At 39.8% G+C, this 516,318-nt stretch overlaps 11 protein-coding genes, 2 long non-coding RNA genes and 2 other non-coding genes across 38 annotated transcripts; 8 read left to right on the forward strand and 7 right to left on the reverse strand.

Moving 5' to 3' along the window:
• The first annotated feature begins 12,427 nt into the window (after window positions 1-12,427).
• LOC102972236 (olfactory receptor 1G1-like) lies at window positions 12,428-13,945 on the forward strand. The gene is made up of 2 exons (XM_042963500.1): window positions 12,428-12,490; window positions 13,007-13,945. The coding sequence occupies exons 1-2, from the start codon at window positions 12,428-12,430 to the stop codon at window positions 13,943-13,945; spliced, it is 1,002 nt and encodes a 333-aa protein (XP_042819434.1).
• Window positions 13,946-30,041: 16,096 nt separating this feature from the next.
• On the forward strand, window positions 30,042-33,753 carry LOC102972529 (olfactory receptor 5C1). Its single transcript, XM_007094534.2, has 3 exons — window positions 30,042-30,978; window positions 32,866-33,025; window positions 33,621-33,753. Exons 1-3 carry the CDS (start codon window positions 30,042-30,044, stop codon window positions 33,751-33,753), a joined length of 1,230 nt encoding a protein of 409 aa, XP_007094596.2.
• Window positions 33,754-36,934: 3,181 nt separating this feature from the next.
• LOC102971261 (olfactory receptor 1K1) lies at window positions 36,935-38,766 on the forward strand. The gene has a single exon (XM_007094372.2). The coding sequence runs from the start codon at window positions 37,286-37,288 to the stop codon at window positions 38,234-38,236; it is 951 nt and encodes a 316-aa protein (XP_007094434.1). The 5' UTR covers window positions 36,935-37,285; the 3' UTR covers window positions 38,237-38,766.
• Window positions 38,767-52,079: 13,313 nt separating this feature from the next.
• PDCL (phosducin like) lies at window positions 52,080-60,676 on the reverse strand. Its single transcript, XM_007094373.3, has 4 exons — window positions 60,476-60,676; window positions 58,849-59,025; window positions 55,972-56,153; window positions 52,080-53,584 (listed from the first exon to the last, which is right to left on the reverse strand). Exons 2-4 carry the CDS (start codon window positions 59,018-59,020, stop codon window positions 53,033-53,035), a joined length of 906 nt encoding a protein of 301 aa, XP_007094435.2. The 5' UTR covers window positions 59,021-59,025; window positions 60,476-60,676; the 3' UTR covers window positions 52,080-53,032.
• A 9,409-nt stretch (window positions 60,677-70,085) lies between these two features.
• Window positions 70,086-122,208, reverse strand: RC3H2 (ring finger and CCCH-type domains 2). 4 transcript variants are annotated; one of them, XM_042963414.1, is made up of 21 exons: window positions 121,852-122,208; window positions 115,163-115,460; window positions 111,197-111,314; window positions 108,195-108,428; window positions 103,505-103,680; window positions 100,121-100,321; window positions 99,296-99,428; window positions 99,067-99,185; window positions 97,143-97,255; window positions 87,413-87,721; window positions 82,687-82,901; window positions 81,612-82,045; window positions 80,863-81,033; window positions 78,686-78,802; window positions 78,108-78,321; window positions 77,782-77,866; window positions 77,439-77,520; window positions 77,205-77,339; window positions 76,847-76,954; window positions 76,606-76,754; window positions 70,086-75,395 (listed from the first exon to the last, which is right to left on the reverse strand). In XM_042963414.1, exons 2-21 carry the CDS (start codon window positions 115,391-115,393, stop codon window positions 75,200-75,202), a joined length of 3,540 nt encoding a protein of 1,179 aa, XP_042819348.1. In that variant the 5' UTR covers window positions 115,394-115,460; window positions 121,852-122,208; the 3' UTR covers window positions 70,086-75,199. The 4 variants fall into 4 exon arrangements, with proteins under 4 accessions (XP_042819348.1, XP_042819347.1, XP_042819349.1 ...); XM_042963413.1 differs by having other exon boundaries at window positions 78,656-78,802; XM_042963416.1 differs by having other exon boundaries at window positions 75,280-75,395; window positions 76,625-76,754; window positions 78,656-78,802.
• On the reverse strand, window positions 99,515-99,625 carry LOC122233337. The gene has a single exon (XR_006210896.1). It is a non-coding gene; the product is annotated as a small nucleolar RNA SNORD90 (small nucleolar RNA).
• A 3,865-nt stretch (window positions 122,209-126,073) lies between the features above and the next one.
• Window positions 126,074-143,911, reverse strand: ZBTB6 (zinc finger and BTB domain containing 6). Of its 4 annotated transcripts, none has more exons than XM_007094379.3 (3): window positions 143,849-143,911; window positions 129,370-129,542; window positions 126,074-128,220 (listed from the first exon to the last, which is right to left on the reverse strand). In XM_007094379.3, exon 3 carries the CDS (start codon window positions 128,209-128,211, stop codon window positions 126,940-126,942), a length of 1,272 nt encoding a protein of 423 aa, XP_007094441.1. In that variant the 5' UTR covers window positions 128,212-128,220; window positions 129,370-129,542; window positions 143,849-143,911; the 3' UTR covers window positions 126,074-126,939. The 4 variants fall into 4 exon arrangements, with proteins under 4 accessions (XP_007094441.1, XP_042820255.1, XP_042820256.1 ...); XM_042964321.1 differs by having other exon boundaries at window positions 129,370-129,435; window positions 143,849-143,867; XM_042964322.1 differs by lacking the exon at window positions 129,370-129,542 and having other exon boundaries at window positions 143,849-143,869.
• ZBTB26 (zinc finger and BTB domain containing 26) lies at window positions 133,032-143,946 on the reverse strand. Of its 2 annotated transcripts, none has more exons than XM_007094378.3 (2): window positions 143,849-143,946; window positions 133,032-134,845 (listed from the first exon to the last, which is right to left on the reverse strand). In XM_007094378.3, exon 2 carries the CDS (start codon window positions 134,833-134,835, stop codon window positions 133,510-133,512), a length of 1,326 nt encoding a protein of 441 aa, XP_007094440.1. In that variant the 5' UTR covers window positions 134,836-134,845; window positions 143,849-143,946; the 3' UTR covers window positions 133,032-133,509. The 2 variants fall into 2 exon arrangements, with proteins under 2 accessions (XP_007094440.1, XP_007094439.1); XM_007094377.2 differs by having other exon boundaries at window positions 143,853-143,912.
• A 142-nt stretch (window positions 143,947-144,088) lies between these two features.
• LOC122232992 lies at window positions 144,089-151,260 on the forward strand. Its single transcript, XR_006210383.1, has 3 exons — window positions 144,089-144,299; window positions 149,541-149,607; window positions 150,248-151,260. It is a non-coding gene; the product is annotated as an uncharacterized LOC122232992 (long non-coding RNA).
• Window positions 151,261-154,338: 3,078 nt separating this feature from the next.
• Window positions 154,339-320,177, forward strand: RABGAP1 (RAB GTPase activating protein 1). 2 transcript variants are annotated; one of them, XM_015543029.2, is made up of 26 exons: window positions 154,339-154,421; window positions 168,831-169,030; window positions 192,378-192,612; window positions 193,516-193,720; window positions 197,042-197,216; window positions 197,791-197,948; window positions 203,987-204,097; window positions 204,748-204,814; window positions 211,637-211,739; window positions 212,636-212,805; window positions 223,869-224,043; window positions 227,935-228,028; window positions 231,987-232,137; window positions 280,909-281,022; window positions 285,864-285,938; window positions 289,579-289,704; window positions 290,306-290,449; window positions 292,613-292,654; window positions 292,905-293,033; window positions 304,786-304,878; window positions 305,315-305,425; window positions 314,645-314,749; window positions 315,607-315,690; window positions 316,396-316,467; window positions 318,105-318,302; window positions 319,634-320,177. In XM_015543029.2, exons 2-26 carry the CDS (start codon window positions 168,881-168,883, stop codon window positions 319,754-319,756), a joined length of 3,210 nt encoding a protein of 1,069 aa, XP_015398515.2. In that variant the 5' UTR covers window positions 154,339-154,421; window positions 168,831-168,880; the 3' UTR covers window positions 319,757-320,177. The 2 variants fall into 2 exon arrangements, 1 of the variants encoding a protein (XP_015398515.2); XR_001511510.2 differs by lacking the exon at window positions 154,339-154,421 and adding an exon at window positions 318,987-319,132 and having other exon boundaries at window positions 319,634-319,722.
• On the forward strand, window positions 175,188-175,298 carry LOC122233381. Its single transcript, XR_006210929.1, has one exon. It is a non-coding gene; the product is annotated as a U6 spliceosomal RNA (small nuclear RNA).
• GPR21 (G protein-coupled receptor 21) lies at window positions 244,450-248,852 on the forward strand. Its single transcript, XM_007094381.3, has 2 exons — window positions 244,450-246,933; window positions 247,364-248,852. Exon 2 carries the CDS (start codon window positions 247,756-247,758, stop codon window positions 248,803-248,805), a length of 1,050 nt encoding a protein of 349 aa, XP_007094443.1. The 5' UTR covers window positions 244,450-246,933; window positions 247,364-247,755; the 3' UTR covers window positions 248,806-248,852.
• Window positions 320,178-325,131: 4,954 nt separating the features above from the next.
• LOC102949164 (spermatid perinuclear RNA binding protein) lies at window positions 325,132-397,510 on the reverse strand. Of its 8 annotated transcripts, none has more exons than XR_006210379.1 (19): window positions 397,421-397,510; window positions 393,557-393,777; window positions 388,241-388,406; window positions 384,598-384,742; window positions 376,637-376,728; window positions 376,001-376,096; window positions 374,783-374,894; window positions 374,027-374,124; window positions 373,709-373,820; window positions 361,718-361,810; window positions 361,078-361,277; window positions 355,046-355,204; window positions 351,788-351,922; window positions 351,448-351,588; window positions 348,631-348,754; window positions 343,170-343,214; window positions 337,060-337,193; window positions 335,641-335,691; window positions 325,132-328,106 (listed from the first exon to the last, which is right to left on the reverse strand). XR_006210379.1 is itself a non-coding variant. In XM_015543030.2 (17 exons), exons 1-17 carry the CDS (start codon window positions 397,421-397,423, stop codon window positions 337,971-337,973), a joined length of 2,037 nt encoding a protein of 678 aa, XP_015398516.1. In that variant the 5' UTR covers window positions 397,424-397,510; the 3' UTR covers window positions 337,200-337,970. The 8 variants fall into 8 exon arrangements, 4 of the variants coding, with proteins under 4 accessions (XP_015398516.1, XP_007094444.1, XP_042819674.1 ...); XR_446578.3 differs by having other exon boundaries at window positions 325,132-330,833; XR_006210378.1 differs by having other exon boundaries at window positions 335,641-337,193.
• LOC122232991 (formin-like protein 5) lies at window positions 397,450-476,043 on the reverse strand. Of its 9 annotated transcripts, none has more exons than XR_006210381.1 (4): window positions 460,616-461,117; window positions 458,853-458,918; window positions 410,700-410,789; window positions 397,502-397,589 (listed from the first exon to the last, which is right to left on the reverse strand). XR_006210381.1 is itself a non-coding variant. In XM_042963748.1 (4 exons), the coding sequence occupies exons 1-3, from the start codon at window positions 476,025-476,027 to the stop codon at window positions 410,735-410,737; spliced, it is 507 nt and encodes a 168-aa protein (XP_042819682.1). In that variant the 5' UTR covers window positions 476,028-476,043; the 3' UTR covers window positions 397,502-397,589; window positions 410,700-410,734. The 9 variants fall into 9 exon arrangements, 6 of the variants coding, with proteins under 6 accessions (XP_042819683.1, XP_042819682.1, XP_042819684.1 ...); XM_042963748.1 differs by lacking the exons at window positions 458,853-458,918; window positions 460,616-461,117 and adding exons at window positions 417,098-417,153; window positions 475,632-476,043; XR_006210380.1 differs by lacking the exons at window positions 458,853-458,918; window positions 460,616-461,117 and adding exons at window positions 417,098-417,153; window positions 475,632-476,043 and having other exon boundaries at window positions 397,514-397,589; window positions 410,679-410,789.
• Window positions 458,025-467,323, forward strand: LOC122232993. Its single transcript, XR_006210384.1, has 3 exons — window positions 458,025-458,206; window positions 467,077-467,130; window positions 467,235-467,323. It is a non-coding gene; the product is annotated as an uncharacterized LOC122232993 (long non-coding RNA).
• Window positions 476,044-516,318: the final 40,275 nt, after the last annotated feature.

Below are 516,318 nucleotides of genomic sequence, written 5' to 3' on the forward strand. Positions count from 1 at the left end.
TATTTCAGTGCAAGCCCATGGGTCCTGTCCCCGTGATTTAATAAAATCACCCTTTTGCACCAAAAGTGTCTCAAGAATTCTTCCTTGGTGGTCAGATCCAGACCCCCACCATCACTCCAAAACCCCATCAAATTCAGTTCCATCTTAAAAATTCAACAAGTGTATGTGTATCTGTGTGTCTGTGTGTATATGTGTTTGGAAAGAAACACGCATAAACATATGAAATAAAATGAAAAAAGGAACAGCCAAGAAATTTTTGAAGAAGAACAAAGTGGGAAGAATTTCTCTGCCAGATATAAAGGCTTAGTATCAAGCTATAGTTTACAAGACAGTGTGGAATTGGCAAATGGATACTGGGACAATTTGGCGTCTAGACATAAAAAATACTTAGACACTTACTTTACAACACAAAAATCAATTCCAGATGAATCAATTCCAGATGAAGCCTAAATGTGAAAGGCAAAATGAGAAAGCTTTTAAGAGAGAACACTGGAAAAGATCTTCCTGATCTTGGATAGAAAGTAATTCTTGGCGTGCCTGGGTGGCTCAGTCAGCTAAGCATCTGCCTTTTGGTTTCAGCTCAGGGTCATGATCTCATGGTTTGTGGGATCGAGCCCCACGTTGGGCTCTGCACTGACAGCACAGAGCTTGTTTGGGATTCCTTCTCTCCTTTTCTCTCTGCCCCTCCTCTGCTCATGCTCTCTCTCTCCCTCTCAAAATAAATAAATAAACATTTTTTTAAAAGAATTTCTTAAACCAGAAATGAAATAAGCACTAACAAAAAGAAAAATATTGGTGAATTCAATCAAATTAAAATGGAAAACATGTATTATTTTTAAAATATGATTTAAAAATGAGTGAAAACAGGCTGGAAAAAATTTTAACACAAACAATCAATAAGGAACTTATATATACAGAATATTTAAAGAGTTAAATGAGTCATGGAGAAAAACCAAGAATGAGCCAACAGAAAAATCAAACAAACAAAAAAAAAGTAGGCACTCTCCAAAATACAAAAAAAAAATGACTAAACATCTTATACTTCAGGGTATATATCCAAGAGAATTGAAATCAGGATCTCAAAGAGATAACTCCACTCGTGTGTTGACAGCAGCATTGTTCGCAATAGCCAAGAGATGGAAGCAACCTACATGTCCAGTCACAGATAAATGGATAAATAAAATGTGGCATACACATAAAATAGACTATAATTCAGCCTTGAAAGGAAGGAAATACTGTCACATGCTACAACATGGATGAAAGTTAAGACTATACTAAGTCACCAAAACATAAATACTGTGTGAATCTACTTATATGAGGTATCTAAAGTAGTCAAATTCATAGACTGGGTGCTAGGGGTGGGGGGAAATGGGCACTTGTACAGTGGGTATAGAGTTTCAGTTTTGCAAGATGAAAAAGTTCTAGAAATCTGTTGCACAACAGTGTGAGTATACTCAACAATACTGAAATATACAATTAAAAAGTGGTTACCATGGTCAATTGTATTGTGCAGTTTTTAGAGAAAAGAAAGGAAGGCACATGACAATGATCATCACATCATTATTCCTAATAGCCAAAGCCTGGATATTCCTTCGACAGCAGATGGAGCAATGCCTAATATCAACATACAATAGAACATCTTACAATGATGAAAATTAGCAAACCACAGCTGCACACGGCAACCTAGATGAAGCTCACAAATGTCCAGATGTTCAGCAAGAGAAATCAGACCAAAAAAAATAGAGTATGTGATACTATTTATATAAAGTTCATCACCAGGCAAAACTATAACAAAATGTTAGGAAAACGTGGTTATTTGACCTGGAGGAAAAAGGGCAGTGATTGGCAGAGAGCAGGAGAACTTCTACTTCTTGATGTGGGAAATGATTCACAGGTGTTTGCTCCATAATAGTTCACCGGGCAACGTATTTACATTCTGTGCAGTTTTCTCTAAGTATCTTACATTTCACTGATTTTAAAAAATAGTCCTAGGGGCACCTGGATGGCCCAGTCGGTTCAACATCCAGCTCTTGACTTCAGCTCCAGTCATGATCTCACGTTTGTGAGTTCGAGCCCAGTATTGGACTCTGTGCTGTCAGCATGGAGCCTGCTTGGGATTCTGTCTCCCTCTCTCTTTGCCTCTCCCCGACTTGTTCTCTGTCTCTCTCTCAAAATAAATAAAAAATAAACTTAAAAAAAAATAGTCTTAAACATACAGAAGAAATACCACTAAATACCATGACATCTGCACTTCTGACATCCCAAAAGCTCCAGTAACATAAAGGTTTTCAAAGGCTTCAAAAGCTTACAGCAAGCTCACAACACCTGGTGTGACTTGAAAGGATGATACTAGTAGTCTTTACTAGTCCCACATGGTGTGGATATTCATTCATTCTGTTGTAAGATGTTGTGTGTTTGGTGTCAAAACCAGCTAGGACAGTCATACACAGCAGAACACACCATTTCAAATCCAAAAATTCTGAAACACACAATGATACAGCTGGCAATGAGAGTTTGTGATGGGGTATTACTGGCCTGTACCAGATTTGCAGCTACATGCGTGGGTATGGACGGACCTCAAAAAAATGTAAAACTAGGGGAGGGGCCAAGACGGCAGAGCAGCATGGAAGTTCTCCGCTTCTCTCATCCCTGAAATGCAGCTATATCAGCACCAAACCCATTTTGCACACGTAGAAAATTGATCTGAAGATTAACACAACAATCTGCATAACTTGAGCCACAGAACTCAGCAGGTAGTGGCATGGAGAGGTGAGCTGGGGGAGAGAGAAGCTGTGGAGGGTAGGGGGCTGTTTTTGCAGAAAGAGAACAGAGAAAGGGGGGAGAGTACAGAAAAAAGCACTCCCCCTGAAAGTAGCTGGAGAGAAAGAGAAAAAGTGGAAATGCACAAGTGACTAAACAAGAAAGGGAGAAGGGAGAAAGGAGTGGGTTTCAATACCATTAGGACTCTATAAACAGGGAGAGCAGAGTCAGAAATTCTACAGATTGATACCTGGTGGTGCTCTGTAGGAAGAGCAAAGACCCAGGAGCAGGCAACATGGTCCAAGTGGGCCGGGGTCCACATGGGGACAAGTGGTTCCTCTGCTACGAGGGCATTTCGTAGAGGCCCTACAGCCTCCCCACAGGCAAAGATCACAGTGGGCCCCAGAGACCAGCAACATTTGCTGGCATTGGAACAAAGACGCTAGGGTATGGTGAAACCTGGCGCTGGCTGTTTGTGTTTTGCCATAATCTCTGAAGCTCTGCAACAGCACAACTGTACAAATGTTCCCAGGGGCAAGTCAGCAACTAGCCATTGCTCGGTGAGGCCCTCCCAGAGGGTCAGAGTGGGTCTAAACTGCAGGGATCTCAGAAGTGAGGGGTTTGGAAACACAGCCCTGTATGAGATATAATTCAGGAGGGAGGTACCACCTGGCAGGCTGATACTTGGATGTGGACAGTGCAGAAGCAGGGAATGGATGGAATCTAGAGGCAAAGGAGAGGTGCTTGATTGCTGGTAACCCTCGTGCCAGAGACTGGGAAGCTGGATGACACCATTTTAACTTCTCCTGCACCTGCACATAAATGGCACATGCCACACCAATCCACCCCAGTAAGCTCAGCAGCACCACCTAGTGGAGAATAGAGCTGTTGCACCAAGCCCTGTCCAACTGTGCCAACCAAGCTCAGGCTAGAGAATCACCACAAGTCTCCTGCTTAGTGTACAGACTATAAACTGCCTCATAGATAGACTTCTAGGGAAAACTGAATGTAATTTCATTCAGATTTCATTCTGCTCATTGGTCAATCTATTCATTTTTTGTTTTTTTTTCTTTTTGTTTGTTTGTTTTCTGGGTTTTTTTTTTCTGTTTTTCTTTTCTTCTTTTCTTATTCTTGGATACAGAGAGAGAAAAATTTATTTTTCTTTTCCCTGTAAAATTTTTTTTTAATTTTTTTACTATATTTTTTATTTTTTGAAAATTTTTTATTCTATTTTACTTTCTTCATTTTATTCTATTTTGTTGTATACATTTTTTAATTTTTTAAACATTTTCTTACTTTTTTATTTTCTTTTCCATTTCTCTTCATTCTATCAAGCTTCTTTCAACAACCAGACCAAAACACACCTAGAATCTAGCTACATTTATGATTTTTCATGTTGTTTTTAATTTTTTAATTTAATTTTTTTTTTTATTAATTCTTTTTCTTCCTCTAAAATGACAAAATGAAGGAACCACCCCAAAAGAAATGACAGCCAGGGATTTAGTCGACATAGATATAAGCAAGATGTCTTAACTAGAATTTAGAATCAGGATAAGAAGAATATTAGCTGGGGTGGAAAAAACCATAGAATCCCTTTCTGTGGAGATAAAAGAAGTAAAGTCTAATCAGGATGAAACTAAAAATGCCGTAACTGAGATGCAATCTCAAATAGATGCCATGGCAGCATGGATGCATGAAGCAGAGCAATGAATCAACAATATAGAAGACAAAATTATGGAGAATAATGAAGCAGAAAAAAAAGGAAACTAAGGAAAAGAGCACAAGAATTAGAGAACACAGTGACTAGTTAAAAAGGAATAACATCCAAATCATAGGAGTCCCAGAAAATGAGAAAGAGAAAAAGGGGTAGAAGGTTTATGTGAGAAAATCATAGCAGAAATCTTTCTTACCCTAGGGAAAGACACAGACATCAAAATCCAAGAAGAACAGAAAACTCCCATTAGATTCAACAAAAACTGACCATCAACAACGCATATCATTGTCAAATTCACAAAATACACAGACAAGGAAAGAATTATGAAAGCAGCAAGGGAAAAAAGTCCTTAAGACTAAAGGAAGACAGATCAGGTTCACAGCAAACCTATCCACAGAAACTTGGCAGGCCAAAAAGGAGTGACAGGATATATTCAACGTGCTGAATCAGAAAAATATGCAGCTAAGAATTCTTTGTCCACCAAGGCTGTCATTCAAAATAGGAGAGATAGAGTTTCCCAGACAAACAAAAACTAAAGGAGTTCATGACCACTAAACTAGCCCTGCAAAAAATTTTAAGGGGGACTCTCTGAGGGGATAAAAAGACAAAACAAAACAAAACAAAACAAAGCAAAAAAGACCAAAAGCAACAAAGATTTTTGAAAGGACCAGAGGATACCACAAAAAACTCCCAATTCTACAGGTAACACAATGGCAATAAATTCATATCTTTCAGTACTCTAAATTTCAATGGACTAAACGTTACAATAAAATGACATAGGGTAATAGAATGGATAAGAAAATGAGATCCATCTATATGCTGTTTACAAGAGACCCATTTTAGACCTAAAGACACCTTCAGATTGAAAGTAAGGGGATGGAGAATCATGTATCGTGCTAATGGCTGCCAAAAGAAACCTGGAGTAGCCATACTTATATCAGACAATATAGATTTTAAAATAAAGACTGAAACAAGAGATGAAGAAGGGCATTATATCATAACTAAGGGGTCTATCCACCAAGAAGACTAACAATTGTAAACATTTATGCCCCCAATGCATAATATATAAACCAATTAATATATATATATTAATATATAAACCAATATATATATAAACCAATATATAAACCAATATATAACCAATATATATAAACCAAATATATAAACCAATTAATCACAAACATAAAGAAACTCGTTTATAATAATACCATAATAGGAGGCGACTTCAACACCCACTTACAACAATGGACAGATCATCTAAGCAGAAAATCAACAAGGAAACAATGGCTTTGAATTACACACTGGACCAGATGAACTTAACAGATATATTCAGAACATTTCATCCTAAAGCAGTGGAATACACATTCTTCTCAAGTGCACATGGAACATTCTCCAGAATAGATCTCATACTGGGACACAAATCAGCCCTCGAAAAGTACAGAAAGATCAAGATCATACCACGCATATTTTTAGACCACAACACTAGAAAACTCAAAATCAACCACAAGAAAAAATTTGGAAAGACCATGAATACATGAAAATTAAAGAACACCCCACTAAAAAATGAAGTTCTTAGTAATTCTTTAACCAAGAAGTTAAAAAGGAAATAAAAAAGTACATGGAAACCAATGAAAATGATAACACAATAGCCCAAAACCTCTGGGATGCAGCAAAGGCGGTCATAAGAGAGAAGTATATAGCAATCCAGGCCTTCCTATAGAAGGAAGAAAGTCTCTGAGACACAACCTAACCTTACACCTTAAAGAGCTGGAAAAAGGACAGCAAATAAAACCCCAAACCTGCAGAAGGCAGGAAATAATAAAGATTAAAGCAGAAATCAATGCTATGGAAATTTTTTTTTAAAAAAAGGTAGAACAGATAAATGAAACCAGGGGCTGGTTCTTTGAAAGAATTAACAAAAATGATAAACACCTAGCCAGTATGATCAACAAGAAAAAGTAAAGGAATCAAATAAATAAAATCACAAATGAAAGAGGAGAGATCACAACCAACAGAAATAAAAACAATAATAAGAGAATATTATGAGAAATTATATGCCAATAAAATGGGCAATCTGGAAGAAATGGACAAATTCCTAGAAACATATACACTACCAAAACTGAAACAAGTAGGAAATAGAAAATTTTAACAGACCCCTAACCAGTAAGGGAATCGAATTAGTAATCAAAAATCTCCCAAAAAACAAGAGTCCAGGGCCAGATGGCTTTCTAGGGGAATTCTACCAAACATTTAAAGAAGAGTTAACACTATTCTTTTGAAGCTGTTCCAAAAAAATAGAATTGGAAGGAAAACTTCCAAACTCATTCTATGAGGCCAGCATTACATTGATTCCAGAACCAGACAAAGACCCCACTAAAAAGGAGAACTATAGACCAATTTCCCTGATGAACATGGATGCAAAAATTCTCAACAAGATACTATCCAACTGGATCCAATGATACATTAAAAGAATAATCCACCATGATCAAGTGTGATTTATACCTGGGATGCAAGGCTGGTTCAATATCCTCAAATCAATCAATGTGACATCACGTTAATAAAAGAAAGGACAAGAACCACATGATCCTCTCAATAGATGCAGAGAAATCATTTGACAAAATACAGCATCATTTCTTGATAAAAACACTCAAGAAAGTAGGGCTAGAAGGATCATATGTGAAGATCATAAAAGCCATATGCAAGAGATCCACTGCTATATCATACTCAATGGGGAAAAGCTGAGAGCTTTTCCTCTAAGGTCAGGAACACGATAGGGATGACCACTCTAGCCACTGTAATTCAACACAGTATTGGAAGTCCTAGCCTCAGCAATCATGCAACACAAAGAAATAAAAGGCATCCAAATCGGCAGGGAGGAAGTCAAACTTTCAGACACCTTTGCAGACAACATGATACTCTATATGGAAAACCCAAAAGATTCCACCAAAACCTGCTAGAACTGATCCATGAATTCAGCAAACTCATGGGATATAAAATCAATGCACAGAAATTGGTTGTATTTCTATACACCAATAATGAGCATCAGAAAGAGAAATCAAGGAACCAATCTCATTTACAATTGTACTAAAACCCATAAAATACCTAGGAAAATACCTAACCAAAGAGATGAAAAATCTATACACTGAAAACTATATAGAAAGCTTATGAAAGAAATTGAAGAAGACATTTAAAAAATGGAAAAATATTCCATGCTCATGGATTGGAAGAATAAATATTGTTAAACTGTCGACACTAGCCAAGGCAATCTACATAGTCAATGTAATCCCTATCAAAATAACACCAGCATTCTTCACAGAGCTAGAACAAACAACCCTAAAATGTGTATGGAACCAGAAAAGACCCCCAAATAGCCAAAGTAATCCTGAAAAAGAAAACCAAGGCTGGAGGCATCACAATTCCGGACTTCAAGACGTATTACAAAGCTGTAATCATCAAGACAGTATGGTACTCGCATAAAAACAGACACTCAGATCAATAGAACAGAATAGAGAACCCAGAAATGGACCCAAAAACATACGGCCAACTAATCTTTGACAAAGCAGGAAAGAATATCCAATGGAATAAAGACAGTCTCTTCAGCAAATGGTGCTGGGAAAACTAGACAGCGACTTGCAGAAGAATGAACCTGGACCATTTTCTTATACCATACACAAAAATAAATTCAAAATGTGTGAAAGAGCTAAATGTAAGATAGGAAACCATCAAAATCCTCGAGGAGAAAGCAGGCAAAAACCTCTTTGACCTTGACCGCAGCAACTTCTTACTCAACGTATTTCTGGAAGCAAGGGAAACAAAAGCAAAAATGAACTATTGGGACCTCATCAAGATAAAAATCTTCTGCATGGCAAAGGAAACAATCAGCCATAATAAGGCAACCTACAGAATGGGAGAAGATATTTGCAAATGACATATCAGATAATGAGTTAGTATCCAAAATCTGTAAAGAGCCTATCAAACTCAACACCCAAAAAACAAATAATCCAGTGAAGAAATGGGCAGAATACATGAATAGACACTTTTCCAAAGAAGACATCCAGATGGCTAAGAAATACATGAAAAAATGCTCAACATCATTCATCATCAGGGAAATACAAATCAAAACCACAATGAGATATCACCTCACCCCTGTCAGAATGGCTAAAATTAACAACTCAGGCAAGGGCAGAGGTTATTGAGGATACGGAGAAAGAACACTTTTGCACTGTTGGTGGAAATGCAAACTGGTGCAGCCACTCTGGAAAACAGTATGGAAGTTCCTCAAAAAATTTAAAGTGGAACTACCCTATGACCCGGCAATTGCACTACTAGGTATTTATCCAAAGGATACAGGTGTGCTGTTTCAAAGGGGCACGTGCACCCCAGTGTTTATAGCAGCACTATCAACAATAGCCAAAATATGGAAAGAGCCCAAATGCCCATTGATAGATGAATGGATAAAGGCAATGTGGTTTATATGTACAATGGATTATTACTCAGCAATAAAAAATAATGAAATCTTACCATTTGCAACAATATAGTTGGAAGTAGAGTATATTATGCTAAGCAAAATTAGTCAGAGAAAGACAAGTATCATATGACTCCATTCATATGTGGAATTTAAGATACAAAATGGGAAGCAAAAATGATATAAAAACAGGAAGGAGGACAAAATGTAAGAGACTTAAACATAAAGAGGAAACAGGGTTACAGGAGGGGATGTGGGTGGAGGATGGGCTAAATGGGCAAGGGGCATGAAGGAGGACATTTGTTGGGACAACCACCGGGTGTTATATGTAGGGGATGAATCACTGGATTCTACTCCTGAAATCATTATTGCATATATGCTAACTAACTTGAATATAAATTTTTTAATTAAAAAAAACAATAAATAATTAAACTTTAAAAAAGGAAAGAAAATAAAACCTTTAAAAAATGTAAAACTATTGACGAAAATAAGCAAGTTACAAAAGAACACAAAAAATATAATTCCAATCACATAAAGCACAAAAACATGCCTAATCAGACCATATATATTTTAGAGTGATATGCATAGATGGTAAAATTATAGAGAAGACTACAGGAATACTCACAACAATGGTTTCCTCTAATAGAGGAGAAAAGGAAATGTGATCAGAGGGGCACAAAGGGGGATTTTAAGTGATAGAAATATTATCATTCTAATATACTGTTATAATATTAAATGTGAAAGGAAAAAGCACGAGTATTATCTTATTATCATTCTTTAATACCACATGTATGTTTTCTGTGTAACACTTTTGTATGTAAAACAGATTTACAACAAAGAAATATCCAAAGATCCCCAGCACCTTGGCCTTCTATAGATCCTATATGTTGATTATGTATCGACTACTGGGGTCCTAGAGAATAAGAATGTCCCCTCTACAACATGACATTTGAAGGCAACAATGGTGACCTCCAATATATTTTTTCCCTCTTATTTTCTGCAACCTACGTTTCATCCATGAGGACCAGGCTCTTATTAGAAAGTGTGTACTCCACGATGGGGAAAGGCTGACGATGACAAACCTGACCTGCACCTCATCCAAGGGAAAAATTCCAGAAGTGCCTCCATGGATCCCAGCCCCAGTCTCTTTGAAAGGGGGCATTACAGACATTGCTGGGACTCAAGGGGCCACAGTCTAGAACTGCCTCATCTTGTCTCTAACGAGGAAGCCTGTGATTGGGTCTCAGGAGACACCGCCTGTGAATAGTCAACAGTTCCTCCTGGGTATTCAGTCTGTGCTGCTCCAGCAGAGAGGGAAGGGCTCCGTGGCTCCAGTCATGTCTTCCTGGGGAGACAAAGGAGCAGGGAATCCAACATCCATGGTGACAGTGTCAGGGACTGAGGTTGGCCAGCATCTCCAGGTAAGCACCAAGGCACAGAGATGGGGAGGAAGACCACAGTCTGCCAAAGGCCTGGATGCACACAGGCACGCATGTGCAGACACACACAGCCCATTAGAGCTTCTTCCTTTTTCTTTTTCCCCTTTTCTTTCCTACATCTGCCCATCACTTCCCAGTTCCCCTAATCTCCATAAGGGGAACCTAAGTCCAGTGTTTACCAGGTCCTTGCTGATCCAGCCTGAGGTCATTATGGAGACAGAGTCTCAGGCTACCCTTCCTCAAGTCCACAGTGACCAGAACATAGCACCAGTGCAGCAACAAAACCTGTGGACATCAGAACTCTGCAAACAGAAGAGCACTTGATTAATAAAGGGCGCATCATTTTCGTTTTCTCCATGGACTCCACCATCACAGCTCTCGGGCAGGTGTGGTTCCCAGAATTGCTCTGGGCTACTATCATAGGACTACGCACACTCTCGTCCACCGCCACCATTCAGAATGCACCAAACCTGTTCACATCCTCTCTTTTTTCTTTAATTAGAGTCAGTGAATAACTATATAAAATATAGTTATTTGTTCCCATTGTATTGTTAACGATACCTGGGCTGTTCCTGATTAAGTTATTTGCCCAAGTTGGGGGTTGGGTGGTTCAGCAGGTTGAGTGCCTGACTCTTGATTTCAGCTCAGGTCATGATCCCAGGGTCATGGGATCAAGCCCCATGTCAGACTCTGCACTGAGCATGCAGCCTGCTTAAGAATCTCTCCCTCTGCCCCTCTCCCCCACTCTCTCTCTCTCTCTCTCTCTCTCAAAAAAAAAAAAAAAAAAGTTATTTGACCAAGTTTACATGGGGCTTCCCAATGCCAAAGCAGAGGCTTTGTCAGTGACCATTCTGAGCAAAGATATAACCACCCAAGGGCAGTGATGGTGATAATGATGGTGACTCTCCCCTCACACCTCACAATTCTCAAGCCCACCTCCTCTCAGGCAGGAGCCAGGAGCAGTGACATGGGAGCACCCTCATGTACTAACAACAATAACAATAATGGCTAATATTTACTGAGCACTTAGTATGCACCAGCCTTGGTCTAAATATTTCACAACCATTGCCTAATTTTACCCTCACTACTCCCCACAGTAAACTCTACACTTACTCATTTAAACAGATGTGAAAACTGAGGAGCAAAAAGGCAAAGTGACTTTCTCAAAATCACACATAAAGAGTGGGGAGATTTCATCAGACCTCAGAAAAGATGTATTAAGGAATACACTCCACGAGTATGACACTGCCACATGCTGCCCCTGACCTTTCAGCACATGCATTCTTTCACACCATCAGAGACACTGGTATTCCTCTTTTCCAGTGCACATCATGACATCATGAATCAAAGAATCTTCAAGATTTCATAAAGTTCATGAAATCTGGTTTGTGAAGACAACCTTCATTGACCCAGTATTTATCCCCTCAACAAACCTATCAGGCGGCATCATTCTCTGCATCTAAACACCAAGAAAGCAAACTCCAAGGGGGCATTTACCAAAGTGAAAAAAGGCATGAGAGAAGCAAAGTTATAATTAAGCAGCTTGTCTGATGGAAACCATTGCATTGTGGGACCCGGGCTCACATTTCTTCAACTCCTGTCAACAATGAAGCGACGATCACCCCTTAATGGAGGCGAGCCCTTCCTTGATGTTATCTCAGTAGCTTCAGTGATTCTATGAAGCGAGTACACGTTGTACAAACGAGGAAACAGAGACTCGAGGAGCTTAAGTAACTTGCCCAAGAGCACACTCAGAGAACAGCAGAGAAAGGATTCCCAGCCTGTCTCTAGACTCCAGAGACTGTGATCTTTTTTCTTAATTTTCTTAATGTTTATTTATTTTTGAGAGAGTGAGAGAGAGAGACAGAATGAGAATGAGTGGGGGAGGGGCAGAGAGAGAAGGGGACAGAGGATCCCAGCCAGGCTCCATGCGGACAGCCCAATGTGGGGCTTGAACTCACGAAATGTGAGACCATGACCTGAGCCGAAGTCAGGCGCTCAACCGACTGAGTCACCCAGGTGTCCCTCCAAAGACTGTGATCTTAAAACATGCCGCTGGCTGATAGTGAAGTTGATGATGATAATGAAAACAGCACTCCCTTCATTCACAAAGTTCAGTTAACAGTTTTCATATCTACGTTAATTCACTGGAACAGTCTTCAAACACAAAGACATACAGCACACCTGGCACATCTAAAGACTTTTTCTTCCATTTCTCTCAGTAAACACTCACACACTCACACGCAGACAGGGTATCTCGTATTGCCCACTATCTTAGGATATGCATGACCCCAAAGGACTCCACAGTAGAGCATTAAGATTGAACAAGTGTTCTAAAGTTAAAATAGGAATTAATCCTGGAGGGAGTCAATCCAGATGAAAACCAGTTCAGCCTCATTCAGTCACATGTAGGGCAAGAATCTAGAAAGCAAGTTACACCCCCCACAATGCCTGATTACCATAGTCCACAGTCCTCATATTTTCCTTATTTGCCCACCCTGCCATCATAGCTGCTAGTGAATCTCAGTAACCTCTTCAAGGAATAGAGAAAGACCAAAGCTCTAGACTCCGTAGTATTCACAGCCTATCTTTTTAAGCAAGATTCTCCTCCAATTTCTCTCCTTGAAGGAAATCAGAAACCAAACCAGCGTCTCTGACTTCCTGCTCCTGGGCTTCTCTGCAAACCCTGAGCGGCAGCCTCTCCTGTTCGGAGTCTTTTTGGGCATGTACCTGGTCACCGTGTTGGGGAACCTGCTCATCATCATGGCCATTGGCTCTGACCAGCACCTCCACACCCCCATGTACTTCTTCCTGGCCAACCTGTCCTTTGTCGATACCTGCTTCACCTGCACCATTGTCCCCAAGGTGCTGGCGAACATCCCGACACAGCGCCACACCATCTCCCACACTGGGTGCCTCGTGCAGATGTACTTCTTCATGGCGCTGACCCTGCTGGATGACTTCCTGCTGGCCGTGATGGCATATGACCGCTACGTAGCCATCTGCCTTCCTCTCCACTACACCACGATCATGTGTCCCCAGCGCTGCCTGCTGCTGGTCGCCGCATCCTGGCTCTGCTCCCACCTCCTGGCCTCCTCGCTCACCCTCCTCATGTCTCAGTTCTCCTTCTGTGCCTCTCATGCCATCCCACACTTTTTCTGTGATCTTCTCCCTCTCCTCAAACTTGCCTGTTCAGACACCCAGATCTTTCAGGTCATGATGTTTGCTGAAGCAGCCCTCTCAGGTGTGGTCCCTCTCACCTGTGTCCTGCTCTCTTATGCCCACATCATCCACACCATCCTCAGGGTCCCCTCTGCTGGGGGGAAGCACAAGGTCTTCTCGACCTGTAGCTCTCACCTGTCAGTGGTTACTCTCTTCTACGGGACGCTCTTTCTGGTGTATTTCCAGCCCTCATCCACCTATTCAGCAGAAATAGGAATGGTGGCATCTGTAGTATATACGATGGTCACCCCCTTGCTGAACCCCTTTATCTACAGCCTGAGGAACAGGGACATGAAGGGGGCTTTGTGGAGACTCCTTGGCTGGGGAAGATGTTCCACATCATAAAGAGTCCTTCCCCATAGCAGAAGCCCAGACTTTTCAACATGCCTCCTTCCCAGGACTTGTCCATTGTAAATCTGAAAGACTCACTTTCCTGAGTTGGCCTTACAAGCAGATGCAAGAAAGTGAAGACCAACTTTGCAGGACTGGAATAGGACTATCTGGCCAAGGACAGAACTGCAGCCTGGGGACAGGGAGTGACCACAGTCCCTCTGACGTGACTTGATAAACGGGTACATGCATCTAAGCAGATTCAGTCTAGGTTGGAAACATCCAAAGTGCCAGGCAACACTTGGCTTCTAGGAGAAATCTCAATAGGAGTGCAGTGTAGGCTTATAAATCCTTCCCCAACAACAAGAAGAGAGATCTAATGCACAACACAGCGATTATAGTCAACAATACTGTATTATATACTTCATAGTTGCCAAGGTGTTAGATCTTAATAGTTCTCAACACACAACAAGAAGTGATAATTAGGTGACATGATAAAGGTGTTAGTGAATGCTAATGTAGTAATCATACTGTGGTATATAAACGTATCAAACCTGCACTATATGCTAACTAATTTGGATGTAAATGTTTAAAAATTTTTTTAATTAACAAATAAAAAATAAATGTATCAAACCAACACCCTGTACACTTCAAACTTACACGAGGCTTCGTGTCAATTGTATCTCAATATTTTTAAGATAAATTTCTGATACAAAAAATAAAAAGAACGAAATCCTGGCAAGACAAGGCAGGTCGGGACCTCAGTCAAGTCACTGGGCTCCAGGGACTAGTTGTGACCCTGCCTTGGAAGAAACCCATTCATAGGGATTGGCCTTACCGTGAAGAATATGAGGCAGAATCTGTGTGGCCTGGAGGACAAAAATATTCTGGAAAAGGAACGAAGGCACAGAAAGATTAAGAGATTTGTCCAGTATCAAACATCTGGGATTCGATCTGTGTCTCTGGCAGGTGATTTGGGTTTTTTTATTTGTTAGTTGTGACCAGTCTTTATTCTTTACTTTTTTTGTTGTTTGTTTTTGAGAGAAAGAGCACACATGCACATGGGGGGGGGTGGGGGGAGGCAGAGGCAGAGGCAGAGGCAGAGGCAGAGGCAGAGGCAGAGGCAGAGGCAGAGGCAGAGGCAGAGGCAGAGGCAGAGGCAGAGGCAGAGGCAGAGGCAGAGGCAGAGGCAGAGGCAGAGGCAGAGGCAGAGGCAGAGGCAGAGGCAGAGGCAGAGGCAGAGGCAGAGGCAGAGGCAGAGGCAGAGGCAGAGGCAGAGGCAGAGGCAGAGGCAGAGGGAGAGGCAGAGGGAGAGGGAGAGGGAGAGGGAGAGGGAGAGGGAGAGGGAGAGGGAGAGGGAGAGGGAGAGGGAGAGGGAGAGGGAGAGGGAGAGGGAGAGGGAGAGGGAGAGGGAGAGGGAGAGGGAGAGGGAGAGGGAGAGGGAGAGGGAGAGGGAGAGGGAGAGGGAGAGGGAGAGGGAGAGGGAGAGGGAGAGGGAGAGGGAGAGGGAGAGGGAGAGGGAGAGGGAGAGGGAGAGGGAGAGAATATCCCAAGTAGGCTCCACGTCCAGCACAGAACCCAACGCAGGGCTCAATCTCACAACCTGAGTCGAAATCAAAAGTCAGACACTCAACCAACTGAACCACCCAGGTGCTCCTCTTTACTTTTTAAACTCTGGTTTATTTTTTCCCCAACTGAAAAATCACTTGTGTCATTACAGGAAATGTCTAAATTATGAAGAAATCTTTTTAAATTCCTTCTTAAAAGAAACCACTGTGAATGCTTTACACAAATTCTTATGGTCCTTTTCTCTGTACATGTATTTTATACTGTTAGGATGCCGACTTTTCACGTGGTCTTATAATGTAAGCATTTTTCCACACTATTATTATTAAATCTTCATAAGAATTTTTGTAATTTTTCGAAGTTTCAAAGGCCTGAAAACGTTTTTATTGAAATTACTATAAATCTGATGTGAAAACAAAAGACCAAAAAAGCTCTCCCCACACAGCTTCAGATGCAAACTTACTCATCAACTAGCGAGGTTTGCACAGTGATGTGGCCACATCTGGATCAGGAACCGTCAGAAAACATCTCCAAAGAATAAGCATATTTTTTTAGGTGCATTAAAAACCCCAGAGTCCAAGGCATTTATGAAGACACTGGAGTGGACAATGAAATTTCCCCTCCTTTTTTTTCATAATTAATATTATAGCAGAAGCAGATGCCACGTTAATATATAATCTTTAATTTTGGATGATTATGTTTTTCTGTTATTCTCACTATTACAAATAATAATGCAGTGAAGATCATTGTAAATATATATACATTTACTATATATATATATATATATATATATATATTTACAATAAATTTTAAGTGGAGTTGCTGGATGGAATATTCTTCAGGCTCATGATGCATGCAGCCAAAATAATTTACAAAACTCTTACTGTTTTACATTCCAAATGGTGTTCTCTGAGAGTGCCTCTCTCTCCACATCTTACAGGTAGTATGTGTTCTCAGCTTTTACTCAATCATTACAAATGTAGTAAGTGAAAAATAGTACGTCCTTTTTGTGTTCGATTTTTTTTGCTTATTAACTTATTGTTCTCTTAAGTCTGTAAATAAATTTTATTTATTCTTCTGCTAATTATTTCTTCACATCACTTGACTACTTTAAAGACTTTTATTAAGTCCTTTCTATATTAAAGATTTAAGCTCTATTCTTTCTGGTAGCGCAAACTTTCAACAATCACCTTTTCTTTCTTTAAATATTTGTTTGTTTGTTTGTTTTTGAAAAAGAGAGAGTGCACACGTGTGAGGGGCAGAGAGAAAGAGAGAGACAGAGGATACCAAGCAGGCTTACCCTGAGAGTGCAGAGCCTGATGTGGGGCTCGAACTCACAAACCGTGAGATCATGACCTGAGCTGAAGTCGGATGCTCAACTGACTGAGCCACCCAGGTGTCCCTCCCCAATCACTTTTTCAACCTTCAGTTTTCTTTTTGATTTTTTGACATCATTAAGTTTTCAGTTTACATATATGAAACCAATAAAATAATTTCTCCTTGTGACGCTTCTGCTGGAATTGTTAGAAAATCCTTCTCTATGCAGCGCTCATGTGAACAGCGAGTTGTTTTTCATTCCAATATAATATGTTTTTTTAATGACAGTTTTATTGAGATATAATTCATAGACCATAACGTTCATCCTCTTACACTATACAATTCAGTGGTTTTTGGTATGCAGCATGTTTTTTTCTTTTTTAATGAAATAATATATGACTTCTAGAATGATATCAAATACCGAAGTGGTTCTCTCCCTCACATCTCTCTTACTTTCTCCAGGAGTTTCCTGTTCCTTTTGTGTCATACAATTATTTAAAAATAAGATGCTGACTATGTCTGAACTATCTTTCATTCATATGTACCATTCGCATTTCCACTCAGGGCCTTTTTTTCTTAATGTTATTTTCCCCTCTGAGGCACCTTGGTCTGCTCCAGGCCCACACAGCTAAAGTCCCATAACATCTGCAAAAAGTATCCTTTCACACCAGCCCGCTCTAGCCACCTGGGCGTGTACTCATGACCATGAGATCCTGACCTGAGCTGAAATCAAGAGTCAGATGCTTAACCGACTAAGCCACCCCGGTGCCCCTCACTTTTGCCATTTCTATTCAACATTGTACCAGAGGTTCCAGCCAGAGCGATTAAGTAAGAAAGGGAAATAGAAGTCATCCAGATTATAAAGAAAGTAGTAAACCTATGTCTATTTGCAGATGACAGATGTTATATATTTAAAGATTTCCTAAGGAATCCACCAAAAAACCCTATGAGAATTAATAAACAATTCAGATTTGACACAATCTTTATAAAATATCAGCTATCTTTTTTCAGAAAATGACAAGCTGATTCTAAAATTTACATAGAAATTCAAGGGACACAGAATGGCTAATATATTCTTGAAAAAGAAATGCAAATTAGGAAAGATTCACATCTCCTGATTTCAAGCCTTATTACAAAACTGTAGTAATTAAGATGATGTGGCCCTGGCACAAGGCTACATCAAAGGGCTATAGTTGAGAGTCCACAAATAAACCTTCATGTTTACGGTCAGTTTATTTTCAACAAGGCTGCCAGGCCAATTCGACAGGGAAAGAATACTATTTTCAACAAATGGTGCTGGGAAAACTGGATATCCAAATGCAAAAGAATGAAGCTGGGCCCTTACCTCAAATACAAATATTAATCAAAATAGGTCATTGACCTTAATGTAAGAACTTAAACTACAAAACCCTTAGAAGAAAACAAGGGAATAAATCTTTCTGACCTTGGATTAGTCAATGGTTTTTTAAATGTGACACCAAAAGCATGAGCAGTAATAGAAAAAAAATAGATAAATGGAATTCATCAAAATTAAGAAGAAGACTATGACCAAAATAAAAACACAATCTACTGAATTGGAGAAGATATTTGCAAATGATATATCCAACAATGAGTTAATATCAAAAATATATAAAGAACTTATACAACTCAACACCAAATTAAAAAACAACAATAATCTGATTAAAAATGGCCAAGGAGCTGAATAGACATTTTGCCAAAGAAGACATCTATATGGCCAACAGACACATGAAAAGATGCTCAGCATCACTCATCATCAGGGAAATGTAAATCAAAATCATAATGAGAGATCACGTCATACCTGTAAGAATGGCTAGTATTGAAAAGACAAGAAATAACAAGTGTTTGCATGGATATGGAAAAAAGGGAACCCTCATGCACCATTGGTGGGAATGTAAATTTGTGCAGTAACCGTGGGAAACGGTATGGAGCTTCCTCAAAAAATTTAAAATAGAAACACCATATGATCCACTAATTCCCCTCATAGGTATTTTCCCAAAGAAAACAAAAACACTAATTTGAAAAAAATATATATGCACCCCTATGTTTATTATAACATTATTTGTGGTGGCCAAGCACATGGAAGCAATCAATGTGTCCATCTGTACATGAATGGATAAAAACATGTGATATATATATACAATGGAATATTACTCAGCCTTTTAAAAAGAATGGGATCTTGCCATCTGTGATAACATGGATGGTTCTAGAAGGTATTATGCTAAGTGAAATAAGTCAGACAGAAAAAGATAAATGCCATGTGATTTTCCTTACATGTGGAATCTAAAAAACAAAACAAATCAACAACAACAAAAAAGAAACAGACTCATAAATACAAAGAACAATCTGGTGGTTATCAGAGGGGAGGGTGTGGGGGATGGGCAAAATAGGGGAAAGGGAGAGGAAGATTCAGCCTTCTAATTATGGAATGAGTCATAGGAATAAAAGGCACAGCATAAGGAACATAGTCAACGGTATTGTAACAGTGTTATGTGGTGACATATGGTAGCTACACTTGACTATAGAGTTGTTGAATCACTAGGTTGCACACCTGAAACTAATGTAACATTGTGTGTCAACTATACTTCAATAAAAAAAAAAGCAGACAACCCGTTGAAAGGGAGAAAATATATGCAAATCATATATCTGATACCTGTATTAAGAATACATAAAGCACTCTTACAATTAACAATAAAAAGACAAAATAACCCAGGGCACCTGGGTAGCTCAGTCAGTTGAGCACCTGACTTCAGCTCAGGTCATGGTCTTGCCGTCTGTGAGTTTGAGCCCCACGTTGGGCTCTGCACTGACAGCTCAGAGCCTGGAGCCTGCTTCAGATCCTATGTCTCCCTCTCTCTCTGCCCCTCCCCTGCTCATGCTCTGTCTCTCAAAAATGAAATAAACATTAAAAGTAAAAAGACAATGGGGCGCCGGGGTGGCTCACTCAGTTAAGCGTCCAACTCTTGGTTTCAGCTCAGGTCATGATCTCACAGCTTCGTGTGTTCAAGCCCCACATCGGGCTTTGTGCTGGCAGCACAGAGCCTGCTTGGGCTTCTCTCTCTCCCTCTCTCGCTGCCCCTGCCCCACTCATGCTGTCTCTGTCTCTCTCAAAATAAATAAATAAACTTAAAAAAAATGTTTTTTAAGACAAATAACCCGATTCTAAAATGGGCAAAAGATTTGAATAGACATTTCTCCAAATAACATACACAAATGGTCAAGCAGCACATGAAAAATGTTCAACGTTGTGAGTCATTAGGAAAGTGCAGGTCAAAACAGCCAGATACCACACTTCACTTCCACCAGAATGGCTATACTCCAAAAAGGGGGCAAAACCAAAATCTTGGCCAGGAATGAGAGAAGGGTGAACCCTCTTACATTGGTAGTCAAATCGTAAAATAATGCAGCCACTTTGTAAAACAGTAGGACGCTTTTGCAAAAATTAAACACAGAGTTACCATGTGAGGAGGTGATCCCATTCCCAGGTGTCTAACAAAACACGCCCACGCCAAAGCCTATACGTGAAAGTTCACACTATCATCATTCATCACCAAAGAAGGGAAGCAACCTGAAAGGTATACAGTTGTGACAACACTCTGTGAACTATATATCAGTTCAGGTCTCGCAAATGCAAAGAATAATTAGACACGGGAAAAAATATATTAGGGAGAAGTCTTGTGAAAGATCAAGGGGAAAAGGAAAGGGGGGGGGATATCACCCCCACATAGACCCGGCTGCCACGGAGGAGTGGGACGGGATCCGCGCCCGCTAGTTTGCTAACTGGCCTGCCTTCGTGGAGGACAAGGAGAAACCAAGGAAAGACGCAGGCCACTCCGGATTGGTAGGCGGCAGTGTTTACGAGCAAGGGGACTTACAAGGCACGTCTTGTCTCGGGCGCCACGAGACGAGTAGATATCCGCACCTGCCCACCAGAGGCGTAAAAGTTTATACAGAGAGAGGCCCCATAGGGCTTCGGTCGCCTTGCCGTCCAGAGGATCCCAGCAGCACCTTGCTCTCTCAAGGCTGAGACCTTGAAAATGGCTCCCACTGTGGGAACAGTGGGCGGAGTGGCGTGCTGAGGGCAGGGTCAACCTGAGGTCACATCCTCTCCGTGACCTCGTCCACGCCCCGCCCCCACCCCGTGAGCTGCTCTTAATCTTACGCTTCCTCCGCTTCTGCAGTGTGCCCTGAGCAGTCTGCGAGGGGCTTCCCTAGCACGGAAAAGCGGTTCGTTCGCTGGGTATCTGGCCGCGTTGGAAGCAGATACCATAGCAACGGTATAGGCAGATACAAAGAAACCACAGGTTAAGGGTGACGATTCCTGAAATAAGTAACAATTTTTTCCACCAAGAACTCCATGATCCGAGCCACTGATTTAGTAAGTCCCCTAGGCTGGGGGTCAGATCACTCAGAGCATTCACTTGTGTCCTCACCTGATTTAATAAAGATGATACATAAGGATACGGTTAACAGTGTTGTATGGAGACAGATGGTGGCTGCCCTGGTGAGCATTGCCATATAGAGACATTGTATCACTATGATGTCCTCCTGAAACTAATGTAACATTGTGTATCAACTATACCCAAATTAAAAAAGAGAGAGAGAAGAAAAAAAGAAAGAGGTCCGTTAACAGTCTCATCAGGTATGAACACACAACACACTGTGTAGATAATAGTACAGGTGTCTCCTTGCAAGGCAGTAATAATGTCCGAGTCCGTTCCATTTTGGAGGACAGCTTTTCTTATTAGAGACATTTCAACGTTAAGGAAAGGCAGGTGTTACCAACTGTCCTTTAAGGCCTATTAGGTAAACTCAGTAAGGGCTTCTATACCTGTTATAATGCCCTCCAGGCCAAATGATGGTACCATTAGAAAAAAATGTATGTCCCTCTGGCCTTGAGGAAAGGGAAATTGGCAATTTTTGTTACCATGGGTTGGGTCTCCCCTGTGCCCAGAGAAAACTCAGGATGCATTGACCCAACAACCATCCAGGTGGAAGCCATGGCCAAAAATTTTTGCCATACAACCACTGGGTCCCATTCTGGGGCTACCCAATAAATACCTAGAAAGGGCAACCAGTCAGTACCAAGGCAGCTGCTCTCCTTTCATGTGAAAGAATGTTCCAGTGATATCCATCCCATATCCCTGGGGCAACTTGGTTGGTTCCGTTTTGGGTGATTGCTCTGTTCTGTGCCTGGGTGCTCAAATACCCATAACCTGGAGTAGGCTACATGAACCCATCCCAAATCTGAGTGCAGCCACCATGGCTCTGAGGTTTGGTACTTTTAGGACCTTTCCCAGTCAGCAGTTTGATGGGCTGCCTGTATAGTTTGACCGACAGAAAAAGAATATCCATGCCCAGTGTTATTGACAGAATGTGCCCGGGGCCAGGTTTCTGGATCAGTATTGAAGAATTCAAAGTGCTAGTTCTAGCTTGTTCTTCCCTAATGTGCTGCTTCAGCACCTTCCAAACCCACTTGCTGGAATGGTGGTACCCACCATGGCAATCCTGACGAGCCAGAGAGGGGCAGCCACACACATACCCAACAGCTGGATTAATGCTTTTGCCGGGCATATAAGTGAGCTCACTGTAGACAGGTATTTCTGTCAAGGTATTAGACACCACAGGAGTAGCAGAAATCTAAAGCCAAAAAGCAGATCTGTAGTAGCAATGCGTATGGGAAGGTTTTTCCCTTGTATAAGGATTACACTTGTGGCCTGATCCTTAGACGTTAATGTGGCTGCAGCTTTAAGAATCTGACCTGGCTGCACACACCATACATGTTGCCTAGAAAGGGTCACGCTGTCCCTGAGTGTGGCAGCCTGGCTTATACAGTGATAGTGGAAAGGTGGGGGTAGACCAGAGAGTGTCCACACAAACCAAGGCATATTTAGAACCCTCACTGGGATGGAGGGGGCCGATGTATCTACTCACCAATCCTCACCACGTGAGAACTCTGGCGGATGGCCCCAGACTCCTCTGGCAGTTGCCTTGGCGTTGTTTAGAACACACAGGACATGCTGTTATTGCATTAGCCAAGTCACTGTGTTTTGTAAGCAATCTGGCATCCTGGGCAATATGCCATTCCCCCTGGGCACTGTGGTGGCCACTCTTTCTATGCACCCAATCCACAGTGTCTACTGAAGGGCCAGTTGCTAAGGCTGGTACCCAAGCTAGGGCATCAGCTTCTTGATTGCCAGAGAGGTTCAGCACCTTATGAGCTGTGACATGAAAGATGGTGAGGACTGCTGCAAGCTCCTGCTGGGGAACCCAAATGTCTCCACATATCCTGGCCCCACAAGGGTCATGATCATCCAACCTTTGGCTTCCCATCGTCCAAGCCATAGGATTAACCCCTTTAGAGCAGTCCAACTGTTAGTGCAAAGGGTTAATGGCCAGGACTCGTGATTGATCACCAGCCAAACCACTCTGAGTTCAGTCCACAGGCTGTTGCAGTTCATTCCTGCTTCCAACCAGATGGTTTTCAGTGTTGGGACGAGTAGTCCATATGGGCCAGCTGTCCTGACTAGACCCAACTGCACACAAGGCATCAGCAGGCATTTCGCCTACTCCTTCTACAGCCTGCAGGGGCCGACACAAGAATAGTGACGGGGCATTTGTGGGATCTAAATCTCAGTAGGGCCCAGTAGCACCTGCATTCCTAGAGACAGTGAGCTGGCAAACAGGGTACTCCTCTGCTACCAATAGGCATACATGTCACTTAGTCAACCTGGGACTTTTAGCCATGACAGAGGTAGGTCGATGGAACATATTCTCAGTCCACCTCTTGACAGGAAGGGGAAGCTCTTACCACACACAACATTCTGTTCCTTTTTGTGCGGCTCTGTCTGGAGGAGCATTGAGCACACTGCCAGGAGCTGTTGCTCTATGGGGGGTTATTGGGTTTCTGCCCCCTTCCAGAGCTGGGACCAAAATTCTGGGGGCACTCTCCTTCTGTTGTGTGCCACAGTGCCCAACCCACACCTTCTAGAGTCACAGACACATCTAAGTCAAATGGTAGCCTTGCTTGGGAGACACCTAGAGCTTTAATCTGCTTCACTAGTATTTCTGCCTTCTCATGTCCCACACGTGCCCTTCCTTTACCAGATCACCATCATTTCTAGCCTGGACCATGACCAGGCTCCTGACTGGTCTCCCCTCAATACTTCCTGCTCACAACAATCAGAGTGATCTTTTGAAAAGGTAAATCTCAGGGTACCTGGATGGCTCAGTCGGTTAAGCATCCGACTTTGGCTTAGGTCACGATCTCATGGTTCATGAGTTCAAGCCCCACGTTGGGCTCTGTGCTGGCAGCGTGCCTGCTTCAGAATCTCACTCTCTCCTCTCTCTCAGCCCCTCCCCTGCTCACACTTTCTCTCTCTCTGTCTCAAAATCAATCAATCAATAACTTAAAAAATATAAATCTCACCATGTCTCAGTCCTTCCTTAAACCTCTCAGTAGCAACTCATTGCTTTGGGGATAAAATACCTACATAAATACTCAGCCTGTCCTGAAATACTCTGATATGTGGTCTCTACCTACCTCTCTGGGCTCATCACAGCTCTCTCCCCATCATTCTCTGAGCTCCAAGCCCACAGGCTTGTTTCAATTCTTCAAATGTGCCATTTGCTTTCCCACCTCCAGGCCTTTGCACATGTCACCACTCCCACCTAAAACATTCTCCTCTGCGTTTTTATTCAGCTAATTCTGACTTTCTCCCTGCAAGCCCCATGGGAAAAAAGGGAAGGCATGGCTATTGGGTTCATCATTAAGATCTTAAACTTAAGCCCAGAACACAGTACAGTACAATAAATATTAGCTCGGTGAACTAATAGATACTCTGCTAACAAGAATGACAGGTTAACTGAAAGACACACACCATAGAAATGGGGTGATTCCAGGGGCACCAGAGCAGCTCAGCCAGTTAAGCACCCGACTCTAGATTTCGGCTCAGGTTATGATCTCAGTCGTGAGATTGAGCCCCACATCAGGCTCCACATTGGGTGAGGAGCCTGCTTAAGATTCCCTCTCTCTCTCTCTCCCCCGCTACTACTCATGCTCTTTCTCTCGCTCTCTTTGGAAGGAGAGAAGGAAGGAAGGAAGGAAGGAAGGAAGGAAGGAAGGAAGGAAGGAAAGAAGGAAGGAAGAAGGAAGGAAGGAGGAAGTGGGGTGATTCCAGGTTGCAGCTTCCCAGCCACAGCCATCTGTCCACACAGGCTGAATCATCCCTAACTTCAGGCTCAGCCCATTCCAATCTCTTGGGGAGTGGTTCTCCATCCTAGACAGACATTCCAAGTAGTTTTCAACCCTGGGAGCTTTTACAACCACCTATGACTGTGCCCACCACAAGAGCATCGATCTCACTTCCTGAGAGCTGACTCCATGGCGGGCCCTGGCCTCGAGTTGCTCCCCGTCTGCTGCATCAAACACAATCACGTTTCCTCATCTGTCTTGGAATCATGCTCTTGTACCTGCATCTCCAAGTCACACAGAGGGCCGCGGTGGCCCCACAGCAGAGGCAGGAAGGCTCCCTGCAGAAGGTGGCTACTGAGCTCGTTCTGCAACAAAAATAGTTTTTCCAAGAGAGGAGGAAGACGCCAGACATTTCAGGCAAGAGGAACAATGTCAAATGTTAGACGACCCACAAGAAGAATTTGCATTTGTGTGGATCATAAAGCATAATAAATAACATCGAGCCCAAAGAATGGATGGGGAAAGTGAGTCAAAGGGCCCCTCTCCTTGGGTAGCACAGTTGTCTTCCCCATACAGAGCCTGGGGACCCACTTAGCCAAACTTTTCCATCCTCCCCGGGCACCAAAGAGTGAGTCATCCCTGGCATTCCCCTGCCACCAGCTGTGGTATCTTTGAGAGTCCCCAAAGGATGTGGAGAGGGAGTCTCCATGGAGGCTAAGGACAGCAGAGAGGGAAGGGCTCGGGAGGAAAACAGAAAGAGGCCATTATCCCAGGGCCCAAGAAGAGCATAAGTCCCCCTGTTCCTACATCGGAGTGGGGAACTCTCTGCTACCTGCCCCTGCCATTCTAACCCCAAAAGCTGGCTTGAGCTGCTCTGCTAGAAGATCTCCCCACTCCCCTCCACCTTGTAGGTATGTCCTAACAACCCAGTAACCACATGGAGAGTGGCTGGTGTCTGGACTAAGACATATCAAATGCCTGTGTGCTGAGGAGGGAGAAGCTAAGAACTAGGTCTTGCTAGAAAATGGCCAAGCCACATACTGAGAATTGCCAGACTTAAATGTGCATGACTATAGCAGGGTCTGGAGAGAGCGGATGAGTCAGAACAAAGAGTTCAGCAGAGAGAAAGGAGCCAGCAGGGAAAGAAGCCTCCAGAAAGCTAGAAACTTCAGATGTCAGAGCTGAAAATGCTGTTCGATTTGACCCAGGTCTTGCTACTTAAAGCACAGTGCCCGAACTAACAGCATCAGCATCAAGTGGGAGTTCATTAGAAACCACCCTCCTTCTTGGCAGGGTCTTCATTTCCCAAGATCCCTGGGTGGTTCCTATGCACACTCAAGATTGAGAAGCTCTGCTGCCCGGGGGGCCCAAATCATGCAGCACAGCAGAACCACCTGGAACATTTTTTTTTTCAAGTACAGATTTCAGAGGCCTGCTCTACATCAACTGAGTCCCAATGTCTGGGCAGTGCACAGCCATATATTTTTACACAAAGCTTCACCACTAATTCTAATGACAGAAGTCCACAAGGTAGACTGGGAAACGCTGATCTGGCCCAATCGGCTCAATCTAAAGATAACAGGACTGGGGCATCTGGGTGACTCAGTTGGTTAAGCGTCCAACTCTTAATTTCGGCTCAGGTCATGATCTCATGGTCATGAGATTGAGTTCCACATCAGGATTCGTGGATCGAGTCCTTGCTCGGCAAGGAGCCTGCTTGGGATTTTCTCTCTCTCCCTCTCTCTTTGCCCCTCCCCTGCTCGCTCTCTCTCTCTCTCAAAATAAATAAACATTTTTTAAATTAAAAAAAAATAAAGATGAGAGGACTGAGACAGGATAGTGGCCACCATAGGCTTGGGTAATCTATTAAGAGATCTAATTGGGGTCTCTGCCTGGAGACAAAGAAATTGGATGTGAAGCCAGATGCGAGTTTAAGCCCCAACTTTATCCCTTCATGGCTGTGTATCTTGTAATGAATCCCCTCCATTCTTTGGAACTCAGTTTTCTTACCTTCAAGGAAAGATACCCTAGACTGTTCTCATGGGCAGTAAGGTGACAGAAATTAATGGAGAATTAATTCCGTGTTTTGTGCATGTGCATGCACACACACATGCACGTGTGCAAACACACCACACACTCCATAATAGCTACATAACTGAAGTTTGGGGGATCCTTGCACTCAAAAATTTCAAAGCAACTTAAAAGTTCTGAAGCTTCATTGTCCTCACTTTACAGATGGAGAAATGGAGAGGCCCTTGAGGCAGGTCTGCTCCTCACTTTGTGAAGGTGAGTACTGTTTGTTTTCCAGGCAGGATGCAGAGACACACAAGGGGTTGACTACCAGCTGGGTTCTGGATGCAGACCTTCAGCCAGTCAGCTGAGTTTGTTTATGGAAAACATGTGGTTTCTCTACCCCTAAAGGCTGTCTTACCTCCACCAGTGACCCCACTAAGAAGGATGGGAAGATCCCTAAAATTCTGTATCCCTAAGGATAGAGGGAAGAATTAGGCATAGTCCCAAATGCTTGATTAGGTGAGAGAGACAAACACTTAGGTAATTACAAAACAATGGAGTAGGGCTATTATAGAACTGGGGTTCCAGCATGAGAGTTTGGGCATTTTGGTGTTGAGATAAAGCTTCCTGGCAAAAAGTGACCCTGAATCTTAAAAGATAAGAAAGATTAGTTCTGGATGTGTGGATGGGGCAAAAGTGAGGCAGCCTTCTGAGATGCCCCGGGGCTCTTTAGATGGGACCCCATCTTTGTGTGGAACAATCAGCTGTATGGTTTATATACATACACATAACAATCATTTTGTGCTTTTTCATCCATTTGTATATTTTTCTGAAAATCATGTTTTCACCTCAATATGTTTTTGAGATTTCTCCACATTGATATGTATGAGTTCAATCCATTCCTGTTTAATTCCCACCAGCCTGCTGGTAAACATTTAGGCTTGGTTAATGTTTGGCCATTACAAACAGTCCAGGAGTGCCTACACCATTGTGCACATCTCCTTGTATACGTGTGCGAGAGTTTTCGAAAGTAAACACCAAGAACAAGGATTACTAGGTGTTATGGACTGAATGTGTCCTCCCTGATGCATATGTGGAATACCTGATCCCCAGTGTCATGGTATTTGAAAGTGGAGCCTTCGGGAGGTAATTAGGTTTAGATGATGTCATGAGGGTGAGGTCCTCATGATGGCATTAGTGCTCTTATCAGAAAAGGTCAGACAGCTTGCTCTCTATCTCTATCTGCCATGAAAGCAACCAGAAGCAAATCAGAAAGAGGGCCCCAACCAGAAGCCAACCACACTGGCACACTGGTCTCAGACTTCCCAGCCTCCAGAATCACAAGAAATAAATGTCTGTTGTTTGAGTCACCCAGTCTGTGGTTCTTTGTTACAGCATCCGCAGGAGACTAATACACTAGGGTATGTGCACAGTTGTGGGCCTTTAACTGCCATATTCTCCCTCAAATGTCCCAATTTATATTTCCACCAGTACGGCCTCACCAACATGGGACATCACGAAACTTGTTCATCCAAGCTATGCTTTGTAGGAAGAACTTCGTCCTCCCTACCAGGCACAAGTGGGTGCCAGAGGTCTAAGCTTCTCTCAGAGGAAGGAGAAAGAGCACTTACTCAGCCCCTGGCCCCATGCTGCACACCTAATGCCTCTTAGGACCCTCCAACAGCAATAGTCTGTTTTCTAATATACAAGGGGAAAACAGGCCGACGGAAGTGAAGTCACTTGCTCGGATTTACACACCCGAAAGTGGTGGACTCAAAACCAAGTCTACGTACTGCTTATGTTCATACTCTTTTCACTATTTTATACATTCAGTCAAGTATTTATTGAGCGCCAGTTACACACCAGACCCTAGAGATACACAGACGAATTGCAGAGCCATTCTTGGTATGTAGTAGTATCCAATAAATGTTGGTTGAATGAATATTGAATCAAGGAGCTCCAAGCCCATAGGAGAGACAGACACATAAAAAAGTATGTGCAATGGAAGGATGGCGTGATAGCATGCTGTGACAGATGGAAGCTCCAGGGCAAACAAGGGGGTATTTTCTTTTCCTTTCAGTGCATTAGGTAAGCCTTTACATCGGAGGTCATCTTCACCAAACAGAGAAAAAGGAAATGCTTCCAGACGCAAGGAACAAGTGCAAAGACACAGGAGTGTGGAGCAGTGTTCTATTTTCTGGAAACTACACTACTTTCGATTGCCTGAAAGTTGCTTCCTTCCAGTATTGAGGCAAGGCATTAACTCAGTTCAGTTCATCAATACTTTGTGAAAATTCCTACTCTGTACCAGGCCCCGTGTGAGATAGATGCTTTACACACATTATCTCATTTAATCCTTGCACCATTTTTTTCTCATTACACAGATGAGAAAATTGAGGCTCAGAGAGGTGAACAGCCTGGCCCTGGAATACATTCAAATCTTCTGTTCTTTCCACTCCTTGCTGTCTCCCCAAGATACCAGATCACTACTGTGCTCTCTCCACCCAGGTCCCACTCCAATGGAAAGATGTCCTTCCAGAACCTCAAGACCCATAGCTTGTTGCCCTTTGGGTCAGGAGACTCTGCTCATTTAATTGTCTCTTTTCCTCCTTGGGAAACTGGAGAGCAGAATGCATATTGAGTCATGGAATTTTCCATCCTTGGCCAGACACTATCACCCCACTCATCATTTGTTCATTCAACAAATATTTGTTCAGCACCTACTATGTGCCAGGCAATGTTCTCAGTACTGTGAATACAAAATTGAATAAGACAAACAAGATTTCTGCCCTCATGAAAGTTAAGTTGTAGTGACTCCTCACAGTTAAAAACGAAGGTTTGGAGAGGTTATATGGCTTGTCCAAGGACACATAGCAATTTTATGACACAGGTAGGACTGAAGCCCAAGTCTGCCTGACTCCTGGTGCTTTCTCCTCCATGGTGGGCAAAACCTTTCTCTTACATCCCTCTCGCTTTGCCTCCCCTTAGTCTCTGTCCAGCAGGATGACTGCAGAGAACTTCACGTGGGCCCCTGCTGAATTCATCCTCCTGGGCATCACAGATCGCTGGGACCTACGTGTGACCCTCTTCCTGATTTTCCTACCAGTCTACCTGGTGAGCCTGCTGGGAAACGTGGGCATGGTGCTGCTAATCCAAGTGGATGCCCGGCTCCACACACCTATGTACTTCTTCCTGGCCAACCTCTCCCTGCTGGACACCTGCTATTCCTCAGCCATCGCCCCCAAGATGCTGGTGGACTTACTGCTGCCCCACGCCACCATCCCTTACACGGCCTGTGCCCTCCAGATGTTTGTGTTCGCAGGGCTGGCTGATGCCGAGTGTTGCCTGTTGGCAGCGATGGCCTATGACCGCTATGTGGCCATCGGAAACCCTCTTCTCTACACAACAGCCATGTCGCAGCGTGTATGCCTGGCCTTGCTGGGAGCATCAGGCCTGGGCGGGGCAGTGAGTGCCATTGTCCACACGACCTTCACCTTCCGCCTGAATTTCTGCCGCTCCCGGGATGTCAACAGCTTCTTCTGTGATATCCCTCCACTGCTGGCCATCTCCTGCAATGACACCAGTCTCAATGAGCTCCTCCTCTTTGCCATCTGTGGCTTCATCCAGACAGCCACGGTGTTGGTTATTGTCGTGTCATATGGTTTCATTGCCGGGGCTGTGATTCGCATGCCCTCGGCTGAGGGCCGTCGGCGAGCAGCCTCTACCTGTGGCTCCCACCTCACGGCTGTAACCATGCTGTATGGGACACTCACTTTCATGTACCTGCGTCCCAGCTCCAGCTATGCCCTGGACACTGACAAGATGGCATCTGTGTTCTACACTCTTGTCATCCCAGCTCTCAACCCTCTCATCTACAGCCTCCGCAACAAGGAGGTCAAGGAGGCAGTCAGAAGAACCTGGAGCCGATTCCGCCGTCCAGGTCCGGAGCACGAATGAGAAGTCTGAGGAGCTTGGTTGGGACTATGACAAGATAAGAGGACAGTGTCTGGCCCCTGCCACTCTGGGCAAAGATAGATGAACTTGTGGCTTGGGTGTGTCTTGTCATTGTTTAAGGGACTGGAAAGGGGGATAAAAGGAAGCTTTACAGCCAGGAGGCGAGAATCTCCCTAGGGGGTTAATCTAGAACTAGATCAGATTCTAGAGTAACATTAACAAGATCAGGTTCATGTGGCTGTTGAGCTCTCTTAGGTTCCTCAGTGTTCACAACTTGAGTCCCTAGAGATTACCAGGTGAACTTATTGGATGCATTTGCCACTTGCACTTCTAGAAGGCTGATTCCCAGACACACCAGGTAAAAACTGTGTTGCCTCCAAGTGTTCCTAGATTCTTGCCCTTTTAATATTCTTCATGAGCAGTGAGTCTGCTGTTGGCCTCTTTGACCCCAAGAGAGCATCTTCAGATGCTCATGCCAAAGTATGGTACTGAATCTGGTGAGATAAATACCCCCTCCCTACTGGCCTCTGTATTCCAACTCTCAGGGAAGTAGCTGAACAGCACAGGAACAAACACAAGCTCATTCCCAAAATCCCAACAGTTAGGTTAGAATCTGGCTTCTAATCAGATTTGTGACACAGGTAGGATTGAAGTTACTTTAGTTCAGGCATATGATGAAGTTAGGAAAGAGTCAGAATTACCGGTGTGGTTAGAATAGAGTTAGGATTAGGGTTCTGATTATGTCTAAGACTTTGATTAGGGTAAGGATAGACCCAGGGGTAGGTTTGGAATTTAAAAGCAATCAGAGAAATCTAGGATTGAATTAAAGTTACATACATTATAGGATTTGGGTTGATTTTCATTAGTAGTAGGTTTGGCATAAATTTAGGAGTCAGAGTTTGAATAAACTTGAGCTCTTATTAGAAATTGTTAAGGATTGGGGCACCTGGGTGGCTCAGTCGGTTGAGCGTCCGACTCTTGATCTCAGCTCAGGTCCTGATCTCAGGGTTATGAGTTCAAGGCCTGCATTGGGCTCCACACTGGGCATCAAGCCTACTTTTAAAAAAAAAAAAAAAAAGAGAGAGAGAGAGAGAAAAAATGGTTGAGAGTTAGTTTTGGAGTACAAGACTAATATTGGACTTCAGGTTTCATTTTTATTGCTAGATTACATTTGGGTTAGAGTGTAGTCTATATCAAAAGATCTGTTAGATAAGTTGATATGCAAATAAGATTTGTGATAAATTTAAGTCACGGTCTAAAGTTATTATTGCAGTTAATCTAGGCTCAGAACTAAAGGAGAGTTAGACGTGAGAAGAGTATTTTATCAAACTGACATGTCTTGGGTCTTAATTCAAGATTTATTTAGGGTTATAGATAATGATTCATGTTTTCTAAAGCTTAGAGGTAGGTACAAGATGGTTATTGGTGTGCTTAAATTTCATTCAGGGTTATGAGCCTACTCTGATTAGCATGTGGTCCAGTACGGTAGACTGCTTTATGTTTGGCTTACAACATCCAAAAGCAGAATCAGGGGTAGGAGAGGGAATGCCATGACCCTCCTGGGTAACAACAATGCTCTCAGCCTGGAGTCACGCTAGAACCTTCTGACCCAATGCTCTTGGGATTTTCTTTCACCCAGAGTTCACGGTTTTGACAGATTTTGTCTCCCTGACTCATGACTCATGACTCATACATGACTCAGGTACATATGGGCAAGGCCCAAGGCACTGCGTTCTCCCTGGGAAGTCCCTGAATGCAGAGAAACAGGACAGGAGGGGATCCCAAGAGTTAGGGCAGGAGCTGAGGAGAGGTGAAGCATGGCCAGAGCCAATGTCATCTCCACCTGATCTCTCCTCCATTTCCCCTGATTTAGCTGAGATGAGGCCAGGAGTGTTGAAGTATGGGGCTCAAACTCTAATAGGCTCCCCACCGATTCTCTTCCTTGAGCCCCAGCCAGGGGCCAACCTCACCACACCAACTTCCCTTCAAGGAGAAATCAGCCACCAGGCACCAAGATTGCAAGAAGACAGAAGGTTCAGCCCGGCTCGTTGGGAATGTGGCACTCCTTGATATCAGGACCAGGGTACCCTCTCTCTCGGTAACTGTGGTCTTCTTGGTGGGGGGGAGGGGGGGGGTCCCAGTCTGATAGACAGAGGGATATGCACAAAACTGTCTCCTCATATCTTACAGAATTTTATAGGTTTCCTGACAGGATCATCAACTCGTCCTGGTTTGCCCAGAGCTGTCCTGGTTTTAAAACACCAAGTTCTTTGAGCACCTGCCCCAGTGCTGGGAAAACCAGAGTGGTTGGTCACCTTATTTCCTGATGAGTCAGCATCTTGAGCGCGGAGGGTACAATATCCCAAAACAGCACCTTGTGACAAAGGTTCACGTAAATTAAAACCGCTTCTTCCATCACGAGCTTTTACGATCCTTCCCCAGCTCTTACCTCCTATCCCACCTCCTATTCTAACAGTTGTTACCTCACTGTAACAACTCACGTGCCATGACAATGGTTGGAGGCATTATCAGAAAAGTTGGCAGCCTCCAAGAATGTGAATTTTGTCCCCAGTTCAATAATGTCTATATTTAAAAGACCTCCTCAGTGGTCTTTTCTTCCTTTTGCAGGTTCTTGGGCTCTCGTGACACATACAGCCGCCACCACGATCAGGGAAGTTTCCAGAAGCATCTGGCCCCTTCCACTGCCGTGGCCCCACAGGATGTCCATGTTTCCCAGCAGTGGAACAACCAAATGCAATAATTACATAAATCCTACACATTACCATGAAGTTGCAGGCTACTATGCTGGGCCTATTTGATAGATAAGAAAACAAACGAGAGAGAAGGGAAAGGAGTGGAAAGCAGTAACAGAGCCCACTCTGGAGGGTAAGGGAAGAGACACACATCCTCAATCCCAGAGTGAAATGTCCGGTAAAGCTCCCCAGTCGTTGATAAAGCATTCCCCTTTAAACCTCCTTCAACGCCATTTACCAAGATAAGCAGTCAGGACAAGAGCAGGCTTGAGGTGGGGAAAACTGGGGGTCTGATTTAGGGCACTTACTGCACAAAGTGAGGTGGGCCCTGAAGCATGGGTGGAAATTGGGAAAGGAGCGTTCCGTGGGGGAAGGACAAACGGACACAAAGACATGGCAAACGAAATAAGCCCAGCGTGTGCAGGAGACTTTAGGGATACCAATGTAACTGGCTTGAGAGGAACGTATTAGAAAAGAAGCAGAGGGGAGTATGAAGATTGAGGGTCTGGGAATGATATCCATGGGTGAGATATCACATAGGGAACATGGACTTTATTTAATAGGCAATAGGGAACCATGGAGTGTTCTTATGTTCCAAACCACCCTTTATGGTTGTTCTGACACCCAGCCATGCCAAGCCATTCCCACCTGGAATGCTGCACACAACATCATTCCCTTAAGTCACAATACACACCCAGCAACCCCTCCCCAACACAGACCCAATCCCCGATGGGAAACAGCCATGCACAAAGAAACACTTTCATAGGTATGGCCACCCACACGGACACAGATGTAGCTGCCACACTCAGACACGCACTCAAGCCCGTGACATATTTGGCTGCATAGAGACACAGTCTGTCTCCACACCCTGGCATACAATCCTACACACACACACACACACACAGCCACACATACTGCCAGTCACCAGAGGCACAACCCTCCCGTACTCCTACACTTCCTGCAAGAAGCCACAGCTGAGAGGACAGGCGGGTTGGCCCCAGAAGCTAATGCGGTAAACCCTGGGCTCCCTGGCCCCTGCCCCCGTTCACTCTGCTTGGGGTTCAGGAATCAGCCTGACCCTTGCTTCTGGCCTTCACAAGACAGGGGCTGAGGGCCAGCAACCTCACCACACATGAGCTTCTGAATGTCCCTCGAGGGCGAGGCGACACCAAGCACCCTTTCTCCCATCAAATTGGACCCTGGAGAGGAAGAATAAGGAATCCCAGAGCTGAGCTGCCTCCTGCCCCAGGGATGAGGGCCAAGCGAAGGGGCGGGGTTGCCTCTGGGACTAAGGTGTTCCCGAGGCCCCCAACCCCGTAAGTTGTGGCTAATAACTCCCTCCTCCAACACTCTGGGACAGACTACACCTGGCCCCCACTGCTGTTCCCTCCTGCGATGCCAAGAGGCCAGAGGGTACACTTGGGGCAAAAGGCCAGACTGGAAAATGTGCACGAGACACACGTGTGCTGTTTGTGTGAGGCTATGATTGTGCAGTACCGTCACCGTTCACTGTATCATTGGGGGGATGGGGCAGCGTGTACGTGGATGTGCCCCTCCAGGGTGGTGCATCTCTGCCGTGGCCCATCATGAGCTTAGGTGAGTGTGGCCATGTGCGTGAAAGCGGGAGGCTGCGGGGCCCTGAGGCTGTGCATGAGAATGTGCTGGATGAGGGGATCAGGAGCGATAGCACGTGCACAAACACGCTCTGGTAGAGTGCTTACACAGGTAAGTGGTCAGTGAAAGCACAAACGTGTGGAGGGTCCCAGTAGCCGTGTGTTGCTGCTGTAAGCTTCCATGAGCAGGAGTATGTGAATGATCATCACTCTCTTAGCCCCAGTGCCATTTTGTGCCTGCATTTGACAATCCGTTTATGTGTATGATGATTTGAGTCCATGGGTCATGTGGTTTTATTCGTCTGCTTACTTACGTGTGATGTGCGTGCTGGGTCCACATTTCTGCGTGTGATTGATTGTGCCTGTGTATTTGCAGAGACCAGCTTGAGGCTGCACACATCTGCAAGCCTGTGCAGGTGTGTCTGTGATTGTATATGAATATTCCTGCAAACAGCTCAGTGCATTTTCATGTTCACTGGGACCCATGAAGACGGGGGCCAGAACAGGTCCAGTTTTCAGAAGTCATTTTATAAAGAACTGTCCCCTCCCCCGCCCCCACCTCCCGCCACCAATCCGACTCTCCATCCACCCTGATCCTCTCACTCTCCTGGAAGGTGGGACGTGATTGGGAGTTTGAAAACACGCTCAACAGGGAGCCAAGGTCAGAGGATTCTTCTTACCCAAAGGAGGAAGAGAAGGAAGACACTGGGGTAGGGAGGGCCTTGGTGTAATTTTTTATTTATTTGTGATAGAGAAGGACACAGGAAAAAATTAAGAGATCATTCCCCTGCAGGGTTGGCCTCTGCAAAGCCTCCAGCAAACCAGTGTCCTAAAACCCCTCTCCTTTTAAGACCCCCTCTTGGAGAACTGTCCAAGATTTCTGCTGTGAGAATCAGACACGCGGGAAAGAATGGAAGACGTTAAAACAAGTGGCCAGTGTCTTTAGGAGTCAAGTCCCTGCATCTGGCAGGTGCATTTATCTGTCTGTACAAGTTTCTCACAGAGAGTTGTGCATTTGCTTGCTTCCCAAAAAATGTTTGATTTCATGGGGATAGTTCGCTAGGTATCTGGGGAGTCATCCAGATTCTTTGGTTCTTTTTTTTTTTTTTTTTTTTTTTTTTTTTGCTAAGTCTGAAAATATCTTTATTCTTCTCTCACGCTTGATTATTATTTCGGTTAAGTATGGAATTCTAGGTTCAAAATATTTTTTTTCCCTTCAGAATCTGAAGATATTGCTCAACTGTGTTCTACCATCTCCTGTCGATGACACTTGATGGCAGACTGTTATCTGAATATCATTAGACCCTTGGGCTCCACGCGCTCGGAGGTATTGGGCTCTGCTCTTTATCTTCAGGGTTCTAAAATGTCACAACTTGTGTTTAGGTATTTGGAGTTATGTTTCCATATAAAACATGTGCCCTTCAGATTTGGGATTTTTATTTCTTTCATGTGTTCCTCCCTTCCATCTTGTTTTGTTCTATTTCCCCCCATTCCTACTTTCCTGAAATAAGTGCCTGGGGGTCAGATCTCTTATCTGCTGTATTGATCCCCTCTTTATCTTTTCTTCCGTATTTTCTTCCTTCTCCAGGCTCCATCCTGGGCAATATCTTTTGTTCTGTGTTTTGCTTACAATCACAAAGCATCAAAGTTGGAAGCAGCCTGGAAGATCACCTGGTTCAGCTCCCTTATTTTACAGATGGGAAACCTAGGGCCAGAAAGGAAGAAGGTTCGGGGCGGTAACACGACTTGCCCACTGTCACACTTGTGTGTAACACCAGGGCTGTCTGACTCCATACCCACAATTTTCCCCGTTGACAGGAAGCCTTGAGCAATTTAGCCACCCTTCACCCTTTTCCTTTGACGCTGGGGAGATGACCCGTCAGTAAAAAGGAACCCCTGGGGTCTTAGGTGAAGAACCAGCCCGGCCATGGATGCTACCAATGAGTCTTCAGAGGGAGCCCCATTCATCCTGCTGGGACTGACAACAAGTCCTGAACAGCGGCGGCCTCTCTTTGGGTTATTCTTGGTCCTGTACGTAGCAGGCATCCTGGGTAATGGACTCATCGTGGCCGCCATACGGGCCAGTCCAGCCCTTCGTGCACCCATGTACTTCCTGCTGGCCCATCTGTCCTTTGCTGACCTCTGCTTTACCTCCGTCACTGTACCCAAGATGTTGGCCAACTTGTTGGCCCACGACCGCTCCATCTCCGTGGCTGGCTGTCTGACCCAGATGTACTTCTTCTTTGCCCTGGGTGTAACCGATAGCTGTCTCCTGGCCGCCATGGCCTATGACCGCTATGTGGCCATCCGCCACCCCCTCCACTATGCCACAAGGATGTCCCGGGCCGTGTGCAAAGCCCTGGTGGGGACCGCATGGCTGGTGTCCCACGTCCACTCCCTCCTGCATATCCTGCTTATGGCCCGCCTGTCCTTCTGTGCCTCCCACCATGTGCCCCACTTCTTCTGTGACCACCAGCCTCTCTTAAGGCTCTCGTGCTCTGACACCCGCCACATCCAGCTGCTCATCTTCACTGAGGGTGCCGCGGTGGTGGTCACTCCCTTCCTGCTCATCCTTGCCTCCTACGGGGCCATCGCAGCTGCGGTGCTCCGGCTGCCGTCAGCCTCTGGGAGGCTCCGGGCTGTGTCCACCTGTGGCTCCCACCTGGCAGTGGTGAGCCTCTTCTATGGGACAGTCATTGCAGTGTACTTCCAGCCCACATCTCGGTATGAGGCAGAGCGGGGCCGTGTGGCCACCGTCATGTACACCGTAGTCACCCCCATGCTAAACCCTGTGATCTATAGCCTCCGGAACCGTGACGTGCAGGGGGCACTCCGAGCCCTCTTCACTGGGCGGAAGATCTCAGCTGGCGACTCCTAAGCCCTGGACCTCACCGAGCACAGGCTACATCACCCACGGTGACAACTCATGAATGTGATCATCTGTTCTATGCTTTTTTCCAAAATGACAATAACAGCTATCACTTTCCAGGCACCCACACCATGAAGCAGAGCTTTGTCTGATCTTACGTGATTCCCACAAAAACCAGGGAAGCGGTTGTTATGATCCCGTTTCATAGAGGAGGAAACCGGATTCAAAGAGAAGAGCTGACTTTCCCAAGCTTACGTAATTTTTAGGTGGCAGAGCTTGGACCCTTTCTGCCACATCATTCCCTCTTCCAACATTCACTCCCAGGCACTTAGGGAGTCCGCTATCATTTTCTGAGGACCTAAAGCTATACGGGAAGGTGCATACCCCCAGGTCTTGCTCTGGGGGATTGGCACTTTATTTTTCCATCCCATCACCAGCTATTCTCAAATAAATGACTTCTCGACTGCCTGGGACATGGATAGAAGTTCACAGGCCATGTGTCAAGGGTTGACCTCTCCCAGTGAACACAGTCTGGCACATAGGAGGCACTGTGCACACCCGACATGAATAAATGTTTGTACGTTTATGCTAATAAGCATTTAGAAGCTGTCCGTACTTTAAATTCTTTGTTCTCATACTTGTCTACTATGATGCCACCTGTTGGGCTACATCTGGAATCCTGTAGAAGGAGCATGCAGTGGGCATGCACTATAAATAATTAAATGAAGCAAAGCAGGAAAGAAAGGATGGGACACAGGCATCAGGGGCAGATGGAAGAGGTAGTTTTTATCAGGTGCTAGCCCTTGACTTATTTTCACCCACACAAAGCATGGGTATTCTAATTGCCACTTTATGAAATTGAGGCTCAAAGACGGTGGGCTAGTCGGTAGCAGAATCAGAACAAGTCCTTTTGCTATGAGTCGCTCAGGTGTATTTTCACTGGGCCCCATAGAATCCAGACCCCAGATTTGGAAGAACTTACAAGAAGAAACCCCAGACCAGGGCAGGCACACTGGCTCAGGTGAGGACACATCTGGGGTCAGAAAGGCTTCCTGGTACGTCCAGTCTTTTACCAAATAGGTCTCTCTTTTATGCCTATGTCTCTCCAAGAAGTCCACACCCATTCCCCCACTCCCTTCCTTCCGGCCCCTGCCCTTCCAGGGAGGTGGAGGGCTATAGCAGTCCTGGCCTTTCCAGGCCCTTTCCAGCTCCCACTAACAAACCTGCCACCACCCAGTCCTAGAACTCCTATGCTCTGCTGTTTAGATCTAAATGGGAATTCAACGATCTTTAGATCATCAGTTTAAGCAAAACAAAACAAAACAAAATGAAAACCAAAAAAAACCAAAAACAACCCTCTTTTTTTCTAATAAAACCTTACACAGAAACATCATATAGAAAACAGAAGGAAGGGGCGCCTGGCTGGCTCAGTGGGTTGGTTAAGTGTGCGAATTTCACTCAGGTCGTAATTTTGTGGTTTGTGAGTTCGAGCCCCACATCAGACTCCCTGCTATCAGCACAGAGCCACTTCAGATCCTCTGTCCTCCTCTCTGCCCCTTCCCTGCTTGCACTCTCTCTGTCTCTCTCAAAAATAAATAAGCATTTAAAAAAACAAACAAGGGGGGTGGAGCCACAGGGTATAAGTGAGGTGAGAGTCAAAGGCACCTTCTTAGCCTCCTTGATGCCCCTCCTCCACCTCCCTGAGGGGACGCTGATCTAATCAACCCCTTCGTTTGATGGGCATGAGGTCCAAACCCCTTCGTTTGGACATGAGGTCCAGAGTGGTTAAGGGACCTGCCCAAGTCCACACACACTCAGTGGCAACCTGCAGGTTTCCTTGTTCAGCCCACCAAAACCTGCAATGATACTGAAGCCATTCTTTCCTATCCCGCCCAGTCCCCAGGCTGCCTGCTCCTGCTGTGAGGCCAGATCCTGGCTACTCTACAGATAGACTGTCCCTTGTTTCACAACCCACTTCCTCCCTGTGCCTTGTCTAAAGCTTCACAAACATACTGGTCACGATGCTCATCAACCATTCCACACGGGCACCATCAGTCCTACCTTAGGGACCTGGCTAGGTGTCATGAGGGACTTGGACACATTCTATGAGCTGACCAGGAGGGACCCTGCCTGAGTTCTCTCTGTGTCTCTAGAACCTGGCACAGAGACTATGCGTGTGATATGCTGCTGCTTTGTCTGTCTCCTGGTCCTCTCCCAGGTGATGTTTCTGCATAAGGGGACGCAGTGGGGGTTGGGAGACTGCCAGTCCTTCCCTCTTCTGGGCCACCAGCGGTGCCCTTGTCATCCTGCTCAGATGTCATTCCAAAGAGCTGGCTGCACCCTGGAAGAGTGTTCTACTTCCAGACCCCCAGTAAGACAGGCAAGAGACGGAAATAGTGGTCATGCAAATAGCTTCAGTCACCAGGCATTTGGGTCCGTGGGCCCCATTCTCAGCCCACCCCCACCTAGATACGGCCTCGTGTTTTACTTCAGGTAGACCTAGCAGCTGACACTGACCTGGAGACAGGAAGATAAATCCTTCCCCCATCTCCAGAAAGACTGCAAAGGTGTTCATATATATAATATATATAGTATATTATATATATAATATATATAGTTATTATATATATAATTATATAAATAGTATATATAGTATAGTATAGTATATATAGTATACAGTATAATATAGTATATATAGTATAGTATATATATAGTATTATATATATAGTTATATATATAATTATATATTTATATATATATAGTTATATGTATAACTATATATATATACTTTTTTTAAGTTTATTTATTTTTTTTTATTATTTAAAAAAAACTTTTTTTTTAACGTTTATTTATTTTTGGGACAGAGAGAGACAGAGCATGAACGGGGAGGGTCAGAGAGAGGGAGACACAGAATCTGAAACAGGCTCCAGGCTCTGAGCTGTCAGCACAGAGCCCGACGCAGGGCTCGAACTCACAGACCGCGAGATCATGACCTGAGCCAAAGTCGGACGCTCAACCCACTGAGCCACCCAGGCGCCCCTAAGTTTATTTATTTTTGAGAGAGACAGAAAGTGCAAGCAGGGGAGGGGCAGAGACAGAGGAGGACAGAGGGTCCGAAGCAGGCTCTGGGCTGACAGCAGAGAGTCCCATGCAGGGCTCAAACTCACAAACCACGAAATCATGACCTGAGCAGAAGTTGGACGCTTAACTGACTGAGCCACCCAGGTGCTCCTGCAAAGGAGTTCTTAAAGCCACTGAAGAAGTTTCTCTTGGATCTTTTTCACATGAAACATAAAGAGACCAATTTTGAACACCCTAAGCAAAATAAGCATATGCAAATGCTTATTTTGTTTGTTTCTAGGCTGTTTCCTCCGAAGAGCCTCTGCTTATCCAGGTGAGGCTGCTGCTGTAGGTCAAGGGGGTTTGCAGTCTGTCTTCAGAAAGCCTTTATGTGGCACACAGAAGGCTGCTTCTTACCCACCATATTTCTCAGGTTACCCTGAAATGATTTCCGGCCCTTTCAAAATCAATCTAGCCCACCCTCCCAGCAGCGATATTTGCAACTTTTCAGTTTATTCAAAATAACACGCAGCACTATGACCCACCTCAACCTGAAAAAATAATTCATTGCACTTCAAGAAAAGAATTTGAGTCTGCCTCTACTCCCTCCTTTCTAATATAACCTTCACGCATTACAAAGTAAGGCGGGCTTGGTCTCAAAGGTGTAGCATCTGGAGAGATCTCAGTAGTGAAGGAGGCTCGAATCCTAAATCGTAAACTGATTACTCCTTCCAGGGGTACAAAGCAGATTTCTAACAGCCTATGTGATTTCTATCAGCCTATGTATCCTTTCAGGCAGGGTTGCCACCAGGAAAATGCAACCATTACACCTAAAAATAAAAACACAAAGACGCTGTCTCAATGCAGATACGACTGCTTTAAAATACTTGGAATCGATCAATATTCCAAGAAGGTGAACGGGCAAGAGCCTAGCTCAGCCTGTTCGCATCTCTTTCCTTTGGTTCCCTCCACTCGCTTCACCCTTATGTGCCAGTCCTGTTTTTTTCGGTCGCTTGATCCTACTTCCTTCCCTTGTCTGCTCTCTTCTCTCTCTCTTACTGTCACTTACTGGGCGCCAGGGCTGTGCACGCAGTTCTCACACTCACATACACGATGGCAGCGTGGATTGGGATCCAAGCCAGACAGAGGTACCAAGTGCTATAGCAGCATCAAAGAGAAAGCAATGACTTGAGATCAGGAGTGAAAGAAGAGCTTGAGGAAATTCATGGAAGAATCTGGCCAATTACATCAATGGCCCCAGTTCACCCATCGCTGAATCCACACCCTCGGCCACATAACTTTGCCCTCCATGACTCTGGGTTCAATCACGCACCTGGCTTTGTCGATGGAATATTAGGACGCATGATACGGGCACGAAAAGAAGATGTGATATTGGGCTTGTTCTCTTGTGTTTCCTTCATTGCCCTGAGAAGGACATGCCCGGTGGCCCACTGGTGCCAAGAGAAGGATGAGAGACACATGGAGCAGAGCTGCTCCAGTCAAGGTGACCCTGGCAAACCCAGCCTAGAGCAGAGCCCCCACCTGACCTGCAGATGGCAAGAGAAGCCCCGCCCAATCAGCCAGGACCCAGCTGTCCCAAAGACGTGGGAGTGAAAATAAATGACGCCCGTTTTAAGGCACTGAGTTTTTGGGTGATGTGTTCCATAGCAAACTGATGAAGCTCCCAGAACTATTTCTGATATTTGCCTTTTTCTCCAACACAGCATGTCCCAGTCCCTTCAATGTCCTGAGGATTGACCTACCAAGACATACTTGCTTTCTCTGCTTGCTTTTGGGGACCGATACTCTTGTTCTGAGTATGAATCCACTGAGGATTCTTTGAGGATATGAGTTATGCCCTTCCACTTAACTAAAAGCGCCTAGAAGTAGGAGTCATGGCTCTCCCTTTCAGATCTCATAACCAAATCCACTTTCTCTTTGCAGAGAGTCTCTTGATTGCTTTCTTTGGAGACTTTATAATCATTCCCACACTCACGCTCAAACCACACTGGAACATTGTCAGCTCCTCTCTTGTGGGAAGGGAAAAGGCTGGAAAAATAAGATGAGCGAAACTAATCAAATAACCCTGTTTCTGGCAAGTAGCCAGATGCCCCGTCCCCACCCCCTGACTCAATACACACACACAGAGACCTCTTCCTCTCTCCAAGGAGCACAGAACAACTGACACTTGATGAAACCATGACTAAGACCATTACCACCCACATCGTGAAATCTAGTAACCACAGACCTCAGAAGCCACAATGACAAGGCAGGAAGTAAACTAAACATAGGCCAGATTTGGTGCTGGTGGCTTTGCATTCATCATAGCATCTAGTCCTCATAAAAATCCTGTGTGGCACACATTATTATTCCCATTTTACAGATGAAGAAATTGTAGCTCAGGGAGGTAACTTGCTCAAGGCTTCAAGCCACAAATGGTAGAATCAGTATTTTTTTTTTAATTTTTTTTATTATTACGTTTCTTTATTTTTTTTGATAGGCAGAGACAGAGCATGAGTGGGAGAGGGGCAGAGAGAGAGGGAGACACAGAATCCGAAGCAGACTCCAGGCCCAGAGCCTGACGCGGAGCTCGAACCCACAAGCTGTGAGATCATGACCTGAGCCAAAGTCGGACGCTTAACCGACTAAGCCACCCAGGCGCCCCTAGAATCAGTATTTGAGCAGAGATCTGGCTCTGGGCTGAAATGAGGAACAGTAAAAGCCCTCCCTTCACCCCATTCTTTTTTTTAAAGGTTGATTTATTTCTTGAGAGAGAGAGAGAGAGCGCATACCTGCATGCGTGAACAGGAGATGGGGAGAAAGAGGAGAGACAGACAATCCCAGGCAGGCTCCTTGCCATCAGCACAGAGCCCGAGGCCGGGCTCCATCTCACAAACTGTCACAGGCTCAATCTCAGGAATCCTGAGATCATGACCTGAACCAGGCGTACCTCCCCTCACCCCATTCTTATTCCCAATCTATTTGCCACACATCAGAATCACCTGGCATGTTCAATAAAATGCGTATTCTACCCTCCAGCCCCAGACTTCCAGGATGGGGGGGGGGGTGGGGAACAGCTGGAACTTCCTTTTGAATAAGCACCTTAGGTGATTTTGATGCAGGTGGTCTCCAAGGCACAACTGCAGAATCCTTGCCCTAAATCTTGTAAGACTTGAGACTCTGCCAAAAGGGAGACAGCATCCTTGCCTTTAGAAAGGCTGTACTTCGTGGGAAGCGTTCAGAGGTAAGAGGGAGGCTGTAGAAATACACAACTCTGGAAAAGACAGCAGGCCTACCTGGAGGGCAGAGGATTCTGTGATTCTGACCAACTCTCCTTCGAGGTAAGTTTGAGGTATCCTATCTCTCCTTCCTCTCTTGATTTTATACAATTTACTAGGAATCAGTGTCTTTTATTTAACATTTATTTTTGAGAGAGAGAGAGAGAGAGAGAGAGAGAGAGCATGTGTGGGGTAAGGGGCAGAGGCGGGGGGGGGGGGGGAGACAGAAAATCCAAAGCAGACTATGTGCTGAGAGCAAGACAGCCTGATGCAGGGCTTGAACTCATGAACCATGAGATCATTACCTGAGTCGAAGTCGGATGCTTAACTGACTGAGCCAACCAGGGGCCCCTAGGAACTGGTGTCTTAGTTCAGTCCATAACACCAACACAGGGCAGGCACCCCTCATATCTTCCCAGCAGCCTTTCTCGGTGGGCATCATTGTAGTCTGTGCATAGGTAAGGCTGCCAAGCATACTAAGATCCTGACTTCTGAGCTCTGAGTTCCTGGGTTTAAGTCCCGACATGATTATTCACTAGCTGGTTGACCCTGGGCAAATTGCTTACCTATAAATGAGAAGAATAATCTCTCTCTGAGGTTGTTACGAGAATTATCTAAGAAAATACACATTAAGTGCTGAGAATAGGGGCACCTGGCTGGCTCAGTCAGTGGAGCATACGACCCTTCTTGGTCTTGGGGTCGTGAGCTCGAGTCTTGCATGAGGGGTAGAGTTTACCTTAATTTAAATTAAAAAATAAATAAAAAGTAATGTGCTTAGGGGCGCCTGGGTGGTTCAGTAGGTTAAGCGGCTGACTTCGGCTCAGGTCATGATCTCGCAGTCCGTGAGTTTGAGCCCTGCGTCGGGCTCTGTGCTGACAGCTCAGAGCCTGGAGCCTGTTTCAGATTCTGTGTCTCCCTCTCTCTGACCCTCCCCCGTTCATGCTCTGTCTCTCTCTGTCTCAAAAATAAATAAACGTTAAAAAAAATTTAAAAAAAAAGTAATGTGCTTAGGATAAGGACCTAGCACCTAATATGTCTCAATATATGTTGGTCACTCTCACTACTACAGTTAGGGGACAAGAAGTCACTGGGGATAAATGACAGGACTGGGATTTGAACACAAAGCCTGTGCTCTGAACTAGGGAGCTCAGGACTCTTCACTGGGGACTAGTGGGTGCCCCCTGCCTTCCTCTTCTCTTCCTGAGCCAACGTTTCCCTCAGCTTTAACTGACCATAATATGAAAGTTAAGTGTATGTATGTTGTATTCACCAAATAATGTTTTGTTTGTTCTGTTCCTCATTAATAAACTGTGTGAATGTAATACTTTCTAGTTCTCCCTCCTAAAAAAAAAAAACAAAACTCTCTAAAGTGACTAGTACGGGGTACTAGACATCACCCTCAGCCCCTAAGCCCCAAGTCTGTGGCTAGGCTTACCGACAGCCGCAGAACTATTCCTTCCCTCTCCTCTGCTGCCACCGTGTGGTCATATCAGGTTATAACCGGTATTTCCTCTTGCTTTGGGTGGGATGAGGTTTTGGTGTTTTTGTTTATGTATTTTATTTATTATTTTTTAATGCTTATTTATTTTAGAGAGAGCGCGTGAGCTGGGGAGGGACAGAGAGAGGGGACAGAGGATCCGAAGCAGGCTCCAAGCTGCCAGCAGAGAGGCCTATGCCGCCCAAACTCACAAACTGTGACATCATGACCTGAGCCAAAGTTGAATGCTTAACCAACAGGCCACCCAGGTGCCCCAGGGCTGAGGGTTTTTAACTTGAACTCGTAATCTGGTTCTCAGGGAGCATAGGTAGTACACCTCTGATCAAAGTTATGTAATATTTCTTGGGCCGCATGGGTGGTTCAGTCGGTTGAGTGTCTGACTCTTGATTTCATGAGCTCAGGTTCCCGGGATTGAGCCCCCTGTCGGGCTCTGCACTGAGCATGGAGCCTGCTTAGGATCTCTCTCCGTCTCTCTCTGCCCCTCCCCTGCTCTCTCTCTCTCTCTCTTCTCTCAAAATGAATTAATTAAAAAAAAAAAAGATATGTGGGGCGCCTTCTCTCTCTCTTCTCTCAAAATGAATTAATTAAAAAAAAAAGATATGTGGGGCGCCTGGGTGGCTCAGTCGGTTAAGCATCCGACTTCGGCTCAGGTCACGATCTCGCGGTCCGTGAGTTCGAGCCCCGCATCGGGCTCTGGGCTGATGGCTCAGAGCCTGGAGCCTGCTTCCGATTCTGTGTCTCCCTCTCTCTCTGCCCCTCCCCCATTCATGCTCTGTCTCTCTCTGTCTCAAAAATAAATAAACTTAAAAAAAAAAAAAAAGATATGTAACATTTCTGGAAAAGCAATGTAACAGCCTTCTGCCCTAATGTGAATTCCAACCTACTTCAGCCTTCGGGAATTTCCCCATTTAAGCAGCAAACATGCACTTCCATCAATTCAGATCAGAAACCAGAAATAATAGGATACAGTCCCTGTCCCCAAATAATACATCATAGTATTTTTGTAAACAAATACAATTCAACTGGGGCAAATACACATGCTGAAGATGGGGTTACCCAACAGGAAATGGAGACAAGATCATTCAAGTCACCAGGACTTCCATGTGTCACATTTAGGGCAAACCTCAAATTTTTTTTCTTAAACTGAATACAAAATGATAGCATGAGAACAACAGTAGATAATGTACTGAGACGTTTCTATGTGTTGAGCAAAGTGCTAAGTACTTTGCTGGTATTAATTCGTGGGCCTGTCATGCAAACTCCTGTTACCCCAGTATATACGTGAGGAAACAAAGGTACCGCCAGTTTTTGCTGGAGTCAGGCTCTGAGCCCTCAAAACTTTTCCTAACCAATGTTGCCATAACTCATGGGAGCTCGTGCAGTGGTGTTACTGTTTCTTCCTGAAGAGACACTAAAGACTTATCAAGGATCCAGAGAGGATGGGAGATTTAAGCTGAGTTTTGAAGGATAAATAATGATTTCCCATGCTTCCAAGGGGGCTCCAATGTCTTCAGTAAGGCTTTTCTTTGATAAGTGGAATCGGGGCCTTGTGCAGGATGGACAGTAGATAAACAGATGACATTTATAGGATGTTTACTCTGTGCACACTATGTGAAGAACTTCAACCCGTTGGATGAACCCTGGCAGCAGCCTTCTGAGATAGTTACTATAACTATCCTCCTTTGGGGACCAAAGCTCAGAGGGACTCAGAAATCCACCCAAGGTCATTCACACGAGCAAACATCAATTCTTGAGGTGGAAGGAAGGAAGATGGGAGCGAGACTTCTTTGATGATCTTTTTTTATAGTGTTGGCTTTCAAACTAGGTTAATGTTTTATGTGTTCAAAACAGTTCAATCAAAAAGGATGAAAAAAGCAAATCCAAAAATGGAATCGTGCAGAAACAAATGAATCTACTTTTTTTTTCCGTTTTCCATCTATTTTGAGATCCCCATAAAGCTATTTAACAATTAATTTATTTTTAGTACTATGTAATATGCAACTTGTGGTGTCTTTGAATTTGAAGTCAAGTTATTCACACAAATAAATCTATTTCTATACCAAGTTGACAACATAACCACACAGAAAAAAAATAATTCAGATGACTTTTTTAACTCAATACTCTACATCCTTAGAAGGACGTGCTCTAAGAATGAAGAAAAAAAAAAAGGAGGAGGAGGAAGAGGAGAAGAAGGAGGAGAAGAAAGAGGAAAAGAAGGAGGAGGAGGACAGGAAGGAGAGGAAGGAGGAGGGGGAGCAGGAGGAGGCAGAGGAGGAGGAGGAGAAGAGGAAGAAACAGAAGAAGGAGAGGAAGAAGAGGAGGAGGAAGAGGAAGAAGAAGAAAAGGGACGGCAAAGAAATCTTGAAATTTTCATTTAGGGTTGCTTTTGTTAGTGGCATAGGCATAATTATGAAGCTATTTAGTGTGTATTATGTGATGATAAAAATGAATAAATACATGGATGCTGGGAATTGTGTTTCCACTGAAGTATCCATATGAACTCATACATTTTAGAAATCCCTATTTTTCCTCTGTCCACTGAAAGGACCTAGAAGCAGTGACATCCCACTAGCAATGAGCACATAGCACCTGGATTTTAGTTCTAAATGTCATTCTCCATAAAAGGAACCAGAGCTTCTTGGAAAGTGGCTAATTCTAAGTCCTTAGCAGAGAAGTTCCATGTGATTCTGGAACAGCTTAGACCAGAAAGAAGGTAAGTACTCGAAAACTAATGGCTTATCTCAAAAGGAGACAGGAATTGGCTTGCAAAGGCAACCAAAGCCCCAGAAAGAATTATGATAATAGACACTGAATTTTTAAAAATCTGTAAGTTCACAGCATTCCTGGGGCGGGGGGGGGGGGGGGCGGACAGGGAGATAGAGTTCTGTTTTGTGCAAGATCAGGTAATAAATGCAAAAGAAAAGACAGAATTAGAAATCACCTTTTGACAAAACCCAGTGTAATAACTTGGCTCAGGCAAGGATCATCAACAGATGCTAAAGCCCTCAGGTAGATGGTTGTTGGGAAAAAGACACTCGCACAGTCTCAAAGTATCATACCCTTACTACTCACAAGAAGGCAAATAACCTTACAATATGGAGATCTGGCATTCACCACCTTGACCAAGTGATTAAACCTAGGGTCACTGAGCTGACATCAGGGATTCCCTGACTTGATTCAGTTAAGACCATGTAACATCACTTCTGGTCACATTATCACCCCAAAAGAGGAAATAATTAGAGAAATCAGAGTGTGGGACATTCTGTAAGACGACTGGCCTGCACTCTTTAAAGAGGCACTGAAGGGGGTGCCTGGGTGGCTCAGTCGGTTAAGCATCCAACCTCAGCTCAGGTCATGATCTCACCATTCGTTGGGTTTGAGCCCCGTGTCTGGTTCTGTGCTGACAGCTCAGAGCCTGGAGCCTGTTTCAGATTCTGTGTCTCCCTCTCTCTGCCCCTCCCCTGCTCTCATTCCATCTCTCTCTCTATCGCTCTCAAATATTAAACATTAAAAAATATAAATAAATAAATAAATAAATAAATAAATAAATAAATAAATTCTCTCCCTTTACTTCCTCCAACTATTTTCTTTTTAAATTTTTTTAAACTTACTTCCTCCATTTTTTCTTTTTTAAATTGACCGATTTTATTGTCCCTTGATCATTTGCTTTCCCCACCCAGACTAACATGACATCGTGGAAACGGTGAAAATTTCGGAAGTACATAGACCTGATTTTAAATCCTGCCCTGCCCACAAGCCCTGTGTAGTCCCTTAACCCTGCTAAGTCTTGGTTTCTTCATGTCTGAAAGTTACTATTTATTTCCTACCTTGAAAGGCTGCCGGTATTCAGTGGGCCCATATGTTCATTATTGAACGTTTATTGATCATTACCAAGTGTCAGACACAGTAGTGGGCACTGGGGATGATAGAAACACATATTTGAAGGCTGTGTTCTAAATATTTTATATGGATTGATTCATGTTACTTATTCTCATTTCACAAAGGAAGAAACTGAGGTGCAGAGGGGTTCAGCATCTTGGCCACAAAGCTAGTAAACGTTAGCCTATCATCCCTGGAGTGAACAGTAATTATGCCACGCACAGGGAGGAAAACAAAGTCTGTGCCTTCACGGGACTCTTGTTCTGGAGGAGAAATGAAATCTGGAATACCACGGGGACATAGTTTCGGATAGACAAGTAGCAGTTTCTCTTCCCTTTCCTCAATTCCATGACTAAAAAGGAGAATCACATAAAGAGGAAGAGATCTGAGCGTCCGCTTTCAACTCCTTCTCTCCCTTACCCAAATAAGTAAGCCGTTTGGTGATGGCTGCTGTCACTCACCTTGATCCATACATCAGTGATTCCCACGCTTGAACAAGCCTCAGAATCACCTGGAGGGCAGGAAAAGTCTGCATCTCACACAGGTTTCCCAGTGAAGCTGATGCCCAGCTCTGGGACCACATGCCGGGGACCACTTCACAGAACAGGTGAGGTAAGTATTGACACTGCAGAGGTGAGGAAACAGGGCTGCAAGAAGGCTGGGTACCTCACCAGGAGCTGACAGGATTTGAACCCAAACCTTTCTGGACTCCCAAGCCCATGCTCCTTACACTACATCTGAGTAAGAGATTAATACTCAAGGATTTTCCCATTCCATGTCTGTTCATTTCATTTTGGAATCTCTGTTCTTGAAAGGCAAAGTTAAGGTTCTGTGAGTGCATATTTTCATTTCTGATTGGAACGAGAGATAGCTTCTAAAAACTATTTTACAAATGCTCCTGTCCCTTCAGCCAAGAATTCCTCTTCCAGAAATCTATACTAAGAGAACTATCCAAAATATGGCTCAAAATGCAAAAATGCTAAGTATTTTAGTGAAAAACTGGGAATCTAAATACCCAATATTAAGGAACTGGCTAAATAAATCATGGCATATACAAATGATGGAATATTATGAAGGCATTAAAAAGTATTTATTTAGAATTTTTATTAACATGTCAAATTATTTATGGCATCATATTAATAAAATAGAACACGGAACTAAATCCAATAAGCTCTCAATGTTACTAAAAATAGTGAAAAAGGACTGAAGGAAATAAACAAGAACATTGACAACAGTTATCTCTGCTTCTTCTACACTGTCTACAATGAGTTTTTTAAATCAGAAAAACCATGCACTTTCTTCTTACTGATTAACTACAACAGATATTTGTGAGACCCTTCTAGTTAGTCAATTCCTGAATAACCAGGAAAAGCAAAACTGAATTCTAAAGCTAATCTTTTCATTCCAGATTACATTTTCCCTGACCTTAGAATGTACACCATTTTAAGCAAAAAAAAAAAAAAAAAAAAAAAAGAGGAGGAAAACATTCAAATGACAATCATTATTATAAATACAAATACAAATACAAATACAAATACAAACAGAAAAAAAAAAAAAGCCTAGAAAGATTCCTGTGAAAATGATAACGGGAATCATTTTTGGTTGGCGGAATTATAGGACTCGTAAAAGCTCTTTTTAGCTTAACAATTTTTATCACATTTTCTACAATGGACACCTACTACTTCTGTAGTAAAAAGTCTTTGCTGTTTTTCAAGAGACAACCATGAAGCAAATCACAGCACATCTACACAATGGAATATTAAGAGCCATTTTTAAAATGTGGTAGACTAGTAATAACATGAAAAAATTTTTGATACATATTAGCTGACCATACTATAAAACAGTATGTTCAGAATGATCCCATTGTTTTGTTTAAAAACAAACAAGCGGGGCGCCTGGGTGGCGCAGTCGGTTAAGCGTCCGACTTCAGCCAGGTCACGATCTCGCGGTCCGTGAGTTCGAGCCCCGCGTCGGGCTCTGGGCTGATGGCTCGGAGCCTGGAGCCTGTTTCCGATTCTGTGTCTCCCTCTCTCTCTGCCCCTCCCCCGTTCATGCTCTGTCTCTCTCTGTCCCAAAAATAAATAAAAAACGTTGAAAAAAAAATTAAAAAAAAAAAAAATAAAAAAAAAAAAAAAAATAAAAACAAACAAGCAAAATGTCTATGTATACAAAGAAAATACGTTGGAAGGAAATATGCCAAAATATTAATAGTGTTTTACCCTAGATGGTTGGATGGGACATTATTCTAACTTTCTTATTTTCACTTTGTATTGCGGCAAATTTTCCTCTGTTGAATATTACTTTTCAAATATGCAAAAAAAAAAAAATTTTTTTTAAAAAGCTACATTAAACAAAAAAGTCACATTGTTAAATAAGAGAGAGAGAGAGACAAAGAAATTAGCAAGAGGATCTTATCCAAAGATCCTCCAATTTCAAAAGGCTTCCCGGCTCCAACCCAGCTCTGATGTTTTTAAATCAAGCTGGCCTTCCAGCATCAGGAGCACAGTCAGCCTCAATCCTTCCTCCTATTTAAGACTTAGTAACGTTTCAGCAGGACACTGGCTCCCACAGCAAAGGTCACCCCTCTTGATGGGGCAAACATCATTGTCTGGAACCTTTAAACAAGACCCCGGTAGAGAACATCTGATTACAAGTAAATACAATTTATAATCACTGATGAAGGGGACACACTATTTATGTTGCAAATAACACACTAACTATAGAATTATATTCCCAGGCCTGGCAGAGACCTCTGAGATCATCTGAAGACAATTTCCAGGACACTGTCTTTAGGATGTTATGTAAATATTGACTAGAAACAATAACAGAGATGTCATGCTAGAGAATCTTAAGTAAACAGTTCAAAAGCCTGGTTTCCTGTTTATACAGTTTGAAGTCACTTTGTACTGCTAGCCACAAGGTGATTTAGCATTCCAGTTTAATCTAAGAATTTCTTGACTTTACATATAATAAAAGGGACTACAAAGAACAGCTGGAAAGCCACACAACACAGGAAGGAACAAAAACAAATCCACAGACATGTGTCTTCCAGCCCAAACAAGGAGAAATCTATGCAGCTAGACTATCAGTTCAATCTATTTCCAAATCACTGTCCTCGCTGTGACAGGTGGCAGAGTTACACACAGACGTGAGTACCAAGACTTCTTTTTCTGGGAGCAATCCAAATTCCTGTAGAAAAGCTTCGAGGTCCACAGCAAAGAAATCTTCCCCCAGCTGGTCAGTGACACGAACAAAATTGCCAATCAACTCACCCCCCTTGTAGATCAGCAGGGCCGGAAGGGCATTCCTGGTGAAGCGACTGCTGGCCCCAATAACTGAGCTCTTCACCCGGCAGAATTTGACAGCTGGGTACTCGGCAGCAAGGCAAATCATGCAGCCGTTCATGGCTTCGGTCCCCGGAATGCCGTCCTCATAAATATGGACCATGATGAGGGTGCTTTTCTGTTCTTTATCGATCATCTCTAAAAACCCTTCTCCACTGGGGATCTCAAACACCTGCTTGAACTGGGGCCCCTTGTGAAGCTGCTGCCGCATCTCTTCCATCCTCTGCTTCCGGTACTGCTGTAGAAACTCCTCGTCATCTCGGTCCTCATTCATCATGGCAAACTCCTTCAGAGTCATCTGCAGGACGACCAGCAGGTGAGCAGAACAAACACAAACTGAACTCTGTGACAATAGTTAACATGTACCGGGACACATGGGTGGTTCAGGTGGTTGAGCAACTGACCTCGACTCAGGTCGCGGTCTCATGGTTTGTGAGTTCGAGCCCCCCATCGGCCTCTGTGGGGACAGTGCGGAGCCTGCTTGGGATTCTCTCTCCCTCCCTCTCTCTCCCTCCTTGACTTGCACACGTGCTCTCTTTCTCCCTCTCAAAATAAATAAATAAACTTCAAAAAAAAAATAGTTAACATGTACCACATGCTTATGTTACGTGAGCTCAGTACCATGCCAAGTGCTCTGTATGCATTAAAGCTCGCGGAATTCTTACGATAACCCCACTGGGAGGGGATTTCAATTGACCCCATCTTACAATTGAGGTTCAAAGACTTGAGATTATCTGTACCAGTTCACGTAGGTACAAGCCCAGAATTCAAACTGGATTTTTAAAAAATCTAGTCTTTTGGGGCTCCTGGGTGGCTCAGCTGGTTAAGTGTCTGACTTTTGGTTTTGGCTCAGGTCACGATCTCACAGTTCATGGGTTGGAGCTCCACATGGGGCTCTGTGCTGACAGCATGGAGCCTGCTTAGGATTGATATTCTCTCTCTCTCTCTCTCTCTCTCTCTCTCTCTCTCTCTCTCTCTCAAAAACAAATAAATAAATTAATACATATATATATATATATATATATATATAGTCTTTCAGCTACTGTATTATAATGTCTCTCCCTCCAAACAGACATCAATTAATATCACTTCATGAACTTGTTTCTTTTGGTCAGTCTCAACAATAGATTATTTTATCTACTGTTTCATTTTTGTTGAAAAGACAACAGGATACTAAGGAATTTTAAAAATTTAAGAACACTCGTAATTCTTGCTCTACACCCTCCCCACACACACATATACATACAAAAAACACACAGTCACACTCTCTAATACCATATTTTGCTTTTTATTACCAGGCATATGCTGACATCATTTTTGCTTTTATAACAGCAGTTGTGGATGTACCAATTAAGCTATAACCTGCTCTTGCCACTTGGCATTATTACATCACAAATATTTCCCCCTGCTTCTCAATTATTTTTTATAGAATGACGCGTACTGTGCCATATTTTGCTTGACTTCCCCTTTTCTGGCACTGAGCTGGTTTCCAGCTCTGCTCTGCGGTACACAACCCAGGAGGACAGGGACAGAGCTGCTCTCAACCGCCCCATGCGGTCATGTGTTGCTTTATCTGCTCTAATCTCAGCATAAGGAAGCACTGTGAGCAGCGGGCACACAGCCCTGCCGCCAGCTCGAGACACAAAAGTTGTCTTCCTTCTCTGGGCCTGGTGCGGCAAGACATCCCCACACCCGGAACAAAGCCTACCTCTGCCCAGTCCGGCACCAATCAGACGGTGGAGGCCGGGGACCACAGTAGAGCAGGATGGACATTTCTGCGTCACGGCCAGCACAGCACCGTCCTTCTTCCCAGCCCCCTGCTCCCAGCTTTCCCATCTACCTCGGCCCACCAGAGTGCCTCTGAGCCATTATGGTCAGAAAGTCTAATGCCCTGAAATCCTCCTCCTGCTCCAGGCAAATGACTCCTCATTTAATCCTCTTATCTGCTCCCTGATCCTGGCTGGCATTCCCAGCCAAGAACTGCTTTGGGCTACAGCCAAATGATCTCAGGCACTCCTTGACATTCACCCACGTTCAGAGGCCAGGTGGAAGGGGAAATAAAAGGTCCTTTTGATACAGGGCAAGTAACAGAGGGTCAGGGGCCTATTTCCAAGTATCTTCCAGAGTGTCCATTTGCTTCTACTGTGTTGCCTTGTTAAGAGTAAATTCTCATGAATAGGCTTCAGGTGAAACAGAGCAGCACCATGGAAAGAGCAAAAAAAACCTGGGTGAGAATCCCAGTGCTTATAAGCATTTACTAGTTAGATGCCCTGAGCCAAGTCCCCTCTCCTCTCAAAGCATCGGTTTCATCATCTGTAAAACAGGGATAAAACCACCAACTTCAGAGGGTTATTTCTGGCCCAAGGTAAGACTTCCATAAAGCACTCTGAATGGGCCAGGCACTTCGGGGGCCTTTGTACCCAGAGAGCACTGTGAGGTAGAGGGACTGACCTCACCGGACCCCTGACAAACCAGATTCAGAACAGAAGACACACCCCCACCGTCTCCAGTAGCAGAGCTGAGGTTCAAACCCCAGTGTGTCCGAGTTAGGACGTGACTCTACTTCCCCTGACACTACACAGCTCTGTGGAGGCCAAATCAAACACCTGCACCTCTTGGATCACTGACCCCAGTTGCAACAGCCAGGAGCGTTTCTCAGAGAGGCCCGGGGGGGCTGCTAATTACCTTCCCACTGATCTTCTCCTGGAGCTCCTTCTGTTGGCGTTGCTCCTCCTCTTCATCCAGATGGGACCTGCAGGTCATTGACAGCTTCTTGATCAGCCGTTCCATTTCCCGGCACTGCTCCTCCCTTTGCTCAGTCTCCAACTGTTTGAAGCGGCGCCAGTCATTTATCACCCCTTTTGGACCTGGGTCGATGGTGAACATGGAGGTGACCAAGGAGAGCAGGCAGAGAATTACGGACCAGCTCACATCTGTCTAACGCTTGCTCCGCCGACTGCACGGTAACGCTCACGCGGGGCAGCAGGGTCCACGTAGTGACGTCCACTGCAGCGTGGCTTGCGATAATTAAGGGGCCGAGCTAAAGGTCCGACATTAGGAGGCGCACTAAATAAGTAATGACTTATCTACTCAAAGGAAAATGAGGCAACTCGTAGAAAGAATGAGGTAGCTATAGGTTTTCTTGCCATAAAAGATGTTCAAATACATTAGGTCAAAAAAAAAAAAAATAAATAAAGAGCAAAATGCAGAACAATATCATGGTATGATCATCCAATTTTTAGAAAAGGAATTGCCTGTGTACGTACAAGTATTTACAGGTATTCGTATATGTGCATATACATTTGTATGTTCATAGAAAAAGGACTAGAGAAGAATAAGTCAACCGTTAACAGAAGCTGTCTCTAGCTAGTAAGCTCCAAGAGCACTTGTGAGACAGAACTTCTATTTTTTTCTTTCTACCTTAATACATCCTGTATTACCTGGATTTTTATAACAAGATTGTGGCAGGTTGTTCTGTTATTCAAGATACCCCCAAGCCTCCCTGCCCCTTGCCATGTAACTTGTAGGACCTCTTATGGGATGAGTACACGCATCCCCAGCCCACTGATGTTGGGTTTGGCCACGTGATGTGCTTTGGCCAATGGATTCTGAGCAAAAGATTTATGAGCCATTACGTTTCCAACAGCCCTCTCTTGCTCGCTATACCTGGTCATGAAAAGGCATGTCCCGGTCAGGGGCTGCTCTTTCAACCCTTCCCTAGAATGACAGGACATATGAAGCAAAAGCAGGGCTGCTGACCCACACGAGCAGCAAGTAACACATTTGAGAAATACACCTTCACTCTCACGAGCCACTGAGATTTGGAGGCTACTTGTTACTGCAGAAAAAAATATAAAAATCTATGTGAGAAAAACTTTAAAATGCTACCAAGAAACACTAAGAAAGACCTGGTTAAATGGAAAAGCAATACCATATTCCTGACTAGGAAGACCCAACATCACAAGGGTGCCAACAACCCCTAAATTAATTTATATATTCAATGTATTCCCATGTGTGCACGTTCCTAAATTTGCTTTGGAAAAATAAGAAAGCAAAAGTTGAGGGGTGCCTGGCTGGTTCAGTCAGTACAGCACGCAGTACCCAGTCTTAGGAACTCTATCCCATGTTGAGGGTAGAGCCTACTTAAAAAAAAATTGGGGGAAAATGATGGCACAGAAGAGTACTGAAGGTCAACTGGCCCCACCATGTACTAAACATGTAACACAGTCATTAAAAACAGTGTGATGTAGCACAGTAAAAAACAAATCAATGAAAGAAACTACAAAGTATAGCTAAAGATAAAAATATAAACAGAAATTCAATACATGATAAGACTGACATTTCAAAGCAATGGAGAAAAGACAGCTAATTCAATAAATGGTGTTGAAATAGTGGGTAAAATATGAAAAATACTAACGTGAAGCCCTGCCACATACCTTGCACCAAAATGAATTCCAGATTAATATTTAAGTGTAATATTTAAGTGTAAAAAAAAATCATAAAAGTATTTTAAAAAGGCATGGGAGAACTTTTTATAATCCTGGAGAGAAAAAAGACCTTTTCGGTAAGAAACTAAATTAAGAAACTATAAAATAATGCCTTCAGGTACATAAAAATAAAAATTTTCTGCCCAGAAAAGAACACAAAGTCAAAAGACAAACCACAAATTGGTAGAAATATTTACAGCTCATACCACAGATTAGTTTCCTTAAAACAAAGCTCCCTAAAAAGAAAAAGACAAACCACCAAATTTTAAGAATGAGCAAAGGACAGGAAACTCGCTCTTAAAGTTATAAAAGATGGGGCGCCTGGGTGGCTCAGTAGGTTAAGCCTCCGACTTCAGCTCAAGTCATGATCTCACAGTTCGTAAGTTCAAGCCCTGCGTCAGGCTCTGTGCTGACAGCTCAGAGTCTGAAGCCTGCTTTGGATTCTGTGTGTGTGTGTGTCTCTCTCTGCCCCGCCCTCTCTCATAAATGAATTAACATTTAAAAAAAATTGTTTTAAGTTATAAAAGAGGTTCAGTGTCCCTCTTGAAAAGGTAGGAAATAAAACTACAGTGAGTTACCATTTGCCATCCATTGAGGATGGCGAAGATCACAAATTCTGGTAAGAGTAGGAGGGCAAGTGTCTGGGGAAAAAACACATTGCTGGTTATAGATAAACCAGTGCCACTTCCACTGACAGCAATTTGGAAATATTAAAATGTAAAAGTATAAATATGCCATTTCTAGGAATTTATACTAGAATTGGTATATATTGGTATACATTTATACCAATATATGCATACCTATGACTTAAGTGACATCAAACAACTATTAATTTGAGAAGCCGGATTCAAAAGCAGGTCTGTGTTTACTGTGTGTGATCGGTCTGTGCATGCTGTGCACACAAGTCCACACTGTGCACTAAGATGGCCAGAGCACACACAGGGAAATGCCGACAAAAGGTTATCTCTGGAAGTGGGACTGGAATTAGAGAGCAATGATCAGGAGACTTCTGACTGATACATATTTAATGGACATTTTTTTAAACCTGTTCCCTGGGCTCAGGGATTTCCAGTACCTGTGTTGACTGAGATGCCTTCCCCTGCCAACTCTGCATCTGCAGGCATCGAACTGCCGGCCAGGGCGCCACTGCCTCTGTCCTTGTCCTCGTGGTCGCTGTCCTCATCCTCACTGCTGCTATAATAGTACTGGAGCTTCTCCCCCAGCAGCTTATCATCCAGGGTTGTCATGGCTCCTGAGAGAGGCAATGTATCAGGCTCTTTGCTGACGTGACCCAGACAGACATGAATCGGATGACTAGGGGCTCACTTATGCTGAGATCCTGCTATTTACAGGACCCTAACATTGACTTTTTTCATAAGCAGGACCTCAACAAATCCATACCATAATTGTGCTCTTTTTGTAGAAGGTAAAACTAAAGCCCAGATAAGGGAAGCTTCTTTGCCAAACTTCACAGCAAACGGTGGAGCTGGGATCAAACCCTAGGATGCTTGACTCCAAGAGACTGAAGGTGTGAGTCACTGTCTTCTGTAAACCATATCCTGTACTAATGTGTTAGCTAGGAGAAATCTGCTTACTGATCGGAGGTTTTATCTACACATACTTTTAGGGTTTTCTACCAACTAAGACTGCTGGGTCATTGAAAGTTGGGTAAGAATCCTCAGGAAAAACTCCAAACAGCAGCATCAAGAGCATGATGCTGAGTCACTGTCTAAGCCAATCACTGATCTGTCTCTTGCCCTCAACATCCCCAGTGGATGGATGGGCTCTGAAAGCCCTACCAACTCTGGTTAAAAGAAGAGCCCGTGATAAGATTTTACTAATTCCCCAGAGTTTAAAGGACAATGGTTAGAACCGAGAGCCTGCATCAGAAGAAGCCAGGGGCATTTGGAGAGAGAGGTGCAGCTTAGCCCCTCACAGGCCAGCTTGCCTTTCCAGCAGGGAGGGTGACAACTCTAGTCCTCTAAGTATCGAAATTCTAGGATTCCTTCATTAAAGACTTCTCACCCGGACTGTTAAACTCTGTTACAAAGTGGCTCTCCCACCCGGCAGGGGGCCTTGAAAGCAGGGACCTCCAAGGCCTAGCACAAGGCCTCCGCACAATTCACTAAGCACTTAAGGACACAGCTTGGATCGGACGGGAATGAGAGACCGCAGTAGAAGACAGAGAAGGTGCACAGGAGGCAGGGTTTACTGAGAGAAACGTGCAGGTACGGGGAGGGGTGGGGGTTTCGGGGAAACAGAACCAAACTTAAAGAGGCATGGCGACTCAGGCGGTGCAAGACCAGCAGACAGACCAGGTAGCGGTGTGCTAGGTGAGGGCGGGGCCTCTGAGGAGGATGCGGCCAGGGCGGGCCAGTGGAGAGGTTCCCGGAGGAGGCGGGGCCAGAGAAGGGCGCGAGGAAGGCGGGGCCTGGGCGGAGTGGGGCTGGGCTGGAAAAAGCGGAAGGGCTCTCGGAGGAGGCGGGCTCGTGGAGGGGCGGGGGTGGGGCGGGGCCAGCGGAAGGGCGGTGGAGGGGCGCGCGGAACCTTTGGGGGAGCCTGGTGGAGGTGGGGCCAGAGGAGGAGGCAGGCAGAGAAGTTGCAGAGGCCTGGGGGTCGAGGGGGATCACAGACATCACCGAGCACCGGCATTCCATCACCTCCCACACGTATTCCATGCCCGCCGCTTCTTCCCGACTGACCTCAGTGCAGTTACCCGGCCTAGGTCAGTCTGGACGCCTTCGGGCTGGCAGCTTCAGGGACTTCGAAGGAAGGGAGCGCTCGGGTGAACGAAGAGAAGTGGGTCGGCGCCTTGAGCACTAAGAGAAAAGCCGCCGGAGTCCCGACTGCGCGGACCAATGAGGCGGCCTTCCTGCGGTCGGGCAGACACGCTGCCCAATTAGGAAAAGCCTCCTCTGGTGGTTGAAGGAAAGGCTACGGGTCCTCCTTTGGGACAAAACACCTCGACGACGATAATACATTTCAATTTGCTTTGTTTTACTTTAAATGAAAAGCTACACTGCATATACCCAATTCTGAGTAGTAAGAAAAGTTTGTTTAGTTATCTTTGAAGTTTCTGAAATCATTTCACATGTGTTTTTCATTGGTTCTTAATAACATCGCGACTCTTATGACAGACTCAGACGTTAATTTGCCCCAAAATAAAAAAAAGCCCGGTCCTTGACAAAGCTATGTGAATTCCTGAACCGGATTCTAGAACAGAAAAAAGGACACGAACGGGACAACTAACGGAATGAGGTCTATTAACGATAGTAGTGTATCAACAGTTTTAATAATTGTACTATGATTAAGATGTTAATCTTTGAGGATTCTTGGTGAAGAATATAGAACTCTATGCTACTTTTGCAACTTTTTTTAAAACCTAAAATGATTTCAATTTCTGAGTCCTTATTAAGGTGTCCAGTACACAACCATAAAGTAGAAAGCTTTGTGCAAATTGAATCCTTCAAAACATCCTAAAACAATACACTCTAAAATAGGGCTCTTAATTTGACAGAGAGATTCTCAACTTGCGGTTCTACAACCACCTGAAATTGTCTGCAAATTTATTATACGGGCCCATTTTTCCGAGAAGCTGTTTGTTTAGACTATCACGACTGAGAACTCCCCTCCCCAAATTTAGGAAAAATCATCCCATGGACATCCTATGGTATTTTTTTTTTTTTTTTTTTGTATTTTTGTTTGCAGAGTGAATAATCTTACCTTAATCAGATCGGTGTGAACAATTAACCAACTGGAGGATGCTTGTGATTTGCTTTAAGTGACAAGCCAGCACCCAGCAACAGAGCCTCTGCATGGCCCATTCCCTGTAAATATCTGTTAAATGAATGCTAGATGGATGCTTTGCTTTTAATTTTCTTGACATCTCCCTGAAGCAGGGATCTTTATCCATGGACTGTCCTTTGTCCTTCAAAATTCACTTTAAATTGAAGGCTGTAATCCTCAGTGCTTCAAAGATCCTTGTTTCCCTGGGCAGGTTACCCTCCCACTCATTAAGAGAAGAAATTCACATCTCTTTCCCAAAATATGCAACACTCTCTCCTCTCTCCTGGCTCAGTTTACGACCTTGATTCTTATTTCGCCTGAAAAACAGAAGCAATCAAAAGGGACTTGCACTTGAGGCCACCGTGAAAATATACCCACAACCCTTGCATCCCATCCCATGGGCACCCATTCATGACAGAGCACCCATTCCATGAATCACTCCTGTAGTGAATCCTGCTCCTCCAGCCTAGTAAAGGACTCTGTTCCTGCAATTACCTCCTCTCTGACTCCCTGCATATTCAAACTTCCTTTCTACAGTGTGCTAATATGCTTTCCTGGTTCTCTTCCAAAAAAATCCTCTCAGATACCATTTTCCACCGTTCAGATAGTTAAATATCGGAAACTTTGACAACAGCATGACTGTGGGGAATGCATCGCTGGTGAGGTGTAAATTGATACAACTCTTATAGATGAGAAATATCTGTCAATATTAAAAAATAAATACCTTTAGTCCAGTGACTCCCCTCCTGGAAGTTCTTCCTATAGATATACTTGCATGAACATAGTATTTCGTTGAAAAAAAAAAAAAAGGTGGAGAACATTATGTATTAGTTTCTTGTCTTTTGCATAAAAAAATATGGACAAATAGGGGCACCTGGACAAATAGGGTGGCTCAGTCAATTGAGCGTCCAACATCAGCTCAGGTCATGATCTCACAGTTTAGGGGTTCAGGCCCTGCGTTGGGCTCTGTGCCTACAGCTTGGAGCCTGGAGCCTGCTTTGGGTTCTGTGTCTCCCTCTCTCTGCCCCTCCCCTGATCATGCTCTCTCTCTCTCAAAAATAAATAAACATTAAAAAAATATGGACAAATAATGTTATTTGCTTATATATGCATAAAGAAAAGCACTGAAGAATACATAAGAAATAAAATAGTTATCTTTGAGAGACAGAGGCAAGTCAGGAGTGGAAGACTTTTTAGATGTGTTTATATGTGTATGTTCTAGAGTTTAAGAATAATTTTTTTGTAGTTAATACTCCCTGAAATGTCCCTTCTGGTGCATTTTTTTCTCTTAAATTTTTTCTTAACATTTTACTTTTTTGAGAGACAGAGTGAGCAGCGGAGGGGCAGAGGAGAGGGAGACACAGCATCCAAAGCAGGTTCCAGGTTCTGAGCTGTCAGCACAGAGCCTGATGCGGGGCTCGAACCCATGAACTCGAGATCATGACCTGAGCTGAAGTCAGACGCTCAATCAACTGAGCCACCCAGGAACCCCCTTTCTGGTAGAGTTTTAAGACTGATTTTCATTGATGTCTCTTTTAATATATTCACTCTCCTGGTTGTATACGATGGAGGGATATATCTAGTGGTGTCCTCACTGGGAATATTGTTTGCATCTGTCAGGAATATGATTGTATATATTAGTTAGTTGCCTAACAATACTCAACAGGACTGCTGAACTTAGCAGAATTTTGGGGTGGTGTGTATTATGACGTTTCTGTTTAATGGGAGTACCATGTGTAATTTATAGTTCTTAAAGGATTTTACTTGTAAGATTTTATTTATCAGTAGATCATACTGAAAGTATTTTAGTAGGAAAACCTAAATCCATAGCTGTTTTGTGACTGTTAAAGCACTTTCATTTTTTTTTAAGAAAGAGAGAGAGAGAGCGTGCAAGCAGGGGAGGAGGGTAGAGGGAGAGAGAGAGAATCTTAAGCAGGCTCCACACTCAGCCCAGAGCCCCTGCCAAGGGTGTGATCCCATGACCCTGAGATTGTGACCTGAGCAGAAATCAAGAGTCAGATGCTCAACCTACTGAGCCACCCAGGTGCATTTGCCTTTTTTCAAGGGAAAATCTTGATCTAACCAAAAGATTTATAAACCTTTGTGAAACATATTTGAAAATTTAAAGTAACTGAATAAAATTCATATAAAAGTGTTTAAATGCCTTGAGGCATGGGCTTCAAGGCTTGCTCTACCCTTACAGTTTTTCCAGATTACGATGGAGGTAAAACAGGATTTGGTCTTCCACTGAGTTTCCCACCAATATTTTTGTAAATTTAGAACAAAATTGTCTTTGTCACTGGATTTTTTCTTATAGAAGTATTAAAAGTCTAGAGATGGTTCGGGGTGACATTAAACAGTATAAGGATTATTTGCAATAACGAGTCTTTTCCTTTCTTTCATTTCCTCTTTTTTTCTCTCCCCCACCCCCCACCTTTTCTCTCCCTCCCTCCCTCTTTTCCTTCCTTCCTTCTTTTTTGGGGTGTGTGTGGCCAATTTGTGGCAATTGAGAGTCTTTCTTATTTCAAAATTAAATTTGGGTATTAATAAATATACAATCAATAATAATTATTTATATAATATTTATTTTTATTTATTTTTAATTTTTTACATTTATTTATTTTTGAGAGACAGAGGGAGACAGAGCACGTGTGGGGAGAGCAGAGCAGAGCGAGCAGAGAGAGAAGGAGACACAGAATCTGAAAGCGGGCTCCAGGCTCTGAGCTGACAGCACAGAGCCTGACGCGGGGCTCAAACCCACAAACCGTGAGATCATGACCTGAGCTGAAGTCAGACGCCCAACCGACTGAGCCACCCAGGCGCCTCGATATAATATTTAGATACATGTCTCTACAGTTTTAAAAGTGTTATCTTTAATGCAGGCTTTAATTTTGTTAACTGAAATTTTCTTTAGATGTTGGGTTGACTTTAAGGAGCAAATTTCTTTCTTTTTTTAAATATTTATTTATTTTGAGAGAAAGTGAACAGGAAAGGAGCAGAGAAAGAGGGAAAGATAATCCCAAGCAGGCCCATGATGACAGCACAGAGCCCATTGTGGCGCTCAAACTCACGAACCCGTGAGATCATGAACCTGAGCCGAAACCAAGAGCCAGACACTTAACCGACTGAGCCACTCAGGCACACCTAAATTTCTTTTCAAAGTTTTGATTAAGGCATCTGAGAAAAATCAGAAAAACTCTTTGCTTTCATAACTTTAGTAACTATTTTTCTTTAAATAGCTCACACACTTAAAATGTAAGGAGCACAAGTTTTTGGTTTTTTTTTTTTTTTTAGAAATATTTGAGTTTCTCTTATTTCATATACTTTTAAATCTCTATAAGCCAATCAAAATAGAGCTTCATTAAATTTTGAGATCTTATAATAACAGATATAACCTTTATTCTGTTAATATGGTAGATTACACAAGTTGATTTTCATATACTAAACAAACTTTACGTTCCTGACATAAACCCAATTGGATATGGTGTGTGTGTGTGTGTGTGTGTGTGTGTGTGTGTATACACACACACATATATATACACACCTACCTCAGTGGGTCTAGCAATAGTCTTCCCATGGCCTTGTCAACATGAAAATTGGTGCCCTGAAGACCTGCCTGCATGGTCACTCAAAGGCTTCCTGTCTGCGGTGATGCCAACGACCTCCACAGATTCCTGTGTAGCTCACTTGCAGTCCGGAGACTTGCTTTCTGCTGGCTAGCAACCAGTTCCAGCCTGGGCAGACCAGCGAACATCCCTGTTGTCCAGCGGGCTGAACTTCAACTTCTGCGCCGAAGTCTGAACTATAGCCTTGGTAAGGGGGGGCTCTTTCCAAGTAGGGAAGGGAGCCATATGGAATTTCTCTAAGCCACAGGGTACCATATGGCATTTCCTTTTATCTTATGGTCATTTATTAGATCTTAATAATTCTTTGTGTGAAACTTCCCCTGTATGGTTTGTGTCTCCCGACTGGAGATAAAGAGGTCGCTAGGTCTAGTCCACACTCCGGGAAAGGGGATTACTCAGAGCATGAATAACAGGGGTGGGCGGGGAGGTGTATCAGTCCCTGACAGTGGTCTGGACCAGGTGACTTGCTTCTAAGTAATAATGACAAAAGAGATGGGATCTTGCTTGCTTTCAAGATCAGGTTACAAAAGATTGTGACTTCTTTATAGCCACCCCTCCACTCCTCCTTCTACCCATCCCCCCCACCCCGCCACCCAACACCTGACTTACAGCCTCCTCCCACCCCCTGCCCCCAGTCTCCGGCTCCTCTTGGTTGCTGCTTAGATGAGCCTAACCACCATACTGATTGTGAGAGTTTCATATGGCAAGGAACTGAGGGCAGCCTTCAACAAATAAAAAAACCGAGGCCCTCATTCCAACAGTTCGGGAGGAACTGAATCCTGCGAACAATCCAGGGAGTGGGCTTGGAAGCAGATGCTTCCCCAGGTGAGCAGGGAGATGACTAAGGCACCAGCCACCACCTGTGAGACCTGAAGCACAGGACCCATTGAAGGTTACATGCAGATTCCTGACCCACAGAAACTATGAAATTATTGATGTTGTTATACTAAGCCACTAGGTTTTTGGGTAATTTGTTATGTGACAATAGGTAAGTAATACAAGAGTTATGCCAATTTTTCTTTTGATCTTGTATCTGTTTTGGTAAATTGTACGTTGAAGGGAATTTGTCCATTTTTAAGTTAAGACTGTGTAAGTCCAGTTTATCCATTTCTTTCAGAGGTAGGCCAGGCATACGAATTTATTTACTCATAAAATACTTGAGAAACAAAAATCTTATGTGCACACAAAAATATGTATACAAATGTTCATAGCAGCTTTATTTGTAATAGTAAAAAATTTGAAACAACCCAACTGCTCTTCAGTGGGTGAATGTTTAAACAAACCGTGGTACATTTACTACTCGGCAATTAGAAGGAACAAATTACTAATACATGTGACAATTTGGATGGATCTCAAGGGAATTAGGCTGAGTGAAAACAAGCCAATCTCAAAAGGTTACATCCTATATAATTTCATTTATATAACATGCTCAAAATGACAAAATTATAGAGATAGAGAACAGATCAGTGGTTGCCAGGGGCTAGGAATGAATGAGGATAAGGGAAGGGAATGGATGTGGATGTAAAGGGGTAGCAGGAGGGATCAATGAGGTGACGGAACACTGTTACCTTTTTCTTTTTTTCCAGTTGTTATCTTGGGAGTAGTGGTGATTCCACAAATCTACATGTGATAAAACTGAATACAGCTACACACACACACACACACGTGCACGCACATGTGCAAATGAGTGCATGTGAAGCTGCTGATATCTGAATAAGGTATGTAGATTGTTACAAATGTCAACTTCCTGGTTTTGATATTATACTATAGTTATGAAAGATGCCAGCATTTAGGAAACGGTGTGAAGGGTACACGGGTCCTCTATTATTTTTCCAACTTCCTGTGACTCTGTTAACTATTTCAGAATACAAAGTTTAAAAAAAAGAAAAACAGTTGAACTCATCCAGTCTCTTGGGTTACAATATCTATTTTAGATAGGCACCCCACTCCCACCCCAACTCTCCATCCAGTTTTCATGAAGGTTCACTTTTTAGTAAAGACCTTAAGAAAGGGAGTTTCTAGTCATGAAGACATCTGGTGAGGGTGGGGGCAGAAGACTTAATCCTTAGAGATTAGCAAGCATAAAGGCCCTATGATGGAAGCATGCCTGGTTTGGTGGGCAGTAAGGTTGGAGCATAGTAAGCATAGGAGCAAAGAACCAGAGAAAAGGCTTGGGCTTTCAATCTGATGATGATGCATTTGAAGGGTTTTGAGCACAAGAGTGAAATAATCAGACTTAACAGTTTAAAGGGATCGTTCTAGCTGCTGAAGGAAGATGAGGGAAGAAGCAGGGAGAACAGGAAGCCATTCAGGCTAATTCAGGTGAAAGATAGTAGTGGCTCAGACCTGGGTGGTGAGAAGTGGTCAAATTCTGAATACATTTTGAAGGTAGAGCGGACAGGATTTGCTACTGGACTAAGAGGGACGGATAGTGATTGAGGGGGAAGTATCTGAAATGGGGAAGACTGGAGGTGTAGTTTGGGGAGTAGGGGGAATACCAGAAACTCAGTCTGTGACATGTTAAGTCTGAGAAGTTTCTTAGGGATCCAGACAGGGATGTCTGGCAGACTGACCTATCTAAAACTGCCCACGGTGCTGAGAATTACCACTCCCACCTTACAAAATCTCATCAGTGGGTTACATTATATTCATTCTGGTTTTACTCCTCATTATCTAAATTCACCTTTTACTTCTTGTCTATCTCTCCAACTATAAGTTTCACGAAGTTAGGGACTAGTTCACTCCTGTATCCTTAATGCCTGGTACATAGTAGATTCTCATAAAAAAATATTTGTTGAATGTCTCCGAGAACCATATGGGCCTGAACGTTTGACAATGGATGTTATTTAATACCTTGGCTAAGACAGGTCCCAAATCTATTTTCATTCATTATAGCAGTGGTGCCCAAACTTCTCTGCACATTGGAAGCATTCGGGGAGCTTTAAAAGTACTAATGCCTTGGTCCAACCCCAGAGATTGTGATTTAATCGGTCTTATGTGTGTTCTGGGCTTTGGGATTTTTAAAAGATCCCTAGGTGATTGCAATGTGTAGGTAAGTTTGGAACCACTGCACTGTGGAATTTTCAATTGTATCTTAAAGGAAATAAAATCTTCCTGGAATTTCATTTCCTTAAGTTTCCTCTCTTTTGCTTGGATCAACTATCCATGTTTCTTCCTCTTCTTCCTGATCTAAACTGTCACTCCAGGGCTTATACAAGATTACATGTCTCACAAATAAGGGTCTGTTCTCAGCAACAATATCTGGGACTCTAAGCCAAATCTAATCCACTATAGTGTGTAGATGTCTAATACCTTCTCTCTACAACAAATCGTCAATGGCTGTCTCCTGCTTTCCAGATTCACCCCTCTCTCCCTCCATCCCTGCTTGGCCACCTCTAAACACTTCTTACCTAGATTGCTGACCTGGCTTCTCTGCTGGTCTTTCTCCAGCATCACCTCAAACTGCTACCAAAGTGATCTTTCTAAAACCCCAAATTGTTCAGATCATCTAACTTCCAAGACTCCCTAACAGTCTTTTTATTATGGTATTCAGTGTCCTTCATAGAGATCCCTGCCTACCTCATCTAGTCATGTGAATTCAGGCAAATGCTCTCCCTTAGTCTTCTCACCTGTAAAATGGTGACAATAATGGTCCTAGATTTTAATATACCTGTAGCACTTAGAACTGTGTCTGGAACATATTAAGTGCTCTAAGAGTTACGTAAACTATTCGTTAAAAACTCCTTGCATTGTAACACTTATAGCTAAAACAGGTTCCAATCGTCACCCTCACTCACTGCCTTTGGGAGGTAGAACAGACTTGAGTCTGACTCCACTACTTTCTAGCTGTGAGCCTTGGGCAAGTTACTTAACATCTCAGATAGAAAATAGGGATAATATCTATAGAGAAGAACTGTTCAGGTACAGAGTGGGTTGTCGTGAAGGTAGGGTAGGTGCTTGGGTGTTTATTCCCGTCTCTGCCTGGTGACCTGTTATTCAGCCTACAAAATCTAGCCTGGGATCATTTCTCAAAGAACCATCTCCTCTGGCTTACCACCACTACCATCTGCCCCATAATTTACCTTTTGGAGTTTCCATACACCCTACATTAGAACATAGCTCACTGAGCTGGTTATTCAGATCTGTCTTCCCCATTTTCTACACTGTGAGCTTCCAGAGGAAGGGTTCGTGTTTTATTGAACTTAATGACCAGCACGGACTAGGGCTTATTACCATTTATGTATTTGTCCTATTTCCTTCCTCACCTAGACTGTGAACTGCTAGTATTATCTATGCCCTCATTTCCCATACAGAAAGTACTTTATCTATATTTTAATGACTGAAGTGACTGGATTACAAAATATTTCAACCTTCCTGGTCTATTCATTCTTCAGATCCTTCCCAGGAACGTATGTGTGAGGCAGGCAATTATTTATTTATTTTTAAAAGATTTTTAGGAGTGCACCTGGGTGGCTCAGTCAGTTAAGCATCCAACTTCGGCTCAGGTCATGATCTCGTGGTTTGTGGTTTCGAGGCCTGTGTCAGGCTCTGAGCTGTCAGCACAGGAGCCTGCTTTGGAGTCTGTGTCTTCCTCTCTCCCTGCCCCTCCCCTACTCACGCCACTCTCTCTCTCTCAAAAAAAAAAAAAAAAAAAAAAAAAAATTAAAAACATTAAAAAAAATATTTTTAAGTACAATTTACCCCTCAACGTGGGGCTCAAACTCACAACCCCAAAATCAAGAGTCGCATACTCTACCAACTAAGCCAGCCAGGCTCTCTGAGGCAGGTGATTATTTAAATCTCAAGGAGTATCCTGGTAGCTTAATTAAGCCAAAATGTATACCAAGGATATCAATATAACTAAAATGCACCATGAACTTAATATTGACACTAAAACAACTTTTAAGGTGGACAAATAATTTTATTTTGTGCATGCAAATACATGTCAAGTACTGCAAACTTTTTCCATCAATTTTCTCTCAAACACTGAAAATCATGATGCTCTATTCTGTGAACAGCCAAAGCTAATATCTCTTCACTTCAGTGCTACAGCAAAAACACACAGAATTCACTCTTTGCTATTCACTATCATCACAACCCTCATTGTTCCATCTCTGCCCTCCCCCCATATACAGGCCTTTAGAAATCCTAGCCTTCCCCCATTTAATCCTATTCCTATAGCACAAAGGGAAACATTACAATTTGGAAATTCAAATTGAAATAAATGGAATAGAATTTATTCCCATATATATTCCCCATTTCATTGTACAGAATTATTTTAAATTATAGTTTTAAATAGAAGCTGAGTATATGCCTTAAAAATGAGCATTAAATCCATCTTAGAGATGGTGCCTGCTTTTTACATGATGGGTGTACACCATCTTTAATTTCATTTACATTTCAATCGAACAATAGATTTGCAAAGAAAATGTCTAATACAGACGTAAAAATATTCACACTAGAGCTTCACAATCGGTTGTACAATTGACAAACAGGCCTCTTTTCCCAAACTTTCCAGCTAAGCAAATTTATAAAATGTAATCAATGCAACAAGAAAAACATTTCTCTTTCACTTCCAGGGAAAAGAATATGCAATAAACAGTATAAATGCAGACAGCAGTTGCTGCAAGCTAACCACGATACTCCCAAGTGGCTGTACAGTGGATATGTGCAGTACAAATAAAAGCCACATGTGTTGTATCACAACTACAGTATAATTGTTTGCCCAGCTAAGAGAATGCATGCACTTCCATGCCTTGGGTTATAAAGTGAGGCCTAATTCTCGACAGATTGATGGAATATATGCAAATGACCTTGGCTGTTGGCAGTACTAAGTGCAGCCAGTGTCTATGTTCCACTGGTTTGAGGATATTTTTAAAATTTTATTTAAAAAAAGAAAAATTGCCAATTTTGGATTTGGGGGAATAACTGCTCTTGGAGTAGAAATAAGACTCCACTCAAATGTGGGGTGTTCTGATCAGTGGCCTTGACTCCTTGTATTCCCTTGCCAGCAAAGGGATACAAAGAAACTGCTAGTAAAAAGGAACAACTAGCAAATGTATTCAGTTTATCCAGAAAATGGGATACTCCTTGAGCACGTTCATTTGTGTTCTGCTTCTGCTTGCAGAAGGGGTTCTCATGAAGGAGTTACAGTAAGTGATCCCATCAACACTCTTCACTCACTAAAACACAAGAAAAGTTCTTCCAGGAAACTAACACATAGTTGCAATGCAACTTTTCCCTTTAAGCCTAGTTACCAACACTGGTGACAGTCTGCTCAGGAAATGACACAAAGAAGCTAGGGAAGAAACATTCAGATTCAAAGTTGAAATCACATGCTGAATCTGAATCTAATCATTACAATTGCACCCCTGCTAACAAGACAACACAGGCTTTAACATCTAAAATGCAAGAGCAAGCTAGATGGTTTTTAAAACAACGTTTTCAAATATTTAAATGATCCCATTTTAAATTCCTAGAAATAGCTGTGCATCTTCTTATTTTCTCAAGGCAGCATATAAAATTGGGATGTGCTTTATATACTTGGAATCAACTTGAAATTTGAGTGAACGGGACTAGATCCATACAAATGGAAAATTTCAGTTCTCGTACAGGAGGCGAGGTTTCTTTTATAATTCTCTTGTGAGAGTAAGTAACTACTAGGAAAAAATCAGTGCCATCGACCCAACGAAGTACTACCTTCTCTTGAAAATTATATGCACAACCTTCATGCATGACACTTGCTTATCAGATGGTACTGAAAGGAAGTCATGGCAGGACAGGCAAGGGAATCTGCTCTGGTCAGGCACCAACTAGACGAAATACATACATAATCTCAGAATTTATAAAATGAAACGATACTACAAAAGAGAACTACTGAATTTAGATTCACAGAATCTGAATGAGGCACATGGACTTCAGAATGGGACTCAGAAATGGAAAAACAAAAATGTAAGAAGTAAACCAAACACACAACCCACCATTTTCCTACTTTCCAGACCTCAGACTATTTTTTCCTAATTGAACCACAGGCACCACACGTAGTTAAATTACCAACATCACACATTTCCTCTCCTATTGCCTTATATACTGATTTCAAACGCATGTACATCACATGTTGGTAAAAGGGTCAAATGACAGGGAATGCACCCAATTTTAAAAAGTCACATCCTAGGTCTGATTTATAATTTTTTTCCTCTTGACATCAGGGAGTAACTTTTTGAAGAAGGATCAGAAAGACTGCTCTTTCTTCTAAAGTGGCAGAGAACCAACATCTTTCCCTCACATTAAACCCACCATGAGAAACAGAAGATGGCCACTATATAAAGGATGCAATACAGAATAATCCCAACAAAGAAACAATTCCTATGTTGTTAGTGAGAACGAGAGTAAGTTTTTAAGAACAGGGAGTTATTGTTTTATGGGATCACCTGCTGCAAGACAAGCATTATTTTAATATAAATGTTCTGAGACATACCAATAAGGTTGGCAGGTATATACATACACTGATGCAAATGTAATTTCACTGGACAAGTAGGCAAACACCTAAGCAGTTTATCCCAAACCCCTCCAGCAGAGCACAACCAAGTTTCAAAATTTCAATTTTAAAATTAAAAAGATAAGGTTAAATACACAAGATCAATTTATGTAGTATATATTCACCCTCAGAACGTGCTGAAGATGTTTTGCGTAGTTCTGTTGCACAGAGGGTTCTTTCCCTGAGGGCACATAAGGAGCTCTCAAACTGTTAATAGGTCTCTATTTTGTAACAAAATAGCAATTTTAAAATCTTAAAAAAAAATACATTACCTTCAACATGGAAGATCTCACTATTTAAATATCCATGAAATAGACATACTGGTTTGCATATCCTTTTTGGAAATGCAAACAGCAAATAAAGTACATTGGAAGCATTTTAAATGTAATAAGCGCATATTTATAGAAGGGTTCTGATATAAATTATATAACAATCATGTTCCTGTAATATCCTAGGCTAATTTATAATGTCAGAAATAAGTTAATGTAACATGGTTTAAAACTCTTGTTCCTATTCATTTCAGGTTACAGAGTGAAATAAATAAAATGTCTTTGTAGGGATAGGGAGCACTGGCCATGGCAAAAGGGTACAGTACTAACCAAAGGAAACGAAGTCAAGGCTACTGTGCTGTTATGCTACAAACAAACATCCTCATACATTTGAATATTAAATAAATGTGTAAGATCTTCCATACTGACACCAGAATATCAAAACTACCCCTTTGTTTCTCAGGTATATTTACAACTTATCAGTCACCTTATGAGCATGTTCATTAAGACAGGTATCAAACACCAGCATTTACTCATTCTGATCAAGAAATTTCAGGGAAATGTCAACCCTCCCGCCCCTGGAAATGTGCACAAAACTTTTTATCAAAATCTTATCTGATACAATGCTGTGGTTTTGTAAAACAACTAAATAGCTCAGACGACCAATAACATGATCCTGTTTAAGCATCTTGCTAGCAGGAAAAGCCCTTACATACAGTACACCTGGTGAAAGATCAGCTTGGCTTAAAATATTCCAGTACAATTTTCAGAGTAAACAACTTCACAGAAGTTAATTAAAAAAAATAATAAAAGTCAAACTAATCTTAAAGAAACTGGGGAAAAACGAAAACAAACTATAGGTGAGATCACCAGGAAGGAATGCCCAGTTTTTGTTTCCAAATGTCGACTGAAGTTTAGGTTTCAAAAATACCTCCCCCAAATCTGGGGCATGGCTGGTTGAACATACTGCATGCTTCCAGATGCCAGGTCCAAACACTTTTCAGTCACATTTAGCAGGGCAGAAATTACTCATGTTTTTAAGTACGAATAAAGGTTAGCCAATGTTCTATTATTACATGGTTCATAGTCTTATCAACCTAACGGTCAGAGAACAAGGAAAATTAAACGCAACGTGAAGTAACAATAAACAATACTTAACCAAGATATTGCAATGAACATCCAAATTAATCAGTTTAAATAAAAAAAAACCCAGCAATACCATCTTGTTAGTCAGTGCAAACGCTACATACAGGGTTTTCTCAAGAAAGCTGAAAGCACCTGATTCTTTTGCCAAGTCATCAGATTCAATAATGTACAGGCTTAAATCTGCGTTTTAAAAAACTGCCATTACATTAGTGCATAATTTATCAAAATTGTAAAAACGATTCTGCATAACTTAGGAGAATTTAATATCTAGTACATCAGCTGAAAGACTTAGGCACTTGGTTATATATTTAATTACTTACTTCAACAAGTAGCCTGTGTATAAATATTAACAAAGCAGAAACTAGGCTTGAAAAATGGAAAATTAAAAAAAATTTCAATGCTACAGATAAAAGCACTGCACCACACTCCTACATATAATGCAGTAAAGAAAGCTAGTATATAACCCTGTAAAATTCTATGGTAAGAACATCTAACTCCACTCTTCAAAGTAAAAAAAGAAAAAAAAAAAGAAAAAAAAAGAAGGAAAGAAAGAAAGAAAAAGAAAAAAAATCCATGCAAAGTCCCATGAAAAAGATAAATAAAGCAGCTGGAATGAGATGGAAATTTCTCTCAGCAAAACATAAAATAGAAATAAATAAGTTAATTAAGTCTACTTTCACTAGATGTATCATTGTAGGATCCTGCTAGTTTAATAACTGAGTTGTTAATTTTCTATAGAAGCCATTTAAAATAGGAAATGGCTCAGTTACTGCACCGGATTGCTACAAACTCATAAAAAGCTGCTTGAAGCTTAAGTTAAATGTCCAAATTCCAATCACCTCTGGAAAGTGAACGTGTTACCCTAGTAAAGTAAATTTTCTTTTTTTTTCATAATGCTAATGCAAGAGGGCTTGAAGTATCAAAGAGTCCACAGGAAATGGATGCCCCCGGTAATATCTTTTTTTAAAAAAAATATACATTATATAATATATATTATATATATAAAAAGCTAGTGTAAATGCTTCCATGGTATGGTCACAAATTTGAAAGATGAACCTCCTTTCAGCTGTTAACCATCTTCCCATTTGCAACAGGTTTTAAAAAGTCGTTTTTATCTTCAGACATAACGTGAGTTTTCAGAATGAGGTTGCCAACACTGACAGATGTGGTGATGGGGAGGCAACTTGCATTGCTAATGGACACTGGGAGTGGCTGGCTAAAGCAAGAAGTTACCGGCAGAATTGTTTTTTGCTCCTCCCTGAGAGAAAATAAAGGACATTGAAAACAAATTAGCTTTAAGTGAATAACCCTTTAAAGAATAACTATACATGCTTAATATTAGTTGTAACAAACTTCAAAAGCCCCTAGTAAAGGCATGTATTTATCACTAAAAAATATCAGCAGTCACTAAAAAAGTCCCTTTTTTCAAAAATCATATTTAAAAAATTAAAATACTAGACGGGCACCTGGGTGGCTCAGCACTGGGCCTACTTGGGATTCTCTCTCTCTGCCCCTCCTCTGCTCATGCTCTCTCTCTCAAAAAATAAATGAGTAAACTTAAAAAAAATTTAAGGGGCACCTGGGTGGCTCAGTTGGTTAACAGACTTCAGCTCAGGTCATGATCTCACAGTCCGTAAGTTCGAGCCCCACATCAGGCTCTGTGCTGATAGCTCAGAGCCTGGAGCCTGCTTCAGATTCTGTGTCTCCTCTCTCTCTGCCCCTCCCCTGCTCATGCTTGGTCTTTCTCTCTCTAAAAAATAAATAAACATTAAAAAAAATTAAAATACTGGCTAATTTAAGGCCAACAAACTATTAAGTTCAAGACTAACCCATAATTTTGGCGGTAATTATATAAAATGGCAATATTAAATCTAAAAATATCTTTAATTAAAAAAAAATGTTTTTTAATGTTTATTTATTATTGAGAGAGAGACAGAGCGTGAGCAGGGGAGGGGCAGAGAGACAGAGGGAAACACAGAATCCAAAGCAGGCTCCAGGCTCTGAACTGTCAGCACAGAGCCCGATGTGGAGCTCAAACTCACGAACCGTGAGATTGTGACCGGAGCTGAAGTCGGACGCTTAACCAACTGAGCTATCCAGGTGCCCCTAATTCTAAGAATACCTTAACATGATTTTTTAAAAGGGAAACCCTTCATCTAGATTTTAATTCTCCATTGTGTAGTCTAGAAGTGTGCCTACCAGACTGAGGAAGTATTAACCTGATGCTGGAGCACGAGGACAAACTTTTATCCACAAAAAAAGCAGGTCTCAGGCTACTTAAAAATGGACTATTTTGTTCAAGTTTACCTCTTCTCTCCTAAAAATTCAGACTGACCCAATCACTGCCCTATTACATAAGGTCTTCGCCTCACAGGAGAGAGCCAAAATTGCAGGTAACACTGCATTTATTTTATTTAAATATTTACAACCTATGTCCACTGGTTATGAGTTATCTGTCTAACACTCACAGAATCACATGGTCTTCACCTAAACTCTGTCTCTTCTGCTCCAGTGGCTCCTTTTGGTGCTGTTGGACTGGATGCCCATTTTCCACTGCTGTTCCATTCAGCAACTGATCATTTTGAGAACTGATACCCAGCTGTATGTCCAGGATCTCCTAAGAAAATAAAATGTTAATCCTTCAGTATGAAAGTATTTTATAGTTTCCAATTGAATAAAGCTTCCTAAATATCTAATTGTGGTACTTACTTCAATTTGTTCACCTTGTCCATCAGGTTCATCAGTATCAAGTGCCGAAAGCTCTAACTCAATATCCCTATCAGGCTTAGTATCGCTTGCATCTTCTGTATAATCACTCTGTAATAAAAGAAAAAATGCTGATTTTATACCTGGGGAAGCTGGGGCCCCCCTTTTAGATTAAAGTAAGAATCTCAATGATTGAAATAAAAGCTGGTACTGCAATTTTATTTCTATTCTGAGTTTGAAAAACAATCATCCACCAGAAAAAGGAATGCTAACATACACTAGGTAATGGCATAAACTAACACACAGCAGCACCAAACAGCAAATACATTAAGCATGAAGCTGAGAGGTTCAGTTTTTTTACCTCTCCATTTCTCAGTTCAATTTCCTTGCTTAGAAGATTTAAGGTAAGGTGGCGGCCTTCATCCAGGGAATTCCACTTCTGCTGCATGGCCAGTGCATTGGCCTCCCTCTGAAGAAGCAATGAGTTACTCTTGGCCTATAGGGGAAAAAAAACAAAGGTAAAGTTAGCTTTCAACCATAGCTTTCAACTGCCATTTTATTTTAAGAATTTAAAGCTGAGGGACACAGAGACTACCTGCTGAAGTTCAATGCTCAAAAGGTCTCCAGTACTGGAATGCTTTCGATGACCAGATAAATCAGTAACAATGAATCTGTCCCTTTAAAGAGAAATATGTTTACAGTTATAAAACTGAAAGAGTTGAAGCAACTAAAGCAGTAATGGCCATATACCAAATACGTTTTCTGTAATTAATCAACCCTGAAAGTTTCAGTCATCATTTAAATGTTTTCTCAGAAATCTGTTATTCAGCTAAAATCATTAAAGTACGCTTCATGAATAATCGGGGGTAGGATCTATACTCTGAGGATACATACAAGTCTGAAAATAGAGAATCCAAAAGAAGTAAGAGTAACATTACCGTTCAATATAGTGTGCTGATGACGTGGCCTCGTTACCATACGAACTCCACCTTGAATCAACAGCATTGACATAAGGAACATAATCTACAGAAAGGTAGAAAGAAACAATGATCAGAAAAGTGAAATATCAATATGTAAATGTGAACATACACTTTTTAAAAAAGATCCATATTTTATCCAACCAGCCATGTTCTTCTGGCTAAACCATTTAATTCTGAGCTCCTGTGACTGTTAAATAGAGGGAAATGTGCTGTACCTCACAAAGTGAGGATTAAAAAGCACAGTGTTAGAATACAGCAAGTGAGATACTAGTTAAGGGGATTACCTGATACACTGATAGGCTTAGTGGCACTTCCTTGGGAAGCAGTGGCCTGGACAGGATCCGTGGTATGGTAACCTGTACGTGAAGATCTGGAAATTGCACCCCATTTTGAGATGATAGGTCCATCACTAAATGGAATTATTGGGTCTTCTTCTTTTGTCCTTCTCTGAGTTTCAAATAAATGCACTCTTCTCTTAACATCTCCACTGTCCAGGTCCTGCATAAACCAAAGAAAATCAATTAAAAGGGTTGTTGTCAATTACTTCAGCTAATAATACAGGTACATGCTTTCAAAAGACATGTAATCAAATTTTCTGGTAAATTTAACACTAGCAGTACATCTTAGTGATAATCCAACATCCGTTTTAAACCACCAAACTAGCTCAAATAATTTAAGCATTAAATGCAATTTATTTCAGACTTACCTAAATATAACTCAGCTGCTTACAGATGAGTTATATAGCAATAAACAATATGAAGATGAAAGCATTCAATCATTCTAAAACTTGAGCCAACATGCATGATATCCCCCCCACTCCCCCAAATCATACCATTAATACAGCATTTGAATTAGCAATTACATCTCTGGGCTCTGAATCGATGGCATTTATACAGGAGCCTATGGTGCCACAAGACCAAGGAGAATAATGAGAAAGATGATCTTCTTCAAATTTTGTACCACTCACACTCTCAGAGAACTGATTAAAAAAAAAAAAAAAAAAAAAGCATAATCAATTAGTACAAAACTGTTAAATTTACAAACTTGTAACTAATACAAAGTAACTATTATAGAATATATAGGACTTCATAATGAACAAATAATATAAAAACTTTCAATAATTAATATAAAAATACTGTCATATGTAACAAGTAATAATTATACTATTTGTATTTACATTATTTACTATAGAAAATAGAATGACTTCTCTTTTTATTTTGCTCTTTCAGTACTCATAAGGAACCCCTGACTATCAAACACCAAATCAACAAATATTTGCAGCATGTCTCTAACATGGTATGAAGCACTCCAAAAAAATGAAAAAAGGCAAAACACACACACACTATGGTCCGTGTCCTAGAATAGTTTACGATTCTGAGAAAAGACCATCATGTAAATATGGGAATATAACTGATAAACCATGCAGGATCAAATTTAAAAAAAGAACTCAAAGAAGGCTGTCTGGAACTAGAAGAAAAAGTGGACAAATTTTAAAAGGACTGTCCAAATTATTACAGGATCAGAATACTAAAGTTGTCATAATCATTAAATCTAGTTTACTGATTATACAGATATAGAAAGCTGATGCCAAAATCGTTAAATTACATATTACAAGTCATATTACTGGCAAATAGCAGATCTGAGTCTCAGGGAAATTTTTTTTTTTTTTTAAAGTAAACACTACACCCAATGTGGGGCTTGAACTCATGACCCTGAGATCAAGAATCACATGTTCTACCAATTGAGCCAGTCAGGCTCCCCAGGGGACTAATTATTTCTTAAAGCATAGTATAAAAAAATGCAAATACATTTTTCTATCAAGCAAGTGGCAACTCTATCACTCTGTTGTCAACATGTTTAGTTGCTTTGAAGAAGTCTCAGTTTGATGAGAAATTTGGATCTAGTTTAAGAATTCAATGGTTTATTGAAATATTTATGGATGAAAAAATGTTATCTGAATTACTTCAAAATAATCCAGTGGGAAGAGGGGGTACAAATGAGAGACTGAAGAGTAGGTAACAGGGGGTGATGGGTACGTGGGGTTTATCATACTATTCTACTTTTGTATATGCTTGAAGTTTTCCATAATAATTTTTTTTTTTTTTTTTTTTTTTTTTGAGAGTGAGCATGCAAGCAGGGGAGGGGGAGAGAGAGAGAGAGAGAGAGAGAATCCTAAGCAGGCTCCATGCTCAGCACGGAGCCTGACACGGGGCTCAATCTCACGACCATGAGACCATGACCTGAGTGAAACCAAGAGTTGGACACTTAACTGACTGAGCCATCCAGGCACTCTTCATAATAAAATTTTTAAAAGTTTTAGATATTAGAGCCCAAAAGAATGGGAAATAAATCAAATTAGAGGAATTAAAAAAATAATGGTTTGTCGTATATATAAAAGTACTGAAAACAACAAGGTACACTGAAATGATCCTGATACAAAAATTTGTTTTGTAACAACAAGAATAATTAACAGTGATGCAAAACTGCATGAATAAAACCACAGGCATTTCTGCAACTCCTGTGAAGTAAGGAAGAAATGCTTCTGCTAGATCAGAATTCAAATCCCAGCTACTTACAAGCTGAATTTATTACTTTGGGCAAATTACTTAATTTCTCTGAGTAGGATTTCTAAAAAACATAGATTTAATACCGGCCCCCTAAGATTTTTGTGAGAATTAAATAAAATAGCATTATGCAAATGCTTAGTACAGTGCCTGGCACAAGTAGGTGCTCAATAAATGGTAGATATATATCTTATTACTAAAAAACAGAAAAATAATGACAACTATACTGCTGGAGAGACTTTCAATTCTTGGTGGAACAGGTCTCAAGACCATTAAAAACTTAATGGTCTTCAGAGTCTCACAATGCCTAACTGTAGTGCTTCTCACAAACTCAATGTTCACTGAACTACGTGACTCAACTTCACACTACACCGCTGCAAAATACCCAACACAGCTAACCCTGGTTGGAAAGAGTGCTCTGAAGTCGGGTGTTTGACCTATCCTTGCAACATCAAGTGATGAAGACCTTTCTTACATCAGTGCGAAAGTCTACACTGAATAGAGGAGAAGGTGGTGTTGGTGACTGTGTTGCCACAGGAAGAGTTGAAGAGACAAGAGGTGCTTTCTGAGTGTGGTACTGTGCCCACTGCTCTGGCTTTCTTCTTATCTGCTCCTCGCAACTGGTCTTCAAATGACCACAAGGTTCCTAAGGGGGGATAAAAGAAACAATCTTAATCATCTAGGGAGCAGTAAATAAACTTGTCTATTTCCTGTGGAAATAACGTAAACAGTTTATTATATTGTTGGGACAAAAAGATACAGCAGGGAAGTCACCTTAGCCTATTCTCCACACATTTAAATGAAAGGATTAATGTTTAGTCAAGTGAGCACTCAGTTTTCTGGTTTAGAGAAGTCATTTGTATCTATGTGGGGATACTGAAAATAGGCCCTGTCCTTGTATTTTGGAGATTTCTCTATACCTTCCCATCAGTTTCCTATCCAAGCATAACATTTATTGAGCATTAATATGTATCAGGTCCAGTTCCAAGGGCTTTGTTTTTCTGATTTAATCCTCACAACAGCCTTATGAGGTAGGTACCATTATTGCCACCAAACATGAAAAACCTGACGTACAGAACATATAGTAACTTCTGTAAGTCACACAATTTCTAAGTGGAGGAGCTAGAAACCCATACCTGGGTGGTAGGACACCAAGTCTGACAGTGGGCTCTTTACCCACTGTCACTACACTACAGTAGCAGTCCTATTTCCACTGTCACTTACCCTTGGTAAAGGCACACTTGTCCTTGGCTCACTTGGTGGCTGGCAAGCCACTGAATAGTACCCATCTAATGAGTTATATCTTTCCCGCAAAGACGTCTGATAAACAGACGAGTGCATCACATCCATTGGAGGTAAAGAATTACTTCTAATAATGTCATCTCGTTGGTACATAGGTGGGCGCCAGATGCGCCTGCTGTCGTACACAGGAGCATACATTCCAGAAGGTACTGGCGGAACTGGTCCATACGGCTGCGGAGGAGGAGGTTGGTAAGGAGAAGAATTCATTCGATCTCGAGGGGAAAATGTACTGTAATGATCGGCATATGGCATAGAAGCAGGTGGGAGGGAGGACTCTGGAACATTATTGGATCTCACAAAGCGAGGAACACAGGGAGCCACACCAGCTGGTACCGTTGGAGGTGGTGGGTAGTATCCTTAAAAATTAGAAAAAGGAATATTTAATGTAATCTTAGTAAAATCCAACATTGTACAATGATTTAACTCTAAACCAGCTTTTGATGTGGGAAAAGAAAATAAACTTTGAACCTTGGTTACTCCTACTTTAGACAGACACTACACTACTATATGAACTCCTATGTTAAACTGCTCCTCAAAAACACAAGACAGGCTATTAAGAGATGGCTGGTAAGTTTCCTTCTAGGGCATCTACTGCCACAGGTTTTGGATTAAGTAATCAGTTACATTATTGATTCATAGCTTTGGGGGAGCAGAGGTAAAAACCCCTTTCAAAATCTATATAAGTTGTGTATTGTCTTTCCAAAATTATACATTAACTATATATAAACCAAACATTCTACAAACTATTTCAAGGGATTCACAGAACTCCCTGAAGCTCATCCATGGACTCTATATTTGACGTAAAGGAAGGAGAATCTTAAAACTATTGGCATGCAGAATCATTAATTCTTAGGGCAGGAAGAAAACTTAAGGGTTATATAGTCCAAAAGATTAATTTCTTAATATAGATATTCTAGATATAAGTGATTCACTTATGTATCTAAGGACAATATATATTAGTTTCTTTTTTTTCTTAGAATTGCCTAAAATTACTTACCTGTCTGGGGGTACTGTGGGACTTCGAAGGGTATCGGAGTCCTTGGATCTTGAAAATACTGAATGTTTTCAGAATGCTGAGGATATACTGGTACTCTAGTTATAAATGCGCTGGATTTTGGAGGCACAGAATTCAGCTCTGTTCCAACATTAGAAGGCCCAGCTGAGGTAGCCGCTACATTACTTACAGGAGTCTTGGGTGGAGAGCCAATTTTACTGGAGAGATAATTTATCAAAAACAAAGAATAAATTACTGTCTGTAACTGCTGTCTTCCTCAGTAGGAATTTTTCATAAAATTATATAGTGAAACCACTAATAGAGAAAATTTAGGTATTTCCATAGTGACAAATAATTTCATTGCCACCCTACACTGCTGATTCACAGGATTGTAGTAACAGATCTCATATTCTGGCAAGGGTAAAAAGAATGCAAACAAAGCCCAGGCACTAATGTGATCCACCAATCCCTTTTTACTCATTGTATAAACAAAGATTTTTCCTAGTGGAAATTTAAAAAAAAAAAAAAAATTTCTATTCAGGGCGCATGGGTGGCTCAGTCGGTTAAGCGTCCGACTTTGGCTCAGGTCATGATCTCACAGCTCGTGGGTTCGAGCCCTGTCTGTGCTGACAGCTCAGAGCCTGGAGCCTGCTTTGGATTCTCTCTCTCTCTCTCTCTCTCTCTCTCTCCCTCCCTCCCTCCCTACTCACTCATGCTCCGTCCCTCTCTTTCTCTCTCTCAAAAATAAACATTTAAAAAAATTTTTAAAAAGTCTTATTCAACAGGTTCACCCTTAAATTTATTGTTCAATAACTACAGTTAACCCTTGAACAACACAGGTTTGAACTGCACGGGTCCATTTATATGCAGACTTTTTTCAATGAATAGTACTGCAAATGTATTTTCTTTTTTAAAATATCTTTTGTTGTTGTTGTTTTAAGTAAACTCAACCCCCAACGTGAGGCTCAAATTCACATCCCCTAGATCAAAAGTCCCATGCTCTGCGGACTAAACCAGCCAGGGTGCCCCTCCTTGTATTTTATTGATGACATTTTCTTTTCTCTAGCTAACTTTACAGCAAGAATACGATATACAATACATACAACCTACAGAATACGTGTTAATTGATACTATGTTATCAGTAAGGCCTCTGGTCAATAGTAGGCTATGAGTAGTTACATTGTGAGGAAGTCAAAAGTGTCCCCAATCCCTGTATTGTTCAAGAGCCCACTGTAGTCTACCAGAATTCTCTGGGACAAAGACGACAGACATGTAAAAGAAGGACTGTTCTATTAAGAGATAGATGGATTAAAATGTAAACTCCTTGAGAAAAGGCCATTTTTGTCCATTTTGTTAACTGCTGTCTATCCAAAGTTACATCTAGAAAAGTTAACTGTTACATCTAGAAGAATTCCTGGCATACAGTAGTCATTCAGTAAAAATATCTGTTGAAAAAATGAAACAGTTCCTGCCACATAATAGTCAGAGTGGATGAGTGAAACGCCAATATATGGTTACTCATTCAATTGATGCAAAATAACCAAACTTTTTATCTTTTTTAACCAGGGATTTTCTTTGTTGAGTCACCAGGCAATCAGCTCCAGAGGATCTCACCACGTCTTTCTTATGCCCTACTGAGAAGTCAAACTTTGGCAGAGCTTAGATATGTGGTGACTCCAGAAAAAGAACTTGTTAATGATGCAGGAATTCAATATGTTGCATCCCAAGTAGATTAAAGGGTTTTTCTCAAACTAGAGAAGCCCTTTTAAAGCTAGAATACAAACAAGTATGGGCTGCTTTTAAGTCTAGCACAGCAGATTAGTCTAGCAGATGTTTACTTTTATGTGTAAAATGGAAATAACTAAGGAACTGTGGGTAATAATAGCAGATACAAATTTACTGACTTACAGTTTAAAGATATTTTAGGGCTATATTTATTCTTTGAACTTAAATAAAGGCAACAAGGAAAATGATTAGGATTTCCTTGTAACAGTAATATAACTCTTATCGAGCAATTACTGAGCACATTCCAGGCTCTATGCTACATGCTTTACATAGATCATCTGGTCCTTCCATATCAAAAGGTTATATACTGTCAAAGTGGGATAAGTACTTTAAAATGGCAAACTTTAGGGGGCACCTGGGTGGCTCAGTTGGTTAAACATCCAACTTTGGCTCAGGTCATGATCTTGTGGTTCGTGAGTTTGAGCCCCCACATCAGGCTGTCTGCTGTTAGCAGAGCCCCCTTCAGATTCTGTCTCCCCCCACCCATCCCTTCCCCACTCACACTTTTTCTCTCTCTCTCAAAAATAAACATAAAAAGAAATGGCAAATTTTTAGACTTGTCAGCGAAAAGGCATCAAAATCCATGACAAGATTCATAGCCTCACGTGATCATACAAGCTATCCACAAAAATCAGACTAAGGAAAAAGCTAACCTTCAGCCACATTCCAGACAGACAGCTAGATTACTACAGCTGTAACCTACATGGCTCTCAGGATTCCAGGCTCTCCTTTGCAGCACCCCTCTCCTGCCTACCTGATTTTGCCAGGGCTGCTTCCTGTCCTGATAAGATCTTTCCTTCCCAACTATCCATACTTTTGGAACTACCTCAGGTCTTCCTGGGCTCATTTTACCTCTAGGGAGTCTTCCATAATAACTCCCTATAGAATATTATTACTTTTTGTTTTCCAATAACACTTGGAACACAACTCCGTTATAGTACCTATCAGAATGTATTATATAATATTTGTTTACGTCTGCCTCCAAACCACACTGTAAGACCCTCAGAGGCAGGGAGTAGTATTATTTAGTTCATTTTCATTACTTCTACCAGCTGGCTGGTGTTGGGCACATAGAAGATCCCTAATTTTTGAATGAATTAATGATTTATTTATTTTTCAAGTTGTTCCCTTAGTCTGTAATTAAAAAAAAAATTGGGATAGGATTTACCTTTTAAGGTGTATAATTCAGTGAGTTTTGGTATATTCACAAGGTTGTGCAACAACCATCACCACTACCTCATTCTGAAACACCTTCATCAGCCCTGAGAGAAATCTCTACTCATTAGCATTCACTCCACAGCCCCTGGCAACTACTCATCTACTTTCTGTCTCTCTGGATTTGCCTATTCTGGACACTACCATAAATAGAACTCTGTAATATATGGCCTTTTGTATCTAGCTTCTTTCACTTAACAGTTTCGAGGTTCATCCACATTGACTGTAGTATGTATTAGTATTTACTTTTTTTTTTTTTTTTTTACGGCTGAATACATTCCACTCGTATGGATATAAAACAGTTCTAGGTTACCTTGCCAAAAACCTTCAAAAGCTCATTTTCTAAACATATATGTAACACAAGGTCTCCATAATCTGGTGCAACCTACCTATCTAATCTTATTTTAACCAGTCCCTAACATAAACTTCCTGTTCTAAAAGGCTGGTCTCTTCAATATTCCAAATAATTATCAACAAATTTGACCCATCTTATGCTGTTTCTTTTTCTGAAATCCACCATATTTTTCCCAGCAATATAAAATATTCCTGTTCTTTCATCCAATTTCAATTTTGCTTCATTTGTGTAAATGCTGTCTCCACAACTATACTCTCATAAGTTTCTTAAAGGAAAAGAGATCTTATACATGTCCTGTATTTTCAAGTGTGACAAGAACCTAGCTCAGAATGAATGTTCAAATACCATTTGCTAACTAGACAATGTTCTCTGACATGTCATTTCTAAAAATCTCTCCCAGGGAAAACTGTAAGGATCCTCCAATAAACAAATCCTCCTATCATATGCTAACTGCAGAAATAAAGAATATAATTGCTTACCTACCCACTGTTTATTATATGAAATCACTAGCATAATACTTTGTTCCTAGAAGGCATATAATAAATGCTGACCGACTATTCAGGGGCAACAAAATCGGAACATGATTTAACTGAGACCCTAAAACAATACCAAAGCATGAGATTTCTGAGATGTAAGTAACTCAGATGGTCAGAAAGTTTTAAAACTTTTTTCTTACAGAACCAAAACCCTTCCTTATGCTGAAACCTGAAAATATTGGTAATAATAATAACAACAAGATATTGAGTGCTATCTGGCAGGTACTGTTCAATGCACACTGCAATAGTGATTCACTTAATCTGTGCAACCAACCTGTGTAGTAGTTACTATTACTGAATGAATTTTGTGGATGAGTAAATTGAGGGAGACAGATTAACTGGCCTAAGATCAAACAGCTAGAAAACAGTGAGCCAGAATTTGAACCCAGGGAGTCTGCCTCCCAAGAGCCCCCTCTTAGCTACTACACATCATTAAAGAATATAGAATAGACTGTTCTGAGTGAAGTAGAGGCTGGAGGCTTAGAATCTCACCTTGCTGAGGTTTCTATTTAGCTCCTTTCTGGTACCCCTCTGTATACGATCCTAAAGTTCAAAGATCTAAGTGTGGAAAAAACCCAATTCTGGTCCAAACTCTTCAGTTTACAGTCAAGGAAAACAAAACCCAGAGCTGAATTGACTTTCTAAGGTCACAGAGCTTTTCAACTGCAGAGCCAGGACTAGAACTCAAATTTTGGGGGATTCAAGTGCTTTTTCCACTAGGTGAAGATTATGCATTAAAAATTCTGATTAGTTCCTTTCCCTTAGGATAAATTAAAATACTCAGTCATTTCTCAAAAGGCTGAGTAACTCACAGTAGCCATTTTTACCTAATACTTACTTTTCAGTTACAGACTCTGCAGAAGGCCCAGTTGCGTTCTGACCATTAGTGCCAACCTTCCCCACTTTCTTCACAGTCTCCAGAGCTCTTAAAGTACTGTCAGTACTACGTGGGATTAGCTGGGAAACACTGTTTTCTGCATTTGAAATTCCATTTGTACTTGGAACAATTTTCCCCGTTGTTTCAGTACTTCCTATGACAGAAATGACATTTCCGGCTGTGGTTGTGACAGTGTTGTTTACACCAACTTTATTTAGAAGAGGAAATGTTCTTACAGTTGCATTGATCTTTTTGTTCCTTAATCGATACCTGTTTCAAAAACAATCAACATATATTGGTGAATATTGCACTAAATTTACCCTGGAAGGGGGGGGGGGGGGAGAAGACAACGGGAAAAGATTTAAATAGGAGGAAATAGCTTTGAAAAAAGTTTCATCAGCTAAATATCAAATACAGTCTACACCAAACTCTGCTGTTAGATGTCACATGAAAACACACACACACACATGTAATTAATGTAGCAAGCAAAATACACATGTATCAAAGAAGCCTGATGAGTGAATGGGAAGAGATCCTTTTGAAAATTTTGTATAATTGCAATAAAAAGTACACTATGTAAAAATGAAAGGAACCATACCAAATCTATTTAGGAATGTAGAATGAAGAAGAAAGGTATGCAAGAGGTGACAAAATTCTGTTGTTACCAAATGTTAGAGCATTATATAAATTAAAAAAATTATAAAACCAAAACTCGTTCTTAAACACTACACCAGATTAGTTTATGCCTAATGTAAAAAGCATTTGGATCAAGAACAGAATTTTCTGATATTGAATTCATAGTTTTATTTATGGTGGTCAGGTATAACACTTTCAATACATAAAGCAATTTGATCTTGGGACTCCATTTAAGAAAATCTGTTTCCACTTGTACAACAAAAACTTCATTATAATGTAGTCCTAGTCAAGGTTCCAAAACTTTAAAGTGGTGAACAACTGTTACATGAACAAAAAGTTTACACACATTTGGAGCCATAATTACATATGCCTAAATTAATCTGATATTAATGTTATAATCAAACAAAAGATAATTAAATATAGTGTTAGTGATGAGCAATGCCTTCACAATAGTCTCCCTTTCAGTCCCTCAGTATCTATAAACAACCTCATTATTCAATCCCACTAGTCTCCATCTCCCCTCTCTCCTGCTCTCCCTCTCTCTCGTGCACGTCTCCTCCCTCCCTCCCTCCCTCCCCCCCCTCTCTCTTTCTCTCTCTCTCTCTCTCTCTCTCTCTCTCTCTCTCTCTCACACACACACACACACACACACACACACACACACACACACACACACACACACACACACACTGACAGAGGCAGGTGGAGCTCAATAAAAGAGAAGTGTCCCCAGATCAGACTGGCTGAGGATGAAGTGACTGAACACAAAGTTAAAAAAAGACAACAGGTTATGGTCAGTTTATATAAGTCATCTTAAGAGATTCTGGAGAGCGACTGACTACTTTTTTTTTCCTTTTTATATATATATTTATTTATTTATTTACTTAATTTATTTTTAAATACATCCAAGTTAGTTAGCATATACTGCAACAACGATTTCAGGAGTAGATTCCTTCATGCCCCTACCCACTTAGCCCATCCCCCCTCCCACAACCCCTCCAGTAACCCTCTGTTCTCTGTATTTAAGAGTCTCTTATGTCTTGCCCCCCTCGTTTTTATATTATTTTTGCTTCCCCTCCCATATGTTCATCTGTTCTATATCTTAAAGTCCTTACATGAGTGAAGTCATATAATTCTTTCTCTAATTTCGCTTAGCATAATAGCCTCTAGTTCCATCTATATAGTTGCAAATGGCAAGATTTCATTCTTTTTGATTGCCGAGTGATACTCCCATTACACACACACACACACACACACACACACACACACACCCCACATCTTCTTTATCCATCCATCAGTGGACATTTGGGCTCTTTCCATAGTTTGGCTATTGTCAATAGCACTGCTATAAACATTGGAGTGCATATGCCCCTCTGAAACAGCACACCTGTATCTCTTGGATAAATACCTAGTAGTGCAATTGCTGGCTTGTAGGATAGTTCTATTTTTAATTTTTTGAGGAACCTCCATACGGTTTTCCAGAGTGGCTGCACCAGTTTGCATTCCCACCAGCAGTGCAAAAGAGATCCTCTTTCTCCGCATCCTCGCCAACATCTGTTGTTGCCTGAGTTATTGTTAGCCATTCTGACAGGTGTGAGGTGGTATCCCACTGTGGCTTTATTTGTATTTCCCTGATGATGAGTGATGTTGAGCACTTTTTCATATGTTGGTTGGCCATCTGGATATCTTCTTTGGAGAAGTGTCTATTCATGTCTTTTGCCCATTTCTTCACTGGATTGTTTTTCGGATGTTAAGTTTGATAAGTTCTTTATAGATTCTGGATACTAACCCTTTATCTGGTTTGTCATTTGCAAATATCTTCTCCCATTCCATTGGATGACTTTTAGTTTTGCTGATTGTTTCCTTTGCTGTGCAGAAGCTTTTCATTTTGATAAGGTCCCAATAATTCATTTTTGCTTTTGTTTCCCTTACTCCCAGAGACGTGTTGTAAGAAGCTGCTGCAGCCAAGATCAGAGGTTTTTGCCTGCTTTCTCCTCGAGGATTTTGAAGGCTTCCTGTCTTATGTTTAGGTCTTTCATCCATTTTGAGTTTGTGTATGGTGTAAGAAAGTGGTCCAGGTTCATTCTTCTGCATGTCGCCATCCAGGTTTCCCAGCACCACTTGCTGAAGAGACTGTCTTTATTCCATTGGATATTCTGTTCTGCTCTGTCAAAGATTAGTTGGCCATATGTTTGTGGGTCCATTTCTGGGTTCTCTATTCTGTTCCACTGATCTGAGTGTCTGTTTTTGTGTGAGTACCATACTGTCTTAATGATTACAGCTTTGTAACACAGCTTGAAGTCTGGGATTGTGATGCCTCCTGCTTTGATTTTCTTTTTCAAGATTGCTTTGGCGATTTGGGGTCTTTTCTGGTTCCATACAAATTTTAGGACTGTTTGTTCTAGCTCTGTGAAGAATGCTGGTGTTATTTTGATAGGTACTGCACTGACTATGTAGATTGGTTTGGGTAGTATTGACATTTTAACAATATTTGTTCTTCCTATCCAAAAGCATGGAATATTTTTCCATTTTTTGTGTGTGTCTTCTCCAATTTCTTTCATAAGCTTTCTATAGTTTTCAGTATATAGATTTTTCACCTCTTTGGTTAGATTTATTCCTAGATATTTTACGGTTTTTGGTACAATTGTAAATGGGATCAATTCCTTGATTTCTCTGTCGCTTCATTGTGGTGTATAGGAATGCAACCGATTTCTGTGCATTGATTTTATATCCTGCGACTTTGCTGAATTCATGAATCAATTCTAGCAGTGTTTTGGTGGAATCTTTTGGGTTTTCCATATAGAGTATCATGTCATCTGTGAAGAGTGGAAGTTTGACCTCCTCCTGGCCGATTTGGATGCCTTTTATTTCTTTGTATCGTCTGACTGCTGAGGCTAAGATTTCCAATACTATGTTGAATAACAGTGGTGAAAGTGGACATCCTTGTCTTGTTCCTGACCTTTGGGGTAAAGCTGTCAGTTTTTCCCCACTGAGGATGGTATTAGTGTTGGGTCTTTCATATATATGGCTTTTATGATCTCGAGGTATGATCCTTCTATCCCTACTTTCTTGAGGTCTTTTATCAAGAAAGGATGCTGTATTTTGTCAAATGCTTTCTCTGCATCTATTGAGAGGATCATGTGGTTCTTGTCCTTTCTTTTATTGATGTGATGAATCACACTGATTGCTTTGTGGATGTTGAACCAGTCCTGCATCCCAGGTATAAATCCCACTTGATCAGGGTGAATAATTTTTTTAATGTATTCTTGGATCCAGTTGGCTAGTATCTTGTTGAGGACTTCTGTATCCATGTTCATCAGGGAAATTGGTCTATACTTTTCTTTTTAGTGGGGTCTTTGGTTTCGGAACCAAGGTAATGCTGGCTTCATAAAAAGAGTTTGGGAGTTTTCCTTCCATTTCTATTTTTTTGGAACAGCTTCAAGAGAATAGGTGTTAACTCTTCCTTAAATGTTTGGTAGAATTCCCCTGGAAAGCCATCTGGCCCTGGATTCCTGTTTTTTGGAAGACTTTTGATTACTAAGTCGATTTCTTTATTGGTTATGGGTCTGTTCAAATTTTCTATTTCTTCCTGTTTCAGTTTTCGTAGTTTATGCGTTTCTAGGAATTTGTCCATTTCTTCCAGATCGCTCATTTTATTGGCGAATAATTGCTCATAATATTGTCTTAGTATTGTTTTTATTTCTGCTGTGCTGGTTGTGATCTCTTGTCTTTTATCCTTGATTTATTTGGGTCCTTTCCTTTTTCTTTCTGATCAAACTGGCTACATCTTTATCATTTTTGTCAATTCTTTCAAAGAACCAGCTTCTGGTTTCATTGATCTGGCCACTGATTACTTCTTTAAGAAGGACAGGTATGAGTAGACCTGTATTTTAGAAAGGCATTTTGCTGGCATGGAGGGGCCTGTGTTTTCCTCAACATGCTCTCTGAAACCTGCTCTTCATTTTTCACCTCAAAGGTTCTTATACAAAATAGCCAGCTGCTCTTTGCTTTCCATCCTCAAAGGACAAATCTCAGCTACCTTTAAGATTACTCTGGCAGGCAAAAAATAAAATTTTAATTGCAAGTACCTTAAAAGATAAGGAGTTGTAATAAGTAAAACCTTAACTAAAGGAGGTAAAATATGTGGCAAGTAGCAATACATACTGGGCTCCTAGCATCTAGGCAGCTAAAGACTTGGACTTCAAATCCAGACCTCACATTTGAAAATGTCAATTACTTCCTATTCTTTTAAAATCACCTTTTGAGCTCCATCAAGTCCTTACTCCCTGCCTTACTCAGCTCAGAATCCACTATCCACCATTCGTCCCTCCCTTGGCCCACTCCCTGTGTTGAACTCCTGGTAAAACCCTAATCCAGTTCTTCACATATTCTCTTACTCTGTGCCTGCTTCCAGGCAGCTGAACATTGGTGGAGAAAAACCATGCTATCATGCTCTCTAGACTCTCTTCAAAATTCTGATCAATTATTTAAAATGGCCAAGCAATACACTAATACACTTCTCTACTAAATTCCCTTTCCCATCTCTAACATCCTTTCTACCTCCACTGCTGATGACATTGCCTCCCACTTGACAGACAAAACAGATGAAGCCAGAGGAGACTTACTTCTTTCACCACCAATTCCAGGAAGCTTCCTGACCTGTAACTACATCCTCCTCCTAAAAAGAGATGAAGAGCTCCTGCTCTTAACTCAGGTCAATCCTGCCACTGGGGTTCTAATGAGGTCCAATCTCTCCACTTGTGCCCCAGGTCCCAAGCATATCTGCCTTTCCAAAGACTTCACTCCTATAATGATCTTTTTTATTCTAGTGCACCATCACTTCATTCAGGTGTCTGCTTACATGCCATATCCTCTGATATCCCTTCCCAGACAACCTCGTCTAAAATATCTCCCCTTTCCCAACCATTCTTTCTCCATACCTTGTGTTATTTTTCTTCATAGCACCAATCAGTACCAGATATTGTATTTTGTATTTATTTGCTGTATGTCAATCTTCTCTACAACAAAGTAAGCCCCATGAGAGCAAGGATTTTTGCCTTCCTGACTGACCTCTCTATCTTCAGCACATAATACAGTGCCTGGTGCACACTGTGTGTTCAATAAATATTTGTTGCGTGAATGACATTTCTAAGACAAAGTTAAAATCTCATTGTTGTGGGATGCCTGACTGGCTCAGTCGGTGGAGCATGAGACTCTTAATCTCAGGGTTGTGAGTTCCAGCCCCATGCTGGGCATACAGCTTACTTAAATAAATATGTAAGATTAAAAAATCTCATCGTTGCATTTGAATAAAACCCTGTTGGGTCTTCCAAATTCCTCGCCATGGTCATCAAAGCCAGTGTGATGTGGCCTGCCTCTCTAGCCTTATCTTTTGTCATCCCTATCATTCTCCATCTTCCAGACACACTGGTCTTGCTTCTAGCTCCCAAGCCTGCCAAGCTCGTTTCCACCTCAGACTTTATAGCATTTTATCACTAACTGAAATTGTTTACGTGTTTACTGTGCCTCTTTCCTCACTAGAAGCACCTCAAAAAAGTACCCAGCACTTAGCAATCATTTTTATGTTTGCTGAGCTGATTGATTCTAGGCTTCTGTTATTCTCCAGAATGCAGCCAATTCTTAGAAATAGGATTCTAATTCTCTACATTCTCAAATACAGTCACCTAAATTTTTACTTTAGGAGAGACTGCTGGGCATTTACATTTAGTTTGGTTAGAGAAATGCACAGTAGAGAAAGCAGGCTGGAGTAAAATTAAGTAAAACAAATGTTTGCAGAGCTCCTGGTGTATTATGTGAACTAAGACAAAGGTTCCACCCTCAAAAAGCTCGGAGATACATAGCAACATGTATTTTTTTAACCAATAGGATAGTGACATCTCACTTTCTTAATCCTTTGTATCATCCTGTTTTTTTCTCTTCTTTTTTCAAACAGCAACAGAGAATGTGAAACCAGCTAGAAATATGAATTGTAGATTATTTGTCCTTTCAACGTAAATACACTAAATTTACATATCAGACACTTGCTATGTGCAAAAAATATCAAGATGAATTACTCATAAGATAAATGAAGTCCAGTTAAAATACACACGTGCAAATAAATAACTGCAATATGACAAGAAAACTGACATTATACAGTGACTATGTATAGAGCACTACAACAGCACAGTGAAGGAAGCAACTAACACTTGCTTGGAAGTCAGAGAAGTCCTCAGAAGGAAGAGGACCTCTGAGTATGACTAGGAGCTCTCCAAACAGAAAAGAGATAAGCATATGATAAAGGGAAAAACACGTGCAAGGGAAAGAAGAATGCAAGAATTTGTGCAGTAGTAAACAGTGATTAACTAGATGTAGCTTAAAAAAATAAAGACTGCAAAAGGTGGAGTAAGGCTACAAAGCTAGATTAGGACTAGATCCTTTGCTATACTGAGGAACCAATTAAGAATTTAAAGCAGACGTGGACATGATCAGACAATTATTTGCAAGAGAAAATCTTGGTAGCAATGAAATAGGTTGAACATAAGGAGATGCCAGGTAAAAGGTCAGTAGAGAACTAAAATTGATAAACTAGGTAAACACACGTGAAACACTAAAAACAGCATTACACAAAAATGTGACCAATTAATTTGGCTATTATTTTTTTTTTACTACTAATATAATTTCAGTCAAGAGATAATAAAATTGTAAAGTAGGCACAAGAGATGGAGAGTAGAAAGCCAGCTTGAAGGTACAGGACGTAAAATGGATTTTCAGATAGGACACCAGTTTATGGGTGGCAAGGCAATGAAATCACGGTTTCTGACTTTTTTTTTAATAAACTTTTCTTTATTTCTTTTTTTTTTAATATTTATTTTTGAGAGACAGAGAGAGCACATGCGAGTGGGAAGGGGAAGAGAAAGATGGAGAGAGAGAGTCCCAAGCAGCGGGGAGCTCGAATCACAAACTGTGAGATCATGACCTGAGCTGAAATCAAGAGCTGGATGCTTAAGTGACTGAGCCACCCAGGCGCCCCTCCTCTGACGTTTTTAGGTCTACCAACTCCCAAGAAAGTCCCCTAAAAACTTCTACTTTAGCTAAGAAGCTCTATTTCAGGTATGGGCAAGCTCAATAGATTTCCTAGAGCCTCGAAAATCATCCTGATATAAAACTCTGTATAGAGAGCTGCTTAGACTGGGTGCAAACAGCGTCTTTTTGTCTTAGGACCCCTGCAACCTCTCCAGGCTCTTCCATAGGGAGTAAAAACAGAGAGGAGACACATGTTTCTACTCTTCTTTCTAATGCACACACACATATCTTCTATCAGATTGCTGCTGCTGTGGAGCTCGTTATGTACAGGGTCCAGTGCTAGCAACTGAGGAAACAGTAATAAGTAATAAACAAGATAAATAGAGTCCATGGAGGGTACTCCACAGTAAGGCAGTCAATCGAGGCCAGGGGCCAAAGTTGCCTGTTTGTTGTAAATAAAGTATATACCCATGCCAATTTTATGCACAATGGTCACTTTTTTGCTACAATGGCAGAATTGAGTGACTGTGACACAGATCACCATGTGGTCCACCAAACTGAAAATATTTACTATCTGGACCTTTACATAAAAGTCTGCTATCCACTAAAATTTATCGTAAGTTAATCATAATTTTGATTGGTATGACAAAGAGGAACCTTTGTCAGGGGAGGATCCCCCTGAATAAGTGAAGAGTAAGGTAGGCAAAAGAGAAGCTCCAAAGGCAAGGCCAGAAGGAAGAGCATTATGTAGAAGAGCATGGTGCATTCCAGGCACTGGCAGAAGAGAAGTGTGGCCTGAGCATAGAATACAATTCAGGAGCACTGTGCGATGAGATCAGAAAGGTAGGCACACAGATGATCCAGGATCCACAATCTAGATTTTATAACTTTATCCACAGAGTAATTGAGAAACTACCTGTTCTCATTATCTGCAATGAGCCTTATGCATAAAATTCTCCGTTTTGTGGGGAATAATGGGAGTGGGGGTGGCAACAATAACTGTAAGACTAGGAGGCAATGGTGGATTGAGAAAAGGGATGATAGCTTGGACTGTAAGGCTGGAAAGAAGAGTTCAGAAACAAACATACTGAACTACCTTGGTGACTCAGACAAGCAGGTGAGGGAAAGGTAACAAAGACGATTCCTTTAACATGGTATATGTAACTGGCTGGACAGGGTACACTGGGGGAGAGCAGAATGGAAAGTGGGAGAGGATGTATGGGAGGAGAAAATTAGTTCAACTTAAGTTTAAAGTGTAAAAACAGGGTGCCTGAGTGGCTCAGTCTGTTTAACGTCTGGCTCTTGATCTCAGCTCAGGTCTTGATCTCACGGTCATGAGTTCAAGCCCCATGTTGGGCTCCTCGCTGGGTGTGAAGGCTACTTAAAAAAATAAAAAATAAAAAAAAATAAAGTGTCTAAAAACAAAAGGGAGATGTCCATTAAGAGTTGATATACAGGCCAGTTATTCAATAGAAAGGCGGGAATCAATTTTTTGGCAAGATCTCAATGATGAATGTTTGGTTAAAAAACAACAAAAACTTGGACAATATATAATATAGCTTATATTGATTTACTTCTACGTGTGGAGTAAATGGACACAGAAAGAAGGATTACCCAGAGGAGAAAAGATGCAGAAAAAAGAACATTAAGAAGACCAAAAATCATAAAAAGAAAATGTATCTGCAGTACGGTTTTACCTGGGATTTTGCTGTTATCGTCAATTGAACCTGAGCAAATAAGATTGCACAGAGGGTACTTCTGCACAGGTGCTTAGCAAAAACATGGATTCCAGCTATATAATGGTTATTAAAAGTATGACCCTTAAATAAGGTTCTAAGTCATTTATGCTAATCTTGCTTCCAGAAGCAAGACGCTATAGTTTCAAAAGAAAAGATTATCTTGCAATATAAAGAAGTCTACAATGTGAACTTAGTCACATTTTTGAAACTCACCAGAAACTCTGAGACTACATAGAACACTTTCATAATGACCCAAAATTAAACCCATATGAAAAAGAATTCTCGTAACTTACTTTTCAAGTTCTTCCTGAGAATGGGCAAAAGTACAATTTGTTCCTCGGGGACACCCTCCTTGCTGACGCAGATCTCGGCACATGCTAGTCTTGTATTTGCTGTTTGGCTGAGGCTACAAAACAGGAAATCAGTGTGTGAAAAAGTGAGGACTCTTGGGACTTCAGAATTTTATGATTACTGCCTTTAATTCTTTATCACATCAGAAAAGTAATTCTTGTGCTGAAACAACTGCCATTCCACCATTTCCTGTTACATATTACACAGCGTAACTTTAAATTGGTATTTCAGACATTCCTTCTGAGGATTATCTGAAACTGGTTCAGATGTTATGTCTATTTATTTGTCAGACAACACAATGACCACAAAAATAAAAGATTTTCTCATCGATTGATTGCGGTTTTAAAATTATGATACAAAATAATTTAAAAAGCAGGGCACCTGGGTGGCTCAGTCGGTTAAGCGTTGACTCTTGACTTTGCCTGGGTTATGACCTCACAGTTCGTGAGTTTGAGCCACACAGAGCTTGCTTGGGATTCTTTCTCCCTCTCTCTCTGCCCCTCCCCCACCTTCAAAATAAATAAATAAATCTTAAAAAAAAAAAAAAAAGCCATAAGCTTTGTCCACTTAAACTTTCCCAAGAAAGATAGAATACAATTTCCCCTAAGAGTGAACATTTATGAAACCAATTTGTCAGCTTGAGAGTACAACACTCTTCTTACTCTTGAAGCTGCTTAAGTTCACAAAAACAATGCGGAAAAGTATAAAAACCCCATCATATCTGCTATAGTTGCATCAAAATTTAAGATACCGTTGTTATTTCTGTGACCTTAATAAGATAAAACATTTATTGGGGTGCCTAGGTGGCTTAGTTGGTTAAGTGTCCCGACTCTTGATTTCAGCTCAGGTTATGATCTCACAGTTCGTAGGATGGAGCCCCACATTGGGCTCTGTGCTGACAGAGCAGAGCCTGCTTGGGATTCTCTCTCTTTCGGTCCCTCCCCTACACAAACAAACACGCTCTCTTGCTCAAAACAAATAAAGTTAAAAAAAAAAAAAAAAAAGACAGGAGTGCGTGGGTGGCTCAGTCAGTTAAGCGTCTGACTTTGGCTCAGGTCAAGATATCATGGTTCGTGGATTCAAACCCCACATCAGGCTCTGTGCTGACAGCTCAGAGCCTGGAGCCTGCTTCGGATTCTGTGTCTCCCTCTCTCTCTGCCCCTCCCTTGCTCATGCTGTCTCTGTCTCTCAAAAATAAATAAACATTAAAAAAAAATTTTTTAATAAATAAATAAAAAGAGAAAACATTTCTCTTCCAGTTAACATTTGAATATTATAATGTTTTCTAGTAGAATAAGGCTAGAAAGAGTGGAAAGATCACTTTGGAGTAGATCTGATCTCAGCTCTGTCACTTACTGCCACCATGACAGATATGTTATTTAATCTCTTTAAATTTCAGCTTGGGAACAGCAATTATCTTTCTGTGAGGATTAGAAATAACGTATGTAAAATAACATAAGAAATGACTCACAGTAACGTAATAAATGGACATCATTATTAGAATAAAAGAGATTCTACCTTAAACATAAACTCCTTCTCATGCACACTGCAAATATTTTAAAAATTCAAATTCCACATATTTACAAATAGAAACTCATTCATATGAGAGCAATGGAGAAAAAAGTGACAATTTCCCTACATTAGAAAAGAATTAAACAAAATGCCTGGAAGAAATCAATAATCTATACTTAGTCAAAAACGTTTGGGTGCTATGCTATTAACTACTTATCAGATGTACTAAAATTTGAGTTTCTCCCAAAAGAACAGAGATAGGAGTCACATAAGAAGTCTATTAACCTTGTTCAAGTTGTTCAGGATGAACCTCTATTAGATAAAAGCAATCAGAAGTGCAATGAAGATGCTTACCTGAGGTGTCTCATGGCCTTTTCTACTATAATTTTGTATGAAGTCCACAAGGCCATGAACCACTGTTTTAACAGCTACCATTGCATTTTCTAGCTGCTCCCAAGTTGGTGAAACAGCATCTACAAAAAGCCACCAAGGGAATGAGGGTGATTTTGTTAGCAGTAATTCTTTTGTGTTGTTCACCTCAAAGGTAGTAAAAGTATAAGCAATTGGGTATTTTTCCACATACCTGGATTAGGGTCTATGTTTGCAAGAAGCTCTAAATGAGGCCTCAGTCTATTTAAGTTAGCTGGGTCACCTGTTCGTTGCAAAACAATTGTCAATTCCTGGACACTCTTTGCAAATGATTCTGGAGACTGCAGCTAACAAACAGAAAACAGAATGGCTTTTACTCTGGTTCTTATGACACATTTATATTTGAATGCTTCTTTAAGCCAACACACTAAACAGGTTTTCAAGTGTCTTCAGATTCCACAGTAGGAGTATCAGTGATGAATGAAATTTTCACCTCAGAATCTGCCCTATGAACTTCATCATTAGACACTTAGAAAACTTATTTATAAGTTGTATTAGCTCTCTGGGGTCAGAATACAGGCAGATAACAAACTTTGTAAGTCAGCTTCTTTTATGTTAATATCCTGTATTTGGTTCCCTATAGCCTTCCTTGGTTTATTCTGAAAGTTAAAAACACTGTAAAAAGAAATAAAGATAAAATAATTTAAAGAGCTCATGTTTGAGGTGCCTGGGTAGCATCCAACTCTTGATTTTGACTCAGATCATCGTCTCACGGTTCGTGAGTTCAAGCCCAGAGCTAGGCTACACGCTGACAGTGTGGAGCCTGCTTGGGATTCTCTCTCTCTGCCCCTCCCCACATGTGTTTGTGCACATGCGCTCTCTCTCTCTCAAAATAAATAGACTTAAAAAAAAAAAAAAGCCTAATATTTAAAAACATACAAATCTCTTAACTAGTTTTCTCTTCACTCCCTTCAGAAGATTGCAATGCTCTTCAATGGAACAGCAATGATCTAAAACAAGCATCGCTAATTTCACAAACCTTATCAATGATAGACTGCATGTGTGATTTATGTGCCAAGTCACCATACAGAAGTGAGGACCACTGCTCAGGTGAAATGCGGAGTCCTGCTTCCATAGCAATATGAACAATTTGAGCATCATGTTCTCTGCGTAATGCTTCATAACTCCGAAATTCCTCCTTTAGCTGCATCAAGGAAGAGTCTTCGTCCCTTTTGGTAACCTAAAAAATAACAAGGAGGGAAAAAAAACCTATCAGAATTGGTCTGCTCTCCCCTCTTCTCCAATCAATTCTTTTTGGGGGAGGGTTTGAGTTGGGGGGTACCTACTATATATATATCATATACTACATAAAAGAAAGTTCAAAGAAGATAATGTCCTTATCACAAATTCTTTTTGGAACAAAGCAGAACTTGCATAATCTAGTACATAGTTTTGCCTTCCTTCAATGAGATGAGCAGCAGATAGAGAAGACACTTGTAAACAGAAAATTAAAATATAAGCGCTATTATAATGCTCTATGGCAACACAAAGGAAAGGCAATTCAATCTGGTGGGAGAAGAAAGGGGCAACAGAGAAGGTTTCCCCCACTTGAAGGCTGCATGAAATGAGTCTTGAAGAATGAATAGAAGCTTCCACTTGAGAAACAGAATCCTAGAATGATAGCAAGTGGTGAAACAAAAAAATGAAAGAGCACAGAGAATTAAGCGCTAAGATACAGACTGGAGAAGAATCACAGAGGGTCTTATAAAATACAGTGAGAAATTTGTATATTATCCTGAAGGGAATGGGAAGCCATGGAAGGCTTTTAAGCAGACAAGTGACAATTCAGTCCAGCCAACGGGTACACATATATTAGAAATCTTCTATCACCACAAAAATGATCATTAAGGTATTTATACAGCTTTAATTTATACCTGACTTAAGTGATTTAAAAAACATTAGTTCAAAAGTTTACAGAGTTTCATAATCCTACTGAAACTAATTATCCAAACACGCAGGTATATGACTAGACAATTTCTATAATAAATGATACACATTTATCTAAAACTTGCACAATGAAATTTGAAACTTGGCTAGGATTCAGAAGACCCAGAACTAGTACAGATTGTGAAACTCAGACTGAACAAAACAAACTGTTCAAAATCATGATTTTGTCACTGGTAAAATGAAAATATCCCAGACCACCTTACTGGTTATTTCTATTGTTATGCTAGCACATGAGGCAGCAATAATATGACCCCAAGAACATGAAGATGGGAAAATTAAGTTACCATCTGAGAGTTAATAGCATCAGTTCACAATTCTCTGTGGGAATATACAAATACATTATAGATTAGTCTGAGACACCCAAAATTCTAATCAACACAATCTAGGTATAATAGAGTATATAACTTAGAAGTCACAAAAATCTATATTCTACCCAACCCTACTTAAAGAAACACTAAGGAAACAAAAGAATTACCAACCTAAAAAATAGAAAAAAGAAACCCAAGAACCAGAGGATGCTAGTACTCTTCCAAATCCCATGTAGGCTACAGGGTGCCTCTTAGGCAGCAAAAGCTTCTATCCATTTGAATAGTAAAGAGGGACACGGGTGGCTAATAGAGCCTGGTCCTATTAAAGTTCTTACTAACATGCATCAAAATCACCTGGGAAGCATTAAAAACCACAATTTCAGGTAATCACAATTCCTGACTTGGAAGACCACATAATTAAAAAGTATCTATGAATGCTCAAATCCCACATCAAACATACCACATCAGAGTATCTGGGGATGGTATACTTTTAAAAACTCCATAGATAATTCTGATGGGTATCTTCAGGTGGAAACCACTGCATCACATATTAGAATCATTAACTCCCCTTGTTCTGACTCCATGCTAAGGAAGCAAAGGTTTGATACTCTTCTGCAGGACAATATCTACAATATGATCACTTAAGTCACGTAAGAGTTGCACTTCTCATTACAAATTAATAAAACTCATCATCTATTCTATTTGACCTTGGTTAGGGTGGTTCTGTTTCTGAGGAAAGAATCTACTGTATGCATCCACAAAATTCACATCTCTAAGCCTACAAAATCAGGAAAGACCTTTGACAATGGTGACTTTACTAGAGTAAATGACACCCAAGAGAGGTCTTTTGGCAGTTAAGTCAGCAAGACACCCTTTAATTAATTCAAACACTGCTTTAACATGCTAAACTACAGGGCAGTGAGATGAGATAAGGAATAAAATTGAAATCACTTTCTACAGTAGTGTTATTCAAATGTCAGATATTAGCAGCAACTGTAGATGTAGGACTGTCATATACCACAAATCCGCATAATACCTATGAGGAAAAAACAAAATAAAACACATTAAATCAGGAATAGAGTGTGAGAACCTAGTCAGTCACTTCAGGATGACAAATGATCTCTGTAATTTGGTTGCTTAGCAAAAGCATAATGTTTGAGGAACCAGAGATTCATTTCTATTGTTACTCTAAGGGCACAAAATCAAGCACTGTAACTATCAGGCATACAGTGTCCAAGCCTCATTAGTGGAGCTAAGTGAGTTCATTTGAACATATTTTTATCAGCAATTACTTGCTATTTCAAACTAAGCAGTCTTCCAAAAAATTTTTTTCTATCTCTACTGTTTTCACTCTTGGGCTATTAAAACCAGCAAAATAGCCTAAATAAGCTTTGGCTTCAAATTTTGATGTTTTACTTTTATAGAAGCCATTGGGCCTTTCCAGTTCCAAGTGTTTGGGTTTTTCTCAAGAGCCAGCCAGCAACCTATTCTCTTGTAACACACAGAAACTTTTAACGATTCAGCCTACTTTCCACTTCTCTTGGTACCTGTAACCACCCAAAGTTTGTAAGACAATGAACGACATTTCTAAATATCTCGGGGGTTCTTCTGTCTTCTCAACCAAAAAAAAAAACAAAACACACAAAAATCACACCACCTAAATGCAGAGTGGGGCAAGTACCTCAACTTTTCACTCTCTTGTCCTGAAGGCAACATTATAGGCCATCTTCAGATTAAAGGTCATAATCTAACCACAACAGGGAATAAAATAATAGGAAGTTGAAACATTTACCAACTTTTATGCAGTGCTATGTAGTTTTCCCTTTTAAGATGGTAAATTCATTTGACTAAGGCTTCTTTAGTCTACTTTCACTATCGCAAGAATCAAGTTTACCACACTATTTCCCTATGCTCTGTTTTGTGTTACTGACAATTTCACATGTTTATTCCCAAAAGGTAGTATCACAGACACAAACGGTGCAGAAGGAAAACAAAGTTTCCTTTTAACTTTTGTTAGCATTCTGCATTTCTGGAGCCTCTAGACCATTCTAGAAAGCCTCTGTCTCACACAAAGGCATGTAACATCTAGACGGTTGCTTGCTACTTACTTTAAAACATGAAGCTCGATACAGTAGTTGCACAACATGACCAATACTTGTTTTAGATGCCTGAGGAAATCTTGGTTCTAGTCTTTGAACAACAAAAAGTACAAGTACTTTCCTTGAGAGAGCAGAACCATCTTCTAATGCGAGCAACACCAGCTTCAAGGCCTCTTCTTGCATAGCTAGAAGTAAGGAACATGAATTCATGCTAAGTGAGAAAACCCGCATATCATGTCTGTCAGACTTATCAGGGTATTAGTTCATGGCAGTCTCCATTATCCACAGTCTGTATTTCATTAGTACAAAAAGAAGACATCCCACATACAAAAATACAGTTTACTTAATAAGTAATCAAACAGAATATAATTTCTACTGACCAACCATTTGGAGCACAAGTCAACAGAACTTAAAATGTATTTTCTGTTGGTATTTAATAATCAACTAGATAATGATAATGTTACAGTGCAAAGAAAAAATCCTCATTTACAAAATACACGGAAATACTCTGACATATTAAACAAAAGGTAAAGGACATATAGGAGTCTCATGATAAACGGTAATTTTTATTTAATGCATGAGACTGTTAACTTTGCCTGTCAAAACAATTTTGTATATAATTTTAAAGTGATATTAGCCTCTGGATGCAATATCTAAAGAAGGCATTGAGTTGTTTTCCAGCCAGGGATGAACATAGTATAATCTGAATCTAATCATGAGGGAACATCAGATAAACTCAAATTAAGGAATTTTTAATAAAATAACTGCCTGTATTCTTCAAGAATACTGACATCAGGGGCACCTGGGTGGCTCAGTTGGTTAAGCATCTGACGGGCTCAGGGCATGATCTCATGGCTCAGGGGTTCGAGCCCCATCTCAGGCTCTGTGCTGACAGCTCAGAGCGTAGAGACTGCTTGGGATTCTGTGTCTCCTTCTCTCTCTGCCCCTCCCCCATGTATGTACGCTCTTTCCCTCTCTCAAAAATAAACATAAAAAAAAGAAAGAATACTAACATCAGACAAAGAAAGGCTAAAGAATGGTTCCAGATTAAAGACTAAAAAAGATGACAAATACAGCAAGTGATAACATTCTGAAAGAAAATAAATTCCATTAAAGACATTTTTGGAATAATTGAAAAAACTGGAATGTGAACTACATTCCATGTAGTATGGTATGTAACTGAAATTCTCTAAATTTGATGAAGGTACTGTTACTGTTTAAGATGGTATCCTTATTTTTAGGAAATACATTGAAATATTAAGGGATAAAGGGGCACTGAAATATATAAGCTGTTCTCAAATAGCTCAGAAAAGAGTAAAAGAGCAAGTAATATAATAAATGTAACAAAGTAATAAAAATTAATGAATATGGATAAGGAATATACAGGAATTCTCTGCACTATTCTTGCAACTTTAAGGTAAATCTGAAATCATTTCAAAATTAAAAGTTAAAAATGCATTGGTTCTCAACTAAAACAGTGGGACTTCAGAGCTGAGAGATCATCTAGAATTTGGATTAAAACTGAAACCCCTCCTTTTCCAAGTGAGGCACTGGTGTCAAGGTTCACAACTAGTTAGCAGCAAAACTGTACCTTTTTTAAAAAATTTGAGGCAAAGTTTATGTAATAGAAAATTAACCATTAAAAAATTTTTTGTGTGTGTTTATTGATTTAGAGAGTGAGAGAGACAGAGAATGAGTGGGGGACGGGCAAAGAGAGAGGGAGACACAGAATCTGAAGAAGGCTCCAGGTTCTGAGCTGTCTGCACAGAGACCAATGTGGGGCTCAAACTCAAGAACCACAAAATCATGACCTGAGCCAAAGTCAGACACTTAATCGACAGCCATCCAGGTGTCCCCTCATGTGTTTTTTAAAGGCCATCTGCATATCTTCTTTGGAGAAATGTCTATTCAAGCCCTTGATCCACTTTTTTTACATCGTGTTGTCTTTTTGTTGTTGAGTTGTACAACAAAGGATACTTAATAACCTAGTCTAATGCTTCTTGGGTAAGGTAAATAAATATGAGGAAATATCCAAAGGCAGCCTTCTTAAATTACATACAAATGTTGATTTTTAAAATTATTTTTCAATTGAACTTTGTATTATGGAAAATTTTAAACATACACAACAGTAGAAACAACATGAGCCCATAATATAGCTGTTGCCAGTTCTTACCCACTTTTCTAGTTTGTTTTGGCTGGAGTGTTTTGAAGTAAATCCCAGACATGGCATTTCACCCTTAAATAATCCATTATATATTTCTAACATGTAAGGACTTCAAAATTTCTTCTTATACTTGGTCTCTTTGAGTAAGTATCCAAATAAGGTCCATACACTGCTTTTGGTTAATATGCCTTTAGGCTTTAAAAATAAATCTACACTTGTTCCCCACCACCCTCCACCCTTCAATTCAAGAGAAAATTCAGTTATTTTTTGAAGAAACAATCATTTTTCTAAACAATTCCCCATATTCTTGATTTAGCTAATTTTGTAGTGTTTCTAAATATATTCATTTATCTTCCTTATTTCCTGTAAACTACAGGCTTGATTAGATTCAGAATGAGTTTTTGTTCTTTGAGGTTTTGTTTCTTTTTCTGCCAAGCATACTTGTTATTCCAGACATTACACCAGAAGATACTTAAGACCTAGTTGTCTCACTTTTAGTAATGGTAAGGTTGATCAGTGGGTTCAAGCTCATCCATCTATTGTAAATTTCCCCAGCAATCTTTCATCTATTGGTTTAACAGCTACTAATAATTCTTGCCTAGACCCATTAATTCACTTGAGGTTGTAAATGTGTGATTTTTCTAATTTTGATGATTTTTTATTAATTTATTAGCTGGAATTCTGCCAAAAGAGAAATCTATACTCAACACGCTAAGAAACTGTCATTGAAAACAGTTTGTGAAGGAGAGGCAGAAAAAACATGCTTGACTTATTTTATCCTTTTCTAATTTCTAGAATAATGTGTTGGCATTATTTAGCAAGTGACAAAGATAACTAATTTTTCCTGTACTATCTTTACAAAATCATGGATTTTTATATTTTATGTTTCAGTCTATTGTAGTCATTATTCATTTTGATGTTCCAACTGTGCCATTCATGTCCAGTGGGAGCCCCTTCAAATATACTATGACCTTTTCACAAGATGCCCATGATCTTTAATAGCTTTTTTGCTTTGTAGCTCAAGAATTCCCACACTCAACTTACACTTTTCTATCCTAGAACTGGAAATGGCATTTATCCAAAGACCCCTGCTTCTTTTTAGTGGGCAATGGTATTTATTAAGAGTCATAATCTGGTTGCTATGGCTATTCATTGCTTCTAAGCCTTTAGTGGGTAGATGTTTGTTGTTACAGATAGTGCTTTATAAGTATGCATTCTGTATATTTTGCTGTTTCTTTGGGATAGATTTGTAAAAATGGAACTGTTAGGCCAAAGGGTAAGCACATAGGTGATTTTGCTAGATACTGTCGAATACCTCTTTAAAATGTGTACCACTTAGCATTCCTACCACTACCAGATGAAAGTATATACCTGTTTTCCCACAGCCCTGATAACAAAATTTATTGTCAAAAGTTTGAATTCTGCCAATCTGATACATGAGAAATGGTCAATATAATTTTATGTATATTTCTCTTGATATGAGAAATACTGAGTATATTTTATATGTTTGAGGGCTATTTACATTCCTTTTTCTCATGTATTTTCTGTTCATATCTTTTGCCAATTTCATTTGGGTGGCTGATATCTTCTGAGTTTTCAGCAGTACCTTATATATAAGTTATATTAGTCTTTTATATGTGATAAAATACATTTTCCTAAGTTCCTCATTTTTTTTTTTACTTTGCTAATGTTTCTGTGGTGTAATTTAAAAAATATACAGCCAAATATCAGTCTTTTCTGTTACTGCTTCTGGCTTTGGAGTAAAAAAATATGTTTCTTATACTAAGTTATAAAGAAATTCATTCATATTTTTTATTAGTTGTATGATGCATTTGTTAATAACAAGTATTTATGACCTACTTGGAATTTAAGTAGATGTGGTATATAAGAAATATACCCAATTTAATCCTTTTCCAGATGTCTATTCAGTTACCTCAATACCACTTATTTAAAAAGTTTCTTTCATGGGGCACCTAGATGGCTCAGTCGGCTAAGTATCTGACTCTTGATTTTGGCTCAGGTCATGATCTCATGGTTCCTGAGATTGAGCCTCTCATCGGGCTTAGGGAGAAGCATGGAGCCAGTTTGCGATTCTCTCTCTCCTCATTCTCTGTCCCTCCCCCACTTGCGTGCTCTCTTTCTCTCTCAAAATAAATAAACATTAAAAAAAAAATGATTGTAAGTGTGTATGTATGCATATGTGTATGTGTGTGTATATACATATATATAAATAACTTTATTTTTCTTTTACTTACTACTTATAAAATCTTAGGCCTCTCTAACTCAGTTTTTAATTTGTTAAATTGAATCTGTGTCACTTCTTTTGAAGGCTACGAAAGATTAAATGAGAAATGTATTCTAAAATACTATAGCACTAATACATAGATTATGATTACAAAAACTGGTTTATCTTTATGTCAAGATTTGTATGTATAGGTGAAGTTAGGTTGAGGGGACTCTCAACCAATTCTCTAGAAATTGGAATTCTCTAACCTTGACAGCCAGTAAGACAGACAAGATAGTGATCTATCCTACCTGGCCCTAGAAACTGGCATCCTCGAGCCCTGACAGCAGCCCATAGGTTGGCAGACAGTTGCTGGGGATTCTGGTGCTGTAATATTAGTTCTGTTACAGTTCTTTCTCCAAGCGAACGGGCTGCTCGCATGGCTCTTACACGACCTTCTTCCTCCACCAGCTGACAGTTTACGAGTGTCACCAGTTTCCTTTGCATTGGACGGCTCAGTGCACTCTGGTTCAAACTAGCTACACCTTTAAGAGAAAGAAAACAAAGTAAAGTTTTTTCATTTAAAAAGACAAGTCAATTTTCATTATCTGTATTTAACTATGAAGCCATAATTTGTAATGAATCCTCTGTAAGATACTTGGTTTTAACATGAGTGTTCTATCTCTGTTTATTACTATTTTGTGGGAACAGGAGCCTAATTTTTAGTTAAAGTTTTATTTGGGTATCCTGTTCTCTGGGTTGTATGGTGCCCCTCAAGAGAGTACTTTGGATTTATTTTGTCTGTTCTCCAACCAGTTAATTAATGAAAAGTTTAATAATATAAAAACAGAGAGGGAGACAAACCATAAGAGACTCTTAAATACAGAGCATAATCTAAAAGTAATGATTAATAACAGCTCTAATTTTATCACATACACGATGTTTAGACTATAACTTAATGGCAAGCTCTTAGATCATAATCCCTTTTCCTGACTCAAGGATATGCCCCAGCAATTCTTCCCTCTTTCCCACATCATTACTTCTTCCATTTCTATTTGATAGTTTCCATCAGCATAACATAAAAACAAGCATGCTAAAGATAAATAAATCTTATTATTTTTTTTTAAAGTAGGTTCCACACCCAGCATGGAGCCCAGCTCTGGGTTCAAACTCACAATTCTGAGATCATGACCTGAGCAGAGATTAAGAGTCAGATGCATAATCAACTGAGCCACCCAGATGCCCCATAAATCTTTTTACTCATTCCTCTTTGCCTACCAGCTCTGTCCCGTTTCTTTCTTCTCTTTTGTAGCAAATTCTCTAGAGTTGTCTGTATTCATGATTTCCAAATTCCTTGCTTCACAATCTTTAAAGCCTACTTCAATTAAGTTGTTGCCACTGTCACTTCATCAAAACTGCTCTTCTCATGACAGCAATTACCTCCACTTTGCTAAATCAATGATCAACATTCCGTCCTTACTTGACATTTCACCAGCCCTCAACACAGATGACCACTCCTAATTCCTTTAAACATATTCTTTACTTGGCTTCCAGAACACTCCATTCTCTTTTCTTCCTTCCTTTTTTTTTTTCCCCAGTCTTTTTTGATTTTATCTTTTCTTCCTGACTTCTTAATGTTAAAAGGCCTCAGGATCCAGTTTTTGTTTTCTTTTCTATCTGCATTCACTACTTAGAAGATCTTGGGCAATCTTATTAATTTCTTTAAATACTATCCATATGTTAATAACTCCCAAAGGTACAACTTCTATACCCCTAACATACATCCACTAGTTATTCAATAGCATCCAAATGAAGATTTGACACCTCAAACATAACATGACTAACAGTTTTCCTTAGACAGTTTTCCTTGTCTAAGTTGATGGCAACCTCTCTTTCCAGGTGCTCAGACCCCAAAACCCAAGAGTCATCTTTGATTCTGCTCTTTCTCTCATACCCTATGTCCAATAATTTAGGAAATCCTCTTGACTCAATCTTCAAAATATATTCAGGCCATCCACTCACTACCTCCACTGCTACTAACCTTGTTCTATTAGCTTATTAACCAATACTCTGCTCCTAACCTTGGCTTCTACACTGAATTCTCAACAGAGCAGCTAGACAAATCCTTTAAACATTGGTTAGATTGTGTCACTCCTCTGCTTAAAACCCTACAGAGACTACCCAATTTTACTAAGAATAAAAGCTCAAGTCTTTAAAATGGCTTGCAGGTCTGTACATTATCTGGCCTCACCATTTCTTTTCATCTGTCTCATACTATTCTTCCCCTCACTCACACTGCTCCAGGCACACTCTCCTATTATTGTTCTTTGAAGACGCTAGGCGTGACTAGAGGACTTGGCTATTGCCCTTGTGTGGAACAGTCTTTTCCCAGGAACCTACATGGCTAACTACCTCACCTCTTTCATCTCAAGTTTCAAAGCTACCTTTTTAATGAGGCCTACATTAACCACTTTATGTAAAATTGCAACGTGCCCTTGTCCCCTCACTCTGACATTTCTGATCCCTCTAGCCGTATTATTTCATTTCCATAACAATTATCAATTATAACATATAATCTTTTTATTCGCTTATTGTTTATTATGCTTTCTCCATTTTCTAAAATGTAAATGCTACGAGGGCAAGCATTTCGTTAATGTATGCCAAGTACCAAAATAGTGCCTGGCACTTAGTACAGGTTCGTTAGATATCTGTCAATAAATGAATGAATGAATGAACAAGGTAGATAGGCTAAGTTTCTCAAGGAAGTGACTATGTTCAAAATACTGAACAGTACAAAGCACAGAGCAGGTATAAAATAAATGCTTCATTAATTAATCTATGATGTGCTGGTCAAGGGTATGCAGTGATGAATAAGACAGAATTGTATTTGTCATCACACTTAAAATAACTTATTGCACTTACATGCCTATCTCCCCCAACAGACTGAGGGTTCTGTGAAGGCAGGGACCCTAACCACCATAAGTGCCAAACAAAATTGAATTAATACATGAAATTGTCTTAGTAGGACTTACTAAAATTAATATTCTGCTACAAAACTATTAATGAATATAAATACTGTATAAATCTCAATATGTAGTGTGTCTGATGAATTCTTAAATTAAAAACAATACTAGCTATTTTCAGAAAATAATACAATGCTCTCCATCAGAAAGTTTTCCCAAGAATTCTCCAAACTCATTTTTTAAAACTCAGAATTATTTAATAGAGTATCAACATCAAGTCTTTCAAGGTAAAAATATTACCAAGTCCTGCTCACCAGTAAAACACTTTTTTTGTGTAAAGGGGAACTTACCTTTACCTCCACTTAGTGGTTTTAAGTAGAGTGCCAAATCCTCAACACATTTCTTTGCAACCTCATAGTGTTTGTTCTCACCTAGATTACTTAACTTTATTGACTGATGATCTGGTACCTAAAAACAAAGAAGAATGGAAGAAATACATTTATCCAGCTCATGGAACTTTTATGTATATATTTGATAATAATCTTGGTGTGTATAAAATTATAACACAGAGATAATACATCAAAATAGTTTAAGTAAAATTGAAGACAAACACATAGCCAAACTACTAAGAACGAAGGATATTATACTTAACAGCAGGGGCTAAGTGTATTAATAAATGGAAAAAGAAGTAGTTAATATCATATCAACGTATATTTAAAAAAATTTTTTTTAACATTTACTTATTTTTGAGAGACAGAGAGAGATAGAGCATGTGCAGGGGACAGGCAGAGAGAGAAGGAGACACAGAATCTGAAGCAGGCTCCAGGCTCTGAGCTGTCAGCACAGAGCCTGATGCGGGGCTCGAACTCAGGGACTGCAAGATGATGACCTGAGCCGAAGTTGGATGCCTAACCGACTGAGCCACCCAGGCGCCCCGATCAGTGTATATATCTTAGGGTTGATAACTATGGTAGAATTTTGACAGATGTTAACATTAGGGGAAGCTGCAGAAAATTATATGGGTTCTCTGTATACTATTTTTTGGAAGTTTTTAAAAAAGTTTTTCAAAATAAAAAGTAGGAAGGAAAAAAACCACTTAGCACCTTCTCACTATATAATTTTCTTATTTTATTTATTGCTTATGGTCTGTCCCCTCTTGGTACAAGCACCACAAGACACAGTATTCTTTTCTTTTCTATGTAAACTCCACCACCAACTTGGGGCTCGAACTCACAACCCCAAGATCAACAGCTGCATGTTCTACCAACTGAGCCAGCCAGACACCCCGCAAAACACAGTATACTTAACAAAATGTCAAAACTTGGGACGTAAACTGCAGCTCTGCCACTTCTATGAGTGACCCTGAGTAAATCATTTAACTGCTCCAAGTTATGGTTTCCCTATTTGAAAAATGGAGATGAAAAATCCCTGTTTTATAGTGCCACTATGGAAATTCAGTTTAATCTAACAATCATTTGCATTTATGGAGTGCTTAATATCCAAACATACTTGCAGGCACTAGGCATGTATCGGTGAGCAAAACAGACAAAATTTCTTGCCCTTGTACCTTACATTCTAGTGAAGAGAGGATGGAGCCAATAAATTTAAAAACATTAACAAATAAGTGGGTAATAATGATAGAAAGTGGTAAGAATTACACAGCAAAGATAAGAGGGATTGGGAGTGCTGGAGAGGAATTGCAATTTTAAAAGGGGTGGTCAGGATAGGCTTCCTTAGGAATCATGACATTTGAATAAACACTTGAGAAAGATGATAAACATTCTAGACAAAGATAACAGTCACTACAAAAGCCCTCAGGTGGGAACATGTTTGGCATATTTAACAACTGGCTAGGAAGCAGTATGGCTTAAGCAGAAAGACTGAAGCCAGTAGTAACAGGTGGGGCTTTAACAGTAATAGAAATCACATTGTGTAGGCCTGCAGACCATTAAGGACCAATTGAGAGAACATTTATAAATGATAAAACATAGTAACTGACCAACATAGCAGACATAAAATGGTAGCCAGTATTATCACAAAAAGTCTCCAATATTGTATTAGATCTAAGACGCCACTGTTTGCAAAAGGCACTGTGGAAAATAATGCTGACAATTATGATATATTATTGATTACAGATGCATCTAGATTTCAGAGTGTCTAACTGGAATATGGACATTTAAGAGAAACATGCTTCAGGGCCACCTGGGTGGCTCAGTCGGTTGAACGTCTGACTTTGGCTCAGGTCATGATCTCGTGGTTTGTGAGTCCCATGTTGGGCTCTGTGCTAACAGCTCAGAGCCTAGAGCCTGCTTCAGAGTCTGTCTGTCTCTCCCTCTCTCTCTCTCTCAAAAATAAATAAACATTTAAAAAAATATATGCTTTAAAACAAACACTTCAAATATCAAGATACTAAAAGAATGGAGTATTTTTAAAAATTTATTGTTTATTTTTGAGAAAGAGAGACAGAAGGCATGCACAAGCTTGGGGAGAGGGTCAGAGGGAAGGAAGGAGGGGGGGAGGGGGGGAAGGAGGGGAGGGGGGAAGGAAGGAAGGGGGGAGGGAGGGAGCGGGAGAGAGAGGGAGAGGGAGAGGGAGAGAGAGAAAGGGGGAGGGAGGGAGAAAGGGGGAGGGAGAGAGAAAGGGGGAGGGAGAGCAAGCTGGAGAGGGTCAGAGGGAGAGAATTCTAAGCAGACTCCACACTCATTGCACAGCCAGATGCAGGCTTGATCCCACAATCCTGGGATCATGACCTGAGCAGAAATCAAGAGTCAGACGTTCAACCGACTAAGCCACCCAGGCGTTCCAAGAATGGAGTATTTTTAATTCACTGAATTTTCTAAGAAGTGATTAACCAGAAAAGTCCTTACTTTCTTGCTTTTATATACAGTGCATGATGTACAGAATTTCATCTTCTTCCTCACCTGTAAAATGGGGATAATAACTAAACAGCTAAGGTAAGAATTAGTAATGATTTAGTAATATTTACTAAAATTTTTACTAAAATATTAGTAATATTTACTATCATACCTAACATAAAACAGGCCCTCATTTAATGGAAATTATTAAAAATCTAGGGTCTTGCTCTGATTCACTAAAATGATTATAAAAAAGAAATATTTATTTTATAACACATGAACCGAAAAAACTATACAGAATTTGTTACAGATACTCTGGAAATTGGTTTTCTCTCTCTCTCTCTCTCTCTATATATATCCCCAAATAGACCTTATTTTCTTGTTTGTAATATTATCCTAAAAGTCAAGTGAAGTTAAAAAGAAAATCCAAAACCTCCATTTGAGGATCCTAGTGGGTTGATATTTGGCCAAAGTTTTGATTACATTTCTTTTTGTATGCAATAATAAATAAAAGCTTATATATGATTATTTAAAAATCTTCCTTGGGGCGCCTGGGTGGCTCAATCTGTTAAGCGTCCAGCTCTTGATTTCGGCTCAGGGAATAATCTCACAGTTTTGTGAGTTCAAGCCTCATGTCAGGCACTGCACTTACCATGAGGAGCCTGCTTCGGATTCTCCCTCTCTCTCTGTCCCTCCCCTTGCTTGTGTTCTGTCATCTCTCAAATAAATAAACTTAAAAATAATGTTATCCACCAAAATCACTTATTTTTGAAAAATATTTATTTTTGAGAGAGCGCAAGTGGTGGAGGGGCAGAGGATATGAAGCAGGCTAATGTTGACAGGTTGGCAGCAGTGAGCCCAATGTGGGGCTCAAACTCACAACTGTGAGATCACAATCTGAGCTGAAGTCAGACGCTCAACTGACTGAGCCACCCAGGGGACCCACAACCAAAATCACTTATAAACATAAATTTTGACCACAGCATTGAACACAATGAAATATAAAATTATAATAAAATTTATGGTTTTGCCTAAGGATTTAAGACATTATCTAAAAAAAAATCTTTTGCAGAATACAATCATGGTGTCAGGTATGATGAATATTTTTTATGTCTCAAGTATCACTAGACACACGTTGTACCCCTTAATGGACAAAGTTCTATAATTATTGCATATACCAAATTAGTAAAATCTCATTTATTTATTTATTTATTTATTTATTTATTTATTTATTTAGAGAGAAAGAGAGAGTGCGAGAGAGAGAGTGAGCAGGGGAGGGGCAGAAAGAGACAGAAGAGAGAGAGAATCCCAAGCAGGCTTTCCTCTGTCACCGCAGAGCCCAACACGGGGCTAGAACTCACAAACTGTGAGATCATGACTGGAGCTAAAAGCAAGAGTCGGGCACTCAACCAACACAGCCGCCCAGGTGCCCCCCAAATGAGTAAAATCTTGAAAGCTTACCTGGGCTCCAACTAACTGGAGAAGTGCGAAGTTGACAGGAAGCACATCAATGTCTGTGTTGATGGCAGTCTGGTCAAAAGGACAAGCTTTTCGGTGAAGTTTATTCAAGCAGGTCTTGCAGACAGTGTGTGAACAACCTAAACTGATGGGTTTGTGCACATTCTCATCAAATTCATTATAGCAGATTGGACAGGACAGAAATTCTGTCCATTGAGCTGCCTGTACAGGCATTGTGGAAGCTGGATGCTCGGGTTAGCAGTCTAGCAGATCATTATTTTGCTGTGTAGTGTTTTGTGAGCTGGAAATGGACAAAAGTAAGAATTAACCACATATTCATCATTCACCTTGAAAGAGTTAACTGCTTTAGTCAACCATCACAACTTCAAAACCTAAAACATTCTGAATAATTATATGCTTTGGATGTCTTTAAGTCTATTTGCTGAATTTGTTAAATTTCTGAAATTTGGTCCAGAAACAATATCTGAATAGTGTCCTTTTCAACTAGACATGTTTATATTGGTTGCTCATATAACAGTTGAGTATCAAAGCTTTCATGTATTTTTCTTAATGATCACATCAAATTAGTAGATTAACTTTCCACGTTTCATTTTTACAAACACAAGTTACTTTGGGTTGCTTGAGTGTTTTGGACAGCTACTGCTCCAAAACATATTAAGAAATGGCTTAAGATATTGGACTTTGAAAACTACTGATCCAAAGAATACTGTAGTGAGTCAAGTGTGAAAAAACAGCCACCTGAATGACCAAGTCAGTCAAGGATATGTTCAACTTGGCAGCTTCACAAAAGAGGAAATCTCTGGTCAAGATTTGACTAACAGGCTAACAGAAGTAATGAAAATCAAAGTATGTGAGATATGATGATAGAGCAATCTGTCCAAAAATGGAAAAAAAAAAAAAAAAAAGAAAACAAAAAACAAAGATTCTGACCTTAAAATACAGTGCCAAAGTTAAGGTGGGGGGAAAAATGTCTTACAAATCTAGAATGTGGCTCCCCACAATACTTTTGACAAAACACACCATTTAGTAAGATACATATATACAACCCAAAACTGTCAGGTCCAATGACCAAATATAGAAAAATAAATATTCTCATCTAATAATTCTAAGCATAAAAAAAAGCAAAATATAATTTTTTATTTTTACATACGATTAAAAGGCACATGTAAAAAAAAGATTGAATTTTTCTTTTTCCTAAGATTAAAATGCTTATCCCATAATTTTTAATAAGATAAAATATCTGGTACCAAAACTATACTGTACTCTAATTTAAAATCTTTAGGTACCTAACAAACATTCTGCGTTTCACAAATTTTTCATATCTTCCAATTCAAAAGTTACATAAGTCTGACAAAGGCACTCTGGTGAACAAGAAATCCAGGTATTTAGGGCAATTAAATATCTAATACTTTATTTCATAAGAATGTTTACCAACCCAGATATCTTAGTTCCACAGAAATTAGATGTGTAAGCCTACAGTCAGATCAAGACAGAAAAGTATGTAACTGGTTCTCCAATATCTCCACATCCAAATGAAGAATTCTGTTAGCCTTTATTGTGCTTTTATATTCACATAAACTAAGGTTTTAAAAAATATCTTGGTAAATGAATCACAGGGCTTGTTATATAAAAAGCACCCTGTACAAATTTCTCCTCAAACATCTCTAATGCAAAGTATCTAGTATCTTTATTTTTAAACTAGTCAAATCTTGCAAGTTATATTTATTTTGTAACTTTCACCCTTCCACTGCCACACCTATTAATGCCATCAATCTTAAAACCAGTTTGCTTTCAACTTTAGAGATGAGTACTAAACAGGTGAACATATCATTTCCTGGAACTATTAAATGTCAGTTTTCTAGGCTGCAGAATTATATAAGGAAAAGGCTTCTGAGGAAGAATGCATCTTATCTTAAATCTACTACTGAGAGCCTTAATTTAGTTAATAACCTGAACCAATAAAATATTTATCAAAACAAGATCCTACATCTATTTTTTCATAACAGCCACCTGTTTGGAAATGCTAATTTTGTGGTATCATAGCCACTGCGTAATAGGAAACTAGCAGCAAATACTCTTTCCTTATTTAGTTTTCCAAGATCATCCTGAAATGCTTTACGTTAGTAAATTGGGGGTAGGGGGGCACTTAAGTTTGAACTAGACATAACACTATCTTTCATATTTTCTTTCACCTGTTTTCAGTATTTCAAACTACTCAAGAATACACTTGATAGTTTCATGTCGTAACATCCTATATGCGCTTCTATGTCTATGAACACCAGATGCCACAGTAAAATTAATACTGAGAAGTTTAATTTCTAGTAGAAATTGAATATCTTTAAAAAAAAAATTTCTGCCAAAATTAGTCAATAATCCCGTCAAATTCTCCTGCTATGTGTCAGATTCTAACTTTCTGACGGGAAAAGAATTACTAAATTTTTCTTATGTAAGACATAAGGAAAGCCTTTTTTTTTTAAATGTTTTTCTTAAGTACTGTTATCAATAAATTCTAGATTCCTCAATTAAGATAGAGACAAAATTTTATCTAAAACACAGAAGCAGCTTATATAGTCCACTAAAATGTTTAATTGGTGATGGCAGAACTTTCATTTATTTAAAAAAGGCACTTTGCAAACATTTACCTAGAAAGCATTTTTTATAACCGAAAATGATAATAGCCCATTGTCTTTAAAATTTATTTTAATTTTTTTATGTTTATTTATTTTTAAGAGAGAAAGAGAGAGCACAAGAAGGGGGTGGGGGTGGGGGGGCAGAGGCAGAGAGAATGCTCCAGGCTCTGAGCTGTCAGTGCAGAGCCCAATGTGGGGCTCAAACCACGAGATCTTGACCTGAGTTGAAATTGGACGCTCAACCAACTGAGCCATCCAGGTGCCCCTCTTTATCATTTATTTTAAAAAGTATCTACATGAGCCATGGCAAGCTAAGAATACATACCAATGCGTAAAACTTCTAAATTTTTACTAATAATTCTATAGTAATTTACTTAATTCTATGTATGTCTAAATTGCTAATAACATTTAGTTAATAGTCAAGTAAAGTATCCAACCTGAAGATACTCCCAAAACATCTCAAACTGAGATAAAATGGATTAAAAAGCCCACAACTAAAAAATGAAAAGCACACAACTCTAGATACATAGAGACTATTTAAGAAAAACATTCTAATTAAATTACTTGTATTAACTAATTTCAGCTACTAGTTAGTAAATTTGAAGAAAGATGATAAATCATAGAAGAAACACTACGTTAGAGGTAGACCTTAAACAGATTTTTCCTTAAGTAATTTTCCGAGCTCTAAGTTCCTTGTTATAAATACTAACTTGTAAAATAGGAAGAGTAATTAATAGACATCGCTCATATGATACAAATTGCACATTGCTTTATTAAGAGCAAACTGCATACGAGTTAAGTACTTTCATTTTTTGTTATTAGTCTACCATGATATTATGCAGCCAGTTCTGGACTATGTCTCCAGATTTTAAAATGCCAGAATAAAGTTTATGCTTCTTTCAGTATTGTATAATAAAAAATATCTAGTATTTTACAATTCTCTTCATAAACACATGAACATTAGGGCTCAAGTCTGTTAATTAAGACATTCATTGTTTTCATTTTAGTTTACTCATATGAGGAGTTTAAGCTACTGAAATGAAAAGTACCAAAGAGTACTTCTCAATTCAGAAACCTTACAAATAATTAGTTTTGGACTTCAAAAATTATATTTAAAGCATTTTAGGTACAATTGAGACCTTAACCTATAAAACAAGCAAACAAAGCCAATGGAAATAATGTGCACGCTCTAAAACTCAGCATTCAAACATACTAAAAGCACTAGAGAAAAAGGAACTGAGGTACAATTTTAAAAACTACTAATATAAATGACTTTAGTATAAATTAGGAAAGCTATAGGACTCAAGTTGTGTTTTTTTTTCCTCTTAAATCCACTATGAGGTTGAACTCAGTTTGTTAATCAGTATGAGATTTAACTTTCTGTGTCTTCTAATAGAACACTAATGGGATAATTTTCTATTTTAATTAATATAACCGATAAAGTTTTGCATTAGCAATGACAAGACAAACAATATTTATTTTTGAGACAGAACTTACTCACTTCTGCCTATCAAATAATGGCCACTGGATAATTTTACCCTTCAGATTACCAAAGTCCTTATTAGCCTTTTTGATTATTCTGATTGCAAGATGATATTCTGTCAGGAAATTTTTGGTTTTCATGTGTCTACTTTGATTCAGATAATTTATTTCTCAGAAGAGCAGTGATGCTTTAAACAGTGCTAACAGAAACACAATGTGAGCTGCAAGTAATTTAAAGTTTTCTAGTTGTCATATTAAAAAAGGAAAAAACACATGAAATCAATTTTAATAATATAATTTATCCCAATTTATCCAAAAAATCATTTCAACATGTAATTAATGTAAAAAATTACTAAGATAGTTTAAATTCTTTTTTTTTTGTACTAAGTCTTTGAAATGTGGTGCATAGTTTATTTTACATTTACACCACATCTCGATTCACACTAGCCACCTTGCAAGTGCTCAACTGTCACATGTGGCTATTGGCTTGCACTGGACGATGCAACTCTAGAGTACTTAAAATTATAAAATAATACTCAAAACTAACTTTTATTCAGAATTTGAGGTGAAAGTCACAACTACACTTAAGAACTTTTCATCAAACTAGAAAACCCAAGGAACATAATGATGTGCCTTACAACGTTTATGAGGCAGGATGCAAAACATTACTCTTAATTTTCAGCTAGCTTTATTTTACCACATGCTTCCTTTTTCCATAACTAGAAAGTGAAACTTCAACACAGTCCAACCAAAACAATTAAGTGCTTACTATAACAAAGTCTTGCTGTAAGTTTATTTATCATTCTTAGACACTGCATACAATGTTGTTGAAGTTCTATTTCTGAATATAAAATTTTGTGTTAAAAAAAAATGCTTCCCCCCCAAAAGAATTTTTGTTAGCTTTTTCAAACTGGAAGATACAGCAAACTGCAAAAGCAGAAAGTGAAATAATGAAAACATATGAACAAAGGACATAAGTCTTATATGTCGGGTCAACACAACAGTAATAACAGATCAGGAGGAACTCAAAGGATCCACTAATGAACAGGACTGTAATTAAACCTTCAAAGAATAGGAGGCAACTTGAATTTTAACATCTGCTTTTTCTAACATGTTTGGAATATACATTTAACATATTTTGTCCTAGCAATTTTCCAAACTCTAAAATTTGGGAAACATCAATCTCCAAATTAACAAAAATACCAACATTTAAAAATGGTCTTTGACAGGATTTATGACCTCTATTTCTTAAAAAATCAAATGTGGAAGTAAACAACACACGAAAGAGATGCTATAAAAGTGGTGTAGCTTTTTAGATAGATTTAAAAAAAAAAGGTAATAATGGCAGAATCCATGAACTTTTCTTAACGTTTGAAGAAGCCTTAACTAAATTTGCAAATTTAACGAGAAAAAAGCTGCACAGACTAACTAAAACATTCGTTTCTTTGCTTTTGGGTGATATTATATCAGTGCAGCGTAGCAACATCAGCAATCAGGTTAATCAAAAGTTCCCATTGGAACTTAATAGTTTGACTAATGCAAAAATGGAAAAGAGACTACTTAAACACTTTATTTGGAATAAAAAGTCATTCTAATCACAGCGGTTTGGGGGAGAGTAGGAATTAAAAAGAAGGGACCCAGGTAAGGGGAGAGTAGGAACTAAAAGAACGGAACCAGGGGGTTATTTAAAAAATAAAACGGGCTGGGAATCACAAGATTAGATCTACTTCATGTCAGTGATTACTTGAGACTATTTTGGTGTCAAGGTTCTACATGCCAGTATCTTACACTCCTCTGTGATGAGAAGGATGGAAATGACAGCTACTCTCATCTTCTCCCTTCCTGAAAGCTAAGAGCAGAGAAAAGTAGAGCTGCTTCTGAGAAACAAAGATGCTTTCTACCATTCTTCTAAGATGGTGGAAGAGTCTCCTTAAGAGGCTTCCCCAAGAAGGAAAAATGAAACAGGGAAAGAAGAAAGCCACAGCAAAATTCTCTGGCCATATTTCATGCCATAGGACCGTCACAGCCACTGTGCAACCACTCTGGTCCGGCTATCTCCCTCCCAGGAGGTTAAGCTCTCTCAGGGCATTGTTTGGCCGTGGTCCCTATTTACCACTCAGATCGCCTCCACCATCCCTGCGCTGAGATCTCAGGAAGCCCCAAGACAGAAAGCCGAAAAGCTAGGAGAGGACTTGGTTTCGAGGTCCTCCTCCAAAACCCCTCTTGCTAAGTGGTGTAGAAAAGGGAGAGAGAACCCTGGCCTTTGCTTGGGTGGGTTCCTTAGGGGTCAGTGGGCTCCCCTCGGCCGGTGTCGAAGGGAGGTGGCCATTTGCGCCGGGCGCTCGGTATTGAAAAAGCCCTACCAGGGAAAGGGGCCTCCGCAGGCCCCGGACTCCGGGCCCGGTCCGAGTGTCAGGTGCGGCCCTCAGTTCCCAACCCTCGGGGCACCGACGACGACAGCACACAGGCCCCGGGCTGCGACCGGTCTCCCGCCCGACCGCCGGGGACTTAGAGACCCAAGCTAGGGCCCGAGCCGCATCGTGCCCGCCCCCGCCCTACCTGTGGGGGCCCGGGCGGGGTCGCTAAGGGCCGCTCCCGGGAGCCCCGCGACGGCGCGGCTTGGCGACGAAGGCGCCTCGTCTCGCCGGGGCAGAGCTCGGCGGCGGTTTCACGACCTCAAACTCCATCGGGAGCTACAGGGACAGCCCCGTTGGCGGCGGCGGAGGCCGCGACGGGGCCTCCTCCTCCTCCCTCCGCCTCCGCCTCCTCCTCCTCCTCCTCTCCAAGGAGGCGGTCCTGGAGGGATCCCGACCTAGATCTCGCGAGAAGATACTCCCCCTTTCACGCGAGATCACGCAGGACAGGGCGTTAGGGAGGTGGAAAGGAGGAGTAGTGCCCCCCGCCACCTGGACTGCGCATCAGCTTCCCTCTGGCCGAGACTAACCACCCCCGTCACGTGACTAGGGAGCCCCGGAGCACTGTGGGAGGTGCTGTTAGGAGGCCTAGGCGAGCCGAAAGGGTTGATGGGAAACTCCCTGCACCTTCATCAGCGCCTTGAGCTAGCCTTTAACACTGCTGTGAGGCAGTGCCTGACTCCCCTCATGAAAAAAGTGGTCTCCATTGAGCATAATCTGATACATCTATATTATATGCACTCGACCATAATTATACACTGACTCATTCCCCCAATCCTTCCACATATTTGACAATCTCCCTATTAAAAAAAAACCAAAACAACAACAACAAAAAAAACAGCATTTGCTTGCCAGGCACTAACAGATATCTATTACATAGAGTTCTTCACAAGCTGACAGAGATCAAAATTCAAGCACAAATTCTGGCATTAATGTCTCAATAAATATTTGTTTAAGGATTTTTCACAGCAAGCTGTGAAGGTTAAATTCCTATTGTTTTTCTAGATGAAGAAACAGACTAGTATTAGAAATAAGGGAATTCGACTTTATGGACTGCTTTACCATGTGCCAGGTCCTGTGTTAGGGTAATAAATATTTCATTTTTACCATTTATTTTCGTTTTTATAGTTTATTCATCAAAATAATCCTAAAAACCTGACACTATGTGCTCTTTGTTACTGAGAAACTGAAAAACACAGGTTAAAAAATTGGCCACAAACTGTGATTAAACTGAAGTCATTTTCCAATGTGAAAACATATGTCCAACAAAGGCATGCATGAAAGTAAATCCAGTACAAATTTAGACATATGGACATGTAGTTTACAAGCTGTAATAAACTTAATATGTATGTGTATATATATGGTTATTACTATTATACTGCCATAATGTCAGGGAAACAAAAGTGTTTTTCAAAAAATGTTTGTTGGCCAAAGACTTTTCTCCCATGCATTTGTATCCTTTCATTCTCTCCTATGACATAAATGCTAATCCAAGAGTAAGGTTCTCAATAATGGTTCATTTGTTCCACTATTTTCCATTTAACTAGATAGTAATGGCAGCATATATATGTATGCTTTTCATTTTACTGGCCAGTGCATATGACACTCTGCTAATATTTTCACAGGTGACCTAACCATTACATTTAATATTACAATCCCAATTTCTGTTCCCTGGCACTCCCTATCCCTGCTTTATTTCCTCCAAGTCTGTTTTCAAAATCTGATATACATTGATTTTACTTGTTTACTGTCTTTCTCCCTCCACTAAAATACAAGCTTCATGAGACCAGGGATTTTTGTCTGTATATCTAACTTCTAGTACTACTGTAAGGATTCCATAAATATTTGTTGAGCGAATGAACAGCCAGAAGAAATAGTTTCATTCCATAAAATTCACAGATGTAGACAAAACACAAAGTTCTCCATTCCTATCTCCAGTTTATTTTTTCTTATGTAAACATATAGAATAGTTACATCCAAGGAAAAACAGCAAGGATTTTCTCTTATACCAAAGTAACAACCTACCTTTCCAAGATCCTTTATACATTAATGCAGTAAATGAAGAGGCTGAACTCAAACATGTTGCATCTTTCCCCATCATATCAGAAACACAAACAACTAAAAGTGAATGTTTTAAATGAATAAATTCAACACTTTACTTTGCCATACCTGCATTTTTCAAAAGATTCTATTTTCCTGGAATTGTTTATATACATCATGCAAACAGACACTCTCTAGGAATGTTCTGAGATCACTGTGTGCTACTGGACAGGAATAAATAAAAATAAATAACAACCATCACTTTCACAAAACAACCCTTCCCCCCAAGCAAATATCTCAAAGTGCTTACCAAAAATGTCACAAGAATCTTACAAGGCACACATAAAACTTAAACATAGTTCAACCATAATTTTTTTTCAAACAGCAAAGATAGTAGATACCAATTCCCAAAAAAACAGTTTATTACTATTCTTTTACCCTTCCCTCCCATCTCCATCCCTCCCCCACAAAATTTCATCCTAGGAAGCAACATAAGAAAAGTACTTCAATCACAAACTATTTCTGAAAGAAAAATGTTTTCATACCTACAAATGGTCAATTATAGGTCAAATGGGAAAGAAAATTAAATGTACTATCATGTTCTCCAGTGGAAGAAAAATACTACTTAGTTTAGAAAAATTCTGTCTCCAAAGTAGTACTCAAATAGCAACATTCATAAAGACACAAAACTCTCCTCTCTTGCTTTACCCTCTTCTCTGTTCTTAGGAACTCAGGAAGATTTAAATATAAAATCATGAGAACTTTAGACCTGGAAATGATTTTAGAAATTACCAAGTTCAAATTTATTGTTTTATATATAAGTTTAAGAAAAACTGATAGAGAAGTCACCTGTCCAATGTCACTAAGAAGGACATGGGGGAAGGGATATGAAGTTGGTTTTCTTATCAAAGATGAGAGCTGGACTCTTTAAAGTCTCTCCCAGAGTTAAATTCTATGGAGAATATATTTTTCCCAAAAATATCACAAAAAAGGATATTTAACATTTGTAACAATCAACATGTGATCAATCACAAAATTCTTATAAATGGTACAAAGTATATTACATTTTCAAATGTGGAAGGGCTTCAACAGAACCTAGAGATAGCAGAAATTCTACATAAAGTTGAGGTGAGTACAGGAGGAATAGAACATTTTGAAAGTAAGATGTATCCAGTCAGGCTTCTTTACTAAAAGTACTTCCTGCATTTTAGAGAGTATGATTTTCCCTGCAATAGATTTTAATCTTTGTTATGATAATTAAAAGTCTCGCGTTATTTGTACACAGGGAGAGTAGAGAGCAATGGCTCATAACACAATAAAAAATATTACTTTCACTAAAATAATCATAGTCATGGTTTTGCTTTTGGCTCATTTCTGGAAATACAGAAACTCTAGGGATGGTTAGGATTTTTGTCAACTTGTGGTAAATGAAAAATGCATTAATATAAATGAAGTTATTAATAATTAAGAGAACACTAATAGCTAGCCATATTTAAACTATTCATCTAGTGACAACAACATAATATATATGGCCAACTTAAAGTGAAAAAGGGAAGGGCGCCTGGGTGGCTCAGTTGGTTGACTGCCCGGCTCTTGATTTCGGCTCAGGTCATGATCTCGCAGTTTGTGGGATTGAGCCCCGTGTCAGGCTCTGCACTGACAGTGAGGAGCCTTCTTGGGACCCTCTCTCTCTCTCTCTCTCTCTCTCTCTCTCTGCCCCTCCCCTGCTCGTGTTCTCTCTCTCAAAATAAATAAACATGAAAAATAAGTTTTCAAAAAAAAAAATAAAGTAAAAACGGAATAAATTATTAAAATACACACAAAGTGGATGACTCTCAAAGTCATTCTGTTTGGTGAAAAAATCATCTCACAAGGGAACACCAGAAGATTCCATTCTGACAATCCACAAAAAGCAAAATTACACAATGGAGAACTATTGCCAGGATTTAGAGACAGGTGGAGGAGTTGACTACAAAGGGGCTTCATAAGGGAGTTTTTAGGGATGATGGAATGTTCTGTAACCTGATTGCAGTGGTGGTTGCACAAATTTACATGAATTAAAATTCATGGACATGTAGACCAAAAACAAAGGTCAGTTTTACTACATGTTAACTAGAAAATAAAATAAATTTTAAAAAGGAAAGAAAGAAGAATAGAATGAATATCTTTGGTAAGTTGGGATTTTTTTCTTTAATGTTTATTTTTTAGAGAGAGACCGAGCACAGCTGGGGGAGGAACAGAGAGAGGGAGACACAGAATCTGAAGCAGGGGCCAGGCCCCAAGCTGTCAGCATAGAGTCCAAAGTGGGGCTTGAACTCACAAACTATGAGATCATGGCCTGGGTTGAAGTCAGATGTTTAACTGACTAAGCCACCCAGGTGCCCCAAAATTGGAATTTCTAAAAGAAACTTTTCAGAGTTTCATGCCAATGGTATAATTTCACTGGTCATAAAATTACTAAATACAACTGTTAAATAAAATTGAGAAACCTGGGCCCAATTAATCACTTCTAAATTATGTATACTAACAAGTCATGGAAACATCATTTTAAGATTAGCCCACGTACAAGGAAATTCCGCTACTCCCAAGTGAATTTGAAGTGTGTTCCCTTACAGTTTAAAACAAGTACCTTGGTACTTAGTTAAGAATCCAACAGTAGTTTGTAAATATATATATAGATACACACACACATATATGTATATGTGTATCTATATATATATACATATATATATATATTTCACTAGTTCTACAAAGAACTAATAATGGATCATAGCGGTTTTTTTTAAGTTATTTTCTCTTCCTGTTATCCTAATTCCTAAAAATTATTATATGGTTGGGATTTTACATTTATATCATTTATCTAGAGACTCAAAATCAGAACCTAGAAATACTGCTGGATCCTCTGTCACTGGAATCAAGAATATTTAAGACAGGAACATTATTTCTCTAGTTATACCACTGGGACTTACATATAATACATGAGATAAGACAGCATCCCATTAGCTTTGTCATGTCTCCCACACTTTGGAACTGTTCGTAGAAGTTCAGAAAGAATAACACGTGTAGGCAGACCAAAATTAAGACCCAAAGATGGGGGAGGAGGGGAATGCAGTATAACTATACTGCTGCATTTCTATAGAAAAACTTGCCTAACAGAACGATACAAGGCTTACATAGCAAGGTGTGGTTCTAATTATAGTAGATTTTGCCTTTTGAGATCATGCCTGGGTAGTTTTTCACTACTACTTCTGCCATGGACAGAGGTTAAGTGCTTTTTGAGGGCAGATTTGTGTTTGAAATCCATGTCACAACAGTGGCATTTGTATGGGCGATCTCCACTGTGTATGTTCAAGTGGTCCTGAAGTGTGCTTTTGGCAGTAAAGGTCTTCAAGCACACAGTGCACTGAAAGGGCCGTATGCCCATGTGCCCTCGAATGTGCCGGTTGAGATTTTTCTTCTGTGTAAATGTTTTCCCGCACTGTAAGCACAAGAACAGTTTATGCATCTTAAGGTGGCGCAGATAGTTTTCAACGTGAAGAAATCCTCGGGGACACCTGGGGCACTGGTGCCTCAGTGAATAAGCATCCTCCAGGTTCTGAATCTCATTCACTGTACCATGACTTCCTTCAGTATTCTCACAGAATAAGCTCTGATCTTGATTCCCAGGAACTTCTGCCACTCTGCTCTCAACTGTAGAATTGATCAGTGAATGCTGTGTTTCAGAGAAATACATGGTTGCTTTTGAAGAGGTACAAGGCTGTGAAAACTGCTCATTTTCTACACCGGCAGTACTGATAGATTCCACATGGAGGATACAAATTTCATTATCTTTAAAACCAATATCTACTGAAGACAGCTCTGGTGACTTCATTTCCTTCCTCTCTGATGTCAACTCTGCTGTAGACTGTAAAACATTGCTTTCTTCTTCTTTTACATGAAAATCTACGTTTATGGGACTGTCTTCTGAAATTTCAATTATCTCACAGTCTTTATCTGAATTTTCTTCTTCATTTTTAACATCTGGATCAGAGGACTGACACAGGTCAGTATGCTGATTGTTATTTTTCATAGAAAGATCAATTTCCAGATACTTTGACAAAGCTTCTGTGCACTTTTCCACAATGTGAACCATCTGCAGGTAACTAGCAGCAGTCAAATATTTCAAAAGCTCTTTCCTTTTAACTTCAAGTGCTCCTGTATAGCAAGACAGCAACAGTTTTCTGCCAACTTCTGCACTCTGCAAGATGGTGATTCTGACATGTTTTGACTGCGTAAGTAAAAACTGATCTCTCATGAAAGTGGAGCAAGCAGCTAAAATCACCTTGTGCCCCTGGAACTCGGTGTCATTAATATAAATCGACACATCACAAAATAAATTCTGCTGTCTCAAGAGATTCATTTTCTGCAAGACTACATCTCCTTGCTGTTCAAACTGGAAATGCAGGACATCGGATTCAGCAGCCATGGTCACAATCTAAGCAAAATAAAACACAAACATTGATGTAAAGATAGGAAATGCTTTCCTACACTGTGATGGTAAAAACAAACACAAATCCCAAACCTGAATTGGGTAAAAGAAGACTCAAATTCTAATCTGAGTACGAAGAGCGAAACCCTATGCCACGGTCTCACAACCCAGAAAATAGGAACGCATTTCTCTATGATCTCTTAACACACTTTTCATATTTTTGTTGCAGTACTTATTATACGGAGTTGTACTTAACAGTTTCTGTTTTTCTTCTTGGCTAAATTTTATCTATATTGTGGTCCAGGACACTGTTAATACCTACGAGTGAGAGGGCTTAACATAGTCTCCCACATTAGAAACCTTAATGTAATCTCCAAGCTTCCTATTCCCCGTCAGTACTGCAGGTCCTCATTCTGTTCCCCAGGGGACCACTGCAAGGTCTTTCAACAGGTCTCCTTGATACCACACTCTCCCATATTCCCAGCCTCCTCAGTGCCACCAGAACTAACATCTTTTAATTTTTTTTTTTTTTTTACTCTCTTCTACCTTAAATTCTCCATTGTTCTCCTCTACCTCCAGAACAGCCTACTCTTTTTAGCAGATAAAAGATCATTCACGATTTGGTCCTAACCATCTTTAAGGCGTTATCTTTTCTCGATTTTTCATCTGAGCTCCTTCCATATTGAGATTTTCACCACTGCCCAGACAAGAAGACCCGAATACACTTTTGCACATGTTATGTTTGCGCTTCCAGGTCCTCTTTTCAGCTAGTGATGTGGCTCCTTTAAGCCCCCAAATCACTTAAGACCGCTGTTGACTCCTCCTTCGGTCTCCCCAACAGTCAGTTCCTCCGAAAAGCACCACGAAAAGGTGCCTGGTTCATCTCAGTTCCCGCAGCGAACGCAGGGGCCGGCACAGAACAGGCGCTGCTCAGGGAACATCTGTTGAACCGACCCGGACCCCAGCTGGCCTGGAAGATCCTGCAGCTCGCCACACACGGGTTCTTCCCGAGCTAAGCCCGCCAAGACCGTAGGCCCTGTCGCCCAAAGGGTTGTAGCACCAGTCCAACCTCCCCGCCCGCGCTTAGGGGCCTTCCTCCTCCACCTCGCCCTCTTCAGGCTTCCCCACCGGCCCGTCCCGATCGCGCTAACTCACCGACTCAGAGAGCCAGAAAGCAGCTTTCCGCAGCAGCGGCGGCCTAGGCCGGAAGGTGGACTTAGCCTGGGAGGAAACACATCCGGTGTCAACTAGCTCCGTTCCTCACTGGGGTGGGCTGGCGTCCCGGAAGGACATCCCGAGACAGTCTCCCTTCCTCACTCCCCCCGCTCCTGGAATGACAGAGAGGCACCCGAATTCCGGCAAATCCCATCTCTCCTGCCCCAGTTTCGGCAAGCGAGCCGTTCCCCTTCGTGAGTTCTCCCCAACGTCCGAATCGCAGACGGGTTGTGAACTGGGGTACAGCGCACCTATTCGGAATTCCCTGCGCCGGAACCGCTGGGAGGCCCTCCTGGGCTGTTACGGGCCGGGCCGGGTTTTCCTCACTCGGCCTTCTACAATTTCAAAGGTGGCAGAGGAGAGGAGAGGAGACTGCCATGGGGATCAACATTTCGAGATTGCTTAGCTAATGACCATCAGGATCTGACTCCCACCTCTGGGTCTCACTTTACCAATCCTTCGCGTGTCCCCGTTCCCCACCCACCAGTTCTGGTCGAACCCAGGCCTTGTATCTTAACTCTTGGGGCTGCTTCCTCCCACGTGCCCTATCCATCCTCCTCCCTATCATCCTTCAAAATCTTGTTCATAAATCACGTCATCCTGAAGCCATCCTGAACTGCCCTTGAATTACTTGGCTCCCCGTTGGGAGCCTGTAAACCCTTTGGCTGCCTTCATTATTGCAGTCATCATACCTGTAATGAAATCTGTGACCCATCTGATCGGAGGTATTTAGGACAGTGATTTATGATCTCCGCATTCTCGAAATCTGGCACTGAGTAGGCATCAGGTATTTGCCAAATGAAGTTATGTCTGAACCAATTCTGAAAAGCAGCGGCTCTACCCTTCAGTCAACAGGTTCTCCTGGAAGTAACCGACCCAACTAACAATTTCTGGTTAACCAGATTTGCTTCCGAGGCCAAGCTCAGCGTGCTTGATTAATAAACAATAGGAGTGAAGATTAATAAACAATAGGAGTGAAGAAAAGAAAGCATTTCTTTTTCAAATTCAGGCAATTGAAAAGGAAGGCAGGAGGGAGAGAAAAAAGAAACCACTGACACCACAGATTCAATTGTCACACTTTTATTAAGGAAACTTCCCCATAATAAGTGAAGAGGTAGTTCATAGTATGTCTAACATACAACAGACTTAGAACAGCTATTCACCAGCTGAAATAAAATATTCTGGTTTGTTTGTTTAGGACAATCTTTTAGAAGTGGTGACTCTGGTCACCATTTATAGATCTTCTAATAAAGAAACTAAAACAAAACCACATCTGATTTACTTCAGAGCCACTTCAGTTTGGAGTTTGTCTTTAAAATTAAATAAATAAATAATGGTGACACGGTAATTTTTTAAAAACCAAGTTATGGTAAAGAGAGTCCTTTTTAGTTATCTTGGGGATCCATAAAATACAAATGCAGAATGACTAAGGTTTTAGAAAACCTTTCTTCTCTATAAGAATATGACTACTTTTGAAAGTCATCTTCCCTTATAAAATGTATTTGATATCAGTAACTTGACCACTTTGAAATACAATCTAAGAAACATGTATAAAGAAGGAGAAAAGTCAAGTCCCACCAAAATTAAGAAAATGTCTCACAGAAACAAAACACCTCTCCAGCCAAGAAATGGAGGAGACTGTAAATCACTTCAGTGGTTTGCAGTTGCAAAAGGTGAGAACCAGTTTTACTGATTAAAAAACCCCATCAAGATGCTGATTTTAAGTGATCAAAGAAAGCAAGGCATTTTCTTTATTATTCCCAGTATAAAATCACCTTCTCTAAGACCACATGAGACCATATGAGACCACATGAGACCATAAGCTCTGTGAGGGCAGGGACCTTAGCAATCTTACCTTCAATATCCTCAGTATCTAGCATAGTGCCTGGCAACAAAGGTACCCAATAAATGTTTCTCAAATGACTCAATGAACCCAGAAATAGTCTCCAACCAAAGAGACCAATCATATTGAACTCATGTCTTTTAGTCTTCAAACCAGTAACAAAAACAGGACATGAATGTAAGTGAAGGAAGCACTCCAACTTCCTATTTCCCTATGATGAAATGATGTTCAGAGAAACACTGGTTAACATTAATGTCTCACTGTTGCATAGAACTGGTACTCTTTGGCTGGATCATATAAAAATCAGAATGCTAGGTAGCATCATTAAACCATAAAATGAGTGACTTTGGGCATAAGATACCTATTAGTCTTATCACTCAATTTTATTCTCATTTTAAGGATTTTAACAAAAGGTAGAAATTATACCTCAAATCAGATTCACATGTAAATGCATCAAATTATAACAGCTCGCAGAATTCCCTGTGACTATTCAAGTTAAACTCAAGTTTTGGTTTATCTGTACATGCATTCTCATAGCTCAAAAGTAAAAACAAAAGCCCAATGGAAACTAAATAAACACTGCTTCCAGACAAAATCAGATTCACATTTGTTTCCTTCTCACATTATTCTTACTTGTCTTTTTTCTCCCTGACCACCACCTAGCAAATCAATCACTTGCTTGAGCAGAAGAATGTAATATTCATTCTAACCAAAAAAAATAATTAACAAAAATACATCCTTCCTGTGATGTTTTGTTTGTAAAACGTGGGCTGTCTCAAAAAGCCAACAGGGATTCCAAAAAGTGAAGCACAAACTAGGAGCTTTTTGCTGATAATAATACCTTTGATCATGTACTAAATCTTTTTAAGCTAAGAGATAGGGAGAAATAAGGAGAGATTAGCTCATATTTTTAGTCACTTCTCTACTTTGGCCAACCTTGGCCAGGCCACCTCTTTGGGCTTTGGATACCCCAGCTTAAATAAAAGAGGTGGAGTATATGATCGCTTAAAGATTCTCTAAGGGACCCTAAGACTCCTATTACCTAAATCTAATTCATGAGTCAAAAACTACTAAGACTCAAAATTTTCTTTCTGAACTATAACATGTGCTTTCGGAAAAACAATTGTGTCTTTCCATATTGGAAGATCAATTCTGCATTAGTGATCTACCAAACATGGCAAGGTGGGACTATGTACCTTTTTAGGACTATCTGAATGCAAAAAACCCAATTGCTCCTTCTGTGATCCACTTTTTTCATCCATCTTAGAAACTAGTGTACATGAAGAAATGAGGATACAGAGATTATTACAGTACAACAGACAAAACTCTGAAGGCCAAACTCACCTTTCGGAAGGCTAACCTCTAAAACAATCCAGAGACTGACTCCCAAATAGCCTCTTTTGAGAGAGACCATTATACTTTAGCACATTTGCAGTGTGCCTGGGGCAATCCTGATTTGAAAAGCATCAACAAGTACGATACACATTAATTATAAGCATTTGGCTTCTTTTCGGGAAGACCTCCCATGTAAGTGCTATTGTAAATTGTACTTCTATCCTTTGTTAATTATGCTTCTCATGCTAACTATTTGTCTGTAGGTGTTGCCGAAAACATTGTACTCTGGTCTATGTGAACAACACAGTGACATGAAGTTGGGCTATAATACTGTTGAAAAGAGTACAGAACAACCCAAAATACTTCATAGCCAGCTCCAAGACAAGTACAAATGGTAGGAGGCAGATTCATTATCAATAGGCAATTAACAATAGGCAGCCAGAAGTTTTATCACATATTCAGGCCAAGAGCAATATCCTCTTATGTCTCAGCCTGTTTTCTGCCAAAGAAAAATACTATTCACTTCTCTTAGCACAGCATCTATTAGTGGACCATAGGTGATGTTATTAACTCACTGGTACCCTCAGGATGTGCCCAGTGAAAAGCCTAAAATAGTGTCGGTCTAAAACAAAGGTCAATGTTAGGTAGACAAACGGAATACTCCTTGGAAAAGTAAAACAGACATCACAGGATAAATAATTCAAAACATGAAATGGGAGAGGGCAAAAGGAAGGCAAGACCACTCCAAGTGGTAAGTTGCCTGGTCTGTTAGTGCTTTGACTCACCCCTACAACCTGCACAGAGGCTTTGGAGAAGTCAAACTAGCAAAATCACTCCTAAAAAGATTCAAGACTATTGCCATGTTTTCAGTCAGTTCTAAGTTGTGAGCATAAAGCCCCTACTCAATTCACACAAGTACTATCGTTTCTTAAGTTCAAGACAGCTTGGGCCAGTTTACCTGCATCCAGGACCTGTGTTGCATCAGGCTGTGGCTGACACCCTTTAGAGTCTGAGACTGTTGTACATGCAAAAGAATCAAAATCCACTGTGAGGTCTTGCACATTTCTTTCATTGGCATTATCAAAACTGTTTTTGCCATGCAGCTGTTTAAGATGTTTCCTCAAAACTGGCTTATGTGCAAAAACCATGTCACAATAGTTACACTTATGGGGCTTATCTCCACTGTGAAGGTTAAGATGATCCTGTAAGGAACACTTCTGAGAAAAGGTTTTCCCACAGATCTTACACTGGAAAGGTTTAATGCCGGCATGCACACGCATGTGTCGATGAAGGTTGCCTTTCTGAGTAAAAGTCTTGCCGCAGAGTAGACACATAAAGAGTTTGTGCATTTTTAAATGGTTGGCGTAGTTCTCCAGGTGACGAAACACCCTGGTACACTTTGGGCACTGGTGATGCCACTGTAGGCCTTTGTCTACACCTCGAATATTAGGCCCAAAGACATCTTTTGAGGCCATGATGATATTATCACTGCCTGCGTAAGAGAGGGCATAATTGTGGAGATGGTTTTGTTCTATTTCACTTACTCTGTTTTCCACAGTTGAATTTATCAGGGAATGCTGGGGCTCTGATGAATGTAAAGCAGTGGGTTCAGAAGAAATAAACTGGTTCTGATCTTTTTTACTTCTAACCTCAGATACATCCCCAATAGATTCTACCTTAACAATCTGAATATCACTGTCCTCCATATCCATACTGTCTTCAGATGGATGAATACAAGGTGAATCCTGTTTTGGGGAGCCTCTGGCATCTCCCTGCTGTTCTTTTGACTGGGGAGAAGCACTCTGTGGTTCACATCCCTCTTTACTATCCATTGGTTGTTTTGGCTTTATAAACTTCCACAAGGCCTGTGTGCACCGTTCTACAATGTGGCTCATCTGAAGAAAACTTGCAGCAGTCAAGTAATTGACCAGTTCCATTTCAGGGAATTCCAGCACACCACTATAACAGGATAAGAGCAATTGTCTCCCCACTTCGGAACTCTGCAATATGGAGATTTTCACCTCTCTGGAATCATTCAGTAAAAACTGGTCTCTTAAGAAGGGGGAACCTGCAGCAAACACAATTTTATGCCCCTGTACCTCAATATCATCTATGAGAACTGTAACATCACAAAATTTATTCTCTTCTCTTAATTTGTTCATTTTTTGTAACATTGAATCTCCATAATTTTCAAACTTGAAGTGAAGGAGATCTGATCTTTCAGACATTTTGGCAGACCTAAAGAACAGAAATGTAAAAAGGATGAATTTAAGAAAATTCAAACAATTAAGAAACCTGGATTTTTCCTTCCAAAACCAAATTTGTGTTGTCATATCTCTTTGCATGTATCCAAATGATATTTTCCTTGAAAGAGGAAGCTATTGTAACAGCTTTCAAAGGCTGTTAAAAATTAGTCCTTACCAACTAAGGAGTGGACTTGTATTAGTGTACATAGCTTGGCATCCATTCAACTTTTTAAGATACTTAATACAAGAACAGTGTTTGAGTTACTCCAAGAGCATTTTCTTGCTTCTCAAATCAGAATTTTATCAGGTTTCAAAAACAAACTGAAAACATCCCAGCAAGTAATAACAAAGTAACTATTTTCTTTTGCATGATACTGTGAAATCCTGCTTCTTCAAAGACAAAATGTTTTCCTTTGCTTTCTATTTTTTAAAATAATGTCTTTTTTTTTAAGTTCTATTTATTTATTTTGAGAGAGAGATGGTGAGAGCACAAGTAGGGGAGGAGCAGACAAAGAGGAAGAGAGAGAATCCCAAGCAGGCTCTGTGTTGCCAGCACAGAGTCCAACGTGAGGCTTGAATTCACAAACCATGAGATTATGACCTGAGCCAAAATCAAGAGTCAGATGCTTAACCAACTGAACCACCCAGGCGCCCCTCTTTGCTTTCTATTTTAAAGAACTGCAGTGACATTGCTTGCCCCATTCCTTGGTAAATCCTCTTCTATTTAAACTGATGTGAATTTATTCATACAGGCATTTCTGCAATAAACTGAAAGTCACAAACTTAAAGGGACAATGTTTACACAGTATCAAAGGCACAGGTCTTTATCCTGTGCATTTTGGACAAATATAACTCTCAAACATTTCTTGATATAGAAAGTAAATAAAATATTTGATATAGAGAAACCAGATGAGCCACTTGGTGGGAATCTGAGTAGGAATAAAGTCGATCAAATGAATAGCTTAGAGATTTTGTTCCTTCTTCTTTATCCCTCTTTATCTATCATTACTCATCAACTGGACTATTAGAACAGGATCACAAATGTTCCTTGGGCTCCAGCTTCTGTACCTTCTAATCCAGCTTCTATACCACATGTCAGCTTTCAAAAATGTTGGCTCTGATTATATCTAACCCCCGCCTAAAATCCTTCTGTGACTTCCCATTGTCTCCTGGATGAAGACTAACCTTTGAGTATAAACTGATGAAGTAAACCTCATAATAATTAAGGTCAACATTGGTGTAATGCATTCAACCATGGAGAAGGTGTCTTTGCCAAACTCTCTGCCTTTCTGTCCCTTTACGTAGCAATTCCCTTGGAGAAAGTCCCTATGTTTTGATTCCATACTCCCTAAATGATTTTCTGGTAATTTGGCTTCCCATGTGTCTCTGTACAGGGAAGAATGAATTAGCGATGCCAACAGGATAATTCCAGTCCCGCAGTCATTATAAAAAAAAGTAAACTGGCAGCCTGTTTATGCAGCAGTCTTCTGTGACATCAGGTATATCAGCTCTGCTCTTGAGAAATAATCTCAGTGCATCAATAAATTTACCTTGAATTTTGTGCATTCATCAACTCTGTAGTGGAGAATCACATGAGACAACCAGCTGTGCTTGGCCACATCTGGATCCTGAAGCCCAATCTTTACAATCTTATCTTCTACAACAGTGACTAAGCACGGCTCATAGAACATCAGCTCCTGAAGCAGAGTCCAGATCTTATTCATACTGCATACAAACTCATAGTGCATGACAGCACTCTATTGACTCCACAGCTCTTAGCACAGTTGCAGTTCTCTCTTTAGTCTAGAGCACTACTCTAATACAGACCCTTCTTCCTTCCTTCCTTCTTCCCTTCCTTCCTTCCTTGTAATCTCTACACCCAACATGGGGCTCAAACTCATGACCCTGAGAGCGAGAGTCAGACACTCTACCAACTGAGACAGCCAGCCAGGCACACTATGACTCCTTTATTTTATTTCTTGAGGCCCATACCTAACCTCTTACACTAAAACAGTTGTCTTTACTGGACCTATCGCATAGCACTTCCAACGTTAACACTCAAAATACTTTATTAAATACAGTACCCGTTCCTTCCCCTCCAACTGCAAGCTTCATGGCATTAGAGGGAAACATCTCCACCCCACTCAATGAGGCTGATGCTGGGAACCTGCATCTTCTAGGGCAAAACACTTTTTCCTTTTGCTTTAAATTCTACTTATTGTAGCCACATTACTGGCCAGAACCTCTTCTGTTCAAACTGGTGTGTATTCCCATCACCTAAATATTGTACTAAACATATAGTAGGTGCTCAGTTGGTATTTGTCGAACCTACAGGATCTGACAGCAGAAAGAAGGAAGAATTGCTGTTAGGAAGATCAGCTCAGAGTCTGTGAAAGCATTACGGCTCTGAGGCCACGAAAGCCTAGAAAGGAATGAAAGTGGGAATAAGGGGTAAAGAAAAATAGTAAAAGATATTTTGAGGAACTTGGTAAATGACTAGATCCAGAGAATGAAAAAAAAAAAAGGGATGTATAAAGGTTTCAAACTTAAGAGTTCAACTGAATGAAACTATCACTGAAAGAGGTGAAATATAGGAGGGGGAACTGGTATGGCACAGGTATATTAACAAACATATACAGACATAAATGAAAACTTTTCCTTTGTATGGCATTCTGAATGTACAGGTATGAATAATTACAATAAAAATGAGAGAGGAAGGAGGCAGAGAAGCAAATGCAGCATCAGAGAAAAGATGGTGAATATCAAAAAGGAAAAAATCTAGGAGATACAAGAAACATATCAAAAAAGAAAGCAGCAAAACTGTATTATCACTGGTTAGTTTTAGCAATCACAGTATCCTAATTCAGTCATTCTAGAAACAGTGAATGCCCCAATTTATAACCAGAAGTTATAAAAATGACTGTTGTTTCAAGTGGCCAAACAAAAGGGGCATTCTTTCTTAGAGTTTAGCTTGTCCTTAGTCACCCTCAGGTCAGTATTTTTCTACACATACCCAAAAATGATCATGAATTGCTTCCATCTATAGGATGACAATACACACAGTGTTTGAGACAACTATCCTCAGAAATAACTGTTCCTTGAAGCTCCAAAGATGAGGAGCTGGAGTACTTCCTATCAATCAGCCTCAAGAAACTTAACAGCGAGAGCAGCCCAACAGTTACCCAAAGAAAGTGCTGACTTTGATTGCTCTGCTCTAGTCTCAGAATGTGAGGAAAATTGTCCTGTTTACTTTAAGTTTTCCCTAACATGTGTCAGTGCACTCTATTGGCTGTCTTTGATACACTCTTATTTCTGGGCCACGTAGTTTATCCCTTAATCAATTGCTGTTACGAGTTTCTCTTTTCAATACAATTTTAGTTATTTGAGGGCAAGGACCAACTGTTACTTGTTTTTTTAATATTTTTATTAAAAAAAATTTTTCTTAAATGCTTATTTATTTTTGAGAGAGAGAGAGAGAGAGAGAGGGAATAGGGGAGGGGCAGAGAGAGAGGGAGACACAGAATCTGAAGCAGGCTCCAGGCTCTGAGCTGCCAGCACAGAGCCCGACGTGGGGATCGAACTCACAAACCACAAGATCATGACCTGAGCCGAAGTCCCATGCCCGCCACTGGACTGAGCCACCCAGGTGTCCCACAACTGTTACTTTTTATACAGCTCATTCAACAAGACCAGCACAATAATTAACTTTTTAATGTTCCCTATGAAATCATTATTGTACTATGGTAGAGATGCTCTTCATTATCATCTTTTCCGCTTTTGAGTGTCCTGGGGAAACTTTTTTCTTGGGTTTGTTTCCAAAATGGTTTTGACAATGTAAAACTAAATTTTAAATATATATACACATATATGTATATACACATACGTATATATGTGTATGTGTATATATATGTATGTGTATATACATATATATTTTTTTTACTTTTGAAAAATGTCAAAATAGAAAGGAATAACTGTGTTTCTTATAAACTGGCTTAACAACATGAGAAATAGTAGCTAATCTTTATTGAATCCTTGCTATGTCCCAGGTATAGTGCTAAGTGCTTTACCTAAATTGACCCACCTAACCCTCAAAATCTCTAAGAGGTAGGTATTATTATCATCTCCATTTTGCATATGAAGTCTTGGAGGATATAAGAAACTTGTTCAACTTATGAGAGGTGGAAAGTATTAAGTGTTAGAGCTGGAAATTGGGCCCAAGCTACGTGATGCCAAAATCCACGTATGAAACAAGACTAGCTGAAGTTTTATGAATAATGTTAACTGTGTAACTGCTCAGACTTCCCTCCTCATATCCATTCAGCTGTGCAGTTATGATTTTCATACTTTTGTGTATTCAGTTGTGCTTCAATAAAAGGTTTATGTTAAAAAACAAAAGAGTACAATGTAAAGCCAAATTTGTGTCAACTCTAGAGAACTTTAATAGGAAACCATTTGGGTACGAGTCGTATTCTTGATTGCATTTTATTCCCTCAGCCTTGTTTTTTATCTTCGTTTGTCACCTATGTTATGTTATTTTCCCATCTTTTGTGTATTTATATTTGTATACTAAGTCTGAATGTCATTTGCAAATAAAAGGGATTGTAGTTAACTTCTAAGCATAGTAGTTTTTCCTAAATTTCATAAAAATCACTCACATAATTCTAGATTATAGTAGAGCTTCTAGTAACTAAAAGTAAAGAACTTATCAGGTAGAAGAGGGACTTGGTCACCACATTGTTGATTCTTTTCACAGAATGACTTCCAAATTCTCTCTCTTTATTCCAGCATTGCCACAGTTCAGGCCCTTATCATCCATTGCCTAGGTGATTGCAATTATATCTGCATACTGCCCAGTTTCTATTAGCAAGCTCTGAATGACCTATTTCTCACACATCAATGTAACAGGAGTATTCTCACTTAAGATCACTTTTTCTGGGGCGCCTGCATGGCTCAGTTGGTTAAGCATCCAACTCTTGATTTCATTTCAGGTCATGATCCTACAGTTCATGGGTTCAAGGCCCACATCAGGCCATGCACTGACAGTGTGGGACCTGCTTGGGATTCTCAGTCTCTCTCTCCCTCTCTGCCCCTTCCCTCGCTTGCGTGCACACGCACGCTGTCTCAAAATAAACATTTTTTTAAGAGATCACTTTCTCTTTGTTATATTTATACCATTCTTTCATAATTATCTCCATAACAAATATGCCAACTGATCTGAAAATTCCTGTTCAAACAGGAGTAACCAAAAAGGATCAATGGATATTCTAAGTTGGACAATGTTTACTGCTGTGCTACAGGCAATGAGAAAATATCCAAGTTTCTTATTTCATTTTTAAAAAAATATTTATTTCTTTTTGACTGAGAGAGAGAGCGAGCATGAGCGGGGAAGGGGCAGAAAGAGAACTGGACAGAATATCTGAAAGGGTCTCTGCGCTGACAGCAGCAAGCCTGATGAAGGGCTCAAACTCATGACCCGAGTCGAAGTCAGAGGTTCAACCGACTGAGCCACCCAAGCACTCCAACCAAGTTTATTTCAAATGCCTCTAATAACGACTTACAAGGAAAACTTTTCTATTCCATATAATAAACTCCCAAGCTGTAGGTCAGTCTCTTTTCTCATCTACCTCATGAAAGTACCCTTATCTTTCAACTTAGCACTCATAACTACGTGGAAATTTTTCTTTGTCTCTCATTAACACCATACTTCATTTTCAAAAAGGTTACATTATATTACAGCCTTTATCTCTGTAAGCCTCAATCTTTTTCTTCTTATGGGTAACTTTTATGGCACTACATTCTCCCAAATTCTCAATCTTTTATTTTGTTTTTACTTTTAATTTTAAGTAATATACACAGAAATACATCTTCCTTGGAAAAAAAAAATTTTAACTTTATTTATTTTGAGAACGATAGAGGGTGCATATGTGTGCTAGCAGGAGAGGGGCAGAGAGAGAGAAAGAGAGAAAGAGAGAATCCCAAACAGGCTCTGCACTGTCAGCGTGGAGCCAGACGCAGGGCTTGAACTCACGATTTGTGAGATCATAACCTGAGCCAAAATCAAGAGTCACACGCTTAACTCACTGAGCCACCCAGGCGCCCCTACATTCTCTAAAAAAAAAAATCTCAAAATCCCCATCCTCATGACCACCCTTAACCAAACTTAACTTTACCTCAAGCTACTCAAAAGTACCTGCCCTAGGCCACTATTCTATCATATGAAATGTATGATGCCTAAACTCCTGCACTGTCTAAAACCCAGCAAATCAAAAATAACATAACAGTGGACATGAAGGAGGTGGTATGCTATTACTCTAATAGATCGAGATAGAAATAATGAGGGCCTGAACATTGACAACAATCATATGGATACAGAGAGGAAACAGATTTGAGAGATATTTCAAAGAACTGATGGACTGCTGACCAAGGTGGGGTTCAAGAAAGGATAGTTTAAGATGACTCCAAGACATTAGACTTGAATGACTGGATTAATTTGGCAGATTGCCACTCAATAAGCTAGGGAATATTAGAGGGGATGAAAATGGGTCTGGTCTTAAAACGTTTAGCCAGAGAATCCTACATGACATAATGGGGAAGATCCATTACCTCGCTAGACATGGGTGCAAAGCTGAAGAGGAGACCCAATTATACATAGTAAGTGATCAATGAAAGTATGGCATAAGTTGACCTAATTGTGAAAGACACTGACCTAAAATGGCACTGACTTGAATAGGATCTAAGACAGAAAAAGAGAAATAAAAATCAAATATATAATACAAACATAAGCCCATTACTTACCTGCTCAATTCGGATCTCCTTCCAAGCCTCTCAATTTTTTTATCAATGAATCTATCTTTGCCTAAATTTTTCCCATTCCTGTCAGCCCATATTCAGTCACTGCTTAGTGCAGTGGATTAAACTATGGTTTCTGAAGCCATATTTCCTAGGATCAAAACCCTGTTCAACCACTTTACTAGTTGTGTGATCCTGGGCAAGTTAATTAACCACTTCTGTGCTTCAGTTTTCCCAACTGTCAAATAGTAATATTACTTCATAGGGTTGTTATGGTAAATTAAAAATTAGGTTAATGTTTTAAAGAGCTTAGAACAGTGTCTGGAATGTGCTTGATAAGCATTTGTTAGGTGAATAAACAAATAAAGCCTGTCAACTTTCTTTGTGAAATCCTTCACATGTGGTCTTTTCTCATTCTCATTTAACACCAAACCAGTTGAGGTCCTCATTATTTCATATATCACCACCTCATCACTCTACTAAAATTGTTTTTTAAAAGGTCTCTAACGATCTCTCTCTTTTTTTAAGTAATCTCTATGCCCAACCTGGGGCTCGAACTCTTGACCCCAAGATCAAGAGCCAAATGCTCTATGGACAGAGCCAGTCAGGCGCCCCACTAATGATCTCTAACTAAAGAAATGCAATCTTTTTTTTTTTTTTTTCTCATTCCCCAAATGCTCTGCATGCATTGTCCCGTGCACCTTCCTCAAAATTTTCTTCTCTTGATTCTGGATCTTCTTGGACCCTGCACTTTTATACATTATCCCCTACCTCTGTTTTTGCTGTCCCACCAATCCCTCTTTCTGCTTCATAAATGCACCCATTCTCCCCAAATATTCCCATCTTTCTCACTACTTACTTCCTGATGCCAAATATTACCACAGCTTCTAGTTTGATACCAATAACTCAAACTTTTACCTCTAGCTACAACACTGGGGTTGAGCTGCGGATTTTCATTTCCAACTCTTTACTGGAGAGTTTTATGTGGCTATTCTATTATACCTTTAATTCAATATATCCAAAAAATAAATTTGCACTCTACACTGATTATGGTTTTGTTGCTGATAATGGCATCAACATTCTCCAAATACCAAAGGCCTAAAACCTAGGAATCAGCTTTGCTACCTCTTTACCCCTCAACATCCAATTTATTACGGAGTCTTCACATCATTCACTCCAGCATACTTCCCTTCTTTCCAGTTATACTGTCATAACTCCATTTCAGGACTTCATTAGCTTTCACTAGGCTTATCCCATTACTGCTTCAAAAGAATTTCCAATAAGAATACCCAGACATTAGCTGAAGAATCCATAATCAGCTTATACGTTCCTTTTCTATAGACTGACTTCTAGAACAACGTGGCTTTCTACAGAGCAAATCTGACTGTATAAGTCTCCTGCTTAAACCTCCTTAAAAACTACCCATCTCTTTTAGGGTTAAACCTTTCACTATCTGGACCTCAGCCTACTTGCCCAGCCTCTTATCTCATCCTATGCACAAGAGCCCCCTATTTCCTCCTCTTCACACACAATTTACCCTCAGTCATTCCTTCACAGCCTTGCAAACTGTTCCTTCTGCCTGAAAAGCTCTTCTCCACTTTATCCTCCCCATTTAGACGTCAATTTCATTCTTCAGCTTTCCTAGCAACTGCCCCTTAAGCAGTTCACACGTATACGACTGATATATATATCGCAAGAGTAATTATTTGTTTATATCTGGCTCCCAAACTTGACCCTGGAAAACTGGAAGGGTATCTTACGAAGCCCCCGTGCCTGGCATAGAGTCAGTAATAGAAAAGGTGCTGTGGCCAGTGGCCGATTTGGGGGAAACCCCGGCAAAAGTGTAACCTAGGTCAGCACGCATAGTGAGTCTAGCGGGCTGGCACTGCGGCCTTGCCAGCGCCTCAGCTCTGGCACTTCTTACAAGATGCCAGAGTCAGGCGTCCAAGCCAACTGCTGGGCCCTGGGCTGGGGTCCCAGGAAGAGGTCCCTAGGGCATAGTTAGGCTCCCCACTCCAGGCGCGGGGAAGGGAAAGGGGCGGGGCACAGCATGGGCCGGGTCAAGGGTTCCTTAAGTTTCCCCGGGCCTAGGCCAGCTCCTCGACCCCATCCCAGAGCAGGTCCCAGCCAATCTAGGGCCCCAAGGGGGCTCCCTCTTGAGAGACCCCGTACCCCTGCCCGGCGCTCCAGCCGCCTCCGCACTTACAGACCCGGGAGAAGGCCACCGTCAGGATCCGGCACCGCCAGGAGCTCCGGCCCCTCGGGGCTCCGGGAAGGGGGAGGGGCAGGGAACCCGAGCCAAAGGGGGACCCAACGGAACCGGAAGGGCAGCCCTCGCCGGACAAAACAACTTCCAGGTCCCATGGTCCTCTCCACCAATCGGAAGGCTCGGAGGGCCACTGGCCCGGGAGAGGGACTTAGCGCGCGGAGGACGGGTGCGGAGGACCGGGTGCGGAGGACCGGGTGCGGAGGACCGGGTGCGGAGGACCGGGTGCGGAGGACCGGGAGAGTTCTGCTACGAGGGTCTTACCCACGACACGGTGGCTGGCTGCGTTTTCGCGTCCGGGTCTCAACCCCTGGGTGCTTCGTCCCTTTGCAGCGGCTCCTCCACCTGCTGCCCGCAGAGGCTTGAAGGGCGCCTCCGCACTTAAGCCTTGGTAAGGCCCTCCCGACTAGGGATGTGGACTCGCCGCGCTGGGGCCGTGAAAGTAAAAGGTGGTGTACTCCCCTTGCTTTTGGATGTTGGTGATGCCCAGAGGTTTCTTTCATTCTCTAGCCTTCCGTTGCCTACATCGAGGTCTAGACTGATCTCTTAAGCCCCAGGGCCAACTTGCCCAGAAGACATCTCCAAGTGGTTGTCTCAATCTTAATGTGTCTTTTAATTATCTCAAGTTCGTATGCTGACCTGCTTCTTAGTGCTTGTAGTCCTTATGTTGGTAAACGGCATCATCCACGCAGCCTTGCAGACCAGAAAACTTTAGTATCGTTCTAGAGTTCTGTTCTTTTTCCTTTCCAATCCAATTGCTCACTGGGCTCTTTTTTTTTTTTTTTTTTTGGTACGAGGAGGGTGGGGGAGATTATTGTGATAAAACATATACTTATTTATTTTTAAATGTTTACTTATTTATTTTTGGGAGGGAGGGGGAGAGAGACAGAGACAGAGACAGAGAGAGAGAGAGAGAGAGAGAGAGAGAGAGAGATTCCCAAGCAGGCCCGATGTGGAGCTTGAACTCACAAACGGTGAGTTCATGACCTGAGCCAAAATCTGGAGTCAGACGCTTAACTGACTGAGCCAGCCAGTTGTCCTAAAACATAGTATTTATAATTTTAAGCAGTTTATAATTTTGTAAGTGTAAAGTTTGGTGGCATTGAGTACATTCACAATGTTATGTAACAGTCACCACAGCTGTACCCAACTTCATTCTTTTGTATGTGGATAACATTTTTCCAGCACCAGTTCTTGAAAAGACTTTCCTTTACCATTTCAATGGTCTTGGCACCGTTGACTATGTATGTGAGGGTTTATTTCTGGTCTCTGTCCTGCCACTTTTGAAACGAGAAAGTGTGAGTCCCCAAACTTTATGCTTTTTCATGATTGTTTTGACCCGTTGAAACTCCATGTAAATTTAAGGATGACCTTTTACATTTCTGAGAAAACGGATGTTGTAATTTTGATTGTATTGGATCTGTAGATCACTTTGGGTGACATTGCCATTTTAACATCTTCATACCTATGAATACAGAATGTCTTTCGAGGTACTTAGGTATTCATTAATTTCACAGCAATGTTTTCAAGTTTAAAGGGTACTTAATTCTTCTTGATAATATTGTAAATGGAATTGCCTTCTTAACTTCATTTTCATATTGTTCATAGCTGGTAGGTAGTAATAACTGATTTTTTTTTAGTTTATTTATTTTGAGAGAGAGAGAGATTCCCAAGCAGGCTCTGAGCTATCAGTACAGAGCCCAGCATCGGGCTCCATGTCACAAACTGTGAGATCATGACCTGACGGGAAAACAAGAGTAGGACACTTAACCGACTGAGCCACCCAAACACCCTGAAACAACTGTTTTTGTGTGTTATTGTTATACCCAGCAAGATTGCTGAATTTGTTTTTGCTTTGGTAGCTTTCTTGTGGGTTCTTCTAGATTTCCTCTCTCTATAATCATGTTGTCTTTCAATAGAGATAGTTTTACCTCTTTCTCTCTATTTGCCTTTTATTTCTCTTTCTTGAGAAAGAAAGAGAATAGTTATAATAGTTCTGGCTGGAATTTGTACAATGTTGAATAGCTGCAGCAAAAGGAGGCATCTTTGACTTGCTCCTGATCTTACAGGGGTAGTTAAATTATTGAGTATGAAGTTAAATGTGGGTTTTTCCCACAAATACCTTTATCATGTAGAGAAATTTTCTCTACTTTTCTGAGAGATCTTACTATGAAAAGCATTGTATTCTGTCAAATGTCTTTTCTTCATCCACTAAGATGATCATGTGTTTTTTTCCCTTTGTTTTATTAATGTGATATATTACATTGATTGATTTTATGTCAAACCACTCTGCATGCCTGGAATAAATCCCACTTGGACATGGTGAGTAATCCTTTTAATATGTTGTTGGATTTGATTGTCTTATATGTTATTGAGGATTTTAGCATCTATATTCATGGGAGATATCAGTCTCTAACTTACTTATGATGCATTTATCTGGCTTTGGTATCAGGTTAATGAAGGTCTCATAGAATGAGTTAGGAAATATTTCTGCTTTAATTTTTTTGGTAAGAATTTGAGGAGGATTGGTGTTACTCATTAAATGTTTGGTACATTTCACTGGTGAAGTCATATGGTACAGGACTGTTCTTTGTTCCGAGGTTTTTGATTACTCATTCAATCTGTTATAATTGTGTTGAGTTTTCTATTTCTTCTTGAATCAGTTTAGATAATTTATGTGTTTCAAGGAATTTGCCTATTTTCTAGGTTTTTTGGCATACAATTGTTCATAGCATTCTTTTATAATCCTTTTTATTTCTGAAATGTCATAAGTAATATCCTCACTTTCATTTCTGATTTTAGTTATTTGCATGTTCTTTTTTGTCAGTCTAGCTAAAGATTTGTTGATTTTTTTCTTTTCAAAGAAACAACTTTTGGTTTCATTGATTTTTCTTTTTCTAGTCTCTATCTCCACTCTGATCTGTTTTATTTCCTTCCTTTTGCTAGTTTTGGGTTTAGTATCTAGTTTTTCTTGTAGTGCCTGGGTGGCTCAGTCGGTTGAGCAACCATCTCTTGGTATGGGCTCAGGTCGTGATCGTGGGGTCATGAGATTGACCCCGGTGTTGGGTTTCACACTGAGAGTGGAGCCTGCTTGGGATTCTCTTTCTCCCTTTCTGTCTGCCCTTCTGTTCACACGCACACTCTCTTGCTCTTTCTCTCAAAATATATAAATAAACGTTAAAAAAATAGTTTCTAGTTTTTCTCATTTTGTAAAGTATAAACTTAGGGTATTATTTTGAGATCTTTTTTAATGTAACCGTTTTCAACTATAAATTTCCCTCTGATTACTGCTTTCATTGCATCCTGTTTTGAAATGTGTCATCATTTTCATTCATTTCTAACGTATATTCTAATTTCCCGTTTGATTTCTTCTTTGATCCATTGGTTGTTTAAGAGCGTGTTGTTTAATTTACACATTTGTGAATTTTCCAGTTTTCCTTCTGTTATTGATTTCTAACTTCATCCCATAATGGTTGGAGAAGATACTTTGTGTGGTACCTATCTGTTAAAATCTATTGAGATTTGTTTTGTGGCCTAATTATATGGCCTGTCCAGGAGAATGTCCCATGCTACATTAAAAGAATGTGTATTCTGCTGTTGTTGGGTGGAGTGTTCTATATATATCTGTTAGGTTTAGTTGGTTTATCATGATGTTCAGGTGCTCTGTTTCCTAACTTATCTTCTATCTGGTTGTCCTATTCATTATTGAAAGTAGGGTATTGAAGTTTCCAACTATTTTTTTTAATTAAAAAATTTTTTCTTTAATGTTTATTATTTTTGAGAGAGAGAGAGAGAGGGAGAGACAGAGCGTGGTGGGGTGGGGGGAGGGGAAGAGAGAGAGAGGAGACACAGAATCTGAAGCAGGCTCCAGGCTCTGAGCTGTCAGCACAGAGCCCAATGCTGGGCTGGAACCCACCAGCTGTGAGATCATGACCCGAGCTGAAGTTGGACGCTTAACCGACTGAGCCACCCAGGTGCCCCTAAATTTTTTTTTATGTTTATTTATTTTTGAGAGAGAGAGAGAGAGAGAGAGAGAGAGAGAGAGAGAGAGAAAGCATGAGCAGGGCAGGGGCAGCGAGAGAGGGAGACACAGATTCTGAAGCAGGCTCCAGAGCCTGATGCGGGGCTCCAGCCCACAAACTGCAAGATCGTGACCTGAGCTGAAGTTGGATGCTTAATTGACTGAGCCACCGAAGCGCCCCAAAGTTTCCAACTATTATTGTAGAATTGTTTATTCTCCCTTTTAATTCTGGTCATTTTTGCCTCATATATTTTGAGGATCTCTTACTAGGTATGTTAATGTTTATAATTTTTAGATAATCTTGCTTTATTGAAACTTATATTAATAAATAATGCTCTGGGGCACCTGACTGGCTTCATTGGTTGAGTGTTCCCTTTGGCTCAGGTCATGATCTCGTGGTTCATGAGTTCAAGACTTACATTGCTTGTTTGCTGCTGTCAGTACACAGCCCACTTGGGATCCTGTCTCCACTCTGTGCCCCTCCCCCACTTGAGCTCAGGCACATGCACTCTAAATGATTAAATAAATAAATAAATAAATAAATAAAATCCTTCTTTGTCTCTTGTAACCTTTTTTTGGATTTACAGTCTGGTTTGTATGATGTTAGTATAACCACCCCAGCTCTCTTTTGGTTACTATTTGCATGGAAATTTTTTTTTTTTTTTTAAGTAAGCTCTAGGCCCAATGTGAGACTCAAACTCATGATCAAAAGTCACATGTTCTACTGACTAAGCCAGCCAGGCACCCCTGGAATATCTTTTTAATAATTCTTTCACTTTTAACCTGTTTATATCTTTGGAACTAAAGTGAGTCTTTTCTAGGCTACAGGTGGTTGTATCTGTTTTTAAAATCCATTCTGTTCAACTCTTTGAGGAGTTTATACCATTTACATTTTTTTAAGTTTACTTATTTATTCATTTTGAAAGAGAAGAGAGAGCATGAGAGAGGGAAAGGGAGAATCCCAAGCAGGCTCTGAACTTACAGCACGGAGCCCAACACAAGGCTCTGTCTCACTAACTATGAGATTATGACCTGAGTTGAAAGCAAGAGTCAGATGCTTAACCAACTGAGCCACCACCGAGGTGCCCTACATCATTTACATTTACAGTAATTACTGCTAAGGATGGATTTATTTCTGCCATTTGGCTATTTGTTTTCTATAGGCCTTTGTGCCCTTCTTTTATTACTGCCTTTTTCCTGTATTTATTTGAGTTTTTGCAGTTAAAAGTTTTAATTCATCTCTTTCCTTTTGTGTATATACTATAGATGTTTTCTTTGTGGTTGTCATAGGAATTACATTTAACAGCAGTTATAACAATCTAATTGAATTGATACCAACTTCAATAGCACACAAAACCCCTCCGATATAACTCTGCCCTCTCTTTCTATTATTGATGTTACAGATTATATCTTTATATACTGTGTGCCCAATAACATAGGTTAATATTTTAATACATTGTTTTTTAAATCCTATAGAAAATGAAAAGGTGGAGTTACAAATTGTAATTACAACAATACTTAGTTTTATAATCCCCCACGCACTTATCTTTACTAGAGATCTTTATTTTTTCATATAGCTTCAAATTACTCTTGATCATCCTTTCATTTCAGCCTGAAGTATTACCTCATTTCAACCTAAAGGATTGCTGTTAATGCTTCTTGATGGGCAAGTTTACTGGTAAACTCCTTTAGCTTTTTTAAAATCAGAGATTATTTTAATTTCTTTTTCTTTTTTTTTTTGAAGTTTATTTTTGAGAGAGACAGAGACCGCGTGAGTGGGGGAAGGGCAGAGAGAGAGAGAGAGAGAGAGAGAGAGCAAGCATCCCAAGCAGGCTCCATGCGACCAGCACAGAGCCAGACGCAGGGCTCGAATTCACAAAACTGAGATCACCACCCGAGCTGAAACCAAGAGTTGGACACTGAACTGACTGAGCCACCCAGGCACCCCACTTTTTCATTTTTGAAGGACAGTTTTGCCAGATAGAGAATTCTTTATCAACAGTTGTTTTCTTTCAGCATGTTGAATATCATTAACCCAACTGCTTTCTGGCCTCCAAGGTTAAAGATGAGAAATTGGTTGATAATCTTATTGAGGATCCCTTATATGTAATGAACCACTTCTCTCTTGCTGCTTTCAAGAGTCTCTCTTTTCTTGGGCTTTCTACAGTTTGATTATTCTTTCTACCCTTTCTCTCTTCCCCTGGGACTCCCACAGTGGTATGTTGTTTCTCTTGATAGTGTCCCACAGATCCCTTAGGCTCTATTCACTGTTCACATTTCTGTTTTTGTTTTTTTTTTCTTTTCTTTTTGTTCCTCAGATGGAGTAGGAAGCACAGGAAATCCATTTCTCTACCTAGACAACAATTGCACTGGCAGAAACTGTCCGAAATAACTATTTTGGAACTCTGGAGTCCACTTGAATTCTTGCATCTTCCAAGGGAAAGTTTGGTTGGTAAATTGAGGTTAATTTCAGTCAATGTCAGACTTTAGTGTAATAGCACCTCCCTGTTTCCTACCCCTCAACCCTGTGGCAGGCAGCCATGTTCACATTCCTGGTGTGGCTTGCTGGAGCCGTGGTGGGAAATAAGAATCTTGTTCGCCAAATACCGGAGTTCTGTGTTTTGATTGCTGATCACTCCTTTTGAGTTCTGAGATTCAGGCACAGAATAGCTGCCAACGTTTCAACCCTCATTGGCTGAAGCTGGCTCTATGGGATTTGAAGGAACAGCTCCTGTTTTGTTTGTTTGTTTGATTTTTTTCCCTTCAACTACACTTCGGAGCCAGACATTTAAAGATTAGGACATTCAAAAGCAATCACTTACATAGGGAAAATTAGAAAGCCACCATATATAACCAGGAAAAGATGCAGATTCAGAAAAGAACTGAGAAGACCTTAATCTTTCACCTTAGGCTGATCCTGATCCCTGGCACAGAGACATCCTTCAACAATAAAACACAAACAAAAACAGCAATCCCTGGGAAAGGGGAAGAATCTGATTTCCACAGTTACCACATTATAAGATTCAAATGTCCATTTTTCAGCAAAAAAAATAAAAAGTCATACAAATAGGGAAGTATGGTCCATTCAGAGAAACAAAATAAATGAACAGAAACCATCCCTGAGAAAGATTGGACCTATGTCTTACTAGACAAAGACTTTAAATAGTCTTGAAGTTGCTCACTGAGTTAAAAGAAAACATGAATGAAGTCAGAAAAACTATGAAAAATGGGAATAGCATTAAAGATACAGAAATTATGAAAGGAACCAACATGAAATTCTGAAGTTAAAAAGTACAGTAGTAGAAATGAAAAATTCATTAAAAGGTTTCAAAATCAGGTTTGAGCAGGCAGAAGAAAGAATCAGCAAACATGAATCTACTTCTGTTTTTTTTTTTTTTAATTTTATTTTTTTTAACGTTTATTTATTTTTGAGACAGAGAGAGACAGAGCATGAACAGGGGAGGGGCAGAGAGAGAGGGACACACAGAATCGGAAGTAGGCTCCAAGCTCTGAGCCATCAGCCCAGAGCTTGACGCGGGGCTCGAACTCCCGGACCGCGAGATCATGACCTAAGCTGAAGTCGGACGCTTAACCGACTGAACCACCCAGGCGCCCCGAAGCTACTTCTGTTTAAAACACCACTTTAGCCCTCTTCCCACACCCCACGCCAATCCCATCCCCTTTCTTCATCATTCAAGCCTTTATTTTTTTTTAAATGTTTATTCATTTTGAGAGCACATGCATGAGCGGGAGAGGAGCAGAGAGAGGGAGAGAGAGAATCTGAAGCATGCTCCTTGCTGTCAGTGCAGAGCCTGAGGTAGGGTTGGATCTCACAAACCATGAGATCGTGACCTGAGCCAAAACCAAGAGTCCAAGAGTCAGATGCTTAACTGACTGAGCCACCCAGGTGCCCCTCAAGCCTTTCTGATCTTAGGCAGCCTCCGAACTGTCCCATTTACCCCATTTTGCCTTTTCTACTCCTACCAGAATGATCTTTCAGAAAATCCAAATCTGATATTTGGCACTGTCCTTGAAAACCTCTAAGGCCACACGTGTGTATAGATTGAATTTCCTTTTTTCAGTTTTAGCATTCACAGACTTTCCCATTCTGGCTCCAACGAACTACATTAATCCACTTGAGCCTTGAAGTATAATTTCCAGTTTCCAGGAAATAACAGGTCTAGAGGAACAAACGCAATGATCTTTGTGGAAACAACCATTCAGATCTAGAGGGTGGGAAATTTTGCACTTAAAGTGGCCTGATTCTTGAGTAAGCCAGTATCTTAATATTTTTCTTAAGTGCTTGAGTAAAAAATACTTGAGGGATAGAACAACCAGATGCAGTATGTGGCCCTGGATTGGATACTGATTTGGGAAAACTAGCTTAAAAAAATATATTTCAGGGTCACCTGGGTGGCTCAGTTGGTTAAGCATCTGGCTTTGGCTCAGGTTATGATCTCCCAGTTTGTGGGTTCGAGCCCCATGTCAGGCTCTGTGCTGTCAGCTCAGAGCCTGGAGATTGCTTTGGATTCTGTGTCTCCCTCTCTCTGTGCCTCTCCACCATTCACGCTCTGTGTCTCTCTGTCTTTCAAAAATAAATAAACGTTAAAAATTTTTTAAAAAAAAATAAAATATTTCAGTCAACAGAATATTTGATTATCATAGATAATAGATGAGAGGAAAACTTATGGAAATGATAATACTGATTTGGGAAAGCCAACTGTAAAAATATCTTTAAGTTGATAAAAAATCAAATGTGATCTAGGAATTAGATAAGAGGAAAATTTACTGAAATGGTAAGATGGATATTGTTAATTGAATAAAGCAGATTGCTGAACTGTGATCTCATTTTTTCAAAAACAGTATGTTGGCATCAAAGGATATGCATTACAGTATTAACATTGGTGGGAATGTTATGTTTTATTTTTTATTGTAGTTTGTCTCTATTTTCTATTTTACTCCAAGGCACACTGTACTGAACCTACAATAAAATTTTAATTAAAAATTTTGTTAAGATTTACATATATATTTGGTGTATACATATGAATCAGAGTACATGAAGGCATTGCCACCGAAATATTAAAAGTGTGTCAGGATTTCAGGGGATTTCCAAACACTACATCTATTATTTGATACTACTTTAAAATGGGTGTGTATTATTATAGAACTGTATAAGGAGAAAAGGAACAAAGCTATTTTCCTGTGGGACTGCAGCCAAGTCTATTGTAATAGACAAGTCACAAAGAGGAAGGACTACGACAGAGCACGTTTTTGCTTTTTCTCTGGTTGATTTGGGTACATGATCCACAGGAAAACATTACATGACTCATTCACCAGGAAAAGAGCATAGGAAAAGAGCATTTGAATAAAGTAAGGGGAAGAGTGAAGGATAGGCTGTAGAATTAGTTTGTAAACTATCATGACTTAAGTAACACCTTTAGGAGCCACTGTTTTTGTTACCAACTACATTGTAAATTCATTCAGGACAGAGGCTTTAAATCTCATTCTGTTCCTTTTGCTTTATATATCACTTTTGAATTTTTATTTTTTAAGATTTTATTTTTAAGTATCTTCTACACCCAACGTGGGGTTTGAACTCATAACCCTGAGATTAAGGGTTGCATAGTCTACGGGCTGAACCAGCCAGGCTTCCCACTTTTGAGTAATTTTAAAATAAAATCCTAGCCCCATCTTTGAGTCTAATACTCTAAAACAATCTTGTTTATTGTCGACCTCTTCCCTGTGTCTCAAGTACCTCAAGGCAGCAGTGTTGTAGCCAGTAGCCCTTGGACTTGAGTCAAAAATTTTGCCTTTTAGACTGAAGTATTACTCAAGCTGGACTCCTTTATAAAATGAGAAAAATCGTAACATTATCGTGAGTTTGTGGTAAAGTCAAATGAGATAACCATAAAAAGACCTATCCGTATCTCGCACATTGCGCGCCTTCAATAAAGGCCAGGTGAGGTCAGTCAAGTAACACTGTCAAGGACTGCTTTTGAAATAGTACATGAACGTGAAAGGTGAGCAGGGGATTCCTTGCTCTTTGCGGATGTACCCCCTTTTGCCTAAAAGGCAAAAGCACTGCAACAGGTGCTACCTAGCCTGATTCCCCTGCCATGCTGTTTCCAGTCCTTGAGGTAGTTCACATAGTCACATAGCCACTGCCAGTCCAAGCCCAGATACATCACAGCGCTAAGTTCAGCTTCAATATTACTGACAGCGCAGGCGCAGACACCCATAACAGAGTAAAAGCCCAGGTGGGGCTTCGAGGAAAGGAAGTACGCCCTCGCCGCCTGTTGTTGGGCCAATGGGGCTACTCTGTTTAACCGCGGGCCTATGAAACGGGGCAGGAGGCGGGGCGGAGGGCGGAAGAAGCTGTTCTCACGTGAGTAGGGGGTGGGGAGGGAGGGGGCAGGGCAGCTAGGGAGGCCCAGGCGGCGGAGCCTCCGGGACGGCGAACGGCGGGCGGCGGAGGAGGAGACAGCGGGTCGGGTAGGGCCGCGTTTCCCCTCCTCGTCCTCGCACCCTCCTATCCACCAAGCCCCGGGGGATTCTCTGACAGCCCCTGCGGAGAGCCAAGCTGTGTTCTCATCCCGCGGGGCTGGGCTGGGCAGATTGCGCTCACCTCCCTCGACGAGCCGGGTTCTGAGGGTGCCGTGATTGGGGGGAGGGGGAGCTGTGGCGGAGGGGAGAGGGCGCATGCGCAGGCGAGAACGCTCCCGCAGCCCCTGTCCAAACCGGTTCCCCCTGTCTGGGTGGGTGTCTTGTCTGCCGAGCCCTGCGCTTGCGGCGGTTCTTCTGACCCCCGGGCAAAGCTGGATTGTCTCTTGACTTGAATGTTTTGGGCCAGGTCCTGTTTGGGAATCTGACTACTCCCTACGCCTCAGTTTCTCCTCATTACCAGCTGGGCCTGTATTTGTGACTTCGGCTGGCTTGGGCCTCAGGCTAGCTTCCTGGGCTGCGCCGAATCTGAAAGACTTGCTTTCTTTTAGCGTTGGCCTGCCAACTCGTGCTGGTCTCGTTTTACCCACTTGCAGTTAAAGTGTCTCACTCTCCCCATGTACTTTAAGTATCTGTTCTCAATACCTCATTGCTGTGTCTTTGATTCTTAGCAACCTTCAGGGTTTTAGAGGGTGAACCAGAGGAGAACCCTAGACTTCCAAGTATTCGCTGTCCATTGCCTCGTAGTACTTTGGTCCCTACTCTTTTGGCATTCCGACTGTTATCGTTTGCACCTGTTTTTACGGCATCTCCGTACTGAGGGTTACTGGGGGATTCCTTTATCATAAAAGCAAGAGTCTTAAGAGACTGTTCAAAGTGCCATGCTACTAGTGCTCCGTTAGTTTGAAATCATGTTCCAACTTGAATTTGCGATCTTGTGGCTTTTGTCGTTTTTATTAGAAAAAAAAAAAAAAACTGTCAGGGACAGGATTTCACCATTCATTTGATATTTTCATTCAAATAAACACCTGTGTTCACTTACATGTGACCGGAATAGTGGAGTATGAGTTTGTTTCCAGCTGCTTTATTTAAAAAGAGGAAAACAATGGAGGATGAATTGCACTGTTTGTCACAGACTGATGTTTGAAAAGTTGAAAAACTTAGATACCAAGGAAGTACACATTGAACTTTTTAAATGAAGGACCTGTTGGCTTTAATTCTAGTGTGTATAGGGTGCTATTTTAACATATACTGAAGGCTTTTAGGTGGAGTTTCCTTTAAAAAACTGAAAATATGGGAAAGAGTTCTTTATGATTTTCTTTTATAGACCTTAGATTGCATTAATAAGATTTGAATCCATGATTGATTTGTATTTACTGGTAACATTTAAAATTCACATGGAACTTAAATACAAATTAAATTCGTAATTAAAACTAAACTGCTATGTTGCGGCACACTTCCTTTTCACTGTTGCAGTTTTATAACTCAGCATACTGTTGATTAACTTATGTCATTGGTGTTAAGTTATATATTTGGATAGTTAACCTACCAACTATATGCTTATTGGTCTCATTGGCATAATGTTGTGGGTTTTTTTAATGTTTTTTATTTTGAGAGAGAGAAAGAGTGTGCACGTATGTGCTAGCAGGGGAGAGGCAGAGAGAGAGGGAGAAAGAATCCTAAGCAGGCTCTTCACTGTCAGCACAGAGCCCTATATGGGGCTCTATCCCATGAACTCTGAGATCATGACCTGAGCCAAAATTGAGTCAGACGCTTAGCCAACTGAGCCATCCAGGCACCCTGTATAGTGTTTTATTAGCAGGTCACACATGCTTACTCTGGGTTAAGTGGTTGTTTAGTGGGATACTGTAAAAGTGAAGACACCTGTTTCCTATCTTTTATTTAAAAAACAATTTTTTTTAAACGTTTGTTTATTTTTGAAAGAGTGCAAGCGAGGAAGGGCACAGAGAGAGGGAGACACAGAATCCAAAGCAGGCTCCAGGCACTGAGCTGTCAGCACAGAGCCCTACGCGGGGATGGAACCCCTATCTTTCATATTGCATATTGAAAGATGTGTATTTTGCACATTATGTACATGAAGAAACCTCATTTCCACAAATATATCTCAACTTTACAGCCCAGATTCTTTAAAGAAGTAATTTTCTTTTATTGAGTGTATTTCCAGTTAAACTTCACGGCCCAAACTCTTTTAAAGAAGTCATTGTTGGGGCAGCGCCTGGGTGGCTTAGTCAGTTAAGCGTCTGACTTTGGCTCAGATCATGATCTCATGATTCGTTGGTTCGAGCCCCGCATCAGACTCTGTGCTGACAGCTCAGAGCCTGGAACCTGCTTCAGATTCTGTGTCTCCTCTCTCTGCCCCTCTCCTGCTCACTCGCGCGCGCGCACGCTCTCTCTCTCTCTCACTCTCTCACTCAAAAATAAATATTACAATTTTTAAAAAAAAAAAGGCATTGTCTGTTATTGAGCATGTTTCCAGCTAATACATAGCCTACTTTGAAGGTCTCATCATTTCCCAGTGATTGTTTTCACAAGTGACCTTTGAGTACAGACCTCAGAAAATCATTTGTTTAAATCAGCACTACTGTTGACTGTCTTTTGGACACTAGTGTGCTGAAGTTCATATATAGTTCATATACATGCCTGTAATATCTTTGTAGTTTTCAGTATAATTAGGTATGATTATACTTCTCAAGCATATGGAATAAATGAACTTTTAAATAATCTTTCACAGAGATAGAACTCAAATATCAAAGAATTGCTAATTTAACCAACATGCATAAAGCAGAGTTTGGCATGACATTTGGGTGCTTTGTATGCAACTGCCTTGTTTTATTGGTTTTCTATAGATTTAGATTCCAAAGAAAGAAAATCCAAGGCCAAGGACTCAACATCCCTGGGTATCAATGAAAAAACAGTACATCAATTAAACAGCTTTCTTTTTTGCATAAATTGGTTACCTGGTCCATCCCTAATCCCTCACCTCCTATTCTGTGTTGTTCTGAGAGATCTTGATTCTTTAGAAAACTTTTAAGTCAAAACACTACTGGATAGATATTTAAACTTATAACCACTTTTGTTGACCCTAACAGCCTTGTTTCTCTTCCTGTACAGACTGGCCAATATGGCAGTTTGCAAATCATGACCACTTTAGTTTATAGAATTTAGCCTGGAAGTTTCTCCCTTTCCAAAGTAACCCTAATCTTTGAAGTAATCAATGAGACTCTTTTGAAGATTGTTCTTTCCAGCATAGTAGAGTTTTATCAGGCCTGACCTTCCCCCCAGATCCCCTTTTCTGTGGATCACCAAATAGTAAAAATAAAGCCCTTATTTTTAAGTTTATACCTGACCTTAAAGTCTGTTTGACCTTGGCTCTAAAGTAGGAAGTGTATCTTCTTAATTGTATGGCTGTGCTGCCAGATTTGGAGGTCCATATCTCTCAAGAGTTCATGCATGGTTGTTACATATCTCTAGTTAAGGTTGCATTCACTTTTATATTATAAATCAGTGCTTCTTGGGATCTATTAATCTTTTTGGGAATAAATTCTTCTCCATACTAAAGTCTGTCATTTACTTAGGTACGTTAGCAAATTAGTGTCTATGATAACTTTAACAACAGTGTTATTAACTGTAAAGTTTTGACTGTTATTAAAATTTATTTTTCTATTCCCTTATTTGTACATTTTGGTAATTATAACCAACAACCTTTGGTTATAATCTTATTTCCCTTTTTTAGAAGATGGCCTTTGTATCAGAAAAAGGAACTGATTGGCAAACTCTTCCTTTGGGAATATATTTTAAATATCAAGGGTATTAAGAGACAGCATGCAAGGCTAAATTGGATTAAATGTTGGGCATTTGTATAATACTGGGAAGAGCCACAAGTTAATCATTTTAATATTTTTAGTATAGAGGTAATAAACTCTTTTATACCCTTGAAGTATGCTGATAAACGGATTTTGGCAATGTAAGAGTAGGAACATGTCATGTAAATCTCTTTTGCTGTGAACACGGTTTTCTATAAATAGACCTCTGATATATCTGCAGGAGAGAAATGGTTATATCCTTGTTGTAGCTACCTGTTGAATTCTTTGTGAATTGAAGAAAAATCAGAAATCTGTCTAACCGCAAAACCTAATATTTCTTTTAGAAAAATTGTTTCCTAGCAGGAACAAATTTTATTTTTAATTATTTTTTGCTGTTGGTTATGAGAAACAATCTTTTCAGATTTAAAAACACCTGTGGAAAATTTGTGAATTTTTTGATACCTATTTTTTATTAACATAAATTAGATACCAAAATAAGAAGGTATTCTTAAGACTTATTTGTGAAATTTTAAATCTTACACAGTGCCGATTCTGATGCTATGAATGAAGGTTGCACTAAATGTTTATTGGTTGCTCTGTACAACACACTTGTTGAATGTCCCACCACCCTTGTATAACTATGGACCAGGGCCACCTTGTGTCAGAAGGTGCAGAAAACATGTATGTCTGTGCCAAACATTTGTGTTTTGTCTACACACATTTCCCTGAAAATCAAAAAGAAGTTACAGAAAAGAGAAACTGTATTTACTGCATTTATCTTAGGCTCTATCAATTAATTTGCTTGCTTGGCATTAAACTTACATAATTTAAGGACAATTGAATAAAATAAACATTTAAGATTTAAGTGTAGACAGGTTGCCATTCTAAATGGAATAGATCTTCACTGTGGATGAGAAGGAACTATATTGACTAATTTCCTAAAATAAGGGAAAGTCTTTGGGCAGTCCTGCATTGCTTTAAAATATTCATATTTTTAGGGGCACCTGGGTTTCTCAGGTGGTTAAGCATCCAACTCTTCATTTTGTCTCAGGTCATGATCTCACAGGTTGTGAGTTCAAGCCCCACATCAGCCTTTGTGCTGACAATGCCCAGCCTGGTTGGGAGTCTGTCTCTGTTTCTCTCTGCTCCTCCCCTGCTCTCCATCTCTCTTTCAAAATAAATAGAAATTTTAAAAATGTTCATATTTTTAGACTTCTAAAACACTAATGTAAATTATATTATGCTTTAGAAATTTCCAGAGAAAGAAAAAAATGAGGAAACTTTTTTTTTTCAAATGTGTATTAGAAAGGTCAGACATACAATCTGACTTTGTGAATGAGTAGTACGTTAGCATTAAGCTACTTTTCTTGTGTTCCCAGAGTTAGGTTTCTGTTGTGGAAATGGCATCCAAATAATTTAAATATTTAGTTCAGAGTTACTGTGTTGAAGTGGCATAAAGTCCTTTTACCTAGAGTTCTGGAAAAAATTGAAGTGCTGTCTCCTAAAATATCCACAGGAACATGGGGAAATCACCTATATGGGTTGTGTGTGTGTGTGTGTGTGTGTGTATGTGTGTGTTTTGTTTTTGTTTTTTAATGTTTATTTATTTTTGAGGGAGGGAGAGAGACAGTGTGAGCGGTAAGGGACAGAGAGAGAGAGGGAGAGACAGAATCTGAAGCAGGCTCCAGGCTCTGCACTGTCAGCCCAGAGCCCGACGCAGGGCTGGAACTCACCAACCGTGAGAGATCATGACCTGAGCCAAAGACGGATGTGCCCCCCCACCCCCAGCAACATGGTTTATTTATGTATTTTTAGGTGTCAACAGTATTGCATTCAAATAATCAACTCAGTTAAATGAATTATTTTGTGTACATTTCATCTTCTTATCTCTTGTACCTTTCATTAGAGGTATCAAGATATAGGGGATTGAGTGTGAACTTGGAATCAGTAATATCCCAGATCTTGCACTTACTTAGTATATGACTGAAAGTAAGCTACTGAATACTCCAAGACTTAGTTTCTGTATTTGCAGAAATGGAACTGCTTATGCTTACATCATGGATTAGGACTGGACAACACCTGGCCTGGCTACTTTCCTGGTTACTCCCATTCATAAAAGAATAGAAAGGTTCAGTACTCTCATTTCACATATCAGAAAACTGCAGCTACAACATTATTTGAGTCATGTCAAGGAGGAGTTCTGTCTTTTTTTTATATTGTACCAGACTATTAACTTTAATAAAGCTTCATTACTCATGACAAAGTGAGAAATAACTCTGAAAACATTGATTGTCTTCCTTAGGCCCTTTACTGTATTGATTTTGTGAGTTTTATTCTAAAGATCCTATAATGTCATAATTAGGCTTTAAAAACTTGTACTGGCCAATGAATGAATAAACAAAATGTAGCATATTTATAATTTTTTTAAAATGTTACTTATTTTTGAGAGCGAGAGAGAGACAGAGTGCAAGTTGGGAAGGAGCATAGAGAGAGGGAAACAGAATCTGAAGCAGGCTCCAGGCTTTGAGTTGTCAGCACAGAACCTGAAAAAGGGCTTGAGCCCACAAGCCACAGGATCATGACGTGAGCCAAAGTCGGACACTCAACCGACTGAGCCACCCATGCACCCCAAAAATGTAGTATATTCCATGGAATGTTATTCAGCCTGAGAGAGAAAGGAAATTCGGACACATGCTATAATGTAGATGAACTTTGAAGACATTATGCCAAATGAAATAAGTCAACCACAAAAGGACAAATTTTGTGTGATTCCGCTACTTTTTTGACGTACCTAGAGTAGTCAAATTCATAGAGACAGAGAATAGTGTGTTGGTTGCCTGGGAGAATGGGAGTTGGTGTTTAATGGATATAGACTTTCAGTTGGGGAAGATGAAAAAGTTCAAAAAATGGATGAATGATGGTGATAGTTGTACGTAAGTGTGATGTATTTAATGCCACAAAATTGTACACTTAAAAATGGCTAAAACGGTAAAGTTCTGTATTTAACCACAACTTTAAAAAGATTAAAACTGTAAAATTTTTTAAAAAATTAAAAAACTTAAATCCTTTTGTCTTACTAATTTCTGTATTCCTATAATTAAATTATCCTTTTTTAGTTTATCTGGAATTGAACTAAAAGAGCCACTTCATAGTTTAAAGAAGTGAATTGTCACAGGCATTGCAAATTAAAATTTGCCTAGTGATGACTTTTAGATAAGCCGTTTTTTCTTGCTTTTAAGTGCTGTAGGCCCAAGATGATTGTTTTATTTCCTTTTTTTGTTTTTTTAAGATAAGATGGAATTATTCAGAAGGCTTAAATTAATATGGTTCTCTTAGCTCACTAAAAATAATTCAAAGAAACAGCCCTCAAATTCAGAGTCAGACTTCAACAAAGACACATCTATTGTTTAGCAATTAGTAGTGGTGGAAAGGAATTTACTTTTATAAAGAAGGGATGATTTTCCATTGAGTTTTGTTAGATTTGTCCCACCCTTCCCAGGGCTAGGCTATGAGAAATTCATGTGAAAACCAATGCAGGAAAACAAACTCTGGAGCCAAGGAAAAAAGAAAAAATTGAGATTTATATAGAGTGATTAAAAAAAAAAGAACTTCTTTGTCCACTTTAATTTTAAAGGGCTACAAACCCAGAGGATTGACCTGTTATAGCCTCTTTGAGACTTGATTTTTTTTCTTCCTTTTTGTTGTTTTCTGAACAGACAGCAATCTTATCAGGTCTGTGTTTTAGAAGGATAAAATTGGTAGCTACATAGAAGATGAATTAGAATCGGGAGAGAATAGAGTTAAGAGGAGCGATGTATTCCAGAAAAGGACAGAAGCACCTAGATACCTGGATTTGGATCAAGATCCACAGTTTTATCTATGAACCTAGGCAGGTTATTGAATCAGTCTAAGCCTCTCCTTGTCATACGAAGTTAATGTCTTTCTGGCAAAGTTTGTGTGAACATTAGAAACAATGCGTGTAAAGCTTTTTAGTACCATATTGGACATTTAATTGTCTGTAGTAACTAATAAGTAGTATTGTCTTTTTATATTTAGCGAGATGATTTAAGTATTCCCCTTCAGATTTCCCAAAGTTGTACTCATTTGCTCACTGGTTGAACAACAAAAATTATGGGTATTGAGAGGGAAGTGATAAGAGAGTGTTTTGGTCCAAAAGGAATCTGAGGTATGTTTTCTGGCTCAGTGTTAACTGCCTTTGGGCTTGACAGTTGGAAATTTGATGAAGAGTCAGCCAGGCACACTCAAGAGTATTTCTTTTTGAGTCTCTTCATTCCAGTTGTCATCCATATCCACTTCCCCAAGTCACAGCATGTAGTATAGCATATTAGTCATTTGTCCTCCTCACATTACTTAGACCGTACCACTTAAACACTGATTAAAGAGTATTGTTCAACTAGATTTATTGAGTGCTGCCAGTAAGCAAGGATATAAAAATAATATGAATAAAATCTAACATCCCTGTACACAGATAGTTCACAGGGACTGTGTGAGCTCATTGTATGCCCAGCATTTACCATAGTGGTTTATACGTTATAATTATTTATGGAATGAATGACCAACCAATATAGTGGAGTAGGAAAGAGGTATAACATTATTTTACTGTGTGATAAATGCTATAGTTCTGTGATAGAATTAAAAAGCAAATAAACAAAAGCCTTAGGAGCCCTAGAGCAAAATAATGAATATTGCTGAAGGAAATGGGGAGATAGAATATGAATATTTGATTGTATCATAAGATTGCTGGTGAGGGAGAAGGACTACCTGGAGAAATGAAGACATTCCTAGATTAGCCAACAGCATGAACAGAGGCTTGAAAGCATAAAAATGCGTGACATATTTGGTGAGTTTCTGGTGTGGTTTGATAGAAGGAGATAAGACTAGAATGATAGATTGTCTCCATATTTAAGACTAGAATGATGGATTGTCTCCATATTTGAAGACTAATGATATAGACAGTTTGGATTTTATTCCATTTTCAGTCGAGTAGTCAAAGGTTTTGAGGAAGGAATGGGATATATGATCAGATCTAAATTTTAGATGTTAGCTGTGGGACCTTGATAATCAATGCCTAGAGAGAGTCTAGAAAGGGAGACTTATGTTGCAGTTAAGTTGAAAGAGAATGAAGTACTCACAAGTCAGTGACATGAAGGACGGCAAGGAAGGAATAGGATTGGGGTATGTTTTGGAACTAAAATCCATTAGAGTTCCAAGAGAGAATGAGAAAACGAGAACTTTTTTTTTGACATCTCTGTCTTGGATCAGTGGTTGTTAACCAGGATAGGGAACCTATGAGGAAGAATATGCTTATGTGATGGATGGGAATTTACTTTGGACACGTGACATTGATTTTGAGGTGGCCATGGGACACATGTAACAGAGTTGTCCTATGTATTCTCACAACATCCTTTGCATACCATTATTTTTTACCAAGCACTATACTGTTTTATAATTACTTGTTTATTTGTCCATTTTTTCTACTGTTGTAAGCCTATCAAAGGTAAAGACTACCTATTATTCCTCACCATAACATTATACATAGTTCCTAGCACATTGTCAGACACTTAATACTGAATAGAAAGGAAAACATAACACGAGTAGCTATATGGAATTAGGGAGAAAACGTAGAACTAACAGTATCATCAGCATACCAAAAACAAGAAAAAAAGTTACAGCCATGTGAGCTAATGAGAAAGTCAGAGAAAAGTAGAAAAAGAAGAGGGACAGGGTGGAATTTAAAGAATGGTCAGAAGAAAAGGAACCTAAGTGACAGCTGAGAAAAGGTAGTTGGAGGTAGAAAATGGAAGCAAGAAAAAGTTTCAGAATAAGGAAATGGTCAGTATTTTCATTTATTTCAGTGGTAAAAGATGGTGAGAACTGTAAAGAATTCTTTGGGTTTTGAAATTTTGTATTGTTGCTGATTGATTTTTTTTTTTTTTTCCTTCCAAAATGATGCTAGGAGAGGGTAAACAAAATGCCGGGCTACAGATGAGGTTTTAATACGTTTTTTAAGAGGTTCAGTGAGGGTTGGTGAGAGGTAGGGGAGCCAGATTTTTCATTGGGATTGCTTTCTGAGTAGGGTGTCCTGTTGAAGTGGTAGAAGTGGAGGCAGTTAATACTTCTTCAAGAAGAAAGAGTTTCAAGAAAACGAAGGAAATAAAGATACATTAGAGCCCTGGAATAGTGGCTGGGAACTACCACATTTTGTCTCAAGCATGTCAAGTTCAATTACAAGTATCATTCACACCTCTTTTATCAAGTTACGTAGGTCACTTATTGGGAGGTGATTTTTGCCTCTACTAATTGCACATTGGCAAATTCATGCCACTGCAAGTTCACTGTTTATGTTACTCTTCTGAATGTTAGTAACTAAAAAACAATACAAATAATCTGATAGTACTCCGTCCAAATAAAGACTTCAAGTTTTTGAAAAGTAAGTAAACACTGATTATGTCCACTGCTTTTGAAGGACTATCAGAAGAGCATTTATCATGGGCAGTTCTTTTTTATTTTATTCTCCATTAGCTGGGTCTCTAGTGTTTAAAAGGAGATTGAGAATGAAAATGAATCTTCTTTTGGCAAGACCGAGGTGCATTCTTTGCCATGATCTTTGTAGAAGTCCATAGTTAAGCATAGGACCCTAAGCATAGTACCCTGTCACTTAGGGTACAGAACAGTGAATTTAGGCAAAAAGTTCATAAAGAGTTTTGATATCGTGAGACTAATTTTCTTTGTTTTATATTAAGTAAGCTCTGTGCCTAACATGGGGCTGAGACTCATGACCCTGAGATCAAGAGTCTCATGCTCTGCTGATTGAGCCATCCACGTGCCGCATAAAGCTAATTTTCAATTAGAAAATCTCTAGGGATCTTTTATAGGTCAGTAAGGATACAAGTAGTGAAAGAAATTGTGAATAATATAACATATTTGAACTTTTGGGTATGATGCAGGAGGCTGCATAATTAAACAAAATTACCTATAGTTTTACATGACTTACTGACTTATAAAAGGAGATAGAGAAGGAAACATCCCTGGACTTGACTCACCAACCTCTCCCTGTTAGTAACTAGACATGCTGGGGTCTAGGGTATCACTTGCATAAAAGAAGGAAACAGTTGGTGCCTACCAATACCAGGGTGTGCATAAGTCTATTATCTTCTTTAAAATGGGATAAAAATCCTTACTCTGTTTATGTTATGGAATTGTTAGGATGATAAAATGAGGTAATGAGTGTATATGTTTTAGTAATCTGTAAAATATCATACAAAGATGAAACATTTTTATTTAGAGTATTCCTTCACATTTATTTACATGTAAACAAATTAGAATGTGGAAAATAGGAAAGCTATATATTTTGTCCTAGTATTGTGTTTCCTAAACTGAATTATTTAAATTAGTTGATACTATTTCTCTTAAAATTGGAAGTTAGCTTGAAAAGCTATAACTCTTGGGTGCTTATGATGTTCTATGTGTATTGTTAAATGAGATGTACACCTGTTCCTTAGTAATTTTTATAGTAGTTGTGTTTTCTAGTAGTTATATAGTAGTAGATAGTACCTCATTTCACTTACGAAAACTCAGGCTCGTTATGACGAAGCTTACACTGTCATTCTAACTTGGGTTTTTCCTAAATCTTAATTGTGTGCTTTACCGTCATAAATATGATTTCTTATTGTCAGTCTATAAAAGATGATCTTACCTTTTCATTGGGTGGCTCTTGCTCTTTTCCATCTTTATTTGCCATTTATCTTATTTATTTTTTAGCAAATATTTGAGCACCTAATGTGTGCCAGGCATTGTTCCAGGTGCTAAGGATATAGCAGTTAATGAAACAGACGAAAATCTCTGCCCTGATGGAATTTAGGTTCTAGCTTACATGATATTTAAAAACAAATGATTAAAATGTAAAGTGTGTCAAGTGGTGATTGATAGTATGGGGAAAGGTAGGAAGATACATGGTAGCGCAGCGTGTTTTGGTGAAGAAGCTTGTTTGCTTTGTCCATTAGTTTAAACTCAGTATTGGAATCTGAAGGATGAAGAATTACAGTAGGGGTCTTCTTGTGGTAAATGTATGAGGGATTAAAAACAAAATCACTTCATGTGGTCTCAAGACAGAGGTTGTGAATACTCTACAATTTTTCCAGGAGTACACCAAGTTCTGGGACACCTCTTTATTGTGGAGGCCAGAGAAGGGGAATCTTAACTGTAATTTTCCTGTACTACTTCATGTTTTGATAAACTCATTCCCACCGAGTGATTCAGTTTTTTACAGGTGCCAAAACAAATAGTATTTTATAAAGTGTATTTTCCTATCACCTCCTCAAAGGAGATAGGTTGAACTTTGAGTCTGCCAAGTCTTCTCAGTTCCATAGTGTAAATACCGAAGTATATTATTTTTTTGAGTCTAGAGTATTATAGAAAGTTGTCAATGTCTCAGATCATAGCTTTAGAGAAATTTCCCAGGCCCTGTGCTATCCTGTTAGTCACAATTTAAAAAATGGGAAAGGACTAATTAAGCATGAAAACCTTGCCTAAATTACTAGTTCTATAAAAGATAAAGGTTCCTTTACCCAATCCTGACTGTTTTTGGACAAGGCTCAAATTTGTGTCGTTGGAAAAGCATCATAATCTGACCGAAAAAGTATAGCTTCTGGAATCATAGATAACTGGGTTCAATTTTTGGCTTTGTCTCTAACCAGTTACATTACAGCCATTATCTTGAACAAGTTACACCATCTCTCTAGGTCTCAATTTTCTTATCTGTGTAATAAATAATATGAAGATTAAATTAAGAGGCACTCACCATCAAATTGTAATACATTGTAATAATATAAAAAATGTAAAATGCTATAGGAGCAGAAATAAGGCAGGCAATTTATTTGGTTCTGGGATGAGGATGGGCAGGCTACTAGGAGAAGAGGAGTTACATCATGAATGATGAGTTGGAGTTGGTGGAGTACAGAAGCAAAGAAATCACTTCAGGAAGAGGATCCAGGGAGGGCAAATAACATGGGAGTATTTAAGTATATATCCTTGGCAAGTACATTACCTCTTCTAATCTATTTCTCTTTTTTTTTTTTTTTGAAGTATAATTGACATACAATATCCTACTGGTTTCAGCTGAAATTAGTCTAGGTCCTTGTCCCAACATGTTCCCATTGTTTTCTTTACCCTAAATCAGTACCTATTAACTTGTTCAATGTGCCTTTGTTTTCTGCTACACTATACACTCCTTTGGGGCAAGAATCTAATTTCTCGTGTGTATCATGTATTATTCTTTATACACTAGACAATAAGTATTCATTGAATGAATGAAGCAAAACTACGTTAAAAATTTTCAAATAAGTACATTTTGAAGTGTCTTTGAATGCCATACTATACGTTTAAATTTAGTCCTATGAAATGTAAATCTGTGATAGTCATTTAAGCAAGGGAATTAATTTAAATAGAAAGCAGCAAAGAGTACTCAAGGGTTCGAGCCTTAGTTATGCCTAGTTAAATGACCTTCTCTTGGAGTTGCCATTTTCTCATCTGCTTAACAGTATTGATTATTTCTGAGTTTCTTTTGAAGTATAATATTCAGGGATTGTGTAATTCCTACTGCCAGGTGTTTATTTAGATGTGAGCCTTTGGGGGGAAAATAGTGCTTGGCACATGGTGTATGCTCAATAAATATATGTTCAGTTGAAAGCCCAAAGCATAAATCAGGACTTCTTAATTGGAGAGATTAAACAGACTCTCAGAAACTTTACCTCTCTGAGGTACATGATGAGCATGGAGCTTGGAGCTACTTTTGTTTATTGGTTAAAGCTCTCTGAGTATGTTGTATTGTTTGTTCTGTTGCTGTTTTGGCAACCAAATGGGAACATAGCCATAAAGTATGCAGAACCAGGTTTTTAAATGGTAGATGAGTTTAAGTTTTATTCCAGGAGTCAATAAATAATTGAGTGGCTTTTTATAAGTGACATATTTTTATACTTCTTGCTGGGAATTTTTGGCATGAAACTCTTACTGGTAATGTTCGTGTTGAGTTGAGCTCTTAAGAAACCATGGGATGGGAAGATTGAGTTTTTAATGGATTTCTGATTTCTTGCTATGTAAGGTATTTCCCAGCTTTAGAATTTCTGCTTGCTCTGTCTTGAATTTATTTCTCTTGAGGATGAATATGAAATTTTATTGTTTAAAAACGTCTTGTTAATATTTGAAATTTAAGTATCAATAATATTAGAAAAACCTTATTGTCCTATGTGCTTTCAATTTTATTTATGTGTACAGCTTTACAGATTAAAGAGTAGAAAACAGAAGTTTAGTACTTTATAGTGTTCAGAGTCCAAGAATAGAGTTGTAACATATGCCAAAGAAATCACTGTAGGTAGGCAGTTGTTCTCAAGGGATTATGTTTTATTTATTTATTTTAAATCAGAAATATCTTGGCCCTGAATAGCATCAAATTCCTTTACTATCTAGAATAAAAAGCCTAAATTATAAGTAAAGTCTTGGGAAAATATTTTGGAAGTATTATTTTTAAGTTTTCCATATGTATTTTGTAAGAATTAGAGCATAACTGAATATCTGGCAGACATTCTATATGAGTATCTTTATGGTTTTTGTTTTTCAGGCATTTTTAAAATATTTAATCATTCATGAGTTGAGCTTCATTCTTGAGTCATGGATGACAAGGCTTCTGTTGGAAAAATCAGTGTCTCCTCAGACTCAGTATCTACTCTTAATAGTGAAGATTTTGTCTTGGTTTCCAGGCAAGGAGATGAGACACCATCTACAAATAATGGAAGTGATGACGAGAAAACAGGACTCAAGGTAAAACTCCATAACCTAAGATTTTTTTGCTTAGCCTTGCTAAGCTCATTGCACTTGGCCTATAATAGAAAGGTATATGGAGTGAAACTGAAAAAATGGAAATAATATCCTAATTTTCTTAATGCTTAATTTTATTTACAATTAGTGATGGTGACAAATTTATGTTTGATTAAGGAGTTTCAATTTGATTAGCTTCTAAATTTTCTAATACCCCAACTCTCAAAACTAGTGGTCATGATACAAATATTTAAGTATTGTTTTTATTCTCCCATTAAATTAGAGTTTATTTCTAATTATTTCTTTTGGGTCCAGTATATGTAGTGTAAAGACAAGGGCAGGTCAGCAATGCTATTTGTAAAAAAATAAATAAATAAATTTTAGGATTATCGAAACTGAATATTAAATACATTGGTTATTGGCCACTGCAGTTTGTTATATTTTCTAAGCCAAATAAACGATTACTTTTCACATACTCTGTTGATCATTCTTTTTATGGATATAAATAAAAACATTATTGGTTAATGTCATTTAAAATGTAAATAGCTTTAAAAATATTACCATTCTTGTTTATGTTTATCCATTCAGAAACTATTTATGGAGTATTGATTGTGTGCCAAGTACTAAATACTGGAGGTAACAGTGATGAATAAGGCCACAAAGCCCCCTGCCCTCACAGAGCTGTTATTCTCAGACTTTAAAACAGACTTTAAGCAGATAAGAAAATGAATATCTTAAGTAAATTTAGGTGCTGTGAAGAAAATCAGAGTGGCATACATGGATAAAGAGTGAAGGGCTGTTACTATTTTAGAGAATGTCTTGAAATGACATTTGAGACAGAGACCTGAATGAAATGAGGAAGAAGACCATGGAGAAAGCTGGGAAAGAGCTTTTTAAAAGGAACAAGAAGATAGACCCTGAGGAGGACCACTCTTATTAGGACAGAAAGATTAGAGCAGAGTGAATAAAGTAAATAAAAAGTGGTAAAGTATGCTATCCAGTGATTGGCAGAGGCTGGATCATGTAGAACTTTGTAGAGCTTAGAAATTTGAACTTTGTTATAAACATGAAGGGAGGGTGTTGGAGAGTTTTCAATGGGGACATGATCTGATTTACATTTTAAAAAGTTCACTGGCTGAGAGATATTTCCAGCATGGCAGCATAAGGAGCTCTCTGGACCCATTCCTTAGCAAAATTGGTGACAATTATTTAAAAAAAACAACCATTTAAAGCCTTTGGAAATGTTCTAAAGGAAATATAGCAACTGAAGAAACATTTATTCAAGGAAGTTTACTAAAATTTGGTAAAGAATCTGTGGTATTTGAACCAAGCCCATTGCTTTCCTCACCTATCCCAGTTGAGGAAGATGGCCACTCCACTCCACATCAGTGCAATCAAGAAGACAGGATTTCCCCTCCTCCCAGCTCCTCACTGGAGGGCTGTCTTCTGGGAAGAGCAGGATGATTGCATTTCTCATCCTGCCCCCAACTACATTTTGCTAGCCAAGTGTGACTCAGTGGTGGGGGCTCCCTTTTTTTGCTCAGTCCTGTTCTTGGCATAGAGGCTCTACTTTGGGCACTGTGCTGCTGAGAATATTGAGAGTCCAGCTGCCTTAGCTTTGGCCTCTAAAGTAGTGGTTCCACACCACTACAGGCAAGCAAAAGACCTGAGACTACTGTATCAAGTCCTACACCCTCCAGGCACTCAGCTTCTAGAGATGGGGTGTCACTCAAAATAAACCATGTTATTGTCCACCCTCCCAACTTTATAGCTGTGGCTTACAGATTTTCTCTGTAATGAGAAGGGCATCATAAAACAGCTCCTGATCTCTTCCCAGAGAAACTGACTTTATTTATAGCAGAGTGTAGAGAAGTTCAAGCCTAAGGGTACTCTCATAAACCATAGAGATTGTGGCGAAAGGTAACTGAGAAGAGTTCGGTAGATTGATTGGATATATAGATTTAACTGTAGGCTTACTAGGAGGAAACTGACTCTTAGTGTCAGAGCAAATCTCAAACGTTGACCTCCAAAACTCTCCCTTCAAACTAATGTCAATTTGATTAGTTTATTCTGTGCAGTAGTTTGTACTCAGGTGCACTGTTGAAAACTTTAGAGCAACTGGCCATATTAGTGGAGTTTAACATTTAGGTATGGTCAGAGAAAGAGACCAAGCACTCTGACAAAGTTGCTCTCATCCCAGGATGTCTGCAGGTAAAGCCAAATCATCCCAGAGGAACAATGGCAGAGGCTTAACACTATAGGAATTAGAGAAATAGAATTTCCTAAAATAAGCCATCTAGCTGCTAAATAAGCAAGCATAAAAAATAACATGTCCCAGAGTGGGGAGACCAGTACTGTGACTTGGTACAGTATATTATCTAAAATGTCAAGTTTCCAAAACAAAATTGTGAAACATGCAAATAAACAAGAAAAAATAACCTATTCATCATTAAAAAAAAAAAAAAAAATGAGGCAGCAGACACTGCTTGTGAGAGTGACATGTTGGATTTAATATGCAAACTCTTCAAAGTAGCCATTAAGTTCAATGAACTAAAATCATGCTTAAAGAAATAAAGTATGATGATGTCAAATCAAATAGAGAATATCAATATGGAGATAGAAATTATAAAAAAGAATCAAATGGAAATTTTGAAGTGGAAAAGCATAATAACTGAAACGGGAGATTCAGTGAGAGGGGCTCAATAATAAATTTCAACTGGCAAAAAAGAATGAGAGGTGATGTCATCAAAATGTAGTCATTTTCAGGATTTTCAAGGAGTTTTCTACCATCGTACCCTCAGAGAACACTGATTTAGACAATTGCTCATGGAAGAGAGAGGCTTTGTGGAAGTTGAGGAACCCGTCAGAGAGGTTTCAGAATACTTGGAGAAAAAACATCCAAGATTGGATCCACTGAAGACAATAAAAGGAGCAGTTTCACTTTACCTGTGTCACCCTTCCCCTAAGACCACACACGTCAGTGCCAGTAAAGACTTACTCAGCCCATGATTTCCTCCGTATGGGGAAGTGAAAGCAGGTGATTGCATACCTGGATTTCACAGCTGTGTGAGATACTCTCCCAAAAGCTTACTTCTTTCTTACTTCATCCAAAATATCAAATTGTGAACTACACGACTTGGGGGGTGGATAGTTGGGAGAAGAGCATCTAAAGCTGGGAATGGAACATATCAGACACATTTTATTAACTGCTTTGGGAGCTCCATGAGGAAGCCCATTCATGAGCCACTGGGGTTGTCTCCCCTCCTGGCTCATGGGTACCTCCAAGCTCTCTGCAGCTCACTGAGACACACCCTCACACAGTGACTGCCTTCTTGTGCATGCCCCTGAGGGCAAGAATGGTCAAAATGAGGGGCGCCTGGGTGGCTCAGTTGGTTGAGCGTCCGACTTCGCCTCAGGTCATGATTTCAGTTTGTGAGTTCAAGCCCTGCGTTGGGCTCTGCGCTGACAGCTCAGAGCCTGGAGCCTGCTTCAGATTCTGTGTCTTCTTCTCTCTCTCTGCCCCATCCTCACTCATGCTCTGTCTCTCTCTGTCTTAAAAATAAATAAAACATTTAAAAAAAAATGGTCAAAATGATCCTTTGCAGATGGCTAGTGAGCATGCATAGAGACTGGATTATTCTCTGGATAAGGAGAAACCACATGCTTAAGCAGCCATCACCACTTTAGGGAATGCAAATGCAATGGAAATCATCAAGGGCAGACTGAATCAAGCAGATGAAATTACTATGAGGTAGAAGACTATTTGACATTATCTAGTCTGAAAAAAAGGAGAAAAATGAAAATGAGGAAAGCCTACGCGAACTGTGGTATACCATTAAAATAAACAATGTATGCATTATTAGTGTTTCAAAAGAAGAAGAGACAGGAAAATGGGCAGAAAGCTTATTGAGACATAATGAATGAGACTTTCCCAAATTTGGGGAGAGATTTGGACATCCAAGTTCATGAAGCTTATAGGTTTCCCCAAGATTTCAACCCAAAATGATTCTTTTCCAAGACACATTATAATAAAACTGTCTAAAATAAGAGACAGATTTTGGGGCTCCTGGGTGGCTCAGTCGGTTAAGCATCTGACTTGATTTCAGCTTAGGTCATTATCTTACAGTTTGTGAGCCCCATGTCAGGCTCCACACTGACAGTATGGAGCTTGCTTGGGATTCTGTCTCTGTGCCCCTCCCCTCTTTCTCTCTCTCTCTCAAAATAAATAATAAGACAAAGGTATTAAAAATAACTATAGTTAATGAAAATAATATGTGAAATGAATGATATAATAACAAATATACAATATAAAAAGTTAATATGTACATCAAAACTCTAAAATGTTGAGGAGAGTGGTGTGTTTGTATATGATTAAAGTTTTATGAAAGTCAGATATACTGTTGTATTAGTAAGATGTTTTATGTGAGCATTATGGTAACCACAAAGCAAAAATGTATGATAGTTACATAAGAGATAAAAAGAAGAGAATCAGGGTATACCGCCTTGAAAAATAACAGTTCACGAAGGAAGACAGTGAGAAAGGAACAAGGGAACTACAAAACAACCAGAAAACAATAACATAGCATTATAAGTTCATACCTATCAATAATTACTTTAAATATAAATGAACCAAACTCTGCAAGTGATGTAGTGTTGAATGGATAAAAAAAATAAGACCTTCCCACTGTATTCTGCCTGTTAGAGACTCATTTCAGCCTTAAGGACACACACAGACTCCATGTGAAGAATTGGAAAAGCTATTCCATGAAATGGAAACCAAAAGAGAGCAGGGATAACTAAATTTATAACAGACAAAATAGACTTTAACTCAAAAACTGTAAGAAGAGACAAAGAGTATAATGTAATGAAAAATGGATCAGTTCATTAAGAGGATATAACAAGTGTACATATATATGTACTGAGCATCAGAGTACCTAAATATATTAAGCAAAATAGATCTGAAGGAAGAAATAGACCATACAATAATAATAGGGAACTTCAGTAGTCTATTTTAAACAATGGATCATTTGGACACAAAACTAATAAGGAAACTTTGGACTTGAACTATACCTTAAACCAAGTGGGCCTAACAGGCATATATAAAACATTCTACCCAACAGCAGAATACATATTCTTCTCAAGCATACACAGAATATTTTCCAGAATGGATCATATGTTAAGTCACAAAACAAATCTTAACAAATTGAAGACTGAAATGATGCCAGATATCTTTTCTAGCCATAGTGGTACGAAGTTAGAAATTAATAACAAGAGGAAAATTTGAAAATCAACAAATACTTGGAAATTAACATATTCCTGAACAACCACTGGATCAAAGAAGAAATCAAAAGAGAAATCAAAAAACATTTTGAAACAAGCAAAATGGACACATAACATTTCACATTCCACAATGCGTATGTGGAATCTAAGTCAAAGTCAAAGTGAAATGGTGGTTGCTAGGGGTAGGAGGTGATGGTGGGAGAAAGGAGATGTTAAAGAGTACAAGTTTTCAGTTATGCAGTTATTAGGTTTTGGAGATCTAATGTACAGCATTGGGACTATAGTTAACAATACTGTATTATATAATTAATTGAAAGTACCTAAGAGAATAAATCTTAAATGCTCTCACCACACACAGAAATGGTAATTATGTGAGTTGGTGGATGTATTAACCTTATTGTGGTAATCATTTCACAATATATACACTTATCAAATCATGTTGTACACCTTAAACTTATACAATGTTTTATTTCAATTAAGTCTTGATAAAATTGGAACAAAAGTAAAGACCCTCCCATAGATTTTTTTCATAAAAAATTATCAGAAGTGTTTAAAATCTTTTAAAAAATGAAATATTTTTACCATAGTCATAAGAAATATCAAAATAATTTGGCTGAGTGGAAGAAGACAGGTCCTCCCCCTGAAGAAAAGACAGTGCTACTTATGTATAATTGTAGAAGATGCAAACCTAATCTATAGTCACAGAAAGCCATTCAGTGGTTGCCTGAGGGTGTGATGATGGGACAGGGAAAAAGAGTAGGAGTAGAAAGGGCACAAGGAGTTTTGGGCATTATGGATATGTCCACTGACTTGACTGGTGTGTACATATGCCAGAATTCACCAAAGTGCATATTTAAAATACATGCCTTTAAATGTACATGTGCTCACTTTGGGAGCACATATATTAAAATTGTAATGATACAGAGAAGACTAGCGTGGCCCCTGCGCAAGGATGACACATGATGCACATCGAGTATACCTTAACATATTTGCTTTTTTTAAAAGAAAGGATTAAACAGATTTTATTATTTTAATTTATTTTTTAATTTTTATTTTTTTTATTAAGTAGGCTCCACCCCCAGCATGGAGCTTGAACTCACAACCCTTAGATCAAGAGTCACATGCTCACATAGGGGCGCCTGGGTGGCTCAGTCGGTTAAGCGGCTGACTTCAGCTCAGATCATGATCTCACGGTCCGTGAGTTCGAGCCCCGCATCGGGCTCTGTGCTGACAGCTCAGAGCCTGGAGCCTATTTCAGATTCTGTGTCTCCCTCTCTCTGACCCTCCCCCATTCATGCTCTGTCTCTCTCTGTCTCAAAAATAAATAAACATTAAAAAAAAAAATTAAAAAAAAAAAAGTCACATGCTCACTGACTGAGCCAGCCAGGCACTCCTTAAAGAAGAAGTTAATAAACTTGAAGATTAGTAGAAACATCCAAAGAACAGAAAGAAAAAATAATGAAAAATGAAAAAAGCCTCAGAGAAAGATGAGATGTTATTAAGTGTAACAGCATACTCATGTGTTTCAGCAGAAGAAAGAAATGAGCAGAAAAAGTATTTGAAGAAATAATGTCTGAAAAGTCCCACATTTATTTATTGAAAAATAATAATCTACACATCTAAGAAGCTTACCACACTCTAAGATAAATTCAGAAAGATCCACAAAAAAGCTTATCTTAGTAAAATGTTGAAAACCAAAGACAAGAAATCTTGAAAGTAACAAAAGGAAAATGATTTGGTTCCTAGAAGGAGACCTCAGTAAGATTTATAGCTGACTTCTTAGCAGAAATAGTGGAGGCTTGAAGCCAGTGGGATAACCTGTTCAGAGTGCTCAGAGAAAAAACTCAACCAAGAATCCTAGCAAAGCTATTGGTTAGAATTGAAGCTGAAATAAAGACATTCTGAAATAAACAAAAATTAAGAGAATTTACTGCTATCAGAACCACCTTATAAGAAATACTAAAAGTTCTTCAGGCCAAAAGCAAGTGACTTCAAACAATAATTTTAATCCTTAGTACCATTAAAGATAATTGTATAATAATAGAGACCATATAAGTACATTTTTTTCTTCTCTTTTGTATATATAATATGTGCATATTCTACCTATAACATAAATATGATGTATTTGCCAGTCACAAAAATGAAGTAGAAGCAGAGCTATATTACAACTTAATAAATGACTTAATATGGTAATTCAAAGCCACAAGAACAAATAAGGAGAGCTAGAATTGATTAATTTATAACAAGCTATAAATATATATTCTCCTCTCACCTTCTTTTAAATAATTCTATAAAGGAACAATTATAAAAATCTTTTGGATTTGTAACATAGATATAATATGTATAATAATGCCATGGTAGGGAATACTGCTAAATTACTAGAATTAGTATAAATCAGAAACTGATTCTAATAAATTAAGATAATACCCAGTAAGTTCTAGAGCAACCAGTGAGATGGGGTGTGTGTATATATTTGTATGTATATCTATATCACTAAAGAAATGTCAATGCTATATTAGAAAATATTCACTACTAAAAAAAGCAATAAAAGATGAATAAAGGAATGGAAAATACATGAAACAGATGCATAAAAATTAAAAAACAAAATGGCATACCTAAATTGAACTGTATCAAGAATAACAAAATGGATTAAGCAATAGAGTTAAAAATACCATCAGCAGTGTATAAAACACCATGATCCAGCTGTATGTTCTCAGTAGGAGACACATTTTAAATACAAAAATAGATGGGGCGCCTGGGTGGCTCAGTTGGTTGGGCGTCCGACTTCGGCTCAGGTCACGATCTCACGGTCCGTGAGTTCGAGCCCCGCATCGGGCTCTGGGCTGATGGCTCAGAGCCTGGAGCATGCTTACGATTCTGTGTCTCCCTCTCTCTCTGCCCCTCCCCCGTTCATGCTCTGTCTCTCTCTGTCTCAAAAATAAATAAACGTTAAAAAAAAAAAATTTAAATACAAAAATAGAAACATTTAAAATAAAAGATGGGAAAAGACCTGTCATGCAGACATTATGGGTTACAGCTTAAATATGTATAGGAAAATTTCTACCTGTAAATTCCTGTATTATGGAAGAAGGAAAAATTCAAATCAGTAATCTTTTACTTTAAGACATTGGAAAAAGAAGGGCAACCTAAATGTAAAACAAGCCAAAGTAAGGGAAAAAAAAGATGAGCAGAAATCAATGAAACAGAGGATAGAAAAATAGAGAAAAAAATCAATAAAGCAACCTGGTTCTCTGAAAAGATTGATAAAATTGATAAAACCTTGGATTGGCCAAGGAAAAAAGTTACTAGAATTAGAACTGAAAGAAAAGACAATACTACCAAACATATGTTAAACAAAAAGGATTATAAGGGACTATTAGGAATAGTAATATGCCAAAAAAGAACTTACTGAAAGGGATAAATTTCTAAAAAAACACTAATGAAACTGTGAATAGACCTATAACAAGAGGTTGAATTAGTAATAAAAAATGTACCCATAAAGCAAGCTCTGGCCTACCTAGATGGCTTTATTCCCTGAATTTTACCAGATACTTAAGTAAGAATAACAGTTCCTCACAAACTATCCCCAAAAATAGAAAAAAAAAAAAAAAGGATATTTCCTGACTAAATCTATGAGGAAGATACTGTGCCAATGCCAAAACTAGACAAAGACATCACAAGAAAACTACATATCTATATTTCTTATAAATTGGGACACAAAAGTCCTCAACAAAATACAAGCATACTTATTAATTCAGCAGTATATGAAAAGGATTACATATTGTGATCAAGTGGGATTTACTCCAAGAATGTAAGGTTGGTTTAACAACTGAAAATCTATTAAGGTAATATAATGTATCAATGGAACTAAAAACAAAACCACATGATCGTTTTTAGTGGACACAGGAACAATGTTTGCTGAAATGCAACACCTTTTATGAAAATAAATTCAGAAAAAAAATCAACTATGAATGTAACTTCTTCAACCTGATTAACAGCATCTATGAAAAACTCACAGCTAAAATCTTTCTTGGTGGTAAAAGAGTAGATTCTTTCCCCTTAAGTTCAGCCTAAAGACCTGGATGTCTGCACTTAACTACCTCTGGTCAACATTGTACTGAAGGGTACAACCAGGGCACTCAGGCAAAAATATAAAAGGTATCCAGATTGGAAAGAAGGAAGTAAAAACTATGTTTGCAGTTGACATGATCTTGTATATGGAGAACCCTAAGAAATCTAAAAAAAAAAAAAAAAATTAAAACTAAGAAGTTTAGCAACATTGTAGGATACAAGATCAATGTACAAAAAATCAGTTTTATTTGTATACATTTGCAATGAACAACCTTAAAGTAACAGTGAAAAAACAATTTATGATAACATGAAAAAGAATGAAATAGTATGAAGTTAAACAAAAGTGCAAATCTTAGGCTTTGAAATCTGTAAAACATTGTTCAAAGAAAATAAAGAACATCTAAATAAATGGAAGTCCATTCGTTGTTCATGTATCAGAAGACTTATTGTGAAGATGGCATTACTCCTCAAATTGATCTACACATTCAGTGCAGTCTTTATCATAATCCTAGGTAACATCTTTGTAGAGATTTATGTGACAGTTGTAAAATTCATTTTGGATTTCAGGGGACTCTGAATAGGCCAAAATAATCTTGAAAATGAAGAACAAAGTTGGAAGACTCAGACTTTGCAATTTCAAAACTTATTATAAAGCAGTGGTAATCAAGATAGTGTAGTATTGACATAAGGCTAGGCATATAGATCACTGGAATACATTTGAGAAATAGAACATTCAGAAATAGAACCATATTTCTGTGATCAGCTGATTCAGACAAGGTTACCAATACCATTCAATCGAGAGGGTTTTTTTTTTTTCTTCCACAAATTATGGTGGGACAGCTGGATAGCCATGTTCACAAGAGTGAAGATGCAACCTTACCTCACACCATATACAAAAATTAGCTTAAATGGATTACAGACTTCAGTGTAAGAGCTAGAAGTGTAAAACTCTTGGAAGAAACATGGGGTAAATTTACATGACTTCAGATTTGACAGTGGATTCTTAGATTTCACACCAAAGGAGCAAAGGAAAAAAGACAACCCACAGGATGTATTTAAGGCATATAAAAAGCTAAACAATCTAAATGTTTACCAACTACTAAATGGATAAATAAAATGTGATGTATAATGAAATATTATTTGGTCATAAAAAGGAATAAAGTACTGATACATGCTGCAATATAGATGAACCTTGAAGACATGTTAAATGACAGTTAAGTCAAAAAGTCCACAGATTATATGGTTCCATCAATATGAAATATCTAGAAGAGTTAAATCTTCAGAGGCAGAGGGTCAATTAGTTGTTGCTTATTTAGGGCTGGAGTTATTGAGGGAAAGGGGAGTTGATACATGTGGTGGTGTTTGGGTTTTTTGTGTGGTTTTTTTGAGGTGATGAAAATATTTTAAATTTTTTTAATGTTTTATTTATTTTTGAGAGACAGAGTGAGAGCAGGGGAGGGGCAGAGAGAGAGGGAGACACAGAATCCAAAGCAGGTTCCAGGCTCTGAGCTGTCAGCATAGAGCCTGATGCAGGGCTCGAACCCATGAACCGTGAGATCAAGATCTGAGGTGAAGTCAAATGCTTACCGAGCCACCCAAGCACCCCATGATAAAAATATATTAAATTAACTTTGGTGTTGGTTGCTCCTCTCTGTGAATATACTGGAAACCATAGAATGTATGCTTTAAGTAAGTGAGTTGTATACGAATTATATCTGGCCTACTCTTTGGAGAATTGGCAGTAAAGAGACAAGACTGGTCGGTAGTAAGAAGAGTAGATAAAGGCTGTTTTAGTCAGGGCGTCTGGGTGGCTCAGTTTGTTAAGCCTCCGACTCTTGATTTCGGCTCAGGTTATGATCTCATGGCTCTGATTCAGGGTATATTTCAAGGTAGAACTGATAGGGTGGGCAAATTAGATGTGGGATTTGAAGCAAAGAGGGAAATAAATGATGGTTCCTAGATTTTGGTCTGAGCTGTAAGGTATATGGTAGTGCCATTTACTAAAATGGAAAGAGATAGGACCAGGATCAGGTTAAAGGGATCAGAAGTTCAGGATGTTGATGAGATTGATCCTCCAGAGTGACTGTGACTAGCATCAACAGTATATAGATTGTATTTAAAGCTGTGGGACTAGGTGAGATCACCCAGAGTGAGCATTAGAAACTGAAGAGTTAGTGAAGAGCTGATTCTTGGAGGACTTCAGCATTGAGAGATGGAGATAAAGAGAAGCCAGCAGAGAAGAGTGAGAGGATATAACTAGTGAGATACAAAGAAAACTAGGAGATTTGGAGTGCCTTGGGAGAGAAATGAAGAAAGTGTTTCAAGAGAGTGGGAATAACCAGGTATGTTAGATTCTGCTGAGAGGTTGCTTTAGATGGTGACTGAAGAATGATAGGATAGAGGCCTGGGTGATTCTTAAGAAGGGTGTTTTTTTGCTTGTTTTTTTTTTTTGTTGTTTTCAAGAGAGATGAGATCATTAGCATTAGTGTGGGTTGGGTTGTAAGTGGTAGCTGAGGAAGAAGTGGTGATAGTATAGACAACTGTTTTAAGGAGTTTTGCTAAAAAAACAAAACAAAACAGAAAAATGGAGTGGTAACTGAAGAGTAATAGGGATTCCAGTGAGAGATTTCCTGATATGTGTGTACTGATAAGAGTTATTCAGTAAAGAAGGGGACATTACTGGTACCAGAGAATTGCTAAGTCTTTGGTTAGGTTGGGAAGAGAGATTTCCTGTGTGTAAGTGGAGGGGTTAACCTAGGAGCAATTTCTGTAATATGAAGGAAGACAGCATAAATGAGTACACATGCAAATAGATGAGTCTTCTCTCTTTTTGGAGAAGACTTAAAATTGTCTTGTTAATTTTTGAAATACTGTTTGACTTACTCTTCCTGTTTCTAATTTGATGAATCATTTATGGTAAATGGGAAAGACCCTCAGGGCTCCTGCAGAGAACTTTTTTTGTGCTCTCTCATATCTTGTTTACTGAAAAGAAATGTTCTGTTTTTTAGACCAGGAAATTGAGCAATATGTTCTACAAATTAAAAATGTTTCCTGTATGTATTTCCATGTATTTTCAGTACATCTGGACAGTATATTGGTTTACTGTATGTAGAAATGGTAAGTGGAGAAGTAATAGAATTATTGTTGAATCTTTGATATTTTCATCAAAGTCAAGTATAATAGGATTACTGCAAACGTGTTGCTCAGTGATGCGGATGACTCTTTTTAAAACCGTTGTCTCAGCCACTACTAGATTGTAAAATTGCATTGGATTTAGAAAATACATTTTTTCCCCAAATTTTTATTTAAATTCTAGGTAGTTAACATATAGTATAATTTTGTTTTCAGGAGTAGAATTTAGTGATTCATCACCTTCATATAACACTCCAGAAAAATACATTTAAAAGTCTGTCATTCATCCACCCCAAAAGTCCTAATTGAGTGTTTTGTTGAATTATTCAGTTGATAGCTAATAATCCACCAAGTGCTGTTTTTAGGCACCGAAGTTGAGAACTCCCCATTTTTGGAACTATGATGACCTAGAAAACCTAAAAATGTCCTAGTACAAAATATTTAGGAGAGCTGGATGAAATATAACAAATACCTTTCATAGCTATATTCACAAGAAAGTAATCTTGAAAGAATAATAGCAAAGAGGGACACTGAAAGCCAAAACTATACATATATGCTGGCACTGGGTCCGTACTGGGGGAATTTGCTGCTTTATGATCAGTGGGCTTGGGTTTTGACTAAATTGGAGAAGAGATAAAGCTTTGGGTTTTACAGAGAGGGGTGTTGGAACTGAGATTTCCTTATATAACACCTTCAGGCTAACTGAAAGGATAGATTTGGAAAAAATAACTTGTTTATAGTCCTAGGAAGAAAATAAGGAAGCTTATATATTTTAGGTTGGGCACAGGTTTAGAGGGGAGTCTTGTTGATAACTTGTTCCAGTGGGCTTGCCTTCAGGTATTTGAGATTTGAATTTATACTACCTGCATGTTCCTGGGTTGGTAATACTCTCAGGGCTCCTGACAGAATCAATTGCAGAACTATTCTGGAGGGACATGCTTGCCACCTAGGCTGCATGGTATTTCTACAGATAACTTTGATACAGAATATCAAACATTCCAAAATTTACAAAGACCCAGAGTAGGCAAACCCCAGCAGGATCAAATCTCACCAACACTTGCGCATTTGAATTATTAGCTGTAACTTTAAGATAGATATGATTTAAATGATTGAAAATTTAAAGAAAAATTTGAAAATATTAGGATAGAACAAAATTATTTAAAAATTTAATAAAAGACCAAGCAAACTTCATGAAAATCAGAGCAAGTAAAGGTACAACTGATGTGTTAAATAGTAGATTAGACATGGTTGAAGAGAAAATCAAGTACCTGCAAAATCAACCTGAGGAAATTACTCAGAAAATAGAATAGAGTGGGAGAAAAGGAAATAACTTGAGATAATAGCTGAATATTTTCCACAAGTGATAAAAGATACAGATCAGCTTCAAGAAACAGAGTGAGTCCCAATCAGGATGACAGTGGGGGCGCCTGGGTGGCTCAGTCTGTGAAGCAACCCTCCAACTCTTGATCTCAGCTCAGGTCATGACCTAGTGTTTTGTGGGTTTGAGGTCCACAACAGGCTTTGCACTGACAGCACAGAGCCTGCTTGGGATTCTGTCTCTCCCTCTCTTTGGTCCTCCTCCACTTTCTCTCAAAGTGAAAAAATAAACTTAAAAAAAAAAAAGGATGACAGTGAAACTGCAGAATATCACAGACAAAGAGAAGCTCTTTAAAGGGTGAATGAGAATAGAGATCAATTGGACATGGTTCCTGCTTATATATATAAGCAGATGCTAAAGCTTAGGGTAGATATATATAAGCAGATGCTAAAGCTTAGGGTAGATGACAGTTCAGATTCTTGTTGCAGTGGATTGTAGTAGTCTCTGCTTTGTAACAAACTACCTCAGATCTCAGAACTGAGTGGCTTAAAACAGTTTATTAATTTCTAATGATTTTATGCATTGAGTGGGTTGTTTTGCTGGTCTTGTTTTGGTTCATATAACTTCATTCAATTGATACATTGGCTGAAGACTGAGCTTAATTGGGATGGCTGAGTCTTTTCCTGTAGTCTTTCATCTCAGACTTCGTCACGGCAGCATGGTGGTCCTAGGACAGATGTGGAAGCTATAAGGTATCTTTTAAGGTTAAGGCTTACAAATTACATGGTGTCACTTCTGCCACATTGTATTGATCACAGCAAGTCACAGGGCCAATCCAGGAAATAGACTATATCTCTTGATGGAGGAGCTGTAGAGATACTGTGGCTATATTTTTAATTTTCAACATTAATGCAGTTAGATAAATGCTACGGTAGAGATTAACAAAGGGTGCTATAGAACAAAGGATGGAAACTTGTCTCAGCTTGGGGGAGGAGTCTGGGAAAGCTTCTTGGAGAACGTAATGCTTTAGTTAAGCCCTTTAAAGAAGAGCTTTATATGATGATGTAGTTATAAAAAACACAGGTATTTATCTTCATAAAGTGTTTTGACAATTCACATCAAAATCGGAAAACTTTCATAAATTCAGAACATGTTGTATTTTCTCTACCTGACTCCTCTTGTGTAGGAATATTATACCCTTAGCTCTTAATCAAAGATACTCTATAAATCTTGGTTGGGAGTACATTGATGAGCCAATACTTCTTCGGTGAAAAGTTCAGTTAGAGAATTTTTTAATCTTTTTCTTCTTGAAAAATCCACCGAACATTATTTTAGTTGGAAAGAAGTTGCCAACCTGTATTGAAATAGCTGATAAAGAAGTCACCCCTTCTCACTTAGCATTGCCTAAACTAATTTTCTGACTTTGTATCTGATATTACTTGCTTTAGTATCAGGTGATCTTGTCCTCTAATGTAGGTCTTTTATTCAGCAAACAGAGTAACTGAACCATGAACACACAGTTTAATTAAGGGGATCAGGATGATGGTGGGGAGACACATAAGGAACTATGTCATTATAAAATTCATCAAGTACCAGAATATAGATAAGAGCAGATTTATATGAGAACATAATTATTGCCTATTAAAGAGAAGAAAGGTTTCATAGAGTAGGTAACAATTTAGCAAAACCTTAAAGAATGATTAAGAATTACTCAAAGAAGTGAGACTGTGAAATGTAGAAAAATCAACAGGCTTGAAAAAGGCCTAGGGTTATGATCACTGCATACAGTAGAATTGAACGTGCTTGCTTTCCTTTTTTCTCCCAAATGGACTTTCTGTTATTTGTTTTCTCTAATTATAAAAATAATGTCTGCTTTATACATAAAATTCAGACAGTATGAGACATAAATAAAACCCAGTCATAATCCTATTATTTATCAACACAATCATAAATATTTTGGGTCTTTCTTAACTTTTCAGGATGAATTTACAAGGTGCTGTTCCTTCTCTTTCCCTTTTTAAGTTAATGTTAGTAATTCCTAATGATAATTTTAGGTTGTTTCTCTGGTCCTTCCTTCATGCAGTAAGATAAAAAGATGGATAGCCAGAACAGCTGCAATTTATAAATGACACAAGGAAATTCAGTGATTTATCAAAGATCGCAGAATGAGTATGTGAGTGGGTTTGAAGTCATTAACAATACTTTCCAGTATCCAAATGGGACTTCTGGTTCTTTTGTGCCTTGCTTTCTGGTAAAACTGAGATTTATATACTTGTTTCAAGATGCCTTAGCTTTTACACTGAAGCTGAGTAAAATTACTCAGTCTGAACCATTTTCACTTCTATTTTCATTGCAGTCTGACACAAGTAGTGGGAACTGTAGATCATCAGGAATTTGTCTTTAATTTTCTCAACATCTGTGGATATCTCAAGTGCACACTGTCATTTCATAAGCATGCATTTCCTAAGACAAAATCTCTACTGGAAAAAGATCCCAAACTGCCTAACGTAGCTTTGGATAACTGTCAAATCAAGTGGTGCCTAGTTGGTATTGTTGCAGAGAACGGAAACGGGCTATAAAGTTAGAAGTAGAACATTAACACCAGGAAATGACTCTGGCTTTTGCCTTTGAAACGTTTTGTCCTTTGCTTCTACAAATGCAGTTTTGCTCTTAAGGAAATAGACCTGTAGCCAATTCTACCCTATAAATTATTACTTTTATTTGATACATTTAGAAAGGACAAGTGTTACTTCAGTAATGGGTCTTACACATAAATAGTAGGTGTGTTCTTAGTTTTCTCTGGATAATGGAAAGTGGAAGAACTGCTTTTTTTTTTCTTGTTGTTGTTGTTGTTACTTGGTTTTTCAAACCTCCTCTCCAGAAGGTGGGTCAGAATTTATTTAGAAATAGCTGAAAGTGGGGGTTGCCTGCTGGCTCATTTGGTGGAGCATGTGACTCTTGATCTCAGGGTTGTGAGTTCAAGCCCTACGTTGGGTGTAGAAATTACTTAAAAATAAAATATTTAAGAGGTGCCTGGGTGGCTCAGTTGGTTAAGTGTCCAGGTCATGATTTTGGCCCAGGTCATGATCTCATGGTTCCTGAGATTGAGCCCCACATTGGGCTCTATGCTGACAGCGCAGAATCTGCTTGGGACTCTCTGTCTCTCTTTCTCTGCCCCTTCCTGCTCATGCTGTCTCTGAAAATAAATAAACTTTAAAAAAATAAAATCTTTAAAAATAAAAGCTGAAAGTGATACTAATTGTATGCTTACTAATTGACAGGTACTGTGATGTAGAAATGAGATAATCCCTGTAAAAATCATATATAATGCCTTAATTATAAATAATAAATGCCCAGTAAGCATATTATTATTGTATCATTGAATCCTCATGACATGACAGTCCTATGAGATAGATATTAACACTTTCATTTTAGAGATGAGGCAGTTGTGGCTCCCAGAGGGTAATTTGCCCACAGCCAACAGTTAGTATCAGAGCCATGTCCCAAATTCAGCTCTTACCGTGGAGCCCAGGATTTAAGTACAGGCTGCTGTTCACATGGTCTATATGTGAATGGTGACCCCTGGAGTTGTGCCATAAGCCAGCTCTTGTGCCCACTGTTTTTACTACCACCCTGCTTTATAAGCAGAATTATGAATAAATCACTTGCCATGCAGTCTCTGTCCTTACAAACATTTATGTCTGCGTTTACAGTAGCTGCTAAATTTGCTACTTTATATTTATTGGGTTTTTTTTCCCTCAATTCAGGACTGTTTCTTAAAGTATTCTCCCCTCCCCCTCTTAATCTAGTTTACACAGAGATGAACATAAATCTGAATATGACCATTGATTTATCCATACATACCTGCTTTGCTTTTTTTATTTTTATATTTCTGTTAAGTTAGAAGTCTTTGTTGGGCTTCAAAATAAAATTGTTTTGTAGCATGCTAATTGGTCTTGCCCAGTATTCTTAGTAAATGTTAAACCTTTAATGATTCTCAGAATAATAGAAAATGATGCTTTGTTTTTGTTGTATTTAAGTAAACAAAGCTAAAATAAAGCATTCAGATTTCATTTTTTATAACTCAAAACCTATAGAGTATCCAGTATCAAAATTGGTAAAATAATACTACTTTGGCTTCTATTCTTTGCATTTATAAAACTCAATTCAGTAAACCTATATTGCAGGTACACTGTGCAGTGAATCTATCCAAAGCTTTGGGAATAATGTAAAGATACCTTAAGAAGCAATCCCTGCCACCTAATCCAGACTGGTTCAAGGTCTGGTTCTATAAAACATGTATGCTCATATGGTAGCACTCCCTAAGGAGGGACTAATTAAACCCCATATAGTGGGGTTAAGATTTCCCAGAGGAGGTAACAGAATTTAAGCTTGTTCTTAACAGAAAGGAGAAGGAGAAGAGGACTTTCTAGGAAAGGGAACAGTCTATAGAGTCTTGATGCTTGAAAGTTTATGATATGTCTTAGGGAAGTTGAGTAATTTGACGTGTCTGGTAAGAGAGGAAAGCATAAATTGGGCAGAGTTGTGAAAAATTCATAGAATATAGTTACAAATTTGGGCTTTATCTTATGGAAATTGAGGAAACATGGAAGGGTTTGATCAGAACTAAGGTTTGCAATTGTAACTTGAATGGCCATATGACAGATCAGAGGGGAGAAAGAAAGAAGGCAGGGAAGCTCTTACCTTTCCAGTAGACTTATGTAAAATGAAAGAAGCTGTCCTGTGGTATTACCTACATAGAGGGTGGAAAAAATGCACAAGTGAGCAAGGATCAGTAAGCTTTGTGAGTATTGTGGGAATGAGAGGAGTGACGGGTGATTGTGCTCTTCATAGGCTCACTAAGTGGATAGTATTACAATTCACTGATTTAAAACAACAACAACAACAACAAAGCAACAACAAAGCAAGGGTGGCGCCTTGCTGGCTCAGTCTGTAGAGCATGTGACTCTTGATGTTGGGGTCGTGAGTTTGAGCCCCACAATGGTGTAGAGCTTACTTTAAAAAATAAAAAGAATACAGAAGGAGGATCGGACAGTGAGTTAAGTTTGACACACTAAGTCTGGAATATCTACCTGAAGAATTCTCTCCAGTAGGGAGCTAAGGAAGGGGTTGTAGGTATATATTAGGGATTGTTTGTATATCATTGGCCATAGATGAGGTGGCCACAGGAGAGCCTGTAAAATAAGGTTATTGCCAAAAACAGAACCCTGGATGAATATCTTTTGGGATGCAATAGAAAAAAGTAAATACTTTTGTTCTTTTTTTGTAGAAACCACTTTTTTTTTTCTAATTTTTAAAAAACAGACTTTATTTTTTAGCGCAGTTTTAGGTTCACAGCAAAACAAAGTACAGAGATTACTTCTATAATCCCTGCTCCCACAAATGCATAGCCTTCCCCACTATCAATATCCCTTTTCTATTTTAAGTTTATTGAGTTAAAGTTTACACACAGTAATATGCAGCCCTTTTAGGTGTATAGTTCTATAAGCTGTAGTGAATATAAACTCTTACATGACAACCACCACAATTAAGATACAGAATATTTTTACTATTCCAGAAAGTTCCTGTGTACTTTTTTTTTAGTGAATCCTCTCATCTCCTTCCTAGCCCCTGACAACCAATGATCTGATTTCCATCGCTATAGTTTGCCTTTTCCGGAATTCCATATAAATGGAACCTTACGGTATGATGGAGTTTTTTGTGTCTGGCGTCTTTTACTTGGAATAATCCATGTTATTGTGTGTATTAATAATTCATTCCTTTTTACTGCTGAGTAGTATGCCATTATATAGCTATATGGCAGTTTATGCACTAAGCAGTTGATAAACATTTATAGTCAGTTTTTGGTGATTATCAATACTGCTATAAACATGCACAAAGAGGCACAGGTGTTAATTTTTCTTGGGTAAATACCCAAGGTTTTCAGTTGTCACGCATCTTTGCGAATTCTTGGTATTCTAGTATTGTCTTGTTTTTAATTTTAGCCAATCTTATTAGGTGTATGGAGGCATCCTATTGTGGTTTCAGTTTCTCTACTGGCTAATGAATTGAGTTTCTTTCACGTGCTTGTTTGCCACCTTCATACTTTTTTTGGTGAAAATGCCCATTTTTTAAATTGGGTTGCTTGTTTCCTTAATGAGTTATGAGATATTCTGGGTAGATGTATTCTGGGTATAAATCCTTCATCAGAAACATGATTTGAAGTATATTCTCCAAGTCTGTGGCTTGTGTTTTCATTCTCTTAGTAGTGTCTTTTGAGTAGAAGTTTCTAGTTTTGATAAAGCGTGTTTTATCATTTTTTTATGCTACTTTTTGTATTGTAAGAAATCTTTGTGTCTCAGGATTTTCATAGATTTTCTCCTTTGTTTTTCTTCTGTAGATTATATAGTTTCAGGGTTTGCATTTAGATTGTGACCCATTTTGCATTAATTTTTGTATATGATGTGAAGTATTAGCTAAGATTCATGTCTTTACATAGGTATGGATGTCAGGCTAATTGTTCTAACACCATTTATTACCTTTCTCCATTGAATTACCCTGCCATCTTTGTTGAAACCAATTGGTCATATATATGTCAGTCTATTTCTGGATTCTGTTTTGTTCCACTGATCTGTATGTCTGCCCTTTACTAATATTGCAGTGTGTTGATTACTTTACCTGAAGCTACATCTGTTTTAGAGATGATTGTGTTATCTGTTAAGAATGCTCTTGGCAGCAAGGAACAGAAAAACCCTGCTTATGGTGGGTTTATTTTGTGTTAATAACAAGAAGTCTAGCAATAAGCGGTTGTTGGTTTATTTAAGCTATTCATCAATACCAGAGGTCAACAAACTATAGTCTGATGGCCTAATCTGGCCTGCCACCTGTTTTGTAAATAACCTGTGGAGGTTCTTCAAAATGCATATGCCCAGCCAGGCTCTACTAAGGTGGGAGGTGAGGGGAGGGAGGAAGGAGCAAATATTTGAATTTTAAAATGCCTCCTGGTAATATTAGTAATTATACTATAGAGTCATGGTTAAGAACCATTAACCTAAGGTTGATTCTTAAGACTGTGGTCCCCAGACTAGCAGTATCACTATCTCCTGGAAATTTTTAAAAAATACACATTATCAGGTCCACTCAGAATTACTGAATTGGAATTCATTTGGGGCCCAACACTTTGCGTCATAAAAATTCTCCACGTGATTCTGATGCATGTCAGAGTTTGAGAGCCTTGAAAGTCATTGTGAATTATTTCCCAGATAAGCCCAGGGAAGACTGTCTTTAGAAAGAAAACAACAGGGTACCTGGCTGGCTCAGTCAGTGGAGCGTACTGCTCTTGATATCAGGGTCATTAGATCAAGCCCCATGTTGGGCATAGAGATTACTTAATAAAAAAAAATTCTTTTAATAAAAAAACAAAAAGCTTAATTGGTTTAAGTATGTGTATTGTAATGTCACAGACAGTAATTCTGAAATTAAATTGAAGGTTCACAAATGATCTAACAAAATTGTTGAGTACTATTTTGGACCTAATTATCCAAAGCATATGTTGCATTGCTATTTTTAAGCAGCTTTTAAAAATCACATGTTTGCATGTGAACATTTCTTTTTCCTAGTCCTTAAGGAAGAGTTAAGGAAATGGAACACAGTTCTTATGTTTATAGATTTTATAAATGAGAGAAGAATGCAAGATGAACATGTAGAAACACAAAATACAAACATATAAACATGTTTTCTCTCAGGGTTAGGTATATTTTTGTTATTGGCAAATAATATGAAAATGTACGCAGTCTATCCAGCAGAAAACTTGAGTTTAATTACCCTGTATACCAAAGAACAAAATAGTACTTCATAATATGTAAAATGTCTTCTCTTTGATTTAGTTTGCTCTTTTAGTGATGGCTTCCCCAGTTATAATTACTAATTACCTAAACATGGAATTGAATATCTTTTCTCCATCTGTGTTTAGGAAGCTGTAACTACTACTTATGTATGTTCTTTCTCTCCCCTTGGAAAACAGACTATCAAATAGACCATCTTTTATTTACTGCAGGTGATATAGTAATTCTTCTCCAGTTCTGAAAGAATAAGAGGCTAATTGGAACTAAGCTGTGGTTTATTTTTCAGATGGTTTAAAAACTTGTGAAAGTAGAACTTCTGAAAAAAGAAATTTGATTGCACTTGGATGTGTAAGATCAGGCAGAACAAAGAATTACAATTACTTGACCTGCTTTTTAGTTCCATTAGCAGTGACTGTTAACATAAAATGAAATTCACGGAAATAAACATTGTAACCGAAGCCAAGAGGCTGAACACTTGTCTGGCCTTTATTTCTAAGGCAAGAGTAGCTGACATGTTAAATTTCCTTGGGAAATGTCAGCAAAAAAAGATTTAAAACTGTTTGTTTCTCAATTATAATTTATAGCCAAAGGAACTTGAAGCTTATAGGGTTATAAAACTATGTTTGAACAGGGTTCTTTGGTAGTCCAGAGGTGTCTGTTATTATTGACATTTTCTTCCTAACTTCTGTGTTGATTTTACTGAGAAGACCTCATTCTCTGTAACAATCTCCTAGCCCCACCCATTTTAACTTTTTGTCAGGTTTAGTCTTCAGAAACCCTCCTAAATCAGCCCCCTTTTTTGATTATGACTTTTCCTAAATTAATTCCTTTGTTAAAATTTTTTTAGTGTTTCTTGAATAAGCATTTAGTGACATTGCTGGGTTTTGTCACTTGTGGTTTTCCTTAGCATTGGAAAGCATTACTTCCTTGTTGAGCAACTAATAATAAACCATCATGACTCTAGACAAATAAATACTTGACATTACTGAAATGGAGTGCTTCTGTTGCTCAGGGCCATTTTATATGTACAAGCTTTATTCAGGTGTCTCAGAACTTTAAGAAACTGTTAATATCAGAGAAGCCTTCCTTAGACTTATTTATAGTAGGAATGGTAAAATACATGTGAAAATTTATTACCTACTAAGTCTGTTTCTATGATAACTTTGCAAGCGAACACATTTTCCCTTTTTCTTAAGGATAAGCGAAGCCCCTAAAGATAATCCCATTAGCAGCGTTATTTCTCAGCAGAGAAATAAAATTATGAATATTTTCATTGCTAGTTGAGGACACTGTAGAAAACTTACGTTTTATCGCCATAATTTTATTTAAAATTTTTTTAAATTTACATCCAAGTTAGTTAGCATATAGTGCAATAATGATTTCAGAAGTAGAATCCAGTGATTCACCCAACAAGTGTCTTCCTTAATGCCCCTTTATCCATTTCTAATAACATTGACAGACTATCACATACATTTCCGGGCATTACTCTCAAATTCACTATACACTTTTTCATGAAAAACTGTATGTATTAAGGGAGCAGCTGCAGCTCTTACTGCAGATCTTGATTTATTCTGTTTTTAAAAAACATTCAGAAGATATCTTTGTATCAAAAGAAATGCTGACGATCTCTAGAATGTGGACCCATTTGAATTAGTACTGGCCTGTCTTTCACACTTTGCTGATTGCATGTATTTGTGACCCTTAGATTATAGGGAATGGAAGTGAACAGCAGCTGCAAAAAGAGCTAGCAGATGTTCTGATGGATCCTCCAATGGACGACCAGCCAGGGGACAAAGAACTTGTGGAAAGGTCACAACTGGATGGTGAAGGAGATGGACCTCTTTCTAACCAACTCTCAGCTTCATCCACCATTAACCCTGTGCCATTAGTAGGCCTCCAAAAACCAGAGATGAGCTTGCCAGTGAGACCTGGACAAGGAGGTTAGGATTGCTGCATTGCTTGCTTTACTGAAGGTTAATGTTTTTATTATGTGAGTGTCCACCCTATACTAGGTTTGATTCAGAGCAGGCAAAAAACATTATGTGTTTTCTAGAATCTCCAGATTTTAGATTTAAGGGGTTGTGTGAGGGGTAGGTATCTGTACCATTCTGATTTCCCTTTAAATGTGTATCATTTATATCAAAGAGATAACAGTAGTTAAATGACATTGAGGTCGTCTTATTTCAGAATGTTTCAAGATTTTTCCAAGAAAGAAAGAATTTGAGTACAGTGTTGGAGATGTGGAAGAATAATGCTTGGGAAGAGATACTTGTTCCAGGCCTGAAAAGCTCTTTGGGAGTAGTTGCCAGGTTGAAAAAGGGAGGCAAAAGGCACCACAGAGGAGGAATAGGGCAGTTATAAAGGCTCACTGGGAAAGTAGAGTGTTAAAACTGTAGAGCTTTATTGGGAAAGGGAAAGCAGGGGCATTGAGAAAACATAATAAAGTGGCTAAGATGATGAATGAGAGAAATAAAGCAGTGCAGATCAGAAAGACAGAGATAGGATTTTTCAGAGTGATAAAATATTAAATGTTATTTTTTTACTTAAATACAAATTATAAAGTCAAAAAAAATTAGAAGAGGCAGAAATACAAATCAGATCTAACCTCAGATCACATTTTAAATTTGGGATTAACAGTAAAGCAATTCCTAAAAATTTTGGTGTCAGTGACAGAGTTTTAATATGAAATTTCTGACTTCAATGGGCATTTATTGTGGGGCAATGAAATATTATCTCATTAGTACCTTATTGTAGAACCTAAATGTAACCTGTAGATTTTTACTTGGTGTTCATGTCAACAAAATATCAGAATGAAAGTAACCCTCTATTAACATTTCTTTCAGATTCCGAAGGGTCAAGTCCTTTCACACCAGTGGCTGATGAGGACAGTGTAGTTTTCAGCAAACTAACTTATTTAGGCTGTGCCTCAGTAAATGCTCCCAGGAGTGAAGTGGAAGCATTAAGGATGATGTCCATCTTAAGAAGCCAGTGTCAGATTTCACTAGATGTAACCCTTTCAGTGCCGAATGTATCTGAAGGAACTGTGAGGTAAGACCAGCTTCCTGAAATGTTTGTACCATTGGATCAGATTTCTGACCTATAGATTTAGAAATAATAATGAACAAAATACATAACTTCTTATTCATGTAATGTTTCATTCTTCTGGCACTTGTGTTATCTTGTCTTCCAGGGATTGTGATACTTGTGCAAATTAGTCACTCATTAGAACAGTTTTTTTATATACATTTCCCCATGCCAATTATGTGTAGTACATTAAAAATTTAAATGTTTGGGGATTAATTAAAATATGTTGGCCTGAAAATATGCCTAATAAATTTATTTATATTTTCCCTGTTCCACCATACAAATACTAGCTTGACACATTAGTTCAGTAAGAAGTTTAATATTGAATCTAACTGAACATATTAGAATCAATAATATTAACATTATCAGAATCAACACTTTTTTTAATTTTTTTTTTATTTTTTAAAATTTATTTATTTATTTTTGAGAGACAGAGACAGAGCGTGAGCTGGGTAGGGGCAGAGAGGGAGAGACAGAATCGGAAGCAGGCTCCAGGCTCTGAGCTGTCAGCACGGAACCCGATGCAGGGTTCCAACTCACCACAAGATCATGACCTGAGCCAAAGGTGGATGCTTATAACCAGTTGAGCCACGTAGGCACCCCTTTCTTCAATTAGTTTTAATTATGAATCTCTTTACATATCAGTAAATTTGTGATGGTATATGATGGATTATTTAGAAATCACCAGTCTCTGGAGCACCTGTCTGGCTTAGTTGGTGGAGTGTGGAACTCATGATCTCCGGGCTGTGAGTTTGAGCCCTACATTGGGTATAGAGATTGCTTAAAAAAATATAGTCTTACAAAAACAAAAAAAAGAACCAGTCTTTTATATTAGACATTTTAGTGTTGTTGTTGTTGTTTTTAATGAGAAAAGTACTACTAATAATGGCTAATATTAAGCTTTTATTAAATGGGTACGTAAGTGCTTTACCTATAATTCTCCTATAAATAGTTATGTTTGAGCTAAATTTTTGTATGTTTGAAATTTCCTTAGGATAAATTCCTAGAAGTAGACTTACTGAGTCAAAAGGTTTCCCCATTTTCATTGTTTTTGATACAATGCCAAATAGCCATCTAGAAATATTGATCTGTTTTGTATTTTTATCAGCATTGTATGAGAATATCTGTTTCTGTGCCCCCAGAAGCATTTTGGGTTTTCATGGTAGTAGAATTGTACCTATATGTGGATAATAGTAGGTTACTTAATATTTAATATTTCATTTATCTGCATGTATAATTCTTCTTTTGAGTTTTTAAAGAACCATTGCACTTAGACTCACAAATCCTAATTTTAATGGTATTTATTAATGTGAAACTTTTTTTTTTTAATGTCTGTTTATTTTGAGGGAGAGAGAGAATCCCAAGCAGGTTCCACAATGTCGGCACAGAGCCCAACATGGCTCTCACAAACCGTGAGATGGTGACCTGAGCTGAAAACAAGAATCAGACGCTTAACCAACTAAGCCACCCAGGCACCCCTAATGTGAAACTTTCAGTAAAATTTGTTCAGCTCTCATTTCTGTATGCTTCTTAGTCAGTAGTCATGCCCAACTGAAGTTATACTTTGTTCTGATATATTTTAATTCTATAAATATGCAAAAGCAATTTCTCTTGCCCTATGTTTTCAAAGTTTTTATCTTATCACAGTGCCTTTGAATGTGAATTGGGTTCCCTTCCTATGTGTTTGCATTACACACAGGGACCCCTGGGGTTTCCCCATCCATGGCCTTGCCCATTCAGTGTTGAAATTGCCGTTTCTTTTCATTCCTTTCATATTTATGTCCTCATTGTCCAGGGCAGAGCCTGGAATGTTGTAGGTATCACAGAAGTATTATTGAACCAATACATTTTTGAGTGAATGACACATCTTTGATTTTCGTAATGATGTCCTTTGATTCTAGTAATTATCTTTTTTGTAGATATTAACGTTTTGTACAGTCTCTCTTATTTGCCATGAATCAGAAGAACATGTTTCATTATGAGAAAGCACATCAGTTTTTTTTTTTTTTTTGTTAAGTTTATTTATTTATTTTGAGAGAGACAGGCGATACGAGTGGAGGAGGGGCAGAGAGAAAAGGAGAGAGAGAGAATCCCAAGCAGGCTCCATGCTGTCAGTGCAGAGCCTGACACAGGGCTCGCACTGACAAAACCGCAAGATCATGACCTGAGCTGAAACCAAGAGTTGGACACCTAACCCACTGAACCACCCAGGCAGGTGCCCCAGCACAGCAGGTTTTTTATTCTTTTTTTTTTTTTAATGTTTATTTTATTTTTGAGAAAAAGGGAGACAGAGTATAAGCAGGGGAGGGACAGAGAGAGAGGGAGACACAGAATCCAAAGCAGGCTCCAGGCTCTAGGCTCTGAGCTATCAGCACAGAGCCTGATGTGGGGCTTGAACCCCTGAACCATGAAATCATGACCCAAGCCGAGGTTGGATGCTTAACCAACTGACCCACCCAGGCACCCCAGTTTTTTATTCTTTAAAAAAAAATTTTTTTTTTAATGTTTATTTTTGAAAGAGAGAGAGAATGTGAGCAGGAAAGGGGCAGCGAGAGACAGGGAGACACAGAATCCAAAGCAGGCTCCAGGCTCTGAGCTGTCAGCACAGAGCCCGACGTGGAGCTCAAACTCAAGGACCTGAGCCAAAGTCGAACATTTAACCGACTGAGCCACTCAGGCGCCCCAGTTTTTTATTTTATTTTGTTTTATTTTATTTTAATTTTTTCTCATGTTTGTTTATTTTTGAGAGACAGCATGAGCAGGGGAGGGGCAGAGAGAGAGTGAGATACAGAATCAGAAGCAGGCCCGATGTGGGACTCGAACTCATGGAACGTGAGATCATGACCTGAGCTGAAGTCGGTTGCTTAACCGACTGAGCCACCTAGGCACCCCTATTTTTTTAAATAAGAAAGAAGATTAGGTTATTTTTTAGGAGGTAATGAAAAGCACAGCTTTAATGATTCATTTTGGTACTCTAATTTACCCATTGATCTAGTCTTTATTTACATACAGACTATATAAGAAACATGTACTTATTGTTTATGTCTTTCTGATTGCCTCTCTAAAAGTATAAGATTATATAGGTTTTAGTACTGTGGAATTATGTATTAATAACTTCAGTAATCCACATATGACTTATTTATCAAGACTAAAAATTAATATAATTAGCATACCAAAAATGGTTTATATGATCTTGATAGAAAGGGGAGTCTTGAATCATAATATGGATAACAGTGAAAATAGTCCATAATCCCTCTAAGCTCTTTATATCTTTTTTTTAACCAGACTCTTAGATCCTCAGACAAACACTGAAATAGCAAACTACCCTATCTACAAAATCCTGTTCTGTGTCAGAGGGCATGATGGAACTCCTGAGAGTGACTGTTTTGCTTTCACTGAAAGTCATTACAATGCAGAGCTCTTCAGAATACACGTCTTCCGGTGCGAAATACAAGAAGCTGTAAGTCCTTACGAGAACTGTCTGCAAATGAAACTTCACCTGTACCCTCACTGTGTTGAAGTTATTGTAGTGTTTATTATGGTCACTTAAAAGCCAAATGAAATTCTGTGCTAATGTTTTATTTATTCCAGCCTGATGGGCTGAAATATAAAGAAACTAGAAGTTTGGGGAACCATAGTCTTCTTGCTGAGAGTGTCAGAGACCAGGGCTGCTTCTTGATTGGCTTAAATGGGCAAATTGGTTTCAGCAGTCACACATTAACAAACTGTTCTTTTAAAGCTAATTTTGTAGGATTATTTTTTATAATAAAGATATTCAGATCATCTCTAACAATTTAGGAAATTATTTTTCAGTTGGATTTCTCTTGTTCACAATCACTTCTTTTTTAAAAACCCCTTCTCATTTTAATGTTGTTTGCTTTCTAGGCCTAACAAGTTATGATAACTTAGCAAAAGAAATCAATGGGGGAAAGATGTATTACTCCCCCTCCCCACACATACACAAAGCAGGTAACCTTCAGCCTTAATAAAAGTATTTTATTTCTTGTGATAACAGCCTAACACATCTGTTGTAGGTCAGCCGGATACTTTACAGTTTTGCTACTGCCTTCCGCCGTTCTGCCAAGCAGACCCCACTTTCAGCAGCTGCTGCACCCCAAACTCCTGACAGTGACATCTTTACATTCTCTGTGTCTTTAGAAATAAAAGAAGATGATGGTAAAGGTTATTTTAGGTAGGGTATTTTATTCTATTTTTTTAAAGTGTGTATTAAAATGCTACATCATTTGTGGTTCACGAATGTCATATAACTTTCATAGTATAAAATGACTGCTTTTATAGGTAGAGTTTTTTATATTGTAAGTGATAAAGAAAAAAATAGATTTGCAGAGGAAAGATTTTTTACTATTAAAAATGTTTTAGATTTTAATTCCAGTATAATTAATATACAGTGTTATGTTTCAGGTGTACAATATAGAGATTCAAAAATTCTGTATATTACTCCGTCAGTGCTCATCACAATAGGTGTTCTCTTAATTCCCTTCACCTATTTGACCCATTCCCAGCTCCCCCATCCCACTGCCAGCCACCACTCCACTGGTAACCATCATTTTGCTCTCTATAGTTTGAGTCTGATTTTTCGTTTGTCACTTTTTTTTCTTTGTTTGTTTTGCTTCTTAAATTCCACATAGGAGTGAAATCATATGGTATTTTTCTTTCTCTAATTTTGGAAACAGCCCAAGTGTCTATCAATAGGTTGAATGGATAAAGAAGAGGTGGTGTATATATATGTACATATACACACATAAAATGGTGTATACATACATGCATGTATATAAGGTGGTATACATGTGTATATTTATACATATATATGTTAGAATAGTACTCAGCCATAAAAAAGAATGAGATCTTGCCATTTGTAACAACATGGATGGATCTAGAGGGTATAATGCTTAAGTGAGATATGTCAGTGAGAGAAAGACTGATTTCTTTCTTTTCATTCTTTCTTTTTTTTTTTTTGGCTGAGTAATATACCATAGAATGAATGTGTGTGTGTGTTGTGTATGTATTGTATACACAACACACGCACATATATGCACACATGCACATATGTATACATACATATACACACCCTACATCTTCTTTGTCCATTCATCTATTGATGGACACTTGGCCTGCATCCATAATTGGGCTGTTGTAAATAATGCTGCAGTAAACATAGGAGTGCCTATATCTTTTTTAATTAATGTTTTCATATTCTACGTGTAAATACCCAGTAGTGGAATTACTGGATCATTTGGTAATTCTATTTTTAATTTTTTGAAGAACCTCCATACGGTTTTCCATAGTGGCTGTACCAGTTTGCATTCCTACAAACTATTCACAAGGGTTCCTTTTTCTCCATATCCTCGCCAGCACTTGATATTTCTTGTCTTTTTTGATACTAGCCATTCTGACATGTGTGAGATGATCTCATTGTGGTTTTGATTTGCATTTCCCCGATGATTAGTTATGTTGAGCATCTTATCATATGTTTGTTGGCCACCTGTATGTCATTTCTTTTTATGTCTTCTACCCATTTTTAAATTGGATTATTTGCTTTTTGGGTGTTGAGTTGTATAAGTTCTTTAAATATTTTGGATACTAAACCTTTATTGGATATATGTCATTTGCAAATATCTTCTCCAGTTCACGAGGTTGTCTTTTAGTTTTGTTGATTGTTTCCTTTGCTGTGCAGAAGCTTTTTATTTTGATGTAGTCCCAATAGTTTATTTTCGCTTTTGTTTCCCTTGCCTCAGGAGGCATATCTAGAAAAATATTGCTGTGGCCCTGTGTCAGAGAAGTTACTGCCTGTGCTGTCACCTAGGATTTTTATGGTTTTAGGTCTCACATTTAGATCTTTAATCCATTTTGAGTATGTTTTTGTGTATGGTGTAAGAAAGTGGTCCAGTTTCATTCTTTCACATGTTGCTGTCCAATCTTCCCAGCATGATTTGTTGAAGAGACTGTCTTTTTCCCATTGTATATTCATTCCTCCTTTGTCAAAGATTAATTGACCATATAATTGTGGGTTTATTTCTGGGCTCTCTATTCTGTTCCATTGATCTATGTGTCTGTTTTTGTGCCAGTACCACACTGTTTTGCTTACTGCAGCTTTATAGTGTATCTTGAAATCTGGGATTATGATACCTTCACTTCTGTTCTTTTTCTTTTTTCAAATGTAAATTTTGAGAGAGCAAGAGCACACGCGTGTGAGCGGGGATCGGGACAGAGAGAGAGAATCCCAAGCAGATCCCAAATAGATTGAGCAGGGCTAGATCTCAGGAACTGTGAGATCATGACCTGAGCTGAAATCAAGAGGCAGATACTTAACCGACTGATCCATGCAGGCTCCCCTTGTTCTTATTTTTCAAGACTGTGCTGGCTATTCAGAGTCTGTTGTGATGCCATACAAAATTTAGGACTAATTTTTCTAGTTCTGTAAAAAATGTTGGTATTTTGGTAGAGACTGAATTAAATCTGTAGATTGCTCTGGACAGTATGGACATGTTAACATTTGTTCTCTCAGTCCATGAGCGTGGAATGTCTTTCCAGTTATTTGTGTTGTCCTCAGAGTACAGGGCTTTCACCTCTTTGGTTAAGTTTATTCCTAGGTATTTTATTATTTTTGGTGCAGTTGTAAATGGGACTGTTTTCTTAATTTCGCTTTTCCAGAGACAATATTTGAAGAATTTTGAAGCTATTAAAAAAAATTCTTTCATGTGGGAAAATATGTCCTATTACCATGTTCTTTTAGACTGCTGATGTGAAATATGACAGAAGCTAAGCCTGCTGGATTTGTAGCTGCTTTTGTTTTGCTGGGTTTTTTGGTCTTATTGGCTGGTTACTTTGTTTTAATAATCTAAAGATCTTAAGGCTGTTGAAATCAAGTTTTACTATTATAGTTTATCTGTATACATTGGAAGAGAAGAAATGAGGTATGTGTGTCTGAAGTCTTAACCTTGCAGATAGGGTCAGAAATAACTGGCTTGGGGTTTTAGGTATAATGATAATTCTTGGTAGTGAAAAGAACTCTGGGACAGAAATAAAAACTTTAGTTTAATTATTGTTACTATTAACACTGTGGCCTTTTCCAAGTTTCTTTATATCTCCTGGCAGTGGTTACCTTATCTATAAAATGAGGTGGCTAGATTCTAAAGTCCTTTCTAACTTTAAAATACTGTGGTCACAAGATGATTGATTTTTCTTTTCCCTCCATAACCCGTATCACACATTGGGTGCTTCCTGGATCATAATTGATTGCTGCATATTAAAGTCTCTTTCCTCCTTGACTACCTCATAAAATGAGTAAAATGGAATTACATCAAAATATGAATGATTTTCTACTAGTTTGCTTTTAAATTAGAAAGCACAATGGCTGGTTCATTTGTTTTGGATAACGCTTGGTCTCCCTGCAGACTTTTGGAACTATCCTGCCATCTGGTGGCAAATTTAGTGTACCGTGCAGCTTCACCTTTGATTTGTTCACTGAAGTATGAGACTTTGCTGTGGTGTGTGCCTTGCCATCAGCTGTGTTTCTGCTCTCACAGCAACCAACACTGGGATGTGCTGCTTCCCACCGAATGCATACCTACCCTAGGAAGTGGAAATTATAATCTACGAACTTTGTAATAGTTATTTTCCATTTTAAGGAACAAAAGTTTCTTTAAACTGCATTTTTTTTTCTTCAGTAAAGATATTTATGTAGATCCTGTTTGTAAATTTCAATTACAAATAGAAACAATTTCTAAGCTCTCTCAGAACCGTTAGGACTAGTTTTCTTCCTTCTGAACTCAGGCATGTTCAAGGTAGATCAGTCATCCCTGTTCTATTCACCCTCATACCAAGGAAATACTATATGGAAATGCTATATAGAAAATTTCTGGATGGTCATTTTGCTCTTCACATTTGTTGGGGCTTTGTTCTGTTTTTGTTAATGTGATTTTATTGAATTTGTAGTTTATAGTAGAAAAGAGTGTTGTGTAGCCTTATTATAATGAACTTGTTGAGAAGTTCTTTATCAGATTGAACTTGCTGAATGCAAATTTTTTTAAACCAGTGATTCTGTAATATCTACAGAATTTATCTGCAGAAATAATCACTGAGATACAGAGAGAATTATCAAGATGGTTGCTCCTCTTAACACTATATATAATAACAAAATTAAAAAGTGGAAATTGAATGTTAACCAAAATAGCATGATTAAAGTATGATGCATTTCATAATATTAAGTATCGAAACATTATGTTGTACACCTCAAGTTAACATAATGTTGTATGTCAGTTATATTTCACTAAAAACATAATATAATAGTGCACCCATATGATTTAGCACCTATCCAAAAAATAACAGTATATATAAGTAACCATAGCACAACATAAACTGTGGTTTTACTATAACATAAATATACATAAAGTGCTGTGGCAAGAATTAGTGCTCTTCTTTTCGTCCCTGAAAAAGTATGCTTCTTACGTTAATTAAAATTAGAAATCTACTTTCCATTTAGCCCTTGGGAAGATGGAGCATTTTCACTTATACCATTCAAAGCACTTTTTTGTCTCATTTAATCTACCACCTAACCCTATTAGATATGCTGGGTATTTAATATATTCCTTGTTTTATGGGTAAAGAAACCCAGAGAAGTTAAGCCTGGACCTCAGTATTGTAATTTATACAGTAGGAAGTAAATGTGAAATTATTTGGGTGGATCCATTCAGTGATATAATGACAATACTAGAAATACAATCCAGGGGCGCCTGGGTGGCACGGTTGGTTAAGCCACCCATTTCGGCTCAGGTCATGATCTCGGGGTTCACAAGTTTAAGCTCCACATCAGGCTGACACCTCAGAGCCTGGAGCCTGCTTGGAATTCTGTGACTCCCTCTCTCTCTGCCCCTCCCCTGCTATTTCTCTCCCTCACCTCTCTCCTCTCTCAGTCTCAAAAATAAACATTAAAAAAAAAAAAGAAAAGGAAGAAATTTAATCTAGAGTCCCTGACAGTAATGAAACGAACTTCCACTGCTTAACAGTCTCCACTCTGCTTCCTGTTAATATAGTTTTTCCTTGCACTTCAGCCTTAGGACGCCGGAAGCAACTGTATATCTTTTGTCTTTTTAAATACTGCTGAAAGGTGGGATTATGTGTATTTCTGTGTCAGCACGCACAGAACATAAACACTAGTGTATCTGTTGTCAGTTGAAAATTGATAACCTGTCTATATCCTTATAGGTGAAATTTCTGTCAACCACAAATACTTTTAACAGTTTGGTATGGAGTTTTTCTTTGCAGATGTTTGTCATTTCTAGACTCCTTTGATAAGGTTCTTTGATTTTCTAATCTGTTTCATGCAGTGTTTTTGAGTTAGTTACTGTGTAAGTGCAGATGGTCTTCAAACTAATTTTATTTCTTCAGAGCCACTTTTTAGTTTGAGTAGGTACTCAGAACTCTCATGTAGCCTTTTCTAATATCTTCTAATGGTTCTGCTGCCATTTTTTTTTGAGTTGTATAGCACTAAGACATAATTTATATTTGCTGCATGTTGGCTGATTGCCATAGGCAGATGTTTGCCTTTGAGAACAAAGGAGCTAGAGCAGGTGGTGTGTGAGAGAGTAGGAGATTATTTTGGTAAACTCTAATTTTAAGAATATTTTCAACTTTTTTCTTAAAGTAATGTTTAACTGTATCATTAGTATTGTTTTTATAATGCCTGCACATGTTTACAGTGTTATCACTGCTTGAGGGAAGTGTTAGGCAACAGCTTACTTTTTGGCCATATCTTATATCTCTGTTATTTTTTGAAGGCACCTTGTTTTGAAATTCAAAGACTCCATGATTAGGTATTTTTTCTTTATTTAAACAAATAAGGCAATAATTATTTATAAAAAAAACCTGACTAAACTGAAAAGAAACTAATGTTTTTTTGAGTGTCTGTGCTAGATGCTATGCTAAGGGCTTTACAAATATCTAACTTAATTTTTACAGCAACAGAAAATTAAAAAAACTAAAGACACATTTTAGGGAGCATAAGCGTTTTTTCTAGCTTAAATACATTGTTTAGCGGATTACATACAGTAATGGTAATATTTTCACATTAAGAGGCAGATGATGAGCTTTAAATTTCTGTTATGATTTGAAAACCAGGCACAGAAAAGAATCCTAGATTCAAGAGAAGTTGTTCTAGTATATGTCATAAGAAAATACTTTGCAAAATTAATGAAACATGTTGTCCTACAGTGCAGTTCCTAAGGAGAAGGACAGACAATGCTTTAAACTTCGCCAAGGAACTGATAAAAAGATTGTCATCTATGTGCAACAAACAACTAATAAAGAACTTGCCATTGAAAGGTAAACATTTTTAGTAAATTCAGCTTAAATATAAATTCTAGTTTTTATCAGTCTAGTGGAGTAACCATATACTATATTCAAAAATGTATTTGCAGGGTGCCTGGGTGTCTCAGTCGGTTGAGCATCCAGCTCTTGAATTCAGCTCAGGTCATGATCCCAGAGTCATGGGATTGAGCCCAGTGCTGGACTCTGTGCTGAACGTGGAGCCTGGTCGAGATTCTCTATCTCCCTCCGCTTTTCTGTCCTGCGCGTGTGCTCGCTCTCTCTCTCTCGCTCTCTCTCTCTCTCTTTCTTTAAAAAAAAAACAAAACAAAACACACACACCTATATATATATATATTCCCATATATATGAAAAATATGTTATTCTCTAGGGAATTCTTTTGGTTATTGAAGTGAATATTTCATTCACTTTGACTTATCTCCCATAAATCTGCAGCTAATATGCTGACTTCAACTGTGTGATAATAAAAGCCAAGCAGAATTTGTTTATGTAAATTCAAGAATTAAGGATTATTTGGGCAGTAGTTAATTTATTAATAATTTTAATGTGTCCTTTATCCATCAAGAAGAATTTTAGGTGACCTAATTTAAGCATCTTGTTTGTGTTATTTTTTTTCCAAATTTATGTCTCTTCTCTTTTTTTGGCAGGTGTTTTGGTCTTCTCCTTAGCCCAGGAAAAGATGTACGAAATAGTGACATGCACTTGTTAGATTTGGTAAGGATTGCTTTTTTTAAAAAAAATTTTTATTTTTATTTTTTAAATATGAAATTTATTGCCAAATTGGTTTCCATACAACACCCAGTGCTCATCCCAAAAGGTGCCCTCCTCAATACCCATCAACCCCCCTCCCCCCTGCCACCCCCCCATCAACCCTCAGTTTGTTCTCAGTGTTTAAGAGTCTCTTATGTTTTGGCTCCCTCCCTCTCTAACTTTTTTTTTCCTTCCCCTCCCCCATGGTCTTCTGTTAACTTTCTCAGGATCCACATGAGAGTAAAACATATGGTATCTGTCTTTCTCTGTATGACTTATTTCACTTAGCATAACACTCCAGTTCCATCCACATTGCTACAAAAGGCCATATTTCATTCTTTCTTATTGCCATGTAGTATTCCATTGTGTATGTAAACCACAATTTCTTCATCCATCAGTTGATGGACATTTAAGCTCTTTCCATAATTTGGCTATTGTTGAAAGTGCTGCTAGAAACATTGGGGTAAAAGTGCCCCTATGCATCAGCACTCCTGTATCCCTTGGGTAAATTCCTAGCAGTGCTACTCCTGGGTCATAGGGTAGATCTACTTTTAATTTTTTGAGGAACCTCCACACTGTTTGCCAGAGCAGGTGCACCAGTTTGCATTCCCACCAACAGTACAAGAGGGTTCCTGTTTCTCCACATCCTCTCCAGCATCTATAGTCTCCTGATTTGTTCATTTTAGCCACTCTGAGTGGCATGAGGTGGTATCTGAGTGTGGCTTTGATTTGTATTTCCCTGATGAGGAGCGACGTTGAGCATCTTTTCATGTGCCTGTTGGCCATCCGGATGTCTTCTTTAGAGAAGTGTCTATTCATGCTTTCTGCCCATTTCTTCACTGGATTATTTGTTTTTCAGGTGTGGAGTTTGATGAGCTCTTTATAGATTTTGGATACTAGCTCTTTGTCTGATATGTCATTTGCAAATATCTTTTCTCATTCCGTTGGTTGCCTTTTAGTTTTGTTGATTGTTTGTTTCCTTTGCAGTGCAGAGGCTTTTTATCTTCATGAGGTCCCAACAGTTCATTTTTGCTTTTAATTCCCTTGCCTTTGGGGATGTGTCAAGTAAGAAATTGCTGCGGCTGAGGTCAGAGAGGTTTTTTTCCTGCTTTCTCCTCTAGGGTTTTGATGGTTTCCTGTCTCACATTCGGGTCCTTTATCCATTTTGAGTTTGTTTTTGTGAATGGTGTAAGTGGTCTAGTTTCATCCTTCTGCATGTTGCTGTCCAGTTCTCCCAGCACCATTTGTTAAAGAGACTGTCTTTTTTCCACTGGATATTCTTTCCTGCTTTGTCAAAGATTAGTTGCCATATTTTTGTGGGTCTAGCTCTGGGGTTTCTGTTCTATTCCATTGGTCTATGTGCCTGTTTTTGTGCCAATACCATGCTGTCTTGATGATTACAGCTTTGTAGTAGAGGCTAAAGTCTGGGATTGTGATACCTCCTGCTTTGGTCTTCTTCTTCAAAATTACTTTGGCTATTCGGGGCCTTTTGTGGTTCCATACAAATTTTAGAATTGCTTGTTCTAGCTTCGAGAAGAATGCTGGTGCAATTTTGATTGGGATTGCATTGAATGTGTAGATAGCGTTGGGTAGTATTGACATTTTAACAATATTTATTCTTCCAATCCACGAGCACGGAATGTTTTTCCATTTCTTTATATCTTCTTCAATTTCCTTCATAAGCTTTCTATAGTTTTGAGCATACATATCTTTTTCATCTTTGGTTAGGTTTATTCCTAGGTATTTTATGCTTCTTGGTTTAAATTGTGAATGGGATCAGTTTCTTTGTCTTTCTGTTGCTTCATTATTAGTGTATAAGAATGCAACTGATTGCTGTACATTGATTTTGTATCCTGCAACTTTGCTGAATTCATGTGTCAGTTCTAGCAGACTTTTGGTGGATGTTATTGGGTTTTCCATGTATAATATGTCATCTGCAAAAAGTGAAACTTGACTTCATTGCCAATTTTGATGCCTTTGATTTTCTTTTGTTGTCTGATTGCTGATGCTGGAACTTCCAACACTATATTAAACAACAGCAGTGAGAGTGGACATCCCTGTCATGTTCCTGATCTCAGGGAGAAAGCTCTGTTTTTCCCCATTGAGGATGATATTAGCTGTGGGCTTTTCATAAATGCCTTTTGTGATGTTTAAGTATGTTCCTTCATCCCGACTTTCTCAAGGGTTTTTATTAAGAAAGGATGCTGAATTTTGTCAAATGCTTTTTCTGCATCGATTGACAGGATCATATGTTTCTTATCTTTTCTTTTATTAATGTGATGTATCACATTGATTGATTTGCGAATGTTGAACCAGCCCTGCGGTCCAGGAATGAATCCCACTTGATCATGGTGAATAATTCTTTTTATATGCTGTTGAATTCGATTTGCTAGTATGTTGGTGAGAATTTTTGCATCCATATTCATCAGGGATATTGGCCTGTAGTTCTCTTTTTTGCTGGGTCTCTGGTTTCGGAATCAAAGGAATGCTGGCTTCATAGAATGAGTGTGGAAGTTTTCCTTCCCTTTCTATTTTTTGGAACAGCTTGAGAAGGATAGGTATTATCTCTGCTTTAAATGTCTGGTAGAATTCCCCTGGGAAGCCATCTGGTCCTGGACTCTGTTGGGAGATTTTTGATAACTGATTCAATTTCTTCGCTGGTTATGGGTCTGTTCAGGCTTTCTATTTCTTCCTGTTTGAGTTTTGGGAGTGTGTGGGTGTTTAGGAATTTGTCCATTTCTTCCAGGTTGTTCAGTTTGTTGGCATATAATTTTTCATAGTATTCTGATAATTGCTTGTATTTCTGAGGGATTGGTTGTAATAATTCCATTTTCATTCATGACTTTATCTATTTGGGTCATCTCCCTTTTCTTTTTGAGAAGCCTGGCTAGAGGCTTATCAATTTTGTTTATTTTTTCAAAAAACCACCTCTTGGTTTCATTGATCTGCTCTCCAGTTTTTTTGGATTCTGTATTGTTTATTTCTGCTCTGATCTTTATTATTTCTCTTCTTCTGCAGGGTTTCGGGTGTCTTTGCTGTTCTGCTTCTATTTCCTTTAGGTGTGCTGTTAGATTTTGTATTTGGGATTTTTCTTGTTTCTTGAGATAGGCCTGGATTTCAATGTATTTTCCTCTCAGGACTGCCTTTGCTGCATCCCAAAGCGTTTGGATTGTTGTATTTTCATTTTCATTTGTTTCCATATATTTTTAAATTTCTTCTCCAATTGCCTGGTTGACCCATTCATTCTTTAGTAGGGTGTTCTTTAACCTCCATGCTTTTGGAGGTTTTCCAGACTTTTTCCTGTGGTTGATTTCAAGCTTCATAGCATTGTGGTCTGAAAGTGTGCATGGTATGATCTCAATTCTTGTATACTTATGAAGGGCTGTTTTGTGACCCAGCAGGTGATCTATCTTGGAGAATGTTCCATGTGCACTCGAGAAGAAAGTATATTCTGTTGCTTTGGGATGCAGAGTTCTAAATATATCTGTTAAGTCCATCTGATCCAATGTATCATTCAGGGCCCTTGTTTCTTTATTGATCCTGTGTCTAGATGATCTATCCATTGTTGTAAGTGGAGTATTAAAGTCCCCTGCAATTACCACATTCTTATCAATAAAGTTGCTTATGTTTGTGATTGATTGTTTTATATATTTGGGGGCTCCCGTATTTGGCACATAGACATTTATAATTGTTAGCTCTTCCTGATGGATAGACCCTGTAGTTATTATATAATTCCCTTCTTCATGTCTTGTTACAGCCTTTAATTGAAAGTCTAGTTTGTCTGATATAAGTATGGCTACTCCAGCTTTCTTTTGACTTCCAGTGGCATGATAGATAGTTCTCCATCCCCTCACTTTCAATCTGAAGGTGTCCTCAGGTCTAAAATGAGTCTCTTGTAGACAGCAAATAGATGGATCTTGTTTTTTTTTTTTTATCAATTCTGATACCCTATGTCTTTTGGTTGGCACATTTAGTCCATTTACGTTTAGTGTTATTATAGAAAGATATGGGTTTGGAGTCATTGTGATGTCTGTAGGTTTCATGCTTGTAGTGATGTCTCTGGTACTTTGTGGTCCTTGCAACATTTCACTCACAGAATCCCCCTTAGGATCTCTTGTAGGGCTGGTTTAGTGGTGATGAATTCCTTCAGTTTTTGTTTGTTTGGGAAAACCTTTATCTCTCCTTCTATTCTGAATGACAGACTTGCTGGATAAAGGATTCTCAGCTGCATATTTTTTCTGTTTATCACATTGAAGATTTCCTGCCATTGCTTTCTGGCCTGCCAAGTTTCAGTAGATAGGTGTGCCACTCGTCTTACCGGTCTCCCTTTATATGTTAGAGCATGTTTATCCCTAGCTGCTTTCAGAATTTTCTCTTTATCCTTGTATTTTGCCAGTTTCACTATGATATGTTGTTCAGAAGATCGATTCAAGTTACGTCTGAAGGGAGTTCTCTGTGCCTGTTGGATTTCAATGCCTTTTTCCTTCCCCAGATCAGGGAAGTTCTCAGCTATGATTTCTTCAAGTACATCTTCAGCACCTTTCTTTCTTCCTCCTGTGGAATCCCTGTTATACGTATATTATTGTGTTTCATCGCATCACTTAGTTATCTAATTCTCCCCTCATACTACTGGATTTTTTTATCTCTCTTTTTCTCCGTGTCCTCTTTTTCCATAATTTTATCTTCTAATTCACCTATTCTCTCCTCTGCCTCTTCATTCCAAGCTGTGGTCGCCTCCATTTTATTTTGCACCTCACTTATAACATTTTTTAGCTCCTCATGACTATTTCTTAGTCCCTTGATCTCTGTAGCAATAGATTCTCTGCTGTCTTGTATGCTTTTTTCAAGCCCAGTGATTAATTTTATGACTATTATTCTAAATTCTTGTTCTGTTATATTGCTTAAGTTGTTTTTGATCAATTCGTTAGCTGTTGCTTCTTCCTGGAGTTTCTTTTGAGGAGAGTTCTTCTTTTTGTCATTTTGGATAGTCTCTGGGGTGGCACGGAACTGCAGGGCACTTCCCCTATGCTGTCTGGAGTAACTTGTGTTGGTTGGCAGGGCCGCAGTCAGACCCAATGTCTGCCCCCAGCCCACCGCTGGGGCCACAGTCAGACTGGTGTGTACCTTATCTTCCCCTCTCCCAGGGGCAGGACTCACTGTGGAGTGGTGTGGCCCCTGTCTGGGCTACTTGCACACTGCCAGGCTTGTGGTGCTGCTTCTGTGGGATCTGGCATATCAGCCAGGGTGGATCCGCAAGTTGCACAGGGCGGGGAGGGGTAGGCTCAGCTCACTTTGCCTTTGGTGGTCTGCTGCGGGAGGTGCCCTGTGGCACCGGGAGGGGGGGGCAGACCCGTTGGAGGGATGGATCCACAGAAGCACAGCGTTGGGTGTTTACGGGTGCAAGCAAGTTCCGTGAAGGGAACTGGTTTCCTTTGGGATTTTGGCTGGGGATGGCGAGGGAGATGGCGCTTCCTAGCACCTTTGTTCCCCGCTGAGCTGAGCTCTGTCTTCCGGGGCTCAACATCTCTCCCTCCCGGTGTCTTCTTGCCCTCCTGCTCTCCGAGCAGAGCTCTTGACTTATAACATTCCAGATGTTAAGTGCCACTGGATGTCAGAACTCACTCCATCTGGCCCCTCTGCTTTTGCAAGCCAGACTTGGGGGCTCTGCCTTGCCAGGTGGGCTGCCCCTCCACCGCCCGGCTCCCTCCTGCCAGTCCGTGTAGCGCGCACCGACTCTGTGCCCTTCCTGCCCTCTTCCGGGGGCCTCTTGTCTACGCTTGGCTCTGGAGAGTCCATTCTGCTAGTCTTCTGGCGGTTTTCTGGGTTATTTAGGCAGATGTGGGTGGAATCTAAGTGATCAGCAGGACGAGGTGAGCCCAGCGTCCTCCTACGCCGCCATCTTCCTCTTTGTACCCTGTCTTTCTGTCCTGGAGGAGGCCTTCCAGAGAAACAGGCACCCCACAAGTGCTAAAGCCATGAGCTCTGTCCAAGTCAGAGTTTGAGGTGTGGCGTTCTCCGCCCAGTCCGCATGGGCTTGTTGTTCCTCAAAGTGGGTGTGAGCCCCGCCCCCTACACAGGCTGCTGCCTTGTGACTCCCACATCTTTTTTTTTTTTTTTTTTAAGGTAATATACTATTTCCTTGATAATGTTTTCACTTTATCTCAGCCTGAATTTGGTGTTAAAGCACGTTTATCAAAGTGTTCTTGTGAGCTATAATAGCAGTAAACAAAGATAAGGGTATTTCCTTATTTCTGAATTGCTATTTACTAGTCTGGTCTTAGACCCATTTAGTCTTAACCTTGGTTTCTTGACTGTATAATAGTGAATAATCCTTGTTTATAATTTAGGGTTGAAGTGGGAGTCAGAAAATTCGTGAGAGAAGTGTTTACAAACTACTGTGAATTTTATAAAAGTCGGTGGTATTAGTATTGTTGCTTTTATGTGAAAATCTTTATTTTCAAAACTAAAATTTATGTGATAATTATTCACTTGACAACAGAATTCAGCATAGATTTAGGTGGTTAAGTTTCTCTGATGTTTGTACAATTTGATACGATCTACAAGCATTTACTTTATAACTTTCAGGAACAATTATATAAACAGTTGGCACATCTTTAATTTTAACTGTAATTAGTGTCATTCACATATATTTCTACCTTTTTAAAAAATATCTGACCCTTTTTCATACTATATTTTTGCAATTTCTCTATTTTCTAAAGGCAGCAAAATGGCAGTTAGCAGTTGACTTATTTTGGCATTTATGTTTGTTTTTATTCTTTTCTTCAGGAATCTATGGGCAAAAGTTCTGATGGAAAGTCCTATGTCATCACTGGGAGTTGGAATCCAAAATCTCTGCCTTTTCAAGTTGTAAATGAAGAAACTCCTAAAGGTGATGCAGATTGCTGACACCATGAACAGAAATTTTAGTCCCAAGAAGATACCCAAACCTTAGGACCACTTATTTCACAAATATCCAGTGTTTTTTTTTTAATTGTAGTGAAACCAAAGAATTTGTATAGGTCTTTGAGGTTGTTATGAAATTTAACTGTAAACAAAGTATCATTTTTCCCCACTTATTTCCCCCCCTTAATTTTTCCCCTTCCTGCTTTTTTTCTACTTATGTATTTATTTGTATACAAAATTCTAAGTTTTATTTATTTTTGTAGCGATAATATGTGCATATACGGTTAAAAATTAAAAGGATATGTAAGGAAAAGTAGAAGTCTACCACGGTCCTCAGGGCCCCGTCCCAAGGGGACCACTGTGACCAATTTTTTATGTAGATTTTCAGATATTCTGTGCTCAAGGTGTTTCATCCTCCTCATGAATGTCATTTAGTGGCTGTATAATATTCTGTCCTGAAAAATGTAACCTTGTAGTGCCTCTTATTGAGCATTTATTTTCCCCTTCATTTTTTCTTGTTATTCACAGCACTATAGGTAAATGGATAAATCAACCAAGATTTTAGAAATTGAGAATCCCCTGTATGGGTAAGAGTGGCATGAATAGGCCGTATGCACTTTTACAAAACAATCTGACAGTATGTTTCATAAACTTTAAAGTATCTAATGCTGTCACTAGTTCCAAGGAGTGTACCCAAGCAAAGAATTCTCAATACAGAAAAAGAATTTTCAAAACAGTAATTTATGTGATTATTTTAGATTTGTATTTAATTGATGTATTACTTTAAGGTATCTTGAAAGTTTGTTACAAAAGTGATTTAACAATAATTGTATGAGCAAATGTATTTCCATTTTTTTATTTGCTTTTCCCCTCTCTTTCTAGATAAAGTGCTATTTATGACCACAGCTGTTGATTTGGTAATAACAGAAGTACAGGAGCCTGTTCGATTTCTCATAGAGACAAAAGTCCGTGTTTGCTCACCTAATGAGAGATTATTCTGGCCCTTCAGCAAACGTAGTACCACTGAAAATTTCTTTTTGAAACTAAAACAGGTACTATTCTTTTTTGTAACTATGGGAGGGGAGTAGATAAGAAAGGAGAAACTGTTTTTGAAGCTGATTTATCATTATGCTGTCCCCTAGATCTTTAAGCAGTCACATGTATTTTAAACATACTAAGAGGAAAAATTGCCTTTTATTTTTACCCACCTATTTATCATTTTTTTTGCTCTTCAGTTCTTCCTGAAGAACCAAATTTCTGTCCGATTTCACTTGCCTTCAATCCAAAGACCTTACTTTAGCATTTCTTTTAGTGCTGATCTACTAAAGGCATAACTCGTAGAGGAACTTCCTTTTTTAAAATGTACTTATTCTCAAGTTAGTCAACATGCAGTGTAGTCTTGGCTTCAAGAGTAGAACCCAGTGATTCATCACCTACGTATAACACAGTGCTCACCTCAACAAGTGCACTGCTTAATGCCCATCATCACCATTTCCCCCATCATCACCATTTCCCCCATCATCACCATTTCCCCCATCATCACCATTTCCCCCATCCCTATCAATCCTCAGTTTGTTCTCTGTATTTAAGAGTCTTTTATGGTTTGCCCCTTTCTGTTTTTATCTTATTTTTCCTACCCTTCCCCTATGATCATCTGTTAAGTTTCTCACATTCCACATATGAGTGAAATCATGTGATACCTGTCTCTGACTTATTTTGCTTGGCATAATACCCTCCAGTTCCATCCACATTGTTGCAAATGGCAAGATTTCACAGAAGAACTTCTTTATCTGAAAATGTTTTTATTTCACTTGCATTCCAGTGGGATATTTTCACTGGCTGTAGGATTCTGTGTTGACATTTTTTTTTTCAGCACTGTGAAGATGTCATCCCACCATCTTCTGGCTCTCATTGTTTTTGATGTGAAGTCAGAATGCATTTATATTGTTCCTCTGTATGTGATGAGTCATTTTTTTCTGGCTGCTTTTAAGATTTTTTTTTATCTTTGGTTTTCAGACATTTAAATATGATGTGTCAGGTGTTTTATTCTTTCTTATCTTCCTTGGGATTTGCTGAGCTTCTTGAATTTTTAAATTTATGTTTTGTTTTGTTTACCAGTTTTGAGGGAAATTTGGTCTTTCAACCTTTTATCTGGCCCCATCTCTCTTTTCTCTCATAGGATTCAAGTTACATATATTTTAGTCCTTTTGATATTATCCCACAGATCTCTGTTTTGTTTTTTGTTTTTTGTTTTTTGTTTTTTAATTTATTTATTTTTTCTGTTTTCTTCGGGTATAGGAGACTCTGTTTTGCTCTATCTTAAAGTTGGTTTGCCCCTCCCCCCCCTTTTTTTTATCATCCCCAGTTTGCTGTTAAGCCCATTCAATGAATTTTTTTACATTTCAGATCTTATATGTCCATTTGCTTTTTTTATACTTTCTTATGAGATTTCTTTGTTCTTTTAAGCAGATTTTCTCTTACATCCTTGAGCATGTTTATAATATTCTTTAAAAATTCTTAACTGCTGATTCTAATGTCTGGTGAGTCACATTTTCCTTTTTCTTTGTCTAGTAATTTTGTATTGTGTAGTAGACATTTTCAGTAATAGATTGTTATGGTCTGTTATGTTGTGGTCTCTTAGTTTAAGAAAAAAATCTGTCATTTAATTTGGTCAAAGTCAAATTCCATTCTCTTTTTCCTGTGGTGGGCAGCAGGTGAACTGTTTCCTTCTTTTAGCTTCTCTTGACTTCAGTTGCCCCACTACTTCTCCCTTTTTTGCTTTCCTTTGTATCAAAACTTATTGAAAAAAAGCAAGTTCATAGTGACCTAAATTGCTAAATCTGTGATCAGTCTGAGTTTTCATCTTCCTTGGCCTGTCAGCAGAATATGATACAGGTGATCACTCCTGCCTTCTTATCCCTCTTTCACTGTCACTTTCAGGACATCTCCAATTTACCATGTCCAAGAAGATAGCATTATTTCACCTCCCAACCCCCAAAATACTTTACTTGTCTGTCTTTACTATTTCAGTTCATGGATATCTTCTCCTAATTATTACTTAGGCCAAGAATTTTACTTTTATTTTTTTTATTTTTATATCTTTTGATTATTCATAAAATTTTTTTAATGTTTATCTATTTTTTGCGAGAGAGAGAGAGAGACAGAGCGCAAGCAGGGGAGGGGCAGAGAGAGAGGGAGACACAGAATCCTGAGCAGGCTCCTGGCTCTGAGCTGTCAGCACAGAACCTGACGCGGGGCTCAAACTCACAGACCGCGAGATCATGACCTGAGCTGAAGTCTGGTGCTTAACTGACTGAGCCACTCAGGCACCCCTTACTTTTATTTTTTATACCCATATCCACTCTGTCAGGAAATTCTATTTACTATTTTACTTTCAAAACATATCTAAATATGGCTACTTCTTACCATTTAGATTATGTTAACCTCACATCTGAATCATCACTTTTACCTGAGTTACTGAGTAGCATCTTCACTCATCTCCCTGTTTCTTTGTTTTCCCTCCTTTTGATATGTTCTCAATATAGCAGCCTAAGATAAAATCAGGTCATTTTTCTGCTTGTAACCCTTTAAACCTATTTTACTCTATAAAAACTAGAGTCCTTACGGTGTTCTTATAAGACCCTTTCCAGTCTGCTGCTGTTTAGATCATAAACTAATTTCTCTCTTACTGGTCTTGTTTGCTTCCTTGGCTCTAACCATGTGCTTAGGGCCTTTGCTACTAACTATCTCTTCTGCCTAAAATGGTCTTCCCCCTTTTCCCACTTGCTGTTATTCGCCTCCTTCAAGTCCTTATCTTTAAGTTTTTGCTCAGATTTACATCTTAACATTTCATGACTGCCACATTTAACACTGCAGTTTGTCCACTCTTCCGGTGGTGCTGCCAGTCACCCCCACCCCCATGCTAATATACATATTTTAAATTTTGTACAAGACTTTTAACTTCCAATATATACCATATAATATACTTAATTTTATTTTGCTTATTATCTGTTTTTCCTGTTAGAAACCTCTACTAAGGCAGCATTCCTGATTTGCCTTGTTCACTGATTTATCCCAAGCATCTAAAACCTAGTAGTTCTCAGTAAATATTTGTTGACTTGATTTTATTTACATGTTCAATCTTCTGTTTTACAAAATTCTAACATTGCTTGTCAATTTAATTGAATGTACTTAAAAAATTTTTTTTTTAATGTTTTTATTTATTTTTGAGAAAGGAGAGACAGAGTACTAGTGGGGAAGGGCAGAGAAATAAGGAGATACAGAATCCAAAGCAGGCTACAGGCTCTGAGCTGTCAGCACAGAGCCCAACATGGGGCTCAAAACTCACAAACTGTGAGATCATGACCTTAGCTGAAGTCGGAGGCTTAACCGACTGAGCCACCCAGGCGTCCCTTGAATGTACTTTTTGATAGCGATAAATATTTTGGTTGCAGTGTATTCCAAGTTAGTCCTTTTGGTTATAGTTAGAAAAAGGTGGCAAACAGCACAGGAATAGAGATTTCTCTTCAGTGTTTTCTTAGGAGACAGAAAGTAAACCTGGGTCCTAGCACTGTTTTCCCAGGTCTTCACTGTGGCAGCAGAAAAGAATTAGCATAATGTTATCAGCTCTGGAGTCAGAGTATATTGATTTTACCACTAACTAGCTTTATGACTTTGAGGAAGTACCACCAACTCTGTGAGCCTGTTTACTCAACTGTCAAATGGCAGTGTTTTAATCTTGCTCATAGTGTTATTATGACATTAAGTGAGAAACCGTACAACACCCTTGGCACATAGTATGTTCTTCATACATTTTAGCTATTATTCAGAGGACTGTGGAACCTTAGTGGGACAGAGGAAGAATAAAAAATTCTAAATCATGAAGTCAGAACAACATTGATATTAGTGGATCAGCCCAAGAGGAAGAACACTTCAGAAAGAAACAATTTACAGGTATCATTTTAAAAGTTTAGGGAGTAGGGATGATTCTTAAGTTTGTAGAGTTAGAGATGATAAACAGAAATTAATTCTATAATAATTTTAGTACAAATTTGTATGTAAGCAAACATACTCTCTTTAGAGTTCTGTCTCTTTTATCTTGGTGAACATAAGATTCCTCTGATCTTACTTTTCCCTTGAGGTCTTATACAACTTTGGATTCAAAGACTGCGGTGAGTTATAGGAATATTATATGGTTTGGTCTACTATAATATATCTAAGTAGGCTAACAAATGACTTGTCAGGGTGAACTCTCCAAAAACACATATACCTGAGACCTAGTCTGATAGACTACTCTAGACTCTGTTAAGGTTATAAGCTAAACATAGACTGAGCTGTCAATATTTTCTTTGCAAAAAGCAGAAGTTTATATGTGGAAGCTAGGAGGAGGGCAAGGAATTCCTGAGAATAATCTTTCATTTTTCTCCTTATTTGGGTAAGTCTTACTTTGGTGGGGGAGGAGTTTTGTGAGGGGTAAGGAATGGGAAAGAAGAGAGAGAGTGTGAAGAATTTGAGGAACTTGTTGCTGTCTTAGGGCACTTAGAACACTGTTAATCTCATTCCTTGTAACATCATAAACTAAGTTTATTTCCTCCTTTACATTCGTGGCATTAAAAAGTAATAGCTATAGTGGTTGAGGGCCTACTGTAGCTGTCACTATCCTAGCAACTTTGCTTTTTTCTGTCTTATATACTTTTCATAGTGATCCAGTGAGGATAATAGTATTTTCATTTTATAGATCCAAAGATGTAAAATATTTTATGGAATATTGTGTGAACAAAATGAATACCCAGGCCTTCTAAGAGTCTCAGGATTCTTTCCATAGGAACATGCTCCCTTTGTCTGTCTTTCTTTAAGAGCATTTTTAGAACTTACTTAAATTAAGCAGAATTTAAAACTTTAACCCTTTTGCAGTTCTCATCAGACAGAAAAGGAAACAATGCTGCCGACCAAATTTTTTAAATACATAGCATATAGTTTCTGTTTATTGCTGTCAGTATGGGAAAATAATTATAGAAATGTTTTTTTGGTTTTTTGTTTTTAAATGTTTATTCTTGAGAGAGAGAGCGAGGGAGAGAGAGAGAGAGAGAGAGAGAGAGGGAGAGAGAGAGAATGAGTGGGGGAGGGGCAGAGAGACCTGGGGAAACACAAAATCTGAAACAGGCTTTGGGCTCCGAGCTATCAGAACAGAGCCCGACACAGGGCTCAAACTCAGGAATGGCAAGATTGTGACCTAGGCTGAAGTCAGACACTTAACCGACTGAGCCATCCAGGTGCCCCTAGAAATGTTTTTTTTTTAATACATGCTTAAAAATTGATTCTTTCTCCTATCCCTAAAATTATCTGATGACTCAGTAACTCCTCTGTAGCCTGGAAGTCTTCCCAACTGTGCGGTTTATTATATTAAGATGGCATCATATCAGAGAAGAAACAAATTTAGTGAGGAAAGAATGATTGTTTTCTTGGATTTTAATTTTTAGATATCACTTACTAAAAGAGGAAGAAACTAATCTGAAGACTAAATATTCCATCAGTATCATAAGGTGAAGTCAAGACCAGCTAAGCATTCTTAGAACTATAGAATTACAGAATTTTATTGCCAAAGAGACTGCAGGGATCTTAAAATCTTTTATGAAATTATTTTATAAATGAAGCTGATGTCTCCATTGGCCAACATCATATAGACAAGTTATTAGCATAACTGTACTGGAAACCTGGGCCTATTATTTCTGTTTGGGGTGTGTGTGTGTGTGTGTATGTGTATGTATGTATATAGGGATATGCACTGAACCACTATACCTCTCAAAATAAAAAATATGGAAATGCTTTCTATGGTAGAGATCTTCAATTGCTAAATCAGGAGACATGTGATATCATAGTATTCCATTATTCCTGGGAAGTGTCACTGGGATTAGGTGGTGACCAGTGGATTTTTCCTTTGTAAAAACAGTTTTCTTTTTGTATTTAGCAAATAAATTTGGGGTGGTTCTTGGCAACTTCCAACTACCCAGTTCTCTACAACTTTCTAACTAATGATTTTAGTATCCATTGATAATCCTTCCCTAAATCAGTTAAGCTCATTCACATAATTTCAATAGTAATTTAATATTACAGGGTTTTCTTCTTTTCTTTTACGTTTATATATGTTTCTAATATTGAGTATCTTCTTAATTACAGTAATAGTAATGTATTCTTTGCTTTATCCTACTTTATTGAAGAATTCAAAAATAACAGTATTTCAGGAAATACCCTTAATACAGATCTTTATTTATTATTCCTAGCAAATTTATAACAAAATCTTTATTTTAATTTTACAAATCAAAAACTTGTAAAATGTTAAAAAAAAAAGGTACTATTTATTGAATGTGTTTTTGAAATATAGATTTTAGTTATAAAATTTCAGTGAGGACAAGCTTATATATTAATGAATTTACTGATGAGGTAATTAAGCATTCATTAATAAACGTGCACCCTTTCTTTTTTTTTTTTTTTTTAATTTTTGTTTTAATGTTTATTTTTGAGATAGAGACAGAGCATGAGCAGGGGAGGGGCAGAGAGGGAGACATGGAATGTCAGCTCAGAGCCCAACATGGGGCTAGAACTCACGGACCGGACCGTGAGATCATGACCTGAGCCGAAGTCAGATGGCCAACTGACTGAGCCACCCAGGCGCCCCTAAACTTGCACCATTTCTAAAATCTAGCTTGTGTTAAACTGCGATTTGTGTACAACTTGCATTGTACAAGTTTTTTACTATTGTAAATAAAACCTATATTTTAATATCCATATATAAAAATCACTATGTAACCTCTTAAATGAAAAGGTTTCCAGAATATTTCGTATATTCTGAACTTTTCTATAGATGCATAAATTTTGGGAGAAATATCTATTAATGTAACTGCAATACCTATGTATTACATAAAAATAGACGTATATAATATGAAATTATTTGAGTCCACACAGTTTCAAATTCCCATTTGTTGATATTCATTTCAAAAAGAAATCAGTACTCCAATTAATAATAAAACTATTGAGTGAAGTTTAAGATTTTATTGAACTATTTTTTCCCTTTGAACTATTCTAGTAAGATTATAAAATCAGTTTCTGAACACAGGTTCAGAAGTTAATTGGAATTTTTTTTCTCATTTATGTTACCACTTGACATATAGTTAGGTTCATTGGTTTCCATATTTTCAATTTGGGGTTGTTGGGTATTTTTTTACCTTTTTGGTTTAATTTATTTTTTTTGAATATTTAAATATAATGGTACAAAAGTCAAAATTATGTAAAAATGTACTCAGCAGTCATATTTACATTCATCTGTTTCTCCACCCAATCCCATAAGTAACCATTATTATTGGTTTCTGGGTTATCTTTCCAAAGTTTCTTTTTGTGAAAATAATGAAATATTCCTACATATTTTTAACTTCCTTTTTAAACAAAAACTAACATGTACTGTTCTACACCTTGCTTTTTTAATATATCCTGATGATCATTCCACAGTAGTTCACAGAGATCTTCCTCATTCTTAATGACTACATGGTACTGTGTTGTTCGGGTGAATCATGATCTTTGATTTTTAACATTTATTCATTTTTGAGAGAGAGAGAGAGAGGGAGGGAGGGAGGGGCAGAGAGAGAGGGAGATACAGAATCCAAAGCAGGCTCAAGGCTTCAAGCTGTCAGTACAGAGCCTGATGCAGGGCTCGAACCTACGAACTGTGAGACCATGACCTGAGCCAAAGTCAGACACTCAACCGACTGAGCCACCCAGACGCTCCATGATCTCTGATTTTTAAATTGTCCTCTATTGATGGGTTTTTTTTCAATCATTTGCTATTCCAAATAATGTTGCAGTATAGAACCTTGTATCATATGTTGTTTTGATTTTATGAAACTGCATCTTAGAGTAAATTTTTATTAGTATACTCATTAGCACATGACATAATTTTGCGTATGTAATTTTGTCATGTTTGCCAAATTCTCCTCTTTCACAGTTGTAATCAGAGATGAGCAGGATATGAGAATACCTGTTTCTCCATATGTTTGTCATGAGTATATTGTCAAACTTAAGGATCTGATGGTAGTTTTAATTTATCCTTTGATGAATGAAAACCAGCATTTTTCATATGTTTAGGATTGATTTTAGTTTCCTGTTCTCTGAACTGTCTCTTCATATTTTTTGCTTTTTGGTTTTGGCCTTTTTTCTCTTAGTTGTTAGAAGCTCTTTCTGTAGTTGAGAGATTAACCCTTTGAGATATAAGTTGCAAACATTTGTTCTGGTTTGTCACTTAAGTTATGATGAATCTTTTCAGCTTTTTGACTGTATAGTTTCTTTTCCTGTACTTGAATTCATCGAATTTTTCCTTTAAAGCTTCTGGCTTTTGAGTTATAATTAGAAATGCTTTCCATACACCCAATAATAAAGAAATTTACACGTTTTCTTCTATTACTTATATGGTTTCATTTTTCTACTTTTAGAGCTCTGATTCATTAGTATTTTATTCTGTTATATGATGTAAAGTATAAATCTGATTTAATGTTTTTCCAAATGACCATACACTTTTTTAATGTTATGTTTACTGTGTTTTATTATGTTCTCTTCATTATGGTTTTTATGTTCTATTCCATGGGGTTTTTAGGTTACTCATGCACCAATATCACCCTTTAAATTATGTAGACTTTATAATATGTTTTAATATCTGATAGGGCTGCCCTCCCTCCCCAGTTCTTTTGTGGATTTTGTTTATTTTTCATGTAAACTTTAGATTCAAATTCTGTAGCTCTAGAAAAAAAGGATAGGTATTTTTACTGAAGAGAATTGACATCTTTTTGATGTTTAGTCATCTTACCTGAGAACACGTGATATTGTTCCATTTATTCAAGTTTTTGTTTTTCTTACAAGAGTGCTTTTTTAAAAGCTTTTTATTACAGAAAATTCAAACATACACAGAAATAAAAATAATAGCATAATAAACCCCCACATATTATTTCCCAGCTTCAATAATGAGTATCATTTTTAATAGCTGGAATTCTTGACTTACAAGCAAGGTTCAGTTCATGACTATGTTTATCTGACTTCAAAGGGCAGTGTTGGTCTGGTCAGTGTTATTCACAGAAGAGTTTCTAGGTGAACTGCAATGGTTATCACATTTTATAGTCTCTGAGAAATTTTTTTTAAAGGTAAAGAGCTATTGATCTTTGAACTTTCTTATGTAGTATTTAAGTAATGTTTCAGATAGTAATTTGTAACAAATCAAAAAAATCCTATTCCCTATCAAAGTATAACACTTAGAAATAATTAGAAATTTAGACTGAACATGTGTCATAGATTTTAGTTCAGTTCATTAAGTAACGAGAGAACCAGTAAGATGGTAAAACTGGCTTTATGTATTTGAGGAACTTGAGTTTATATAGTGCTTCTTTAAAAAAAAAAGTATTAGAACAAGATTGCTAGGTTAGAAACAAAACTGGTTAATGTCTTATAGATTAACTTTGGGTTATCTTTTCTACTGGACAGAAATCATTTGCCCATCTACCAGATACAAATTTGTAGGCTAATATATAACTTCCCAGAGTCTGGGTTTTTAATTAATAGTAAGTACTAAGTCAAAATTGTTTATTCATCTAGAAAATTAAATAATCCTTAGGTAGACCTGTTAAAACAAAGTTGTCAAACTACAGTCCATGGGTCAAGTCTGGCCTGGCCTTTGTTTTCATAAAGTTTCTTTGGAATGCAGCCATGGTCACCTTACTCAGTATCTGTGGGTGCTTTTGTACCGTAACGGTAGAGTTGAATAGTTGCCACAGACTAGTGGTCCCCAGAGACTAAAATATTTATTCTTCGGCCCTTTACAGAAAATTTTACTGACTTCTATATTAAGCAGGCATTTCTGTACCTTATGAACCTTTTAATCCCCTTTCTGTATTTTTACTTTATGCTTGTACATCTTTCTCATTGGTGTAGCCACCTTGTGAGTTATCTTTGTATCTTTCCCTACAGTTCTGCCTTTTCTTCCTGCTCTGTATTTCACTTTTTCCCTCCTCCTTCTCCTTAAAACTGTCTGTAATGTGGACTATTAATATATTTAAATTTGGTACTGGCAAAGTTTTATATTCTCTGTCCTTAATTTTTAATTTAGGTGAGTTCAAACTGCTATACGTTTGCCTCAAAATACAAACTAATTTGAGATATAAGATTTTTGTGAATTAATCTCTTTTTTTGTTGCCCACCTTTACCCTCCCCCCCAGTTGTAGCTTTCACTGGAAGAAAAGTTCCTACAGTGCTTTAATTAATAAGTGAGAGGAGTGGGAAGAAACATGGAAATAAGAGGACTCTCTTAGTCCTAAACTTTGTTTTAGAATTAAAAAAAAAATTTTTGTTTTAATGTTTATTTTAGAGAGAGAGAGGGAGCAAATGAGTGCAAGCGGGGGAGGGGCAGAGAGAGATGGAGACCCAGAAAACGAAGCAGGCTCAAGGCTCTGAGGTGTCAGCACAGAGCCCCACGGGGAGCTCAAACTCACAAGCTGTGAGATCATGACCTGAGCCGAAGTTGGAAGCTTAACCAACTGAGCTACCCAGGCACCCCTAGAATTTTTTTTTGTTTGTTGATTTTGAAAGAGAGAATCCTACCAAGCAGTCTCCACACTGTCAGCACAGAGCCCAACACAGGGCTCAGACTCAGGACCATGAGATCATGACCTGAGCTGAAATCACAAATTGGATGCTTAACTTATTGAACCACCCAGGCGCCCCTAAAATATTTTTAAACATTTTTTTTGATGGATAGTTTCATATAGGAAACTTTAAAGGACACCTTAAAGTAACAAGGAAACTATAGATGGTTAACGCTTACTAGATATTGGCAATTGCATATATGATGATACAGTATGAAGACAATAAAATTGCAGAGCAAGAGTCCCGCCCAGTAAATAACCTATTTTCCTATGGGTTTTTAAATCCAAACATGTATTTTTATATTTAGAAAAGGTTACATTTAGTGTAGACATTCAAAGTGATACCTTTTTATTCTCACATCCTATATGAAATCAGAAGTATAGTGCTCAATTAAAAAATAATTTTACCACTTAGTAAATAATATTTTTTCGTCTTCAAGATAAAGCAGAAGGAAAGAAAGAACAATACTGATACTTTATATGAAGTTGTGTGCTTGGAAAGTGAATCAGAAAGAGAGAGGAGGAAAACTACAGCCAGTCCCTCAATTCGCCTGCCACAGTCTGGATCTCAGAGTTCCATGATACCTTCTCCTCCAGAAGATGATGAAGAGGAAGGTAAATTGTAGGGAGACCTTAATTTCTATTTTGGGGTGGCAAACCATGCAAACCATTATCATTTTGTCAGGGAATTGATAATGTGATGTAGCATTTGGAATTCTTTCAATGCTTATGAGAGTGTACTATATGCAAAGGAGTATGGGAGATTCAAAAATGGTGAATATAGGACATTCTTTAAGATAATTGTATCAGTTTGGAAAAAATGAGATTTATGGTCAGTGCTTTTTTTAAAGAGTCTGCCTATGCTATCTTAGTGTATTAGCACATTTTTAGAGCACATGTGACATAGATTCTACCTGAATACGTGTTCCTATCTCTGCTGATTTATTTTAGAGGGACAGTTTCATTTGCCAAAATGTGGCTTCCACACATGATCCTTTCACAAAATACATGTATTTAAATATACAAATTTATGTTTATACGTTATTGGATTTCACACTGGTAAACTTTAGGAATCAACCAGTTCTTTTTTTTTTTTTCTCCCACCCTCACCCCCCATGGTTATATCCATTAAGTAATCTGTCAGTCTGTTAGTCTCTGTTAAAAGCTACTATGTAGAAGTGAGAAGTGGAAAGAAGGAGCACAGGAAAAGTAAAAGTTTGGGAGGCATTTTCTAACTGATAATTTTGTACCAGGACATTATTTTTAAGAGGAAAAGACTGGTTATGATAGAAAGTCATATGAAGCATGTGTCTGTGTGAGGTTCATATGGAGTGTTCTGGAAATTCATACAGGAGAATCCATTTTTCATTGTGGGGAGATGTAAGGCATCGTGAAGAGTAGTTTTGGAGCTGGGACTCTTAAGGTGCAAGGAGAATAAATGGGCTGGTTTGGGCACTTCTGGCTCAGAAATTGCATTAACAAAGGCCTAGAGGTGGCTGGCGAGAATGATTGATACATACCCATGATTATATGTACTTTTTTCAAGTTAGAGCAAGCCCTGACTTTCCAATTCCCATTGTTCCCTATAACTTTTACTTTTCCTGTGAGTAATCAACAGGCATTTGTTAATATTAATGACCACCTGGTACTAGGTGCTTAATATGTGGTACTTTGTTTCTAAAGTAACATAATACTTTGTTTATATAATTCTCTCAAAAATTCTGAAAACTAAGATTTACTATTATCCTTATTTTGCACGTAAGGAAATGGAATCTCAGAAATATGAATTTGCCCAAGGTCACACAGCTAGAAATTGGCAAAGAGGGTCTTAATCTGGTTCTGAGAGTTAGCTGTCTGAGCTCTATTCTGTAATCATCTCTGTGCATTTAGTTCCCATAAAGCATTTTGAAGTGCAAAGAAAGCACACGTATTGTTTTGGGAGAAGTTAGAGACACAATTTAAAGTCTACCTTGAGAGCCAGTTAAATCATGTGTTAAAGCTGGGAAGGGTGGAATTGTTCTCACTGTTTGAGACTTCTCTATAACTAGCAGTCTTGAGACTTGTAGTTTACCTTCTAAGTCAACGCTGCTTAAGGTGGAGGAGCAAGTAATAGTTTGGAGAACTCTTCTACCCTTAAACTCAGCAATAAAAGTAAAACCCACCATAAACTGAGAAAGACACTCTATTTTTATGAAACCAGAGAATGGTCAAATGCTGAATCTGAATGCTGTGCATTTCAAAGAGTATTTACCGGTTACAGAGAAATTTGGGCCCAACTGAAGGATAATATCATGTCTAACATCTAGTTGTAATCTATAGCAGGCATACATTTTTCAGTGTAACTGAGGAGTTCAGAGGACCTCCAGTGATAGTTGCTAACTAGGAGACATGAGGGCCAATGGCGGACCATGAGAGAGGGAACACTAGAACACAAGCTCTGGGAAGGAAGAACATGTATCTTTTTTTTGCCCACGCTGTTTCCCTAGTGTGTAACACCATTCCTGGTATGTAATAGATGCTCAGTAAATATTCGTGGGATGGGTACCCCTGCTGCGATCCATTCCTATAGTGAAAAACTAATGACAGGACCATGTTGCTGAAGAAAGCTGTGCAGACATGCCATCTTTTAATTCTCTAACATAATATATGGACCAAGGAGACCCATCCTGTTGTCATGTGTTTGCTCCCTGGAAAGAAATGTCCATGGTCCTGTAGAGAGGCTCCTTATTCCATAGGACATTTGTGCTCCCAGGACTGGAAGCCAGCAGATATAAAGGGGAGGTGTTCAGAAGCAACATTTTGCATCTGAGGTTGCCTGCTCCCTTTCTACCCATACCCCTGCTGTAGGTACATGGAGTTGTAACCACATATTTCAGACTACTGTCCACATATGTTGAAAGCATCCAAACCAGAAAAAGACAATTTGATAAGGCAGATATTCCTGATCTCTTTAAAGGAATTGTCATCTCTTGTACATCTTAGTACATTTTTTATTGCTACTATTCCTCAAAGAGTTGTATTATATTGATATTTGAATGAGTGGAGAATTACGTGAGACCTTAGAAAGTAGGGTGAATTCTGACAAAATAATGAAGTTGGGGAAGTTTATCTTCATGCCCTTGAGCCTTTATCTTTTCCTTATTGATCCTCCCATTTGTCCCAAAGGAGGTCTCATTTACACTCAGTCTGCGTCTTCCCTATCTTACCATGAAAACTGATGATAATGTCTAAGGCATTAGAATGTACAGATGTTATAAGTATCATGGATTTCTGAGCTGTCACTAGTTGAGATGCAAATTCATCATGTAATCATTACAGGTATAAAGATCATTACAGGTATCATTACAGGTATAAACTTTGTTTAGGCAGGTTAGGCCAAAAAACTTAGAAACAGCATTGGTGAGGACACATGTAAGCAAGTACCATTGTACTCAACAGTGGAAATGTAAATTGTAGAGCCATTCTGGAAGGCAATTTGTCAGTAAGTTACAGAATCCTTAAAATTATGCATTTTAGCCCAGGATCCACTTCTGGGCACATACCCAATGAAAGCAAGAGATATATTCATCCTGACACTATTTGTAGCAGAAAATGGAAAACTACCTAAGTGTCCAACAAAAGAAGATTGATTAAGTAAATGTCTTAGTCCATGTTTCCCACCCGCCCCCCCCCCCTTCATGATAACTTCTAAAAATTCTTTCACAGGCCTTCTTTATCAGTGTCCCTTTTTTTTTTACTGTCTTCCTATCTTATAGTCTTTAAATTCTTATTTGAATTTACTTTTCTTAATTACTAGAGTTCAGTTTGAAATAATTCATTTTGATCCTTTTTGATATTTTTGTGCTTTCTGTTATAAATTAATGCATGTCAGTGTAGAAAATTTAGTCATAAGAACATAGGGGGAAGAAGGAAATAAACCATAACTCCGTTACTCAGAGACAGTAATTGTTAGTGTCTTAGCATAATTTATTCCAGACTATTTTGATCATAACAAAGATTTATCAGCTCTTGATATTTTTACTTTATGTGGCATTTTGCCAGATTATTAATGTAAACACATGTCAGTGTGTAATCACATTGTAAACATCATGTATCATAATTTATTTAGCCACTCTCTGCTCTACTCCTGTTGGACACTTAGGTGGTTTGTAATTTTTTTTAACTGTTGTAAATAAGACTGGTACATATTTTCATAGATAAAGCTGTTTGCTTTGGAAGAGGAAAAAGAAGATACCATAATTTGAGTTTTACCATTTTATAATTAAATGGCTCTTTTCCTCAGTTGACATAATGTGGACCTCTATGGAAAGCTAAAGAAATAAAGAGATCACAGCAACATTCTACCTAGGACCATTTTCATTTTCTTTGTATTTACATTTATATGCTAAAAGAAATTATGACTTCATCCTCCCAGTAAAATCTTTCAAATTTGACTGTTATGTTTCCATTCATTCTTCTGACTAGCATAGCCACTTTTGTTATCCTTTTCTGTGTGTTTTATTAAAGATAATGATGAACCCCTCTTGAGTGGATTTGGTGATGTATCCAAAGAATGTGCAGGAAAAATTCTTGAAACATGGGGAGAACTGCTATCAAAATGGTAAGTTAGAATAGTTCTCCTTTTCATCTGTAATTCTCATTTTCTGGGTAGGATATCTTCCCTTAACTACAGTATTCAATTTTGGAACTATTCAATTCTGGAACGTATCATAGAAACCAAAATATGAGGTTTATATTCTAGAATCTCTGTAGCCGTTTTAAGGGTAAGTAGTGAATATCTGCAGTCAACTTTCAGAATATCAGAAACCTAATAGATTCTCATTGCTGCAGAAAATATTAATTCAGACATGGAATATATGAAAGGAATAAATCAACAAAGATGGCCTTTTTATTGATGCACTTAGGAACCACTGACAAAGATAATACACAACAATTAAGACAGTACACCTTTATCAGGGAAGTTTGGAGGATGCTTACACAATGCGTAGAGCCACAGTAGAGGCCTCGGGTGGGATTTTTCCTTATCTGTGTTATGTACAGCAGAGTGTTTTGAATGTGCTGCATACATTGGCTGCTCTAACAATTACTTTTCCTACAAACACTTGTAAGATTCAGGAATTTCTTGTCAAGAGAAATTCTGTGCTCAAGAGATAGCTTGACAACATTGTTAAGCACTATCCTGTAGACTGTCTAAAAAGGATCTACAGGTATTTATACTAATACTATACTAATACTATACTAATTTCAGGTATTTATTAATGAGACCAGAGACACTCTGGTAAGTCAGGTTGGTGAGACATTTATGTAGTTCCTTTTTCCTCTCTGTAGGATGCCAGTATATGCTGGGAAAAAAAGCTTCAAAAGTGATGTGAGCACTTCTCTAATTTCTGACTTTCTGGTTGTTAGAATTGTCATGTGAGTTCCCCGTGGGCCTGTTACTTTGGGGTCTGATTTTCTCAGAAAATTTAACTGTTGAAGCCTTTCACTCTGTTCTTAGAAAACCATGTTTCGGCATTTAAAAAATCTTCCGTGTCCTTAAGGAATGGGACTACAAATGGGCATCATCTGCTTCTAGCTCTCTCACATCTCTCACAGTGTGAGAGCTTTACACTTCTGGTGAAACGTGCTCCACATTGGGAAATGTCAAATGTGTACAGGAGGAGAATGCAAACCAAAGCATGGTTTGTCTTTACACAAGTGCTTTTAATAAATGAACTCTGCAAAAGCCCCCCTGGGATATAGTTCTCATTTATATTTGATATTCCTTTAGCAGTCAGGAGACAGACCTGCTGATGCTCTCGTCACAATTATATTTTCAGTTCAGTGAATTTGGAGTGTTTGGACTGCTGCTGGCAGGCATTTCATCTGAAGAAAAAGGTTTCTGCTCTAAAATAGAAATGTAATTGAATCTTGACATGGTTACATAACACTGTATTTAAAATCATTTAGATACAGCATTTAGACTCTAGGTTTTATTGGATGAACTCAGCAGCGCTTTATACAGTTGTTTGGAATTTGTTTTGTTAACAAGTTTTGTTTCTTCAGTTTTTGAATTTTTTAAATTACGTCCTTGTCCCATTTCCTCAAATATATTAACTGAGTTTACATTTTTGTTTAGGGCGTTTAAAACTGTTTTTGCTGGTTTGGGTCATATCTTCAGAAATGATAATGCAGTCTTTTTCTTTAATTCATTTCATCACTTTTTTCCATCATAGGAAACATGGCGATATTGTGGAGTTTTAGAGCCTAGTAGACCTGGCTTCAAATCCAACCTCTTTTACTTCCAAGCTGTATGGTCTTGGGCAAGTCACTTAACTCTTCTGAGTCTCTTTCTTCATTTACAAAATACACAAGTCTTTCAAATTGCCATTCAGGATTATTGTAAATTAAAAATAATGGATGTTGTACTAAGTAGCGATGGTAGTAAGAATTAATAAATTTACCATATGCCAGGCATTGTGCTAAGTTCCGTGTTTTATTTCAGTTACAACAACCTTATGAACTAGTATCCATTTATGCAGATGAGGAAACTGGCTCAGAGATTTAGTCAGCAATTTTAGTTAGTAAATGGCAGACCTAGAATTTTTAACACAGGCAAGTCTGATCCTAAAGCCGGTTTGTTTAATTCCACATTAGATTTTAGTGGCAGTATTAGCAGCAGTACATTTGAGCTCTAACTCTCCAAGTTCATTTAAACGTGACTCTTAGTGCAGAAGATAACTAATGTTGGTATAAAATAGTGTGTTGAGGTAAAAATATGATCAATGACAAAATTATTCTGAAAATAATTTACCAATATAAATTAAGCTAGGGTTAGCAAATAAACCTAGGGTTAGGCTTATTGTTTCTGTAAAGGGCCAGGTCATATATATTTAGGCCATAGATACATATAGGTCATAAATATTAGGCTTTGTGGTGCAGTAATTTCTCTCACAACCACTCAACTCTGCTGTTAGAGGGCAAAAGCAGTCATAGATGATACATAAACAAAAAAGGCTGTCTCCACAAAAGTTGATTTATAGAAGCAGGCAGTGGGCCACATTTGGTGCACAGACCATAGTGCATCAATCTTTAAATTAAGTAACAACTGCTTTTGTTCTTTCTGCCCCCAACCCTTCAACTTTTATATAATTTTTTTTCCCAAGCAAAGACAAAACTATGTTGAATTGTCTATAGCTACTACATTAGGGTACTAGCATCACAGAATTAACCATTTTTAAACATACTGTGCCTTATTCTGTAGAATTCTAGGAACGTTTTGAGAAAAATCTGAGTCCTTTTTGTATTTTGAGAGTGGTCATTTTGTATCAGTAACTTACTGTTTAAATTTGATAGTCACAGGAGCCATTTCACATCAGAGTCCTGCTTTACTGACTCAGTATTGGTAGCTCTCAAATCACAAAGCAGCTATGATATCAGCGCATTCATAGGTCTTAGAGTTTGAGGACTACCTAAGTCATTTAATCAACTTCCGTGAACTTCTTTCTCCATCTGTAAAACTGGAGATACTGGCCACCTACCTCACATGGTGGTTGTGAGAATCGAGTAAGATTTCATGCAAACCACTTTGTAAATTGGTACCTACATTTCAAGATAAGTTTTCTTTTCCCCACTTTATAAATGAGATAAATGAACCTCAAAGACTTTAATAATTTATTTTGATGTTACAATAGTCCAGTCAAAACTTCCTTATCCATCATAATCATTCAAAAATATTACTTGAAGCAAGGTATCACAAAAGCCGCTAAAAGTTTTATTTTTATATTTAAATATTTATTTTAACTTAGAATACTATTTTAACTTAGAACATATAAATATTTAATTCACTTGTGAATTTTGATGCAGGGCCAAGCCCTTATCTTTGGCTATATGTCCAGTGATTAGAATTTTGCTGTGTTTTTATTATATAAGCCACAACCATAAAGTTATGGTTTCCAGTTTTGATTTTTTTTAATTCTTTTTTAATGTTTATTAATTTTTGACAGAGAGAGAGAGAGAGAGAGAGAGCATGAGTAAGGGAGGGGCAGAGAGAGAGAGGGAGACACAGAATCCGAAGGAGGCTCCAGACTCTGAGCTGTGAACACAGAGCCTGATGCGGGGCTCAAACTCATAGACCGCGAGATCATGACCTGAGCCGAAGTTGGACGCTCAACCGACTGAGCCACCCAGGCGCCCCTTGATTTTTATTAAAAAATTTTTTTTAAGTACAGCAGTAATTTAAAGATACTTAGAAAACAGTCTAGCTGCACAATTCTTTCCTCCACCCAATCTTTTACAGTTATCTTGGCCACATCTAATTCAATACTTTTTTTCTTTATTAGTATGTTACCTTTATTAAGTCTTTAAAAACCTTTTAGTTTAGTTTTCATAAAAATAATACTCTTTAGGGGCTCCTGGCTGGTTCAGATGGTGGAATGCACAACTCTTGATCTTGGGGTTGTGAGTTTGAGCCCCACGTTGGGTGTAGAGAGTACTTAAAAACAAGATCTTAAAAAAGAAAAAAAAAACACTCTTTAGAGAATCTTTAATGTGCTTACAGATTATGGCTTTCTTTTTAGGCATCTCAATTTGAGTGTGAGACCAAAGCAGTTGTCGTCCTTAGTAAGAAGTGGTGTTCCTGAAGCTCTGCGAGGAGAAGTCTGGCAACTGCTAGCAGGTTGTCACAACAATGACCACCTGGTAGAAAAGTACCGAATTCTCATTACAAAGGTAAGGGGCCGAGAATTCAGCCTCAGCATTTAATCCTTTTAGAAATTTGTTATGAAAAGATTATTGTGGCTATTTGATTTCAATTTTATACAACAGCCCAAAAGTTGTTTCTAGCGTTGGCACAAAAAGAAAAGGAAAAAGGTTTTTCTTCCTTGACTGACTTCACCTTGGAGGCAGAGGATGGCCTCTGTTCATTGTGTATCTAAATCCTTTTTGACCATAATTGCATGTTCAGTCAGATCATTTGTGCCATGCAATATGAAACACTGTCTTTTGTTTATTTGAATTGTTTTCACACTTCACAGAAATGTGCTCTTTCTAGGTAAGGCCTAGTTCTAGTTTCTACAATAGGAAGAACATGATTTTTATTCTCTTATACTGGAGTCCCTTTTAGCTCATTCCTCTAAAATGAAGAATTCTCATTTTTTATAGTATTCCCTCTCAAGTTCATGCATTCCTTAAGGTTTTGCAAGCAAAACAACAAAAACTATTCTTGAACAGCATACAAGAATTTAATTTTCTTCAATATTAAGTGATGCTTCATGCCTTTGTGCCCGTCTCATTGGTTTCAATTTTTGTTTTTATTTTCTCACACTGTTGAAGTATTTCTCTTTGGAAAGCAGTTTCTCCATTCCCAAACCTGGGTTATGAATGAATTGCTCAGAACCTTGAATAATACCTAAGAATTTTTTAGTATGACAAAAGGTGGGACTTGTTTTAAAAATATATTAAAACCTTCGATGAATAATATCTCCATAAAACTCTTACTGTAAAAAAATCTTATGGGGAAGAACAACGTTTGAACATGAAATTGGACCTCTTACCAGAACATGACTTTTATTTGATGACAATATTCGTGTTCTTCTCATTTTATTTCTAGACAGATGTTTTTTCTTTCAAGAACTAATATTCTGATTTTTTTCCATTGTTGCTGTAACTATTCAAACAGCATTAACTGAGTGCCTGTCAAAACCACAGTGCAGGAGCTAGGAGGTGAAACCTATTGATTGCCGAGTAATACTCCGTTGTATATATATACCACATCTTCTTTATCTATTCATCAGTCGAAGGACATTTGGGCTCTTTCCATACTTTGGCTATTTTTGATGGTGCTTCTGTAAACACTGGGGTGCATATGCCCCTTCAAAACAGCGTACCTGTATCCCTTGGATAAATGCCTAGTAGTGCAGTTGCCGGGTCGTAGGGTAGTTCTATTTTTAATTTTTTGAGGAACCTCCATACTGTTCTCCAGAGTGGCTGCACCAGCTTGCATTCCCACCAACAGTGCAAAAGAGATCCTCTTTCTCCACATCCTTGCCAGCATCTGTTGTTGCGTGAGTTGTTAATGTTAGCCATTCTGACAGGTGTGAGGTGGTATCTCATTGTGGCTTTATTTGTATTTTCCTGATGATGAGTGACGTTGAGCATTTTTTCATGTGTCAGTTGGCCATCTGGATGTCTTCTTTGGAGAAGTGTCCATTCATGTCTTTTGTCCGTTTCTTCACTGGATTATTTGTTTTTTTGGGTGTTGAGTTTGATAAGTTCTTTACAGATTTCGGATAGTAACCCTTTATCTGATACATCGTTTGCAAATACCTTCTCCCATTCCATCAGTTGCCTTTTAGTTTTGCTGATTGTTTCCTTCGCTGTGCAGAAGCTTTTTATTTTGATGAGGTCCCGATAGTTCATTTTTGCTTTTGTTTCCCTTGCCTCCGGAGACTTGTTGAGTAAGAAGTTGCTGCAGCCAACGTCAAAGAGGTTTTTGCCTGCTTTCTCCTAGAGGATTTTGATGGTTTCCTGTCTTACATTGAGGTCTTTCATCCATTTTCAGTTTATTTTGTGTATGATGTAAGAAAGTGGTCCAGGTTCATTTTTCTGCATGTCCAGTTTTCCCAGCACCACTTGCTGAAGAGACTGTCTTTTTTCCATTGGATATTCTTTCCTGCTTTGTCAAAGATTAGTTGGCCATATGTTTATGGGTCTATTTCTGGGTTTCCTATTCTGTTCCATTGATCTGAGTGTCTGTTTCTGTGGCATAGTTTTGATTATTCTTAAACTTCATTTAAATGCAATCATACAACATTAAAAAAAAAATTAGAAAAAAATAAATGCAATCATACAATAATGCAGCTCATACCCGTTTGAGTGGGACTTCTTTTGTTCATCTAATTTGGGAGTGTATCAGGAGCCCGTCTTTCTCTTTTTGTTTTCATTTTTTTAATTGCAGAGAGTATTCCATTGTAGAAATAAAGCTCACTTGAAAAAAATCTATTTGCTATTATAGGTATTTAGTTTTGCTTTGTTCTTTTCCAGTTTTAGCCATTGTGAACATTCTTGCATTTAGCAAATGTTATGGTGTGAATGTTTGTCTCCCTCAAAATTCATGTGGTGAAATTTAATTTCCAAAGTGATGGTATCAGAAGGTAGAGCCTTTGAGGGGCACCTGGGTGGCTCAGTATACTGAGTGTCCGACTCTTGGTTTTGACGTCAGGTTCCACACTAAGCATGGAGACTGCTTGAGATTCTCTCTCTCTCCTTCTGCCCGTCTCTCCCACTCACCTGCATGCGCTCTCACACTCTCTCTCACACTCTCTCTCTCTCTCTCTCTCTCTCTCTCTCTCTTTAAAAAAATGCGGGGCACCTGGGTGGCTCAGTCAGTTAAGCATCCGACTTCAGCTCAGGTCATGATCTTGCGGTTTGTGAGTTCAAGCATCCCATGTTGGGCTCTGTGCTGACAGCTCAGAGCCTGGAGCCTGCTTCTGATTCTGTGTCTCCCTCTCTGCCCCTCCCTACTCGTGCTCTGTCTCTCTCTCAAAAATAAATTAACATTAAAGAAAACTTTTTTTAAATAAAAAATACGGTAAAAAATTTTTTTAAGATTGAGGTAAAGCTTTTGAGAGGTGATTAGGTCATGAGGACAGAGCTCTCATGATAGCAAATAGTGCCCTTATGAAAGAAGCTCTAGAAAGATCCCTCACCACCTTCCATCATTTGAGGGCACAGCAAGAAGTCACCAGTCTGCAGTGAAGGAGAGGGCCTTCATCAGATCCTGACCATGTTGGCACCCTGATCTTGGATTTCTAGCCTCCAAAACTGTAAGCAATAAGTTTCTGCTGTTTTTAAGCCATCCTGTCTGTGGTATTTTGTTATAGCGGTCCAAATGGACTAAAAAAGCAAAGTTTATATATGTTAATATATGTATATAGACAATAATATTTACATGTATATATGTGTGTGTATATATATATTTATATATTACTAATTTTAGGAGTTTTTAATTTATTCTGGACATGGGTTCTTTGCCAGGTATATGCTTCATGTTCTTAAATTTCGCATGTAATATTACTTTAGAGGTGTTTTGTTTTGCTTCTTCATAGACTAAATTTATGGCAGGAAACAGTGACTAGATTTATAGAATGAAGCCCCCCAAAACATTACCTTGCAAATAGAATTGATGAACATCTTTGTCATCACCTTGCTTTAATTATCAAGCTTGTCTTATAAGGGGATATATGTAGGGTTTTTCCTATGTGACTTTTATAATCCAGGGACAGGTTACCTTTCAGCAATAGAAAATACATAGGTATGTGTGTATTTTGAAGGTGTTTCTTATTTCTAAAAATTTTTGTAATGTTTATTTATTTATTTTGAGAAAGAGAGAGAGAAAGAGAGTGCGCGTGTGCAAGCAGGAGAAGGGCAGAGAGAAAGGGAGACAGAATCCCAAGCAGGCTCCATACTGTCAGCACAGAGCCCGACACGGGGATCTAACCCATGAACCATGAGATCATGACCTGAGCTGAAACCAAGAGTTGGACGCCTAAACGACTGAGCCACCCAGGCGCCCCAAGGTGTTTCTTATTTCTAAAAGCAGTGGAGTTTGAGGGCACTCTTCTCCCTTTTTTTTTTTTTTTAAGTTTTTTATTTTTTAGGTTTTAAGTTTTTTTATTATTTAAAAAAAAATTTTTTTTTTTAACGTTTATTTATTTTTGAGACAGAGACAGAGCATGAACGGGGGAGGGGCAGAGAGAGAGGGAGACACAGAATCGGAAGCAGGCTCCAGGCTCTGAGCCATCAGCCCAGAGCCTGACGCGGGGCTCGAACTCACGAACCGTGAGATCGTGACCTGAGCCGAAGTCGGACGCTTAACCGACTGAGCCACCCAGGCACCCCGGTTTTAAGTTTTTTTAAAGTGAGAACTTCAGATTTTTTTTTTCATCTCAAGAAGGGAAAAATAGTAGTAGTAGCTGCCCTTTTTGAGCACATATGTCACATGCTGAATTAAACACTTTATAACCATTATGTCATAAATCCAAAGAAAATCCCTGTGAAGTGGTAATTACTATTTCCATTTTAGAAATGAAGAAACAGAGGTTCAGTGAAGCTTAGTAATTTGCTTATAATCATTCACATAGTAAATGATAGAGGCAGAATTTGAACTCAGAGATGACTCTAAAGCTGGTTCTTTTCCATTCTCCCTACTTGTCTATCCTTGAACTTAAAATTTCTTTATACAGCCATGTATGTACTTACACAAAATTTCCTGTAGACGCATGAACACATTTGTTTTTATGTGTAGTTTTTTATTCAGTTACTCTTCTATTGGATTTCCTTTGCTTTTACTTTTGCTTCCAGATTTTAGCCTCTAAATGATGTTTTACTAAACATACTTAAACACGTTCTAAATCTCTTCTTTTTATGGAAGAGTGTGTGTGCAATCAGGAGTGTGCAATCAGGAGTGTGATTGCTGGATCAAAGGGTGACATGTTTTTTTAAGTGATTATTTAATTTTTATATTTAATTTACTTATGTCCAGCTTGATTTTCGAAAAGGCTGTTGCAGTTTATAGTTCACCAGCGGTGTAGCAAAGTACCTGTTAACCCATATCCCAAACAGTATTAGTTATCAGTAACTATTTAATTTTCTCCTGTCAGTGGATGTAAGTGATACCAGCATATCTTTAGTTTGCAGATCTCTGACTACTGGTAAATGTAAGCAATTTAGTCTTCTGTGAATTACCTCTTCATCTTTTTTAAACATATATTCTCAAAACCAGAGATGGAAGAAGATCACTTAGATAAGATAAAAATTATCAGGGTGCAAGTGTGGCTCAGTTGATTAAGCATCTGACTCTTGATTTCTGCTGAAGTCATGGTCAGCTCATGGGATCAAGCACAGAATCTGCTTGGGATTCTCTTTCTCTCCCTGTCTCTCTCTCTGTCCTTCCCCAGCTTGTGCTCGCTCTCTCTCAAAATAAATAAATAAACTTTTAAAAAAATCATTTACCCAAAAAAAGAACTCTGTACTCTATTATGTTTATTAATCCTTTATCTTCTTTATAAATATCTCTCTAAAACTTTAATTCTTTATTGACTTTACTGATGGTTTCATGCCTTACAAAACATTTTCAATTTTTATGTAGAAAAGTGTGTCTTGGTTAAGGTCTCTCCTACCTCTGAGTCTTTAAATGCAATTTCTGAGATTTTCTTGCAAGATTTTTATTGTATATGTTATATATTTATATCTTTAATCCATCTGGAATTTATTTTTGTACATGGCATATGATAGCGGCCCAGTTTTACTTTCTCCCAGATGGATAACCAATTGTGCTACTCCCATTTTCCTGCTGGATAGAACTGCCATCTTTGTTAGATCTTAAATTCTCATATATACTGGGATTGAGTTCTAGATTTTTCTGCTTATTGATCAGTTTGTGTGTCCCTATACCAATACTGTTTTGGTTTAAGAGGCTTTGAGTTATCTTTTTTCAAATCTTTTTTCACGGTTTCTTAATCCATATTTTTTTCTTATCTATTCTTTCATATATTTAATCTTCCATATAACTCTTAAAATCATTTTCTCCAGTCTTACCACCAGTGCCTCCCTGTAAGGTTATATAAGGATTCTAATTTGAATTTTATTTATTTTACATATTAATTTAGGCTATAAGTTACATTGTTGTAGTGTCTTTATATCTAAGAGATGGTATGTCTTACCACTTGTTTAGGTCTTATTTTATGTCTGTTAAAGGCTTTAGAGTTGCCTTCATATATATGTCTTGTGCCTTTTTTGTTAAATTTATTCCTAAGCATTATCCTAGAGCATTCTTGCTGTTGCAAATGGAGTATTTTTTTTTCCTTCTGATTTCTATTTCAAGGACCTAATTGCTACAATAGAGAATAGACATTGTTTTTTTTTAATTCTCTATCCATCTGCCTCTTGATATTTTTATTAGTTCCCCTAATTGGATTCTAGCATCTTTTGAGATTTTCAGGTATGCAGTAATATCAGCAGCAAAAACAGTTGCTTTTTTTCACTGTTCATGCAGACTGTTTGGTTTTCTTTGTATGTTAGAAACATCAAGACAGTGTTAAATGATGATGATGATGATAACCAGCATCCTTATCTAGTTCCTGATTTTACTTAAGGTGGTTTTAGTTTTTTTTTTTTTTTATTCTTTGGAAAGCATACTGTTCATTTCTTTGGTAAGTCTTAATTTTTATTTTTTTCACTTAAAATTTTTTTAATGTTTATTTTTAAGAGAGAGAGTGCAAGCAGGGGAGGAGTAGAGAGAGGGGGAGACACAGAATTTGAGGCAGGCTCCAGGCTCTGAGTTATTAGCATAGAGCCCAACACAGGGCTCAAACTCACACGAACCATGAGATCATGACCTGAGCTAAAGTTGGACGTTTAACCAACTGAGCCACCCAGGTGCCCCTATTTTTTATTTTAAAAAGTTTTTTCATGTTTATTTTTTGAGAGAAAGCGAGGAGGGGAGGGGCAGAGAGGAGGAGACAAAGAATCTGCAGTAGGCTCCACGCTGTCAGCACAAAGCCCAACACCGGGCTCAAACCCATGAACTGTGAAACGATGAACCGAGCCCAAGTTGGATGCTCAACTGACTGAGCTACCCAGGCGCTCCTGTAGGTTTTATTGTATTTAAGTGATTTTCTTCCATCTCTGGCTTTGAGATTTTATTAGGAATCTCTACTAAATTTTATTAAGAAGTGTTTTTTTTTTCTTTTTTAGCATTTAATGTGATTTTTACAGATTTGTAGTGGAATAGATATATAATCTATCAACATTATGATAGACTTCTTGATACTGAACTCTCCTTGGCTTCATGGAATAAATTTCTGCAGACCAAATACTCTTAGATTCTTTGTTTTCTATTCGTTCTGGCCTTTGACCAAAGGCTCCGCAATCTTGATCTCTAGATAGAACTTGTCAGACACATTGGGGAGGAACCTTAATAGGTAATCCATAGGGACTCCCTTGGCGCTTTTTTGTAAATTCTCAAGTTGTAAGACCTGAGCTGTTTGGGTCTGGTGAATCAAACTGCAGTTGACAATGGAGGGAAAAGGAGACACTTTCTGGTCTCCAACTTCCAGAATCCACTTCTGGCCCTTCTTTCTTTTGATTATTTTTAACCTTTTATGCTATTGACTCTCTATTTATTTATTTAGTTTGCTTAGTAGCAGAAATTTATGTCAAAATTGCTTCCTTATATTTCTAATTCCTTTTATAACCACTCAGCCTTGTGTTTTCTGAAACCTGTTTGCTTTATTTTCTCTAGTGGTTTTATTGATAAACTTTTGTTATAAGAATCTTTTGCTATGAATTTCAAGTTTGTATCCAAAATCTAAATTAATAAAAAGTCCATGTAACCATTCTTTACATTTTTAATTGTTTGTCCAAGGGAGGTCCTAGAGGCCCAGCCACATTTTACCAGTCTGGAAATTTAATTTAAATTCTAATTAAAATTCCATTATTATGCAGATTGTTTTGGTTTTAATTGAAAATATCTTTGGTAGACTTGGCAGTAGTGAAAGATTCAATAATATATAGCCTTAGATCCTAGAATAAAAAGGAAGTCAGTTTAGCAAAAAGAGCACTGGCCTTGGAGTTAGGAAGCCTGAGTACTATTCCAGCTCTGCCACTAGCTTATATGAACTCAAATGAGTTCTTGACTTCTGACCATTCACTTCCTCTTCTCTTAAATAAGTTTGCTAAAGTAAATGGTTGATTTTCCTTTTAGCTTGAACATGCTGGAAAATTAGATATATAGCATGTTTGAATCCTGCCTCCCAAAATAGCCCATGATTCTGTTTCACAGCCGAGTACTCCTGCTGTCTGCTTCTATAGGAAAATAGGTTTTGAGTAGACTTTTAAAACTATATTGTGTGCTCCCACATAGCAGTTGCTGTAGTAGGTCTGCTATAGACTGAATGTATCCCCCTAAATTTCATGTGTTGAACTCATAACCCTTACAATGTAATGGTATTTGGAGGTGGGCCTTTGGGAGATAACTAGGTCAAAAGAGAGCAGCTCTCATGAATGAGATTAGTATCTTTATCAAAATGACCCCAGTTAGCTCCCTTGCCCCTTCTGCCTTATAAGGACATAGTGAAGATGACCGTGGATCCTGATGGGATGCCAAATCTGCCAACACCTTGATTTTGAACTTCCTAGTCTCCAGAACTGTGCTAAATTTCTGTTGTTTATAAGTTATTCAGTCTGGTATTTTTGCTATAGCAACCTGAATGGACTAAGATACATTTTCTTCAAATTGGTATTTATGAAAATAATTTCAGGTCTCTATGTCCTATCTCTGTAATATCATGTCTCCTGTAGTGAGTTTCTGTAAGTCATATCTGCCCAGGGAGTTCTAAAGGTTTCCTGAATTATAAGACTGGAAACATAATAGGCCTGATCATATTAAAATACCTGATTTTTGATAATTTTTGATCTACATATAGGCAATTTTATATGCATCGACCTAATAAATAGGTGAATTAAACTGTTACCATACTAGGGCTTTACTTGAAAGATCTTCATTCAGAATTGCCTGTTGTCTTATTAGGCATTTGTTGTTTAGTCAGCCATAAATACCTTTGAAAGCCTGCTTGATGTCAGCCTTGTGGTAGGCTTCATGGATATGCCAAGAATAAAATATACCTGCTCCCTGTTTGGGAAAGACTATGGTTTAATGAAGGAAACAAACAATTAACTAACCAATTACAGTAAAGTTGTATGAGAGTTACAGAAGAGAAAATATATATTGTGGTGTGGCACATGACAAGGACTTCTCATCTAAGGATTTGAAAAGGTCTCTTGTTCAGAAATTACCAAAGAAGGGGATTGTTGGGCTGGGATAGGGTGCTTCATGGCACGTGTGATGTTAAAAATCAGTGGGAAAGCATGTGCCCAGGGGTGTGAGAGAGCTTGGCAATTTCATATAGTGTGAAAGGAAATAAGGCCAGAAAACATAGGTAGGGACCAGATCTTCGAAAGCTTAAATAAGTCATATTTGAGATTTCTGGCAATAGAAAGTCATTGAAGCATTTTAAGCAGACAAATCATATTCACATTTAGAAGGCAGTATGCAAAGTGGATTGGAGTATATGTCTGAAGCCAAATTGTCTTGATTCAAATCCCAGTTATACTATATTTAAGCCATTGACATTGGGCAGTTTAACATTAGAAACAGTGTTTCCTTATCTGTAAAATGAGAGGATAATTGTACCTTATTTGTAGAGTTGTTAGAATGAACTTAGACAAAACATTAGGTACAATTTATAACCCATAGTAAGTATAAATTATTGCTTAGTTACTGCTGTTATTTGTGTTACTATTATAGAATGGTCATTCCAGTTACTTGAATTAGAATGGAGTAAGACTAATTGAAGCAAAACCTGTTAGTGAGTTAGGCAAGAGATGATCGTGACTTGGATCAGAGCAGTGGCAGAAGGGATAAAGAAAGATATTATTTGAGAAGTTTCAGAGATAATAGAATCTTTGGAACTTAGTGATTGACTGAATATAGGAGATGAGAGGAGTAAAAGAAGAGTCAAAGGCCCTCAAATTTGTTCTGGAATGACATTGGTACATACATACCCACATTAGCTGCACTAAAATAATATGTTAATTAAATAAATCCACATTTAAACCTCATTTTTACCTAATAATAAGTAATGCCCAGAAGTGAATCTTACAGATTAGGGGAACTGAGATTGATCCTTTCTCATCTGTAATCATTAAGCCACTGAATAGGTTGAGAGAAGTATAAATATAATTTGGACAGTTTTTGTTTTGTTTCATCTTTCTGTCTTATTTCTTTTTTAGTTCTCTTTGTTGTTTTAATTATTTAGTATTAGGTTGAACCATACAGAAGTTACCAGTTTTACAGATCAGAAAATCTTTAACCAGAAATGAAATGGTTAAATGTTGGCCATCTTTACATGGTTCATCCAGTTATATTCTCATTCTGTAGGATTTTTTTTTTTTAGACAGAGACAAGCCAGGGAGAGGGGCAAAAAGAGAGAGAGAGGATCTTAAGCAGGCTCCACAGTCAACACAAAGCCTTATGCAGGGCTCAATCCCATGACCCTGGGATCATGACCTGAGCCAAAATCAAGAGTCAGATGCTTAACCAACTGAGCCACCCAGGTGCCCCTAATCGGGGCTCCAAGGGTCCATTTTGAGTTGAATTGACCATTAAAGACTGGAAGAAAATTGATGTGATGGCATAAGGACAGGTGGAACTGAACCCCATGAAGTAGGTGACTTAAACTTGGCATCATCCATTCAATGTGGCTCTGGGAGGACATCTTGTGGCCAGAGTTTTTGTTAACTTTACCAAAACGGACATGTTATATATTATTTTGGCTGTTTTTTTTTGAAAACCTAATTATAAAACTAGTGCAATTGGCCCTTGACCAATGTGTGAGTTAGAGGGCATGAGCCACCGACACATTTGAAAAACCGTAACTTTGGACTTCCCCAAAACTTAACTAATAGCCTACTGTGGACTGGAGGCCTTACCAATAGCATAAACAGTTGATTAGCACATGTTTTATATGTGTATTAAATACTGCATTCTTATAATAAAGTAAGCTAGAGAAAAGGAAATGTTATTTAAATCATAAGGAAGTGAAAATACATTTATAGTACTATACCGTATTTATTGAAAAAAATCCACTTATAAGTGGATCCATGCAGTTTAAACCCATGTTGTTCAAGGGTCAACTCTACAAAGAAATTAGGAAATCCAGAAAATACAGAAAAACGTAAAGAAAATTAAAAATCATTTTTAATCCCACCTACCATCCACTGAAAAGTAGAGTTGATTTCCAGTGTTTCCTTCCAATCATTCATATATATATATATATATACACACACACACACATACACACACACACTATATATATATATACACACACACACACACACATATACACACACACACACACTATATATATATACATATATATACACACACACACACACATACACACACACAAAGAAATGCTATTTTTTAAAAAAATTGTATCTATATCTATACACATATATACATACATAAGAGACTGCATTATTTTAAAAAAGAAATGTATAACGGATGGAGCTAGTATGCTGAACGAAATAAGAGAACCATATGATTTCACTCGTATGTGGAATTTAAGAAACAAAATAAACAAGCAAACCAAGAAACAGGCCTCTTAGCTATAAACAACTAAGTGATGATTACCAGAGGGGAGGTAGGTGGGGCATGGGTTAAATAGGTGATAAACACCAGATGTTGTATGGAAATGTTGAATCACAGTATTGTACACCTGAAACTACTATTACACTGTAAATTAACTGGAATTTAAATTAAAACTTAAAAAGGAAATATATATATATATATAGATTTTTTTTGAAGAAAGTATTTTTCTTTGATCTGAAACAAAACATTTGACTCTTGATTGATTTGATAAAGTGTGGCTCTCAGGCTTTTTTTTTTTTTTTTTTTTTTTTGAGTTTCCTATATGAATATTTTGATTATAGCCCCAAGAGAAATTTTACTAAAACAGAAATGAAGTTGGAAGAACTATTATTATGCTAGTGATAGTAATGTAATAGCTTGTATTTTTTATTACATTTTTAATTCTTTAAAGTAATCAGCCAACACAGTGTCTTTTTTATCACCATAATTGTCTAGTTTTATACATGAGACACCTGAGATGAAGAGAGAATAAATTACATGACAGAATTCACAAGTAGTTAGAAAAGTTTATACTAGGGGCGCCTGGGTGGCGCAGTCGGTTAAGCGTCCGACTTCAGCCAGGTCACGATCTCGCGGTCCGTGAGTTCGAGCCCCGCGTCAGGCTCTGGGCTGATGGCTCGGAGCCTGGAGCCTGTTTCCAATTCTGTGTCTCCCTCTCTCTCTGCCCCTCCCCCATTCATGCTCTGTCTCTCTCTGTCCCAAAAATAAATAAAAAACGTTAAAAAAAAAATTAAAAAAAAAAAAAAAAAGAAAAGTTTATACTACTGACTTTGAATGCTTTTTTTATTTATTGAAATATAACTCAGAAATCTTTCCTTTTTTCATTCAATATTAAGCACTCAAACAATGAGACTTCAAAAATAAAGTCTGTGGTAAATGTATAGAATAGTGAATAACCTGGTTTGTCTGGAAGGCAAGGTATTGGGGAGGAGGGTGGAATAGTGCGATCAGATTGGAAAGGCAATAGGGAGCCATTGACTCTTCTTAAACTTTGGATACCATAATAAAGCAAATGCTATTGGATATTTAGGCAGAAATGAATGGATCAGAAAAATGAACAAGACTAGAAGCCCAGACAATATTTAATGATGGCCTAAAGTATTAAAAACTGAATTAAGAGCCACCATAGAAATAGATTCCCGGGAACCTGGTGAGGGGGAGAGAGTGGTCAAAATGATTCCTAGGTTTCATAACTGAGTGCCTGAGAAAAAAGAATGTTGGAAAAAAAAAACAAAACAGGGTGATTTGTTGAGGAAAATGATTTTAATTTTGGACATGCTGTGGTTGAAGTCTACAGGATGTCCAGGTGGAAGATGTATATATAGTGTAGCAGGCAAATTAGAAATGGAAAAGAATGCTCAGGAGTGAAGTCAGGACTGGAAACATATAGGCAGAGAAATCATTAGTGTAGAGGGAATAATTGATGCCATATCACCATTCTATCTTTTCAGATACTTTCACTGCCTTGCATATGTATAGTCTTAATGCATTTGAGGAATGTGTGACAACAAAGTATCCAAGTGACTGTTGTGGGCCTCAGACCTGAGCATTCACAATAAGAGAAGCCCTTTAGGTATCAGAGGACCCCATCCTCAAGCAGTACAACATGGTTGGCGGAAAAGCACAGACTACTTAGGAAGGATATTTTAATTGAGAAGAAAAAGAGTAAAGTTATATACTCTCTATATGCTAAGTATTGATAAGCCCTTTGTATGTATACGCTGTCGCCTTTATTTTGCAACAACTCTGTAAAGTAGGAAGTACCTTATTTTTATAAATGATGAAACTTGAGTGTAAAAGAGGCTAAGTAATATAAGAGCAAGGATTTGAATCAGATGGGTGTTCAGTGCCATAGGGTTTTTTTTATATGCCACACTTTGCTATGTTCTCCAGTAAGACCTGTCAAATATATCTCTCAAGCTTATGTGCAATACGTTCTTCAGTTTCTTGCCTTCATGTAATAAGCACAGTGCTTTTGATCTTAAAATATAATTAATTCAGTTCTGATCATGGGTGGCTGTTTGCTTTCAATGAGAAAGCACATATGTAAAGCAAAAGTTAAAATTGGATCAGATAATGTGTATCTCTGTCCAGGTGTGCCGACTTTATAGAATACCTAGAAATGCCAACATTAGTTTATTTTCTTTTACTCTATTGGGTATGTGGAACTTTATTTAGAAGAATAAATTGAGAGTCCAAAGACACCTGGAGGAAAAAATACTAAAAAACACATTTCTAATTAGCTGAAAATTGTCACTACCAGAAGAGCCACGATGTAACTCCAACTTGCATTGTTTTAAGTAAGCACAAACAAGATTGTGTAATCTAAGATACATAAGCTAATTTGTACTGTGCATTTTACAGTTTTAAAGCCTGAGTGGAAATGGGTATATTTACTTGTCCATCATTTGTTTGTATATTTGTGTACCTGCTTTTCAGTAAACTAGAAGCAAGAAATGGTATCTCAAAACTGTGGAGGAGTATTGAATACAGAAACAACATGATTGTGTGCTGTTTCTTCAGTATTCAAAATGAGTGAAGTTTTCTTTATTTTTTCTCTTGAAAAACTGATTGTTTGCTTTGTTATTTTTGTCATCTATCTTAAAATTGGCCAGTATCCAGTGAATTGTGAGAGAAAATGCTAAATATTTAGCCTTCTAGCTAGAACTTCTTGTGCTGCTAAATTATGATTTCTCAGTTGCCCCGCACTGTTAGCACACTTTCATTCTTTAACATTGCTCTTTGTTCCTGAGGAAAATGCTATAAGAAAATAGGAATTTCCTCTCACCATTACGCCTCTGGCAGTGTGTTTCCATCTAATTCCTGGCTGGCACTCTGTCCAGGTTACAACCCCTTCTCATTACTAGCAGAGTCTAAATTCTGCTCATCTACTAAAAGGGGGATTCCAGACAGACGAGGAAACAGCTTTCAAACACTGCACTGCAGGCATATTAAGTTATTCCCCCAATGTGCAGTCGGGAAATCAGGGACCACTTCTCTGGCGATGAATTCTAATGAGCTGCTAAAGATGCCGAAGGGTGTGTGCACACAGACGTTTTCTTTCCCCTCCCCCCTTCTTCCTTTTCCCAAGCCCCCTCTTCTCCCCGTTTCCCCTCCTCCTCCTCCTCCTTTATCCCCTCCCTCTGTGTCTCAGTTCTGCAGTAAACGGAGCTGAGGCACATTCCTGCACTGCAAGGCTTTCTCTTAAGGATGTTTTGTGGCTTTTGTTTGGATTGCAGCATGCAGAATTACAGGTAACACTTTGAAATTGAGCTAGACAGATAAATTCTGTTGAAATGTTTTCGAAGAGGTGAAATAATTACATTGGAATCAGTGAAGAAAACGAGCTAATTCTATTAGTGGTAGTTATAGTAAGATATTTTCAGAAATGCCATAAGCAGATTCTTTTTCTCCCCCGAAAGGCTCAAATGAGAGGAAATGGGATTAGATTGATCTGGCTTGTGATGGATTTTGTTTTATGTTGATCATGAAACTTGCTGTTGTTTCTCTTCCTCTGTAAAGTAAGGACCAGTTATGTGGGGTGCTGCTGAGAGTAGCCATGAATAGTTGTACCGGGTGGGGTGGGATGGAGTGGGAGGGTTGATACTAGCCTGAGCTAGCCAGGTTCTTTGATTAGGGCATTGGATGCAAAATGTAAAATGCTCTCTCCTTTTCTTCTATCAGCTGTTCAGAGGAGACTCATTACAACTCTTGCTGAAGCTCCTAATCTTCCTCCCTTCTCTTCTGCCCCTAACCCCTACCCTCATTGGCCTGAAGACAATGTACCCAGAGTTTGCCTTACTCCCCTGGCGCTATGTGTATGGTAAACCTGGTACTATGGCCACATCTGGGACTGGCCAGACAACTGCTGCCGGTTCTCCCTATTCCAAGAAGGATTTAAAGGGGAATTACACTGCAGGCAATGCACCAGAGCAGCATCAGGAGCTTGGGGACTAAGGCTCCTCTGGCATTATTACAGACACACAGAGCTGACCGCAATGACAGCAGCTGCTCCTTTGAACTGTTGGCAGCAGCCAAGCGGCAGCATGAAGTGAGAGATCACTCCTGAGCTCAAGATGAACTCTACCTTGGATGGTAATCAGAGCAGCCGCCCTTTTTGCCTCTTGACATTTGGCTATTTGGAAACTGTCAATTTTTGCCTTTTGGAAGTATTGATTATTGTCTTTCTCACCGTATTGATTATTTCTGGCAACATCATTGTGATTTTTGTATTTCACTGTGCACCTTTGTTGAACCACCATACTACAAGTTATTTTATTCAGACTATGGCATATGCTGACCTCTTGGTTGGGGTAAGCTGCTTGGTCCCTTCTTTATCACTCCTCCACTACCCCCTCCCAGTAGAGGAGTCTTTGACTTGCCAAGTATTTGGTTTTGTAGTATCAGTTCTGAAGAGTGTCTCCATGGCCTCTCTGGCCTGTATCAGCATCGATAGATATATTGCCATCACTAAACCTTTAACCTATAATACTCTGGTTACACCTTGGAGACTACGCCTGTGTATTTTCCTAATTTGGCTATATTCCACCCTGGTCTTCCTGCCTTCCTTTTTCCACTGGGGCAAACCTGGATATCATGGAGATGTGTTTCAGTGGTGTGCAGAGTCCTGGCACACCGACCCCTACTTCACTCTGTTCATCGTGATGATGTTATATGCCCCGGCAGCCCTCATTGTGTGCTTCACCTATTTCAACATCTTCCGCATCTGCCAACAGCACACAAAGGAAATCAGCGAAAGGCAAGCCCGCTTCAGCAACCAGAGTGGGGAGACTGGGGAGGTGCAGAGCTGTTCCGATAAGCGCTATGCCATGGTCCTGTTCCGAATTACTAGTGTATTTTACATCCTCTGGTTGCCATACATCATCTACTTCTTATTGGAGAGCTCCACTGGCCACAGCAACCGCTTCGCATCCTTCTTGACCACCTGGCTTGCTATTAGTAACAGTTTCTGTAACTGTGTCATTTATAGTCTCTCCAACAGTGTCTTCCAAAGGGGACTAAAGCGCCTCTCAGGGGCCATGTGTACTTCTTGTGCAAGTCAGACCATAGCTAAGGACCCTTACACAGTTAGGAGCAAAGACCCCCTTAACGGATGCCATATCTGAAGTGATTCAGATATTGGATCACTGTGTGTGTGTGTGTGTGTGTGTGTGTGTGTGTGTGTGTGTGTGTGTGTTTGTGTGTGTGTGTGTGTTTCCTTTTTATCTCTTTGTATCCCTAGCTTACTAGGAGATCTGGGACAAAATAATTCAACTCTAAGCAGTAGCAAACAAATGATCCATTGAACATACCTTCTAAGTTTGCAGAAATTATTTTCTAAAAAGTGCTTTGAATCGGAGAATCAGGATCATGAAGATAAATTGCTCTTGGTTCCAGTTTTTGTAATGTCATGGAAATGATGACATTTTGAAGATTTAAAATAAATAAAACCATATCTAACACCTCTCTTCAGCTGGCATGACTGAACCTGGGTGTGAAAAGCGTCAGCATTTTTAAAAAGTCATTTTCCTGTCGCTTTTCTAGGCTCTTTCTGTTTGGGCTTCATGTGCAATTGAATTCTTTTAAGGGGAATATTAAAAAATAGTGATGAATTAACAGGATTTAAATTTTGCTTTATATATGCCAAAGTAGAACTACACTGCAGATTTCAGCACTGTCGTTTAGAAAGCCAAATGTTTTATGTTTTAGGTCTTCTCTTGAGAGAATTCTCAATACATATTGTTGAATAACATGAACACCTAAGCGTTAATTTTAGAATTTTGCAGTGCACCATGAGTGAAGCAAAAAGGCAGTCAAATCATACAATTTAGGAAAAATTGCGCTACTTTCTGTGGCATGCTTCATGGGGATCTAAAGAAATGTGTGCATGGAAAGTGATTGCGCTGTAGTGTTTTTGCCCATGCCTTTGTGTGTGTGTGTATTGAAAATGTTTGAATTTAGATTTCTCTTTACAGCAAAGTGTATTTTAATAAGCTGAAAAACAAATGATAGGTTAATGGCTGCCATTTTTATAATGGTGAAAATATATAGAAATGAATCTTCAGTCTTCTTTTTTTTTTAATCCACAAACTTTGATATGTCAGAATATCTGGGAGAAAAAGATGTCCTAATAAGCAACTGAGTCAGAAAATATACTGTATATTTAACTAGTTCCTTTTTTAAATAGAAGGGGATTGAGATGTTCTCTTTGTGGTTAAATGGAATCAACAAAGTAGCATCTAATCTTTTTAAAAGCTTTTTTTTGGTGTTAAGAAATGCACATTTGAATGTGAGAAGGAGAAATTCAGATTAAGTCTCTTTTATTGCTCTTCTCTTTCTGGACAAAAAAATCCTTTGATGTAACAGTTCTTTACTTAGTCTTTTTTTTTTTTTTAAAGCCAAAGTACTAGCAAAATCTATAGGATTTTTATTATTTATTCTGTAGAATTATTGAAAGTGCTGTGTATTGTCTGTACTGGTGATGTTTTGTTCTTCAAGTGATTATCTTTAGAACAAGAAGTTTATTTTTCTAAAAGGAGAGAAGGATTTCCCAGCAGCTCCAGGCATGAGAGTATTTCCTCTGCTTTTCTACTGGTTTTAATGTTTTGGAAGTCTTCAGGGGGCTTATGTGATCTCTGCCTTTGGCAAGATGTTATAATCTGAATACAACAATGGTATTCAGTGAGATGGAAGAAACCCAAGGGAAATGGGTAAAGTGGAGTTTTGAATCCAACAAAGGATGCAGATATTTATAAAACAGGCAAATAGTCTTTGGTTTTCTGTCATGATATTAGAAAACCTACTACCCCTTTTAATATAAAGGGCAGCATTCTTAACGATTTTAGGTCTTAGATTTTAACTTCAAATGTGTGCTCTACTTTAAACTTTTTTATTTTAAGTGAATAAGTATTACATAAACATTTAAATTTCAGATTCTGAATTCTTCCCAAAAGCTTGCTTGCTCTTTATATTTAGTACTAAAAAACTTGATTCTAAGCTGTTTCAGTATTTAGAACTCATGTTGAAATTGCAAGTTATATTAGCAGTGGCTCTGTTAAATTGCCATTTGAATTGAAAAACCTTTTCTCTTGGATTTTGAGAAATGGTTATGCATATTTCTCCTTTATTTACATGCCACAAATCTAAAGAAAAACAGAGTTTCCTTTTTCTTCATACATGTTGGAGAAAGTAACCTGTTCAGATTTGCAGTTTGCTTGTGAGTTTTAGTTTAGCAAAGATGAGAATCTTAAAGATTAATTTTTATAAAAAACTGATGTTAAATCGGTGGAGTTTTGCTTTTGGGGGATGCTGAGCCCTTTTAATTTTTTCCTGCAGTAGCATTCCATCTTGTGAGAAAGAGAAAACTCTTTGAGAAAGATCTTATGGAAATTTTATGGAAAGAGCCACTGGAAGTGGCTAATCAAGCTGATCTTTTTTTTTAATTTTTTAATTTATTTTTTTTTTAATTTACATCCAAATTAGTTAGCATATAGTGCAACAATGATTTCAGGCATAGATTCCTTAGTGCCCCTTACCTGTTTAGCCCATCCTCCCTCCCACAACCCCTCCAGTAACCCTCAGTTTGTTCTCCATATTTATGAGTCTCTTCTGTTTTGCCCCCCTCCCAGTTTTTATATTATTTTTGCTTCCCTTCCCTTATGTTCATCTGTTTTGTCTCTTAAAGTCCTCATATGAGTGAAGTCATATGGTATTTGTCTTTCTCTGAGTAATTTCATCAAGCTGATCTTTTAATGACTCAAAAGACACCTCTTTTAATAAGAGCTTTTGTTAACAGATTTTTACATTTTTATCCTGGTACCAAATTTAGATGTTATTAGAAATACTTTTTTCACATAAGAATCTCTGTCAACATCTCAGCCTAAAACTAGAGACTCCATACACTAATTTTAAAGAAAAATCCCCCCGTTCCCCCACTGGTAAACTTGCTTAATACCAGATGTCTTTCCAGTTTATCTGTCTTCATTGGACTGTATAAAGTCTACGTTTTCTTCCAGTTACCAGTTCTTTTCTCACATTCATTGATTGTCTATACTGCCTTTTAATTTTTATTTTCTTGTGTGTGTGCATGTTAGGGGAGAACGGGGTGAGCCTGGATGTCAGCAGTCAATCTTTAGTGGCTAGGGGCATTTTCTATGTGATACATGTGGACAGTTCATATTAAAGTAACCTTTTCATCTTGGCATACTTAGTGCAACATTTGATGACGTTTGGTTTAAATACCAATCTTGCTAGTTCAGAATGAAAAAAAGTATATTTTTAGATTCAATTACCTTGGGCTTTGGCAAGACAGTGCATTTAACTATATATGGTATGTGACTGATATCAGAGGAAGCACAAGCTTTTGGTAATTGTGTTGAAATTATTTCATAGTAAATGTTCAGATAAGACAATACTAATTGTTACATTTGTAAATTAGTTATACGTTTTTATACAGTGATTTCAGAGAAGATGTTTTTTTTTTCCTCTTAGAGCAGAAAAGCAGCTGCAAAAGGACAAGTGGTCTACTTTAATGAAAGAACTGTCTTACACCAGAAAGGATATTTGAATTTTTCATGGATCTGTTGACTCCCAAATTCCATTTTGTAAAGGGTTTTCCTTAAGCTTTATTGCTGGATGAATTTCTTTTTGAGCCTTTTCTAATGGCTTTTCCTTTTTACTTGAATAATGGTCTCAGTATTTTAAGGATTGGGAAAACTTGAATTTTTATACTATAAATGCATTGTCCACTCACTCTTTGAACTTGAAAATGAAGCAACAGGGTTACAAGTTCCCAGACAGTGGAGTGGTTTCTGGGAGAGTTTCCTCAGCCTTTCAGGTTTGATTGAAAAATCTGCACAGTGGCTTTGTAGGAAATGTTTTAATTTTGCTATGTGTTTTTGTATCATAGAAGACTTGTGAAATAAATTATTGGCAAACCAGAATTTTTTGTTATATGAGCACATTGTGGGAAGATTAAAGTGGGAGAAATGTGGCATTTACGATTTTTTTAAGTCTTTACAAATTGTTCTCTGTGTTGTTTTGCATAATTTTTCTATTTCAGGTTGAAGGAAAACTAACTATTTTATATTAAGTGTACATATTAATATATTTTACATGCCCTGACATTATTCTAGACATTTCTTATAGCTGAAAATGAGTCATTTGGCTTTTCTTCAAAATTTGGGTGACAAGGGCACCATGATATGATTAAATTGAACTTTGAATTGAGAAAAAATCCAGGTTTCTGTTACAAATTAACTAGTTTTATAAGTGCAAGTCACTTCTCCAAGCACTTAATTTCTTCTATAAAAGGAGATAATAATCCCCTTATCCCTCATAGGGTTACTTTGGCAATTGAATTAGATAATGGATGTAAAAGTACTTTGTAATATGTAAAGTGCTTTGCAATAAAAATGAGTACTATTATTTGTATCTGCCATGGTTTCACATCTGAGGAAGTCACACATAATGGAATGGTGTCCCCCTACATTAAGGTCTTAGAAGCTCAGTGCTGGGTGACTATTCCTATGCTAGTTAGCAATCCCAAATTTGAGAAGAGAGGCATGATAAATCCTCGCCGTTCTAAAATGACAGTAGTGTTAAATTCATAAAACTGTTTTCATTTACTTCCTTTACTTGTCTGTAAAGTCTCTAAAGGCAGGGACAGTGTCTCTTCATATCTTCATCCCCAAAATCTAACATGGGAGCTGGCTCAGAGCAGAAGTTTTATAGTAAACTTTACAAAATTAATGAATGATTCTTTCTAATCATTAGTTCTAGTCATTATACAGCAGTAATGTTCAAAAGGAGGTCCAGAGCCCACAAGCACTTGTGTTTGCTCAAGGCTGTTCTAGACTGTAAATGACAAAAGATAGCTTTTTAATACCAAGAGACTAGTGTCGGAATATATGTGCGCTGTATGGCAGGTAACTTTACACCTGGAAACCTGGTAGCCTTGACCCAGGGAACTTCAGACACTGCTGTCAAACTGCCAGTTTCTCACAGCACGGATAAGAAACAGGTATTTGGATCACATCACCTTCTTGGCTCTGAATGCAGATAAGGTAGGCTGTAAAAATCTGTCACAAGAAAAGAGGAGGTATATAGACTATCTTGGTGAAAGAAGCTATTCTGTGGTTTTGCTTTGTCTCTCAGTCTTTACCAGTTTTTTAGTTTTGTCTTCCTTTCTTTTCTTAACATGCGTTGGTCATGTATTCAGAGAGATGTGCTTCAGATGACACTGCTGCAGGTTGTGGAAAATTCTATTTGCAATAACAGTGGGTTTAGGGAAAGCTTAAACAATCGGGAAGCCCTTATGCACCAAGCTCCACTCTATACCAGACATTGCAAATAGCTGGCCTCAGAGGGATATAAAGAAGGATCACCGGGGCGCCTGGGTGGCTCAGTTGGTTAAGCGTCCAACTTCTGCTCAGGTCATGATCTCGTGGTTCGTGATTTCGAGCCCCACATCGAGCTCTGTGCTGACAGCTCAGAGCCTGGAGCCTGCTTTGGATTCTGTGTCTCCCTCTTTCTCTGTAGCCCTCTCCCTCCACTTGCACTCTGCTTCTCTCTCTCTCTGCCTCTCTCTCTCTCTCTCTCTCTCTCTCAAAAAAAGAAAAAAGAAAAGAAAAAAGGATCACATGCTTCCTTTCTTGTAGAACTTTATAGTTTTTAGATATTTCATATGGAAAAATTCTGTGATTATTTGCCTTTCCAAAAACCTCACCAGAGTAACCTTATCTGGAGGAATTTACCAAGACTTTCTGGTGGGACGCTAGGTATACTGTGCTTCTGTTTTGGGGGTGAGTTCGCTTGATACCAGTGTATAAAAATCATTATGTCACTTTATTAGTTTAAAATAAATCCGTGGGGCACCTGGGTGGCTCAGTCAGTTAAGTGTCTTACTTTGGCTCAGATCATGATCTCATAGTTTGTAGGTTTGAGCCCTGTGTCGGGCATTGTGCTGGATCCTGCTTCGGATTCTGTGTCTCCCTCTCTCTCTGCCCCTCCCCCTGCTCATGCTCTGTCTCTTTATCTCTTTCAAAAATAAACATTAAAAAAAATTTTTTTTAATAACGTAAGAAATCTGTAGTGGCAGTAGGGACCAGTTGTTCCCCAATGGTAGATCTTCATGAGAGGCCAAACCATATTCAGTGTGTTGCTTGGTGAAGGTAGAATTTCAGAATGTGGTTTTGTAGTGTGAACATTTATTGGTATCTGATTAAGCCCATCTCCACAATGAGAAAACCTGATCATTAGGATCATAATAAAAGTGGAAAGCATCTCTACTGGCCAACCCACCTTCTCATTGATGTTTAATTGACGTGTTATTTCTTAGGTTTAATTAACTTCTTTTGTACTTGTCAGTTAGTAAAATTGCTTGTAATTTGTAGTAGTCTTACAAGCCTGCTACTCATTCTTTCTTTTTGAGGTGGTTTTATATCACTGGTCTTACCTTTTACCGTACAACATACTGTTTCATGATTTAATATTCAAAGGGTAGCCGGCCATATTACTTTGTCAGTTGTGGGGACCAGCTCATTTTGGTTTTCATGCAGTACCTATATACTGTCTAATTAGAAAAGGAAGATATATGAAAATACTTATAAAAATTAACAGTGTCAAATAGGATTGAAACATTAAATATACAGAATGTCATATCTAGCAAAGGAGATGGGGAGGGACATTTGGACTATAAAAGATTTTAGTGCTCATTTGGTCTGATTCTCTCTTTTTACAGACAGTAAACCAATCCATTGACCACACATCTATTTATGATAATATCCAGACTTACTTCGAATCCATTGCCTTCTCTTATTACACCATGTTGCTTTTACAGAAGTGTTTGACTTCAATTAGCCAAGCCCTGAATGAGTAAGATTTAAAAAAATTTTTTTTACATGTTTATTTATATTTAAGAGAGAGAGAGAGAGAGAGAGAGAGAGAGAGAGAGAGAGAGAGAGAGAGAATGCACAAGTAGGGGAGGGCCAGAGAGTGAGACGGAGATAGAATCTGAAGCAGGCTCTAGGCTCCAAGCTGTCATCACAGAGCCAGATGTGGGTCTCGAACCCAGGGGCTGTGAGATCATGACCAGAGCCAAAGTCGGACACTTAACTGACTGAGCCACCCAGGTACCCCATGAATAAGATTTAAATAGACTAAAATGGTGTGTGTGTCTGTCTATGTGTCTACGTGTGTGTGTGGAATTTTAGGTACTGGACGCATTATGGGCAACAATATAAATGTTAATCAAGGCTTATTATGTTTCAGGAGAATTTTGTAAACTTTGTCTTATTTAATCCTTCCAATACTGCATGAGCTAGTGGCTAGCATTAACCCATCATGTAGATGAGGAAACTGAGATTTAGAGTTGCCAGAATTGTACAGTTAATAAGTAAAAAATCTATTGGAGCACCCAGGTGGCTCATTTGGTTAAGCATCTTACTTCGCTTCGGGTTGTGATCTAATGGTTCGTGAGTTCAAGCCCTGCATTGGGCTATCTGCTATCAGCACAGAGCCTGCTTCAAATCCTCTGTCTCCCTCTCTCTCTGCCCCTCCCCTGATCACTCACACTCTTCCCCCCCCGCAAAAATAAATAAACATTAAAAAAAGAAAAGTAAGAAATCTAGGATTCAAAACCAGATCTTTCTGACTCCAAAGCCTATATTCTTACCTCATTTAGTTCTCCCAGAAACCTTTCTGGTAGTTCTTTTTTATATCCCTATTTTACAGGTTGAGGAAACTTAGAGAGATGAAGAAAATTTTGTCAGTATATCAGCTGACTCTGAGACTTGAAAACATCACAGACTTTCTGCCAAATACAGCATATTGAGTGTGAATGTTTATTTCTGTTAACTGCACTGAAAAGAATAGCAAGGGTATAATACATGTGGACAGAGAGAAGAGGAGCAGAAATGATGGCAGATAAATGAAGCCAACAAAGGTTTGGAATATAGAAACCTAGTAGATAAGTGGTAAGTGACTCAGCAGTCAACAAAGCTGAATCCTAAAGTCAAGCTGCCCAGGGGCAAAAAGAAGCAAGCTGATTTCACTGTAGAACCTGGTAAATACTTGATAATTGGATCCCGAGATGCCTCTACAGGCAGAGAATAGTATGAAGCTGAAAACTGAAGAATTGTTAGGAAGTTTATGTAAGCAACATTTAAATACCCCTCCACACCACCTTGATCACCATCCCAAGCTGCCCCAAGCAGGCAACTGGTTTTTCACCATCCCAGCAGGAAGTGGGAGATTTCCTCTTTGGAGAAGAGGTCAAACCACAGACCTTCTGGATGCCAGACATAGCTGAGGATGGCACTAAGATACCTTTGAAAAGTTGGGTGTCACGAGAAAGTCTGCATATTAAATACTCAGTCTCCTTGTCCCTCTGCACTCCCAGAATGCTCTCAGCCAGCCTTAAATGAGTCTAGTCTGGGGACTGATGTTTGAAGGCTCCCAAACCAGTCACATTACCTGCCCAAAGCACCTTTAAGTTGGCGCTTCTCAGTCAATAAATTCCACCTATGCGTACAGAGCTTCCAAGTAACTTTTTACTCCTCTTTTACTATTAACAATCAGCCAGAGATCCTGGTCTTGTGAGAAAGTCATCTCATGTAATACACAGCCCAAAACAAAAGAAATCAGAGGAAATAGAAACAATTCAAGTCACAAAGTGTATTTTCCAAAATATATTTTCAGAGAAGCTTTTGCATCCATTAAAGGAGAATAGGATGCTATAAGAAATGAAAAGAAAAAAAGTAAGAGTTCTTATAATCAGAGCATAATCAGATATTTTTTAAATCCAAAAAGTTGGAAGATAAAATTGAAGTAGGCTAGATAGTGAAACAAAAGACAATAAAGTTGATAAAAACAAGACAGAGACTCAACAAAGGAGGCCCAATATCTAACTCATATGATTTTCAGAAATAGAATAGAGAAAAAAAAATGAGGAAATTCTCAAAGAAATATCAGAAGAAACATATCCAGAACTAAAGGCTATGAGTTTCCATAATGAAAAGGACCAGCTTAGTGTAATAAAAAGATTTTATGATGGCGAATCATAAAATTTTAGGATACTGGGGATAAAGTAGAATCTTGAAAGCTTCTTGGTCTGGAGTAGGGATGGGAAAGTGGGAATTTACTAAACACAGGGATCTGAATAGCACTGGTCTTTCTGGCACATTAAAGCAAGAAGATATAGGGAATAACTTCAGATTTTTGAGAAGTGATTTTTAACCTAGAATTTTATGCTCAAACTTTGATTCAAGTGCAAGGATAAAATAAACCCATTTTGAGATATGCAGGGTCTCAAAAATAGTTATCTGCCTTACATCCTTTCTCAGGAAGTTGCTGAAGGATATGCTTCTCAGTACGAGGGATGAAATTTTAAAAGTGGAAGAGGGGCACCTGGTGGCTCAGTTGGTTTAGCACCTGACTCTAAATTTTGGCTCAGCTCATGATCTCTTGAATCGTGATATTGAGCCCATGTCAGGCTCTGCACTGGCAGCGTGGAGTCTGCTTGGGATTCTCTCTCTCTGCCCTGTCTCCGCTTACATGCATGCATTCTCTCTCTCTCTCTCAAAAATAAATAAACTTTTTTTTTTTTTTTTAAAGTGGAAACTATGGAACCCAGGAAGCAGGGACTCCCTACACAGGACAGAGGTGAAGAGAATTCCCATGGTGATGGGGAAGGGGAGCCCTAGGATGTCAGCTGCGCAGCAGACCTAGAAAGCCACTAGTCCAAACTGGAGAAAAGGAAGGAGGCCACTAGGAAGTATGTCTTTTAGGAAAAAACTGAGAGGAATTTCCAATCCTGTCAAGATTTGTAGGGGAAGAACTGGTGATAGATAACATAGAATACTGGAGGAAAGAAACAGCAAGTAGTAACTGCAGAAGAAATGGAAAATTAAAGAACAAAGGGTATTTAGTCATGATACACTCTGTGATTTAGTTAGCAATATTGATTTAACTAAAAATTGTAGCAAAATTACATTGGGAGTCACGATAAGGGGAAGGGAAGTGTGTGTGGTAGGTGGGTGGTGTTGGGGGCTATAACAGACAGAGTATCATCTCCCATACTGAAAGTCTGGAAAAAACAAAAACCAGAAAATAGTAACTTAAGTATTTTATTTAGAAATAGGAAGGAAAAAAAAAACTGAAAAGACAAGAAATGGTTGCCTCTGGAGAACGGAGCAGGGTAGGAGGAGTGAGGGGTCTGGGTCTGCTATTTTTCTCTGTAAGCTTTGTCCTATGACCTTTTCAATGACGTAGATGCGTTATTTTTTACGAAAAGCATGACTACATTTAGGAAAAAAGCAAATAAATTTGACCGGAAAGCATAGGTTTAGAACATACTCCTGAAGTAGAAAATGAGAGCGTACTAGCACTCTCCTACCTCTGGCCCAATACAGAGCAACTTCCTATTCATCATCTCTTTTTATCCTCCTAGGAAGACAGGCAAAGGGGAAATGATTCCTCTTGTACAATTGTGGAAGCCTAGTTTGGGGGCTCTAAGACCTTTTTGATTCCAGTCTCCTACATCACTATTCCTCATTGGTATTTGTTTGGGTCTTTTTAGATTTTTTTAATTTTGGTTTTTACCAAGGGAAGACAGCAGACTGGAAAGCATCTTCTTTGACATCCTGGGAAGGAAATCCTGAAAATAAACAAACGTGTGTGTGTGTGTGTGTGTGTGTGTGTGTGTGTGTGTGTGTGTGTGTGTGTGTGTGTGAGTGATGAGTTTAGGTGTACTGGTGTACAGGCCTGGCAATATGAGATCACGAGAGGAATGCGAAGTGCCATGTGATATTCACAGGTAAAGAGATGTGTGTTAGGTGAATTTCCGTAGAAGGCAGTATATGAGATGGAGCCTGCTCTGAGAAAAGTAGGAATTCTATAATGTTATCTCTGCCTACCCCTTGAATGAAATTTCCATAAAGTATTCAGCCAGACGGAATTAGAGGAACCCAAAAGATCAATAGACAAAAGACCCTAATAAAGTGACCTACAATTATCAAGCAGTATATGACACAAGAACGCCCTTTGCAAAGTAAAAAGCACATCTTTATGTTAAGTTACCACGATTGTACTCAGCCATCAAAAGGAATGAAATCGTGTCACTTGGAACTATGTGAATGGAGCTACATTTTATTGTGCTAAGTGAAGTTAAGTCAGGGAAAGACAAATACCATATGACTTCATTCATATGTGGAATTTAAGAAACAAAACAGATGATCATAGGGGAAGGGCAGGGGGAAGAGGAGGTTGTTAACTATAAAGAACAAATTGAGGGTTCATGGAGGGAGGTGAGCAGGGGATGGGCTAAATGGGTGACGGGTATTAAGGAGGGCACTTGTTGTAATGAGCACTGGGTGTTATATATAAAATACTACACTATATGTTAACTAGAATTTAAATGAAAATTTGAAAAAAAATTACCATGATTGTAATCACTTAATGAAAGATTTATTGGTTTGTTGCAAAAAGATTGTATTGGCTTTGAACAAAATAGAAGAGTAAGAGTCTTTTCAAAGTAAAACTTTAAATTCTTTGTCAGGGGTGCTTCGGTGAATTAGTTGAGGGTCCGACTCTTGATTTCAGCTAAGGTCGTGATCTCACAGCTCATGAGATCGAGCCCCACATCAGACTCTGCAGTGACAGTGGGAGTCTGCTTGGGATTCTCTCTCTCCCTCTCTCTGCCCCTCCCCTCCCTCAAAATAAATAAATAAACATTTAAAAAATAAATTCTGTGTCTATTGGCTTTTAATAAATACATGTTGATTTAGTAAGACAGTATTTAGGGGAGAAAGCAGAAGTTACAGCATTAAACATCATGATTTATTTCTGAATTTTCCTCCAGAAAGAATGGGGAAACCCCCACTGCCAAAGCCATTTATTTATAGCTAGACCAAAAAAAAATTTTAAAGGCCATTTGTGGGTCTCTGTCTTCATTGGTGTCTGGGGAGCAGAATCTGACTGAAAAATCTGTTTCATTTTTTTAAAAAAAATCTTTGTTTATTGAGGGCGGGGGGAGGGAGGGAGGGAGGACATGCAGGGAGAGGAGAGAAAATCCTAAGCAGGCTCTGTGCTGTCAGCGCAAACTGTGAGATCATGATCTGAACCAAAATCAAGAGTCAGACACTTAACAGACTGAGCCATCCAGGCGCCCCAAAAGTCTTTTTCATTTTTAAAAGTTCTTTTTCTCCATGACATGGTATTTGTAGTAACTGAAACCTTTCCTACTTAGATTATGTTAGCGTCATGTGTTATTAACATCATTGTACTGAGGATGTGTGTTGTAGCCTACAGAGTACTAGAAATGAAGTTAAAACAAAATTTAGATCCTAGTTCTGTCAACTGATTAGGTAATCTTAATTTGTCTGAACTTCAGGAGGATACCCATACTTGAGTAATGATACCAGTATTAAAGGAGTTGGTTTAAGGTCAGATGCATGTTATAATAATGTAAAGCTGTTTACATTATTACTGTGATTACTTTATACTCCCCCCCCCCCCAGGATACAGAGGAGAGTAGTGGAAAGAGCATGGATTTTGGAATCTCTGGCCCTTTGTTTTCTAGTCTGTAAAATGGGTTTGTGCCCTTCATTAGACTTACTGTGAAAATTAGATACCGTCATGTTTTAAGTATATAGAAATGTGCATGGTGGCATCATAGAAACTCAGTAAAAGGTTGCTGCTTTGTCACACAGAGGTCAGAATCTCCCAGTAACCTCCCGGGCCTCCTGTAAAATGGCATATTCTCAGTGGAAAGGCCTTGTGTGAATGTGGAGTGGCTTGGAGCGGCCCACCCTTCTTGCAGGGTTTGTAAACCCCTCAAGTACTGCCATAATGGCTTATTCCATCAGTGCACTCAAGTGCACTCATGTCTTATGTACTTTGTCTTGCTTTTATAGTATGTTCTGCAGGAAGATTACTCCTATATAATTCTCGGACACTGAGGTAAATGTATTTAGATGGACTTCATCAAGGAACAGGTCATTGAGTCTTACAGCAAGAGCTTTAGGAGGTTAGAGGTAGAAAGGAAGTTTGGGACTACAGGGGTGAAGAGGGGTTCCTTTAATTGAAATTTGAAAATAATTTTTATTAGAAAAAGAAAAAAATAATGTCAAGGGATATTTTAAGCTTCAAAGGCCTGAATGAAGAGGGATTATTTATACACTTAAGGAATAGAAACTGTATAATATATAGTGGTTAAAAGTATGTGTTTGAAAGGCAAGCCAACTTGAGTTTGAATTCTAGCCCTGCCACTTAATAGCTGTTACCTAGGGCAAGGTACATAATCCCTCTTAGTTCCTGTTACCTCAACTATTAAGATTAAATGAGCTAATACATCTGAAGCTCTTGGCACACAATAAGCATTTGATACATGTTAGCAGGTCCTGCTATCTTGGTTGGTATTATACCTATGTGCTGATAAGTTTTAAGTTTTTAGGTTAATAGAAAAAGATCTAGGTAGCTACAAATTTGTACATTAATGATGTAATAAGATAGTTTTCAATATCTATTTATTGATAATTTTTTCTTAAGATTCATTCTTCAATGGAAAAATTAACATTTTTCTTCTATATCAGGACTCAAGGAAACATCATTTTTGCCTGAAAGCTATATTAAAATATATAACTAAAATAGATACTGAAATCCAGAACATATAGTCTATTTATACAAATGCAGACCTCTTCTAGAATTCTGAATGTAGTTCAGCAGTTCACAGATGGAGATGTTTGTGATCAGTATCATTCAAACACAGATTCTCTTTTAATTGTGTTAACTATCCCAAGACTGGAAACTCCATGGAGTTGTAAAATCATTTTAATATATCGAACCATTTTATAATTGCTATACATTTTTGCTACTCAGTACGCATACTTGATTCTCTGACTTAAGACTTGTTATTTTCAAAAGAAACTAACTTTATTTTTTTAGGTATACTTATTTTGAGAGAGAGAGAGAGAGAGAGAGAGAGAGAATGAATGAATATCCCGAGCAGGCTCCATGTCATCAGCCTAGAACCCAACAGGGCTTGGTCTCATGAACAGGGAGAACATGACCTGAGCCGAAACCAAGAGTTGGATGCTTAACTGACTGAGCCACCCGGGTGTGCCCAGAAGAAACTAACTTTAAAGTAAAACTGAGTATTTGTTAAGCATTATGAAATATTCCTAAATATTTTCTTAGAAATCATAATTTGTTTATTTGGTTATATAAAATATAGCTTGAGGAATGGGTGTTGATCTTGTGTATATGTGGTGTCTATGAGTGGGTGATTTTGAGAAGATTTTATTCTTAGCATGTAATGCTTTACCAAGTCTTTAAGCAATTAATATAAGTCAAACAATACAATCTGTATTAAGCTGTACTAAGAAGGCATTTGATACATGGTCTTACTTGGTAATACAAATAATATAATTTAAATAAGTATTTGGAAATCATCATAGTTATCAGAAACATGTGTTTGAAACATGACTTTGTATATAATAATTCTGTGACTTCAAATTTAGCTGACTCATAAATTACCTCCCTTACCACCTTTTTAGTCAAAATGACACTTTTTGTGTTCATTTTTGTCAGGTAACAGTTCTTGAGTATTTCCTCTCCATGATGGATTACTGTGCAGAAGAATCAACAATAACAAAGCAGGAAAAGTTTGACAGTGTAGTTAGCATTTATGCCTTATCTATATATGATTTGGGACAGTTTTGCCAAACATTGAATAATTTTCCTGTGGGAAACTTGAGCCCTAAAAGGAAATGAACATAGCTAAAAGACTGCATATCACATGGGACTTAGACTTATTTTTAGAATGGCACTATAATGCCATATTTGGATTGAAACAATCTGATAGCAGTGCATTATTTTATTTAAAACTATCTTTTCTGAAGTCATCTAATTTTCTATCACATTGTATGCTATAGAGTTAGTGTTAGAAGTATATAACTGTTTAGCTGACCAGTGCTAAAGCATGTATTAAAATTAGAAGCACTTGTTTGGCAGGCATTGCCAGAGCCCGCGTTCTGAGTCTGCTCTGTATAATAAAGATTCTGTGGCAGTTCATTGTCATAGTACGTAGTTGTCTTTTTGTTGTGTAGGTTTAGAGTAAGTTGTTTTCTTTATTGGAAGGGAAAAAGAGAGTAAAGAAAGATTAGTAGCATTGGGCGTTGGTATAGTTATCTGATTGTGGGAGAGCACTTTCCTAAATGAAACAAAAACAAAGAAACCCAAATGGATTTTGCCTCTGATAAATGATTTTCTTAAAGATAATTAACAAAGGTATTTCATACTGAGCTCTACTGTGTTTTGGTTAGTGTCATTCATAGGCGAAAAGAAGAGAGAAAAGAACAGAACCCTCTTATTGCATCATTTATATTATGTGTCAGTTTTTCTGCTACCTGATTTATCTCCTTTATAATTTGATTTGGTTAAGATAAGTTATAATGTTGGTAATATACAGTGGATTTCTGAATTGTGTACTGTCTAAAATTGCAGATCCCCCACAGGGCACTAAGTCCCAAACAGGAAAATCTGCCAAATACATATTTTGTCCCTTGGCCTCTCTCCCAAGGTTGGAAATAGGCCAACATCATAAATCTCAAGTCTGATGGGAAAGAGCCACCACTGATGTAAAAGGCCTTATGATTAAGATACATCTTGGAATCCACCTAGCATTTAGGGAAAATGCCATTTGTTTGAATAACTTCTTGAAGGGCCACATGTTGAGGTTTTCTTTACTTGGTTTTTATGTATAAGAGCATTATATATTTCTCTGTCTTCATGTTACTAGGGCCTCAGTTATGTCTCTTTTACACTGAGCAGACTTTATCCAAGGAAGCGCTTTCATATGAGTAAAAAGAAAAAGCATATTGGGGCACCTGGGTGGCTCAGCCAGTTAAACGTCTGACTCTTGGTTTCAGCTGAGGTCATGATCTCACAGTTCGTGAGTTTGAGCCCGGCATCGGGCTCTGTGCTGACAGCGCTGAGCCTGCCTGGGATTTTCCCTCTTCCTTTCTCTCTGCCACTCCCCTGCTCAAGCTCTTTCTCTCTCTCTCTCTCTCAAAATAAATGAATAAACATTTAAAAAAACATTAAAAAAAAGAAAAAGCATATTTTCAAAGTCTGTGTCATGTCGGTTTTAGTTAGATAGAAGACAAAAACTTTGTATCATATGTTAAGAACCGTAAATGCCACTCACTACTGATAAGGGAATTTCTTCCAGTTTTCCAGTATATTTATTTGGGTTAATACTGTGGGGCTAAAAAGCCAAAAGAGTTGGGTTCCAGTCCCAGCTCTTCCCCTTTCTAGCCAAATGATTTAACTTCTTTCCTCATTTGTCAAATAGGGAAAATAATGGAACTCATGTCAGAGTAAGTTACGATAGACAGATCTGTCTATATGATGTGTCTGCATATAAGGCTCTTAAAGCAATGACACCAGATCCCTCTTAGCTCTTGTTATTGTTGTTTAATTATTTTTAAGTCTCTAAAAGTGAATTTGGCAAAAGGAAATAAGTGGCTCTGAACCTTACTGAGTGTCTACCATTTGTTGGACACTCTCCTAGGAGTTGTAGATGGCATGTGAGCAAAACAGAAATCTCTGCCCTTGTGAAGCTTCACATTCTAGTGAATCCTTTAAAATCTGTGAACAATCTTCTTAGAAAAGTACACACAAAACATTGCATGCAGTGTCAAAGAATTTATGGTAACCTGGGAGTCTGTTAAATCTCAGAAATCTCTAAGAATATCATGCATACCTTCTTTTTATTTTTCAGAATTCCTGTGTGAGGCATTCCTTAAGAGGGATACTGTATTTGTTTAAGAGACAAGATAATTGTTACTGTTTTCCTTAATCACCTTTTTTGGCTCTAACAAATCGGAAATGCTTAGAAATAACATGATCAATTGAAATAAAATCTCCAGGTTTTGCAGATTTTTGTAGGACCATCTTGGTCTTTTCCAGACACAGGAACCTCTGTTTTCATAGGCATAAAAGTCTTACTCTTTATTTTTTTCACTTAAGCAATTCTGCTGTTTCCAGAACATATGAAATGAAATTACAAATGATGAGAGTTTTGTGTAACGAAGAGAGAATGATTTTACCTCAAGGATGTTTTCAGTCCTCATTTATTCACTTGTAAACACAGCACCCCTTCAACTTCAGTTTTCTTCTTTGGGGTTTTTATCCTAGGGGATTTTAAAAATTAAGTCTTTAAAATCACTCTCACAAGCTATAGCTGACTTTTTAAGAGCAAAGTATAACCAAAAACAACTTTTTTTTAAAAATTTCTGTGTAACATATTATAAAGATAGAACAAGGTATATAATAGATTTGAGTGGGGTTTGGGTGGTTTCCATTTTATTCTGTTTTCTTAAGTGTTGCATGATGACTTTTAACAAATCATTTATAACATTATAGGCTAGTCCTAAGAAGATCTAACTTTTTATTTAGGCAACAAGCTACTTTGGAAATAATAATCTTCCCTATGTTGGTTATTTCTCATGGCAGCCTTCCACTACATTTTCTTTGTTTGGGTACTTTCTTTTTCTTCCTGCCATTCTTAGCTTTCTATTTTTCAACTTGAGTTTACAAAGGGTGTGTATTCAAAGAGTTTCCGCCAGTTCCCAGTACCTTGTTAATCCTGAGAAGTTACCCAGTGGGCCAATTCTCACAGTAAGGTACAAAAATAGTTGTCCAGAAAAATTACAGAATGTGGTACCACTGTGATTTGAACTAATGGATGACTTTCAAACTTAGATGGAGAGAAAGAAACAGTACATGAGTATTATCATTTCCTTAGATTTTTTTTTCTGTAGAAATTATTTTAGAAGAACCTTAAATATTTAAGAAAGTAACACATCCTCACCATTGCTTTATATTTTGTACACTAAAAGGGCATAAGAGTTGGGGCCAAGAGAGAAATCATCTGTAAATCTGTCACATGAGCAGAGTCTCCTTGTGATTGCTGTTGAGCTTGTTTATACCCACAGTGTTCATTTCACCAGTTTTATTCCACATATTCAGTTCAGCTTTTTATTGAGTGCCTAATAAGTGCAGATCATTATTAGTATGTGAACTTTGGTAGCTTAACCTTGCTAAGCCTAAGTTTCCATGTTGTATAAGGAGATAATGCCATTTTTTTCTTTTAATAAATTTTATATTTAAGAATGGTTTTAGGGGCACCTGGATGCCTCAGTTAAGGCACCAGTTCTTGATTTCAGCTCAGGTCATGATCTCATGGTTTGTGGACACCACAGAGCCTGCTTGGGATTCTCTCTCCCTCTCTCTCTGCCCCTTCCCCACTTGCATGCATGCACATGCACTCTCTCAAAAAAAGAAAGAATGGTTTTAGATTTACAGAAATATTGTGAAAATAGTACAGGATGTTTCCATATAACCTGCCCTCTTTCCTCTGTCATTAGCATCTTAACATTAGTATGGTATCTTTGTTACAGTTAATCAACCAATATTGATAGGTTAATATTGACCAAAATCTACACTTTATTTAGTTTTCCTTAATTTTTACCTAATGTCCTTTTTCTGTAGCAGATTCTATCCAGGATAGTATATTACATTTAGTCCTCATATCTCCTTAGGCACCTCTTGACTGTAACAGTGTTTCAGACTTGCTTGTTTTTGATGACTTTGATGATCTTAAGGAATACTGGTCAGGTATTTTATAGAATGCCCCTCAACTGGAATTTATCTGTTTCTCTCACAAGGTTATGAGTTTGGGGGAAGAAGAACACATAAGTTAAGTACCATTTCATCACCTCTTACCAAGGGTAGGGACTACCAACATGACTCCCCACTGTTGATGTTGACCTTGGATCATCTGGCTGAGGGCATGTCTGTCAGATTTCTTCACTGTTAAGTCACTTTTTTCCCCCTTTCCATACTGTATTCTTCCAAAGGAAGTCAACTATGCCCAAACCAGAAATGGGGTTCCTCTAAGAGGGCAGCATGTCTGCGTAAGTTACTGGGAATTCTTCTGCGTAGGATATTTGTCTCATTTCCCCCATTTATTTATTCAGTCATTTATTTATATAAGTGTAGGTGACTCATGGGTATTTATTTTATACTTTAGATTGTAATCCAGTACCACTTTCATTTATTTTGTTCAAATTGTTCCAGCTTTGGCCATTGGGAACTCTTTTATTTGGCTCTTCTTTCCCTTTGACATACTCCTCTTGTTGTGGATTTGTTTTCTTCATGGTCAGGGTACAGAGAAAGCACTTCCTTACGCTGTGGCACTTCTAGATGTTCTAGGTTCTTCTTGTATATTTCCTGCCCCAGTCCTGGAATCAGCTATTTCTCTGAGGGGTCTTGGTTCCTTTTATTTGTAAATGGTGTTAGAAACCAAGATCCTGGCAGTAGATGTGCTCACTGCTACTGGATGTTAACTGCTTCCAGGCCCTCTCATCAACTGACAGAGTAAGGAAATACGCGTACGATAGTGCCTTTTGATCAGTCACCATGTGGGTTCAGCAAAAAATGCATAGGAATTAGTATGGGATAGAGTCAGTAAACTTCATTTGTAGTTCTTTGCAGCTTTAGATGCAGTTGTTAGTCATACATAGACTAGAGGGAGGACAAGTACATAAAAGACTATTCTAAAACAGCAGGGTATTTACTGTAAGGGCACTACTCATTAATGTTGTGTGTACATTGATTGGTATGCTTTTCTGGAGAACAAGTTGGCAGTATAATTCACACTCTAAAACATGGGTTAAACTGGATCTTGTGGGGAACAAAGTGACTGTGGAAACTGTTTTTCCTTTAGGAATCGTGGTTTTACTTTACGGCCTTGTAGATAGCAAAAGAAGTAGAACAGCCTGAATATTCCAAAGTCAGAGATTTAGCATAATTATAGCATAGCCACGTGACAGATCATTGTACAGTAAAAAATGGCAGACGTGAAAGGATGATCATAACATTTTGCAGTTAGTAAAAATTAATTTTAAAAACAGTGTAAACTTTTATAACAACAATTACATAAAAAGTTAGGCATATACCTCCACCAAACATTAGTTACAGTTCTATCTGAGTTATGAAATTATCTTTCATTTTTCTCATTTCCTCCCATTATAAGACAGCAAAAAATGTTTTATAAAAATAAGAAAACAAAAAGTTAGGTTTTTCCTTTTAAAGTGCAGTAAGATACATGTATTGTTAATTTTGGGTTGTGTTTGGGCAACAGTCCCATTTGACAAGAGTATGAAGAGGGGAACTAAAAGAGATTTAGATTTTAGTATGAAGTGTTGATTCTTGGAATTTTTTAGTGAATACATTTTAAAAGAGCCGAAATATTAGGGGTACCTGGGTGGCTCAGTTGGTTAAGCATCTGACTCTTGATTTCTGTTCAGGTCATGGTCTCACAGTTGGTCAGTTTGAGCCCCGTGTCAGGCTCTGCACTGACAGCATGGTGCCTACTTGGGATTCTCGCTTCCTTCTCTCTCTTTCCCAAAATAAATAAACATTTAAAAAGTGCCAAAATTTTAGGGTATAATTTTTTTATTTTTTTAATGTTTATTTTTAAGAGAGAGCTACAGAGTGCGAGAAGGGGAGGGGCAGAGAGAGAGGGAGACAGAATCCAAAGCAGGCTCAAGGCTCCGAGCTGTCCGCACAGAGCCTGACATGGGGCTCGAACTCACCAGCTGTGAGATCATGAACTGACCCGAAGTCAGATGCTTAACCAACTGAGCTACCCAGGTGCTCCTAGAGTACAATTTTTAATTAAACTATTTCCAGCAGTGTGCATTGTATTCCATTATATAATTATACCATATTTTTTTGTCTTTTTCTATTGATGGATATTTGGGGTTATTATGAACATTCTTGGACTTTTTTTTCCTTGGATGTATATTTTTGGTTCTCCTGTGTAATACTGAGGAGGAGAATTGCTGGATCTGGGTAGATGTGTGTTTAACTTTACAAGTAACAGCTGCATAATTCACCAAAGTGGTTGGGTCATTTTACACCTCCTTTGCAACATTTGAGAGTTCCAGTTGTTTCATATCCTTACCAACATTTAGTATTGTCTTTTTATTTTAGCCAGTCTGGAATGTTTCAGTGCATATGTTTATGATTTCTGACCTGTACATATTGTTGGTATTGCTGATTGAAATGTAAGAAACAGTATGTCACTATAATTACAGGATTTCATTTAAACCTTTACTACTCTGGGGATACAGAAGCATACAGACTTTTGGAGAAGGCAGCAAACATTTTTAATGTTGATTATAACATGAAAAAGTGCATATGTTCAAAGGGATATACATTTCAAGTTATTGCAACTCGTTTGTGACAGAATGTCTGTAAAACATGAAATTAATCAACAGTATATTTAGTATCATTACAAAATATTTAAAATCACTACAAAAGTCTTCTCTCTGGAGGCGCCTGGGTGGCTCAGCCGGTTAAGTGTCCGACTTCAGCTCAGGTCATGATCTCACAGTCCGTGGGTTCGAGTCCCACATCGGGCTCTGTGCTGACAGTTCAGAGCCTGGAGCCTGCTTCCAATTCTGTGTCTCCCTCTCTCTCTGCCCCTATCCTGCTCATGCTCTCTTTCTCTCAAAAATAAAATAAACATTAAAAAAAAAAGTCTTCTTTCTGTTCATATTGCCCATGAAAAATTACTGTAGTGTATATTTAGAGAAGGCCTTGGCAAACTGTGGCTTGGGAGGCAGATCCAGCATGCTTCTTGTTTTTGTAAATAAAGTGTTATTAGAATGCAGAAATGCGTGCTTATTTACGTATTATCTATGGCTACTTATACTCTACCAAGGGTAAATTTAATACCAGATGACCCAAAAGGCCAAAATTATTTGCTGTCTGGCTGTTAACAAAAAAAGTTTGCAAGATGTTAAGACTGCATAATCATATGATGCTCTAGTTTTCTTCTGGATATTAAAGCTGTTTTTCATAGGATGAAGTGGTGGAAACAAAACCAGTTGATGGGGGAAAAAAAACCCCATCTCTGCCATAGCTTTGATAATTTACAGGACACATCTCAACTGATAGTCGTTTTGCCATTCCCTGCTCTTTTAAGGTTTATATCTCAGCATGATTGTCTTACGTACCCTTGTAATATCTTATTCTCTGTAAATATTTATATTTGGTTAACTTTGGGTGTATTTGGTTAAACTTCATCAGTTTAACCATGAGTAGTATTACCCAATATGTATTGCACCAGAAAGTTCCTTGTTTCCGCTACATCTGTGCTTAACTCCTTAGAAGTAAAAGCACTGTGCATTATGTAAACCTTAATGTTATAAGCCCTTGGGTTTGGCTGTTTTGCAGCTCTTTGCTGTGTTCTCTTAGGAAGAAGTCATCTATAATATTACTGTGATTTGTTTTCAGAATCTTTTCAAAGTTAATGATTCTGACAGGAGCTTACTAAATTTGTCATTAGGTTAGAATTTCTTTATCATTTTTGTACAGCTTGGCTTCTGGCAAGTCAAATGGATGTATTCCCAAATTTTTCAGCATATTTCCTAAGACTAGATATTTTAAGTAAGTGGTTGACTAGATATTTTAAGTAAGTGGTTATCATTCTTGAAGACTTCAAATACAGCATGTGAATTTTCAGATTTACCTTCTGTAAAGGGCATATTACCCCTTAATTCTCTGATGACTCCCATGGTCAATGGGTGAAGGAAGCCAGATTGATGAGAACTGATCAATTATAGTATATTTTTAGTTTTGTGTTACTTTCCTTTCCTGTGTGCATTTGAATTTCCAAACCATAGCTCTCTGATAACTGTGTCAAGTTACCTTTATCACCAATCTATGACTAAAGTAACTGGCATAGTGTATTTTGAAGTTTTCTGTGTCCCTCTCAATTCTTCATTTAATTAATTTTTTTATGTTTGTTTGTTTATTTATTTTTTGAAGGAGAGAGAGACAGAGCATGAGGGAGGAGGGGCAGAGAGAGGGGGAGACACAGAATCCAAAGGAGGCTCCAGGCTCTGAGCTGTCAGCACAGAGCCCGATGCGGGCCTCGAACCCGTAAACCATGATATCACCTGAGCCGAAGTCAGAGGCTTAACCGACTGAGCCACCCAGGCACCCCTCTTCATTTAATTTATTTAAACTTCATGCTGTGTTAAGCCACAGTCTGTCATTCTCAGAATGTTTCAGAACTTTCATTGTTGTTTCATAGAATTCCTTGGAGTAAATTCATCTAACATTTTCTTTAAAAGAATTCTCTTTAGAAGTAGAGACATAATTCAAGAATAGAATTAACAAATCCTTTTAGAATAATTTGTAGCTCATTCCAAATATAGGTCAATATCATGTCTGTTCATCATATCTGGAAAGCTTTGTCAATGTGAAATTCATCTTAGTCATTGTTTTAGTGTTTTCAGTCTCCTTTTTTTCTTTCAAGTCCCAAAATCTTCCAGAAACTGCATTAATGCTGCTTTGGTTAATCTTTCTTTAATACTTTGGAATTATAATTCTGATTTTCCAAATCCTTATTGATTAAATTACTTGTCTCAGAGTGTTCCAGAAAGTAGCCCTTCTTATCACTACATATTCTCTTTTGGCACATTTTGGCTGGCTATCTCATTGTGGTCTTAACCTTTTCATTTTCTTACTTGCCATTTATATACTTTCTTTTATGAAGTGCCTGTTCAAATTTTTGTCAGTTTTATTAGGTTGTCTTTTTGCATTCTAGATGTATTTTAGTTTTTTTCACAAATATGTACTGCTTGCCTATTTCTTTTTTAATTGGCATGTTGTATCGTATTCTTTTTAGATTAAGTTTTTATTTCAATTTCAGTGTGGTTAACACACAGTGTATTAGTTTCAAGTGTACAATATAGTAATCCAGCAATTCTTTCCATTACTCAGTGCCCATCATGATAAGTGTTCTCTTAATCTCCATCACCTATTTCACCCATCTGCCCCTCCGACCTCCCCTCTGGTCACCATCAGTTTGTTCTCTGTAGTTAGTCTGTTTCTTGGCTTGTCTCTCTTTGGTTATCCTTTGCTTGTTTATGTTGTTTCTTAAATTCCACATATGAGTAAAATCTTATGGTATTTGTCTTTCTCTGACTTATTTTGCTTAACATTATACTCTAGCTCCATCCATGTTGTTGCAAATGTCAAGATTTCATTCTTTTTTATGGCTGAATAATATTCCTCTGTGTGTGTGTGTGTGTGTGTGTGCACGCGCGCATGTGTTCACCATATATATATATATATATATATATATATATATATATATATATACATACATACACATACATACACACACACCATACCTTCTTGATCCATTCATCTGTCGATAGACCCTTGGGCTGCTTCCATTATTTGACTATTGTAGATAATGCTGCAGTACACATAGGAGTGCATGTATCCCTTTGAATTAGTGTTCTTGTAATCGGGGGGGGGGGGGGGTAAATGCCTAGTAGTGTGATTTCTGGATGGTAGGGTAATTCTGTTTTTTTTTTTTTTTAATGTTTATTTATTTATTTTGAGAGAGAGAGAAAGAGAGAGAAAGGGAAAGAGAGAATCCCAAGCAGGCTTCACACCCAGCACAGAGCCCAACACGGGGCTTGATCCTACAACCATGAGATCATGACCTGAGCTGAAATCAAGAGTCAGATACTTAACCGACTGAGCCATCCAGGTACCCTGAGTAGTTCTATTTTTAACTGTTGTTTTCCACAGTACCTGCACCAGTTTGCATTCCCACCAATAGTATACAAGGGTTCCTTTTTCTCCACATCCTCACCAACAGTTGTTTCTTGTATTTAAAAAAAAAAAAATTATTTTTTATTATGCCTATATGCCAGGCAAGGTCTTGGTGCTTTGCATGAATTCATACTGAAAGTAGCTACTATTTTATCTCCCATCTTTTTTTTTTTTTTTTTTTTAATGTTTATTTATTTTGAGAGACAGCATGAGCAGGAGAGAGGCAGCGAGAGAAGGAGACACAAAACTGAAGCAAGCTCCAGGCTCCAAGCTGTCAGCACAGGGCCCAATGTGGGGCTCACACCCATGAACAATGAGATCATGACCTGAGCCAAAGTCAGACACTTAACCAACTGAGCCACCCAGGCGTTCTTTTTTTAAATTTTAGCCATTCTGACAAGTATATGGTCATATCTCATTGTAGTTTTGGGGTTTTTTTTAAAAAATGTATTTATTTAAGTAATCTCTATATCCAACGTGGGGCTCGATCTCATGACCCCCAAGATCAAGAGTCACATGCTTTTCTGACTAAGCCATCCAGGCACCACTCTCATTGTAGTTTTGATTTGCATTTCCCTGATGATGAGCATCTTTTCACATGTCTGTTAGCCATCTGTATGTCTTCTTTGGAGAAACGTCTGTTCATGTCTCCTGCCCATTTTTTTAAAACTTTTTTAAAATGTTGATTCATTTTTGAGAGAGGGAGGGGTAGAGAGAGAGACACACACACAGAATCCGAAGCAGGCTCCAGGCTCTGAGCTGTCACACAGAGCCCGACGTGGGTCTCAAACTCATGAACCGTGAGATCATGACCTGAACCGAAATCAGATGCTTAACTGACTGAGCCACTCAGGGGCCCTGAGCTGTCACACAGAGCCCAACATGGGTCTCAAACTCATGAACTGTGAGATCATGACCTGAGCTGAAGTCAGATGCTTAACCGACTGAGCCACTCAGGGGCCCCTGCCCATTTTTTTTTTTTAATGTTTGTTTATTTTTGAGAGAGAAAGGCAGAGAGAGAGAGAGAGAGAGAGAGAGAGACAGCAAGCGGGGGAAGGGCAGAGAGAGAAGGACAGAGGATCTGAAGTGGGCCCTGTGCTGACCAGCAGCAAGCCCAGTGTGGGGCTTAGACTCACCGTAAGATTGTGACCTGTACTAAAGCCAGATGCTCAACTCACTGAGCCACCCAGGTGTCTCCTGCCCATTTTTAATTTTTTATTCATTTTTTTGAGTGTTGAGTCATATCAGTTCTTTTATTTATGTATGTATTTATTTAAATCCAAATTAACATATAGTGTCGTAATTCAGGAGAATTTAGTGATTCATCACTTCCATATAATACCCAGTGCTTTTCCCAACAAGTGCCCTTCTTTTTTTATTTTTTTTAATGTTTATTTATTTTTGAGAGAGACAGAGACAGAATGCTAGTGGGTTAGGGGGAGAGAGAGGGAGACACAGAATCTGAAGCAGGCTCCAGGCTCCAAGCTGTCAGCACAGAGACCGATGCAGGGCTCGAACTCACAAGCTGTGAGATTGTGACCTGAGCTGAAGTCGGACGCTCAACCGACTGAGCTACCCAGGTGCCCCAACAAGTGCCCTTCTTAATGTCTGTCACCAATGTAGCCCATCCCCCCACCCAATACCCCTCCAGCAACCCTCAGTTTGGTCTCTGTATTTAAGAGTCTCTTACGGTTTATCTCCCTCTCTGTATTTATCTGTTTTGTTTCTTAAATTCCAAAATCATATGATATTTGTCTTTCTCTGACGTATCAGTACTTTATATATTTGGATATTAACCCTTTATCGGATATGTTATTTACAAATATCTTCTCCCATTCAGTAGGTTGTCTTTTGTTTTGTTGATTGTTTCCTTCACTGTGCAAAAGGTTTTTATTTTGGTGTAGTCCCAATAGTTTATTTTTGCTTTTATTTCCCTTGCCTTTGGAGACATACCTAGAAAAACGTTGCTATGGCCAATATCAGAGAAATTACTGCCTGTGCTTTCTTCTAGGATTTTTATTGTTTCAGGTCTCATATTTAGGTCCTTGATCTATTTTGAGTTTATTTTTGTATATGGTATAAGAAAGTGATCTAGATTCATTCTTTTGCATATTGCTCTCCAGTTTTCCCAATACCATTTTTTGAAGAGGAGACAGTCTTTTTCCCATTGTATGTACATTCCTCCTTTGTCAAGGATTAATTGACCATATAGTTATGGGTTTATTTCTGGATTTTCATTTTGTTCCATTGATCTATGTGTCTGTTGGTGTGCCAGTACCATACGGTCTCAATGATTATAGCTTTGTGGTATAATTTGACATCTAGAAATGCGATACCTCTAGTTTTGTTTTCTTTTTCAAGATTGCCTTGGCTATTTGGGGTCTTTTGTGGTTTCATACAAGTTTTAGGATTATTTGTTCTAGTTCTGTTGAAAGTGCTGTTGGTATTTTGATAGGAATTGCATTAAGCCTGCAGATTGATTTGGGCAGTATAGACATTTTTACAATTTGTTCTTCCAGTCCATGAGCATGGGATGTCTTTCATTTCTTTTTTAAGTTTATTTATTCATCTTGAGAAAGAGCGTGCATGCAAGCTGGGAGAGGCAGAGAGAGAGGGAGGGAGAGAACCCCAAGCAGGGGCTTGGGACGCAGGGCTCAATCCCACAAACCACGAGATCATGACCTGAGCCAAAACCAAGAGTCAGATGCTCAACTGACTAAGCCACCCTGGCACTCTGTTTCTTTGTGTCATCTTCAGTTTCTTTCATCACTGTTTTATAGGTATTTTATTATTTTTGGTGCAATGTTAATGGGACTGTTTTCTTAATTTCTCTTTCTGCTGCTTCATTATTAGTGTGTAGAAGTGCAACAAATCTCTGTACATTGATTTTTGTGTCCTGAAACTTTACTGAATTCACTTATCAGTTCTAGTAGTTTTTTGCTGGAATCTTTGGGATTTTTCTATATATAAAATCATGTCATCTGCAAATAGTAAAAGTGTTAATTCTTCCTTGCCAGTTTGGATGTTAATGGCATATTTTATAAGAAAATTTTAATTAAATCCAGTTTATTGCGTTTTTTTTCTCTTGATGATGCTAGAGGTAAGGTAAGTTTCTGTCATGCTGCAGTTTTAGAACTGAGACTGAGACTGTTTATAGTCAGTCCTTTGTTGCTTATTTGAGCTATTCATGAGATAGAGACTTACTAACGGTAAAGATTTCTTAATTCCCTATATGCCTATGGTTCTCTCTGCATTGCTGTTTCACATTGTGTGAGTTTGGTAAAATTAAAACTGAGTTCAAGAGATTTCATATATCCTAGGCTGAAAAAAAAAATCCTTAATCCACAATAATATAGCTTATATTTCTGATATAGACCCCCTTTCCTTCTCATTTCTCTTAATAATTGTAGGATGATTCAACTTATTTTGCATTTTGGACTAAAAGATTCAAAGTCTTCACTCTGTTTTACTTTCCATGACTGGTATTTTCTGTTGCCTGCCTTTTACACAAGGAAGTTACAAATGAACCAATCATTTCGGCATTCTTGGTTTTTTTCAGATGTTTAGTTGGAATGTCTTTGAAATTATCCATTTAGTAAGGTTCTTTCCTGACTTAGTTTGTTCCTCATTCACATGGATCTTGAATTAAACACTAAGCATTAGAGATCCTGGTTTAGGTAGGGCTGTAGACCACATGAGTGTTGCCATTGCTCAGTCCTAAAGGAGAGTTTGGACTCAGGGCTCCTGGGTGGCTGAGTCTGTGAAGCGTCCGACTTCGGCTCCGGTCATGGTCTCGTGGTTTGTGAGTTCAAGCCCCACGTCAGGCTCTGTGCTGAGGAGCCTGACGCCTGCTTCAGATTCTGTGTCTCTCTGCTCCTCCCCTGCTTGTGCACTCTCTCGCTCTCTCAAAAATATTTTTAAAAATTTTTTTAAAAAGAAGAGTGTGGAAATTATTAGGTATATTTATCAAGGTTTGACTGACTGTATGCTCTGCATTATGCTAATCTCTGTGGAAAATCTAAAACCAAATCACAATCTCTATACCTATGTGAATAGTTTTATAGGGGGGGATAAGGTACACAAAAATAAAAATATATATTTTAGGTACCGTGTGTGTGTGTGTGTGTGTATTTCACATATCACTGGTGAGTGTACATGTGTGGGTTCAGAGGAGAGCCCCAGCACTCAGCAGTGCTGGATGGAGATTGCTTCCTTTCACTTTTATCAAGTCTTTTCTATGTACATGTCAGACACTGATAGAAGTTGTTCATCTAAGAAACTGAGCCAACCTTCAAACTCGGCTATGTGTGCCTCTAAGCTATACCCCTGTTTTAAGATCTTTAGGTTAATATGGATTTACATCATTTTTATCATTTAGCTGTATATTTACCTAAAGTAGGATTCTTCTTAATCTGAAGAGTTTGAATCATCTTGGGTCTCTTTCATTTGTGTGGGTGTCCTTTTTTATTTTTCCATTTAAAATCAACCTTGTAATTTATACACAGTAAAATACACAAATTTTAAGTGAATGATTAAATACATTTTAACTACCACCATAGATGTAATGGGTAATATTTCTGTATTCAAACTTCCAAAAGTTCTTTCATGTCTCTTAATAATCAGTTTTCTCCTTTTAACTCTAGCCTCTTCAAAACACTGATCTACTTTCTATAATGTACAATTTTACCTTTTTTTAGAATTTCATACACTTGGAATTAATGGAAAATAATCTTTTGTGTCTGGCTCCTCTCAGTTACAAAATGCTTTTGAAGATCCATTCATGTTGCACGTATGGGTTGTTTTTTTTTTTGTTTTCCTGAGTAGTATTCCACTATCTGGATTGTACCACAAATTATTTATCCATTTACCCATTGGAGCACATGTGTGTTGTTTCCAGTTTGGGCTAATATGAATAAAGTTGCCATGAACATTCAAGGTCAAGTCTTTGCATGTATTCATATTTTCATCTCTCTTGGAGAAATACCTAGGAGTAGAATCACTGAATTAAATGGGAAGTATATGTTTAACTTTATATGACCCTCCAGACTGTTTCTAAAATATTTGTACCATTTTGCATTCCCACCAGCAAATTTTGGGAGTTCCGGTTATTTCACACCCTTTGCCAGTACTTGGTATCTTGGTTCTTTTTAATTTTAGCATTTAGTAGGTATGTAGTAGGATCTCTTTGTAGTTTCAGTCTATATTGTTCTAATGATGAGTGATGCTGAAGTTTTGTCATGTGCTTATTCACCATCTGTATGCCTTCTTTTGTGAAGTATCTCTTCAATCTTATACCACCATACCCCGTTTTTATTTATTTATTTTTTTACGTTTATTTATTTTGAGAGAAGATAGAACACACGAGCAAGGGAGGGGCAAAGAGAGAGACGGGGAGAGAGAGAATCCCAGGCAGGCTTCGCACTGATAGTACAGAGCCCGATATAGGGTTCAAGCTCACAAAGAACCGTGAGATCAAGAGCTGGATGGTTAACCTCAACTGAGCCACCCAGGTGCCCACCATTCCCCCTTTTTAAAGCCAGTTGTTTTTGCCACTTTATCTTTTTTCAAAGTTTTATATTCTGGATACAACACCATTATCAGATTTTATAGGCATTTTGTCCTGGTCAGGTTTACATTTTCAGGTTCTTAACAGTGGCCTTTTTTTTTTTTTTTTAATTTTTTTTTTTTTTTAACGTTTTATTTATTTTTGAGACAGAGAGAGACAGAGCATGAACAGGGGAGGGGCAGAGAGAGAGGGAGACACAGAATCTGAAGCGGGCTCCAGGGTCTGAGCTGTCAGCACAGAGCCCGACGCGGGGCTCGAACTCACAGACTGCGAGATCGTGACCTGAGCCGAAGTTGGCCGCTTAACCGACTGAGCCACCCAGGCGACCCAACAGTGGCCTTTTTTGAATAGTACAGCTTTAAAGTTTTGATGAAGTCCAGTTTATCACTTTTTATTTCATGATTCATGACTCTAGATAGCTCTGCAGATCTCTTTCTTTTCAGCTTTTCCTATCCAGTAGACTGATCTACAAACTCTAGCTGCTTTGCCCTCTCCATATTCTTTTTATTCAACTCAGGGAGACACTCCCCACCCAGCTCTGTTTCAGGTTGCTCTCTGTGTGCTGCAGCCTGGAAGCTGCCACTAGACAATAACTACTGTAGTCTCAGGTCTCACCTTGGGTTTTGTCCTTTTGTCAGGGAGCAGCATGGTTCTGAGTTGCCTTAACTGCTAATAACATATTAAAAACTAGTAGTATACCAGTAAAGGTCTTTAGAAAAGCAGTTTGGCAATGTCTTTGAAAGTTTAAATAGTTTACTTGTTAAAAAAAGAGCATAGGCTTTAAAGTTAGTCGATGGAGTTTGGGGGCATAAGAATGATAGTGTACAAACTTGTACTGAGTAGTAAATAAACCATTGAGACCTGATGAACAGTATAATGAATATATTATGTAATGTAATAAATATGGATACAATGACAATCATATTACAGTATATAAATGTATCAGAGTAACACACTGTACACCTTAAATTTATACAGTGTTACATGTCAAACTTGTTCAATAAAATTTTTAAATGTAAAGTTCAAATCCCACAACTGTAAAATACTTATGGCCCTAGGAACATGATTACCTAAAAGACTGGAGAAATTACTGGACAAGAGAAGAATATCACTTTGATTTTTCATCTTGAAACAGGAGTATCAGGCTCTTGGATTGTATGCTGAATATGATGTAGTCTCACCAAGGAGAAGCAAGTCTATTGTCTTATGAAAACAATGCATTGTTAAAATAGAAGGTCATGTTTCTTAGCTGTAGTTCTTTAGCATGTGAGCAAATAAAATTTAACAAGGGGTATTTATTAGAAATACCTGGATACTTGCTATGTGGTATGAAAGTTTGCTGATATTATTGACATATATTTAGTTTTCTCCACTGGCAAAAGAAAGGATATTTTCCCATAGCCTACTTGAATCCCTTGACATTTGCTGGTCTAGTTTCCTATTGAGTAGACTCTTGGGTGCATTTTTATGCCATTTGCCCTTAGGATAAACCCCAATTAAGGGACTTCTCTTTTCCTTTTGAGAACCTGGCACATGGGCTTCATGCCAAAGGATCATTTAAAGCAGCAGTTTTTGTACCCAGTTTTTCTAGTGGGAGCATTTTACCTCCTTTTGAGATTAGCTTGAATATTTTCCTATAGGAAGTCCATTTTGATTACATTTTCTCTCTTACAATAGAAAGGTCAGCAGCTGTACTTCCTTGCAACAGAAATGGAGTATACTTGAGGTATATACAGTAAGCAGGTTGCTTTTCTTCCATATTGTTTTTCTTAATATTTGATTTTGCTTTCGCTTGAACAGTTGGTGCCTGAAGATGTAGTAACTCTGGGCATGCATATGTGTATGTATGTCCCTGCAGTATTTTAAAGCATGTAAATGAGAAGACCTTGTTATATAAACTCACACAAGTACGTACATGATTGATTACTAAACCTCTTTCCTAATGTTTCCACAGGAGTCTCCCCAGGACAGTGCCATCACCCGGGATATTAACCGGACATTCCCAGCCCATGACTATTTTAAGGACACAGGAGGAGATGGACAAGATTCCTTATATAAAATATGCAAGGTATCTCACATCCAGAAAAAAACCTCGGTTTTGAATGGTCATTCTGGTTCTTTGAAATTACACAAAAGATAACTACAAAGTGTAATTTGCATTTGGTATTTAAGAAGGCAAAAAAGAAGAGAGTAGACTTTCTGAAATTGTGTTGTTACTTTTTAATTTTACGCTCATAATGAACAGGAAGTCAATTAGAAACACAATGGTTAGGTTTCTTTTACCCTTTCAATCAGGACTTTCAGATGACAGTCCCCTGGCTCCACATTTAAATTTTTGGCAGTGGGTTTTATGTTAAGAGATTCTGCGTCCTGTAACACTGCAAACTCCTTTTTGGTATTCACATTATAAATTACGAACTTGGCACCTAGGACCTATCCAACAGTGGGAAGTGCTGATGCCTATCGAGGTGGACTTTTAGCACTGCAGCATAATAAATGGTGGGAAATACTGATGTCTGTCAAAAAGTCTGTACCGGAAAGCTGTAAAGGAAGTGTTCAATTTCAGCAATCCATTTTCCAGAATATTTTGGTACTTCAGAGCCATAAGGCTAAAAGAGGACCTAGGACCAGAGTTCTTCAACCTTCCTCTGCCCTTAGAACTAGTCTTTAGTCTCCACCCACGCCCCCTCCCCCCCCCCCCAAATTAATTAAATACCTAGTTAGCATCTACCATGTAGGAAATACAGATGGGGCATGAGACATATCCTTAAGGAACTTACTATATATTACTGATTGAGAAAGTACAGCTAACAAGTTTTAGGACAGGCTAACAATAAAAGACAGGTTTTCCAGTGATAAACTAGATGCTTCAAACTATAAGGGGAGTTAGATTTAGAGAAATGTTTTTTGGGTTTAATTTTAATTTCCCCAAAGTTGTCCTTTCTTTTGTAATATTCTTCTCTGATCATTCTTTTTTAGCCCCTTCTCAGTTGTGCTTCCCCGTAAGCAGCCATCCAGCTATGCCTCATCTTACTGCAAAATTTCCCATAAAGAAACCCTGTGCCCACTGCCTCTGATCCCCAACCTCCTTATCTCACTGCACTCTAGTTTCCGTCTCATAGTGTTCTTCCTTGCAATTCTCTTTGCTCTTGACCTCTCTCGCCCTCTTGGTTTTGCTCTCCCTTCTCTCACAACATTGCTAACTCCCTTTTGATTTCTTTTCTCTCTCTACCTGCCCCTAAAACAGAGGCCTTCCCCTAGGTGCTCAGTCAGTAGTTCCTGTAGCTCTACCCTGACTCCCTGGGTGACTCTCCACCCCCAGAGCTTCAGCTATCACCACTGCACAGATGTTCCCAAATCCACATTCTCTCAAGGCCTGAACTTCTAGCTGCCAGTTGTTCTTCATGTAAAAGTCTGTTAAGTACATCAAACAAAAATGTCTAAAAATAGAGTTCATTTAAAAACATGTTTTATTATAAGAATTTTCAGATATAAAAGTTGAATACAAATATAAAATTTGTATACATCCTCCACCAGATTTAATGTTTATGAACATATTGCCACAGTTGCTTCATCTATCCCTTTTTTTCCTGAAGTACTTCAAAGCAAATATCAGATATCATGATCCTAAATTCTTCACTATGCATCTCAAAATATAAGATCATTATTCATCTGTAGCTTCCATCATTATTGATCAATACCATCCAGTATCTGCCATATTCAGATTTCCCTAAATGTCCTCATACATTTGGTTAGAATCAGAATCCAGCGATATCCATATGTTTAGTTGTTACGGCTCTTTTAATTAGAAACCATCTTCCTTTTTCCCTCCATGCCATTATCATGCTGAAGATACAGTCATTTCTCTGTTAGTTTTCAGATCTTTCCTTTGGTCACATTGAGTTTGATAAGATTGATGTCTGGGGCTCCTGGGTAGCTCAGTTGGTTAAGCATCCAACTTCAGCTCAGGTCATGATTTCATGGTTTGTGAGTTCGAGCCCCAAGTCAAGCTCTGTGCTGACAGCTCCAAGTCTGGAGCCTGCTTCAGATTGTGTGTGTCTCTCTCTGTCTGCCCCTCCCCCACTCCTGCTCTGTCTCTCAAAAATGATAGGATTGATGTCTCTTATAGCTATACTTCCCTTTCTGAACATTTATTTATTTTGAGAGAGAGAAAAAATGCACACATGCAAATGGGGGAGGGGCAGAGAGAGAGGAAGAGAGACTCTCAAGCTGGCTCCGTTCTATCAGCACAGAGCCTGATACTGAACTCGATCTCACCTACTGTGAGATCATAACCTGAGCTGAAGTCAAGAGTTGGTTGCTTAACCGACTGAGCCACCCAGGCACCACTTTACTTCCCTTTCTAATCACTGCCTGGTACGGGGCAGGCCTCTGTCATATGTTGCCAGCACTTTTACAAAAGCTGCCTTGCATTAGTCTCCCTACCTTTGAGTTATAGCGAACTTACTTTTTTCTCCATGTTGACCCCAGGATTGGATGATTTCAGGGCTTCCAGGAAAGCCTTTATTGCTTCCTCATAACCCACAGAACACTATCAAAATTTCATAGTTCATTTCCTGGTCCCAGATTCCTTAGCTTAGCATTAAAGACATTTTATAATCTATCCTGGTTTAATTCATAAATACTTTATGCTTCAGCTACATTGAACTTCTTGTTGTACTCTGAGTTGATTTACGTGTCCAAATGTCCCACCTGAACCATGAAGTTCTCAAGGGCAGAAATCACTTTATATATGTTAGCATCTGTAGCAGTTGGCACAGTGGTTGACATATAGTAGGTACTCATTAAATGTTGATGAATTAATAAAGTGCCTTTTCTTCCCCATATTTCATTACAGCTCTCATGAATTTTATATTCCAAACATTTCCCAAAGGTGTCGTGTACTTTCACATCTGTATATATTCCTTCAAGCTTTTCTGTGAACCTGAAAAATCTGCTCCCCTCCATTCTCTACCTTTAGTACATTTCATTCTGGTGCATAAGTAATTAAACCATGTGCTGAGCAATTTACCTGAGAGAGCTGAGAATACATCAAGTCTATGATACAAATACTATGATTAGTCTCATTTCTTACAAGTAAGAAGTATAAGTAATGAACCAAAGGTCCAGACCGAGACATTAGCAGTTGTGGGATTTCAACCCAGCTCTGACAAACTCAGAAGCTTCTGTTCTTTCTTGACCAATCAACTGTTAATTGACTTCACAGACATTGTCAGACTGCTTTCTACAGAGCTGTATTGGCATATATTACCACTAGCTTGTAACACAGTCTTATAAAAATTATTATTAATACTTATTAGTGTTTACTAATTGGACAGGTGAAAAGTGATGCCTTATTATATAAGCAGATTGTTTCTCAAGCCCTCTGCATATCTTGTCTTTGTCAAAGTATATGTGTTTTCTGCTCTGTAGCCCTCTCATTGGATAAGCTTTGATGACATGGGGAATTTAATGAGATTATATTAAATTCTACTTGAATTTATGAAAGCATAATTACCATTTATATATATATATATATGTATATAACATATATATGTATAAAATGTATTTCTAAAGCTATAGTTTTACCAAAAGCTAATGGTAAAACGCATGTGTATATTAACTTAATTGTCATCTAATAAGCATTCACATCATATTTTGCTAACTGATCTTTTTTCTGAACATGCTCATTCTGAATTGCTTTCTTGGGATGCACAGACAGTGTGTCACAAAAAAAAAGTGAAGAATAAAGGGAATTTCATCCGAAATAAACTTGTCAAATAGGGAATAGCATTTTCAATCTGTAGGAATTTGCCTTTCCACCACAGCCTACATGAGAACTGTAAATATTAATCATAAAAACAAGACTGAAAAACAAAGAACCAAAAAGAATAAACCACAAGGAATGTTAGATGTCAATATTCTGTTAAAGATAGTGTTCAGAAGAGATGGGTAATAATCATCTGCCGCCAAGAAAAATACAAGAATTCCAAAGGAACCCACAAATGGTTTCAGAGTAGTCCCTCTTATCAGAAAAGTTATTACTGGCATTGCGGAAAGGATTGTATTTTGGTGTCTTTGCCAAAAGATTTTTTCCCAGAAAGAAAAATGAGTAAAGTTAACATTTTAGAGAGAGCCTGCTGTATGACTGGCTGGGTTGAAGGTGTGAGGTGCTGGCTAGGTTGGATAGGACGTCACCCCCAGCCCCTGAGAAGCTCACAGTCCAGTAGAGAAGATGGACATTTAAAATGCTGTGTCGGGGGCACTTGGGTGGGTGGCTTAGTCGGTTAAGTGTCCTTTGGTTTTGGCTCGGGTCATGATCTCTCTTGGTAAGATCAAGCCCCACGTCGGGCCCCATCCAGAGCATGGAGCCTGCTTGGGATTCTCTGTCTCCCTCTCCCTCTGCCCGGCTCTTGTTCACGTGTCCACGCAAGTGCATGCTCTTTCTCTCTCACAAAAAAGATAAACAAAACAAAGCAAAATAAAATCCAGTATGATAAGTGCATAATAACTATACTTGTGTAGCAAGTACCATAGAAGTACAGAGAAGAGAGGGAATCCCCAGAGAATGGAGTGCTTGGAGCCTGAAGGAAGAGCATATTTTTTAGACAGAAGACGAGACAGCATGAGCAAAGACAACGAGTTACAACAACCTTTTTTCAGTGCTGAAGTGATTTTTGCTTAACTTTACCCACTCCTGGCCTACAGGAAGTGGCATGGTGACAGTTCTGTTTATTGTAAAGAAAAAATTGCAATTGGAGAGAAATATTTGCATCATTCATTGACCATCAAAATGCCATAGTGGAATGTGGGAATCTTCTAGGTTCCTATGTTCAGAGTCCTGTAGGGCAAGTATGGCCCATGAGTGACTACATTCATTTACACCTCCTGTGTTTTTTCTTTTTCCAGGCATATTCTGTGTATGATGAAGAGATTGGCTATTGCCAGGGCCAGTCATTTCTCGCTGCTGTTCTGCTTCTCCATGTGAGTATTAGGTTTCTGTTACGATTTACACATGAGCTGCCTCAGCTTATACTAGCCTTAGACTCGAGCATGGTTTTACATTGGTTTTGGCCAGACCCTGGTACGTGAGTTTTGACTCCTGTATCTGGAAACCTTTACCTTAAATTAACGTAACATTGTCATGGAAGAGAAACATGGTAAGAATAAATGACAGTGTTGAAAACTAGTACAGGGTAGATTTCATTTTTATTGCTAGAATGATTGGATAGTCTCGGTTGAACTCTTAGGGACATTTTATATTCTGTAAGGTAGACTGTTCTTTAGTATTTATTTGGGGGATCTTTGTATTAGAGGTGGAAAGCAGAGAAGTTGGCTATTTTTAGTGCCATTTTATTCATTTATTTATTCAGCAAAGACCTTTACCCTCCACCTTACTGATATTCTTTCAAATCCACAGCAAAATTGAAAAAAAAAGGTTAGGGTGCAATACCCATAAACTTTTGTTCTATTTTACCAATTAATATGTTATCACACATCTTTCTCCACCTCTCTATGTCTCTTTTCCTCTTTTTTTTTTTGCACGCATTTTATTTTTTACCAAAAACATTTTTTGAAGTTATTTTTGGAAAATCAGTAGCAAACATCACCATACTTCACTCCTAAATACTTGAACATGAATCTCCTAAGGACATAATCATAATACTGTAGTCACATCCAGAAATTCCACATTGATTCAGTAATGTCTTACACACAATCCACATTTGATTTTCCCCAATTGTTTACTCAGTGAAGTCCTTTATAATTTTTTTTTTTTTCTAACCAAGATCAGTGACAATTCAAGCAATGCTTTTGGTTGTCCTATCTCTTTATTTTTTTTAATCTAAACTATCCTCCCCTTGCCTTTCTTGTGCTTTATGCCCTTGACAGTTTTGAAAAATTCAAGCAAGTTGTCTTGTAAAATATTCCACATTCTTGATTTGTCTGATCATTTCCTCTTGTTTAAAATTAAAATGCTTGGCAAAAATACCACACAGGTGATGTTAGTAGAGAGTTCATGGGTACTTCCATCTTTAGCACGGTAGATGCTAGAGATCAGGAGTGACTAAGGTAGACATGGTCCCAATCTTTGTGGATACAGAGCTAGTGAAGCTGACTGGTTATAATTAGAAAGTCACACAAGTACATCATTATCTCAATGGCGCTATAAAGGTATAGTAAAAAGTTTGATGCAAGAGTATAACAAATGAGCCTTAATTTATATTATAGACTTCTCTGGAGGTAACCTTTAAGGTGAACACTGAGAAATGAGAAGCGGTATCTATCGTTCTCTGTTGTACTTGTTTGTATTGTTTAACTTTTTAAAGCTAACATTGCTAGGAAAATAAGAAAACTATTTTAAAAGCAAGAAAGTGGAGAGTCGAGCACTCCCAGTGAAAGGAATAGTACACTATGCAGAAGCACTGAGATGGGGAAAACTTGGCATATGGAAGGAACAAAAGAAGGGCAGTGTGACTGGACCATCATGGGTGTGATGAGGAATGGGGAGGAAACTGGACAGGTCAACAAGACCAGCTTAAGGAGGGCAGTGGAGGCCAGCTCAGGGAGTTTGGATTTTGTTTCTCTAAGTAAGGGGAAGCTTTTGAAGAGTTTGAAGCCATTTTGTATATAGGTTGTAATATGAGTAAAACCAAAAACCACTTTGTATCTTCTTACTGTGAGAACCTAGCTTATTGGTATTAGTAAGCATGTAAAAATATCATAAAGCTGTGACATCAATAAAGAGGTCAGGTTTTTTTTCCACAGCTCTATCGAGGTACAATTGACAAAAATTGTGTGTGTGTGTGTGTGTGTGTGTGTGTGTGTGTGTGTACATACAGAAGGTGTGTAATTTGATGAGTTGATAGGCTCTACATTGCAAAACGAGTACCACAGACAAGCTAATTAATGTCCATCAAAAGGACAAGGTTTAAATTTTTTTTTTAATGTTCGTTTATTTTTTTGAGAGAGACAGAGACAGAGAGACAGAGTGCGAGCAGGGGAGGGGCAAAGAGAGGGAGACACACAATCCGAAGCAGGCTCCAGGCTCCGAGGTGTGAGGACAGAGCCCCAACGCAGGGCTCAAACCCACAAACTGTGAGATCATGACCTGAGCCGAAGTCGAACACTTAACCTCAGGTGTGCCAAAAGGACAAGTTTTAAAATTTTGTTTGTTGGTTGTTTTTTTTTTTTTTTAAGTTTATTTATTTTGAGAGAGAGTGAGAGCTGGGGAGGGGCAGAGAGAGAGGGAGAAAGAGAATCCCAAGCAGGTTCCACACTGTCAGCACAGAGCCTGACTCAGGCCTCAAACTCACGAACTGCAAGATCATGACCTGAGCTTAAACCAAGAGTTGGACACTTACTCGACTGAGCCACCTGGACACACCTGTTCTGTTGTTTTAATAAGACTTGATATCTCAAAGTCTCTCAGGCCTGTATGGTTTGTCTCTGTTCTCAACTTCGGTCCAAGAACATTTGCCCCCATTTAGGTATCACAGTCTCTTTAAAATGGGTTTCCCAGACAAATTGCCAGTGTCTTGGTTTGAACTCTGTACTGCTTGCCATTGTGTTAAGATAAATGCTTGTTTCAGAGGAAAAGCAGATGTGCTGTCTGACATCAGAAATGCCACTCTGGGGCAGACCAAGTGTCCCTCAGCATGGGGACAAAATTGTGAAATTGCCTTCCACGATAGAGACCTCTGAGATCTGCTCCTTTGCCCCAAATGCCCTTACCTTTTCCAATAATAAATTGCTATGCTTTTATCATTTATTACTGAATCCAATTTGTTCTGTAGTTCTGCTTTAGTCTCTGATTTCTGTGTTCAGCCCACTTCCATCCCCTTGTTCCACAGAAGCCCGCCCACCTTCTTGACATTTTGAAGGCTTGCTACATCACACCAAGCCTTAAATAACGTTTCCAGTGCTTTTTTTTCTGTTTTGAAAGCTAGACATTTTGCCAGGTTCTCAGGGAAATGTTTTTCCACCAAGCTATGAAAGATGTAGGTATTATTATAAACAGGGTAACATCTATAAATAGAATTGAATGGTGAGGGGTTTTGTAATATTTTATATATTGCCATGACCATTACTTTAGTACTTTGTGCATTACAATAAACCTTAGGATATTTAAGATTCTGCTATAATTGGCCAGTGAGGAAGAAAAACACTTTCAGTAGAAAGAAATAGCAGCTAAGGAGGCAAAATGATTTAATGAAGGCGTCATGATTTGAGAAGATGAAACCTACACTGTGTGTCGGCTTGTTGCTGCTCAGCTCAGATCCGGTCCTGCAAAGCCTATATTCCACTCCGACAGGCAGACTGGGGCCTTCTTGTTCTTGGATCCCCACTGATCTTTCTACCTAATTCATATTATGCTTACTCTACACTGATTGTATGGGAAACTTCTGGAGGATAGGAACAGTATCTGACACAGAATAGGCATCATTAATATTTCTTTATTGAGGGAATGAATGTAGTAAAACACAACTACCTGAGTTACTACATATCACTAAATGTCATAGTATTTAGATAGGGCTGGAAGGATGAATTAAACATACTGAGAAAACTTCTGTATATGTTTTGTGATCCCCACCTCCACCCCCACCCCATTCCCTGTTTGTTACAGATGCCTGAAGAACAGGCATTCAGTGTTCTGGTCAAGATCATGTTTGACTATGGTCTCAGGGAACTTTTCAAGCAAAACTTTGAAGATTTGCATTGCAAATTTTACCAGTTGGAGCGACTCATGCAGGTAAAAAGAGAAACCAGCTTGCATTCGCCACTAAGAGTACGGGACTGGGGAGAGCTGGATCCATGAATTGGTGCCAGGGAGCAGTGGTGGTTGCCTTAGCCATCCAACGTTAAGGACTGGTTTTATATTTTTCATTTCTCACTATGTGATGACAATGCCAAGATTAATAAGGTGTGAACCTGAATGGGTGTGAGCTGGTTTTTCAATCTCATAAACACCCAAAAGATCAGATGACTTTGTGGGGGACTTTAACATAGCAAACTAAATCAAGAAATACCCACCAAGGCTCTGAAGCTGACTGGTTAGGAATAGCATAATAAAAGTGAAACAAACTTTCCCAAACATTTCATAACTTGGAAAGAAAAACTTTCATTCCAAATATTTGTCACCGTCTTGGGGATTCCTCTCGAGAGCTAGTTTGTGGACCAGAAAAGAGAGCCAAGTGCCTGCTTAATACTTGATGATAAGTGTTCTTTTGAGCACTTTGGAGGTTTGTAGGAAAACACAAATATGTGACTTTTTTGGCCTATTCCTGGCAGATTTATGAGTGGGAGTTGAACAGCTGCATATGTGCCCAAAACTAATTAGTTTGCTATTTCAGGAATACATCCCTGACCTGTACAACCACTTCCTGGATATAAGCCTTGAAGCACACATGTATGCCTCCCAGTGGTTTCTTACACTTTTCACTGCAAAATTCCCTCTCTACATGGTCTTCCATATCATCGACCTGCTTTTATGTGAGGTAGGTATCAGAGGCCAGAACACTTCAGCTTTTGTTTACAGTGCTCTCCCATGTCGACTCCTTCAAAACGGAATTTGTTCTTAGTTATTTTATTTTAATGCTCAAAAATCCAGATTTAAGTAATGCTACCTTGGGTTAAAGCGAGTGATCACGTTTTGTTAAAGGTGCTCTCAGCTTAAAAAAAAAAAGAAAAGAAAAACGAAAACCACTACTAGACATTTGTATTAGTATTAGGTTTGGCTGCATTTATTGAAGAAACTCAAAGTCACAGTGACTAAGTTAGAGGTTTAGTTCTCTTCATTCACATAAAAGAAACCAGAAGGTTGACAGTAACCTGTCAGGGGACAGAGGAGGGTGTGTCCCCCTTTAAAAGAGACTTCCTAGATGTTCCACCTGAATTTTCATTTCTCTCTTATTGGCAGGAACTTAGGTATCTAGCTACAAAGGAGAGTTTTTAAAAACTGGGTAGGAATTTGCTAAAAATTGGAGGGTCTGTTACTAAAACAAAAAAGATATTAGAGTAAGTAATAGTCTTTGCCAAGCATGGTTTGGCAGGGTGATTAAGAAAAGAATAACTAATTTCCAAAATAATATATGTCTGTTTGTTTATTTTGAGAGAGAGAGCACGTGTGCAAGCTGGGGAGGGACAAAAAAAATCCCAAGCAGGCTCCATGCTGTCAGCACAGAGCCTGCCGAGGGGCTTAATCTTAACAACCATGAGATCATAACCTGAGCCTAAATCAAGAGTCAGATGCTTAACCAACTGAGCCACCCAGGCACCCCAATAATATATGTTTATTACAGAAACTAGAAAACAAGCAAAAAGTTCTAAAAATACTTCTAATTCCACTCTCCAGAGAGTGACTCTTTTAACATTTTGGTGTCTATTCTTTCAGCTTTTTGTGTGCATTTATTGATTTACATGTGTTATTTCTATATAGAATAACTTTTTCATATGGAGTATTATGTAATAATGTATATTATGGTTCTATAGGTATATATTTTAAAATATTATGCTATATATGCTATTTGGTAACCTCTTTTCATTTCATGTATTTGAACATTTATAGACACACATCTGCACCTTCCTTCTTTTTAATTATGCCATATTCAAGGCATACAAAAATCCCTTGAAGAATTTCTGCCTTCTACCCAGCTTGAAACACTGTAAGATACACTATTACCAAATATGCCATTATTCTTACCTGCTACCAAATATCTCATTCTTTGGGTATACCATAATTTATGTAACCAATTCCTAGTCTCAGTCAACCCTTTAAGATTTATAGTTTTTCAGTATTATAAACAACCATTTGTTTTAAGTAGTTACTAAGGGCCTCCTGGCATGCCAAGTAATTTAAATAAACTTTTCAGCTAATTAGCATAGAAAACCCTTGGGAGAACATTAGTTATGGAAACTGAGGTCCAGAAACTTAAAGAATTTAGCAGGTCTTAGTGCCTCCTCTTACCTTTTCTTTGTTCCTGGCACTCCCAAAGTGGTAGCTGAGGGAGAGGCAGGTTGGAGGGAGCCCTGAGCAGATTATGTTCTGGGGTAGAGGGCTCACACACAGAATGACTGCTGTATTTGGAGCGGGGCAGCACACAATAAGGGAAAAGGCCACCTGCAGTTATTTGCTGAGAGATCACAATTTTATGACTCTTATGTTTTGGTTGGGAAGCATAGAATACTTTGGAAAAGTGTTCTTGTTGAATGTGAGAATAGGGCTAAAGATTTCTTCTCTTGGGGCGCCTGGATGGCTCAGTCGGTTGAGCGTCTCACTTGGGCTCAGGTCCTGATCTCATAGTTCGTGCGTTCAAGCCCCACATCGGGCTCTGTGCTGAGCGCTCAGAGCCTGGAACCTGCTTCGGATTCTGTGTCCTCCCTCTCCCCTGCTCACGCTCTGTCTCTCTCTTCTCTCAAAAGTGAATAAACATAAAAAAAAAAAAAAAAAAGTTCTTAGAAGATTGGGAGACTGGGTCTGTTTTAAGATGTTTTTTAGTAGCAGACCTGTAATTATTATTGTCCAAGATATTTTCAAGTTATTCCATTTCTTTACTTAAGTTTTTATACTTTATCTTAAACTGTGGGGCATTCTGGGGACAGACAGCTGAATAGTCCAGATATGAACACTGAAAATCTTCTTTTTGTGTTTTCTCTTCCAGGGAATAAGTGTTATTTTTAATGTCGCCCTTGGATTATTAAAGGTACACATTTATTTGTAAATTGAGTTACATCCCCTCTCCAGCACTTGCAGGATCTTGGTCTCGATCTCATTCTAAGCAGCTGTGCTGTAGCCCTGACCCTGACAGCAGCTAATGGGCAAGTGGCTCGGGCAACAGCTAAGAAGTATCTTCTGGGGATTGTAAAGGTGCTCGTGTTATACAGTGCTTCTTGTGCATCTTCATAGCCAAGACCTCTTTCTGTCCATGGTTGTGTTTTCTTTCTTTCGTCAAGACTTCCAAGGACGACTTGCTGCTGACAGATTTTGAAGGTGCCTTGAAGTTCTTCAGGGTCCAGCTTCCGAAGAGATATCGCTCAGAAGAAAACGCGAAAAAGCTAATGGAATTAGCTTGCAGCATGAAGGTAAAATAACATTTGCATCAATTTAGACTGTTTTGTTCAGTTACTGTCTCACCATTCCTGATCAAACTATGAACATTTACAATACATTAGTAGTAGTAATAATAATAATGTTTTCTTTGTATTTGTTTCCCAGTATTCTCTTACGTAGTCTATCCTGTGCATCAAATCTCATTGCCTCTCCCAACCTTTGAACTCTAGGAATGGAATTATTATCCTTATTTAGAAGATATAGTAAAACACAAAGAGTCCTGCCGCTAGGTGGTAGCAGGACTCTGGTTTCGTGATTTCTATGTTGTCCTTTAACTTTCAATATTTGTTGTTATGGTCAGTAATTCCCTGAAATGAAACTAATAATTAATGAAGGGAACTCACTCCTTTTCATCACTTTCAGTGGCATTTATGATTTGTATAGTTTTTAAAAAATTTTTATATATACTTTTTTCATTTTTGAGAGAAAGAGCCTGAGCTGGGGAGGGGCAGAAAGAGGGAGACACAGAATCTGAAGCTGGCTCCAGGCTCTGAGCTGTCAGCACAGAGCCTGATGCGGGGCTCGAACTCACAGACTGTGAGATCATGACCTGAGCCAAAGTTGGACGCTTAACTGACTGAGCCACCCAGGGACCCCTGATTTGTATAATTTTTTTTTTTTAATTTTTTTTTTTTTTACATTTTATTTATTTTTGAGACAGAGAAAGACAGAGCATGAACGGGGGAAGGTCAGAGAGAGAGGGAGACACAGAATCGGAAGCAGGCTCCAGGCTCTGAGCCATCAGCCCAGAGCCCGACGCGGGGCTCGAACTCACGGACCGCGAGATCGTGACCTGAGCCGAAGTCGGACACTTAACCGACTGAGCCACCCAGGCGCCCCTATAATTTTTTTTTAAAAAAAGGCAGCATCTCTTTGTATTAATGTAATATGAGTAGGAGAAATTCCATTGTCTGCTGACCGGAGCATAGACTTGAAATCAGATCTGAATTTGAAGTTATTTTATCTGTTTAAGGCACAATTTCCTGATATGTAAAATAACAGTAGACTTCCAGTTCTGGTTATATGTCAGACTAAGCTGACTGGAGCTACCATGCTTTAAACACTTGGAGGTAGCAAATAAAATATAACCCAGGAAATGTTTAAATACCTGGATGAACTTGAAAGAAAAAAAAAAAAGAAATCCCAAGTACCTGAATCACAGTAGCTCAAAGCTAGTGTGTGTGAAGTGCTAAAACAGGGGAATGTGGAACCTTGTTGATTTTAATGCTCAGGAAGACATATAATATGATTTTGGGTGTTTGGGAGGCAGCTGAATCTGGAGTATTTGCATAAGTTAAGACCTTGGAATGGCTAACCTCTTTGTGAAAGGAGGAAATATAAAAACTACCTACCTATTATCCTGAGGAACAGTGGATATCCTAATATAAAATGAATTGAGGATTTGAAAAAGAAATAGAACCTCTAGATAATGAAATAACTATTAAAGTTATTATTCATCTTAAAGTGTTACATACTTCACAAGTACTAAGGATAACATTTAATGGTATTTTCCCATGTGCCAGGGACTGTGGTTAAGTGCTTTCATATGTGAGGATTGTAACTACAATATGTATACAGTGCTTACGATGGTGCCTGGTAATTAGTAAGGGCTTAAGAATTGATGGCTCTTCCTATGGTTATTCTCCTCTGGCTTTTCAAGCAGTTATCAAATGAACACTTTTCAGTAACATTTTCATGGATGATGGGTTTGTGCACAGGGCACAGAACCAAGTGAGCTCTGAGTTCCTCTTTCCACCTCAGCCTGGTTTACACGAGAGGAAGCTGCCTCTTATTTGCTGATGATTTCCTCCCCTCCAAAACCTCCTTTCTTCGTGTCCCATCTCAAGTTTCTGGAAGGTGGTTCCTCAGGCCAAAACCCCTGCTTATTCTGAGCGCCTCTTTCTCTCACCACATCTTGGTCCATCCCAGCCCCGCTGGCACAATACACCCTGAATCTGATCACTTTTCTCCCCTTCTTACTAACACCCTAGTATAACCATCACCTTCACTTCTTTTCTGGAATGTTCCAGTAGACTCCATGTCTCCCTGTTTCCACAATTTTTTTTTCTTGGTTTCTTGGAATAAAACTCAAGAGGTTTTGCCCTGGTGCACAGGGCACTGCACTGTCTGACCTCTGGCCATCTCTCTGATTGCACCTCCTACTTTCCCCCCTCACATTTTCCACTTTACACAACCTGGCTTCCTTGCTGTTCTCAAACAGCAAGCATGCTAAGCATGTTCACTCCTCAGGCTTCTGCACTGGCTTGTCTCTCCACCCATCATGTTCTTCTCGATGTCCACATGGCGTCACCATCACCTCAGTGAGTCTTAAGCTCAAATATCATACCATCAGAGAGGCCTTCTCTAATTACAGTGTCTAAAGTAGCTGCTCCCTCAACCCTTTACACCCTGATCTCTTTATCCTGTCTTATTTTCCTCATATCATTCATTGTTACTTAACATTATTTTAGATCTTTATTTGATGCTCCCCTCCCCCCCCACCCCGAGCTAAACCTTCAGCAGAGGGGACTTTATCTTATTTACTGCCAAATCCCCAGCATAAGAACAGGATTTGGCATAAAAAATTAGTTGAATGAGTGAACAAATGAATGTGCTGCTGAATTTATACCAAGTGGTGTTTTGTAAAGAAGAGTTAGAGAGTTAATATGGCTTTGGTCAAGGCTTAAAATAATGTCCAGCTGAAGGTTTTATCTTTTGGGTTTTCAGTACCTTGAAACACTTTAATAATATATGAATCCTTTATTTCCATAGGCCAGATTCGAGGTGTCTAATGTCTTTTTTCCTTTTTTTTTTTCTTCTTTTTTTTTTTTGGCTTATGCTTTCAAGGAGTTAAGATAGACAGTGCTGCACAGCACACAAATTTTGTGCCTAGATACATAATTCCTTCTGGTCCTGGAGAACTCTGCATGGTGGGGGTACACTTTGGATAATGCCCCCTACTTGCCCATAGTCTCTGGTGAGAAAGATCGTAATCTTTCTTGAAATTGACCCACAGTGTGGAAAAGCCTACATACTGACCAGGACACGAGAATGAAATTTTTCTGCTAAAAGGTGGGATACAGTGTAGTTAGCAATGATTAGTTGTACTCTAGTAGGTTAATACTTAATGCCAAAATTATTAAGGGAAATATAGGCAACAGTTGAGCCAATTATTGGCAAAGGACCTCAGTCACTGTGATAATTTGCCAGCTCAAAAATAAGGAAAATCACTGTAAGCTCAGTCATGAGCGCTGCGTTATGTGGACTGCACGAGGTGGGAGTGCCTCCGTCAGCAAGAAAGTGCATCTGATCATCTGTGGCTTTGACGTCCCCTCTCTAGACATGGAAGAGGGGATCCCTGCTTTGTGAATGGCTTGGAAACTAGCTTTTTAACTTTTTGGTCTAGAATTTAGAAAGGGAGCATTGACTTTGTAACTTACTGAAATCCCATTCCATTATTTTTTAATTTCTTAAAAACCGTGGCTTCTGATTAAGGTGGGAATTAGGAATGCTTTGCCTCACATGCCAGTTGAGAAAACAGTTACCTACTTTTGTTGTTGTTGTGTTTTAACAGTTTTGATGTTGTAATTTCTGGTATTTGTATAGTTTTTATAGGTATCTCATTTCTCCCTCACAGTTCCCTGTGAGGTATGCAGGCCAAGTCGGTTTCCAAGTGGAAACTGAGGCTTATAGAAGTCTTGGCCAACTGGTACTATCTGGGCAGTGACAAGAGCCCTAGTGGAACTCAGGCCTTCTGACTCCACATTCCCAAAGCTTCCCACTCCATTGCATTGCCTCTTCTCATTGCAGAATTGCAGCAGGAATTAAGTTTGGTGTGGCAATATCTGAAATGGCCACCAGATGGGTGTGTTGCTCAAAAAGGTCTGTATTCCTCTCTGCCTGTGTGTCTTCCTTTTTTTTATACATCTTTCTCTTTGTCTATCTTTACTTACCTCTTTCTCCTTTTCTCTCTTTTCAGTCCTTTTACTTCTCCCCTCCTCTCTCTTTCCCCTGAGTTTATTATGGAACTGATATAATTTATTTTTTTTAAGTTTTAGATCTCTGCTCTTAGTCTAAAATTTAATAGCATACATCAGAACTCATTATTTGTCCATTGAGTTGCTCCCCTTTTATGGGTCATTGTCTTGAGATAGATTGTTCCTACTTTTTTTTTTTAAGTTTATTTACTTGAGAGCGTGCATGCATGCACGTGAGCAGAGGGGAGGGACAAAGAGAGAGGGGGAGAGAATCCCAAGCAGGCTCCATGCTGTCAAAGCAGAGCCCAACCTGGGGCTCAATCTCAGGAACCGTGAGATCCTGACGTAAGCCGAAATCAAGAGATCCTGACTTAACCGACTGAGCCACCGAGGTGCCCCTGTTTCCACTTCTGATAAAAGATCTAAAAGGACTTTGATTTACTTAAAAAAAAAAAAAAAAAAAAAAAAAAAAAAAAAAAAAAAAAAAAAAAAAAAAAAAAAAAAAAAAAAAAAAAAGATTTTTAAGTAATCTTCTGCATCCAGTGCGGTACTTAAAACCACAACCCCCAGATCGAGTCACGTGCTATACCAAGTGAGCCAGTTGGGTGCCCCAGGATTTTCACTTTAAATAGATTGTTCCAGGAGATCATGAATGGTCCTAGGAGCTCCACAACACTTTCATACTCATAACTGTACTATGCATTGTGTTTAGAGGGAGAAAATTGGAAAAAAAATGAATTTGTAGGCCTTGCATTTTTTTAATTCAAGAAGTATGTGAGAGCAACTGTTTTTTTGTTTGTTTCTTTTTTATGTCTACACAGAGATGTTTGAGAATAAGTCAGATACGTAAGGCTAGTTTGGAAGAAGTAGGAGCCATAAAAGAGATAGCTGGTGAGTTTCTTAGATTAAACCTGAATGAAGATTTGACCCTTTCACTGTAGAATCCTGCCTAAGGTGAGATGGAATTCTGAGCCATTGATTGCTTCGTGGGGATTTGTTATTTCAGACTTAAAGTGAATGTACAAGACTTCAAACTACCTGTAGAAAAAGACACTACAGAAACCAAATAGCAGTATCTTGAAATTAATGTAATCCTAACCATTTGCTCTTTGGAGAAACAGAAAACTCTTTGGCATTTGGGTGTATTTGTTCTTGGGGATATTTTTATTTAAGACCTAATAGCAGAATTAGTTTGAAATTCATTCTCTGCTCAGATCATTTGTGTAGTTAGTGTGTGTTAGGATCTTAGGCCCTATGATTGCAGCGGCTTCATCAGTCTTGTCTCTTACTCTATTCACAGAATTTTGCATAGTGTCTACATAGTGACTTCATCCTTACAGTGATCATATGAGGTCATTTTACAGGCATGTATACTGAAGCTTAGAGAACTGAAGAAAACTCCCAAAGGGTATAAAGTTAGTAAGTGATAGAGGTGGGGTCAGATCCCAGGAATTTCAGACTCTAAAGTCAATGCTTACCATCATTGTGCTGTGGTGTAAATGAGGGGGTGAATGAATGGGACGAGAGCCACTTGTATTGGTCCATTTTTGCTGATGTTTGTCATGTAATGGTGGGTAAGCTGAGTCTCTGTCAGTTTGGCAAAGTTGTAGCTAAGTATAGCCAAGTTCAGTTTTCCTTATGACTAGACCAGGCTATAGTTTTACTTCTGTGTTTGTTTCCTACCTTTTATATTAGATTTCATGAGGAAACTTATGAGCGCTCTTTCTCTGCAGTGAACTATAAATTTTGCTGGTTATCACAAGGGTAGCACTGCCCGCTACCTTCTTATTTTATTTTAATAAGCTGGTCTTCCTTGGTTGTTTTCTTTGTTTGGGTTTTCTGCTACTAATTTGTTTCTTACATTTTAGAAAAATACTCTGATGGTGGAACCAGAATGCCTAATTCTATTTAGTGATCTTTGAGGGAGTTTGAGCCTGAACTCTTTGAACAAATTAAATAAGAAGGCTCAGAAATTAAATAGAATGTTGATTTGTTTCAAGTGGTTATAAGTGCGGGCTTGGGAGTCCCGCAGACCTTGGCTCTCATCCTGGCTCTGCCTCTGCTGTGTGACCCAAGGTAGTTTAACGTGACAGAGTTGTAGAGAGGGAAATCAGATGATGCCTTTAAAGTAGCTGCTGCTCTCCTGATGACTATCGTCATCACCACCACCACCACCACCACCCCCACCACCCCCACCATCATCATCATCATCATCATCATCATCATCACCACCAGTGCTCATTTGGCCTGCCCGGTTTTGACCTCCTCTGCCCAGGCGTCTGCTTTCCTTAAGCCAGTTCACGTCAACACGCATTTATAGATTTTCTTATGTGCTCAGTGTTGAACATGCTACAGAGATGGATGAGAAACAAGAGTCACTCCAGATTTGTGTTCCTGTGCTGCTGTTGCCACCTAATAGGCTGGGCCCTTGGCTCTAGATGAGTCACTTTCCCTAACTAGGTCCTGATTCCTCATCAGTGAAATGAGGTGATAATTTCCTACTATACCTATCTCAGACAGTTGTTTTGGGAATTAAATAAAATAGTAGCTGTAGAGGTATCTTGTTATCATGAAAGTCCTGTGTAAATCTCAGGTTTTTAAATCATTAACTAAATAAAGCAAAGACCCTGCCCCAAGCATTCTAAAAAAGGAAGATGGACTTGTATCAGATTTCTTTGTTTAGCATTGAGGACTTTGGGGTCAAGATCTCCTCAGTATACCAGACCTCTTCATACCCACCCACTCCCTCACACAACATACTTCACCCCTGCCATGTAGACCTACTAATATTCAACCCATCTCTCCTGCACTTGTGACTCCAGCCCAGTGGGGATTCTGACCTTTGCAGCAGTTTCTTAAGCCAAACTTGGAAATCAGCTCCTGTTTCTTATCCACAGCCTATTTCCTGTTCTTATGTGTTAAATGGATGTTGTTTAAATGGCTTGTTGCTTGCAACACATGTTCAGAGGGTAACTCTGTCTCTGATTCAAGATAAGAATGTAGATTTTTTTTAAGTTTACTTATTTTCGAGAGAGAGAGAGAGAGGGAATATGAATAGGGGAGGGGCAGAGCAGGAGTTCCAAGCAGGCTCCAAGCTCTCAGCACAGAGCCTGACACGGGACTCGATCTCACGAATAATGAGATCATGACCTGAGCTAGAAGAGTTGGGACACTTAAAGGAGCCACCCAGGTGCCCCATTAATGTAGATACTAATAATAACATGTAATGGCTGCCCTTTTTATTAAGAAGACCTCATGTGTTGGGCACTCTCCTGAACTCTTGATATGCTTAATATCATGCAATCTGGTTAACAGTAGTCCCGTAAGGACTACTGGAATTTTCTCAGATGAGGAGCCTGAGGCTGAGATAAGGCAACTCACCCTCCTTGACAGAGTAAGCCAGTGGCATAGCCATGGCTCAAGTCTGGGTCTGTCCACCTACAAAGCCCAAGTTCTCAGTGGCAAACTGTCCCACCTCCCTCCCACCCATGTTCACGGCCACTCTCCACTTTCTCCACTTTCTCTACCAGATCAGGTACCAGCTCTCCTGGGACAGATAGCACATGTTTTAAGAGAGAGCATCATCCATTTCCTGTGATAGATAAATGACAAGTGACCCAGGAAGAGGTGTTTGGGATTAAATACATACTTCTATCAGGTTATCAAACTGGCATGATCTAAGTCTCCACCTTCTGTCTGACTCAGTGTTTCTTAACCTGGGACTGTGGGTGGCTCAGGGAGCACAGGGATCTTCTGAAATGGTATGCAGAATGCTTTATTGCTGGTGTAGGGTGAGGGCAGAATTGGCTTCTGTGTTTTTTTATGGGACCCATGGCTTTCAGGAGACTTTTGAAGTAGTACTGTCTCTAACAGTGTTAAGAAACAATGTACAACTTGCAGCGGGATATAAAATTGGTTTTATCTAAATTATAAATGTAGTCTTATCACAGGAAATTATTAGTTTCCCCCCACCCCGAAAGTACATTTTAAACAGAAAAAATTTCAAAATTAAGCGTCTTTAAGGGCAAAAAATAACCTGTGTGTGATGCTGTGGTTTCCATAGCCTTCTGATAGGAGTCCACTAATAGTAGGTATGATTCGGAGCTCTGGGGCTGATTCCATAGCTTCCCTGCTCCCTCAATTCAATTAGATGTTATTGGTATAAGTAAGAGACAGATAAAATGAACCTTAGACTTTAAGAGTGAGGACTGTGTCTCTATTGATTATTTTCATGCTTGCTGTGTACCAAGGCATTAGGAATTTTACAGTACTTGGGAGTCCCTGCCCTTGTGGAGCATGCATATTGTGTCCTATATACATCTTTGTATCACTAATGCCTCACAAGGAACACTGCACATGGCAGTGCTCAATTGTTGGATAAATAAATGTCCTGCTGCATCCTTATTAGGTTAAAAGGAAAGCCATTGGCTTTGATTTGTTCAGCATCTGATTATTGAGTCCCACTTATGTTCCAGGCATTGAGCTAGGTACCAGAGATACAGGGTAAGCAAAACAGATGTGGCTTGTTTCCCATTGGGAAGACAGACAATCAAGTAAGCACATAAATAAATAATTGTGAACTTGGACAGGTACCATGGAGGAATTGACTGGATGTTAGGAGAATATATAATAACAAAGACCTGGCCTGATAGGGGAAGAAGGTGCCAGGGAAGGGCACTCAAGAAGTGACGTTAGAGCTCTGGTCTGAAAGGTGGATAGGAGTGAACCAGATGTGGGGCCGTCCAGGCAGGGGGACCAGACCTGCACCGTGTGCTCACTTCAGTTGCTATTTTCATTCAGAAGAAAGGTTGATGCAAAAAAGAGGAGGTCCTTTCTCATTAACTTAGCAGGCATTTCTGGGCATTCTCTTTGTGCCTGGACAAGGGACAGTGATGAGTGAGACAGTTCTGACCTGGAGAAGGCACTGATAATGGGACAGACAGGCTAAGAGGTGGTGATCTCTTGTTGGTGCAGCCTAAATAAGGAGGCTGGAATTGCTGATTTTGCTGCTGGTACCTGTTGGTTCCCCATTCAGGTATCAGGCATCTGCCTTTTCATGGGGTCCATTCCTCAGACATAGCCTGAACTGGTTGGCTCTGGTATACAGCTGCCCATGCTCCAAAAGTCAGGATCGGCTGTGAACCCTTTAGAAGCAGTGTTGGTTTTATTTATCTTTTGTTTGTGGTGGGGGTAGGGGGTGAGGGGCAACGTGGTGAAGTGGGGGATGGAGACCAAGAACAAGCGAGGAGGAGAAATCTGGGAGCAAAGCAGAACTGATGAAGTCAGAACTCTGGACCAGCGAGGAAGATGGTGGAGCTCTGTTTGTGTCCAGTCCTGAGGGGTGATCCCTGAGGACTGACTGAGAAGCATAGGTGGGGACCGTCATCTAGAGAAACAAGTGAGAGCTCTATGTTAGAGAAGCCCAGAATAATTATGAGAATTATTTTTCAGCAGCATTTATTTTGTTTATTTAATTATAAAAATAAATCATGCTCAAGGCAGAAAACTTGCAAAATGTGGGAAGTACATAAAGAAATGCCTGGATCCTGTCATGAAAATGTCAGAACCAAATGAGATAGCATGTGTTAAAGGTTTTAACATCTATCAGGAACTCTGTGTACGGTAACTGCTGTTACAGTGCTGAGGCAGAATTAACCCTTCCGCTCTGAGAATGAGACCTTTATCATAAGGGGTAAGGAAATGTAGAAGAAACGGTTTTGTAATTAGCCTTTTATAATGTATGTTTATGGGGAAAACATGTTAGCCCTTCCTTACCCCAGAATGAGAATGAAAAGTTGAAGAATCCTGAAGATTTGTGAGAATGTTTTATAGGATTTATTTCAGATTTTTTTTTTTTTTAAATAAAGCACTAGGTGGAGCTTTATATCCACTGTCCTCCCTGTCATTTAGCCAGACTGACAGCGAAGAACACAGGGAGGAAGTGTTTGCTGCCCACAAGCCTCATTTCTTTTCTCTTCCTCTACTATTGATCTGTTAAGATTGTCTATAAATTTACTGATCACACAGATGTTTATTGAGGTGCTTTCTTTGTGAATCACTTATGTACACAAAACATTTACCCCAGCATTGGCCTTAAACCGCAGAAGATCTGTCACTCTCCAGCTTGTGGTCTCACCCCAAGTGTTTAATGGGCATCTTTCTATAGACTGCAGCCAGGGCATTGTGTTATGTTCCTGGCTGCCTTCCTGTAGTAAGAGCCAGACTCCAGGAATAAGCTCTGATTGAGGCAGACCTGTAAACATCCGACGAGGGCAGTATCCATAGAGTCCATGGGAGGAAACACCAGGGCAGCTCAAGTAAGATGGAAAGGAAATCATGGAACAGGATTTGGAGATGCTGCACCCTGGGGCTGCCCCACCCCCTTTCTAGGTCTCCATTTCTTTGTCTAGAAAATAAGGAAGTTAGAGGAGCCTACCTCTGAGATCCCTAATTCCTGGAACTGGGGGCTAAAAGTCCCAATTTGTGAGCCAGCAGCACTGTGCTGATTATTGAAGCTTCAGGAAGGAATGAGCATTTGCTTTATAATCAGTGCTTAAATTGCACGTATTTATTTTAGCACTTCTCTATGTCTTGTATTTCATAGTCTTTCAAAGTGTAATTTAAAAAATACCAAAGGGTTAGTGGTTTAGAGGAAGGAGTCAAACAGAAGTGTAAGAGTTGCATCTTGAAAGGATGCCCTTGGTTACGTTCAGGTTGAAGAAAAAAAAAAAAGGACCAGCCTATAAGAGGGTAGGGGAGCTGTTTAGGTAGAACGAGAGCCAAGAGAATAAAGAGAAAAAAGATTGCCTGGAGGGAAGAAGAGTCCGTTGGTGATGTTAAAGAGTGAAAGGCTGGAACTTTGTAGTCGAATTGGGGAGAATTATGACCCACTGGATGGAGTGATAAAGAAACCACTAGTGACCTTCAAGAGAGTATTTTCTATAGAGTAGTCAGAACAAAAGCTTGATTTAGAGAGACTAAAGAGAGGCCATGAAGCAATGGAAGTGAAATGTATACATACACCTGTGGTTTGCAGTGGCTGGTAAGAAGTGTGAGAGAAAGAGGACAGTAGTTTGATGGGGTAAAAGAGCAGCTAAGCAGAGTGGTTGGCAGAATGGTGTTTTTAAGGGCAGAGGGAATTGTGTCTACTTGAAAGCAGCTCAGGAGCTAGTAGAGAGGAAAAGTGATAGATGGGAGGATGGTAAGGTGAGTTCAGCTTGGACTTTGCATGGAGTTTAGCTGACTGGGCTCAAATCCCCTACCTGTCAGTCCCTAACTGAGTGACCTTGGTCAAGTTATGTAATCTCCTTATACGTCCATTAACTTGCCTATAAAATGAGGATGATAATACCATATCTTGTAGAAGTGTCCTGAGGTCACAGATTGAAAGCACCTTTCGGTAGTGCTGGTATGTGTGAAATAAAATGGTGGAGGAAGAAAGTGGCAATTAGGAACAACAGGACCCAGAACTCAGGTAGGAAGGGTCATCACAGGGTATTCATTCTAACACTGTTAGTAAAAATCTTAGGAAGCCATTATCCTGAGCAGAACCCTAGACCCTAGTGATGAAGAAATCTGTGTCCTGAGCTTACGCTCCGCTGCGATGATTCCCCTCTGCAAATAGGAAACACCACTCCCGGAGTGACTGGAGATGCTCAGGTCAGCAGAGGTCTTGGTCTTCAGTGCAGGCCCTGAGACACTCACCACTTCTGATACTTTTTAATTTGTGCTGTGGTTTATCCTACAGATTAGTCAGAAGAAGTTGAAAAAATATGAAAAAGAATATCACACCATGAGGGAACAGCAGGCCCAACAAGAAGACCCGATCGAGCGATTTGAGGTTGGTTTGCTTATGGCCCGGGCGATGTGAAGACCTTTCAGGCTTCCCTTGCATATGATTGTGCCTGTAACTAGCTTTGTTGAGTTCTTTTTAAAATTCAGTTCCACTGCTTCTGGGTTCAAGTTTCAGTTTGAATTTGCAAATTGGAAAGTAAGATCTGTTGTGCTTTAAGCCAGCTGCCTGGGTTGTCACAGTTCAGTGGACTTCTGTCACAGTTAATCTGAAGTAACTGCTTGACAGAGTCACTGGAACCAGTTAGGTATTTCTCACCAGAGACAGAAAAGAAGAAAGTGCTGGTTGCCAGCATGTTAGGACCAGCCACTCCTCCCATGATTTCCATAGGACTCAGAAATGAGTTTTGAGGGTTAGGCCTGAGAAATTGTCATTTTCATCACATTTCTACATGTTGTATGACTGGTTTCTTTCTACATTTCAGCGAGAGAACCGGCGTCTACAAGAAGCTAACATGAGGTTGGAACAGGAAAATGATGACTTAGCCCACGAGCTGGTAACCAGCAAGATTGCACTGCGCAAGGACCTGGATAACGTGAGTCTTACTTGGCAGAAGGGATGGATTCTGTTGAAACTCTTGGCTTCTCCCCTCGTCGAGTGCAGTCCTTGAATGGTAGTATTTATTGTCCTAACACATCACCTACAAAGTGTCCTTCCTGTGATACCACTTGCTCTTATCACTACTGCTTCCCTCCTTCCCTTCGGGGGTTTTCAGTTAAGCCCTCCTTCCCACGTCCTTGTCAAACAGGCAGCCCTCAAACTCCTTTCCCATCATTGTTTGATAAGAGGCCTTGTGACTAATTTGTATGCCCTCACAATTGGCAGGAGCATTTAATCATTATAATTTACTTACCTTCCCTGAGAAGAGATTCTGTTATCCTGCATGTTAGGTGCCTGTTGAAGAAGCATTGCTGATGGTTATAAGGCTCAGTGCCTCAGCAGCTTGCCATTTCACCAGTAATTTCAGTTGGCAGATGTTCTTTCTTTGCTTTTCCTAATCGTAAAGATCACGGTGATGGCTTTCCTGGCAGGGTATTTGTCCATTTTCTATACTATAAGCCTCCCCTTGAACAAGTATAGTCTTTCATATGTCGTTTAGGTCAGAAGTTGGCAAACTTTTTCTGTGAAGGGATGGATAGTAAACAGTCTAGGCTTTGTGGGCCATATGGTCTGTGTTGCAACGTCGAACTCTGCCACTGGCACAGAAGTAGCCGTAGACAGTAAGTAAAGGAATGAGCGTGGCTGTGTTCCAATAAAACTTTATTTACAAGAATAGGTGGCAGGCTGGATTTGGCACATGAACTGTAGTTTGCCAACATCTGACTCAGATTTCCTTGTCAGGCTCCTAAGATTACTGTTCTGCTCATTGGTTTCCTGAGGTTCTAGAGAAGGCTCAGGCTGTTGAGGGTTCCCAGGGGACTTACATGATATGTTGAACCCCATAAGATCTATGAACTTCATGGGGTCCTTGACATCCACCAAATATGTATGAAAATGCTGTGTTCTGTTTTTCTTTGAAAGTCCATGCTTTCATTAGTTTCTCAAAGTGGTTCACAAGTGAGATGAGAGTGAGACGGCAGTACATACTGGTTTTTATTCTCTTTAGAAATAGAATAATGGAGTAAAAATTTTTGGACAGACCTGTATTCTAGTAGCAATTACACTCCTTCCAAGTAGAGTAAAATGTGCAGAGGTAGAACAGTAGCATGACAGTGAGAATGCCATGACTCGGTGTGTGTGGGAACAGCGCCACCAAAGTATTCACCACAGGCAGTGTCAGTGCCTCTGCTTGGCAGCTGCACAAAGCTGCATGTAACTGGGAAGTCTCCTTTTTCCAGTTTTTGCAGGGAGGCGGTTTCAAGGTCATTAGCCCTCAGTAACCGGAACCTAGAGCTCTTACTGTCTTTTGGTTTACCACAGTCTGGCCATCAGGTTCGAGTCCCCTCCCTATGGTGCAGATTCCCGGCATGCCCTCTGTTCTTCGCAGGAACACAATAGAATCATCCCCTCCCTGTTCAGGCCTTTCTGCCAAGTGCATGGAGGGAGCTGGGTTACACTGAGCAGGAACTGCTGAAGCAGGGCCACAGCGCACACCTGCGGCGGCTCCACAGAAGCTGGAGATCATGCCGAAAGGAGGTGAAAAAGACCAAAGAAGACGGGTCCTGGGTAGGAGCTCTGTGTTCCACAAAGGAATGATATGAAGAGGCAACTTAAGCTAGGATCCAGGTGGATGTTTGCTTGGAGCTGTTGCATTCTCATTGGACAGGCCCAGTAATCACACTGGTGTGCCCCTGTTTAAGGTGGATCACAGACTTCTTATGTTCTTGAAGCTTGCCCCTAAAAAGGTAAAGGTATAAACCTTTTTTCAAGTTGTATTATCCTGACACAGTAAAGAACTAGGTCCTTTAACATTCCTGATACCAAAGTGAGAAATAGTTAAAAATGATGTGAGTTCCCATTTCCTGATCACGTATGATAGGCACTGTGATAAGCACTTTGCTAACCTCTGGTATCTCATAACCTTGTCTCAGCCTTCTGAGGAGGGTTCATGAGCCCCATTTATGGATGAGGACTTTTTTTTAACAATCAGGAAACTTGAGACTCAGAGAGATGGAAGCGCCCCAGAGGAAGCGGAGCCAGGAACCCAACCCAGGCCCATCTAATTGGAATGCCCCAGTCTTTTCTACAATGCCACAGTCTCCAAAATAAATACGGAAAAGAGAGGCACCTGAGGGGCTCAGTTGGTTGAGTGGCTCAGTTGGTTAAGCATCTGACTCTTGATCTCGGCTCAGGTCTTGGTCTCACCGTTTGTGGGATTGAGCTCCGTGTCAGGCTCTGTGCTGACAGCGCAGAGCCTGCTTGGGATTCATTCTCTCTCTCTCTTACTCCCTCTCTCTCTCTCCCTCTCTCCCCCTCTCCGTCCCTCCCCCCTTGGAATAAACTTTAAAAAATAGGTACATAAATAAGGAGCGAGAAGGTACGATTTGATGTCATTAACTACATCAAAACCATAGATAGTGATACATAACAGCAAACCTTTTTTGAGCACTTAATTAGTTCTAGGCGTTGCCCTAAGTGCTTTTTACTTACTGTCTTATCAGATCCTCAAAACAACCCATGTCATGTCAGGGATAAAGTGTGATCCCCATTTATTTATTTATTTATTTATTTATTTATTTATTTATTTATTTTTAATATGAAATTTGTTGTCAAATTGGTTTCCATACAACATCTCAAAAAGTGCTCATCTCAAAAAGTGCCCAAGGGATACAGCAGGAGCGCTGATCCCCATTTTACTGGTGAAGACCTGAGGCAAAAGAGGTAAACTGTCGGACATGGATCCCACTGTCAGTCAGTGCCAGAGCCCTCAGATTGGAACCCAGATGGCCTGACGTCAGAGCTCACATTCCTAAGTTGGCTCAGAGGAGCAGGGCCCTGAACATCAAACTGAGGTCCCATCCTGTAGTGTCAGCCATCTCCACTAAGACAGACCTTCCCACAAGTCTGTCTTCTCGTTTCTTTTGAATCGTCACTGAAAACCAACTGAGGTTCTGAAGGGAGGGCTGTGGTGTTCTCTCACCCCTTTTTTTGGTTTTGGCCTTCAGGTACTCAGTCAGGTTTTTGAAAGAACTTCATTGTCTTCAGCTTTTCCCTTCTTGCATCCCAGAGTAAAATTATGGTATGTGACTTACCGGGTTTCCAGAACACTTTTCCAGTTGATGTTTTATGTCACTTTTATTGTTCCTCATCTGTCACTTTTGTTAATATGGAAATTACTAGTTAGCCACTGGGTCCCTAGGTGACCCCAGCCACGCTTTCTCCTCTGTGGCCCGGGAGTAATACCCAGATCTAACATTGTGCAAGGCACCTGGCACAAGGCCAACAGTGAGTCCCCTCTGGCACACTTGCTGTCTGCACTGAGCGCAGCGTCAGAGTGAGAGGGAAACTTTCGGGAGCCCTCCTGCTGAGATTTGGATTCTGGCTGCACTAAGCATTATATCTGTGACCTTGAGCAGCTTGTGAACCTTTCCCGAATGAATTATTTGGGCCTGTCAAGAATCAGTTGTGTGTATGGGTCTCCTCAGTTCCATACCTGCTCCATTAATCTATGTGCGTGTCCTTATGCTAACCCCATGGTCGTCATTGCTATAGCTTCACCATCAGAAGATCAGGTCTTGGGAATCCTCTTTGTTGTTCTTAAAAAACAGTTTGGTTCTTCTATCATCTGCATTTCTATATAACTAATAGACTCAATTTGTCAGCTTCTAGAAATAACAGCCTTCTGGGATTTTGAGTAGGGTTGCACTGAATGTATAAATCAGCTTGGGGAGAATTATCATCTAAATAGTATTTGAACCTTCCAATCCATGAATAGGTTATAATTTTCATTTATTTGGGTCTTTTTCAATTTCAGCATTGTTTTTAGTTGTCAGTTAACAAGGCTTGCACATTTTTAAATTTATTGTAAAGGATATTGTTTTCTTAAATGCATTTTCCAATAATTTCTTGCTAATCTCTAGAAACAAAACTGATTAGGGGCACCTGGGTGGCTCAGTTGGTGAGTGTCCAACTTCGGCTCAGGTCGCGATCTCATGATTCGTGAGTTCAAGCCCCGTATCAGGCTCACTGCTGTCGGCCCATTAGTGCAGAGCCCGCTTCAGATCCTCTGCCCCCTCTCTGCCCCTCCCCTGCTCGTGCTCTCCCAAAACTAAATAAATATTTAAAATTTAAAAACAGAAATAAAACTGATTACATGACCTTCTATCCTGTGACCTTGCTGAATTCGCTTAGGATTCTAATAGCTATTTTTGTTTGTTATTTAGGATTTTCCACATACACAATCATTTCATCTCGGAATAAAGACAGTTTATTTCCTTTTGAGTCTTTAGGCCTTTTTCTTGCCTTCCTGCACAGACCAGGATCTTCAGAACAGTGTTGAACGGGAGAGGCCCCCTCCCAATGAGGCTCCCTTGTTGCCGTGTCCCAGGTGTCACCTGTAGATTTTCCAGAGATTGGGTTGAGGAAGTTCTCCTTTCTTCCTATTTGATGAGTTTTTGTCATGAATGGGTGTCGAGTTTTGTTATTCTTCCTGCATTTGTTAAGATGATTATTTACTATTTCTCGTAATTCTGTTAATATGGTGACATAATTTGATTTTTTAATGTAAACCAGCCTTGCATTCCGAGGAAATTTAGGGTTTCCTTTTTTTCCCTTCAGATTTTTATTTGTATTAAAATTTCTGTGTTCATGAGGAATATTTGTCTGGAGTTTCCTTAATTTTGTGTTGGTGTCAAGGTAATGATGGCCTTCAAAAATAAATTGGGAAGCATTCCCTCCTGTTTTCTTAAGGCCTTTGTGTAGTATTCTTCCTTGATTAAATTTTGGATTTACCTGTAGTGAAGCCATGGGGGCCTGGAATTTTCTTTGAAAATTATTTAATAATGAATTCAGTTTACTTCCAGACACAGAGCTATTCAAATTTTCTAATTCTTCATGTGTCTACTTTCATCATTTCTGTCTTTCACGTAACATAATCATGTCAGTTATCTAATGTATTGGCAAAGTCATTGGTATTTCCATTGGTATTTCTTTTAATGTTTATACAATCTACTGAGATGGTCTGTCTTTCATTCCTGATATGGAATGAATTTGTGTCTTCTTTTCCCTTAATTTGACATTTCTAGAAATTTATCAAGTGTGTTGATTTCTTGAAAACCCACTTTTTGGTTTCTTTTGTTTCTGCTTGTTTTGTTCCATTGATTTCTCCTTTCCGTTATTTTTTTTCTAACTTCTTTTTTAGTTTAGTTTGCTCTTTTTCTAGCTTTTTTTTTAATGTTTATTTTTGAGAGAGCATGGGTGGGGGAAGGGCAAAAGGGAGGGGGACAGAAGATCCAGAGTGGGCTCTGCACTGACTGCAGTGATCCTGATAGGGGGTTTGAACTCCTGAACCACGAGATCATGACCTGAGCCGGAGTCGGACGTTCAGCCAACTGAGCCACCCAGGGACCCTCTTTTTCTAGCTTCTTAAAGGGAAAGCTTGATCATTAATTTTGGACACTTTTTTTCTTTTTCTTTAAAAAAAAACTTTTTGGGGTGCCTGGGTGGCTCAGTCGGTTAAGCGTCCGACTTTGGCTCAGGTCATGATCTCGCGGTCCGTGAGTTCGAGCCCCGCGTCAGGCTCTGTGCTGACCGCACAGAGCCTGGAGCCTGTTTCAGATTCTGTGTCTCCCTCTCTCTCTGACCCTCCCCCGTTCATGCTCTGTCTCTCTCTGTCTCAAAAATAAATAAACGTTAAAAACATTTTTTAAAAATAAAAAAACCCTTTTTTTAAATTTATTATTTTTGAGAAAGAGAAAGCATGTGAACAGGGAAGGGGCAGAGAGAAAGAGGGGGAATAGAGGATCCAAAGCAGGCTCTGTGCTGACAGCAGAGAGCCTGATACAGGGCTCGAACTCAGGAACCATGAGATCACGACCTGGGCAGAAGCCAGAAGCTTATCAACTGAGACACCCAGGCGCCCCTGGACCCCTTTTTTCCTAAAATAAGCATTTTAAAGTTACATATCCCCCTCAAGCACTATTTCAGCTGCATCCTACACATTCTGATAGGTTTGTTTTTATTTTCATTCAGTTCTTATTTTTTCTTTGACCTGTGAATTGGTTAGTATCAATTAGTATTAGTTTATTAAACAACTATTAGTATTAGTTGTTTAATTTGCAACTATTAGGGATTTTTCCCAGAGATTTTTCTGTTGTTAATTTCTGATTTAATTCATTTGTGGTTGGAGTACATATCCTTTCTGATTTTAATCCTTTAAAAATATATTTATGCTTATTTTAGGGCCTACTTTTGCTCTATTTGGGTGCATGTCCCACAAGCACTTGGAAAATGTGTGTGTTCTTTTGTTGTGGGTACAGTCTTCTATAAATGTCAGTTTGGTCAAGTTGATTGAGTGTTGTTAAAATCTTCCATAAACTTACTTGTTTTCCCTCTGCTTGTTCCATCACTTACTGAGAGAACAGTGAGGAAGTCTCTAATTGTGCATTTATTTCTCCTTTCAGTTATGTCAGCTTTAATTTCCTGTAATTTGAATTTATGCATACATTTCAGATTATTACGCCTTCTCAGTGGAATGAGTCCTTTATTGTTATGAAATGTCACTTTTTGTCTCTGGCAATACTCTGCTCTGAAATCTGCTTTGTCTGATACTAATGTAGTCACTCCAACTTTCATTATATTGCATGGTACATCTTTCTCCATCCTTTGGCTTTTAACATATCTGTGTCTTTCTATTTAAAATGGTCTTTTGTAGCCAGCTTATAGTTGGGTCTTGCTTAATTTTATTGAGTCTGATAATCCCCTTCTTTTAACTGCAATGTTTAGGCCAGTTACGTTTAATGTAATTACTTATATGGTAGATTAAGTCTACCATCTTGCTATTTGGCTATTTGTTGCATTTGCTTTTTATTTCTTTTCTTTCTCCTTTTCTGCCTTCCTTGGTTTAATTGGGTATTTTCATGATTTGAGTTTATCTCCTTTATTACCTTATTAGCTATTCCAGAGCTTTCTTATTTCCAGGCCTCTGTCAGCATCTCTGGCCCCTTAACTCTGCCTCCTTGATGTTTTGAGATGTGCTATTTGGAACCCTTTGCCCTACTTCTTGTCCAGAATGTGCCTCTAGGTAGAAATCCAGGGTGGTAGTAGAATCCATCTTGTTTGTTTTCTTTCTCCCAGGAACCACAGTCCTGCATTTATTATTTTCACTGTCTGAAAATAGTAGTTTCATACATTTTATCCAGTTTTTTGTTTACAGTAATAGGGTAAATCTGGTCCCTGTTAGTCCTTCATGACCAGAAGTGGAAGTCTGGATTTGTATTTATTCTCTCCAGACCCTCCCTCTTCCTGTGCTTATGCAGATGGAGTGCAGGGAGTGTGGTGCCCTTAGGGGATGCTGGTCAGGCCAGTCCATTAGTTTCTGTGCACCTCCCTTTCACAGCATTGAGAGTCACTTCTTGGCGTGACAGCACCAACACTGGGCTTAATGTCACGCCACCTGGTTGTAGATTACAGCTCTGCTACATGCACTGTGAGAACGTGAAGGAATCACTTCCCCATTTGCTTTTCTTTTCTTTCTTTTTTTTCTTTCTTTCTTTTTTTTTTTAAACAAACTGGGGAGCCAGAGTGGGCAGGGAAGACTTGACTTCAAAGACCCAGTTCATATCCTGACCATTTCACACTTCTTAGAATCACTACCATGATAGTGATGACGAATAGCTGAGAGAACGTACGAATGTGCCGCAGGCTCCAAATTACTTCTCAGAAGAGGATAACTGAGTCCAGGGGAGGGAAAAGAGAGGTAATAGGTTGCTCCACAGATCAAAGTAAAACAAGTCTTTAACCGGACTTGCCCCTCTTTACTAGTTATTTCCTCTCTTGTTTGATTCTCATTTCCCTTTTGATTGCTTCTTGGGTTTGAGCTGTAGAAGAAGATGACAAGCCACTCCCCAGAAAGGATTGGCCTTAACTCTTGGACCCCACTTAATTGCACACTTGTGCAGTTTGCCTGTAATTAATGCCTTTTTGAGATTGCATTATCATGCCATTCTCAGTTCTCCATGTAAGGCCTCAGCCCTGCAGATCCTGATCCCCCCAAAGAAGATTCATCAGGGGAGGTGGTATAGTGGAATGTGCCAGGGGCTCCATGACACCTCTTTTTTTTTTTAATTAATTTTTTGTAACATTCATTTTTAAGAGAGAGAGAGAGAGACAGAGCATGAGTGGGGGAGGGCAGAGATGGAGACACAGAATCTGAAGCAGGCTCCACGCTGTAAGCTGTCAGCACAGAGCCCGATGCGGGGCTCAAAACCACAAATTGTGAGATCATGTCCTGAGCCGAAGTTGGACGCTTAACCAACTGAGGCGCCCCTCCATGATACCTCTTTAGCTAGGTGACATCAGAAATGCTGTTTAGTTTCAGGGAATTCACCATCCATTCATTGTTAAAAAGGAGGTTGGTATATAACAAAGACCCTCCATATCTAGCGGTCTGTAACTAGGAGCTTGTGCCCTCTAACATGCTCATTCTTCACTTATCCTTGAAATGTCCAGTCTCAGGGACTCCTGTATCTGGCATAGGTGCATCATTTTCACTTAGACCCACAGATCTACCCACCAGACTTTTGTATGCTTTCAAAAAACACTGGGGTAGAGGGTGGCCATTTCAGATAATGAAAAGAGAGTGTCAGGAGGGAGGTGGCTTCCTTTATCAAGTGATGAGAATGAGGTGCAGAACTTGTTTGATGAAGCACATGAAATACTAAGAGTCTGGAGGAGGAAAACCAGAATTTATCATTACTATTATTAGTGATAATGACAGGTACCTTTTATTGAGTGTTTACTGTATTCAAGGTGCTGTGCGGAGTCCTTTCTGTGTTTTATCCCTCATATGACAAGCCTGAAGTTCAGAATGATTCTCAGTGACTTGTTCAAGTGGCACATGATTCAGGAATGATGGGAGTTGAGCCCAGGCTATCTGATGCCAAAGGCTGAGCCCCTCACCACTGTCCTGCACAATGTCTGTGCAAGAGACTGAGCCAGGCACTTGTGCATGAGAGTCTCTGTGTGACCTCAGGCATGTCATTTCCCCTCTCTGGATCAGTTTCCCAGTCACGTTAAAATGGGATTGTGCTGGCCAATTCAGACCCCATCCGGTTCTCGATTCTTGTTGTGTGACAGCATCTCTTACATGCTTCAGGCTGAAGAGAAGGCAGATGCACTCAATAAGGAGCTGCTTATGACCAAACAGAAGTTGATTGATGCGGAAGAAGAGAAGAGACGGCTGGAAGATGAGTCTGCTCAGGTAAGGGGAGCTCAGCCCTCCCACATGCCTCTGTGTCTTGACAGTCATGAGTCCAGCTGGCGGCTTCCTGCTGCCACTGGGGAACCCGCAGACAGCTGGCTTCAGTTTCCCTCCAAAGGCTTTTTTAATTTACTGTGTAAAGCATAATGGTTGTTAATAATTAGAGCGTAGCAGGAGACAGTGGGGCAAAGACCATCCTTTCTTGGGGCAAGAGAAACTCCTGTGTGTCAGCATCCGAGTGTGACAAAGAAGAGAGTTATTTTAGCATTTCTGCAGAAGGAAAGCAGCCATCATATAATGTCTAGCTCTTCCCCTACCTGTCCGCTGGCATCTCCCCCACAGAGCAAACTCTGGAAGGCCTATCCTGAGCTAGCCTCCACAGTCACTGGGGGCACAGACCCGCGGCCATAGGACGAAGAGCTTTGGATGCTTCGCGCCACGGAGGAAGCCCTTTCTTGCCCTCATGGTTCTCCGTAATGGTCATGCTGTTTAGTCTCTGTCAGGACAGCCTGAATGAGAGCAGGGCGTTTTCTCCATCATGAGGAAGGGGCAGTTCTCTGATGAGCTCTTGAGTCTGTTTGGTTTATGCTGTGTCCTCAGCTCAGCTCACGGTTGTGCTGCACTGGCAGGGGGAGCCTTAGCCAAAGCCCCACTCCGAAACGGGGTTTGATCTTTTATGGAAGCGTTTTGACTGTTCTCTCCCCCTCCTGGCATCAAGACCAGGCAGGTGAAACAGAACGCTTCCTGAGTAGGTTGGTTACTTTTTGGAAAGCCCAGAACAGAGCAGTTAGTGCCAGAGCTTTGTATTTCCTTTCAGACATTCACTTTTCCTTTTTTTTTTTTTTTAACACCTGCAGTTAAAAGAAATGTGTCGTCGGGAACTCGACAAAGCAGAATCTGAGATTAGAAAAAACAGTTCCATCATTGGTGACTACAAGCAGGTGAGTGAGTGCACTGTTGGTGGGCCACATGCTCTGGAAGCCCTGCTCGCCTGGATGAGTGTGTCCCCTCCACACCCTGGGCTTCCCGGCTCTGCCACCCGCACCGACCGGTCACTGTACTTCACCGGGCAAGTGACGTCACTGATTCTTAACGGGAAAATAAGAGAAATGGTCCCTGTCTCCGAGAACCGTCATGAGGGTTCCATAAGATCGTGTCTGTAGAGGGCCTGGCACCCTGCCCCACCGATAAATAGGCATTTAATAAATGAGAGCCACGCTCTGTTCTTACGGCCTCACATTCACCTATGCTCGTAGGCCGTAGAACCACTTCTCTCCCTGGCTGGTTTCAGTTTTAAGAACATAACTGAACTGGTCTTGTTCTTTCCTAAACTTGGATCTCGTGCCGGCTTGTGAGTCCGTCAAGTGTGTGTAAACTGTTGGCCATCGAGTGGGGCACCAGTGAGTTCCTCGAGCCCTAGGCCCATGGATATGGAGGTGGCCCAACCAGAGGAACCTCTGCTCTTCCCCCGACTCGACTCGTCCCCCCGGCACCCTCCCCCACCCGGCACCACCTCCACCCGGTGTGCAAGTACCGTCCTCTCCGCTCAGCACGGTCCAGCTTCCACTGCCGGATTCATCCCAAACCCAGGTTATGCGGATGATGACACTGCTCAAGAGACTGTCTCATTTCATTTGTTTCTGTAGATTTGTTCTCAGTTGAGTGAAAGATTGGAGAAGCAGCAGACAGCTAATAAAGTGGAAATTGAGAAAATTCGGGTAAGTTTTCCTCTACCAAAGAGATTCTGTACAACCTACTTCATTTTATGGCTTTGTTCTGCACAACAGATTTTGGGAGAGGGTAGTTTGATTTCCCTTTGATTTCAAACGTGAGAGAAGCCACCCAGTACCCTGTTAGGTTCCTGTCATGGCCTGGCTGACAGCTGGTGGTGTGCCGGTCTCCTCTGGAAGGGAGTACAGATGAGACCCAGAGATCTGGTTTTCAATCTTAAAATACAATTGGCCTTTTCCTTATAAATCCACTTAACATCCTCTGGATATCGTGACTGAAAAAAAAAAAAAAAAGGCGACCCAGGATTTCCGAATGTCGTCAGTACAGCAGGTGATCACTGCAGGGCACAGAGGTGAAGGAGTCCAGCCAGCAGTGGGTTTTGCTTAAGGGTAGGGGTGCAGAGACCAGGACCCTGTGGCATCACTTGTCATTCCCTGTGTTCTGTACACTGGGACACTCCCCTTCGGAGCTCAATTACTTCTGTTTATAATGGATCCCAAAACATCGAGGACTTTGTGTAATGTTTTTGTTTTGTTGCCAGTTTGGGGGCTTTTGTAACTTGGTGCTTTCTTTCTTTAGGCTGTCCCTGTGTTAGAAGCACTTACCACATTTTTCAGAGATGAGTAATTTACCGAAAGATGCTTTTCTAACACACTTACGACCCCGTGGACAGGAGGGTGGGAGGGATGTGCTCATGGCCTCGCACACACATCAGCAGTTTACCTGGAGCGAGAATACACCTGGCCTCCGCCCTGAGTAGAGTGTAAACAGCAGTATTTATTTTTTAAATATGACTTATTATCTGATTCTAAAACTGTTAATGCCCACTGCAGAAAATTTGGAAAATGAAAGAAAACAAGCTCTTGTAATTGTATTACCCACAAATAACATCACCGTTATTAACACTTCGGTGTACATTCTTTGAGTTTCTGTGTTTATTTCAACGTACAAAATGCCGTTCATTCTGAGATACTCATTTTTTCCACATTCACATCTGAGAAATTGGGACATGCCTTATAACTGAGGGCTTTCTAAAGTGGCTTAATTGGAAGAATGTTTTCTTAGAGGAACATGAAATGGGGTTTCTTCCAGTCAAGGCCATCTTACTTTGATGAAATGCGGTAAATATTTGTAACCATGCTTTACAGACATTTCTGTTCCTTGGTCACCCAGCATTTAACCAGTTCACCGTGCTATGAAAAATTCCTCAAAAACTTTTTAGAGGCTGCATACAAACTACCTTGTATAAATACAGCACAGCTCTGTATTTCCTCTCCCACAGCGGTTGGATAGTTTATACCCCCTGCCCCATTTTGTTTCTGTCTCTGATTCCACAGTGAAAATCTTTGTACATGAATCTTTACTCACGGCATCTTCGTTTTTTTAACCGAGGTTCCTAGAAGGGAGGTGACAGACCAGGACATAAGAATATTTTTATTGCTTTTAGTGTATGACACCACGTGGCTTTTCCAGTAGGGCATCTGCCAAAGAGAACATAGTTTTTCAGAAGCTGTGGTGCTCAACCGAGAAGCCATCTCTTGGCTCCCCAAAAAGGAGGCGCCCACACCTTCCCACAGGGCTGGTTTCTCTTCTTTGCCTCTTCACATCTGACCTTCAATTTCAGCAAAAAGTGGATGACTGTGAGCGCTGCCGGGAATTTTTCAACAAAGAAGGTCGCATAAAGGGCCTGAGCTCAGCCAAGGAGGTTTTAGATGAGGACACAGATGAGGAGAAGGAGACCCTGAAGAACCAGCTGAGGGAGATGGAACTGGAGCTGGCCCAGACCAAGCTGCAGCTGGTGGAAGCGGAGTGCAAGATCCAGGTAACGGCCGCCGCCCTGGGCCCGCCCGCGTGGGCTGGAAACCCTGGAAATGACCTTTATGGTGTGGGGGTCTTTTCCCTTTTAACCTTTGACCGTAATCCCTGTGGGAAGAAGCCCATTACTCACGATTTACCAGCGGATGTTAATTAGTATTTGGACGGTCATAAGAATTGGACTTTATCAGAGAATTGTCCGTCAACCTTGGGATCTTTTTGGTGAAGCAGAGAACACCTGCTTTGAAATCACAGCTGCACCACCAAACTGTGACCTTGGGTTAGTACAGAACCTCTTTACACTTCAGAGTCCTTATCTGCAAATGGAGACAAGGCCCCCATCTGATAGTTTGTTCTGAAGACTACGTAGGATGATGCTCAGAAAGGGCTCTCGGCACTGTGTCCGAGGACTTCCTAACTGCGAACTCGTAGGTCCCAACTCCCATCATTTAACTAGCTCTGTGACTTTGAACATGTGACCTGATTTATCTGAGCCTCCACTTCCGAAGAAGAAAGTGGGGCTTACTTAGGTCATCTTCACACTGCCGGGCCAGTTCCACGAGCACCAGTAGAATACAGAGCACAGAGTGGGCCCTAAGCACCGTGTGTGGAAGGGACTAAGTTCAGGACTAAAGCTTAGGGCCTGGTGTCCCACATCACACACATTCACTGGGCATCTGCTCTTTGCCAGGCCCTGTTCTAGGTGCTGGGGTTGCAAAGCTAAGACATGGCTTGTGTGACTGTCCAGGACAATCAGGAAAAGCACCACCAAGGCAGCAGTATGTGAGCTGTGGTCAAAGAATGAACCAGGGTTGCAGCTGCAGAAGAGAGAGAACAGTGAGCATCCCTGGTGGAGGGAGCGGCGTGCTGAGCGGCAGAGGGAGGAGAGGGCCTGCCCAGTGAGGAGTGCCAGGAAGGCAGGGGTGGAGGTGGGCACTGAGCTGGCAGAGTGTCTCTGGGTCCAGATTATGAAACATCTCAAATGTCTTGCTAGGGAGTCTAGACTTTAAAGGTCTTTGCTGGAAATTAGTGGCGTGGTCTTTGAACCAGACCATTAGCTCTGTCTGCCTGATGTGCAGTCGGTGGATAAGAGAAGGAAGCGCTCAGTTAGGAGGTTGTTTTAATAAGTAGACGAGGCAAGAAACGAAGAGGTCTTAACTAGGAAAAATCCCAGAACTCTAGGGATTCCAGACCCTTTTATGCCAGGTGGAGACTGGGGAATTTCCAGAGGCCTCTCAAGAATAAATAGGCTGAATTCTCATCTTGGCTCAGCTCTTGGGAGGCACCTCCCTTGACACTGGAGCCCAGCATGCTCACCGTACATTGTTCCCCTTGCAGGACTTGGAGCACCATTTAGGCCTTGCCCTGAACGAGGTACAGGCCGCCAAGAAGACGTGGTTTAACCGAACCCTGAGCTCCATAAAGACGGCAACGGGGGTTCAAGGGAAAGAGACTTGCTGAGTGAAGTGGCTGCCTCCAGACACCTTCAGAAAACACGACACCTTTTGTTGCCTTCTTTGGCCAGATGTGTGATTCTGTGACATGTCCCAGGACCAGAATGTACCTAAGTCAGATCCATAGCAGCATGTTGGTAGGTCATTGGACCAGAGCTCATGAAGCAGGCAGCCTCTGGGGTAAGGCTCTCCTAACTACTGATGCTAACAGGCCTGCTGGCTGAGTGACGCTCTGGACACGCTCTGGGAAACCATCCTCCGTGTGAGCTCCCAGGCCTCTTCCTGGTGTGGGTCACCACCTCACCCAGCCCAAGGGCCGAGTTGACATTATCGGAGTTTGGGGATCCTTCAGGCTTTTGGTTTTTTTCTAAACCTTTAATCTTTTTTTTGTTTGTTTTTAAATATACATATTATATATATATTGTGGGGTGGGGGTGGGGGGGGCAGGGGATCAGTATCGCAAATAATTCTTATCTACTTCGTGCCAGCATAGGGTCCTCCAGGTAGACGCGGAGAAGCACTTTGTTTTAAATAGGAGGATTTCCTGGTTGTAGTTGAAGCCACCTAGTTTTGTTAAAGAACACATTGCACAGGTGTTGGGTTTGGCATTATTCACGTTTCTGATCAATTCTATGCAACTCTTCTAGTTCCTCTTGTTTTTAGTGTTAGCTGCCAAAACGTCACAGGGCTGGGCTGGGCGACTTGACCGACTGTGAGACAGGGTTAATCATAACGTGGACAAATCTTATTTTGCTTCATGTGTCGTGTGTGTGTGTGTGTGTGTATAAATATCTTTTCCCAGTGTGCCCAACTGACAGTGTTTAAATCCCAGACTGAGACTGATCTGCACAACCTAATTATGTGGATATTTGGGCACTTAATGTCACTCCAGTTCTGCTGGGCTCCACTCTCCTCCCCCACCCTCTCGGAGCTGGGAAATGCTCCATCACTTCAAGGTCCCTAGTGCTTTTGCACAACAGGTCATACAGGCGAGGAGGACACTGCGCCGTGTGCGTGCGTGTGTGTGTGTAGACACATGTGCGGGATGCACAGGCCCAGGCCCGGTCCTGCTGACCCGTGTCCCTCCCTGGCTGGCTGGGCCCCCGGGCCCTCCCCCGAGTGTGCTGGGTGCAGACCTCGCTGTTCAGATGGGCTGCAGGTTCTCACTTCAAAACTACAGAATGGAGGTTTTAGCACCTTTAAAAAAACAAATAACCTAGCCTTTTAATTTATATACTGATATGCTGACGGGCTGGCGCCGATGATCTGGTCTCCGCACGCAGGGTGCAGGCAGCTGTTCTAAGAGGCACTGGTTTGTGTATAAAGATTCTTGGGTTGTTTTGTATCTCTTTTCCTGTTGGCTATACTAACGCTTGCTGAGGTCACTGTGACAAGGGAGGTAACAATGGCAACCCCCACCCCCCGAACCACACCCTCCACCGCTTTCTGTGTCTTTCTTGTTCAGTTACCAAAACAGCTGTAAGCCCATCTAAAACTAGGTGCGTGGACATTGTGCTAGGGTAGTTTCAGTGTGTCAACTTTATGAACTGAAATATAAACCAGTAAAATTGTATTACTATTTCTTTTGTTGGTTTTATTTTAACAGCATATTCATTAAATATTTTGGTACAAAGAGCATCACTTTGTAGAAACCGGTTTCATCATTATGTGCTCCGGCCCCCTTCCCTGCTCCCACTGTCCGGGAAGAGCAGCCTCCGCGCTGCCGGGACAGGTGTGTGGGGGCCCCAGGCGCCTCCCCACCCCTACGGCTCCGGCGCGCCAGCGGCACGGGGTGTGGGGAGACGAGCTTCTCCTGTGCCAGGCCGACGCCTGCGCCACCACGGCAGACTTGACCCGCTTGGTGAAATCCAGTGCCGTGTTCCCGGGGGAGGCGCCATTCCCGTGTTGGAGGGTTAAGGAAGTCCTACAGGAGGTGAAAGCATCTCACCAGGCAAGAGATGGGAGGAATTCGAGGCCTGAAATGTGAATGTGCAAGAGAAGTAGCTGTGGGGGAAGAGGCAGTCCGAGTAGCTGGGGTCTAGCCCTAACGCTTTTCAGGAAGAGTGGCGGCATGGACAGACACATCTTTCAGAAAGTTCCTTTCTACTTACGGGGGTCCCCCTCCACCCTAAGGATGCACAGGGCCCCGGCCGTCCCTCTTTACCACCTCGCCCCCTTCTCTGCGGCAGGAAGAAGAGCAGTCTCCCCAAGCCTGCGGTGTTCCCCGTGTGACCTGCCCTTCAGGACCCCTTCTGCACCCGGCCTTGAAGAAGGGAAGGCGGTGAGTGAAGCCTCTGCCCTGTCTTCTCTCCGCTGCCCCGAAGCTGGGCGGGTGCCTCATGAGGGGCCAGGACAGCGGCTCCACGGCACATTTGGGAGTCCTCTGCCATTTGCAGGCTAGAGAACCTATCTGTGGGATCCACACTCGCGGCTAGCTGGGGCAGGAGTCCGGAAGGGCCAGCTCGCTCTAGGCTTTTCCGGTCCCAAGGGTCCCGGTGTCTGGGAGTGTAGGGATTCGGCAGAAACCCTCCCCTCCCAGCTGAGCCCTGGCCCAGCGAAAGGAGTCCGTGTACCAGTCAGCCTGGGCACGTTAGGCCTAAGGTCACTCAGATGGTCCTCGCTCTCGGGGAAGTCCCCGAGCTGTGTTGTGACTCAGACTGAGAATACTAGGTGCCACACTGTATGCTAAGTGCTGAAACAGGTATATGGGGCCCTGTGGGGACAGGGAGGTGAAGTGGCAGTGACCGTTTTCTGCACTGATGACGTGAGGGGGTTGTGGGATGGAGAAGCAGCAAGACATTTAGCTGCAGGAAACGCCAGGTGGGTACGCCATGGTCTGACGGAGCGAGACTGGATAATGAGGTTGAGGCCCCTGAGGCTGAGGAGTTTGAAGGCGGAGGGAACTACTGAAGGGTTTGAAGCCAACTTGCCTTAAAAACGGGGGGGGGAAGAGTCCTGTCAGTCCTTTAGGAAGAAAACTTGGAGAAGACATCTAGAGTCTTTATAAAGAGAGGTGGTAAAATAGGCCAGATTGGAGACGATTCCTGCAGAGTTACAGAAACTTGGTGAGAGAAAGGGGGAAGGACACAAAGGGAGAGAAATGGAGCTCTTGGTGTGTGGACTTGAGACTGTCCGGGAAGCACCACTGGGAGGTGCCCAGAATCCAGACGGCTGGGAGTCGCGTGGGTTTTGGGACCTTAGCACTACCGATAACCGTTTGTTGTGGGGCGCTGTCCTAGGCTTCTGGCTGATGAAGCACCCCTCCCCCCAACACTGCCAACAGTTGTCACCATCAAAAAGATCTCCACGTCCCTGTGTAGATGTGGAATCCTGAAGGGCAGGTAAGACCGTACGAAATGTACACACTGAGCAAGGGCAAACCGCAGGCCTACGCACCCCCATTTAAAGAGAAAGGGGCCACGGTGTGAGGCTGTGGCCATCGGGAGGAAAAGTGTAGCGTGCTCTACATCACAGCGAGGGCAGGACCAGAAAAGACTCATCGGTGACAGGGAAGTTCACTGGTGCCCAGAGCGGCAGCAGACGTGGAGGTGGCTAGAGGGAACCGTGGTAGAGCAGAGAGCATGAGGCTTCGTGCTGGAAAACTCAGATCACGCTTTTGACCGTGGCCACATCTCTTCCCGGACCGTGCTGTCAGGGCTGCTCAAAAGCAGCGAAAGTACGGCACAGGCCGCGTGGACTGCAGGCCCTACTGAACCCCAGCTGCTCTCCAGAGCCTTGGGAAGAATTCCCAGGGAGGAGGCGGCATCTTCCTTAGTCTCCCAGGAGTGCTGCCACCCCATCTGCTCTGAATTCCAAGTCCCCGCAGCGGGAGCGAAGAAAAGAAAATCCACGGGAGCTAAAAATAAGCTGAGACCACAACTCCCGGCTCTGACTGACCCAACAGAAGCGAGCCCACGCACCGGGGAGTGAGGTGATTCGGGCCCCTTGTGACCTGGGTGAGGCCTGTCCTCATCAGTCTGAGGGAGGTTTATGGCATTAGAGCGCTTCACTTGCTTAGCCTGCCTCTGACACCGGGACGCCCCCTCTCCTAGGACACATCTGGGGGGTGATGAGGTCAGAAGGATGAAACAGGTGCAAGGATTAGGACCACACCCAATGGCTGGGGCAGTGGCTCCCAGAGCGAGAGGCCTAAGCACTGAGTCTCCGCCCCTTCCCCATTTTATCGGAGAGGAAGTTGGACCCATGGGTTCCCGGCCCAGGCGCCACGGCCGTTAACCCGCACCTCTAGCTCCCCGTGACCGGCAGGGCACTTCACTGCCAACGACACACTTGCACGCTGGATTCTAGGCCAGACTGTGGCCTCGGATGCACCACTCATTTTGGAAAGTCACACGACCTTTCCGAGTTCTTCTCCTCGCCTGTATCCTAGGGGTTGCTGGGGCGCCATAAAGCTCCTGATCCTTCGCCTGTGTGCTGCTGGTCCCTCCAGCTGTCTGAACGCCCCTGGGAGTTCAGTGATCTTATCCTCAGATTTGTAAGCAGCGGTGGAAGATTTCCTGCCCGCCATCACAAGATCTGCCATTTCAACCTTCTCTCTCAAGAGCCACCTCCTCCTCTTCTGGGGCCCGCGAGCGAGACCAGCAAGGCTCCCGCCCTTCACTCCCCCATTTCAACTCCACAGGCTGTTCGCTGTGACTGTGGGGCAGGGGAGCAGCAGCGAGCGGGCCCAGGCCAGCCAGCTCTTCTGTGGCCAGTTCTAAGCACGCTCATGAATCCGGTGCAAGGGCGCGCAGAGGGGAGGTGGGCCCTGACTTACAAAGTGAAGCAGGAACACCCAGTGCCTTCGTCTACCCACAGTGGTTGCACTTACCTGGAAGAGGCATCAGCAGGCCTGGGCCTGGCTCTGCTTCCTCAGGATGTTCTGGGGCAGCTCCACTGTGGGACCCTCACAAGGGGGGGGGCGGGGGGGGGAGAGTGGAGGGGTGGAGTGTCAGCTCTGGATACAAACTGTTGCTGCCATTTAGAAGTTCTTTTATCTGTGAGCCTCAGTGTTCTGATCTGTCATGTGTGGGTGATGCCAGCCCTGGGGAATAGCCACGAATATAGTAAGACTAAGATGTGTGAAAAGTACCTGGTAAATTCTAAGGTTTAGAATTGAGCCCTCACTCAGCACCCGTAAGTCACCACTTACTACGCCAGGGTCCCAAGTTAAAGTTTCAGTTCAGTAAACATTTTGCACCATTAGAGAAGCAGAGAGTTGTAAGGAACAGGACCGAGGCCTTGGTTCCTCATCCCTCTCCATGAAGGGAAGATCCTGCCACGTGTTCTGACCTGGAGAGTCATGAGGGCCAGGAAAGTGGTCCTGCACTCGGCCACTTCATCAGAGTCACAGCTTTCATTTAACCAAAGTGGGTCCACTGCTATTGAAGACAGAAGCTTTTATTTTTATTCATCCAAAAGGGGAGAATGCAACATGTCAGGGCATTACAGACAGACTGCAGCAGCCAGACAAGAGGACCAGTCTACGGCAGAGTCCGACATAGTCAGTGCGAAGGAGCCACAGTGTGGGCGCTGGGGCGGCAGAGAGTCCCTTTGGATGAAGGCCAGGCATCCTGGACGAGGCACTGGTGACAGTCCACACATGCAGGCTGCTGCTTCAACCACGCCGAAGGTTTAAAGTTCAGAGTCCTACATGTAATCATTGCCCCAGACGGGAAGGACAATCCATGGTGGTCGCATTTGCCAATTTTTTCAACATAATACACAACGTAAAGTTATTGCCAAGGACTTTGCACTGCAAATGATACTATTTACACTTGCGTATTCAGAAAAAAAACAAAACAAAACAAAACACAGTAAATAGATATACAGATAGATATTTTCAGTTGATACCTAAAAAACTACCTTGGCCATCACCAGACCAGAGTGAGAGTAAGCCATAGCCAGGAGTCCAATGTCATGTGTGTAACCGTGCAGTAGGGAAAGGTTTTCTACCCACAACTACACTCGGCCTTCTCCATGCCTCCTGGACTCCCCACCCCAGGGGCTGAGGCCGAGCAGGGCCACCTTGCTCCTTTATGAGAGAAGCCCCCTCTCGAATAGATCTGGGCCTTAGTTCTGAGCTAGCTGCCTCGTCCCCAGACCAGGAGTTCTGCATGGAGTGGGTGACAAGTCCTACAGGCCACTCTCTGGTAATGCCACATGGCACTGAGACCAGGGTGGGCGGGCTGTGGAGCTAACAGGCCGAGCCAGGCCCATCAGCTTCACTGCCCCCAGAAGTGTCCTCACCCTAATAATTAGGGTTCTCTCAGGAGACTGTCCTCTCCTAAAGCCACAAGCCACTTGGACAAGATGTTCAGCACAAGAGGCCAGCGGATGGGTCCCTGGTGAAAGGCCTGAGTACAAAACACTTTGGGGTAAGCGCTGCTGAGGGCTAATGTACGTAAGATTTACCAAATGAAGGGGCTTGTGCCTCACTAGAAGTCAAGAGGAACAAAGGCAGAGCACTCCCCCGTCAAGCAAGCATTCATTTTGTTTCCTCAAGCCCCAGGAAAGGAAGTACATCTGGAGTTGGGAGACTGCACGGGCGCCAGCTGCCTGGGATTCCTAGGAGGTGTCAAAACTAAGGCCCTAGTCGGGGTCTTGAGGTTGCCTACGGTTTGGCTCCCCAGCTGAGTTTCTAGAAACAAGCCTTCCTCTCCAAGAAAGGTAGCAAAAAATGGCAGCTAAGCCACCTCCCACACAGCCATAGCCCGGCCGGGTGCTGAGAAACCGCTGCATTAAGTGAGCGAGGGAACGGGTAGCTCTCAGTGTTCCCTCTATGAAGTAGGGGTGCAGTGCGAACCCTACCTGATGGCCCAGGGCTGGTCTGAGCGTGAGATGCCGTCCTGGTCAGGGAAAGGGATGCGTCTAATGGCAGCACTTCTGACACAAAAGGTTGAGAGAAGTAAGTGGGGAATCGGGGCTGGCCCGGCACGGAATTCCAAAGCTCCTGTGGGCATCGTCACTACCTCAGGGGTCAGTGCCACAGATGAGGTTACTCAAGGATGCGTCACAGTGACACGTATCCAGGAAACAAGCCCATCTGGAGCAACACGTCTTGCCCCTGACACAGCAGACCAACTCCTAACCCCGAGGTGGGGAGCGGTGCTCAGCCCGGAAAAGGGGAGAAAGAGGCTGGACACTTAAATGTAACCTAATAAATTACCAGTGGAGAAGGGACTCCTTAAAGAGTCTTCTGCACTAACACTCCTGTCCCTACCCTTAGTTCCCATGAACAAAAAAAAAATGTGACTTTCCAGAACAACAGAAATATTTAGGTTAGAGTCAAAGAAAAAAAGCAACCTTCTGACCATTTATTTCGCTAAGAAAACGGCATCAAGCCTACGCTCAGGGACGAGGAGAGGGCAAGGGCCGGGGCCAGGACCAAGCTGCCTCTAACGGCCACACCTCGCATACAGCCAGGCCCACCTTTGTCCTTCCCCTTCGAGGAGCGGAGAAACGCCTATGGAAAACACAAGGAGTGCTCCTCCCTCGGCCAAGTCCCACACCTACCGTTAAGAGCACAAGAGCCCCCCCTCCACACCCCCAAAAAGACAAGACCAGGCAGCAAAGTCCGAGAGGCCCACCCTCCACCAGAGAGAGCCTGACAAGCAAGGCGGGCATCCAACATGCCCTGGAGGCACAGCCTCACCAAAACTTCCTTCCATAACCCTCACCTGGTTCCCAGCAAGGATGTCACACAGCTCCCCAGGGAGCCAGGGCAGCCACCAGACCCCTCACTCCTGACCAGGGTGCCAGCGGACCACGAAGAAACCACCTCTCAGTAAGGCCAATGCGGACGCCACACCTCCTAGCCGCAGGCACCAGGCAGCCTCACCCCTCCCAGGGGCCTGTGGGGGATTCGCTGAGACAGCAGGTGCACACACACTCAGACCAGGTGGCCTTTCTCCAGTCCCCAGGGGCCCTCCCATGGCAGCTCCTGACCCTCACACCTCACCTTGGCTCAGTAAAAAGCATCCTTCCACCTGCCTAGAAATCTCGGGGGGTGTGGGGGGGCGGGGGTTGTGGATATCGGGGAAATAGAAAGGACTATATACATTTATAGTTGTTTTTTGTCGCCCCAACTACATTGAGCACCTTGGGGCAGGCACCATGAGTGACTCACCTCCGTCTCCCCATGCACCCGCCAGAAGGCCTGGCCTCAGCCAGTCTGTGATACACCCGAGCAGTGTTGGCTTCGGCCTGTCACACGGGCATCTTGCCTCAGTGTCCTGTAGGCTTCTCCAGAGTCCTGACCATCGTCTGCACTTCTCGCAAGGCCTGTTTCGTGTGTTGGCTGCATGCCAACGGGAAGGGAGTCTGCTCCGTGAAGCTCTCCTGCCATGAACTCCATTCTGGAGCAAGGGGAACTCACTTTTACTCTCACACATCAAGGCCCCAAGCCAGAATCTAATCCTGGTTTTGTCTTGCCCTTATTTAAAAGGGTAGCAAGACAGAAAGGCCTGGAGACAGAGGACTTATCAAATTCCGCCAAGTCAGAACGGTAGAGAACAACCAATTCTCCGGACCTCTCCTTTCTACTCATAGCAACACCCACCCAACTCTTGCCTAAAATGTCCGGACAAAACCGAGATACCATCTGCAACCACAACTCTGGTCTTCTATGACCAGAGTGCCGTTTCTAAAATGCACCTGTGATCACTTTACTGTTCTAAACACAATCTCTCACTGGCTCCCCAGGGCCCAGAGAATGAGGCCCACGCTCCTTAGCCTGGCATTCAGGGCCCTGCCCAGGCTGGGCCCAACATGCCTGTGTGACTACACGGTTCTTGGTGTCCTCTCCAGAGCAGCTTCCTAGGGCTCTCCTGATTTGCCCTTAGCCCTTCTGTCACTGGGGCCCCGTCACCTTGGACTTCCTTGAGCCCTGTTCTGTTCTACATGTTGCTCTCACCTGTCAGTGCCCCACCCCCCCAAAACCTGTGGTCCTTACGGGCCAGGACTGCCCCTTCCTCCCCAGTGCTCATACAGAACAGATGCTCAGGAAGCCTTCTGTTTCAGGTAGATGGGCCAGGCGGCAGATGGAAGGAAGTTTCCAGTCATAATTAAGCCAAAGGGTCAGTCTCTACAGCCTAAGGCAGGGGTAGGCAAAATAAGGCCCACTCTTTTGTTTCTTTTAAAGTCAATTTTATCGGACCACAGCCACAGCTGGGCTTATGCACCATCTCTGGCTGCTCTTGCGTGACCACAACCAAGCTGAATAGCCATGTCTGGAAGATTTGCCGTTTGGCCCTTTCCAGAAAGTTTGCTGACACCAGGTCTAAGGGAGTGCTCCCATATATTTCCACATTGTGACACACACAAGTGATACTTCTGTGGCCCAACAGAGTAAGAAGACAAGTTGCAGACACTTGACCCTCAGGTCTTGGCCACCCCAAAGGCAGACAGGATCACTGTCTCAGTGCACCTGTAACCTTGCATAGTTCTGACCTGAAGGTTCAAAACCACAGCTGCCTCTTTAGCCTTAGTCCCCAAGAGAGCTACATAAATAAGAGAGGTGCAGAAACCCACCCTGACTCCTTTCAGCGCTCTATGCCACCTGTCCAGGATGAGCCAGAGGTGGGAGGACTGAGCTAGACGCCAAAATCTTACATGGTTTTCTCCCCCCTCTCTTTAAAGTGCTCTGTGTGGCAAATCTGCAACTTCCCACTAAGTAAAAACCATGTTCTGTAGGTGCTGAATCCAAGGAGCTCCGGACCTTGCCCGGGTAAAGAAACCAAAACATTACTTTTTTAAAAAGCAGAGGGCCTCTATAGGAGTGAACACTCAGTACCTGTCACTCCCTTTGGTGAGACCAGGAGAGCAGACACGTGCAGAAACTCGGGGCAAGGGTAAGATGCTGACTGGCCAGACTGCACACCTCTCTATCCACCGCCAAAGAGCCACTAACCCAGACAGCACAAGAAGAGGGCTCACAGCCACCCACTGATGAGAAATTGGGCCCACCAAACCCCCATTTCCCAGCCCAAAAGAGATGGCCCTTCCCACACTGCCGCCCCTCTCCCATCGCCCACTCCTGCCCTGCCAGCACCTTCTTCCCTCCCCACACCTTCCCCATCTTGGCCCCAGGTACCAGCTGCCATCAGCAAGTACCTTCGTGCTGCTCCAGAAGGCTATGCCCTTTCTGTGCACGCTGTGCCCCCCTTCTGGAAAGCTCTCCTTCATGACCCCCCTGGCAGACCTCCATCCAGTGCAGATGCCAGTCTCCGCGGGAAGCCTCTGCCACTCCCGTCAAAGCTGCTCAGGTCCTAGGCCTCCTCACGGAGCAGGAGGCCTGCCAGAGGCTTCCCCAACCACAGGAGACGGCTCTGACCTGGTCAGGCCCCTGAGCTCCCCCTTCCTGTGCACTCCACCTCGGTCAGTGGTTTCACCTTCTACTCTGCTGTCTAAACAGAAGATCTTGACATTTTCTCCAGCTGGGAGAGCCTGGGAAGCAAGCAGTAGTTGACAGTGAATGTTTCTCAACGAATCCACGTGCCAAAGAGGGGAGCAGTGGCCTTGGCAGTGTCACTGATCACATCGGCGTGCCATCCGAACCTGACATCCCGTGGAAGAAATCCCTCTGCACTGTGCAAATAGCTGGCTTGCTTAAACATTCCTGGTCACCACCGGCCTCACTTCTCATCACACCTAATCTCCCAGGACAGCCCCACCATCTCGGGAGGCACACACTGCCCAAACTGCCCAACTGCTTTCCTACAACCGTCTTTAACCTTCCTTCTAGAGTCACGTACAAGTCAAAATAACCCTTTAAAATAGCTGATGGAAAGGTCCGTGATCTGCCCAGGTCTCCCCAGCAGCCTCAGTGAATCTCATTTGGAGGGGCCCTCGGCTTTCCCAAGTTCCCCAGGTGCCACCTTCCAGAGGTTTCTCACCTCCTAGATGATGTCCACGACATTTCCCTTAACATAGCCTCCAAGGACATGAGAGATGTTAGAAAGCGGAGCAACTTCTGAGAACATCTCCATGATGGAAGGGTCCAGTGAGATCCCACAGCATCCGAGCACCGTGGGCAACGTGTTACTGTGAGGATGACTCCTTTGGGTGGAGCAGATAATGAAGGCCTAGGCAGGGACAGACGACAGCCAACAACCAAAACATGGACGCAGAAGAATACGAAAATCACACTTCCAACAGCTTATCCCTCCCTGCCTACCAACCCCTGGGGGTCTCTCCAGCGGCAATCACTGGTCTACACTTGATTACAGAGTTCAGTTCTGGTACCAAAAAACGGTATGGAAACAGGCACAACAACAGTAACAGAATAGGCTGCCAGGCCCAAGGTTAACCAGTCCCCTAAGCCCAGGGGCAAGCTAACAGTTCCTCCAAAGGAACCAGAGAAAGAATAAGCCCAAAGTCTGGATTCTTTTTTTTTTTTTTTTTTTTCTCCACATGGCAGGGGGCAGGGCGAGAGGTGGAGCATTGGTTTTTGCTTGTTTTGTTTCAAACCACACAGGATATGTCCCAGAAGTGTGGAAGAGAGGTAAGCAGAATGCCTCAGAGAGAGGAAGGGAAACTGGGCAGGCAAGCAGTCTAGACCAGTAAGACAAACCACCAGTACCGAGCACAGTGCTGGCAGAATGGGTGGGCTCAGCCGCTTACTGCTGTATAATTTGGGGCAAGTCATTTTGGCTAAGCCTTCATTTCCTCATCTATAAAAGGAGATCATTTCTAGATCCCACAGTTGTTGTCTAATTCAACTCTTGTCCCCAAGAATGGGCTTCTGTTAACTCCAAAAACAGTGGAAGACATGTCATTTCTTCTGTGTGGTTAAAAACTCATTAGGAGCCACAGCGTTTTGCCACAAACAAGCTGGGTGATCTGGAGAGCTCTCTGGGCTTCGACAGCCTTGCCTGCTCAGGAAGAAAAACAGTCCGTGCCCGGCGATTCTCCACACTGTAGGGGCAGGGTGGGAAACAGATCGGCCACTGGGAAAGAACAGCTGCTAAGCGAGCGCTGGGCCAGGTACTCACTCTCCTCACACAAGTCACTGCTCTGGAACTCGTGCAACCTGGGTTTAAAACCATTCCTTCCTCCTGCTCCCCTCCAGCATCACGGCAGGTGGCGCAGAGAAATGGCCAAATGCCAAGGACAATGACTTGGGGTGAGGGAGGACTGTCTTTCCCTGGAGAGGATTCTGCCTCCATCCCCACCCCCACCTATCCCTACTCAGAGACCCAGGTGGCAATTGTTAGCAAAGGAGCTGGCGACATGGTCTGCAGCAGCGGGAGACTCAGCCAAGTTCGGAAGAACGGCTCCAGTGCAGCAATCTAGAAACCTCAAAGCCATCCCAGCAGGGCTCACCAAGCGCGGCGCAACCTAGAGGGCCGCCTGCGACCTTCAGGCTGGCCACCGTCCCTGAAGCCTAGTCTGGGGAAAGTCCTGGCAATCGGAACAGGCCACTGCAATCCGGCACTCCCCAAGCTCTGTTCAGCACAGGACGGCTCCCGACACTTTTACCCCAAACCTGGGTTGCCAGCCCTCCAGGCCCCTCTTCCTTTTACCCTGTGAGTCAGAACCTTGCCAGCCTTGAGTGTCTTGGTTCAAATCTTCTAAGACATCCCCATCACCAATCTCAGGCCAGACAGAACATATATGCAGGAAGCATTAGCTGAATGAAAACCTATACCTCAAGTTGTCACTGACATTCAAACAGAAAAAAAAAAACAAGCTTGAAATACAAGGGCTTCCTCTGTTTATACAACCACACCTAAGTCTTCCAGCCTATCTTTCCAGTTATATAATCTTTCCCAATTGGTCTCACAAAAAACAGCCCCATTTTTAAAAGGCCAGGATATCTGGTCCAGAACAGCCTCAAGTCAGAGAGCCTGGCTTCCAGCACAGGAGGCGCCTGTGATCTCAGGACCCTGTGACCCCATGTGAGGTGTGAGGCCCCCGCTGGGCCTGGCCCACGGCTTGCACACCTCCTTCCTGCCACCCGGCGCGCTCCTCCCCTTTGTCCAGACGGTACCCACAGCGCACACGGTGTGGTAAAAGAGGCTTTGGCATCGGACGGACTGGGGTTTTGTTCCTAACTCCAGCCCTGAACCCTGAGCCTATTTTTTTTTTTTTTATCTGAGAATGAGAATACCACCTCCAAGAAGATTGTTTGAAAACAAGGTCCAAGTGCCCGGCACATGCAAGAGAGTAATTTCAGCATTTCTTCCTTCTCTCTCTTCTGCTCCTTCTCCAATCTACTGCTGCCCACAGCCCAAAATGACCTAAACAGAAGGCTCCTGTTAACTCCATTACCGGAGACATTCAGCTGACATGTGCAGAGACCACCCGTCCCAGCCGTACAGAGACTCGAGGCAGGCTGAGAGACTGGGCCGCAGGCAGCGCTGAGAGAACGTCCGCAGGCCTGCCGGGCTAATCCCGTGCCCTCCTAGGGCCAGAAGCAGCAGAAGAGGTGAGGACCACACATCTCCAGCCAGGACATGCTGGTCAGTCTCCCGTCCACTGCTTGGGCAGAGCGCGGAAGGGCAGCCGCACTTGGCAGAAATGACAAATGGCAAAATTCTGCCACGAATCACCAAGACCCTGCTTAGAAGGACCAAGGGGTGAAGACGTTAAAACTGATTGGTCAAGGGGGAAAGAAAAAAGAAAGAAATGAAGAAAAGAAAGGCCTTCCCTCAACCTTGGCTCAATGAGGAAATGACTCCACCAAATGGCCACAGCTGAGGAATGGGGGAACCTCTTGGATTTAAGAAAAGCCTCTTGCTTTGGGGGGACAGCAAGAGAGAGGCCGTTGGAGCCTCCCCTGAAGCTGTTGCTGTCATGTCCCCTCCTCTTTCACTTCCCATCGCTGGTACCATTAAAAAAAGAAGAAGAAGAAGAAGGAGGAGGAGGAGGAGGAGGAGAAGGGAGAAGGAAGAAGGAAGAAGGAAGAAGGAAGAAGGAAGAAGGAAGAAGGAAGAAGGAAGAAGGAAGAAGAAGAAGGAGGCACGTCTTGACTATAACGCAAATCTACCTTATTTGCCTTTAAAGGTAATGCTCAGTCCCTACCGACACAGTTTTTATAAACTTGGAGCATCCCAGAACTCAATCTGTAATCCCCACCTAGCGTACGTCGTGCCGGCGGACGGGGATGCACCCGCCCATCCTTCCTCAGAGGTGCCTGAAGCCTGTGCAGAAAGGGACAGGACTATGCTATTCAACCAACAGCATCCGACTCACCATCTACCCATCTTTCCTTCTGCTGAAGAGAGTGGGATGGAGAGGCAGATGTGTTATCTGAGAGAAGAGCAAACAGGGGAGGCCTCGTGTAGCGATGAGTGCAGATTATTTCCAAAGTGGTGAAGCAAACTGGAAGAGAGAAGCTGCGGGAATGCTATGAAGGGGAGCGGCAGGGTCAGCGGCCTTCTAAGCGTGCCACCCAGGCCCCTCGGTCTGTGGTTTACAAGAACTATCGGCCCAACACCAGTGAGCTCCAGGCCTCGCTGAAATCACGCACCTCTTTTTTCTTATTAATGTACTGGTAGGAAACTGGGAATCAGCAGGTTGATATTCTAAGCTCAGCCCTTTTGAAGTTCTAAGCACACTTAAATCCCAAAGCAAGGATTTATGAATCCCTGGCAGCAGACTGGCCAATCATTTCACCACCTCAGCAGAAACACGGGCACTCTCAGTCAGCATGGGTGTGCAGCGACCTCCCCACACTGCCTCGCTCACCAAGCATTTGCTCTGTGTTTCCTGTTTAGTCCCCCGATGCCAGGAGTCCTCTCTCAAAGACTGCAAGCACCCGAAACCTGCGACCACCAAGGAACCAATGCAGCTCCCCTGAGTAGGTCACGCACCTGCTTCTCAGCTACCTGCCAGCACAGTCTCGCTTCCCTCACATACCTTCTGTCACTTCAGCCAACCATGGCAGGAACCGCCAACACTGACCGAGAACTTCTGGGCACCAGGTACTATTCAAAGCACTTTGCGTGTATTAACTCTTCCAATTCCCAAGCCCCACGGGAATTTGCTGGAGGGAGAAAAATCCTTTGGCCCAGATTCCCACATGGTTTCTAGTCCCTATTTCTAGCTGTGCTGTAAAGCTTACATAACCTAATTTGCACTATGGTGCTATTTTTTTAAATCTCCAAAGATCACTGCTTCAAGTATCAATGGAAGCTGTTAGCTCCTACCTAAAATGATAATGTGGGAAAGGATCTCTATTCTTACAACTAACTCAACTTGAATTCTTGACTTAAAACAGTCTTTCTGGAAGATGGGATGAGGAAGGGAAGAGACTCACTCTTACATAAGAAGTACTAGTTTGTGCCCTGGAAGTAACTGCTAGAGAGAAACATCAGACTGAAACTCACCCCAGCAGCAGGTAGTTTCTGGACTCTGCAGCTGTTATTCATTTACTGCCCATCTCCCTGCCAGGCCTCCTTCAGACACTGAGAGACCTATGGTCACCGCATGGCGTGGCATCAGAACCTTTCTTGCTCTGAGGACTTCAGAGACACGCTACATCCTGCTCCCCACCACCGAGGACGCACTGGCCTGTGCTGAGTGGGAGGTACAGGAGGACCATTCACAGAGCAGGTTGTTTTCAGCTTTAACTGCTCTTAATGTCCCTAGTTTTTAGGGCCCTCGACTACTAGAAATCCAACTGCTGGGGGAAAGGGTGAAGGCGCATTGCAAGTCTTAGTTTGTTTCCCTAACTCACTATTGAACATTTACCTCCACTGCACTTATTAAAGAAATCTAATAAACAGGCAAGTTATAATGAACGATTGATTGTAAGGGTAAAACTCCCCTCACTTGTCAAAAAAATGTGGTCAGTGTTTACAGCAACCACTTTGGTCTTTGCTATACTATAAAAACTGCTTAAAAAGGACTGGAATAATTGTTTTTCATTTCAATGCATTCACTTACTTGGAGAGAGGTCCAGGAACATAAAACAGAGTTGGTTTCAGGCTCTCAAAACTGCCAGGGAAATATTTAAAATGAGTGAATTTCCAAATGATGGCCATTTCAGTGGTGTCAGAGGGCTTATATTATTAAATAATGTATAAATAAACTGCTGATCAAGGTCATTATCCTTTGACACTGCTAATGCATCATCTGCCTCCCAACGTAGGATATTTATAATCAACCCAATTTCACCAACAAGGACACTCTCAGACTTAAAATGCTTTCACTGGGCAGAGCCTCTGTTTTGCTAGTGCCCGGAGAAGGATCTGGCACATAATGGACACTCGGCTGTTGGATGAGAACGGGAACCTACGTAGTCCTCATCAGCTAGGCCTCATACAACCTTTTATGGGTGCCAAAGCCACGTTTGACGTACATACAGATTCTGTATGGGAGAAACGTTGTTCCAGCAACCTTCAAAGTTAGTAATAAAAAGAAAACCGCTACTGAGAGACACATAAAACATGAAATTTCATTTTAATCTCTATATATATGAAATACGGCCTCAGCACAGAACATCTATCACATATGAAATGTACTTATGGGACACACTAAATGAAGCAAATCCTTATTAAGATATTTGGCCTAACCCTCACATCTTGTAAATGAACTCCATGATGGTTGAGGAAGGTGGGAAATTAATCGTCTAGCTACCTGACCTTGGAAAAAGCTCGATGAATTGCCTGAAGTCTATTTGGTCTCTGCAGACTGGGTATTTACCATTCTGAGTCTTGCCAGAGTTGGTTCTGCAAATAGTTAGCTTAATGACAGTCAATGACATATTATTTTTCCATAGTTACCTTAATATTTTGGTTTTTTTTTTTTTTTAATTTTCTATTGCTTTTTCTTTTTATGGCTTCTTACTGCTGTTGTATTGGGCATACAACACAGATCAGAGATTTGCATTTCTCAGAGAAATTTCTCTCCTTGAGAAATTGGCACTTTGATCCTCTGCTTGTGTAACAGCTACATATAAATGGATCCTACCAGCATTGTTACCAATCTTGCTGCTTATGAAATTCTAGCACTTTGGCCCAAAGAGTGCCCTGACGTTAAAGTCTTCTTAGGTGACTCTTCCCACCACCAAACTCTTTTACTTAAACAGGTGTGTGTAATTCACATATATGTTATATCATAAGTTTCTACACACATATACACATTTAACTCGTAAAAGTGAAATGTCTCTCTTGAATAAAAAGTAATTACAAGGGTATTAAAACAAATGCTGAAAATAACTATTTTACATTTAGATCATAAAAATTTTAAAGGTAATCATGATGACATAAGACCTAAGAGATCAAATACATCCTGTATGATTGTCATATATGCACGTTGTGTTCATTGACTTTTTCTCTTTAATCAGAAAATAAAAGAGCTTACCTTTGTTTACTGAGACCACAGCTTACAGTCACTAGATCTCAGCCTATTTTATACAAGTGATATGGCTACGAAGGTCCGAGGAGAACGAGAATAAAGTGAGATAAACGTGCTGAAAACTGCTTAAAAGTATTAACCTGAAATACACAGAGGGTCCAACACCAGTTTTAAAAATACATTAACGAGGTATTCCCAGCTCTTCAATTAATAACGGTGACTGACTGATTCATGATTTTCAAACATTCACCCAAATTTTAAAAAAAGAAGGAAAGGCTAATAGCAGAAAAATCTATCAGTGGTTTGTTCCCAGGTTAACGATTTCTGTGCGACTACAAACGACTCAGGACTCCTTGCTGCACGCACCATGCGCTGCATCTAGTCAGCATGAGGTATGTTGGGAATCTATTGGACCAATTACCTTGCACAAGAGAGGGGGTGCTCCTGCAGCCGGAAGAAGCCGGGGCTGCAGGCCACATCCCTGGCTGGGTGCCAGCCCCCATGCAAAGAATATGGCTTCAAGGAGAACCCCTATCTCTGAGAAATTATAATAGCGCTAACTGACGCAGTCGGGAATGCAACTACCCAAGTTATGTGCTAAAAAAGTTTAAAAAACTGTCAGAAGATAGCACAGCTCACACACTGATTCTAAGTTCTCCATTGGTCTGTAAACTCCCGGACAAGAGACTACGCTAGGAGGGCTTAAGTACAGATATTGCTAGGTTTCCAAAGGAGAAGTTTTAAAACAGACACCGTGGCTTTGAATAAAAGTATTGCTCTTCTGTAAAATGCTCAGTCATTGCTTTCCAAAGAAGGTGTCAGAGTGGTGTATCTGAAAGCTGGAAAGCCTCAGGGGGTCACAAGGCTCTTAAGACCAAGACAGAAATTGCCATTTCAAGCCAGACAACCTGATGGTTCTAGAAGTCAGAGAAGAAATCTTGAGGGCCCAAGTGAATAATAAATGGTGCGACGCTCAGAGGCTGGCAATAGGGGCTGTCAATGAAAAAACCACCTACAGTGGAGAAAAGAGCAGAGAAGCAAAACTTGGTGTTAATTTCACAGAATTTGGTGAAGCCAAGAGCTTCATTTATATTTCTCTGCTCTTTCAGCTGTAAGTGGAATTTTCATTACAAAATGGAGGGGGGGGGGGAGGGCAGAAGGTGGGGAGGGGGACACTTAATTCATTACAAAATTTAAACAGTTGAACTTGCATGGTTACCACTTCTAACAGAGGACTGACAGCTCAATTATTTTAAGTAAAGCAGAGAAATGTAAAAGTTTGCAGCAACTGGGCAGGTTTACAACATGGTTAGTAACTTCCAACAAACAACAAAATTAAAAAAAAAAAAAAAAAGACTTGGTAGAAACCATTTGAAATGACTGCCATCATGTTGGAAAACAGCACAGCTCCCTTTTCACCATTATAGAGGGGTTAAATTCCAAAGCTGAGTCAGCTACTTCAAAAGAATTTTCTAAAGAGAAATCTCCAGAGAGATTCCAACTTGGAATGCAAATTTGACGATCAATTTCAAATAACAATACAGCTGCAGCTGCCAATTAATAGTATTCCAGAAACAAAAAGGACTATTGTAAATATTTAATTAATAAAAACTGGACACTACCAGCCATGCTTTTTCTTCTCAGTGATGGCTCCGTTTCATCCATAGGTCAGCAAAATGAATCAATGAAACATGAAAACTCCCAGCTGCAATGGGCCCTCTTGTTTATGTCTAGCCACTAATGCACAGGATGAGAATGATAAGTTCACAGCTATTTCTAGCAAGTGATGAGGTTTTATTAAAGTATCACCCACCACTAATAAAGACTAAAGGTCAAGGAGCAGAAGTAACAAGCCATTTCGTAATAAATACACATCTGAGAAGTGACACTGACGTTTGTTTTAAATTGCCCATCTCGTTCTCATTTAGTGGTCCCAGAGAAATCTGGTACATAAATTTGCAGTATTTCATGAAGCCCATTCTCACTGATGGGCACTGTTCAGCTCTGAGAAGCAGAACTGAAAAGGGAAGCTAATTCGTACTCAAAATGGACATTTTTAAGACACAGCGACTTAGAAATATCCACACAGGACCACACCGGTGCCTTCATGGGGGTGAGTACCTTAATGAAACCATTACCTTCTAGTAACATCATAGGCTTTCCAAACAAGGCGAGAATGCAAGGGGAAGGCTCGGGTCTGCACCCTTTACAGGACAGCACAATGTTACCGACTGATCATTTTTCACCAGCTTAATCAGATAAATTTTAAGAAAAACTTAAAAATAAATGCTGACCCATGGCTGAAACCTGTCACTTTTCACAGCAGCACTCAACAAGAACTGGGACAATCGAAGAGCAAGTTTTTATGGGGACCCTGTTGCTGCTTTAGATTCTGATGTAATTGAAGAGGAAAAGAGACCTTTCAATGAATCCCAGAAAAATCGCTAATCTTCTATCTGCATGAAAAAAGCCAGGGAAGTGAACACAATATCTTACAGAGTGAAGAAGGCCACAAGAACAAGAGAGGGTGATTGATCGATTAATTTATTCTCTTTTAAAACTTGGAAATTAGGAAACTAAAATAATCACATTCCTCCTTCCCCATCTCTGGGTAGTGCCATCATCTGAATAAGCAATGCTCGGATAACAGAATGTACCTTTATCATGGGGAGGCCCTTGGACAGCAGTACAAAGGGCTTACAAAGTGAGCAGACTGGCTCAAGCTAACAATTGCCTTTGCTTTGTTTTAGCAGTTTCCTTACAAATGAATGGGTTTCGAGGGCTAAATTATTATTAGTTTTCAATTCCTTGTAATTTGATACCAAAACATATCAAAAATAATAAGCTAAAACAATATTCAAACCCATATTTTATTGGCTTTAATTACACACTTCAGTATTTACAAAGTTAAAGTTTAAATGAAAAGTCTCTATTGTACTGTATTAAAAAAAATAACTACAGCCCAAATTCAAGTGCCCTGGGGCAAATACATATCAATCAGAGCTAAGAATCAGTGACTGCGTCAGGAACCAGGCAGTACTCTGTGTTACAACAAAGCAGTTTATTTGTGATCAGTGTTTGAGACTCTATACATCCTTCACAAATTTAATTTTACATAATCTGATACTCCTCTTAAAACTTAAACTTGGAACTGCTAGACTTATTTCCCTAGAACAGAAGGGCTGGTATAAGTTATTTTCCGGAAATGAGGTACCGTTTCACAGAACTAGTTTCTTTTTTGTTTTCAAGTTTTAGAGAACTAAATTTGCATTTGTTAAAATCAAAAAGTAGGAAAGATGTTCTTTACAAATAATTTTGATCAAGTATGTGTTCAAAGAAAGCAGGATAAAAAGGCTTTTTCTCTAACATTCTGTATTGTACTGTATTTGTTGTTCAATAGGAATTAGCTTCTGTCATTTGCTAAAAGAATGAGTAGTGGGGAACAGGATATGTTGGGAATTTCATAACGGGTAACAGAACCATTCTCTTGGGTAAACCTACAGAGAAAAGAAACGGAGAGGACTCCAAATAAGTTTAATAATCCAATAAAAATTTCAGGTTAAAAAATATCTTACAGTAATTATCGTTAACCTTTTCCAGATTAGTCAGTCAACATGAACCATCTGGGAGGAGACTCACAAACCTCTCAACAGATCTCCTGTTTTGAAATTGCTCCTAATATTTTGATCGTTAGTTATTTTCCACTCAAAATTAAGAGGGCTATATCCTAGGAAGAATGATATTCAGAAGGCAATTTCATTTGAGTGAGCAGCCATGAGTTCCAAAGATCAAAAGCAGTGCTACTGATTAATATTCCAGAGGGACTCCAGAAATCCAGAATCGTTTTCAATTTGGCACATGACATATTACAGGAGAAACAGGGATGGCTGTCAGTCAAGACCCAAAGCACAGCTTTCCGTGCAGGCCTCCGCTCCCCAGAGAGACCGCTCCACCTGGAGTCACGACCAGGTACTTACTTTCTTAATGGCTACTGCCGATATTGGCGTGGCAAATCTGGAAAGATTAACTACTTTCTTAATTTTGTAATGAACGAGTTCTTGTGGCCTCACAAACTTCTGCATACTCAAGCATGATTTGAAATCTGCTATTTCTAGTCTAATATTTAACCTATGGAGAAATCACAAAGCAGCAACAGCAGGTATTCAAGAGCACCAGATGATCAGAGGGAAATTACCCCACATGCAACAGCTTTACAAAGGCCAAAAGACATATTTACCTTACAGCCAAAATAAAGCATTGTTTTAGTAGGTTGGCATCACAGTAACATTTAAAAACCAAATCTTTTATGTGAAAAATGGGGGCATCAAATTTCACCAGCTTTGGAAGTCAGTTATATGGCACATGGAAGAGAGGAGCCTTCTGAAGTGGGGCTCAGAGGCCACAGGGTGAAAGTATAATGTTAGAGGAAAGGGAGGAACAAGAGAGAAAAATTAAAGACTGAGGAAAAACATGAATGCAGCTTAAAGCCTAGAACAAACCAGTGTTTCAAGGAGAAAAATTAAGCTCTAGCAAACCTGTACCGAAGAACGTGAGACTTCACTTTGTCTAAAAGAAAGACACAGACTTAACAACCCGCCCCAGCAGGCGGGTGCTCTGCCGCTCACGCAAGACATAGCACGATGGAGCAGTGAGTCAAGATGCATTTGGATAAACTGCCCAGACCTAATTCACAGGAGGGATGAGGTGGCCAGGATACCCACAAGGTGGCTGCATGGGAAAAGCAAATGGCCAAAACCACAAGGAACTAGAGAATTGGAATTTAGAAGCAATTCTGGGTGAAAACATTTTCTTGAATAAGTTCTCACTTCCCAATCACCCCACATCAGGGACGTGGGGAATCTGGGGAAGCCCTGACCATACTGGAGTGTTCCAGAGGAAACATTCCGGTAGAGGAGGAAACCCCAGACTGGGCACTTTGCTGTAGAGAAAACTCGCCCCAAACATTTGACACTTGCAGCTTCTCCACATCTTTCCAGGATAGAAATAGTCTATCTTAAAGGGGAAAGTAGTAAAACTGTTCATTTTCTACTTATTTTTTACAGTTAGGACGTCAGATGAAGCTTCAATTTAGCAGTGTCGTAAGGACCCATAATTTTCATCTGAACAAAGATGGAAAAGCTGACGCATGAAGAGAGAAAGCATGATGAAGGGTCCTGAGACTCGTGTGGAGGGCTGACGCCACAAGCAGTGGGACGGTCCACGTCCTTCCCTGCTGTGCGCGTGCACATCCAGCCTGAGGTCGCACCAACACGTGCTCACGCGTGCACGCACACACGCTCGCGCCACGCTCTCTCACGCGCACGCACACCCGCGCTCTCTTCTTCTCGCGGTGGCAGCCATCCTGCAGGTGGCGGACCCACAGCGTGTAGCGCCTCGGGGAAAAGGTCTAAGAGGGCATATCACTGACTCCAAACCTACTGCCTCCATTGCCACATAAACCTCATTCAAAAGTTATCCAAAGGGCCACTGAGTTTCATTTCTGCATTTACTTTTATTTTACTTTCTTATTTTTGGAGGGAGAGGAGACAATCCTATGATTCTGTAACACGTACCACAGACTGTCTGCAGTCAGCACTTCAGTAACGCTGCTGGTGAGAGCCCACTGCCACGCTGGGGCTCATTTACGCCACCTCTAAAGCAAAGTTTACGGAAAAGGACGATGGCTACAAATTTGAAGTGAACATTTCCTAACCCTAACTCAAGTCACCCACACGGTTTCAAGCCAGAAACTTCAGTGCAGCCATGTAACCGGCGAGCAGTCAAGCCAGAAACCGGGTTTGGCCCTTCAGTAGCCTTTGAATGGAGTATAAGTTGGCTGTAAGAAGAACTACTTAAAATATTTAATTTCCATATGGTCAGAAACAGGCAATTAGAACAGGCAGTCCTTCAATCAGGCAAAGCAGAGAGAAGAGCAACTCCAACCAAACCAAGAACCACAAGGTTGTGGCATTTTCAAAGGGAATTTAAGTTGGGTCACTAGAATGAATACGTCTGAGATCCTCCAATTCACTGAAAGAAACCCTGGATACAAACTGTGCTCTAGATTGCTGTGACAGCACTGCTAAGAGGAGAAATCAGAAACATGGCATACATACCATAGGCAGGGGCAGCGGTGCTGTAACCATACGGTGCTCCGTAGCCTGGTACAAAGAGAAGAAAGCAGATCATTCCAGAGCAAAGGGCACTCGACCGGTCCTGGCCCAGTTCACAAGGACTGCCTGGCCCGGCATCTTGGGCCCTGAGGACTTCTAGATGCTGGATGAACGAGAGCCATTCCCACAGTGGCCGCACCCTCCGTTCCCGCTTACCGTGAAAGATTTCTCGCATGACCTACAAGGTTCTCCTAACCCACCAGAATAGTCTTTCTCCTTGCACTTACCACGCTGTGTTACAATTATCGACTCCGTGTGTGTGTCCCCCACTAGGGTGACAGACACCAAGTCTGACACCTTTGCATCACCACAACTTGGCAGAAGGTCTGTCACATAATAACCACTCCCTACATATACTTTGTTGAACAAAGAATGCTGAGAATCACTCAAATTACTAATTTCTTTAAAGTTGGAAAACAGAACTTTCCAGGTTTCTTCAGAAGGCAGTGCCAGAACAGGCTAAAGCCTCAACTGGTGCTAAAAATGGGCATGTGGATCAGGTTGTGAGCTTGGGGACAAGGTCCATGTCTCCTGATAATCTGAATTCCTGGCCCCAGCACAGAGGCTCTCAGTAAATGTTGGCAAAACTAACATTAGCATCTGGTGCCTATGGAAAAGGCTCACACTGTCAATAAAAACCAGTCTAAAGAACAGAGAAGTTTCTGAATCAATTTGTTCTGGCTCTAGATTCTTATATGTCCTTAAACATTTCATTTCTGAGTTGTCTTTCCATATCTGCAAAATGAGAAATCTTCCAAGCTTCTTTATAGTGTAGTAGGGATTAGAAATACTGTGTTAACAGAAGCCCCCATCTTTAACCTTTCAATAAAACAACTTTAAAAAATATAAATACTGGGGCACCTGGGTGGCTCAGTCGGTTGAGCGTCCAACTTCGGCTCAGGTCATGATCTCCCAGTTCGTGAGTTCAAGCCCCACATCGGGCTCTGTGCTGACAGCTCAGAGCCTGGAGCCTGCTTCGGATTCTGTGTCTCCCTCTCTCTCTGCCTCTCCCCGCTTGCACTCTCTCAAAAATAAATAAATATTTTTTAAAATATATCCATAAATACTAAATTGCTTGGGTAAATCTTTAGGGAAACTGGGTTCTAAAATAGAATGGGGTGCAGAGGCAGGGGCACGCCTGGGCAGCTCAGTTGGTTAAGCATCTGACTCTTGATTTCAGCTCAGGTCATGATCTCATAGTTCATAGGATCAAGCCCCACGTTAGCTCCATGCTGACAGCAGGAAGCCTGCTTGGGATTCTTTCTCTCCTAGCTCTCTGCCCCTCCCCCATTTGCACTCTCTCTCAAAATAAATATTTTTCTTAAAAATTTTTTTAAACAAAATAAAACAGAACAAAGGGTGCCCAGGTGGTTCAGTCAGTTGAGCATCCAACTCTTGGTTTTGGCTCAGGTCACGATCCCAGGGTCATGGGATCGAGCCTCACATCATGCTCCTCACTGAGCATGGAACCTATTTAGGATTCTCTCTCTCTCTACCCCTCCCCAGCTCACCTTGTCTCTCCCTAAAATAATAAAATACAACGGAATAAAACCTACATGAGCCCTTCACACTGTACCTAAAAAAAAAAAAAAAAAAGATTTGTTTTAACATTACAACCCCTTTTTCTATAAGCATTTCTGCTGCTTGCAAGGATTTTTTTTCCTCCTTCTCTAGCTGCCCAACTACAACTCATCCTTTAGATCAGGACCAAATGTCACCTCTTCTGTAAAGTCTCCTGGGTTTGCTGTTCACTCCTTCTCCCCCCCCCCCCCAGGTTCTAACTTGTATCACACTGCACAGTGTTTACTCAAGTGTCTATTCCTACCTCATATGACCTCAAGCATTCACTGGGGCAGATGTTAGTCAATCTTCGAATGCACAGTTCCAAATCTCTTGATTAAAACAAAACACTCAAATGTATGCTGAATGAGTAAACTGCTTTTAGGGACTAACTCAAACATTTCCAGAGAGATGAAAATTTTCACTTTTTAGTCTATACTTAAGTCACATAAAACCGGGGATAGTACAACGAAGTCTTAGTCTTTAGTGCTCCCCAAATCCTGTCTTTCAAGAGGATGCAATGCAGCCGAAAGCAACACTAGGAAATATGAAATAGGAACAGTATCAGAGGCCAAAAGAGAAATTAATACTTTAAAAAGAAGTTCGTACATCATGTCTATTCCAGGAAAAGGTAGCTGGCTGGACGGCCAAGGCTACAATTTCAAGGGTTTTACCAAAGCCTCCTCAAGGAGAGATAAAACCACAACTACTAAGCTGGCCACTGATCAGGCTGTGGGATTCGAACCTCGACTCCGCTTTTTCACTAGCAAGGTGACTTTGTGCCTGTTATTTAACCTCTCTGAGCCTCACAGTCTTCTACAGTAATTGAGTTGGCAGGGGAATGTAATTAAATAATGTATGTAAAAATACTTACTACAGTCCCTGTTGCACAGAAGACACTCCGCAGATGGCATATAACCTATTCATAATCTAATTGACCTAATCTGAATCTTCTCTAGGCTATAAAAGAACTTCGTTTTTAAAAGCTTCAGGAGACAGGCCTTTTCAAAGAGGCCAATGCGATGACATAAGAGAAAAGTTACTATAAAGCCAACAAGCCTGGCAACAAGCAAACACACATGATGCCTTCCACGATGACCACCACTAGATGATGGGTGTTTCCCACTTGGGCGGGGGCTAGGCATCGAAGACCAAGCAACCGCAGACGCTACCGGATGGACAAAGCCCCCACTGAACACGTAAGCACAGGCAAGAAAGTTCATCTCAATAACTTGCCTGTCATCATTTAATAAAAGCGGCTTCCTTTAAATAATGATGGAATAAAGCAAAACAGTACTAAGTATCAGTAGAAACAGTGAGATGCACAGAAGAGTGTCTTAGTTTGGGACATATATACAGAATCAAACCACAAGGAACCTTGTCCTCCTCCATCTCCCTCCCTGCCTCATCCCTCAGCAGTCTCCTTCTATGTCAAAGTCACCCACCCAGTTCTTCTCGCTGAAAATGCTGGGAGAAATCCTTGAGACCTCCCTCTTTTTTCATTCTCCACATTAAATCCATTAATTGGGCTTCTGCAGGAGGGTCTTCAATCTGGTCACTCCTTGCCATGCACCCGCTGGAGATACCCGCACTGTCTCTGCCCTGGGCTATGAGTTTACCAAAACCTTCTAACTTGTCTTTTCATATCCACTTCTATCCCTACAATCTATTCTTCACACTATAGATGGTGATCTTTATAAAAAAGTCTGATCTTGTCACTTCTCTCCTTAGAACCCTTCACGACTTCCCACTGCACTTAGCATTCTAAGGCCAAAATCCAAACCACAGACTCCAGGACTGGGATTGCGCATCCGGCTTTAGCTCGAATCACTCCCGTCCCTGTCAAGTCTCCCCCCGCCCCCCACCCAAAACACACAATGCTCTCCACGCTACAGATGTCTTGGCCTTCCTCCATCCTTCTCACCAGCCAAGTTCCCTGGTCCAGCAGCACAGGGTCTCTGCATATGCTGCTCCCTCTGTGTGCAACACTCTTCCACCCCAGTCTTCCCTGAGTTAACTCCTCCTCCTTCTCCAAAGCTCAGGTCAAGTGTCACTTCTTTGTGGAAGCCTTTAGGCCTCAAAGCCTAGACCCAGTTTCTCTGTTATGTTCCCTCACATTACATACCCTTCTCCTTCATTACAACCTTCACAGTTTATAATCGTGATTATTTCATCAGCATGTCTTACCCGATCATAAGCCATGACAGTAAAATCCCAAAGCAGGCACATGATATTTGAAAGAGTGAATATATTCTTTGTATGACACATCTTTGCGCTACGCTCCCACTGGAATCAACTCCTACAAGTCTAATTCCAAAACCACATCATCCATAGAACTTCCCAAATAGCCCATTCTCTTTCTTAAACAAACAAACAAACAAACAAACAAAAATGGGGCACCTGGGTGGCTCAGTTAGTTAAGCTTCTGACTTCAGGTCATCATCTCACGGTTTGTGGGTCTGAGCCCTCCTGCATCAGGCTCTCTGCTGTCAGTGCGGAGCCCACTGCAGATCCTCTGTCCCCCCTGCCCCTCCTATCCCCTCACAAATAAACATTAAAAAAATAATAAAAAAACAAAAGAAAACAACACACACACACACACACACACACACACACACACACACACACACACACACACACAATGGAAGTGAACTTAAGAATGTTACATAAAATACAATGATGGGGTAAGATTCAATCCTTATGACAATTTCATCCTGACCAACAACTACAAGCAGTTTACTTGTCAAAAGTTCCATACATGCAAATAAATAACCTTAAAAAAAAGTGGGGGTGGGGGCGCCTGGGTGGCTTAGTTGGTTAAGCATCTGAGACTGTCAGTTTCAGCTCAGGTTATGATCCCAGTTTCATGAGCGCAAGCCCCATGTCGGGCTCCGTGTGGACCCTGCAGAGCTTGCTCACTTGCTCTCTCTGCCCCTCCCCAGCTCACGCTGTCTCTGTCTCTCTCAAAATAAATAAACTTAGAGGAAAAAAGCTCCATACGTTCAATATTGCAGACAACTTAACTTTAATGAGACAGCTCTGTATCCACTGCTGAAATGACGTGAGTATTAGAACAGAAGGCAAAAAGAGGGCATCTCTTCCCATCTCCCTCAAGCCAGGTGGTGAAAGGGAAAGAATATAAACTCTGCAACCGCAAACACCTACGTTCAAATCTCTGCTCTGATGTCTGCTACATGTCTCAGCCTGAGCTAGCTGCCTTCTCCCATTAAACTTTAGTTCCCTCATCTAGAAAATGGAAATAATTTCTACTTGAGGAAACACTGTGAAGATTAAAAAGCAATTAAGTGAAATCATTTATGCAAAAGTCTCTGACGTAGAGTAAGCTCTGGATTAAGTAAGTTCCCCTTTTTTTTCCTGTTTGTACTTCTGTAGCCTTTATTGAATCCCAAACACTGAGTTAAAGAAATGCTACTAACAGCAGGCTTCACCCCAGTGAGGGAGTCTCTTACCAGCAGCTTCCCTCTCCTGTCACACCCAACCACCTTCTGGGCCCCCGCTGAATGCACCCTGCTCAACGTCCACACCCCTCAATCCGTGGAGCAGCTGTTAGTTTCCTCACTGTCAAAATACATCCCCTCAACCAGGTACAATATCCTTCCTCTGTCACCTCTCTCCAGGAAGCCTCTAGTCACTCAGCAGATGCCAGGGGAAAGCCTATGACATTCCATAGATTCTCTTCTTTTGAATTTCCACGCACACCCGTCTTACACTCCTGCTATGTTTCCAGAGACCGTGTATAATTAACCCCAGAAAATAAAGGAGAGGCTGTTCTTCAAAGTCTGACCCGGAAGAGGAAGCAGGCCTCCTACAGGTTGTACTATACCTGGAGCTATGTAGCCAGGAGCAGCTGTAGCCCCAACAAAAGCTCCCCTCGTTAGAGTTCCTCTTCCTCTGCCCCGAACAGCTTGGACCGCTGCAGACACAGCTGTATTCACAACACCCTTTGCCTGTGAAAAATAACACATTTTCATTACTAAGAAAAATAAGAACTAACATCTCATCATCTCTGTAATGCACAACCTCTATGAGAAACTTGAGCCTGTAGATGAGTCAATGAGTCATCTATGACCTTGAACCTTAATTTATCGTCTATAAAATAAAAATGACACCTACCTTACAGAGCCGTTCTGGAGAATATGTTGGCTCATAAAAATATGCAAATAATTTCTTCTTTTCACTTGAGGGTTACCCAGAAAGAGTTCACTTTCTATACACAAATTTCAGCAGCCAAATTATATTTAAAGTCATTTTAGGCCTGACTAAAGGAATATGGGCACTTGATACCTAGGTTCGAAATCCACTGAATTCTCCACCTACAGACAAAAAAATACTGCAACAACCAACCACCACGAATCAACTGTGAACCTGAGTGGAGTTTAAACACACACACACACACACACACACACACACACACACACACACACACACAAACAGAACTATGACAGGAAGGCCAAAAATGAGAATTCCAGGAAGGTCACATGATTTCTTTGAGGCTGTTTCTGCTGCTGTATGTGTATGTACCAATCATTAAATAAACACCACCTCTAAAGTCCCCTCTTGCTCTAAAATGCCATGAGACTCCTGTAAAGTCACATAATCTCTACATCTACCAGAGTCTCCCCACTAACTGTACAGTGAGGATAAGGATACCCACACTTTGTTTTCTTTACTTCAGAGTAGAAAGAGCAACTGAGAAAATAGAAAACTCTGAAGAGTAGGATAAGGACTAACAGAACACAAGTCTGCTAAAACATCCCTTTCTAAAACTGAAATTTTAAGAAAATCAACATCTAGTTGTAAATTAAACATTACACTTATTTTTTTTAACATAAAGACACAACAAAAACTCAAACTAGAAACTACAAGAATTCCCTGCTATAACCCAGGTGCAGGGAAGGAGGTGCAGAGAGAGCCTCAAAGCTCACTGTGCAATGAATAAAGCCAACAAGATCTCAAACAGCTTAAACATCAGAGCATACACACATTTCTCGCACACTGAAAAATCATCATCTTTCATTCCTCCTGGGAGCACCTGTACCACTAGAATAACTGGGGAGAAGACAGTTTCAAGGTCGAATGTATCATGCACAGGGACAGCCATTTTTTCTATTTGGCTGACAAAAAATGTAGCCCACACATCCAAAATAGACTGCTTCTTGGCTGTCAAGCACATTGAACACATGAGTTTTATAGCTTCTAGTATGGAAAATTTCTAAAAATGGGTGAACTTCATGAAGACATCTTTTGTTTTTTTTTGTTTTTTTTTTTTTTTTTTAAACACAGTTTAATCCAAGTAGTCAGGAAGTAACAATCTGGTGGCAGCAGAGTGACTCCACACAAATAGAGCTCATGTCTACTAGAACCAAATTTAACTACCTAATAACTATCTGCACTAGCTTTTTAAACGCTAAAATGATCCAATACAAGATGTAACTCATGGTAAAAACATACCAAAACAAACAAGGTAACAATTATCTTTCTACTAATTTAGCAAACATCCTGGAAGGTTTTAGGAAAATAAATTCCACTTATTCTCCCTCCACATGTGTACCAGTGCAATTTAAACACTTTATTTGTATTTTGTATCTCAGTAAAAGTTAGTTTTCCTTGTTTACAGTTTGAATCCTAGAATTTAGACAATGTTTATTACGATGAGTAAAAGACAAAACAAATTTCTACAATGTCTATCATACGCAACAGAATGCCCACGGTCTTTGGAATTCCCGGAGAAGAACCCGATTTAAAGAGATCTTACCATTAGTTAGCTCTGCTACTAAATGCAGCGTCTTCATTTCTTTGGGCCTTGTTTCCTCATCTACAAACCGGGATCAATTCTACCCTCCTTGAGAAGACTCGGCATATGTAAAAGAAACTAAACCGACTAAAACAGAATCTTAAATAATCTAAGCTACCTCCTATTAGTCTACACATTTTCAAGTGACTTGTTTCTACCACATTACTGAACCAGCACTTTCCACCAGGGAGAACTTTCTACCAGGGAGAGAACATGGCTCATATTCACTAGTGTATCTCTTTTGCCCTCACAATCATGTACATAGCATATGTCTAGAAAATATTTTTGATGCATAAATAACAGAAGAACCTGTTATCCAAAAGCATGTAATTAGGAGGCCATCTTTTCTAAAGACGTTGCTATAATCCTGGGTCTTCAGCAGCACTGACATTCCCATTGTCAGGCATGAACAGAAGCAATACAGGGTCAAGTTTTACTGTGTCGCCCCCAAAGGAAAACACAAAATAAATAATGCAAAAGGACAAAACTGGAAAGGAAATGGAAGTGCGTCTGCAGACTCTGATGAAAGTAAGCCCCTATACTCTCGGCAGCTCCCCTAAACAAATACAACATCTCTTTAAAGTCCAGATCCTTCAATGCTCTACTTCATCAAGAGTGACCGAAAGCCCCCAAGTAATATTGATAGCCTCTTTTTAATATATAATTTGCCTACAAAGACCACAGAACATGGATTATTATGGTATTCACGATCTAACTCAAGGAAAAGGTTGTCAAATGCAAGAAAAAGAAACAACTTCAGAAAAAGTGGCACAAAGACAGAAAAGGAAACTTAATTCTGGTAATATTTTTCAAAAGTATTGCAAAGGTTTAATGCTTAACTCATACCTGAGGGATAATCTTCTTTTTCTTATTATTTGCTGCATTGGGTCCAGAAAACAGCTTCTCCAGGGCAGCTAAAGCTGCACTTGCCTTTGCCACTTTCTTATTTGGACCTGCACCTCTGAATTTCTGTCCATCTACTTCTACCTAAAATCAAGAACAACACTCTGCAATTATCCCATATAATTCCTCTATATAGTGTTCATTTAAATGTATCACAACACAGGAAAAACCAAAAGTCACATAGTGCCAAAAGAATTAACTCAGTCTAAAACTTTTTTACATATGAGCTCAGGACATCCTATGTCTTTGAGGAGAAAAGGTTGGCTTGAATCTAGGTACACACCTCCATTACAAAGCGTTTGTCATGGCTTCCACCAGTCTCCGAGATGAGTTCATACTTAAGACCTCTTCTTTTTTCATTGAGCTCCATTACAGGATTTTTGCCACTTGCTGTGAGGATAGGGCCCTGAGTTCTTACCTAAAAGGAGGTTCAATCAAGTAAGATTTTAGAGTATTAAATTTCTCATTAATACAATTATACTAGGTTTCTGCTGAAAAGACGCTCAAAAATTATACTGTCAAGCATTTAGGAGCTAGAATGTGTGATCACCTCAATATACAAATGACAAAATATCTTTAAAGGTATGGAAACTCTACAGCAGTAAGCACGGCAATCAGTCATCAAGCCAATCTGCCTCTAGAGTAGGGCTGTCTCAACAGATCAGTATTCAAGAGCAACATGGCCTTGCCATTACGTGGCACTCTAGGGTCTGCTCTGTGGTGTTCATGATCTAAGAATAATACTTTAAATGACTAACAAAGCGGACAGAACAGTTGAGATTCACATGACATCTGAGTGTTCACTGTTTTTCATCTTTAGGGTTAGGAAGAAATAATTTTCAACTTGGGAGATGGGAACAAAATGTTCCTACACATCTCTCAGTTCTCTCTAAAGAGATTTAAGGGCACCTAAGGTAAAAACAGTAGGCTACAATCTATGGATTCTGAAATTTAAAAAAAGAATAAAAGCAGTCATTCTCTGCCCAAAGGAGCTAGAGTATAGCGGGACAGACATAATCACTTTAAAACAGTATATATTATAGAACAGATGTGTGCTATGGAAACACAGAAGGAATCACCTTCTATGGCAATCAGGATAGTTTTCCTGGAAGTGACATGAGAATTTGACCTTAAAGAGGTAAGTACCAGACCATGATAAGGTAGAAACAAAGGAGAAGGGCATTCTAGACAGAAGAAACAGCCACGGAAAGGCCCAAGAGAAGCAAAGAACATCTGTTTGAGAAACAGCAAGAAGCACAGTGTGGCTGTATAAGGGAGTGAGGACAGGAAGGCAGGACCCAATCAGAAACGCCCTCGAAGGAGCCAATTCATACAGGACTTTGCATGCCATGCAAATGAGCTTTGACTTTATCAAGAAGTATGCGGAGCCACGGAGAGATTTAATCTAGAAAAGTCAGGACTAGATTTGTGTTGTAGAAAAAAATCATGCCAGGAGTGGCAGAAAGAATTCATTCGAGGAAGGATTAAGACTGCAATAAGGAGAAGAAGTACTTCATGGAAGAGTGTGAAGGCTCAAATGAAGAGGCAGGACAGCACCAAAAATAAAACAAATGACAAAATACTGCAACTATAATCTTGAGAAAGGAAAGACCCAAAGATTGAGCACTTTTTGAGGTTAGAGATCATGCCTCTAATTCTACCATAGTAATTGCTCAAGAAATGCTGAAGAGATGAATGCCCAAAACAATTATGATGTTACAAATTCAATGAACAGCAAGATCCTCTTAACACACTACTCTGTGCTGATTTGGTAAGTGGTTAATGCTGTAGAAAAAGTCAAACACTGGACCACTTTTTCAAGCCTAGTTTAATAAACATGCCTGGGTCGAATGCAATAAAAAAAAATCACTTTTTGAAGAGTTTTTTGTAATCTATCTTTTTAAAATTTCAAAGCAAATGTCCAGTCTCCATCTTTAAAAGGTAATGAGTAATTTTTGAAACTAGGTCTATGGTAATTACTCTCTGCTTTCCAAATCTGAAATCACTTTTATAAAAAATGAGTCAAGACATACAAATATTTGCATTTTAATATTTTAATTTTAAACGAAGAATTTAAATGAAGAATAAGGGCCTTCTTTCCCCCCACGCCCATGCCATGACTACATTATATAGAAACAAAGCATGGATGTGTTCACTACCAAAACTGCCACACATGGATGTGGCTATCAGTGCAGCCCACACTGTTCTCCCTCTCCTTCATTCCCCTCGACTTAATAGTCTGAGTCCCAAAATTAATGAATACTTTCTTTTCTAAGTCTTTATAACACTGCCAGTAAAACATCTTGCCCTGCCTGTGACCATCACCTGTGAACGAATGGGCCTCTCAAAAGCCAGGCGCCACAGTCTCTCCACAATATCCCATGACAAGTCAGGCCTCAGCCTCTCTCTGCTCCCCCACCCCCCACCAGCCCACCTGGTGCCTCTCAAACACCTACTTTCACAACCCCAGGCCATTATACCTCCTGTTCCTTTGGCCCCAATGCCTTCTTTCCACCCCTTCTCCACATAGCAAAATCTTCCTCATCACCTAAAACCTCGCTCACATTTTACTCCCTTTGATTTTATAGTTGTGTAAGTTTCCTAATCACTTCCTCTTTTGAGATTTCACATTATTATATTCATTTTGCCATTACGGTACTCATCATATTACATTATAATTAGTTATGAACATGCCTTTGATGCTTCTAGCCTGAGAACATCTTGAGGCTCTGGACATAATTTCTGCAGCATCTGGCAGTAAACAGGTACTACAAGGGGTTTATAGAGTAAAAAACTACATAGTCCACTAAGTCTCAGATAAATACTCATGCCCACAAATGAAAACATTTTTTTAACTTAATGTAACCTCTTGCTGTTACTTTGAAGCCAATTTTGCTCATGCAGAATGCAATAAACAAGGGCCCCATGAATTCCCAAAAATGCTGGGTATACTCAGTACTTGGATTTTTGTCCCATTCTATTATCTGTGGCAATATGCTCATAGGTCAGGACATACTCAGAGTCTGAGGAACATACAAGATCAGGCTATGCCTCCCTCAGGGCTAGACTGACTTGATGATGACCCACGGCCTCCCACAGCTCAGCACAAACTTCAAATAATCCTAAATTTCCTCTGCCAGATCTTCTGGTTTTTCACTCTTCAGTTATTATTGATAGTGCTGATACATTATAACTGTGAAATACTGGAAGGAACTTCCGTGGCCAGCAAAAAGAAAATGCTAGTTACATGAGGGTACATTTATGTATTGTGCATTATACAGTTATCGTTACAGATATTTTGAGAGTGGAAAAAAAAAAAACCAAGATGTAAAACTGCATGGAAATACAACTGCCATCACAAAAATACTCCCAGAAAAAGGCTGGATGGAAATAAACCAAAATATTAATAATAACAATGGCTGCCTCTGGACTATATACATTTGTATATGCTTTTTTCTTATTCACACTTTTCCACATCTCTCAAATTCTCTATAATCTACATACACTACTTTTTTTCTTAGGAAAAAATATATAAATATACCTCTAAGGTACTGGAGGTTTCAGTTGTAGAATTTCCAGTATTATTGCTTGAGTTTGAAGACACTGTTTCATTTTTGCCTTCATTGTCTGACTTTTCATCGGAACTCATACATTCAATATCTGCATCAAAGCCCGTTGGGTATCCCATTGCTTGTAATACCTGTACAAATTACATTAAGATTCAGTTTTATTCAAACATCAGAGACCACTGAGAACAGATAAAATACTGAGAACAAGTTTCAAATCCACAACATTTGAATCTATGGAACACCTTTCAGGAAGAGCAAGATGGTCTAAATCTACAAATCCTTGGTGAAACAAAATTTACCTGCTAGAATTTCACCACAGAGAATGGGAAAAACATCCTCAGAGTAATTAGGTTTCAATAAAGGATGACAGAAATGCAAACCTGAGGCTGCTTCTGGTTTATTTAGTTTGGAGGCAAGAGGTAGAGAAACAGCATGGCCAAATTCAACCAAGAAGGTGAGGGGAAAAGTAAAACAGCATAATGTAAGAAGTACAATGGATAGAAAAGAAAAGACCTGGCAGTCTAATCCTGTATTTCTCCTCTGGTCCTCAATTTTCCAATCTGCAAAACAGGAAGACTGATTAGCTGACCTCTAAATTCTATGACTCAATCCATTAGGAGGAATTAGCACAGAAAGGGAATCAAGAAGTCTTCAGGTTGGAACCAATTTACCTGTTAATTTTTTGTGAACCTTTCTACTATTGTCCTCTTTGCTTTCAACTTAAACCATAATCAACACTTGAAAGGATTCAGATTCAAAGACTTATTCTCTATACTAAGTGAACCAGGAACAGTTTTAGGTTTGTATTTCCACCCCTGTCTCTCAAGGCCTAGTTACTTTATGACTTCTCCCAATATCCATTCTTCTATTACCATTCAATGCCCAGCATTTCGTATCTTTTTTAAAGATAAAGTTTTCTGAACAGTGTGTGTGTGTGTGAGCACGCATGTGTGTGTGAGCATACACACATTCAAGCATGGCTTTTAACATTTCCTTCCAGGTTATACTGCTTTTTAGATGTTTACAAGACAATATGTTCACTAGCATCTTTATAACCCTCTTTCAAGCAGTTGATGTTGCACTGTCAATTACTAATTTAAAGGTTTATATCAAAATATATGGAGATAGGTTCCTAAGGATTTCTGTATCTATTTCAGCTTTTGACTATTGTTTTAAGTTGCCGGAGCAACTTAATGTTGTATTTCTTTATGATCCCATCTATACCTAAGAGGTGTGTCAAAAAATGGTTATTATAGCCTGACAAGTGAGAGACCAGGCAGCCCAAACTTTATAAACAATAGCATCTTCTATAACAGATTCTGCCAACATAAAATAGTACAACTATAAAAAATGGACATAAGTAGAACTCTGTACCATGAAAACTTGAAACTGATTCACCCAATTCATATGAAGAACTTGGCATTGTGTTGAACATTTCAAATCATAAATACTTTGTCATCACAGGGAGAAAGCCAAGAACCCCTTTTCAATATCTTATGTTCTAGAAGTTCTCAGGTAGTACTACACATCAAGAATGTTAACATCTTATTCTTGTCACTATTTTATAAAGAAAACGTCTTCTCTATTATCTAAGTCCTGTAATACTCTCTCCTAAAATATCTCATCCTAAGAGAATAGTTATCAGTCTGGAATGAACACTAGCTAATACAAGCTACAAGTCGAAAGTCAAGACTCACAAATAAATCTGATTGGTCTATTCCAATAAAAACTAGACATGCAGCTTTTCTTAACATATATAATTAAAAGTCTAATGTGAATTATTTAACACCATTTCTCTCTGTGCTTTTCTCACATACCATATTCATTTATTTACTTGTTATTGTAGCAACATATTTCACTATACTATAAATAGTTTATACAACTGATGGATAAGCTCAAGGGATACAGTGTACTTGTAATATAGCCCAACTAACAAAAAAATGTCAAATTAGATCATTTTTCTATGAACACATGAGGGTATTAACTAGTATATGCTACAAGAGTTTTAAAAGGAAAAAAGTAATGAGCTCTCAGACATCTAAAACAAAAATTTGCTTAGAATCAACATTAAAGTCAGAAAAACTAGTACACCAAAAAAAAGTTAGGTTTCAAGTGTCTAGCAAACAAATCAAACCTAATAAACACATCAACTGGGCTGAAAAATCACAAGACAATTCCTGGACATAAGGTGACTGGGAAATCCAGTGTAACCATGCCTTTTTTCCCCTGGAAGGGGAGCTGAGGCTGAGACAGATGATCCCCTCAAAGACTATACAAAAGTAAAATGGAAACATACTCTACCCTATGGCTCTCCACTCAAAAGAAAGTCCTATCCGTGACTTCAGAGAGTGAAGAAATGATGGCTCCAAGAACCTCTCCAAAGAGCCTTCGCTCCTCTAGCAGACCTTTTCCCCACAATGACTAAGATTCTTTTCATGGAATATGGCTGATTATGTCTCTCAAGGTGTTCTTTGTGAGGAACTAGCAGAAAAAGGGCCAGAAGAGTAAAGAAAATACTGGCAACTGATTTCCATCACTTCAGGGTGCCTGCGGCTGAGTAGCCAGGCTCCTGTGGCAAGATGGGTTTTTTTTTTCTTATTTTGTTTTGATTTCATTCTCTGATATGATTTGTCTTAACAGGTACAGATCCCTACCAAGCTACTGAGTAAGGAATGTAAGAATTTTTATCTACTGGGACCTACTTTCATAAACACATGTTAGATATAAAACATAAAACACTCTGAAACTCTTGCTTTTTAAATTTTTTTCTTACTGTTTATGTTTGAGAGAGAGCACAAGTGGGGTAGGGGCAGAGAGACAGGGAGACACAAAGTCCAAAGCAGGCTCCAGGCTCTGAGCTGTCAGCACAGAGCCTGACACAGGGCTCAAACCCACAGATAGCGAGATCATGACCTGAGCTGAAGTCGGACACTTAACCGCCTGAGGCACCCAGGCGCCCCAAACACTCTCAAACTCTTATAAACAGAATCTGAGGGGCGCCTGGGTGGCTCAGATGGTTAAGCATCTGACTTCGGCTCAGGTCATGATCTTGTGGTGTGGATTCAAGCCCCACATTGGGCTCTGTGCTGACAGCGTGGAGCCCACTTTGGATGCTCTGCCCCCCTCTCTCACTGGCCCCCTCCCCACTGCTCAGGCACATGCACTCTCAAAACTAAACATTTAAAAAATTTTTTTTAAAATAATAAACAAAACCTGAAACTTACCATATATAGATGGCAATTTGACAATATATACCTGACATATAATAGGAAGCCCAATACATATTTACTGAACGGATCATTCAAATGTGCCCCTTCTTGATGCAGAAATTCCATTTCTAGAACACATGTTTACTTGTGTCTTTCTTTCTTTTTTTTTTTTAAATGCAAGCTTTACACCCAACATAGGGCTTAAACTCACAACCCTAAGATCAAGAGTCACGTGCTCTACAAAAAGAACCAGGTGGGCACCCTAGAATATATATCTTAAGGGATAATTAGACTAATTCAAAAAGATATAAAGCAATCAACTAGAAGCATCGAAATCTAAAAGGATTATACATTACAGTACACTGATAATAAAAAAATATTAGGCCATCACTAAAAAGGAGAGTAATCTTTGTGATAACTATAAAAAACTCATAGGGGCGCCTGGGTGGCTCAGTCAGTTGAGCGCCGACTTCGGCTCAGGTCACGATCTCACGGTCTGTGAGTTCGAGCCCCACGTCGAGCCCCACGTCGGGCCCCTGTGCTGACAGCTCGGAGCCTGGAGCCTGTTTCGAATTCTGTGTCTCCCTCTCTCTGACCCTCCCCCATTCATGCTCTGTCTCTCTCTGTCTCAAAAATAAATAAACGTTAAAAAAAAAAATTAAAAAAAAAAAAACAACTCATATTTTTTGGATGAACAAAAAAGTACTTACTTTAAATATATATTTTATATACACATTATGTAGGTCCTACCATTCCTTATCTAAAACCCTTGGGACCAGATTATTTTGAGAATTCATAGTTTTTCAGAGTTTAGAAAGCTAATACAAAATATTTACTATATATTTTCCAAATCCCCAGTAAGTTCAGATGCTACCCTACGTTTGTGCAAAGAAACATAAAATATTCACATTAAATGAAATAATAAAGACTAAAGTACTCCTGCATCAATTCAGGTCAGGTTTTCCCATCAAATGAGTTTGTATCAAACGTAGAGAAGTATTTTTCATTTTCAGTGCTTCCTGGATTTTAGAATTGCAGTTTAAAAAAAAGGCTTGGAAAAATACATACCAAAATGTTAAAAGTAATTATGAGAACAAACAGCTCTAAATCCTGTCATATTACAAAATCAGCCACTGCTCTTACTCCCCCATATTTTACTGAATTGCAACTTGCTATGAGGCCACTAGCTTACATTAAAGGCGATTATAACAAACAATCCACAAACTGTCACTGCATCATAGATAACTTTAAAGGATATCACTGCTATCCTTTTAATGAAAACCTACTCAAGGAGAATGCCCACTTGATCTCTATACTAAAACAACTGTAACCCTCATACTCAACTGTCTGTTCTTATGTCACAGACAGTGACATTTCACAAGCTTTTGAGTCAGATGTTAGAGATCTTAGATCTAAATTTGTGACTCATTCTCAGCATACATTATAGCTAAGTTATTAAACTGTATTTTTAGCTTTCTTCCTGGATTTTTCCCTCATTTCTCATTAATTCTTTTTCTGCCTCATTTTAAACTCTTACTATTTTATCATACTTAAAGTACCCTTTTGTAAACAAGACATAACATAAATAATCTATTGTTTTATATTTTTACAGCTTATTATTTTTCTGCATTGTGCTTATTACTACCTGACATATAATTTACTCATTGGTATATTTGTTGTCTGTCTCCAATTCTTTCCACACTAGAATGCAGGCTCCAGGAGGCCAAGGGCTTTGTTTTATTCACTGATACATCCTTGGTATCTGGAATAATGTTCACATCTACATTAATAATACTTGCAAAGTGGAATGATCATGAAAACAGACCAATTCTATCTTATGCCATACTGTTACATAACAGAACTTTTCTTAAGTGAAAACCAATCTTTGGTCTACATGGTCTTTGACATTTTCACATTAATCTACGAGACAGCAAACGCACTCATGGAAAAATTCCAGTATTTAGGAACTTTCTACAAACCTACATGCATGATTGCTTGGTTCAATCCTGAACCTATTCCCTATGGAAATACTCTGGAATACAGAAAAGGTACCATATGCACAAATACAATAATTAAATTTATTTATGACAGGAAAAATCTGCAAACAAGAAAATATTCAATACTAGGAAGATGTTTAAACAAATAATAGTGCATCCAAATGTTATATCATAAAGCCATTAAAAATTATTTGTGAGGATTTTAATAACATGAGAAAACACTGACAATACAGTAAATGAAAAAAAAATCAGTGGATAAAATTACATACACACCGTAAGCTCAAGTTAAGACAAAAAAAACAAGGGTGACTGGGTGGCTTGGTCGGTCAAGCATCCCGACTTCAGCTCAGGTCATGATCTCACGGTTCGTGAGTTTGAGCCCCGCATCGGGCTCTGTGCTGACAGCTCAGAGCCTAGAGCCTGTTTCAGATTCTGTATCTCCCTCTCTCTCTGACCCTCCCCTGCTTGCACTCTGTGTATTTCTCTATCAAAAAAAAATTAAAAAAAAAAAAAAGCAAACAAAAAGATTGGAAGTAAATAAAACCAACATACTATATATAAATATTAGTGATCTGCCCATTTTTTATGTCTTTACTTTTTTCTGCATTTTCCAAACTCCATATAATCAACACATATTAATTTTATAACCAAAAAAGAAATGTTTTGTAATCCAGAGGTAACAGAAGTCTCTATGTCATTGTCATTAAAATCTTTAAAAATACTGTTATTTTAGGAAAATAAGCACCTTATTTATGACATATAATAAAAAAGCCCTGCTAAATAAAAGCAATACTGTACCTTCACTGCTACATGAAGTTTTGCTGTTTTCTTGGATGGCCCTGAGGCTTCATACGTTGTACCATCCACATCTACAGACATTGTGAAGACTGGGGCATGGACAGGGCCAGACTGAGATAAGAGCTTATATTGAAGCCCAGGCCTGATCTGATTTAGCCTCATTAGTGCATTCATAAGGTCTATTGCTTTACTATCCAGAACTGTTAAAAAAAAAAAAAAAAAAAAAAAAATGAGATAAAAAATTAAACCATTTTGCTTTAACCTATGCATTTGTAGGTTCCCAGTGATCGCTATAAATTCACCAGGTTTTAAAAAGCAAGAATTTGAAGACACATATACAAATTAATTTCACTTCATAATTCTAAAGTCACTTAAATTATGCTAATATCATTATACAAGTGATATGAATTACTACATCAATTTTAGTTTGTCAATACTATACATCAATTTTAGTTTGTCAATACTAATATATCTTAAGCAATGAAACTTGAAAACAAAAGAAAGTTCTTCAATCATCAATTTTTGTTAAGATATGCTCTTAAAATTCAAATTCAAATCAATCAAATTCTTCACTTTGAAATTTTTTTTTCTTGTCTGAGACTACAAATCTTTTCTAGTTCACATCTGTAAGAATACACACTTTTCCTTAAGTTTCGTTTCATCTTCTTATTGGGATCTTTATCATCCCCTAATCCATCTTCAAATGGCCTCTTCAGAGCTGAAGACCCAGCACCTAAAAAAATTATAACAAATTCATTATCAGTCAAAACAATGAGGTCAGGAAGGAAAACCTTAGGAATCACAAGGACCACAGTACTTTCACTGATCAATTAAATTGCCATAGATATAAGCTTATAATAGCAAAAAATTGCTAATGAATCTTTAGGAAACAATTTAATACTATCCTTTTATATATTTATTTTCTCATTTACTCATATGAATTGGCATTCATTCATACAATATTTTTGCATTTTTCACACCTGTATATGCAGAAAGAGAAAAAAGTCTACAAAGATATATATCAAAATGTTAAAGGTAGTTATCTCTGATGGTAGGGTTTATTTTTATTTGTGTCTTTTCAAATATATCTGTAATTTAACATGTATTACTTATAGAAAATTTTTAAGCCCACATATTAAAATCTTATGCTTTGGAAAATCTAATCATTTCTCACACTAAAACAGACTTCCGCCTATTCAAATCCTACTCAAGATTTTATTATCAAAACAATATGGTACTGGCACAAAAACAGACACACAGATCGATGGAACAGAATAGAAAACCCAGAAATAAACACACAACTATATAGTCAATTTATCTTGGACAAAGCAGGAAAGAATATGCAGTGGAAAAAGGACAGTCTCTTCAACAAATGGACAGTAACATGCAAAAGAAAGAAACTGGAGCACTTTCTTACACCATACACACAAAAACATTCAAAATGGATTAGAGACCTATATGAGACCTCAAACCATAAAAATCCTAGAAGAGAACATAGGCAGTAACTTCCTTGACATTGGCCATAGCAAGTTTTTTCTAGATATGTCTCCTGAGGCAAGGGAAACAAAAGCAAAATAAACTAATGGAACTACATCAAAATAAAAAGCTTCTGCACTGCAAAGAAAACAATCAACAAAGTTAAAAGGCAGCCTAAGGAATGGGAGAAGATATTTGTAAATGACATATCCAATAAAGGGTTAGTATCCCAAATATATAAAGAACTGATATAACTCAACACCCAAAAAACAAATAATCCAATTTAAAAATGGACAGGGGCACCTGGTTGGTTCAGTGGGTAGAGTATGTAACTCAATATTGGGGTTGTGAGTTTGAGCCTCACATTGGTGTAGAGATTATTTTTAAAAGGAGGAGAGGGGGGAAGGAAAAGAAAAAAAAGAATAAAATAGGCAGAAGACATTTCTCCAAAGAAGACATACAGATGGCCAACAGACACATAAAAGATGCTCAACATCACTCATCATCAGGGAAATGCAAATCAAAACCACAATGAGATATCACCTCACACCTATCAGAAGGGCTAAAATAAAAAACACAAGACAGGTGGCTCAGTCAGTTGAGTGTACAAGTCTTGAGTTCAGCTCAGGTCATGATCCCAGGGTTATAAGATCAAGCCTCGCACTGGGCTCTGCACTGAGCATGTAGCCTGCTTGAGATTCTCTCTCTCCCTCTGTCCCTCTCCCTGGCTCGCTCTCTCTAAATTAATTAAATACACACACACACACACACACACACACACACACACACACACACACGAAACAAGTGTTGATGAGGATGTGGAGAAAAAGGAAACATTTGCACTGTTGGTGAGAAGGCAAACTAATGTAACCACTGTGGAAAAATATGGAGGTTCCTCCAAAAGTTAAAAATATAGACTACCCTATGATCCAGCAATTGCACTACTAGGTATTTACCCAAAGAATACAGAAACACTAATTCAAAGGGATATACACACCCTGATGTTTATAGCAGTATTATTTACAACAGCCAAAATATGGAAGTAGCCCAGAGTCCATCAGTAGATGAATGGATAAAGAAGATGTGGTGTATTATATTATATATATGTAATATTCTATTGTGTGTATATAAATATATATTATATATATATTCAACCATAAAAAAGAATGAAATCTTGCCATTTACAATGACATGGATGGAGCTAGAGACTATTATGCAAAGTAAGTCAATCAGAGAAAGATAAATGCCAAATGATTTCATTCATATGTGGATTTTTTTTCTTTTAAGTTTATTTATTTTGAGAGAGTAAGAGAGCACAAACAGAGGAGGGGCAGAGAGAGAGGAAGAGAGAGAATTCCAAGCAGGCTCCATGCTGTCAGCACAGAGCCCAACACGGGGCTCGACCTCATGAACCATGAGACCATGACCTGAGTCAAAATCAACAGTCGGATGCTTAACTGACTGAGGCATGCAGGTGTCCCTCAAATGTGGAATTTAGTGAACAAAACAAATAAGCAAAGCGGGGAGAGAGGGAGAGAGGCAGAGAGGCAGAGAGGCAGAGAGGCAGAGAGGCAGAGAGGGAGAGAGGGAGAGAGGGAGAGAGGGACAGAGGGACAGAGGGACAGAGGGACAGAGGGAGGGAGAGAGAGAGAGAGAGAGAGAGAGAGAGAGATCAAGAAACAGACTCTTAGTTAAAGAGAACAAACTGATGGTTACCAGAAAGGAGGGGGAATGGGGCGAGGGGTTGAGTTAAATATATAATGGGTATTAAGGAGTGCCCTTGTTGTGACAAGCACCAGGTGATGTGCAGAACTGTTACTCACTATACTGTATACCTAAAATGGTTTATCAACTAATTGGAATTAAAATTAAAACTTAAAAAAAAAAGAATTTCTTTACAGTTCATCTTTTCCATTAAGTTTTCAACAACTTTCCTCTCAACTTTCTAAAATAATTTCTATGATATCAGAAACATAAAGTGTCATACGTAGCCTTGTGTCATTGCCTATTTCATACATAGAGATCTTGTATTTCCGCTAAACTATAAATGTTAAAGATATTTGTTCCTTGTCTTTTATCTTATAAACTATGTGCATTAAGACTTATATACAATATCATGCAAAATAATATAAACAATATAAACAAAATCTAACTGAACTTGATATCAATCAGTTTCTTGGATAAAGAAGCTAGCTCATAACACTGTCAGACATAAGGCAGGAACTTGGCTGTCCAAGTTAAAAACAATCAGGAAAAAATCTCATCAATATGTCCAAGTACTTTAAAGAACTCTGTGTCTTCAACTTAAAAGATGGTTGTTGGGTTTTTCCAAAAGCAAAGTTATACTCAAGAGATTCATTCCACAAGATTTCCAGATACTTCTAATGAAACTCTGAGATTAACTACATATTCTCTGATCATCAAGATTTACTGTCCCTTGCGGTAAACATTGACTTCAGCATTTGCTTGAGTCAATACTTACCACTCAGGTCAATAAATCTTGATGTTCTCTTCAACAGAAAATAATATTTGCTTATATCTGCTTAGTATTGTATTTCACTTGCATTACCTAAAACTGAGAGTGTGCCAGCCTCCCAGAATGGAGTCCTTACGAGATCAAAGTTAAAAATGAACGATGTCTATTCAATCACTCTCCCACTCATTAAGTTACATTAAAAGCTGCATCCTGATTGCCTGGAAATCATAAGCTGGTTTAAATGCACAGATCTACTCTCTAAATCCTCCAGCTACATGAATAGAGTCCCATGGATTAAGCTTCATTCTACCATCCCAGCCCCAAGGCTATAAAATCTGGGGTTAATCATAATATGAATGTAAGCAAAAAAAAAAGGGGGTGCTTTAAAACAAGTAAGTCATTTTCAATCTCTGCCGTATCTAGAAATGAGAAGTGATCATTTGCGAGGCAACAATTTTGAGAAATACTATGTGAGTGCTTACCATATGCCTGGTATTGTACTTACTTTAGCTGCAAATGGCTTCACTTAATTGTATTAACTTATTTAATCCTCACAAACACTATGAAGTCTGTACTTTTATCTTCATTATAATTTCATTCTTATATTCACTCAGCAACAAATATTATATTAAGCATTTTCTATGTGCAGGACAACTTTAGGTGCTGGACAGGTAATGGAAACAAAACACTGTCTCAAAGAGCTTACGCATAATGATGGAAACTAATCACGTCTTATGGTCATCAGCAAAATGAAGAAAAATAAGAGGCCTGAGGGGGTGGAGGTGTTGCTATTTCATATGTGGTGCTCATTAGCAAGGTCAAAAAGGTATCACTGATGGGGTCAAAAAGGTGACCCTCTGATGAAGACCTGAAGAAAATACGAGTGAGCTATTCAGCAATATGGGGAAGAGTCCCAGGGAAAGAAAACAGCAAGAATAAAGGTCTTAAGATAGGGACATGCTAAGAAACAGCATAAAGGCCTAAGTGGGTAGAGTAGCCTAGACGAGAAGGGGATGATTGTAGAAGATGAGGAAGGGCCACAGTTGACAACCCTAGCTGCCACTAATTCACCAAAGGAACTTATACAACAAAGATGTTCCACTACCCAGTATGAGAAAGTAAATTCAAAAAGCTTTTCTGACAAGAGCAATTAGAAAAGCTGGACAAAAGTGTAGAAAAAAAGATCTACTCCTGGGCACTAACGAACTGTGGAGTCAAGATCTGGGAGATAATGGAAACCCTGCACCTAAGGCCACATTTCCCCTAGGGGCATCTACCAAATCTATAAGAAGCCACTAAGAACTGGACAGAGTAACTTTTAACAGGCCCTCAGATCTCAGGCGTCTAAAACTGAAGCTCACCCAGCAAAGACCTATTGAACCCCCCACACTGGGGTCTGAGCCTCTACTATGTCATACACTGGAAGTAAATAAAGTAGAAACAGTCTGGATCTCACATGGACTAAAAAGTCCAGCTTCAAATCATCTCAATCCTTGATTGCATTAAAATGATCCAGGACTGCCAGTTCCACTAGCCAGCTCTCAGAAACGAATGTAAATCCTCCAAGATACCATTACTCTAGGTTTTAAATTCTCTACAACTGCTCATTTTACAGTCTCCAGCACTCATAATAACTAGGTACATGAGAAGACAAGATGTTGTGATTAAAAATCAAGAGAAGGAGCAGACAACGTGAACAGACCCAAAAGGGACGCAGATGATTGAGCTTTCAAAAACACACTGTATTAAAAAGAATGATCAGAATGCTTTAAAAAAAAAAAAAAAAAGACGACAAGAAGAATTTCTGGCAGAAAATCTGCATATAAAAGAGCCAAAATTCTAGAAATGAAAAATACAGTATAAATTAAAAGCTGGCAGACCTACAGGCAGAAATAGACCATCCACCAGAGAGAGGAAGAAAACAAAAAACTACAGTACAGGTATAAAAGATGTGAACAACACAATAAACAAATGTGACCTGACATGTAAAGAACATTCTGACCACCAACTGCAGAATGTACATACTTTTTCAGAGTATGAATCACTTACAAAAAACCATGTACAGGGCCATAAAATAAGATTCCAGAAATATCCAAGGACAGAAACCATACAAAGCATATTCTCAGATCACTCAAGAGGCAATAAAGAGGTAACTTGAAAATCCTCATTTTTCTAGAAATGAAGCAATGCTATCTAAATGGTTCCTGTGTCAAAGAGCTGATAATAAGGAAAAATAAAAAATAGTTTGAGTGAGAATGAAAATACTCCTGTCAAAAGAGTGGAATGCACATAAATCTGGGTTTAAAACAAAAAATTTACAGCCTTAATAGCATGCATGATAAAATAAGAGGCCAAAAGAGAGCAATAATGTATTCAGCGATCTAAAAAAGTTAAACAAACAAACAAACCAAAAAACAGCAGCAAATTAAACCCAAAGAAGGTGGTGAGGAAAAACAAAGGATAAGAATACAGATCAATGAACTGGAATATAAGCATATACCAGATGATGATCAACAAAGCCAAAGTTGATTTTTTGGAAAAGACTCATAAAACTGATAAACCTCTAATGACAGTGATCAGGAAAAAAAAGGAAGCATAAAATGCATACAAGCGGACATCACTACAGATATTGCAGACAATTAAAAAATAAGATCTTACAAACTATTTCTAAATTTGGATAAAATGGACAAGTTCCTAGAAAAACACAATTTACCAAAATTCTGACATGAAGATGATAGTCCCTTGCCTATTAAGAAAATTAGACCCATAACTGAAAACCTTCCCACAAAGACAACCACATGACCAAAAGGCTTTGCTAATAAATTCTTACGAACATTTAAGAAACATCAATCTTATACAAACTCTCCCAAGGAACAGAAAAAGAGGGGATACTTCCCAACTTACTTTATAAGGCCAGCATAACGTTAGAGCCAAAACTTGACAAAACATTACAACAAAGGAAAGTTGCTGGCCAACCTAACAAATAAAAATTTATATTTTTGTGAACTTCTCACAAAAACCTACACAAGATTGTTTGCAGCAGCTTTACTTGTTTGCCCAAAGCAAACAAGGTATCCTACAACAGGTGCATAGCTCAACAAACTCTGGCTCACCCATACCGCAGAATACTACTCCACAGTAAAAAGGAATTAACTACTGACACACACCACAACTTGGATGGACCACAATGGAATTATGCTGGGGGAGGACGGGGTGGTGAGACTCTCAAAAGATCATATATAGTATAACTCATTTATTTAAAATTCTTGAGGGGTGCCTGGGTGGCTCAGTCGGTTAAGCGTCCAACTTCAGCTCAGGTCATGATCTCGCGGTTCCTGAATTCGAGCCCCATGTCAGGCTCTGTGCAGACAGCTCAGAGCCTGGAGCCTGCTTCAGATTCTGTGTCTCCCTCTCTCTCTCTCTGCCCCTCCCTCACTTGCACTCTGTCTCTGTCTCTCAAAACCAAATAAATGTTAAAAAAAATTTTTTTTAATAAATATGTGAATAAATAAAATCCTTGAAATGACAAAATCATAGAGATGGAGAAAAATACATGGTTTGCAGGGCTTGGGAATGGCTGAGAGGAGAGGAGTGGGTAGGTGTGGCTACAAAGGAGCAACACGAGAGAGATCTTGGTGGTGGTGAAATAGTTCTGCAACTTGATTGTGATGCTGGTTACGCAAATCAACACATGTGATGAAAATGCCATAAAACAAATACAAGTTGTATCAATATCAGTTTTTTGGTTTTAATAGTGTACTTAGTCACATAAGATGTAACCTGCGAGAAATTGGGTGAAGGGTACATGCAACCTCTCTGTGCTATCTCTGCAACTTTCTGTGAAATCTGTAATTATTTCCAGATAAAAAGTTAAGAAAAAGAAAAGAAATGAAAAAAAGAAAAAAGAAAGAAAGAAAGAAAGAAAGAAAGAAAGAAAGAAAGAAAGAAAGAAAGAGAAAGAAAGAACCGCAGCTTTGTCGAAAACAGACACTGGGGACAAGGGCAGAAATAGGAAGACCAGATAGGAGAGACAACTGCAATAATCAGGGTGAGAGATGATGACAGGTTAGGTCAGGAACACAGCAGTGAAGGAGTTAAAGAAATAGCTCAATTCTGGACATACTTTGAGAGTAAAACAGACAGGATTTGCTGATGGTCTGGATCAGAGTCAAAGAAAAAGAGGACTCAAGGGTGAAGGTGTCTGATTTGAGTACATAGAGGGACAGAGTTCCCAACGACTGGGATGGGGATAACTATGTCAAGAGGAGATTAGAAGCAGGGTTAAGGACAGGAATTTTGAGTTTTAGACATCTTAAGTTTGAGGTGTCTCTTAGACTTCCCCATGGAGACACCAAAGAGGACTTCGGATATCTGGGTCTGTGGTCAGGGCTGGTAGTAGAGATATATATATTTCATGACAAGGGACTAGATGAGGTTGCCTAAAGAGGGGGTATAAATGAAGAGACGAAATAGTCTGAGGACTGTACGCTGGGACACTTAAATATTCAGAAACCAGGAAGGTGGGGAAAAACAAACATAACTGAGGAGAGGGCGGTGTGGCTAGAAGAACCAAGAGGAAGTAATGATCTACAAATCAAATGAGAAGTAGTATTTCATGTCAGAAAAAGTATGTGACAATGACAAATGCTGTTGAGGATATAGGGCACCAGGAACTTTTCATACACTGCTGGTCAAAGTGTAAACGGATATATATAACCATTTACTAGATCATATCCTAGCCTACAGTAACTCCTGGATATACACCCCAGGAGGCATGTACAAAAATGCTCACAGCAACATTGCAGGTGGATGCCAACAAATGAAAAGACCTCAAATGTCCTGCAAAAGTAGATGGGTAAATTGTAGTACATTCATAATGGAAACTATGTAGCTATTAGAATCAGCAAACATAGCTATATGCAGCAACATGAACTTATCCCAAACAATGCTGGACAGAAAGAAGTCAATCACAGAATTCAGTTTGTTTCCCTTTCTATGAAGTTATAGGCAATGTCAAATTGTTTATGAAAGCATATACAGGTGGGAAAGCTATACAGAAAATCAAGGAAATGACTATCGAAAAGTCAGGAATGGTTAGTTCATGGGGCAAGGAGGTGATGTGGAGAGATAAATAGGTGTTTTCTGAGAAGCTAACAATATTGTTTCTCGACCAGGGTGGTGACTGTATATAATTTTTTTAATCATTTTTTAAGTGGCATATGTTTTATACCTTTATGTATACATGAAATATCCTAGCAAAATTAATTTGGGAGAAAAAACAGTGCTCATCTGTGTCAACTGTGGCTAAAAATTCAGCTAAGATGAGGACTGAAAACTAACTGCTGAGTATAGTAACATGAAGGTAACAACAGAGACTTTGGTAGAGCGGTGAAGGAAAAGAGCCTGATTAGAATAAGTTTTTTAAAAGTGAAGAAAAGGAGATGGGGCGCTTGGGTGGCTCAGTCAGTTGGGCACCTGACTTCAGCGCAGGTCATGATCTCACGGTCCATGAGTTCGATCCCCACATCGGGCTCTGTGCTGACAGCTCGGAGCCTGGAGCCTGCCTCTGATTCCGTGTCTCCCTCTCTCTCTGCCCCTCCCGCTCACACTCCGTCTCTGTCTCTCTCAAAAATAAACAAACATTAAAAAAAAAAAAAAAAAAAAACTTTTAAAAGTGAAGAAAAGGGGAAAAGAATAGGCCACCCTTTAAAAAGTACCTATAAAAAAAAAATATTTAAAAAAAAAAAAAAAAAGTACCTATAAAGGGGAACAGAAAACAAGACTCTGTTGGAGGGGGCTGCAGAATCAGGGAGTTTGGTTTCATCTTTCAAATGGGAGATATTACAGCAAATTTTTACACTGATAAAAATGATCCAGTAGAACGGGAAGAGTTGATGCTAGTAAGAAAAGAGAGAATTATTGGAATAACGTCCACTTGTAGGCAAAGGGGATCGGATAAAGTAGACAAGCAGAAAGATTGGTCTTAAGAGTCTGGACAGTCTGTCCACAGTCAAGGGAGTTTATCCAAAGTACATGAGTCCTTTGAACAAAGTCATCAGATGAGAGCGAGGTGTTGGAAGAGGAAGTATGAAATGAGAAAAGGTGTAAAACTGTCATCTAGGACAACTGGAGAACTCTAGAACTTACAGGAGGATTGCCAGATACACAAATGGTCTATTTGCAATAGACCTAAAAGGAAAAAAGTCAAGGTGACTGTATTTTTCCCCCAATGATGTTCAACAGCCTGGTTCCGGCAGAGTTGGATTTCCCCAGTTAGAACTGTGCCAAGAAGAAAGGATCAAGGAAGTGAAGGCATGTGCTAGGGAGTGATCATAATGATGGGCCACTGAATCTAAGCAGAGAAGGGACAGAAGAGAACATCAGGAAGGTGAAGGACTCTGAGAAGGCAACAGAATCAATGCTGAGGCTCAATAACTGGAGCAAGGGTACCAGAGCGATGATAAGAGGCAGTCAGAAAGTAGGATTCTTGAAAATAAGATTATGGAGAGGGTACAGTTATTGAAGACAGGTCTAGGGTATGTCCACAGAATGGATAACTCAGGTAGGGTAGAAGACAAAACATTTGTGGGAGAGGAAATCAAGGAATTAAGAAGTCGGAATTTTGGAAAAAATCGTCTGAGTGCATCGTGAAATCACCAAGAATTACAAGAATAAAGTGTGAATGCCAATGCCAGGAAGCTAGGTGCTAAAAACATGAAGATATGAGGAAGAAGACCATAAGGGTCTGGAGGCAATGGCCACGGTCCTTCCTCCTATAGCTAAGGCACAGACAGGTAAGTGACTTGCCAGGCTCATGCAGCTAGTAACTGACAGTGCTTGAGTGGAAACACTTGACAGTCTGGTTCTATTTTAAGCTATAAATTGACAGACCAATAGTTGCCAAACTAATGAGAAAGACCTTTAAAGTTAAAAAAGAAAAAAACCCAACAAAGTCACATAACAGTAGATACACTTTTACTACCTAGTGAAAGACAAAAATACAAAACCAAAAGAGCTGCTATGAATTCAGTAATTCAAACAAAATTTTCCATACTAATCACAAAAATCTCTAAAGATATTTGAAAATTCTATTCAATCCACAGACAGTGCTTAATGTCACATGGCTATGTGAATCCTTTTCAAAAACTCTTTGCTGCTGTGTGAGCACCCACTGGAAGGTGTCTTTCATTGCACAAATACTGAGCACTGGTTGTTTTGTTTTGTTTTTTCTTAATGTTTATTTATTTTGAGAGAGAGAGAGAGAGAGAGAGAGAGAGAGCGCGCACACATGAAGGGGGAAGGGGGCAGAGACAGAGAGGCAAGAGAGAGAGTCCCAAGCAGGCTCCACACCGTTAGCTCACAGGGCTTGATCTCCTAAACCATGAGATCATGACCTGAGCTGAAATCAATCAAGAGTCAGATGCTTAACTGACTGAGCCACCCAGGTGACCCTCGAGCACTGGTTTTTAAGTTATACAGTAGGACCTGGAGAACTCCTTACCTCTGAGGGGTTTACAGCATAAGGCAGTGATTCTCAAAGTTTTAGTCTCAGGATCCCCTTATCTAAAAAAAAATTACTGGGCACTCTAAGAGCTTTGTTTTGTGGGTTATACCTATCAATATTTAGCATATTAGAAATTAAAACAACTTTAATACAAGAGTATACAAAAAACATCCCATTAAACATCAGAGAGATGATGCCATCACATGTCACATGCAGTCTCTGCAAAACTGCACACTATGGGACAAAGAATGGAAAAGACCAAAAAAAAAAGAAAAAAAGAAAAAAAGAAAAAAAGCCTTGGTGCTATTATGAAACAGTTTTGGTTTTGTGGACTCCCTGAAAAGTCGTTTAACCCCTGGAATTCTGCTGTCTAAATAAACAGACTGGGCCATTACACTACTTTTGTCCTATAAAAATTATTAGAGTAATATCCATTGTGGGAGATGGGCTGGGTCCCAAGTGAAGAACAACTAGTGGCCAACATCCTACTTTCTAGTATAATAGGAGATGGGGGATGGGGAGGGAACATCTATTGGGGCACCATGAGGTGACAAGTGATTCACATTTGAGTATCTGCTATATAATCCAGGCACTGAGTTGGGCATTTTAATCTGACATCAGACAATAAAGTGGAGGTAATAACACTACAGAGAGAGAGAGATGAACCCATTGCTCAAGGCTGAAAGCTAGTAAATTAGTGGAGGTTTTAGCTGGAACCCAGGCCATATTAGGTTCAAAACTCTGAGTTCAGACACATTAGGTCAAATGGAATAGTGTACTGAATTTTTCAGTATACTTTTTTCTCCTCCTCTATATCTTTCTCTTTCTTAGTTACACAACACTTCCAAGCATGACAAAGATCGAACTGGTCAGTGACAGTGGTAACAATTGCCTCCTAGCTTACGGCTTTTCTTCTTCGACCAGGGGTTCTCAAAGTGTGGTCCCTAAATCTATGCAATAAAGTGGCTTGGAATTTGGTCGACATAGCTAAGTGAGTTTGTCACTAGTAAGAATAAATGATAGCAAGCTAAGTCACTGATGGGACAAAAGAAAAGAAAGTCAGGAAGAAAAGCAATACATGACTTGCATTAACAATAACACTCCCTTAGATCTAACAAGCGATGCATCCCATGAACATCACCACTGCCCACGTCCAACCCCAGTAAAACACTCACCTTCTTTATCAGTAACTGACCAGGAATATTTCTGAAAAGGTTTACTAGATGGAAGGGGGTCCATCTCCAGCACTTTATAAATCTGGCCAAAGGCTGATAGTCTGAGTGCATGCTAAAGAACAAAAGATTATGTTTATTCACATTTTAATGGCCATTCATAAAGCCCTTTTGACATTTAAAGACATTCATTAAATGCTATCCTTATGATGGCAAAAGACCCTAGTAACAGACAAGAAATAAGTGTTTAAATAGAACACTTCAGAAAATAAAGTTATGATATCTCTCTAATAGATCACTGTGACATGCCCCATCTTCTACCTGTGCACTGTGGGTAATATCTTCCTTTTGCTGGATGGTCATATAGCTCAAAGCATCTGTTGGGTCTCGCTCACAAGGATCATGAAGACCAGGACCACCTTTGGCAAGGGCAAAAGAAAGACACAAGAACCATTTAGAACTGAGTTTAGAATTCCATGAACTAACACAAAAGAGAGAAAAGAATGGAAAGAAAAAAAATAGCTGAGGAACTAGGTTAAAAATCTGCTCAATTAAATGGAATAAAAAGGACACTCTCATTTTCAATATGTTAACACTCAAATGTCCTTATTTTACTGGAAGTCACTTGCATCTAACGACAAAATTGGGTCTTACTCTGAGAATTTAGAAACAGCATGATGAACCATCCCAGATCTTTAAAGGGATTACATACATAAAATAAGACCAAATTTAATTTTTCCAAATTAAAAACCTGACTGCAAACAGAACGAACTTCATACATTTTAACCAAACATCTACATTTGAAATTCAGCACTCTAGGTAAAGCAAATTCATAGCAGACACAATATCTTATTAGTACCTTTTATGTTAGTACATATAAAACAAAAATTACAGTTATTGAAAGAGAGTTTTATATCATGTTCCCAACATTCAAACATTCTAGTTGCTAACATTCCAAGCAAAATAACACCTACGCATCATTTTCCTGTGCAGAGGACAAATATAGCACATATTTAGAAAAATAAACTAAAATGAAATTTTTCTGATTCTTCTGCCTCCAGAGTTTGAAACCCTTACCAGGAAGTAGTATTCCAGATGCCAAACACTCCATTACTCGTCTCAAGGCCTCCCCAGCGCCCAAAGGTCTATTACAAGTACCTATAGACTTTTCACATATAAGCTCTAGTGGCTAGAAGATATTAAATTACAAATTAGTACATGCACCAAGTGTTAAAAGGATTCCAGTTAAATGTGAGCTGACATTTCTATCTACAATGGAGGCCAAAAAAGTGAAAGTCAACTTAATATTTAGGGCCCAATTAACTCTTCCTGCTTGATTTATCAACTTTTACCCCACCAGAGTTTTTAAATTAATCATTTTTGAGATAACATAGAAGACATTTTGTTACAAAAACTTCATTTTGGGCTACCCTGAAAGGATCACTTAAGAAACTGTGGTCATCTAGTTGATTTAACAAGCTTTATGTATCAGTTAGTAATAGCTAATAACTAATCAATGTTTAAACCCAGCCCACTTATCTCCTACTTAACCTAGGAAGCCATCAAACCACAATAAGACTTCACACAGCCTACCCCAAGTACTACAATTAGAATAAACAAAGGACCAAATCTCCACAGTTAATAAACTAAAAACGCATGTGCTATGTCAGAGTAATAATTGCTTGATTAATCTAAAATGATCCATTAGAGCTTTATTTGTTTTATAATGTTCTTCACTGTGGTATTGATTAGGTCAAGCATAATAATTTCTAAATGAAATAAGTTTTTGCACGATACATTATAAACCATGCCTATAGTTGTAATAACTGTACTGTTTGCCTGACTTTACTTACTAAAACAACCATATTTTTAAATGTCTATACTCAAAGAGAAAGAGGATAAGGGAGCCATATACAAGACATATCAGGTAATTTTTATTTTAAATGGAAGTAGCCCTGAAAGAGAAATGTGTCAGTCAAGGAGGCTTTCAGGGGCACTAGGTGAACAGTAATCAACCATCAGTACAGAGTAAAGTGCAAGAAGTCTCTTCTAACAGGCATAGAACGTTCTTGTCAGAAAAAATATCTCAGGCTCTGTAACATGAATATGATGAGGTAGGAGGAGACAGGCTATATGTGTAAAAAAGTATCTGAAAAGATGTACAATTTTTTTCTAGAACAAAAACAGGTAAGGCGCATCTAACTCAGACTGCAGCCATTTTACAGTAACGTGTAACTTCTACAGTATTTCATCTGACTATAGCTACAGAATTTGGTTTTAACCATAAGTACTTACCCATCCTTTTAATGGTGCCCATGTGGGAACTCTGTTGCACAAATCACGCAGAATGCGGAGGACAATTACACATGATTTTAATCCGTTTGCCCTTGCCTAAAACAAACAAAATGATTCCAATATCCCTGTTGAAATCCAATCTTTATTTTAAGCACATGGGACATGGATAGGTTTTTTAAAGTGAATACTAATTATCCAGTCATTCATCACTTGTCAAGCAAACCAAAAAATCAAGTTATTAAAAGTAGTAAAATTGTAGTTTAGAAAGGCAGATTTTAAAGAAGAGGAAGCATATTATTAAAATAGCTTTTATAGCCTCCTGGTAATCCCATTCTGGGCAACCATCTATCTTAACTTTCAGCTTTTCTCATCCCTGTTTGTATTTTATAAGCCATCATTTGAAATTCAGAGTACTAAGCCAAAAAAGATTATGTGATAATTAAACATCATTAACTGTAATAGAAGTTGTACTCTGCATTTTACCTAAATTAACTCATTTACTCCTAAAATAACCCTATGAGGTAGAAAGCGCCCCCATTTTATACATTATGTGCACAGAAACCATTAAGTGGCAGGTGTTCCAAATGAAACCTGCACAAGGCTACAATAACAATAAGATAATAACAAAGAGCCAACCTGAAACCATTTGGCATGTCGAAGAGACGCCAAGGCGTCCAGGCATTTCTGCCTGTCCAGTAAGTCCGGAGGATCTTTCATCGCAACCTTTTCTAATAGGAAAACGGGATAAAGAGAGACAGATACAATTTGACCAAGGGGTTCCTGTCAAATTACCAAAAAATAAAAATAAAAAGAAGAGCAGCATCTGAATGAACTAATAAGACTCCCAGAAGATTTCACGATTTGGTTTTGTTGCTTTCTTCTTAAATTACGTGCACGATGATTACATAAGTAAACAGTCATCAGAGCCATTCTGTGCACAAGTACAACAGGAGCACAAGAGCATTCATCCAGTAAACAAATACATGACCACTGCTACATACAATCTGGGATCTTATTAAGCGTATGTATAACATTACAGGGACACAAAATAGGTACATAGCACTTTTGCCTTTGGTGGGGTGCAAAGAGCACAAATCTGGGACCAGGAGCAATAACAACTTTCCTTTACAGAAGAATTGCTGATGAGTTCTTGAGGAAAACTGGGACTCTCTCATGTAATCAATTTGAAATTTACCAAGAATACACTGAGTATAATTTTTTTTAACAACTAAATAAACTCATCCAACATGAAAACCCTTCACAGAAACTCTGCTCCACTGATAAGAACTCTTCAAGCATCACCTTAACTTCTCTCATTACTTTCTTTTCTAAAACAAAATTATTAAAACTATAATAATGGAATACACTGGAATATTTCAGGTTTTATATACCCTTTTTTTAAGGGCAGCAAAGAATTGTATCTAATTACAGTTATCTGACTTGCCTTAACATTTTAAAGTTGGATTAGATGGCCCAGAGCAGCAGAAGTAAGAATTCAAACATGTGATTAATGATAAATATCCATATCTGAGAGGATGTCACAATTCTAAATCCAAATTTGGATCATTAAATATATATTTCCTCTAAGCCACTAGGAAGTGAGTTTTTAAACGATATTTGCTACAATATTTATAATGCCTACAACATACAAATATTTCCTGAGGAATCATTCTTTGTCTAATCCAATGCAATCAGATGCACCGTTCTCTTGTAAGAACTCTCGCAGATGTAGGAGAGTCCACCCAATGCTTTTTCCTAGAATAATCATAACAGTCACAGAGGCAGTATGTTTGTATAGGCCAAATGATACATTATAAATATTTTTAAATGCAACACAAGATCACTGATACTTTTTGGATTCCTTAGTTATTATAAGATTCTATTAAGGCACTGTACTATATATTCTGACAGACTGCCATTAACTAAAACCAAAAGCATGATGCCCAACAGAAAACAAATCTATGAAAGAATGAACTGTGGCTCTATCAGCTGCAACACTCGAAAGGCTAAAGTGCTACACACTTATTTTCTGACCAGGTGAGCTCTACAGCAGATATTTGCATTGTTTCACATTAACCTCTGCCAACAAAGCCACAACACAGGCTCTCATTCATTGCCCCATTTTACTCACAGAATGGGAAGCCTCAAAAAAAAAAAAAAAAAAAAAAAAAAAAAAAAACCTATTAATGTAATTTATAAACACAGATATATTATGAATATGCAGCCATATACTATGGGTGTTCACTTCACCAATGATCTAGTTCCTGATTTGCTTAATTCTTTTTAATAACATGAAACATACAATGAACTCATTTTAATGTTTTTAAGTCAAAATGCTTAACTGTAGTCAATACAAGCATCTGTGTAAAGCTCATGTACCAGATAAAACAAACTACTGTAAATGAATGATTAGACTCTCTTAAAAGTTAGACATGACAAAGGTTGACTGACTGCTAAATCATGTAATCTCAAGAAAAGGCATGAACAGTACTTTTATTTTTTTAAGACTTCAATCTTCAAATTAAAAGTGATGCAAGCTAAGTTTTATTCAATCATCTTTGTAGGAGTGTTTGGAAGGTGCGGGGCGGGGTGGGGGGGGGAGGGAGGGCTGCAGCGGGCAATGTAAGACAGGAGTGAGTCAGAGGAAGTTTGCATAGGAAAACACAAGGCAAACAAAAGCTCTTTTTGACCTTTCTGGAACTTTCATCCAGTGGTTGCAGCTTATAAGTAACATCTTATGCTCACTGCAACACATATATTTTAAAAGGGGAACAATGGCAAAAATATTTAGATAAATTCATCCCCAAGGTCAGATTATAATCACAAACTCTTATAAAAAAATAACAGACATCATCTTGCTACAGACAGTCAACATTTGGAGGCAGTAGATTCTGCTAAAAAGAGATGAAAGGCACAGGCAGTGAACAGAAGGCTTGCACTGGACTCCCTTCACATCACCACCAGAATGACCATGTTTCTTCATGCTCTCATAGTCAAAAAGTCCAAAGATCCAGAATGTTTCAATATTCATGAGGTAGGAAACAGGAGAGGAGATGTAATAACTCATCTCATTTTGTCTTCTTCAAAGCTTATTTTAAAACAGTATAAATTCATATGGCACTGTAGTGCTACTTATAAGCCCCGCTTGCCTATTTGCTTTCTAGAAAGATAATATAGTTTTATATTTTTTTATTCATTAAGAAAAATAACTATCACAGACTTGCTGCGGGAAAAACAATGCTACTTCTCGTAGCAGAACCTGAAGCTTAACATTTCTGTATGAACTTTAACACTGGTGTTTCAATTTTGTGAAGAAAAACTTTTCTGATAAAAAGACATTTGGAGTCTTTAAATTACAAACAATGGTATGGTGAGCCATTTCATTTTCCTACAGTGACCAGTAGAACAGATGAGAAACAGCAGATGGGATGGGCTTGGCGAGTGACAAAAATGCCGAAAGCAAAGGCAAACAGCTTTTCCAGGAAACTGGCAGAGGGCATGAAGGTACATAAAACATTCTGAACAATGGAAGCACTGGAAGACAAGTCTACTATGCCTAACTTTGCTTATTTGGTTAGAGGTTAGATCAGTGACCAGAAACACACCACACTGCAGGAAATGTTGGTCAGTTTCTCTCAATCCCTTTCCATGCAAGCAAACCCTCTGTCTCTTAACAAAACACTAGCCTGTTTTGGGGTGGGGTGGGGAAAAGCCAGAACAGGACTGTGTTAAATGAAAGTTACAGGTGTGGAACCTGGGCTCTTCTAAGGTAAAATAATTGTGCTGGATTATCATAAAGGCCTCCTTGACAATCTGGATGTAGCTGGGCTACTGAGTTCACGCCGACAGAATTTTCTAGTTAGCCTGAAGATATCCTGGCAGCCCCCTCTCTCAATTCTTGAGGCTTTGTGAGAGCAGATATTAGGCACCAAACCATTGTCCATGCAAAACATCTGGCCACAATAATGCAGACAGTCAAATGAGGCACTAAGGTAGAACAGAGAGAGCACTGTTCTCCTAATTTATGGCAGAAGTATCACTCGGTAACTTTTCTTCAATGCCTCAGTAGGCAGCCGGCCACTAGAAAGATAATGGCTAAAGATCTGCCCTGGATAGTGTGGGGTCTAGCAGCTGTGGAAGGCAGGAAAATAAAGCCTACTGCATCATTATAATCCCAGTTGTGATCTCTGGACTGTGAGAATCTACTGCTTTCCACTTAGCAGGGCTCATGCTAGTGAGATGTGTCAGAAGTTATGTGAAAGGGACTCTTGGGCAACTTCTCTGTGAACCCCTAAATATTGAGGACAGCGGTTCACCTTAGCCTTAGCCACAAGAGTCGCTGTAGGCTCCCTATCCACCTGGTTTCACACTGCATTGTAAATATAATAAATAGCTGATTGACTACCCTCACAGCAAATATACTTCTTAAAATCACAAGCACTAAAAGAAGCTGAGGCTGTATAAGGCTGAGCATAACTAAATCAGCTAAGAGGCTCCTACACTCATTCTGAAGAGTAATGTGAGCAGAGGGTACACTGGACTCCAAGTGGGAGGAGCTGGGAGAAATGGGAGACGTTCTTCATTTATCAAACAGGGCAATTATTTACCTCATAGGACTGCTGTGAAGGTTAAATTATATATGAGAAAGGCTTCTAACGCAGGAAGTTATAAAATACTTTAACACAGCTAAATCTTCAATATATACTGCTTGAATATCAAGATGCCCATTGTTAATGCTTCTTACACACCAGACAGTCCTATTTAATCCAGCAATGTGCTCACTATAAAAATTCATTTAACAGATTTGGGTGGCCACTTACTATGTATTAGGTACCACTGCAGGCACTAGGGATAAAGGACACGGGTAAGGAAAAACATACCTACCCTTGACGAGTCATAACCTTTATAACAAATCAGCTCATGATTAGCACTGATTAGCACTGCAGCAAATACAGAATACCGATTCTAATACTACACTTCAGTGGATGGTTAAGAGTTTACCTGTGTTTGGGTTCAGTTCCTCAGAGCTATCAAGTACATGCCATTCTCACTGTGAACTCGAGGCAGTTTGAGTGAGTGAGTTTGCACTGGGCATCTTTTTAGGAAGCTAAGTGTAACTACCACTATTTATTGAGCAAATACTTTGTGCTGGGTATTGTATAGCTCACATTACATAAATTCTCTCATTTGACCTCAAACTACTTTCTCAAGTATTTATTAGCCGCAATTTAAAATGAAGAAACCTGTCCGAGATCACACAGCAAGAATACCTAATGGAGTTAACGGGCGCCTGGGTGGCTCAGTCTGTTAAGTGTCTGACTCTTGATTTTGGCTCAGGGCATGATCTCACGGTTTGTGGGTTCAAGCCCTATGTCAGGCTTTGCACTGACAGCACACAGAGCCTGCTTGGGATTCTCTGTCTGCTTCTCCCCAATTGCACGTGTGCTTTCTCTCTCTCTCTCAAAATAAATAAGTAAACTTAATAAAAATATATTTTCTTAATTTTTTTCATGTTTATTTATTTTTGAGAGACAGAGCATGAGTGGGGGAGGGGCACAGAGAGAAAGAGGCACAGAATCTGAAGCAGGCTCCAGCCTCCGAGCTGTCAGTACAGAGCCCATCATGGGGCTTGAACCCACAACCCATGACATCATGACCTGAGCCAAAGTCTGACCCAACCGACTTGAGCCACCCAGGTGCCCTTACACTTAATTAAAAAAAAAAAAAAAGTACCTAATGGAGTTAAGAATTGAACACCTGACTGCCAGGCACAAAGGTCTGTGCTTTTTCTCCAATGCCTTCTTTAGCAGGAAGAACATGGTAATGGGGAATGGTTATTCTACAGGGCCTTCAAGTAAAGGGTCAGAGTATGGCAAGAAGACTGACAGCACAGGAGGAATCTTACCTGTGAAACAGTAAACAATACCAAAAAGATTCACTCCGCAGTCTGGCCACTGAAAACGTAAACAGTGATCTGAGTGAATAGTTAGACCCACTTCTGCAGAGACAACCCTGAGGAGCTAGGTGTGATGTTTTCACCTGCCCCAGTCCTCTGCTTCTCCCTGCTTGCAACCATGCTTTTTTCCTTTAAGATTTTACCCAAATATGTAGCAAGTGAAGAGAGGGAAGAGAATGATGTGAGTGTATATGTATTGTGAATAGTTGGTTTGTTTTGTGGGGAGGGGAGATGTTGAGATTCTATAGGAAAATGTCTCCTCAAATAAAGTTACATCACATATTGTTTTAAACTTTGAGAAAAAAACTGAGTGGACATTTTGAAAAGGGGTGTATCTCTCAGTCTTAGAAATTTCTGGAACCCAAATGAATCCTGTACCTTTACCCCATGCAGCTGAAAAGAACTGCATCAAGGCAGGAGGAGTTGTCTGGTGTGAGGAAACAAGTCCTATAGAATCGTACAGCCCAGGTCTCAAATGCTCAGTTCATGCTGGACCCTCAAAGTTGCTCAGGAATACCCGAAACTGCAGCGCAGATCAAAATGAATCTTGAAAAAGCCCAGGTTAGACAAAATGTGCAAATTATAAGAGATAACAGTGAGTCAACATAGCTGGGAGGTTAAGGACAATATTTGCAAAGCAAATCTTTCTTCCATTCAAAACGAGAGGAAGTAATGTGTTTTACACATTACATCCAGGCAGATTCTTTCACCTTATCTGATCCCACACAATAACGTTAACATCAACTGATGAGATTCAGCTCATAAGGGTCTTGGGATCCCTTAGTAACCCGAACACCCTGAACAGAGACTATGACTCTCCCACTTTACTACAAACTCCATTCTACAATAACTAGTCTTCTAGTAAGGGTTGTGTACACTAAGAATTTGTTTCCAGCTTCTCTGTGTACAGAAATTAAAGTTATAAAGGTAACAGACTAAGCTTAAGGGTATCACAGAAAACTATGACATAATCTCACTTAAGTACACAAAACCATGAGGAAAAAAAGAAAGCCTTATGTTCTCTTAACATTTTCAAAGAACTAACAAAAGAGATACCTACAGCTACAAGCAGATGTATAATTAATCTAGTCTTTGGCGATTTCAGTCTTTTTCTCACCTCTCTATACTATCTCTATTGTTAATAATACCTATAATTATAACTATTCTTAGAAGTGGTTGGCTTTACACTAGAGGGTCAAGTAGAACACAGCTTACCAGAAATAACAGAATTATCTTGACACTTCAGAAATCATTTTATAGTTCTACAGTTAATGGTGAACTGTAAAGCTGTTAAAGAAATTAAGCTGCTTAAGATTGGTTCTTCAGAGGTATTACAGATACTATATACAGCAAAAAAAAAAAAAAAAGAAAGAAAGAAAGAAAGAAAGAAAGAAAGAAAGAAAGAAAGAAAGAAAGAACGAACTGGCATAAACCCAATTACAGATTGGATGCACTTTAATTTCGAAATATGACTCATTATGTGTCTAGTTTATATTTGTGGGGTATGGTACAGCTGATTTTAGTTACCCCAAAAAACTTTTTTAAAAAAGAGTCTATCACTTTTACTTTAAGAGATCCTATGAGTCATGTCTGCCTAAACTCTAAATTCTAACATCACTAATGTGTCTTTTACTACACCTTTATTATCATCAACTTGACATAAATAAGGAAACTGACCAATATTTCTTACTGCACTGGTATTTCAGGGAGGGGACCTGCTGAATGTCTAGTGATGAAGAAACAGCAACAGCGAGTCCCCACTGGCCCAGAAAGGCCACACTGCCTCTAAACTGTCATGACAGAGAGGGGCCAGTTGGTCAAAGGTCTGACATAGGACAAATATCACATGGCAAGTGTTCCTAGGGATAGGACTCAGAGGCAGAAACAAGCTAACTTGACAGGATAAAAACATCAGAAAAAGAAGCCCATTATTCCTTCTCAAAACTGAATAGACTTCTCACTCTACTTTTATGAGGACGACACTGCCATCCATACAAGAATGCTTTTTAACTTCAGAAGAAAATTAATTTAAGGCATAATTCCCACATATGTCATATATAGAATGCTAACAGGATGACAAACTTCCTAGAAAAAAATGTACTAAAGATTAATTTTTAGAAAACAATGTCCCAATTTATATCTCTTACATTATAAAACATATTTACACATGGACAATTAGGTAAAGCATAAATCTTACAGGATTATAATAGTTACTGGAAGTCAAAAGCAATGTGCAAATGAGTCATTTGAAACAAGTGAGTAAATTCGAAAGCAATATTTTTCTGGACATTTAATCTTAAAATCAAACTACAAATCCTAATAGCCAAACCACATAGAATAGATTGGCTGATACCAATCACAATGCAATAGTAGACAAAGTGAAACAAAATACTAAAGTAGTATAAAAACAAAAGCAGAGTTAAGACCAACATGATAATCAACAGATTTTTTTGAATTAACGTATATCTCAAATGTATACATTTTTGCAAAATATGGCGATTATGCAGAAATAAAGCTTTTTACAATACTAGGAGAGGTATAAAACAAATGAAGATAGTTACTTCTATGTCCATAAAGCACACTTAACATAGCATTCAAGAGAGGTCTTACATGAACAAAACAAATATATATACATGTGTACCTCCATCCTTCTTCTCCAATTCGTCCCTAATTAGCGGGGAAGTAAGTATCACCTTCAAAGTTAGCGTGGGCTCTTTTGTATTCCGAATTATAATAGAAGCCTCATCTACACATTGTTCCACTTCATATTTCTCTTCTGTGAGTTTCTGAAAGTCACCAAGATTTCAAAAACACCCAATTAGATTAAGATCTCAAAAAATGAATGACTCTTAGTTTTCAAATGTTATTAACTATCAGTATTACTGTGCTGGAGTAAAGTCTTTAATAGCTCTTTAGTTTAGGAAGAACATTTCTCTCTCCTCCCAACTTACCAACAAATCTTCTTTCTCCACCCCTCAAAAAGCAATCACAATGTCAACCATCTTTGCAATTATTAAACAATCTTTAAAACCATTCTTTCTAATATTTGAAAGTAAAATACCAACAGCATCATTATGTGATAACAGGTATACTGTTATTCTTGAAATTCTTACAGAGAACAACTGTACAATAATAAATTGCTGAGAATCCTCTCTAAGCCACATCCCTTTTTGACAGGACCATCTCAAAAGAACTCCTACTTGCTAAGGACATACAAATATAAAATTAATTGACTTTTATATAAGATTACATAGATTTTTAAAGAGAACTAAGTAAGAAAGAATGAAAAAGGATCTCTACATTGGCACTTACCAGGGAAAAAATCAGTATAAACAAGTAACTTCTTTTCCCAAAGAACAGGTAGGTCTCAGAGATCACTCCAGTGAGACCTATCATTATGGGACACGTTACCTGACATCCATAGGGAAACACACTGCTTCATCTAACATATAATTACATACATGTAATTCAAGGGCCTCCCGCAAAATAACATTTAGAATCACATATTAAATTACACTTAACATTATACATTAAACATATAGTTTAATAATTTATACAAGGTCTTTCTTGGTGGTGAAATTTATATCTATTACCTGACATAAATAGCTGAACGGAAACACTACTAGGTTTCTCCTCATTAGTGTGCACTAAAAGAACTCAAACCCATTTTCATAAAAACAGCATTCTGCCATTAAACATTTATATCAAAAAAGATAGCAAATAGAAAATTCACTATCCTAATTTTGAATAGAGGAAACCAAGGAAGGGAAAGACCACACAGTAACTGGAAAAACCAGAACTAGATTATAGAGAAAAAGCAGAAAACTGCTCACATTGCCACTATAATAATAATGATGTGGAGCAGAGAATTAGTCAAACTAACTTTCACCTATGCATGCAGATCACCACGGTATAAGTTTTGGGTTCAAGGAAGTTCTAAAATCGACCTAGAAAAGAGTATATAGGAAAAAGGTATGGTACAACTTTAATTAATTAAGGTAGTTAGATTACTGAAAGTTTTCCTATGGTAAGTGCTAAGGAAAAAGATTTTTTAATTCATAAGAAAATAAGATAATTATCATATCAGAAACTGATTTTCCAAACAAACACCAAGAAAACAATAGGGAGGTAGAGAGTAAAGGCAGAAATCACACTTAAAATGATTTTCTGAAATATTAACCATAATAGTAATAATATGTGTGTGTTTGTGTGTATGTATATTGGCAAATATGTGTACATGTATACAGTTTAATCTGAGATGGGGGTACAATTAATTATGTCCCCATTTCACTTGGATACCTTTACCCAAATACCTATAGGAATGGATCTAACCATCACACAAAGCAGTTGGTTTCAAGGGCTGGATAATACTATTGGCTATGTTAAAGTGAAATACCTCTCTCATGATGTCTACCACTGGTCTTAAGAGTTCAGGCCTCTTTTACCTTCTCTAAGAAGCCCTTCAAAGATCAAAAGGTATCTGTCTTTTTTCTTTTTTGTCTTCTCTAGCCTAAAAAGCCCCGGTCTCTTCAAATTTAAAATGGTTTACAGAGACTGCACTCTCTCCTGGGTCATTCCCTAGAACACTTACTTGAGAGCTCAACAAAAACATGTTAAAACTGTGGTGCCCAAAAATAAAGACCCTCGCCGAGGAGAGAAAAAATGCAGAGTTTACACAATTGTGATCTGCACAGAGAAAGCTCTATTACTGCAGACTAAAATTTGACCCAATCTCTCATATCAATACTGGAGACATGTGATAGATTTTCAGAATAAGAACTTTGGTTTGTTATAGTCCTGGTTCCTAACCCCTTTTCCACCCTGGCACAGCTGAGGAATAGGACCACTCTCGCAAGAGACAGGACTCACTGCAGGAGCAGAAGTGGAGGTGGGATGGTTGAAAGCCTCCATGTCCCACCCTGGGACTACTATTTTTACCCTAGATTTGATTTAAGAGTAACAGTGTTCACCATAATAAAAGCAGGAATACAGATTAAATTTTAAAACATAAAATACAGAAATGAGGAATTTTATTAACATGCTAGTAATAAAAAGTATAATTAGCCAGAAATTCGTTATTGAGCTGTTTCTTCAAAGCCCTATTGTATTCCACATTGCTCACCACTCTCCCTTCCCAAATGATAACAAACGGACTCAAAATAATTTTTTATAATAAATTTAACCCTTTGAAAGACCAAGAACATTTCTTCATGAGAAATGAAAATGGAAAAGCCAAATATATGCTCAGTAACCTAGAAAATCTTAAGATCTAAGGCAAAATGAAACAATAGTGCTCCAAAAATTAATATAGGTAAATGTGTCGATAAGTAACACAAATTTGAGTGCCAAGAACAGTAGATAAAAAAGTCAGGAAGGTGGTTTTGAAGATCAACTGGTAAATATGAAAGAAAATTATCCAGTAACAAAGCAAGTAAAAACAAATTTAGAATTCATATTACTTGGGGGAAAAAAAAGAGCCTGCTTACAAAAGAAACCGACTAAAGAAAAGAGAGCATTCAACTCAAAGGACTTTGGGGGACCTTGTGGGCTGTTACCTATTTATGTGACATGAATATAAGGACTACCAATATGAAATCATCAAAAAGCTACAATCTAATTATACCACTGACGACACATCTATAACTGAAAGGTGATCACGGTTTCTCAAACAGTGATGCAGCTGGCCTTGGAGCAGACTGGCAGAGCAGGTCCTAGGGTGGCCACAGCCCCAGACCAACCTGTTGTCTTCAGCCCTGAGGACCCTTCTGACTTCACAACAGCATTCGCCAAAAAGGCATGCCAACATCAAAATTTTCTAAAAGCATCCAACTGGAAAAAGGTTTGGAACAAGGAATTAACAGGGACTTTTCCATTAACAGAATGAATGAATGGGTGACTATTAAATTAACTGAGTTTTCAATTTGAAAAGTTATCACCTACAAAAGTCTCTAGTTGTCTAGGCTCTTTTTGATCTTTTCTGCATTATACCACCCCTTCCAAGAGGTTTACAATGCTGACAGACCTAGTCTGAAAAACATGAAGCCTCTGAGCAAGGCACACCTGAAAATTGAAGGGCCATCTTAATCCGATAAATATATCCTGAGTGCTAACCAGCAGAAGTTTGTTTTAAATGTGATGGATGAGTCACTGACCCAGAGTAGCAGCATTCCTTTCGTCTGTACCCTACCCTTTACTATTACCAATTTCTTATCATTGATTTCATCAAGGTCACTGTTTTCACCTTTTTACAAATTCTCCTAGAGGTGCAATTAAACTGTACTCACCTGAATCTGAATAGGAAGATTATCTGTGACTGTATTTAACAGGGTCTCTGTGGGTTTGTCTTTGCACATTAAAACCAGCTCCAAGTCCATATCATCTTTAATCAGCAAGCCTTTTGCAACCAGGCCAATCCTCATTACACCACACAATGTCCGACCACCTTGATCCCTAAAAATAAAAGTCTAAATGATTACTTTTACAACCTATTTCTCAAACTATCACTTAATCATCACTTGGCTTCCTGGATATTCATATGATCAAAAATTAAGTCTCGGAATTAAGACTAATAAAGTATCTATCTTCCCTAAGGAATCAATAGGGAGCATATTTCATACTACAGATCTTTTAATTCTTTATTATATCTATAGTGCTTATTAGCAAAGTCCCTAAATAACATTTTTTAAATTATTTTTAAACTTCCTCCTTTTATCTTTTTATTAGTAATTAAAGAATTTGTGAAAACCTGAACACCAAAGTATAATGAAAAAGAGCATCAGGGTGGAAATTTAAAAGACCTGAACTCTACTCTTAGAGCAGAGTAGAGCCTGCTGGCTCAGTATCCATAACTGCAAAACAGCTATCAGCTACATGAGCCTTCTAGCTGTATCATTCTAGGAATCCACAAAAGATTATGGGGAAAGCAGAATAATGCAATGAAACTAAAAAGCTGAGGAATGAAGGAAGAAACCGAAGATACTCTGCCAGTATATGCATTCCAAATCCGGCTGTGGCTAAAAGAACAAACATTCAAAGAACATAGTCATGAACTGGTGCATCAAAATAATATGAACATCTATCCTTAATTTTAATACTAAAAATCTCTTATTGGTTCATTTCCCATATCGCAAAAATGTAACCAATGTTAGCAGTCATTCAACAAGTAAGCCTTTGAGAACAGAAAACATACTAAAGGAAATCCAATCTCCCCTGCTTCTGAGGCTTACACTCTAGTTAAGTACAAAAAGTAACCTGCTTAAAAGGGACAAACTGTGTGTCACAAACTCTGATTTAAACTTCACAACAAATTTGCATTTAAAAGACAAGGAATGTGAATCTCAGAAAAGCTGACTAACTGTTCAAGTTCAGAGAGATGGTAAAACACAAAGCCTGGGTTCAAACTTAGGTTGGTGTAATCACAACACTCGGATTCTTTACATTGTTACAGTTGCTTCCCAAGTTCAGAGAAAGAAGAGGTCAAAATTAGAGAGGTCAAGCAAGGCAATCTGAAAGTCTGACTTCAGCAGTCTTGACACGGCACGGTTAAAGAGAGAAAAGGTCATTCTGGCTAGGGCAGAGAATCAGCAGGGTGGAGAGTGGAGAGTGGAGAGTGGAGAGTGGAGAGTGGAGAGTGGAGAGTGGAGAGTGGAGAGTGGAGAGTGGAGAGTGGAGAGTGGAGAGTGGAGAGTGGAGAAGGGAGAGAAACAAATTGTGGCAGTAGAAACAAGACAGGAATTAATCCATCCTGGTTAAGTGGCTGGCACACCTTAGAGATTCAATAAACGTTAAATCAATAAAAAAACTATAAGGGTAGTACGAATACAGAAAGAAAAAGGGTTTTAAAGCAAGTGATCCAAATAGGAAATTATCTGATATTAAGAAGAGAGCCTTTGATTCTTTCTTCCTCTGTATCCCTGTCCTCTCATCTTCTCATTCTCCCCAAACTAGTAATAGTGATGAATTCTCCCTCCACAATCACCCTCAAACAAATGCCTTCAAACTAGCTTCTTTCCAGGCTCGAAGTGCCTCTCACCTAGACTACCTCAATAACCACCTCTTCACTGGCCTTAACGACTAACTTCTGCCACCTCCAATCTACTATATACAGTACACCACTACCAGAATAATCTTCCAACAGCACTGCATGGATGGCACTTTGCCTATTTCTTTCCAGGTGTCCCACTGAACACTTAAGTAAACATTTAGCATCCTGGGAGGCAACTGAGAAGACAACATGACTTCCTGGTCCAGATTCTGGCTCTGCCACTCACCATGGTGACACTAGGTAAATTACAAATTACCTGACTCTTCTGAACTTACTTTCTCATTTGTAAAACAGAAAAAAAAAATACCTTCCTTACAGAGTGGTACTAAGAATATCATGTAATTTAATGTAAGTAATGAACTTAGCCCAGATCCCGGCATATATTAATAGCTCAATAAACAACAGCTATCATTCCCTAAATGGTCCCGATGCTTTCTCACACCTAGATCTTTGCTGAGATTTTTTTTTCCCCCACTTTTCAGCTGCTTACAGAAAGCCTAGCCATCCTCTGAGCCTACTACAGATGCTACTTCCTTCATCAAGTTTTTTCTGGTCCCCAGAACCAGCATACAATCTCTCCCTGATCTACACAGTCACAGAAATTTGAGACAAAGATGCTAAGAAAACTGGACCTGTGGTCCAACAGATGAATAGGAATCCTGACTCCACCACACACACTCATTCACTGACCTAAAGCAAGTTAAAGTTTGTTAATGATTCTGAGCTACTCTTTTCATATGCAAATTTGAAGCAACTGAAAATTCTATAGTAAAATGGGGGCAGAAGAGGGAAACGCTAATCACAGAGACTAACAGATTTGTCATAACATAATGTGAAAAACAGTCTGGTACAGTAACTGGCACTCAATAAATGCGAGCCATTATTAACTAACCACTATTACTTGCTACTTAAACTCTATATCATAATTAGGATACGCTTGGTCTTAGGCAGAAGACAACAAGACTGAGCAGAGAAATGAACTCCAACTTTAGTACTGAATTTAAATATAGGAGATATTGTAAAGCAAACACAGGGTATTACTTAACATTAAGAACAGAGCCCTCATATTCCTAATAACATAAATAGTGGGACCTTTCTTTGACTTTTGAGTAGTCTGTAAAATGAGCACACGGCGGGGCACCTGGGTGGCTCAGTCAGTTAAGCGTCTGACTTAAGCACAGGTCATGATCTCATGAACTGTGAGTTTGAGCCCCGAGTCGGGCTCTGTGCTGACAGCTCAGGGCCTGGATCCTGCTTCGGATTCTGTGTCTCGTTCTCTCTCTGCCCCTCCCCTGCTTGCACTCTTTCTCTCAAAAATAAATAAACATTAAAAAAAAGTTTAAAAAAAAGTTTAAAAAAAAGAAAGAGTACACAGGTACAAGCTGCTTAACAGTGCCTGGCAATAGAAGGTGCTTAATAAATAGAAGCTAGCCCTCACCCACTTTGGTGCCCTCTATAGTAATTAGCATACATCAGCAGCTCAATTCGTGTTTATGATCAGAAAACAGCTCTGTTCCTGGAAGATGTGCCTGCTTCTGTTTTATACAAAATAAGGATCCAAACATTCTGCGCTCCCTGAGCTCTACCACATGGGAGGAACTGCAAAAAGTGCTCAGCCTGGGATTGTTCACAAAAGGGAAAGACTTTACAAAGACAGTCAAGAGTACCCACACACAGAGCTATATTTACAAGTCCAAATGAAAATGTGGACCACATTATCTTTTAAAAACTTTTAAAAACACCGTGACCTGATCCAGTTAAGCAAAAGTCTGCTGGAACACTTTTCAAAAGTCTGTCCAGCCTTAAAAATAAACAACGGAAGAAGTATTAAGAAGGCCTGAATTCCAACAATAAATGAAACTCCACTTAAAAATGGGTAAGCATCTGGGGCACCTGGGTGGCTCAGTCAGTTAAGTGTCCGACTTCAGCTCAGGTCATGATCTCATGGTTTGTGGGTTTGAGCTCGGCATCAGGCTCTGACAGTTCAGAACCTGCTTCAGATTCTGTGTCTCGCTCTCTCTCTGCCCCTCCCCCACTCATGCTCTGTTTCCTTCAAAAATAAACATTAAAATTTTTTAAAATAGATAAATAAAAATAAAAATGGAAAAAAATGGCAAATTTTGTTATACACATTTCATCAAAATTTTAAAAAAGTTTTTGAAAGGGCATAAACACATTCCAAAGTACAATTTAAATATGGAGTGCATGACTATTCAATTTGCACAGAGACTGGGGCTAGATTACTGGATTCTACTACTAATTAACATAAGCCTCAAAATTTGGAAGTATCTACTTTAAAACCATAATATACAAGAAAAAAATTACTGCCAAGAACCTTCAAACTGACAAGGGTAGGACTATACACAATGTAGACATTACCTGCAAAGAGTTAACAAGGTTAAAGAATTATGTAGTTCAACTGAAAACTGAAACTGATTACCTTGCATCTGAAGATGAAACGGTTACACTGTCAGTGAAGAAAATCAATTTATCAGTACTTCCCCACTATTCTTTATCTATTTATCACTTTTGTTTCTTTGTTTATTTCAGAGAGAGCGCGTGCACACAGAGGGAGAGGGAGAAAGAGAATCTTAAGCAGGCTCTCTGCTCAGCGTGGAGCCTGACGCAGGGCTCAATCCCACAACCTTGGGATCATGGTCTGATCCAGAATCAAGAGTCAGACACTCAACCGACTGAGCCACCCAGGCATCCATCCTCTTATTTATCTAACACTTAGAAATGAAAGCTGAAGAAAAAATTCTATAACCTCCATGTTCAATTTATAAGTTGCAGCCAAAGCAATGCTCTTAATCCTATAAATACAGTAAGTCAAACGAGCTTCTCCTTTAAAGTAAATCATACTCATTCCAATCATAATGACACTGCTCAAGACAAGAAGCTTACTATTACGGCACACAGAGTTCCATGATGTGACTGCAGTTACCCTGCGGCTTCATCTAACTCATCTCTTACTATTGTTACAACACTGAGAATACTCTGCTATAAAGCTGAAGGCTCTGGCTCCCATTAGTCCTTCATTCATTCCTCAAATACCCAATGAGCATTTACTAAGTGCAAGACACTGTGCTGAACACTAGGAATCAACAAGGTAGATATGGTCAAAAATACATTTAGAAACACATTTTCCTGCATTCTCTCTTTTCCACCAGGATTTTTAAGTACCTTTAAAAAAAAATGACATTTTATGATTTCCCCAGAGACCCAAAACACAACTATTTATTTCTGAATTTAGGAGGCTAAGCCAACACATGAAAAAGGTGACATTTCATAATCTCCAGAAATGACAGTTTTAAAGGGCTTGGTACACTCTCAAAAGGCATCCTGAACAAGTCCATCTTCTTTTTCTGGTCTAATTATTATTCTTTTCTTGCTTTCGTTTCAAATGTAACTCAGAAAAATTCCACAAACATTTACTTCCTTGTCTACGGTCATATAAATGAGAAAACCTAAAGAACCTAACACAGCCCAGCGGAAGAGAACCCTGAGCTTTTCTGAGCGCTGCAGTAAAGCACCACAAAGGTCAGGCCACACTCACTTGGAATAGGTGTCTACGGCCTCATCCTTCTTCACTTCTGTCTCACCCTCTGCTTTTGTGCCTTTATTTGTTTCATCAAGCCAATCTGAGACATGTTTAAGAGCACATTCAACAGTAGACACCATATTCTGAACAGCTTCAAGTTCCTCTGGAGATGGATAGATTGTTGAATGTTTCACCATTACATGGCGATCATCATTGGCAAAAGATCTAATAGATCTCTGTCAGAAGAAGAAAGAAAACAATTACTTCAATACAAGGAATATTACCTGAAAAGTAGGATATGCAAATATTGAATATTTAAGTCAAATCATAGCATTAATTATCAAACTACTGTGAAACAATTAATGTTGAGACAATAAAAAAATTGCACAGGAATATGAAGAAAAACCTCATTCTACTAAACCACATCAGAAAACTAAAGATCCCAGGGCACCTGGGTGGCTCATTCGGTTAAGCATCCGACCTTAGCTCAGGTCATGATCTCACAGTTAGTGAGTTCAAGCCCCGAATTGGGCTCTCTGCTGTCAGGGCGAAGCCCACTTTGGGTTTTATGTCTCCCTCTCTCTCTGTCCATCCCCTACACCCTCTCTCACTCATGCCCTCAAAAATAAACATTAAAAAAAGAAAGAAAGAAAATTAGAGATCTTTCCTTCATGTTTTGGTTAAGATTCATCCAGGTTACTCTTGGTATAATGCACATTACCGTTTACCTCAAATCTAGTGTTTTGAATACCACTTCAAAAAAGGTCATCTGTATCACACATCATCTACGAGAAACGTATCTAGAAATGCATGATGGTGACTCATGATAACCAGTCATTCCTTTCCAAATTGCTGAGGACTTTGGCACCTTAAAAAATTGAGATTTCATAATACAGTAATAATATAAAATACAAAGTTATGTGTCAACACTATAGAAAAACTATGGATCACATTAGAAATCTATTTACTATTTGGCATTGAAACCTCTGGTGCAAGGCCTTGATTTTTAAAATAGATTTGTAGGAGACATTCCAAACTCCAGAATGGGGAAAATATATACTGCAAAAGAATCAACTTCCCAAAGTAATTTACAAATGTATTACATTCTCAATCAAAATCCCCTCAAGATAGATTTACTTAATACTCAACAAAAATCATTTTAAAGCTCCTTTGGGGGGAAAAAAAAATCAATGAAACCATCAAGAAATATTGTACAAAGATGGATGAGTGGTATAATTACACGAAAACAAAATATCAAAAATTTAAAAAGCAATAATTGAAGTGACACGCTGGCCCAGAAATCAGTGGAGCAGATTAGAGCCTAGAAATAGAATGAATTTCATGAAAATTTAATAGACTATATCCTCCACACTCATGACTCACACTTCCAAAAACTTTTGAAAATTTCCAAATTTACAAATACCATGAAGACACTTGTAACAGTACACTGCAAAATGAACAGGGATAAGATAGTTCAGTTTCCATAAAGCCCAAAGTATTCCATTTAAAGGGTGGCTATAGTGTCTTTATATGAACTTTTATGTGCTAGATGATAAATATTTTGTTGGGTTTTTTAAAATTTTTTTTTAACATTTATTCATTTTTGAGAGTTAGAGAGAGAGACAGAGCATGAGAGAGAGGGGCAGAGAGAGAGGGAGACACAGAATCCCAAGCAGTCTCCAGGCTCTGAGCCATCAGCACAGCGCCCGACACGGGGCTCGAACTCACAGGTTGCAAAATCATGACATGAGCTGAAGTCGGACGCTTAACCGACTGAGCTACCCAGGCTCCCCGATAAATATTTTGTTTTAAAGGCTACCACAAAATAAAAAATTCTCAATTCTTTATCAATCCTGTCTCTTTTGTTTTGTTTTTGAGTATTAATGTTTAAAAATCATACTAATTTGGACACTAGTAAATACTATAGTATTACTGTCCCCTATAAAATGAAGCAAACTATAAAGGTAAATAATCCTTTGAAACCCTCAAATATAATAAAAGGATGAAAATCAATCACAAAGCTTTTTTTCTAGATAAAAACCATTTCTGTCCAGATTTTCTCCTTGCTCAAAGTTCACAACCAGTTTTCTAATTGGAGCCTTTTCCCACAAAGAAATAAACTTTTTCATCATTTCTTGAGATTTACTCTCATATCCCTAAATAAGTAACAAGAAAACAAAACAGACCTGTAACAAGTTGGAGACGCTAAGTTGTTCTAGGGATAAATTATTAAATTACTTGATTTGCTCTTTAGACAAGAAGAAATTTACTAATTTTTTAGTTATGGATGGCCGCAGGCCATGGGAGGTAGGTGTTAACTTGGGATCTTCTCTGTTATTTAGTTATAGGGTGAGTTACTAAATTACTTAGTTAGCTAAATTACTCAGCCCTCCATACTGGCCTCACCTTAACAAAATTACATATCGCTACATACCACAAACCTTTGGTGTTTCTCTCACAAATAACATAGACTGGCAATGTTAAATCCAAGAATCTTAAATCCATGAGTCTACTGGATGTGACAGGACAAGCAGCGTGAAACAATGATGAATGGAAGAATAAGAGGTAGGACAAAAAAAAGGGGGGGGGGGGGGCATCTTATTTACCCTAACAAGGTCCAAATGGATTTGTTTAAAGATTTATACATTTAAATTGGAAAAGAACTATGCAGAAACAGAAAGTTACCATTCAAATCTAAGATCTAAGAAGTAAAGCAATAGCATTGGAAAACACCTACCAACCAATTAAATTACTACACCAGAAAATCTAAATTTAAAATGAATAAACTAGGAAAGGAATTTTTTTTATCAACTATGACAAGCAATATTAAAAAACATTTAAATTGTAAAAATATCAAGACTATAATAAATAAATGAGCTGAAGAGGCAAATATTTCATATTCGAGAAAACACCAAGTCCCAGTGTCCTTTCTTACATCTCAACTAAAACTAAATGACAGAGAAAATCCCAAGTTAACTAACATTTGCCCCACCATCCAGAACTAAAATATTTGGAGAATTTCTTCTCTAAAGAGGAAATCAACTAAGTTATAATCCCTAGAACAAATTTTTTAAAAATCAACTAACACTTAAAGAAATACCATCAGGCTTGCTAAACAACATATTTCAAACATACTGATGATTAATATTTTTGTGCTTTTTCTCCCACTTATAACATCTTTTTTAAGCCTTTTCTCACTTATACTTAGGGAAAAAATTCACACAACATCCTCCAGAACCAAAATACTAGAGGAAAAAATTCAACACATTTTACCAGTTAATACACTAGGCACCAAAGGCTATGATCTCATTTAACATCTCATTTGAGTATGAACTTCCCACAAAAAGCAAGGTTTCTTGAGAGAAGATTCAGTGCCCCCAATACACTCAACACTTGATCCTGTTACTTTGAAAGCATGTGGGAAAAGGTGACTTTTTGAGTTCAATACTCAAACTTCATAAACTCCTACACCATTCACATCACTCATTAAAGGACTGGTTCAAGATTTTTAATTTCCACTGGAAAAAACTAAACTTCAGAGAAACGACTAGTGAAAAATTACATAATTTCAAGTTCAAGGTCACCTAAGCCATCCTCCTATCAGTTTGCTAACACCAGTTTTATTAGAAAATATTATTTATGAGTATTTAATAATTTATGGCCTGAAGGCTCATGGGGCTCCATCTTGTGGTTTAAAGGGCTCATAATAAATCTGAACTCACTGGCTTTGCTTAAATAGTGGAGGGCCATCTTTATCTGATGCACGAGAGCCAAAGTTTAACACCATTGTTTTTTACTTGCCCTCGTCATTAACATTTCCGATTTTAAACTAATTGGAATTTATTAGAACTAAATTAAGGAAACATGAATAATACCTACCATGGTTTCCTATAGTGTTTTAGCTTCTTTTTCCAATCCTTTCCCCACTTTCTTGTCGTCTTCACTAGACACTGTTTTGTGTGACAGTACCTCCTCATAAGCCTGAGTCCCCTGACAGCTCAGAGACAATATGGCAAAGGTGTTTGAAGACTTATTCTCCGGAATACACCTGCAAGACAAAAAGAAAAACAACTTTTCAAAAATGCTTATTTACAAGCAGTTTCATATCTGAATGTGGAGCTTCTAAACATGCGTATTGACTAAAAAGAAATAATCTTTATAGAGGAAAATGACCTCATTTCAAACAAAAGCTAAACGTATCTTTTGAAGGCCTGGGGCCGAGAGCCTAAGTGCTATGGCCAAAAAAGTAACCCCCCTGGTAGCCACAGTGCGGCAGCTGGCTGACTCATACTCAGTGAGATAAATACATTAACAGACACAGATTCAGTAAAGAAGTGTTACCTGAAGGGTGGCTCAGTCGGTTGAGTGTCCGACTCAGCTCAGGTCATGATCTCAGGGTTCATGAAATTGAGCCCCGGGTTGGGCTCTGTGCTGACAGCACAGAACCTGCTTGGGATTTTCTCTCTCTCCCACTCTCTCTGCCTGGCCCAGGCTCGCTCTCTTTCTCTCTCTCAAAGTAAGTAAACTTAAAAAAAAAATTTTAAATAATAATAAAATTAAAAATTTTTTAGAACAAAAAATAAAGAAGTACTACCTGAAAAAGTACTACCACTACTGGTGGCAACAATGTTGCAATTAATCATAAGACTTTCAATTAGAGATTGGCATTAGCCACAGGGCGCCTGGGTGGCTCAGGCAGTTGAGCGTCTGACTTCAGCTCAGGTCATGTGATCTTGTTCTAGTTCATGGGTTCGAGCCTTGTGTCTGGGCTCTGAGCTGACAGCTCAGAGTCTGGAGCCTGATTTGGAGTCTGTATTTCCTTCTCACTCTGCCCTACCCCCACTCATGCTCTGTCCCTGCCTCTTAAAAAAAATAAAATTTTTTTAAAAATTAAAAAAAAAAAAGAAATTAGCATTAGCCAGACCTATTCAAAAAGTAGATAATCCACCTGAAAATATAATACCACCATTAATTGAAATCATGAAGCTTTTCCATTTGATGTTGCCATCAGACAGTACATGTTGGCAAAATGTTTCTTCTTTAATCATTTTTAGGCCTAAAATTCAGAATGCTTTTTTGGCTCTGTTCCCCTAACTCCTGAGAGACCCTGCTCCCAGATTTTAGCCTATATGTGCTATTATGCCAAATTCCTCAATATTCACTAGATCCTGACTTCATTACCCATGGATGACTGTAGTCAAAATCCCACCGTATATTTCTGCCCAGAGACTTAATTACTATTACCCCTTTATTCCATCTTTATGAGATTTTATTCCAGATAAGGTAAACTCTTCTGAGCACTGATGAAATCCTTATAAATTATAAGCCAAGATGTTTAAAAAAAAAAAAAAAAAAAAAACAGAGAGTAACTATCAAAACAGAACACATGATTACCTACGTGGATATCAGGGATATCAGAAGTTATTTACACACCACAAAATAAACACAAAAAATAGCTTCCTCTTCATCTCAATATCTTTCCTTTAAATTTCCTTTAAATAAGGAACTTCCCCCACCCCATATTTTTGCCTGTAACAGTTTCCGAATACTATCAGTTGTTCCCTTAAAGAAAAACAAATCCTTTTTGAATTTTTGGGACTAGGAAAGTTAGAGGTGTAACATAACACTCCCCAATACTGCACATTAAAAAACAAACCCACAATTTTAGTCAAATGATACTCAGCTGTGACCTACATGCAAAACTATTCATATCCTGTAACCAACTTCCCTGACTCCACAAAATCCACCTGAAATAAGCTGAAGCTTGATTTAAAAACAAAAACAAAAACAAAAGATTATGTAACTGAACTCATCAATGGGGTTTACTTTATCACACATAACACACAAAGGAGAGAACACAGACATGCTACAATTCTTAGGGTCTTTTCATACAAAGAAGTTAAGAAACATGATCCCATGGTAAGATATGTCTCAAAGGTCCTTTTGTATACAGATCGTACTACACAAGTTAAGTCTGGCCATTTCCCATTCCCAACCCTGCTCCACCATTCTAGCAGATTCAACCATTTAGTATTTAGCTGTGAATCCAGCAGCCAAAAAAGATTGCTATGTGTTCAGCTGAGAACTGATAGCAAAGTTCACTTGCTTCACTCTAAAAAAGTAAGGCCAAAAATTCAACCATATTAAGATGGCAGACTGAAAGCAGGGAAGAATGCTGAGAAAAAGCTGGGGCGCCTGGGTGGCTCAGTCGGTTAAGCGTCCGACTTCAACTCAGGTCATGATCTCATGGTGCGTGGGTCGGAGCCCCACATGGGGCTCTGTGCTGACAGCTCGGAGCCCGGAGCCTGCTTCGGATTCTGTGTCTCCCTCGCTCTCTGCCCCTCCCCCACTCACATTCACTCTCTCTCCCTCTCTCTCAAAAGTAAACACTAAAAAAATTAATTGTTTGGGCGCCTGGGTGGCTCAGTCAGTTAATGTCCAACTTCTGCTCAGGTCATGATCTCATGGTTCGGGGGTTTGGACCCCACATTGGGCTCTGTGCTGACAGCTCAGAGCCTGGAGCCTACATTGGATTCTAGCTCTCCTTCTCTCTCTCTGCCTCTCCCCTGCTTGTGCTCGCTCGCTGTCTCTCTCTCTCTCTCTAAAAAATAAACATTAAAAAGAAAGGTGATGTTAGTGGAGAAACTGTGGATCACCAGTGTCAAAATACAGCATTCCTCAGTCATTTAGCACAGAGAGTAACCACCCTATGCATGCATCAAGCAGCTCGAGGAACTTCAGGACTTATAGCACAGTTCAACAATCCATGATAAAAGCAACGTTCTGCTGGTGCTGTAAAAGCAACTTAGAAATCGTCTGGCCCAACGCCACCCACCCCTCAGCTTACAAAAGAACTATAGATATTAAGGGCCATACAACTAATCAAGGACAAAGGCCTCCTGGTCCCAAACCAAACTCAGAGTCAAGAGTTTTTCTCAAAACAAAACAAAACAAACAAACAAAAACAATTAACAGATAAAATTCTGGCCTTGAAATAAAAAAAACTCAACTTTGCCACTTAATAGCTAAGTGACTTTAGAAAGTTACATGACTCAGAAAATAATTTCATTTCTTTGGGTCTCAGTTTCTTTTATCTATGAAATGAAATTCTGTTACTAATTAATAAGGTAACATTTATGTAACTCATATTCTGTACCAGGCACTGTTCAAAGAGCTTTTCATATATTAACTCATTTAATCCTCAAAATTTCAATTACTATCTCCATTTAACACATAAGGAAACTAGAGCATAAAGAGGTAATATAACCTAATTGAAAACACAAAGCAAAAGTACACAGTAAAGCCAATTTAAACCTAGACAATCTTCAATAATATTTTCACTCGAAAGGCACTTACACTTATGTTAGGGGCTAAACTTTAGCAATCTCAAAAAAATCTGTCTATGTGAATTACCAAGTCTATATAGCACACAGGCTTTTGAGCCAAATGGGCCTAGACTAAAGCACCTGATTTGCCATGTCACTTCTCTGAGCCAGAGGTTTTCCACGTGTGCAATGGGGGAAATAGGATCTACCTCAAACTAAATGAAAAATACCTAAGAGTATTTGCCAAACAGTACACGCTCAATAAATGGCTTTAGGAGGGAGGGGGAAAAAAGCCCTCAAATATCAAATAAAACATTTTGTTAACACATGAGTTATGTATACATTTAAAAACAGAGCATAGGAAAATATTGGGTGTGCTCTAATTAAATAAGAGTAGCTTTATGCAGCAGGTGGAATGTATATGTATAAGCATGTGCATGTGTTTCACTTTTTTAATCAAGCACTGCTTTTTCTTTTCTTTTTTTAATAGAGAAGGACAGTTACTATTCTTTTTGTTTAATGTCTGTCTGTTTTGAGAGAGAGAGAGAGAGAGAGAGAGAGAGAGAGAGAGATTGAGAGAGAGGTAGATACAGGAGAGACAGAATCCCAAGCACATTCCATGCTGTCAGTGCACAGCCTGACACAGGGCTCAATCCCACAAACTGCGAGATCATGACCTGAGCCAAAATCAAGAGTCAGATGCTTAAACTAAATGAGACCCCCAGGTGCCCCAGCTACTGGGGATTCGAGCACTGCTTTTTCAAACAGTGGATTTTTTTCAGAGTTTCAGGTTTATAGAAAAATTGGGTGAAAAATAGAGAAAATCCTATGTACCCCTTCTCCATACCACACACATACAGTTTCCCTTATTATTAACATCTTACATCAGTGTGATACATTTGTTACAACTGCTGAACAACCAATGTTTATGCAACACTATTAAAGTCCATAATTTACATTAGGGTTCTCTTTGTGTTGTACATTCTAGTTTTGACAAATGTATAATGACATGCATCCACCATTACAGAATCATACAGAACAGCTTCACTGCCCTAAAAATCCCATGTTCCACCTATTCAAACCCTCCTTCTTCCAAATGTCATATAGTTAAAATCATACAGTATGTAGTCTTTTCAGATTGGCCTTTTTGATTTAGCAATATGGATTTAAGATTCCTCCAGGAGTTGACATTTCTTTTTATCACTGAATAATATTCCAGTGTCTGGATGGACCACAGTTTTTTATCCATTCACCTACTTTAGGACATCTCGGTTGCTTCCAAGTTTTAGCAATTATGAACAAAGATGCTATAAACATTCGTATGCAGATTTTTGTGTAGACACAGGTTTTCAACCCATTTGGGTAAATACCAAGGAGAACGATTATGGGATCATATGGCAAGACAATGTTTAATTTAGCTTTGTGAGAAACTTCCAGACTCTCTTTCATCCAACACAGTTGTACCATTTTACATCCCCACCAGCAGTAAATGAGCCCCTACTGCTCCACATCCTCATCAGCATTTGGTGTTGTCAAAGTTTGGGACTTGAGCCCTTCTAATAGGTGTGCAGTGGTATCTCACTGTTGCTTAATTTGAAATTCCCTGATGACACAGGATGTTGAGTATCTTTTCATATGCTTATTTGCCATCTGTACATCTTTGGTAAGGTGGCCTGTTCAAATCTTCTATCCATTTTTTTTTTTTTTATTGGGTTGTCTGTTTTCTTGGTCTTTAGTTTTAAGAGTTCTTTTCATTCTCTTAATAGTCTCTCGTTGAGCAGAAGTTTTTAATTTTAATGAAGTCCAACTCATCAACTTTTTCTTTCATGGATTACACTCTTGGTGGTGATGTTACATCTTTTGTAACTGACCTTGAAAGGTAAAAGGCTTTGGGGCACCTGGGTGGTTCAGTCAGTTAAGAGTCCCACTCAGGCCTCAGAGGCTCAGGTCATGATTTCACAGTCATGAGACCGAGCCCTGCATCAGGCTGCATGCTCTGCTCTCTCAAAAATAAATACACTTAAAAAAAAAAAAAAAAAAAAAAAAAAAAAGAAGAAGAAGAAGGATGGGGCACCTGGGGGGCTCAGCTGGCTAAGAGTCCAACTCTTGGTTTAGGCTCAGGTCATGATTTCGTTCATGAGACCAAGCCCCATGTCAAGCTAAGAGCAGAGCATAGGGCCTGGTTGGGATTCTCTCTCCTCCCCCTTCTCTCTCTGCCCCTCTGTCCCTCTCAAAAATAAACAAACTTAAAAGAAAGGAAAAGGATAGGGCTCCTGGGTGGCTCAGTTGGTTCTATGTCCAACTCCTGATTTCGGCTCAAGGCATGATCTCACCGTTTGTGGGTTCGAGCTCTGAATGGGGCTCTGTGCTGACAGTGCGGTTCTCTCTCTCTCTCTGCCTTTCTTTCTGCCCCTCCCCTGCTCACCCATGTGCTCACTCTCTCCCTCTCTCTCAAAATAAATCAGTAAATTGTAAAAAAAAAAAAAAAAGAAAGAAAAAAAGATGGGTAAGGTAAAATTAGAAAAAGACCTCACTGATATGCCAAGATCACTTTAAGATAATGAGATTCACAAGCAAATACATATGTACTAATTAACTGTCTATTCTGTACCCCGCACCATGCTTGGGAATACAACAGGGTATGAATCAACTCAGACACACAAAGAGCAAATACTCCTCCCCCAAATACCTTCAAATAAACTTTCTCTACATGGTGGTACGGAGTTTATATATAATACTCACACAAAAAGAACACCGAATTTCAGGAGTGCCTGGGCGGCTCAGTTGGTTAAGCATCTGACTTCAGCTCACGTCACGATCTCACAGTTCATGAGTTCAAGCCCTGCATCAGTCTGTTTGCTCTCAGCATGAAGCCTGCTTTGGATTCTTGTCCCCCTCACACTCTGCCCCTCCCCCCCACACATTCTCTCTCTCTCTCTCTCACTCTCTCATACACACACACACACACACAAATAAAAATAACACTGAATTTCACAATGTTCCCCTGGAAATTCTCTTTTATTTTCTACATAAAAAAGGTACATAAGGAAAAACCAAAAAACCTACAAATTACATATACCTAGTCCAAAAATCTAGCTTTTCATCCTTACCCAAAATACCTAGAATGATGGAAAAGCTCAATCCCACCGTGTCATTTGAAGCCTTGCAACACTGGGCTCAGGTCAAAAGGTCCTTTATCAACTAACAGGATTTGTTTTTAAGATTTTATTTATTTTTTAAGTTTATTTATTTTGAGAGAGAGAGAATCCTAAGCAGGTGCCATGAAATCAGCACAGAGCCCAATGTGGGGCTCAAACTCACAAACCATGAGATCATGACCCAAGCCTAAACCAAGAGCCGGACACTCAAGTGACTAAGCCAGCCAGGCACTCATTCCCAATTAACAGTTTAAACAAGAGTGGTACCCATGGCTACACTCCTAACATAGAATGGGCTGTAGGAGGGGCGCCTGGGTGGCTCAGTCGGTTGGGCGTCCAAATTCGGCTCAGGTCATGATCTCATGGTCTGTGAGTTCAAGCCCCGTGTCGGGCTCTGTGCTGACAGATCAGAACCTAGAGCCTGCTTCGGATTCTGTGTCTCCCTCTGTCTCTGCTCTTCTCCCGCTTGTGCTCTGTCTCTCTCAAAAATAAACATCAAAAAAAAAAAAAAAGAAAAAAAGAAAAGAAAAAAGAATGGGCTGTAGGAGCTAGCTACATTGAACCAGAACACTTTCTGAATACTTACTGTCCCTGAGCAAGATGAAAAAGATGTTAGCAAGTAACCAGAGTGGTAACAGGAAAACATCTCCTCACTGAAACAGACACCAGTCCTTTCCAATCCTTGACAGAACAGTTACATGACAGAACTGTAGCCACCCAGTTAGATGGCTTGTTTGGTGAAAGAACCAACAGTTCAATGCATCTCAGCAAGTCTTTATTTGAGCACCTATAATATGCCAGCCAATATTCTAGGCTCTTAGGATGTAGCAGTGAACAAGACAGACAAAAATCCCTACCTTTGTTATTTAAGAGCAGAGAGGGAAAAACAACAAAGCCATAAGTACAAAACTAAGTAAATTAAACAGTATGTTAGAAGGTGTGAAGTACTATGAAAAAGAAAGAAGGGGGCAGTGCAAGTGCATTAAGGCAGTATACGAGGGGAAATGCAACCTTGCAGATGGTCAGCCCTTACTGAGGAGACACCTGAGCAAAGAATTGACGAAGTAAGGGAGTCAGCCAAGCACACATGTATGGAATGAGCAATCCTGGCAGGGAAAGGAAGAATGTGCCTGGTGAGGTGGAGAACTAGGAGCCCAAAGTCAGCGGAGGGCTAGAGAAGGATAAGTAGAGGGAGAAAAGGGTAGCAAGGACAGAGCGGTAAGAGTGAGGACCAGATCACTTAGGACAGAGGATGACAAATGTTTTCTTTAAAGGACTAGATATTAAATAGTTTAGGCTTTTCAAGCTGTAAGGTCCTTACCACTCAATTCTTCCTTTGCAGTGCAAATATAGCCACAGATAAGATGTGAACAAATGAGAGTGGCTGTGTTTCAATAAAACTTTATTTACAGGCACAGATATCTTGATTTCATATGATGTTCACCTCACAAATATCAATTTTTTTTTTTATTTTTTAAGGATTTAAAAATATAAAAACCATTCTAGCTTGCAGGTCATACAAAAACAGGCAGTAGGCCAAATTTGGTCCGTGGGCGATAGTCTGTCAGCTCCTGAAACAGGGGGTCCTTCTAATCACTTTAAAGACCGTGGCTTTCACTATGAGATGGGGAACCCTTACAGGGTTTTGAGCAGAGAAGTGATAATTATCAGACTCATATTTTTATTTATTTTTTTAATGTTTATTTTGAGAGAGAAAGTGAGTGCGTGCACAAGCAGGGGAGGGGCGGGGCGCAGAGGTGGAGAAGGAGGAGAGAATCCCAAGCAGATCCCACACTGTCAGCACAAAGCCCGACACAGGGCTCTATCTCATGAACCTAGAGATCATGACCTGAGCCGAGATCTAAGAGTTGAGACGCCTAACGAACTAAGCCACCCAAGTGCCCCTTTTAAAAGATCACTATGACTGCCATGTGGAAACACATAATAGAGAGGACAAGGGTGGAAGAATGGAAACCACTGGGAAGTTAGTGATCAGATTATGTATATATTCTGAAAGGAAAGATGACGGGACTTAGCAAAACGGATGTGTGAGTGTGAGGGAACTGGAAGCATCAGGACCAACATCAAGGTTTTTGGCCTGAGCAGATGAGTTAGGAAACGTGCAGGAAGAGCAAGTTTTGGGATCAAGATCAGGAATTCAGCTTTGTACATGCTGAATCCCAGACACTGATTAGATATTTTAAGTAGTCAACTGGGTATTAACTTAGAGTTTAGAAGAGAGGTCTGAATCAAGATATAAATTTGGTAATTTTCAGGATAAAGGCAGAATGTAAAGCCACAAGACCACCAAGAGAGTAAGTATACTAATGAATGGGAGAGAGCAGAAGGAAGAGGCACAACTACAGTCAGAGAAGGAGTGGCCTGATAGGTAGGAGGTAAATAAAGTAGGACTGTGCTATTCTGGGGGTGCCTGGCTGGATCAGTTGGTAAAGCAAGCAACTCTAAATCTCAGGGTCGTGAGTCTGGGCCCCACATTGGGTACAGAGATTACTTAAAACATAAATAAACAAACAAACTTAAAAAAAAAAAAAAACAACTGTGCTGTTCTGAAAGCCAAGTAAGGAAAACTTGTAAGACAAGCACTTTGAATTAAAAACAGGAAAAGGGATAGAGCATGAAAATGGAAATCCTGAGTTCTGCTCCTTGCTTTACTACAAAGGATGTTTCTAACTCAAAGATACCTGTATTCTCAAGTCCCGTATACTACAGTATCGAGTTTTGCCGTGTTTTACCATTTATAGGAACTTATCCTCTCCTACACTATTCTCTCTCCACTCCAGCCCTTCTTTATGGGAAAGTTTACCTAGAAAATATCACGTTCCCCTCCAAAACCTTCAATGACTAATCATTACCCAAGCAACCGGCATTCTATTCATCCACTCTGTGTGGCACCAAGGTCCTCCATAATACAACACTAATGTAATTCATTCCGTCCTTTCTCTCACCACTGCAGTTCCAGCCAAAATAAGAATAATGACTCTTCCCCCAAACACCTTGCAGTGTGCTAGCGCTAAGCTTTAAGTTAAACGTTTCCCTTATGTGGACTGCAACCTCTACTCCACCATGAATTTGTCATTGTTCTATTTATTCATCAACTGTCCCGTCTCAAATATAGCCCTCCATGAAGCTTTATCCAGTGCTTGAGTTGAATATAATTCCTCTTTCTTTGAGCCATCCAGCATTTTTTCAACTTCCTAATACTCAGCTTCAGTTATTTTTATCACAAGATCCTGAATGAAATAACTTACCTTTATCTCCATAGCACCTAGTACAATGACCTGCACTCAAGAGAGGCTCAATAAAAATGTGAATTCAACCCCGGATTTATCTTTCCTTAGGGAGCACCTAACTGAAGAATCCAAGAAGTTTCCATCTGAAAGGTCACCATCTCTTCCCTTATCTCCATGGGAGATCATCATCTCAGTCATCATCACAGTGACTTACAGGGAATTTCTGACTCTTCCTCCATAAGCACAAATTCTATTATTTACTTGCCTTATTTCACCCATCTTGGATTAATTCCCCAAACCCTCTCCCATTCCTTCAGGACTTTACTACTTAGCTCACTGACACACAATCAACTTCTACTCCTGGCATAATTCTTAGCAATTTCAATAACCACACAGATGATCCTTCTAAAATTCTGGACTCTCCATTCCTTGTTTTCCTTTCCTTGCATGTTTTCATCTTCTTTCCTACTTTAGACAACCACTCTCCACCAACGCCGGTAATCCCCTAATCCTACCACCTTTCACGATCCCTCACCCTTTTCATGCCCTCACTTCTATCCTTATCCAACTGAAATTACACAATCCATTATGTGTCACTCATTTACATCAGCAACTCCCTTTGTTATCCTCTCCCGGCAAAACTCCAACTCTGCTTAAATCCAACTCTCCAGGTTACGCCACACCGATAACCCTGGACAAACGGATATGACTAGGGAGGGGGAAAAAAAAACAACAACACACAATTGTGTTTATTGGTTGTTTTCTAAATTCATGATCAATCCTCAAAAGGCCCAATAATCAACAGTTCTCAAACAGTGATGCAACCCTGTGGGATTTGAAAATGTGAGGTAGAGTTTCCTGGTTTTCATAATGACTAGGTGAGTAATCCCGACATTTGGTATCCTGGGATGCTAACCATCCTGCAATGTCCAAGAAGCCCCATTGAAAAAAATAAAACTCATTCACTTTATTACTGATTATTTCCAATCTTCTCTTCTCTTTTCAAATGCCTGTACCTCCCTCCCATATCCTCACACGACTGCTCATCCTGCTTTCTACTTCATGCAAAATACCAACCTTGCTGCATCTTTTCCCATATATTGTTCTTCCTTGTTACTATGAATGAACTGTTCCTATTCCTATTTAATGGAGAGCTCTCAACTCAAACCCTCTTAGAACCCATCCCCTTTTGCCTACTCAAGAATATAGCTCCAGTAATCACTCCCTCTGCTCTCTGTCTCACATAACTTTCCTTGATCTCTAGCTCCCCACACCCAATTCTCTGCCCCTTTTAAAGCAGAATTCTCTGATTACACTTCTGTTTCCATTTCCTCACCTCCCATTCTCTCTTAAATTCACCCCAATCAGCCTCTCACACCAATGCTCTACTGAAACAGTTCATGCCAAGGTCCCCTAGGACTCCCATAGTGTTTAAATGCTGTGAACAATTCTCAGTCCTCACCTCAGCTGACCTCTCAGCAACAGGTGACACAGCTGACTGTTCCCTACTCGAAACATTTTACTTCCCTTGGCTTCCATCCAGTACTCTACTCTTAGTTCTCTTCCTACTTCATAAATTACTCCACCGGCTCCTTTCTTTCTTATCTCCAGAGCCTCTGACTGCTGGAATGCAGCTGGACTCAGCCCTCACACTGAATCCCTTCACCACTGTACCTGCACTCATTTGGCAATCTCACTCAGGCTTGAGGCTTTAAATACCACCTATACACTGAGGGCAACCGAGTTTATATCACCCTTAGTTCTAGACTCACACTCAAATACATAATCAACATATCCACCTGGATGTCTAATAAAAGTTTTAAATATGCCCCAAATTAATTCCTGACCCATCCCCCCCCAAAAAACACAAAACTTTACTTTGCTCCTTCCAGTGTTCCCTCTCTCAAGAGAAGGCAACTACTCCTTCTGATAGCTTATCTCAAAAAGAGTCATCCTTGACAGCTCTCTTCCTGCCACACCCCACATCTAATCCATCACCAAATCTTTCACCTTTACCTTGTTCTCTTTACCTAGAGCAATAGCATCCACAGTGTTCCCTTTAAAATTTAAATTAGGTCATATCATGCTTTGCTCAAAACCTTCCAAGGGCTTGGTCTCTGCTTAAACACCTCTCTAACGGCCTACAAATCCCTAATAATCTGATTCCCCTGAACTTCTTGGCCTCCTCCCCTACTGCTCCCCCTTCAGTGTTCCATCCACACTGGTAGCCTTGCTTTTTCCCAAACAAGTCACACATTCCCCTCCTCAGAGCCTCGACATTTGCTATTTATTATCACAGATATGCACATACCTCTTTACGTCTTCAGTTGTCTTCTTAAACATCCTTACTACGAGCCCATCCCTGATCATCATATATAGCATAGCAACCCCTCCTCTAGGACTTCTCTGACCCTGTTTATATCTCTCCATAGGATTTATCACTGGCATATCTTTGCTTACTCTCTGTTTTGTACACCTAGAGCAATGCTTGGCACAAAGGAGAAACTCAAATGAATTTCTCAAAATAATTTCTTCATACAGCATCATAGTCAATGTTCACAATCCCCTGAAAAGTAGTAAGATATGGAATTAATGGTATAATTTATTTTATAATCTTTAAAAATATGAAAGCACTGGGGTGCCTGGGTGGCTCAGTCGGTTGAGCATCCTACTTCCGCTCAGGTCATGATCTCAAGGCTTGTGAGTTCAAGCCCCGCGTCAGGCCCTGTGCTGACAGCTCAGAGCCTGGAGCCTGCTTCAGAGTCTGTGTTTCCCTCTCTCTCTGCCCCTCCCCCACTCATGCTCTGTCTCTCTCTGTCTCAAAAATAAATAAACATTAAAAATTTTTTTTAAATATGAAAGCACAAATATACAAAAATGTTAAATAATTTGTCTATGATCATACACCAGCAGAGCCATCTCTACAACTGGGATTGGGTCTCCAGCATTTTCCAATTCACATTACTGTGGCCATGAATAAATCAAAGAGCAGGTGTATATTTAATTTTGCATGGTAATCTTTAAAAGCTCAGCCTGGAGTGCCTGGCTGGTTATGTTGGTGGATGTACAACTCTTGATCTCAAGGCTGTGAGTTCAAACCCCACACTGCATGTGGAGCCGACTTAAAAAAAAAAAAAAATTAATTAAAAAAAAATTCAAAGCTCAACCTGAAATCTAGTCCTTTATACCACAATCAAACATGAAGTAGTACCTAACTGTACATGCCTCAGTGGCTATTTATTTTCTTCCCACTAAAAGGCTGTGATAGCATCAGGCTATTTGAAATTTACATATCTTATTGTGACAATTCTGATCAAAAGGAAAAGGGAGCAATGAATGTGCCAAGAAACAGTTAAGTATTCAAGTATTCTCTATCCTTCCGTGCCCAACGCAGCACACTTAACTCTGAAGGGTAAGCCAGCACCTTGGTAAACAAGCTTCAAAGGGTATCTTTGGTTCTCAAAAGACTTTTTGTTGCCGTTGTACAGAACAGAGCATGGCAAAGAAACTGTATCTGGAAAGAGAATGGACATGATTATTTTTCTTAATTAGTTAAGCTTGCAAAACCACCTCAGAACCTGCAATCTAGTTATAAGCAAACAGTCATTTGGTGTTTTAAAAATCACCAATTTTAAAACAAATAGAAGTCATTCTTCACCTTGGCAAAATAAACAATTGGTTTAGTCTCAAAAAAATGCATATCTTCACCAAGTATTATGTCAATACAGAAAAACTTTTCATATGTAACAGTACTAAAAATTAAGAAACAGATTAGATCCTTTAGTAATACAATAATTTAATTTCTAGACTCTTGCCAACACTCATTCTCCTCTTTCTGGCATCCTCTGCCACAGTTGAAACTGTGTATCTAGGTCAGAAAAGACAAGTAGCTTTTCAAAACAGTTCAATATCATTGGCACAAGTGTTGATATTATAATTCAATCCTTTCACAAACTCCTTTTAAAATACACTATGATGTAAATCACAAGATTAGTACTGTACAGACAGTAGTCTAATATTTAAGAAAGCCACTGAAACAAATACTTTAAAATGCTAGATTTAGAAAACTGATACAGGTCGTGAGTTTGAGCCCCACGTTGGTGTAGAGATTACTAAAAAGTAAGCAAATAAACCAAAAAACAAAACAACAAAGCTGATAGAGGTAATGAGCTACAAAACAATATAAGGTAGGCAATACAATGTAATTCATATTAGAGCAATGGGTTTAGGGTAAGAAGATCTGCCTTCAAATTCCAGCTCTGCTACTAATAAACTGGCCAATTTTGAACAAATCTCAACCTCTGTGAGCCTCAATTCCTTCAGTTATAAAGTAAAAGGGTTAGACTACACCTAGATTACTTTTTAGGTACTGTCTTTAAACATGATTCTGTAATAAAAATAGAAATCTACAAGTACATTTTATATGAGACAGATTAAACTTAATCCTTAAAAGTATATGTTTTTACAATGTAATCATATTTTAAATATTATAGATAAAACTAAAAATGAGATAGGTGAGAAAATTTGAACATGGAGTAATTTGTCAACATTATGGAATTAGTTCTAGAGGGTGATAATGGTATTATATAGGTTTCTCTTGGTGGGGGTATTCATATCTAATTTGAGAGATATTTACAGATGAAATTATATGAAAATCTGGGATTTTCTTCAGTAATGTAGTTGAGGGATAGTGAAGTAAGACTAGACTTATGTTGATAATTACTGTAAGCTGATGACACGTTATCCATGGTTCAAGGGGGTTCTCTCTACTTGCGTATGTTCAAATATTTCCTTATAGAAATTTAAGAAAGGTTTTTAAACAGGACCACATTTATCAAGAATCTAAACAGCCAATTTTCAATTTACCAGTAGTAAAATGAGATTTTCATGTCATATTTTCTTCAGGCACAACATATCTGCTTTAGAGAATCCATATTAACTGCACAAAACTAGAAATATAAAACCATCTTGGGGAGCAATTTAGTAATAACCAACAGTCAAAGATGTGGGTATCCTATAAACAACAATACTATTTTTTTCTTTTTTATAAGTTTTTTATTTCTGGGGCTCCTGGGTGGCTCAGTCGGTTGGGCATCCGACTTCGGCTCAGGTCATGTTCTCATGGTTTGTGGTTCAAGCCCTACGTCGGGCTCTGTGCTGACAGCTCAGAGCCTGGAGCCTGCTTCGGATTCTGTGTCTCCCTCTGTTTCTGCCCCTCACCTTTAGTTATGACTAAATTAATATATATAATATTATATATAATATATATTAACATATATTAACATATGTAATAACATGTATTAACATGTTACATAATATATATTACATATATATGTTATGTATATGTATGTAATGTATATATACATACATATAATGTATATGTATATGTATATGTATAATATATATATATGTTAGCATTTGTAATTACTAAATTAATATAACCTTTAGTTATTACTAAATTATGCCTCTCTCAAAAACAAATGAATGTAAAAAAAAAACAATTTTTTTTAAGTTTTTATTTCTTTTGAGAGAGAGCACACATGCACAAGCAGCAGAGGCACAGAGAGAGAAAGAGGAAGAGATAATCCCAAGCAGGCTCTGCACTGTCTGCCTGATATGGGGCTCAAACCCACGAACTGTGAGATCATGATCTCAGAGAGTCGGACACCTAACCGACTGAACCACCCAGGTACCCCAACAATATTCTTTCTGGTTACAGTTACATTATCTAGAGAAACTCCAACACAAACACAGGTAGACGGGTTTAAATCAATGTTCAATGCAGCACTTTTTATAATCACAAAACACTAGAAAACTAAATGTCCATCAACAAGAGAATGGAGATACAAACTGCAGTTAAAGAATTACAGTGATACATTTCATCATTTCTAAACCCACAACAATGTTGGGTGGAAAAGCTAGTTGCAGATGAAGTATAAAGTGATTCCTTTCATGAAAGCTTAAAAACGCATAAAATAATGTTATATATAATTTATGGGTACACATACACACTATTTTTAGTATAAAAATCATTCAAGGTAATGACAAACAAAAAATTCAGTAGTGGTTATTACTGGGAAAAAGAAGGAACAGAATACATACACAGTATGTATCTGAGTACTACTTCTTGGGAAAAGAATCCACAGCAAATTTGGAAAAAGTGAAAAGTTGTGTGTGGTGAGTACACATTATTTGCTATATTCTATTTTGTCTATATGCCAGAAACAATTTATAATTTCCAAATGTTTTCTTTTAATGTTTCTTTTATTTTTTGAAAGAGAGAGAGATAGAGCACGAGCACAGGAGGCGGGGGGTGGGGGGGGACACAGAATCCGAAGCAGGCTCCAGGCTCTGAGCTGTCAGCACAGAGCCTGATGAAGGGCTCGAACTCATGAACCATGAGATCATAACCTGAGCCCAAGTCAGATGCTCAACCAACTGAGCCACCCAGGCGCCCCTTAAATTTCAAAATGTTTTTAAAATTATGCCCACATATGTAATACTCAGAAACAAAAAGGAACCTTGGTCCTCTTAAACAGAAAATTATTTTAGCTGTCTTAGCCCTTGGGGATTACATTTTTCAATTTAAACCAAATATTGCTATTGAATAAAAGATACAAAAAGTTCCCCCAACAAAGAAGATTATGAAGTGTGTGTGTATATTTAAGTGGAACAAGACATATTCCTACACAGATTTACGCAGGGGAATAACCAGACTTTCAAAGTATTAGAGTATAGGCTAAAGTCACTGTCAGTGCTTGAAGGTCTCAAACACTGCAGGGGGTAATACTGCTCAGAAACATTCTAATTCTAAATAAAAGACCAAGTAGTACTTTTGTTAGGGCAGAACTATGGAAACCCTAATACATTTCCCAAGTCCCTATATAACCTGGCAAAATTCAACCTCCAAGTTCTGTCTTCTCGGAAGGTTTTGTCAGGATTTGATTATAGGCTTTGTTATGGGAAGGCTCAGAGTAGGCTTTAACTCCAGGGCAGAAGTCAGAAAATCTTTTCTTTACAGGGCCACACAGTAAGTTTTTTTTTTTGTTTTTTTTTTTTTTTTTAAGTTTATTTTTGAGAGAGAGAGAATGAGAGGGAAGGAGGAAGAGAGGGAGGGAGAGAGAGAGAGAGAGAGAGGGAGAGGAAACACACACACGGGAGGGGCAGAAAAGGAGGGAGACAGAGAATCCAAAGCAGGCTCTGCATTGTGATCGCAAAGCCCAATATGGTGTTCGAACCCATGAACCATGAGATCACCACAGGAGCTGAGGTGGGACGCTCAAACGACTGGGCCACCCAGGTGCCCCCCACATAGTAAATCTTGTAGGCTTGCCAGGCCTACAGTCTGTGTGCAACTATTTAACTTTGCCAATCCTTGCTTTACCTCATGGTCTTTCTAGTGTTCCACCCACACGCCCAGGGTGTTGATCAGGTCTCTCTCTCAGTTCTGCCTGGGCCAGAGCTCCAATATCCCACAGCTGTACAACCTCTAGCATCTCTGTTTCATTCCCAGCTTCGGGGCAGCCACTCTGATGAACCTTCCAGCTTTTCTCCCCCATGGACAGCCCAACTCTTCACCAATAATTCACAAGGAACCCACACAAAAACATTTGGAAGCCCCTCCCATAGAGCTCCTCTTCTCCAGTGTCCTGCCCTAAAGATTCTAGCCATTTTAGCTGCCCCAAATTCTGATTCAACACAGGCTACCATGTTCTGCTTGGATTTCAGCTCAAGAAATTGTTCTCAGGCAGAAAGCAGGGGCAATTGTGGGGCTCATTTTACAAATTTCAAGATCAGAGGCCTGTTGTCCAAAGCCTGAAAGAGTTGCTTCACATATTTTGTCCAGTTTCATGTTTTTTTATAAATTTTTTTTTAACATTTATTCATTTTTGAGAGACAGAGAGAGACAGAGCATGAGCGGGGAGGGGCAGAGAGAGGGAGACACAGAATCTGAAGCAGACTCCAAGCTCTGAGCTGTCAGCACAGGGCCCGACGCGGGGCTCGAACTCACAAACTGCGAGATCCTGACCTGGGCGGAAGTCAGACGCTCAACAGACTGAGCCACCCAGGCGGCCCTAGTTTTGTGTTTTTTAATGACAGAAAGGCCAGTCCAGAACCAGATACTCCATCAAAGCCAGAAGTAGAAGTTGTAATCAATAAATATTCTAGTTTCTATTATATATATCAAGACCTGTACTGGCACATAGCTAAATATGAAGCAATGGTTTAATCCAAAGGGCATGAGGGTGAGAATAACTAGCCATTTATTCATTTATCCATCTATCCATCCATCCATCCATCCATCCATCCATCCATCCAACAAATACTTACTAAGCATCTTATTGTACCAGGAAAGTGCTGACTTTATGTCTTCAAGCCTCGGTATTAGCACAGCCTACATTAGGACCATAACCTGCCCTGCCAATCACCCAGGTTTTAGGAAAAAGATAAGTTGAGAAAATGCATATAAAAGCACTTGACAAAGGCCTACACAAATACACATTATTTCTGTGATGGCAACAATCATACCCTTATTAATAAGGCACAAGTTCTCTGTGTACACTTGCCCAACAGCAGAAACATGAAAAAGGATGGCTGTGAAAGAGCAGGATATGTGTGTGTGCACATGCATGTGCACCCATGCTCTGGAGGGGAGGAGATTTCAGAATTCAAATCTGCCAGGGAACAAAGTGCATATATAAAAGTGACAGGAGATATGGGTACCTGCCATACAAACGCTTGTGACAAGATAACTGAATAACAGAACTGAATTTAAGTGAAGTCCCTTTTTGAAATTTAAAACCAAAATATAGAAAAAATAATCTTTGAAAATGTTTTATTGCAGAATGCTTTAATACAAATTTCTTTAAACTTTATTCCAACTATTTTAAAATTCAAGAATAAAAATAATTTCTACTATAAATAATATATTCATATCACATCCTTTTAATAAAATGGGTCAGAATGGTCATAATCATTTTCTCACCAATAGTCATTATTCAAAAAAAAAATTTTTTTTTTTTTTGGGAAACATGTAATAAGGTCCAGAGAAAAGGTAAATCATTCAAGAAACATAGAGGCTGGTGAGAGTTTAGGGAAAAATCATGACAACAGACCAGTGATCTCCACTCGGGTAGCTGAGTTAGCACAGATGTGAATCTAGCTTTTAACAAGGGTTTATTTTCTATTGGGGTTAGGGATGAGCAATGAGTAGTCACAAACATCTTAAGCTACATTCTTCCTTCTCCGTTGTCCTACTACTGTAATCTCAGGCCTTTAAATAAATGTCAGCTGTAATGTTAACAGATATTGGCATACAAAATAAGAAAAACAAACAATTCCTTAAAGACACAGAAGTGTTGACCATAAAATAAACTGTATTTGAATATGTTAAAATGAAGAAATTTGGGCATCAAAAAACACCCTAAAGAAAGTGAAAAGCGAAGTCACATATTGAAAAGACTTTTGGAATACATACCTCCAACAAAAGTACCAAAAACACATAAAGACAGCTTAAAATCCAAAAGAAAACCACAAACAAGCTAGGCGAAAGAAAAAACAAAATAAAAAAAAACAGAAGTCATGAACAAGCATTTCACAGAAAAAAAAATCACAAGACCAATAAAAACATAATACCATTTCTACCCACTGAAGCTGCAAAAATTTAATCTGACAATTCCAAGGGTTGGAAAGGATATATTCATAGAGACTTTCATAGACTGATAGTGGGAAAAAAATGTTTGGCATAATGTCTACAAACTGAATAATCCCATGTTCATTACCCAGGGTTTTATTCCTCAGTATACATGGAAAGAAACTTACGCACAAGAGACATGTATTAAAATGATCACAGCAAAACTGCTCACAGCAGCAAAAACCTGGAAAACAAGGAAAATGTCCATTCACAGGAGAATGAATGAATAAACCATGTTACATTAATGTAATGGATTATTCCCAGCAAAGTAAAGGAACTACAGTGACATGCAACAACGTGGATAAATCTTAGCAATGCAACATTAAGTAAAAATATTAAGTCTCAAAGGATTACATATAGAATGTCTTTTTTGTAAAGTTACAACCAAAATAAAAATATACACTTTCTAAGAATCCATAAAGATGTGATGAAGCTATACAAAATCAGAAAACTAGAGAATTCAGGCTGTGAGGTCTGGGTGAAGGGGGAGGAATGGGGTTGGGGAACCTAAAAAGTCAGATGTAGATTATTAAGGATCTATCCTTTTGTTCTGGTAGTAGGTTCACAGGGGCTTATTAAGTTTTTAAATATAAATTAAAAGCAGGCTATATGTGAGCTAATAAGAGCATGCCCTAAACAAGGATTATGGCTAATCCACTATCTAATTCTATCCACAGTATATCCAATTTTTTATTTTATCTTATTTTATTTTTTTAATGTTTTTAATTTATTTTTGAGACAGAGAGAGAGCATGAACAGGGGAGGGGCAGAGAGGGGGGAGACACAGAATCTGAAGCAGGCTCCAGGCTCCGAGCTGTCAGCACAGAGCCCAACGTGGGGCTCCAATTCACAGAGTGTGATCATGACCTGAGCCGAAGTCGGATGCTCAACCGACTGAGCCAATCAGACACCCCTATATCCAACTTTTTAAAAAGCTTCCAAGCCTATGTTAACTAGAGCCTATGCTGACTAAACTGAGTTTTCGTCTTCTTGATTGGAGTATAACTTTTTTTAAGTCAAATCTACTCAACTGTAAATAGCTGTTATTTTTCCTAGTGTGGTAACTTTCAAAATATGAATTGCTGACATAGTATCCTAAGTTATTATGCCAGTTATTATGTCTAAGTCACATACTATGATTGTACTCCTGGCACACCCAATACAACGATATTCATGAAACCGCAATTTAGTAAGTACTCTTAGCTTGCTACATACTGGAAAGGGAACAAAAACTTCCACGATCCATAGAAAATACCCTTGCATTTTACAAAATGACTTGTTTCTCGCCTAACCCTTAAAATATAGATGCCAACTCAAAAGAGTCTCATAACTCATAAATGACACTTTTAAGTCAACCTCGGTATTTTTTCCACAAACTTCTGTTCGGGAAAAGATGAAGTGCAAAAATTTTTCCTTAACGCAGATTTTCTCAGCTATCAGAAAACTTAAACTTAGGGTTTTCATAACAACGCAACCATTTAAGTGTCTACGTATATATTTAACATTCAAAAAAATAAGACTGTAAAAACAATTTGATCTACTCAATTTGTGCATTTTGTAATTTCCAGCTAATATGGTTTTTAAGAACTCCACATTTACCTACCTCTGACACAGGTTCAAGAGGAAAACAGCACATAAATAACTGACAAACACACATGAAAAATGATATTCATATGTAAAAGAGGTCCCCTTCTCTATTGTTTCTCTCTCTTGTTTCGGTGCGGGGGGGGGGGGGGGGGGACAAACTTCAAACTTCTGAAATAATCTATTTATTAGCTGGAAAGTTTTAAGTTGTTTAACCATTTGGGTAATAACACTAAACCAAAAAAGTGAGAGAGAAAGATAAAAGGGGAACGACCAAGGAACACAAGTAATAATGTGAAAAATGAACTGTTATTTTGTGAAGTGTTATTATTCACCTGTCAAACACTCCCAGATCTAGGTTCTCCAGGGTAGAGCATTCACATCACTATCAAGGATGTTACTCTCAAGTAAGTAGGATTAGAACATTAAAGGCAATATAGAAATAGGAATATTTCCTACCGGCATTATCATTAGGCAGATAAGACACCAACTAATGAATAAACTTGTGTCTTAATACACACTACCTTACAACATTATACAAAACAATTCTCATAAAGCGATTATACAAAGTAAATTCAGCATCACACACAATCCTGTGTGATTCAAAGTCTCATCATCTGACAGATGGAAAAACAGACTCATAAATTTAAGAACCCTTACAAGATCACTCAACTAGTAAATGGCAGCAATTAAATGCAAACTAGGGACACACACCTGGGTGGCTCAGATGGTTGAGCCTCTGACTTCAGCTTAGGTCATGATCTCACCGTTTGTGGGTTTGAGCCCCGCGTCGGGCTCTGTGCTGACAGTTCAGAGCCTGGAGCCTGCTCCAGGTTCTATGTCTCCTTCTCTCTCTCTCTGCTCCTCCCCTACCTGCACTCTGTCTCTCCCTCTCTCAAAAATAAATAAACATTAAAAAATAATAATAAATGCAAACTCAAATCTACTGACAGACTTCGATTTACAAAAAACTAAATGAAAAAAAAATAGAATATAAGTCAGGAGACCAGGGCTATCTAGTGTTGGAAAAGAGCCACAGAGACCTTTCCCCTGGCCCTGTGGATTCTACTTCCTGAAAAATAATACCTCCCACCCTATGTGCTTCACAAGGCTACTCTGAGGATCATAGACTAACAGTTGTGCAAAGACTTTGGAAGTTACAGTGTTATATAAACAGGGAAGATGACCCTTCCAACCTAACCAATGACAGTGAGTCGTGAACTCAAGGGACAGCAACACAACACCATGAGCTTGTGACTGGTGTTTTTTTTTTTTTTTTTTCAGTCTGCAACAAATTCTGCAGTTCAAGAAGAATTCAGACTAAATCTCAATTATTCAGTGTGTGATTCATAAATGGAAAAATACAACCACTGGGTTCATTTATCAAAATTTGATAGTTTATCAAGACAGGAGAACAGAATAAATTCTCTCTTGCCTAAAAAGGCCTCCTCAATCCCTATCAGTAATAATGATGAGGCCACAGTAATAACAACAATGCTTGCTATATGCCAAGGATTTGGCTAAGCATTTTACATGCTTTACTTCATTTAATCCTCAAAAACCCTCTGTAGGAAAAAAAAAAAAAAAAAAAAAAAAAACCCTCTGTAGGAGATGTGATTATATCCATTTTACAGAGGAAGTAGTCTAGAAGAATGATTAATTTATCTGAGATCAAGCAGCCAGTCAATGGCAAAGTCAGGATTCGAAACAGACAACCTGTCTACAGAGTCGACAACCTGCAGCTCCTCATGACTCATTCTGCTCTGAAGCATCCACCAAAAAAGCCCACTCATCTCAAAGGCTACCTCTCCAGGAAGACTTCCTTCATCCAAGCCTAAAACCAATTCTCTCACAAAGCACCATTTCATTCCTTCTGTAGTGACACCTCTATCTGCCTATCTTATACAGTTATGAAAGAACAAATGCAAAAATCTATGAACATTATTATGAATCTTGACATCCATATACATACATACACACGCATATGTGCATAGAAGAGCAAACATGTAACTATCTGAGTCTTGAGTGCCTCCACCCTAAAGAACCATCCACATCAAGACCATTTTGAAACTAAACAAGAATGTCTTCAAACATTCTTAACAGAGACATGAAGTTATTTGCCCTGTACCATAGGGTGAGTGACAGAGCCAAGATATGAATTCATGTTTATTTACATAGTAACTTACATTACTCAGTCAGCTGCCTGATTCCAAAGGCCAGTGTTCTTAGTACTATCTACATTGCTTACCTAATCATTTAGCCTCTCAGATCTTAATTCATTTTTAATTTTTTTTAATTTTTACTTATTTTTGAGAGAGAGAGAGACAGAGCGTGAACAGGGGAGGAGCCAAGGGAGGGAGACACAGAATCCAAAGCAGGCTCCAGGCTCTGAGCTGTCAGCACAGCCCAACACAAGGCTCCAACACACAAGTCAAGAGATCCTGACCTGAGCCGAAGTCGGATGCTTAACCGAGTCACCCAGGCGCCCCTCAGATCTTAATTCTTAAGGATGAAGGTGGGGTAGGGACCAGGCCATGTCAATCTCATTTGCTACTGAATCAACAAATATTTACTGTAGCAAAATTATAGAAATTAAGTACATTGTTGGTAATGTTTAAAACTCCATGAGAGAAAAAGCCTTCAGCTTCCAAGGGAGATTCTGGACTACAGGTTTTCTAGAGCACAAAGTCAGGCCTACTCCCTCCCTATCCCCAATAACAATGAGAAAAAGAAAGGATTTCTAAAATCTGATTTCCCAATTTTGCTGAAAATTAGACTCAAGCATGCTTACTCAGTAACCTATTCTCAGAAATAAGATGCTTGGGGCACCTGGTGGCTCAGTCGATTAAGGGTCCAACCCTTGATTTTGGCTTAGGTCGTGATCTCGGAGTTCCGTGGGATCAAGCCCCTGGTCTGTGCTGCCAGCACAGAGCCTACTTGGAATATTCTCTCTCTCTCTCCCTCCCCCCTAACCCATCTCTCATTCTCTCTCTCAAAATAAATAAACTTTTAAAAAGAAAAAAAGAAAGAAGATGCTTACCTCTTGGAATAAAATTTTCAAAATACCACCCTTAACTTCTTAAACCCTTTACCTTCACTAGGCCCTCAGCTTAGACAGCGCCTTCCGCACATAGCCTTCCCTGATCTTGAACTCTGCCTCTTCCTAACCCTTTGCCCAACCTGGACTGAATTAATTAGCCCTCCCATATTCTTCCACTACACTAGCGTTGCCTTATGTTGCACCGCTTACCAGTTCTGTAACTACATGATCCTTGAAGGCAGATACTATGTTTTGCTCTCTGCTGTATTCCTTGTATATATCACAGTACCTGGACGGTAAACTCTCAAATATTTGTCAAATGAATAAATGACTGATGACCCAATTATGACTCCGTCTTGGTACTTTTGTGGGAGGCATAGGAGAAACCTCTTCATCGTTCTCCATAGCTGTAGCGTGAACTCGTAACTTAAACAATCTTGCCAGAGGGCCGTCTCTCTACTGGGCTCTGTTCAAGCAGGTGCTATGACCACAGTTACTGTGCACCCTTTGCTTGCTGGGAAGTAAATTAAAGCTTATAAGCGTGTACTTCAACTGAGATGCTAACTGCAATTCATTCTACAGGTGCTTTATTCCCAGATAATTCACTCGAAGGACCTGCTCATATAAACAGCAAACACTGCCACCACAGCATACACAATTACATGACCTATCCTGTGAAATGATCACCTTGGCAGTTACTTCATTTTTGATCCTCCGTGCTCCACAGTGTGTACAAGACACTTTACATTAATCATCTGATTTTCTATTTGCATCAGCCCATGATCAGTCTCCATTTTAAGGTTCCTCGGTTGAGGAAATGAAACTCACAAGGATAAATCTATAATTTGAACCCAAATCTGTTAGGTGCCACAAACCTGTGGATCTCTACACTAAAGTGTCTTCAAATAAAAGATACCTGCCTTGATTGTTTCATAAGGTATGGTCAGTTAATCAACTAAAAATTGAGCTAAAGGGGTCAGAAAGAAACAATCATCCAAGAACTTAAAATGTAAGATGAGGCTTTCCATTCAGCTTTAAATAGATTCAAACTCAACTCAAAAGATAAAAGGAGCTTCAAGAACCAAAACTGTCAAGGCTCCTGGGTAGCTCAATCAGTTAAGCATCTGACTTCAGCTCAGGTCATGATCTCATGGTTCAAGAGTTGGGAGCCCTGCGATGACAGCAAAGGGCCTGCTTGGGATTGTCTCCCTCTCTCTCTGCCCCTCCCCCACTCTCTCCAGTGCATACGTTCTCTCTCAAAATAAACTTAAAAAAAAATAATCAAAATTGTCATAATGAGTGTTATACAGTCTTAAATGAGGCTGTCATGAGAACATTTAAGTCACTGTTAGAAGCTGAGCTTTTTTCGAAACAGTTAATCAAAATGATGAGTACAAGGATAAACTGACCATCTGTTAACAGGGTGGTTAAAGGTTAGGAAAGCAGACCAGAAGAGAGGAAGAAAGAAAAAAAATCTCCTATTCCAAGAAAAACGGACCATATGCGAAGTTGTTCCCTTGCCAATTTACAGAAAACACAAAGAATATGGAAAATAGGAAAAATGTGACAGTATTTACAAGAATTTTCTTTTTTAAAAAAAGCTGCCAATTAAAACAAAAGGTTCAAATCATTAGTAGAGACCACAGAACATCTGACATACAATCTGAAAAACTGCACTATGTGTTTAGTTCCTCTAGACTTAGAGTATGTTCACTGAAAGGCAATTTCTCTAGCAAAATCATTCCAATAATGCATATCTACAAGATTTTTAATACAGTGACTAAAGTTAAACCTCACTTAAAATTACAATTAGCTACTTGCTGCCGGTAAAGGCATTTGGTTTAATGCTGAACTAGTCTAACCTTAAAAGAAATACATAAGTGGTGTCCATTCTTAAATCATTTCCCTTTCTGCTTTATGACAATATTTGAAGACACTGGCATTTTAATATTGTAAATCCACAATGTTTCTCTGACATATGTTTGCTTTTCTATTTCTTAAAAGATTAATGAGCCCTCACTTAAATGCATTCCCAGTCCGTCAGTCCTGATGCTTCAATGGCTTTATACAATTTCCCTTGGAAAAAGAGCGGTTTTTTTTTTTTTTTTTTTTACTCTTCATACCTATGGCAGAAGCTTAGTTAGCATCCTGAGGTTACACTCCATTTCCCGAAGAGACCATATTAAACAGAACCCAGAGATGTTTCTAAATTCACCAACCAGTACAATTCCTACATCTTTCCTATGACATATTTACAGCTCCCTCCTACGATACACTGTTCTGTCACAGGTTTAACAATACCTCCTTCCCTCTCTTCTGACTACAGATTCTTAACATGGAATGCTTTCTTCACTATTATTGTTACTGACAAAATGAATTAACTGAGGAACAGATTAGAAATGATACGTAATATATAATCACAAAAGTGATGCAATGGGGAAATGACCTAAGTGAATTACATAGCTTTATATACATTAACACAACTTCAAAGGTTTAATATCCCCTACACCTAGGTGCAGAGGTATGAAACAATAATTTGGTTCATACTACTTACCCTATACTCATTCTACTGGTAACTAGGATTGTGATTCACTACATACCATGCATTGGTTACTATAATGTACATCATCTTATTCAGTAATAACAAGAATAAAATGATGTCGAATACTTAAATTGTGCTTACTCTGTTCCAGCCATTGTTCTAAATATGTTGCATATATTAATTTATTTAATCCTTACAATTATGAGATAAGTACTATGATTATTTCAAATCCACAAATAAGGAAACAGGCTTTGAAAAGTTAACTAATGGACAGCATAAGTAAGGAAGTGATAAAGCCATAACTGAAACTGAGGTTGGAATATGGAGTCAGGACAAGCTCTTACCCTGTAAGTAATACTTTCTGCTTTCATTATAGCACCCCCACCCCCAACTTCTCTTCAAAGACTCCCTGTCACCTAAAAGACAGAGAAGAGGAATTTATGGCTCTCCGTAATGAGGCCCCACCTGACATACAACCTTATCTCCAACATTTACAATCTTCAGCTAGAGCCAATCAACGGTGCTGCCATCTCCAAAACCATTATCCATGCCTTTCTTCATGTGATTTGGCCCTGCCTAAAACAGCCTCTACAATTCTCTACCCTCAACAAATTCTGCCTGGGGTTCAGACAACATTCCACCTCCTTTCCAGGACACTCTTTGACACTTCCAACGAATTGTGAGATTCCCTGTGCATAAACTCTTTCAGTAATTACTGCAACCGATCACCATTTTAGCTAACAGCAATATACTGCCTCATTGCAACTTGAATGTTTTTGGCATGCTTTTCTCCAAACTATAAATTGAGGGTCAGAATTATTTCCCAAAATCTGATATCTGCCTCAGTCTGTAGCAGTGTTATACATATAACAGGAGCTGGATAAATACTGTTGAAAACATGAGTATAGGGGCACCTGGTTGGCTCAGCAGGTTAAGCATTCAACTTAGGTTCAACTTAAAAAAAAATGAATATACACTTTTCTTTAGTGACAGGCAGTAAGGCAAAGTGGGGAAAGTATAGGTGTTGATGTCTAATAGACCTGGATTTTCATCTTCCATTTGCTGTTTGACATTGGCAAATTGTTCTGAGTATTTCTATTCTCATCTGTACAAACAAAAATAAAACCTACACCCCACAGGGTTGTTATAAAATTTAAGTGAGAGAAAAAAGACAAATTACCTTCAAAGGAGAGGCAAACTGACAGCTCTCAATATGTACAATGGAAGCCAGAAAATGGAGGAATATCTTCAATGTGCTTAAGAAAGTAACTTGCAATATAGGATTCTGCATCCAAGGAATAGATCCTTCAGAAATGAATGCACTTTCCAGAAAAGAAAAAGAAACAAAAAAAAAAAGTTTGCCACCAGCAAACTTTTAACACCTGTATTAAAAGAAATTCTAAAGGCTGTTCTTCCAGCAGAAAGAAAATTATCACAGATAAAAGATCGGGCAGGAGGGGCGCCTGGGTGGCTCAGTCGGCTGGGTGTCCAACTTCGGCTCAGGTCATGATCTCACAGTTTGTGGGTTCAAGCCCCACATCGGGCTCTGTGCTGAGAGCTCAGAGCCTAGACCCTACTTTGGATTCTGTGTCTCCCTCTCGCTCTGCTCCACCCCCATTCACGCTCTGTCTCTCTCTCTCAAAAATAAATACACATTAAAAAAAAAAAAAAGATCAGACAGGAGAGGAGCAAAGAAAGTGATAAATACAGTTGACCCTTGAACAACACAAGGGATTATGGGTGCTGACCCCTTCCCATGCAGTAGAAAATTTGCATATAACTTTTGACTCCACCAAAATGTAACAGTAGTACTAAGAGCCCACTGTTAAGCTGAAATGGCCCCAATAACATAAATACTCAATTAACACATACTGCGTATGTTATAGGTATTATTGCACTCTTACAATAATGTATGCTAGAGAAAATATTATTTAAAAAATCATAAGGAAGAGAAAATACATTTACAGTACTGTCCTGTATCGAAAAAATCCACATACAAAGGGACCTACGCAGTTCAAACCTGTGTTGTTCAAGGGTCAACTGTAAATCCAAATTAATGTTAACAGTCCTAATGTTACAAAAAATAACAATACTGACTTATGGGGTTTAAACACATAAGTACACAGCTAATAACAACATAAAAGTTGAGATGAGGGTAAAGGAAGTTCAAGTGTTCTAAGATGCATACATTGTCAAGATAAAGGATAATGGTACCAAGTAAAAACAGACTCTAACAACTCAAAGAGGCATGACAAGAAGCACCTGGCTGGCTCAGTCAGAAGACTGAGCATGCAATCCTTGATCTTGGGGTCGTGAGTTTGAACCCCACATTAGGTGTAGAGATTACTTAAATAAATAACTTAAAAAGATGCATGATGAATTTTCTTTAAAAAACCATCAAAAGAACTGAAAAAAGACTATACAACCTCCAAAGTAACCAAAGGGATAAAGGTTATTTAAAAAGGCCCCAGTCAGGGCGCCTGGGTGGCTCAGTCGGTTAAGCATCCAACTTCGGCTCAGGTCACGATCTCGCGGTCCGAGGGTTCGAGCCCTGCCTCGGGCTCTGGGCTGATAGCTCAGAGCCTGGAGCCTGCTTCAGATTCTATGTTTCCCTCTCTCTCTGCCCCTCCCCCATTCATGCTAGGTCTTTCTCTGTCTGAAAAATAAATAAACGTTAAAAAAAAAAATTTTTTTTTTAAATAAATAAAAAGGCCCCAGTCTCCTTACCTTTTTGTTTTTTGTGTCAATGTCTTTTTTAGGAGTCCAGGTCAACTATCTTATGGAATGCCCCACATCATGATTTCTCTGATTACTTCCTCATTTCTGGCAATAATACAACCAGAGGTAATGTTACACAGTTCTTACTGCATCAAATCAGGAAATACTTGATGTCAGCTTGGTGATCCTAAGTTTAATCACTTGGTTAAGGTGGTAAATGCCAGGCAGGTCTCCACCAAGTAAGATTATTTTCCTTATCTAAATAGTAAGTTATCTGTGATGTGATACTTTAATACCGTGTGAATATCCTTTTTCCCTAACAATTTAGCAGTTTTAGCATTTACTAATGATCCCTGCCTGAACCAAATTACACTAGGGTATGCAAAAAGGTGATTTTCTAATTATATCATTCCTTTTACATTGATTTTTCTGGTCATCTTATGCAAAGAAGACCACAATCTTTCTCTCCACATCTTTCCTTCCTCCCCACCCTACTCATTATTAACTAATAGAATATTCTTAAAATTCAATGCCCATTAGCATCATTCTTTGTCATGCATACTCAAGTTGTCTCCAATTTGGCCAGTAGCAGGCTTTACAAGCTTTGAACCTTTGAACCTGAACTGCTAGTCTTTGATAGCTCTCCTGATTTTTGGTACAAGCTGTCACACAGTCAGCTAGCACTTTTCCTGTCCCATACCTGGAACCAGCTCCAAGGAACATTTCTCTAAGACTCCTTTTAGAGGGAAATAGTACTGAAAATTGAATTATCTGGGCACTGGGTATGCTTTTCTCTGCTGGGCCGGTGCTGGGCCCTTTCAGTAGACAGACCAAGTAAATGTATTTATTTATTTTTTTTTAAATATTTTTATTTATTTTTGAGACAGAGAGAGACAGAGCATGAGTGGGGAAGGGGCAGAGAGAGAGGGAGACACAGAATCTGAAGCAGCCTCCAGGCTCTGAGCGGTCAGCACAGAGCCCGACGCGGGGCTTGAACTCACGAACCGTGAGATCATGACCTGAGCTGAAGTCGGACGCTTAACCAACTGAGCCACCCAGGCGCCCCAATGTATTTATTTTTTAAATCATAAGTTCATATTGATATTTCCATGTCAGATTTAACATTACAAGGTTTTTTTCTTCTTGGTTTTATTTTCTTCCACTAAAAATCTGATTCTAAAAAGCACTTTATGTATGTGCTTTTTAGTTAACAAAAGTTTTGAAACGAGGCTTGACATCTCTTTATGGTATAAGCCTTCAGAGGCAAGACGCTTCATGCCACTTTATAAATGTTTTATTTTTGATTTCTGACACAAATAACAAGGGTGCTAGTAAAATAACAACAAAGCAGAAGAGAAGGTAGACAAGCCACTCTGGAAATACTATCATTAGCTAGTCAAAATTCCACATGGATTGACACTGGCAGAAGGTGAACGTCCTTTCTTTCCTAAATTACACTCTGTAACATACATTTTAAAGTTCCAAATCTTGGAATGCCACAGAATAAAATATGCTGAGAAAAAGAAAAAAATCCATTCACATTTTTATATTAGTTCTAATCTTTATAAAACAGATGTGAGCTCCCTTTGTAAAGAAACAACTAAGTGGCGCCTGGTGGCTCAGTGGGTTGAGCGTCCGACTTCGGCTCAGGTCGTGATCTCACAGTCCGTGAGTTCGAGCCCCATGTCAGGCTCTGTGCCGACAGCTCGGAGCCTGGAGCCTGCTTCGGATTCTGTGTCTCCCTCTCTCTCTGCCCCTAACCCACTTGCATTCTGTCTCTGTCTCTCTCAAAAATAAATAAACATTAAAAAAAAATTTTTTAATAAAATAAATAAACAACTAAGAACTAAGAGATAAAGCTGACCAAATAGATACCAGACCAGGCCTTGTCTAATCTGTGTCCAATCATGGGCCCAAATCTTTTTCTGTAATCTTTTTTCCTAAGAGCTGGGCACACCGTTAAACAAAAATGCAGTTCTTCATTCATAGAACAAAAAAGCTTTCATTAACTCTCTCTCCCAGTTCAGAAACTAAAAAGGGCTATCTATTACCTACAGAATCCAATCAGATTCCATCTGACTCAATTCAACCCCATCACCACTGTTTCTAACACACCACTCACTTTTTTTTTTTTTTGGAAAGAGTGTGAGCACATACACACACACACACACACACACACACACACACACACACACACGCACACACGCACGCACACATGCACATGCACACAGGGAAGGGGCAGAAAGAGAGGGAGCCAGAGAGAGAATCCCAACCAAGCAGGCTAGGTGCTGTCAACACAGAGCCCAATGCAGGGCTTGAACCCACAAACCATGAGATCAAGACCTGAGCTGAAACCAGGAGTCAGACAGTTAACCAACTATGCCACCTAGGCGCCCCCATACCACTTCTAATTCGGTCATCACGAAGTTCTCGCCCCTCAAAAAATGCCAAGATTATCCCAGCCTACAGTCTTTTACCTTTTTCATGCAACTTCCACTGAGTATTTACTACACACATTCTATCTTGATGAATAGGATAGCTCATATTTGCTTTCGAGTTTCCCTTGATATACATTCTATACCCTGTACTTACCACTAAGAGGATAGAGATTTTTTTAAAAAATGAAATCTCGTATCAATGAGTTAATAATATAATAGACACATGGGACTGATTAGGTAGGATCAAACAAGTATTATCCTGGGGTACAAAGTCTTACTGAAAGGAAAGAGATGTCAAAAAAGATGTAACCAACTGGAACTCACATGTACTACTGACAGGAGTGTAAAGTGGAAAAAGTAATTGAGAAAACTTTTTGGCATTCTCTCTTCAAGCTAAACCGACACAGAATCCATGACCCAGTAACTCCACTCCATGTTACATACCCACAGAAATGCGTATATATGTAAACCAAAAGATGTGCAAGAATGTTCACAGCAGCACTTACTTGTATTAGTCAAAAACTGGAAATAACCCATACTTCCATCAATAGAATGGATAGTGTTACATTCATACAATAGATCAATATGAAATAAACTCTTAACACACACAAGAACATGGATGAAGCTAATCAATGTTGAAGTGTTGAAAGAAATCATACATACCAAACATAACATACAGCTTTGATTATATAAAGTTGTTAAGAGACAAAACTAGTCAATGTCAAGATAGTTGTCACCCAGTGGAGGAGAAAGTGGGGAGTTTCTAGGAGAAGGCATGAGAGAGGCTTCTGTTAGTAATACTCTATTTCTTCTTCTGGGTACTGGTTAAAAGGATGAATTCACTTCATGAAAATCCATATCGTAAAATCCAGGCTCTATATACTTAGGATTTATGCACTGCTTCATTTTCCTTCAATGAGAAATTTATTTTAAAAAGACAAGTGATGGGGGGGGGGGGGGGGGGGGGCAGTGCCTGGATGGCTCAGGCACTTAAGTGTCTGACTTTGGCTCAGGTCCTGATCTCACGGTTTGTGAGTTTGAGCTCTGCGTGGGGGCTCTGTGCTGACCGCTCAGAGCCTGGAGCCTGCTTTGGATTCTTTGTCTCCCTCTCTCTCTCCCCACCCCTGCTCATGACCTGTCTCTCTCTGTCTCTCAAAAATAAATAAATGTTAAAAAAAAAAAAAAAAGACAGCTGATGGAGCACCTGGGTGACTCAGTCAGTTAAGCATCCAACTCTTGATTTCGGCTCAGGTCATGATTTCAGTGTTTGTGGGATGGAGTCTCTCATTGGGCTCTGTGCTGACAGCATGGAGCCTGCTTGAGATTCTCTCTTTCCCTTTCCCTGCTCCCTCCCCTGCTCACATGCTCTGTCTGTCTCTCTCAAAATAAATAAACATTTTTTAAGAAGACAGATGAGAAAGAAGTAGGTAAGTAAACTAGCATTTACATCCTACTAAGTGGAAAGCACCTAATAAGTTCTAGACACTGCATGGAAATTATTTTATCTAATCACAGCCACCTCTGGAGGTAGATATTTGAGGTACATATGTGTCATTTTAGTAGCCCTACATCTGAACCCCCTTTCCTATGTTTGGGGATCCCCCCTACCTTATGAAGCAGAGCCCACTCCGGAAAGTGATTCAAAAGTAACGACTCAAAAAGCTAAGTCTTCAGAGAATCCATTCAGGCAAGTGTTAGCTGCACTGAAACTTTATCAGGTTTCCAGGGACAGCAGTTTGACTTACAGTGTCTGTGTCCCCTGATGGTTTTGGCAGTTCAAACTGTAGTGTCTGTGCCTAGGATAATGTTCCTAGACACAGAACTTCTGAGCCTCTTTCTCTAGCCCTCCAAGGGATTCTGTGAACCACCAAATAATATCCTATTCCTAAGTTCCCTTGCCAGAGTCCATTTTTCTTGCTTGCCATTAAGAGTCCTAACAACCCATTTGATAAATGTACAATAAGACTCATCACTCTGAAAAACAGGCAGTTTTTTATAAAGTGAAATACACTCTTACCATCCAGCCCAGCAATCCCACTCCTATTTATGAAAACATATGTCCAGGCCCCCCAAAATATTTTGAATATACATATGATACACAAAAATGTGTAACAGCTTTACTCATAATTGTTAAAAACTAGAAACAGGGGCACCTGTGTGGCTCAGTCAGTTAAGTGTCTGACTTTGGCTCAGTCATGATCTCATGGTGTGAGTTCGAGCCCCACATCAGACTCCTCACTGACAGTGCAGAGCCTGCTTGGGATTCATTCATTCATTCATTCATATTCATTCATTCTCTCTCTCTCTCTCTCTCTCTCTCTCTCTCTCTCTCTCTGCCTCTCCCCATTTGCTCATGATCTCTCAGAATAAACTTAAAAAGTTAGCAATAAAATACATCAACTGGTGAATGAATAAACAAATTGTTAGTATATCCATATACTGGAATACTACTCAGCAATAAAAAGATATCAACTCCTGATACATGTAATAACATGAATGAATCTCAAAAGCATTAGGGCTAAATGAAAAAGGCCTGACTCAAAAGGAGTCACACCTAGTGATTCCATGTGTATGACATTCTGGAAAAAGTAAAACTATAGGAAAAGAAATTAGATCAGTGGTTGCCAGGGATGGGAGATAAAGGGAGGTGACTGACTACAAAGGGACCCAAAGGAACTTCTTGCAGTGATGGAAATATTTTATATCTTGGTTGTGGTGGTAGTGACATGATTGAGAAATTGTCAAACTTCATAGAACTGTATACCCAAAAGAGGGTGAACTTTACTAAATGTAAAGTATGTACCTCAATGTATTGACTGTTTCAATGTACAGTGTCCCTTGACTGTTTTAAAATACTCATATATACAGTAAGAAGCAGATTCAGTCCTAATTCATATGCCCATGTCCCGAAAGACAGAGTTTGTGAAAGGCACAGAGAAGAAGGGAGTGGGAAGGAAAACAGATTCTATGCTATTCTTCTCTCCCCCAAACTTTTGCTTATGAAAATACTTCAAGACCTGCCTCTGATACCATCTCCCTCATACAGCCATCCATTTATTTGTTCATTCCACAAATATTTGTTGAATGGCTACTATGTGCCATCCACTGTCCTAAATATTTAGGACACATCAGTAAACAAAACAAAAATCCCCGTCCTTGTGGAGTTTCAGCCTAGCAGAGGGGGGGGGGGGGGGGAGCAATACATCAAAAACATCATAAATAAGTCAATAATACAGCCAATCAATGTTAAAGTCAAGTGTTATGCAAAAATAAGAGAGCAAAATAAGAGGAACCCAGAGTGTGGAAAGAGCAAATTGCAGAATTAAAAATTAGAGTAAGCAGGAGCGCCTGGATGGCTCAGTTGGTTAAAATATCTGACCAGCTCAGGTGGTGATCTCATGGTTCATGAGTTCGAGCCCTTCGTCGGGCTCTGTGCTGATAGCTCAGAGCCCTGGAGGCTGCCTCAAATTCTGTGTCTCCTTCTCTCTGCCCCTCCCCCGCTCATGCGCGTGCGTGCACAGGCTCTCTCTCTCTCTCTCTCTCTCAAAAATAAACATTAAAAAAAAATTAAAAATAACTAAATAAATAAAAATAAAAATTACAGTAAGCTTACTTCACAAGTTTAAAGAGGTGAAGAAAATTTTAAGCACAAGGAACAGCAAATGCAAAGGCCCTGAGTCTAAAGCATGCCTCACCTGTTTGAAAACAGCAAGGAAGCCAACTCAGTGAACCAGACAGAATAATGGTAGATGAGGTTAGAAAAGTAATAGGGTCAGGGGCCCCTGGGTGGCTAAGTCGGTTAAGTATCCAACTTTGGCTCAGGTCATGATCTCCTGGTTCATGAGTGGTAGCTAAGAGGCTGGAGCCTGTTTGGGATTCTGTGTCGCCCTCTCTCTCTGCCCCTTCCCCACTCACTCTCTGTCTCTTTCTCTCAAAAATAAATAAAAACACTAACAAAACATTAAAAAAAAAAAAAAAAGAAATAGGGTCAGATGAAACAGAGTGAAATGGAAAGCCCACGCAGAGTTTCGGCAGAACATGAGTAGGATAGGACATATTCTCAAGGATTATTCCAATTATTGTATTGAGGTAGACTGTTGGAAGCAAAGATACCTTAGCAGGGGATCTAACTAAGAATCTTTTACAAAGATCCAGGTGAAAGATGATGACCAGTCCATATGATGGCAAACAATAAAGGTGGTGAGAAGGGATATGACTGTGTATACTTTGAAGGTAAAGCTGCCAGGGCTTCCTAGAAGATTGGATATGGAGTGTGAGAAAGGAGGAATGAAAGTTAACACCGAAGTTTTTGGCCTGAACAACTGGAGGATGGAATTTTCATTAGACATGGGGAGACCCATAAGTAGAACAGATTATGAGGAGAAGAAAAGGGGCTTGGTTTTAGACATTTTCCATTTAAGATGTCTAGTAGACATCCTGGTGAGGCTATTAAGTAGGCAGTTGGGATATATAGCTCTGAATTACAAAAAAAGAGATCTTAGAGATATCAACTTGGGAGCCAGTGTACTAATAGTATCAAAAGATGTGTAAGTATGCATAAGATCCCTAATGGGAACTCCAATTTTAAAGAGGAGAAAGGAAGAAACAACAAAGGAAACTGGTAAGAACTAACCAATAAAATGGAAGGGGGCGGGGGGGTGACAAAGATGTGTGGTATCCTGGAAGCCAAAAGTGAAAACAGTGTACCAAAGGAGAAATGAGTAATTAACCGTGTCAAATGCTGTTTATAGGACAAACACAATGAGAACTGAGAACTGACTTTGAATTTAGGTGAAAGGTTGCTTCAACTGAGAAGTAGGAAAAAAAGCTTATGAAAGAATGAGATGGAGAAACTAGAACTCACAAACATTGTTGATGGTAATGTAATGCAGTCCTTTTGGAAAAGTTCGATGGTTCCTCAAAGTATTAAACATACAGTTACCATATGACCCAGCAATTCAACTCGTAGGTATGCACCCAGAGGACTGAAAACACCCATTCACACAAGAACCTGAATATGAATGTTCATAGTAGTATATTTTGTAACAGCCAATAAGTGGTAACAACCCAAATGTCCACCAACTGATGGATAAACAAAACATGGTACATCCATTCCAACAATGGAGTATTCAGCCATGAAGAGGAACGAAGTACTGATACATGTCACAACATGGATAAACCTTGAACACATTACTAAGAAGCCAGCCAAAAATGGTCATATATTGTATGATTCCATTTACATGAAATATCCAGAATAGGCAGATCCATAAAGACAAAAAGCAGACCAGCAGTTGCCAAAGACTGGTAGCAGGAAGAAATAGTGAGATATTGCTAAGAATGAGGTTTCTTATGGGATAATGAAAATGTTCTGGAATTAAGATAGTGGTGATGGGTATACAACTTTGTGAATGTACTGAATTATACACTTAAGATGATGAATTTTATGGTATGTGAAGTATGGTATGGTATGGTATGGTATGGTATGGTATGGGAAGAAAGAAATTAAACAGTTGAATAGAGACCACCCTTTCTCTAAGTTTTGCTACAAAGGAGGGCAAATAAATGGGACAGTATCTGGCAGTGAAAGTGGGATTAAGAGAAAATATTTTTAAAGTGGGAAAAATAACATGTTTATATGCTCTGAAGGATCCAATACATATCAAAACAGTGATGCAGGAGAACTGGAGTTAGGGGGGATTCTTGGAGCAATATCCTTGAGTAGTTGAGAGGGGGTGGTATGTAGTACACAAATAAAGGGATGGTCTTTGACAGATGCACAGACAGTTCAACTATAGTAACAGGAATGAGGGCAGAAGGCATAAGTACAGAGTACTTCAGTTTTCTTAGTGAAGCAGAAAGCAAGGTCATCTTGCTTGAATGGGAGAGGTGTTACAGGTTTAAAGAGAAAGTAGATGGTGTAAAAGAGCAGTCTAAGAGAGAGTGACAAAATGAATGGACTAGGGACATATGATTGCCTGGCAGCATTAAGGACCCACTCAAGGTCCAAGGTCATGATTTAAAAATAAGATCAGTTGGCACGGGTATGGGAGTGCGTGAGTGCACGTGTGTGCAAACACCTGTGTGTGCGTGTTTTCTGATACATTCAGATGTACTGGTGCACATGGAGTAGAAGAATCAGGTTTAACCAGAGTTATAACATTAGCTAAGTCAGTGATAAAGCAAGAAGGGCCTGGGAGTTGAGGGTATATGAGAAGTTTGTATAACTATGGAATTTAAGCTGGGTGAGGAAGGCAGTGTGTACATCAAGAAGGTAAAAGACAATGAAAAAAAATGGTAGGATCAATGGATCTGAGGTCCATGATCTGACTGATATCCACAGAAAACAAGATCGCTAGAGGAGGAGAGTTCAAGGAACCAGAGGCCAATGTGTTAGAAGAATCATCTATGTGTCAGTCATCCCTACATGCTCAGGCCCAAGAAAGCATTCTGGTTTCTGAACAGCAAATGGATTCTTACAGTTACCAGATAATTTTGCATTCAGCTGTCATTTACATGCCCTCCTCAACTCAAACACTGGCATGCCTGGTGCAAGTCCCATGCATTTTTATCTATTCATTTTATCTATTTGTTTAGTAACTTACATAAATTTCCCAATATACTCCTGGGCATATTCCAGGTGCTATTAATACTTATTGATGGATACAGAACCTTGATGAGTTATAAAGCCATGCAGTGAGAGAATGACAGAACAGATGAGTGAGCAATTGTCCTTTCCATAAGACAAATATTGGAGACAATCTCTCACCATTTATAGCTGTCTGCCTTCCAGACTACATTATACACACAATTCATTTACCAATCATTGTCCTTCATATTTACTATTCAAAGACACTGCAGCTGATGAGGCAATATTCTATGTTTGGCTGCAAAGACTATACACTATTAGTAATTGAAATTAGAGAAGACAGCCATTTCATCAAAGGAAAGCTGTTTTAAAACTGTTGTAACTAAAATAGCTACATCTTCCACATATTTCTAAGAATACATGTGCATCACTGTTTTAACAAAAAGTATAATTTTTTAATCTCAAGTATTAATGGGAGAAAAGCAAAAGGCATATGAATTATGTCCCAAAAAAAGAATAAACCTATACCGAGTTCTAAAGCAATTGCAAAATCCTCTTTGCACAACTCTCCCTCTGTCACAGAATGTAGGGAATAAGTGATCTTCCTGTAACCCACTGGTTCTCATTTCTGTGCATTAGAAGCAGAGGGAGCTTTTTTAGCTAGATATTATGCCCTCACACCCCCAGAGACCAATTAAATAGGACTGGGGTGGGATCTAGGTTATTGGTAATTTTTTAAACTCTCCAGAAGATTTTACTATATAGACAGGCTTGGGAACTACAGACCTAATCTAATCTAACCTAACCCCTTCTTAAGTATTGGCAGCCCATACTTTTATACTTCAGATTTCATATCCAACTGCCCTAGACACCCCAAATGCAAATGTGCAATCCTAAAGTCAGCATCTTTTTCCCCAAATGTATTTCTCCTGTTGTTTCTTTTTTCTTCAACATTTTAGATTGTGAAATATAACTTAAATGCAGAAAAATGCATCAAAACATACATGATTAAAGCACAATTTAACAGTCCTAAAAAAGTGCCCTGGTAATTAATTAGCTGCCAGATCAAGAATTATACCACTAACAGCACCTCAGTTTCCTATCTCATATCTTGGATGGTATCCCAATTCATCTAGTCACTCAGGTCAATAGATCAGGGGGCATCATCTTAAGAATTCTCCTTCTTCCTTTACATCCAATAAATCCCAAGTAGTAAAGACTTTACTGCCTAAATATCTCCCCTCTTCTTTTTCACCACTACTTTCTTAGTCCAGGCTCTCAATGAACCTGCCTCCAGTTCATCCAGTGAAATGATCTCTTAAGGAACAAATCTGATAGTCACCCACTCTTTCTGGCTTCCCATATCTTAGCAAGTTAAGGTTTCTCCATGATCTGGGCCTGATCTCCCTCTCTAGACACTAACAAACCTGCCCTACTTCAACAATTATACTACAAATGTATAACATGCTTCAATTACCAAAACAAATTATGCTATCTGCTATCTTTCTACTGCTGCTCTTCTGTAGGACATATCCTTCCTTCCCATTGCTGTACTTGATTATCTTTCAAAACCCAACTCAGCCACCAATTTCTCCAGGAAGCCGTCACTGACCCCCACTCCATCCCTAAATAGTGATTCATTTGCCCTCTATGCTATTTTTGTACCCTGTTCTTGTCTATAGAATTATTTATCACACTTGTAGTTAGAAGCATTTTTCAGTGTCAGCCTCCTCACTTACAATAGCTTCATACTTGCTCTGAGAAGTGTCTCTTCTCTTCCCTGTACTGCGCTCCATCTACAAAGGTAGGATTCCAACAGGAGATAAGTACTTCAAAACCCTGCCAGCGACCAATGCTGAAGCAGGACTGAGCCAATGAAGATTCTACCTCCCAGGAATTTGGAATTGAAATTAAAATAGAAAATTAGTGTCTCTGTGTGGCTGAGAATTGTTAGTTTTAAAAGAAAGGCTGTGGGGGCAGCCATATTCTACCATATGTACTAAAAAGAGGAGAAAGCATATCTTCAAAGAGAAAAGAATGAACAGATGGGCAAAGTGAAATACAGGTAAGACAAGACAGTCACATGGGTAACTCAGGTCTTGGTTTCAGTCCGTCCAAAAGCTCCTCTGAATTCCTGCTCTTGGCTTCTAAAAGCAAGATCTGCATCTTTAAATACTGCCAGTTTCTATAATTTGCGACTAAAAGGTTTATGTACAATACTGAATTTACTTTCTTACACATCTTTCCCCTATTTATCCTACGAGCACCATGAAGGCACAGACCATGTTGTCATCTATTTCCCAGGCTAGCAGAGACCTTAGAAAATGTCAGGTACTCAATTAACGACTGGCCTCCATGGCACACTTAAGAACTGTAGATTTTTACACATGTAAATTTTAACTTAAAAAAAGTGTAAACTACTGAACTCTAGCTAATTACATGCATATCCAAGGGTTTAGGGGTAAATTGTAAGGATGTCTGCAACTCCTTTTGAAACACATCAAAAATAAGATGGACTTGGGACACCTGGCTGGTTGTTGGTATAGCATATGACTTTTGATCTCGGGGTTGTGGGTTCAAGCCCCATGTCAGGTGTCTATATCTCTTAAAAACAAAATATTTAAAAAAAAAAAAAAATTTTTTTTTTAAAAAATAAGATGGTCTGATAGATGGGACAGTGGGATAAATAGATATGGATATGTGATAAAGCAAATAAAACAAAATGTTAGGTACTGAGGTTGAGTTAGTTGTAGAATATGTGTTCACTGTATAATGCTTTCCATTTTTCATGTTTAAACTTTTTTAATAAAATGCTTACAGAAAAATGTAACAGCAATACATTTGCACTGACTTATATGGAAAAGGTCCATTCACATACTCATATTAACTGATTGTATTGTCCTGTGCCTAAAAATGGAAATTCAAAGAACTTTAATACGTGCAATAGATACCTAGGAGATTTCCTTTCACTGATGAGGTTTTCCAAGTGTGTTGTCTGTCTTTCCAGTTCACATGCTTATTTTATAGTAGTGAGAGCAGTGAGGCACAATTACCATGTATAACCAACCTGGTTTTGTGGTGCAATGGACAGCACAGTGGCCTTCTAAAATATGTAACAAAATATTTCTAATTTTATGCCTCCTTTAAAACTAATTTTAGAAAACATATTAAAGTTAGGATAAATGGGGTGCCTGGGTGGCTCAGTCAGTTAATTCAATTCCAATTGACTCAGTCCAATTCTTGATTTCAGCTCAGGTCATGATCTCACAGTTTGCAGGATCAAGCCCCACAACGAGCTCTGCACTGACGGCGCAAAGCCTGCTTGGGATTCTTGCTCCCCCTCTCTCTCTGCCCCTTCCCATTCTCTTTCTCTCTCTCTCTCTCTCTCTCTCTCTCTCTCTCTCTCTCTCTCTCTCTCAAAATAAATAAACATTAAAAATAATAATAATAAGGTTAGGGTAAGTTAAATCATGTTTTCTATTATCAAGACTATTCATCAAGACAAAAGAGAAAGAACTGGCAGCCTTATATTGTTAATTTTCTCTTGATAAGACAGAAAAACACCTTAGGAGAATTAGGAGATAATTAGAAACACAGAATGCTTGGGAATGCAAGCTGGTGGAGCCACTCTGGAAAACAGTATAGAGGTTCCTCAAAAAACTAAAAATAGAACTACCCTACGACTCAGCAATTGCACTACTAGGTATTTATCCAAGGAATACAGGTGTGCTGTTTCAAAGGGACACATGCACCCCCATGTTTATAGCAGCACTATCGTCAATAGCCAAAGTATGGAAAGAGCCCAAATGTCCATTGATGGATGAAATGGATAAAGAAGATGTGGTATACATATACCATGGAGTATGACTTGGCAATCAAAAAGAATGAAATCTTGCCATTTGCAACTATGGGGATGGAACTGAAGGGTATTATGCGAAGTGAAATTAGTCAGAGAAAGACAAAAATCATATGACTTCACTCATATGAGGACTTTAAGAGACAAAACAGATGAACATAAGGGAAGGGAAACAAAAATAATATAAAACCAGGGACGGGGATAAAACAGAAGAGACTCATAAATATGGAGAACAAACTGAGGGCTACTGGAGGGGCCGTGGGAGGGGGGATGGGCTAAATGGGTAAGGGGCACTAAGGAATCTACTCCTGAAATCATTGTTCCACTATATCCTAACTAACTGGGATGTAAATTTTAAAAAAGAAAAAATATCATTGTTTCACTATATGTTAATTTGGATGTAAATTTTTAAAAATAAAAAATAAAATTAAAAAAAATAAAAGAAAAAGAAAAAGAAATGGTGACATATATACACACACACACACACACACACACACACACACACACACACACACACACACACGAATATCAGCCACAAAAATAAAAAAGAAATCTTGCCATTTGTGATAACATGAATGGACCTTGAGAGCCTTATGCTAAATGAAATAAGTCAGACAAAAAAAGAAAACTACCATGTGATCTCACTGATATGTGGAATCTAAAGAAAAAACAAAGCCAAACAAAAAATGAGCTCACAGATGTAGAGCACAGACCAGTAGTGGGGATGGGGAGTGGGCAAAACAGGTGAAGGGGTCAGAAGTTATAAACTTTCAGTTATAAAATGAATAAATCATGGGGATGTAAGGTACAGTATGGTGACTATACCTAACAATACTGTATTGCATATTTGAAAGTAGCTAGGAGACCAGATCTTAAATGGTCTCATCACAAGAAAAAAAACTATAATTATGTACGATGATGGATGTTAACTAGACTTCCTGTGTTGATCATTTTATAGTATGTACAAATATCAAATCACTATGTTGTATACCTGAAACTGAAATAACGTTATGTCAATTATACCCTGCTTTAAAAAAAAAAAAAAGAATCAAACTGGAAAAAAAAAAAAAAAAAAGAAACACAGAATGCTAAAACTGGCCAAATACAATGACAAATACAGTAACAATACAAGATCATTACTTTTCAAAGAGAAAAACTAACACCTAAAGAGGTGAAGTACCTTGCCCAAAGTCACCAACTTTCCAGCAAGGCTCAGACTCCATCAAACCCCGGACTCATGTCTAAAAGTCCAGTGTTCTTTCCATCCTCCTTTGTAGTTTTAGACTCTTTCCTTTCTTTAAAGAGCAATATTGCATGTAATGCCTCATCTCAGCTCAAATATTCTGTATTTGTCCAACTCATCTAATTTTTTTGGACTAGGCATTCAGGTTATAAACATAAATGAATACAAGAATCACATTATATCCAGGATTCAAATGACATACTTTATAATTCACTGTAACTGAACTTCATTAAAATGGCCTGAACAGTCCTGTCCCGTTTTAGGCAAATAAAGAGGCCCTAAAAGAATTTTAGCAGTACATGTGTTTGCATTCCTGGTCTGTGGTAGAAGGCCAAAAGTCTACAAGTTATTTCCCAAAAAGCGCATAACCCAAAGCTATAAAAGCTGGAGAATAAACTTTTTTTAATTCAGTCTATTTTTTTGACTTTTTATTCAGAGTGTATATGTTGAAATAAAGGATTACAGAAGATCTGGGTAAGTGTATTTTTATTACAAAAGCATTCAAAGAATTCTAGTCTTATTGTATGAGGACCTCAATTAGGCTTCAGTGAATTTCTGATTATAACCACTATATTTCTATTGAGATCTTACCACACAACTGAAAATCTAAGAAAAGACTGGATCATTTAAGGTGAAACCTCAGCAAAATACAATGTCATCCCAGAGAGCTATAGGTCACCAACCAAATGCAAACAGAATGGTATTTCTTTGTCTGATCTTTGTACCATTCGTGGCAAAATTAAAGCCATAAGGACTGTCAAAAAGGGTAGTTTATGATATGGAAAATAAATTTAGATCATGCTACTTCCATCTATTAAAATTCATCTGTACTAAAGTCACCTCTACTGAGATAACTTAGGAATAGAGCGCTTAACAAGACAGAGTTCCAAGAAAAATAATAAAAAATAAGTCAACCAGAACGAGCTTGCTGCCTTTGTTATATTAAAATGGGAATGTATAGCTGTCTCTTACTTTCTGATTAATAAGCAATCCATACAAATACTTAACATTCTGCCACAGTCTATAGCTTCCAATCCCTAAATCAGATTATCACAAACTCTGCCACTGTAAATGTACTTCACCAAGACTTCAACATTGATGAAATACTCAAAATACTAAAGAATGGCCTCTAACCTCCTAGGGTCAACAAGGAGAAAGGCCATCATATTTCCCAATCCCTCTGCAGCTACACAAGACAATGAAACTAAGCCCTCAGCAATGGAAGTAAGCCGACATTGTATTCGCACTTTTTACCTCACCTGCTCAAGAGAAACTCTCTTGCCCTATACTTCCAAGCAGAACCTTGGAAGCCATGTATTGAAGACAGCAGAATCCCCACTGGCCCTAATGCCTGAAAGCCCTAAATGCCTATACAAAGGAGAACTACATGCTGACGTGGACACTTGCTCTGGACTATTCTACACTGTGTTTGAGGTTTTAGGCAATGTATTTCAGGGCTCTAAAGCAACAGCTAGGGTTACTTAACTAATACAATGGCCAAACCCCTCACACAAGGCGACGGGTACAACTATTAAAATCTCTACCAGGAACTTAACAAGCTTACAATGAATGCCCTCCCACAAAGTAACACATAAAAGTTAAAATTAAATTCCCAATATGACAGTTTCCCAGGAAGACATTATCTGAGAAGACTGTAAAGCACGGTGGATAAGAGAATAGGCCCTGATCCCTGCTCTACTACTTAAGTAAGTGTGTAACCTTGGGATAGAAAAACTAACATCTGTCTCACATCTAAAGTGAAAAAAAAAGCAATACTCATCTCACTGAGTTGTGATATTTAAATGAAAAATATTCTATACGCAATTTTAAATCCATAAGCTTGGCAGAGTGCATGACACAAGTGTACTCAGTAAATGTTAACTTTTATTACTAAAATTATAAAATTCATCAGGCTACTGTACAATTTCACTGAGTTGGTCATGTATCAATAAGAAAGGCTACTAGAATGCTATCAAAAATTCCCTATAGTCCAGTTGGTGATACACAGTATTCAAGTAGATGTGCAACTAAACCTAGATTCCCTTAAAGGCAAATTAAAAGCATCTAACTTCCAGTAGCCAAAAAAAGCTGCATAAAAGAAGCATGACCTAGGGTCTGGCTATTTACAAATCATTACAGTGACCAAGAGAGAACAGTGCATTGTATTACCACAACCCAATTTCAACACAGGCTGTACAGGGACTCTGATGGCACTATTTTCCAAAACAAAAAGAGTCATCCCAGCACCCCACATATGTATGTGAATTTATAAATAGTTGAGATGCAAATAATCTAAAGATGTGAAGAGAGATTACCCAAGGAAATTTCAGAAATCTGCCCCACCTTTCTCACAATAAATCTTACAGCATAGAGAAGGCTTTGTGATTTAGACACATAAAAAGAAACCCCCTAACAGACATTAGTCCTAGGTATATCATAAAAGCAATTCCATATTTAAAAAAAAAAAGACATTACCAAAATAAATTCTATCCTATAATGCCATCTGGAGAGCAGGCACAAGTTCAATAAATTGTACAGAGAGAAAGGTAAATTTCATTATAACATTACAGAAGTTCCAGAATGAGAATTTTTTAAGTGTTACTAATGATTTCCTCAGCAGTGGCAATAACATTTATGCTTCGCTACCCCTAAAAATAAACTACACGTAAAATAAAATAAATAAAACAAAATAAAAGCCCTCTTAGTATATAGAATGTCTATCCCACCCTCCCTGACTGTCCACATTTTACCTTTTTTTTTTCTAGGCCACATTTAGTCTCATTGCCACAATGAGGCCCAAGGAAGACTGTCCTCTTTATTTGTATGTGTACCACAAATTTAGGCACTGGGGCGGAGACTTTTGGTCTGCCTTACATTAACATGAGTATCACTTACCACCCAGAGCAAAACTCTAGAATGGCAGGGATCATCATCTCCTTCTGCTCTGCAATTCTGACAGCCACAGCAGAGAAATAATAATGGTTTTATCACCTACAATTTACTGAATGCTTCATGTTGAGCTAGGCACTACACATAAATAATTTTTAATGGAAAGTTATGAAATATTTGATAATACAAATTACTAGATGAAACATTTGAATTTATGAAGCATGTTAATAAAGTGAGTACCTGAAAACCAACCATCCAACATGAGAATGAGTGCATTGCCATTACAGGTGAAGCAACTCATAGTCTTATCTTCCCAGCAGCCCTATGAGGCAAGCAGGTATGCCACCAGGGGAATAGAGGTTCAAAGGGACTCAACCAAGTTCACAAGCTGTTATTAAGAGATATAGCTCACATTCAAACCAGTCTTCTGACTAAAAAGCTGACTGCCTTTCCACCACACCTTATTCTATTGCCTGGATTTGCTCTTCTCCTCTGCCTACTTAAGTCCTACTTATTCTTCAAGCCCCAATTCCTCTAAGAAATCCTCTGCAGCTACACTAGCTTAGACATTAGTATTCTTTTTTGCCTCTTTTCATCAAAGTTCAATAAAAGCAAGGTCTACATTTTACACTTCTTTTGTATCCCCCAATTTTAGTACTATGCTAGACCCAGAGTAGTTACTCAATCACTTACTATGTATATGCTTTCCTGATGAAGCCATTCCATTCTTCCACATAAAAATTCTAAGTACTCCATAGACCAATTTCCCTGATGAACATGGATGCAAAAATCCTCAACAAGATATTAGCCAACCGGCTCCAACAATACATTAAAAAAATTATTCACCACAACCAAGTGGGATTTATACCTGGGATGCAGGGCTGGTTCAATATCCGCAAAACAATTAACAGGATTCATCACATCAATAAAAGAAAGGACAAGAACCATATGATCCTCTCAATAGATGCAGAGAAAGCATTTAACAAAATACAGCATCCTTTCTTGTTAAAAACCCTCAAGAAAGTAGGGACAGAAAGAGCATACCTCGAGATCATAAAAGCCATATATGAACAACCCAATGCTAATATCATCCCCAATGGGGAAAAACTGACAGCTTTCCCCCTAAGGTCAGGAACAAGACAGGGACATCCACTCTTGCCACTGTTATTCAACATAGTATTGTCTGATTGTCTTAGCCTCTGCAATCAGACAACACAAAAAAATAAAAGGCATCCAAATCAGCCAGGAGGAGGTCAAACTTTCACTCTTCGCAGATGACATGATACTCTTTATGGAAAACCCAAAATATTCCACCAGAAAACTGCTAGAATTGATTCATGAATTCAGCAAAATTGCAGGATATAAAATCAACGCACAGAAATCAGTTGCATTCTTATACACCAACAATGAAGCGACAGAAAGAGAAATCAAGGAATCAACCCCACTTACAGTTGCACAAAAAAACATAAAATACCTAGGAATAAATCTAACCAAAGAGGTGAAAAATCTATACACTGAAAACTATAGAAAGCTTATGAAAGAAGTTGAAGACAACACAAAAAAATGGAAAAAGATTCCATGCTCCTGGATAGGAAGAACAAATATTGTTAAAATGTCGATACTACCCAAAGCAATCTACATATTCAATGCAATCCCTATCAAAATAACACCAGCATTCTTCACAGAGTTAGAACAAATAATCCTAAAATTTGTATGGAACCAGGACCGAATAGCCAAAGTAATCCTGAAAAAGAAAACCAAAGCAGGAGGCATCACAATCCCAGACTTCAAGCTATACTACAAAGCTGTAATCATCAAGACAGTATGGTACTGGCACAAGAACAGACACTCGGATCAGTGGAACAGAAAAGAGAACCCAGAAATGGACCCACAAACGTATGGCCAACTAATCTTTGACAAAGCAGGAAAGAATATCCAATGGAATAAAGACAGTCTCTTCAGCAAGTGGTGCTGGGAAAACTCGACAGAGATGCAGAAGAATGAACCTGGACCACTTTCTTACACCATACACAAAAATAAACTCAAAATGGATGAAAGACCTCAATGTAAGACAGGAAGCCATCAAAATCATGGAGGAGAAAGCAGGCAAAAACCTCTTTGATCTTGGCCGCAGCAACTTCTTACTCAACACGTCTTCAGAGGCAAGGGAAACAAAAGCAAAAATGAACTATCGGGACCTCATCAAAATAAAAAGCTTCTGCACAGCGAGGAAAACAATCAGCAAAACTAAAAGGCAACACACAGAAAGGGAGAAGATATTTGCAAATGACATATCAGATAAAGGGTTAGTATACAAAATCTATAGAGAACTTATCAAACTCAACACCCCCAAAATAAATAATCCAGTGAAGAAATGGGCAAAAGTCATGAATAGACACTTCTCCAAAGATGGCCAACCGACACATGAAAAAATGCTCAACATTACTCATCATCAGGGAAATACAAATCAAAACCACACTGAGATACCACCTTACACCTGTCAGAATGGCTAACATGAACAACTCAGGCAACAACAGATGTTGGCGAGGATGTGGAGAAAGAGGATCTCTTTTGCATTGTTGGTGGGAATGCAAGCTGGTGCAGCCACTCTGGAAAACAGTATGGAGGTTCCTCAAAAACTAAAAACAGAACTACCCTATGACCCAGCAATTGCACTACTAGGCATTTCTCCACAGGATACAGGTGTGCTGTTTCGAAGGGACACATGCACCCCCATGTTTATAGCAGCACTATCAACAATAGCTAAAGTATGGAAAGGGCCCAAATACCATCGATGGATGAATGGATAAAGAAGATGTGATATATATACACAATGGAGTATTACTCAGCAATCAAAAAGAATGAAATCTTGCCATTTGCAACTACGGGGATGGAACTGGAGGGTATTGAGTGAAGTGAAATTAGTCAGAGAAAGACAAAAATCATATGACTTCTTCACTCATATGAGGACTTTAAGAGACAAAACAGATGAGCATAAGGGAAGGGAAACAAAAATAATATAAAAACAGGGAGGGGGACAAAACAGAAGAGACTCATAAATATGGAGAACAAACTGAGGGTTACTGGAGGGGTTGTGGGAGGGAGGATGGGCTAAATGGGTAAGGGGCACTAAGGAATCTACTCCTGAAATCATTGTTGCACTATATGCTAACTAACTGGGATGTAAATTTTAAAAAAGAAAAAAATTCTAAGTACTATCTGCCCACCACACTGAAATCTAGGGATACTGCATTTTCTTTAATGTTATCAAGTTAATGGATTCAAGGGGGCAAACTAAAAAGAGCCCGGCACCAAGGCTAAACCTTCTTACTCTTTGCTGGCTCTGCCTCCACCTCTTCCAGACCTTGAAATGTTCCAGTGTTCAAAGGCCCTGTCCTGGGCCCCCTCATCTACCATCATACTTTCTTTTGGCCTATCCCAGTTTCATGACTCTAAATATTGTCTATGTACAGATCACCATAATATACCTGTAATTCTGGCCTCTACCAACTGCTGACTGACGTCACTGAAAACAAAGTGATCAAAACAGGACTATGAAAATTTTCCCCCAAAACCAACTCCTCTCCCAAGTCTCACCAATCTCACTAAACACCATAACCTTCTACCCAAACTCTTAAAAAAAAAAAAAAAAAAAAAAAAAAAAAAAGTCCTGCTATACAGACTGTCAACATATCCTATCAACTTGTACCTCTAAAATACATCCTGAATCCTTTCCCAGCATCATCTTTCACCTGAACTGAAACAACCTCCTAACTGGTCCTCCTGCTTTTATTCTGGCCCCTAATACAATCTCTTCTCCATACAACCAAATCATCGTTTAAAACATCAAACCTTTCACTCCCTTATTCAAAATCTTCCACCATCTTATCATCATTCTCAGAATAAAAATCATACTCCTCAGGGCACTTGGGTGGCTCAGTCGGTTAAGTATCCGGACTCTTGATTTTGGCTCAGGTCATGATTCTGCAGTTCTTGAATTCGAGCCACACCTTGGGCTCTGCCTGCTTGGGATTCTCTCTCTCTCCCCCCTCCCATAATAAATAAACTTAAAAAAAAAAAAAAATCATACTCCTCACCCTGGCTTACGAAGTACCAGTTGGTCTGGTCATTGCCTCCCTCACGAAATTCATCTGTATCTGTACCTCTCCCTCTCTCCCCTACCCCCCTGCTTCTTCTCTCTCCCTCTTGCTCATTATACTCCAATCCCTCTGTCCTTTTTAGTTCCTCCCACATAACAATTGTGTCCCTGCACTGCTCTAGCTGTTCCCTCTTACTGGAATAGTCTTCTCCCTCTTCTTCCTAATGCTGACTCTTTAACATTCAGATCTAATCATAAACAACATCTCTTCAAAGGCTTTCCCTGGTCATCCAGTCAAGTAGCCACCCTATCACTCTACTCTAATTATCAATCCATTTTAATTATCCACATAGCACTTAACTGATGTATTTCTTGATTATTTGCTTACTACTTCCCCACAGGAACATAAAATCAATGAGAGTAGGGACCTTGCCTGTCTCATTTACCACTGAATTCCCGTGCCTAGAACAGTGCCTAGCCTACAACAGACACTCAAAGAATGCTGAATGAATACAATTATGAATAAATGAACAACTGCTTCCATTTCCATTGCTCTGTTAATGGTGTTTTGATAGCACCAAAGAAGGGGGGAGGGCCTAAAAAGTTAACATTTTGTCAGTTACAAACAAATCTCTCTGTCCAGTGTAAGTACTTTCTCTACAGAACTACTTCTTTCTAATCTCATTCCAATCTATTAAAACCCAGTAGTAAAGACAGCCATAGTAAAGCTATCAAGTCTCCCCAAACTGATCCACAGATTTAATGAAATTCCTATCAAGGTTATTTTTAGACACAAACTTATTCCAAAACTTATATGGAAAGGTACAAGACCTAGAACTGCTAAAACAATTTTGAAAAAGAATAAAAGGGGAGGAGTCATTCCACACAATTTACACTAATTATAAGCTACCATAATCAAGACTGCCTGGTATTGGCAGGATAGATACACACAGCTCAATGGAACAGAGTACAGAACCCAGAAATAGATCCACACAAACATGCCCAATTGGGTTTTGACAAAGGTGCAAAAAGCAATTCAATGGAGGAAGGACAGCCTTTACAACAAATGATGCCGCAGGAATCAGATATCCAAAGACCAAAAAAAAAAAAAAAAAAAAAAAAAAAGAGAGAGAAAGAACTTTGATCTAAACCTCACATTTTATACAAAAAGTGGATTCAAAATGGATCACAGACTTAAATGTAAAACTATAAAAACGTTCAGGGAAAAATTATAGGAGGAAATCTTCAGGACATAGAGTTAGGTCAAAAGTTCTCGGAGGTGACATGAAAAGCAAGATCCATAAAAGGAAAACCTGATAAATTAGACCTCATCAAAATTAAAAAAACTTTTGTTCTATGAAACAGCCAGTTAAGGAGAAAAAAAGGACAGGGGCATCTGGATGGCTCAGTCAATTAAGCGTCCAACTTCAGCTTGGATCATGATCTCAGGGTTCATGAGTTTGAGCCCTCCATCAGGCTCTCTGCTGTCAGCCCAGAGCCTGCTTTGGATCCTCTATCCCCCTCTCTCTGCCCCTCTTCTGCTGGCAGTCTCTCTCAGTCTCTCTCAAAATAAATAAACTTAAAAAAAATAAAATAAAAAGATGAAAGGACAAGCTAAAGACTAGGAGAAAATATCTGCAAACCAAGTATTCAGTAAGAATTCTATCCAGAACATATAAAGAACTCTCAAAAATCAACAGTAAAGGGGTGCCTGGGTGGCTCAGTCAGTTAAACATTAAACTCTTGATTTTAGCTCATGATCTCACAGTTTCATGAGTTCGAGCCCTGCGTTAGGCTCTGTGCTGGTGGAGTGGAGCCTCCTTGGGATTCTCTCTCTCTCTCCCTCTCTCTCTCTCTCTCTCTCCCTCTGTCTCTCTCTCTCTTTCTCTCTCTCTCTCTCTCTCTGTCCCTCCCCTACTCATGCTGTCTCTGTCTCTCTGAAAATAAATAAATAAAACTTTTAAAAATCAACAGTAAAAAAACAAGCAATCCAACTGTTAAATGGGCCAAAAACATGAAATTTAACTGAAAAGGACATACACATGACAAATAAGCATAAGAAAAAATATTCAATATCATTTGCCATTAGAGAAATACAAATTAAAACCACAACAAGGTATCACTACATATTGATCTAAATGGCTAAAATAAAAAATAACTTGGGGCGCCTGAGTGTCTGTTGGTTAAGTGTCAGACTCATGATTTCGGCTCAGGTCATGATGTTTTGGTTGTGAGATGGAGCCCCACGTCAGGCTCCGCACTGGGCGTGGAGCCTGCTTGGTATATTCTCTCTCTCTCTCTCTCTCTCTCTCTCTATCCCCCTTTGCCCCCGTCATAAAAAATAAAATTAAAACTAAAAACATATTTTAAAATAATGCTGGAAGGAATGCAAAATAGTACAGCTACTTTAGAAAAACATCTGGCAATGTTTTACAAAGCTAAGCATAGTCTTAACATACAATCCAGGAATCGCAGTCCTAGGTATTCACCCAAATGAGTTGAAAATTTATGTCCAAATACCTGCACATAAATGTTTATAGCAGCTTTATTCATAATTTCTCAAAACTGGAAGCAACTAAGATGCCTTTCAATAGGTGAATAAATAAACCACAATATATCCATCCATACAGTGGAAAATTATCCAGCAATTTTTTAAACGAGCCATCAAAAGAAGAAAAAGAGCCATCAAACCACCAAAAGACATGGAGGAATTTTAAATGCCTATTTGCTAAGTGAGAGAAGCCAACCTGAAAAGGTTACATATGTACAATTCCAATTATATGACATTCAGGAAAAGGTAAAACTACAGAAAGTGAAAGATCAGTGGTTGCCAGGGTTAGGGTGGAATGAATTGAGTACAGGAGATTTTTTAGGCTATTCTGTATGATACCATAATGGTAGATACATACGCACTTGTCAAAAACCCACAGAATGTACAACACAAAGAGCAACCCTAAAGTAAACTATGGACTTTAGCACATAATAATGTATCAACATTGATCCATCAATTTTAACAAATTCACCATGCTAACACAAGATGTTAATAAAAGGGGAAGCCAGTAAAAGAGGAAGGTATATATGGGAACTCTGCATTATCTGTTCAATTTTCTATAAACCTAAAACTTCTCTAAATAATAAAGTCTAATATTTCTTAAAAAGCAGTGATAACATCAAATGCCAGTGAAGATGTAGAGAAACTGAACCACTGATACATTGTTAGTGAGGATGTAAAATGCTACAGCCTCTCTGGAAAGGTATAGCAGTGACTTAGAAAACTAAAAAGGCATTTACCATTCAACCCAGCAATTGCACTCTTGGGCACTGATCCCAGAGAAATGAAAATTTATGACCATAAAAAAGCCTGTATGCTAATGATCACATCAGCTTTATTGGTAGTAGCCAAAAACCGAAAACAATCCAAATATCCTTCAACAAATGATTAAACAAACTGTGACATACCTATCCACCATGGAATACTATTCAGCTATAAAAAGGAAAAAACTATTGATCCATGCAACAACTTGGATATCTAATGGAATTATGCTGAGTGAAAAAAGCCAATCTTAAAAGTTTACATATTGTATGATTCCATTTATGACATTCTTCAAATGATATTATACAGAGAAATTATTATTGAGTATTTCTTACAACAGCAAGCGATCCTACAATTATCTCAAAATAAGATGTATTTTAAGCTCCAAAGGTAAAGATATAATTATACTTCAAAATCAAGTATTTTCCCTTGGGTGGGCTGACAAATTTCCCAAAGCAGTGGGTCTCATGGCTCATGAGTTTGAGCCCTGTGTCGGGCTCTGCGCAGACAGTGCAGAGCTTACTTGGGATTCTGTCTCTCCCTCTCTCTCTGCCCCTCCCTCCCAAAATAAATAAATAAACTTAAAAAAAAAAAAAAAAAAAAAAAGACTCCCTTAAGATGAAACCCAGGCATCTGTATTTTTTAAGCTCTCAAGTAATTACAATGTGCAATCAAGACTATCTTGCAGAGCAAGTCTTTTAAACAGCAACCTTTTATTAGCATGCCAAGATTATTAAAAAGCATTAAGGATTTGGCCATTAACAATTTGCTAAAATCTTAGCTACTAAAATCATTTCACTAATGAATGGAACTTTAATACAAATCTCAACCACCTTACAGAAATAAAAGACTCAAAAAATTAGCTCAAGAAAGACAACAGTTCGGGGCGCCTGAGTGGCTCAGTTGGTTAAGCGTCCAACTCTTGGTTTAGGCTCAGGTCAAGATCTCACAGTTTGTGGGTTTGAGCCCCTGCTTGTGATTCCCTGTCTCCTCCTGCCCCTTCCCCAGTCATTCTGTCTGTCTCTCTCCCTCTCTCTCAAAATAAATAAACTTAAAGAAAAAAAAAAAAAAGACAACAGTTCATTACAGTATATTTTTAAATAACGTCCCTACTTGGCAATCGAGTTTGAGTCAGAAGTTGAATACTAAATTCATTTTTATCTGTGAAATTTCTACAAATTCTACAAGTTCTAAAATGGAACTAATTAATCTGCCTTTCTAAAATCTTTCAAGCAAAAAAGGTTACCATATTCCATTTAGGATTTAACCTAAAATCAAAAGGATATAAAATGACTTTCACAAATTTAACTGCCTACACACAAACCATGAGAACAGGGTACAGAACATGAAGAATTTCAAATGAAGTGCTCTTTTCCACCTGCATGTGAAAAAGCAACAATGGCAGCAACACAAAAACTGGTTTAAAACTAAATGTCATGCAGGAACACTAAACACACCCAAACAAACCCACATACCACATAATTCAACACATCCGGGCAGCAGTGGCTAAGGAATGGAACAGCATGGATACTACAAGGATTTGGCAGACTGATGTAAAGAGAATCATATTTCCTTTGCCTTTAACCACGCCTATTATATTACCAAAGTAGTTTTGGGTTTTAGGTTTGGAGTGAGGAAGGTAATTAAACTATATAAATTATTAATTTAAAACATTCTCAGCCCAGGAAAATTAAGTAAGAAAACAAGTACACTATAACATAACAAAATTTGACAGTTGTAAGTTGCTTGAAACATTGAAGTGATAAGGTCATTTTTAAATATGTGTAATCTTTTTACAAGTTCAGAAGAACCACAAATTATGGAGCTACAAACCACCAGCTATTCAAAAGAAAATTGTAGCTTATAAAATACTGGCTGACTGCCAGTATAAATGAATTTTTTTCCTCATACAAGCTTTGTAAGCCACAATACTCTTTCAAAAGTGACTATAACCATATTATTCAATCAAAGAGTAATGTATTAGACAGTAAAAGTAAGTCAATTCTTGGCCTAAAACAAGCTGTAAAAGCCCACAAACTGTTCCTCACCAATATAGTGAAATGTCACCTTGAAAAAAAGAGATCTTGAAAACTTTAATTCATTTCTATTTGACCATGATTTCATCAAGCAATTAAGTAAATGACTCAAACATTAAAAAAACAAAACAAAACTCTGGAATCCAAATACCAATACATGTAAAAGGGGAGAATAACCACCATCCAGCTCCCCTCACCCACACACACACAAACAAAAAAATTGTCCTTTGAAAAATAGCTAAACCCCTACTACATTAGAAAAATTTGCCTTCAACTTGCTGCTCAAATGGAAAGGTAAAAGATAACAAACACCTTGGAGATAAATGAGGGTTCAAATCCCAGCTATACAACTTCTTAGCTAGTAAGAACCTTGAGCAACTAACCGTTCCCAGCCTCACTTTTCCCATTATAAAATGGAAGCCTCATAGTGAAACTGTTGTAAAGATCTAAAGAGGCAATGCATGTAAAGCACCTAGCACAGTGCCTGAAACACAATAATAAGCACTCCATGAACAGAGGCCACAACACTTGAATTACTACCATTCAACAAATGGATATCACAATACTCTAAATCTTTTTTTTAAGTTTACCTATTTGAGAGAGAAAGAGAACAAGCTGGGGAGGGGCAGAAAGAGAGGGCGACAGAGGATCCAAAGTGGGCTCTGTGATGACAGCAGAGAGCTCAACGTGGGGCTCAAACTCACAAACCATGAGATCATGACCTGAGTTGAAGTCAGATGCTTAACCAACTGAGCCACCCAGGCACCCGTGGATGTCAGAATACTCTGAAGAGTGAGAAGTTGGATGTCTTATCAAACTGGTACATTCGAGATAATTCTGAGCTGAACAACTTACAACAGCAGCAACAATAATAATAGCTGTCATGAGCACCTTCTAGTGCCAGGCATTTTATAAATTTTTTTTTTTAATCTTTATAACAGTCCAATAAGCGAACAACCAAGCACAAGGTATACAAAGGCACCTTAGGAAGCATTAAAATAGTTCTACAAAGTCTTGAGTGGAGATATATACCGTGTATATGCATTCATATATATTTTTCCCCAAAGAAAGGAATCTAAGTATTTTTTATTCTCCTGAGTATACATGTATTTTAATATGTGCAAATAACATATTACTCATATATATGTGTGCTCTTGGCAGATTTTACTTAATCTTGTTTTCTTATCTACCAAATAATGGTAACATTTTGATAGATATTTGATAGATCTATCCTACCCACATAACAGTGAATTAGTCTTTAAAAAGGCAAACAAGAACCTATAAAAAATACTGGAAACCATACAATCCTACAAAAATAGAGCAACAATGTAAGAATAAAAATATAAACTGCAACTTAATTTTGCAAGCCTACCTTAATTATTCTATATGAACTTTCCAGTGTAGCCCAACTCATGTAATGACTATCTTAAAGGGCACTGTAGTTCTCTTCCCAAGAAAAATGGCCTCTTCTCTCCTTTACCTATGTAAAACTCATTCTACCCAGCACTGTACGTCACACTTGTTACCAGAGGACACTGTATGATCTTTTCACGAAACTATGTCTTAACCTCTCCAGCTAGACTACAAACTACTGCAAAAGAATCCTTTTTCATAATATATCTTTAGTAGTACCTCAACACAATGTCTTGTCTATAAAAAACACTATAAAAAACCAGTAAGATGGTTTCTAAGACTAGGGCTTGTACAACAATCTATTCCATTATAATTTCCAGATTATCCATTATTAAAGCTGCAGTCTGCAATCCTGGTCACTACCTTCAATTAGTTAACCTACAGTTAAAGTAACTCCATGGGTCAGGCACACTAGGAGTATTCAGGACCCTTTCAGGGTCATACAAGACCAAAAGTATTTTCCAAGAGGTAGGAAGGCATTATGTGCCTTTTTAACTCTCCTCTCATGAGTGTAGTTTTCCAGAGGCTACATAATGTGTGGAGATATATAATGAAATGTGTCACATGTGGAAGCTCAACATAATTCAGTGAACCAACATTTTCCAAATGACCAATGCATGATATTATGATCATGTATGGATAAAAGATCCATTTGAAATACAACAGACCACTGGATTTTAATGTAACAGAATAAGAAAAGTTCACTGATCTGGCTTCAGATTCCACTAAAAAACTACAATCTGTCAAGTTTTGGTATAGTATATCAAAGAAGAACATTCACAATACTCCTACCCTTTTCCAGCTTCAAATCTTATGAAGCCAAATTTTCTCCTTTGTATACTTCAACCAGAACATAATACAACAGGCTAAATACAGCACCAATCAGAACCCAGCTGTCCTCTATTAATCTATACATTAATGAGATTTGCAAAAATGCAAAGCAATGTCACTCTTCTCATTAAATTTTTGTTTTGGAAACATTATTTTTCATTAAAAATGTATCATTTGTGGGCACCTGAGTGGCTCAGTCAGTTAAGCATCCAACTTCAGCTCATGATCTTCTGGTTCATGAGTTCGAGCCCCCACATCAGGCTCTGCTGACACTCAGAGGCTGGAGCCTGCTTCGGATTCTGGGTCTCCCTCTCTCTCTGCCCCTCCCCAACTCACACTCGCACGTGCGCACACTCTGCCTCTCAAAAGTTAATGTTAAAAAAAATTTTTTTATGTTCAATCACACACACAGACACATACATATCATTTGTAGGAAGTGGGGGAAATGGGTAGATATTGGTCAATGGGTACAAAGCTGTAGCTACGTAGGATGAAAAAGTCTAGAGATCTAACAAAGTATGAAAGCTATAGGTAATAATGCCGTATTAGATACTGGAAATTTGCTCAGAGTAGACCTCAGGTGCTCTCACCACACACACACGTGCGCGCGCATGCACACACACACACAGTAACTGTAAAAGAGACAGATATGTTAATTAGGTTGACTATAAGTAACCATTCACTAGGTATATGTATATCAAATCAAGTTGTACATCTAAAATATATACAATAGGGGGCACCTGAGTGGCTCGATTGGTTAAGTATCAGACTTCAGCTCAGGTCATGGTCTCACGGTTCGTGAGTTCAAGTCCTGTATCAGGCTGTCAGCACAGAGCCCACTTCAGATCTTCTGTCCCTGCTCTCTTTGCCCCTCCCCTGCTCATGCTCACTCTCTCTCTCAAAAGTAAACAAACATTAAAAACAATTTAAAGGGGCGCCTGTGTGGCTCAGTCAGTTAAGCGTCCAACTTCGGCTCAGGTCATGATCTCATGGTCTGTGAGTTCGAGCCCTGCATTGTGCTCTGTGCTGACGGCTCAGAGCCTGAAGCCTGCTTCAGATTCTGTCTCCCTCTCTCTCTGCCCCTCCCCCACTCACACTGTCTCTCTCAAAAATAAACAAAGATTAAAAAAAAATTTTAAATAATGAAAACAATTTAAAATAAAATATACACATTTCTAAAAAGCAGCTCACCAAAGAACATCTGCAGTATGAAAGACAGAATTTATAATCATATAGAAATAGTTCTAGAAGAATACATGCTAAATTCTTGACTGCAGGAGTTGGAATGTGCGTATGACAGGAATGAAATAATTTTTTACTTTGATTCTATATTATTTTAATTTACATGTACTACTTTTGTAATTTGAAACAAAAACTTCAAAACCTAAAATCTTAAAATATATATTTATATACATAATTGTATATATATTAACATATAATGAGTATTTTTAATGAATAATAAATATGTAAATTTTATCAGATATAATTTCCAATAATCCAAATAACAACAGATACAACACATAAACAAGAGGTCTTTGGAGTCCTCAAAAGTTTCTAAGGAGTGTCAGGTAGTACCGAGTTTAAAAGTTTGAGAACTGCTGGCCTAACCACATGTACATTGATTTGGATGTTCCTCATACTAGGTCCATTTCACTTGAGAAATGCAAAAATTACCCAGAAAGGAACCGTGTGGACACTGTACAACTTGGAGCAGTCAGTATTCACTAAGCTCTTGATGAATGTTCTGCACTCTTTTTGCAGTAAGCAGTCCTCCTACAATGAATAACTACTTAGATTTTCAGTGAAAGGATTTGGCAAAAACATCAACCATTCTCATTGATTCCTATTTTGTAAAGAATAACCACTTAGCTATACAACCTGTTTTAAGTAATCAAGAAAAACTGTACAATGCAACAGACAGCATTTATTGAGCCCGTAACATATGCCAGCCACCGTGCTTTACTTACATTACCTCATAATCTTCACTACCCTCCAAACAATGTGTAACAGAGCAGCTAAGAGACTCAGATGCACTTGTCAAAGGTCACACTGTTAACAAATGGTGGAATCAGGACTCAGAACCAGGACTGTGTGACTCCAAAGTCCAGCACACTTTCCACTCTACCAGGTTACCTTCGTAACAACTAGACTGGAAATCAGACCTGTCACTTGTTCAATGTCCTTGAGCAAGTCACAACTTCCGTCAGCCAGTTTTCTCCTCTACAGGATAAGAGGGTTAGTCTACCTGATCTCCAAAGTCCCCTCCACAGCTAATAGTCTTGGATTATGATTCATCACAACTTCAACCCTACAGTTGTAGAGTAAAAGGTCCTCTGTCTGCTTTTCTGAACACACTAAGAGAAGCAATACAAGTAATGGGGAAGTAATGAACACAATTGATAGACCAGGATATATTAACAATCATCATAAAATATACTATAAACACTAAGCAGGCACTATGTACTCCTTTCATTCCAGGCAACCAGGCCTTCCTTCTTTGACAAAAGCTTGGGCATTCTGCCAGCAGACATCTCTAAAGGTGGTAAGAACCTGTTAGCATGCAACACAATAACATCTAACTGAAGGATTGCTATGGGAAGCAAATGCCTCATCATTAACCTCTATAGGAAGCACCATCTATTCTTTGAGGTAAATTATACAATAATCAATGGACATATTTGCCAAGCATTTCTGAGAAAAGGAGGGCAAGCTACAGGAAATAGGGAAAACTGACACACGGCACTTCAACACACACAAAGAAACAAAAAAATCCAAGAAGTATATTGATTGCAGGACAGTGTACATTATGAGATGAGGTTTTACTGTTTATTTATTTTTTAATTTTTTTTTTTTTAACGTTTATTTATTTTTGAGACAGAGAGAGACAGAGCATGAACAGAGGAGGGGCAGAAAGAGAGGGAGACACAGAATCTGAAACAGGCTCCAGGCTCTGAGCGGTCAGCACAGAGCCCAACGCGGGGCTCGAACTCACGGACCATGAGATCATGACCTGAGCCGAAGTCTGACGCTTAACTGACCGAGTCACTCAGGCGCCTGGAGGTTTTACTGTTTTTGCATACGTTGATATTTGTCCAAGCTACCAAAATTTAAGACTTCATTGTGCAACAGTTACAAACAACACAATTTAGTATGTGCCACACATTGTGCTGAGCCCCTTTGAGACATCACCCTCTAATCTTATCCTACAGAATTGTGAGGTATCATGTGCATTTTAAAAAGTGAAAGGTCTTACAGCTAGTAAGTGGTAGAGAAAGACTTTGAAAATAAAACTAACCAACTCCAAGGCCTGTGTTCTTTACAACATACTTTGGCTGGTTCCAGAAAGAATAAAACTTGATCTCTAGGTCAAAACAGAAAAATAATGTGTAATGTTTGAGCCAAGTTACAAGGGCATTTTAAATTTTTTAAATAAAAGTTTTTAAAAGCTTGAAATCCATTTATGGAAGTACCTACTATTTAGATATTACCAAAGTCACAAGGTCACTGTCAAAAATCTATACTTCTTTGGATACCTATCAATATACTTAAACTCAAGTCATTTCAGGTGGCTGCTGTTGCTATAGCTTACATTCTCGGTATGTATGCTCACATAACCTAAAAAAATCTCTTCTGTCCAAAGTAGCCAGGAAGCTATCTTTTACTTTACTATCCCTCTTACCCTAAACCCAGCATAGTGAAGCAAACTATTCCAAGAGAAGAGAAGTCATGTCATTCAAAACACAGGAGGAAAAAGATAAGGGGGCCCCTGGAGAGTTCTGTCAGTAGAGCATGTGACTCAATCTTGGGGTTGTGGGCTCAAGCCCCACGCTAGGTGTAGAGATTACTTAAAAAATAAAATATTTAGGGACACCTGGGTGGCTCAGTCGGTTAAACATCCAACTCCAGCTCAAGTCATGATCTCACAGTTCATGGGTTTGAGCCCCGTGTGAGGCGCGCTGTGTGTTGACAGCTCAGAGCCTGGGGCCTGCTTTCAATTCTGTGTCTCTGTCTCTGTCTCTCTCTCTCTTCCTCTGTCTCTCTCTCCCTCTCTCTCAAAAATAAATAAACATTAAAAAAAATTTTTTTCAAACAATAAAATAAAATCTTTAAAAAAAGAAGAAAAAAGGGGCAGCTGGGTGGCTCAGCCAATTAGGCGTCCAACTTCAGCTCAGGTCACGATCTCACAGTTCATGGGTTCAAGCCCCATGACGGGCTCTGTGCTGACAGCTCAGAGTCTGGAGCCTGCTTTAAATTCTGTGTCTTCCTCTCTCTCCCCGCCCCTCCGCCACTCACACTCTATCTCAAAAATAAACATTAAAAAAATATTTTAAAATTGTTTTAAAAAAAGAAGAAAAAAGGAAAATAACAAGGTTTATGAAGTGACTTCCTAGCCACTTTCAGAAGAATGACTGGAAACTATTAAAAACTATTAAAATTCTTTCAAACTTTAAAAAAGCTAAAAGGAGGGGTTTTTTAAATTGGGGCAAAGTAGAATTACAAAATCTTTCAACACCAATGTAATTTTACTCTTCATTGATATGAACTTTTAAAAGTATCTTAAAATGGGAAATCAACTGAGTTCCAATACTGTTAAAGATTAATAATTAACTAAAAAAATAAATAAAAATTTTAAAAAGCCTAATTTTTAACTACTCAAGCAAATCAACTTATGATTTTAAAATCACACCAGTAATTCACTAAAAATAAATGATCAGGGGAAAAAAAGAATTTCTAAAAACAAAATCTCAGATGCTAGATTTTGATTTCTTCTAATCATTTATAATGTCCTTTAAAGAGTTCCAAAGGTTATTTCATATTTTGCTTTCCCTATGTGCAATACAGATCACGACTGGTCAGGAGAAAGTGGCTACTATTGCAACCAGCAAACTGAATTCCCCTTCCTTTATACACTGCTCTGCTAAAACAGTACCAAATCCCTATGCAAGATGACTCCTTCCTTTGGTGCTTTTTGCCCGTCTACTTCCAGATTTAGTGAAGAGAATACCCAGCTTTTGGAACCAAATAGACATGGATTTGAAACCCAGGTCCACAACTTACCAATTAAGTGATTCTGGACTTACTGAACAGGCTGTTTTCTTATCTGAAATACAGCAAGGCTCTGAAAAAGGCTACTGTGAATATAAATAAATAAATAAATAAATAAATAAATAAATAAATAAATAAATAAAGGCTAGTGTGAAGATTCAAGATAATATGCATAATGCATACCTACTATTAGTTATTGTTAATCATTATGTGCCTGACACTTTCTTTCTTAATGTTGTCACTGTTTCTAAGTATAATACATCCATTACTAATCAACATAAAGAGGATTCACTTTATTTCTGACAAACCAGAGACAGGTGGCAAAGAACTAGGGGTGACCACAAATACAAACCTGCTACTGTCAACCTCTTCATGTAAAGACTTATATTTTAATTGCTAAAAAATTTTCAAACTATTTAATGAGTCAGGGGTTTCACTCTGGCGTGATGTAAATGTTCTGGAAATAGGTAGGGTGGTGGTTGCAACAATGTAAATGTACTAAATGTTCAGTTTAAAATGGTTAATTTAGGGGCACCTGGGTGGCTCAGTCAGTTGAGTGTCTGACTTCAGCTCAGGTCATGATCCCACAGCTTGTGAATTCGAGCCCCATGTCAGGCTCTGTGCCGACAGCTTGGAGCCTGCTTCAGATTCTGTTGTCTCCCTCTGTCTCTGCCCCACCCCCGTTTGCTCTCTCTCTCTCTCTCTCTCTCTCTCTCTCTCTCTCAAAAACAAATAAAAACATTAAATAAATAGTTAATTAAAAAAATTAATTTTCAGAGGGAACAAAGAAAAAAATACCATAATTATTCCTACTTAAACATCATTAGACACCAGCAATGTGACCAGTTAAACGGAGTTTATTCAAGGTTTTCTAGTCAACATTTCTTTTTTTTTTTTTTTTAGAAATTTTTTTTAACGTTTATTTATTTTTTGAGACAGAGAGAGACACAGCATGAATGGGGGAGGGTCAGAGAGAGGGAGACACAGAATCTGAAACAGGCTCCAGGCTCTGAGCTGTCAGCACAGAGCCTGACGCGGGACTTGAACTCATGGACCGTGAGATCATGACCTGAGCTGAAGTCGGCCACTTAACCGACTGAGCCACCCAGGCGCCCCTCTAGTCAACATTTCTAAAGAAGTGGCCTGACATAGTGGAAGGAGCCCAAGCCTGAAGGTCAAGATATCCACCTCTCACCTCAACTCTGTCACTAGTTAGGTGTGTGATTTTGGACAAGTCCCTTAACTACTCAAGATATATGCTGAGTTCTTCATCTCTCAAAGAACACAGCAGGGCTAAAAGAACCTCACAGGTTTCTCATAAGATTAAGATGTTATACTTTACATTCTTGGCAAACCAATTATGTGAAATAAAATTGCCTAAATTAAAAAAAAAAAGTTTAACTATAATATATGCCAAATCTGACTGACTAAAAGCCACCAAACCTCCAGTGAGCTGAAAAATGTGTTATCCTATACAGGAAGATTTTCTCATTTCAGGGTAATTGGGTCCTACTGACTCCTATTTACTGGAAAACAAAAACAGACCCTATAAAGACAGTGCCAAGATCACATTCACTGACATTATGATCTAAGCACAAAGGAAAAGACTTAATTCAGAGATGACTTAATGTGGTAATCTCAAGGTCAGCATTCTAAACCAAGCTGGTAAACTACAAGTTTATAACTGATAAACTCAAGGATGTCTTTTAATCTATTAAAAATGCATTAAGTATAAAAATATAAATATAATGCATCATTAGCCTATAAATAAAAATTGTACACATTAATCAACATTATTTTGCAAATATTTATTTTTTCCTATAAATGACCTTTGGGTTAAAAACTCTTCCTGCTCCCAGGTTCTGAAAAAGATATAAATCTAAAGGAATCTTATTCTGTTCTTACATATGACTGGAAGAGAAGCTAAATCCTCTGATATCTTCTGGTATTTTGTTAAGTGTAGGTTGTTAAAGACATGTTTTGGCAACTAACACCTTAACTACCACTAATTAGGGTAGAAGGCTTATCTTCTTCCAATATGCTTCTAAGTCCTAAGGGGAAGAACAGGGGGGTTGGCATGATCATGCAAACCTTTTAACTCAACATGATCTCAACGAAGTGATCAAGGTGACTTAGTTGGGAACTCTCAATCTGTTGTTTTCAAAAGGGTGGGACAGACACTGCTTAGATATGCATAGCCCATCAAGCAGTTTTTAATGCTTTCTTTTGAAAGCTCAAAGGATGACATCTAAGTTGTAACAAGTTGCTGAGAATACATGAAGTACTTTACAACCTAGAGCAACTAGAGCCACTTACAAATCAAAAGTCTGGATGCCTTATCAGAAGCTTTCCAAATCAATTATCTAGATTCAGACCTCAGTAATAGATTCAGCAATCAAGTCTTCTCTTTCTGGCAGTTAGTATCAAAATGAAAGCACAGAGCCTGCCTGAGATTCATCCTCTCTCCCCCTCCCCCCCCCCTCTCAAAAATAAACATTTTTAAAAAGTGAAAGCATAAAGCCACAGATACATATCCTTTCTAAAGATTCCTGATTTTCTTTTTATCAAACCAATCATCACCTAAACCACACTTGCAAACTCAATACCAAAACTAAACCTGCCTCCAGACCCCACTTCTCTTGGATTCCCTACTTCTCTTCAGGGCACCCTAGCCTGCTTGAAACTTTGCAGACTGTCACTTAGCCCTTACATCCAGTTACCAAGTTTCATCAGTTTGAAGGCATCCCTTCTATACCCATTTATTTCCACTACCTTTATCACATTTTTCTACAAAATATTACAACAGCATCTTAGTGTATACGTTTCAGCCTCTCTTTTCACATAAAGTTGTCAAATTCATAAATACAGCCCTAATAGTGCCATCCCTCCATTCTTGCTCAAAAACCTTTCATTAAGCCTTACTATAGAGTACTAAGTCTGTGCTCCTCACTCTTGCATTCAAGCCTTCTATCAATGGCTCCAACATTCCTCTCCAAACTTAGATTCTTACCAATTCATTCCATATTACCTCACCTTTAACTACTGAACCACTTGTTCTTTCTCATATAGAAATCTTGAGCATTCTTATTTTGCTAATGCAATTTCCTCCATATGCAATTCTCTTCCCTATTTTCTCATTATCTAATCCTACTTGTTTTCTGTGGCTGAACACAGATACACATGTCACATCCTCTCTGAGGTCTCTCCCTTATTCTTCTCTTAGCTAGAAATAATTCCTTGCTCTTCTGAATTCCTGAACCATTTTATCAAAGTACGTAAACTTTAAAAATATAGGGGCACCTGGGTAGCCCAGTCAGTTGGGTGTCTGACTCTTAATTTTGGCTCAGGTCATGACCTCATGGTTCGTGAGATTGAGCCCCGAGTCCAGATTTGCACTGACAGCACAGAGCCTGCTTGGGACACTCTGTCTCCTCTATCCCTCTCTCAAAGAAATATTTAAGTGTGTGTATGTGTGTGTATATATACATACACACACACACACACATATATATACACACATACACACACATGTATATGTATACATATATACATACACATATATATGTATATATATGCATTTATATGTATACATATATACACAGACACATATATATACTCACACACATACTCAGATATATACATACATACACATAAATATACACACACATACACACACACATCATCTGTCCTAACAGACTCTAAGCTCTTAAAGATCAGCGTCTATGTATACTTTATTCTTGTATCCCCCAATCCAACTAGCACAATGTATAATACAACTCAAAACTGGGGGGCCTGGGTGGCTCAGTCAGTTAAGCATCTAACTTGGGCTCGGGTCATAATTTCATGGTCTGCTGGTTCGGGCCCCCATCGGGCTCTCTGCTATCAGCACAGAGCCCATTCAGATCCTCTGTCCCCCTCTCTGCCCTTCCCTACTAGGACACATGCACAAGCTCTCTCTCTCTCTCTTCTCTCAAAAAAATAAAAATAAAAATGAAAAAAAAGATTTGGAGCGCCTGTGTGGCTCATTCAGTTAAGTGTCCGACTTTGGTTCACAATTAGTTGAGTTCAAGCCCCAGGCAGGGCTCTGTGCTGACAGCCCAGAGCCCGGAGCCTCTGGATTCTGTGTCTCCCTCTCTCTGACCCTCCCCCACTCATGCTCTGTCTCTCTCTCTCTCTCTCTCTCTCTCTCTCTCTCAAAAATAAATAAACATTAAAAAAAAAGTTTAATAAATAATTTTTAAAAGACTCAAAATTATGATGAACAAATTAATAGTAAAACGAACAGCAGTCTTATGAAAGGATACTCATAAAGAAGAAAAACAGAAATACATCATAAAGACCTCAAGGTACATAGTATTCCATAGGAAAACCTGGAATTCCAACTAAAACGCTAGCACTATAGCATCTTTACCAAGTAATACTACAACTAATAAAAGAATAATTCATTCAACAAATCCTCAAGGACTTACTTAGGGCCAGGCACTGTTCTAGGTGCTCGGAATCGACAGAATACAAAACCAGCATTAATCCTCACCTTTGTGGAGCTTATACTGTAGTGAAGGGGAAAAGGCAATAAACAAAATAAATACGCAAAATGTAAGTTAAATGGTTTAAGTGGTAATGAGAAAAAGAAGGTGGGAAAGGAAGGCGAGGGAGGGCCAGAAATGGAGGAGCTGTCATTTTAACAGGGTGGTAAGGGAAGGCCTCACCAGAATGGGCAAATACGCACAAAAACTGACAAAGACAGAGCTGAGCGTATATGTGAACAACAGCATTCTAGGCAGGGCACACAGCAAGTGCGACGGACCTGAGATAGGAATATATGCCTGACACATTAAAGAACAGCAAGAAGGCCACTGTGGCCAGAATGGAATAAGCAAAAAGTAAGAGGAGACGAGGTCAGAAAGGAAAGAAAAAGGGATCTGATCACGTAAGACCTTGACAGGACTTATTCTGAGCAAGATAGGGGATGTGACCAGAAAGAAACAAAATCTGACTTACCTTTTGAAAAGGATCATTCTTGCTATGATATTGAGAACAGAATATAAAGGGGCAAGAGCAAAAAATGGACTAATAATTCTTCTGTAATAATTCAGAAGAGTTGATGTAAACTTAATTACTAGAGTTAATGAAAAGTGGTCAGAGTCTGAATATATTTTGAAGGTAGAACTGGCAAGATTTCCTGATGGGTCAGATATAGTGTGTGAGAGAGAATCGAGCGTGACTCTTAGTTTTGGCCTTAGCAACTAGAAAGATGGAGGAAGTTGCAATTCACTAACATGGGGAAGACTACAAGGAGGGCAGAAGAAAGAGCAGGCAGGGTAAAGATCAGGAGTCTGGTGGGAATAAGTTTAGTTTGAGATGCCAATAAAATACGTAAGTAGAAGTGTCCATACAGGCAGTAGGACATACGAGTCTGGAGTTTCAGAGATAAAAATTTGGGAGCTGTCAGCATATACACAGTATTTAAAGCCAGAGATTGGATGAGATCACCAGGGGAATGAGAATAAAGAGAAGAGATTCTATGAAGTGGTCCAATATCAAAAGACAGCAGTAATGAGGAAGAACCAACAAAGGAGAAGCCAAGGAGGTAGGAGGAAAATCAGCCGAGTATGGTGTCCCAGAAACCAGAGCAGAGAGTATTTCAAGGAAGGAGACATCCACTGCACCACATGCTGCTAACAAGTCTAGTGAATTCAACTTGGTGGTTTCGGCAAGAGCAATTTCAGTAATTAGGTTGAAAGTCTCACTACCGTAGGTTCAGGAGAAAATAGGAGAACTGGAGATGAGCAGAAACAACTTTTTCAAGATGTTGAGAAATTGGGTTGTATCTACAAGAAACAATGTGGTCAAGAAAGGACTGTCTTAAAAAAACAGACAAAGTAGGGGCGCCTGGGTGGCGCAGTCGGTTAAGCGTCCGACTTCAGCCAGGTCACGATCTCGCGGTCCGTGAGTTCGAGCCCCGCGTCAGGCTCTGGGCTGATGGCTCGGAGCCTGGAGCCTGTTTCCGATTCTGTGTCTCCCTCTCTCTCTGCCCCTCCCCCATTCATGCTCTGTCTCTCTCTGTCCCAAAAATAAATAAAAGACGTTGAAAAAAAAAAAATTAAAAAAAAAAAAAACAGACAAAGTAACACCATGTATATACTGACTAGAATGAGCCACTAGACAGGAGAATAATGATGTTGCAGGAGGGAGGGGGAGAATGAACAGGATTTCAACTGCTCTAGAGTTTCACTAAGAGGGTCAAATAGCCCAATGAAGAAAAATTTCACTGGGTTAGTGGGCAGTAATTCCAGAGTATCTGTTTGTGATACTAAAGAAGGAGGGAGGGCAAGCCCATACTACTAATTTACATGCCACAGGAGGCTCAGAAGAGAGACTGGGCCATTTACTGAGAACTTTCATGTTAGGGCTTTCCTGTTCCTTCATTTAAGCTCAAAATAACTTCATGAGGTATTATCTTTATGTTACAGATAAGGAACCAGAAACTCAGAGAGAGCAAGTAATTTGATCAACACACAAAACTGGTGAGTGGTAGAGCTATGTTTCAAATCCAGCTCCTCCTGAGCATTAGATAAGGAATTACAGTTAATTTAGACAGTTAAAAGTTTTGTGGTTATGTCTTTTTTAGATTCCTATCTGTTAGAAATACATACTGAAGTATTTATGGATGAAAGAATATGATGTCTAAGATTTGCTGTAAATACTCCAACAAAAACAACAGAAAGTAATTGTGAGGAACGGATGAAACAAAAGCAGCAAAATGCCAGTCAGTAATTGTTGAAGCTAGCTGACGGGTATATGGAAGTTCACTGTTCTCTTTCATGTACGTTCGACAATGTCATGATAAAAAAATAAAAATCCAGGTCCTTCTGAGTCAAATTTTTCTCATTACTTCAAAGCTTGCCCTTAATTTCTCCTCAATCCTCCCTTCAAAAAAAAAGTTATGTGCTTCAGAGCTTACAGTTTTCTTCTTTAATCCTCACTATAACTCTGTAATTAAGGGTTTTATTCCAATTTTATACATGAGGAGAGAGATCCACAACTAATAAATAACAGGATCAGACCTCAAAAGCCAGGTCTTCTGGTGTCAACAACATTCTACTGTCCAATACAGCAGTCAAGGTTACACCCAGGCATACAGAAAAGGAGAGTCCACTCAAGTGCTAGCTAGCCACTTTCTTTAGATTACTACTGCATAATCCTAGGACCCCAAATTTCCTAGGAAGGCCATGCATTGACTTGCACTCAAAGGCTTGACTCAAACAGGCAGGTTTCAAATTTGCCCGGCCATCAACCTTCCTGGCCAAATTTGGGAACCAACAGGTATTTGATATGGAATCTCTCAAACAGTGTTCTGAGAGTCTGCCTATCTCTGCTCTAGAGTCAACTCTTTGGACCTCCATTTCTCCAAATGTAACACTCTGCTGTCCACCCACATTATACAACTACAACAGAGACCAAAGTCCAGGTATGTGAAACCTGAGCTCTAGAAATAAGGAACACTACCAAACAATAATACTGACCAATTTCAAAAGCCAATTTTGAAGATTTTATTTAAGTAATCTCTACACCCAACATGGGGCTCAAACTTACAACCGCAAGATCAAGAGATGCATGCTACCGACTGAGCCAGCCAGGCACCCCTCAAAAGCCAATTTTGTATAATTCCACAACATTTACCACAAAGCTGGCATATGAGAGCATCAGAGTTAATACTTATTTTTCAGATACCACCTTTTAAAAATTTTTTTTTTATTTTAGAGAGAGAGGGCGCACAAGCAGGGGGAGAGGGCAGGAGAGAAAGAGAATCTCAAGCAGGTCCCATGCTCAGTAAAGAGCCCAATATGGGGCTCAATCCCACAACCATGGATTATGACTTGAGCTAAAATCTAGAGTCTGATGCTCAGCTGACTGAGCCACGCACGTGCCCCAAGACAGCACCTCATCACTAATATGTTTCATACCTGTTCTTCCATACTAACCTTGACATTAAAAGCCTATTTACAGCTTACTTCAAAAACAACTGAAAATATGCATACCAAGGGCTCCAGATGTTACTCTCTGCAGCCACTAACCTACATTATCAAAACTGTAACACCTTTCCCCTCTGGTTCACTAGCTTTGCTAACTAAAACTGAATTTTCCAGAGTTAAGTCAAGAGCTACCCATTACCCTGTACTTCATTAGGTTAAAATGTAGGTTGTCTAAGTCACACAAAAGCCTGTGATTAGATCCAATGTTTGAGGACTTTTAGATTTACTTGGAGTTATAAATATCGTAAGAATAAACTGCCTCCATTTTAACTGTTAGAAACAAATCATCTCTTTATCAGGTCACTACCCATCTGTCTTTTAAAGTACACTGATTTTCAGTTATGCCAACTGAACACTGGTAACCAAAGACACAGACCCCATTTTCACATTAAGGGTCAATCTACCTAGGGAAGGATCTATTCTTTACTCAAAAGAGTATTATTAGGCCCTACTAAAAAATCTTCGGTCTGGCACAAAACATGCCTTTGAGCCTAAAGTCAATGCATGTGTGCTGAATTAAACTGGCAGAACAGGTAAGCATGATTAAAAAAAGAAATCTAGACAGTCTTTAGGACAATTACTATTCGCTTTATGCCAACTGTATTAATACGGTTAAATTCAATTTATAAGCAAAACGCTGATCTGCCCAATAGGATATTGTGTAAAGTCCTGGTACCTGGAAAACTGCAAAGAACAGGAAATTCTGCAGGTGCATTAAGAAACTACACCTTATCCATGACCCAGAAATGCCTCAGAATTTATTACACAACATGCTGCAGAATTCTCACTCTTTAAGTGGAAATGAACCATGAAGTCACACAATGCAAGGCTGTGATTTTATAATGGATATAATGAACTATAACCCTTCAAGTTGTGCTAAAGTTAACTAAAGAAAGCAGATGTTCTACACAGTGTTAGCTATGTCATAAGTTAAGAGAATTTTAGTATCAAATAACTAAAATTTAGGATGGCATTCATTCACACAGCAACACACATATATGGAATGTCTTGTGACACAAACACCATACTCCTCAAAAAAGATGTACCTCAAGGACCCTTCAAACAACATCTAGGTTAGATTAGGCATGAAAGTGACAATCCAGGTCATGTGGTTACCTCACTATTCAATGCAAGACCTAAAAGTTACAGACTTGCAGATCTTTCAGGCTCAAACCATTTAAATATTTATATCACCACTAATTTGGCCTCATTACTTTACTCTTTTCTGTTTTAACTGACATAAATTTAACTTACATTTCTCAATAAAGTTTTCTAAAATTAGACTGGATTATGAAGCCTCTCATAATTACCTGTCAGAAACAGATTTTCCACAGTTGAACAAATTTTTAAAAACAACTAATTTTCCAATGAAAGGAACTATGCAAAACAAATGAAAACAAAGAGCAGTAAGATGGGTAACAGGGAGGGGTCCAAACCTTATATAAGAGAGTAAAGAACAGATCAGCAGGGCACCTGGCTGGCTCAGCTGGTGGAGTATGGGACTCTTGATTGCGGTTATGGGTTTGACCCCCCACATTAGATGTGGAGATTACTTACAAATAAAATCTCAAAAAAAAAAAAAAAAAAATAGATCAGAGTGCCTGGGTGGCTCAGTTGGTTGAGCATCTGACTTTGATTTTGGCCCAGGTCATGATCTCACAGTCATGAGATCAAGCCCTGCAGTGGGCTCTGCGCTAGCCTGCTTAAGATTCTCTCCCTCTCCCTCTGCGCCTCAAAAAAAAAAAGAGAAAAGAAAAGAAAAGAAAGTCAGCTAGCACAGAAAGACTATTATCGGGACTGGGAATTACCAAGCCCAACTAAATTAAGGTCTAGAAAGCAACTTACTATTTACATTTTTGTAATGTCAATCACAACCAGCATTTTGAAGACTTTTTACAACTAATAAACATTTTTTTAAATATTCATTTATTTTTGAGGAAGGGAGAGAGAGGGAGAGGGAGGGAGGGAGGGAGAGAGAGAGAGAGGGAGAGAGAGAGAGAGAGAGAGAGAGAGAGAGAGAGAGAGAAAGAGAGAGAGCAAGCGCGGAGGGGCAGAGAGAGACAGAGACACAAAATCTGAAGCAGGCTCCAGGCTCTGAGCTGTCAGCACAGAGCCCGACATGGGACTTGAACTCACGAACTGTGAGATCATGACCTGAGCCGAAGTCAGACACTTAACCAACTGAGCCATCCAGGCACCCAACTAATAAACATTTTTAAAGCATTTAAATATCATTCCTCCTCAAACAGTGTATATAACCTGTCAGAAATGCCAAAAGAATAGGTAATAATTTGAGAATTAAAACTTGAAAAAGGAAAAAGTATTCAATAAATCGTAAAAATGAGGTTTAATGGGGCACCCGGGTGGCCAAGTCAGTTAAGCGTGGGACTCCTGATTTCAGCTCAGGTCCATGATCTGTTGGTTTGTGAGTTCGAGCCCACGATGGGCTCTCTGCTGACAGTGTGGAGCCTACCTGGGATACTCTTGCCCTCTCCCTCTCTCTCTGCCCCTTCCCCAAACGCTCTCTCTCTCAAAATAAATTAAAAAGTACAAAAAACAGTAATAACAAAAGAAGGCTTAATGCCACTGGAAGAGGAATAGCTTTATTCTCCTGTTCAAGTCACCTAGAATTAGCTGATTTCCTGCAAAATACCTAGGAAAATGTATTTATTATTCCTGATTTAGGAAGTGAATTCACTGAGTGACAGAAGTGCTCCATCCCTGGAAAATTTGCGCTTAGAAGCAATCTCGGGCTACAGCCACAACGCAGAATGTCTCTCACAATCTTCTGCTCATATGCAAGAATTCAAATCAGCACCAACACTCAACTGCAAAAATGAGCCAGGAAAGATAGAGACAGTAGAGCAAGAATGAACAAATTTCAATTTGCAGACATCTCTGACATTCACAGAAGTTTCATCTCTATCCAAGTTTCTCACTACAAATTAATCCGCCTAACACCAAATTCTTAAGTACCAATTATTACTTGACCACGCTAAGAAGAAAAAAGGAACCAAAGAAATAACATCTATTCCCTGTATTTTCATACTTGTAATCTTCCTGAAAGACTTAAACTTGTTTTATATAAACCATCTCAATTCTCATGGGAGGTAGATAGAGTCAGGTTTCTGGAGGAAAAACAAGCTCTAAGGGATTAAGTATCTTGTCCAGCAAGTCAACAGCGAAAATAAAACCAGACCCAATTATTTAGCCTACAAAGTCTAAATAACCTGCTTTCCTTGGTTCATAAACTTAGGACAGTATTTTCAAGTGCCTACAATGTATCTCAAACCACAGAATTTCACGGAACAATACATATAATCACAACACTATTCCAGAATTGAGTATTCAGAGCAAGAAAGTACTGCTTGCCCCAAATCAATAAAATGAACTAACACGATGGACTTAAAAAATACAAGGAGGAAACAATAGCCATATTGGAGAAAATTTTCAAAGGTCACTCTATTCATCTTACACCCTACTCCTCAAATTCTCTGCCAGGGAGCCAAAGGGGTCAAACATGTTCCTGATAATTACATTCTATACAAAAATCAAATCTCAAAATACTAAAAGAATTTCAATGAAAGGTGTATTATACTTTAAAAACCTTTCCCTCCAAAAATAAAATCTTATAGCAATGACTTCAGAGCATTATTTTGTTGCCTTCATGATGCACTTCAAGCTTGGATTTTAAAAATGATTAGCTCCCAGTTTATTTTTTAAATATTTATATTTACAGATTCAGATTACTTAAAATGTGTTATTCTGCTCAGCCCTCATTATATTTAGGCAAGGTTCCCATTTCCACTCAAACTTTTTATCTGAACATACAATGGCTGCATTAAGATACTTCCTAAATTGACAAACGGAGAAAACTAATCAACCCAGAAAGCTTCCCAAGGTATCAAAGCAGCCCTTTTATTTGAAATCATACTAGGTACTACATTACACACTACATGAAGCTCTCAAAGCGATAATTGAAGTTATTTCTGCAACATGATGAAATAATTTATTTTTTTTTGCAAAATCTGACAGGACTGAATTTTCTACTGTCAAAAGGGAAATCGTTTTTCAAGATTCTAGAAAACCCTGCTTACTAAGGCAGTCTCAAAGTAGTTTCCTTAATCCTTCCAAATCCCAAAGAATCTAACACAAGCCACAGAACACTGAATGAGACCTGCACTGAAATATCTGTGCTCAAACCCCTGAAGGTTATTTCCTATGTGTTTGGCAAGCTGATTGGCTTTATGTCCACACAACCCAAAAGTCTTTCCTCAATAAAGCTAACAATATACTCCCTAACTCAAATCAAAATACCAGAAAATCCAACAGCCTCCAACTAAATTTTTCTTCAACTATTTGGGAGAAAAAGTCGACAAACCAGGATCAGCTCTTTGCACCCTGAAAGGGAGTTAAAGAATCTCAGAGCTCCATTGCTGCCACTTTTAGGAGCTGGATGTACATTACCTCTGTCTGCCTCTAGCATGGGACTCAGATATTACATCACTCAAAGCCTGAAAACTGCCCCATTACCCAGAAAGCACCAGGGAAGCTGAGACACTGCACCAAGGTATCCCTTCCTCCCTGATACATAGCCTTCAAAGGCTACTGACACCGGGCCCTGCTCTCTTGCAGTATCTTCACAAAGACATCTGCCCTGCACCTGCTACAATCCTATTTCTATTCACTTGTGGTACACTCCAAACAACCCTGGATGGCTCTTCTACTTGCCCACTTGTCAGGCCAATGTGCTAGGACAATATCCCACCACACACCTCCTCCAAACTTGGGAGTGTGTACTACTGAGCTCTCCCTTATCCTTTCCCCATTCACAGAGTTCTGGAACTAAAATCGGGTTTCTTGATCTCTCTGATCCTAGAGGCATGAACTTTCAGGTATGGTACAAGGGCTTAATGTCCTCCATTTTTCATTAATATCATTCCAGGATACATACACACATACACACACACACACACACACACTCACACACACACTTCAGTTCCATGCCTAGAATGTAATTCCCTCTCTTTTGTTTTGCTTTTTGTTTTTCCAACTTCTGCACTCTGCCTTTTGTTATATTTCCAGTGACCTAAAATTTTTGGCTCTCTTAATTTCTCAAGACTCAAAGTGTTCCAATCTCTCACTTTTCAGCATCCTGCTCCTTCATTCTCTTTTAAGCAACCTGTTTTCCTAACTCCCTCCAACCTGAATAGTCTATTTCCTGCCCCTAAACCTAGGTAATCTGCTTCCATTACCACCACCCCAATACCATACAGAACCTACCCCTTTCTAGTCACAGACACATTCACACACCTCCCTACCTTGCTCTTCTTTTACCCCATTATAGACACTATGCATTCTTCTACATCCTCTATCCAAAAATATCCTGTCTTCCCCGCTTTTCTTTCCTCTCTTCCCTGCCTAACCCCTTCTACCAGACAAAATCTAGCACCCCCAAGCCACACTTCCCTCTCTCTACACACTGTACTCTAGACCTGCATCCCTCCCCTCCCAACCCATCCCCTACCACCTCCCTCTACTGATTTCCCTTCACACTCGTACCACCCCCCTCCTCCCCAACTTCCCTCCACACTTCCTGCCCCCAAAACATTTCCTTCCATCTGTTTTCGTACCTCAGCAGCCACTCCAAGAACATTCCCCTCACCCCTCACACCTCTGGCCCTCTACCTCACACATACCCCACTCCACTTGTCCGCTCTGATGTCCAACCCCAAAGTTTCCTCTTTCTGCTCCCCCACCTACATCTATACTTCCCACGAGAACACCCTCCATTTCACTCCTCCTGCTACCCCCTAAATACCCTGCACACCTCCTGTCCAGACATCTCCTGTCACTGCCCATCACCCTACTCTAGTGTCCTCACTTCTCTCAAACTCTGGCCCTGTTCCAATCGCCTTCCTCCTTCCCCCCCATACTGATCTCCCCAGAGCAACACTAACACCTGCCTTCTCCTCTAACATGCCCTTCCTTCACATGGCCCACCTGTCCAGCCTCAACACTCTCCTGCCTCCTTCCTGTCTCCCCTACACACCTGCTGGCCAGATACAGTCCTCACATCCCTCACAGGTCTCCAGAAGCCTCTGGGCCTACCCTCACACACACCTCCTGCCTGGAAACCTCCATTTCCCTCACCATCACTCCAGAGTTCCCTAGACACCTCCGGTCCCTCTCTCCCCCACCACACTAGCCCCTACCTGGACACCTTCCTCCACATTTCTCTTCACATTTGTCCGGTGGCCTTCCTTCTGTCTGCCCCCTCTTCCTGCCCCTCACACGCAGCCCCAACCGGGACATCCGCTTCTTCTACTCCTCCCTCGAGTCCCTAATCTTCTCCTTCTATGCCCATCACACTCGCCCCTACCGTCCCCAAGGCCTCCCTCACACCCTCCCGAACCCCCCCACAGACTGCCCCCCACACGCCTCAATGTCCTCCATCCCTCTCGCACTCGCCCTGGCCCCAGTGGGCCCCCGGACCTGCCCGAAGGCCCTCCAGCCCCGTTGGGCCGGATCCCTCCACCCTTCATTCTCCCCCCAAGTCTGCCCACACCCTCCACCAGCCCCCCGAAGCCTCGCTCCCTGCCCCTGCCCCCAACGTCCTCCAACACCTGCCCGGAGCCCCTGGCCCTCCATCCTACCCAGAGCCCCGGCGCCGGGTCCCCCCACACTGCCCACGCCCTCCCCTCGCTCGGGGCCGGGACCCCGTCCCCACGAAGGTGAGGAAGGCTGCCCGCTGCCCTTGCCCGAAGCGACCGGGGCACCGCAGCGGCGGCCACAATGCCGGAGCCACGGGGGCCAGGATTGCTCCCGGCTCTCCGCCCGGGCCGCCGCGGCCGCCGCCGCCGCTGCTAAGGACGCACAACAAACAATGCGGGGCCCGGGCCGGCTCCGCCAACCGCCTCAACCGCCGCCTTAACCGCCGCCCGCCCGGGACGGCCCGCCGCGCAGGCGCCTACCCCGCCGCCGCAGCCTACCCGCGCCGCCGCGCTCTGCCCGCGCCCGGTCCCCGCTCCCGCTCCGCCGCCGCCGCCACCTCGTCCGCCCGCGTCTCCGGCTCCTCTGCCCAGCGGCGGCGGCTGCGGCGGCTGCTGCCCTGGTGGCGCTCGCGGCTCCGGTCTCCGCTTCGGCGGCGGCGGCGGCGGCGAGCACGTGACACCGCCCAGCGCGCCCATTGGCCGAGCCGGGGGGCGGGCCCCGCGGCTGCTGGGGAACGGAAAGCCCGCCCCTTCGCTCGCTGCGCGCCCCCTCCACGCGCACTCTGCCGTACCTGAGAGCGCCAGCCAGCGCCCGCCGGCGCCGTTCCGCGCCGCCGCCTGCGCCAACTGCGCACCTGGGAGCGCGCAGGGACCACACGCTGGTGGAGGCCTCATGCACCTGCGAGCGGACGCTTACGTAAGCTGCGTCCCCGCCTTTCTCCCGGCGCCAGGCCCCCGCCCGCTGCAGCACCTGAGCCCTGCTGCGCTAGCGGCGTAACTGCTGCGGAGCGGGGACGAGCTGCGCAGGGAGGCAAGCGAAATCCACGGAAACTTCGTAACTTCCGAATCTGGGAGCGGCTCCCGGATGCCGCGGCAAGCGGGCCTCTTCGGCCCTGCGCCCCGGTGCGGAACGCCCCCCAAACCCAAAGGCTATGTCGCCGAGTAGGCTCCGCTACGCCTCCCCAGGTGAAGGACGGAGAGGCCAGTGGGCTTTGACTTAAAAGATTCTCTCCCAGCCTCCGCCCCTCCTACACTTAACCGGCTGTGTGACCTTGACCAAATTAGAGAACCATTCTGATAGTCCGTGTTATGGTAAGGGAAACTAGGTCAATAATTCCGATTTAGGAGCTGTTGGAGACATGGAAAAAGACAATAGGTGTGAATTCTCCCACCACATAGCAGGTATTGAACAGAAGTTGCAGCTTAGCAACCACCTCTCCTTTTCCCACCCCAGTGGACCTACCTGGAATTGAGTTTGAGGCCAGGACCTCTCTGACCTCCTTATAGTTGGGTCAGACTGGCTGGACACCTACCTGGGCAATGCTAGGGAAGAAATGAAGTTTTGCTTTTTTATTTTACAGAATCACGCGTGGGCACTTTCTTGGTACAGCATTCTGCCAGCCAGTTCAGCCCCTTACTGAGCCCCTGCTGCATACCAGGTGCTGTGCTGGATAAGATGCACAGGTGAATGACACAAGGTCCTTGCCCCAAAGGAGTTCCCAGCCTAGGGTAGAAATGACCTGACCACCCAGCAACAGGATTTGGAGAGCTGGGAGTCCAGGAGGGATCCCCCACAACAGCTTCTTCTGGGCCCCTTTCTAACATGCCAGATTCAAATATTTTAACAGCTCTGCGTCATTCACGGAATAAAATATGAATACTCTAAGTCAACTTAAAAAGTTTGGTGATCTGGCCTTAAGTTTCAAGGTACTTGTCCTTACCTTTGTCCCTCCTTCAGGCCACCTTAACCCTCCAGCCACACTGAACTTCAACACTGTAGTTACCAGAATCTGTAACACTTCTGAGCCACCTGAGCCAGGCCTCAAATCCCTTTCTACACCTGCCCCTACCTCCAATCGCCCTCACCTTTCTTTACCCTCCTGAAAGAGTCCTTGAGGTTCTTAGATCTTAGAGCACCAGATCGTAATTGTTTTGACTGTCACCTCCCCAGACTGTAAGCACCTTGAAGACATGAGTGGGTTAGGGAGGACTACACATGCACATGCAATGAGGTCATTAAAGCTGGGCTTTCCAAGAAGAACATGAATCTGCTTCAGGGAGAAGAGATGCTGTGGTATACAGGTCTGGGTTCTGTGCATACTAGCTGTGCGACCTTGGTGAATCAGTCTCTCCAGGTCTTAGTTAACTCATCTGTCAAGTGAGACCTTAGTATTGCATACCTCGTAGGATTGTTATAAGGATTCAATGAGACAGTATATCTCAGGCACTCAGTATAGTGCCTGGCACTAGATTAATTTCTAAATTGTTTTAAATAGGTGGACGGCATGGCATGAAGCATTCAATGGTATCACTTATTCCAATATCTTTATTGGGTTGATAACTCCAAACATTCCTGACCAAAAAAAAAAAACAAACAAACAAACAAACAAAAACATGCAAATGACAGGAAAGTAAAGAAACTAAAACTTTCAAGTGTGCCTCTCCCTTCCTACCCCCATTCGACTCCCTCCACCCCTAATCCCATATCCCAGAGCAGCTACTGTTAACTTTATCGTGCCCTACAGTGTATGTCTAGAGAGAGAAGAGAGTTGCAAAAAATATGTATCTATAATGTGTATGTTATCCTTGGATTCTGTGTAGAAAAAAAGGCTAGACAGGGTTAAACACCAACTACTACTGTTATGCTTTGAAAGTAGAGCTAGGTGTGGGAATAGAGCACTTTAAATACTTATGCGTTGCTTTAATTTTTTTAAAGATACATATAAATAGAGGCACCTGGGTGGTTCAGTCAGTTAAGAGTCCGACTCCTGATTTTCACTCAAGTCATGATCTCAGTTCATGAGTTCAAGCCCTGTAACAGACTTCGCAATGACAGTGCAGAGCCTGCTCGTGATTCTCTGTCTACTTCTCTCTCTCTGCACCCCCCCCCACATCTCTTTCTCTCAAAATAAATAAACTTAAAAAAAAGAATATCTGTAAATATATATAAAAGAAAGAAAGACTTTTTAATGTTATTGAGGCATATTTACATATCATAAAAATTCATGCATTTCAAGTGCACAGATCAAGGATTTTTAGTAATGTTACCAAGTGATGCAAATCAAATCAGTTGTAGAACATTTACAGATTCTCCATAAAATCCCTCAGACTCATTTACTGTTAATCCCGTTCCCACTCCCAGCCACAGGCAACCATTGATCTACTGTCTCTACATTTTTGCTTTTTTTTGGAAATATTAGATACATTTTTTAAATCAAATAGATGTTTTAGAAAGAAAAATAAGGGGCACCTGGGTGGCTCAGTCAGTTGAGTATCCAGGTCTTTATTTTGGCTCAGGTCATGATCTCACGGTCATGAGATTGAGCCCCACCGTCAGGCTTCACACTGGGTGTGGAGACTGCTTGAGATTCTCTCTCTCCCTCTCTCTCTATCCCTCCCCCTCCTCTACTTGAGCTATCTCTCTCTCAAAAACAAAGAAGGAAGAAAGAAAGAAAAATAAGTGTTTCACCTCTTAATCCCACCCAGTGATAGTAATCATTGTTCATATATATATAGTTCCAAACTTGTCCTATGCATATAAATATATAACTTTTACAATATATAACTATACAAATTATAGTATACCTTCAGTTTTTATTTTTTCATTAAACAATATAAAGTAAATACACCATTTATTGTGGCATTGAATACTCTCTGGCATAACACATCTTAAGAATCATGTAATTAGGGGCACCTGGGAGGCCCAGTCAATTAAATGTCCGATTTCAGCTCAGGTCATGATCTCATGGTTCATGTGTTTGAGCCCCGCATCAGGTTCTGTGCTGACACACAGAACCTGCTTCAGATTACGGCTTCAGATTCTGTGTCTCCCTCGCTCTCTGCCCCTCCCCCACTTGTTCTCTCTCCCTCCCTCTCTCTCTCTCTCTCTCTGTGTCTCTCTCTCTCTCAAAAATAAACATTTAAAAAAAGTTTTTAAAGAATAGTTTAATTAAACCAGCCCCCTATGTTGGGTATTTGGTTATTTTCCAATATTTCCACTGCTATAAAAAAGGTAAAATATTAGATATTGTAAACTTACAGAATTCGGTGAGCTTTTAAATCACACCTAAGTTCAGATACTAGCACTTGTTTCATCCATTCATTGCACAAATATTTACTGAGAACCTAGTATGTGCTAGTCCCTAGAGATATAAAAGCAAGAAAACAGCTACACTGCCCTACCCCTGTGGGGCTAGAGGCCAATGTACATTAATCAAATAACATTGAAGGGCCCCACAGAGAAGGGAACAGCCAACAGAGGGGGACAGATCTGGCTCTCAAAGGGTTTCTGAAGAGGCATCTCGGGAAGACACCCTTGGCACAGCACTCTGTCATTCTTGGTAAAGGGATGTGGATCAGCCCCTGTATGCACAATGTGTAGCCCTTCACAGTTTACACCCTTAGCTCTATTGATCCACTCGCTGCACCCCCTGAAGAGAACAGAAGATATTGAGCCCAGATAAGGAAGTGAACTACCCAGAGTCACCAAGGGCACAGCTGAAATTGAACTCTGGTGTTACTCCTAACCCAGTGTTCTGGGCCACAAATGACACTGCCCTCTATAGACAGGGCTCATCTTTGAAGAACCACACGGAGATAGAGGCAGAAAACACACAACACTGGACTCTCTGATGCAACAGACACTAGCCACATGTGGCTATTTAAATTTAAATAAATTAAGGGGCACCTGAGTGGCCCAGTCGGTTAAGCGTCTGACTTCGGCTCAGGTCATGATCTCACCGTTTGTGGGTTCAAGCCCCATGTCAGGCTCTGTGCTGACAGCTCAGAGCCTGGAGCCTGCTTCAAGTTCTGTGTCTCCCTCTCTCTCTGCCACTCTCACCTGCTCATGCTTGCTCTGTCTCAAAAATGAATAAACATTAATAAATAAATAAATTAATTAATTAATTTAAATAAATTAAAATTAAATAGGGGTGCCTGGCTGGCTCAGTCAGTATAGCATGTGACTCTTGACCTCAGGGTCATAAGCCCCACGTTGGGGGGAGGGGATTACATCAAATAATTTAATTTAATTTAAAATTTAGTTCCTCAGTTGCATTAGGCATGTTTTAAGTGTTCCATAGCTACATGTGGCTAGTGGCTACCATACTGAACAGCACTGATGTAAAACATTTCTGGGGTGCCCAGCTGCCTCAGTCAGTAGAGCATGCAACTCTTGATCTTGGGGTTGTAAGTTCGAGTCCCCTGTTGGGTGGAGAAATTACTTAAAACTAAAATCTTTTTTAAAATAATTTAATTACTAAATAAATAAATAAATAAAAGATTTCCATCATTGCAGAAAGTCCTATTGGTTAGTGCTGATCTAAAGGAAAAAAAATAACAATAGTATAGTAGTAATAGTAATAATACCTTACTTGTATATTATTTACCAAAGCACTTGCCCTGGGAGATAGAGAGGTCAGTCCGATTTCCCTACGCCTCTCCCTACCACAGGCCAGCTCTACAGAGAGAAGCTGAAGACAGAAAGGTGGCTAGTCATGTTGTGGCTGAGGGGTGGGACATAGGGAATGTTACATCCTTCAACTTCTTGCTGCCATGGTTCTAAATCTACCCACACACCTCCAGTCATTCTCTCCTTCCCCACTTTTACAAAAACCAACTCCTCTCACCAAAGACCAGGTCCTTTTCCTGGGCCTGGATGCTCTTCTTTCCTACCCTCTAAAGAACTTCATTCTTTAATCCACCCCCTCTGTTATGTCAGCCTCTCCCTTCCTTCTGATTCTTTAGATCTTATTGCCCAAATATCTTTTCTATTCTAAGGGAGGATGAAAGGGGAGGGAAGGAGTGGGAAACAAGATTCCCAGGTGATCACATACACCTTACAGTTGAGAAGCATGGCCCCAAAATCAATAGCTACAGATGCCAATTGAAGACCTGAAGACCACAGCAGAATTGCTGTCGCTGACATGATTTTTAGAAATGGTGAATAAGGGGCACCTGGGTGGCTTAGTCAGTTAAGCATCCAACTTCATCTCAGGTCATGATCTCATGGTTCGTGAGTTTGAGCCCTGCATCAGGCTCTGCAGTGACAGTTCAGAGCCTGGAGCCTGCTTTGAATTCTGTGTCTCCCTTTCTCTTTGTCCCTCCCCCACTCCTGCGCTCGCTCTCTCTCTCTCTCTCTCTCTCTCTCTCTCTTTCTCTGTCACAAAAATAAATAAACATTAAAAAAATTAAAAGAAACAGTGAATAACTCATGGTAGAGTCTGAGCACACCAAGGTATAATCTTCATTCATTTTACATGGTATTTGCCTCCATGGAATATTTTTTTTTAATTTTTTAATGTTTTATTTTATTTTTGAGAGAGAGAGAGAGAGATACAGAGTACAAGCAGGGGAGGGGCAGAGAGAGAGAGAGACACAGAATCCGAAGCAAACTCTGGGCCCTGGGCTGTCAGCACAGAGCCTGGCACGGGGCTCAAACTTATGAATCAGGAAATCATGACCTGAGTAGAAACGGACTGAGCCACCTAGGTGCCCCACCTCCCTGGAATATTAAAATCACACTAGAATGTACTTGGTCTCTATGTGAAAGATGGAGTTAGTTGTTAGGCTCAGATCATTGCATATAGGACTTTCACCTACATAAATGTCCAGTGCAACATTCAAAAGCCATACGATACTATCCATGCAGTACAGGACATTTGGCATTCCTGGCTTCCCTCTGGTAAATGCCATTATGACTACCCATTTAGACTCCACCACAATTGTCTAAAAGCCCAATGTGAGAATGATGGCTCTAGACTCTCATTCAACAGCTTACTCGGACTCAGGGTCTCTATTTGGAAGTCTCAGATGCTACTTGACTGTTCATAACAGCCAGGTCTTTCCCCTAAACCTCAAACCCATTCCCCCCTACAGTTCTCCTTTTCAATTCCCTTATCAAGACTATGGTAGCTACTGATATTGAATGATCAGTAGACTGAAGGTTTCATGTGGGCAGACTGTTTGATTTATTCCATTTGCATGCTTTAGAATGTGCCAGGCATAGAGTAGTTACTTAATAAATATTTATTGAATGACTACCCAGCAAATTTTCCCATTCCCCTTCCTCAGGGAACAAACCCCAAAGAAGACAAGAAAGTAGCAAGGATTCCTGGTCAGGAAGTCCTGGCTTCTTACAGAATTTCTTCCAATATCCCTGATACTTTTATCAGTCAAAGATGCAAAACAGCCCAGAGCTACTGCTGAAACGCTCCCACCAAAGCTGTCTCACAGCAGGGGAGATGGAGACAGCCTCCCTAAGGTCTGGGGATGAAGCCCAAATTCATCAGGCTCAAGTACAAAATTTCTTTGAAGTCTCATGTTTTATCTTTATTAAAATTTTTTTTAATGTTTATTTTTTATTTTTGAGATAGAGAGAGGGAGAGAGCATGAGCGGGGAGGGGCAGAGAGAGAGGGAGACACACAGAATCCTAAGCAGGATCTAGCTCTGAGCTGTCAGCACAGAGCCCATTGTGGGGCTCAAACTCATGAACCGCGAGATCATGACCTGAGCCAAAGTCAGACGTGTAACCGACTGAGCCATCCAGGCACCTCATGAAGTCTCATGTTTTATCTTTAAAATCCATGCAAATTTTACCTCTTATTCCCATGTTTGTTTTAACATGAAAATAATGTTTCTGATTACTTCTCTTTAGGAGAAAAATTCGAACCCTCTTTTTCCAACTCTTCAAGTAGAAATTCACACTCCATGAAGATGCTCCTGATCTATCCTGTGGCTCTGAGTATTTCCTGGCACACCACCACCTAGCCCTGGTGGTAATTATACTAACAGCCAACATTTATTAAGCACTTATTATATGCCAGGCAGTAAGTATATTAAGCATTTAACATGCATTATGTCTTTAATCCTCACAACAATCCTATCAAGTAGGTACAATTTTCCTCTTAATTTATCATTGGCGAGACTAAGGCTCCAAGAAGGTAAGTCACTGGCACTACATCACAGAGTTGATAAGTTAGAGACCTAGGATTCAACCCGGTGCTCTCAATTAGTATCCTGTCCACCCCAGTTTGAAAAGCAAGCTTCTGGACTTTTAGAATACGAAAGATTTCAGGCAGCGGGAAAGCCCTAAGAAATCACCTAGCCCCAGGGTTTTGCAAAGCAGGGAAAATACGGAGGTGTCTGGATCTCTAGGTGGACACATTTTCAGGGGCCACAAGTTATAGAAGTTTCTAAATGTATGTCTCAGTTTCAATTACAATCTACAAAAAACAATAAAATAAGCATATTCTGGAGCACTGTGACAGTCACCTTGTAAATGATTCCTGGTACCCCAAATTTAGTGCCCATGTTGGTGTAAAAGTGATTGTCTAAAGTGACAACTTTAATGTTAAATGCAGATATCTTAGATCAGAGGTCAAATTTTCAAGCCAGCAAGAAACTGTCTCCTTTAAAATGGTGATTCTTGGGGCACCTGGGTGGCTCAGTTGATTAAGCGTCTGACTTCAACTCAGGTCATTATCTCACAGTTCGTGCGTTTGAGCCCCGCGTCAGGCTCTGTGCTGACGGCTCAGAGCCTGGAGCCTGCTTCGGATTCTGTGTCTCCCTCTCTCTCGGCCCCTCCCCCACTTCTCAAAAATAAAATAAACACCAAAAAAATTTTCAATGGTGATTCTCAAGTAGGTGTAATGTTGTCCCCCCACCCCCCCACACACACGTTAGCAATGTCTAGAGATATTTTTAGTTACAACAACTGGCATCCAGTAAGTACATACCAGAGATGCTACCAAATACCCTCAATACACAGGATCACCCCCCCTAACAAAGGATTGTCAGCCCAAAATGTCAATATGCTCCCAAATATGCCCAATATGACATCAGCCCAAATGTCAAATGCTGGGGTGGAGAAAGCTTTAAAAGGGTTTCTATAGGATGGGCACCTGGGTGGCCCAGTTGGTTAAGCAGCCAACTTTGGCTCTGGTCATGATCTCACAGTTCATGAATTCAAGCCCTGTGTTGGGCTCTGTGCTGACAGCTCAGAGCCTGGAGCCTGATTCAGATTCTGTGTCTCTTACTCTCTTTCTGTCCCTCCCCTACTTGCACTCTCTCTCTCTCTCTCTCTCTCTCTCTCTCTCCTGAAAATAAACAAACATTTAAAAAGGGGGGGGTTTCTATAGGGGAGAAAATGAACAGAGTGGAAGAGAAAAGATAGGAAGTGAGGCTTCTCTGAATGAGCCTTCTTAGATACCTTTGACTTTGAAATCACATAAGTGATTCATGTAAATATTTAAATTATTAAATCATATAAATTTTTAAATAAGCCCTAAAATGAAAAACAAGCCAAAACATGGACATGACTTTATAATCAGGTTGATAACATGACCACAGAAGAAAAAAGAATCACTCCAATTGACCCTAAAACAAAGTATTTTTGACCATATATCATTAATGAGATATATTCTAAGGATAAAGTGGGGGGGAGGAATCTTAAACTTTTCTCAATAGTCTTACTGTTAGTAATGATATTAGTGCTGCTACTTTAAAATAGGTCTATCATGGAATAAAACATATTAGCAACAACATCAATGTTGTTAAGATTCAAAATTTTTAGGACAAAAGTGACATAAATGTAATAGCAGAGAAGTAAAAAAAAATTTATGATCATTTAAATTGGTAATATCGTCATTGCTTGGAAATTTCATAAAAACTGGAGGGTTCTGTTTTTAAAAAAAGTTGAGCATTTATTCTGCCTTTTATTATGAACTAAATTTCAGGTAATCAACAACCCCCAGAGGATAAGAAAAAGTTCTATACAAAACAATTTCAGCTAATAAATCAGAAGGCATGTTAAAATTAGATCATCGTCATTTTGCAAACCCTAACAATATACCTGATTTAGGCAATGGTCATCAATAGATGGTAAAATTTTCATCAAGGATTGACAGGGAACATGACAAAGAAGAAATAAGGGTGTCACTACCTGAATCCACTAACAAATGTTAGCATTACTAAAAGTTACATGAAAGTACATTCTGTGCCTCCAGGTGAGATGCATTCTAAACTACACAGCATCTCTATCTGGGCCAAAAAGGTTAGACTGAATGCGATGAAGCTTTTAAATCAAACTTACCATCTATAGGAAGTCCAAAGGCTAGAGGAGCAAGTAAATGACACACTATAAAGAAGCAATTGGCTAAATTCAGAACATGTAATCTACAAGACAAGTGGCCCAATTACTTCAATAAATCAATAACATGAAAAAAGAAAAGCTGGCAGTAGGGAGGGGAGGAAGAAGGGATTGTTCTAGATCACAAGTGACTTTAAGAGTTTTAACAACCAGGAATGCCTGACTGGCTCAGGTGGTAGAGCCTGTGACTCTTGATCTCAAGGTTGTAAGTTTGAGCCCCATGTTGGATATAGAGATTACTTAAAAATAAAAATCTTTTTGGGGGTGCCCGGGTGGCTCAGTCAGTTAAGTGCCCAACTTCGGCTCAGATCATGATCTCACAATTTGTGAGTTCGAGCCCCGCATCGGGCTCTGTGCTGATGGCTCAGAGCCTGGAGCCTGCTTCAGATTCTGTGTCTCACACTCTCTCTTTGCCCTTCCCCCTCTCATGCTCTGTCTCTGTCTCTCAAAAATAAATAAATGTTGAAAAAAAATTTTTAAATAATAAAATATAAATATTTTTTAAAGAGCTTTAGGAACAAAATACAAACTACAATTTGTAAATACAAATACCAAATATATCTACTTTTGAACAAACTACCAGTGAGAGACGTTTTCTAGACAAACATGAAAATTTAGATGTGTACTACATATTAAATGCTATTAAGGAATTATTGTTGATATCATCAGGTGTCGTCAGAACCTTGTAATTGTATAATAAAATCTCCCTTTTTAAAACTGCAAACTGAAGCATTTAAGGTAGGGCTGCAAGATAAAATACAATGTTGCACAAAACATACTTATACTAAAAAATTATTTGCTGTTATCCAATTTAACTGAGTGTCCTGTATTGTCATTTACTAAGTCTGGCAACCCTAATTTAGATATGCCATGTTCTAGTAAGGGGGGGAGGGGAAAGGTGGGGACAAAAATTAAATACAGTATGGCAAAATGGAAATGATTTATCAAAACTAGATAAAGGGCACATGAAAGTTCACTGTGCTCTCTGCATCTGGGTATGTTTGGAAATTTTTATAAGAAAAGTTTTTTACATGGAGGAATTAATATATTACTCGGGCTTTAGAAACAACCCAATTCTACCCCAATCACCTTATTCTCAGAAAAGGAAATGAAAGCCCAGGGAGGGGAAGTGATTTGCCAAAAATAAAACGGCAACTGAGTGGCAGAGCTGGGACTCAGCTCCAGGTCTCCTGACTCTAAAGATCCAAGCTGTTTCCGTTTCAACCAAGTGGACAAAGGCAGTGCAGCCGTTTCGGGCTGAAAGCTTGGGCAGTCTAGCACCCCTCTCTGAGCCGAAGTGCTTGAGAGGAGGGGCTGGGTTGAGAGAAATGAAATGATGTATATAATAGGAAAGTGTCCAGCTGTAGCACCTATGGGACACGTGCTAGAGTGGTATGTGGTCAGTTCTGAAACATCTCTGAGCATCGTTTCATGTTCCAAAAGGAGTATAATAATACTTAATTCCAAGTTGTCGTGAGCAGTAAAATGAAAAGTGCCTAGCACAGTGCCTAGTGTTAGCAAAGACTGATGAAAATATATGATATTCTGGTTAGCTCTTTCTGTGTAACAAACCACCCTAAAATTTACCAGCTTAACACAATTTATTATTGTCTCTCATGGTCCTGTAGGTTGACTGGGCTCAGCTGGGTAGTTCTCACTTGGGGTCACTCACACAATTGTACTCAGATGTCAGCCGGGGCTGGATTCATCCGAAGGCTCAATGGGCTGAATGTCCAAGATGGCGCACTCATGTACTTAGCAACAGACACTGATTGTTGGCCGGGGAGCAGCTGAAATGTTAGCTGGACTACCCATATGTAGCCTCTTCATCTACCTTGGGTTTCTCACAGCAATAGCTCTTATAAACTATTAAAGATTAGTTGTAGGACTGGCCCAGAGTCACTTCCCCTGTGTTCAGTTGGTCAATGTAGTCACAGACCAGACCCTATTCAAGGGAGCAGAGGCATAGACTCAATGGGGGAAAGGGATGCATGCTCTGGGAGGGAAGGAAAGGAATTAATGGCCCATCCAATGAGGAGGCCAGCTACATAGATGGGTATATCAACCCTTCTGGGGCATGCGGAAATATCTTTCCCTTTGTTCACTGCACCATTTAAACCCCTCTCAAATCCACCCCCTTCTCTCTGTCTTCTCTGCCACTCTGAGACAGTGCTGGCCTCATCTTCCCTCATTCTGTTGTTGGATAATTGTTGCATGCTTCCTGAGAGCTTTCTAGAAGACCAGATAGCCAAGATAAAATGAGCAACTTAGTAAGGTGAAACTACTCACTGGCTCACTGAAACATTTAAAGGAAAGAATTGCCAGGTCCTCTGATTCTGCCACAGCTGGTCACTATGTTCCTTTCCAAAGCTCACTTCTTAAAAACAGGTCACAGAACTCGTCCGTGCTGAGTCCCAGTGAGTTTGGATTTCTTTAAAAATAGCTTGTTCTTCAAGTGCAAAAAATAACATCTGAGACGTTTGTTTAAGTGTGAAACACACCTTTGTCATGACTCAGTACAGGCTGAACGGAAGTTTATTAAACTTTCCAGAAAGAAAAATTTCCTCTTGAACTAAGCAAGCCTGAGAGACGACAGCTCGGGAATGGGGAGGGGAGAGGTGGGAAGAGGCAGGTGGTACAAAAAAAGAAGTAATAGATCTTTCTCATCTCTGAGGTTTTCGCTGCGCTGCATGAGTTCTTTCCACCTTGAACGACCTTCCTCCTCTAGCCAACCTGATAATGTTCTCCTCCTCCTTGAAGCCTAATTTAAATTTCACCTCTGTGAAGCCTTTTCTGACCCCTCCAGGCAGAGTTACTCACTCCCTCTTTGTTCTCAAAATGCTCTGTACACGTCTTTATTAATAGCACATTGTATTGAAGTTGTCAGTTTACTGGTCTGTCTCCCTTCTTAGACTGTGAACTTCTCATCAGCAGGGGCACCGGGTAAGTCATCTGCTAGCCCCTCTGCCTGGCGCCTGGCACAGACAGGTGTTGGGAGAGGCTGTTGATAAGAGATGGCCTCACTGGGACATGCAGTAAGTCCTGAAGGGACTCTTTCATTCCTGTTCTGCTCTCCGAATGCCTCTCCTGACTCTCTCCACACCCTACTGCAAAGTCTTCCGATCTACCTGCATCTGAGCCCGATCTGAGCCCGTGTGGTCTGCCTCCACTCTGGACACAATGGAAGAAGTGTCCTCCCTGCTGCCTTAAGGCCAGCTGCTCCCCCGTGTCCACTGGCTCACATGCCCTTTGTTCCTTCATTTGTCCCCCTTTCTCCTGCATCATTGATAATTTCCCTTTCTAGTAAACTGCTTCCACAGCAGAGAAATACTCTGTACTTTTTCTCAGCGAAATGCACACGCATACACACACACACACACACACACACACACACACACACACACACACATACAACCTGTCTCTGTGATTATCCTAATTCTTTCCTCAACCCCCTCCACTCTGCTCCATTTAATCTTAAAATCACCAGTGGCTTCCATGTTGCCACATCCAAACGGTTCTTTCTCTGCCTCAGCTTACCTGCCTCCTCAGCAGCACTCAACAGTATTGATCCCCCTCTCTTCTAGAAGTACTCTCTTCCTGGGCTTCCAGGATTCCACACCTCCTCTGTATCTTCCACCTCACTGGCCACTCCTTCTCAGTCTCCTCCGCTGGATCAACCAGTAAATGTTGCAGTGCCCTGGGGCTCAGTCTTCAGCTCTCCACACTGTCAAACTCACTCCCTAAGTGATCCATCCAGTCTCCAGATTTGACGTAACCCTTGATAACACACAGATTTCTATCTGGAACTCCATCCAATGTGGACTCCAGACTCAGTGGCTAACTGCCTACTCAGGTCTAAAAGGTATCTCAAACTTAACATACCTAAAACCAAATGTTTGATTAGTCTCAACTCATTAGTTTCTTCCCCAGGAATATCTCCCTTATCCCAGGGAGGATAAGGTTCCCCCTTATCTCGGTAAATGGCACCACAATTCACCCAGTTGCTCAAGCCAACAGCTTTGGACTTCTCCTTAATCTCTTCTCCCACACCTTATAGCCAATATTTCAGGAAACCTTATTGGCCGTGCCTTCAAAATATACCACTTTCTCCATTCCAAATATTGTCCGCGTAATAACCTCTCAATCAACCCTCCTGCTTTTTCTTTTCTTTAAAAAAAATTTTTTTTTCACATGTATTTATTTTTGAGAGACAGAGAGAGACAGAACATGAGCAGGGGAGGGGTAGAGACAGAGGGAGATACAGAATCTGAAGCAGGCTCCAGGCTCTGAGCTGTCAGCACAGAGCCCTACGCGGGGCTCAAACCCGTGAACCGTGAGATCATGACCTGGGCCAAAGTCGGATGCTTAACTGACTGAGCCACCCAGCTGCTCCCCAACCCCTGCTTTTTCAATCTCTTTCAACCCAGTAGCTAGAATGAGCCTTTTGAAAGAAAGCTCAATCTTGCACACAATCTTCCAATGGCCTCTCCCTTTACAACTGAAATAAAAATCCTAAATCTTTATGCTCTACAAAGTCCCACACATTGTGAACCCTGCCTGCCTCTCCTACCTCATCATCTTTCGCTCTCTCCCTCATCCCCTGTGCCCAGCCACATTGGACTGGCTGTTTCTCAAACATGAAACCTGTTGCTGCCTCAGGGCCTTTGTACTTGCTGATCTCCTCCCAAACTCTAAACGTCTGTATGGTTCACTTCATTCAGGTTTCTGCTGCTTTCACTTACCCAAAGAGGCCTTCCCTAACTATTCCGTCTGGAAGAGCCCTCTCTAATCCCTTATCCTGCTTTACATTTCTTCATACCACTTTTGAATTTTACATTATACAGTATATTGATTTGCTTTTTGTGTGCCTCCCTCCCTAGATTGTAAGCTCCACACTAGCAGTACTCTGCCATTGTCTCCCCAATGCCTTGAAAAGTGCCTTCTATAAAGGTAGTGTTCAATAAATATTCATTCAGTGGATATTTACTGAACACTGACTGACTGAATAAATGAATTTACTTTTTTCTGCTGCCCCTGCTTTAGGCCAGGCTTCACCATCTTCCATCCGTGTGGTAGCCTGCAAAATATGGCCACAAACTCATCCTATCAGATGCATCCTCCTTTGCAATGTGACTTTGCCACGCCTCCTATCAAGAGGTAGAGCCTGTTTTCCCAGCGCTTGAGTCTGTGCTGACCTTGTGAATTGCTCTAAGAAATGAGGCAGAAGTAACATTACATGACTCCCAAGGCTAGGCCTTAAAAGACCTTGCAGTTTCTACCCTCATTCTCTTAGAATACCGTCCTGAGAGCACCATGCAGAGAAGAAATCAAGGATCAAAGACCACGTTGAAAGAGGTCCAGCTGTTCCAGCTAGGCCAGTCCCCAGCCAAGCCACCAAGTGAATTCAGCTGCGCGAGTGAGGACAGAGCACAGGTCAGGCCTGCAGAAGAAGTGCCCAGCCAACCTACAGAATCAGGAGAAATAAGAAATCACTGCTTTCAGCCCCTGGATTTGTGGGCTATTTTGTTACCTGGTGTATGGAACCCTCCGTGACCCAGCCTCTGCAGATCTCTTCAACCTCATCTGCAAATACACCCTCGGTGGGCTCAGCCCGGGCTGGGAGGAACGGTTCTCATACTCTCTGTACATTAGAACTACCTGGGAAATTGCAAAAATTCTAGTGCTCAGGTTCCTCCCCCAGAGACTCAGATTTAATTGGTCTGAAATGGGACCCAGGCAACAGCATTTTTTAAAAGCTCTCAAGGGGGATGCTAATGTGTAGTCAGGGTTGAGAACCATTGAGCTGTAGGATCTAAAAGTGTATTTTAAAATTGCTGATCTTGCCTTCAAGGAAATTCAAAAGCTTCAAGGAAAGATTAAATTATGCTCAGTGCCCTTTTAGCATTAAGTAAGCAATATTGTGTTCTAAGTTTTGGGAAATTGGTAATAGACTCTATGAGAACATTCTTTAATTATGTGAAATATTGAATTATCAATACTTTATTTCCTCACATTCTAAGACACACCCTTTTGATCTTTCAATGCTTCTGAGGTCAGGCTCCATCTTGTCATTACATGTGTACCCTTAACGTTATTTTATTTCACAAAAAACAGTAAGGCTTAGACTAAAGGTGTGTCTTATGCCAGTGGGGATTATAATCAAGGACACCTCTTTCTGGGACACAGCCTTATGCCGTGTGCAAAGTGCTATATCCTCTTCGATTCTAATCGATTCTCCCATCAACATCATAAGGCGGGGCTCTTGAGCTTCATTTTATTTATTATAACCACTACAATTCATTGGGCATTTACCTTGGGGCAGACACTATTCTAAGTACTTTATAAATACTATCTCATTTAAGCCCCACAGAACCTAAAAGGCGACCACATTTTAGGCACGGGGAAGCTGAGGCCCATCGTCACACAGCTGGGAGGCTTGGGGAATGCAGAGTATTATCCACAGGGACTCTGAGAATGTCATGGGGTTTTCAGGAGATGGTGCACCTTACTTGTTTCTCAGAATAAAATACAGATGCCTTAAACACAGCATTCAGAGCCTTTTACAATCTGTCCCAGATCTTTATTGCAAAGGTAATGAAAAATTCAGAGCCCCCAGGTAGAGAATAGCCATCAGCTGAGAAGAAGAATCCCAGTAGTTAAGGGCCTATTGTGTGCCATGCATTTTGCATGTACTATCTGTGATCCTCTGAAGGATTTATTTGCAGGAGACCTGGGTTGGCTTTGCTGCTAAGTGCCTCCTCCCCTTTCTGCTGGATTCTCCATTGGGTATCACTTCTGTCCCCATAGTTTGGTAGCCTCAGTGGGGCTGTCAATCAATACTCTCCAGCCTCTCCTGGAGTAGGGGTGTAGGTAAGCCCCATCATACTCCCTAGGGATCTTACCTTGGACAGAGCCATGCACAGTCAGAGAAACTAAGTTGAATCATCCCAGCAACAGGGCCCTGTCAATAATAATAATAATAATAATAATAATAATAAGGCATTTCAGACGTTAATTCATTTAATCCTTGATATCTTCCGTATCTTCCCTGTCTAGCAGACGAACAGACCGAGGCAACAAAGCAAAGCCACACAGCCTTTCTGGGCTGAGCTAGGTTCAAGCCCCTATAGCCTGACTCTGGACCGCATGCTTCACCAGAAGTCCATAGCTTCTCAGATACTCTTCTTTAGATTCTGTCCCTTGGGTCTTTTCTTTCTGAGCCCACCCTTTGTCCTTTTCTCTAAGTCGGTCATTTGCACTGCATTTTCCAATGAACAACTCCTTTTTCACTCAAGAGCCCAAGTAGGTGTCTGTTGCCTCTGACTAAAAAACCCTAATTAAAGTATCATTACTCCTGTTTGAGGTGAGGAGTCAGAAGCTCTCGGAGGTTAAGGAAGTAAAATCACCAGCTAGTCTAGTAAGGATAATAATGGTCATAGTAGCTAGCATTTATTTGAATTATGCAGCGTTGAATGAGTGCTTCCTGCAAGGCATGCTCTGTGCTAGGGGATTTACCTAAAGGCTCTCATTTAAACTTCACACAAAAAAACCAGATTATGTTTTTTCTCGAGATGTAATACACATACCACAGAATTCATTCTTTGAAGTTTATTTATTTATTTTGAGAGAGAGAGAATCCCAAGCAGGCTCCGTACTGTCAGCCCGACGACATGGGACTTGAACTCACAAACCATGAGATCACGACCTGAGCCAATATCAAGAGTCAGACGCTTAACCAACTGAGCAACCCAGGTGCCCCAAAATTCACTCTCTTTAGGTATACGATTCACTGGTTTTTGGTACATTCACAGAGTTGTGCACTCAGCGCCACTCTCTACTTTCAGAACATGTTTGTCACCCCAAAAAGAAAACCCCCTACTCCTTAACAGCCATTCTCCATCTTCCCTCGGGCCACCACCTAGCTACCCTCCATCTCTACGGGCCCGCCTATTCTGGACATCTCATACAAGTGGAATCCTACACCATGCGAGCGTTGGTGACTGGCTCCTTCCACTCAGTATTATGTTTTCAAGGGTCATTCACGTATTCATGATGTAGCTCATCTTGGCACTTTACTCCCCTTTATTGCTGAATACTAGCCCATTATAGGGGTCTACCACATTTTGCTTATCCTTTCACTCGCCGATAGAGATTGGGGCTGTTTCCACTTTTTAGCTGTTAATGAATAATGGCACTATAAATATTTGTGTACAAGTTTTTGTGTGGACATCTGTTTTCCTTTCTCTTGGGTAAACACCTAGGAGTGGAATTACTGGGTCATGTGGTAACTGTATGTTTACCCTTTTGAGGAACCTGGCAGGGCTATTATTATCATCACATTATAGATCAGGAAATAATGGCCAGAGATGTTAGGGTATTCAGAGCCACAGAGCTAAAAAGTGGTAGCTGGGCTTTGGGTCTGGCCTAGCTGTCACAGGAACAGACATCACTGGGCTCTCTAAGGAAAGCAACTCATTGTTCTAAAAATGATTGCTAACAGTGTGGGATTTTCCAGAAATTTTGACACCTGAGGAACCTAATGCCACCTCAACTCTCAGCAAAATACCCTTTCTTCTTCCTCCTTCCCCTCCTCCTCCTCCACATTCTTTATCATCATTATCATTATTATCAGCTACCATTTGCTGAGTGCCTACTATGTCTGTGGTATTTTATATACTACCTGTTTTAAACTCTAAAACAGATGGGTGCCTGGGTGGCTCAGTCAGTTGAGCGTCCAACTCTTGGTTTCAGCACAGGTCATGATCTCACGGTTCGTGGGTTCAAGCCCCGCATCAGACTCTGTGCCGGCAGCATGGAGTCTGCTTAGGGTTCTCTGTCTCCCTCTCTCTTTGTCCCTTCCTCCCTCTCTCTCTCTCTCTTTCTCTCTCTCTCAAAAATAAATAAATAAACATTAAAAAAATAAACTTTGAAACAGGGAAGCCTAATCGAGTTTTGGGGGTCAGACAACCCTCAGGTTTGTGTCCTGCTCTGCCACTTGGGCAAGCAATATAACCTCTCAGAGCCCCGGTGTTCTTGTCTGTAACATGGGAACAACAGTAGTAACTATTTTACAAATTGATTATGAGGTTCCATGACTTAGCACAGTAGATCAACAAATGCTAGTTTTAGCAAGAGCTTATAAAACCCATCTCCCAGGCAGATTTTCCAGTTGAGAAAATGGAGAGATTTGATGTGGCATTCTCAGGGTCCTGAAGATAGGGGTGGCAAAAATGACGCTTTTTCACCTTTGCTGTTTCTGCTCTCAGGCCATCCCTTGCTTTCCCTGCTCCATCTGTGGACCATTTGCACACCGGGGATTTCTCCATCCAGCCCTTCTTATGAAAACAGAGAAAGGGCAACTTTTGCACTCCCTACTGATTCCTGCTCGCATCCCTTTCCCCTCACATCTGTGTCTCCCAGGACATCTCCCTCCCCAGGAGCTCTGGCTGCACTTCATCTTCTCCGTACCGCTGGCTGGACATGCTCCCGGAGGACAACTTCATGAAGCAGAGAGAGCGGAGGCTCTCTGCCTACATAGTCTTGAGTTCAAATCCAGATCCACCACTTACACAAATAGCTTAATCCCTCTGATCCTCAGCTTCCTCAAACACCAAATGGGAAGAATTGTTACACTTTGTGGGACTGATGGGAAGATTTGAGAATGTCTGTGAGGCATCTTGTACAGATGCCTGCTGCACCATAGGTACTCAATAAATGTTCATTACCCTGTCTAGCCCGATGCCTCTGCTGTGGTAGCAAGGAGAGGCTGGGGTTTCTATAAGACAAAGCTCGAAGACGGGTTCCACAGGGCTGGGGAAATAGCTTGGCAGCTGGAGTGAGAGCTAGGGAGGATTGGGGGTGGCCTGAGATCAAAGGCTAAATTATGCAGATTATTCCTTTGTTCCTTGTGGTTTGCACTTGCCTTGATGCCTCCTGGGGCGTGAAGAGAGGCAAGCTTACACCATATGCACCCAGATACACAAAAGCACGCATGTGCAAACATGCACACAAACCGAGATGCACATGAAATACACCCTACAACACTACACACACACACACACACACACACACACACACACACACACACACGGTCATGGGCACACATGCATGCTCACAAATGCATGTGCATATACCCAAGTGCATTCTCATCTACATGCTCAGGCAGTCATTCACAAGTTCACATGCCTGTGAACATGCGTAAATGCACAACCATGTGGGTTCATGCAAGCACAGGCACACGCACGTTCACAACTATAAGACCACACGAGCAAGCACACAAATGCTTATCCACGTGTGTACACTCTCTTTTCAAATCCCCACCTCTAAATAGAAGCATAAGCTGCAGCATATGTGCCTTCCTGCCGTTTGGAGAGAGGAGGCTTCAGAAACACAGCTTTGCAAAATAAGGTAGAGACACTGACAGGGGTTTCGAAGTACCGGCAGGAAGGTTGAAGGGACAGAGGTTGTCCAGCAGCTGGGTGAAGGGAGACGGAGGACAAGAGGGGTCTCTTAGGGAAAGGACATGACCCCTGAAGTCACCCACCATTAACCTGAATCCAAATCAATCACAGGTTTGCAGCAGGGGCTCCCAGACTTATTGATGGCTGTTCACAACCAAATAAGGCTTGATATGAACACTTAGTACCTCCAATGGAGTCAGGCATCAGGCACTGTTCCAAACCCTGCATGCGGATTAACTCATTTAATCCTCAACAAAAATAGTCCACAGCAATTATAAGATAGCTATTAATAGTATTACTATCCTCTTCAATTTCCACCCTGGGGAAACTGAGGCACAGTACCTGCCTGGCCCAGCTTCTGGCTTGACTCGAACTTCTGAGCACCCCTCTTAACTTGTTCTAATGCTATCTCCAGACTCCCTTGCCCCCTCCTCACTCCTGGGGTCTCTGCCACTCCTTAGCCCTCTGGGCACAGGCTGAGCCTGTGCCCTCACTCATTCATTCATCACCATATAGGACATGAATCATTTACTCATACACATCACATATACCAAAGAAGGCTTATACAGCTTGGAATTGCAGGTGGGGACTGGGGGAGTTCAGGACCTGTCTCCCTGAGAAAGTGGCTTCTTTTTTTACAATTTTCTTGAAGTAGAATTCATACTCAATAAACTGAATATATATTGGAACATATAAATGTACCAACATATTTGGTACATTTTGATATATATTATACCCATAAACCATCACTATAATCAAAATAATAAACCTAATCTTCATCTTCAAAAGTAGAAAACGACTTTTAAGATAAAACATGAGGGGCGCCCGGGTGGCTCAGTCGGTTAAGCGTCTGACTCTTGATTTCAGCTCAGGTCATGGTCTCACGGTTCGTGGGTTCAAGCCCTGCGTGGGGCCCCGTGCTGACCCTGTGGAGCCTGCTTGGGATTCTCTGTGTCCCTCATTCTCTGCCCCTCCCCTGCTCACTCTCTGTCTCTCTCGTCTCTCTCTCAAATAAGCATTAAAAAAATTAAACATGAAGTACACATTGCCCAGGTGACAGAGGAGTGGGAAAGGAAATGTTTCAGGGAGAAGGGACCGCTCCAGCTAAAGTTTCTATGGAAAGAAAAAGGAAATTTCAGGTGAGAGAATGAAAGAAAATCTGAATTGCTGAAATGCAGTGGTGGGGGTGGGTGGGTAAGGAGGTCCGACAAAAGGGGGGCAGGAGCAGTTCCAGGAGTCAGATGACAGCAAGCCTGCCCAGGATCCCACCCTTGGTGTCTAGGCTTCTCCAGCCTCCCTGTCCTACTACATGTCAGCCTGGTCCCCAGGAAAAGGCGAACTGGAAATGTTTCTTCCATGGATCAGACGAGCAGGGTTCTTGCTCATCCAGGGACCAGGTTGCTGCTTCTGTAGCCTATTTCTGGAGACTAACCTTGCAGAACCCGTGGTAGCACTCGCTCTTAGCTTTGAGCCTTCAGGACGGCAGTTAACTGGTGGGTTTTAATACCCATAATCTATTTCAAAATCTGTAAAGATTTTTTACACTTGTTTTGAAAATTATTATTTTGAAGATATTTTAAAATAGCCATAATCCCCACCTACCCAGATATGAACAATATTAGCATTTAGGTGTATATTCTTCTTCTTCCAGACCCTTTATATATACAACATATATCTATAAATATAATATATATAATACAGAAATATATATTTATATACATTTATATATCATATATATAAAACTTGGTCCTTATTTATTTTGAGGGGAGACGAGGGGCAGAGAGAGAGGGAGAGAAAGAATCCCCAGCAGGCTCCATGCTGTGAGCGTGGAGCCTGACATGGGGGCTCGATCCCACAAACCATGAGATCATGACTTGAGCCAAAATCAAGAGTCAGATGCTTAACCAACTGAGTTACCTAAAATTTGTTTTGTTTTTTTTTTAAAGGGATCACACCAAGGGAAGGTTTTGATCTATATTGAAAACATTTTAAATATGTAATACACATTTCCACATCCATAAATATAGTCTATAACATTACTGTAAATACTCTTTACTAGTATTTTTTTAATGCTGTGGAAGGCTTTCCTGCTCATAAACTTGTACACAATTCCTTAACTATGTCTTTAAGTTATCTGAGGAATACAATTACAATATAATCTTCTTTTATAATTTTTTTAAGTGTTTGTTTGTGAGAGAGAGAAAGACAGGGAGAGACAGAGCATGAGTAGGGGAAGGGCAGAGAGACAGGGGGACACAGAATCTAAAGCAGGCTCCAGGCTCTGAGCTGTCAGCACAGAGCCTGACACAGGGCTTGAACCCACGACTGTGAGATCATGACCTGAGGTGAAGTCGGACACTTAACTGACTGAGTCACTCAGGCATCCCTGCACATCTTTAAAATCAGGGGCTCTTGGGTGGCTCAGTTGGCTAAGCATCTGACTTCGGCTCAGGTCATGATCTCACAGTTCATGGGTTTGAGCCCCACCTTGGGCCTCGGGCCTACTTCAAGTTCTGTGTTTCCCTCTCTCTCTACCCCTCCCCTGAAAAATAAACAAATAAACATTAAAAAAAATCTTTTTTAATGAACTTTACAGGGGCGCCTGGGTGGCTCAGTCGGTTAAGCATCCGACTCCTGATTTTGGCTCAGGTCATGATCTGCTGGCAGCACAGAGCCTGCTTGGGATTCTCTCTCTCTCTCTCTCTCTCTCTCTCTCTCTCTCTCTCCCTCCCTCTCTCTCTCTGCCTCTCCCCTGCTTGCTCCCTCTATCTCTCTCAAGATAAATAAATAAATTAAAAAAATAAAATAAAACCCACTTTATAGAGAAATTACACATTTGGAAGGATTCTGAGGTAGACTGGCAAATTGTTCTTCAAGAAGCCTGAACCAAATTATACCCAGATCTGCAGCATACAAGTGCTTCTCTTCACACTGTTGCCAATGCATACTGTGTAACTAGCAGGCTCTTCTTCTAAAGTCGGTCCTTTGAAACATAGGATCACAACAATGCTTTAATTTGCATTTTTAACAATTAGCAAGGTTGAGCCTTTTTTGGGTTTATTAGTTGTGTCATTTCCATTTTCATGGATTTCCTTTGCCTTTTTTTAACACAAAAAATAATTTCATTGCTTTTTCTAATTATTAGAACACTACATCCTCACTGTAGACAATTTAGAGAATAATAAATATAGGGAAGAAAACAAAATTTAGTGAGATAGCCACAGTTAACCCTACTGTGGATTTTTTTTTTCCAGATAGAGAGGGTTGGAAACAGATCACTATTTAGAAAACCAAAATAGGATCATGTTCTGTATAGCATTATATACTGCTTTTGAATGTATTACAGAACAGTACTTTTCCTATGTTATTAGGTATTATTTTAAAAACTGGATTTAATATGTGCAAAAATACAGTTTGACCACAATTAACTTAAAAACTGCCCTAATTTAGATATATACTCCCTTCCACTTTTTTGCTTTCATAAATAACAGAATGATAAACATCTTTACCCTCAAGGCTTTTTCTTTTTTCATTTTTTATTATCTTTAGCATAAATTCCTGGAGGAAAAATGTTTAGATAGAAAGATGCAAAGAATTATTTAAAGGTTTGCCATACATCCTGTCAAACTCTGTTCTGATGCACACTGCCGTTACCATATTAAAAAAGTGCCTGTTTACTGACACTCTCGTGAAAGTGGGTTTCAAAATATTAGTTGAAATAAGGTGTCTTGTTGTTAATTTCAGTCTTGTTCTTTGATTGGAAATGAGACTGAGAGAAACAAGATGGGGATGTCCACTGTTACCACTTTTATTCAACATAGTACTGGAAAAGCTAGCCACAGCAAATAGACAACATGAAGAAATAAAAGGCATCCAAATTGGTAAGGAAGAAGTAACACTCTCACCATTTGCAGATGACATGATGCTATACATAGAAAACCCTAAAGACTCCACAAAAAAGAATAAAAAACAAAACAAAAAAGTAGAACTGATAAATGAACTCAGTAAAGTTGCAGGATACAAAATCAATGTGAGGAAATCTGTTGGATTTCTACACACTAATAATGAAGAAGCAGAAAGTGAAATCAAGAAAATAATCCCACTCACAATTGCACCAAAAACAATAAAATATCTAGAAATAAACTTAACAAAAAGGTAAGAGACCTGTACTCTGTAAGCTATAAAACACTGATTAAAGAAATTCAAGGCAACACAAAGAAATGGAAAGACATTCCATGCTTATGGGTTGCAAGAACAAATATTGTTAAAATGTCTATATTACCCAAAGCAATCTACAGATTTAATACAACCCCTATCAAATTCTCACAAAATTTTTCACAGAACTAGAAAAAACCATCCTAAAATTTGTATGGAACCACAGATGACCCCAAATGTCCAAAATATCTTGAAAAAGAAAAACAAAGCTGGAAGTATCACAATTCTAGATTTTCAGTTATATTACAAAGCAGCAGTAATCAAAATAGTGTGGTTCTGGCATAAAAACAGACACATAGATCAATGGAATAGGATAGAAAACCCAAAAATAAACCCACAATTTATATGGTCAATTAATCTTTGACAAAGGAAGAATGACTATACAACGGCAAAAGACAGTCTCTTCAACAAATAGTGTTGGGAAAATTGGACACCCGCTTGTAAAAGATTGAAACTGGAACACTTTCTTACACCATACACAAAAATAAACTCAAAATGGATAAAAGACCTACAGAGGTGAGACCTAAAACCATAAAAATCCCTGATGAGAGCACAGACAGTAATTTCTCTGACATTGGTCATAGCAACATTTTTCAAGATATGTTTCCTGAGGCAAGGGAAATAAAAGCAAAAATAAACTGTTAAGACTACATAAAAATAAAAAGCTTCTGCACAGCAAAGGAAACAACCAACAAAACTGAAAGGCAACCTGTGGAGTGGGAGAAGATATTTGCAAATAACGTAATCTGATAAAGGGTTAGTATCCAAATCTATAAAGAACAGATACAACTCAACATCCAAAAAACAAATCCTCCAATTAAAAAATGGGCAAAAGAACATGAACAGGCATTCTCCAAAGAAGACATACAGATGGTCAAGAGACACATGAAAAGATGTTCAGCATCACTCATCATCAGGGAAATGCAAATCAAAACTGCAATAAGATATTACCTCACACTTATCAGAATGGCTAAAATCAAAAACACAAGGCACAAGTGTTGGTGAGGATGTGGAGAAAAGGAACCCTCATGCACTGTTGGTGGGAATGCAAACTGGTACAGCCATTGTGGAAAACAATATAGAAGTTCCTCAAAAAACTAAAAATAGAACTACCCTACTACCCAGTAATTGCATTACTGGATATTTACCCAAAAATACAAAAACACTAATTCAAAGGGATATATGCACCCTTATGTTTATTGCAGTCATTATCTACAATAGCCAAATTATGGAAGCAGCTCAAGTATCCATCGACAGATGAATGGATAAAGAAGATGTGGTACATACATATGTACAGTGGAATATTACTTAGCTGTAAAAAAGAATGAAATCTTGCCATTTGCAACAACATGGATGGAGCTAGAGGGTATAATGCTAAGCAAAGTAAGTCAGCCAGTCAGAGAAAGACAAATGCCATATGATTTCACTCATACGTGGAATTTAAGAAACACAAATGAGCAAAGGGAAAGAGAGAGAGAGAGAGAAACCAAGAAATAGGCCCTTAACTCTAGAGAACAAACTGGTGGTTGCCAGAGAGGAGGGAGTGGAGGGATGGGTGAGAGAGGGGGTGGGGATTGAAGAGTACACTTCTCACAATAAAAAAAAAAATTTAAAACAAACAAGACTGAGAATGAACTGATCATGAGTCTTCCTTCTCCAATCCAGCTGACAGTGTTGAGGTGGAGAAAGTATGTTCTCTATGCTCAGTATCTTCCTCTGCCACTGGCCATAGAGCTAGGCATGATGTTTTCAAGCCATCTTTGTTACTTACTTAGAATTTTAAAATACTTCTAGTAACATTAATAGCTTTATTTAAAAACCTACTAGTCTTTTCTGCCTCCAGCTTTGCCCTCTTGCAAATCACTCCCCAAACAGCATGAGTGATCTTTCTAGACCAGAGCTCTGATTGTGTCATACTTCGGTCTAAAGCCTTCCATGACTCACTATCGCCTAGAGGATAGAGACCAAGCTCCTTAGCCTGACATTTGAGGGCCTTCATGGTTTTGCCTCAACCTTTCTTTCCAGCCTCCTCTCCTGTGCATATCCCCCAGACTTCGCCTCTTTGACCCACAACTAATGTCTTAGCCACACCAGACCCCAACTTGCTATGTCCCATTCAGATATATTACCCATACTGTTCCCCCTGTCTAGAATCCTTCTCCCTTCTTCAGCTGACAAAGGCCTCCTGGGCCTTTGAGATCCAGACACTGTCCACATTCCTGATTCCCCAAAGAGAGAGAGCTTTGGTCCCACCCCTGTGCCCCCATAACGCAAGGTTTATACCTTGTCACTCGTGGTTCCTCCACTACACTCTGTGTCCCTACAGGCAGGAACTTTGTGCTCACGTCTACCTCTCCAGTGCCCAGACTAGTGCCTGGCAGAGAGTAAAGGCTTCATGCTGAGTCTCTCACATAATTTAATATTTGATTATAGAGCACACACCCTGACACAAAAACTGTCACTGAAGATGTATAAATTAAAACACAAAACTTCTCATCAAAATGTCTCCTAGGAACAGCTGGGTCAGAGCAGTTGGCTAGCTGCTAAGGTGTTTAATAAAACCCTAGTTAATTAACAAGAAAAAGATTCCTTTGTGGTTTGCTTCGCAGCGGAGGACAGCAAGAAGCTTGTGCCAGAGACGGATCTTGGCCCGCTTCTGCATCCTCTCAGAACTTTTAGAGTTAAGAGACTTACGGGGGAGCCAGGTGCTGTTTCTAACCTAGACCAAGCCACAGAAGGGCTGCCCTAATTCTCCTGAGTTTGGCATCCCCAGCCCTCCACACACTCCTGGAGGATTGGCCAGAGAATAAATTAATTGGTACAATCTCCTCAGAGAGCAATTGGACAGCGTGACAATGTCTAACCACTCTGACCTCGCATCCTACTGCAAGGAACCCACACTATAGAAATACCAGCTCAAGTGCGTCAGGGTCTGCATCTGAGGAGGAGCGGTTACTGTGTTGTTCAGGGAAAGAATAAGCAAATGATGCTTTATCCAGGGGCGCCTAGGTGGCGCAGCCAGTTAAGCATCCGACTTCGGCTCAGGTCAGGATCTCGTGGTTTGTGGGTTTGAGTCCCGCGTCGGGCTCTGTGCTGACAGCTCAGAGCCTCGAACCTGCTTCAGATTCTGTGTCTCCCTCTCTCTCTGCCCCTCCCTGGCTCGCCCTCTCTCTCTCTCTCTCTCTCTCTCAAAAATAAAGAAACATTTTAAACATTAAAAAAAAATTATGCTTTATCCAGGGCTAGCATCCAAGCAGATGTTCAAAAGAATAAGGTAGGTGTTTTGTTGTGAGATGGCAGCAAAATCCTATACAGGATTCCATTCTACAAAACAGCAACAATAGATTACAACCACAGGTGTGCACACACACACACAGTTTGTAAAGGTAGGGGAGAAGATTAGCAGGTTACACATCTAATCTCTTGGGGGAGAACCGTGGGGAGGTGAAGGAGTGCTTTCACTTTCACCATCAAAGCTGTGGGCTGTTTCAATTTTAACAAGCATGTATTAATTTTATAGTTCAGAGGAAGATAAACAAAGCCCTTTACAAAGCTGGCTTCCAACTATCTTTTCAACCTTGACTCATAGGGCCTCCTCATTCCAGGGATGATCGAGTTAGGATAATCACTAACAACTGTAAATTGTGTGTGTGTGTTTAAAGCCGACAATGCACCCTATGTGTTTTGATTGTCACCACAAATCTGTGATAGATACCATTATTAGCCCCTCCGTTTCCATCTCAGGAAACTTGGGTTCATGAGTGCTGGTTTTGAATTTATAAAATTCACGAAGACAAAAATCGCACCCCATGTTCGTGGAAACACTAGAATGGGCACCCTATGTTCTGCTGGTCGGAATATAAACAAGTCCAAGTCCGGGGGGCAATTTGACAACATGTATTGAGATTCTTTAAAGTCTGCATCGTGGTATCCTAGCACTTCCTTTACTAGAAACTTATCCCAAGGACATAATTAAGGATGTACAGCAAGTTTCAGCCACAAGGATGTTCATGTAGAAGACACTTATGATATTGAAAAATTGGGAACCACTTAAATATCCAAGAATAGAAAATTACTTAAATAAATTATGCGCCATTCATATGAGAGAATACTATAAAGTCATTAAATAGTGGTGAAGAAGAATATCTAGTGACAGGGAACGCAGTTCATGCTGCATTTTTAAAAGTAGGTCACAGACAGTATATAGTACATGAGTCCATTTTTGCTTTTTTAAAAAAGAAAAAGAACAGGTATGATGAACATATGCTCATTAAAAGAGGAGGAGGAAACCACACCAAAATGTTAGAACTAGTTACCTTTGGGGAGTGAGGATCCCCAAGACTACCTCCTTTCCTTAATTGTATTTTTACAATTCCCCCTCCCTGCTAAATGTCTTACAACCAAAGTGCATCACTTTGAATAAGACAACATTGTATTAGATTTTATTTTTTTAATGTTTATTTATTTTGAGAGCGGGGAGGGGGGCAGAGACAGAGAGAGAGGGAGAGAGAGAGAGAGCGGAAGGGACAGAGAGAGAGGGAGAGAGAGAATCCCAAGCAAGTTCCATGCTGTCAAAGCAGAGCCCGATGTAGGACTCAGTCCCACCAACTGTGAGATCATGACCTGAGCCAAAATCAAGTGTCGGACGCTTAACCAACTGAACCACCCAGGTGGCCCTGTATTACACTTTAAAAAGGAGATTCATCTCCTTGCTCTTTCCCCCTGAAGCAACTTTTGTTGCTTGTGCCTGCCTTTGTGCCTCTCTCCCTCCCAGATTCCTGCCCTCTCTAGATTCCCTGCGAACCCTGCCCATCCTGCAAGGCCTGCTCCTCCAGGAAGCCTGCCATGATCTCAGCGGGCTTCTGGGCTCTCTAGCTCACACTCGGTTTTCTGTCCCACTTGCATGAGATACAAGTGTCATGCGATGCTATCAAACATGCTGGGATGTGGCTCATCAGCCTAGGAAGCTTAAGTCATCTCCAAAGCAACTGCTCAATCCCTGGTCCTTTAAATAGATCTGGCTGCTTACCCAGCAGGTATTTAGGTATCTAAAAGCCCTTGTCTCAGTGCCAACTCCATCCCCTTCACCAGTGCTCTATGCTGCTCCTACACCACCTGATGGAATAGGTGTGAGAGATGAGAAAATGGAGTTTGGGCCAGGTCAAGTCATAGTTCAAGGTCATTTCAGCAGAGCATCAGAGAGGCTTGGGAACTCAGCTGTGAGCAGATCCTGGTCTGGGTGAGGCACTGGATAAACGGGAGGGTCACAAAAGAGGAGAGTTTGGTGTAGGTCAGGAATGGGACAGGGGCCCCACCAGGAAGGCAGAGAAGCAGGGCTGGCCTCCAATCAAGGCAGGAGAAGTGAAAGCTGGGAAAGGAAGCTTCCCAGGGCTTCCTCCCATCCAAAACACCACCCACCTGTCTGGCACGGCACAGCCATTTCTAGATCATACCTGCCACCGTTCCCCTTGGCTTTGGGCTCAGGAACCAGGTGGGGCTATGTCTGCTGACAAGGGTGGAAATGGGGGCTCAGGGCCTTCTAGTGTCTGGGGTGGGGGTCGAAAAAGCTAGAGCTATCACCGTATACCTGCTAGAAAGTGAGCTGCCGTGAGCAGAAGCAACAACTCATACCACTTCTCATCCATTGGGGGCACAATGTAAAACCCAGGTGATTGATCCTGCCTGGGTGCCTCAAGTGACATAATAAATCTGGGCCCCAAAGTTCTTGGCTCAGGTCCTGGCTCTGCCACTAATTGTCCCTGGGACTCTGGCATATCACTTTCCCTCCCGGTGCTTGGGGCTGTGCAGTGATGTGTGTGGGAAAGTGTTTTGAGAGCTACAGTCAAGAACAGCTGGTGCAGCCGCTTTGGAAAACAGTCTGGCGGCTCCTCAAAAAGTGAAACACAGAGTTCCCGCGTGACCCAGCAATTGCACTCCTAGGTATCTACCCAAAGAAATGAAAGCATATGTTCACACAAAAACGCGTACCCGAATGTTCATGACAGTATGCTCAGAATAGCCCCAAAGTGGAAACAACCCAAATGTCCATCAGCTGACGAATGAATGAACAAAATATCCTTACAATAGTAGAACGTGATTCAGCCTTAAAAATGAATCAAGGGGCGCCTGGGTGGCTCAGTGGGTTAAGCGTCCAACTCTTGGTTTCAGCTCAGGTCACGATCTCATGGTTATGAGTTCGAGCCCCACATCAGGCTTTGTGCTGCCGGTGTGGAGCCTGTTTGGGATGCTCTCTCCCTCTCTCTGTCTCTCTCCCTCTCAAAATGAGTAAGTAAACTTTAAAAAAAATCATTAAAAAAAAAGAATCAAGTACTGCTTCCATACTACAACATGTATGAACCCTGAAAACTTTATGCTCAGTGAAAGAAACCAGGCATAAAAAGCCACATATATATGTATGATTACATTTTTTAATGTTTATTTATTTATTTTGAGGGAGAGAGAGAGAGCAGGAGAGGGGCAGAGAGAGATGGACAGAGAGAGAATCCCAAGCAGGTTCCGCACTGCTGACAATGGGAGCCTTGTGTGGGGCTCGAACTCACAAACTGTGAGATCATGACCTGAGAGAATATCAAGAGTCAGATGCTTAATCGATGGAGCCACCCAGGCACCCCTGTAGCATTACATTCCTATAAAATGTCTGGGATTGGCAAATCCATAGAGACAGAAAGTATATCAGTGATTGCCTGGGGCAGGGAAGTTGGGGAGAGTGACTGATAACAGATACAGAAGTCTCTTTTGGGGTAATAAAAATGTTCTGGAAACAGTGGTGATGGGTGCACAACCTTATGAATATACTAAAAACCACGAAATTGTACACTATATTTATTTATTTGTTTGTTTATTTTTGAGAGAGAGACAGAGCATGAGCAGGGGAGGGGCAGAGAGAGACGGAGACACAGAATTCAAAGCAGGCTCCAGGCTCCGAGCTGTCAGCACAGAGCCCGATGCAGGGCTCGAACTCAGAACCATGAGATCATAACCTGAACCAAAGTCGGACGCTTAACCAACTGAGCCACCCAGGTGCCCCTAAATTGTACCCTTTAAAAAAGACAACTTTCTGGTATGAGAATTAAAGAAAAAGAAAAAAAGGATAGCTAGCATTTACTTGGTGTTTATTCCTCCAAGCTCTGCATTAAGCTCCTCCTATATTACTTTATTTAATCCTTACAAGACTACCAGGGAAGAACTTTCTTATACCTGTAGACAAGGAATTGAAGCAGAGAGAGGTTCAATAACTTGCGAGAGGTTGCACAGCTATGGTGCTAGGCACGTGCAAGTTCATTGGAGACTGCACGCGCCGCCTCTGAGAGCCCACGCCCGGCACTTTGCACCTTTTCACGTGACCAGTCTCACTGTCCATGGAGGCCTGGGGAGCAGACGTCTTATCTGATGACTCCCTCCTCAAGGCCTGGATCACAGTCATTTACTGAATGGACGGAGTCTGGTGCTATCTTTGCCCTCTCGGCCGGTTTGCAGAGAAATCGACTTTTCACAAAAGCACAGCATCCGCTGTGACATCTTAAGGCTGCCAGGTGCTGCTTCACACTCACCCTGAGGTTGCTGAGACAGAGGCAAGAACCACCTCAAATCGAGACAAAATGCATTTGTGGTTTTGGAGGAGAGTCGTTAGAAGACAAAGTCTGTCTTCCAAGGCCAAGGTTGCTCCAATTCCGCTTACTTAAAGTAGAAAGAAGACGATCCCTGCCCCGTGAGTCCGAGCCAGCTTGCAGGAAGGAGGGTTTTTTTTGCTGAGCATCCACCACTAACCGCAGGAGAGAGCAGACGGGAGACAGTGGGAGCCAAAGCAAACATTCTGAAACCAGAGATAATGAGAGAAGGTAGGAGGAATGGGAACAGGTTTGGAGGCCAAGCAGGAAGCCGGTCCGAGAGGAAGGGTGGGAAGGCAGGAAGTTTTCCACACTTTTATGAAAAGATGGCCCTCCTGAGCTTTGGGAGGAGCCCCCAGGACCCTGGGTCAGCTGAACAGGGATCCGAACCACAGAGGTCCGGCTGAAACTACTCCCACAGCCTCCTCCTGGGCCTCCCTGACTCCAGCCTTCCCCCTCCACCAAGGTGTCCTTCTCACATACAGATTGCACCATCCCTCCACTGCTCAAAACCCTCCCACAATGCCCCATTTCCTATAGTTCAGAGACCCCTCTGTACAACGCCTTCCAGGCCTCTGTGTCCACATGCTGGCCCCGTCTTCGTGTCTCTTCTGCCTCCCTTCCCACCTCGCTCTGTGGTACTGCCTCTTGTTCTTCCCTAAATGAACTCTGCCTTTCCCTTTTTTTTTTTTTTTCCTTTTCAGATATATCGTGCCTTCTCAATTCCTTGAGGGACTGTCTTCTCCACTTCTTTGAGTCGCCCTCCGTGTCTAGCCGGTGCTGGCTATGGCCCGAATGCTCACTAATTGCAGCAAGAACTAACCAAGTCACCAAACAGTGGATAACAGGATTCCGGACAATGAAACTGTCTGGTAAGCTCTTATGTAACCTGATGTATTAGGTGGGGTGCCCCAGCAAGCAGACCCCGAGAAAACGACTGGGGTCCAAATGAGGCATTTGGGCGGTGAGCACCCACACAGGGTTCTTTCATGAGCAGGTGTCATTCCGAGTGCCTGAGGCCCCATCTCCCCAGAAACTTCTGGGAAATGGGGTGAAACATGGCTTAGAGTTGTTCCACTCCAAGGGGCAAGGGACACTGGGGGTATTTACCTGCCATCTTCCATTTGTCTTGGGTGAGGGCAGATCCCCCCGAGCGTTTACTCCTGGGCATCTGTGGATCTGGAGCCCCACAGGCAGGCTCCAGACGAGTGGGAGGGGGTGGAGGGGACAGCCACAGGGGCTGCTAAGTTTGTTAGTCTTCGTCTCAAATGTGGGCCCATTCTCCCAGCCTCTGTGACTTTGCTTATGCTGTTCCCATCCCTGAACTGCCCTCTTCTGGGCCTCTCCTCCACCACCCGGTGAACTAGGACACCTCCTTCACGGCCCAGCCAGATGGTCTCTCTCCAGGAGGCTTCTTCTGACCCACCGTGGAGGAGTCGGTGCCTCTCTCCTACCAGCTCTCATGGCACCGGCCCTGTGTTGTCACCATGTACGGTAACGGCCTGCGGTCCTGCCTGCCCGCCTGCCCATCTGGACTGAGAACTCCATGAGGGGAGGGTCTCATCTGGTTCGTCTGTGTCCCTAGAGCATAGCAGTGAGGGAATAATTGAATGAATAGGCAACAGTAATATCAGATAGTTACTGAGTGCTTACTGTGTGCCAGACTGTGATCTAAATTCTTCATTCAGGATGACTTACTTAGTCTACACAGCCACCTACCCTAGAGGGAGGTGCTGTTACCATCACCAACTTACAGAGGAGGCATCTGAAGCACAGAGGACTTGAGGAACTTGCCCAAGGCCCCACAACTCTAGGGACAGAGTGAGGAATGACTGAGGGGCCCCTCCTAGTCCCTCAGGTGCTCCTCACCCACCAGGAGCAAGGCCAGGACTGGAGACTGGCAGCTGACCCAGGGCTCCTGGAAGCTGTCTCGGGCTAAGAAAAGGTCTGCTGGGAGGATGGTGAGCAAGGAAAACACACAGGGCTGCAGAGAGGGGCCTGGAGCCAGGGAACCTCACCATGTCGTAGATGAGTGAGTTACAGAGGATCAGAGCGTGGGGTCCCACGAGGAGTAGCCGGGGTCAGGCCGTGAGGGTGTCAGGTCAGAGGGCAGTGGCAACAAGAGGTGCTTGTAGCCACACAGCCCCCTACAGACTTCCCATGTGCTTCTCACCTCACCCCAACGCCATGGCATGGGTTAAATGAGTCTGCCCAAGGTCACCACCAAAGCTGGGACTGGAAATTAGGTGTATCTGACCCTGAAGGCCACGCTCTTTCCACTGTCCCTAGTTCTCAGTCAAGATAGACCTGGGGGATCAGGCTTTCCTTGAAGGCTGGGGGGGGAGGGAAGGGGAAACAGAGTACTAACATTAAGTAGGGCTCCCAGTCCATACCAGAAAAATCTCAGTGCTTTCTCATCACAACCTTAGAAGAAAATGGTGACCTCTTTCACCATTAAAGAAACTAAGGCTCGGAGAGGTCAAGCAACGCAGCCAAAGATACACAGCAAGGATGGGGTCCCAGTACAATTAGGCCCCAAAGCATAAAGTCTAGCAGGTAGATAGAAGAAGAGGGCATTGAAGGGATTGTAGAATGGGTTTTGCCAGGATGGATTTGACACTGGACTGTTTACCTACAATCTACTGATCCATATCCCTCATACCCAGAGATCCCGCACAGGAGACAGCCTGCCAGAGACTGGCAACTCATTGCCAGTCTCTGGCAGACATCCGTTCAGAAAGGATGAACATTTCATGGGAATCACAGGGAAGGTTTAGAGAAGACAGTCTTCTAAGTATTATGAGTGAGACTTTGAGCGACAAAGTTAGCTTTTAAGGAATGCTAGGCTTCTCTTTATTACGTTACATGGGTTTGGGATCAATAGGGAATTCAGCATGTAGTTAGGGTGGAATACACATAACAAAAACCAAAGGTATTTAAAAATTAAACACCAAGGGGCGGCTGGGTGGTTCAGCTGGTTAAGTGTCTGACTTCAGCTCAGGTCATGCATGATCTCATGGTTCATGAGTTTCAGCCTCTCATCGGGCTCCATGCTGACAGTTAGGAGCCTTCTTGGGATTCTCTTTTTCTCTCTCTCTCTGCCCCTTCCCCAAGCATGTACGTGCTCTCTCTCTCTCTCTCTCTCTCTCTCTCTCTCTCTCTCTCAAAATAAATAAATAAGTAAACTTAAAAAAAAATTGCCTGGGTGGCTCAGTTGGTTGAGTGTCCAACTTAAGCTCAGGTCATGATCTCACGATTCATGGGTTCAGGCCCCACACGGGGCTCTCTGCTGTCAGTGCAGAGACTGCTTCGGATCCTCTGTCCCCTCTCTCTCTGTACCTCTCCTGCTTGCATTTGCTCTCTCTCTCTCTCATAAGTAAACGTTACAAAAAAAGCATTAAAAAAAATAAACACCAGAATGCAAACTGGTGCAGCCGCTCTGGAAAACAATGTGGAGGTTCCTCAAAAAATTAAAAGTAGACCTACCCTACGACCTAGCAGTAGCACTGCTAGGAATTTACCCAAGGGATACAGGATTGCTGATGCACAGGGGCACTTGTACCCCAATGTTTATAGCATCACTCTCAACAATAGCCAAATTATGGAAAGAGCCTAAATGTCCATCAACTGACGAATGGATAAAGAAATCGTGGTTTATATACACAATGGAATACTACGTGGCAATGAGAAAGAATGAAATATGGCCTTTTGTAGCAACATGGATGGAACTGGAGAGTGTGATGCTAAGTGAAATAAGTCATACAGAGAAGGACAAATTCCATATGTTTTCACTCCTATGTGGATCCTGAGAAACTTAACAGAAGACCATGGGGGAGGGGAAGAAAAAAAATGGTTAGAGAGGGAGGAAGCCAAAACATAAGAGACTCCTAAAAACTGAGAACAAACTGAGGGTTTATGGGGGTGGGTGGGTGATGGGTATTGAGGAGGGCACCTGTTGGGATGAGCACTGGGTGTTGTATGGAAACCAATTTGACAATACATTTCATAATAAAAAATAATAATAAAAATTAAAATAAAAATTAAAAAAATAAACACCAAAAGTTGCAAGTGTTTTTTGTTTTCACAGTGTTTCCCAAACCCACTCAATTTTTATGATATCACATGATCTGCATAACCCTAATATGGCAGAAGAGTAGGCAGCATTACACTTTTTATTTTTATTAAAACATTTTTTTTAATGTTTTATTTTATATTTAAGAGAGAGAGAGACAGAGCATGAGCAGGGGAGGGACAGAGAGACGGAGACAGAATCTGAAACAGGCTCCAGGCTCTGAGCTGTCAGCACAGAGTCCAACGTGGGGCTCAAACCCATGAGCAGTGAGATCATGACCTGAGCCCAAGTTGGACGCTCAACCGACTGCACCACCCAGGTGCCCCTATACTTTTTATTTTTTAAAAGCTTTTTTGTTTGAGATATGATTCGCATACCATGTAGCTCACCCATTTAAAATGCACAATCCATTGGCTTCCGGTACATTCACAGACTTGTGCAAACATCACCACTATCTAATTCCAGAACATTTTTGAAAATAAACCCTGTACCCATTAGCAGTCATTCCAAATTCCTTCTTTTCCCCGGTCCCTGGCAACCACTAATCTATTTTCTGTCTCGATGGATTTACCTATTCTAGATATTTTATACAAACAGAATCCTATGATATGTAGTGTTCCAGGTTGTACTGTGCTCCCTCAAAATTTCCCCTCAAAAGTCAGAGCCCCCAGTACCTTAGAATGTGACCTTATTTGGAAATGGGGTCGTTGCAGATGCAATTAGTTAAGATGAGATCATTAGTGTAGGCCTTAATCCAACATGACTGATGTCCTTATAAAAAGGGGAGATTTGGACTTGGGGGGAAACACTCTGTGAAGGTGAGGGTAAGGCTGAGGGCAGTGTTTCTCCAAGTCAAGGAACACCAGTGATTCCAGCAAACCACCAGAAGCTAGGTGAGGGGCATCCAACAGGTTCTCCCTCGTGGCCCTGAGAAGAAATCAACATTGCTGATTCCTTGATCTTGGACTTCCAGCCTCCATAACTGTGACACAATACATTTCTGTTATTTAAGCCACCCATCTTGTGGTACTTTGTTACGGCAGTGGACTAACACACACGGTCTTTTGTGACTGGCCTCCTTCACCTAGCGTGTTTCAAGGTTCACCCATATTATAGTAGGTAGCAGTACCTTACTGCCTGTTTATGACCAAATAATAGTCCATTGTATGGATTACATCATATGAATATACCACATTTTTTATGTATCTGTTCATTAGTTGAAGGACACTTGGGTTTCATTCCCCATTATATGAAAAACGCTGCTGTGAACATTCATGTACAAGTTTTTGTGTGGATACAGATTTTCGTTTCTCTTGGCTATCTGCCTATATTTCTGTTTGACAGGCGCGGAAACAGTCCTCATGAGGTGACTTGCCCGAAGGTACCAGCTAGAACATGGTCGAACTGCCCCTTTAACCTTGATCTGTTTGAGTTCGAATTCTGAGTTCTTGCAACTGTATTAGGCTCCATATACTCGCACTCATGCAGAGACATTCATACATATATGCATCATGCTATAGCAGCACCTGGGTGACTCAGTCGGCTAAGGGTCCGACTTCGGCTCAGGTCATGATCTCACAGCTTGTGGGTTCAAGACCCGCATCAAATGGCCCAAACTTGGCCTTCAGTAGTGGGCACACAACTTCTATTGATTGCAGCGAGATTTCTGGAAACAAATGCGCTTTACCAGAAGATAGCAGGCAAATCAAGGATGGCTATGTGTAGAGAGCCACATTTGAAATCTGCTCTAACCATCCGGTTACTCGCTGAGGGCGGAGGAAGCTTGCGAAAGCAAAGTCACTTACGACGGGGTTAGTGCAGGAAGATTTGATCTCACCGTTTCTGTGAGTGAGCAGGGTCAGAAGCTATTCTGAGCGGCCTCAAAGGAAAAGCGCCAGAAATCATAAATAAAGAAGAAGTCAAGCGTGTCCAGTGGCCATAGCAATTGTGACATTCCTAATGAACGTGTGAACATGGTATCTTTCAAGCTGCTGATTCTTTGGAAAAAAAAAAAAAAAGAAAGAAAATACCTCGTCCCCAGCAACAATAGCATTCACCGCAACTGAAACCTAACATAAGGCAAAGTAATTTGGGACAGAAAGAAAGAAGTCACATTTACAAAAGTGCAAGATTCAGCCATTCGTGCCACAAATATTTGTTTTTGACGCTCCATGCCTGTCATTCTGTCCCCACCCTTCTCTAGTCCCTCACCCTGCTTCATTTTTTCTCTTACTTGTTTACTGCTACCGGAACAAATATTGTAAGTGTATTGTTTACTCGCTTATTGCCTGTGGTGGTCAATTTTGTGTGTCAACTTGAACTGGGCTCAAAGGTGGCTAGACGTTTGGTCAAACGTTATTCTGGGGGTGGCTGTGACAGTGTTTTTGGATAAGATTAACACTTGATTCAATAGACTCAGTAAAGCAGATTGCTCTCCCTAAGGTGGGTGGCCCTTTTCCAATCATTAAGGAGATAAGTAGAACAAAAGTACTGAAGAAGAGGGAACTTTACCCTCCTGACTATTGAGCTGGGACATTGGATTCTTCCTACCCTCAATCTGGAACATGCACTGTGGGCTGCCCTGGTTTTCGGGTCTTTGGACTCAGGCTGGAATTAGATCACTGGCTTTCCTAGGTTTCCAGCTTGCCAAACTCAGTTCCTGGGACTTCTTAGCCTCCATAACTGCATGAGCTAATTCCTTAGAATAAATCTCTTGATATAGATATATAGATACAGATCTAGATATAAATATCGGTGTAGATAGATCCTGTTGGTTCTGTTTCTCTGGAGAACCCTGACACATTGCCCATCTCCCTACTGAAGTGTGAGCTCTCCCACTTGTCTCACTTCCTGATGATGCCTCCAGCCTCCTCCTTCGTCTGTCTGGTTCTCCTTTCGCCTCTTCCTGTACCATTTCCCACAAACTGGGCATGTCCTTCTCCTGCTTAAAGTCCTGAAGGTTTCCTGTGGGCTACAGAAGGTCGTATAGTGAGAGATGTCCAGGCTCCCTGTTCTTGAGCACCTGACAGCAGGCGGCCACAGATGGAGACACTTTCAGAACCCCTGTCTGACTTAGGTGATCTGATTTGTCTCCAGGTGACCACATGTCTCAGGCCGGCTCGCTCCCCTGATTTCAGCATCACCCCCTTGGGTGAGAGATCCCCATGGAGATCTTGGAGCACCTGTCAGCCAAGCTGGGCCACTTGCCCCCCTTCCTCCTCACCTTCCTCCAGGAATTCATACCAGCTCAGGCTCACCAAGTAGATCAGCCCTGTCCCTACAGCCTGGTAACAAACTCAGGCATACGCTCAGCTCACTTGCGGGCACACTGTAGGCACTCAAAGACTGGTACTACCTAAATTTGCTTCACAACTGCTTTTTTTTAAATTTTTTCTTTTACATTTTATTTATTTTTGATAGAGAGACAGAGCACAAGTGGGAGAGGGGCAGAGAGAGGCAACGGAGACACAGAATCCGAAGCAGTCTACAGGCTCCGAGTTGTCAGCACAGAGCCTGATGCGGGGCTCGAACTCACAAACTGCGAGATCATGACCCGAGCCGAAGTCGGACACTTAACCGACTGAGCCACCCAGGCGGCGCCACAACTGCCTTTTTGAGATTGTAATTCACATACCATGAAATTCACTCCTTTAGCTTTTATTATTTTTTTTAATGTTTTAAAAATTTATTTATTTATTTTGAGAGAGACAGAGGCAGTGTGAGTGGGGAGGAGCAGAGAGAGAGGGAGAGAGAGAGAATCCCAAGAGGGTTCTGCACTGCTAGCACAGAGCCAGATGTGGGGCTTGAACCCTCAGATCATGACCTGAGCTAAAACCAAGAGTTGGATGCTCAACCAACTGAGCCACATGGATACCCCAAAATTTACCCCTTTAAAGTGCACGATTCAGTGATCTCTTCAGAGTTGTGCAACTATCATTCTTATCTATTTCCAAAACATTTTCATCACCCCCTAAAAACCCTGTACCCATCAGGAGCCCCTCTCCATACCCCCAGTTCTCTAGTCCTTGGTAACCATGGATCCACCTTCTGTCTATATGGATTTGCCTATTCTGGAAATTTCATACGAAGAGAATCATACAAATTGTGGTCTTTCACGTCCGTCTTCTTTACCATAATGTTTTCAAGGTTCATCCATGTTCTAGCATATGCATCAATAATTCATTTTCTTATTGCCAGATAATGTTCCATTAAGTGGATGTGTCACATTTTATTTATCCATTCCTCATTTGATGGACATTTGGGTTGTTTCTGCTTTGGGTGATTATAAAAATGCTTCTGTGAGTATTTATGTACAAGTTTTTGGGTAGACGTACGTGTGGACATGGGTAAATACCTAGTAATGGAAATGCTGAGTCATGTGGCAACGGTGTATTTAACTATCTGAAGAAATGCCAAACTTCAAGCGTGGTTGTAGCATTTTAC

This window comes from Panthera tigris, chromosome D4, assembly GCF_018350195.1.
Source record: "Panthera tigris isolate Pti1 chromosome D4, P.tigris_Pti1_mat1.1, whole genome shotgun sequence".
Taxonomy (NCBI): domain Eukaryota; kingdom Metazoa; phylum Chordata; class Mammalia; order Carnivora; family Felidae; genus Panthera; species Panthera tigris.

What these genes read in the sequence shown, in the direction of transcription:
- GPR21 (XM_007094381.3), top strand. Translation starts at nt 247,756, where the DNA reads ATGAACTCTACCTTGGATGGTAATCAGAGCAGCCGCCCTTTTTGCCTC.
- LOC102972529 (XM_007094534.2), top strand. Translation starts at nt 30,042, where the DNA reads ATGACTGCAGAGAACTTCACGTGGGCCCCTGCTGAATTCATCCTCCTG. An exon ending in GAGCCGATTCCGCCGTCCAG is followed by an intron (nt 30,979 to 32,865) that starts GTCCGGAGCACG and finishes CCCCTGATTTAG; the next exon opens with CTGAGATGAGGCCAGGAGTG. An exon ending in AGATTGCAAGAAGACAGAAG is followed by an intron (nt 33,026 to 33,620) that starts GTTCAGCCCGGC and finishes TTCCTTTTGCAG; the next exon opens with GTTCTTGGGCTCTCGTGACA.
- RABGAP1 (XM_015543029.2), top strand. Translation starts at nt 168,881, where the DNA reads ATGGATGACAAGGCTTCTGTTGGAAAAATCAGTGTCTCCTCAGACTCA. An exon ending in AATTAGCTTGCAGCATGAAG is followed by an intron (nt 293,034 to 304,785) that starts GTAAAATAACAT and finishes TTTATCCTACAG; the next exon opens with ATTAGTCAGAAGAAGTTGAA. An exon ending in TGGAAGATGAGTCTGCTCAG is followed by an intron (nt 314,750 to 315,606) that starts GTAAGGGGAGCT and finishes TAACACCTGCAG; the next exon opens with TTAAAAGAAATGTGTCGTCG.
- RC3H2 (XM_042963413.1), bottom strand. Translation starts at nt 115,393, where the DNA reads ATGCCTGTACAGGCAGCTCAATGGACAGAATTTCTGTCCTGTCCAATC. An exon ending in TCTCAGGAAGAACTTGAAAA is followed by an intron (nt 87,722 to 97,142) that starts GTAAGTTACGAG and finishes TTTTTGAAACAG; the next exon opens with GTATCGATTAAGGAACAAAA. An exon ending in GTGTAGACTTTCGCACTGAT is followed by an intron (nt 78,803 to 80,862) that starts GTAAGAAAGGTC and finishes TTTTTTAATCAG; the next exon opens with TTCTCTGAGAGTGTGAGTGG.
- LOC102972236 (XM_042963500.1), top strand. Translation starts at nt 12,428, where the DNA reads ATGCCGCTGGCTGATAGTGAAGTTGATGATGATAATGAAAACAGCACT. An exon ending in GCACTCCCTTCATTCACAAA is followed by an intron (nt 12,491 to 13,006) that starts GTTCAGTTAACA and finishes CTCTCCTTGAAG; the next exon opens with GAAATCAGAAACCAAACCAG.
- LOC122232991 (XM_042963748.1), bottom strand. Translation starts at nt 476,027, where the DNA reads ATGAGGCCTCCACCAGCGTGTGGTCCCTGCGCGCTCCCAGGTGCGCAG. An exon ending in GGCAGAGCGCGGCGGCGCGG is followed by an intron (nt 417,154 to 475,631) that starts GTAGGCTGCGGC and finishes CTTGTTTTCCAG; the next exon opens with GTTTTTGCTGCTGTGAGCAG. An exon ending in TTAATACATGTCTCTTGTGC is followed by an intron (nt 410,790 to 417,097) that starts GTAAGTTTCTTT and finishes TTCTCTTTCCAG; the next exon opens with ATACAGTTTCTTTGCCATGC.
- LOC102971261 (XM_007094372.2), top strand. Translation starts at nt 37,286, where the DNA reads ATGGATGCTACCAATGAGTCTTCAGAGGGAGCCCCATTCATCCTGCTG.
- ZBTB26 (XM_007094378.3), bottom strand. Translation starts at nt 134,835, where the DNA reads ATGTCTGAAAGATCAGATCTCCTTCACTTCAAGTTTGAAAATTATGGA.
- LOC102949164 (XM_015543030.2), bottom strand. An exon ending in GCCGTAGACACCTATTCCAA is followed by an intron (nt 388,407 to 393,556) that starts GTGAGTGTGGCC and finishes TTTTATTTTTAG; the next exon opens with GGATCAAGGTGGTCGGACAT. An exon ending in GAAACGAAACTTAAGGAAAA is followed by an intron (nt 361,278 to 361,717) that starts GTGTGTATTCTT and finishes TTTTTTTAACAG; the next exon opens with TTCTGGATAGTAAAGCAATA.
- PDCL (XM_007094373.3), bottom strand. Translation starts at nt 59,020, where the DNA reads ATGACAACCCTGGATGATAAGCTGCTGGGGGAGAAGCTCCAGTACTAT. An exon ending in AGGCATCTCAGTCAACACAG is followed by an intron (nt 56,154 to 58,848) that starts GTACTGGAAATC and finishes CCATCGACCCAG; the next exon opens with GTCCAAAAGGGGTGATAAAT. An exon ending in AGGAGAAGATCAGTGGGAAG is followed by an intron (nt 53,585 to 55,971) that starts GTAATTAGCAGC and finishes GTCGTCCTGCAG; the next exon opens with ATGACTCTGAAGGAGTTTGC.